At 31.0% G+C, this 487587-nt stretch overlaps 8 protein-coding genes, 2 long non-coding RNA genes and 1 other non-coding gene across 15 annotated transcripts; 6 read left to right on the top strand and 5 right to left on the bottom strand.

Moving 5' to 3' along the window:
• The first annotated feature begins 4511 nt into the window (after positions 1-4511).
• Positions 4512-285749, top strand: LOC129908494 (cadherin-related tumor suppressor). Its single transcript, XM_055985041.1, has 8 exons — positions 4512-10208; positions 194104-194412; positions 201534-201767; positions 202063-202264; positions 205892-206082; positions 220352-221294; positions 277210-282598; positions 282659-285749. Exons 1-8 carry the CDS (start codon positions 4722-4724, stop codon positions 285369-285371), a joined length of 15468 nt encoding a protein of 5155 aa, XP_055841016.1. The 5' UTR covers positions 4512-4721; the 3' UTR covers positions 285372-285749.
• LOC129908589 (uncharacterized) lies at positions 63051-97906 on the bottom strand. Its single transcript, XR_008771305.1, has 3 exons — positions 97803-97906; positions 97509-97735; positions 63051-63294 (listed from the first exon to the last, which is right to left on the bottom strand). It is a non-coding gene; the product is annotated as an uncharacterized LOC129908589 (long non-coding RNA).
• On the bottom strand, positions 200498-201452 carry LOC129908542 (uncharacterized). Its single transcript, XR_008771296.1, has 2 exons — positions 201116-201452; positions 200498-201047 (listed from the first exon to the last, which is right to left on the bottom strand). It is a non-coding gene; the product is annotated as an uncharacterized LOC129908542 (long non-coding RNA).
• Positions 285750-288858: 3109 nt separating the features above from the next.
• Positions 288859-349146, top strand: LOC129921179 (uncharacterized). The gene is made up of 9 exons (XM_056002885.1): positions 288859-290722; positions 322683-323030; positions 323181-323668; positions 324124-324214; positions 330112-330262; positions 334640-334799; positions 334882-335078; positions 335208-335409; positions 347167-349146. Exons 1-9 carry the CDS (start codon positions 288923-288925, stop codon positions 348989-348991), a joined length of 5262 nt encoding a protein of 1753 aa, XP_055858860.1. The 5' UTR covers positions 288859-288922; the 3' UTR covers positions 348992-349146.
• Trnad-guc (transfer RNA aspartic acid (anticodon GUC)) lies at positions 327321-327392 on the top strand. Its single transcript has one exon. It is a non-coding gene; the product is annotated as a tRNA-Asp (tRNA).
• Positions 349147-353384: 4238 nt separating the features above from the next.
• On the bottom strand, positions 353385-354453 carry LOC129921446 (RNA-binding protein 7). Its single transcript, XM_056003275.1, has 2 exons — positions 354155-354453; positions 353385-354081 (listed from the first exon to the last, which is right to left on the bottom strand). Exons 1-2 carry the CDS (start codon positions 354311-354313, stop codon positions 353590-353592), a joined length of 651 nt encoding a protein of 216 aa, XP_055859250.1. The 5' UTR covers positions 354314-354453; the 3' UTR covers positions 353385-353589.
• A 4327-nt stretch (positions 354454-358780) lies between these two features.
• LOC129906623 (uncharacterized) lies at positions 358781-359793 on the top strand. The gene is made up of 5 exons (XM_055982439.1): positions 358781-358914; positions 358972-359090; positions 359156-359208; positions 359268-359324; positions 359394-359793. Exons 1-5 carry the CDS (start codon positions 358878-358880, stop codon positions 359635-359637), a joined length of 510 nt encoding a protein of 169 aa, XP_055838414.1. The 5' UTR covers positions 358781-358877; the 3' UTR covers positions 359638-359793.
• Positions 359794-363916: 4123 nt separating this feature from the next.
• LOC129905868 (F-actin-capping protein subunit beta) lies at positions 363917-371276 on the bottom strand. 2 transcript variants are annotated; one of them, XM_055981492.1, is made up of 3 exons: positions 371166-371276; positions 370952-371062; positions 363917-364882 (listed from the first exon to the last, which is right to left on the bottom strand). In XM_055981492.1, the coding sequence occupies exons 2-3, from the start codon at positions 370952-370954 to the stop codon at positions 364055-364057; spliced, it is 831 nt and encodes a 276-aa protein (XP_055837467.1). In that variant the 5' UTR covers positions 370955-371062; positions 371166-371276; the 3' UTR covers positions 363917-364054. The 2 variants fall into 2 exon arrangements, with proteins under 2 accessions (XP_055837467.1, XP_055837466.1); XM_055981491.1 differs by having other exon boundaries at positions 370952-371216.
• A 2063-nt stretch (positions 371277-373339) lies between these two features.
• On the top strand, positions 373340-391830 carry LOC129918678 (disks large homolog 5). Of its 4 annotated transcripts, XM_055999366.1 has the most exons (10): positions 381900-381980; positions 382077-382259; positions 384298-384393; positions 384459-388370; positions 388454-388990; positions 389050-389269; positions 389335-389573; positions 389634-389863; positions 391372-391594; positions 391658-391830. In XM_055999366.1, the coding sequence occupies exons 3-10, from the start codon at positions 384348-384350 to the stop codon at positions 391759-391761; spliced, it is 5511 nt and encodes a 1836-aa protein (XP_055855341.1). In that variant the 5' UTR covers positions 381900-381980; positions 382077-382259; positions 384298-384347; the 3' UTR covers positions 391762-391830. The 4 variants fall into 4 exon arrangements, with proteins under 4 accessions (XP_055855360.1, XP_055855332.1, XP_055855341.1 ...); XM_055999385.1 differs by lacking the exons at positions 381900-381980; positions 382077-382259 and adding an exon at positions 373340-374002 and having other exon boundaries at positions 388469-388990; XM_055999357.1 differs by lacking the exons at positions 381900-381980; positions 382077-382259 and adding an exon at positions 373340-374002.
• Positions 391831-394580: 2750 nt separating this feature from the next.
• On the bottom strand, positions 394581-407964 carry LOC129905591 (protein spaetzle 4). Its single transcript, XM_055981105.1, has 3 exons — positions 407853-407964; positions 395448-396658; positions 394581-395378 (listed from the first exon to the last, which is right to left on the bottom strand). The coding sequence occupies exons 1-3, from the start codon at positions 407901-407903 to the stop codon at positions 394940-394942; spliced, it is 1701 nt and encodes a 566-aa protein (XP_055837080.1). The 5' UTR covers positions 407904-407964; the 3' UTR covers positions 394581-394939.
• Positions 407965-428357: 20393 nt separating this feature from the next.
• On the top strand, positions 428358-432477 carry LOC129906307 (conserved oligomeric Golgi complex subunit 8). Its single transcript, XM_055982009.1, has 5 exons — positions 428358-428516; positions 428579-429051; positions 429113-429326; positions 431411-431577; positions 431632-432477. The coding sequence occupies exons 1-5, from the start codon at positions 428462-428464 to the stop codon at positions 432403-432405; spliced, it is 1683 nt and encodes a 560-aa protein (XP_055837984.1). The 5' UTR covers positions 428358-428461; the 3' UTR covers positions 432406-432477.
• The last annotated feature ends 55110 nt before the right edge of the window (positions 432478-487587 follow it).

Here is a 487587-nt window from a genome sequence, read left to right as displayed (position 1 = left end):
ATTAGGATCCAATGATTTATTTCCAAAAAAATATTATTTTTTTTTTTTGTAAAAATTTTGTTTTAAAAAGAATTAGTAAATTGATATATCCAACAGTATGGTGCCACACGGCTATATGACATTGATCTATGTTCAAAGTTATTCCTTGTTAAATAGCGTTATGTTTATTTGTCTACATAATAGAAAAAGATTTATAGACTTATCTAAGATTAAGTTGTATTGGAAATTTTTGTGGATTTGTAATCGAGAGAGAGAGATACAAAAATATAAAGGTTTTAGTAACTTCCGGCTAATAATTTTGTGTGTAAAGGCTAATAAAGCTTTTTGGTGGAACAACTTAATGATGAATGTTCAGGTAGCTAGAAAGGGATTGCTTAAAAGAAACAACTTGTTTCGTTTTGGATTAAGAAAAATAGTTTTGGATAAGCTCTTGCAAATGAATATGGCCTAATAAACTTTTAATAAATCAATTAATTTGTTGTTATATGTTGTTTTTTTTTTTTTATGAATAGTTTTGTTTTGTATTTTTCACTTACATAATTTTAGGAAAAATTAAGGTGTCTATTTCATCTGTTTTTTGTTTAATTTATTGTTTTTATTAAATAATTTATGGATACTAAAAACAAAATACTAATTTTAAATATTTGATTAATTTGTTTAAAATTTTTAAATTGGTGTTTAAAATTAACAAAATTAACCTTAAAATTATTCATTTTTTAAGTTATTTACACATTTATAATTTATTACAATAAAATATTTATAAAATGCTCAACTGTCCACAATATACCTCTTTATTTGTATAGTATCTATATAAAAATTATTCCATTGCTTATTATTATTATTATTATTACCCTGTTGCTTATGGGCTTATAAAATAAGAACAAGTAAGAAAATGCAATTAAATGGAGTGAGGAAATTAGATAAAAAGATAAAAAGAACAAAGTTTGTTGAGCGTCACATTAGAATAATGTTAAAGACGCATTTCTGATGCTTTATGGAAAAGCTGTCACGGACCCTCTGCAATTTTAGGCAGACCCCCAGGAAAAATTAAATTAAATTAATGAGTTTGATTTGCGAAAATAATATTGAGTGTGATTTAGGATTAGTCAAGTATCAGTTTTTGGGCTTGCTTTTTTATTTTAATTATTTACCCGTATAAACTTAGCGTGACAACTTTTGAAAAGTTAATTTTTTTTTGGCTCAATAATAATTGCCGCATAATTGCCGTGTTTATGCCGTGAAGTCAAAAAAATTGCCACGCACTTAGTTTGGTCAGAATCGGTAAACAAAGGCTTGTCATGCTAACTTTACCTATATAAAGTTAGCATGACAAATTTTAATTTTTGATCAATTTCAATTTTTTTTTCGCTCATTATTCAAAGTTTAATTGCCGTAATTATGCCGTGAAATCGAAAATAATATATCTCTTTTGGTTTACTCAAAAAAAAAAAAAAAAACAAAATAAAATCTATTTTTTGTTAACCCTATTCCATATGAAGTTAGCATGACACACCCTGTATTTCTTAAATCGTTGGACAATTTTAAACTTTTTTTGGCCAATTAACTGCCGCATTGGGTTAATATAAAAATTGCAAACTCAAAAAAATTGCCGCGCTTTTGGTTTTTTCAAAAAAAAATTAAAAACTGTTTTTGACCTCATATCGTATAAAGTTAGCATGACAAACCATCTATTTCCTATCCTTGGTCAATTTAAAATCTTTTTTGGCCAATTAATTGCCGCATTGGGTTAATATAAAAACTGCAAACTCAAAAAAATTGCCGCGCTTTTTGTTTTTTTTTTTTCAAAAAAAATTAAAAACTGTTTTTGACCTCATATCGTATAAAGTTAGCATGACAAACCATCTATTTCCTATCCTTGGTCAATTTAAAATCTTTTTTGGCCAATTAATTGCCGCATTGGGTTAATATAAAAACTGCAAACTCAAAAAATTGCCGCGCTTTTAGTTTTTTTCAAAAAAAAATTAAAAACTGTTTTCGACCTCATATCGTATAAAGTTAGCATGACAAACCATCTACCTATTTCCTAAACCCTTGGTCAATTTTAAATTATTTTGTAAAAAAACGGAGCGTTTTGTCCCTTGTGTGTAACATTAAATGCTAAAATAGTCTGTTTCGGAATTTTGTCTGTATTTATAAACTGCTGCAGGTTTTTGGAATTAGTTTTTAATAAAACTTTAGTTTTCACCTTCTATATGCACTAAAAGGGGCAAGTTTACTATTTGTAAAAAAAATCGAACTCGATTTAAAGCATGACACTACGAGTGTAAATAGTGTTAAAAAAATGGGTCCCGAAATTCTGCCTGTTTGTATATCTCTCGAGCTGCGGCCCAATCTACTGAAGCGATTTGCTTCAAAAATGAAGTTAAGGGTTTCGATTGATTCCCTAAAAGAAAAATTTAAATTTTGTTTAAGATCCAAAATCAACATACCTACTTGTCATATGAGCATAATGGAAATGTTTTTTTTTTTTTTTAAACGGTTTTGTTTATTTTGATTTAAAAAATACCTGTGTGTCCTACCTTTGAAATAAAACAATATATTTTAACCGTTATCAACGGTTCCTGATCATAGAACCATTTTCTTGATTTCTGATTTACTCGTAAGCCATTTAATTGATTTCAACGAACACATTTGAATACTATTATGTGAAAGTTAAGGAAAATAATCCAATATAAGTTCAAGTGACCTCAACTCCAAAAATTTATAAAGCGTTTCGCCCAGGTACGACAGTGGGCTCATCAGTTAGATCTGTCGTACCTGGGCGAAACGCTTTATAAATTTTTGGAGTTGAGGTCACTTGAACTTATATTGGATTATATTCAATCACTCCACTTAAAATAAAAATAATTTTAATAATTTTTTATTATTTTTGTTATTTTTTTCTTCGTTGTTAAGGAAAATGTTAAAAAAAAACATTTTTTTTGATTAAAAAAAAAATATTGTAAATTTAAATTTTTTTTTTGAAAACGAAGCAATAAAAAACTCTTGAAATTTTGTTATTATATGTCAATTTTTGATATACCTACATTTTTTTTCTAAAAGAATACAAATATTTAAAAAGATGTTTTTGTAAGAAATTTTATATTATTATTTAAGTTTTACTACATTTCTTACAAAATTAAATTAAAAATATTTTTTTTTTCTAATTTTTACATAAAAAAATTATTATGAGTAATCTTTTAATGCATACGTAATATGTAGTTCGAAAAAGAAGAATTTTTACAATTTTCTTTTTTTTTTTTTGAAAATCGTTAATGTATGCCATTCTTTAGAAATTTATTGATCAACCAGAATTTCAAATGTATTACTAACCCATCTTCAAAAAACTGATTTTGAGAAAAAAAAAAATTAAAAATTGTGTTAAATTTAAAAATAAATAATAGCTTCGAAAAAACAAATTTTATTCGTTTAGAGTACAAAAAGAGCAAACAAAAAATCCGTGCTCTAAAAGGCACCGTAAATAGTTCAAAAGTTTTTATTTTATTTTTCTCACAAATGCATAAGAAGTATTCAATACTAAAAAACCCTTGAACTTAATTTTTATAACCGTTTAAAATTAAACTTTCTTCCTCAAATAATTTAGTTTTACTTACTAAAAAAAATATAAATCCAAGAAAGAGTATGTAGAGTTGATTTTGATTCTTCAATTTAATCCAAAAGACATTATTTGAATTTTTACTTGCTCTATATAGGGCAAGTATTGGTTTCGTGTCGAAAAAAAAAATTGAGGTTTTAATCAAAACCAACATTACGATGATGGAGAATTCCAAAAAAGTGGGTCTCGCAATTCCGTCCGTGCGTCTGTACGTCTGTGCGTCTGTGCGTCTGTGCGTCTGTGCGGTTGTGCGTCCATCTGTACACATTTCCACAGCCTAAACGGGTGGATGGATTTTCTTCAAATTTGGTATAGATGATTTTTATGGAATTCTGAAAGTTGGTTTTTTTTTGTTTTTTTATATCTCGTTTAGAACGTATACCTCCCATACAAAAAAATACGATATTACGAATTTCTCGAAAACGGCTCTAACGATTTTGATTAAACTTTGTATACGTAATATTTAAAGCAGTGGCAATAAAACTGCATTTTTATTTTTTCTCAAAAAAGTAAAATAACAAAAAAAAATTTTTTCATTCAACATAATTTTGCCCTAAATGTCGGCTCTTCCCCAATATCAATTTTTTTTTTAAATTTAGATCCAGCTTTGAGCTGCAAGAGCAAGTACGTGCGACAACAGTCGTGCATTTTATTTTACAGACACAAATAACTTTTCATATAAATCTAACTTAATTTTCTTTTTTTTTTTTCTTCCAGATAAATTTGGTGTGACAGTGTACTTCAGTGTAAATCAACATAAAAGTGCTCTTATATTTAAGAAAATACAAAAATCTATATTTAAGTGAGTCTAAAAAAGAAACAAAAAAATAAAATTTTTTCATACAATCCCTCTCTGTTTCGGGTTTTTTTTAATAGCGCGCAAAAATGCCGCGGTTTCGTGGTAACGCGGTCTTCTTACTCGCCGTAGAAAATATTACATTCACCAAATAAAAAGTGTTAACGCCGGCAAACACTTTTAAAAAATCAAAAGCATTTAAAAAAAAAAAATCAGTGTGCTAGATCACCTAATGGATCAATGTTTAATTCAAAAGTACAAAAACCAAAAGCAACAAAATTTTACTAAAAATTACGCTCTCAAGCAATTATGACGTTCTGCAGCCGATTGGTGAACGAATCGGTGCCCAGAATGTGTGTCATATCAACAAACAAAGTAGTCCAAACAAAATCATCAACAACAACGTTATCATCGAGAACTATAAAACTGAAATCAATAAAAACGAAATACTTTACTAGCAAATGGCTCTTAACGATAATAATCGGTTTCTTAAGTCTATCGTGCATTGTCGTCAATGGCGTCCATGTACCCGGCCCGGGTCCGGGAAGTCTATCATCATCCGCCCAATATACAGCATTTCCACGACGACGATCATCCGCCGACGGAAGTGGACAAATGCAATCGCGAGCAGTTGATAAAACGGTCTATTTAAATGTCGACGAAGGTAAACCTCGGGGTACCGTAGTCGGCTCAATAACAACCGAACCAGGATTCACCTATCGCTTCAATGAACCACCTCGAGAATTCACCCTCGACCAAAATACCGGCGAAATCAAAACTAACATGGTCCTCGATCGCGAAGGAATGCGTGACCGCTACGATCTGGTGGTGCTATCCAGTCAACCAACTTATCCCATCGAAGTCCGCATCACCGTGAACGATGTGAATGACAACCCGCCAGAGTTCCCCGAACCCAGTATAGCGGTTTCCTTTCCAGAAAGTGCCGCCTCAGGAACTCGTATCCTTCTTGACGCAGCAACCGATCGCGACACAGGTGTGAACAGTGTCACCGATGACTATCGCATTGTCGACGGCGATCATGACAACAAGTTCCGCCTCGCTGTAACCACCAATCCTAGCGGTGATGTGTCATACCTCCATTTGGAAACTACCAAAAGCCTCGATCGCGAATCTTGCGGATTCTACTCACTAAACATCTCCGCCCGTGACGGAGGCTATCCACCACTCTTCGGATACCTCCAGGTCAATGTGACCATTGTCGATGTAAATGACAATCCACCGATTTTCGATCACAGCGACTACAACGCCTCACTAATTGAATCCGTACCGCCTGGTACACCGGTTCTCCAAGTCATGGCATCCGATAATGACTTGGGTGATAATAGCAAGATCACATACTACCTGTCCGATTCCGAGACTCAATTCACCGTCGACCCAGAGACAGGTGTCATTTCGACGACCCAACGTCTATCGTGTAAAGACCCCAATTGCCAAACCGACTCGTGTTCGAAAAGTTGCGTGTTCACTGTATTTGCCCGTGATCATGGTTCACCTCGTCAAGATGGACGCACTTATGTCACCATCAGCTTAGTCGATACCAATGATCATGATCCAGTGATAAGATTCCAGTATTTTCCACCAACCGGCAGTTTTGCCACTGTCGACGAGAACGCACCAAATGGCAGTGTAGTAGCTGCAGTATCTGTAGTTGATATGGATGAGGGCTTAAATGGTGACACTAGCATCAGGATTGTATCGGGCAATGAGATGCAACATTTCCGCTTGGAAAAAACACCCAGTTTTGATATTGTGCGTGTAAATGGTGCACTTGATCGCGAAGAGATCGGAAAGTACAATCTTACAGTGGTGGCCATTGACAAAGGAACACCACAACGAACAGCTACCGCATACCTCATCATTCATGTGAACGATGTCAATGATCATGAGCCGGTATTTGAGAAATCAGAATACACTGCGGTTCTGAGTGAACTAGCTCCACCGGGTACCTATGTCGCTAGCATCACTGCCACCGATGAAGACACTGGGGTCAATGCACAAATTTCCTACACCTTCGTCTCCGGCAACGACAAGCAATGGTTTACCATTGATCCCGCCTCTGGTTTGATAACAACACGCGCCGCTTTAGATCGTGAAATTCAGGGCACCGTCGAACTAAATATATCGGCGCGGGATGGCGGACCCAATCCAAAATGGGCACACACCGAACTTAAAGTTACCATACTCGATGAGAACGACGAAGCGCCACAATTTTCCCAACCACACATCAATGTGAGTTTAAGTGAAAATACCCCAGCCCAGGCTTTAGTTGCAATGCTTACAGCCGCCGATCACGATCAGGGAACGAATGGCAGTGTCACCTATACATTGCCAGCGATCGTTCAACAAAAATATCCCGATCAATTCGCCCTTGACTCGTTGACTGGTCAATTAACAACCAAACATGAGCTAGATCGTGAGACGATCGCACATTATGAGATTTTTGTGGTAGCTCGCGATCAGGGTGCACCACCGCAATCATCAACTGCTACCGTCTATTTAACCGTCGAGGATATCAACGATAATAGTCCGGAATTTTATCCCAAACAATATTTCCAAACAATTGCCGACGATACACCGATTGGAACGTCGATATTGAAGGTTAGTGCGACTGATCGTGACTTTGGTGATAATGCTTTAATTACTTATAAGCTGGAGAGCGGCGATGTTGATGATCTATTTACTATTGATAGTCGTTCGGGGGTGATCAGTTTGCGTGGTAATTTGCGTCAATCGTCGGCGGCTGGATCGGGATCGGGATCCACATCATCGACAAAGAGCTCCAATAAAGCTTTATACAAGTTAAAAATTTCATCAAAGGATCATGGCGGTCGTCGATCGGAACGCGATGCGATCGTTGAAATTCTTAAACAATCAAAAATGGAAAGTTTAGATTTTGACTCCTTTACTGGATATGAATTCCAGATTGTCGAGGATCATGGGAGCACAGCAAATCCCGATATTGGCCGTGAAGTGGGAAAGGTACAAGTTAAACCAATGAACAAACACCAACAACAACAACCAATCGAATATGCCATTGTCTTTGGTGATCCTGATGAAAATTTCGAAATAAATCCTCGCACCGGGGTCATAACAACAGCCAAACGGATCGATCGTGAATCGATGATTCAATATACTTTAACGATAGTTGCCCGCACCGGATTGGCATACGGCCGTACAACAGTCAACATATCGATTCTAGATCTAAACGATAATGCACCAATTTTTGCCCACGATCGTGATGAGATCTTGCTGCCCGAGAATTCTGCCGTTGGTCAAGAGGTTTACTTGTCACGGGCTCGTGATAGAGACTCGGGAATTAATAGTCATGTATCTTATAGTCTTACATACAATCCCGATGAGCAATTTCGTATTAGTGCTGCAACTGGGGTATTATACTTGAATCGACCGATCCGTGCTGAGCCGGGGACAGTTTTGCACGTTGAGCTGACAGCAACTGATGGTGGTACACCGATGGCGCTGTCGTCGAAAAATACCATCACCATACAGATAGCTGATGTTAACGATCATACACCTGTCTTTGATCATACGTCCTATGAGACGTCTCTGTTGGAATCGACACCGGTGAATGCGCGGTTTTTTGCATTGGCCGCTTCTGATGCCGATTTGGGGGCAAATGGAAGGATATCGTATGAAATAATTGAGGGGAATAATGAGGGGAAATTTGGGATATTCCCTGATGGATATTTGTTTGTCAAGTCTCAGTTGGATAGGGAAGAAAAGGATTATTATTCATTGACAATTGCTTGTAAGGATGCCGGACAACCGTCGCGATCGTCGGTGGTGCCGGTGATTATTCATGTCATCGATGAGAATGACAATGCACCGCAGTTTACCAATCAAACGTTCACCTTTAGCATACCGGAGAATGAGCCGGTGGATTCATTTGTTGGCAAATTGACCGCATATGATCGTGACATTGGCCGGAATGCCGAGTTGATATTCTCACTGTCATCGCAAGAGGCTGATTTTACGATTGATTCGAGATACGGTTTCATTAAGACACTGCATCCGTTCGATCGTGAAGAATTGGTGCAGAATCAGAATCAGAATTTCTTGCAATTGGAGGCGATTGTAAGTGATAATGGGTTGCAAAGATTGCGGGATAAGGTTAAAGTGAGGATTTACATTACGGATGTTAATGATAATGCACCGCAGTTTTTGCGGGCGCCATATAAAGTGCAAATATCGGAGGGATCTGGTGTTGGGACACAGGTTATAAGGGTTTACACGATCGATGCCGATGAGGGTTTGAATGGTGATGTGTATTATTCGATAACGGATGGCAATCAGGATGGTAGATTTGCGGTGGATGATGCAACGGGTCAGGTTTCGTTGGCAAAACAATTGGATAGGGAGACAAAGGCGGTTTATAAGTTGACAGTTGTGGCGAGGGATGCTGCTTTGAAGGGACAGCTGTCAGCGAGTACGACAATTAGTGTGGAAGTGTTGGATGAGAATGATAATGCGCCAGAGTTTACGCAAACAGATACACAGATTTCGGTGAGGGAGACGAGTCCGATTGGTACGGAGCTGATGAAGTTTAGGGCGAGTGATTCGGATTTGGGAATGAATAGCCAGGTGACGTTTTCGATATCGGCGGGCAATCGGAAGGATACGTTTCACATTGATCCGATAAGTGGGTCGTTGTATTTGCATAAGTCTTTGGACTATGAAGATACTACGACTTATATATTGAATATCACTGCCTCAGATGGGGGTACACCGAGACTGTCCACCACCATCATGTTTACCGTGAATGTTGTGGATGAAAATGACAATCCACCGAATTTCCCTAACACAGCGATTGTTCGGCAGATAAAGGAGGGTATTGCTATCAAAACTCCAATTGTCACAGTGACAGCTGAAGATCCAGACTCTGGAGCGAATGGAAAAGTGACTTATGCAATTTCCAAACAAGAACCTGAAGTTGGTGGGGGAAGACATTTCGGAATTAATAGAACTACCGGAGTGATTCACACGTTGCGACAAATTGATCGGGAGACAATTGATACTTTTCGATTGACAGTTGTGGCAACTGATCAGGCTGATCCTCCGGCAAAGAGACTTTCGGCAGAGAAGATTGTGACAGTGATAGTTGAGGACATTAATGACAATGCGCCAGTGTTTGTGTCGATGAATGCAGCGATTCTCCCACTGCATAGTAAGAATCATGTGAATCCAGGTCGAGATGGATCGGTGATTATGTACGTCAACGCTCGTGACGCTGATTCTAGTACAAACGGCTTAGTGACCTACGAAATGGTTAATGGAAATACAGATTTGTTCAAGTTACACCGTAACACGGGAGCGATTTCCCTCCAACGATCAATTGCAAACCCTGAAGTTCGTTACCAATTAGCCTTAAAAGCCACTGACGAAGCGGTACAATCTGAACGCAAAAGCTCCGATGCTTATATAACGATTATTGCAACATCGGCAATTAATAACGGTCCGGTATTCGATCAACGAGAGCAAATCGGTAGTGTTTATGAAAATGAACCAACGGGTACGAGTATATTGACGGTTAGTGCTCGCCTCAATTCGGCCGAAATTGAGTTTTACGTGACCAATGTGACAAGTGTTGGTATAAATGGCGGTGCAAATAAACAAGTTGATCGTTTATTCGATATTGATACAAAATTGGGAATTCTATCAACAGCTAAGGAATTGGATCGTGAGTCTGGAGTTGATACGTACGAGATTGAAGTTTATGCTATTGCATTGGGCGGTGCACTAAGGACCACAAGTACTAAGGTGAGTGTTATTGAATTTTTTGTTGTTGTTAGATATTTGCATGTCATATATCAGGGCTTCGTTTTAAGTTGATTATGCATATAGTACTTCTGGGTTTATGGAATGCATAACAGCAGGCAAAAAAGGTATTTGTATATATATTTAAGGTGCAATTTATTCTTGGAATGATTGCCTTTTCTGGATTTATTAGAAAATTTTGCCATGAATTTGAAACAGATAGGTGGCATAGGTTAGGTTGTTAGTAAAGTATATAGCATGATTACTGTATAATGGATATGCCTAAAGGAATATTATCTACGTGAAATACAACTAGTATAGACTTTTTCCAATGTAACAAATTTATAATTCAACGTGACTTTTTGGTAAAAGAAGATAAAGAAGATTAAGTTTTGTGCGATTTCATAAAGAAATCCATTTTTGGTTTCAATGAAAATATAAATAAATTTTAATATTTTTTTTTTTGCTGTCGCATTTTATGATTCAATAGAATTTTGGCTTCTGATTTTAATTATTTTTATTGGAGCAATTCTGAAGAGAAAAAGCACAAGTTAAAAGTTATGAACAATTAATCAATCACTAAATTTTGTATGTAGCTACTTTATAAAATTATATCGAATGGATTGACAGTGGAATTTTTCGTACAATGGTGTTCAAAAAAAAAAAAGAAATCGGAAAATTAATTATTTGAATAGTTGGTTGATGCGTTTTTTGAACTTTTTTGATATACGATTACAAGATTTTTTAATTTTTTTAAGTTAAGTGATTTTTTTATTGTTAAGTTATAATTGTTATTCATTTTTTTTTGACGTGATAACGTCTTAAAAATCGATGAACCATGGCAGCCACCACGAAATAGTGACGCCATTTTCTTATACGTTCCACTTGAAATTTTTCGCAGTGCGGCAAAAATTTCAATTAAAAATTAAAATTTACTATTAGAGATACAAATATCTTTTATTGCTTATTTGAAAGATAATAACCTAAAGTTGAATAAAAATGAAGGATTTTTAAAAATTTCCTCATTTAATAGGGTAAATAGGGGTAAAACAAAATTGCAAAAAAGTGGCTATTTTCTAAACGTTGAAGAAAGTTGATTTTTTTTATTCGATAGATAAATTTATTGTAAGGCTGACAAAAATATTGAACAAATTCTAAAAAATTTCAAAACCAAGTTATAAATTGTTTCTTAAAACTAAATCATGAGTTAGACCTTTGACAAAGTAGTGATTATAGGTAGGGGACATTTTTTTTGACAATTTGAAAAATGTCATTTGAAAGATAATAAAAAAAATTGAGGGTCTAATACAAATTTTTTTTTAAATCTCTGCGTTTTCAAATATGAATTTTTGAAAAATATCTACTTTTTTTTGGGTATTTTTGGCTGAGTTTTTTATTTTTTTTTTTTTAAATTTTTCGTAGCGTTTAAAAAATCTCAAACTTATAGAATATTTAGTCTATAACCGTGCGGTTTCTTTCTTTTGATCTAGAACAGATACAAATTTAATTTCACTTTATTGAGCATGATGATACTTCAGAAATATCTCAAAACACCTGTGGAGATCTGTTGCCAGCCACCAGTATGGGAAGTACCGTATTCTCAGTTTGAAATTTCGACATGGTTGGCTTTAAAAAATTCTAACTTTTTTTGTAGGCATCGAAAAAATATGATTGGAGCGTCATATTATAGGTCAAATAATTAGCTTTCTTATGATATAAAATTTAATATAGGTTGTCAGAGCGAAAAATTGATTTAATGGAATGAGAAGATAAAAAATTGATATTTTTGTTTTTTTTTTTATGAAAACTGATTGGGTTCAAAAATTCCAGCTCTTTTTGTAGACGTCGCACAGACATGGGCGATATAAATATTTTGAGCTTAAATAATAGGCTTTCAGATGGTATAAAATGTATTATAGGTTGTTATATAAAAAAAATGGATTTTTGGGTTATGGAAGTGATTTTCTTGTTAACAAAAGCACACAACCTGTTTTCTTATGACGTTATCACGTAAAATTATCGTCCGTAAACCACTTTTTTTTATCAGCTTGTCTGACTTCTTACATTCTACATAAAATTCAAATTTCAAGGTAGGCAAATAAAGCACGCAAAGTACTCGTCTTTTTTTATACTGTTAAAGAAACAGAAAAAAAAAAAACTATAATCACATTAAATGGAACACTTTAAAGAGGAAATATTCTTATTATACGTTACTAAGCAATTTCAATTTTTCTTCAGTTTATTTTTTTTTTTTATTTTTGTTACATAGTCTTTTGAATTTTCCTTCCCACCTCTACACCTCCATTCGTTCCATTAAAGTTGAAACACTTTTCATGAAATCTTTACAAAAATTTCTATTCAAATTCAAGTGTCACTTCATCACTCTTCTTCTGACTATGAAGTAGACAACACTTGAGTTGTCTCTTCATCTTTTATACGATACCAACATACAACCAACCATCATCACTTTTCTAGGAATTATATTTGAATTTGAATTTGAATGTCTTCTTGAAGATCATTTTATGATTCAGCAAAATTTCAATAAAATTCTTAGAAAAAATATTATATCATTGTGAATGGTTCTTAAATTTATTTTGTATTCACAATAACAAAACAAAAATTAAAAGTCGATTTTTTTTATAATCGCCAAAACGTTAGCGCGGCAATTTTCTGTCATGAGTGTACAAGTCTTTTGATCTTAAAAAAAACCTCTGCGGGCGGTCTTAAAGCTGTCACATTTTTGTTTTACCCATTTTGTTTAATTTGACTCATTCACAATCGTTTAAATTTGATTTTTTTTTCATTTTTCAATTTAATTTACAGAAGAAACGGAATGTCATTCGAGTTTGTGGTGAATGTTGGCCAGTTGTTATTCATTTATCATATATAAACCATAGAACCCCACAACAACCAAACCATTCCATTTTGGATTGACATTCAAGTCGAATTTACTTTTTTATAGGATTGATTGTCGTCGTTGGTCGTCAAAAAGCTTATTGAATGTTGTCGCATATTATTTTTTTTTTTAAGTCTTAAGTAGGCGAATGTGTAGATACTGCATCAAGTTAAAATTGGAGTAATATAATATTGATTAATGACAACTTGAGATTTTTGACAGTTGAGACATTGCCAAATCATCTAATAACGTATGTTTAACACACAAGTCGGGCATTATTGTGTTGTAGGAGGGACTGGAACGAAGGGGGAAAAGACTAAAAAATAATAAGTTGTCTCCTGCCATCATTTTGGGTAATCGATCAAAAGTTGACAATTTTGACAGATATAGTTCTTGAGAAGGAAATATCATTTTTTTTTCTTGTAATGGTGTTGTTTTGAAAAGATTGAAAGTTAATGTGCCCTGGGGGTAAAGTAAACCTCCTGAAAAAAATTTAGACTTGTGTTTAAGTTGTCTAAATTCAATGCATTCACATGAAGTTTTTCTAAAGTATAAATGACTCTTGTAGACTTCTTGAAGTCTTGACAAAGTTGCAAAACAAAGTAAAAAACTCGTGCGTCGTAGGGACCTTCTGATATCGCAGATCTTTTGACACAGGCCAAAAATAGAAAGACCCTATTTCCATTTTTGTCAATAAATTAATTATAAAGTTAAACACCTTCGCCATATTAATAATTCCCTTGTCATTTTTCTCAGCTCTTATCTTCAAAGAACGTGTTATGCAGTCTTAATTTTTTTTTGAAAAGAAACAAAAAAAAAAAAAAATGAAGAGACCATGCAAGACCATTGGTTTGGATAACAAATTGCAACTTCTATCTGTGGATACTTATACCTTTAGCTAGTTGCCAAGGCAAGTTTTCGAACAGCAAAATGTCCTACGACACGGACGACAACGAATGAAGGTGCTTCTGTATAACTCTTTTTACTGAAGTGAGTTGCCTAAGAACCGTTTTATTTCCATTCCACTTCACTCCCTCCAATCGAGTGTAGACTAATAAAGTGGAGAAAAAGGGGGGGAGACTTTTGACTTAACTTAAAGTGATATGCTTTGGAAGGTCTCTAAAAAAGTCCAGAAGACAGACTGCGACTTGTGTGTGTCTTCTGTGTGTGCATAGGTTTCGGATTCGATGGTAGAGAAAAGTGCGAATTATTTTTATACTTTTTATTTAGAAGAAGAAGAAGTGGTTTCTCGTGTTTCACTTTTTGTGGCACTTTTTTTTCTTCTTCTTTATTTCGATGAGTCTCCTGACGATGATAATGGTGGAATGAGAATATGGCGGCCATGATGATGAGGACCGAAACGAGGGGATCATAAAAATCGAGAAGCAAAAGAGTTTTTTTTTTTTTTTTTTTTTTTTTTAAACTCGTAGAAAAATAAAATTTCATAAATCAAATAATGGATTAACATTTATTATTGCTCTGGTAATGGTGGACAAGTCACACCACTAGGGCTAGGCTTTTATCGTATAAAGACATTTGAATCGATACCATTGGATTACCTTGTGCATATTGAAAGATAGACCATCAAGAAAGACCCAAGAGCGAGTCCTCATGATGCCGATGCTGCTGATGGAGACTTTGCAAGAACTTATACCCAAGTTGGTTGGCTAGTTAAGTCGTCGTAGCAATTTATTTTGTTCGGTAATTAGGTGTGTATAGTGGTGTTCTTTTCGTGAAGAGGACTCATTCTAGTTATGCAGAAGGTTTTTAAAAGGAATGGTAGAATGTTTCTTCTTTTTTTTTTTTATTATTTTTTATTTCTTGAAATCATCATGAGATTTTATGGTGGTAAAGAAAATTGCAAGTGATTATAGAAATGTCTACCAATGAGTGACTTTATTGCTGAGGACGTTATTTTTATGGGATAGATTTAGGAAGCCTTATATATTTTTTTTTTTCAGTGTAATAAGAAACATGTAAATTCCATTTTTTGTGGGATTTTTTTTTTGTATTTTTGTTTTAATTCCATTTTTATTAACCATCTTTATTATGATGGAGAAAATGATTTGAATAAAATAACTTTACTTAGGAAAATTGTATTTGCTATTCGTATAGGTTAGATGGGGTATTAAGAAATAAGGAAACAACTAACAGATTGGTTTTTTTATAATTGGAAAATTGGTTGCTTAGTTATTAGTATTTTGTTATGAGGATAATTGACAGAACATGATGGGTTAGTGCCTAAGAGAATCTTGTAGTTTTCTTGAATAAACAATATAATATCATTTAAAAGGGAGAAGAAAAAAAAATAGCAGGAAATGATCAAACCCATTTTTTAATACATTAAACAGAACAATTAATTTTGGATCTTTATTTGCAACCAATATTCATTTCATCGGTTTTCTTCTACAATGGATAGGAGTATTAGTTCGAGCAAACTTGCTGAAGTAATGTAGTTAAATTTAATTCATCTAACTAGTTGCAAAATTCACTTACCATAAGTTATTTCCGTTAGGACTAAGTTCATTATAAGCAATTCCAAAGATTTTGGATTTACTTTAAAGTGTATTGGATTAATTTTTTTCTGAACTTTGTAAGACTGATATGGGAGAAAAAATGTTTTAAAAAATATGAATGCCCGAAATACACGGAAAAAAAATGCCATGCTTGATCCGAAAAGAATCTGTATTTTTTAATTTAATTTTTTAATTTAAAAGAATTCATTTAATTGAATAAGAAAATCTTTTTATTTTTATGTGAAGACATTATAATTTAAAGTGAATTTCCATTTAAATTAAATACAATTTCTGATTGAATTTAATAAAATCGTTTTTTTGTCTAGCTTTAATATTTTACAAAACCTGGAAATCGTTTCCTTTTCAGTTTCTTAAAGCGTAAATAAATTAGTAGATAATTCGATGAAAATGAAAGTTATCATTGAGGGTAATAATAATTTGTTATTTTTATAACACAACTTTTTTATTTTTGACAAGATAACGTCTTATAAATCGATGAACCATGGCAGCTACCACAACAAAGTGACGTCATTTTCTAACGTTCCACTCTCGCTGCAAAAATTTCAATTAAAAATTAAAAATAAACTATGTATTAGAGATACAAAAATCTTCTATAGCTTATTTGAAAGATAATAACCTAAAACTTAATCCAAATGAAGGATTTTTAAAAATTCCGCCAATTAATAGGGTAAACAGGGGTAAAACGGAAAGATGAAGTTTGGGCTAATTTTTGGGCAGATTTTTTTGCTATAGAAAGATGAGTCTAATTTAAGAATAACTGCATTTAAGAAAAAAATTTTAAAAAATTTTAAACTAAGCTATAACGTTTTGTTTGAACGTTGTACACGTGTTGGGGCTATTACAAAATGATGATTTTGGGTAAAGGAATTTTTTTTTGACAATTCTAAAGATGCCAGGTGAACGATGAGGGAACAAAAAATTAGGGGTCTGATACGGATTTTTTTCCAACACTCTGCGTTTCGAAATATGAATTTTTGAAAACACCTTGTTTTTTAGGGGTATTTTTGGGTAATTTTTGATTTTTAGCTTTTTTTTTTAACGTTCAAAAAATCTCAAAGTTATAAAACATGTCGGTTTGCCTTATGCATACATGTGCAAATACTTGGAATCGTTTAGTGAGTTTTGACTGAATAACGGAAGAAACAAGTTTAAAAAAAAACACGTTTTTTTACCAGTTTTAACCGATTTTCATCGTTTTTTATTTTTATCTTTTTTTCTTTAATAGATACTGGAATAAAGTATAGGGAGTAATGATAGACCATGACTACAACAATATGTAAGCGAAGCTTCAATCATTTTCGTAATCCCAATTTTGAGATAATGGTAAAATAAAATTTTAGAATTCAACTTTTGACCAAGAGCAGATAGAAATTTTATTAAACTTTTATGAGCATCCTGATACAATTACCTTTCATTTGGTATATCACACATAACGATAGACTAACTACAAGCTACACAATGTTAATTCAAGAAACTTGCGAAAAAAATCAAAACACCAGTCGAGATCTGTTGCCCCCCGAACAGCCACCAGTGTCTGAAGTACCGTAATCTCAGTCTGGAAATTCGACATGGTTGACTTTAAAAAATTCTTACTTCTCTTGTAGGCATCTTTGAAATGAGATTGATACGTCATATGAAAGGTGAAATTATAAGCTTTCACATGGTAGAAAATTCTTTATAGGTTGTCAAACAAAAAAATTGATTCCATAGCGTGAGGACATAAGAATAAATGTTTTTTTTTGCTTTTTTTAATGAAATATGATCGAGTTCAAAAAATTCTAGCTCTTTTTGTAGATGTCTCATGGACCTGATCGATATATATATATTTTGAGCTAAGACAATAAGCTTTCAGATGTTATAAAATTTTTTATAGGTTGTTAGAGAATAAATGGAATTAATGATGAGAAAATAAAAATTCATGTTTTTTTTTGCTTTTTTTGATGAAAATGATTGTTTTCAATAAATTATTTTTATACTTTTTGCGCATTGTAAAAATTTAAAAATGGTTTTATTCTTAAGAAGAAATACTTGACTTTTAAATTGCATATTTTTTTTGTAAGCTTTTAAAATAAAAAAATTAATATAATGAGAAAATAAAAAAGGTATTTTTTTTTAGCTTTTTCTTGTAAATTATGATTGTTTGAAAAAAGTTAACGCTTCTATTGACTCATTTTAAACAAAAGCACACAACCTGTTTTCTGACGACATTATCACGTAAAATCATCGTCGGTAAACCGGCTTTACAGACAACCTCTTTTTTGTTAAAGAAAATTCTTATTTAAATGAAGTGAGGTTTACTTTAAATCTAACAGAGTTTAAACGAAATCCACTTATTTTAACAAGAAATCGTATTGTTTTAAGAAGATGGGAAAAAAAATATGTATTTTCCCTTAACAATTTTGTCATTCGATTTCAATCTCAGCAAAAACAATTCTTATTGGGTATCCTTCATATACATCTCCCCCCTTCCAAAACGATCACTATTGCACATTACAATTTAAGGTTAGTCATAATTGCACTTAAAACCTTTCACTTCTTATGAAAAAAAAAATGTTAAATTAAAATTTATGAAGATTTCCAATGAATTTTGCCCTCGCAATATTATGAACATCTACAATTAGTTCTGCTAATCAACTTGCTGAACAAAAATATATAAATTAACAATTCGCACAGAATTACAAAAATTAAGCCCACACGTAACCAAGAAAAATATAAAATATGGCAAAACATCATAAAAGGATTTTTTTTTTAACACTCTTAAAGTATTCAAGCATTGCAATTCCTACTGTCCAGTGCCAACAAGTCATCCAAGCATTTATTCAGATTTTTCGTTTTTTTTTTAAATTTTTTTTTATATCGACCTCCATAAGTCAGTTCATCCTTTTGTGCCAATTTCATGGCAACACGACTTGCACAGTGTGTGGCATTTTTAAGAGATATATATCCTCACTTTAAGACACCAACAACATTGTATGTAGAACGAAATGATATTAAAACTTCTGAAAATCCACAAGTACACACTTTTGAAGTTATTGTGCAAGTTCATTTTTACCCCATGCAGTGTGCAGTGTTTAATGAATAGGTATTCATAATTTAATGAAATTAAAAAAACCCTAAAACACAATTTTTAGGGAGAATTTAATTACGATGTAAACAAAAACAAAAAATTAAATTAAACATTTTTTGTGTGTTATTAACAATTTCCTGTTGTTTAACACTGAAATATTATATGCACTTGCTTCGTAGACGAATGGGATAGACCAAGTCACAAATTCCTACTTCATACCAACAGCTTCTTCTTGTTTTGAACTTAATTTATAGCCTTTAAGTGAATTCCTTTTGCAAAACTCAAAGTTAACCAACCCTATCGAAACTTTATACAAAAATTGTTTTTTTTTTGTTTTTTTAATTTGTGTTTTTTTTTTTACTTCTCTCAGCAACTTAATACCAACCTTTCATTAACACCTTTTGAATTGTAAATTATTGCTTAGTCAGTTGGCAGATAAAATCGTCTATCTTTCAGTTCGTAAATTAGTGCGGGAGATCTGTGAAGAGGAATTATACACTTTACAGATATATAGCCAAAGCAATGGTCATGGCAATAGGCATTTTTTTTGTTGTTGTTGCTTTTTATTTTTAAGATTTTAAAAAATATCATGGGCCCTAAATTAAATCCATGGGAGAGTAGTTAAAGGTTTTTTTTTTTTGTTAAATAATTTATTTTAAGTACAAAAATAATTGTCAGTTGCTGTCCGATGCATACACAGGTTTTTTTTTTTATTTTTAATTTATCTAAACATTTTCACAGACAAGTGATAAGTCATTAACTCACCTAGATTAAAGATTAAACAATTTGGACAGATTTTTTTTTGATTGTTGAATGAATAAATTAATTTGGACTGCTGAAGAGGACGAAAGGGTTTTGTATAAAAGAGTTTTGTTTAGATCTAGATCTGTGTACCATTCAAACTGATAACACAAATGAAAATTTTGGATTTCTGAGGTCATTTTAAGTCGAAAAACTTAAAAGGTAATTTTCTCGTTTTCGTGCCGTTTTCGAGTTATAACGGTTTTTATGATTTTTGCTCTCTTTTCCTTTAAATAGCTTTATCTTTGCCAAACTACGTCTGATTCGAAAGATTTTTTTTACAACCAATCAAGAATTTATTACAATTTTAATTTGTCCTAAAACTTTTTTTTCTGCGAACAACCGTTTCTCCGCAATTTTGCATCAAATCCAATTTTCTTTTTTGCACTTTCATATCATTTTATCCTAAAAAACATTAAAAAATAACATCGCAACAGAAAAATCAATATTCATTAATAAACCTTTAAAATAATAGTTTCTTTATTCAAATTCGAATAAACCAACAACAACTTGCGTGCTTTTTACAGGGTTTATACTCATGGATTGGAGTTTTAATTATTTTACGAGAACCAATCTAATTACACAGGTCGACAAAAATAAAAATATTTTTTGTGCTTGGGTTTAATTTGCACTTTTTGGGTTCATGGTAAACCAAAACAATAGATAATCACCCTTTCGCCTCCTAAGATTTTTTTGAACCGTGCATTATACAAAAAAAACTGTTAGGATATAAAATGTAGATAATTGAAAGATCTACATTTTTGCTTGAGTACTTTATTCGACTTAAATTATAACAAAAAAGTTTTGATGAATACAAGGTTTTTTTGCTCTGAAAAACGCTGTTTTTTGAGTTCAAACTGTAATATTTTTTTATCTAACTTAAACTTTGGAAACTTTTATACTTTTTTTAAAAACTGCAATACCGGGATAAGTTTTAAAAATAATAAACCAGAGTTACACAATACAAATTTTTTTGGTCTTGTTGCTCTGAAATAAAAGCAAGAAATTGAGTTTTTACGAAACTTGGAACTGTTCATTAATTTGCAGAAATAGCTATGGCGTATGAAATAAAAAATATTTTTATTAATTTTAATTGTTTCTTATTGTTAAGCAATGTTTTGTTGAAAAGAAAGAATTGTAAAAAACAAAAATCAATTATGGGCACAGGAAGCAAAATACTGATGCAAAGTAGGGAAATTTCACAAGAACTGCATATTTAATCGAAAACCGTACGGATTTGGGCTGAACAAGTTACCAAATTCTGAGAGATCTTAAGTTTCGTTTGATCCATTACTTTCTAGACTTTTCTATATGCAACAAAATAATAAAAATACTAAGCAAACAAATTAATTTAATGTTTCAATAAATATAAAGAATTTCAATATGAACTAGTTTGGCTACAGTTTGGATACAGTTATTTTTGTAGATTAAAAATACCATCAGAGTGAATTACTTTTACAATAAATATTGAAAATAGAAGGTATCAAATAATGCCTCAAGCTCCCATTTGACAAAAATTCGAACAAAACGAAAATTTCGATTTAATTTTTCTTTTGTCTTCTTAATTTTCTTTTTTTTTTTTATTTTCCTGAATATGAATATGAAAACAGCATTAAAATGAAGAAAACAAAACAAAAATCAGCCAAATCGGTTAAGACGTTCTCGAGTTTTTGCCAAAATTACATCCGACAATTTTTGTAAAAGACAGATTTTCTTGAATACTGGAAATTGCTCTGCTGACTTCAAAAGTAAATTAAAAAAAAAAAAAGAAAAATGTTTTCCAGATGAGTATCAATATAGCTATCATAATTTCATAGTCACAACCCAAGCACAAATTTCGTGTTGACCTGTGTTATCAGTAGTTCGAGAGTGAAGAAGATTCGACTTTTTTAGGGGCACTCTGGACAAATGTCGTTTTCTTTCAACTCGGAAAGGGACCGAAGTTTTTAAGAATGATCTAAAAATTTTACCCAATTTGGAACCTTAAAGTATTTGATGCCTTAATTACTGGAGACAGATCCTTTTTTTTTTATATTTTCTCCGGTTTTCCTCAGTAATATTGGCCATAGCACAACAGATTAACTTAAAATTTTCATTCTTTTGGTAAATACAAAGGTCTAAAAAATCTTAAATAAATCTCAAAGTTTAATTAATACATTGTCCTAACCTTCAGTACACAAAAGAATGCACATAATTCATCTTCATCGAAAGAGAACACATTAACTTGCTTCACTTTCTCTGTTTGTTATCATAGAAGAGCACCGCCAACACTTTCACGATGTTCAAAGTGAAAAGTAAAGTATCTAAAAATGTCTACAAACCCATTTCTCCTACTCATCTAGATATTCAAACCAATATAAACACCCTTCTCTCTACCTTACTTTAAATAGAGTGCACACTAAATTTTCGTCCCTTTTGCACTATTCCTTCTTACAAAGTTTAAATTTAAGAAGAAAAGAAAAAAATAAACAACCAATTCCACCACAAGCATATCCCAGTTGAAGTCCAAAGTCGTCTCTTTATCAAAATCTGAAAGAGCACTAATGCGCTTTTAATGTTAGTTGCTGATACCAATTCTGATTAAAAGCAAACCAAACAAAAAAAAAACCACACTTCTCTTCTCACGTCTTCTCTATCAGTTTTTGTATATAGGCCCAGTAATAAGGCAAACAAAATCAGAAAAAAAAAAACAAGGATAAAGAGCTGACTCAGAAAGTTGAAGAAAAAAAAAAAATTATAATAAATTTACTTTATGGTGGCTAAAAGTATAAAAAAGAGAAGGATTCCATGCAACATGCAGATTTTTTTTAAATAAAAAAAAAAATAAAAATAAATCGAAACCAACCCGCTCGGGTTTTAGCACAGATCTCGCTGAGAGGACGCGCGGAATTGCATGTAGTCGTGTCGGTCGTGGACTTGAAGTTAGACTTGAAAAAGAGTAGTATTGAGAAATGGTGCGTTGTGCGTAGCGTATGTTGCACTTCTTTATTCTACTTTTCACAATTTGAATGGATTCGGAAAGACATTACCGATAAGGAAGTACATAAAGGACTTATTTGCTCTTTTGTGAGTGCAGAGAGGAATTCCTGTGTGTGCATAAATCGAGTCTTGCAGCAGCTTGCAGCTTGAACTAAAACAGGAGGTTTTGTATAGTAAGTTGGTGGTTGGTTGGCTGGTAGGTAGATTCTCTGATGCGGTTGTGACTTTGGGGTTCTTCATCTCGTCGTAATCAGGATTTGAGGAAATTTATTTCATCTGGTCCATTGATTCATTTATTTCTTTGTGTATTTGTTCCTTTATCGCATTTGTCTCGTTTTTAGTTTTATTTTTTTTTGTTTTGTTCATTTTACGTTTGTTTTTATTTTTTTTTAGCGGAGGTTGGTGTGTTATAAATGGGGACGCCGCCGCCGCGCCGCCGCTGTTTCACTCTATTCACTCTGCCACCCGAATGTACCGCGCCAAGTTAGCAGGAAAGGACCCTCAATCTTAATGCGTTTGCTATCTTATACGCTCTGTCTCTCAAAGTTTGATGTTGTTCTTTGCATCACAAGAGGAACTCGCTTGCATGCTTTTGAATCTACCTCAATCGCTTCAATTTTTATCAACCACTCTGGCTTCGCGTATCACTGTTTTTCTTGTATTTATTTTCATGGTTGTAATTTTTGTTGTTGTTGTTGTTATTGGTCCTTTTGGGATATTTTTCTCTGGTGCAATCGGCTGTTGTATGTTGTAATAAAAGAATCAGGCAGCCAGCGGTGAATTGAATTTTATTGTGGCCATTGTAGATTGTGCGTGTAATCCATATAAAGATAGCCCCTTCTTCACAAAACCAATGTTTGGGACTTTATCATTATATTATTTTTGGGCAATGGAACAGAACAGGGCTGCTCAAAATCATGCATCAGCTTGAAACACATTTCGTGGAAAATTGCAAAAAGATATGTGAAGATCCTTTTGAGTAGGTATAATCTTGTTGAGTTTTTTTTTTTTGTGTTCAAATTTTTTTTTTTTCTTAAATGACACGATACATGAAAATCCAGGAAACACAGTTGGTTGTGGTCTTTTTCATTGAAAAGTCAAATTTGTTTCAACGCAGATGTAATGACATGTTATTTATTTTTTTTTTTTTTTTTTGCAAAGACCATATGTTAATGGTAAATGATAGCAATAAAGCTTAGCAATAAGTTGTTGTATAGTCCGATTATATTGCCTTTTGTGGTTTGAATATATATATATAAATTTTTTTTCAACTTAACTTCCGAAAGGTTTTGAAGATTGACAGTCGTTTGTTGTTTTTGTTTAATTTTTCTGATCGGAGGAATTTATGAAAAATGTATTTGCCGAAATTCATTTTTTTTTTGTCTTAACTTTCTCTCACATTTTTCACATTCTTTGTCTATCAAACTTTAAATGGTCAAATTTTTTACACATTTAGTCTTAATAACCCATAACTAATTTTATCTTTTAATCCCATGGCCAAAATATTGATAGAATCAAGGAAAATGTATCGAAACGAAAGAGTTGAGGTACAAACTTTTTTATTAGAAATATTTCTCTTTGTTAAAGTCTTGTCTTATTTTACAACGTTTTTTTGATGGCTCTAAGGATAAATATTTTCTTTTATTCTCTTTGTTACTTATTGAAGTTGATGTTGTGAAAATTACTCTGATATGTAAATGTACATCGTTAGTCTTTGAATCATAATTCTCTAGTCTACCTAAATGAAACCCTCATAAATTCCCGATAACACAGTTCATATTATTTTAAGTCTTAAAATTATTAATATCTTCCATTAAGACAACATCGACTTTTTTGTTCGCATTAAGTGTTTTTTGAAAGTTAAATGCTCACAGGTATTTTTTTTTCTGTTCTTTTTTATATTAATAATAACACCATAAGTTAATCTTTACTTTGTCTCTTAAACTAATATTTTGTTATTCTAATTTTTGTTAAGGGCATAGTTGTTTATAACAAATTGGAAAATTATACAAATGAATATTTTTGAAATTAATCTTATGTAAGTGGTGAGGAACGAAATAAATGATATCACTTAACATTTTCTTGAAAACCGATAAGAGTTAAAATGACATCACTTTGAATTTCCCAGAGATCATCAAACATATTAATTTTTTTTCAAAGTTAACTATACTTAGAGCCGATTTTTCAATCTTCTAATAAACAGTCAGTTAATTGTTCGACGAATAAAGTTATTAGGCTCATAAACAATCAGATAACAAAATTGAATTTTTCAATTTAAAAAACTCTATTCTGCAGAATAACAAAAAAAAATGTCAAATTCAAAAATATTCAAAATTAAACGTCATTTTTGTTCATAATTAATTTTGTTTTCTTGTGTTCCCTTATATTTTTTAAACGTGGTCTTTAATTTAGTGGTCTTTAAATTTGTGAAAAAAAGCATCTTAATAATTTATAATCTCAAAAATATCCATTTCATCAATATTTTCTTTAAAACAGCTTTGACAATTGACACACTATTTTTGTTGAGATTATTCCTTAGAATAATTTTTATTCGTCTCTGAAAGAAGCAGATAGATTTATTCCCCTAATAAATGTTTTATTAAAGTAATAAGCTATATCCGGCTGTTGAAAAATTGATTTTTTCTCTATTTGAGGAATAAGTGCTAACTGACTGTTTAACTGACTATTGAAAAATTGGCCCTTAATAAAATAAATGTTTTTTTGAGATTTTTTTTTCAAAAGGATACAAAGAACGGATGTATTTAGCCCATTTGAGTTTTACGAAGTGTCACAAATTAAAATTTTGCTGTCATGAAAATATCTTAATATTTTATTTAAATGAACAATTTTTTGGGTTTTATAACGAAATCATAGCATCCATTTAAAAAGAATAATTCAGTGACATTGATGTATTTTTAGTTGCATCCGATTGGTTAAAGTTGAAATGAGGTTCTTAAGAAACAGAAGTAATTTTGCTTTGTCCCAAAATATAAACGTCAAGCCACAAACTAAAGACTTGACCAACAAAACCATGACTCAGTCTGTTTTGCATATACTCAAAAAAAAAAAAAAAAACTCCTTCATATAACCTTCTGCAACACTCACTCGCATAATAAGAACCATTATTCCACTTCATTATCAGACATATCCATCAATGTTTGATTAAATGTTCGATTGCATCACATACTCGTATGCATACACAGCTTTTTACTTATATATTGCATCAAGTCACTCTGCTTAACCATAAGATAAAACCCAAAGTACCATCTTAACTGTCAATTTATGTTGGCAATTTAAACCTCTGAGTATGTTTTTTTTTCTTCTGTCTCTTCTGATGCTCAGTTCCTGTTGGATATCCATTTTCTTTCTTTCAAAGAAAAATAAAAAATAAAAAAAAAAAAAAAATATTAAAAAAAAAAAAAATTATGATCAACTGTCATATGTAAAATAGCAGTCAATTAGTCATTTCTGTCTTGAGACAGACCAGTTCCGTTCCATTTCTGCTGTTTCTGATGCTGCCATCGCGATTGGTCTTCAGTCGTTCGTCTGTCTCTTCGACAACGCGGCGTTTACGTATCGAAAATCTTGTTGTTGTTCATTGTAAAACAATAAAAGCAAAACTAAAAAAAAATCATACAACATATGTGTGCAGTATACACAACAACGCAACCAGAGTGATAGCCTCGAAGCGATTTTTCGAAAGAATTTTCGTTGTTTTTTTTCCCCCGCTCTCATCACAATGATTTAACGATTTTTATCGACCTCCCTGTAGATAAAGCAATGGACTGACTGAACTCGCTCAGACTCAGAACTGGACAGGACTTTGAGAGAATCAAATGCATATCATCCTTCATTCAGTTTTGATGGCAATTTTTAGGCGGCAGCAAAGCGGTGGCGGTACATTCTTCTCACCGAACGAAGAAGATTTTTCGACGAACCGAATTACCATGATGAAGATGAGCCATATTCTGGGAGCATCGCGCAACAAAAGTGAATCCTCTAGCGTTTAAATGCGGCTGTCGAACGAAATATGTCGACCATCCTTCCGCCCGCACTGAGAGTTGCATACAAGAGTATACACCAGTTTTCGAGTGTCCGTCCAGCTTGCAGTCGATATGAGTACCATCACTCTTCAGCTCCTGCTGCTGTGGCTTACATCTTTCTTCTTTTTTATTTTTGTATGTTTTCTTAGCTGCCGCCAATCAATTTGTAGCCGTTTGTGCGGCAAGAGTGCGGTCGGCGGGGGCCCGCGACTAGTGTGTCTGGACTGACCGAGCAAATGTTTTCTTTTCGATTATTATTTATGAGCGGTCATTATTTATTGAGATATTGTCCGGTCGAATGCAATTTCTAGCGCCCTGGGCATCAATATACAAAACAAAAAGTTTACACAGTTGCTTTATGTTTTTTCTTCATTTTGGTGGTGTTCTTGGAAGAAAAATAAATAAAAAAAAAAAAATTAAGTAAAAATTGCCTCAGTTGGTGACTGAGCGCGGTAAATGTGTTCCATGTTCCGACAGACCATCTTCAGACTTCATCTCAAGGTGTATGAAGATTTCCTTACATTTTTTTTTCCTTTTTTTTTTTGTTTGTAACTTTTTGCTAAACCACTTACTTATGCAAAAATATTTACCACTTCTCTTTGGTTTGGTATTTCGTCTTGTTTCATTTTCCTTCCCTCCATCGAATCGATCCATTGGACCAGAGAAAGATGGACTATTATATGGAATGCCTCTGTTCAATGCCTATAATCAGAGAGTTTGACTTGGTAGGTTTCGTGACTTTGACTCTTCAGGCATCGATGAAGACGATGATGACGACAACCCTGTCCAACAACCGTCGGTCGACCATGATGCCAAGATGTGTTATGAAAAGTCTAAGAAAATATATGTTATCTTAAAAAATATATCGATAGATGGATGGATGGAGACGAACTAAACAAAAAACTACAAAAAAAAAAAAAAATGTTTTTATTTTAGTTTTTTTTTTTTGTATATTTTTATCATATCATGATGGTAGCAATAATTTTTCATTGAAGAGGGTCTTTGGGAGTAACCTAAGATTAGGTTAAAGAGTTTCAAAAGGAAAACAACTAAAACGAAGGAAAGAAAAAAAAAATTCCAGAATCAGAACAAGTTCCGAATGCAAATTAGAGAAGGTTCTTTTTTGATGGAATTTTGATGCTGATGATGGTGGTGCTCTATCGGATTAACTCTTTGATACTTTGGTTCCCCACGTAATTTTTAGTTTTTTTTTTTTTCTAAAGTAATGAATGTGTTGTGGTATTTTATTATAGTGAAATATGTTTTTGAATATAACATTAATTCATTTGTTGGGCGAGAAATTGAGGCCAGGATGCCTCCGGGTGGTTTGGGTATCAAATTAAGAGTTTGGTTTAAATTAAGCAAAAGTATGGGTTTTTGTTAGTATTGGAAAATGACAGAAATTATCAGAAGTATGATTTGTAGAAATTTAGATGGATACGTTGTGAAATAAATTAAATAAACCGTATAAACACACTTCTTAAAAATCTATTAAATCTATTAAATGAAGTATAAAAACTTCCTTTGGAACAACGACAAACATTTTTCTTCCTTTAAGACTTTAGATAAAATTAACTTTATTTTGAAATCTTTAACAGTGACTTTTTTAAACAAATTTTTTTACAGGGTTTTTTACATGTAAGAAACTCGATGTAAAAAACTTCAAAATCACATGTAAAAAACTCACTGATATAAAAAATGGTAAAAACTGAAGCTTTTTTTCAACTATTTGGACAACTTCAATTTTTGTACGATGGTAAATTATTTAATTTCATTAAATTCATTAACATTAATGTGAATTAATGTTAATGGACGCGTTTAAATTTAAATTTTGGGCAATTTGGGTTGATGAATCGGGCAAATTTAATAACCTCAAAGCTAAAAACATCACATTTTTCAATTAGTCCACTTTTTTGCTTCAAATTATCATGTTCTTCAATGCTCTCTCCTGACAAGTTTCAAAGAAGAAAGTTAAAGTTATTTGAAAATTTTTCAGAATTTCGCTGTTGAAAAATGGATAGAAATAATATAAAGAGGGAGCATAATCAATTTTCTCAAAGGTTTGCAAAATTTTTGTATTGGATTTGAGGAGCACAAAATTCAACGCTTCAAAGTTTATTGTTCGTGGAAATGGAACTTTACAGCATGTTTTCACTAGAGCCCAAATGAGATAATTTCACAAATTAGTTCATTTTCAATGTGAAATCGTAAAGGAAATTTGTTTCAAATGAGATTTATTTGCGAAATTAACTCATTTGGGCTCTAGAAAAACAGACCATTAATGACTTTGGAAATACTTTAATTACTTCTATACAAGCTGTCAAAATGAATGAGTTTTTTAAGTTTTTTTTACCATTTCTTACAGATTTTTTAACCGTTTTTACGTTTTTTTTTTTGCATTTTTTACACATTATTTACCATTTTTTACGGTTTTTTACACAAAATAGTAAAAAAACTGTTTTTTTACGCGAAATCGCCCATAAGTGGAAATTTGAAAGACTCTTAGTTTTAAAACAAGATCTAAGTTTGAATTTGAAACGGCATTTTTTTGTTAGCTTTAAAGTTTCCTGGACCAAATTCTTCTGATCTAGGTTTTATTTCAATCACCTCCTTTACTTGTTTTCCATCTTATACTCTTACTATTTTTAATAAAAATAAAAAAATAATGTAAATGTGACAACAGGATTTATAAGGTTGATATGATTTCCGTTTCCTATTATGTTCCATCAATCCATTATCTCTACTGATTTTTCTTTAAAAAAAAATTAAATAATAAAATGAAATTAATAAAATGAAATGCAAGAAAATTTACATATACCTACAAAAAAGTAATTTCTTATCATTTTTAATAACAGAAAAAAAAATTGTAGGTATCCCTTTTTTATCATTTTCCATCCAATTTACATATTTACTTTTATAATACAAAAAAAAAAAATGTTCCTCCATCAAAATAAAAAAAGATAAAGCCCATTAAATACCTTAATTTATTGAAACCAAAAACAAAAGTCAATATAGCTATTTTAAAAGAGGTCAATAGCATTTTTTAGTATTTAATGTTTCTTGCATTTCATCAAATCTTTTTTTATTACTTAATTTACTATTTTAAACATTTAAAAGAAAGACAAAACAAACTAAGACTCCGACTGTCTATTAACTGCTTCTTAAGTGGTGTTTGTTTTGATTTCTTAGAATAAAAGAAAAATAATATATTTTATGGTTTCGCATTTTATTTTGAAAATTTTTTCAAATTCTTGTTGTCCATCAAATTCACGATCCAATAAATTCTTCTATTAATTAATCTGATCAAATTTCAATTAACAAAAACGTGTGTCACCTTATAGAAAATTTAATCATAAAATTGTTTATTTTCTTATTTATTTAATTTGTTTCGTTTTTGGTTTGGCCATTTGTGTTTTGGAAATAAATTTTTTGGAGAAAAATAAAAGCATTTTTATTACCTGTGTAGGTGTACCTCCTGGCGGCATGTAGTATAAAGATTTTTTTTCTCAATTTAATTTCTCAATCAATTTAAACAATAAAAAACTAACAACGATGAATAACCACATTTATATGTTCGGCTGATGTTTTGTTGTTTGTTCTTTTCTTTTTTTTTTATTACATTTCTCAGGTAGCCAGGATTTTTGTCAGTCAAGAATAGATTTATGGAAATTCTTTGATAAAAAATTCTACAGTGGGATTAAATGATCAAAAGATTGAGACTTATTAAAAAAAATGATACAAGAAAAAAACGGTTTGTAGAAAATTCCTTTTACATTGAAATGGGTGTGAAATTGTTTAGTTTATATAATTGTGTAAGAAAATGTATATAAAATATAAATAAATTGTTAAAAGAAAAATAGTTCTTTAAATGAAAGAAAAAATTATAAAAAAATATAAATTTACTAACTTTGGATTAGTTCTTCAGAAAGTCATTTCTTATCAACATTTTTGGATTTAATTCCATTTTTTTCAATAAACCGTCCTAATGTATAAGTTATCGGATATCGAATAAATAAACCTCTGAGAAAGGCTATAAAATTTCGTTAATTTGGTTTATTTTATGTTTTTTTTTTATTCGAAAAGAGCACATTAAATTCATTGATTTGCCTTTTGATTGATTGTTGATAGTATATGCATTCATATAAGTTTAATTTTTTTATTTACCAAGTCGACTGATCTTTCTGGCTATGGTACGGAAACAGAAAACCGGTGGGCTTCTGGAATGGAAAAATGAATTTGTGATTTATAAATACATATGCATATGGTGACATAAACATCAATCAAAAAAGAAGGAACATGATGTTAATGAGAAGCACAGTGGATGGAGTCGGTGTTTCAAATGCATTTTAATAATTCTTGTGGGAGAGTATTTTAAGATGAAAAAAAAGAAAATTTTATGGAAAAGACGTCAATAAATAGAAGTCTAGAAAAAAACCTCCTTTTTAAATTTAGAAAAAAATAATTTTTGTCATTTTTAAGAAATTTTAAGTAGGACTCGTTGTAATTCGAAGTTTTTTTCCATTATTTTGTAATTTTTGAGAAGGAAAAATATAAATAGACATTTGAAATATATTGCTGCACTTGAACACGCATGCAAACATAAATTTATAGATAAGTAGTTCTACTCTTAACATCTAAGACTTTAACTAGGTATTGACTTCATTAGTACTTACTGCATAAAATTAATTAATCTCAAACTGTTATTAATAACTTGAAAGAGAATTAAAATTAATCAATTTCAATTTAATCCAGCTAATGGTAAATTTATCAAGGCAACTTCATTAAACTTCTTTTAGCAACTAGCAACAACACAGAACAACTTAAAAAAAAAACTTGATTTTGTGTAGGTAACTAAAATGTGAGTAAATAGATTGTGCATATTTTTTTTTACTGCAATATAATACATATAATTAATCACACACAATTTACTCTATCCAACATCTATGTAATATTTTCTACTAATTTTTATCGATTTAATCTACACACATGAGTTCACAAACAATTCTATTAAAAAAGAGAAATAAATTTAAATTAAATAATAACAATGCATAGTCAATTATGGTGACCAAATGTCTTTTATTATAACATAGTTTGTAAAAAAGATCAATTTTCTTCTTCAAATGAAGCCACATAAAAAATAAACTTTTGTATACTAAGCAATTGCTAAATGTACCTCAGTACTAAAACTCCTCGTACTTGTCGTACTTGAAGTATGAATGCTATATATTTTTGTTGTTGATTCAAATAAGTTTTTTTTTAAATATTACATGATTGTGTATAAGTCTCAGAATTTTTGTTATATTAAGTTCACCTTTTTGCAGATAAAAATAAGTCCTTTGCAAACCAAATTCACCCTTTTGCAAATCAAATTCACCTTCTGAAGATCAAATACTTGAATTGATTTTTATTTCAATTCACATTTTGATTTAGGAAATGATGCTCTGTCATTTTTTCTAAATGAATTAAATGTAAAAAACCTGTATCAGTACCTTAGCTTTAGAAATCAATTTATAAAATATATATATTTTTTTAGCTTGCAATATTTTCATATCATAAGCACAATGGTCAGAATTACCAGCTAATACAATGCTAAAATGTTTTCAAGTAAAAAAAAAATGTCGAAAAAATCTTTAAGTTGAAAATATCTATTTGTTTATGATAATTCGTTATTTGAAAAAAATAAACAAAAGAGCTGAGTAGCGAACTTGATTTTGCATTTTATTAAAGATTTAAAGGTAATATTTGGTAACATTATTTATTTCACATGAAAAACAAATTTTAAACCTTGCTTATGAACTGATTTTGAAATTCAAATGAAAGAGCTGAGCAGCAAACTTATAGAAAAAAAAAAATAACAATAAAATAAAATTAAATTTTTGAAGAAATTAAAAAAAAAAATAAAACTCTTCGAACAAACATAATTAACATCCTGGGTGACCATCAGTATTCACTCGGCAATGAGAATATACATACATTCCTGGCAGCATAATGATGACCAAACCGGAGACGGGACACAAATAGCAACGGAACAGAGAAGCAAACGATTGAAATCACAGTCACAGCTCACACAGCATGCGTTGTGTTCTAATCACACGCACTCTCTAAGCGCACACTGGACTTCCTGTTTGCGTAGGCAGGTGACATGGGATGGGCAGTTAAACACTCATATGAATGTCACTTGGCGAATGCAGCCATTTTCATTCGCTGGCTAAAATTCGCTGCTCGCGTCGCGTCTTCTTGGGCTGCAATTGTGTGCGCTCAATGACATCCAACAAGACGATGCGACGGACATATAAAAAGACGACAACTATTGCACACGATTGGCCACGAACCACACTATCACCATCGCACCGTCATCATCATCATCATTGGCATGATGATGAACGGAACATGATTTTCGGACAGTTCTTGTGGGCATTTAACATTCGAATTATTTGATTCTAACGTTTTTCACACTCTCTATCGCCTAGGTATCGGCCAAAATGATGGCCGGGAAGTACTAAAATAGTAATTGCTTAGGCACACAGAGAGAATGGGAAACAAACTTATTGATTTCGTGGCGATTCTGGAATTTGATAGCTTACATGACTCAAAACGCCAAACGTTGCATTGTATATTGCGATGCGCGATTTGCGCATTATAATCCCTCACAGAGCTCTTCTCGCGCTCACACACTCCGAGCGGCGTGTGTAGCATGCATCGCAAATATATAAAGATGAGAAATGTTCGCGTGGGCGTATGAGCATGCTGCAACTACTCGCCGCTGCGCCGCTGTGGCACCGTGTGGAGGGTCATTTACGAATTATTATGATGTGTGCTCGTCGTGGTTGTTGGTTTTTTCTGTTTTTTTTTTTTTTCGAAAGTGTTGCTGAACGTGCTCGAGCTCTTTATTCTTTTTTTTTTTCGGAATTAAACTTAAAAAGATTGTTCTATTGGGAAGAAGTGAGAAGTAAGAGGAAAATTTGCGTGGATGTTGTTGGGATTGGGACCATGTTTGGAATCTCACCTAAGATGAATAGAGTAACTTTGATTTTTTGTTGTTGTTGTTTTTGTAAAAGTAATAACGTCTTGGAAGATTTAAAATTTATGTCTTGGATAGTATCGAGTCTATGCGAGTTTTTTTTGAGAGTTATAGCCGGGAAATGTATTTTGTTAAACATTTTATTAGTTTTTTCTCGAGGGGAGAATTTTTATCTTGGCCAATTAACACGCCTCAGATTGAAAATGAAAAAAAAAAAAAAAATAAATAAATATCTTTTACAATCCCACGACAAATAATACTGACAAGCGGAAAAAAACTATTTGAATTAATTTGAAAACCCATTCAAACAATCTTATAGCACCTTACATTTTGAACCTAACCGAATGAACCTTGATTTACAGCTCAGGAAATATTAACAAAAAAAGTAAAAGAGTTGGTTTTAAGTGCTAATTGATTTGACCGAAGATTTTTATTTTGAGGGGTGGTGTTTCGAAAGATTCATAAGCTTTTTACAGTTTTTAATTTGCGATATGCACGAGTTGAATAGAAATAATGAATAATCTTGTAATAAAAAAAGTGGCTACTTAACAAGTTATAACCTCACTTTATATAATTGACGAATTTTTAACTCTAACGCAACTTATTTGAATTCATGGTTTTTTATAAACCTTTTCAAGAACAAAAAGAACATCCTTTCATTTTATTTTGAATAAAACATCAAATTATTTTAATTTAGATGCATTCATTGGCATTTGAACATATTTCTTTTTTTTTTAAAAACAAAAACAAGTTGAAAAACATTTTTCAAACATGTTCGAAGCCGACAAAACCGAATTAATTTGTAAAGAAATGAATTTGTTTCCGTTTTCTGTTCGTATACATTTTTTTTTTTTTCAAACAAAAACTAACATAATTTGTTACTTTTAAATTCACTGTAATTTAATCCACCCACCCATTGACATCGACTATTTCTTCTTTTCCTTAAACCTCATCGTAGATATACAAGGAAAAAACACGTGTCTTTTAAGCCTCAAGAACTTAAAGAATGAAAAAAACACGATAAAAATAAATAAATTCACATCTATTCAGACCCAAAAGCACAAGAAATCTTCATCGAAATTCATTTCCTTGAATCTTTTTTTTTCTATTTTTTTTTTCTACAATGCACTGAGATAAGGTAGGTATACTCAGTTGTATGTATAGAGAGATAGAAAGACGCAGACCATCGGACCCATTTAACTTTCTCAATATCTTTTACAATCGAATCAACCTGGCCCGATCCGGAATTAAGTTCTATAGGCTTTCAAATAGGCTCACACAGGTATTATTATTTTTTTTTCTTCTTCAAGTTTGTCTTAAGATTGAAGACATGAAAAAAGGGGTTGCCATTTTGTGAATTTAGAATAATTTAAATATTTTTTTAGTATTTTCTTAAAAAGGTTTTTTAATTTAATGTACAAAAAATTAAATCAAGGTAAACTAGAAAAAGTTTCCAAAGTTAATGATTTTGTAGGTTTATTTTTTTTGTTTTGGTGACAAATAGAGACAAATAGAGTTTTCTTCTAAAACTTAATCCTTACTCATTTCTCTCAACAAAATTTAATATATTTTCTAGAAGTTGGTAACACTTGACATATGAATTGAAAACCCTCCAGAGACTTGGTACATTCTCAATGTACACACAATCTTACTGTGTGTAGTTTACAAAAAGAAATGAATGCGAATAAGCAATAAAATAAAAAAAAAAATTCAACTCTCCAACTCAAGCCCAAGGATCTATGAATATTTTCCTCTTCATAGATTTTTGTTTTCATTAATGGAAATTCTTAAGTGATGCTATAAATAGGGTAGTTGTACTCAGCAATATTTAGTTTTTAACGCCAAGTTCATGAAAAAAAATAACATAAAATTAGTTTTTCAGAGGAGAGAAAAAACATCTTTAATCAAATTTACATTCCAAACAAGCACAAATTCAGTTTAATTTCTTTGTTTAAGTAAAGATGCATTACAAAAAAAAAAAAAAATCAAAATCGTTAGAGCCGTTTTTTTTTTAGGTAATAATATTTTTTAAAGGTTATTTTTTTTGCATTTTTTGCATTTTGTAGCAATTAATAATCATAATAACCTTAAACCGTAGTTTCAGAAAAAAAATTCTACGTCCCGTTTTCGAAGATTTTATTTTTCAAAATTTTTTTTTCAAAAATAAAAAATTATTTTTTTCAAAATTATTTTCGATTTATGTATATTAAAATGGTATGAATAGTTGTGTATAAAAAAAATTGTTGGAATCTAAGTAATTATAGTAAGTAGTAGTCTATAGCAGTTACCGTAATAAATGATTTTCGAAAAAAATTCCATGAAAATATAGACTTTGTTTAAAAACTAACATGTATGATTTTTTTTTAACAAAATCGTTAAATCCGTTTTTGAGATTATCAAAGTTTTTCAAAATCGGTATGTGACAGGTACCTACCGTTATTTTTGGCAAAATCAAATTTATTCAAAAAAAATCCTAGCTTGATAGCAGGATTCTAATATGCCAAAGCTTTATTTCTTATGCATCACTAGTTTTACATTTGTATCCCGTTTTGTCCTTATGGAACCTAGTAGTGATGGGAACTATCGAATAAAAACTATCAAACTATCGATAGTTGTAAAATATTCATTCATTCGATAGTTTTATCTCATTCATTCATTCATTCATTCATTTAGTTTCTATTTTAATTCGAATAATTTTTTCATTAGATTTTTATTCGATAGGTTTTTCATTCGAATAGTGTTTTTATTCGATAGTTTTCTCATTCGAATAGTTTCGATAGTTTTCTTAAACGATAGTTTTTTCATTCAAATAGTTTTTTTAATACGATAATTTTCTTAAGCGATAGTTCTTTTATTCAAATACCATGGTTTTCTCATTCGATATTTTTTTATATGATAGTTTTTTCATTCAAATAGTTTTTTTTATTCGATAGTTTTTTCATTCAAATAGTTTTTTTTATTCTATAGTTTTTTTTCGATAGTTTATTCGTTAGTTTTAATTCGATAATTTTTATTCGATTGTATTTGTTCGAATGAATAAATGAATGTATTTGCTTATATCAAGAGTTTTTAAGCTAACAGTTTTTCTTGTTTAGGGGTCGTAATTCGTAAATGTATTTGATCAGATTACTTCGATTTTCTAGTAAGTTTTTTTATGCTTTGTTCAAACATGATGTGAATTGTAAAGACAGAAAAACGAAATGTTAACAACTTTTATTATTTTTTTAAAATTAACATCAAGTTTGGTTGCCACTAGGGAAATTCTGGGTATAATTCTGCCCTAAAAAAAAAAAAAAAAAATGGTATTATAGGGTATTGCACTAATCAATTGTCTACAAGTCAAGCTGCACCTCAGTTTGTTTCCAACATTTTAAATTCTTTATTCACAAAACTTCAGCCTTTCTAAGTTCAAACGTAAAGCTAAAATAAAAACTCCTCAACAGAGCCAGTGGCAATTTTTCTAGGACCATTCCGTGTGTGGGTCGAAAAGAAAAAAATTACAAAAATTCCTACCACACTACATTTTGTATGTGTAACTCTAATATGTTAATTACCTTCTTCTCTCGGGCTCTCTCTCTATTTATAGGAATTCTGTACTGCGAATTCGAAGGAAGCTAGCTCCTCCTTGGCTCCTTTTTCTATATCTTGAACGAATTGGCCATTTTCATAAACCTAGCTGGTTGTGTTCCAGCTGAACGAAGCAATGTGCTGTGCAATTTTGAATGACTGAAGGGATAATAAATCTTTTTTTTTCGGTTTTTTTTTTTCAGTTTAGTCGCTCTCACTCTTGGTGGAGTTGTTAAAATTGCAGAGATCACAGCAGCTCTAGTGCAAGGATAATTTATTTTATTCGAAATAATAATTATTTTGTTCCTTTTTCGTTGAAGAGAAGTTTTGTTGGGTGCTAAGACGAACTCAAAACGAACAAGAAAAATTCAATTTGAATAGATTTAGCATGAGAGTGTATCTGTTTTTTTGAGAGAGATTCTTGATCCAGCCCAGCCTTGCTATGGTGTATACTTTGTATGAAGATCAATGTGCCTTCTATGCCTACTATATACCTCTTTTTGCCCAACGACGTGGGGGTACATTGTGACATAGAATTTTCATGTTTGTTATTCCTCACTGCCCGCTGCTGTTGCTCAAACGACCACCACATCACCGTTCATATAGAAAGGACATTTTTTTTACTTCTATGCGGACTCTCGATGGACCATTGCGGTTCCCCACCATTGATTTCAAAGATCTCTTCGCCACTCTCTCTCTGTCTCTCTTTCGCTGTCCCTTCGGCCTTTGGTTACCGCGAAAGACAAACCACGGAGGTGTTCTATTTGACTTGTTTAACGAATTTAAATGGGTAGATTTAATGTCAAGGTGGTGGGATTACATATGGCATACACAAAAGTGGATAAAGATAGATGATAGTGTGGGCACACTGATGCACACTGCATAGCAGCACACATACACAGCAAACAACATGTTGCAACTCTACTCTATGATGATGCCATGCAGATGCATTCTACACCTTACGTAGTAATTTTTACAATTTTTTTTAGTTTCTTCTTTTGACAAAAAACAAATAAATAAAATAGAAAAAAAAAAAGAAAGGACAGTTCTTCGAATGGGAATGTGACAAGGTGCATGGTCACGGTGTGATTAATAGACTGAATCTGATTCTGAAATATATAAATAAATGTCATTTTTTTTTTTTTTAAGTTGGTTTTGGTGTGGTAGTTGCTTTCTTTACTTTGTTATTATTTGTCATTTTACTAGATCTGAAGTGATTTTTTTCAGATTAAAGTGAGAAACAAACTATTGTTTGTAAGAAGTTTGTAATAAGCTTGTTTTGAGCTTGTAAAAAGCTTTAATTGCCAAAACATTGTAAATTACACATAAAAACATGGACATGTTGCGTTATAAAAAAAAAAAAAAAATATCTGTCCATGCTCGTGAAAGAAAACCGAATTTAGTATGAAGACTAGTTTTGAGCATTGGGATCCATTTTAATATGAAAAAGGATGGTCAAAAGACTTTTTCAGTATGTAGGAAACAGACGAATTTGAAAATTTCAATAATTCCAAACAATGATTATTTAGAATGCATAAAAAACATAAGGATTCCTTTAATTACACGGTGTTACAAAAATGAGGTTTTAAAATATACGTTTTTGAGAAAAATAAAAAACAAAAAATATTTTGAAAAAAGAAAAATCTGATAAAATAATTTTTCAATTTTTGTCAAAAACAAGAAGACATAGAAACATAAAGTTTTCACTGTTCGATGAGGAATCAATTGGGGCAGTTTTCTGTGGGAGTAATTTTTTTATTAAAATTCACAGTCTGGACAAAAACAGTATAAAATGAGTTTAAAAAAAAATTTTCGCATATTTTTAACTTTGAAATCGATTATTTCAAAAACTATTGGTTATAATATATTGATTTAAAAATTAGAATTAAATGTACAATTTTGTCTTTCGGAAATCATCATTTCTTACTGTAAGTGTTGCCGTTGTCTTTTTAATAATTTTTTTTATTTTGATAATTTTTTGAGAAAGCTGCCCCTCCCACCTAAACGGGGGGAGATAGACCCCCTCCCAAAGAAAAAAAAATGTTTGTATTGAACTCCGTTACAAAAACCTGTTATCAAATCCTGGCGCCCAAGTTATCCTACTACGTGCCAAAACAACATTTTTGTTCTATACCTAATACATAGTTCGAATTTCTGTATCTGGGTTGAAATCGTAAAATTTTTTTTTCTAAGCCAATTTTAAACTGATTTTCATAAAAAATACCTCGTTTGATTTGGAAATAAAAATTATTTTAGAATATATTTTTTAAACAGCATGTTGTTGTGAAAATATATACTTTAATTTGATGTCGAAGTTGGGTAAATGACGAAAAAAATGAAATTTTTGAACTTTGACATCTTATAAATTCTAGGTGTTTTAACCGAGTTACATGTTTTATACATTGTTGAAAAGGTATATTTATCTCCTATCAGAAACTGTAAAAAAATCGAAAATGGGTAAAAATTTGGCGAAGCTAAATTTTTTTCAATGGGTGAAGGTAAAAAAAAACCGTTTTTTTTGCCCCTAACTGCAGACTTTGGGGGTGTTAGGGACTTTTTAAATACAGTTTCGTAATCAGCGCGAGATCTAAAAAACGTGATAGGTCTCTCCGCCCGCGTGTATTTTGAGAGTTACACCGTGTTATTTTTGAGATGGGTAATTTTGATGTTAAATTTCAGATGGCCCGACAAAATGCACTTTCTTCATCTACATAATATATCTTTTTGTTGAAAGATGAAGAAGGTAAATTATTGTAAAGTGCTAATTGAAGCGACCGACATTTAAGCACATAATTTTATACAAAAGAATGAATCTCAAATTTACATTCAACAACTATTGTTTATTGTTTTTCTTATAAATTAACACTGCGTATCCCAAAATAAATCGTGAATGACTTGCTGATTACGATGGGATGAAAAAAAATTATATGTTGTAACTCAGTTCTAAAAAAACCTTACCTAAATCTCAAAAAAAATAAAATTTTGATTTATTAATTAGCTGAAAACGTGACTGCATGTGGATGACTAATTCTTATGATACCAAAACTCACGACTCCTTAAATGGATTTAATTCCATATTTTTAATTAAAATAAAAACTATTTTTTTAACCTTAAATTTAACATTGAAATACAAAATAAATAGAATATAATTTATTTTGACTAAAAGGAAAATAAAATTTATAAAAATACGCACTTCTGGGTCGCACATACTTGCTCTTGTGGTGAAACTAGCTAATTGTTATGAAATGGTATGCCATTTATGAGGAACTATTAAATAAGACTTAAAAGAGAAATTAAAAAAAGAATAAATTACTGAATCGTTTTAAAAAAATTTGGTAAAATTTTGAAATTACAGTTACATTCAATGCTGTTTTCGTTGTAATCGGTTAAATCGTTTACGAGAAATTTATGGAAGGTACCGTTAATAACGGATCAAAAAATATTTTTTTTTTATCACAAAAGTCTGTTTAAATTAATAACAAAAAATTAAAATTTTAATCAAAATCTTTAGAACAGTTTTTGGAAAACCAAACTTTCCTATTTTCATTATCATTTCCCCTCCATAGGGAAACAATAACGGCGGAAAATTGCAACTTTGGAAAAAATTTGAGCTGGTTTACGTTTTGAGGACAATCTTTCATTGCGATGACTGGGGAGATATCGTCGAATTTACAAAAAAAAATACTTTTTTTTTCAAGTTGAAGCATGCTAACATACAATAGTGTAAAAATGTCAAATTAGGATTTTTTCAATGCTGTCAATTTTGTTCAGTTAAGAATTGGCATGTTATTGAGAATTCAGATTATAATTACTCAAGTCGACTTTGTGTCAAAATTTCTGTTTTTTGCGAAAACATTAAGAATGTTTTCAAAAACCATTTAATGAGCAGAATAAATCTAAGCGTTTTGTTTTAAGAGAATAACTCTGTTGATTTTGATAAATCTATGAAGTCTTTGTGTCAGGATATGATTTGTTTTCGTTTAGTAAACAAAAATTAAAACTTAAAAACTTTTCCCCCATTGAACGGAAGTCAATAATATTATGATAAAAAAAAGTAACTACTATGAAGTAACAAAATGCAAAATGAATGTGCTTTCAATATCTTATAAGTTTGTTGGTTTTTTAATTAAATTGACTTGTTTTTGTTGCTGCCAAACAGCTGCTGTGTTTCCAGCAACACGATTACAGAATTTTTTTCAGAAATAAAGCATTCCAAGTTTAGAAAACCAGAAAAACTTAATGATTGTAGTGACCTTAAAACATCATTCTTTTTTGCCTATAAACTATACGATTTCAGAATCAAAACAAATGAAAATAAAACAAACAAACAAATAAATAAAACAAAAACAAAAACAAAAAAAAACATACAAATATATTATCCTTGCGTGCAATAATGACACTATCTTACATTTAGAGCAACACGAAGAAATATTCTTCACTTGCATGCATGCAACCATTTTTTGAAAAATAACAAAAACAACAACCAACAACCAACAACAAAAACAGTGAAAAAAACTCCTTGTCGCCACAGACCAAGACCACCGCAACAAAAATAGCGCAAATAGCATTTTTCTTCTTCGATAAAAATAAGACTAAATCGCGTAAAAAAATTCCGTCCAACCGCGCTCCGAATACATTGCCATATTTTTTGGTCCTCCGCATAAGTAATTAATCTAGACTCTGGACTGTGCCAGGTTTCAGTTTAAAATTTTATAATAAATGACTACGATTTCGAAGAAAAATAAAAACAACGTAAAAACAGAGAATCTTTAAGCGTAAGTTCTGAGAGTCTGTGCAAGCAAACAAAGATGGTAAAAATAATGTGTGTGTGCCTAGCAACAATGTATGCACGCGCTCGATACGAGGATGTCTTCCTTTTTATTTCTATAAAGATCCCAACAAGACTACTTTAAAGAGCATCTTCTTCTTTTACTTGGAGACACTGTGCCACATACAATGTGTGAGAGCATCTTTAACCACAAGGAGTCCACCACCACTCTAGCACCACCTAGTTTGTTTATTCCAGCTATAAAAGAAAATTTATTTAGGTATGTCAAATGGAACACGGTCCCGAGAGAGAGAGAGAGAGAGAGAGGAATTAATTTGTTAATTTATGCTGTAAGGTCACAAAAAAACAAAGATAACATCGGTTCCATCTTATTCTTCAGATGGAAAAAATAGGTATTCTTTTTATAGATGAACCAGATTCGGTTGCAGAGTGCAGCAAGTGAAAGGCCAAAAATAATTCCAAGCATTCACTCCAAAATGTGTATACATCAGTCCATCTTTTATGGCTTTATCTCTATGGAAATGGACAGAAGAACATTAAAAATCTGATCTCCAATTCTGTTATTTATCCGACTTTACCCCCACTTGACCAGCGCTGTAACAAGAGATTTTCAAGTGTTCAGATGCAACACCTCGAACCCAACCACCACGGATAGGAAGAATAAATAAATTCCCGCCGCGAACCATCTTTTAAAACAAGAACAAATTACTGTGGGGACCACTTGCTGTTTTTCTTAAGTATCTTCCAACAACCAGTTGATGTTTTTTGTTGTTGTTGTTGTTTTTTTGGTTAAATAGTTGCAACATTGTTGTTGAATTTAAGAAATGTGACGAGAATCTGTTCCTTGCAAATGCATTTTAGTTATTTTAACGTTATATCTACGTCGCCAAAAGAACTCTATACCTCTATTCGATGATGATGGTGTGTGGTGGTGGGCACACCACACATTTCGATCCAGATTTGGTCCTCTAGCAGATTTTTTTTTTTTTTAATGTAGGCTGGTTGGCTTGACCAAATGTACTCGTATGAGTTTCAAGTTTTTTTCTGTTGATCGACAGTCGTAAAACAACATGAAAGGTAACACTATTCTTCAGTGAACTTCAATTTTTGTTTGATAAGATGTGTTTTTAAGATTGACAAGTGATCGTTACTGCTTTAAATTCATTTCATTTGTGATTGTCGTCATTTCACCTAAATTGTCTGGTGAAATTTTGTATTTTTACAAAAGATAAAATTAAGTTACAGGATCTATGTTTTCCTATGTTTATTTATTTGATTTTTCAAAATCAAGTTCGCTACTCAGCTCTTTTGTTTAATTTTCTTCAAAAAGAAATTAAAAGATAAATCATACACAATTAAGTTTTTTTTTATAAATAAAATTGGTTTTATGTTATATTAGATTTTCATGAGAAGTATTTTAGTCATTTTATTGTTCTTAAACTCTAAATAAGTAGCGCTAGAATAGTTTTTAGGCCCATTAGAGTGCTTGAATTGATGTAAGGATGATGATCCTAACAAGATGATTTCTTATACAATTTTTCAAAGAAACAAGCTGTTATACTGCAACCTCTTCAATTTTGAATGAAATGTTTTACAAATTATATACAATACTTCTTAACACTTGTACCACTGTGTTGTTGCGTGAAACTTAGCGATACGGAATTTCTTAACTATAGTGGCTTTTCGTTAAATTTCTTGCTCAAGTTACAATTTTTCTTTTGCCTTAGGCAAAGTTGAATATGAATTTATTAATTTCCACCAACATCCTTAAACTTGGAGAAACGCTACAAAATACTTTAGGTACCTACTTCTTGATTTTTGTTTTCTATCTTTAAAAGTCATTACAAAATCTCTTGAACCAAAACTATCAAATCCATAGAAAAACAAATTAAACTAGAAAATTATAATTTTCACCCGATGGCATTCTTTTTTTTACTACCATGCTTCCACGTCTTCGAAGTACAGCAACGACATCAGAATCCCAATAACACCAGTCTATAAAATAGTGTTGCATTCTTTAACTTCTTTCTTCAGTGGCGAAAAGAGGAAAAAAAATCTATATTGCCCAAAGTTTTCATTCATATCGAAATGCAAGCGATAAGTATTTTCTAATGCTTTTGCTATAATTACTAAGAATTCTTTTCTGGTGTTCGTCCTTGTACCTTACCGAAGACATTGTAGGTTTTGAGTTAAGATAAAACAAAAATTAGCAAACCGAAGTGGAACGAAATAAAAATTAAAATAAATTCTTTGATGGGTACGATATGAAAATGTTCTGTTTGAAAAAATTTGCATGATTTTCTGCTATGATGGTATAAATTAGAAATCATGAGAAAGAAATGGATAGAAGAAATGAGGACTCCGTGTAAAAGATACAAATTTTAAGGTGCTTTTTGTAACAGAATTTCAAATTAAACTATGACTGTCATGAGATTCTAAACTTTGATAAAGTTGTAGAAATTAAAGGTACCCAAGTCCCCTAGATTTAATTTTTTTTTTGCTGTGAGAACTGATTTAAGGCTTATTAAAATGAGCAAAATATACGGAACACACAATGTTCGGTTATAGGGTCTACTGTATACTGTATAAAAAGGCCAGATATCGAGGTAAACTGGGTGTAAGAGGTTTTAAAAAGAAATTCCTAAGTGCTCTTTTTGTCATTCAGTTTAATAGTTTTTGGTATGGCAGGCATTCATTTAGGGAATGCTTTTCTCTGAATGTGTGCTTGTGACCAATTCACCTCTCAGCCATATAGTTTTCTGAAAAAAATCTATGAAAAACAGTAATGTGCAACTTGTATTATGTATAATTCTGTCTAAAAACGCTTTTTTTTTATGTTCGAAAAATGTTCTTTTTAAATGTATTTTTACAATTTTTTTTTACGGATTGCTTTTATTCTGGACTGATTTCTATTTAAATGCTCATGAAACACCCAAATGCTGGCTAATTTAAGCCTTCCTCTTCTGCGTTAGTCTGGACTGCTAACTTATCATTCAATGATGGAACTCAAAAATCAATCAGATGTTTTGTTTTGGTTGCCTCGTGACATTTAATGGTTTAACTTTTCTCTTACATTTTGTCTTAAAAGTGAGTCTTCTGGAGTGGAAAAAGTTTGTAGATTTTAAAAAATTAAATAAATATTATATCACTAAGTTTTTTTTTTATAAGACATGTCAAGGGAGAAAGATAGACATCAACAACAGCAATGAATTTTGGTTTGACTTTTTCGATATTCACATTCTATAGGGCTCATTATTTAAAGTTTAAGAACAATAAAATGACTAAAATACTTTTCATGAAAATCTAATATAACATAAAACCAATTTTATTTATTTAAAAAAACTTAATTGTGTTTGATTTATCTCTCTCTAAAATTAAACAAAAGAGCTGAGTAGCGAACTTGATTTTGAAAAATAAAATAAAAAAACATAGGAACTTAATTTTATCATTTATCAATTTATTTTTCAGCTTAGTTTTGAATCGGTTAAAATATCATACAAAAGAGCTGAGCAACAAACTTTTTTTCTCTAGCTGCTTGGGAAAAAGTACCAACAAAAATAATTAAGCTTAGAAATTTGCGAATGTCTAAACATTGCGTTTTCACAATATTAAGGTGAATAACACTTATTTTAATTGTTACTAACGGTTAATACAAAATAAATTCTTCTGAATTTTTGAAGCCAAAAATTTCTCGCAAACTTATGTCCTCAATGCAACAATGTAGATAGTCGACATCCCTGCACAATTTCAATAATTGTATTCATTACTGCCACCACGCTATAGATAGTAGAATTTTCCAATTTTTTATGATACAACAAAATTTCCCTAACAAACGAAAAAAAAAAACAAAAAACCATATATCTCCCACAGAACGATAGTTTTTCCCGCTCATTTTCTCAGCCAATTGTTATAGGTGTTTGAAATTACCGTAAATCAACACAAAAAAGAAAAAAAAAAGAAAGAAAAAAAAAAAACAAAAAATAATAGCTTTCAACAAAATACAAACACCTATGTGAACATGCTCATTTCCTTGTGCAAACACTGGCGCTGGCACGTCCGTCTGTTGTTTTTTTTTTTTACTCAAAATTGGGATCCCCACATAATATTCAAAGATTTGCACTCTCAGGCGGGCGGGCATATTGTGAAGACCCAAAACTACCTTCTGTACTAGAAGAGACTACTCCGAAGGTGGTGGTGTAGCGAGATGCTGGTATCATCAGCTGCAATTACCTCAAAGATTTTTGCGGTTATTCTAAAGATATTTGCTGTCTTCTGGGTTCTAGATACGTTTGCTCTCTCGCCTGAATCTCGTCGTCACTGGCTCTGCTGCTGGTTCTTGTGATAGAGGTGTGCATGACTACAAGACTTGACTTGAGTATAATGCCTCCTTTTGGGCATCATCATCGTCATCATCATTGCTGTTGTCTTTGTCGACGACGACGACGACGACGACGACGACGACGACGACGACGACGACGACGACGACTATGACTACGATGACGGTCGCGTCCTCATGAACATGTCTAGAGCTCTCTGGAACTGCAATGATGGTGGGTATAAAGGTAGTGCACCTAGAGGAGCGACCTCTCCATCGCATCGCCGCCGCCGCCGATTGTCATTATGGATTTTCTCTAATCGTTCTCAAACATCAAATCATTTCTGGTTCCGTTAGGAACTCGAACTCTCTCTCTATGATCTGCAGCACCACCAGCAGCAACAACAGAGCGGGTCTTTCTTAACTTTTTTTTTTTGAATATATTCTATCTTCCTTCTGGGCGCTGAATGCGCTGTTATTGTTATTATTACTTTTCCGTTGTTGCTATTTTTATGATGGTTCCTCGGGTGCCCATCCCTTTTTTTTTTCGCTCTGTGTCCTGCTTTCTCCGGGAAATTTCTTTGGCTTTGGGGCGGGGATGGAAAGACTTATAATAATGGCATTTCTATGCTAACAACTTGCAGCAGCCACAATGTCGTCAATGGACGTCCACCATGCACCAGAGACGACGATGTCGGTCGTCTAGATGTCAGTCGGTCGGTCGTTTAGTTCTGCCATCGGGTGAACATATCATTTTCCAATACCGCGCTCTTTAAAATTTGTATGCCAGATTGTGGAGGGGCTTGAAAAACGGGCTTCACCTATCTAATGCTGCCTGCCTTAAGCTATTACCGCGAATAGAACGTTTTCTTTGCCTCGCGCCATTTGGTGTTAAAGCAAATCCCAACCATCATTCAAAGATGGAGACTATGTGCATTTTGCACACAATTTTCTATCCTCTCCGAAGAAGAGAGGGGGCTTTGATGTCACCAGGGTCCAACGTGGTAAATATTATTATTGCTATGATGGGATAATATCATGACATATTGACATGATATTTGCCTTTGGTTTAGCTCCGCAGGTTCTATCTTTTTTTTTCTTTTTCCAAACGACGACGAGTAATCATTTTTTTTCTTTTCTTTTGTTTGTTTGCTTATATTTCTACCATTGAATGCAGTTCAGCTGAGATGGTATTACGTGTGTTTGGATAGCGATGAGCTGCACTGAGGATTTTGTGCGGCTCGCAAGTTGAATGTTGAGGCTCATTCAGTTGTCTAAAAGTGAGAGAAGACAAAACGAGTCTGTGGTTTTTTTTTGGATTGCAATTGGATTGAAATGGATGATGGGTGTCTGATGTTTAAGAATGTGAGAGTTAGAGAAGAGGTATCAGAATTTCTATGGATTCTGGATAAAAATGCGGATCTATTTTCTGAAATATTTTAGTTCATCATTGCAATTTTGAGGGTAATTATTTTGATTGTTCTATTTTTATATTATTAATGTATATTTGTTTTCAACTAATAAAAATGCAGGTATATGACTGCAGAAATTGATTTGAGGTACTGCATATCTTTATGAGGTTTAATTTTAATTTATCATTTTGCAAATTAATGCCTTACGAAAGAGTGTATTCGTTCGTGCCACTTCATAAATAATATAGTATGTATTAAGAACATTTTTCTATTTTTAAGACGATTGAAGCTAAATTGACAAAGGACTGAGTATTTTTATACATTATTACATTATAAGCGTTTTGTAAGGCATTTTCCCTACAACTCACATTTTTTAAGTTGCTGTCCCTCATAACTTCAAAACTATTGCCCGATCCTTTTGGCATTTTGAAAACTACTTTTGTACATAAATAACGAGGTAAGACTGAAGATTTTTTTTTTCAAAATTTTTAATAATTTTTATTTTATAAAAACAAATAATCTTTTTTTTCGCAAAAATAGCGTTCCAAAAAAGTGAATAAATAAAATTTCAAAAAGACCTTACCGCATGAATTTTGATTTTTCAATTGCACATGATCCAGTAAAACCAAAATCCCGAAAACCCAAAATCCAGAAAGGCCAAAATCCCGAAACTAAAACAGAAAAATTAAAAAACTTGTGTTTCACTGAAATTTTAACTGAAACAAAAAATGAAAACCAATTACAAAGCATTTTAACCATACAACACTGGTCAACAAAATTAAACTTTTTTTTTGTTACAGAAACCAAGGTATACTTTTCTATAGGATTTTGGTGTGCTGAGCTCAAATCCGAAGTCAAAAAAATTCTATCACATCACGTTTTTGAGATAATCCCGTTAAAAAATCGAAAATGCCGCTTTTTACCAGTTTTCGAGATTATTTCTTAGCTTTTGGTTATTTGTTTTAAATAAATTTGTAACGGTTTCTAATAGAACTAAATGTTGTCTTTCTAAATCCGTTTAAATCTTTTAAAAATCTCTTATCTTCTTTGAGAAATCTGAAATTGAAATCAACGTGTTTGGTATATCTCATGTTTATTTACTTTTAATAGCGAATCTCGAAAAGTTCTTTGCCAATCGCTTTCAAATTTTGACACATTTGTGCAAAATTTTTCATTTTATATAATTTTTCGGGATTTCGGGATCCCATTCGGGATTTTGGGTTTTCGGGATTCTGGGTTTTCGGGATTCTGGGTTTTCGGGATTTTGGGTTTTCGGGATTTCGGTTTTAGGGATTTTGTAACCAATCCAAATTTTCAGAAGTTTTCTCGAAAATTATTGCATGATCCTGCAAATGTCTCTAACATAAAAATTAAAGTTTGTTGCTCAACTCTTTTGTTTGAGTGTTTAATTAAAATTTAAACTAAATTAAGAAATATACTTATCCTATAAATAAGTAAAATACAATTTTGTTCGTTAAAGATTATAAAGTTGTAACAACACAAAACATTGTTATGTATAATAGATCTCTGCAGAAGATAATGGAAAATTACTTTTGCTGTCTTAAAATTCACATCCACTTACGACACGACAAAAAGAATTATGAATTGTACAGAAGAAATTTGTATTTTTTTTTTTGTAATAAATCATATTTTACAAAAAAAGGAAAAAATACGCTTTTTCCTTTATTACTTTCTGAAATGTTTTATTTGAATAATTCTTGAAAACAAAAAGCCGCTTAAAAAAACGTTAAGAAATAGATGTTTTTTTAAAAAATCATATCTCGAATTTTGCAATTTAGAAAAAAAATGAGATGTTTATTTTTTTTTGTTGTATCTCTCCATTGGTAGGTATATTTCAAACTGTCGTAAAAAATTTCCTACAATATCCACTATAAAACCTATAATATCCACTTTTTCGAAACCTCACCTCAAGCATTTGTTACCGACTTCCAAAAAGGAGGAGGTATTCAATTCGTCTGTATTTTTTTTATTTTTTTTATGTTTGTTACCGCATAACTTTGGACTGAGTGATAATTCTTTTTGTATTGGAAAGCTGGTGGCTGCAGTGTGGTCCCATTTCAATTTCGTTCACTTTTAGCCACTCAAGTAGCACAAAAGTCTAAAATACACCAAAATATTTGGGGTATTTTTTGCACTTTCTTGATATGCATTTTGAATATAAAAAATATACCATTTTCTCGTATATAATAAACTCCGCTGGTTAAAAAATTAAACCGATTTTGGTATATAAATAGAGCTAGTGGTATAAAAAATGAACTGGTTTTTGGTGAAAAATTATTCCTTTGAAATTGAAAAATACACAATAAATCTATGGATAAAATACACCATTTAAATAATTCTGATTTATAATTTGAACCAAAGTTTATTTTTTAACCTTAAATAGTTTGATGAATTAAAATGTACACTATTTCTTATGAAATAAATGAAAATAAATTATTCTCTATCACAATACAATTAACTAATGATTAAATATGAATTTGAGTGCCTAATTTAAGAACGAAACAAATTCCATCTACTGATTTTAGATACTACCCCGTCTAAAAATCGAGCGCCTCGAAAATTTTAATGAATTAATGATTTTTTTTTTCGATTTTAAAAATCAGTTTTTCAAAAATAATAATTTTTTTGTTGTTTTTACATTTTTTTAGAAGCGTTCTCTTATTATAATATAAACGAATCGAAAAAAAGTAAGAATGCGGGATGATTAGGCCGATATAGTACTATTATAGTAAAATAATTATTCGCTGTCTTCATTATTTAAATGGCGGCCATGGAAAAATATGACGTCTCCCACTTATGCAGTCTGGTGAATTTTATGTCCACAGGGTGTACTTCCTACACCAAAGAGAGTGTACAAAATATACCGTTTCGGTTCATTTGAGAATCGAATAATTTTATGCACCAATAATGGTGTATTATAAAAACAATTGAATATCCGCGTATTTTTTGCACTTAATCTTAAAAGAAATGTTGAAATTTTGCACAGAAAAGATGATGGTATAATTTTTATAACATCTTTTTTGATAAATACACCATTTTATTCAAATTTCTCAATTTTACACCAAAATTAATGAATTTACACCAATTTATACACCAGTGTGCTACTTGAGCATAGGAACTATTTTAAGAACCATAAAACCCAGTTTTGATCCATTGAAGTCGGTTTTGTTTTTTTGCTAAAAATGATTATTTTAGAAAACTGTTCATAACTCAGTTTTGAAATTTTTAAGAATTTTTTCGACACCTACGCCATTCTTTAACAAATGTATCTATCAATGACTAAGGAGAAATGTTGTGAAAATTAAACACTTTACCTTCAGTAATACTTTTTGTACGCTTATTTAAAAACTGAAAATCTTCCAATGTAATGCTTCGACAATCTTATAAAAAATTGATTTTAATATCGGTTATCAACTTGGGTCCGTACCATTTCAATTAATTTAACAATATTAAAAAACGATAGGTAACTATTGTTTTCTTAGTCCAAGAATCATGAATTAAAAAGTTAGAAATTGTGAGAAGTGTGAGGACAGAAAGCTTCAGGAAAAAGCAAAATATGACAAACTGACCAAATACTTGCAGAAATAATCAACTCGAAAATCACAAATAAATTTGTTGCAAGGATTTTTGGGAAAAAATATCTTGAATAAAGAATGGGGAAAGTCCACATACTAGGATTGAAAAAAAAATTGATAATAAACTATGATTACTTCTTTGGTATCTCCCACTAAAACGAAATAATTTTGGTATATCTCAAGGTTTTCATTCGTAGAATATTTTTTTTCTGTTTTAACTTTTTAGAACTTTCCAAAAAAGTATGTACTTCGAATTCAAAGAAAAAAAAATTGGAAACACTTTGCATTCCTCCCCAAGTTTATTTTGCAAGTCATAAAACCTATTGCCCTCGTAACATATCCCTTAAGAAACTTAGTTTAAAAGAAAAACAAATTACCCATCTGGATTTGACTCTATACCCGTTAGCAGGGCAAACCAAAAGTCATATATCTCTTAACCCTTAACTATTATAAGTTTTTCCATATAAGTAGGTGAGCCACAAAAAATCTTTGTATCCAAAAGTGGGTTCCATCCAGAGAGACATCAGTTTCCCCCCTTCAAGCCCGTCTTTTACTACCAACCTTCTCTCAAAGCCAGTTGGTTGGTTTACTTGTTTAGATGGCGGCATAAAAAGCATATATGTATATAAAATCGCCTGCAGGTTATGCGTACATCTATCATCAAGTCTTTGAAAAGCTGGCTTAAAGGAATTTCCATTCTAACCAAATCGAGGTCAAAACAAAACCTCACCTCTTGAGCCTTTTTGCTATACTATATATTTTCATACAAACATGCTCATGTTGGCTATCAATGAAAAAATTCCTTCAATGGGGGGAATAAGCTAAAGCACTTTTCTTCAAAAAAAAAAACAAAAAAAAAAAAACTTTAAACAAAAATTGAAGAAAAAAAAAACAATGAACCAGTCCAGACTCTAAGGTTAGAGAGAAAGAGAGATAATAACATCAACTCTACCACCACCACACCGCCAGCATCATAGCCACCAAAAGTCAGCCTCTAGTATATCCTCGATTGAGCGCGCATATATCTACCGCCAGACCATAAATGGCCGACATCTCACATTACCTACTGTGCTTAGATTTATCCAATTTGCGCAGCAATAAATTATCCTTACTGTTACAAACGCTCGCTCTCTGTTTTGCTAGCTGAAGGCAAACAAAAAAAAAAAACACACACAAAAAACCCGCACCGCCGCATAGTGTATCTATGGGATATGGGAACGGGATGTGTGTGCTGCGCGAGTGTGAATATAGATGTGCTTTGATTTGCTCCCAGGTTCAAGCAGGTTCCGCATAACTTCTCCCATAGGAAAAACCTACTTCTTTTCTATTTCCACTTTATTCAAACTCTCGCAAAGACTATAAAATTATTTCCACAAAAAAATAAAGTAGGAAGCTCCATTTTCCAAAAGTGTAATTGAAATTTTCAACAATTTTTCACTTTCAAACTTGGAAGACCTAAAAATGCACGACGACACGACGACGGTCTTGAGAGATGAGCACATATCTTAACCATTGAAGTCATATCAAAACAAACAGAAAAAGTTGAACAAAAAAAATGAAAGGTAATTGCCCGGTCCAGTGGCCAAAGCCAAGAGTGCAACAGGCAGCTTAATGAGACTTCTTCATTGGCTGTGAGGCCAAAGTGCCAAAAGTCTTTCCACGAGGTGTAATTATATGCTGCCTCAGTTTTATATTTTTTTTTTTTTGTGCAAATACTTTCGCCAAGAGATCGAGATTCAACTACACTTTACCATTCAGCTTGGCCCGGGTTTCTACATTAAATGCGTGATATATTGCTCAAGGCGATATGGTTATAATATTTTTGTTTCTTTTTTTTTTTTATCTAGATCAAATTTAGCTTGGATTTATTTCGGGTTTTGGTGCAAAAAATGTTCCCCTCAATTGAGTCTTAAATTTTCACTATGATTATAGCGAGGAGGTTGAATTGAGTTCATCTTTTTGGGTCAAACTAATATTTAAGCTATAAATTGTTTTTTCGTTTATCTATTTTAAGTATCTTTTGTTTAAGACTTTAGTATAGTAATGGTTTTGCCGACTTTTTGAATTGAATAAAAAGGTTACTTGAATATTAGTTGAAATATTTTGTTGCAAATAAATTTACTATTGTTTCGATTCAGAAGCAGGAGAGTAGGCTTTGAAAAGAAATTTAATAATTACATAGCCACATGCAATCGGATTTGCATTACGCTAGGTTTAAATACTTGTTTTAATTTTAATTACTTGTAAATTAAATAAATTTAAAGCACTTATAACATTTTTAATTGTGTTTTCTCTTTTTCGTTTCAGGTATGTTAACGTGAACGATTAAATTTTGTATGTTTAATGAGTAAGTAAAATTTCTAAATATTGTTAATTGGATATTGGAAATAACGAGGAGATATGAGAACAAACAATCGGGCAATTGATTAAAAATATTAAAAATTAAAATGGAATTTCAATATCTGATATAAAATGCCACATAATCTTTCAGGATAACTCGCTCTCTTTTTGGATAATTTAAAAAAAAATTAATAGTCGAAAAATTACCGGAAACTGACTGTGATTTCAAAAATATGATGGACTACTATCTACTTACTGAAATTCTATTTCAACACGATGCAGTTAACTGAGATTTTGTTTTAATTATTTCTTAAAAATGAGTGTCTTTGTTGTTAAAACTTACGAATTGCAATGCTTATAAGGCAGTTTGAAGCATTAATTATCTTATTTTGATAAAATAGGATAAAACACTTTTCAAACTGATGTGCATCATGCAATCCTAATAAATGCCGGGCATGCGGCTATGTAAATTATATATTTTTAGAGTGACTGAATGTGCATACTTAATATTAAGAGATTTTCTTCAAAAAAATGATATCATTTAAAATCAATGTGAAAATCATCTTAATATTTGGTAGTTGAAACAATTTAAACAAATTTTTAAATTTGTTTGATATTTAGTTGGAATTCATCACAAAAATTTTTTTTTAAATTAAAAGGTCTTCACAAAATATAAGTAGATTTTCATCTTAAATTAAGTAGATTCTTTTAAATTAGCACATTAATTAGTGTACTAATGTCTATCAAATCTTAATTAGCGTTAAAAATAGTAAAACATTATAACTTAAGCTAGAATTGAGATAATCGAAATTTGTAAACGCCAAAAGTCCTTAAATAGACTATTTTCATTATAGTTGACATAGAATGGTTGTAATTTAATCTATTATTAAATTACATTTGCACCAATGTTTTGAATGATATTTCTATATTTATGACAGTTTAATCACAAAGTGATCAAAAACAACTTCACTGCAAATTCCAGTTATATTTGTAAAATCATAAATAATTAAGCTCTCTGATATTCCTATTTGAAACTATAGGAACAATGTAAGTCTCCTATAAAGTTAAATCACAGACAAATTAATTTCAATTAAATATTCATAATAGTTTATTACCAAAAATCAGATTTAAAACTTTAAATACCACTGCGATACCAAGATAAACCAGAATGTTACCATGATTTGCAAACAATTTCAATCCAAATTTGGTTTTCAAACTTGTAAATGTAAATAATGTTAGTTTTATAACTCAATATAGTTTTTCTACTAATTTGTACTTTTTCTTCAAGAAAAATGAAATTCAACCAAAGGGACAACTTTTTAGACAGTGAATAGTATTTTGGCCCATTATCCTTCGCTTAAAATGTGTTTAAATAAATATTGTTTAAAAAAAGTAGGTAAAGTCAAATTGATTTCAAGAAAAAATGTGACTTGTCATGTTATACAAATAAGCCTTTCAATTATTGTTAAAATCGAAGTTTAAAATTATTTTCTTTAAAAACCATTTCTAGAATTTGATATGACGATCTTGATTCTTCATTTTTGTTTCGGCAGTCAGATTGCTTAACTTTAATTGCTTAGCGGTTAACCAAAAAAAATTACTAGAAGCTTTTTTCTAGAGCGTTCAATTTTATGTAAGAAAATGATTAAATCTATCCTTTTTGATGAATCATTAAAAAGTTATAAAATTCAAAACTCAAAAACATAATCTTTCCCATGTAAATCATATGGGAAAAAGAAATTTGCCATGCGGCAGTACTTAATATTAATATTAAGGGTTGTAACTTTTACAGTACCTTTTTTTTCATGATTTCCAACAATATTTTCGATATAACTATGAACAAAAAGAAATAATTTTTTTTAATTAGTCCATAGTTTACCCAAAAAGGTCATAATTTCATTTATTTTGAATTTTAAGTTTGAATAACTTCAAATGGGTTCAATCTATGAAAAAATTTGTGAAAGATATTTTGTAGAGCGCTCAATTTACTGTAAGAATAATACTACAGTTAATTTTTACAATGCCTTATTGTAAAGTAACAAAAATTGGAAACAAAAAATCATTTTTTTCCCATTTTATTTATACGGAAAATAGAAAATTAGAAAAATGCTCCTTTAAATATTAATATTAAGAGCTCATTTTTTGAGAGACAATTTTGGAAAATATTGAGTTTTTTTTTTTGAAAAACGAAAGTTATATATTTTTTTTTGATAATGTACCTATTCTAAGTATAACTCATCAGAAAAATGAAGAATAGTTCGAACCATCTATTTTCAACATATTTTTTCTTATGAAGATTTATAAAATTTTTTCGTAAAATTTGTTTTTACTAAAATAACATTAAAATTTATTAATTTTGTTTCCCTTAAAAAGTCTATAACATTCCAAAGTTCGATTAGCTTACACTGATTGAAAAAACAACTTAAAATCAACGAAAACCACTTTGATTCAACTATTTTTCGAAATGATTTTGCATTGAAAACGAAGATTTTAAAATCAAAGTAGAACATCGTTAGTTTAAAGTGGTTTACCGTCATAAAACATCTTCAAATCAAAGTTGTTTCAACTTAAAAAAAGTATCAATTTATTAAAAAAAAAAAAAAAAAAAATGGGCAGCCACTGGGGATCGAACCTACAACTCTTGGGTTACTAGGCGAATGCTTTACCAAAGTGCTATCTCACTAGAGTGATAAAATGCAACAAAAGCTGAAGTCCGACAAAAATAAAATAATTTTTTACGTTGTTTCAATTTCATTTTGAAGAAGTTTCATGTTAATTTTTTCAACATTAAATCAACGTTGAACATTTTACGTTGCGTTTTTTCCCTTACATTATTTTCAATTATTTTTCTTTAAGAAAGAACGTAACAACAAACGCTTCCAAATATTAGGAGGAATCAAAAACATAATTTATTTTCATTTAAATAACAAAAATTAACAAATTAAAATACAAGTTTTACTTGAAAACATCTTAGAGAGATGTCAATAAACCTCTTTTGATATTAAAGCACGTAATTTTTTTGAAATCAACAAGAAGAAGAAGAAGAACTATAAGATTTGTACGTTACCTATAATAAAAATGATGGAAAAACCCATGAATTATTCGACTATTATAACCATCATCATGCTTACTGCTTGTCACTTTAATTATACAACATAACATTGGCAACAAGTTAAATAATAATCAGCTTGTCACAATAAATTGCCTTCATTGCTGCTGCTGCTGCTGCACTCAGTTCTCTTCTGATATGTGCTTGGCTTCAACATTGTTACAAAACAATTTTTCAACATCATTTACCAAAGTAATTAAACTTAAGGATCTACCATTTCCTTTCAAAGTTTTTTTTTTTTTTATATATCTCTTTCAGTTAGTTTCTGTTTCATTCTATCTTAAAGCTTTACAACTATAAAGCCAATCAAGTTAAATGGCAAAAGCCATCTTTGGCGACAAATGACTAAAAATCTCTACGATACGACGACCTCACCCCCTTGCTTCCTTTTTTACAATCATCACATAAAATTATCAAGTTTTCCATCACTTTGATGTTGAATGCTGAACTGGAGATTTCTTCTACTGCAGCTATGAACAATTCCAGATATTCTTCTCTCTATCACATCTCCTAACTATGGTCAAACATGCTTTTCCTATATAACAACACCACCAACAACAACATACCAACACGAATTACTAACTAAATGTGCATCACAAAACAACAACAAAAAAAAAAGGTTATAGATATGAACGATGCCAAAGTATCTACACACAATTATCCCAATCAAAGAAACGGTTTTATTCTGCGTACGAGTATCTTTGAGATACTCCTCAAAACCCAAACGCATCATCTCCACTCTATGATGCTCTATGTTTTCCAGTACAAACCAACATAAGCTTATTCGTCTTGAAGTAGTTTGCGATTTCTACCATTTCAAAACGACGACTATACGATGTATCTCTCTCCACCAAACAGAAGCTACGGATATGCTATTGAACACAAAAAGATACAAAAATAAAAATCCGCACATCTATTTCAATAAGCAACAAAAAAAAAAAAAAAAAACAGCAATGCGAGTAATAAATGAGGGAAAGATATCAAAATGGATAAATTGATAAACTTAATTGTAGTATAGTTAAGGATTTATGGGGGGAGTTTTTTGCTCACTCTCTGACTTCGTTTCGACTTGGAACGGCGGCGGCGGCGGTATACTCTTCTTCATCGTCGTCATGACCATGGGCTCGAATCTTGATGATGATGATGGTGATGGTTTGTCCCGGCAGATGGAGGAGGCGGATCTTATTCCACACCAGACATAATAGAACGAGGAGAAGACACACCAAAAAATAATACAAAAAAAAAAAGAATCTAAAAGAGGCCCAAGTTCGAGTTCGAGTTTAAGTCCCGAGTCCGAGTCGAAGTTGGAATTTTTCTTGCACTTGTTCTTGGATATCTTTTGTGTGTTTTTTTATTTTTTTTTGTATTTTTCTAGAAACTTTTTTTTTTTTATTTTATATCTGTCGGATTGTGGAACCTCTTGTTAGGTCATTGATTTCATCTGTTTTCTAGTTAGTTTTATACCTGTCTGTCTCTTTTGTTGTACCATTTAGATATTAATTTTAGCCGCGTGGTGACGACGGGGCCCTAGAGCATGCCACAGCAATCACACACAAAGAAAAGCGGGCGGGGGTCTCTTCTTCTCTCGCGCGCTATTGAAGTGAGAGATGAAGATTTAAAAAAAAAAAATAAAAAGATGTTAAGATACAAAAAAGACGAATAAATAAACCAAGACGAATGAAAAGAGTTAAGAAAATAAAGTGTTATGTTTTGTTGTTTGATGGAATAACCTTTTATAGGTGCAGTAATATTGGTTATTACTTCCAGTCGGTTCGAATTTGATATCTTCATTACCACAGCTAACATCAGCGCGAGGATATATACCAACGTGAAGTGACGAACAATATAACAGCTACAACAACAACAATAAAATATATACAAACAAAAAATATATAAAAGGAATCATCTATAGGGACGACGACGAGACGTAGCATGAATTAAAAAAGCATAGTTCCTCTACTCCTGCCTTTTTCATCTTGACAGTGCAATGGTAAAAAATGTAAATTAGTACTGTGCTGGTGGGTGTTGGTACTTTGCACTTTGGTGTGGATGTTTTATTTGATTTAAATGATTGTTATTACCACGAATAGGGAGACGATAGTGTCTTATGATTTTTTTTTTTTTTTTTTTGGTTTAAGCCACTTTAACTATTTATACATTCTGAATAGGAGAGAAAAAAAAAAAACCAAAAGCGCATTAACTGGGTGAGGTGTTTAAGAGATTATTATGACAAACAAAAAAAGGTCTTGGAGATATTTTATTGCTTTATTCATTCGAGCTAGGCGAGCATTCAATATGATATCTAGTTTGGAAAATATCATTAAAATAGAAGGTTTTTTTCTGTTTTTTTTTTTGTATTAAATTCGTGATGGTGTGATCGAAAAGTTAAGAAACATGCCAACAAATAAAAACGCCGAATAAATAACACTTTTCTTTTAAGGAAAAGAAATATATTAAACAAATGAAAAAAAAAGAAAGAAAAACCATCACTATTTGTTTTATCTATGATTTGATTGGTGTTGTTATTAAAGTTATCTTTAACACACCCATTTTTTTTTTGTAACATAGCTATTTTGATGATTGTTAGTCATGAAAAATAAATATAATGTGTTAATCATGCCTTTCATATGTTAACAAATCTTTACATTTTCTTTTTTTAACGTTTTAACAAATGGCAACCCTGATTTTCTTTCAATATAATGACATGACAACCCTTTCGAGTTCTATTAATATTGGACTATAATGCAATTAACCAATTAATTTATAAAACTGGTGGGGAAGGCATAAAATATTGCTATATCCTCTTTTTTTATAGGAATACTTCTTCAATACAAAAGAGTTGATATGCAAACTTGCGATTTTATGTAAGAAATATTGTTTATTTCTTATTTTTGAATATTCATAAATAATTTTACTATTATAATTCCCTCAAACAATAGGTCGATATGAGTACCAAGTAGTTTTGACTCTTATAAGCCAAAACGAGAATATCCATGAAAGATAGAGAAATGTTTTTATTTATTTCCAATTTTTTTTTTAAATGATGAGGGGGAAGTTTAAAATGTCTTCATAGATTTGATTGAACATTATTTTTTTTTATACCTACTATTTTAACTTTTACAGAATATTATTTTTAATAATGAACTTTTATTTATCCAGGTTACGGAAGAATTCAAAGTGATTGCATAGGCTTTGTCACCTTTGTCATCCCCTTATCAGTTAGCCATTTTCAAATTCTGTAGAAACTTGTCTAAATTATCTTAACTCTCCACAAGGTACTTAAATGGGCGGGGAAATTTGGACTCAATGTCAACTTTCAAATAACCAATCTCGTAATCTTCTTTATACAAAAATACAAAAGTTCGCAACTTACTGTTTCAGAAGAAGCTTAATATTTTGGTCTCATCTAAGAAGAAAAAATTTAAACTGAAGCGTTGAAGGTGTCAGAAAGGCAAATCGCAATGCATACGTATCATAAGAAAACTACTGAAATCAGTGGGCATTGGTTTGGATACGAATATCTTCTAAACGGTTAAAGCAATCAATTTGATGCCACGAAATTTTTGTAGATCGTTTAAGCCCCTACAAGAATATATCTTGATAATTTGAAAATAATGAAGTTTCAGTGGTTTGGAAAATTTTTAAAACTAAAAAATGTTTTTATAATTTTTTTTAACATTGACCTCAAATATCTTTCAAATGGTTAGATTAATAATTTTGCGGAGCAAACTGTTTCCTACAAGAATATGTCATGCGCGTTCGATTATTAAATTTTTTCATTATGTTACAAAATTTAGAACAAAAAACGAATATTTAAAAATTTTCTCGATTTTTGGACCTCAAATATCTTCTTACGAATAACAGAGTTACGCGCGACAGAGTTACGGCCGTCAAAGTTACGCGACACCGAAGTTACGAAAAACTAGAGTTACGAATTCTAAAGTTATGTTAAGCTATGACATGTGATTTTTGGGTTGGCAACAATTGCGAGGAACGATATGGAATTATGGAAACATAAATAAGAGAATATCGATACGTAGGTGCAATATTAGTTGGACAAATAAGAAGTTAATTTCAATTATGTCCCCCAAACTTACATAAGTATACTTATGTTTTTTTTTTCTATTTCAACGTTTTTGCGATCTTCTCACAAAAACGAAACCATATATGTATATCTATACCTATCCAATCAAAATTTTACAAGATTAAATAACACCCATTTTCGCTTTACTCCTTTAGTTCTGACCAATGCAAAAATGTTAATCTCTTGTTTGTATTTCCATAATTCCATATCGTTCCTCGCCATTGTTGCCAACCCAAAAATCACATGTCATAGCTTAACATAACTTTAGAATTCGTAATTCTAGTTTTTCGTAACTTCGGTTTCGCGTAACTTTGACGCTCGTAACTCTGTCGCCCGTAACTCTGGTATTCGTAACTTCGTCGGTTTCCCCTTCTAAACGGTTAGATAAACGAACAAATGTTTAAGATCTTTTTTGTAGAGCGTTCAATTTTCTATAAGAATATGTAAAGAAAAATGCTAAAAAGTCAATTAATAAAAAAATGATTTTTTTTTAGTAGAAGCTTGATGGAAAAAATGGAAAATTGCTAAGCGGAGGACCTTCTAATTAATATAAAGAGCTCATATTTGGTGTGTATATTCTAGACGTGTCTAGAAATTGATTTTTCGCAGTACAAAATCGAAAAAAACGAATTTCGATTTTTTTGACTCACTTAATAAATTTGGGGAATATCGTAGCACATAAAATTATGAAATATTCTTTGCAAAAAGGTGATTTTATATTAAAACTTCGCATCTGAATCTGGGAGGGTGAAATTTTCTTTAGAAAAGTTTAATCATAGTTTCCGATTTGTATTTAAAATTTTTCTAAAATAAGTTGAAGATATTTCCTCATATAATTATTCCCTCCCATTCAGGTATCTCGAATTCGGAATGATTTTTTCTTAAACGGGGTCAAAGGTCACAAAAACTTAATTTTAGACGGTGAGTGATAAAGAAAACTTTGTGCGACAATTTTTTGTAAAATAAGCCCAGCTTAAAATTTATAGTACATATTTTTTTATATTTAACCTACTAATATTGAAAAAAATATAAGTAAGGGACCCCTTTAAGCTTAGCGAATGGAAGAATATTCAGAACTTGCTATCCACCACCCCAATTACAACCTTTTTATCTACCAACAAATAGGCCTGTATGCATTTTTACTTGTAATCTATGTATTTTCCTGTCTTTGACCATTATTCGTTTTTTCTTGCATTTGTAGTGGATAGAATATTCTTGAGTGAAATCATATTATCTTGTCTTGTTATGATAAAGTTAATGGATATAAATATTTCCTTAAAAGATTTCTTTTCGGAAAAGTTTCCTTTTTCATTTATGAAGTAATAAAGTTTTTTTTCAAGAACCAAAACCTTCAATCAACCACCAACATTAGAGAAAAAAACTTGTATTCTAATTTCTTGCCGTCTAATCTTATTAACCATGATAAGTCTAAATCGGCTTAGTCGTTAAGACTGCTTTACGAGGTCGTTAGAATGGTTTTTTTTTTTTCTGTAACAAGAACAAGAAAACACAAAAAAATACATTTCATCCAAACCACAAATTTATACGATATGACACAAGTCATTGATAGCACTTTTATTCCCTTAAGGAAATATATAAGTAAAATCCCCAAAACCACTTAACTAATTTAATGATTTTCTCTTAACTTTGATTCCTTTTTCCTCGAAAAATCAGTAAATAATTAAGAAATTACCACCAAATAAACTTCACTCACGACCTGTCACATAAAAAATAGGATAACAAAAAATATAAAATTTTGGAAAAAAAAAAAAAAAAACAGACAAGACAAGACCAAAAAAAAAAAAACCTTCAACCAATGAATAAATGTTGTCGCCTTCCAAAATACCCATATCCATGTGCGTGATTTGGTTAGGTCACCGCTTAAAAGCCCTTATCTCATCTTTTGTTATTTTTTTCTTGTTCGTTGTATTTTATTCTTCGGTCTTTTTTGTCTGCCGAAATTTTTTTTCAAAAAATAAAAAAAATATATAATAAAAAAACAACAACAACAACGATGTAACTTCACAATCGCCAGTCCAGTGTTGTCGTATATATACGGAGGTATACGTGAGTGCCTTTGAAAGTTGAAAAGGGCGATAGTAAGCAGCAACCAATAACAACAACAACAACAGAAATGAAAAAAAAAAAATCAAATAAAAATGAAAGGAAAATACAATTCAACACAACCCACTTTAAACCAAAAAAAAAGAAAGAACAAAATATAAACCAACGAATATTCAAGAAAAAAAAAAAGAAAATAAAAATACTAAAAGAATTTATTATCTTTCCTGAGGTAATGCACCACAAATAATCTCGATATCTCATCAACAGAAAAATGAATCTCACGTGAAGTCTTTTAGGAGTAAAATCTCTTCCAGAATCGCCACCACAAACGGGCACTTCCACTACACACCATCACCATCTTTTTCATCATCATCATCTTCATCGTCATTTTTCGAGTAGCCTCGCTCGTCTTTTTCGTCATTATCAGCATCTTCATCATCAACATCACTGCAGACGGAACATGATTGGACTAAGTATTTTTGGAATTTTAGGCGAAGAGTTATGTTTTGAGATGTGTCATGAAATGAAGGTTAATTTTTGGGGATTAGGAAAAAAAATCTTGTTCAAATAAGTTCAAAAATCTTTAACAATTGAAAGAATGATATGATTTCAGTAAGCAAAATTAAAACAATGACAAAAATTATATAAAAATAAATATATTCAAAAAGGTTACCCTCACGAGACTTGGCAAAAAGTAAAGGTCCACAAAACAGTAAAAAAAAGTGGTTGTCGGTAAAGTCGGTTTACGGGCGATGGTTTAACGTGCTAACGTCGTCGTAAGAAAACAGGTTGTGTACTTTTGTTTAAAATGAGTCAATTGAAGCGTTTATTTATTTCAAACAATCATAATTTACAAGAAAAAGCTAAAAAAAATTACCATTCTTTTCTCATTATATTATTTTTTTTTATTTGAAAAGCTTACAAAAAAAAAAAAAAAATACCATTAAAAAGCCAAATATTTCTTCTAAAGAATAAAACCATTTTTAAATTTTTACATTGCGCAAAAAGTATTAAAATAATTTATTAAAAACAATCATTTCTTATGAAAAAAGTGAAAAAATCACTTCCATCAATCAAAAATGAATTTTTTTATTAAACTAACCTATAATAAATTTTATACCATCTGAAAGCCTATTATTTCAGCTCAAAATATTTGTATCGCCCATGTCTGTGCGACGTCTACAAAAAGAGCTAGAATTTTTTGAACCCAATCAGTATTCATCAAAAAAAGCAAAAATATCAATCTTTTTTATCTTCTCATGCCATTAAATCAATTTTTTTTTAACAAAGTATTTTAAATTTTATATCATAAGAAAGTTTATTATTTCAACTTTTATATGACGCTTCAATCATATTTTTAAGATGCCTACAAAAAAAGTAAGAATTTTTTAAAGCCAACCATGTCGAAATTTCAAATTGAGAATACGGTACTTCCCATACTGGTAGCTGGTCAGAGGCAACAGATCTCCACAAGTGTTTTAAGGTATTTCTGAAGTTTTTTAATTTAACATTGTGTAGCTTATAATAAATGTACCGTTATTGCACAGATATAGTCCTATCTATTATCTATCTACAGTATAAATTTTATTTATTTATCTTTTGAATAAAAAAGATAAAAATAAAAAAACTGTTAAAAACGGTCAAAAAACTTGGGACAAAAAAAACTTGTTTTTCCCGTTATTCAGTAAAAAATTATTTTAAAATACCAACAATTTTCACATACATGCGCGCAATTATAGACTACATGTTCTATAAGTATGTGATTTTTTGAATGCTACAAAAAAAAAAAAAAAAAAAAACAAAACAAAACTCACCCAAAAATACACCAAAAAAGTAGGTGTTTTTCAAAAATTCATATTTCGAAACGTAGAGACTTAAAAAAAATCTGTACCAGATCCCTAACTTTTTTTTCATTATCTTTCGAATGACGTTTTTCAAATTTTCAAAAAAAATTTCCCCTACCTAAAATCACTACTTTGTCAAAGGTCTACCTCATGTTTTAGTTTTAAAAAACCATTTATAACTTGGTTTTAAAATTTTTTTTGAGTTTTTTGAATACTATTGTCAGCCTATCTATCGATTTAAAAAAAATCATTTTTCTACAAAGTCGTGTTTAGAAAATAGCCACTTTTTTCAATTCTGTTTTACCCCTATTTACCCTATTAAATAACACAATTTTTAAAAATTCTTCATTTATATTCAACTTTAGGTTAATATCTTTCAAATAAGCTATAGAAGATTTTTGTATCTCTAATCATTTATTTTTCATTTTTAATTGAAATTTTTGCCGCACTGCTAAAAAATTCAAGTGGAACGGGAGAAAATGGCGTCACTTTTTCGTGGATTCTGCCATGGTTCATTGATTGATAAGACGTTATCACGTCAAAAACGCCTCTTTCGATTATGAAAATATTTTTTCTATAAAAATTCATAATACAAAAAATTAAATTACATTGGTACTTGTTTAAGGCTTGAAACACGGATTTTGTGTATACAGAAAGTCTTAAAATTTGAGCAATTTTTGTCTTAATTCGTTTTTTTTTACGTTCATAGAGTAAACAAGAATCATAGAAAAAATATTTACGTAGAGCAGTTATCGAATATTCATTTTGAGCCTCTCAATTTGCATCATCTCCGGAAAACAATTTTTAGTTCAATAAATACACCCCTGGAAATTGATTTTCTTCCAGGTTGCCGCGTGGCTAGTTTACACCGTACTTTTAACTCCATGGTTCCTGTTCGAAGGGAATCCGGTTTTTTGTGAAGAAAAAGTCTTCTGGAACACACAGTTCTGGTCTGTGTTTTATTTCTGTATTTTTACACTTTTTTGTTGTTGTTTTGTTTTTTGGTTGAGTCTCTTCTTGTCTTTTACTTCGGTTTGATTCGTAACACCTTCCTCCTACTTCTTGAAAAGAATTGAAAACATGTGTGCATCTTCGCATGACTCGCTCGTCGCAGATGAGTTTGGTCCATGGAAAGACGACGAGATGGCATTTATTTATTCTTCTCTGATACCTTCTTTAGTTAAATTTTTATTTTCACTTCTCATTCTTTGGCATTTTCTTATTTCTTCTTCTTCTTATAGACGAATATCGAAAAACACAGAACCGATTTTGAGTGTTCTTCTTTTACCACCGAGACGACAGCCTTCCGTGTTAGTCATGGTTTTGAAATTGTGCTCTGTGCGTTGAAGAAATGTTGATGTTTTCTTTGATTTTTTTTTCTTCTTCTTCTTCTCTTCTTTAGCATAGCTTTGGGGGGAACTTGTATTATTATTTTTATTGTTATTGTTTGGTGTTTGTTGTTGTTGTTATATCGTTGTAATGTTTTTTTTTTTTCTATACTTTTTTTTTTTTTTATTTTGGCGTTACTAGTTACCGACTACTTCTGCTGCTGAAATGTTTTTATTTTTCCACAGCATCACATAGACGAAAAGAGTATGATGACGATGGACCGATCGAAGATGGTGGTTATGGTGTAAAATTTAAGTCTGTCTTTTGGTTTGTAGACATACCACAAAATGCGTATGCCTTCTTAACGAAGATACAAACAATAAAGTGCGTCCCACAATGATTTCCTATTTTTCTTGACTTTATCTTTTGACTACGACTAATAACACGATCGTTGACTTTTCTGACACCTTGGGTTTTTCGGTCTTCGTTGAAGATTTTTGTTTTTTTTGTTATGTTTGTTTATTTCAGTTTTTTTTTTTGTTTAGTTATGTTTTTAACACTTTTCTATTTTTTTTCTTAATTTAAAAACCATAGAATATTTAAAGAACAAAAACCTTAAAATAACAGTTATAATTTACAAAAGTCATCTATCAGTATAACATATGATCGCACATAACACGAACATGATTTAATTAAAAGACATTTGAAATTTTAATTAAGATTGATTTTAATGAATATGTTTTTTTGTCTAATAAATATTTATAAATCATGGTTTTTCTTAAAAAAGTATCAAATATTTTACTAATTTTAATTTTGTTAAACTGTATAGCGAAGGTTTTTCTTATCTAAAATTAAAATCTAAAAAAAAAACCTTTCGTTTTGTCACTTAATTGAAATGCTTATATTGTTTCAATTAAGTGATTGTGGTTGACAAAACAAACTAATTGGTTGTTTGATTTGTTGGTTGAAGGAAAAACTTGAAGAATGTTTTATGAAAATTGAAATAATAAATTTAAATGAAAAATTAACAAACTCGAGGTTTTTATAACAAAAATGTTGTGCATTTTTTAATCAAAATTGTTTTTGTTTTTATTTTTACCATTTATGTATCTTTTTAGGACTTATTGTTAGGTGTTTTATTTTTCATTATTTTATTTATTGGGTGAATCTTATTTAGAAAAAAATTAAACAAAAGAGCTGAGTAGCGAACTTGGTTTAGAAAATTAAAAACATGTATTTTATTTAACTATAAGGTCATTGCATATAATAGCCTGATTTAGATATGTGAATGACATATTATTGCTGGAACTTGCTTTGCTTTTGAACTCAAATATTTCACAACGAACATTATTCTTCTTTTTTTTTTAATGTACCTATAAAGATTGATATAATAAAAAATACCGCAAACTTTAGAACTCACACTTTTAAGATTTCTATCCGCCTCTAACAAATTTTTATGTTCACACTCAAAGAAAAAAAAAAAAAAACAAAGGTTTATATTATTCATAAATCTTTTTATTATCCTATAAAAAAAAAAACCTAAGAATAATCTACAGTATTATGTAAAAACACAAATCTACTTATTGTGATGAAATATTCTGTCGGCAAATAAGATAAAATTTGATGAAATATCATACAATTCTGCCGAAGAAAATCCAATTTTTATTATTAAACTGAAATTTATTATGAGTACTGGGTTTTTTTTTTTTTATTTTTAGAACTTGAACCCTATTTTTCAAAAGGTTTCCGATTGAAGTATATTTTTAGAAAAAAAAAGGCTTTGATCTACTGCCGGCAATTTTTATAGCTGATTGTTCAAAGAAAATCGTTAAATACTTTTAAAAATCAATCCGTCTTCTGAGTTCAGATCACAAGTATTATTTTAACAATTTTTGTTTTTTATCACTTTAAGGGTTTATGAATAGGTTTTAGGACATAATAATCCGAGAAAAGTTCCCCACACTCTATTTATACATTGTTATTTTTATTCTTAAAAAGTATTTTCCACAACGAATTCCCTTTTTTAATGGGAGTAACTGGTGTAAAAAATTTTTAATTTTAAAATAATATAATGTTTGTATTCGTAGAAAATTATAGATTCTATTTAAAAATAATATTAAAACAAAAGAGCTGAGTAACAAACCTTTTTTTTTTTAAGAGCCAATTTTTCAATCTTCTAATAAACAGTCAGTTAACTGTTCGACGAATAAAGTTATTAGGCTCATAAACAATCAGATAAAAACATTGAATTTTTCAATCAATAATAATTTATTCTACAGAATAACAAAAAAAAATTGTCAAATTCAAAAATATTTAAAATTAAACGTCATTTTTATTCATGATTGTTTTTGTTTTCTTGTGTTCCACTGTATTTTTTTCAAAATTCTTTCAAAATAGCTTTGACAACTGATACAATATTTTTGTTGAGATTATTCCTTAGAATAATTTTTATTCGTCTCTGAAAGAAGCAGATAGTTTTATTCTAAGGAATAAGCTATATCTGCTTGTTGAAAAATTGATTTTTTCTCTATCCTTAGGAATAAGTACTAACTGACTGTTTAACTGACTATTGAAAAATTGGCCCTAAATAAAATAAATTTAACGATATTTGCGTGTTTTGATGCAACAAAATAGAAATAGATTGAAGTAATTTTTTTTTAAACAAGAACATAGTAGAAAAAAAAAATAACAAAACATAAGAGCTGAGAAGCAAACTTTATTGAAAAAAAAAACAAAGCATAGTTGAGATTAAAGATTTATCCTAGTTGGTACATTCGTAGCGCGAAGGATTAATTTATCACCTCTTAAAAGAGACATAACAATCCTCAACCGAGCAATCCGAATAAACGAATATATTAATTTTTATTGCACTTTTAACACTTTTTTTGCATAATTAACGAATTTTTTTTTTCTTTTTCATTGAATCAGGCACTTTTTATTTTGTATTTTTGTTTTTATTTTTCTTATTTGTCTCTTAATTCGAATCACGACAAGGTAATAATTTTCAATTTACTTATCAACTTGCGGCATCTCTATAAGCAAATAAAGGATGAAGTCAAGTTTTTTTTTAAAGAAAAAAAAAAAGTAAGAAAAATTAAATTAAATCAAAACAACGCTTATTTTTTTTGCCTGACCCATGAATATTGCGTTTACTGTATTCAACTCGATTCTCTCAAGTGTTTCTTTAATTTTTTACCACATTTATTTGTTTTAATTCTTTTTTTTTTTTTTTCTGTGCTGATTTAGAGATGGATGATGGTAAAGTAAGAAAAAAAACCAAAAACCAAGTGGAAAAATCACAGACAGAATCAAATGGAATGCACTTAAAAACAGAACAACCGTGAAGCCACTATCATTTTCCAATGTCACTTAAAATGGAAAGTCATTCATCTAAAGGGAGTTACACTTTACAACAACAACAACAAAAACACCACATCAGTTAAAATTACCAATGCACAAGTCATCCATTACCATTAGCAATTGCTGAGAGATGCTGTAGCGCGCATCATCAGCACACAAGCTTCTCATCCTTCTCCCCTCGATGTACCGAATAAAAAAAAATTCTTAATCCTTAATCCTTAATACAAGATGCGCGGCTGTTCATTCGACATGAAAAGATTAAGCAGTAAACAAGTAGAAAATCTGCATCTGCATGTGAGAGAGAGAATTTTTACCCAACAACACTCGCGTTCTTGGTCACCAAGAGTGTATAAGCACACCAACTTACTTACCAACCAAACCAACTACCATTATATCCAATCGAGGACACAATCCAGCAGCAGTGTGCTTCGCAACTCATTAAGAGTGTAACTGAAGTTTTTTTTTTGTTTTTTTTTTTTTTTCACTACAATGTCGTTTTTTGTGTCCAAAGTTCCAAAGTGCCAATGATAAGAAAGAGAGCAGAGGGGAGGTTAACTAGGTAGTGTGGTGGAGTGCAGACCAGAAATTGATTTATTGTATCAATAAATGGTAATTGAAAAACTCTGTTTAATTAATCACTTAAATGCATTCCTCACGGGCAGACACACAGAGACCATGGCCATCATCAAATAAATCTGCAACCCAGGCAATATTATATATGTATAAATGCACTCTGCTGCGTGTGCACAATGCACTTGGATTTGCTTGGTTTTTGTTCACATGCGCCTTTGTTATAATTTTGCATTGGTTGGGAAAAAAAAAAATGGAGAAGGGGCATTGAAATCGGGATAAAAGTATATTTTTGGCATTTTACAATGTTTTACATTTCAATCAATCTATCTTTGGTTATTTTTCTCTAACAAACCATTTTTAAAATATTTTTTAAAAAGTTGACGTGTTAATACGTCAGTTAAGACGTCATTGTAATACAGTTTTTCCCCTTAAGACAGCTCAAAAACACCCATACACAACTTTTATTCACATAATTTGTTACTTTTTTTTCTCGCTAAGAAAACTTATTTTAGTTTTGCAATTCAATCAACATTCTATATACATTTTTTTTTTTTTAGAATAATATAATAAGTGAGATAGTCTGGCGCCGCTGCGCCGCGGTTTAACCTAGAGGACTTGAAATAATAATTATAAGTTCTTTTTTTTTGCTCTAAAACCAGAGCATATAGTTATTATAATATTCACTCGGGGGTAGATTGCTTGGCAATTATTAATATTTTTGCACAAATTTACTTCGTTATGCAGAAAATAAAAAAATAAAAAATTGCAACAAAATGTCTCATTAATTTGAATATGCATTAAGACAAAAAACAAAGCAAGAGCGTGGGAATATAAAGCCTTGAAAAGAGAGACAATTTGATTTTAAACAATTGCTAGTTTTGTTTTGAAAAAATTATTTATTCAAATAAAAAAGTGTATTTTCAATTATGTATATGGTCAAACCATATTTATATGCAAATATTAAAAAAAAGAAAAAAAAAATCAAAGTCTTTAAGAAAAAAAAAAAAACGCTGCATTGACATCGAAGGTATTTAATATACATAGTTTTTGAATTGATTTTTTCTTTTTAAACTAAACTTTGCATAGGCGTCACGTATTAAAGGTGGAATTGTATTTAAATATAATTTTTGTAAACACCCCCTAAGAGAAAAAATTATAATATTAAGATCTGGATTGAATTGAAAATGATTATTTTTAAAGAATTTTAAGGTTTGGGCGTCAGGTCTTTTGTTTTGTATTATTCGTCCCCTAAAATATGTAAATGCGTCATGTTTTAGAATGAACACAATATTTTTTCAAATGATACCTTATTTAAGTGCAGTATTAAGTATTTAATAAATTAGACGTTTGATGTTTTGAGGTCATAGACATAGACACACTTGCCGAACTATTTCTACAATACTATCTATTTTAATTTTATGAAAAAAAAAGAACGCTTTTATTAGAATAGGAATAAAATGAGAATAGTAAGTGCAAGGCATTTCATTCATCTAAAGATATTTCTGAAGTTTTTTGTTCAAGCTTCACCAATTCTTCGGGAAAGTACATACAAATTTGGCATTTTTGGCCTGAACCTGATTAGGCGTTAAAGCAGAAAGTAATACAAGTTTTTTTTTCATTTGAGAGCACCCTTTTTATTTTATTCCTTTCGTGAGATCTTATTGAGTTGGGTCCTATAAAAATTTAAAAAAATTTATACTTGACAACAATTAAACTTAAATTAGTACTCTAGTGTGAAGAAGGCTTTTAAAACAACTGCTAATAATAAAAGTACCTCCCATAATTAATTTTTTAAAAGAAAGTACTGTCAAAAACTGCTCCAGTACTCCTTTTTATAATGTAAAAATTGAAAAATTAAAAATTAATATAAAATTTATTTTTAATATTAGAATTAAAAAAAAAACATTTTTCTAAATGATTTGAACATTAATACCAAAAATTGTATACCTACATATTTAAAAATTTTCGAAAAATAATTAAAAAAGCTATGTAAAAGCAAATTTTAATCAAATATAAAAACAAAAATTTGAATATTTTTATTTTTTAATTCAAAAATATTTTTTTCAGAAAATTTTTCTTATTTTTAACATTTAACATTTCCTAAAATGTTTTTGTACAAAAATTTAATAAATAAAATAACAAGACTCTCTTATGTAATTTTTGATTATTATCAAAAAATATATTTTATAATGATGCTAATCGTTGATTTCTGGATTGAAACAGAAAACTTTAGAGGCTTAAACTTTATTAACTGAGGCAGCCTAGAAAAACTATTGACGTATCGTGTTAAGCATTCTTGGTCGGTTATTTGAACTAGCATAATGTTAATGTCTTAAGTTCGAATTTTTATCAACCTTTTTTTTTTAAATTTCCATGAAAACTTTAATTTTATCAAAAAAAAAAGCCTGACATCCAATACTTAATAAATGACTTTTATACTGACAAAATTTCACAAGAAATTTTTTCCATTATTCCATGTTAAGAAACAAATTCCTTCCTATACGACAACTCGATAAAGTGACTCAAATTTCTTAATCAAAGACACACTGCACTTCAGCATTCACTCCTGGCATGAAAAAAAAAAAAAAGAAAAAAATAAAATTCAAAAATCAACATCCATTCAACATTATCATTTTGCGGAGCGGAGCAAAAATTCTCGCGCAAACAAAACGCAAAAGATGATGTGGTTTCAGCATTTAAAATATTTCTCCACTCAAAACTTACAGAAGCTCTACCAAATGATCATCATATTTATTTTTGAAGACGACTCGAGAGCCAGCAGCTCCTTCAATTACACACAACAAAAACAAACACACGTATCTTTAGCAGTTCGTTAAAATTATTTATCAGTTATATATTCTTTTAATAATTTTTGTTATTTTTTTTTTTTTTTTGTCTTTTGCATCCAAGCCAAGAGAAGATCTGAGCTGTTGTTATTTTCCACATGAAAAACAATTAAAGTAAACAAAAAATAAATTTTAAAAGCCTTTCAAGTTTATAGGACAGAAAAATCCTCGCACGCCTCTGGCCGACCTGCAAGTCAGCCCGAGAGAAGAGAATATATTGCAAACGACAAAAATTCACTCATTATGGCCAATTTATCAAAATTCAGGTAGCACCGTTGAATCCATGGAGGAATGGTCAAAAAGGAAGCCCAACAGTTTTTGCAAAAAAAAAAAAACAACCAAAAACACGATGAATTCGAATCTGAAGACGCGAGTGTGTGTGTGCAGTTGTGCATATACATATTAATGCAGTTTTCGCTAACCACAAAACATTTAAATAGCCATGCGTAACGTTGTTGTGAACAAAACGGTTTTTCAAAAACGACAACATCAAATTCAAATGGCCTCACTAAACGTTCCTCATATAAAAAAATGGCGAGGACCAATAAAAAAAAAATAAAAATAAAAAAAGGACTGATGGAAAGGATTTACCACCATCCTCCCAAGAAGAAGTCTTGTTTGAAGAAGTTCGGCTGGAAAGAACCTTTTTTTTTACGATATTTTTCTTGTTTTTTTTTTGTTTTGTTTGCCTTTGAGTCTGGATTTCTTCTTGTAGCCAGAAACTCTCTCTCTCTGCTCCTTTGAGGATTCTTATAATTATGCTTTATGTTGTTTATGTGTCCATTATCATAAAATATCGAAAACCGAAAAACGAATAAAATAAAACAAAGGTCGATAGAGAATGAGAGGGACACATATTGAAAGGTGCGGAAGAAGAGGTGGATCAGACCCGGCACCGAGAATGCATTTTTCGGCAGAGAACACCAAGTAGTAATCCTGGGAGGAGAACATCAATGGGATACGACGACGACGAGACGATGATGACGAACGACGACACCAGCACCACACCAGCCACCACTAACAGCCACCATCGCATCAAGACCCGCCATGGCACGCAAACACTTAGTAAAAATTCGCTAAAACAAAATTTCGTGCGAAAGGAATAAGGAATTTTTTTCGGCAAAATTTGGCTCATGACAAATAAAATTAAAAGAAACAAAAAAAAAGAAAGAAATAGAAACAAGTCCTTTGCGAGAGAGGATGTGCTCTGGAAAAAAAAACATTGGCGCGTCGATAAAAAATAATAATAATCGATGGTTAAATGCGTAGCTACTGCAACTTGCATACGAAATGTCGAAATAATGCAACACAAGATTGTATCCGGAGTTTGTGTAAGAGTGAACAATCGTGATGAAGGTGTTGTTTGGTGTTTTTTTTTTTTTGTTCTTTACTCCTTTATTGAATGGAGGTCAAATTGAATGTTTAATGGTTTGACAGAAGAAGAAGAAGACATTGTTGCAGTTTTTTCTTAATTTAAATTGCTTCTAAAAGAATCAAAAAGGACGAGTTAATAGGTTTTTTTGAGGTATTTTTAATTTGAATAATTCTTAGGCATTTTATAATTTTTGATTGATTTATAAAAAATATTATTTTTATATGGCGAACTTGTACATGCATACCTACATATATCGGTTTTCGTAGTTATTGGAAATATTTTGAGTGAAAATTTAAAAAAAAAGTTGACAGTGCACACTTGCTTTTTTCCGGATAATTTATAAGAAAAAAAAAAAAAAAACAATGAAATAGAATAAAATAGTTTATGGAACATCCCTCGTAAGAAATCAGATGAAAAATAGCAATATTTCAAAATAAAAATTGGATTTCATTGTATTTGAAAAATAATTTATTTTCAAAAAATGAGAAACCTTCAATTTGGACTTAATTTAATTTCTACTATTTTGTTAAAAAAGTGTCAAATTCTATTCTTCCTTTTTAGAAGCAATAACACTGGCCTGCAAGGAAATCCTCCTTATAATGAAACTATACTTTTCTAAAGCATTTTTGTGTGCTGATTCCGAAACCGAAGTAAAAATTTTCCTAGCACATCACGTTTGTAGGATATTATCGTAAGAAAATCTCGAAAACCCATTTGTTAGCTGTTTTCGAAGCAATATTTTGGCGTAATGTAAACTTTTTTAACTAAACTTCTCACGGTTTATAAAAGAACTTTTTTTTTAATTTCAAATTCAGTTTCAATCTCCTCAAAATCTCTTTTGTTATTCGAAATATCTAAATTTAAGTAAGTGAACTAGGTTTGGCATAGCTTACCATAAAGAAACTGATCATTAAAATTTCATATTTCTTTCTCCCAAGAATAAAAGTACATTTTTCTAATAGATTTAAGTATGCCGATTTTGAATCTGAATTTTAAAAATTTCGATCAGCTTCTATTTTTGAGATATAGTATTTTTTTTTTAGATTTTTTGACCAAAAACTTGATTTTGTGATTCTCTAACGCTTATATCTCAAAATCCTGACGTGCGGATTCGAACTCAGCATATCAAAAACCATAAGAAAAATATACTTTTATTCCTACGAAAGACAAATTTTAAGATTTAGAAGGCAGTGTATCGAATGGTTTATCACAGATAATATATTTCTAAATAGAAAAATATTATATAAAATTACAAAATACGTATAAAATTGTTTTAATGTATTTTATTATAGTTTTCTTTACATATTTGACTTTTTATATATACAGGGTGTCCCAAAAGTAATGGATCAAACGAAATATGCTGATAGGGGATCTTAAGAGCTCTCAGAATTTGGTAACTTGTTCATTCCAAATCCTTACTGTTTTCGATTTAATGCAGTTCTTGTGAAATTTCGAAAAATCCTTACTTTTCAACAGTATTTTGCTTCCTGCGCCAATTATTGATTTTTGTTTTTTACAATTCTTTTACTAAAACATTGCCATAAAATTAGGAACAATCTATTAATCAAAACATTTTTTATTTCATACGCCATTTCGCTGCAAATTAGCTAACAGTTTCAAGTTTTATAAAATTTCAATTTCAAACTTTTATTTGAGAGTACCACCGCAAAAGAAATTTGTACGGTGTGATAATGGTTTATTATTTTAAAAAGTTGCCCTGTTATTGTAGTTTTCAAAAAAGTATAAAAATTCCCAAAGTTGCAGTTAGATCGCAAAATATTACAATTTTAATTCAACAAAACAGGGTTTTTCAGAACAAAAAACAACCAAAAATAAACACATTTTCTCGAACTGTTTTTTGTTTATTTTTCTTTGAACAAAAGCCTCTATTTTTGTTTGTATTTTTGCTCTGAAAACCCCTGTTTTGTTGAATTCAAATTGTAATATTTTGCGATCTAACTGAAACTTTGGAAACTTTTATACATTTTTGAAAACTACAATAACAGGGCGACTTTTTAAAATAATAAACCATTCCCACACCGTACAAATTTTTTTTGTGGTGTTGCTCTCAAATAAAAGTTAGAAATTGATTTTTCATAAAACTTGAAACTGTTATCTAATTTGCAGCAAAATGGCATATGAAATAAAAAAATATTTTAATTTGTTAATTGTTCCTAATTATTTGGCAATGTTTAAGTAAAAGAATTGTAAAAAACAAAAATCAATAATGGGTGCAAGAAGCAAAATACTGTTGCAAAGTAGGGATTTCTCGAAATTTCACAAGAATTGCATTAAATCGAAAACCGTAAGGATTTGGGATGAACAAGTTACCAAATTCTGAGAGCCCTTAAGATCCCCTATCAGCATATTTCGTTTGATCCATTACTTTTGGGACACCCTGTATAACGGGCGTTGAGATTTTACATTTTCCTAAATTAAGGTGTTTTTGTTCATGTGGTATTTACTAAAAACTGCAGGATTTCAATATTTTTGCTGTTTTTGTCAATTAGTATCTTAAAATGTGTGTAGACATTAATTAATAAATACAAATTTGGTGTCATATGATAGATCATGTTATGAAAAATAAGTCCTCCAAATTTGAGCTCATCAATACGAATATTAGTTTTATTTTTGTACTAAGTCAACCAAATCTAAAAGGGTTATTTACTACAAACTACTCATATTTTTCAAAAAAATCATTTTAAAAAAAATGGTACGTGCTAGAATTTTTCTGAAACCAGATTTAGATTCAGTTCTAGCGTTCTAACAGCACTTTTCACTAAGAGTTTCTAACGAAATAGAACGGCTGTAAAAAAAGATTTCTTTTAGGAACCATATCAGGGCCCCAGGTCTGTTTGCGGAGTTGTTCTAAAAGATCTTGGAAAAATGCCTAAGAACGAAGTCGAAAGTCTTCCTTATATTTGCTTCATTAAAAATTATTACAGAAAAAAATTCTTTAAAAAACATCTTTTATTTCCTCAGAAAGTTTTTAAAAAGTTAATTTTTTTCAGATTTATTGATGGTTCTAAAATCTTTTCAATATGCCTGCAAAGTGCAAAATAATCGAAAAGTTTGAAAGTTCTTTTTCTGAAACTTTTTTTCTTTAGATTGAATTTTCAGAACTAAGGTATTTCTTTATGAATTAAAAACTGTCTCAAGTTCTTTTTTTAGAAATTTGTTTTCACATCTCTAAAACAAAAAATGAAAATTAGTTAAACACTGTTTAAATTTGTGTCTCATGAAACTTAATTAAAATTTTTAATCTTATCTTACGAAATTTGGATCAAATTAAAAAAATTTCGTGAGAAAATTTCAAAAACGAATTAAAAAAAAGTAGAACTCGTAACTAATATCAGTCTGCGCAGTCTACTCAAACACATATTTCCAATTCTCTGTGGGCCATTAGTGTCTTACGCAAAAAAAATCTTAATTTAATAATTCAATTAATTTATGACCAAATTCACAAATATGTATTACCTAAGCTGGTTAAAAATTATTAAAAAGAAAACTTGTCTGTCATATTTAAGAAATGAAAAAAAAAAAAAAAAATTAATATATGCTTTAGAGTAAATGTGTGTAAGTTGTCCCCCGCATCACGAATAAAATGTCCAGTTTAAATCGCCCACGGTTCAGTTTGACTTCGCTACTTAATAAAAACATACGAATAAAACGTATGAATATGAAGCAAATATTGTTTATGGTGCCATTAATCACATTTTGTTGTATGAATTTATTAATATGCGTTTTCTCTCTCTATCCACATACGAGTGTCTATATATAATGACGCAGCTTCGTTTCCTCTTCCTCCTCCTTCTTCTTCGATGTTAAATATCTTTTAATAAAATTAAAACGTGTTGTTGTTTATAATCAAAAAAAAGTATCTCAAAACCCTACTCAATCTCTGTGCAGCAAATTGAAATAGAAACTGAAAACTAATCCACTTGAGATAGTGGTTATCAAAGTGCGATTTCAACAAGTTCGCATTAGATACTTTAAGTCAGTCAAAAGAGATGTGGGGTCGTTTGTTCGTTTGGTAACTCGATGTTCCTTCAACAAACCGACGAACGATGGATGAAAAAAGTATCTTTTTTCCTATCTATCAGCCCAAAGAGGCGAAAGATAGATACCAAATGTAAAGATATCGAAATACCAAGCCAGGGTGGAGGCTTTTCCATGCGTTTGTTTATTCTGCCAGTCAATCTCGCTTGGCGCAATGTGTGTATGAAAAGTGAGTTTATTTATAGCCCATCATGCATAAATATGGCGGCAGCGAACGGAATACGCTTGCGCATTTAAGATATAACTCCTTTGGGTATCAGTATCTTATGAGTGTTAAGAGCTCTGTTGAGCTTGGCTTGGTCGTCGTCAGCAAAGTCGTTGTTGTCGTCGTCAAATTGTGGCGATAATCTCTGGAATATTATAAAGTCTGATGGAAAGTGAGAGTAATATGAAGTCTTGTTGTTGGGGGGTTTCTCCATTATAATCTCTATATAAGCATTTGTGATGTGTGTCGGTGGTGTTAATATACAGTTTGGAATAGTTAGTTAAACCCACACTGTAATAAAGCAAAATTAAAAAAAAAAAAATTCTTAAAAATGCAACTTGTGATGTGATTATCTCTTGAACTAGAACAGTTAGAAAATCGTGCAGCACAAAAGATTGTTGCAACTAAAGAACCCTTTCAAATGATATATAAAACACTGTATCACTTATTTCATTTGGCCTTTAAATCCTTATTTTTTGACATTTTGATTTAAATTCAAAGAATTTTTTTTTTTTTTCAAGGTGTGTCTAAGTAAATTTACTACATTGTACATAATTTTCTTAGAGAGCAGAGGTATATCAAATCAATCGCAAGTTAGTTGGTTATTTCTTACCCATATAAAGATCATAATTTAATTTTATCGCAAAGGACTTTAAGAAGACAAAGATATGAAAGGTATAAAGTTGGATTAATAAATTTATAATAATTACGTAATTGTTATTGCACACATAGCTGAGTACATTGCCTGCCGTGTGGTGCAGGCGGTTTTATAATGTGTTTTTTAAGTTATAGAGCGGGTGGTAATGTGTGTGGCAGTGGTTTTTTGGCGACAGTCTATAACCGACATTGATGAATTGAGATATTTTTTTTTTGGTTTTCTCGGAGTAAAAAATTATAACACACACACTGTAGCAGCAGCCTGTTTTTTATTTTGTGGTTGCGTTAACTTGCGAAATACTTCCTTCTTTAACTTGGTTATCTGGTTAAATTTAGCTTAAACAGAAAATGATAAAGTCTATTAATAGTTTTATAAAATGTATGTATAATAAAACTGACATGCAATTAAGGTAAACATGAATAAGAGGAAGAGCTTTCAAGTCTATTATTGTTCAAAATTGTTTCAAAACTTGAAAAGACTAAATTAACGTTAACATTTTGCTTTAGTTACCACTAAATTTTCCAAGAACTTTAATTTTTTTTTTGAAAACTTTGTTTTTGACATTCGTTGTTAATTTAGAAAATTTAATAATGCACACTCGCATGCAAACAAATTTTGGTTACTTTTCTTAAATTTTAATTAAATTAAATATTTAATTTTATTTTTTTTTTCTGTTTCAGGTATGTAAACGATTCCTCTAAATCAATACAGTAAGTACATTATATTTGTCTTGTTTTCGTAACTTATAAAGTTCGTAACATTTTAAATAAAGCTATGTGGTTTATTCGTTCATGTTTAGCCAATTTACCTCAACATTAGCTTAAAGTAGGGGAGTGATAATTTTTTTTACACCCTGTGTTTTTGAGATAAGAAAAAAAAATGTTTGAACAAATTTTAGACAAAATAATATAGGTATTTATAAATAAAGTTCTGAGAAAAATAAAACCCAAATGTTTGTTTGTAAAGAAGCACAAAGTCTTCAAATTTGTCATAAACCACTTTTCGGATAGTACTCACCGTTTAAGAGTAAAAAACCATTATTTTTGACAATTTAAAATTTTTGAAACCAAATAGACAAATTACAGTCATCATATCTAATAAAGTCAAAAACGTGTTTTTTGAAAACGTAAAAAAAAAATAATATTACGATTAGGTATTTTAACAATAAGCTTGGTCGCTTACGAGAAATTTAGAAATAAAAAAAACCGTTATATGTCAGTTATCGTCAATATAATTTCAACAATTTTTTTTTTAAATTGAGTCTTGTATCCAGCAAGAATGGTAATCAAAATTAGAGCCGTTTTTGAAGAAAAAAACTTTTCTTCGTTGGTTATGACTTATATGAGAAATTTTTTTTAGGGCCAACACTAACGGTACCTAAATGTCATATAACGGAAATATGAAGGTTATTTTATTTTCAAAAACGGCTCTAACGATTTTGATTAAAATTTGTACGAGCCAACTTTTGAAATAAAAAAAATATTTTTTGTACCGTTATTAACGGTACCTGCCATAGAATGGTTTTTTTTGGTTTCTAAATATCTCGTACAAAACAAACCCGATTTAAACGAAAATTTTTATACGAAAGCACATTTTTGGATTTTTAAAAAATGTTTCTAAATTTTTTTGTTTGAAAAATAAATTTTTTGAAAACGGGTTGGTGAAAATATTTGAAATTTCGTTTTTATGTGTAAATTAATTATTTCTTCAAAATGGCATACCAATTTTTTTTTTTTTTTTTAAATTTTAGAAAATTTTTATATATAAAAAATTATTAAAAAAAAAAACGGCTCCAACGATTTTCAAATTTTTTTTCTAAAAATACATTTTTATACAATAAATAAAATGACATACTTGGTTTGTTTTTTGAAAAAGATCAATTATAAATTATGATACATTAAAATAAACTAAAATAAAATAGCAAAACGTTATTAATTTTCATCTTCCAAAAAAAAAAGATATTTTACTTAAATGAAGTCATTTCTAGAAATAAATGTAAACTTTTTTCATTTATATACTTTCCAAACTGCTGCGTCTCAAGGACATGTCAAAACTAATTTCATTTGATTTTCTGTGAGTAGGCGACAAGCTCTACAAAAAAAATCAATCTCCTAACGAACTCCTTTCGAAAATTTTATTCATTTTTATATATTTCCTCCAGCTCCAGAGTTTTTGATAGCCGCCACTGTCTCGAAAATTACCCGTCACACATAAAAACAATTTAAGATTTGCTAACCCTAAGGCCATCATCACTGTTCGCTGCGCCACCAACACAAAGTCAGCTTGCCGGCTGGTATCATTGCAGTGTAAACTGCCATAAACTCTATTCACTGCCTTTGGGACGATGATTGTTTGAATTATATGCGTTTGTGTGCTGTTTCAAATGAAATGCCACAAAACTTCCATTCAAATGATTGGTCTAAAAAATCAACAACAACAACAACAACAATATCTCTGCAAACTCTATAAGTATCATTATTATTGGCAAAAACGTTTAACCTCTTATGCTAAAATAATTCTCAATTGTTTCTCAAATGTCTTTCAATCGATCGAGAGTATCGACGACGACAAAAACGACGACTGCGACTATGTTGCGACGACCAACACGAGGACAGGCAACGGCTTGCAGCGCGGCAATATAACACAGACCATAGCAAGCAACTGCATGGCATAGTTTAAGCAAAAATTATTATTATTTCAATATCTCGGGGGGAGATTTTCTTTCTATTTTTATTTCTATACTACCCCCCTCTTTTGAGGTCCAGAGAGTGTTTATGTATCTATTGGATTTGGAGCTTAACAAAAAAAAAAAATAAATAAAAAACCTCCATCTTGGGCCGGGAATCTAGGGTGCATACACATTTCCAAACTCTTTGGTTATGTTATTTCATTGGGCTCATAGTTAAATTGCATTGTCATACCACCGCACTGCTGCCACATTTTGCCCCTACCCCCCTTCGCAAACTCTGCCGAATATTGCGAAGCAGTCAATTCTTATTATGGTCTCTGGATGGTTGCAACTGTAAGTTTATTTATTTTTGTCTTTGTCTATGCGGATAACCACCAAATGGTTATAAGGTTTTTGTTTCGGTTTTGAGCGCGCGGATTTAGTAAGCAATTGTGGCGGCGGCTGCTGTTGCAGCTGCGGAATATTATTGATATTCTTTAATCTCGTTTTTGGATTTTGTCTCAACCACAAAAAAAAAAAACCTATAATATTGGATACATTTTAAGGTACAATAAGTCCCCCTACACACACAAATTTATGTGATTTAGACCCGAAGACTGTAGTTCTAAATGAGGTCTCATTTTCAGAAAATCAATTAACAGTACGAAATTTTTGAATAAAATACTTTCGGTTGTGTCGTTTGGGAAGCTTACAATATTTTCTTGACTAAAATGCTTATAAACATGTTGCTGAACCATTTTTGTCACACCCCCACTTTCTTACAAAATTTCTGACTTTTTAAAGAAATCACGTTTTTGAAAAAAAATTTGGGAAGCCTTAAATATGTTCTTGACAAAAATGTTTATAAACATGTTGCTAAGGTGTTTTCGTCACACCCACTTTTTTACAAAATTTCTGACTTTTTAACAAAATCTCATTTTTAGAAAAAGTTTGAAAATCTTAAAATATTTTCTTGACAAAAATGTTTATAAACATGTTGCTAAGTCATTTTCGCCACATCCACTTTTTTACAAAATTTTTGACTTTCAACTATTTTCTAAAAAAGGCAAAGAAATATAAATTGAAAATTCAATTTTTGCCAAACCTTAGACCACTGTTCTTCGATATCACAGATACATTTTAAATTATTCCGAAGGATAGAGATACAAATAGATACAAGTACGCGTCATATAGCAACTCAATGGGACAAAAATTGAAGAAAATCCATGTGGACGCGTTCTATGATACAGATGAAGAGAGAATCGATCGATTGGAATGAATGAAATCATGCGATCAATTAAAATTGCAAATGGCTAGGAAGGAAGTTGACAAAAAAAAGAGCAAAACAAAGCAATCAGCTTTGATTGCTGCTTTGACTATATAGGTCTGATTCTGGACGACTATACTCTGCGAAGGAGTCCATGAGAAATGTTTGTCTGACATTAAAACCTTTTTGTATGTTTCTCGTGGTATCTAATCTATCCCCAGTAGAGTGCCACTACCTACAATTGACTCAAAAAAAAAGTCTCCTGTGTCCCATTCGTCTAGAATGTTGATGTGGAGGAGGAGGTAAATCTATCTCTATAAACTCGTAGGTATACGCCACCACATAAAATATGTTTAAAGTCTGTCTGTCTGTCTTAAGTCTGTTTTGTTAAAGTCTGCATCTATATAAATGGAGATACTTTTTTTTTTTGTTGCTATTATTAAATTGTAAGTTGATTGATGGATTTCAGGTAATTGTGCCACTGCAAAATGAATATGGAAAATGCTTTTGGCATTTTGGTGGCTTATATATGCATCAATAAATAATATATGCATGAATGCCTGCATGCAGTGAGTTATAGAAGATATATGTGGTATATTGTAGCATGAAAGATGTGCCACCAATGATTTGGATGCAATTTGATGTGATGTGTAGTATTATAGTGTCGATGGACTTTTACGAAATTTTTGTTTTTTCGATTTGATTGATTGCCTGAATTGCGAAAGCATTTTGTTAGTTAGATGCAAACAAAATTCAGGTTAGAAGACAGTAATCTAGGACAACTCTGATTGAGTTATTTGAAAATTTTGATTTTTTGTTTTCTTGAATGAGAACAGTACTTAGTAAGTTATTTAGGACAAGTTTTAAGTGGGCTTGTTGACTTTAGATAAGAACAGAGATAAGTAATCTTATAATGCTGTAAGAGTATAGGTAATAGATATGCAAAGAAATAAATCAGTGTAAGCCCTTTTCTATCAAAGAAAGAAGAAAAAATTGAATATTTAATTTTTAAATGAAAATCTTTAAAAAACAAAAGAGCTGATCAGCAAACTTGATTTATTGAAAAATGACAAATGTTGCATTTATAACCATATTAATATCATAGAATTTTTTCTGTAATAATAATTTAAATATATATGTTATAATATAATTTTTCGATGTTGAAAGTCAGGGTTTTCACTTTTTCTTGTTCGATATTTTTACTTTATCGACTTTTGCTCGGTAATAGTTCAAATTTTGGGAAAGTTTGCAACTTTAACATTCGCTAAACATGTTTAAAGATAAACCTTGTTTTGAAATTCGTCAATAATATGGCTGTTATATTTAATTTATTTTAATTGAATAAATTAGAAGGTTCAACGATGTGATGGCTTTATGTTCTGAAAATAAGGGAAATTTAAAATAGTTTCTACATGCTAGAAAAGATGTGACTATTTGTGATTGAAAAAATTAAAAGCAATATAAAAATGACTTATGAATTAGTTTTTGATGTATTGTTATTTTAGATCCAATATTTAACGAAAATGGAAAAAAAATAAGAAGAAAACAATAGTTTCATAGGCTTTCGTCTCTTAGGTCGGCTCTTACCGATAAACCAATTTACTTAAAAACTTTTCATATAAAATCTTAACAACTTTTATAGAAGTTATTTGAACTAAAAGAGCAAGTACTTGAGAACCAGTCGTTCTATTTTTTTTTATCTGTTAAAAGAAAATCTAAAACGCATTTTAAGTTTTTCACTTTTGATCATTTATTTCCTGTTTATCACACAAATTAAGTGATTAGTAATATATTTGTACGTTTTTATAAATCAAAACAATATCACACATACCTTAAACATATAAAACAAATAATTGTATTTTTTTTTTTATTGAATGCATACAATACAGTTTGAGAAAACAAAAGAGCTGATCAGCAAACTTGATTTAGTACTAAAACTTACTTTTATTGAAATAATTTTTTGACAATAAGTACTTAAGGTTTAAGTAAAAAAAACTACAGTTTTCCAGGGCATTCCTTACCGGAGGCATATTTTTTTAGACTTTGCAAAAAAATTTAGTAAGATTTTGTATGTGAACTCTTAACAAAAATAAAATATATAGAAGCCAATTGAATTCCAATAAACTTATATTCAAAGCTTAAAATTTTAATTCATTTTATTTTACTTTCTTTTATCTTATGAAGATTTATTTATCACAAAAAAAAAAACAAATATTCAAATTTAAAAAAAGTATGTTTCTTCTCTTTTTTCTTCAATTCACCCAGCAGAACAACTTTCTTCTTGTTGAGTCATATACATATATAACATTCGATTAATTTAAATCACTTGACCATGAGAATACGATCTAACTGAAATGTTTGCAACATCTGATACGAAAATTGTATATTACCCTCATCAACTAAAGATAACGTAAAACAACGTAAATCCAAAAAAGGATCCTTATACAAAATAATAAAAAAAAAAAAAAAATAATAAAGAAGAAGAAACACTTTATCTTCATTTTCAAGACCTCCTTGAGTTTGGTCATGCAAACATTCGGACAAGAATTTACACTTACAGGGTGAACCACTTACCACACTAACTTGAAAGGTTTTTTTTTTTTAATTTCAAATGTATTATTTTTTTTACTACGAAAAGATAGTTTATTTTTAACAAAAACCTTAGTTGGACATTTTGTCCTTGTGACCATTTAGAAAAAAATATAATTTAATTTTGTAAAAAATCCTTAAATTCTTCAATATTTTTTATTATATTTATTTTTTTTTTTAAATTTATTTTAAGAACTTTGTAACACCCTGTTCTTTCATGACTTTTAATTTATTTCTGCTTTCAATAGCACCAGATAATCCAGAATTGGTGCATCGGTCAACATAAAATATTTCTCTTCCGCTTATTTTTTTTTTACTTTAAGTGAAAAGTATATATCTCATTCTATACCAGTGGAAACATTAATTTTTGGGAAAGATAACTTTTTTTTTAGTACAACAGCTACAACAAAGCATGAAAGAAGCAGCAAAAAACAACAAAATAAAACAAAATTATCTACTTAATTACCAACACAAATGTCAAAATAATGTCAGTGATTAAGAGCATGCGCGTTGCCACACCGCTGCTGGCCTGTGGTTGGTTGACTTGGATCTTTTCTGACTGCCAAATGCAATATCCCAAACTGAGATTTTGAGTGAAATGCGTGTAGAAGACGACAAATTAAAGCTTTATGTGAGGTAAAAAAAACGCAGAAATATTGGCGGTAAAACTATACACACTTATACTTACATAATATACAATTTAAGAGAAAGAACCTGTACGAAAAAACGAAAAAAAAAAAAACAAAAACAAAATATCAAATTGAAACATTGGCTCGCAAATGTGAATCCATTTGTGTATTGCAATCGTATTTTCGGTTTTTTTTTTGTTTTTATTTGACAGGAAATATTTACAACTTAGAAACTACGGTGCAGTAGAAAATTTAATTTTGAAACAAAAACGAAAATGTTTTTGTTTTTTTATTTAAATTTTTCTATGGGCCATTTTTCTCCATTCTTACATTTTGTGGAACGTACACTTATATTTCGTTCTGCTAAAAGTTGTGCTTAAGTTCGGAGGAATTTCAGAAATACATTCAAAAACTTTGTGTTTCTTAATACCATGGGCCTCTTCATTTCCAAATACAGACTCAGAAATTAGTAATAGGTATGGCTCCGTTATATTTTGTGGAATGCATTCATTTTTTCATCTTTGCACAAAAGTTGAGTTGTAATAATAACCTCGTGTGGAATGAAAACAAAAATACGTTCCACATTATGTTGCAGCCATTCATTTTTTCAAGACGTTGCCAAAGTGAAAATGATTAATATAGCATTTTTTTTAGTTAAAAACAAGCAAATATTTAAAATACCTCCAAAAAAATATCTAAATACGTTCCACAAGCAAGCGAACCAAGTAAGCAAGAACTTAAGTAAAAACTTTCATTTAAAATAGATGTTCCGGAATTTAGTGCTCAAATTTGTACAGCAAACTCTTTACCTGAAACACTTCATCCTAAAAATTTTAACTAAATGTTCCACTGTCCCAAACATCGATTACAATTCAAAAGAATTCGTTCAGGGACTACCCCTGTATGCCTGCATTACTGCACTACTCAGCCAGCACCACCTCCAAAAAGAGTATTACTGCCTACCTTCTTGATGCATTCTTAATCCTTCAAGATACATGACAAGCATTTCACATTAGTTTGGGGCTTGCTCTAAAATACAATTTTGTTTTTTTTTCGAGAGGCACCAGATTTTCGGTGAAAAATCTTGTTTTGTGATTCTTTCTGCTCTCAACTGATGTATCGCTGCGAAAGAGGGACGATTGTGGGAAGGAAAAAAAAAATTGTAATAAATTACCAAGACTGTTTCTGTTTCCTTTCTTTCTCCGGCAATGGTGACTCCTCACAATAATTTTGAAGACCCAAGAGAGGTAGAATTTTGTGGGTATCTTTGGTCTTATTTTTATTTCTTGCTTTGTAAAGAGTTCTAAGATTTCATTATTTACCCTCCACCACACCGCCACCAGCCGTTAGCAATTTGCGATGAAAAATTGAAGGTCAGTTCTTTAATTGAAAAAAGTTCGGTGGTGGTCGTTGGCGTTGTCTTGGTTTCAATACAATCGTCATCATTATCATCAGCGTATCTTTATCTCATCGATATCTTTGTATCTGTGTACCGACCGTGTTTTGCCTGAAGAAATAATATTTCTTATTCATTGCAATTCAATTGCAACAAATATCGTGTCTTGTGTCATGCGCATTTGGTGAATAATAATAATACCAGCTCAACCGACACACAAATCTTCACAATCACAATTCATATCTTTCTGACAATTACACGTGTATATTTGTGGCAGAACGAGTCGATTTTGCACACGATCACCATCATCATGATCGATGGACAGACAGACAATACCCTCTGAAATGTATCTGTATCTTATTTTTGTTTTTTATTTAAGTTATTCGAAGGCTTTTTGGAAATGAAAAGATACATCACTATTGAATAGAAACTTCGATTAGATGACAAAGTAATCGAATACACTTGGGGTCACTTAATTAAGGTCACAATTTTGTCACGACTTCTACCAAAACTTTAAAATCTTCGCTTAATTTTTGTTAAAAAAAGCTTCTTTATATATAAACATTACAGTCAGTGCGAAGACGAATAAAAAATTCAAAAAACAGCATTTATATGTAATTTCAACTTTACCTTCCACAGCTTATATTTCGAATCAAAACATGTGTATTGTCATTCTGTTAGCTGAGAAATACTTCTATAAACTTCTACAATCCAAATTACCGAAAAACTTGACCAAAACGTTGCTGATATTGCTAATTACATGTTGTGGAACGTATTTGGTACTTATTTCACATTTTTCTATGAACCCGATAATCGTAAAATTACATTTGATTTCAGTCAATAAGGTTATCTAGAATTTAAAACTTGTCATTTAAATTCCATAGTGACAATATTTGTCCCGTTATTCAAACAAAAAAAAATTAAATTTTCACACGTGACCTAAATCAATAGACTGGGAGTGTATTTACCTTCCATCAACAGCAAAGTTGTAAATTCGCTAATTGGTTTTAAATTTACGATATTTCTGCTACTTGCTTGCCGATCCTCAAAATCGTGGTTAATGAACGGCCTTGAACGGTTTCATGCAGTCCTGACTGCGAAGTAGGTACCTACCTTATAACTGATGTGCCAAAGAAATAAAACCACTTAGCGGCGATATGCGCGATGTATAAAAATATACTTTTCTCTTAACCGACAGCAACGTTGACGCGACGCGACGGTCGAAAATTATAATAAAAACAACAAAATTATCTGTCCATCATGCAGAAATGTTGTTGTTGTAGTTAGTTGTGGTGGTGGGCAAAATCTGTATGTGCAATTGGCACTCGTTTATTAATAATAATAATAATAATATTTTTTTTTTTAACGAAAAAATCATTCAAATTGGTCTTGTGTGTTACTATGCATTGCACTGACTGTGATATTTGTATTTTTTTTTTTTTTCTATACTCTAACCAGACATAAATATTTAAATCAGGTGAAGATAACAATCGCCATCAGGTCTTATGTCGTGATATGTTTACGATATTAACCTAGTTCAATGGATATTTATCATAATTTTTGACCATATAGAAGAGAATGGCTGTATAGATGAAGCCATGTCACAGCTTGAAGCGTAAAAAAATAATCTGTTGTTGTTGTTTTGAAGTGTTTTTTTTTTTTTTTGATGAATTTGATTTTTATGATTTATGTTTGTATGTGAAAAGAATTACTATTCTAAACATTTTTTGTAGTTTGTCAATTTGTATGAAAAACAAAATTATGATTGACTTGATCCATTATAATTTTGAAGTTAAATTATTTTGATTTTGGAAAAAGGAAACCTTGGACTGTGGATTTAGATAAATGAATACGAATAAGATTTGACTATTTGAAAGTCTTTTTTTTTCATTCTAGATTCCCATAGAAATTGAGAAAAATTGTTATAACTTAAGTTTATATTATATACAATTTCAAGTTGTTTTCGAAAAATCAAAAAAAAAAATATTTTTTTTCAAAATTTTATTTTTGATTTATATTAAAACTATAAAAATGCTTTGGTATAAGAAATTTTGTTGAAATTTAATAAATCGTTTACGAAAAATTCCGAATTAAAAAAATTTTGAATTGCAAAAATAAATTATTTTTCTATTTTTTTCTGAAATCGTTTTTTTTTTCATAAAAGTGTTTCACTTGATTTTCAACTAAGCCACAAGGCTTTACATAAATCGAAATAAGCCTTGAAAATTTTTTTTATTCCTTAAGCACACATTGCACAATTTAATTTTTGATACCAATATTCTTTTAAGTCTTATAACAATATACATTAGGGTGGCCCAATTTTTTGGTTTTTACATTTCCGTTGTTCCCCACTCAAAAATTGGTTGCATATGTGTTTTGTATTACACACGTGAAATTTCAGCTTTTTAGGTGAAGTGTAAATCGGCGCTCAACAGGCTCAAAGTTTTTGCTCACATGCTGTTATAGCTGGGTCCTCATGCCTAGCAATTAACTCTTATTTTGATTTATCAAGTGGATTAAGTTATGATGTGGTAAAGTTTTTCATAAAAAACCAATAGTTAAGTGATATTTTCACAGATAATAATTTTTGTTCATTTAAATTCGTCTGTAAGTATTTTTTGCTTAAAGTTAACAAAACAGAATTAATCAATGAAATACGAGCTAGTGACTCAAAACCAAAAAAAAAAAAGAAAATCATTTACATGGTTGTCGGGAACATGCGTGCTTATCATGTTTAAGCCAAATTCCAACCTCAAGCCAAGTCCTAATACAATATAATCAGATATTAAGGGTAAGGTAAGGGTAGCAAAGTCTAATATTCCAAAGCTGATGAGCGCCCTCTTCCTTTTACTTGTGAGGGCTAAAACTTTCAGCATGTGTTGGTATTGATGTCTGTAGCAAAATAATGCGTGGGGAACTAATGAATTATATGGTTTATTTTTTTGCCTTATAACGTGGACCACACTAATATACATAATTATATGTTCTTCATAATTAGGTAGGATTTTCGTTTGAAATAGTTAGATCCAAATAGACTTTTGGTATCTTCATAAGTTGTGAAACCTTAAAAGTTTTGTTTAATTAATTTTAGACTTTTTCATTTTTTTTTCCTTACAGGTAAGATGGATTTTTTTTGTATAACAATTTCCAAAAATTTAAGTTTCAACATTTCGGGTAGGAAGTTTGCAATAATTTTGTTATCACCACGTCCGTTTATTAAATCTTTACTCCAATTGCAAAAGTTCAAATAAAAATTTGAAGAAAAAAACGCCCTCCTTATTTTGTTGTAATTTATCAATCTACCCAATTTGATCGTAACCTAAAAATTAAATTGAGTCTTTACTTAATAATTGCAAGTTTAATATTTGCTTGTTCAAATCAATATCTGTGCAACAAAAAAAATATTATTAATTCCTTTTCAAGACATAAGAAAAAAAATAACTCGTGACATGACCAACCTCTGCTGAGATGCAGTGAATAAAATACAAAATTTCACCTCTGTCCCCCAAAAAAATATCTCTCTTCGTTTTGTAAATTAAATAATATAGGGTAACCAACATTGTAAACCTACTCAACAAACATGGTTAAAAATCAAGTAAAATGAAAAAGAAAAAATTGATAAACGAAAATAACAATTGCCAAAGACTTAACCAATTGCCACTTCATACCACCGCGCAACCATTAAAACCCCTCAAATCGACCGGGTTCTTTAAGAAAAAAAAAATTACCATTACCACTCTGCCACCAACACAAATCATAGATTTATAATTCAACACCAACTGGCAAATTTGTAAACGGAATCAACTCGACTCTAAACATAACTGGAACCATACAACAAACTACCATATAACTACTGCCAAACAGATTTTTTTTGGTTATCCTAAGGCCATCATCACCATCGCACTTTTCTGACTTGTAGTTGCCTGAACTAGCTATGCGAGTATTGCTTTTGTTGGTTAAATAAACTATTTGGCTTTTTTTTTTGTTTTTTTAATTTAAGCTGTCGACACCAATTTTCGGAACTGCTGCCATATTACAGACAGATGGAGGACGAGGAGTTAACTTATTATTGACATTCCAACTTCACTTGGCCAAAAATTGTACTTTTTGTTAGTTCGTGGTAGACAGAAGTTATATTGAGAAAATTGGTAATAAAATATTTATGAAAGAGATAAAACTTAAAATTTTTGACGACTGCATACTTTTATAATTTGTACTAAAGTTTTGAAGCAACAACATAATTTGATCTTTTAGTAAGTGGCTTTATAAATACTGACGACATGATAACGTCTTATAAATCGATGAACCATGGCCACATCCACGAAAAACTGACGCCATTTTCTCCCGTTCCACCTGAAATTTTTAGCAATGCGGCATAAATTTAAATTAAATATGTATTAAAAATAAACTATTGGAGGTACAAAAATCTTCTAGGTATATCTTATTTGAATGAAATAAACCTAAAGTTGAATACAAAATAAAGGATTTTTAAAAAAATTCCGTCATTTGATAGGGTAAATAGGGGTAAGACAAAATTGAAAAAAAGTGGCTATTTTCTAAACGCAATGTTGTAGTAAGTTGAATTTTTGTATCGATAATTTAATTGAGGTATTGTAAGGATGACAAAGGTATTGAAAGAAATTCTAAAAAATTTCAAAACCAAGTTATAAATGGTTTTTTTTTAAGACTAAAACATATGGTAGACCTTTGACAATAGTGGTTATAGGAAATAGGAAATTTTTTTGTCAATTTGAAAATTGCAATTCAAAAGATAATAAAAACAAAAAATTAGAGGTCTGGATTTTTTTTAAGTCTCTGCGTATCGAAATATGAATTTTTAAAAACACCTACTTCTTTAATGGTATTTTTGGGTGTTTTTTTTATTTTTAGCAATTTTTTGGAGTGTTCTCAAACTTATGGTTAAATGGGCATGCATTTAATATGAGCTACACAATGTAAAATTAAAAAACTTCATAGAAATACTTCAAATCACCTGTGGAGATCATATTGCCCATGACCAGCCACCAGTGTGGGAAGTACTGCAATCTCAGTTTGAAATTTCGACATGGTTAGCTTTTTTAAAAAAAAATTCTTACTTTTTTTAGGCATCGTACAGATTAATTGGAGCATTATATTAAAGCTAAAATAATAAGCTTTCAAATGATATAAAATTATTTTAGATTGTTATATAAAAAAATGGACTTTAAGGTAATTGAAGCAAAAAAAAAAGATTAATTTATTGTTTTTTTTTTTTTGATAAAAATTGATTGGGCTCAAAAAATTCTAGCTCTTTTTGTAGCTGTCGTACAGACATGGTTGATGTGAAAATTTTGAGCTGAATAAATAGGCTTTCAGATGATATAAAATTTATAATAGATTGTTACATATAAAATAGATTTTTGGGTGATGGAAGTGATTTTTTCTCTTTTGCCTTCAAAACAGATTGTTTTCAATAAATTATTTTTATGTCTTTTGAGCATTGTAAAAATTTAAGTAGGTATGGTTTTATTTTTTAGAAGAAATTTTAAGTTCTTTAATGATATAATTTTTTTTTGTAAGGTTTTCATAAAAAAATCTTAATCTTAAGCTAAAGTACTTTACTTATTTTACAATTTTTTTAACAAGAAATTTTGACAAACTAATAATTTCTAAATCATTTTGTTTTAACAAAAGCACACAACCTGTTTTTTTATGACGTTATCACGTAAAACTATCAACCTTAAACCGGATTTACAGAAAAACCACTTTTTTAATAGATCTATGGAGCCAAAAATCTTGTTTTTGTCTTTTAAAAAAATATTTAAAAAAGCAACAAAACATCAAGAACCACATCCGCGGTTTTAATGTAAATCACCAGAATTTTTAAACACAGTTTTCCGATTAAACATTTCATGGTTTTCATAAAGCGTCAGATTTTTAAGATCACCAAAAATATCAATGCTTTTGTTTTAATACTTTTGAAAAATAGAGGCACATTGTTCTTCCCGAAAATACACCTTTTACTTTTTCAAAAACAAAACTAAAGAAACTAAGCAAACATTAATAAATTCAAGTCATTTTCAAAATTATTTAAAAAATTCGTTTACCAAAAAGTCAAACAAAAAAGTTCAAAAAAAATGTCTGCTTCACTTCGTATTCAATTTATTGAACAACATTCAAGAGTTATCCAAAAGCGTAGCATCAGGAATGAATCTGAAGACGTAATTATTGTTGAAAATCCATCAAGAAACGCATCTCCAAATATCCCCAGAAGTTCTACTACAGTTATTGATTTGACTAGAAACGTTATTCGCAAGCGACATCCAAACAATGACAAACCTTCGGCTGTACCCACTAAAATCCGCCGGATAGCACACACAAATAAAATGGCTCAAATCAAGAATGATGCATGCATTTCTAAGACTTTAAATCGTACTAGTACAGACACTCGAAAACCAATTGATAAAAAGCCAGCATTGATTTGTTCTATTTGTTTGGAAATTGTCTTAAATCGGCAACCAACTTCAACTTTTTTTTGTCAAACATGCATTATGCAGGCTATTTGCGAGATGAAAAAATGCCCGCTATGCAATAAAAAATTAGATTTGACTAATATACATCGGGTGTACTTTTGAATACTTATTTTATATTGTATAACTTTGTTTTTGTTTTCCTTATTTTGATGCATATTTTTATTTTATTATTCTGTAACTTCATAATAAATTGTATTTCATTTTGAAAATTGTTTTTTTTTTTGTTTCTGTGACTTGCATCCTAACCCTACTTCAGAAACCTTTTGTATCTTCTTCTCAAACCATGGCCTTGCATCGTAAATCAGGACTGGGATAGTAAAAAAAATATATTTCATCTAAGAAATTTGTATGGGAGTTAAAATTTTGGACCAAAAATAACCGTACTTGACATATGTATATACCAATTTTGGAAAGTTTTGATTTTCTGATAAACGGCCCCTTCGATTTTGATAAAATAAATTCAAGTAATATTTTATAGACAAGGTCTATCTTTAAATAAAAAAAGCTTTTTTTTTTTAAATCGTTATTACCGGTACCATTTTTAATTTCTACCATATAACTTGATTTTTTGTATGCAAATGGACCTAAATTAAAAACAAAATGTTGAAAAAAATTGGTTTTTGGATTTAATTGACTTTTTTATCAAAAATCATGACATTGAATTTTTTTTATATTTAGGCCTTATGTGTCAATTAGTAGTTTATTACTTACTTTATTTTTAAACTTTTTTACCTGCCACAAAACCGGTTCTTTGGTTTTTGAATATCTCGTACATGACCGACCCGATTTCAAAGAATTTTCATGCAGAAGCGTTACAGTAAACACAATATAAAAATTTAATATAATTTTCAAAAAAACACATTTTTTTTTTGGATTTCCTTAACCAAAATTTTAAAATGTTGCAAATCAAACTTACTATTGGTACTATCTGCACGGAAGTAAAAACGTTTTTGTACAGATAAATAGTCTCAACTATACGATATCAATCGAAAAAAAGTTTTGTATCATTAAAAATACAAAAGTTATTATTACTTTTTAATTAAAAAATACCCATTTTGTACCAAATCCAGCAACTGAAAATTAATTTTTTAAATTTTAATTTTTCAAATTTTGTCAACAAAAAATCTTGAGTTTAAAATGCTTGGTAAGTATTTTATAGCCAGGAGAAAATCCGTACCTAAAAAGACGTGCATTTCATAATTCTTCAGTTAGAAAAAGGGGTATTTTTTTAGCATACAAGTATAATTTTTGTATTTATAGCGATACAGAAAAAAGTTGAGAATTTTAAGGTAAATAATCTTTTCTCTGACACTTTTTTCAAAATATTGATTAAAAGTGATCAAAAACTAAAAATATTTTTTTAAATTATTTTTTTGACCTGTAACTTGTTTAATATTTATAATATCGAAAAAGTGTTCTTAACGTAAAACATAAGAAATATATGTAGTTTTTTTTATTGTATAACAAACTTTCACCAACGATGAATAGAAATCGAAATATTTACTAAATAAAAAATAATGAGAATAAATTCATAATTTTTGTTTATGTTTTGTGGACTTTATGAATAAAATTCAATTTTAAAAGTTCTAATGACCTGTAGTCCAAAATGCGTTTCGCCCAGGTACAACAGTTGGACTCATCAGTTAGATGCTGTTGTACCCTTTCTAAGACGCAAAATTTTGGTCAATGACTACAGGCCATAAAAACTTTTTAAATTGAATTTTACTTAATAAAAATTAAAATCCAAGATTGCTACCAAAAGATAAATTTCACGAGTGCTAAAAATAAGGGTTATGATATTCAGAAAATTCTCTTTTGAATACAAAAAAAAAACCTTGGACTAGCATTAAGAATATTTTAAATTTATAATTTTATTTAACTGGAATAAAGTTTTTTTGTTCAGAGCAAACAAAAAAAAAAATCAAACAAACCTAACCTTAAAATCTTTGAAAGTCAATCTCTATACCAAACCTATGCAAAAATTTAACAAAAACCATTTCAGCAACTTAATTAATGAAAGAAAAAAAAAACAATATAAAACTCTTTGTAAATAATGACTTCTTATCGAGAGTGTTCAATCGAAAGTGAAACTTGGGTAGGTTAACTGCTACACCACACAACAGTCACCACTCTACACACATTCTTGGCAAAACCCTATTTGCTAATCAATTTGTTTCAATCACATTTTCTAAATACAAAATAAAAAGTTACAACAACAAAAAAAACCTTCCAAAAAGGAGAAACTATTAAAAACCTAAAACTAAAAAAAATCATAGTCACAAAATACCATGTCCCAAATGAGTTAAGACACACTCTTTCCGAAAAAAATACAAAAATAAAACAAGCCTTTCTGAAAAACTGGAAATATGATCGCACTTACAAGGATGGATTTCGTATACACACATATATGAATTCCCCCCTTTAGCTATATAGGTATCGAACAAGTAAGCTTGGCTTGAGAAATAAGGTCTCCATGGAAATTCCGAAAATATTATTCGTGGACCTCACATGTACCTATACCATACTCAAGAAAGTCATACAACTAACAATACCACTTTTATCTACAACAACAACAAAGTCTTTCTTCATCTCTACAAGACGATAGCTGAAAACATCGTCAACCTCTCTCGCAGCCAAATTGTTTAACCATTTCAAGTAAATGACTTAATTAAATGGCATCCAAGCTATTAATTATTTATTCTCATGGCAACACTCTATAGGACTCTTCGATTTCGACTTCGAGACTATTAGGATTTTAGTTTGAAGCCTCTCTAAGTTATAAAAGTGATCACCAGAGACTCATATAAGACGATCTAACTTATACAAAACAGCCAGCAACATGTTGTTAAAAGATTTATCTGGAGCGTGTATACCGTTGTTGGCGTTGTGTGGCCACCATTTGATTCAAGATTGTATATACAACTAACCAAAAAATAAAAAAAATAGTTTTCAATTGCACCACACACAATGAAACCGTTCAGCGAGTACGCCATAATCTTGATCGATGGACGACCTAAGTCTAAATTTGTTTGAAAACGCGAGCCACTCTACAACTTATAGCTTTTGAGCTGATGGTGGAGGTGGAAGTGGCGGGTATATGTTTCATTTTGGCTTTTGTAGGAGTATTGCCATATGGAAGCCTAAGAACCACTCCTGGATTTTTGTTGCCTATTTCTGGGACTGAACACACCTCGTTCGGTATTTAAAGCTGTTTATAATTTTTTTTTGTAGTTTGACTTGCGCTGGTTTCATATTTTCCTAATTGTTATTGAAATTTTTATATTAAATTAGAAATAAGTAAAAAAAAAAATAATAATAATATGTATAAAAAAAAAAACTAAAGCCATGTGATATTGTGCTGAAATATTATTACCGTGGAATGGCATTAAATGTTTGTTCAATGTCTTGTCGAACAACTCTTCCGCACGGTCGGTTTTTTTTTTTTTTTTTTTTGAAGGTGCAGCATTTCCTATTCAATGTTGTTGGTTATGATAAACTGTTAGTTTTGTTTGTTCTTTTAAATTTTTTTTTGATAAAAAGAATGGAACTGTGCTTAGTAATTTGCTTCAAATTAGCTCACGCAAAGGTTAAATTTGTAATCTGGAAAAAATATAAATGTACATATAGAATTGATCTTAAGAACATGAGTTTTGTTTGATTTTCTCACATGAAAGAATATAACGTTATCGTGCATTAATGCTAAGTGTCACAAAGTTCTTTTCTTGATTTTGTTGTAATTTTTTTAATTTAAATTTTTTCGTACTTACGGCACGATTTTTCTTACTTGGAAGTCTTGTAGTCACAATGTACACTGAAAAAAAAAAATATTTTAAATCTTTCAGAAACTGTAACAACTTCTTGATAAGAAATAAATATTGTAAGTATTAAACATAGCTCAAAAGCTTAAACTATATAACAGTGCAATATTTATTAGTATAAAACCGATTAAAATTCAGTAAAAATAAAATGCACAACTAACTGGGTGACACGTAATTGTTTTTATGGTAAAAGTTGCTTAGAATGTTTAAGTTTTTTAAAGCAACAAAAGTTTTAATTGAATTTTTCAATTAATTTTATTAGAACTGTTTTTTTTTTTCAAGCAACGAAAACAGAATTTTGAATGGTTTTAATCTTGAAACTGAGTTTTTTTTAGATAATTTTTTTTTAAATAAAAAAATTAAAAAAAAAAATTGGTAATGGACATATACATAAAACAAATTTCCAAAAAATATTTTTCAAAAAATTGATTATTAGAAAAAAATAAAAAAAATTTAATCCAAAACTGAAGATTTTGAATATATGTATTTAGAAATTTTTATTATATAGTTGTTTAGACGATTCTATATAAAAATTTTCATTGAAATTGGCTCAGTCGTTTAGTAGAAAGTCAGGTACCGTTAATATATATGTAAGTTATCAAAAAAATTTACTCTTATTTCTAAAGTATGGTTTTACATGCTACAGTACATGCTATTTTTTTTAATCAAAATCGTTAGATCTGTTTTTGAGAAAAACAACTTTTTTCATTTTGGTCATATGAGAAGTACCGTTAATTTTGGTCTTAAAAGAAAAACTCTCAATTTTCTTTGAGGCTTTTTATTTAAAAATTTGGTAAGCGTAAGTTTATAAAAAAAAAACAAAATTTAAAAAAAAATATATATGTAATTCGTTTTTCAAAGGAATAAAATAACTTCTGAAATAAGATTGAGCTTCAAAACAAGTTCCTATGCAATTTGATTGCATTTTTAGAAAAAAAATTCCAAAATCCTTTGAGCCATTTAAAAAAAAATAATTTTTTATAAATAATTTTGTGAAAAAAATAAAAATAAAAAATAAATATGGTATGCCATTTTATAGCAACTTTTAAGCAACACCTAAAATCAAAATTTCAAAAAAATTCAATGTCACGTTTCCGAAATTTTGATTTTCAAAGCCAAAAATTGTTTTTTTTCGAAATTTTGTTTTTGATTTATATTAAAGCTAAATAAATGCTTTTACATTAAGAAAAATCCATAAAATTGAACCAATAGTTTGGGATATATGTAGTACAAAATTTAAAAAAAAGGTTCTATGGCAGGTATACCTACCGTTAATAATGATTATCAAAAAAAAAAAATATTTTCATCAAAAAATAGATCATGTCTTAAAACTATTACTTCAATTTTTTTTTATCAAAATCGTAGGAGTCGTTTTTGAGGAAATTAAACTTTTCTAAAATTAGTAGGTATATCACACACTGAGGGAAAAAATAAATTGAAGTTGAAACGTCTTTGTTTCAAAGTTGAACTACTTTGAATTATGTGACTTTAGGATACAAAACCATCAAAAATCAACCTTTTTTCCACGTTGATTTTAAAATGTTCATCTTCAACGCAAAATCATTCCGAATAATAGTTGAATCAATGAGGTTTTCGTTGATTTTACGTTGTTTTATGGTGGCTTTTCCCTCAGTGCAGGTACCGTTCTTTTTGGTACAAAAAAATCCCTCTGTACAGGATCCAAAAACTGCTACATACCAAATTTGAAGTGGATCATCCCAGTCGTTTAGGCTGTAGCTCCTTATATAGACCGACAGACATCCTGACCAAAATGACAGACGGACAGACGGACTTTCGAGACCCACTTTTTTCGCATTCTCTATCATCGTAATATCATGGAAAATTGTTATCTCTACTTTTTTTTTAACAAAAATACATAAATTGATAAATAGTACCTATATCGCAAAAAAAAATGAGGCAAACCGTTTATTGAATGAAAAAAATATAGAGAAGTTCAAGTATAAAGACTGACAGTGTAAAATGTTCAGTGAATGTTAAAAGTAACGCCAGCAATTATTTTTCAATCATAACTGCATGGAAGGTTATTTGTGTCCCCTAGAATCAAAAACAATCTATTTCACTTTTTGTGAATAATTAGTTAGAAACGCAGTTTATCTCAATTTTTCAACCTCTTTCTTTGAGTGTGGTTGAGCACTTTCAAAGTCAACTTGTTCCAGAGTTATACTTTAAAGAAATATTACAATTTGAATCAAAACGAATGTATTCAACATTATTTGAGAATCAAAACAAAACTATTCCTCATATAAAGCAAAATAATTCGATTGTTAAGTTTCAAAACTAAACTATTCCTATGCATGGCTTTCAAGACAACTCTATTCCAAAATTAATTATTAAATATTTTCGGAACGCGTTGGGTGACAAAGGAAAGCACAGTCAGTTTAAAATCAAAAGTACATGTTTAATTCGATTCAGAAGTTGTTTTATTTAATAAAGCGGGACAAAGTGCTTAGGAACGTTTTTTTTTTAAATAACTCAATAAAAGAAAAAGTGGAATAGATTGTTTTTGAGTCTAGGGGACACATTTATTTGTTCTTAATCTATCCTCCAGTTTGTTGCTCTTGAATTCACAATTTGTGAGTTATTTTAATTTGCTGCATTTGCTTATTTCAATATAAAATTCATTTAAATTATATTAGTTTTTTATTAAGAAGAAAACAAACAAAAGAGTTGACAAGAAAACTCGATTTTGTTTTTTTTTTTTAACTTACCAAATTAAAAGTTTCTGAAAATATTTTTTATCTTTCATACATGTTCAAACATTTTAAATCAGCATCTTTATACCTTTTCTCTTTCTTTTTCAACTCTGAGTAATTTCGAATATTTAAATTCTTAACGGTTTAATTAATTTTGTTTTAATTTTGGTTTTTTGAACCCGCATGAAATTTTTAATATTTGTTGTCAAAAATCAAGACAAAAAAAAACTCTTAAAATTAAAAATCAATAGGTTTTATCATACCAGAGTCTTTTTTTATGCAAATCTGTCAAAATATAACTTTAATTACATAGATATCAGCAATCTTCTGAAATTAATTGCAAAATCGCATAAAAAAGGTTACATTTTTCCTACTAAAGATAACAAAGTCACGTTTTCTTATTTGTTTTCCAATTAAACAACTTAATAAATAACGTTTACCTTCCAGTTAAAAAAAAATTAATTTGGTAAACAACAGAAATAGAACTAACTATTCAAGGCCATTATAATCTTAGGTACCTATCCACTATTTCGTAAAACTTCCATCATTCAACATCTCACTTTCAAACAAATTTACTCCATAACCAATCGCCTAGCTATAAACATAAGTTTCTACACAATCTATTGTATTCAATACAAATTTGCAACAAAAATTCCATCACAACTAAAGTGTTGCATATGGTCATGTTATTGCCCCCTTTAATTACGCCCCAAAATGATAATCATGTGTCAATGAACCATAACCACCATCATGTTCATACTTATACACTCGTAACGTACATTAACATGGGCAAAATTCTATGTGCGCCTAATTAATCGAGAACTGCATTTAATCAAACAAAAGCAGATCAGCTTGCAACAACAACAACGACGACGATCAAGCGGCGACCAACGACGACGACGCGGTCCACACAAAAAAGACCAGTAGTCACCTGCATGCTCCACAATATGTGCTATCTGGTGGTGTGCTTACCACACCCACTTTCCTCGTACACCATAATTATTTAATTAATGGCCGTATATGTATCTCAATTCTTTCTTAATCTACATGTGTATAGTAGGTATGAGTATGTGCGCCACAGTGGACCTATTTTTACAACAAACAACCATCACGTACATACGTTTGGGCCAGAGATAACTGCACTTATAGTCTGAGGAAGCAGGATTTTTCTAGCCAAATTGTGAGTTTTGTACTTAATATGAGTCTATAAGGTCTAATTCTTGAGGGATTTGATGTAATTTGAAGGAAGCTAAAGGCCTTTTGTCCAAAGTTTGAAATAACACAAGAACTCTGCCACCATCTGTCAACTTTAAAGTTTAAAACTCTAAGCAAATGTCCAACACTACCTCCCAAACTATAATTTCTGCAGTAACATGTCAAACCCGGGCGTTGTATTTTGAAGTCACTACCGCTCAAGATGCAGCCAACTACGACGACGACCTGTGTAGTGCAGCGAAAATAATGTTGATGCTGATGGGTGAGCAGGGCAGAGGGCGCTGCTGTTAGCGACTTTATCAACAACAAATCAGTACTTGAGCTAGTACAGCAAATGTTACACATGTCCTCCCGCAAAGAGTCTCACAATCATCATGAGATTCAACTAAAGCTTAGGAGCTTTGTTCAAAATACGAGTCTTGTATTGAATTTCAATGTATCTTGTAGATATTCGTGTATTCGTCATACGTTTTTATTTAATAAAAAAAAAAAAAGATACTTTGCAACAACCGTTTGGTGGCGGTGGTGAACCCATATCATAGAATATGTGTGTTCAATTAATCCCCATAGCTTCTTTTGAAGCTATAGAAGCTGTTGTACACATAAAATGTGATCAGCTTCTTTTATTTCAGCAGGTAATTAAATCGCAACTCGATTTAATTTTCAATTAGTCAATCTTCTCCTCTATAAGTTCTAACTGGCGCAGCGGCATGGCACCACGATCTGTGGTGTTTTTTTGATTTGAGTAGTTTGCCCCTGTTGGCTCAGTTGGTGGCAGTTGTTGGTGTTGTGTATTGCAGATAAACTTGGGATAGATGATGAAGAGAAAAAAATAGCCAAGCTGTTTGTTTGAGATGAAAAGAAGCAGAAACAGAAGCTGAGACAGACAAATGAATTAAAGAGCCGCCCGATGGCCTCTGATGGAATATATATAAATGCATCGCACTCGTCTAAGCTATGTTTGAGATGTTGAGCAACAAGAAGTCAAGTATGTTGCTGCTGGTATATCGAGTTGGACCGACTGCCATCGCCATCCTATTAACTATGGGCCGTGGTGTGTTAAATTACCACAAAAGAGGTGTGTGTTTTAATTTTTTTTTCTCTTTTTTTTTTTTGATCTTTTTGGAATCAAAGTCGAGCAATACAAGTTAAGGAATAATATCCGCGATGGGAAAAAGGTATTTCAATTATTGGTATGAGTTGTAAAGACACACCGAAGAATTTTCTATAAAATATATCCAAAAAGTTTTGTCTAACTGGGTCAGTCTCGCTCTGATGACTATATGAAATCTCCAAAAGGTGAAGACCGTTTTTTTTTTATTTCATTTATTTTCATGTATCTTGTGTAGTTAAGTTGATATAATTGGCCTTAAACGTTGATTTTTATGGTTTGCAACTTGTTTTAAAGAAAAAATAAATAAATAAGAACACACTAAATAATGTATGTTCCTATACTTTGCTGAGACTGCGACTTAACATTTCAAGGTGCGACATCGTTTGACAAGCATCCAAATTTGCTTTATGGTTGTCTTGTTATCTCAATGTATGCAATACTTTTTTTTTGTGTAATTTTTGCAACCATATGTCTTGTTGTGGATATATTACTGGAAAATTAGCAAGTGATTTGGCTTTTAAGTAATTTTTTAATACCTCTGGTTGTTAGATTTTTGTGTAGTTTTTTTTTATTTTATTTTTGTATATAACGTTTAGTGTTTAAACATTGATATAGTTGGTAGTTTAAGAGTTGTTCATTCTGTTTAAGGAATTTGCGAAGCGTTGTTTTTAACATTTGTTTTGGCACAAGGTTTTAAGTTTGTAAAGGAGATTTTGAGGAAAAAAAAAAAACAGAAATCTAGTTTTGTTTTACTTCGATGATATAGAACAATTAAATTCTTTACGTTTTGAAATTCAAACTCTTACAAGATTTTTCAATATTTAAACGTAAGTTCATGTGGACTTATTTGAAATTTTATATACAAAAAAGAAAACTTCATTGGAATCATCCAAAAAATCATATGAAATATTGATTTAAAGTATAATTTCATATGAGTTATGATTACTCATCTACTCTGTCTACGTTAATTCTTTGTAACTTTTAAGCTGTTATTTTTTTAAAATGAGTTCTCTGGGACACAAATAATGTTAAGTTGTATTTCAATAAAATAAAATTTTGATTGAACTATCTTTTATTAGCATAACTAAATGAAACAAAAGAGCTGAGCAACGAACTCGTTTTTAGGATATATCGGTAACTTTTGATGTATTTAATACGTAAATGGGTAAATTATTCGTTAAAGATAAATTTTAAATATTGTGAAGCATAAAGGACGTGGTAATAAGTACAATGCAACATCAAAAAAAGTGGTTTTAACCGATTTCCAAAAAGGAGGAGGTATTCAATTCGTCTGTATTTTTTGTTTATGTTTGTTACCTTATAACTTTGGACTGAGTGAACCAATTGTGATAATTCTTTTTGTATTGGAATGCTTTTGGGCCATAGAAACTATTAGAAAAACCATAAAACCCAGTTTTGATCAATAGAAGTTGGCTTTGTTTTTTGACAAAAATGATTATTTGATTGATGTTCGACGTGTAGATCTATAAAATCAACGTTGCAAGAGAAAATTAATATTTTCTAAACATGACATTTCAAAAGATTGCACGCTTAAGATTTTTAAAAATAAATTTTGATTGAAGAAAAAAATGGTTTTTACCTATATATGCAAGAGGCCTTTGGTTAACATCGTTTTTCGTGATGTATTTGAAAAATAGAAAAAAATATTGCGTTTGGGTTGGGGTCGAAATTCTGTATGTTGCAAAATTCTGTATTCAAAATACTGTATGCCAAAATACTGTATGTCAAAATTCTGTATGTGCAAAATGCTGTAGGAACAAAATTCTGAAAGTCAAAATTCTGTATAGCAAAATTCTGGTTGGTCAAAATACTATATTTCAAAATTCTGTACATCAAAATTCTGTAAATCAAAATTCTGTAAAAATGCTGTAAAAAAATATCGTTTTGATAATGTAAAAAAGTGCGCGCGCACTTTTTTACATTATCAAAACGATATTTTTTTACAGCCTTTTTACAGAATTTTGATATACAGTATTTTGCCGTACAGAATTTTACAAAACAGAATTTTGCATGTCAGTATTTTGTTCATACAGTATTTTGACGTACAGAATTTTGTATTTACAGTATAATGACGTACAGAATTATGGTATTACAGTATTTTGACCCCACAGAATTTTGTCGTACAGAATTTTGACAAGCAGAATTATGACCCGCTCCCATTGCGTTTGCTTGCCAAAGATTATATTCAGAACATTACGCCAGAATGCAGCTATAACTTATGGAAATTGTCTAAGCCAGCTCAGAGCACCGTAACTGCTATCTACAGCTTCTTTTCAATTTTTTTGTTTTTTAATTATATAAGATGTAGGATCTTTGGACTTGAAATGTCTGGAAAAATAATTTGAAATCGCAGAGTTTGTTATCATATTTCTCTGCTCGAAAAATTATTGAATATCTAAAACAATACAACAAGTCACCACCTCTGTTTTAAAAACAGCTCATAACTACCTTAAATAAAATCTTGAAAAACTTTTTAATTCTTTAAATATGTGCAATTTTGTATCCCATTTCTAATTAAGATATCAGACAATCAAATGAAAACGAAAAACTGCATGACCAGGATATCATTTCAACATAAATGTATACACTTTAAAGTGTCCGTCATTCACATATCCATGTGCATATCGATCATGCACTTAAGGCTTAAGACATTTAGATGGCAAATTCATGAGAACAAAAAAAAGTCATGTATTTATCATAATTTCAAGAAATAAAATTTCTTCACCGAAAAAAAAAACGAATATCAAACTAACATTTTTTAAATATCAAATTAAAATTTTTTAAAGATCAGCAAAAAATGCTCTATAAAATGTGTTTTATGATAATTGAAATATCAAAACAATATTTTTTTTATCAGGATGCTATTTAAATATCACATTTTTGAAAATTTTGTTTGATATTTTGTAATCAATTTTTCATATCAATTTCTCATTCCAAATTATTGAAAAATATTGAATAAAAAACTCTTAATGTGTTCTAATTTTAAGGCGCTTTGTGTTTTTTCGAAGTAAAATGTTTGATTTACTGAGAAAATTTGATCGGCAATAAGATTTTACTTCACATAGTTTGGGAGAAAATAACAAAACAATTATATCACCTATAATAAAAAAAAAATAATATTACCACTATTTTATAAAAAATATTCACTTTCAGTAATGTTTTGAAAAAAGAAAGAAAATACTTAAAATAATAAAAATAATAAAAAAGAAAAACAGAAAGAAAAATCATTATAATAAACTAAAACGTAAAATCTTGTAAACATTAATATTTTAATTGTCAAAGTGAAATTTTCTCTATTCACCAAAAATTTTAAAAATGTCAAAATAATATGATAATCACATCAAAATTGATATTTTAATTTTTGGACGATATTTTACCTAAAATAAAAACAAAACTAATGCCTTGGTAATTATTAAAAAAAAAATGTAGCAAACAAAAGAGCTGATCAAAAAACTCGGTTTGTAAGATTTAAGGAAAAATGTCGAACGGAATAATTGATAAAATATCAGTTTGAATTGTTATTTTCTTTTTGAATTTTTTTCTATGCAGCTAAAAGATACAATAAAGCATCATTCATAGGGAGCATATTTTAAGCTTGTAGATATTTAAAAAAAATGGATTTTTTTTCTTTTCCTAAAATTCATCCAGAGTTCAACATAAAACTATATAAAGAATGAAAGATCGGCATGATCAAACATTCAATAAACTTCTATTGTTTAATATTTTGTTTAAGATTTCACGTTTTGGTAAAAGAAAGCTTGATTTTTAAAAAAACCTCATCTGATCCTTACCATTTCTATATAAACGTATTCGCATCTACTTCAAGTTCATCTTAACGAACTCTCAAAACCAAACTCTTGAAGTTATACTCACGTAATTGCAAAAATTAAAGAAGTTTATAGAAAAAAAAAATTACAAAAAAAAAATCAAGAATAGAACAAAAGGAACACTCATCGAACGCGTGTGTAATAGTTACATTCGAAAAACAGCAACAACAACGAAAAAATTAAATAAAAACAAAAAAAAAAAAAATCATCCTCAAGACCCTATATTGCCATCTTCATGGAGGATATAACTTGGCTATGTGACCATCGTTTCCATCAAGAAAATTCATTGTTTCCCTTTGGTTTCTCCTCCTCGTTGTTGCGCTGCGATGCAATCGATAAAAAACACAAAACTTCAAGATACATCTGATGATGCGCTACCATATAAAATTCACCATGTGCTGTGCAACATGCATTTTGCAGATATACCACCGTTGTATAATGTATATGTTTTTTTCTTCTGTTTTTTTTGTATATCTTTTGTAATAAAACTTTGCTGTTGAATGCTGCCTTGCTAACTTGCTTGCTAGCACACAATAATTGTGCGTTTAATATTGTCACGTTTCCAATGGTGGAATCAGTTTTGTTCTATAACACAAAATATTTCCTCATACATATACATATAGCTACAACAAGGAGTATAAAAAAAGAGTAAAAAAAAATATATATAAATCCCCAGTAACGAGCCTGGTATTGCTATTATTATTTTTCCATTTCGCGTCTTCAAAGTTGTGCCTGCATTCAGTTTAAGGTTTTATTATTTTTTTTTTATTTTTATTTTTATTCCCGAAAGGACCTAGACCAAAGAGACCTCGTATCTATACACAATGCCACCTTTGGTACGTTTTTGGAAAATATTTCAGGAATTCATTGAGCTATCCCAAGTGAGGCACCAGTAGCCTCAAAGATTCAACAATTCGCAGTCTTATCTGGCGGCTGATGAATTTTTTTTTGTCCCTTCTTCTTTTTGAATCTGATGGATACTTGCTTTTTTTTGTAAGATATTTTTGTTTTTAATAAAAAACTTTTATCTCTAAAAATAGCTGCTGCAAATGAGTCGAATAAGCCTTTTGCTACTGAATATTGACGACGACAAAAGGTCCTTATGGGTGAATTTAATTTTTTTTGCGTAGGTATATTTTTGCAGTTTTCATTGTTGTACCGGAGACTAGAGTATTTACGAAAAATTCTATACGTTAAGTTGTCAGATCCAATTTTAAGTTCATATGACCATGAGGAATGGTGACAGTGCGAATTCTATACTGTCGAACTATATAAAGAGAAAATGACTGTCGCATCGTCACTATTTTTCAAGAGACGGCGCACCAATAAAAGATAAGTATTTTAAAAATTTTTATGAAACACAAAAAAAAAAATAAGAGTTTAAGTAGATTTCACATGAAACTAAAAGACTTTTATCTAGAATTTTTTTTTTTTCTTTAAACTTAAGTCAAAACTTGATATTTGTTGTTGACAGGGGGCGCTGAATGTTGATATTTTTGGCTTGACAATAGCATTTTTTTGTGTCAATTTTAATTGATAAAAAAAAAGTGCAAAGACCATAAAATGTAAGTGACACGACTTAAAAAGGAAGTTTAACCTGGAATTTAAAAATCATTAACGACGTGGTATGAATTCTAGCAACACACACTTGTTTAGATCATTAAGGACCCTATATTCTTGAGAATGTTCGACAAAATAACAATTTGCATCAGCATTAAACATGACGATGAAGAAATTCTTATTAATTACGCATTCCTTAAACATTTCCTGAAGCGATCTTTTTGAAAGTTTTGCCAACTTTCTTGTCAAAATTATTCAATACCTGTGAGTATATTGTACCACTGCCCACTTCGAACTTATATTTTCTGTATTAGATCGTGCGAAATAGAAAGAGCCAAAAACGCATTCCATGCAAAAATCTGTTAATATCCACAGTGGCTACCGTTTTTTATTTTGCGTAGGATGTGTGCAAAGCAATCTTCTTTTGTAATCCTCCAAAGAAAGCAAAGATACAAAAAATATTGCAACACAAGTTGATAGATATTCGGGCAGAGCACAGCAGCTGCTTTGGAATTCATCCTCACAACAACAACATTTGATTCCACCTATCTTGTCTTTGGTGCTGGGGTAAAATGTTCTTTTTTCAAGATTCAAGTAGGTAGATCTGAAATAATTTGAAATCATAGTCCAAATAGAGATCCGGAGTGGAGTACCACACACAAGCTTGAATCTGAAGGAAGTGCTGCTCATTCGTATCTTAATGTGATTATCATATGGGTGAAAATTATGCGTCCCGGTTGTTGGTTTGGTGGCTTGGATGTGGTTAAAGAAGAAAAATATGGGTGTAACTGGACTTTTTCCACAAAAAATAATCCTAACCATGTCTTGTCTAAAGAAAGAAAGGCTTCAATTTGAGCGTGGTTTCATTTCTTAACTAGAACGATTGTAACTGATTTCTATAATGCTAACGTTTTTTTTTTTTTTTGATGGTTTGAAAAATAAAGTTGTGTGTTGTGACATCAATTCACGATCAGATTATAGGAAGGAGAAATGAAATAAAAAAAAAAGTTTTAACAAATGATATAGGCAGATTGTTGTGTGGATAATTTTGTTTCATGCAAATGTTACTGGAATAATTTTATTTGAAGACATTATGTGTGGGCAGGTGTTAGAGATGTGTCATGTTTTTAGTTAAATTTGAAACACTGGGCCTAGAGGTGATTGGAAAAGCTAACAATTTCGTTTAAATTGTTCAATTGCTTGAAATTTAAAGCAATATCGAAGAATAAACGAGATTTCTTGAATAAAGCATAAGCATTTATGCATTTCCCTGAGCCAATTCAAATTTTTTGGTCCAAAAAATATGTTTCATATTTTAAAAATATTCTAGAAGCATTAGCAGCGACACTCTCAATAAGGTGAGAAAAATATTTAAAATCGAGTTTGGTGATCAGCTCTTTTGTTTCGTCCATTTTTGTTTGTTTATTTTATTTCTAATGAGATAATCCGTTTAATTTTTTGTGAAAAATGTCGTGTTTGTTAGTTATTGCAAATATCTCTTCAATAACTAAATAATTTTTTGACAAATTCTAGTAACAAGATGCCTCTAAGGAAACTTATCGGCCATTCCAAAGTAACGGAGAAGACATATTGACCTTGTTTCCAGTTTATCTCGTTGAAGAAGCAATCTTTTTTCTTGAAACTTGGTAATTCTTAAGGACTCATGATAAAGTTAAAGTTCTAGAAGTTTCAAAAAAAACTAATTAAACGTAGCCAAATTTTTGACAGATAAATCGGTAACGGAGAAGACACGTACAGTTCTTCTCCGTTACCGTCTTTGTCTGTTAATAATTTAGCTATTTTGAATGAGTTTTTCTTGAAACTTCTAAAACTTCAACTTTATCATGAGCCCTTAAGACCTACCAAGTTTCAAGAAAAAAGATTGCTTCTTCAAAGAGAAACTGGATAATAAGCGTGAAAATGTCCTAAAAATGCAAATGGGATGAAAAATAATTTTTTTTTTTAGTATCATGTTTTCACTATCCGTCCTGATTTCTATTACTCAATCTTGTTCTACATTTCTTCTGCGAAACTGAAAGTAACTTTTATTTTAAGTGAAAAAAAATATCCATTGAGACAAATATAAATTACACCAAGCCTCTTCTACTTGGTTAAACATAACTTTCACTCAAAATAAGTTCTTCACTGAACAAACTGTCATCTAATTCCATTGCTACTGCTGCTGTAATACTGCTGCTACAGCAGCAGCAAGCATTATAATCTAATCTCAGTGTTATTAATAAAAATGAACAAACTATTATTGTGTTATAAGAAGACAAATAAAAAAAAAAAATACTAGTTGTTGTTGTAGGAACACCGCCAATGCTTATAGGTATGCTCAGACCACACCAACTCATGAGATATCATGTCGCTTATGATGCAAAGTTGTTGGCTTGGCTTTAATATTGGTTTGATAGTTGGTTGGTGGTATCACATGTAAGTCGCCTTCTCATCGCAAATATATGTACCTATGTCTGATGGTTGGTGGTGGTGGTGGCTTTAAAGAAAAGCCCTGACTCTTGTTTAGGTAACAACTTTTCCCTCTCATTATTGTCATTATTAACAATTTTCGTAATCAGCCAGACAGCCAGCAACAGCAGCAATAGCAATATTAAACAACTGCACAAGCATTGTGGATAACACCTGGATGCATGAATGAGATGTGAACCTCCGCCATCAGCTTCCAACCAATATAGTTTTTGTTGTTGATTTTTTTTTTTGGCTGACTATGGCTGGTTTTGGTCAGGCGGAGGTGCATTGCATACCATAAAATCAGTAAAATGCTTGTAATAAATCTTCTGAAAGTTTTGTCTGCATTTTTTTTTTGTTTTGTTTTGTCAGTTTGGCTGCCACAAAATCAATTGTATCTCGCTCACAAATTTTTTTTATTTTGCTTAAATTCATAGTAGCTTTTTTTGTTACACGATTTGTTGTTGTTGTTGTTTTGGTTTTTTTTTCTAAGATACATGTGTGAAGGCTGACTAAAGATTTATCTTAAATAATGTAATTTTATGCACCTACTAGGTATATGAAACTTCTTTGACTTTTTTGCACCCACCAAAGAGATATGAGTCAGCTTTGAAACTATTGTTATGAATTCAACAATAAATTTATTGCAAGTGATTGTCAAGTTAAAGTTTTTGGGCTTGAAATTACCGTAAAATTGTATTAGATATGTGATATATGGCAATTTTAAGGAATTTGGTTTCTGTCAAAAAAAAAAAAAAAACAGAGAGATAGAGAGAGAGACAGAGGAATTATGATAGTACCTACTCAAATTATAACAATCTGCTTCCATTCACAAAAAAGCATTAAATAGTTTGACTTGTTAATCTGCCCAAGTGCAAGTAATTAAATAAAAAATATTCCCCTGTTCATCATTTTTTCTTCAATGAAATTATTACTTAGACATGGTGCTATTCTCTTTGAAGCTTTGATATTGCAATATAGCGTGACTGCAAGGAATTAGTTCTATAAGATAGACAAATCTTTCTTAATGGTTGGGTGAGTGTTTTTCATTGTTAATCTTGTTCGTTCTTAGATTAACAAATAGTTGATTTGTTAAATGCAATAAATGAAAGAAAAAAGGGAATGATTATGTTCTGACTTACTGACACTGACTGCATTGAATTAATTGTCTTTAATAAAATACACGACTTAACCATGTCTTACCTAATTGCTTTCATAAAAAGTATAATTTAAGAAGTGAATAAAATGACACGAAATCGATTGATATTGATTTTTCATAAAGTTACTTTTGTCATTTGATTTCTTCTTATAAACCTTTTTGAAAACGCTGTTTAATGAAGATAAAAACCTCATCAAACATTTATACTTTAAGGATATATATTAAAAAATGGCTTTAATAAGTTAACATTTACCTATTTTAAAAGAGAAAAAACTTTAACCCTTTTTGGGGAGCCATCTAGCGTCAAGATAAAAATCTGAAAAAAATTATGGGACTTTTTTTTTATTATACCTATTGAAATAGTTTTTACACTGACGAACCTAATTCTTAAATTACGCACCCCTTAATGTATGCATACATAGTTATAAGTTTTCGTATATTTCTTTGAGAGAAAATATAAGTCTTGTTTTGGGGACAAAGTTTGCAATAATTGCGGTATAACCAAAAAAGAAAGTTTTTTTTTCACAAAAGGCTTAAGGAATTTTTAGCTGCCATGTCGTTTGTTTTTAAGCGATACCTAATGTGATATATCAGGGTATAAAGTATAAAGCATGTTAGTCAATAAATTTAACGATTTTGATTAAAATTTGTGTGTATAATGAGGCAAATAAAAGTCCTCTTTTTAATAAAATAAATATTTTTAAAACTGGATAAGAACCGTTTTTTATTCCTATAATAGTTCGTCCTTGCAGAGTTGTAAAAAATAATTTTTGTTTTTAATGCATTTGTTTTCTTTAAGTTTTTTTGTGGCTTTTGGTTTTTTTTTTAAGTTACATGGACGAAACGTTGTGACAAAAAGAAAATATTTGTTTCATTTGACCTGAAGCCCGTTCACCAAAAAACTTATGTAATTACAAAAAGGTCACCAATATAAATAGTTGCATTTGTTTTCCATTACAAATTAAATAAAATGCACGACTGGGGTCGCACGTACTTGCTCTTGCAGTTCAAAGCACTTTTATGTTAGTTTTCTTGTAGATTTTACGAGCTGCCTCTAAAATAAATTTTAAAGAAATTTTGTTGAGGTTGGGGAAGAGCCGACACTTAGACTAAATTTTTTTCATATAAAACATTTTTTTTTTTTGTATTTGACTTTTTTGAGAAAAAATAAAAATGCAATTTTATTGCCATTGCTTTAAATATTACGTATACAAAGTTTAATCAAAATCGTTGGAGCCGTTTTCGAGAAATTAGCAATATCGTATTTTTTTGTATGGGAGGTATACGTTCTAAACGAGATATAAAAAAAACAAAAAAAAACTAACTTTCAGAATTCCATAAAAATCATCTGTACCAAATTTGAAGAAAATCCATACACGCGTTAAGGCTGCGGAAATGTGTACAGATGGACGTACAGACGCACGGACGGATTTGCGAGACCCACTTTTTTGGAACTCTCCATCATCGTAATGTTGGTTTTGATTAAAACCTCAAATTTTTTTTCGACACGAAACCAATACTTGCCCTATAGAGCAAGTAAAAAAAGAAGATATTTATTGGAAAAACAATAATTTGCATTAAAAAAATTTTTATTGGAAATAAAAAATTTTCTGCATTGAAAAATAAAAAATTCAATGCAATATGTGTGCATTAGAGTGAAATCTATTTTCGAAATTTGGTCAAATCTCCAAAATTGTAAAAAATTAGGCGAATATAAAAAAAATATTTAATGCACACTTTTGCATTGAATTTTTTTTTCAATGCAGAAATTTTTTTGATGCAAACATTTTTGAATAGCAGTTAATATTTTTTTCAATTTTTTACTTGCGATATAGGTACTATAGGGCAAGTTTAGGATTCGTAAAAAAAATTGAACTCGAGATAACAATTTTACATGACATTACGATGATGGAGAATGCCAAAAAAGTGGGTCCGGCAATTCTGTCTGTCTGTCTGTCTGTCTGTCTGTCTGTCTGTCTGTCTGTAAGAACCTCGAGCTACAGCCTAAACTACTGGAACTATTTTCTTCAAACTTGGTAGTTAACAGTTTTGGGTGATTCCCTAGAGGAGAAATTGAAATTTTTTTTTTAGGACCAAAACTAACGGTACCTGTCATATAACGGAAATAGAAAAGTTAATATTTTTCAAAAACGGCTCTAACGATTTTGATCAAAATTTTTGTGTGTTGTATTACACATAAGAGCCAACTTTTGAAATAAAAAAAATATTTTTTGAACCGTTACTAACGGTACCTGTCATAGAACGGTTTTTTTGATTTATGAATATCTCGTAAACGACAAAACAGATTTCAACCAAAACTTTTATACAGAAACGCTAAGATAAACTTAATTAAAAAACTTTAACAAATTTTCAAAAAACTCATTTTTGGATTTTTTAAAAATATTTCAAAATTTTTTTTTGAAAAATCGTTTTTTTGAAAACGGGTTGATGAATTTCATCGAATTTTTGTTATTATGTGTTGAATAATATTTTCTTAAAAATGGCATACCAACTTTTTTTTTGAAAAATGTTATAAAATTTTTATATATAAAAAATTATTTTTTTAAAAAACGGCTCTAACGATTTTCGAATTTTTTTTTCTTAAAATTACTTTTTATGCAAGAAATCAGACTGCATACTTGGTTTTGTGTAAAAGTTCCTTTAAATCGGTGTTTAATTAATTATAAAAACAGATTTTATTTTTTTGCTCTACTTATGAAACTCCTTAAAAATAACAAAATTTAGATTTTTTCTAATTTTTTTTGGTAAAAAGCTTCAACATAAGAGTTACTTTTACCATAAGAGCAAGTACGTGCGACCCCAGTCGTGCATTTTATTTTTTTTTCAGTTGCAATAAATTTTTTTTAATGACTTTGTAAATCTGTTTTTTTTTTCGTTTTCCCAAACAATAACAAAAAAAAATGAAATTAGTTTCAAATGAAAGCTTATCACTAGCAAATTATTTCTTCCAACTGTGACAAGATCCAAAATTGACAGAGAGCAGAAAGACACCTATATTACATATTTGTATAAAAGAATGTCTTATTATTTTAGCGTTTTTCTTTATTTTTGAAACAAATAAATGTTGTAGTTTAATTTTTTTTTGATATATCTGTCGGTTATCTGCCCATGTCCTATACAATTTGTTCCATCATTCTAATATTTTTTGATATTGTACAACAATTTTAACCCTTCTACGTAAGAAACAATGATATTTTTCAAGATCTGGAATTTTAAAAATAGATTAAAATTGAGCAAAGGGATTTAACGAAATGTTTAAAATGTACTTATTAACATTTTTTATCTAAAAAGTATACTAATCGATAAAAGTCCTAAACAATCTGATTTATTATACCAAAGTCCATCTTTCATACAAAAACTGTCAAATTACAAGAATATCTTGAAACAAACTCTTAAATTTCCAATATTCATTAATATTCAGTGTGATTCAAGTAGGGGAGAGTGGGGCTAAATGTAACAGGGGTAAGAATTAACAGCTAAAAAAAGCGATGTTCCTTTCAATATTAAGAAACGCGTAAAGGAGAAAAATGCTCAATTTTTGCATATCTACCGGCACATTTTCTTCGGATGAAGATTAGACGACAGGGTGAGAAGTTACACTAGTGGTGCCCAAAAAATGCATGTTTGTAACTTTTTTTTTTAATTTTATTTTTGGTCTACCTCTTTACCCGAAAAAGATAGAGTGCTAAGTGTTTTTTTGTTATATGCAACTGTGTTTTGGCTCAAATTGCGTGTATATGTTATGTCTACATCAGTTTCGCTTTTTTTTTAAATTGATTTTATGTGCCAAATTTCATGCTGGGGCTAGTTGTAACATTTTTCCGGGGCAAGTTGTACCATGTAAAAACCTACCTATACTGAAAAATTGTTTACCTAATATAATTATCAACCCTGAATATGAATGCTTGTAATTGAATTTGTATTTATTTTGAAATTGGAAACACATTTTTGAACCACCACTTGAATTCATAAAGCTTATAAAACAATTTATGAATTCGAATAATTTTTATTTAAGACTACTGTCAAATTTTCTCTGGAAATCTTGGATTTGCTCCACTTTTTACAAATTTGCACCAAAATTTCATGACTGAGGTTTGTTTTTATTGTTATTAATTAAAAATAAATAAATATAAACAAATAAAGGTATTTTTCTCTTATTTTTAGTTCTTGGTACAACCTACCCCGGTATGTGTTACACTTTGCCCCGTATGTGGGGTAAGTTGAAACAACACGAGGGGATTTTTTTTTTTGGAAGCTTTATTTTTCAACATTACCGTTATGTTTTGCTAAATTTTTATGATGGATCTTGGAGCTAAAACATGGGTCTTTAATTTAAAAAAGGTCTGGTTGACCCACTTTCAAATTTGTAGGAGAACCATCGATTTTAGAAAAAAGTGTTACATTTGGCCCCACTCTCCCCTAATTTCCTTCAAAAACAAGTTCGCACATCAGCTCTTTCGTTTTAAAATATTCTGAAAATAAAAACATTTATCTTACTCAAGCAAATCACTGAACTAACAAATTTTCATCTCTTTCTCATTACAGGTAAGCTCATATCATACTGTCAACTTAATCGTACTTAAACAACACTGAAAACAAGTCGTTAAGAAAGAAAAAAAAAAAAAAACATAAAACGAATAAATGACAAAAAAAAAAATTAAAATTCAAACCCGGTAAGTTGTAATACATTGACGACTACTCGACGGTGACGATAATTACGCGCTTGTAAAAACCCTACTTTGACTGTTTTTTTCAAAAAGCCCCAGTTACAAATTAACACTGCCAAATACTTAAATATGTATCTGTCGTTTCTGTGGCTGCATGGCACAAACTTCAAGTTTCGAGCTCATTTCGAATTGGTTTTTGAATTAATTCTCTTAATTGACTTTACTTGGACAAAAACACAACGCTCACAACTAATTTGAATAAAAAATAATATTGTGTACCCCAACAATCTTAAAAGCTTATAGTTGCGAGCCCACTCTTGTGCTCTATCTTATATATCCATTTGAAAAAGTCTATGTGATTTTTGCTAGATATTTTTTTGTTTTGTTTGTCGTTCCAATTGTTGATTTATTCCAACTCCTTTGGTATAGAATTTATTATACCGCTGGTATTAATTTTTCTTTTTTTTGTTATAGATTTTTTTGCTGTTGCTCTAGTTTTGAAAATGGTTCGTTACCATTTATAAGTCGATACTCAATGCGTCTCTGGATGCAGACAGAGACCAAAAAAAAAAAGACCAACACAAAACCAAATGGCAATTGAATAAAGAAACAAAGTTAAAAAAAAAAAAACAGCTAGTGTCTTGTAAATTCCGAAATGGTATTTTATTACTTTCAACACAGCACTCGATCAGTCGCTATAGAGAGCTGCTCGAGAGACATTTGACATGACTTGATACATACTTTTTGTTGATTCGCGAATAGAAATTTCCTTTTCATGCAGAAAAATGTTGCTGATAGACCGTTTTTCAATAAATATACGAGTCGTCCATCGAATGATCGTAGTGCATTCATCATCTGAGGCCTACGTTTGGTCAAGTCAATTCATTAGGAAGACTTGTGAGATGGTGGTTATAAATGTGTGAAACCTCAACCAGGATACCTCTCTACTCTACTTATCGACTTGAGTGGCAAATATGTGACAGTCACACAACATCGTTATGCGTTTCAGGTTTAACACACAACACAACACAAAATCAATGGAGATCTCTTTTAAACTCGCTGGGATTGGATTGGATTTGAGATAAAGCACACACATTCCACAACGGATCAGGAAGTAAGAGATCTATGGATTCTAATTTGAGATTAAACGGAGATGGACATTTCACTCATCAATCTCTTTGGTCTTAAGTGGCATGCCATTTGGATTGGATTTGAAATGATATGCTAAGCGGTGCGGTGCGGCGCGGCGCTGGCTGACTGTGGTGTTATCTTAACATATTCATCACGGAAATCGTTCCTGTCTCCTGTAATCACTCTTCGGTCTTCACTTAAAGTTGTTGCGCTCGCAGTATGTGACTTAAGGATTTCATCAACTACTTGCAACACCAGTTTGGTAAGGTACCGCACCCACTTGGATTTATTTTCAACCATGTAATTAATATAAATGCATGAGTTTGCGGTTTTGAGATCACATTCAGGTGCACTACATCATTTTCATCATGTTTTTCGTGTTACCTGAGGTTAATTTTTTTTTTGTATTTTTTTTTTTTTTGTTACAACAATTTTGTCTCCTTTCAAGCTTAACAATCACATCTATATAAAAAAAAAAATAATACCCCGCATGTCTGTTTGAGTGGTGGTTTTTAAAAGAGGTGATAAGCGGCAGTCACCCAGTGGCAATTGGCTACAGCTTAAGTTGCTTCTGGTTTAGTTACCATTTTGTTATTTTTTTTATTATTTCTTAATTCCTTAATCGCTGTGAGTTTTCATGTCAACATTGTGGAAAATTACTTTGGCAATGTGTGAATGATGTAGTTTAAGGAATTTTTTCGGTTAAGCCTTAAAGTTATTTGACAACTATTATAGTGGACATATAAGTGGGCAGGGAATGGTTTGTTCGACTCATTAAACTTTTGTTAGTCAAAGTGGTTATACCGACAACGGATAGCGAGTCTTTAATTTGATGGATATATCTGGATTAAAGAAGTTTAAAAAAATGTTTAATGAACTAGGTATCAATGTGGAAAATGAAATATTTTGAAATTTGTCAAATGATCTATTTTGTTGTTAATTAAAACAAAAAAAAAAAAAAACAAAAATACAGGATTTGTTTCTTCACATCTTTTATATATGGATCAACAATTGAATGAATTCCCTTTCAAATATTTGAAAATCATGTTATCGGTTTAACTAGTGTAATCATTTCTCAATTTTGGACTTCATTCTTCTTTGCTTGTATAGTAAATTTAAATTGTTTGCTTTCTATGAGTTTATGTAGCTTTGGTTTGGTGTTACAGTTTGCAATTTTGATGAGCTACTTTTAGTCAATGTACTTATTCTTCACTATTGCGGCGAATACACCGAATAGCTTAGATTCAGAGAAAAATCAAAATTGGTTACATAAATTTACGTCATTTGAAACTTGTTATTATTTGATCTTAGGAAAGAGCAAAGTTTTCACCTTAACTTAAATTATATTTAAAAACTGACTAAAATGCCCATCTCGCTTTTGAATTGTTCTTTTATAATATGGTTTACATGAAAATGTCCACATTTCAGATAAAGAAAATTTTTAGTCTAAATAAAGATTTGAATAAAAACCTGAGAATGTAATGTTTTAGAACGATCTCATTTCGGCCCAATCGTTTTTTGTGTGTCTCTGATGAATTTTTGCTGAATTAGGATCAATATTTGGATTCGTCTGAAACAATTTGATACAATTGATTGAAGGAGAGTACTGATTTTTGTGCTTTCATGAAGAGAAAAAGTTGATTTTTATAGAAATTTTTGTCCAGTTCACTTTTTCTTAGATTTTATTTTAGCTTTCTGAGAGCTCTAGGGTAGACTCAAGTAGCACACTTGTGCATAAATTGGTGTAAATTCATTAATTTTGGTGTATGATTGAGAAAACTAAAAAAAAAAATAAGATTTTGGTGTATTTGTCAAAAATACCGGTATACAAGTTACACCATTGTATTTTCTGTGCAAAATTTCAACATTTCTTTTGAAATTTGGTACAAAAAATTAACCAGTGCTCAGTTGTTTTTATAATATACCATTAATGGTATATAAAATTACTCGATTCTGCAACCATCCAACATAGCATATTTTTTACACTTTATATTGTAGATAAATTACACCATTTTTAATTGCCAAATACGTTTTGGTGAAAGTTTTACACCACGTGGAAATAAAATACACTAAAACACATAAAAATAAACAACAAAATGTAATTGAAATTATTCAGTCGATATATAATTCTTAAAGAGCACACTTCGTGTTTAAATCAACTAAAATGAGTACCTCGAAATCAAATAACTATTTGAAGTGTTATCGTAGAAGGAAAAACTTTTTAAAAAAATTAAAAAACATTGGCCAACCAGTTAATAACATCCAGCAAAATCATCGAAACTTATTCGGAAATTGGGCAAACATTAACTTTTATATGCGGCCAAAAAACTCAAGAAACGGTTCATTATCTGAAAAAAATATTATTATAAATGAACCTAATATTATATCACAGCCAAATGAAATATTAACGAACTCAGTTTCGAATGATGGTTTTGATGATCATGACGAAGTAGTGGAAAATAGATATCGGGAAGTAGAACTGTCTTCGGAAGATTATGTCATTGATGATGTGGACGCCCACATTGATTTCATGTCTAAATTGGCTGATTGGGCTATTAAATATAAAATAACACACAGTGCTGTATCTGAGCTACTAGTGTTACTGCGAAGTGAAGGAAAAACGGAATTGCCAAAAGATGCGCGTACTTTGCTCCATACACCACGAAATGTTGATATACAAACAATGGGATCCGGGTCATTCTGGTACTATGGCATTGAAAACTGTTTACGCATTGCATTTCGTCAATTAAATCAAACAATGCAGGCTCTTCTAAATTTCAATGTTGACGGATTACCTCTCTTTCGAAGTAGTAAATTCCAATTTTGGCCAATTTTAATGAATATAGCCAATATACCTGAAATTAGACCAATGGCTGTAGCAATTTATTTCGGCGATGCTAAGCCACCATCTAGCGAAGAGTTTTTGAGACAACATGTTAATGAAATTAATGCTCTAATTTTGAATGGAATAGATTTAGGAAACGGATCAAAAATATTGATCAAGGTCAATGCGTATATTGCAGACACCCCAGCTCGGGCATTTATCAAATGTAAGTAAAAAATCCGGTTAAAATTCAATTAAACTAATATTGTTTTACTTTACAGGCGTCAAGACACACACCGCATACCATAGTTGCACAAAATGTAATGTTATTGGAGAATTTGATCGATCAGGAAAACATATGAGCTTTCCTAGATTAGATTGTCCACGAAGAACTCATTTGGATTTTATAAGAAAAACCGATGAAGATCATCACTTATGGGATTCCAGAACGATGCAATACTACCACACCCCTCTCGAGGAAATTCAAGGCATTGACATGATCAAAAACTTCCCCATAGCTGATTCGATGCATTTAATTGAACTAGGTTTGCAAAATCTATATAATACCTATGTTGACAAAAATACAGTATGTTTTCAACTAACATTATATTTCAGGTATTACAAAACGCTGTTTAAATGGATGGGTCAATGGATCATACAACTTCCGAACTAAGCTGCCAGCCCATGAAACGAATTCTATATCAACATGGCTCAAAATTAGCAACGACTGGCTACCATCTGAAATCACAAGACAGGCTCGAGGTCTCGACACATTATCGTTCTGGAAATCTATAGAATACCGAACATTTTTATTGTACCTTGGGCCAGTTATAATGAAACATTTTTTGCCATATGCGTTTTATAACCATTTTTGGTATTTAGTTTTGGCAACGACGATATATTCGTGCGAAGTATATATAGAAGTTCCTACAATTCTTAACGTTGCTAGAGATTTGATGAATGATTATGTGGAAGAATTTATAATTCTATATGGAAGTGACTCTATCAGCTCAAATGCACATAATTTGATACATGTTCATGATGACGTTCTGAATTTTGGATCATTGAGAAATATGTCTGCATATCCATTTGAAAGTACGCTGTATTGGTTAAAATGTCTTTTAAAGAATGGCTCCAGACCCTTGAGCCAAGTGGCCAAACGTATTATTGAAATGAATAAGTTGAATTCTCGGCCTTCAATATCAGTCGCTTATCCCATTTTAACCAAGAAAATGAATGAAAACTCTAATATGTATGGCAGAGTAAAGTTTTCAACATTCATGTTGTCAAATGATCAAAAAAATAAGTGGTTTTTGACCAAAAACAGTGAAGTCGTTGAAATGATACATGCTACATCGAATGGCACCACAATAAAGATACATGGAAGGAATATTCTTCGATTAGACGATTTTAATACCAGTCCATTCTCGTCTCGTCATTTGAATATTTATTCTGCTGATATCCTGTTCGGGATCGTGAAAGAATATCCTGTAGAGGATATCAAATGTAAACTTGTTTGTTTACATCCATATGAAACTGAAAATAAAAATTTTTTTAACGCCAAAAAAGGCATCTTTTTCCCTTTAATCCACACTTTATAAATTGTTATAAATTGTATTCACATTTTGCCATTTCAAATATTTGTTATTATTGAAACTACTTGTGTATTTTGTTCCCTCAGAAAAATTTGTTGGAAATATAAATTGTATTGAAAAAATATCGCGTCCATTGTATATTTTTTTCACAGTTAATTCGTTTTTTGTTAAAAAAATTCACACAGAGAGTTTGGTGTACTTAATACACACATTGGTTGAATACACATGCATTTAATACACCACACTGAGAGTTCGGTGTTTTTAGTACACCACTCGATAATATTTGCACCATTGAATACACCGCACACAGCGTTCGGTGTTTTTAATACGCTTTTTAGTATAAAATTCACCACAACGAGTTCAGTGTAACTGTATAAATCCTTCAAGTGAAATACGCGCAAATTATTTAAAGTCAGTTGTCGTGTAAGCATTATTTAGTTTGAAGTTGATTTTTAATAAATTGTTTGCTTTAAAGATGACTAGTGAAACTAATATTTACGGAAAATTTATTTGTGTTGTTTGTGAAGAAAAAGATGGCTCACAATTCGTGGAAGCTGTACCATATAATTGGTTTCAGGACAATTATGTTTATTGGCCAATATCCAAGAAAAATCAAAAAAAACAGTGCCAATTAGATTTCCCTGCAAATTTTACCGACCCAAATGAATGGGAACCATGTCGCATGTTGCGACTAAAAGGAGTTTTCGATTATTATGAAGCAGCCTCAGACGCAGCAAAGAAGTTTAGCCAGTTCGAAGACACTGACGATGAAAATCAAAACGTTACAAATATAAGTCGCAGTCGGCAGTTATTCATTCATCCACAAGAAAAAACTCTGAAAGCCTATGAAACAATAATGTTGGCTCAAAGCCAGCACCATAAGCAAACGATTTCCACAAACGATTTTAAACCAGCCAACCAACAACAGTTTTTGAGCCCTACATCACTTCCAAGTACGTCATCAATGTCAATTCAATCGCAATCACGGCAAATAATCGGGGATGAAGTGTACATTCCCATACAAGATGCGAATATATCTGAGAATATTGAAGTCATCGTAGAAGCAAATGATGTCGATCTACCAAACGAAGAGGAGTTACTTCAATTTTTAAAGTCAAATTTAAAAGAAGCAAATGGTGAGTTGTTTAGGATGATTTATATAATAGAAAATTTTAACTTCATCATATAACTTTTTGCAGTTTTGAAATACTACTTGACAGGAGTTTCAAATATTATTAACCAAAACAGGGCCAGCATCGAAGGATCCATCAAAGATTTGAAAAACACTGTCGAATACCTTGGTAGCGAAGTGTTTGCGCTACAACAAATAATTAAACCCGAGCCATCGACCCAATCAAAGGATAAGGAAGAGAAACGTTCCATGGTTTTTGATTCGGCAGCAGAGGAATGGGTTGCATCTGAGTATTCTGAAGGCGTATCCTTTCCTAGGTTACCAATCAGTTCCATTGATGTTTTGAATCTCTTCAACGAGAAACTGAGCGACGACAAAGACGATTACTTTCAACAAGCTACAGAATATATACTTTCAAAATTGAAGCAGGTCAAAAACACGACAAAACAATTTACACGAAGAACGCAACTCAAATCAATGCTCTTTGCTGATTCTCTCCTAAAAACGTGCTCCTGGAAAATAGCTGGAGAGAAAAAACCCAACAAGTTTTCCAAGCTGAGCGCTATATTGTCTCTATTTATTATTGTTGTAAACTCAAATGTTGACGACAAAATTGATTTAGACGGCACCCAAAAATATTTTCGTGATTTGTTGAAGAGGAAGGAAGACGTTGGACCGAAAGGCACACAAAAGAAAATAAGGTTAAATGAAAATACAGACAAAAAGGATGAAAAGGATCCGGAACCAGAAAAGGCTGAGGAAGATGCAACAGATGTTATTGCAGAGCAATCATAAGATGGCAGCTTTTAAAAAATGAAAAAATATTTAAAATTAATATGAAATAAGTTTTTTTTCTTTATTGTTAATGAAACATTTATTTTTTTAACAAAGATTTTAACATTGCCTATATCATTCCCAGCAAATAAAATATACCAAAATTAATATTTGTCTACATATTTTTCATAATGGTGCATTTTTCTCATTGGTCCTTCAACTTCGGTGCGTTTTTTGCATAATTTCTCGATTGATACAAATCAGTGCATATATTATACACTTTTCAGCAAAATAAATACACCGAAAAGAGCATATTGTGTATAACTTTTACAATTGTGTATTTTTTTTTCTTTTTCATTTAAATTGGTGCATTTTAAATTAAAAATTGAGGAATTGGTGTATATTTTGAACAACGGCCATATTTTTCAAAGAATTTTTGGAAAAAATGAGATTAATGTGGCAGCCATATTTAAATAAAAACAATGATTAATTATTTTACTATATATGTTGACTTAACTATGCCTCGTTTCTCGCGCCTTCGACTTGTTTTTTTACAGAACTTCTATAAAAAAAATTTAAATCGAACAAAAACTATAATTTTCAAAAAATTAATTTTTACGAATCGAATAAAAAATCTTTAAATTATTAAAATTTTCGAGGCGCTCAAATTTTAGACGGGGTAGGACCGAAAATCTATCGGCAAAATGTTCTTCGTTTTTAAATTAGGCACTCAGAATCATATTTATTCATGATTTTACTCCGTCTATAAAATTATTATGAAGGTAAATACTTAGACTAATACAATAAATTCATAATATACTTTCTTTCAGTAAATTTTAATTCATCAAAGTGTTTCCGATTAAAAAAATAAACTTCGGTTTAAATTTTAAATCAGAAAAAAATAATTTTCGGATTTAAATACACTAATAGTGTATTTTATCAATTGAATTATTGTGTATTTTTCATACCCAAGGGAATAATTCAACACCAAAATGTGGTGTAAACTTTTTACCATTTGGTGTATTATTTTACCTAATTATCAGTACATAATATACACCTTTGGAGTATATTATATCCTAGTAACCAGAACAATTTTTATACCACTTGCACAATTTATACACCGAAAATCGGTACAAGTTTTGTGCCATCGGTGCTCATTATATACGAGAGCATGGGTATTATTTACACTGAATCAAAAAAAATGTCTAAAATCTGCACTGAAAAGTAGTGTATTTTTTATATTCAAAATGCATATCACGAAAGTGCAAAATGTACACCAAATTTTTTGGTGTATTGAAGAGTTTTGTGCTACTTGAGGATCCTTAATATTTACAAAAGAATATCATAAAATAATAAAATAAATAAATAACATATTTTTATTTTTTTTAGCCCTGATTTTTCAATCGTCATCGTCAGTTAGACTATCAGAAGAATAAATGTCAATTTAAAATAAAATGCACGACTGGGTCGCATGCAGTCCAAAGCACTTTTACGTTAGTAAACTTGTTCATGATAAGAGCTCCCTCTATATATAAAATTTAAAGAAATTTGGTTGATGTAGGGAAAGAGCCGACAAATTTTTTTGTTATTTGACATTTTTGAGAAAATAAAAATGCAGATTTATTGCCATTGCTTTAAATATTACCTATAAAAAGTTTAATCAAAATCGTTAGAGCCGTTTTCGAGAAATTCGCAATATCGTATTTTTTTGTATGGGAGGTATGCGTTCTAAACGAGATATAAAAAAAAAACAAAAAAGAAATAACTTTCGAAATTATATAAAAATCATCTGTACCAAATTTGAAAAAAATCCGACCTCCCGTTTAGGCAGTGGAAATGTGTACAGATGGACGCACAGACGGACGGACGGAATTGCGAGACCCACTTTTTCGTAGTTCACCATCATCGTAATGTTGTTTTTTTTTTCGACACGAAATCAATACTTTTAGGCTATATTTAAGAAAATGGCCTAATAAGTCAACATATACCTATTTCAAATGAGAAAAAACTTTAACCCTCTTGGGGCGCCATCTAGCGTCAAAATAAAAATCTGAAAAAATTAGGGGATTTTTTTTTTATTATTTAAAAACAGTTTTTCCACTTAGGAAGTTGATTCAAAAATAACGAACGTCCTACAAATATTTAACAACCAAAAATAATTATAAATTACATAATCGAGTAAAAATTTAATTGAAATTTTGTTGACAAATTAAGAAATCATTTGAAGTAAAAAATCTTTCGTAACTGGTGCGGTAGTTTGAGGTTATTATACTATTGGGGACATTTTTAAAGTTTCGTTGAAGAATATTAAAATTAATGCAAGACAAAAGGTGCAAAGAGTCTAGTTACCAAGCCCAATAACAATATCATTTTTTTTTTAACACTGCCTCTGCTAAAGTAACGACTCGTATCGACATGTTTTGATGAATTTTAACGTAATTAATTATTTTTATCACTAAACCGATCTTGTTTTCAACATTCGTTTCAACTACCTAATTGGTTTCCCATTGAAATAAAGTTTACATTTAAAGGTGGATTGTTGGACATCTTTTTGTATTTAATAGCTCTTAATGTGTTTTGCTTGAAACAAACAATTTGTTTCACCCATTTTTCCTCTTCTTAATAGGTTATAAGAAAAACGTATTTTGGTACATCTAAGAACAGAAATACAAAACCAAACAAATTTCTACTTGTCTCTACAAGAGTACAGAAATGCTTTAATGTATTCTTGAATAGCAATTTTTGATGAACTTAAGACAAACTGTTTAAAAAAAAATTAAAAACGCAATGGTTTCTATCTCATTCATCTAATAGATAGTTATGAAACTAATAAGAAAAAATACTCTAAATTAACAGCCAGTGCAAAATATTTCATTTTATAATTTTAATTTAATTTCCAAACAGATAAATAAGTAGATATATTTTTTGCACACAAACTTCACATACAAATTTTTGCCCTTCTAAACGTCCTGTACTACTCAAAATATCATAGTTTTTTACTTTCTCAAGTCGAAAGACAAGAATCACTGAAAAATCAATATTTGGAGTAAACAGAGAGATAGCACCAAACTATTAGCATGCATTAAACATCTTTTATAAAAAATCTTTTAAAGCATCTTTTAAAAAAAATTTAATAACAAGGAAGTTTTTAATTGCAAAAAATAGAAAAATTATTTTTTTCAAAAACTCATACATTTTTGTGGGAAATTTATTCAATAATTTCCATAATCCATAATTTTCTTGTGACCGAGATATTTATGGTTAAAAACAAAAATATTCGTACGTATCGAACTTTAAAAAAAAATGAATATTTTAGTTATTTTAGTTTTTTAAATTGGAAATTTTTTTTCAAGTTTTTAGACTAAAAAAAAAACCAAAAGTATCGAAAACAGTTTTTTTTACATTTGATAGGATTGAGCCGAACACGTAGCTTTTTTTCATAATAAGTTCTCAAAACTAGAAAATTCGAGCCTTAGCCCTCTGTTTCAAATTTCAGTGCGACTATTTTTAAGGGAACTAAAGTCACTCGGAAAACCACAAACATTTTGGAATTTTTTTTTAAATATTTTGTGAAGTAAGAGGGCAAGAGAATATAATGCATTATGTGCAAAACAATAACCTGATGGTTTCTTGAAAATTGCATTTTGAAAATGAAACCCTTATACAACTGTCCACACTTCTCTATTTCAAAAGAAATTTCTAATATAATTATTAGCTTCAAATTATTGATGCAAGACTACATTTACTTTCATTTGAAATACATATTTCCTTTAACCACAACTGCAATCTAAACCTTTTCCCTTAGCAACAACATAGAAATATAAATATAACAGCTAACCAGAGATCTTTTATTAGAAATTTACCCTTTAAACTGGTATGTCTTCTCATCATGTTGTTGTCGTTATTTTTTTTTTTTTTTTCTTATAAACGCTTAAATCAAGTTTCATTTTTCTCACCTTCACTTATACATAATAATAAATATAGGTAGATATTTCGACGCAACAAGAAAAATGTGTAGTCATATCATATTTCTTTCTCTTTCGTTAAAAAAAAAAAAAAAATATTATGAGAAAAAAAAAATTGCAACTAGTCTATCTAACCAAACAAACATGAGATACATGCCACCTCAATCGTTAACTCTTCTACCAAAAACCACACTTTTTATTATATCGAAACAAAGACCTCCAATATAAAAATTTTGAAATAATAAAAAAAAAAAAAAAATCAAAACCATTCACACATACTATAACACTAAACAAACTAATATAGTGACCCATATATTTGCACAAAAATAATAAAAAAAAAAAACAAAAACACCTCTCAACTTAACTTCAAATAAAAATAATCCAAAGAATTGATATAAAGCATGAAAAAGCAAAGATAACATATCAAATTTCCTTTTCTGGGCTGAAACTGCTGCTGCATCAGCGCGCAGTATTTTTTTAATGGGGGGCTGCTGCTATATTGCGCTGCTTCTGAACGTATGACGTCTGGCCCTGATGCTGGTTGCTACTCCATTTTGCTTAGGTCTCGAATAGACGACACCAGCGTGTCTTCGATGTCTTTTGGTGTCTCTACCAATCTATATACACCAGGCGAGTCTCGAGAAGAGACGAAGCCAAAACAAAAGCAAGCAGAGTGTCGGGGCAGGTTGTATTTTTTTTCTCAAGTTTTCGGTGTTATTTTACTATATTCGCGCCATTCAGATACATATTTTTGTTCCATTCTTTCAACTTCTTCAGTTGCCTCCTTGCAGACGTTCTACACAAAACTGAGAAATTCATTTCGACACCTCTGAAAAAAACATAATTTTTTTTAAACCTTTTCGTTGTTTTTTTTTTTTTGTATATTGTGCCCCTTTTCGGTGCTGAATATGCGCAAACAGTGGCTGGCGATGAATGACTTTTAAATTGAAAAGAGTATTTCAGAGCTCAGATTTGCCGCCCCCGCGAACAATGAGAGACAAGCTATAAAACGCGCAAGCGCAGCTTTTCATTTTGATTATTATTTTTATTGTTTTTCTTTTATTTTTTTTTTGTTGTTGGAGGAAAACCAATTTTAAGCTCACGATAAAGTTTGAGAGGAGCTCAGAAATTAAATCCTGATTTCGACACATAAAATGTGAGGGGGAGGAGACACAAAAGACGGAAAATGGGTATAAAGCCAAAAATAAAAAAAAAAAAAAAACACCTACGCTCTGAGTTTGGGAGATACCTTAGCTGGGTTACCAAACGGATTGGTATATTACTTTTTTTTTTGGATTTTGCACCAGATGTATTTTTTTTTTTGTCTTTTTTACTGCTACTGTTTAAGTGTCTGGAATAAACAGTTTATATATATTTTTTTGTATGCAACTATATTGAGTATGATTGTATGGATGACGACGTCGAGGAATGTTGTTACTGTAGGTAGCTCTTACTGCTGCTGCTGCTAACGAGCAAAACAATTCCGAGGGAGAAATCGCTTTCGATTTCTATTTAAATTTTTTTCCTTCCTTTTAGCTGTCGCGCCAATTGCATTGGATTCTTCAATTGACAGGAGTAAAAGAAATTGTGAAAGAAACCAAGAAAAAAAAAATAAATATGGCTGGCGTTTTTTTTTTTTTTCTAATTAGTTGAAGGCAGCCCACTTAATGACGAGGAAATAGATAAGGAAATGTTCAGTTTTATATAAATAGATACGAGCAGCTACTTGACGACTGATGATGAGGAAATTATGGATGACAAAATAGGTGTTACTAGGTCAGTTGGTCTGTTTTCACAAAAAAAACTGTTACCAACAAGTTTGCTTAAATATACATACGTTGTATAACATTAAAGTGATACGATTTTGAAAGGAATTTCCAGTAACAATGTTTCAAAAACAGCTTAAAATATAACTGATAACTTTTTTCAAAACTACATTTTTTCTTTTGAAAGTAATAATTTCTTAGTGGCAATATTTACTCACTATTCGAAAAAGGTGTTTACTTAAAAGTTTGAAGCTTCAAATCTAAGTCGAATTGGAAATATTTTTAATTCTTTAAAAAGTGGAAAACTATATGGCTAAAGACATATTTTTATAATTAAAAGTTTTTGCAGTACTAAAAGGGGCTGGATTTTATTGTAATATGCTATACCACATGAAATTCAATATTGAAGTTTTGAATGTATGATTCCATAGTTAATTTTTATATGAAATTGTGAAGAACAAACATTCTTAAGAGAGTGTAAAATTGTCTTAAAGTGCCACAAAAATATATTCTCAAAGGTTTTATGTGTGATTATTAAAACTCATTTTCGAATCAATGACAAGGCCCAAATACTTGAAATCATTCTCAATTTCCAGTGGAGAATATCTTTCAAAATAGCTCTCAGTATAAGAGAAGAACAGTTGCAGAGATTAAATTTTTCACATCGTCTGCAAAATCTGTCAATTCTGTTTTAAAGGGTAACCTTCACAATGAGTTGATGTATTCTAAGAAAAAAATTGGACCTAGCATTTAACCCTGTCTAACACCCAAATTTCCTGTCCGCACGTCACTTTTTATATCATCGAATTTCACTCTTTGTAGGTACTTTGGATTTTAAATATGACTTGAACCGCATTCAAAAATATATCCGAGAAACCCCGCTTTTTCAAGTAAATAATTTAAAATATCGACAAAGGCTTGTAAAACTTTGAAAACAGAAACGCTATAACAAGGCATCTTCAGTAGAAAGTAGAGCTTGAAACCCAAATTAAACCTCACTGAAAAAATTTTTTATTAATTTTTCAAATAATTTGCTTATTGAAGGTCTATAATTCGATAAATTACTTTCCTGTAAAGTTCCCAGAATCGGAATACCAATTACAATTCGAAATCACTTCAGCTTACGAAGTTGTCCTGAAAAATTGAAGCATCTTTGTTTCATGCATTCCAAAATTTCTCAAAACTTCTTTTTTTATCGGTAACCAAAAATTTTCGAGAAGCAATGCACTAACTTTGTTGATTATTTTTTTTTTTGCATAGAATAATAATCATTATCAAGTCGTTAGATTAGATACAGAAAATACCTTTTAATTAAAAAAAAAAAAAACAGTTCTCCCAATATAAGATGCACCGTTTATATTGACCTGTGGGTACTTCAATTATTTTGAATCAGTTTGTTTAAAAGGAGTTGCAAACTTTTTTCAGTAACATGATTTTGACAAGAAAAACAAAATTTGATATTTCATGCAGTAGTTTCACTTAAAAAAGATAAGCATGAAAAAGTTTTAAGGGTTTTACCCTAAAGATGATTAAAGATTCTTATTTTTAGATGCTCACACTTTTTGAGCTTTTAAGGAGCTACAATATGTATTTAATTGTTCAAAAACATAACTATCCCACTAACATCACTTAAGCTTGAAAAATACGCTTTGCATAACAACAAATGCAACCATTTTATCCTTCATATTCCTATTCCATGAAACTATACATTAACGTAGATTCTTTTGTCCACTTCACTTAAATTTAACTTATTTGGAACTAAAACAAAAGAGCTGATAAACGAACTTTTTTTTTAAATTATACTGAATGATTTCGAAATGCTAGACCCTACAAACAATTTTGCTTCTATAATGCTTTACAGAAGCAACAATTGCATCTGTAAAGCTTTATAGAACCAAAATTGTTTGTCGGGGAGTGCAGTGTGGAGGAAAAGTGTTTTCATTGCAGTAGTTGATTTTTAGTTCATTTAATTTATTTCAGCACTGCAGTTTTCGGCCTGTGAGATATTATTAACTTTGTTATGCATTACACTTAAACGAAGTTTCTTGTATTTTTACAAAATAATTTGCGAGATTTATTGAAGATATTAAACTGATTCAACTAGCTACATCATAATCATATTAACAAGAAGATAAACTCGAGTTTACTACGAATGCGAATAGATTTGGATTTTATATGGGAAAGGATAAAAGATATTGTTTATTTCATGTTCAATTATAGTTGAAGTAGAAGGTCGTTTTTTAAAAGTGTGTGTTTTTTCTAATTGTGAAATTTTTTAATGTATCGTAAAGAATTCATTTTTTTACGATATTATTTTTATGTAGATTTTAATAAATAGAAGCACTACAGTTTTCATCTAGCGTCGTCATAATACTTGAACTCACTTAAAAAAAAATTACGATCAATGATCTATTAAGATCAAGTAGCAAATATTTTATTGTCTGGGTCACACTCTCCTGTTTTCAAAAATTCCAATTAATTTCACTTATTTTCAATTACAAGCTTGAAAGAGAGATTACATACAATAATTCATACCCTTCCTTCCTTCCAGCAAGTTCCCTTACAAATTAATATCAAACTGAAAATATTTCAATTGATTTTTCACATTAGAAAAATTAAACCTTCTGCACCATTCCAGAGTCATTGATTCATTGTGATATAAAATTACTTCCTTCTCTCTAACATTGGCCTCCCTTTTATCTAAAAAAAAAAAAAAAAAAAATAAGATAGAAAATCTACAGAAGAATGTGTGGTATAGAAATACACATATATAAGCACAAAAGGTATTACGTAATAGATATATAAGAAAGGCTGTAATATTGTCCCTCGGCGACAAAGACTTATTGTTACAATCGAAGTGAATTCTTTTTCACATTTTTTTTTGTTGTTGTTTTGTCTTTCAATTCTATCTTAGCTTATTTTTTTTTCAAGCTAGTATTTGTGTGAAGCTTGAATTTGTTAAATCACACACATATGTTATATTGGATAAAAAACAAAAGCAACACTAACAAAATAAAAAAGAGATTATCCACCAACCAAAGAAGTAGATGAGAAAAAACACAACAAAAAAAAAAAAAGAATATTATCTGAAAAACCTTAAGAAAACATCTTACTAATCACATGGCCCGAAGGTGTCATTTGTCTATTTAATGATTTCATTCATTTAGATCCGATGTGGTAAATAGAAGTCTTTTCAATCTTCGACATTGGCAAATGGTAGTTGATATAAAAATAAACACGCAGCACCAACCAACAATCTTCCAAAAGTGTATATAAATTGCTATCGATATATTTTAAGATGTTCGTATTTTATTTTTTAACTTTTCTATACTATGTTGCACTAAAGTGATTGTTAGTTTCTAAAGTCTTTTACTAGGATGGTTGTTGGTTCTGATAAAGAATTGAGAGGAATTTACTTTATAAGAATGTCTATTTTTTTGTCTATCGTACGATTAAGTTGAACATTAGAACGAAATACTTTGTCTAGTTCAGTTTAATCTGATAAATAAACCTGTTTGAATCTAAAACAAAAGAGCTGATAAACGAACTTTTTAAATTATAAAGATTTAATATACAGAAGTTTAGTAAACCTACGAATAGAAAAGAGTTTAAAAGAAAAAATTACATTTAATAGAATTTTAAATATTAAAAATGGAATTATTTTCTTAATAAACGAAAGAGCTGAGGTGAGAACTTGTAAAATTTACTATTAATTTTTGTTTTTCTTTAAAGGAACCTAACAATAAAATAAGAATATAATTCAAAAAAAAAAAAAATTAATAGCCTTTTGAGGGCATATCAGTTTAAACCGTAGTTCATTTTTTCCTTAAAAATAATAAAAAGGAGTATTTTTTAATAAAGAAAAAATTATGAGTTCACACGTCCGTGAATAGTCCTATTCTTCTATTTCCTGTTTATTCATTTCAACCCTTTTTTTCTTCATTTTTGAATACACAAACTCGATGGTGGTAAAATGTCGCATCCTTTTAACCATCACTTATATCATTAATATGAATATTCACCGAAATGCGAAAAAACTTCAAAAAAAAGAGGTATAATCAAATGCCATGAAAAACATCCTTAAGATTTGTCTTTCACAAAAATAAAAAAAAAAAAACAAATAAAAGGGTATAAAAAACTAATATTAATGCGAACAAGAACAAAAGGCATTTTGTCTTCTTATACTGCCACTGACTAAAAAAAAAAGAAAAAGACGAATAAAACAATTTAAATATATAAAAAAGGAAAAGAAAAACATGACCACTCTTTTACAATCAAGATTGGGGACCATGAACAAAAAAAAAAAAAAAAAAACAAAAAATCAAACGATTATAAAAACAAGAAAGATGGCGATGGTGATGGCAGTGGCAGTGGTGGCGGCGGCCGCCAGCCAGCAGTGCGGTGACGACGAGTTACTTTTGAAAAGGATTGACAGATTATCATGCCTGAATTTGGCAGTTTTATTGCTACCTATGTCTTAATGCCACACTTTGGTTGTAGGGAGATATTTTGTTTTCTTGTTTTTCCTTCGTATTGTTCTTTTTTGGTTTTTGTTTCTCTCTGTTTTTGGGGTTTTTGGATTTGATTCTGAAAGTCTAATGTTTTTCATCGTTACTTTTTTTATGTTGGGTTTAAAAAAAATTACAAATGTTTTTTCTTTCACCAACAAATGATATTAGAAACTCTCAAAACAGATGCAATGTTTTTGAAAGACTAAGCTTTTTTAGGAATTGCTTTTTCCCTGGATTTACTAAAGTAAAAATACAGAAAATAATTATTTGAGAAAGTAAGCAGAATACACGCAAGATTAAAAATTCAAGAAAAAACTCATCAAATTCAACATGACATAAGAAATATTCTAACTTAAAACTGAGAAAATATTTTCAAGAAATAGAAAAAAAAATACACTAAAAATGGTTTAAAATTCTTAGATGGTGTTAACTCGTTTCTTATAACTTTTCTTCCAATTGAACTCTCTTAACTAAAATTTTTTATTTTATTTTGTAATAAAATCACCTAACACCATATTCAAAGGTGTTAGTGCTTATTTATGGCTTCCCGTGGGAAGACCCTTCTAATACATCTAACTGGCAACACATTATGTTGATAGAAAGCTTATACCCAAGGGTCATCATTTATTGATTCTTCTTTAAAAAAAAACCTTCCGGCACTAACTCTGACTCTATCAAAACTTTACTGTTACACAAGAAAATTGTAAAAAAAAAATCTAAAAATCTTTATGAATTAATTTATTTTTGTTTCTTATAATTTTTTTTTATTTTTTTTTTTCTTCTTCCCATCGTTCGTATATAAAGAAATTGTCTTGTTTTCTTTAACCCATTAGTGTCCTCACACCAGACATAATTGACACCCAAGTGTAAATTTGTATTTTTCAATTTTACTCACGTTTTCTCTCATATACGAATTCTACTAAATAAATTCCCTAAGATGACTAACAACACAAATACTCTTTCTTATTCCAAAACAACGAAGAAAATTAAAACAAAAAAAAAAGATAAGAAGAAAAATTCACAAAACTAGAATCTTCATGAAAACAAACAACTGAATTGTCAAACTACTCACAGAAAAAATTAAAAAAAAAAAAAAACAACTCCACACAAAGTCCAGAGACCTGTCAACATTGTCAGTTTGTTACAATGAGCGGTAAAGTTAGAAAATTTATCCTCCAATTAGCAACGAAGAGAATCCGCGCAATCACTTACCTTCTTCAGATACAAGTAGGTAGTAGGTAAGTCGCATCTGATGGATTGGCTTTGAGAGTCTCTAAGAGTCTTCAAACTTCAACCGACAAACTGCAACCAACCCAACTAACTAAAAATCAACCTTTTTCTCGTTTTGTCGGCAAACAAACAACTCTTCACAGAGAGATGAAACTAAAACTGTGCACCAATAGAATATATACACCACTATAATGTATCTGCGATTAGAAATCAATCAAATTTTCTTCATACAAATCAATTAGATAAATCGTAACGGTAAAAATCATCATTATGTTTAATTTAAACTTTTTTTTTATTTGTATTTTTTCTTTCTTTATTTAGTTTGAATTGTTCATAGAGGTATACTAGATTGAGGAAGAAAGTCTTCGGATGTGATGGGTACCATCCACATCTACCATGCCACCATGGACAATCTAAGTCTTGAAGACTCTTTGAACAAGAAAAATTATTATTGTTCGCCAAGTAGGTACTACAAACAAAACGATGGAATTAACCAAAGTTATGGGGGAATTTCAGTCCATTTATTATTATTTAGAAAAAAAAAAAAAAAAATATATAAAAACAACAAAAATGTGTTTGTATGCAATTTATCTTCATTTATTGATTTCCTTGAAGTTTGTTGAGAAAGTTCATGAACTATTTTGCAACAAAGATGAATGTGTGGTTGATGTTTAATTTATGTGGGATACCTATTGGATTTGCGAGTTATTTTTTAATGAGATTTTTGTATTTAAAATTGTTCATAAACTTTGTGACATCTTTTGTTGGAGTTTTCAAATTGCATCTAAACTTCTTTTCCATTTACCATAACATTATGTCCACATACAGCTAATCAAAACATTTCAACGCATTGAAGTGTGAAATGCTTGCAACTTGTATGCACCGGACAAAAAGAGGCAAAACAACAACTTCCATACGCCTTTTATATAAAAAAATTGCGTTAATTCAAGGAAAAAAATTCAACAACACAAGAAAAATGAGCAAAAAAAAATCTCACTCTGACACATTTTATGTAACTATATTGATTTTTTTTTTGCTTGTTTTCAACATAGAGCTCGTTTCAATTTACAAAGTAATGAAATTTCATATAAACTAGAAAGTGGGTGGCTATAAATATATATCAAGAGAGTCAGTTTATGGACAGAGGCATTTCATACAGACATTCGCACGCAACACTCTGTTTTTTTTTTTTTGTGTTAATTTAAAATTGAAAAACGCACACGTAAGTTGTATTTATTTATTAAAACAGACTTGAGATTGCCATGTGAAGCCATTGATTGTTAATGTTTTTGTCTAATAGATTCCTTTGCACAACAAATCAAAGAAAATAGGAAATAAATTGAGTAAAAATAAAAATAAAGTTTGTTACTCAGCTCTTTTGTTTGTATGGTCGATTAGTATTTTATGAAGGGAAATCTATTGAAAAACGTCTTGTTTCAGCTTAAATAATAAAAAAATATTTAAGTACATAAGTTTGAGATATTAGAAGTCAAATATTGACTGAAATCGATGACAGGATGAAAGGAATTTTCAATTAAAAAATCCAAAAAAAACATTTTTCAAAAAAATTTTATGACTTGAACTGAGCGCAAATAAATCATCTTAGAACCCATTATGCAATAATTTAGATCCGTTAGAAGCCCTTATAACCTCGAAGGTAATTTATTTCGACCTGAAAAGTCATATCTAACAATATATGGCCGACCGCACTGGCACACTACCATTCATTCATTTTTTTCATTTTGCAACCACAATAATTCAAGTATCTCCTAGCTGGCTGCACCTAATAAAGTAGATCACGCGAAAGTAGCACCCAATATCCAGTAAGCCAATGCAGCGCCACCAAAAACAGAGGCATTAGAATTCTGCACCATACCACACCAAAAGAACCATCATTCCACACCGTTGCCGCTGCCACAAAATCGATTTCCATTAAATTTAGAATTTTCATCTTTCATTCAAGCGGAACAAACAACATTGCCCGTATATTATCACTGATCAAAAAGCAATTTGAATTTTCAAAGAACAAAGAGAGATGGGGTTAGGTCTTTTTTTTTTTTTTGGTTTTCCATTAAGTTCATAAAGTTTTAGGTCATTGAGGTTTTTTTTTGTTCTGTCGTTAGTCAGAAATACCAAAACCAAACTAACAAGGAATGCATCTTTTTTCTATGAAATTAATTCTTAGACCAGCCCAAGACACAGCTAGACAACAAAATGACATCTTCCATCATGACACTGATCCGTGCCGTAAAAGTATTTAATGCTCACATATGCTTCTCTATTCCATTTGACCATCATCATCGTTGTGTCGGTCGAGGTTGTTTTTTTTTTTGTTTTTTTGTTGCCATTTGGAACGAGTACTGAAATCGTCATTTTATAAAGTTATACCTCTTATAGTCCATTGCAGTTGCTAGATGGCGATGGCGCACAGTGTCCAAGCCCTATATATATTCAACGAACACCACGTCAAAGCCATCCGTGTTCCGTCCAACAAGAAGTAGTTAGTTAGCACGGTCCCGGATTAGTCCAACCAACCAAACACTGCATCAACCGGCAAACCAAAGTCATCATCATCATCATCGTTGGTCGTTAGTATAGTTTGTTGATCGTCCGCAACTATTTTTCCCCTTAGCCAGCAGCCAGCAGCCAGCATACTCTGATAGACACGGCACAGACAGTAATCACAAGGATTGATCGAGTATGACTGTATATCTTTGGAGAGTGCGCGCGGATGAATGCAAAACCCAACAGACATTGTTGCCTGTTCCCTAGATACGCGCATCACGCAATCCACAATACACAACACTACGATATACCAACAAAAAAAAAAAAACAAAAAACCAAAACGAAACGATTTTCGTAATCCCTGAAGTTGGACGAGTTCAAGACTGTGTAAAGATGGACATTACTCAATTAACTCATCAAAAGTGATTCCAAGTGATAGGCAAAGTGTTAAAGATATTTTATCTGACAATTGAAATGACATAGGATCTTTGCTATAGCTGGATTGTTGAATGCCATCATGCAGGCAAAACTAGTGGAGAGAGCTTAAGTGCATATTTTTGCATGCCAAAAGGGTGTTTGTTGTTGTTATAAAGTTTTCTACTTAAAAAAAAAAGAAAGATGTAGATAATAATCTACAGTAGTTGAGAAGATTTGCTAAAAACCTTTGTAGTATAAGGTCTTAAGGTTGTTGATATCCTTGAGTATCTTTAAAATATAAAAAAAGCACACAACAACAAAATCCGATTCTAAAGGGAAAATTCCCTTTTGCGGTGGTGCGAAAAACATTTATGACAAGCAAGGCCACCTATTCGGAATATTTATATTATTACGAGATGAAGTTATCTTTGGAAACAGTGTGAAGGATTAAAATTGTGAAGATTAAATTTGTTGAAAAAAAAAAAAATTAAATGAAATTATTAACGACAGGCATATTTATAGAGCGGCTTCAAATTGAAAAAAAAAAGGAACTTGTTCTTGGGAATTAATTTTTTAATAAAAGTTGTCAATCTCTTGGACTCATTTTCGCAGTTTGAAATCAAAACTAATTCTGCATAAGCAATATACTTGCTTATGAGTTTTAAATTGCGTCATTTGAAGGAAAAAAAATGCAAAATCAAGAACGATATTGATTTTTTCTTCTTTCCAACAAAGAGCTCTTTTTTATTCATAAATTTATTAATGAAATTCGAAATAACTTGAAGCTATTAATTGTCAATTTTTTCGTCTTATACATTCTTTTCAACTAAAAACCAATGAAAATAGGAGAAAAATTGAATAAACACAAAATCAAGTTCGGAGGTCAACTCTTTTGTTTGTACGTTCGTTGAGTATTTTTTCTGGGAAAAAGTAATAAAATATGGTTAATTTTAGTAAAAATGATATAAGAATATTAAAGAATATATATTTAAGATGTCAAAAGTCAAAATTTGATCCAAAGCTATTGCATTTTTGGAACGAAACTATAGATAAGTTGTGAGGAATTTGCTTGGATTTTTAAACTTTTTTAGATAGTTTATCGTTATTTATGTTCTTTTAAATACATTTTGTTCTTTTTGTAATTTTTAACCATTATCACCTCTATGAAATTTATCTGACATTTTTTCGTGAGCAATTAAAATGTTTTCTCCATTAACAAGAATTTTCTAAAATTTTGAAACTTGATGCCAATAATAAATTTGCCACGAAAATGATATTAAAGCCTACAAAATATTAAGGTCAATACATGATTTTTCTTGATTCGATCACATCCTGGCTCAATCGTGCTGCTTCAAATTGCAGTTAACAACAATGTTGTACCAATCTGCATCTCTATCAACAGAATGTGCGGCAAACTTTACTTCACCTACTTCTTCTTTTTTTTTTTCTTAAAAAAAAAAAACAAAATTCAAACCCTGCCTTGAGTGAAAGCATCAACAACATCGCATCATCATCATCATCATCACCCACAAATCATTTAACAGGAGCGCTTGCTTGAACAATTAACGACTTCATGACGTCGTTGGTTGGATAGTTGGCGGTATTTGAATGGCTTTTTTATAATTCCCATAAAAATCCATTCAATTTTATCATCACTCAAAAATCACCAAAACACGATTAACCCAATTTTTGTCGCAGATATCTCTCCTCTCGGTTAAAGAGGAGGCTTCTTTTTTCACGAAGAAGTGGAAACTTCAAACCACCAAACGATTTTCCTGTTCCTGTAGTAGATTTCAATGAGGAATATATATAAGTTTCCTCTTCACAAACACAAAATGGAAGCCAATTCACAATAGATTCGACATAATTCAAATAGAAATTGATTGCTAGTCGATGGATGAGTGTGTGGGGGCTACGGTAGAGTAGGTGAACACCATGAAAAGTCCTTGTTTTTTTTTTTTGATTTGCAAAAAAAAACGACAGACAACAAAAAAAAAAAACAGTTCATCAAGGTAAAATCATGTTCACTTAATTAACATCGTGGTATATTTTGAATTTCTCTCTTGATATTATTATATTTTTTTTTTTTTGTTACAAGAAAATGACTTCTTCTATTGGAAAAGACATTTTTGCTGTTTTTGTAAACGGATATGGTTTGTCTATGGTGTAGTACTTAATGAATCAATTCAATTCGTCATGATGTCATAACAAAACTAAAGACAGAAAACACATTGAATATCTCCGTGAGATGGTGATGATGGTGATGCCAGAGTGCGCTCTATTAGCTGTAACAATTTCAATGAAAACTTGACAACTGTTTTCTTTTTTTCAACGATTTGAGGTTTGCATTGTTGAATTTCAATTACCGGAAGATTTCGTTTTCATTGAACAGGATTTTGATGCACATTTGAATTTGTCAAAAATGTGCTACATTATATTTTTAATTTATTACTACTAAAAATAGAATAAATCCCATTTGACTTAAAAACATACCATTTAAATGCAAACAAAACATTCTTCTCTCCTATACTGTTTCAACTTCTTTTATTTTCGTACAATTAAAAAAATCGCACTAAATAGATAAGCCTGAATCAATTTTCTGCTCATCTTTATAGATAAAAAAATGTTAGTTTGAAAAAACTCGTTGTGCAAAAACTGAAATCGCTTCTTAAAACTTTTCATTTGCAAAGCAATACTTTGTAGCACAAAATTTGGGGAGGTCTTATATTAGATTTATAAATGAAAACATCAAATAACAATTTCAAAGGTGTTTTGAAAATACTTTTAAATTATGTGTCATTAGTCATTAGGTACTCATTAATGCTACCAACATTTACCACTTTGCCTTTTTTCTTTTTCAAAAATCTTTGGAAAAGATGTAAAAAAATATTGCTAAACCAAAGTAAATAAAAACTTGCAGTAAAAAATGTTTTATAGTAGAAGAAGTTAATAAATTGAAATACCTTGATCTCATTTGATCGAATTATGAGTTCATCTCATCATATAAAAGCATTTTAACATTTTTAGATCAATCTGCAGGTTTAAGCATTGCGAAGCTATCTCAAATGTCTTGAATTTGTCCCTAATCTAAGAAATTTCTTAAAGTCTTATTGATTTTTCCCAAGAAAATGTACCTATGTGTTGTTTAAGATCCAAAAAGATACGATCGCAGATAAAATTCAATATTTATCGAAAATTTAAAACTAAGCCCCAGAAAATGAACATTTTGTTCGAAAGATTATAATTTTTAGTTGAAAATAAAAAAAAAAAAAAAAACAAAATATCAATTGTTTTTATTTTGTATGCCTTCAAGAAATCCTAATAAATAAAGATCAATTTATGTACCATTTATCTTATTATTTTTTTGATATGGCTCAAATAGAGCTAATAATAATTTCTTTTGACAAGTTCTTTTCAGTATTCGTTGAAATTGCCGGAAATGGACCATTACTCAACTTTGTACTTATATGTTACTATGCTCTAAAATAAATATAACGGGCAACCTGTCATATACATATATGTAAAACCGAAATTATTGAATAGTTCACGGTTAAAAATTCTGGAGTATTTTTTAAAACAGCTCTTGTATTGAAACAATTTTCAATACAAAAAATATTACATTTTAATACTTGCAAAATATTAAAATTATTTTTAATCTTATTTGTATTAAATTTCAATATTTAAATATTAAGTTTACTAATTCTTGTAATACAAAAGTCATTAGAAACTTGTAGTGAATTTTAATATCGCTGTATTAGATTTTAACATTTTGTGTTACATTTTAATATAATTGTTTTAAAGTATAATACAAATTTATTAAAAACTAATATAACATCACAGCAACGATTTTAAAAAAGATAAGAATCCATTGTTTGAGCTTGAGGTACTATAAAAAAAAAATTAAATCAAAAATTGTAAATTTGTACTAATTTGAAAGCGCTTTGTGTTTTTTCGAAGCAAAATGCATACATTGCAGATGAATTTTGATCGGCAGTAAGATTATTTATTATGATTAATATTTATTTATGATTAATATTTATATTCAGTAATGAATTTTGGAAAAAGAATACATTTTATTAACTTTAAATACATTTGGTATTGAATTGAAATATAAAATATAAAACAACTACATATGTATATATTAAATTTTAATACATATTTTATTAATTAAAACATTTCAATATTTTTGTCATATATTAAATTTTAATACATTTCTGGTCTAGACCTATATATTGTAACCCAAAAAATATTAAAAAATACTCCAGAATTTTTAACCGTGTGAACGACAAAAATTTATTTACTTGTAGAAAATATAAACAAAAGAGCTGATATGGAAACTTCATTTTGGTTTTTATTTTTTACATAAGTAAGTGAAACAAACACGAACTTTACTCACAAAATTTATAATTTTTATATTGTAAGAACATACTTCATACAGAACAGTTTTGAAAAACACATTTAAGGCAACTCATTTTGACCAAAAACACTGTAATTTGTTTCAAATTGATTTTTTTATTGATTTTCTATTACATTTACAACATATTTAAATGCGCATTACTCCGATCTCTAGATCCTTATTCAAAACAGTTACCCCAAACCATCCACTATATAGACAAATAAAGATACACTTTGAGTTCAGACCCACTCTCTCTCTCACTCTCTCTTTCACTCTTTCTATTGCCCCAAAAACAGCTTTACCCATTCAATTTGCCAAACCATTTAATGATATGAAAATTTCAAAACCACCATCTAGATTTACAATTTCAAGTAGCTTTACCCTCCTGATGTTACAGAAGAGCTGCTCAGTTAAAGTTTTTTTTTTCTTAATTTCATTTGGTTTTATAAAAATAAAAAATTGAAAGTAAAACCGTTTCGCTGAAAACTAATGCGCTTTAATCAAAAGACCGACATTTTTGTTAAATTTGTTTTTTGTGTGTGTGTATTTGTTTATTTGTTTATTTATGTTTTATTTTTTTTTTTTTTGTTTGTTGTGTTTTTGTTCCTCCTCACGTTTTAGCAATATAGCATCCGATTGTGTGTCTTTGTCATGAATGTCTGTTTGTCTATCTGTCTGTCTGTCTGGTTTTGGTATAGTTTGCTTAGATGGTTTTAACTATCTGCCAATATAATACACGGCGTGTATGTTATACCAACCTACCATCATGAGCTAGAAAAAAAAAAAAATGATACAAAAACAAACATGAGTGAAAATAACTCTCTCGCTTTATGTTGATACCAAAACGAGGGGAGAATATATAGGACTCTTCGACTTCAGGAGTCTTGAAACGTCGTTACTCAAAAACCGAATTTAATTTACATAAAACAAAATTGAAATAAGGAAGCTGCGAGAAGGTTTTACTTCATCTTGTTTGTTGGAGTGGGATTATTGCTTATACAAAGCTGTCGTGGATTGTCTCTTCGCCAGCCAGACAGCAGAATCTAGTTCATCGAAGTCACAGTTTTTTGTGTGGGATTGTGCACATTTATTGTGTCTACATGTCTATGAAGAAAGTAAACTCAGTGAGCATACAACTTTGTTGCATGCATATGGGAACATTTTTTTTGTCATTCGCAATGGATTTTCAACTGAACAGCGAGTCCATCAAAGTCAATCGATAAGGTCAGAATTTTTGGCGAAGACGCATATTGACAAGATCCTGTTGGAAAAGTTCAAAAGTCAAGGTAAAAAGTTGCTAGAGACTATTTTTGGGAGAACTTTGAGTCTTTCATATAAATCCCAGAGATTCAATCCTAAAACCTAATAAATCGCTACAAAATAAATTGCCTTCCACCAAAATGTGCACCGAAAAGCCAAAACACACATGTCTATCAATCAACATATTTCCTTTCTATATTTTCATGCAAATTGATTCATGTTGCTTGGCAGCAAAGGAAGCAACACATTTTTGTGTGTATAATCCTCAACACAATCTCTGTCAGAAAAACCAACCGAAATGATTTGTTATACAAAATTGAAACAAATGCAAACAAAAAAAAAATTGATTTTCATATATCTCAAGACAACACGGACACGGACGACCGATCGACGCGACGCTATGTGGCGGGGAAAGAGAAACATTTTTTTTTTTTTGGATACGCCTCCTTATATGTCAGAGAATATATAAAGTTGCAATGTTATTCAAACACATTCAGGCTAATCATATGCGGTCAGAGAGAAAAAAGATAATGGAAAACTAATGCACCAGCATCAGAGGGGGCCGCGAACCCCCTTTGTACAATATACCACACCTGAGTTGAACTTCTCGTCTCGTCATGGAAATTGACAGATCTATAAAAAAGACTTTCACTTTTGAATGCGTGTGTCTGCACTGCAGCAGCACACAACCCCCCCCCCCCCCCCCCCATTGAAAGGCACCCTTTTTCCCTCTCTTAAGAGCCCCCTCTCTTCTCCATCAAAATGACATACAATATACAAATTGTGTGCTGCACTTTAGATGGACTCAATTTTTTTGGGGCCATGTTTTCGTTTGTTTTGTTTTGAAGGTTTGTCTTGTGCGCTGGTGGGTTTTGTTTTTTTCTTTTTGTGGGACTTTAAAACCTCAAGACATGACTTTTATAAATGAATTTGTATGTTTTTCCGATGGTATGGAATTTTGAGTGGAAGCAAATGAGAAAGACCACGACCACAACCACGACGACCGACCGACGATGATGGTGGCGACTATACAGGAAAGTACATTGACATGTGGCCAGAAATGAATGCACCACAGAGTGTGGAGCATATGGAGCAAAAGCTATGACAAATGGTCATAGTGTTCATCAGTATAAACTAAGGCAGTTACTGGAGCAATGAAAAAAAATGCCGGTTGTATCTTTTTCTTTGTTTTTTTTTTTTTTTTTTTTTTGAAATTTGATTTAACACCGATTGTCCTTTGTGGCTTCAGAGGAAGAAGGGGGAGCCACATTCTGTTGTAGAGTTTTACTCTTTTGTGTTTGCAATTATTTTGAAAGAACAAAAGTTTTGACATGCTCAATGGGCGGGTAAATGTTTTGAGGAAATAAATAATGAAAGTAATGCGATTTATTGTCATATGTGTGTTTTATTGTTATTTACTTTTTTTTTATGTTTTTGTTTGACATAATATGATTTGTTTCATTTAGTGTAGAATGTGATTGCATGGGGTGCTTGGAATTCAAATTTTTGAATTGGGAAGTTTTTTTTTGTTAATAAATCATATTTCACCACATATTTTGTCAAAATTATGATTCATTGATATTAAATTGTTTGTCAGAAAAATATTACTTAAATGTGGAGGTGATTTCAATTTTTCAAATTGCAGTCAAATGGATTTATACTTGCTTTCACTCACCCATTCTATTTCGGTATTGTCTATAGATATAATTCCGAACATACCAATTTTAGATGCAAATTTTTTCAGAGGGCCTTTCGACGTGTTATTGTCATGACCAAAAGCTATTATTACAACCATTTAATTATTTTGAAAAACCATACATACTTAAAACCTAGCTTCACATATTCTAAATTCATGTGGAATAAGCTAAGATAGGCCAAAATATCTTATTCTTTCAAATATCACCACACCAACTAGGAATTTTTTTGGTACACGATATGAAATTTAGAATTTGGAATACCCTCTTAGAAGATTCTTTACTATCTTATTTTGTTATACGTGTAGTGCATTTTTAGAGTGGGAGTGAAAAAAATTCATTGATTTATTTCGGGTCATATCCTAAAAAAACAAAATCTAAAAGTTGTTAACTATCCATTCTAGAAATAAATAAGAAACTTTATATGTATAGCAGTAAAATAAGATGACATTACATTACATTACATATTAAACTAGTCTGAAGATAAATCTCCGGACTAGAAACACTGCAGCTTCGGAATCTAGGTCCATTTTGCTGATACAACACAAGACATTAATACAACACAGAAAGACAAAGAGAGAAAGAACGAGAGAAGAACATACAACACTGAACTACGTGGCACAGAGGAGGAGACATAGTTGAAAATTGTCTCATGTTATCGCACAGGCGGCTTCAGTTAAGCTGGCGATTTAGAAAAAACTTCTGAGCCGACCGCTGGGTTTGAACCCACGATGTCTGGCTCTGAAGTCATCCATCTATTCCTCTGTGCCATGGCCACCTGCAAAATAAGATGAAAAATCAGTTACACCCTTAAAAATATCAAAAAGTCAAGTTCGCTCTACCCTAAGAAATTTAAATCATGTGTGCAATTCACACTTGGTAGGAGTGAAACCTTAAAAGATCATTTTTCTTAAGAAAAATCGAAAAAATCAAACTTTTTTTTCTTTTATCACCTTTAAATTCATTGTTTTATATGGCAACCTATAGTAAATTGTATATCATATGATAGGATATTATTTATGCTTTAAATATTTTCTTTAATCATGTCTGTCCGACATCTACAAAAAGGGCTAGAATTTTTTGAAGCGAACCATTTTCATCAAAAAAACCAGGAAAGTCAAATTTTTTCTTAAATCACCTTAATGTCGATTATTTTATAAATGACAACCTATAATATTTTATACTATCTGAAAGCTTATTATTTCAGTATTAATATGATGTTTTAATCATATTTGTACCACATCTAGAAAAAAGTTACAATTTTTTAAAGCCAACCATGTCGAAATTTCAAACTGAGATTACGGTACTTCCTACACTGGTGGCCGGTCATCGGAAGCAGATCTCCAAAGGTGTTTTGAAGTTTGAAGTTTTTTTTTAATTTAAGGTTGTGAAATTGAAGAGCTTGCGCTCTAGATCAAAAGATATAATGTGTTTAAAGAAAGATTTTTTAGATTTTGAATATGAAATTAATTGAAATTTTGTACAAATGTAGTCCTGTATATTACCTATCTACAGTATAAATTTCATTCATCTAACTTTTAAAACAAAAAAAAAATATAATCAATTCATTTTTACTGTCGCTTTTTCGTTTCATCTTGTTTCAAATCACTACGATACTAAAGAAGTTTTCACTTCAAAAATGATCGACTAGCTCTTACAGTTGAAGTTGCTAAAATTTTTAAGAATTTAAAAAAAAAAAAAAATTAAGCTCCAAAACAAGTCTGTATGCAATTTGATAACAGATTATTTGATTACAGAAGCATTTTTAGAAAAAAAAAAGTCTTCAAAATCGTTAGAGCTGGTTTTAATAATGATTTTTTAACAATAATTTTCTGAAAAAAAAAATACATAAATAAAAAGAAAAAAAATTGGAATGCCATTTTGTAGAAATTACTTAAAAACTAGATTTCCGAAAAATTCAACGACCCGTTTTCGAATATTTGATTAAAAAAAAAATTTTTTTTTTTTTTTTACAATCCAAAAATTAATTTTTTTCAAAATTTTATATTTGATTTATATTAAAATAAAAAAATGCTTTTGTTTACTTGATATATATGTAGATATTTCTTGAAAAAGTGTTGTGACGAAAATGATGTCATCATATTTTCCTTCGATTCTCAAAATCTTGGTTGAAATTCTAAGTCGCTAAATTCTGAACATCAAAGTAAACTGTTGATTGAATTAAGAAAATAAAATTCGAATGTGTCGTTTTTTTCGAGTTCTAACAATATTTGATTAGCACGATAAACAGGTAAACGTTTTAGGATTAATTTATATTTCTATGACGAACTTTTATTTTTCTTATTTCAAAACATTTTTTGATGTTCTAAAGTTTAGATAAACTATAACAAATAGAATATTTGAATATATTCGATTACATAAATGTTTTCCAAAAACCAACATCTAAACTAGTTTTTTTTTTTCTTTTTTTAATTTCGCAATTCTAATAATGACTATATTTTGCCTTTAAACAATGAAGATGTTTTATTTTCAAACAACTCTGTGTTAACAGTTTGCATCACTGGCTTCATTATTCTATGCAGTAAGAAACATGGTTGAAGTACACGTTTGCAACTCCTTAGAGATGCAATTTGAAGCTTTTGTGTGTTGTTGTTTATTTTGTGTCGCTTAACAAAAATATTTTGCATATAATTGGCTATTAATAAATATGAATCGTGACTGTATTAACAAAAAATATTCTTACTGCAGCGCATAAAATCTATAATACATATAATATTTTATTTTTCTATGTTACCTACCTACAAAATTTTTGGAAATAGTGCACAAAAATAATTCCAGTTGATTAAACCAATAAATTCTCAATGTTGCACTAAGAATATTTATAGAAAATGTTAAGATATTAATTTTGTTAATAGTTAAGCTTCTATCCATACGCGTCAGCTTTTGTGATATTATATTGAAAAAAAGGTTTCTTCAAAAAAAAAAAAAAGTTCGAACAGCAACTCTTTTGTTTTCCTCTCAATATTCTTTTATAGCTACATTGGGTTATCAATTTTCTCTTACCCAGCTCCTTATTTCGTATTTTTTGGATTGTTCGGTTGCACGTGGTCTATAAGAAGATTTAAAATTCCACGTGCATCAGATTCAAATACATTGTCCTTATTCCGTTTGGATGATTCGTCATCATATCCGTCATAATAATCCGTTCTTATCCGAATATTAAGAAAAATTGCTAATATTCCTGAGCACAAAATCTCTCTTTCTCTCAATTGTATTGATCATCTGAAGCACTAAAAATTGAAATATTTTTGCAAAAGCCATTTCATTTTGCAGCTGCACTAAAGGTTTTTGAAAATTGCTACTATTGACTTTAATAAACGAATTTGACTTAATTTAAGCACATGCTACACATGTAAAATTTTTGATGGTAGATTGATGTAAAATCGCAGATTAGAATATACTTGCGCGAATTTTTGCATAATCAAATTTAATCGTTTGCACTTTTGTGCGGGTATATTTTGCTGATACTTGATAGATATACCAAAAACATTAATCCAACTTTCAATTGCATTTTAAATTTTGCAAGCTAAATCATTAATTATAAGAAAGACAAACAACATTTCAAAATTTTAAATAAAGGTGCGCCCGCATGTAAGGAAATGGCTCAATATCAAACAACCTATCTTTGCGCATCTCAACGCAAACATAAAAAATAACAAGCCTTCTATAAACAAAGTATGTAACTTCATTTTTATAATATCCTGGGCGGTGCCTTTTTTAATCGCAACAACAACATCATCATCATTATCATCATTGGCACTCACAGCATCAAACCCATCGATGGGAAGTGCCACCTCAAACTACTACTTTGTAATACATTTTCCAATCGAAGTGTTAATTCGTTCCCATAGTTCGCAAAAGGTGTGATGAAAATCAGATTGTGAAAATCTCTGTTGATTTTTCTCGCGATCGCGCCTTTTTTTTGTTTTTTTTTTGTCTTGTACCCCTTCTTCGAAGTTGGACAAAAAGTCCATCACTTGAAGAGACACACTGATCTCTGGTGTGCCCAACAGCAGCAGCGTTGGTGGCGATGGCTGGTAGCGGCATTGTACACAGTTCGCAGGTTCGCACTCTCGCACCTTTTTGGTGTTGCAGCAATTACTCTATGTTTGCTGCGAGAACATTCCAAGGCAACTTTTTTTTTTTTTTTTAGTTTCAAAGTTAAAAATTTTGGTGATAATTGCAAAATAGCAAAACTTAGTGCTGAAGCCAAAGCCCAAGCAAAGAAGTTGCAAACTGGCTAATGGAGGACTATGCCTAAATGTTAAATTATAACATAAACAAAAAAATACAACAAATCAATGAAATGCGCACTATTACTATTTATATAGCTGAGCTTAAGGTATATATAGATGCGAAGACAAGGTATGGCGTTGGTGGTGAATGCTTCAGATGGTGGCGGCGACCGACGCGAAGCCGCGCCGCCGCAGCAGCAGCATGCCAATGTGCATTTTAGTATAAAAATCTAGTCTCACTCTGTGTGTTTTGCAGAATTGCACAAAATAAGATTTATATCTTAAATCTAATTTGTGACTCTTGTTTGTCGCCTTTTTCAGATATTGTATCTTTTGCCGAAAACGAGGCAAATAAAAAACAAACAAAAGAAAAAACAACAAACTGCTGCCCATGAGCTCCCCTCAGCGTTGCTATATTCCATTGCAAGGCAAAAAAAACTAATTTTGCGCAGCGGTAAAGGAAATATCTGCTTGATGCAGAATTACAATCTAATATACGATTTGCAGTAAATTGTACACAGCATCAGCAGAAACAGATACCTAATAAATGTGTGGCGCGTTTTCTACGAAATAAAATGTTGTAATTAGTGGTAAAATGTTGTAAGTGAATTTTTTATACGATTTTATTTTATTTTTTCTTCTTTTTTTTTTTTTTTTTGTTATCAACCTGTCTTCACGATTTAACATTGGTTTGATTATATATTTTTTTTTTTATTTTTTTTTTGGAATCTTGAAGCGCCAATGTGAGTGACATAATTTAGCAGCTATAAAATAAATGCTTCCACATGTGTACGAGAGTATTACTTCCCTCTTCAACTTACCACTGCATCTCAGTGATGTTTCTAACAATAATTTTAAATAAATTATCCACCAAAAAAAAATAAAGAAGTAACGTTTTGTATAAAAGTATAAAGAGTATAGGTAGCACACATCGCAATATAGCAATTCTGTGTGTTTCTGGTGCCTTTTTTTCCTCCTCCTTCCGCAATGGGTTTTGTGTACTTTGGCACAAAAGTTTACGAAACCCCCAGGGGGAATTCGTGTTAGTCATAAAAGATAAATGTTACAACGAAAAAAATAAGAAACAAAAAAAAAAAAAGAATCGTGTTCAAAGCGTAGCTATATATATTTTAAGTAGCACTTGTGATACAAGAGTTTCAGCATAATTGTACTGCTAATGGCTTTTATTGAATTTTCTTACAACCAAATGAATGTCCACATTGGTTTTTCCCTCAATAAGAAACTTATACTGTTTTAAAAGTATATTTTTTGGGCTTACTTCAAGTTTATATTTGTAAAAAATTTATAAAAGAAGATTTTTGGAAAGAAAACAAAAGAGTTGAGGTTCGAACTTTTTTTTTTTAATGAAGTCTTATATTCAATATAGTTTAATTCTAGCTGAAGCCCATGGGTAAAATCCACACAAAATTAATGTCTTTTAAATGCATTTTAATTGTTAGAATGTGTATGAATTCATTGAATATTTACAAAATATGCCTGTTTTTTTTATTTATAATAAAATTTATAATAAAATTATTGTCTAAGAATTTTTATGCTGTTGAAGAATAATTTTTTTTTGACACAGTCACGATTTAAATTTACTAATCGCCAATAATATGCAAAATAATTTTGTTAAGTGACAGAAAACATACAACATTTACAAATTACGTCTTATATGGAGTTGAAAACGTGTACTTAAAAAGATGTTGCACAATGATGCATAAATATGATACAAAATGTAAACAAATAAGACATAGTTGTTTGAATCAATGCACAATGAAGTGTTAAAAAAATAAAAACATATTGTGTTAGCAGGTGGCTTTTGGTTATAATGTTAATAGGTTCATGAATTCTATTGCGATTATATTTTCAGAATTTTGTAACGTAATAATAGAACAAACATAATTTGATTACATGGACGTTTTGTTTTTATAAAATAATTTGATTTGCACGGATAAAAATATTTAAAACTGTGGTCTTTTTATTAATTTTTTAATTTTTTTTTTTAATTTTTTCTTTTGAATTATTTAAAATTATAGTTAAATAAATATTTATTTAACTTTTATTACATTTATTTTAAATTACAATATATTAAACACTGTCTTTTTTTTATTTTCAGGTATGTTAAAATGAGCACAACCAATCCCAGGTAAAATGTATTTAAACAAAACAAAAACATGTAACTGATGTAAGAAAAACTTCCAATTAGTCCAACTATGTAAACGATTTTCTGATTTCTGTTTAATAAAGTCATTAGTTTGTAAGTTTATATCAGCAATTATCTAGAAACATCATAAAATTAACCTCCTTAACCAAAGAAAAAATCCAATTCAAGTTGTAATGGTTGTTGTTGTTGTTTTTTTTTCTTGTTCGAAAAATAAAAATTCAATGAGACCTCAAACACCATTTACCATTACAGTTTTTTTCTTATTTTTCTTCACAAAACATACAACAAAATTAAGAGATGAGGAAATTTTTTCGTAAACGTCTCTTCTCCTATAATATTTGCATTTAACTTGCCTTGCAAAGTCAACTTCAAATGAAACCAATAAAAATGCTTACTTAAGGATATGAAATGCAATAAAAAACACAATCTCTTCCAAACTGAAGATAAACTATGATACATTTTATGATCACACATCAGTATCTTTGTGGGATGTTGTTGTTGGTGATTTTGCTTATGTATATGTATTTTTATATTGCAACATTTACAAATGGAGAAGGTGCAACCAGATTGTTGATGAAATGATTTTTGTTAAAGGCAAAATAAGGGAAACCTTCTTAATATTATAAAGCAATAAAAAATTATTCTGAGATTACACAGATATTATGTGTGTTATACTTACATATATGTTGTGAAGTTTTTTTTTTTTTTAATCCTTGGGATTGTTTACACGTTTAATTTTGAGAAAATTTAACTCTAATCGTGTTTGCATCGCACAATCTCGATGTTTGTTTGAGTTACAAAGTCATAAATTTACATTACAATGTTGCAGATTCACTTTGAGAAGATCTATAACAAGTTGTTATAGGTGGTTCTAATTGGGAAAATGCACTTGTAATTTAGTGTCTTTATCGGAAAAAATTATAACATTTGTTTGAAATCGATTTTTGATATAAATTAAACAAAATATTATGAAATTTGACAAGAAGACGAGAACAAAATCTTTTAAACAGATGATGGGCTTAGAGTTAATTACAACTTACTTTTTGCTAAACGTGGTTTTACCAGAACTACAACAACAGTAATTTTCCTAATTTTCTCAAAAAACGGATCTAATTTTGATTATAAAATACCTGTGATAGTTTTTGGACTATTTAGTATTTTAATGAAAAAAGTTTTTTTTTAAAGTCGTTATAACACTCAAAAAATTTCATGTGTAAATAGTACTAATAACTGCGTACATTCTACGAATTTTATTCGTGGTTTTCAGCCACGAATATTATTCGTAAAATGCACGTTTATTAGTACTTTTACCAATATTTTATTAGTATTCGTAGAAAATCATGCGTATATTGTACGAATACTATTAGTAGATTTACATTCCCATTCGTAGATTGTACGAATAATTTGTAGTATTTACTAATGCTTTTCTGATTCATTCGTACATTGTACAGTAGTATTCGTATATTGTACGAATAGCATTGTAATATTTACGAATGGCTTTACTAATAATTCGTACATTATACAGTGCTATTCGTATATTGTACGAATGTTATTTATTGGAGAACTTACAGCCATTGAATTTTGTTCTTGAAATTACCTGAAATATGAATTGTTGAAATAATTACCCAAGCAAAACTGTACTTCAAACTATAAAAATATATTGCATTAATTTTTTACATTTATAAAAATATAATGAATGTTTTTTTGATCTTAATATTATACCACACATATTCCACGGTGTTCATATTCTGTGTTATGGAAGGCCACTGAAAATATACAAACATTTAACATTGAAAATCGCTCGAAAAAATGTCTATACTTACAATAAAAATTTTTAGAAAAGCACCAGTAACTTTGAAGTGATATGGGCCGCCATTTGCCAATTGGTAAAGCTGATTGTTGATAAATTCCCTATGCCAACCTTGAAAGAATGTTCTAAAACGAAAAGTCAGAAAATAAGTCATGATTAATGAAATAACCTGTATATTTTATTATAACACTTGTGTTTCATTACTATCCTGGACACCTATGCCATAAAGTATAATGATTTAATTAATTTTAAACATAAATTACTCACCTGGTTTTTGTTGTAATTGTAGTTGTTCAGTCATTCCTCGGTTTTGTAGTCACGATTTACGTTAAATAATGATTTACACCACTGCTTATCTACAAGCACTTTCTTTTTCCGCACTGAACGAAAGTAAACTATTTTTACAAACTTTATATTTCTTCAATATATTTATTTTATGAAATTATATTTTCCATTTAATATAAATGTTCTGCCATCAACGACGCGCGTATTCCAACTAACATTTTTTATGCTATTTAGGAATGGAAAACGTTTAACAAATAACGGAAATATAGGATATTTTGGTTTAAAACTCAACGAATTATTCGTACATTCTACGAATAATGCGTACAGGCACCCTACGAATGAATTTGTCTACGAATATTAGTATTTACTTAGTAAATAGTACGAATTTATTAGTAAATACTACGAATACAATGCACGAATTTACGATGTCATTCGTACGAAGAATTTACGAATGTTATTAGTTATATGTACGCAATAATTAGTACAATGTACTAATAAAAGTTGTTGAATTTTTGTTTACGAATAGAATTAGTGCATTGAACGAATAAATTCGTGGATATTACTACAGTTATTAGTAAAATTTCACTAATGCATTCGTAAATATTTCACTGCACGAATACTTCGTGTATTTTACGACCATGCGTACAATGCACGAATATTTTTGCTACGAATGCTATTCGTAGCCGTTTTACTAATAAATTTTTTGAGTGAACTGTACCTGTAATAGAACAGTTATTGAAATTTCCCACTATCACGCAAAAACATGTTCAATTTTTAACAAATTTCATATATGCCTAGTTTCATCAACTTTAATTTGGGTTGGGGTCAAAATTCTGCCGGGGTCAAAATTCTTTTGTCAAAATTCTGCTTTCAAAATTCTGCTTTTCAAAATTCTGTTTTTCAAAATTCTGTTTTTCAAAATTCTGCTTTTCAAAATTCTGTTTTTCAAAATTCTGCAAAAAATTAAAACAGGGTTTGGAAAATGTTAAAAAGCGCGCGCTTTTTAACATTTTTTAAACCCTTTTTTAATTTTTTGCAAAAATTTGAAAAATCATCTTCTTGAAAAATTTTCTGCTTATTTGATTACTTACCTTCATAATTTGTCGTTCTTTGAAAGCAAAGAAAATGTTTTTAATACATTTCCGAAAATAATTAATATTTTTTTAATTTATCAAATAAAGATGAATATTCAAAAATTTGAATAAGAAAAGGAATATTTTGTATCAAACAACATCGGTTCCAATATGTTAAACATAGAACAAAGAAAGTCAGTCTATGCATTTTAAAAAATATTTGCGACACTTAAACAAAAACATTTAGGAAAGTACCACTGTTAAATTACATTAATGAGGTGTATTTTTCTTTAGTCAGCGCATATGCTATAAAAAAAAAAACAGAATTGGCAGAATTTTTTTGTTCAAGTATAATGCTGGCAGAATTTTGAAAAGCAGAATAGAAAAGAATTTTGAAAAACAGAATTTTCGTTAAAAAAAGCAGAATTTTGAAAAGCAGAATTTTGAAGCCAGAATTTTGACCCGATCCCCTTTAATTTATATCAAAATCAAAATTTTAAAAAAAGTATAATAATTTGGATTTTTAAACAAAAAAACTTTTTTCTTATCAAATTTTTAAAAGCGGGATATAAAATTTTTGGTTTATTTTGTTTTTATGAGTTTACAAAAATTATAAAATGGCATGCCAACTTTATCCTAAAAATAGTTTTTTTTTTCTTTTTCAAAAAATTCTTTATAAGATAATGGTTAAAAAAAAAATACAACTTAATAAAAGATATAAAATTGCATACTTTTTTTGTTGCCCACATATATTTAAGATGATGTTTTCGCCTTTGAAAAACGAAGTGTATGTTGTTTTATTTTTTCTTTTTTTTATCTTATGACCATTATCTTTTCACCATTTTTGTACATAAAAAGTCTTAACATTTTAAGCAAGTGTCGTGTTCTAATTTCTATACATTTTGAACTCCACAGTAAGAGATGAATACTCATCAAACTATAAGCATTTGTAGGAGCTATAAGTTGCCTTTCAGGTTTGTCGCAAAGGAGAATGGGCAAGTTTGTATGAAACGTGGACGTTACGCGGCCAGGAATGAATTTGTTATTTTTTGATGTAATTAAGGTTAACATATATTGTGCAGAAGTTTTATCCCTGTGACGTATTTCAATAACGGATAAAATGCATTTTTGCATTTTACACTTTATATATGTCTCAATGTTAAAACTCAATTGTGTATTTTAAGTGCAAAATATTATTTTCTGTCATTTTCCCTGAGTCTGAAGACCTTTATCTTGTATATCCAACCACTAGAACCCAAACTATAAGCATTTTAAAACAACAAATTCAAGCCTATTTTTAGAGTTTTGTTGTTCAATTTTTTGTTACTTTGAATTATTTGAAAACTTTATAACCTGAAATGGTTGTCTTAAAAATCTTATATTATGAGTTCTATTGGTCGGATTTTCATGATTGATGTCTTCATGCTCAGGGAAAATGACAGAGCATCATATTTTATATTCCATATAAAAATATAAATCAGTTTTTCCTTCATATATTGAACAATGCATTAACAATACTAATACTGCATTATCTTGCATTCTTAACGCAATACAGCGAAACGTCCATAGTAAAAGTTTTTCCTGGGCTATAATTCTTTCATTTGATACCAATTTTATTGATGGCCGCTCGACGTCCAAAATGCCCATTCTCCTTTGTTTATTTTTTTTTTTTTTGAATAGATAGATGAATGAAATTTATATTGTAGATAGGTAATTAAATATACTATAATTGTGCAAAATTTCAATTAATTTCATATTAAAAATTCTGAGATAACGGTGAAAAGATATTCTTTTTCTAAACACTTTATATCTTTATTTCGGGTATAGATAATATAACCTTTCATTTGATATATCACGCATAACGGAACATTTACTACAAGATAAAACAACTGTGGAGATCTGTTGCCGATAACCAACCACCAGTGTAGGAAATAACGTAATCTTAGTTTGAAATTTAAACATTTTGGACTTTAAAAAATTGCATCTTTTTTTGTAGATGTTTGACATTTGACATTTTTTAGATAGAAGAGAGTCTAAGCTAAACATGATGTATTTTACAGCCTTTAACTCTATCAAATATTATACACTTTGGCCAAAAAACAAGTGATTTTAGTGTTTTTTAGCATTTGAGTAGGGTTGCCTAGTACTTGTCTGCATTTGCAAGGTGGCACCCGACATTTTTTAAATAGAAGAGAGTCTATGCTAAACATGATGTATTTTACAGCCTTTAAGTCTATCAAATATTATACATTTTGGCCAAAAAACAAGTGATTTTTGCGTTTTTTAGCATTTGGATAGGGTTGCCGAGTACTTGTCTGCATTTGCGAGGTGGCACCCGACATTTTTTTTAGATAGAAGAGAGTATTATCTAAAATATGGTGTATAGTTTAGCTTTCTAGTGCATAAAAAGTTATACTGTTTTGTTCAAAGAAGATTTTTGTCAGTGTTGTTTTCATTTGGATGGGGTTGCCACATTTGTAGGGTTACGTTCTTTATATTATTTTATTATTTTTTTTTTTTTACTATTTTGACTCGTTTGACATTTCAATAATTTTTTTATCGGGCCAAACAACAAAGATATTAATGTAGGTATTAGTTATGTGACAATTTTTCCTTTAAAATAGCGTTGTCACATGGAAGTTCCCATTTAAGAAGTGGCAACCCTATTTTGTTATTTTCAGTATCAACTTATCTTTCATTTGACACTAATTTTAACCTCTAACCTTATCTGCTAAGAAACTCGACGGTCGCCGCTTGGACTAATAGGTTGGCATAGAAAAAAAAAAGAGTGTGTGTACACATGTACACGCGACTGAAGTTATACTTCTCATTCAGTATATGTAAATGAATTTCATTTGATATTTTTAATTTCTATTATGAAGTAATTAATCCACACTTAGTTTTTTTACATTTTTATCAAGTGAACAATAAATTAATTCTTTCATCCGCCTTGCGTCCATGTAGTTTTCAATTTATTCTGTGAAAATCTAGTTTGAAAGTTGGGGTACATTTTTTTTTTCGAAAAATCCCTGAATCTTTGAACGCTCCTGGAAGCTAAACCGCTTGAGAGCAATTTTTGGGAGTGATGCCAAATGATAGCTTGTGTCATAGGCCTACGCTTTGCACATTATCAGATTTTTAAAAAATCGCCTTCCATGTTAAACCGCCACATCATGCCCTTTTTTTCAGAATCGTGCCTATTTTTTTTTACTTTTAAGTTCTCCCGGTTTGAGAATGCGTGGACCTACAGGGATGGGAGTTGTACCCAAATGTTGGTTAGAGTCCCCGCTTCCCTTTGGCATTAAAAATTTTATTTTCATTTTCTTCAAAATTCCGCGATATAGGCGTTCGAACGCTTTGATCTAGAGACAGGGGAGTGGTGCCATATGAAAGCTTATATTCTCAGCTACCCGATAGTGGTATAATCCGGTTTTTCGATTTTTTTCAAAATTCCGAGAAAATAGCCTTTGAAAGTTGGGGTAAAATTTTTTTTCGAAAAATCCCCGAATCTTTGAACGCTCCTAGAAGCTAAACCGCTTGAGAGCAATTTTTGGGAATGATGCCAAATGATAGCTTGTGTCATGGGCCTACGCTTTGCTCATTGTCAGATTTTTAAAAAATTTCCTTCCATGTTAAACCGCCACATCATGCCTATTTTTTCAGAACCCGGCCTTTTTTTTTTTTTACTTTTAAGTTCTCCCGGTTTGAGAACGCGTGGACCTACAGGGATGAGAGTTGTACCCAAATGTAGGTTAGAGTCCCCGCTACCTTTTGGCATCAAAATATTTTTTTCATTTTCTTCAAAATTCCGAGATATAGGCGTTGGAAGTTGGGGGCGTTCACTTTCAGCTTAGCTCAAATGAGCTGAGCTATGGTACCTAGCTCAAAAGTGAGCTAGCTCAAATTTGAGCTGAGCTGTGAGCTGAGCTGAAATGTGAGCTTTTTGCAACCCTGGCAACTTGCCACATGGAAATTACCACATGCAACTTGTCACATGCAACTTCCCACATGCAACTTGCCACACGCAACTTGCCACATGCAACTTACCACACGCAACTTGCCACATGCAGCTAGCCACATGCAACTTGCCACACGCAACTTGCCACATGCAGCTAGCCACATGCAACTTGCCACACGCAACTTGCCACATGCAACTTGCCACATACAACTTGCCACATGCAACTTGCCACATGAAACATGCAACTTGCAACGTGTTGTGTGTTTTATGTTTGCCGTACTGCGGCGTACTGCATTCTTAAATACTAAAGTACTGCCTACTCTAAAGGTGAAACGACAGCCCTGTTACCCAGGGTGATCGCGTCATAATCCCTTTGACATTCTTGTCAAAAAGTAAATTTTCATACTCACCCTCCCATAAGAAGTATAACTTCAAAAATAGACTTTAAGGTGGTGGTTATTTTTTTTTAAGAAAAATGATTTATTAAGGTTTCACTTCTACCAGGTGTGAATTGCACATATGATTTTTTTTTTTTTTGAACATTTGAGCTACCTATACAAAAAAATTTTGAAGCACAACTTTATGTAAAATATTCTCTGTTTGTATAATAGCTCAGGGAAATTAGTCAAAATATGGGCATGAAATCGCATTTTTCGCGGGACAAAATTTTTTTCATGGAATGTGTTCGGGGGGTTGTCCTTTTTTCAGGAATAGGATTATGACGATTACAACTAAACTTCAACTTTTTGAATCGTTATACCTAAGAAACGGTGGGTCTTAGGAAAAAAAGTGTCATGACACTTTTTATATATAATAATCTGGTCTACAATTCTTGCATTGAAAATTTTTTGATAAGACTTACCGTTTTGCTGAAAATCGTGAAAAACCAGTTTTTGTGACCTTTTGACCCCTATAACTCTTAACGCGGACACGATATCAATGTCGATTTTTCACATCTTCATAACAAAGCCGTTTATTGTTTATTCATAATTTCAAATAGTATAAATTTAGCCCATTCACATTAACTAGAAAACTTACATTATTTAACCCCCCGAGAACCGTATACAGCACAAAATTAGAGTTGTCAGACATTTGAAATCGATATTAAGACGCGTATGGCTGCAAAACTGCGTACTTATTTTTTGGTTATACCTCTACTCCCAAAATTTGCTAGGCCTACTAGCAAAAAACTAGCTTTTTTCTCACTTTTAACTGGTACATGGAGAGTTTCGGAGTTAGATTACTTCTACAATATGATGGTTACAATAACGATTGTAGGCTCATTTTGTAGATAATTATAAGTACTATAATTCATTCTTGAAGAATTACCTAGACAAATCAAAAGTTCGTCAGATATATGGAAAAATGTCATTTTGCCCCAACCTTGCGACACAAACCCGCACTTTAACCATCTATAAAATTTTATTTAATCAACTCACGGAATTGTTTTGTATATCATTTTTTAGATAATTTTATTGTTAATAAGTCTTACCTTTGTCGTTTTTTGTTAAAATGAATAACAATGGAGCTATTCAATAAAAACGATACCAATCTCTTTTCCAAGATGGCGGCTGTTCCCAAACTCCAATTTTCCCAACAAATTGACTTTTATGATAAGGACAACCCCCCGAAAACATTCCATGAAAAAAATTTTGTCCCGCGAAAAATGCGATTTGATTTACTAATTTCCCTGGGCTATAACATAATTTTTAATCTTAAATCTACAGTTTTTATGATATAATTTTTTTTTAACTTCACCCGCTGGAACGGGTCTAGTGAACGGAGGATACTTTTGTGCTATTGTCATATTGTAAGGAACACAAATATTAATCTGTATGCGAAAAACCAGCCTGTTTCAATTTTTTTCCAAGACGAATTCTATTTCTACAGAACTAAAAGTAATATCTAAAACATGTCAAGCTTATAATATAACCATTAAATGGAGGCTATGCTTGGGATAAAATGTAAAAATATTTCTTTGTGACAATTACATATGGTAAAATTGCTATTTTCAACCCCTGCAAACATCTTCTATTTTAACATCTAACTTTGATGTTTTTTAACCCCTACTTTAAATTCTAATGGTTGCTGCATTAATGTTTATTTTTTTCAACTTTTATAAAAGTTTGCAGGATCACTTTTAGAAGCTTAAATGAAATATCTTAATCTAAGAACTCCTATTGATGATTTTTTCCCCGTTACATTAAACAAAAAACGATGAAATTCATGTATATTTTGGTGTTTTCCATCTCAGGCTATCCACTTAAAATTGTTCTTGAGAAAATTCGATTTCTATATTAACTTACCAGAATTTGGATGTTTACAAAAATATTTTTTTTTTTTTATTAAGAAAAAACCATGAATTTTCCATCAGAAGACATATTTCATTGAACTTGAAAACAAAAAAAAAATTCTATTCATTGTTCAAAGTCAACAAAACGAAAAAAAAGATTACATAAAGCATGCATAAGGTTTATTTTTAGTAATTTATGACCTTTAAAATAACCTCATCTAAGCAACAATGTATATATAGCTATTTATGAAAAATAATGTCTTACCGCACACAAAATTTTTGTCCAGTAATAATTCTTAAACTGGCCATGAAAAGTTTTTTATTTTTTTTTTCGTTTTTCGGTTTTACTAAACAAAAGTCTAAAGCACATATCATATATATGAGAGATCCTATTCTACAAGTCACTTGGGAAGACTTAAAACAAATACAAAAAAAAACTAACCAACTCATCATCCTACAGAATAGACCATGATGTTGGATGGATCATTCTTGAACTTCCCGCATCTTGGATGAAGTAAAAACAAAAACAAAAGTCAAACTTTAAAACAGAAAAAAAAAAAACTAAAAATGAAACCCTTAACTTGCAGAAAAAAAACGTCTCTTTTTTAAGTACCCAAACCACACAATGTTTAACTATAACTATCTCAAGAGATATCTTTGGGGTACGATCTCATTGCTTTAAGACTCTATGACTGCATCCATATAAATATACATATATGAGAGAGACAGTCCGTTGCGGAGCACGGGCACGGGCACGGGCACAAGCGCACACGGGCACATTTCATCTTTTCAACAGCATTTTTAGATACGGACATGGTATTATTTTAATGTAGAACCATTTTAACATAATTTTGTCGTGACATTGCATGCCGTGCATTTTTCGCACGTAAACATGTCGTTCTATGTGGGGTACAAATTTTTCTACTTCATAATCGAACATAAGCTAGGCTATAATAGCAAGTCTCTGTGTTTTGGCTCTATATAGCTTGAGGAGCTTAAGCCTTGTTTCGTTAGAGAGGCAACTATGGCCAAAGATCTTGTTACATATATATTTTTTTGTATCTATCTAAGTTTATCATAAAACTAAGGTAAACTACAAGAAGTACTTAGCCACATAAAAGACGAATTGGCAAAGTTGTGTTTCATTTTTTTTCCTTTAAAAGATTGAATTATGGCCAAGAAGTTAAAAAAAAAAAAGACACTTTTGTGGTCATTGCTGGAGGCATAATACCGACTTTGATTGGAAATACAAGAACTAATTCATTAAAGAAATTGTTTTACAATAATTTGAGCGGTTTAAGACTTTAGGCTATAATGAGGTCAGATAAATTAATAATTTACTGTTCAAATGCATCAAACTTTGAGTCGTGATTTTATTTAAAAACAGAAAAATAGATCTTCAACATTTTTAAGCTAAAAAAAAAACATGTGTTCTTCATGATATTCATTTTTTTTTTTTTTTTTTTTTGTGAAAATTAACTTAATCCGCCATTATTGCCAAGCGATTGCACTCTCACACATTGAACTACAAAAAAATCATCTAAAACAAGGTAAATGAGCAACAACAACAACAAAAGTATGCATTTTAAACTTCATTTTATTGTGCAAAAAAACGACTGAACGACCGACGAAGAAGAGACCATGACACTGGTGATGGCATGATGACATGAGATACTCGAGAGTCTAAGTTTTGTTATAGTTTGTTTGTAAGTGTGCAATGTGCATATCTGTGTTGACGCTGTGAAGTGTATAATTTAGACATTGCAGTTTTTTTTGTATTTTAATTTTTATAAAAATGAAGTTCAAGTTCTCACTTTGAAGTTAAAAAGGTTGTCCCTTTTGTATCATTGGTTATATAGGGACATGATGGCGATGATGATGGTGAATATTATTTATTTCTTATGGCTGCCTTCATTTTTTTTGTGTTGATGATGACGATGATGATGGCGGCAGAAACTATACGCAACACATATGTTGATTTTTTTTTTGTTAATATCATGAAGATACATAATTTATGCATCAACTAAAGACGACGATGACGAAGCTTGATTATGCAAAAAAAAAAAAAGTTAACGTTATACAAAATAAAAACACAGAATATACATAAGTTGAAAGTTAATTAGCCGTAATAGGAGGGCGGTGCTTTTATTTAACCAATCGTAGCCAATCTTGACTTCATTTTGAATTTTTTTTTTTTTTGTTAGTTTTTTAAACAAAAGAGCTGAGTTACAAACTTGGAAATGATGTTAACCAGAAAAAATTAACGTAAATTTATTCAGTTTTTATTGATTTTTTAATGTTATTTTGATTTTTGATAAAAATCAATCACAAACAATGTTAATTGATTTTTATTTAAATTTTTTATTTTTTTATTGAGAAAGATCAGTTCGAAGATTGAAACAAAAGACATTTGTGTTGTGATACGGTTTGGGTTAAGCATGTTAACTTTTAATAAGTATTTAACAATTTAGCTTTGAGAAATGCGAGAAAAATAGGTCGCAAGCAGAAAGTGCACGTTGAGCAACTATTTTTATTAAAGGAGTATTCATTAGTTTTTATATCATAAATTTTTAACGTAAGAAATTGAAAAAAAAAAGTTTTACAAAAAAATGTAAGTTAATTCTATATTACATATTTTCTTTAAAAAAAAACACCTTTTTACTGAAGAAAATTTTTAAGAGTCTGCAAATTCTTAGTTCTTATAAAAAATTAAACATTTTTATTCAATTCTTGTTGACCTTCAATTTCCTTCTTCCACCCAAAACTTTTTTAAAGACTCTTTTGGTCCTTCATTCTTATTAAAAATTAAAATTTTTGTCAATTTTCATGGGCTTACATTCTTTTCTTTTACTATTTTAAATGTACTTAAGCTGAAAGTGAATAAAGCCTTTATTTTTGGCTTCCACAAAAAAAAATAAAAATAACTATCGATATCGAGAGTCAATAGCGAAAGTAAAGGACAAATATTTTACTTTTGCATTCAAAACACATCTGTGCTCCTGCTCGTTAGTATTCAATTTGATTAATTTAATAATTCCTTTCATTATGCAAGAAGAAGAAAAAGCAAAAAAAAAAAAAAAATTGCATTGTTAATAATGCTGATGCATCAAATGGAATAAGAGATTATTTTTTCGTTCCGGCCATAGACCTTCTTCCGATTGTCTTTTGACTATATCATATCCAGCATCAAGTGCTTCCAAAAAAAGACAAAAAAAAAAAAAAAAGAAAGAAAATTATTCACAAAAAACGAAAATAGCTAGTTGAATCGAGAGTCTTTTATAAGTATTTTTTGTTTTATCTTATTTAGGGTTCAAACTTTGAAACCCTGGTATTTTCATTTGCTTTTATCGGAAATCGTGATTTATTGTAAAATGATTTTTTTTTTTCGTTTTTATTTTTTTCAATAAATTCACGGAGCAGTGCACTTTTTTAATACCTTTTCAGAAGACTTGAACAGTCAATGTATACAAATTTGCTAGAAAGAGACTATACACTCTCTTGCAATATATACAAGATACAATAATAAAAGTTCCAAGTTATATCAAAAAAATGAAAAAAAAAAAAAAAGACAACAACCCTTTGAACGGGCGCACACTCAAAAGGCGAATCTGCACGCTATATTACCAATAAATCAATAATGTTGCATGGAAAGCGAATTGCTTTAGCATGATTTTTTAGTTGTTTTTTTTTTCGATTTAATTTTTTTTTTTGTAAGTTTCAATTTTTATTATTTTTTTTTTTGTGTTCATGTTATTGTTTAAAGTTCACAATTAATAGAATTGAAATGAGTTGGCAGAGGTCAAAGTCGAGTAATATTGAGACTACAGATAACTACTACCTACATATTGAAGAATGAGCTTATAGACTAAAATTTTTGTCGGATATCGATACCTTATTCTTTTTTTATTTGATATTGTAGAAATTTCTCAAGACGGTTAAGAGACTTTAAAGTTGAATAACGTAAGTTTTATTGTCATGGTCATTTCTAATATTGATACAGTTTATTTACATAATGTATAAATTGCATGCCTAATTTTTTTTTCAATTATATTTTGTTCATTATTTTTTTTTTCAAATTTTCTTTTGAGTTTTTTGTTATTAGAATATGTAGTTGTACTTTATTACCTCCCGACTTTTATTTTCACAATTATTTACAAATTTCAACTACAAATCTAAGGTGATTAGTCAATTGCTGCATTTCAAAATTTTCCTGGAATGGAAAATTATGCATCTAAGTTCTAATACTACTAATAGTAACAAATTCAATAAAACGGAAAAAAAAAAACAAAAACTTAATTGTGTAACTTTAAATCGTTTTAAAAAAAAAGCTGTATTCCAATAATTTTCTTCCATTAATTGAACCCGAAAATTGTCTATTAGTGGTGTAACTAAAGCTCAAAAATTGGCAATATTAGGGAACCCGGCCGAACAGCTTAGATTTTGATGATCTTTTTTTTCAAACTTCGGTAATTAAAAATACTTTAAAGTCTATAGATTAAAAATTGCCGGTGTTGCCGTTTTGATTTTTTAAATTTAATTGAAGATTTTTGTGAACAAAAACAAATATTTTTCCAAAATTTTTCTTAAATTTCATAAATTAATTGATGCCAAAAGATTGTCTAGGAAATTCAAGGAAAAAAAATATATGGGAGTGAGGGACAATCTTCCATAGTTCAAGTGATAGATGCAATTTTCTTATTAATTGACTTCAAACACAAAAAAAAATATTTGAACACAACGGCAACACCTACAATATTCAAATAAACATTTTTTAAAAGCTAGAAGCTTAGTCATATATGTAAAATTAAAATTAAGTTAATTGAATGAACGGCTTTTGAAAGAATGGTAATTGAACTCAGATTTTTGAAAAAAAAAAATTATTGAAAAAATTTTAACATGTCGTTTTTTTAAACTTGGTCGTAATATAAAATGCATTTATTTTCAAATTTTTTTGGCCGCATTTATTATGATTTCAAATTATAAAAGGAAATGTCAATATGTATTACGGTTTATGAAAAAAATCAAAAAGTATTTCATTTTCGAAGAACTTTTTTTAATAAAAGTTTTGAAAAAAATGTAACTTATTTTTTTTTTTAAAGTTCAGCATCTAAACATAAAATTATTTTTAATTCATTTAATAACCCTTACTGTTGAAAGTTAAATAGCAAAAATTTAAAGTTCCTATTTACCACAGTCTTTGAGAAAATCAATTATTTCAATGCAAAAATTCAGTTTTAATAAAAAAAACCATTGAAATTGAAGTAATTTTTCATTTTTTATTTTCAAAAGTGTGATATATTTTACCTTTTTTACTTCGAAATTCAACTGATAATATTTATGGCCAAAAATTTTTTTTAAATAAATTCATTTTTTATTAGAAAAAGTTTGGAAAAAAGTCATTTTAAATTTTTCTAATAACATTTTTTTTTGAATTCTGAGTTTGAGGACCATTTTTTCAAAAAGTCTTGTTTAAATTTAGTGGATTTAAATTTAAGAGATAAGAATGAGTTTCTGGCTTTTTTAAAATGTATTTTAAAATATTGTAGGTGTTGCCGTTGTTTTCAAAATATTTTTTTTTTGTGTTTGAGGTCAGAATGTTAGAAAATTGCATTTATCGCTTAAACGATGGAAGATTGTCCCTTACTGCCTTGATGTTTTCCTTAAATTACCTAGAAAATCTTTTGCTATCATTTGTTTTATGAAATTTACGCAAAAAAAATGGTTTTGTTAAAAAAAATGTAATTTTAATTTCAAAAAACAATACGGCAACACCGGCAATTTTAAAATATAGACTTTAAAGTATTTTAAATTACCTACGTTTGAAAAAAAAAATCGTCAAAATCTGTTCGGCCGGGTTCATTAATAATTTGCTTAAGTTACTCTACTATATTCTATATTTTCGTTAAATAATGGTCATTAATCAAAATATCAAGAAATCCAGTATTTAAAACCAACTACTTTTAAGATAAGTTGCATTTCTATTTAATAATTTTACGCAATCAAGAGTTTTTACACTCGTAAATAAAAACAATTTTTTCAATAAAAAAACTTAATTTAAATGAAATTTTGTTTATTTCTAATGACTGCTGTTACAAAATTCGACACTGAATGACTTAAAATGTCCTTCCTACGCATCTTGGGACTACCTTTTTATTTTGCTGCATATTTTTTAGAGCGTGATTTTGGAGTATTCGGACTTTATTTGCTTCATTTTCGTGATTTTTTTTAGTATTTTCACCAAAAACTTGATCTCAATGACTTTAACGTTGTTTTTTATTAATATACATTTTTAGTGTACTGCATGTGTTAAATTTTATCAAATTACCCAATACAGTACAATACCATTTTTTTAACTTACTGCTTCCGAAAAACTTAATCGTTAAATAAATTTTTTTTTACTACATTTCAAGAACTAAACCAATTTAAACTCGGGTGATACCAATTTTCTAAATAATTGTTAACTCTACTTAATGTAGCAATATTGGGTTTAAACATATTTATTTGCTTATACCGATAACCAAAATAAAATGAAAATCACTTGATATTTTGCTAAGGTTTACCTACTGCATTTGCGAAAAACTATAAATTTATCGAAATAAAATTCAATCCTAAAATTTTACCATTTTTGTAACAAAAATTCTCACAAATTGTACTTCCTTTTTTTATAAAACTCTGCTCTCTTGTACCCATCTTTTTAAAACCATATTTTTATTTGAGCCACTCAAATGCACAAATTCCATATAAACATCTTCATATCCACAAGTATAGTATTATGTTAAAGTAAAGTCTGGCACTTACACGTTTCAATCAATAAATTGTTAAATTTATTGCAACAATCTCACGCTCACAGTCATAAAAACGATACCTTTAAAACACGATATTAATGGTGTGGAATTTGCAATTTGTAATAAAAATTCTAAAATTATTACATTGCAGCTTAGAGTAGAGTGTGTCATCATCATCATCAGCAGCAGGCATTTGGGAGTGGTATGTGAGTCAATGCAAAAATTGTAATCTTGTGGTTTTCTTGGATTCGTCAACTATAAAAACAATGAGGATGTGGGAGACCAAATCACAATAAAATTAAAATGATCTGAATTTGATTTTTTAATCCTATGAATCTTGAAGAGATTCCTTAATAAATTACAGTTAAATTTTAGTTGGTCCAAATTGGAAAAGATATCTGAAATTTTTTTATTAAGAATCTTTTAAACTTTTTTGTTGTTGACAAGTTTCATAGCTAAAGAAATTGTTTTTATAAATACTCTCTAAAACTTTCGTGTTCTTCACAACCAAACTAATGCAATTTTGTACAAGAATTAAAGACGTAAAAGCCTCTTTAATGCTTCCAAAAGTTTTAAAAAATTGCTAGAAAATAAATTGTTATTTTTAAAATCAAGTCTTTTCATCAAATAGTAACATAACTCGATAGCAACAACTTTTATGGAAGCTTTATAGAACCTTATCCCAGCTTTACAAAGTAAAAAGCTTCCAAAATCAATATTTTACATGAACAAATTTCGTTTGAAAATGAGAAAAGTGCACTTTATAATAGTAAAAATACATAAAAATTTTATAAAAGCTTTTATTTCTATAAAATTTCTATAAAACTTCTTTATGAAAGATGATTTAAACTAAATTTCTTACAAGTTTAAACAAAGAATTTCCAAGGATTTTAACAGTTTCGTTAAATTTTCCAAAAAGCTTCGTTAAAATTCTTAAAGCTATTCTAAAACAGAATTAATTATTTCTTAAAACAATTAATTCAGCTTGGATAAGAAAGGTCATTTTACAGAAGCTTTAATTTCTATAAAACTTCTATAAAACTTCTTTAAAGAAATGATTTAAATTGAATTTCTTACAAGTTACTTACTCACTTTTGAGTTTAAACAAAGAATTTCCGAAGGTTTTAATAGTTTCGTTAAAGCTTCTAAAAAGCTTCGTTAAAACTCTTAAAGCTTGTCTTGTGAATCATAGAGACTCCTAACCTCATCACAAAATATGAGCTTCACTTAATTTAAACCCATAAAACTCAACCAAATATTTGCAGATTTCTATCAAATAACTAAGATAGTTCTTCTCCATAATGAATAACACTTGTGGTCTTTTCTTCTTCATTTCAGTGCAATATTAACAACAAAAAAAGAAAAAAGAAAAAACACCTCATTTTGTATAATGCATTTTACTCCTTTTGCAAATACCTTAAACCTTCTTTACTTAAACCTTGCTATTGCCAGCCATTGTCATCCTTTGGTTGCATGTGTAATAAAATTGAAAAGTTTATCGCACAACAAAACTCTTATAATAGTCTTGCACTAATGAAAAGAATCTGCTAGCAAATAAAATAAAATATTGTGACAACTACATTAGGTTTAGGTCTCTCTTTTCTTCTACACCACAAGGACCCAAAGCCATCGTATGCGGGGATATGGAGACTCGACAAGCAACAAGAGACGACATTGAGACAGCGCGCGAAACTAAAAGCAGATTATTATTAGACTTCAGAAATATAAATTAAGATGTAAGTCTGCTGATATGGTCTTGGTTTGCGACACTAAGGTGTTTTCATTTTAATTTGTACGAGATGTAAGAATTTTTACAAGAATCACATAAATATTCCATTTTATTTGAATAATTTTTACCCTCGAAGGAGTAAAGGCTTACACAAAAGGAGTCTCTTACTCTAGAGGCTAGTTGAGAATATTTTTCACCTGTTTTGAGACTTGGTCTTGGGAGATGCGCAAGTGCTTTAGAATATTATTTTATTGCCAAGTTGCAGCATGGGTCTAAAGCACCCATCATTGTTGTTGGTAGTCACGTATAAGATGTTTCACACCGATTTGACATAGTCACACCATTCATAAGTGCGCTCGAAGGAGACAAAAACGAAACGAAACAATCTTATTCGCACATCTTTATATTCCCAAGGAAGTTTTGGAAGGAAGAAAGACTCACCCAAAGGATAAATTTTACTCCCTGGGGATTTGGTTGTTTTCCTTGTTTTCTGGTAGAAAAATAATGAAAGAAGACCAATAAGGAAATTAAAATTGTGCTCTCTTTTCTTCTTGTTAGTTTGTTTTACCAAATGCAAAAGGAGTATATAAAACTGACCGACATTACTTCAAATACGCAGAAATTATTATGGTCTTTTGGGAGAGGATCATCCAGAAGTAAAAGGAGGAGGAGGAGCAACATCGGCTACCTGTTGCTTCGTGTGTGTCTACATCATCTCTCTGGTCTGGTGGTGCCTTCAGATATGGCGCGACTATTACAAACTTCCAGATACAATGTAGCCGAACAAGATCAGAAATCGCAGAATTAATTATATCGGTCGTCGGTTGAGGCGAACATTGTTGTTGGAATTTTTTTTTTCATATTTTATTTTTTTGTTTTTTTTTTTGGATTTATGCTTGTTGGAAGGCGTAATATGTGTGTCTTCATTCCAAAAGCGTGTAGGTTATGTTACTTAAGGTAAAACATAACATCGGCAATTGAAGAAAAAAAGTTTTTTTTTTTTTTATGTGCATTAGATGACATGAAGTTACTGTGAGAAAATCATATCCGGGATTGTTCAGGACCTTATTGAACTTTATGGTGAAAAACATCTTCTTCTTTGGGAATATTTTCAATTAGATTGTGAATTTAAATTAATTGAGATTTGAATATGAACAAGATTTTACTCAATAATTCTGGCATCAGAACATTCAAGCTGTTTGCTGAAATTTTGAAAATTGCTTTCGATAATATAGTACAAAAATGTAAATATCTTTGACTGGTGAATACCCACGGATTTTAGCTATTATTCTTCTGAAAGTGGATAGTTGCCTACTGGAAAGTTGCCTTCTGTGGATAACTTCTTCCTTCTTTTCAAAAAAGTGACTAAAGTGTGCAACGAATCTTAGATGGTTATCAGAAGGGGATTTTGCCATCGTCACTATTAGATTCATCTTGTTTTCTGTGGGCTCTTTTTTCCGTCACGTTCATGTGAAATTTTTCTGTAGTTAGCAAACTTATGCTATAAAAATGCTTTTAGATTACACTGTGGAACACACAAAATATAAAGGGGGAGACCTATCACGATTTGTAGAAACGTTATTTAAAAACTCCGTAACTACCCCAAAATCTGGAGTAATTGGCAAAAAACGGTTTTTTGAACCTTCACCCATTGAAAAAAATTTAGCCTCTTCAAATTTGTTCCCATTTTAAATGTATTAAAATTTTTGGACAGAAAACATTTAAACCTTTTCAACAATGTATAAAACATGTGGTTTGGTTAAACCAACTAGAATCTATAAGGTGACAAAGTTCAAAAGTTCCATTTTTTTTTTGTAATTTACCCAACTTCTACATCAATTAAAAGTATATGCTTTTAAAACAACATGCTGTTTTAAAAATATATTCTAAAACGATATTTATTTCCAAATCAAATGCGGTATTTTTTATGAAAATTAGCTTAGAAAAAAAAATTTACGATTTCAACCCAGACACGCCAGGATTTGATAACGGCTTTTTGTAGAGGAGTTTAATAAAATAATTTTCTTCTATAGGAGGGGGGTCTAATTGAATTTAATTGAATTCTAGCCATAAGGGAATATAACAAAGAATATATTTTTGCAACTTGCATTAATAGTTGCCTTTTGTATAGTAATTTGCTAATGGAAAAGGCAAAAAAGTATGCATAATTTGTACAAAATTCGTGTCCACTTTTTTTGTGGAATTACCCATATTGAGAATGTACTTTATCAAGTTTATATAAAAATAAGTTTTGAAAATAGTGTTTACCAAATATTAAAAAAATATTAAAAATTAATTACACGTATAAAATAATTTTTTTAAATTTGCTATACAATCTGAAGAAGAGAATTGCTATTCTCGAAAACGTTAATTGTTGAAAATAAAACTTTGTACGAGTATAAGAAGTGTACCTTTCTATCTTTAAATTCATCTGGACTTTATAGAATATAAATGTTTTATATCACTTAAACTACCCGTATCACGTATGCTACCAGTTTTTTCCCTGTTTTAATAAAAAAAAAAAAACCTTGGCTTACTCGATTTTTCCTTCCTCTAGTGAGATTTGGGCTATATTCCTAGTTGAAAATAGCACATAGAAAGATAGATTAGATCTAATAGCCCAAAGTAAAGATGTTAATCTGCGTTTTAATAATCTTTTAAAAGCCAATATTTAAAGTCTCAAGATACTCCCAATATGTCTAGACCATCCCATATAAGCACGATTTCTATTAGTCTGATAAAAGTAAACATCCATTTTAAGTTATCTAACGATTTGAACCTTCTCTTCTTACATCACCAGTATCTACTCAAAAAAAAAACATCAACCGCCAAAACCATTAAATTTAGTTTAACCAAAAGAAAAAAAAAAAACAACATAAAATCGACCCTGGATATAGACAAAGAGATATAAATACTCTCAACATCGCGATAACCCTCAGAAAAAAAAAAACAATTTCTCGCCTACATAACCTTAAAACTTCCTCTTTTTCATTCTGCACATAACTGCAATCATCATCATATAATGTTCCTTGGTTGTGGCCAATTTTACCCCCAAAAATGGAATATCTTTCTATGATCAACACAACAAAATAAAAACAAAAAAAAAAACTTTCTCCATCTTAAGATGAAAAATATTGTAACAACCATCGAGTGAGTACTTGAATACACAGTAAAGATATTGTTTCCCAAAGAGAAATTGGTATAGGTACACTCCTAAATCTCTGCCATAATCTCTGCACATCATGTGCTTTTTCTTTCAAAAAAAAAAAAATAAAAGATAAGTCGCGTCCTCCTCAAAGCCAAACAATTCTTTTTATGGCTACCGACAACTTACTATAACGTCGGCATACCAAAAAAAAACCATCTTCATCCATATACTACACCAAAACCGTTGACTGTCTGTTGGGATACTTGGGAGATGGGTACCAATGGACCAAAAAATCGAAAAACCTTTAAAACTGTATCCTAAGCGTGTGCGCTCCGCTAAGATGATACACTCTTAATCGGTGTTATAAATCATACCACTAATATAATAAAAAAAAACTAAAACATTAACAACGTCCATGAACTGGTCAAAAAAATAAAAAAAACTGTAAAGAAATTCAACAGTTTTAAGTTCAAAACAAACAAAAAAGAAATAAAGAAAAATCTCACTCCAAAATATCGAAAGGCGTCCAAAAAACCAAACTCTGGTTGATCAACTAAATCTCATATCTCTGATGATCTAAGATTTTTTTCTTCATCATGCAACACTTACAGAAGTTATGGGGCAACCATACAAACAAGATTGTGCCAAGACCACAAGAAATCACAAGGAAGCTTTTTTTTGGCCAAATAAAGTGTATCTTGGCGATGACATTATGCATCATAGATATAGAGACACACATAACGTCATCACCACACTAGTAACTTGGGAGACGAGATTATGATTTGTCATTGCGAGTTGCCAGTACAAAGCATGAAATGAATATGAAAAAAAAATCACTGGAGTGGAATTGTTAAACTTTCGTTCTACAACCTTTTCAAACTTTTTCATGTTTTCACTTTAAAAACATAGCACTCAGATCAAATGAAAATTAAATATTCAAAGAATTTTTTTGCAAATGAAATTTTAGTTTTACATTCCACAACTTCTATTTAGACATATAAAGCTTTTTGATGTTTTGTGTAAGTAAGCACAACCAGAAACGAAAGAGCTGAGCAGAAAACTCGATAATTCTGTTTTTTTTTTTAATGATTAATTATTTTTGTTTAGACATTATTTTTAATTTAATTTCAGTTCTGGCTAAAGAAACTATGAGAAGTTGGTTTTGTTTAAAAAAAATAAAAATGATTATTTTACTCATAAATTTATAATTATAATCGATGCCCACGTTTCGGAATTCATTTATTTTTTATTTTAAAAACTAATTTTAATCCTCTCAATCCCGTGTTGTGGAATGGATTCATTTCATGTTTCACTTGAAGTGAATAATTATGTACTTGAAAATAAAATTTTAAATGAAAATGTATAAATATAACGTTCCATAGCTTCTTTTTTTGTAGTGAAAAATTGACCGAGAAACAACTTAAATATTGTCGAAATTAAAAAAACCAAGATTTCAATACTGATTTCGTGTTCCCAACTTTAAGGTAGATATACGTTCTTTTCAAGACTATATAACGTATTTCTGTTTAAAATTTAACAGGTCTTATTCTGATATCAAATTCCAAAGTAAAGGCCATTTGAAAAGTATTATTTCTTGATTATACAAATATCTTACTTTTATTTCACACATAAATTTATTACACTGGTCAACAAAATTAAACTTTTTTTTTGTTACAGAAACCAAGGTATACTTTTCTATAGGATTTTGGTGTGCTGAGCTCAAATCCGAAGTCAAAAAAATTCTATCACATCACGTTTTTGAGATAATCCCGTTAAAAAATCGAAAATGCCGCTTTTTACCAGTTTTCGAGATTATTTCTTAGCTTTTGGTTATTTGTTTTAAATAAATTTGTAACGGTTTCTAATAGAAATAAATGTTGTCTTTCTAAATCCGTTTAAATCTTTTAAAAATCTCTCATCTTCTTTGAGAAATCTGAAATTGAAATCAACGTATTTGGTATATCTCATGTTTATTTACTTTTAATAGCGAATCTCGAAAAGTTCTTTGCCAATCGCTTTCAAATTTTGACACAACGTTCCATTTAGAATCTTGCAAGTTTTTATATCTGCGAAGGTGGTGAATCGCAGTGAGATACATCAAAGCGTGACCGTGTCAGATACTTATACTAAATAATTACTAGTGAGAAAAATATAATTTTTTTTCTTGTTAAAAACAAGATAAGAACTTACTGGAATGTAAATGAAACGTTGTGTCAAAATTTGAAAGCGATTGGCAAAGAACATTTCGAGATTTACTATTAAAAGCAAATAAATATGAGATATACCAAACACGTTGATTTCAATTTCAGATTTCTCAAAGAAGATAAGAGATTTTTAAAAGATTTAAACGGATTTAGAAAGACAACATTTAGTTCTATTAGAAACCGTTACAAATTTATTTAAAACAAATAACCAAAAGCTAAGAAATAATCTCGAAAACTGGTAAAAAAGCGGCATTTTCGATTTTCTAACGGGATTATCTCAAAAACGTGATGTGGTAGAATTGTTCTGACTTCAGATTCGAGCTCAGCACCCAAAAAACCTATAGAAAAGTATATCTTGGTGTCTGTAACAAAAACCTTGTTGACCAGTGTTATCAGTCCAAAATATTGTATTCCATCAATTTTTAATTGCATTTTATTTAATTAATTCTTATTTTACAACATTTAGATAAAAAGGTTTCTCACATCATTCATTGTTAAATGAAAAAGATATACATAGCTTGTTTCTGGTGAAGTGAAAAATGTGGGAATTGAAAAAATGCATTAGTGTGGGTCGAATAGTGCAGAGTTGGAAATGGTCAAGAATAAGAAGGGTTAAAAAAATAATCAAAATCGGTTCATATCTTCCGATCGCTCATCGGTTCTAAAGTTTGAAAAAAAAATTTAAAAAAATGGTATTTTTACAAAAAAAAAAACATTTGAACACCGTAAAATTTTATTTTTTGAATAAATTAGCTGTAGAAAACTCATCTATGAGTTTAAAATATCAAGTAGAAAAAAAATTGGCGTCAAAAATCGTTTGCACTTTTATTTCTTGACGAAAGGTCATAAAATTTAGTACACTGAAGCATATTTCGTAGCTTGGATGTCCATTTTTCGTTATGTTGAGAAATCGATTTTTTAAAGTTCAGATTGAAAATTTTTGTTTCAATCGGAAGGGTTTTGATTGGTATTGATTTATTGCTGGAAGCCTTTATAATTTTGTTTTTAAAACATGAAACAGAACTTCTATTTCTATTATTTTGATTTAGTTATAAATTAAAATCAAAGAGAAAGTCATTTTGGATGAGGGTATTGGACAAGATAGAATTTATGAAATATAATTGCCATTGTTCAATGTAATACAAAAAAAATGTATTGAACAAAAATGACATGATAAACCGTTAAAAAAATGTCCTATTGGACAAAAAAGTTTTCTTGAAAACTAAAAGCGATAGAACAAAATGGTTTGCGCCAAATGAAAAAGCGTCCCAAAATTATGAAGACTGCATACTTAATCAACTTCATAAAAAATGGCCTTTAGAAAAAGATAGCACCCAAACGACGATTTGTATAAGAAATACGAAAATTCATCAAACTTTTATTTTTTATTCAAAATGGTGGTTCCAAAATGGCGGACAGAATAAGTATTTATAGAATCTTCTTTATCTTAAAACAAAGTTCAAAAAGTGCCAAAGTAGCAAATATTTTGCTATTTTTGGATGTTTTGTGTAAGTAAGCTTAATCAGAAATGAAAGAGTTGAGCAGCAAACTCGATAATTCTGTTTTTTTTTTTTTTTATGATAGCGAAATTTAGATCACGTTACATTTGATTTGCCCTTCAAACTGAGTAGGTACTATAATTTTCAGTTAATATAATTTTTGTATTACTTACTGGCAACACTGATCTGAACTCAAAGTTGATATTCCACCATTTTTGGAACATTTAAAATATCTCTTCGTCATAATCTTTTCCAAGTGAATAAAAACAAGATAGAAACAATTCGATACATTATACCCATGTCCAATATGAGAAAAGAAAAAGATGTTATCTTGTGTTATGTATGCGCCTCTGTGCCAGAGATATACACTTAACATTCATTTGGTATCTAACTCTCAGTTATTTGGAAAAGCGTGGAAATCGAAGGAAAAAGTGTAAAGCTTTTCAATCGCAAACCGATTACATTATTTGAATCCCATAACTTTTCCATCTTGATAGAAATCATTTGGAATATTTTAAATTTTTGAAATAACTTTCGCTTTTTACATTTCAAACTTATTGGGGGATATCATAAATAAATTCGATAATTTTGAAAGGTATAATACTTTTGAGAGATTAAATCAGTATATCAAATCAAAATGAATACAATGTCTTGACATCTGGTTAAATCCCTTGAATTGTGACTCTTTTTTTTCTCAGTGACATCAAATCACGATTAGGTCTTATGGAATGTTACTTAAGAATTTTCTTGCTTTTTTTGTGAAAGGTAAATCAATTCTATTGTATTTTTTTTTTTTTTTTTCTAATTAAGTTGGAAGAAATATTAAGCAATGTATAGCAGGTTTAAATTGTGGTATATAATTGCTTGAAGTTAGATTGAATTCACACCTCAAAATTGCAAATACATCAAATTATACTGAAAGAATGATTGAAGTGAGATGTCAGTTTAGTGTCAAGGTTTTCTTCTATTTGTGAGAATTTGAGTTGTTTTTAATTAAGTTGACATTACACAAAGATGGTTCTGAGTTGATTAAGAATTGAGGTTGGTATCGAAACTTTAATCACACCTTAAGCTAAACGTGAGAAGGGGTCAAGTTTGTTCTTTGGCAGAATTAGTGGTATTGAATTAAAGATCAGAAATACAAATAAAGAAATTAATTCTGGAATGCTCGAGATATAAAATCTGAAAATAAAAAAAAATGCCATTCGTTTTCTATTTCATAAATTTGCATGCAAATGTGCTCGAATGGACAAAAATTAATTCAAAATTTTCTGATTCTCTTATTTGTAATCTTGTTCTTATTTCAACACAAATTGAATTTATGAATTAAATCAACAAAAAAAAAATAAACCAAATTTATACAAAAAACATGAAAAATTAATTTGAATATATAAGAATTATCTGAATGAAATATAAAACCAGACCAACTTTTGGTGTTTTAATGAGTTCACAATCTGATGCAAATATTTCTTTCCAAAATTAAACATATCCAACACATCAATTAAATCAGAAAAACTATGGTATTAATTCCTGAAATGAAATGCTAACTGGTGAAGCTGTTGTATTATGTGCTACTGATGCAACACACATTGATCACAATAATTAACTTCCGATTGGGATTTCATTTCGAATTCATTTTGACGTTATTATTGCTTCGCAAAATCCCAGGCTGAACTGAAAGACACATTCATACTAGTACCAACAAATAATAATTTTTTTTTTTATAAAACTCGTTCCTAATTGCACAGATACAGATTGTTTTTTCATTTTTTTTTTTTTTTTATTAAAAGCCTCGTGTGTGTTTCTACACAAGAAAAATCATCGTAATTGAACTCGGTCTTCCTCTTCTCTTTCAATCAAAAGGATTGGAGTTTTGTTTGGAATTCATTCCAGAGCGCACCACTTCATCACTTTTTTGTTTTTTTTTTTGTATTCTTATTATTGGTATATCCAAAAGATAAACACAGAATATATCTTCTTCTTCATTGCGGAAATCTCATGCTGAATGAATGATGTCGATGACGCCAACTAAACGTGAATACGTTCGGAGGGGTCAGACCAGACCAGGCACACAAAACAATCATCATTGTAAATTTTATGGGAAACATTCAATAATAATACAATGATACCCTCAGCCATTGATGGTATACAGCTACCGCCACCATAGTCGTTGTGGTCTTCGTATAAGTCGTCATTGCGTTGCCGGCAGCCGCCATTCGACCACTGACGTATATATGTTTTGATTGGAACATTTAGCACACAATTTTTGTGTAAGAGAAATAATATCCGCATACTCATCCACCCAAATGAAGGGCATGTAATTCACGTATCACCTGCGGGCGATTGATTTAATTGAACTCGCAGCAGAAAAATAACTTGATTAAGTGTATTCTCTTCCTTAATTAACATTAAAGTTATTGTTCAATTTGTCTTATATAGGTACTGTTCTTTTGCTCTAAGTCAAGTCTAAATCAGTCATTATTGTGGGAGAGGGGGAAAGAGGTCTGTTATGGGAAATTTCTTTATTTAATGAATGCATTCACAGTTATAAGATGGTACAGTTCAAAGAGGATTATGTAAATTGACGTAGGTAGTTAAATTTTTTTTCTTATGGGTACTTTTTCGCGAATGAAAACCAATTTGTTTGCTTGCTTTACCAAATACCGTGAATGCTATATTAATTAATTAAGTTTTGTTTACAATCACAGAGAGATGAAAACAAGTTTTTTCAGTCAAAAAGTGAAAAATCGTATGGAAACGAAAGAGCTGAGAAGCGAACTCGAAAATTATTTATTTGCATTTTATGATTCTTTTTGTTGAGATAATTTTTTTTAATCAATCCATTTACCTAAAAATAGAGACTTTGTAATTATTTTTAAGTCGTTTTACAACATAAAAATTATTTTGATGAAAAATAGGAGTAAAATGTGGATTTTTAAATTTTTTTCTTCTTCAAATATTGAAGCGAAAAATAAAAATAAAATACATTTAAATAGATAACAATCAATGAGATTGTGTTAAATAAATTTTACAATTTAATTAACTTCATTTAATTGTAAAACATCAAAAGAGCTAATCAACTGAAAAACAACATTTTAGGTTTTCATTGATTCCGTTTCCGATAAACAATTTTGAATTGAAATTTAATCAGTGATGTAGGTTCTGTTTTTATTTCATTATGTGTCATTTAAATTCAGTCTCTTAATTGACCACAGTGACTGACACACTGGTTTTAATATAATTTTTTAAGACCACAACAAAAAACCAAACCGCAAAATCTCCATTGAGTGTGAATTAAGCTGTTTGATCCATAAATAAAATATAAAATAAATTTGCATTTATTAATTAAAAAGATGATACAAAAAAAAAACAACAAATTGAATTAAAATGAAACATTAAAAAAGAAACTGAAAACTGTAGCAGAATTTTGGAATTTTAAAATGAAAATTTGCATTTTTTTTATGTTTTAAAATGGACCGGATTGATGGATGATTTATGAAAGAGATCGTGTTTTTTTTTTACTGTGGGATTTGTTTTTGATTTTTGTTTTAGAGTTTAGGAGTTGATTGAACTTTATATTCAATTAAAATATAATTAATCATTTTCTATCATGTTAAAAAGAATTAATTAGACATTTGAAAAAGGTAGTTGATCTTAAAAACAATTCTTTGTTTATATTTGCTTTGCAAACGTTTAGATTTTTTGTTTTGATTTTATATCCAAAAAATATAATGTAAATATTTTATTTAAAAAAATCAAAAAACTTATGCTCCACAATTTTAACACAGGTCAACGACAAGCTTGTCTTGACTCTCTTTTGTAAGCAAATCCTAAACACATAAAAATATTGCACAACGTGACAATTGCGCTCCCAACAGCCTTCTTAAGTGCTTAAATAATTTTTGACATGTACATAAGTGGAGATCCTGGTAGTTGTCATACTTCAATTGAATAAAGTTGTTCACTCTACACATTTGACCCTCCACCGATTTTCCTTTTTCAATAGATTTCAATCTCAAAAACACCGCAAAAGTATCTCCCCACAGATAATTATCTCCTCAATTTTTCATATGCTATATCAAATGCCAAACATATCATACCTAACAATACATTCTTTTAAGTGTCCTCTTGCTGTAAATTTGATACAATGTATAACTTAACTAAATCTTCCAATACAATGTATTAAGGTCGAAGGCATGACTTTGGAGTTAAAATGAAATCGAAACGAAAAAATAAATAAATAACCTTACACTAAACTCAAAAAATTCCTGCTCCCATTTTCACCGATGAATCATAAAAAGAAGACAGGAAATGCACACAAAACCTAACAAAAAATACACAAAAAAGCAAAAAAAAAGAACTCCATTGATCATGTTGTTATCCTTGTTAGCTTATCAGGCCATGAAATATGAACAAATTTTTGATTTATGCGATTTAAGGCTAAAAATGTATCTCCACAACGTGCAATATATCTACCACAACCACATAAGTCCATTCCTTCTCCAATAGGTCTTCCCTGGCTTTGGGTTTTGAATATAATATTCTTTGGGCAAAAGTAACTTTTAACCAGGGAGGCACCAAGAGCAGACCACCACACACCACTCATGGAACAATTGCTCAACAAAAGATAAATGTTTGCCTTTTGGGATTCGTTTTTGAGATTTTGTTTTCTTATTTTTTTTTTTTCTTTCGATACCTCTTTAACTTGATTCTGATGATGGTGCTCGCGCAAGCAGCTTTATGAGATTTTCTTTTTACTCATATCGACATTTTTCTTTATTTTCTTTTTTTGTTTACTGTTTTGGTGCAAAAGTGCATCATACAAGGAAAGCCACTGTAAGGATATAAACCCACCATAAACAAACACACATGATGATGGTGGTTATAAGGAAGAAGTCTTTTATTAATTCTTTATTCTCTTGTTTCAGAAGTTTGTAAAGTTCGGGTTCTTCAAAGACAGTGTCTCCCCAAAAAAAAAAAACTAAAAAAAAAAACATAAAGTCGAAAGATCGAAAATCCTTTCGGCTTTTGTTTATATTTTTTTTCATTTTTATTTTTTTTTTCTTTTGGGTTGCAAACTTAGTGGCATAAGATGTCTTAAGAAAACCATGAAAATATCCATATTACTCGAGGTAAGCGCGCAAGTAGACACAAAATGTATATGGGAAAGAAGAGAGCATTTTCTTGACCCCCATAGGGTTCAAATTTGAGTACTCGATCGATCGATATTTCGATCGTGATCGCCCTTACATCGTGAAGTGAATTTTGTCGGCAACACAAAAAAAGAAGAATGAAAAGAAGTTAACTTAATAAAAAATTCTGTTGTAACTTAACTTGTGAATCTTCTTTGTCTTTCTTTTTTTGTTACTTCAACGACAACGGTGATTTTGACTTTTTTGGAGACAGAATTCATAAGCAAAATAAAAACTATATTTTTTTTAGGTCCAATTTATTCACACTCCATTAAATTTAAAGTCGCCATTAAAAAAGGGAAATTTTAAAATTTGTATGCGATTTGACAGTTTTATAATTTTTAATGGAGCCTTTAAAAATAATGGAGAGTGAATAAATTGGGCCTTAATGATTTAAAATGTGAAAATAATTAAAAATAAATTTTTATCTTAAAGAAAATTAAACAATTTAATATAAAACAAAAATGTTATTATTATGAATGTTAGAGCGTAGAAAACTGACGTACCAGTCTGCCAAGTATTCAGATATTAAAATAATATAAAAAACGTGGCAAAGAAAAATTTCATCAACTTGACTGTTCCAATTGGAGATAAGGTTGCAGCACCACCTTAAGTTTAAAAATCATAGTAAGGTTCAGATCAACCGGAAAAATATTGATTTCTGGTAATTTAACATGCGTTTGGCTAAGTTCATCCAGAAAACCGAAATCCTGGAAGCCAAAAATCCCGAAAATTCAAAATCCAGACAACCCGAAATCCAGAAAATTCAATATTCCGAAAGCCCGTCCCAAAAATTCAAAATCTAGAAAACCTAAAATCACGAAATTCCAGAATCCCGAAATCCTTAAATCTAGAATGGAATCTCGAAAAATTATATATTAAATAAAAAATTTGTGTTGGGATCAAAATTGCGAAAACCGAAATCAAGAAAAAATACAAGATCCATAAAACCCGAGATCCAGAAAATCCAAAATTCCGAAAGCCCATAACTCCGAAAATTTAAAATTTAGTAAGCCCAAAAACCTAAATGCTGAATGGGATTCCAAGAAATTATTTAAAATGAAAATTTTGGGTTGTTGTCAAAATCCAGATAACCCAAAATCCGGAAAATTCAAAAAAGTGAAAATCTAGAAAATTTCAAAAAATCGCAAAAATCTAGAGTCCTGAATACCGAAAATCCAAAATGGGATACCGAAAAATTATAGAAAATGAAAAATTTGTGTTGGGGGCAAATGCCGAAACTTGAAAACCGTAAATCTCGAAATTCAAAATTTATAAAAACTCCAAACATTGAAAACCCATAACCTCGAAAATCCAAAATCTAGAAAACGCAAAATCCCGAAAACCCAAAATACTGTAAAGGATCCAGAAAAATGATATAAAATGAAAGATTTGGGGTGGAGGCTAATCCCGAAAATTCCATAAAACCCGAAATTTAGAAAATCCATAATCTTGAAAGTCCATAAAATCCCCAAAATACAGAAAACCCCAAACCATCAATCCCGAAAACCCAAATCACAAATGCGATCTCGAATTTAGCATTTTATGTAGTTTTTTGGGATTCGGAAAAGGAAATCCTAATATTGTAAAGTTAAGAAGCAATGGCGCAAAATAAGAATTTACTGCATAATTCCTTTAATATCGCTTTTTTATTTTCGGAGTTTTGGCTTTTGTGGATTTTGATTTTTTCAGATTTTGGAAATTAATGATCTTATGACCATATTGGTAATTTCCGTTAACAACTGCCTGAATTTTCACGGCGCATTTCGGGTTTTCAAAAAATAAAATTTAATCATATTAGTGTTCGGCTATTAGCCTACCTAACCTCTGCCATATTAACTAAGTGGCAGTCATGCCAATATTAAACGATTAGGTTCAATAAGTTCATCCACTACGCTACGAAAAAAAACTATCACCTAAACTTTCACACCTCTTTGGAGTGCCTATTTTGGTTTGGTAACTATTCGAGTGCTTCTTGTCACACATGCACAATCTTTATCTGCATCTTGACCATATAGTTGACTTTCAAGTTGGCCCCTCTAACTGATTATTTTTCAATTTAACCACCAACACCACTTGAGTAAGTGCGCGGTGTGGTATCGGAATGCCGGGTGTACAAGTTTATATAAAAAAAATTCATTTGATTTATTAATTGAATCAAATTACAACGGGATCTTATCAATCTACACATTAAAATACAAATGACCTGTCTTTAACAGCAATTAGGATGGATCGATTTTTCTTCGTCTTCTCTTGAGTTTTTTTTTATTTTTATTTAAATCCAGATGCATTATACAAGTTTTATAGCTTTTCATATGGTTAACCATAAAATCTATGAGCATCTCACTTTTCTTGTTTTTTTTTTTTTTTTTTTTGTATTTTGCCAAAAAATAGTCGCAATCGAACTCTTTGAACTGGCCGGGGGCCTCCCGATCGGTCGCAAAAATCAACAGCTACAGCAGCAACGGTCAATAAAAGTCACATTATTCCAATGAATGCGAATAAAATGTGATATTCACCACTGATAGGTAAAAATGCTTGAATATAAGAAAAAAATTCATTGCGGTGCGGTGTGGTGCGCTATGAAAGTGCGCTCTGAGACTATATTTGCCAGAAAATTTAAAATAAACTGCGACGACCAGGTGTTGGTTGGTATTGCTTTTTTGCTGTTGCGCAGCAGCGCAGTACAATATCGATAATGGTTCCACTATTCGACTACGGTTATGGTTCATTGAGATCTGCCAAATGTTAATGCTTGCACTGTTAACATGTGTATGATGCTTGAAAAGATTATCTCTGTATGTAAATTAAATATCTTAAAATGACCTTTGTATAGCTCGATAGATTCAGTTAAACAAAAATAAATAAAATAAAAAAAAGTCTTAGAAATGATTCATCTAACGCTTAATGGAACAAGGTGTACCTACCAAGAAATTGTTGGTAATAAATTCGAGGAGCCTAGACCCTAAAGCAGTAGCAATAAGCATTTACATAACTAAAACTACCAAACTACCAAATTTTTAACTTACCTAAAAGTGGTATCCGCCATTTTCATTCAACACATTTGTTAAATTAAATTGTTTAGAAAGCTTACGCATATCAATTTTTTCTGCGCATATTTGATATGCATATTTGATATCCGTTTGGAAGTTACATGACTTCAACATTTTATATGAAGCCTAAAAGTATGCAATTTAAAATGATAAAATGGGTTTTTACTATAATAACCTTATTTTGATGCTCACTTTTGAATTGTTTACTAATTGATGCAATATTAAAGATTAAGTGGCACTAAAGTGCAACTTTGTAATATGCACATTTTTCAGTGAAACATATAACAACAAAATGAAGATTGGATTGCTCATTAAAACACAATGTTTTGAAGCTTACAATAACTTCTCTATAGTTTCCACCAGTCCAGCTGAAAAAAAAATTATGAGCTGATTGTTCTACTGTCAAAATTCTGAGATAACGGTGAAAAGATTTCTTTTTCTAAACACGTTATATCTTTTGATCTAGAGCACATAACAAATTTATTTAACTTTAATAAGCATGCTGATAATATGACCTTTCATTTAATATATCACACATAACGTTACGTGCTCTACAATTTATATAATCTTTAATTGAAAAACTTGAAAAATACCTTAAAACACCTGTGAAGATTTGTTGCTGATGACCAGCCAGCAGTAGAGGAAGTACCGTAATCTCAGTTTGATATTTCAACATGGTTGGCTTTAAAAAATTCTTACTTTTTTTGTAGGCATGATAGAAATATGATTGAAGCGTCATATAAAAGGTGAAATAATAATGATATAAAATGTATTATAGGTTGTCTTTTAAAAAATGGATTTAATGGCGTTAGAAGAGAAAAGAGATTGATTGTTTTGCTTTTTTTATGAAAACTAATTGCGTTAAAAAAAATTCTAGCTCTTTTTGTAGATGTTGTATAGACATGGTCGATATAAATATTTTAAGCTGAAACAATAAGCTTTTAGATAGTATAAAATTTATTGTATGTTGTCATATAAAAAAAGTGATGGAATAAAAAAAGTTATATTGAAGTGAAAACTTCTTTAGTATCGTAGTGATTTGAAAAAAGATGAAACGAAAACGCGACACGACTTCAACTTGTTATAACTTTTTTGTTTAAAAAGATAGATGAATGAAGTTTGTACTGTAGATAGGTAATTAAATAAGTTATAATTGTACAAAATTTCAATTAATTTCATATTCAAAATTCGGAGATAACGGTAAAAAAATGTTCTTTTCCAACACACAATATATCTTTTGATCTAGTGCACATACAAATTTGATTTAACATTAATACGCATGCTAATAACATAAGCTTTTATTTGATATATCACATATAACGGTACGTGCTCTACAAGTTATACAATCTTAAATTGAAAAAATTGAAAAATACCTCAAAACACATCTGGAGATCTGTTGGCGATGACTAGCTACCAGTGTAGGAAGTACCGTAATCTCAGTCTGGAAATTCGACATGGTTGACTTTACAAAATTCTAACTTCTCTTGTAGACATCTTTGAAATAAGATTTATGCATCATTATACAAGGTGAAACAATAAGCTTTCACATGGTATAAAAGTTTTTATAGGTTGTCAAACAAAAAAATTGAATTAATAGCATGAGAACATAAAAATAAATGTTTTTTTTTGCTTTTTTGATGAAATTTCATCGAGTTTAAAAAATTCTAGCTCTTTTTGAAGATGTCTCATAGGTCTGATCGATATATATATTTTGAGCTAAGACAATAAGCTTTCAGATGGTATTAAATTTTTTATAGGTTGTGAGGGAAAAAATGCATTTAATAGCGTGAGAAGATAAAAATACGTGTTTTTTTGCTTTTTTTTATGGAAATTGATCGAGTTCAAAAAATTCTAGCTCTTTCTGAAGATGTATCATAAAACTGATCGATATATATATTTTGAGCTAAGACAAAAAGCTTTCAGATGATATAAAATTTATATAGGTTGTCATATCAAAAACATGGATTTGAAGGTGATAGAATAAAAATAGGAAGATTTTTTCTATTTTTATTTTCAAGAAAAATGATTTTTTAAGGTTTCACTTCTACCACGTGTGAATTGCACACATGACTTTTTTTTTTTCGATTTTTTTTTAATGATTTTTAAGGTTTCACTTCAACCACGTGTGAATTGCACACATGATTTTTTTTTTTTGCTGTTGAATGGAGTGATAAGAGGCATATTACCTTATGTCAGTTCCCATAAATTTTAAATTCTGCTAAAAGTCACCCAAAAGTCCTTGGAGAACAAAAATGTGGAATCAACTTTTTCAGGCCTTTGGTAAAGCATTATTTTGATGGAACATTTTATCATCATTGATCAAAATGATCTTAGAAATAAAGACCATGAGGTCAAGTTCAAAATCAAGCTGTCGATATTTCTCTTTTTTTGTTTTTTCTTACCAAAACTATATAATCTGCTGTCAAGGAATAATCCACAATTCTACAAAAAACTCGTTCTCAAACAAATCATTGTCAGAAAGTATCATGACCTCTTAAATAGAATTGTATATACCTTACACTCGCACGCAAGAGGAGTTATGTTATGTGTGTGCGCCTTAAAAATAAATGTTCTTCCTATTTTCACAACTCAACAGAGCCATACGATGAAGCTTGAATATATCAGTAGGTACTTGCCCGCGGAAGGAATATTTAAAGTAGCGCCTCCAGAGATAGATTTCTCATTTTCTATATGCGAACTCAAAACAAAAAAGCAGCAGTAAAAAAAAAAAACAATCGATATATCTACGAAAGCAAAACACTTTGATTAATAACGTTGATCTGTGAGTGCTGCTGCACAGAGCGACTTCTGGGCAGAGAACAACTTGAAATAGGCTTCCAGCCTCAGACACACTTACTTACGCACAAAAGGCTTTCTCCATCACCACCGACCGGACCGTTTGTATTTATAATACCTTTTGCACCTCTCTGGTTCCACCTACCGAAACCGAAACCAAAACCAAACCAAACTGCGAAGCAAGCTGATGCCATTCAATTATCTGCTTAATCTTAAAAGGCCAATTCTTAAGTTGGCGTCTCGTATCCAACAAAGATACTTTGGCAGGCTCTGTTCTAGGTTCCAACTCCGAAACTGAAAATTATTTACATTAAAAGTGTAATCCCGGAATGAATCTTCTGGGCACCACACAAACACACACTGACACAAATACACACACACACAACAGAACTCACATTAATTTTTCAAAAGTGACATCTGGACAGATAGACAGACATACAGACGGACAGACAGACGCATGGACTAACTAAACCAACTTGACTCGCAAGTCGATGGATTTGAGATGCGCTGCGCATGCATGCGGCAATATTTGCAAGCGCAATCTGGGCTGGAGCCAGCCCCGAGAGAGTGGAGAGTGTGCATAGCACATTCGATTTTCAAATCAGTCGGCTCAGCGGCGGCGCAAGCGCAAGCATTATGCCCGGAGATGAAGAGCTGCATTGCAACTAACTACATGCATCCATTAGATACATGCAACGTGTTTGTTTTTTGAGAGCAATAGCATCCGCCAGCTTCGTCGTCCTCATTCATCATTATCAGTCATTTTTCAATTCGCAATTTTTGTGCGCAGTGCGAAGTGAGTCAGCTAGAGGCTTCGACGTCGTAAAGTCGTCCTCGAGAGAAGTCTCTTCCTCTATATGAATTCAAAAAAAATATAAGCAATCTAACCCCAACCCAACATACCTACTCTCTCATATCATCAGGTTTTTTGCTGTCTGTTCTAAGAGTATACTATGTCCAGGGGGGGCAGGAAATATTCTCCACAAAAGATAAATGATGTATCTAAATGATAAATAGCCAAATAGAAGTTTGGTTGTTATTTCATTATATTTTTAGCTTCAGCTTAATTTCAAATCGCGATAATGCTATGGAACTTGCACTCTGGTTTTATTACAGCAATTCAAAGTAGATTGGGGTCTTGAATATAAAAATATAAAGTGTGGTGGCGTTGGTTTAAAGTGACGCGTCGTATTGAAGATTTTTTTACGCGTTTTTAATAATGAACTTGAAGATATCAATTGAAATGACTAATTATACAATTAAATTGATTTAATCATAAAAAAAAAACATCTTTCAGATAGAAACAGGCTTACAGAAAACAGATTGTTGTGGGTTATTATTATAAATTACCACATTTCGAATTATTATGATTAATTGGTATGATTTGGATTATTGTTAAATTTGCGCCCGCATTTCTGACGCCAAGAAGCTGTGAAGTTCTACAGTTCTAATTTGTTTTCAGTTGTTAAATTGGTAATTTAGTTACATCTAGCATTCCCGGTTCCATCAAAATTTTAACTTTATATTCACTTATAAGTTTTGATATGAAAAGTTGTAAAGAGAAAAAGTTGTTCAAATGCTTTTGATAACCAAAAATACCTGAATGAAATCAAATCAATACATCAACATCTATGCTGCCCTGATGACTTTTTTTACGCAAGTTATTTTCTTAAATTAAAAAAAAAAATGAATAAACTATTAGGTACACATGAACCCAAAAAGCGAAACAAAAATGTTAAGATACTTCAAGATTGATGCACTGAAAATAATAAATTTCGTAAAATTACGAAAATCGTTTCATACACTACATTTTCGTTGGCCCAACGAAAATTTCGTTGGCTCAACGGAAATATGTAATTTTTCGTAATATGAAAACCTTCATCAATTAATGAAAACGTTTCATACACTTTTTCTCCCTTTTTAGTGCCAAAAAATCAAATTCAATGAAAAGATTCATCAATTAACGAAAAATTTCATACTCATTTTAAAGAATAAAAATAAGAATTTTGTCCTTAATTTATTAAAGTTTTAATTAAGTAACGAAAAAATTCATTAACTTATGAAATTCAACATTAACTAACGAAAATCTTCATAAGCTTATGAAAATTCTTCATATATCTACTAATGAAATATTACATTGGCTTATGAAAAAATACATCAGTTAACGAAAAAAAATCGTTGCCTTACAAAAAAAAACCTAGACTTGGGTGCATTTCTGTTTTAATGATTAAAAATTTAATCTTGCTGGATATAGTTAACATTAGGTTTTTGTTTAAAAATCTATGTAAGTTGAGCTGAATATAAAAAATATTTGCGTATTGACAAGGTGTCTCACGATAAGTCAACTGATGAGTCCAAGTGAGCTCCACCGGGTCGAAACGCCAATTTTTTGTTTGGACTGTATTAAATTAATAATTTAACAAGTCCAATAAATATATGCTATTATCTACTAAAAAAAATTAATACAACGAAAAGTTTCGTTAGCTAACGAATATTTTTTCGTAATTTAGTTAAAATATTCATAAAATTTACGAAAAAATTCGTTAGCTAACGAAAGTTCTTTCATAAATTAATCAAAAAATACATTGACTAACGAAAAATATCACCGGGGTTAATTAAATTTTACGTTTATCGATGAAAAGATTTCGTAAAGTGATGTAAAAATTCATTAACTCTCGATCAAAAATTTTTATGAAAAATTTCATTAAAATACTATAGTATTCGTTGATTGATGAAGTTCTTCATTAACGTATGAAAGCCATTTCGTTGAGCCAATTAAATTTTTCATCTGCTGAAAATTAATAAAATTTTCGTTGGCTCAACGAATTTTTTCGTTGTATTTATGTAAGGATTTGGTTCAGTGTAGTAAGTTCATTTAATAAAGTAAAATGGATAAAAGAAAGTTTCAAAAAGTGACGCAACCCGTCTAGGAGAAAAAGTGCAATAACCAAAAACCATGCAATTTTCTAAATTATTAGGTAGTAGGTACTGACTGATATGTTGTAGTCAAACTTCGATTAAGTGCGTGGAATATTGTTCTCGAGAAAATGTACTCCAAACACCTCTGAATGAGGAATTTCAAGAACAACTTCTTGATTCAAGGAATATGTTGCTGATTAGAAATTTCTGTTTGGTTTGTAGATATTTTTCAAATTTTAATTTTGATTTCATTTAATACAGTTTACCTTTTTTCTTACAATAACGATACCATAGGGCGAGTTCATAAAAAAGATCGAACCTGAAAAACCCCGAACATTACGATTCTGTCTATTTGTCTGTCTCTATATCGAGTAACAACTTAGCCACTACAGCGATTTGCTTCAAACATAATACATAGTTAGGGGTTTTGGAGGAAATTTGAATAATTTTTAAGACCGAAATTACCGGTACTTGCCATATGATCAAAATGGAACAGGTTATTTTTCACGAAAATGGCTCCTACAATTTTGATTTAAAAAATGTCTGCATTGCTGAAAACAGGGTTCTAGTTTTGAATTAAAAAAAAAATATTTTTTGAACAGTTATTAAAGGTACATACAGAACCGTTTTTATTTCTGACTTTTTTCGGTAAATATTAAACCGATTTCAATAATTTATTCTGAAGGAAAATTAAATTATTCTTCCTTATTGTAATGTTAAGAAAAATTTCGAAAACAAATATTTTTGGATTAAAAAAATTTAAATTTTTTGAAAAATATATATTTTTAAAGGGAGCGGGTCATAATTCTGCTTGTCAAAATTCTGTACGACAAAATTCTGTGGGGTCAAAATACTGTAATACCATAATTCTGTACGTCATTATACTGTAAATACAAAATTCTGTACGTCAAAATACTGTATGAACAAAATACTGACATGCAAAATTCTGTTATGTAAAATTCTGTATGGCAAAATACTGTATATCAAAATTCTGTGAAAATGCTGTAAAAAAATATCGTTTTGATAATGTAAAAAAGTGCGCGCGCACTTTTCTACATTATCAAAACGATATTTTTTTACAGAATTTTGATTTACAGAATTTTGATGTACAGAATTTTGAAATACAGTATTTTGACCAACCAGAATTTTGCTATACAGAATTTTGACTTTCAGAATTTTGTTCCTACAGCATTTTGCACATACAGAATTTTGACATACAGTATTTTGGCATACAGTATTTTGAATACAGAATTTCGACCCCAACCCATTTTTAAAACGGGTCCATGAATTCATGAATTTTTTCTAATTTTTGATTTCAAACTGTATACAAAATTTTTCTTTTACAAAATGTTTGAAAAATTTTATGTAAAAAATAAAATTTTTATTTAAAAAAAAAAACGCTTCTAATAACATTATTTGATTCCAGAAATGCTCTATGTGGCTTTATTTCGTATGTAGCCCAGACAAATTAGTCAAAATATGGTGATTAAATCGCATTTTTCGCGGGACAAAATTTGTCTCGTAAAAATGTATTTCTATAATTTTTTTTATTTCATACAATAGAAATGGTAGTTATTAAAATTAAATTGAAATTATTCTAAAAAATGTTTACAAAAAAATCTTAAACACTCTAGGCAACTTTTACCATAAGGCAAAGTTCGTGTGTAGTGCAGTTTTGCATTTAATTTTGTATTCAAATTTATTAACTTAATCAAAAGAAATACGAAATGTTGTTGATAATATAATTCTCCATTGAATTAAATCTTAGATCATTTATATTTTCGAGAGGATTTTGTATGGGAGCTCAATCTGCATTCTTGGTTTAAATTTATAAGTAATCAGCGTTTTTAGAGAAGAAAATTTTCAAAAAAGTTTGTGCAGCTTTTTAAGAAACTTAAAAACATGATTCAAAATATAATCGGTATGTTTTCAAAAAATTGATAGGTATTTCAATAAAAAAAAAAATATTTATTTTTTGAATCCAAAAAATGTATTCAATATTTAATTTATGAATAATATAATAAAATTTTGAAGAACAATCTTACAATGAAAAAAAGTTAAAATCAACGAAAACCACTTTGATTTAACTGTTTTTCTTTTTGATTACATTTTTCATCAAATGTACAAGGAGAAAAAAAAACACCTTAAAATAAGATAATGCCAACTTTCAATCTCATCCTTTTAAAACAAAACGATTTCCGCTCAAAATATGTGGAATCCTCATAAATTTTGTTAAATTTTAGATGAACTTTATTTCATTTTAATAAGAATTTTCATCTTAAAAAGAAGAAAAAACTCAAGTTAAAAAGATTGCGTCTTAATTCTATGTGCATACGTCATAATACATATTAAAAGATTATCTTAAAAAAAATGAAATCATTTAAAAATTAATAGGGAAATCATCCTAATTTGGTAGTTGAAACAACCTAAACAAATTTTTAAATTTTTATGAAACTTCCGCGAGTGAATCAAACTCCAGTGGCGACCAGTTTTCTTTTTTTTTTTTGTAATTAAAATGTCTCCACATACTTTTGATCTTAAATGAAGTAGATTTCATTTAAATGAGCATATTTAAGAAATAAAGAAGATTATTTGTCCGAATAAATTAAGACGGCTACGGAATTCATCTTGGCAAAAAACCATGCAAAAATCTGCTTAATTTAAAACAGAATACGATTGTTTTTAGGTGATCTTTTTTTTCGTGTATTTTTTTAAATTTAAAGAAGTACTTTTCTTTGATTCTAATTTTAAGAAGAATGAACAATAGAAATAAAATCCTCCTCATTTGTTTTCAAATCGATAGTTCCAATAAACAAAAAGATAACTCTTATGTTGTTTTTGAATTTAACTTGAAATCTTTATTTTTCTCACCACCAAAAGAGCGTATTTAGTTATCCAAAAATAAAATTCAAAACACCTCATGACTCACATTTTCTTTTTAATTATATACCCAGAATTCCTTTGTATATTGCCTTACTAATCTCAATTTTTTCTTTCTTTTATTTTTATTTTACAGGTGAAAGTAACAGTATTGGACAAAAACGACAGTCCACCAGTATTCCGTGATATTCCGTTGACATTTAGTGTTAGCGAAGACCTTGGTGCTGGTCATACAGTTGCAACAATTCGTGCCACCGATCCAGACACATTGGGAACTCTGACCTATACAATGATCAATGGGGACGATGGTAAATTCTTACTTGAACCGGACACGGGTAAATTGCGCCTAAAGGACGCTCTGGATCGTGAAACCAAAGATGTTTATCACCTGATTATACGTGTCACCGATGGTGTACAGCATACAGAAACCACTGTTATCGTACAGGTGAGTGCTAAAATCGACCTGAAGGAAGGAAGGTCCTTTTTTTTTGTATTTTTTGTTGTTGTTTTGTGTATGTTTTTCGTTGTTATTGTTTGGTTCCAGTCGTTTTCATTAAAAATTTTTTATATTTTTTTATTTTATTTTAATTTTTTGTTAAGATGGAGAACAGAGCAAAGTCTCGACTCGATTTGAGACTTGGTGCTGCCTTACTTAGAGAAGTTCGGTATGCGTGGTTGAAAGGTAACCTTAAAGCCCAACCAAAAGAACAGTACCTACACATATGGTGTGCTCTTGCTACTGCTGCTGGTTGGCTGGTGTGCTCTTTTTAAGGAAACTGATTCTTGCTTCTTTTTATCTGCGATGGGCGCTCTTCCTTTTTTTTTTTTTTTTTTTTTTTTTTTTTTTTTTTTTTTTTTTATTAATTTCTTTGCCGGTTTTGGTAATTTGATGCTCCGCGTGTTAAAAAACCGCCTCAATGGTTTTTCGGTTTCAACCTTTTTTGCACCTCCTTTATGCGCTCTGGCTACAGAAATACCTTTTATACAAGTTCTGTGTGATCTGTGTTGGTGGTTGCGACGACCGACGACCGACACCGCCGCGCCGCCACCACCACCTTTTACTTCTCTATAGCTTTTGAATCTTGTGAGACTCTCCGCAAGCTCGAGCTCGCACTTTGATTTTAAGTGAGCGATAAAAAATATGTTTAATGTATGAATATGGATTACAAGCTTAAATTGCCGTCCGTTCGTCCATTTGTCCATCCGTCTGTCTGTTTGTCGCAATGCACTGAAATGTGTGGGCATGTGTGTGTGTGTGTGTTGGTGATTTCTTACCTCAAGCTGTAGAGATATCTAGATTCATCTGGGACGATAAAAAGATCGAAAAATCATCCGAAAAAGACGAAACGAAAACGACAACGTAAAGCAACAAGTTTGGCTCAAGGCGACATATTTTTTATACAAACTTTTTTTTTCTTCTTTTTTTCATTTTTTGTTGTTGTTGTTATTGGTTATAAGGACTGCTGTTGCTCTTGTAACCTTCTTTTGTTGTTGTTCTGGATTTTCAGTTGGTTCCCGCAGATTTATATTTGTGTACCAGAAGAAACGAGTGTGTATTTGCGAAGAGAAGAAATATAAGTAAATTAAATTTACGTGAACACCCGGAAAGAAAATGTCATTTTAAACACTTCTGAATGAAGGTGACATTTATTACTTACGTGGTCTTGTGTTACCATTGCAGCAGATGATGGTTATTGGTGATGCATGCCGGCGCTGGCTGCTGCTGGATTTGTTTTCTGATTTTTTTTTTTATTTTTGAATACGGGTTCCTTTATCCAGGCTTTGAAGTCAATAAAAAAATGGTTATTTTTTTTTTTTTTAATTCTTTTTATTATTATGGTTCGAGTTGAAATTCCATTGTCCATAAGTGTTATATAGAAGGATTTTTTTTGTTGTCCTAGTCTATCAACACACACCCACCTTGGAAGTTCAAAAAGGAAAGACCTTGAAACTGAAAGTCAAACAGAAATATGGTATGATATCGGTATTAAAAGAAGCTCAAAGAAATACAATATTACTTACGAGTATGGATAGGTTATATAGTTTCTTATTTGATGAAATGAAAAATCAAAGAAAAAAACAAATAATAGAGTGAAATGATTTTTTATATTTAATAATGTTTGTCTTAGTATATTTAATTTTAAAAATTGTTGGAGACGATTTAAAACAAAAAAAAAGTTTATACCATTCAAACGAAATTGTTAATCAACAACATCAGTGCTGCCAGAGCCGGCTATTTATCGCTAAACAAGCTTCTAGAACATTTCACTCGCTCCTTAATATTTTGATTTACGATTTATCGGAATTTGGTTTTTTTAATTTTGAACATGGCGATTTAAGGCTCCTTTTTAAAATCAAAGCTTTTTACAGCAAAAACCTACCAAAGATGTGAACAGAGACAACCCATTTTCCATATATTTTTCATTTTTATGTTTTAACAAATTTAGTTTAATCCCCGTAATTCCTACTTTTCACGAGTCGATTTTTGCCGTGCGGCGAAGCTTTACGACTCGTGTGAACGTAAGCCGCAAGTGTGACAAAAGTGACAGTCCCCAAAGAAAAATCCTAATCGACTTGAGCCGTGCGACATATCGTGCGGCTAAAATCGACTCGTGAAAAGTCGGCATAAATGAGCGTGAAAACCACAATTATAAATAAAATTAAAAACACATAGTTATACTTAAAGTCTGAAGTAAAAGTTATCTGAAAATTTTTAAAATCTCATCACCACAAAAAAATTGTTTGCGTGTTTTTAGACCATTTTTGAAAGTGGCTAATTTTGGCTGAAAGATTTTTTAAAATCGGGTCCTTGCCTCTAAAACATTCTGGCAACACTGATCAACACATAAAAGAAAAGTTCAAAAAAATTTATTTACCAGCTTCAAAAAAATGATTTTTCAAAAAAAAAAATTAATTTTTTGTATAAAATTCAAAAACGTAGTAATTAAGTACTTTAATTAAGTCGTTTGTATGATAATTTTCATTGAAATCATTTTCTTACGAATAAGTCAGAAAAAGACAACTTTTCTATTACAGGTGCCGCGGCCGTTAATAACTGTTTTTTTCAAAATGCTTGTTTTTTTATTTTAATACAAAGATCTTATTTGCCGCATAACTTCAAAATTTTAATCAAAATCATTAGAGCCCTTTTTGAGATAAATAATTTTTTTTTTTAATTTTAGTTATATAGCAGGTACCGTTAATTTTGGTCGAAAATAAATTTAAATTTCGTCTTCAGAGAATTAAAATAAAAAAACTTATAACTATCAAGTTTGAAGGAAATAGCTTGATTAGTTTAGTCTGTACTTTCTAGAGTTCAGTTTTTTTTTACGAATCCTTATAAAAAAAATTAAAAAATACCTCTTAATTTAATAATATCTCTTAAAAAGTGTTTTACCGATTAGGCACATTTTAGGTTGGACTTTTGTTTTGATTTTTTTTTTTTTTTGTCATTGAATATGAACATCCAAATCCAAGATCACTGTGACCACGGCTATGAAATGAATATCATGAATATAATAATTTCAGATTATAAAATTTTGCTGTGTTTTTATTAGATCGCGTGATTTTACAGCTTTCGAGGAGTCTGACATTAATATTTGAATTTATTTTTAATTTATTTATTTTTGACTTAAAATCGTGATGAAGTTTTTTTTCGCATTTTAGCTGTGAGCTTACAACTTTTGCCTCTTAACGGCGGTATATTCAATTAAATGTAACATCTTCTCCAGCGGATGAGCAAAATGCTTTTATCATTAACCTCATTTGTCAAATAATTACAGAATTCAAGAATACATGGTAGAACATTTATGTATGAATATATGAACCTACATACTTCATAAGCCTCTTTTTATATAAATCTGTGGCAATAAGACACAGTAGCTTATGTCGACTTAAGAAATTTTTGAACATTTTTTTTTTCAATCTTATTTTTTTATGGTTTTTAATTTTAATTGAACTGAAATTTTTGTCTCTACATTTAATCTACATGAATCTTAGCTAAATTTCTGTAATTTTGTTTTTAAATTAAAACTTATATGTAATGAGTAAATGCAGATAAGAGTTGACTGGTTTTCAAATTTTTTTTTTGGACTTAAGCTACTCTGTCTTATTGCCACAGACATACTTTTTTAACATTGCAGACTACTTTTCACCCCTAAACTTATTCGTTTTTATTTAAGCATTGTAAAGTTGCCAGAAAATAACAAAATATTGTAAGAAAAATTGTAAATTGTAAAATTGTTGCACCTCGCGTTTTTTGTGTTTATACTTTTTGAAAAGAAAACAAACGTAGACTTTGTGTATTGATATTCCTCAGAGATATAATGATTTATTCTGAAATATTTTCACTCAATGCACTCAAATCAACGAATTCAAAAATATTACACTAGGTACTTTACTTTGTATATTATTACAAAAATTCAAAAGATTTTATGAAAATGATATATTTGACAGAAAAAATTTTTGTCTGTCTAAAGTTAAAATTTAGTCAGAATTTAAAAATGTATGTATGTAGGTAAAAAGTCTGTCTTGTTTGCATTCTCAAATTGAAATGAGCTCATCCGAACAGGATATCCATTCTTATTTTCATTGCTTTTATACAGGGTGTCCCAAAAGTTAACGTCGAAACGAAAACGGTAGGGTAGGTGGTGACAGTTATCAGAAAAATAATTAAAAAATTAGCAGCCACATATTTTGTGAGTTATGGGCATTTGAATAAAAGTCGAAAAAATGGTCACCCTGTGACGGTTTTTTATGTGCCGTGACTACAAATCTTAATTTTTCTCATTTTTTTGTTTTGCTACGGAACCTTGAATAACCCTGCTACCAAATGCATTCAAACCCTTTCAGAACCTTTCAGAATACAAAAACTTAAATAATAATATGGAAAAATAACCTAATAAAAAAGTCGGATTTCTTAAGAAAATAAATTTTATCTCGGTTATTTATGGAATATTCTCAACAATGTTATACCATTTTGAAAAGAGAATTGAACACACCAACTTTTAAGGTAACTTGCCGAAACATCGTAGTGCATTTTTTTTACACTACGGTTCATTGAATTAGAGTCATGTAAAATTTTTTAGTACTTAGTTGGGCAAAAAAGTAATATTCTCTTTAAAACTGATGCAGCTGAGTTAACATTTTTGAATGCATTTGGTAGCAGGGTTATTCAAGGTTCCGTAACAAAAGAAAAAAATGAGAAAAATTAAGACTTGTAGTCACGGCACATGAAAAACCGTCACAGGGTGACTATTTTTTCGACTTTTTTTCAAATGCCCATAACTCCCAAAATATATGGCTGCGATTTTTTTTATTATTTTTCTGGTAACTGACACCACCTACTCTATCTACCGTTTTCATTTCGACGTTAACTTTTGGGACACCCTGTATACCTCTAGCTACAGCCTAAACGAGTGAAGTGATTTTCTTCAAACTTGATAGTTAGCAGTTTTTGGTGATTCCCTACAGGGGAAATTGAATTTTTTTTATGACCAAAACTAACGGTACCTGCCATATAACGGAAATAGAAAAATTAATTTTTTTCAAAAACGGTTCTAACGATTTTGATTAAAATTTTATGTGTAGTATTACACATTAGAGCCAACTTTTGAAATAAAAAAAAAATATTTTTTGCACCGTTATTAACGGTACCTGCATAGAACGGTTTTTTTTTTTTTGGTTTCTGAATATCTCGTACAAAATTAACCCGATTTAAACGAAAATTTTTATGCAAAAGCGTTTAGATAAAGGAAATACTAAAATTTTATAAAATTTTCAAAAAGTGCATTTTTGGATTTTTTAAAAAATATTTCAAAATATTTTTTTGAAAAATTAATTTTTTGAAATTTCGTTTTCATGTGTAGGTAAATTAATTATTTCTTTAAAATGGGATACCAACTTTTTTTTTGAAAAATGTTAGAAATTTTGTATATATAAAAAATTAATTTTTTAAAAAACGGCTCTAACGATTTTGGACAATTTTTTTCTAAAAATACTTTTTTATGCAAGTAATAAAATGGCATACTTGGTTTTTTGTAAAAAAATAATTTAAAACGGTGTTTCTTGAATAAAAAGCTTTAACATTAAGTTACTTTTAGCATAAGAGCAAGTAGGTACGTGCGCCCCAGTCGTGCATTTTATTTTAGAATAGTTTCTCAAAGTTTTTTTTTTTTTTTTTCAAGCTGTAGTCGAATTTCCATCTGTGTGTTGAATTATACATATTTCCAATTAAAATTTTCTTTGAAATAAAATATGTTTCACTTAAATAAAACTCAAACCTTAAACAAGACAAAGTATCTTCTTTTCATCGTTTCAATCCTTCATTTAACAACTCCCCAAGTCCCCAAAAGATATCCCTGCAAAGTGCAAACCCATCACAACAAAGCTACCTAACATAAAATACTATTCCAATATACTTTTTTCAACTAAAATTGTTAAAATACTTGACTTCTGTTCATCAACTGGCATTCAAGTATAGTTCTTATCACATCGTAGAAATCATCAAACAAAACAAAACGCACAATGTATCTCAAAAATTTCATGTTGCTTTGCCTTAAAAACAGAGAAATCCATTTCGGTAAAGACAAAAAGGACATCATCGCAACATCACATTTATATATTACCAACAACATCAGCGACTCTCTATGTTGGTTTTGGTATAGCAGCTCCAAAAGAGATACCTTCAAATGAGATATCAATTGGAATCCAAAGTATGGCATTATTTGATGTTGGCTTTCATATAAAACTCAAACAAAGATATTTAACTGGCATCTTTCTTTCTTTTGCTGTGGCTTACATCAGTTTCATCTCTCAGCACACACAGACAAAAAAAAAAACTATACGCATATATTCTAAGTTATTCAAGAAGCAGAGTATAGAGCTTAAGCGATCTCAGAGTCGTCTTTCAAGTCGCAGTTTTTAGCAGTTGGTGCGAGCGAGCGGTAAAATTTGATTGAACCTGGTAAAACCCAAGCAAACAGTAGCAAAAGAAGAAACATGGCGACCATGCTTTGCTCCATGCGTTTGGTCGTCTTCATCGTCACTCTACCTCAGCCTCAAACCAGCACCACCATTCACCTAAAGACCGCAGACAAAATGTTTGTTGTTCTGAATTGTAAATGAGGTGCAGTTAAATTTTTGTGTACCAGTATGTCCTTCCGTCCTTTCCTCCTTCCAAACCTTGTCCCATCTTTTATCGATCGATTGCCCATCATCGCATCGATCTGCAAAAATAATTCCAGAAGTGAAAATTCCCGATCTTCATCTGCGCTTCAGTCTGAAATTATCGCCTTATGGTCATTATGGTCTGAATCGAGAGGCTCTTCGGCTTTTTGGGCTGCATATAAGTCTCGTTGAATTTTGGCTGAATTTTGGTTGAATTTCGTCATCGTCATCATGCTGATGGAATTGTGACATGAATTCTAAATGAGCTCTATGGCTCCCAAATTCTTAATTTTTTTTTTTTTTAGATTTTATTTGCAAGAATTTTTACTAATTTTTTTTGTTTAAGACTTATTTTCTGATGTTTTGTATTTTTTTATGTTTTTTTTTTTACAATCACAGGTTACGGACACAAACGACAATCCGCCGGTATTCTCGGAAGCTGTTTACTCATTTGACATACCGGAGAACGCACCACGAGGCTATCAGGTCGGTGTTATCTCGGCGACGGATCCAGATTTGGGTAATAATGCAATGGTCTCGTATACGGTAATCTCCGATTGGGCTAATGATGTGTTCAGTTTGAATCCGCAAACTGGTGTCTTTACGCTGACAGCTCGTCTTGATTATGAGGAGGTAAGTTCTTGCCAATTTTTTTTTTTTTTTTTTTCATTCTTTTTGTTGGTTAATGCCACTGCACATTGATGATGGTAAGTTCTTTTATATATATTTTGAGTTTATAAACTCCTGTGGTCTTGACTCTGTTGCAAAGTTTTTCGAGGAAACGATTAAAAAATTCCATGCAACTGTAGTTATGGTCGAATGACAGTTGTTGGTCATTTGTTTTATTTTTTGTAATTTTTTTTGTTTCTTTCTCATTTTTCAGTTAAAGAAGATTTATTTATTTTTTTCTTTTTTTTTTTAATTTCAGGTGCAACATTATATTCTGGTTGTACAAGCACAAGATAATGGACATCCAAGTTTATCGACCACATTAACAGTTTACTGTAATGTTCTTGATTTGAATGATAACGCACCGGTATTTGATCCTATGAGCTATTCAAATGAGATTTTTGAGAATGTTTCGATTGGAACGCCAGTGGTAACAGTTAGTGCAACAGATATTGATTCAGGTAAGAGGGAGAGATGGATAGAGGATTAAGAATTATTTGGGTTTTTTGTTTGTTTTTTTTTTTTTTTTTTATTGCACATAAAACATAATTTAAAAGGATTTTTAGCTGTTTTTATTGTTGTGTTAAGAAATGATGGAAATAAAATATGTATATAAACATTTTTTTACGAGGGGATGAAAATAAAACGATAAAAATAAATCTTAATTGATGTAGCTACATGAAAAGTCTTTTAAATATTTTTTTTGTTTTTAAGAAGGAAATCGTTCCTCAAAGAGCATATTCGAAAAATCATCAAAAAGAGTAATTTTTCAATTTTTTGTTGAACAACGGAGTTACTATTAATAGTTTAAATGTTTTGTTTATGTCTTTAATCTTAACATAAAAATTCGTTCTACAAGTTTGAAAACCACAAAAACTATAAATATACGGCAATCTAACTATAAATCGAATTTACTTCACATCAAACTAAATTTAATCTTATTAATCTTACCTATACTGTAAATTACAGTTAAGACTCACACTTTTTATGATTACTAACAAACGAAAATAGCTTATAAGTGTATCTTAGAATTCATTGAGACCTCGAAGAAACCCCGCTTAATTTATTTAGATAAGAGTTCTTTAAAATAAAGTTTTTACCTCAGCTCTTTTGTTTTTCTATGAATAACATAAAAAACATGCTTTATGAAATTCAGAAATATGCCATTAAGTTTGAATTTCACAATTAGTAACATATTATTTTATTTGAATATCCAAAAAGCTAGTTTTTGTCTTACATTTTGCCGTTTTGAACTTGTGTAAGTAATTAAAATTACCTCAAAAAAAAAATTATATTTATAACTTTTTTAAATGGAATTTATTTCACGTTATGACAGCACAGGTTGGAAAATTGATTACAGAAATGTTTGTGTTCTAGTAAATGGATTTGGAAAATTAATACGACTAGGTTGAAAAATGAAAAATGAAAAAAGTGTATTTCTTCAATCCAATGTCAGTAAACTGATTGAAAGAGGTGTTTTTAGGAGGGTGTTATTAATGAATCGATTTAAAATTGCTCTGAATGCACTTCCTGGATGTGAGTGGCGTGTTAAAAGAAGACCGAATAAAAGGTTGTGCAGGAGGATGTAAGTTCTATCGATATTTTCAAACATGCCCTTGGCCTGAGCTGATTTCGAAAAGTAGATTATAAAAATTTGGTGTAAAAGAATAAAGTCAACGACATCTAATCGACTCTACGATGATGAAATCACTTTGGAGAAATTTTTGAATAATCCTGAATTCATATGTTGATAGTTTTTTTTGCATTGCTCTAGCAAAACAAAATGTTCAAAATTTAATTTCTTTATCTTCCTTTTTCCAAGTAATAGGTTATCTACTCAATTTGACTTAATTTAATTCTTACTCCGTACATTTCATTGCCTAAAATTAAAAAATTTCAAACACAAAATTTTTACCTAATAAATTTGTTTTTTTTTTGTATTTATTAGTCCAAAAATTTTACAAATTGTTTACTTTGCTAGTGATAAAAGTTTAAGAAAAAATATAGTTTCTCGAGAAGAAAGATAAAAATAATCAAGATAATCATTGTGCAATTGAATGGCCTTAAAAACTAGACACATATTTTTAAACCTATTTCTGTTTGAATTAGGTTTTCAAAAATATTGAAATATTCTGTCATATAAGATCACAAAATTAATGAAAAAACAAATATGAAAGCTACTATTGGATATCCGAATAACTTGGAGAGACTTCAACATATTTAAAATGTTAAACATTAATTTTTAAGAATCAAAACTACTAAAAATGCATCCAAAAGTAGAGTCTTGATTTCGTCATTTTCCTTCCAAAATATAGGACATTTATATATTTTTGGTATTTCAAAATCTTGCACGTTGCACATTTAAAATTGCATTATGTTTCAAGGTAGATACATTATTATAGTTTGAAGTTTTTATTGAAATTTTTTAAAAACGAATATTCTGATTCTGTCTCCTTGATGACAATTTCTAATTCTCTAACCATAAGTTTCATTAAAGCTAAAGTTATTTATTAATTCATGACTTTCGCCTACCTATAATCACTACTTCTTCAAAGGTCTACCTCATATTTTAGTTTTAGAAAACCATTTATTACTTGGTTTTGATTTTTTTAGATTTTTTTTCAATACCATTGTTAGTCTTGCAATAAATTTATCTATCGTTTAAAAAAAAATTCAACTCTTTACATTGTCGCGTTTAGAAAATAGCCAATTTTTACACATATCCATAGGTACACTCATTTTCGTGAAAAATAACTGAAAATTCAAAATCTTTCACAACAATTTGTCACATACACAATAATTTATTTATAACTTTTATTTGTTTTTTTCTTTCAAACTTTTGCACCAAAGAATAGTTACTATGCCAAAAAGTCAAAATATTTCAAATAAATCATAAAACTCATAATTCAACCATATTCATAAACTTCTTCTTCTTCGAACCAAACCCCAATTCTAATGATTTATAATAATTTATAATAATCACTATACATCAAATTCATTCAAGATACCCACACACAACCAAACAGTCATCTCTCTCTCTGAAGTAATTTTGTTAATTTTACATCCATCCATCGAATGAATTATATATGCGCCATAAGTAACGAACTTGCCATCAATCAAATGTGTCAATTTTTGCACCTGCAACAAATACCACCATCACACACAAACTTTCAACTTTTTTTTATAATTACTCAAGAAATTAGCCTGGTTATGGTTGAATACAAACCAAAAACCAATAATTACCCTTCCATAAGCTGTCTGTCATTTAAATCTCTATTCAAACTCAACGAATGTTAACGCAGAAGTTGAAAATTATGATTTTCACATAATAATAAACAAAAGAAAAGTTTGTTGCTCAGCTCTTTTGTTTATTTTCCAAAACAACAAACTAATGTGCAAAAGTACATAACATTACCACAAAATAACTAAAAATAATGGTGTTTACTTTCGCAATACTATATAATTTTTATAAATGTCACCTGCATTGACCCGGACAACATCGTAGAGTATTGAGTGAAATGCTCGCGCCACTAAAGTAAACATTCACGTAAAAAAGAAAAAGGAGGATTTTTCGTATATTTTGTTTTCACGAAATCACATCAATCCATCATAATCACCATCATCTGAAGCTTTTTCGATTTTATCCAAAGAAGTTATCTCATGGCGATGTAGAGAGGAGTAAAAGGTATTATATGAGGTTGAGGAAACATCGATGTGGTCATCATTAGATGGACAGATCCAGAGGCGCACGCTGGCTGTGGGCACTCTTTTTTTTACGGGTGTGCTATTGATTCAACAAAATTATACAATTACTATATTTTTATTCAATTCTCATCAAATAGATTATTATCAATATATTTTGATCCTCCAGGGGAGTATAAAATTTACCATCTTAAACTTACAACAAAAAAAAAATTATAAAAATCACTTCAAATTGATAGAAATTAAGTTCAAACTTTATTGATTGGTTCAAATTTTCCGGGGTACTTGCTTGTTGTATAAAAATTACACAGTTTGACTCTTTTTTGTTTTATTATTATAAATTTGTGTTTTGTGTATTTTATTTGTTTTTTTTTTTTTTTTTGTAGGAGATAACGGTCGGATTGAGTACAGCATAACAGCGGGTGACGATAATGATGATTTTGAAATTGCACAAAACGGTACAATTCGTACGAAACGTGAACTCGATCGTGAAGCAAAGAACTCGTACAATTTAGTTGTGACCGCAAGAGATTGTGCCAAGGAGCCTGAACAACGGAAGTTATCTTCGACAGTACAGGTAAGAGATATTTTTTTTTTTTTTTGTTTTCTTACATTTTTTTGTTTTATGCTTGGCTTGATAATTTATTGCTGCAGAGAGATTTTAATGTTTACACGAATAAAGATATTAATTTTATGATCATCATGATTCTCGCTATTGGAGGCACAAGAGCATCCAGTTCTCTTCGATTTTTATTCGTTGTTTATTTATTTTTTTTTTTTTACTTTTTTTAGAGTAAGTACCTTTACAAAGATAAAAATTGCATTCAAAAACTAGAGGTAGAGAGGTATTTATATAGGACTCTGGCTATTTGCAGCAGGTTTGCCATTGCCATTTGGCTGGTTGGAACACAATAATATCGTGACTTGAATTTTTTCCGATTCGATTTAAGGTTTTGATAAAAAAAAAATTGGAAAAATAAAAATAAAATAAAAAAAAGTAAGTTTAGTTATGAGTTGTGAATTTCATCGATAAAGGGTTAACCTTTTGAGAAGTTGAGAATCTGAAGAATTTACGGGGTAATGTTGAAGAATGACAAGAATAATAAATCGATTTGCAATTGTTATAGCCATGATTTACTTTTTTTCTTGTTACTGGTTTAGACATAATATTTTAACACTCTTTTAGATCAATAAAATAGAAAATATGGAGTATTTTCTTGTATACAAAGTGCTGACATTTATCACCTTTGTGTTGACATCTGCCCGAATTATTTATGTTTGACACTAAACCACTCAGGAACTTTTCATGCTTTTGAAAAAATTATTGGTTGATATGTTACTGTATATAAATACATAATTCATTTTTGAATGGAAAAGATATACATACCTTCTGAAATGAGGATATTGTTCATTTTAAATACAGTTTATGAATCCATTGTTTATTATGAATATTTAATGAGGTTAAAATATATTTTAAACATGAAAAATAGAAAAAAGTTCGTTGCTCAGCTCTTTCGTTTAAAATAATTAACTAAGAAAACGTGTCGCTAATTAAAAATACTTTAAAGTCTATAGGTTAAAAGTTGCCCATGTTGCCGTATTGTTTTTTAAAATTAAAATTAATTAAAATAAAATTAAAAACCATTTTTTTTTTTTGCTTACATTTCTCAAAATAAATAATACCAAAATATTCTCTAGGTAATTTAAGGAAAAAAATAAATGGGAGTAAAAGACAATCTTAAAGCACAAAAAAAAATATTTTGAACACAACGGCAACACCTGCAATATTTGCATAGACGTTTTAAAAAGGCCAGAATCTCATTTCTATTTGTAAAATTTAAATCCACTAAATTTAATCAAGAGTTTTTGAAAGAATTGTCCTCAACTCAGAATTTTGGAAAAAAAAACCTTGTTAAAAATTTTTAAATGACTTTTTTTCAAACTTTTTCGTATTAAAATATGAAAATTTTTCCCCATTAATATAATCAGATGAATTCTAAAGAAGAAAAGGTACTATTTATTACAGTTTTGAAAAAAAAAATTAAAAATTACTTCAATTTCATTGGTTTTTTTGATAAAAACTGAATTTTTGCATTGAAATAATTGATTTTCTCAAAGACTTTGGCAAATAAGAACTTTAAACTTTTGCTTTTTAACTTAACATAACTTTATATTTAAATGTTGAACTTAAACAAAAAATAAGTAAGTTTTTTTTTTAAATCTTCTATTAAAAAAACTTCCTCGAAAATGAAATACTTTTTAATATTTATCATAAACTGTAATAGATATTGACATTTCCTTTTATAATTTCAAATCATAATAAATGTGGCCAAAAAAATTTGAAAAATAAATTAATTTTATATTACGAAAAAGTTTTAAGAAAGACATGTTAAAATTTTTTCAATAATTTTTTTTTTTTTCAAAAATCTGAGTTTAATTTCCATTTTTTGAAAAATTCTTTCTTCAATTTACTTAACTTTAATTTTACAAATATAAATAAGCTTCTAGCTTTTTAAAAATGTATATTTGAATATTATAGGTGTTGCCGTTGTGTTCAAATATTTTTTTTTGTGTTTGAAGTCAATTTGTGCGAAAATTTCATTTGCCACCTAAACTTTGGAAGATTGTCCTTCACTTCCATAATATACATAGTTGTTTTCCTTTAATTGCGAAGAAAATCTTTTGGCATTAGTTAATGTATGAAATTTAAGAAAAATTTTTGAAAAAAAATTTCAATTAAATTTAAAAAATCAAAATGGCAACAGCGGCAATTTTTATCTATAGACTTTAAAGTATTTTTAATTACCAACGTTTATAGAATTAGATTTAAAAATGATAGGTAATCATAACACGAAACAAAAAAAATTATTTTTATTGAATTAAACTGCCTGAACATTGATTAGTAAAAAAACCTCACCGGTCCAATATTCATCTGTTTTCATCAGAATATTATTTCAGAACATCAATATTGTTTTGTTATGTCATTTTCGATTGGATCTCCGGAAGCAACCGGAATTATTCAGAAGCCTTCTGAAAATGTTTTATTCGCACGAATATGACAGACAGAACGCTTCTCAGAATAAAAATTCTCTTCTTAATTTCAAAACAGAATTCACTCAAAATCACTGATATTTAAATACCAAATTTCCAAGTAGAAAAGCAAAAAAATTTTTATTTGATTATTCACCAATACAGATAAAAAATTTGAGAATTGAGTGGAAGCGATTCGGACTGTTTTTTTTTTTTTTGGATTTCAGAACGAGTGAATCCTTGAGTGAAACCAATCGAAAATGATATAATTTTTCTATCGGTTTTTTGAAAAAACACTATTTCTATATTTCAGTTATCTCCTAAAAATATGCAAAATAAAGATTAATCTCTTTTCAATTTAATTATATAAAAGTTATGAATAATTTTACTGGTCCGCAACGAATATTGGAAGAATCCGAAATTAGAATTGCACTGGTGCATCACGTTTTTAAAATACTTGAACATTAACAGGTCAAAAACACGCCGTTGACGTCAAAATACATCACCGTGATTTTTGTTAGCCAAAAATACTAATGGAATTTCAAAAATCCATTTTCTCTCTAATTTTTCTCTCAAAGATATTGAAAATATGAATTTATAATATTTCAAAATATTAGTAGGTTCTATTTTTTGACTACCAATTTGGGTACAACTGACAGTGTGATTCGAATTTTATTGAACAAGATAGAAACAATCAGACCAAATCTTATCATAACAAACACTTTTCAGGTGAGATCTTGTTTGTTTCATCGTCAAATCTTCGAGTTTTTTATAATTTCAAAAACTTCACCTTTAACAAACAACTTATCTTTAAATTAATTTAAGTCCAAAATATAATTTTAAATTAAAAATATTATTTTATTAATGAATGTAAAGTAGTTCTAATAAAAAATATTTTCAATTTCATTTATTATAGAACATATTTTAAATGTTAAAGTGCCTAGTATAATTTTAATAAAAATACTTTAACGAAAAACATTTTTCTTTATCTCTATTTATACAAACATGTGAATAAACTTCTATAGTAACAAAAAAATGGTTAACTATATAAAAAACAAATCAATTAAAACCCACTCCCAAGAGAAATAACCACGAGGCCACGACACACAATAATAGTAAACAACTTTCTTATCAATTTATATTTGGTCATTTCTTTCCCACTTTAAAAGTGTCTGCGCGATGCTTTTTCCCACTTCACTCTATACTATTTTGTTTGTCTTAAATAACAACTACAATCTCTCACAAGATATACTCATTAAATTCAGATTAACAGCTTCAGTTAACTTTTTAACTTTTTTTTTTCTTCTCTCTAAACCAATAAAACTACAAAAAAAAAAACAACAACAACAAAATTATCACACACTGCACTCACTCTCAAAATGCAACAATTCCATTAAAAGCCTAAACTCACTGATACACTTAAGTTATATTTTCATCGTCAAACAACTGTAAATTCGGATAAAATAAAAATAAAAAAAATAAAGAAATAGGTATCCATTAGGACAAGTCACTTAAAAAGAAAAAAAAAAAAAAAAAACTTTCATCAAATCTCTATAATGGCGACACTCTACTATCGCATTTTGTGTGCGCAACACTTCACAAATCCTCCAACATTATAAAAAAAAAAAAACCCTGGATTAGGCATCATCGAAGCACACTCACCTCTTTCCCCACATCATCCCGAAGGTAGTAAATGTTGGTATATTATAATCATTGACAGCCCCCCAAAGCAATCGAATAAAAACCAGAAACATCAGGAGAGAATGCATCTCAAAGTGCATTCAAATAACACCAAACGCATGCAAAAAATAACACACAAATATCCTCATCCTATCCTACGAGAAAGCTATAGAACAAGAATAATAACAAGATATCCTTACGAACTTATATATATACGAAATAATGAAGATATCACAGAAATAAATGGACCCGCTTTAACTATAACTACGAGAACCTGGTCAACAAGTGGTTGACGTCGGCATCAATGTGCATATTAATCCTCTCTCTGCAGCAAGAAGCAGCAGCTAGCAAGCTAGCTTTGCCACCATCGCCATCACACAATCATTCTCGCAGCCTCCCTCGACTCCAACTCCACCAAGAGCCTTCTGTTTACCGCACTAACACTTCCTGTTGCACAAAAAGTACAGCGAGTCACAGAAAAGCAGTAAGAAGAATAAAAATCTCAAGACATTTCTTATAAAATAAAATTTGCGAAATATATTTTATTTTCCCTCTGCGAAGAAGGCGAACAAGATAGAAGCTATAGGGCCTAGAAGTCAGGGTATTTCTATTAATTTCTTTAGAGATTTTGGCCATTTGGCTGGGAGTTTGTTGATGAGGCCTTGGCTGCTGTGTGATGATCATTATATTGGTCGCTATCAATGGAGTTACCTACCTTTTGCTAAGCAGCAGCGCAGCGAGATGTTAGTTTGTATGCTTAAACCTTGGATTATAAAAATGATGCTCTCTCTCGCCATCGCCAAAACTAAGTCCACACTTCTTTTGGACACCAAGAAGAAGAAGAAGAAAATGATGATAGTGTGTTATAGTGGCTTTGGTCGTCGGAAGCAGAGCGAGGTGATGGTATGGCCATTGGCGGCGGCCAGCTAGTGGCGGCTGAACGAAATGGCAGTTCTAAAGCACATGCAACCATCTTTAACAGGGGCTTATCTTATCCTTAATGCAAGTTTTAAATTTTCCTCTTTCCTTCGGGTTTTTTCTTCCTCATCCTCATCGTCCACAAGTTTTAAGTCCAAATTGTAAGAGTCCAGAAAAGATGTGTCTTTGTCGTCATTGCATTGCATCGGCAGCAAAAGTATATTGGCGAATGCAAATGGCGCAAGCGATCCGTGAAATTGTTGCGGGGTGAGTATGGTGGCAAGCCACAGTCACAGTCACATTGCGTATAGAGAGAAATAATTTATTGAATTTATAGGGTAATTAATTTAATGTGAATAAAACTGTCTTCCGAAAGTCAAATGGTAACACATTCCCGAAGTCTTGTGTGACTCAAAAAAAAAGAACTCTCTACAGATTGGGCATTCATTTGTATAGTTTTTTTTTTGTAGTTTTTTTTTTATTATTTTTGTTGGATAGCTGTGTGTGAATCAATGCTTTTGGTCAGGCTTTTGTCATCATTTCGCAGGTTTAAATGTGTTGTTTTAGGTTTTGGTTTAGTCCGATAGAGATTATATTGGAAGTTGTTGCAAAGAACCAGCAGGCTTGTTTCATTTTGCTGCAATTCTATTTGAAATGAAATACAAAAAAAAAATACTTTAGTTGAGAGTAAAATACGGAAGATTATTTAGTGTGTTAAATAGAAAATAGGGTGTTTCAAGACTTTGTATTTAAGAAATGGTTGAAAAAAGGCTTCACTTAGAAATAAAGCTATCATAATCAACTATTACAATAAAATGTAGATAGAAGTCCCTTTATCACAGGTCACAGAACATTTTTTTAAAGTTTTTTAAAGTAATAGTGGAGTAACTAAGGCTCACAAATTTCAATATTAGGGAACTCGGCCGAACAGCTCTGATTTTGATGATCTTTTTTTTCAAACGTCGGTAATTAACCCTCTGGCGGCACACGGGTGCGAATTTGGCAGGAAAAGAATTAAAGGGTGAAAATACATTTTTTTGAATTGTCAATTTCATCATCAAAACATCAATTTCATATATATGATTCTCTATAAAATAGTGAGACCGAAAAAAGTTCTAGCGACATGAAAAAGTATAAACCAAATTCGCAAAAAAGAGGTGTGCCTACAGAGGGTTAAAAATACTTTAAAGTCTATGGATTAAAAATTGCCACTGTTGCCGTTTTGATTTTTTAAATTTAATTGAAGATTTTTGTGAACAAAAATTTTTTTTTTTTCAAAAATTTTGCTCAAATTTCATAAATTTACTAAAGTCAAAAGATTGTCTAAGCAATGAAAGGAAAACAACTATATGGAAGTGGAGGACAATCTTCCATCGTTTAAGCAATTAATGCAAAATACTTCTCACAAATTGACTTCAAACACAAAAAAACAAATATTTGAAACATAACGGCAACACTTACAATAATTAAATATACATTTTTATAAATCTAGAAGCTTATTTATATTTGTAAAATTAAAATTAAGTAAATTGAGGAAAATGTTTTTGAAAAAATGGTAATTAAACACAGATTTTTGAAAAAAAAAATTATTGAAAAAATTTTAGCATGTCCTTTTTAAAACTTTTTCGTGATATAAAGCATTTATTTTTAAATTTTTTTTGGCCACACTTATTATGATTTCAATTAAATAAATTAAAAAGTAAAAGTATTTTCAAAGAACTTTTTTTAAAAATGAACTTATTTTTTCTAAAAGTTCAACATTTAAATATAAAGTTATATTTTCTTCATTCCATAGCCCTTATTGTTGAAAAATAAATTGCAAAAGTTTAAAGTTCTTATTTGACAAAGTTTTTGAGAAAATCAATTATTTCAATGCAAAAATTCAGTTTTTATCAAAAAAATCCGATGAAATTGAAATAATTTTTTTTTAAACTGTAATATATATTACCTTTTCCTCCTCGGAATTCAATAATATTAATGGCCAAATATTTTTTTTTTTTAATAAAATAAATTCATATTTTACTACGAAAAAGTTTGTAAAAAACGTAATTTAAACTTTTTTAAACATTTTTGTTTTTTTTTTTTTCAAAAATCTGAGTTGAGGACCATTCTTTCAAAAACCTTAGTTAAATTTAGTGGCTTTAAATTTTACAGATAGATATGAGGTTTTGGCTTTTTAAAAATGTGTGTGTTAATATTGTTGGTGTTGCTGTTGTGTTCAAAATATTTTTTTTGTGATTGTCTTTTACTTCCGCATATATTTTTTTTCCTTAAATTACCTAGAGAATCTTTTAATATCAATTATTTTATGAAATTTAAGCAAAAAAAAAAAATGGTTTTCTTCAAAAAAAATTTAATTTTTATTTTAAAAAATAATACGTCAACATCGTCAATTTTTAACCTATACACTTTAAAGTATTTTTAATTACCGACGTTTGAAAAAAGACCATCAAAATCAGAGCTGTTCTGCCGTTTTTCCTAATAATTTGTTTTAGTTACTCTACTATTAATGATAATTAAAATTTTAAAACCATATTTTTATAATCAGGATGATTTTTTAATATATCATTTTTTTTTTTGATATTTTATTATCAATTTTTTTGAAAAATATTAAATAAAAAACTCTTAATGTGTACTAATTTAAAGGCGTTTTGTGTTTTTTCAAAGTAAAATGTATGATTGACTGAGAATATTTGATCGGCAATAAGATTTTACTATATTATTATATCACCTATAATTACGGTGACCATCCGTCCCGGTTTACCCGGGACTGTCCCGTATTTCTCCAGCTTGTCCCTGGTTTTTATTTAAGAAACCCGGGACGTATAAGCGTCCCGTATTTTGTTATTTGTCCCGTGATTGTCCCGTATTTGGACATTCTCTGATTTTTGTATTCAATATTTTAAATACTTTGTACGGAAAACAAGAAAACAGTGGCTGGAAATTAAAATTTTTCTAATTTTTCGGATAAAGCATTAAGCATAGTACGCAGCTGAAGCAAAACGAGAATTGTTTTAAGTCTCCAAAGTCAAAAAACTTTCGCTGCAAGAAGAATTGCCTGGACAAATAAATGGGAGTGACACATATATTCTAGCACAGGTAAGAATTTCGTTACGTAAGCTGCGTACTGTGCAACGAAAAGCAACATTTTGTGCTGGTTTTGTATGAGAGTTTAGCATCTAGAGTAGGATTTAGTTTTTTTTAAATGTTCGTCAATTATTAAGTTCCAGCTTCTGTTTGTCAGTTGCTACACTAGGTAAAATGTTTTCGAATAAAGAACATGTTAAAAGTTGTGTTAAAGATCATGAAATTTCAAAATCATTTAAAATAAAATTAATATGTTAAAAAACAGCTCTCCCGATTTTGATTAAAAAAATATATTTTTTTAGAAGTTATTAACAGACATTATTATAAAACCATTTTCTTGATTTCTGACTTCGTAAACGACTTAAATGATTTCAACAAAAACGCTCCCATAAAATACTTTAGGAAATCTTGATATCAAAATAAAGAAAAATTATGAAAACTCATTTAAAAAAATTTAATTTTTTTGAAAAATCGATATTTTCAAAACGATCCTACGAATTTTTTATCTGTCCCGGGTTCCGCTTCCAGTAAGATGGTCACCGTACCTATAATAGAAAATATAATATTTTGAAAAAAGAAAGAAAATACTGAAAATAATAAAAATAATAAAAAAGAAAAACAGAAAGAAAAATCATTATAATAAACTAAAACGTAAAATCTTGTAAACATTAATATTTTAATTGTCAAAGTGAAATTTTCACTATTTACCTAAAATTAAAAAATGCCAAAATGATATGATAATCATATCAAAATTGATATTTTAATTGTTGGACGACTTTTGTCACTCAAAAATGTTAATTTGATAGCTGTTATTATCAAAAAATTTTTTCGGTGTAGAGTTATTTAATGGGTGCAAGTATGTCAGGGTTTCTGAACCTGCTCACTTATACTTGAATCCTTAACTTAACTTATATTAAAAAAAAAAAAAATCAACACATAAATCATTTTTGAAAGCCGCTGTTTTTGCTCAAGATTTTGTTTTAATTCGGCCTTGCTTCCTGGGTATTCTATCATTTTTACTGTAATTTTTAATTTAGCTGAAAGAATCGGCCGACCTCAAGAAAAGTCAGGTGTTTATTTCAACAAAGTTTTAAACATACAACAGTGTACTTTTAGTATTTCTCTCTTAAGTCGTAAATAATGTGTGACAAAAAAATAGATTTAGTAGGGATTATTAAACATAGTAGGTAAAGCGTTTTTTTTTTTTCAGTACAACACAAAATCTGGATTTACGGACAACACACAATTTTTTGGAAATTCGTTGTTTAGAAATTGTCAATATAAAAATTACAATTTCTTTTTATTTTTTTTCTACATATATAAAAGTAATTAAAATAAAATTAAAACCATTCGTGTTGAGTGACCTTTAGAATTATCATAGCAATAGTTTGATTTTTTTTTCCAATTTGGGCAGGGCATGGATCAGCATACCAACGATCTTTGTTTAGTACAGAAACAATCGTTAAACCTTGAATTTTTGAAGAAAAAAAATTTCATGTCTATTAAACATTTTTCAAGAAATAGCTTAGTAAAACTAATGTTTGGGAAAACTTCATTACTAACAATCTAATGATAAAATTAATGAACCATTCTTATGAAGATAGAATGAAAAATAAAAATAAATAAGTGTTTTCTCTAAGGCTTAACTACAGTCGTTTACCTAAACAAAAGAGCTGATATGCGAACTTTAATTTGTTTTATTTTTCCTTACCACCTACTTGAAAATGCTTAGCTAATCATCTTCTACTTACTTAAATTGGTCCTGCAAGCGTAAGGTCTTAGACTTGGTTGATAACAGTTTTGGGTGATTGGAAATGTCACAATTACCGGTACAATAGCGATATTTGCGATTTGATCAAAATTGAAAAAGTTGTTTTTTTTTTTCTAGAAAATGTGTACTACCGAAAATAAGGTCTTACTTTTATAACAAAAATATTATATATTTAATATGCTTGCAATAGAACCGTTGTCCTGACTTTTTTGTAAAAAATACTTACCAAGTACGATTGAAGTATTTTTTTACAAAAAAAAATATATAAAACATATCTAATTAGAGGTATTTAAATAAGAAAATCTTTGTTTGTTTACTGACCAAGAAGATTGAAATTTAAGTTTTGTTCACCCTGTGAATTTGTATTTTAAGAAAGAAAATTTTAGAAAAAAAAAAATCCCAAACGCACACACATTATGCAAATGCGAAAAATTTGGTTCGATTTATTTTGTATCTCATCTCATTTGGGGGGAATCGGCAATTGAACGAGGTGTTTTTTTCGTTTTTCGTATATCTTTTTTTTAGTTTTTTTTTTATCCATTCGGATAAGAGCGTGTATCTTTGAATCTCTCGCTCTCATAGTTAGTGGCAGATAATCTTTCACAGTCACAGATACATGTTGCGATTATTAATGAAGTTGTTTGGTATAAACATGTTGTTGGGTTGATGCTGCCGCAATCGCAGTCACAGCTCGCGTATAGCCGCCATATAATTCAGCTAAAACTGCGTTGTCGTATCGTTCCGTCGTTCGTATTTGCGACGCGTCGAACGTCGTTAAAACCCCTTTCGCACCATAAAGCGGGTGTGGTGTGTATTTTTTTTTTTTTTTTTTTATTTGTTTGTTTATTGCGTTTGCATTTGAGATTCTGACTGCGATATAAAATTAAATCTAAGTGGATTTGGTTCTTTTCTAAGGAAGATATCTTTTCCTAGAGAGATGAACCAAGTCACTCTTTAAGTTAGAGGTCCAAGAACCAACAACAACAACCTCAGCAGGGAGGGAGCCGACAAGAGCGTATCCGGGGCTGGAATGTGTACAAAATGAAATTGAATAGGAATCACTGCTAATCTCTGAGGTGATGTTAAAGATTTATCATTTGTTCGTTACGTCTTTGGTAAAGTATAGGGGGCGCGCGATTTGCAAATTTTTAAATTAAAAAAAAAAAAAACAAAAACAAAAATACAAACAAAATTGAATGAGGATATAAAAATTGAGTTTTTGTTGTGGTTCGTTTTTTCTTTCTTCGTCTAATTAATGGAAGAGGTTTCATGAGTTGAATTTTAATTCGAACTATCTTTTGCGTTTTGTATTTTTTATTTATTTATTATTTTTTTTTTTTAAATAAGACTTTTTGCATAATAAATGGAAATCGATAGTATAATTTGGATTCAAAATGTGAGTCTTTTAAGTGCATGTAAGGCTTTTAGTAACTCTTAAGGAGATATCATTTAATTAAATTGATTTTTTTTGGCCAAAGAGGAAAAGAGTGAATAGATAAACGGACAGATGGATTAGCTATTTTCTTTTAGATATCCACCGACAGGAAAAGGAGTTTTGTGAATCTTTAGTTTCGCACGTGGGTTTTTTGAATATTGGATGCTTGTTTTCAGATTCGAGAGTAAAAAGCAGAAAGTGAATGAACTTGACAAAATTATTATTGAATTACTCAGGTATTGTGATGATAATTTGACTTGAAGCATAAAAATTTAATATAAATATTTACAAATTATTTTTTTTATTAAAGTAAAGGAAGTTAAAAAAAAAATCAAAGAAGATGTTATTCTTAGAAAGTGTATACCTCTTTATTATACCAACGGGTAGCATGAATAAAACCACGTTTTTGAATTCTCACTTTTTTTTGACAAGAAATCAAATCAAAAGAGCAAGTAAAAATTTTTTTTTATTTCAAAAATCGGGTGTTACAAGCAATAATCACAAAAAGTTTTCTATTTTTTACTATTCCTGGGAAATTCATGTTAATAGTTAATTTTATCAATAAAGTCCCATTTTCTTAATAGGGGGCCAATTTCATTTCTAATTACATTAAATATAATTTGATGTCGTGCATTTTATTTTAAGTTATTTAAAAAAATACTATTTTTTGAAAATTCAATGAACATATAGATTTTGTTTGCACAGAATCTATCTAGATCATGAAAGACAAGACATTATATTCCGGCAACAAGCCCGAGAGCAAACCTCACCCATAAAAGAAGGCTAGTAGTCTAAGATGACATTTTACAAAATTAAAGTGCAATAACACTGCAAAAAGTGTCTAGCTCCGAAATAATACTTTCTTCTGCGATACCAGAAGTAAAGTTCATGAGGTTTTCCTTTTTGCTTTAACTTTAAAGATGCACCAAAAAAATCATACCTACTTTTTTGATTTGGAAGTATAACCAAAGTTCTCTAACGTATATGTTGAGATGAAAGAGTGAATTGGAAATCAGTCGTCTGGTAGGTTTTCTTCTGTAGCCTGACTTAGAATAAAAACGGTGATTTTCCAGGTTTTTGTTTGAAAATTAAAAACGTTTTAAAGAAAAAGTTTTATCCACGCTCTGATGACAATGTTCTGCAAGCAAATCGTTCTTTTAATGAAACTATACTTTTCTTAAAAATTTTTGTGTACTGATTCTGAAGTCAAAATTGGACTAGCACTTAACGTTTTCAAAATATTCCCGTTAGAAAATCTCGAAAACCCATTTTTTTGCTGTTTTCGAAGCAATATTTTGGCGTGATGTAAATTTTTTCAACTAAACTAGTCACGGTGTATAAAAGAACTTATTTATCAAAATTCTGACGAGCTAGATTTTTTTTAACTTCGGATTCGAACTCAGCACATCAAAAACCATAACAAAAGTATACTTTTGTTCCTAGGAGAGACAAATTTTAAGATTTAGAAGGCAGTCCCGACTAACAAATTTACTTCTATAAAGCTTTATAGGTGTTTCCGTAGCTCCTGTAAAGCTTTATAGAAGGGATATTGTTTGTTGGGGTGTATCGAATTTTTTTGTCACAGATAAGATATTTCTAAATACAAAAATATTATATAAAATTACAAAAAACGTATAAATTGTTTTAATGTATTTTATTATAGTTTTCTTTACATATTTGAGTTTTTATATATAACGGGCGTTGAGATTTTACATTTTCCTAAATTAAAGTGTTTTTGTTCATGTGGAATTTACTTAAAACTGCAGTATTTCAATATTTTTGCTGTTTTTTGTCAACCGAATCTAAAAGGGTTATTTTCTACAAACTACTCATATTTTTCAAAAATCATTTTTAAAAAAATGGTACGTGCTAGAATTTGTCTAAGAATAGATTAAAATTCAGGAAAGTCAAATCTTTCATAATTTCAAAAAATTATTTAAAGGAGAAAAAAAAGATAAATTTTGCAGACCAGAGAGTGATTATACTTATAGAATTTTTAGTAGAAATTCGTAAGGATTCAAAATCAAAGAAGACTTTTTAACATTTTTTCAAGATTTCCTTGAATTTTTTGGGGAAATGAAATCAAAAATCTTAATTCTTATTTTTATAATGCATTGTTTTTGTAGACTTTGAAAGTTTGAAACATTTATTGTGCGGAAAAATATACAGGGATTCCTTTTATTCAAGTTTTGGCATCAACTCTTTTGTTTTTTGAATCTTATGATAAATATGGTTTCAACTCAAGCCAAGTCATAAACACCTCAGGATTTTATTTTTTATGTATAGGTACTTAACGTATGATTACTGGACTTGAAATTTACACACATATTGTCGCTGTTTTAGAAAACCGGTAAAACTCAAAAATCCTGATTTTTTGGTTATTAATGGAAACAATACATTCTTAATTTTTTTAAACTCAGTATAAATTTAAATAATTTGCATCCTATCAAACAGCTCATTCTTTTTCTTCAATTTATAAAAATAGTATGGAATATTGACAAACTTGGACATTTAAAACAGCTTTTCTGAAGAATTAAGATTTTTGAGTTTTGCCAGTTTTCCAAAACAGCGACGATATCTACATAGAAACAACTGTATTTTTAGGCTTGTCAGATTTTCATTGGCCCTTACTAATAGACACGAAATTACCAAAATTCGAAACTCTACATTAAAGTAATTGTCTTTTTATAAAAAAAAAAAAAACGGACTATAAAAATATCAGAGGTGGGCAGTAGGCATTTGTAAATATTTCTGCATGAAATAATTTATAAGAAGAAAATGTCTCAAAGAAAAAATACAACAATATTTTTTTATTTTGTTTAACAAGACGCAAGAACCAATTTATCTACTATTATTATTTATTATTTTCAATAAATTTTTCTACTTCAAAATTTTTTAATTCCAATTTATCACTTTTTCCTTCAGGTGACTGTTGTCCTAAAAGACGTCAACGATGAATCACCCATCTTCACCTCAGCCAATGAAACATCAATAATGGAAAACATCGCTGTCAATACCGTAGTAATGGCTGTCAAAGCCATTGACCGTGACGAGGGTCGCAACGGCTACATCGAGTACATCCTAGCTTCCGAACAATCCGTACCCTTTACTCTTGGCCCAGTTGATGGTTTACTCCGTGTCGCCGGTCGTCTAGATCGCGAAATACGTTCCAGTTATCTTCTGAGTGTCACAGCACGTGACCGTGGTGAACCACCACGTTCAACACAAACTCAAATCTCTGCCAAAATTCTCGATGAAAATGACAATAGCCCAGTATTCGACCCAAAACAATACAGTGCCTCAGTAGCAGAAAATGCCAGTATTGGAGCAATGGTCTTACAAGTTTCCGCAACCGATATTGACGAAGGCTCCAATGGCAGGGTGCGGTTTTCTATAGCAGCTGGTGACAATAATCGTGATTTCAGTATTAGCGAGGATTCGGGTGTCGTGAGAGTTGCCAAGAATCTAAATTACGAAAGGAAATCTCGCTATGTTTTGACCGTACGTGCTGAAGATTGTGCTGCCGATGTTGCTGCTGGTGGAGCAGCAGTCGAAACAAGATATGATACTGCTGAATTGACTATCGTCATCACTGACATTAATGATAATCCGCCAACATTTTTGGATTCACCTTATCTGGCTTATGTTATGGAGAATGTTATACCGCCGAATGGAGGTTATGTTATAACAGTGAAAGCCTATGACGCCGATACACCGCCATTTAACTCACAAGTTCGTTACTTCCTGAAGGAAGGCGATGCCGATTTGTTCCGCATTAATGCATCAACTGGCGAGATATCCTTGCTGCGTGCTTTGGACCGTGAGATGCAAGCTGAATATACACTTACCCTTGTTGCTATGGATACTGGTAAGTTTCTTTAAGAGTCTTTTTTTATAAGTTTTAACGGAGGAATGAGATTGTGAAGTGAAATTACACACGATACGCAAATTTAACAATTCGACCCCTAAAGGGATGAAATCTAAACCAGGAGAAGACCATCGCTCATAACGACCATGAATTCGAATTCGAGTTCGAGTGTTACCTATTTTCCTTCGGCCATGGCCAGAACCATCTTAGCCATATTTTTTCTTATATGCTGCAGCAGCAGCAGCAGCAAACAGCAACACACACATGCGCATTTACAAATTACTGTAATTACCCGAACGTATTATCTTAAGGCCACAGAATTGAGTATATTCTTCAGCTTGAAGAAGATGCAAGCATCCATAGGAATCACGATTCTGGGCGCTCTCGCTGTGATGCGCAGCACAGCACCAGTACAAGATTCATTCACATGTGCTGTGAGATGTATCTGGATGCGCCTGCTGATTCTTGCGCTGCAGATCACATCTAGATAACATGTTGCACTGTGGTATTTGCGTATTGCCAGGAGCTTTTTTGAAATGTATGTTTCCCCACTTTTAGTTTGTTCGTTGTCGTTGGTTGAATCCAAAGGGGGAAAAGGAAGGGTAAACGAAAGAATTAGCTCTCATCTGAGTGATTTTGCATTCCAAGTTTTGTGCAACTTTTTTTTTGATGGGATCCTTGCCACAGAATGATCCTCGCTCCGTGTGCATTCGAAAGGCGGCTTAAACTCAACCATTAGGGAGGAGTTTAAGAAACTCCAAACAACAACAACAAACAAAATATGAAACCCAACAACCACCTTGGTATGATTTTGCACACACATCTACAAAGCGTTGACGTATATGTGTAGACTTTAGGGCAAAATCAAGTTCGGGTTTTTTTTTATATATTTTTTTTTTTTTTTGTTTCTTTGAAAATTTTTACCCAACTACCATAATTTACTCCCCGCAGCCATTCTTTTGCAGAGAACTCTTGAGCTTCATATTTTTTTTTTTCTCTTTTCAAATTGTTACATATTTTTTGCTTTTTTTTATTCTTAAAGTTGTATAGGTTTTTTGTATTTTATGAAGGCAGTTTAGTGTTATTCGTCGTCTGAGAGACAAAAAAAAAAAGAATTATGAATGATGTCCTCTGCGGATATAAAAATAATGTTCAAAACTAAATGATTACTATAATGATCGTTTGTGTGCAACCGATTTAATCAGTTGATAAATATTTGCGGCAGCTGGAAGTCTCTCATTTGCATATGAAAAATCAGTTTTGGCCACATATAACAGCAAATTTTGGATTTATAAGAAAAAAAAATGTCCCGAAAAAATGTTTGTGGGTTTTTATTATTTTTGGTTGTTGTCATATTTTTTTGATAAATGAGATATTAATTAAAAATGACTTCTTTGGGGCATTTCTTATAAATAATGACAGGGTTATTTTTTTTGGGTATAATCGTTTATTAAGGTTATTTGTAGTTTACTCCTTTAAAATAAAATACAATTTTTAATATAATTAAAGAGCGTTGAGTATCGATTTTAAATGCAAGGTTTCAAACATGTTTTTTTTGCAATTCTTTGAATCTCTAAAAAAAATTCTGATTTATATCCTTCTAGCATCCATTTAAACGTTTTATTTTTATTAACCATACCTATTAAAAGGCAACTACTAATGCTTGTCTGCTGTGTAATTTTGTGTCCCCAACTATAATTCTGTTATAGGAGAGAAATTGGTATCACTGATTTAAAATAAAGAGTAACAAATATCAAGTCAACTATCTTGAAAAAAAAAATAATTGCCCAACAATTTTTTTTTTCTCTAAATTCTGATTTAGGGGTGGGTTTTCTTTTTTTTTAATAATTCTGATTTCGGATTTTTCTTTTTTTAATAAAATAAAATTCGTTTTTTAAAAAAATAAAATAAAATCTGAAATCAAATTGCCCTCCAAAACAAGTTTGCAGTTTTGATTGATATATTAAGATGCATTTTTAGAAAAAAAAAAAATTTCAAACTCGTTGGGGCTGTTTTTTAAAAAAACTAATTTTTTTATAAATAATTTTTTGGAAAAAAATGTTTTAAAATGAAATTGGTATGCCATTTTGTAGAAATCACTAAAAACAAAATTTCAAAAAAATTCAATGTATCGTTTTCGAAAATTTGATTTTTCAAAAAAAATTTTCAATTTTTTTTTTAAATCCAAAAATTATTTTTTTTTTGGAAATTTTATTTTGGGTTTATATTTAAATTATATAAATGCTTCTTCACAAAAAGTTTCGTTGAAATCGAATAAGCAGTTTCGGAGATAATCGGACTTGAAAAAAAAAAACGGTTCTATGGCAGGTACCGTTAATAATGATTTTCAAAAAAAAATTTTTTTTCATTTAAAGATAGACCTTAGTTTAAAACTAACACTTAAATTTTTTAAACAAAATCGTTGTAGCCGTTTTCGAGATATTTCAATTTTACTAAAATCGGTATATGACAAGTAACGTTATTTTTGGTCCAAAAAAATTAATTCCAAAATTCCCTCTGGAGAGTCGCCAAATAACGCTACATACCAAGTTTGACATTAATCGGTCCATCCGTTTAGGCTGTAGCTCCTTATACAGACAGACTGACAGACAGACTGACAGACAGACAGACGGACTTCCGGGACCCACTTTTTTGGCATTGTCTACCATCGTAATGTCATGGAAAAATGTTATCTCAACTTTTTGTTTGCACGAATGCATAACTTGATATATAGTACCTATATCGCAAGTAAAAACTCGCATTTACCTCTAAATTTTTTTTTAAAACTGAATATTTTCTTCTAAATTTTAATTCCCTTCGAACTTCTATTTCTCTTCTATTCTTTAGAATTCTCGTTAAAATTTAACATTATATCTCCACTCCATAGTACCGATAGTCGTATTTGGTCATTTCCACAGGTTACGGGTGTGATACTTTTACTAATTATGCTATTTTTTTGGCCACTATTCGATCTCAATTCAATTTCAACTTCAGTAATGTAAAAATTATGCATTATTAATTATGAAAATATACTAATTGATTAAGGTCCAAAATTGAACTTGGTATATGTGTTTGATCTTTGTCAATTCTAATTGATTTTATTACAATAGGCTCTTTGGGTCATTATGGTTTTGGAATGAGAGTATCTAATTAAAACAAATTTTATTCCATTCTTTAGAATAATGGAAGTTTTTTAATTGTTCGCATTCCAAAACCAAAAATACCAAAAGAGTCTTATATAATAAAATCAACTTGGCTGTGGAGTGTGACCTAATTCCTAAGGGTTTTTCTTTAGTATTTCCATTCCACAAAAAATAAAAATAAAAGAATGAGATCCATAAAAAATATTAGAAAATTTAGGATTAATATCAAAGTGAGATCAGGAATTATCACAATCAATCCACATAAGACCAAAACAATTTTTAGTGAAGAAAAATATTCTACCTTTTTTTTATTATACACTGATTTTTTATGTTACGGATGGGATACATAAGAAATATGCTTACTTATGAGGGTTTATTTGTTTAAATCTTTAAATTATTTGATTTCTCAAAAGAGTGTGCAAAGATTATTGAGTTAAAATTAAAATTGAATAAATATAAAAATAAAATGATTATTATTAAAATCACGGACAGAACAACTTTTGTCACGGGGGAAACACGTGCCAATTCTTTTAATTCAATTTTTTTCATATGAATACAAGGGACTTTGATATTTGCAGTCATACCAATCTATTTTCTCTACTACAGTTACAGTGAAAACATATTTTGCATAATAAAAATGGATATAATAACGAAATGCTGGGAAAGTAGAAAAAAGAGGTTGTCTGTAAAGCCGGTTTAAGGACGATGATTTTACGTGATAACGTCGTCAGAAAACAGGTTGTGTGCTTTTGTTTAAAATGAGTCAATTGAAGCGTTTACTTATTTAAAACAATCATAATTTACAAGAAAAAGCTAAAAAAAAATACCAGGTCTATTATACATCTACAAAAAGAGCTTGAATTTTTTGAACTCGATCAAATTTCATTAAAAAACGCAAAACAAAACATTTATTTTTATGTTCTCAGGCTATTAAATCAATTTTTTTGTTTGACAACCTATACAAAATTTTATACCATGTAAAAGCTTATTATTTCATCTTTCATATGACGTATCAATCTCATTTCAAAGATGCCTACAAGAAAAGTTAGAATTTTTTAAAGTCAACCATGTCGAATTTCCAGACTGAGATTACGGTACTTCCCACACTGGTGGCTGTTCGGGGGGCAACAGATCTCTACTGGTGTTTTGAGGTTTTTCGCAAGTTTCTTGATTTAACATTGTGTAGCTTGTAGTTAGTCTACCGTTATGTGTGATATACCAAATGACAGGTAATTGTATCAGAATGCTCATAAAAGTTTAATAAAATTTCCATCTGCTCTTGGTCAAAAGTTATAATCTGTTGAATTCTAAAATTCTATTTTACCGTTATTTCAAAATTGTATTTACGAAAATGATTGAAACTTCGCACACATATAGTCGTAGTCATGGTCTATCATTACTCCATATACTTTATTCCTGTATCTATTAAAGAAAAAAAGGTAAAAATAAAAAACGAAGAAAATCGGTTAAAAACGGCCAAAAAACCTGTTTTTTAAAAACTTGTTTCTTCCGTTATTCAGTCAAAACTCACTAAACGATTCCAATTATACGATTATGCACATGTATGCATAAGACCAAAACCTACATGTCCTATAATTTTTTTAACTCTCCAAAAAAAAGCTAAAAATCAAAAATTACCCAAAAATACCCCTAAAAAACAAGGTGTTTTTCAAAAATTCATATTTCGAAACACAGAGTGTTGGAAAAAAATTCGTATCAGACACCTAATTTTTTTCCCTTATCTTTCACTTTCACATCTTTAGAATTGTCAAAAAAAAAAAATTCCTTTACCCAAAATCATCATTTTGTCATAGCCCCAACACGTGTACAACGTTCAAACAAAACGTTATAGCTTAGTTTCAATTGTTTTTAGAATTTTTTCTTAAATGCAGTTTTTCTTAAATTAGTCTCATCTATCTATTACAAAAAAAAACAACTCTCTACAACTTCGCGTTTAGATCTTAGCCCAAATTTCATCTTTACGTTTTACCACTGTTTACACTATTTAATGACGGAATTTTTAAAAATCCTTCATTTGGATTAAGCTTAAGGTTATTATCTTTCAAATAAGCTATAGAAGATTTTTGTATCTCTAATAGTTTTTTTTTTTAATTTTGACTGCGAAAGTGCGAGAGTGTAACGTTAAAAAATGGCGTCAATGTTTTGTGGTGGCTGCCATGGTTCATCGATTTATAAGACGTTATCACGTCAAAAATTATTATTATTTTTCCTTTAAGTTTACTTATTATAAGATCGAAAAAATTTGACCTATCCTTTCGGCACCCGATTCTTCAATGACTTCATGATTAAACTAGTGACTAATATGTTCTAACCATGGTCAAATTTCTCAACGATGATAAAAGTATTGATGTTAGTTCGTACCTCATCGGTTCACTAAAACAACATTATGGTGTAGAATCGTTAATAAGTTGTGTCCTTATTTAAAATTATAAGAATAAATTGTTGAATTTTTTTTTAATATGTATTTATTCACAGCAAAAATTCGAGGAATATTTTACCCGCCATTTTAGAAAAATTACCTTATCCAATTCGTACCTAATATCTCGAAAACGAATTTTTCAGATATAAGCAAATTATCAAACTTTTTCCTCACAATACCCAATTATAGCTTTTCGTCAGAGGTTATCTTAGACTATAGCTGACCTTTCTTCCCCACTTTATTGTTCTTACTCAGAAAACTATGCAGCCAAAATTTTAATTTGAATAACAAATATTCTTGATTGAAGTGTACTTAATTGTAAGAGTTGGTTTAACAGCTGTTAATACGAATTTATTATAACGTATTTAATTTATTTCCTGTTTTAACTCAAATCCTTTAATTATTCATTTTTACCCTGAATCTTAAAAAATACTTTTTTCCATATAATTCTACTTTATAAATATTAATGTGCATTGTGTATTGAAACTGGTCCTTGAATCTCAAGGTGTTATAAAGAGACTTAAACAAAAAAATTCATTTTTAATTTTCATCTCTCATGCTATCAAATAAAGATACTTTTTTTATGAATGTGAAAACTTTACATATAGGTACATTAAAGTTTAGTTTGCATATATATTTTTTTAAAGCAAATGGGAATCCCCCAAAGAGTACTTATATAAAAGTTAAAGTAACAAACAAGCTATAATTAACCGATTTATTTAAGTCTTGCGTGGAAGCAAATCATTTCGAGTTTATTATGTGTACTACCCAATTATGTGCGTGTTGGCAAAAAATATTGAAACCGATACCTCTACTACTATGTGTTCCTTAAAAAAAAAAAAAAAACAAAGCAAAGAAAAGGATAATAAATATACAGTTAGGGTAAATAGAGTTTAAATTAACGTTCACACAAGCAACAAAATAGTAGGTGTAGTGTGCTATATGTCATACAATGTGTTAAACTTTGCCATAAATCCATTTTTGTAGGTCGTATGATTAATTACAACATTTAATAGGAGAAAATTTCAACATACAAAGTTATAAATCTAGTTATGCAAACTTAAAACGGAACAAGGATACATATCGGTTGGCTGATTGGATGATTGCTAAGAAAACCCTTTAACTTAGTCAAAGTGTCAAAAACTTCAAAATTTTGACTTAAAGGATGAAAGAGTAAAAAAAAAAACTGGGAGCTTGAAGAAATTTTGATCAAAATTCTAAAAACTAGCTGATATTTCAGGTAGTGATCCAACATTTCCCAGCAAATTTCGACAACGATTTCTAGACATGACCTGTTTAAGTCAAAAATTGTCTTCGTCTAATGAACTTCACTCTTCGACACTATCTCAAAATCACAACAAACCTTTAACGGTTCTCTGATTTAGTGCTTACAAGCTAGCTTCTATAAATTTCCTTACAAACTACTGTGTCTGGCCATCATAAAGTCAGAAAAAAAAAAGACTTAACATCGCGCCTATTCAAAATCCTTTTTCCTATTTTTGGACATTTCTAATTGACCCTTTTCCCGTGCATACTCAACAACACAACAAAATAAAAAGGTGAATCCCATCAATATCGTCATCATCATCTTGTTGGTCATCGTTATCGTTTTTTTTTTTTTTTTTTTGTCAAATATGTGTACCGCCGCAGTCCATACACACACATTCGAACACTAAATGTCGATGCCATTGTATTAACCAAAAAGAAAAAAAATATATGCAGATCTCAAGTCAGCGATAGTAGGTCAAACATAACAACAAATCTTTAACGAGCCCCTCGAAACAGTCGAAAAGTGTTCCCAAAAAGACAAAAAAAAAAAAAACTAAACTCAAGACCCACTCGCGCAAGACTTGGAGAAGATCAATTTACATTCTATACAATGCAAACTAGGGCTCACTAGCATATTGTGCATAGATCTTCATATTTTCCCCCAGCATCTTGCAGGCATAAAAAAACAACAGAAATCCCAATAACACAAAATTCCGTTTGGTTTGTTAACCAAGGCTAGGCATATACACAACATATATGCCTTTTCTTACCTAGTTTTGCTCCAATTTTATCAAGGATAGACATGGCGACAAGATGCGGTGTTGTTCTCACTGCGCATTCTCCAATCATAAGCGACAATCGAAGGCTACAAGAGACCAAGAAGACTACGACTATGTACGTTTTCGATGAGAACAAAAGAAATCCGGGAACGCATTGCGAATTCTCTATTCTCAAGCCCGCCAAATGTTGTTTCTGATATACACACACCAATACTAGTCCAAAATGGGGGAACAATGGTCCTATGGAAATGACAAAAATAGTAGCTCTGATCTCGATCATTTCTTAATTCTATAAAAGGTTTCTGCCAAGAGAGCTTCGAGGATGACCCAAAATCCAGGGTGGTATTGGACATTTTAGGCCTAAAATCCTGAAGTAAGATCCCGCCGCACTATATCATTGCCATGATCAAATATTTCTATTCCGCTGCACAACTGCCGCACCATGATCAAAAATTGTATTCTCTTACTTATAGAAAAAGTTTAAATCGTCTTGACATAAACAACAAACTGCAACAAAAGTGTATCACTTAGACCAGTTTATACCAGTTATAAAAGCTATTTCCTCAAAACGAAACTTGAAAATATGTATAAGGAAATATGTACTTCAAAATATGTTGTATTACATAATATCTCCCATTAGTTTGGGGTTATATAGAACTTTTTTTTTAATTTATACCAATTAAGTTTGTTGTTGAAATATTTTCCCTGACATGTTTTTTTTCTATGTACTCATTAGGAGGAGATCTAACTGTCATTAGCATTACCTATTTTATGTTCAGAAAACGTTAAACATGGCATGTGTTACGTATGTGCTGGTTGGTATAAATTAATCTTACATACATCCGGATCGAAAATAAATTGATTTCTCGGCCTTTATAAGTTTTGTCTGAGTACTATTTCCCTAAATTTTTTTGCTAAGTACGCAAACTAAAAATAATTTCTTCAATTATACCAATTTATACCAATTACAAAAAAAAATTGGTATAATGTTTACTAAAGCTCATCTTCACTGAAGTTTATGCTACTTTTATACCAACTAGGCAAAATAGTATAAAATCTACATTTTTTGTAACTGGTATAATTTGGTCTTACATACATAAAAATGGCGCCTTTTATTTAAGATGTACAAAAAGAGCTCAATTCTACAAATCAAATTAATATATAAGGAATTAGATTATACCAGTTTATACCAATTATTTAAGGTATTTTGAATGTGTTTTGGAAAATGTTTGCTGTCAGACTTAACTTAATATGTTAAAAATTACTTTTACATAGTATTCATTCATGTTATTTAGAGTTTAAGCTAAATTTGTATACTTTATACCAATCAAATCTCTCATAAACAACATTGTGTTACGACTTCAGAGGTCAGAATTCTTTTTATGTAAGACCTTCCTCCTACTTTACTGTCAAAAGTATGTGAAACACAGCATATGCAAGTTAATATTTATTAAATGGTATAAACTGGTCCAAAACCGAAATCGAAAAAAAAAATACTTCTTAACTTTTTCACTGAAAATTCGTCTAAACGTTCGGACAGTTTCTATTGATACTCGGAATGTTAACAATCAACCCACTTCCCAAGTACCACCTGGAAAAGTTCAAAAGCCTTCACATTAAATACCTAAAAGGTCTTGATTCAAAAGTTTTGATGAAGTTAAAAGTTCTTTATCGTCCAATGCGCTCCTGGGAACATCTTTGGTGTCAAAATTGGGCCTATACGCATGAGACTTTCTTGTCTCACGAAAGAAAAACTGTGATTTCTATTGAAATCCGAAACCCTCTTATGATACCTTCCTACAGAATCAGAATTTTTTTGTGTCTATGCCTTGTGCGTGTCAATATCGAGGGAATGCGAGGGAGCAAAGCTATGAGAAATCTTCTCAAGACATTTGAATGTAATGCGCTCGTATTTACATTGTAAGCCGGGTGTAATGTGGTAGCCATCTCAAGACGGGGAGACTTGACTAAAAGGCTACTCCTGGTTGAAGTTTCATGTAACACCAAACCAAAAGTGAGAGAGAGCACATATTCCAAGCCGCGTACTATACAAACTAAGTACAGGCCAGGAACTACAAAGACGAGCAAAACGAAACATTTTTTCGTGCTGATTAATGTCCTCAACTTTAAAAGAGTGTTTCTTGCGGGATTTTTCCGGGAGTGTGTGTCTTGTATGGTTTTCCAAAGACTCGTCCACCATCATCTCGTTACAACAAACTCTTGTATATGTATTTTTTGTGTGTTTCTAATCGTCATTCCAGACTTTGCAGAAAATGATGTACACAACTAGGCTGCCTATAAAAACCTAACCTATAAAGAGGAAGGGGTAAGCAAGAAAAGATGCGGCATAAGTAGCGCGCTTCTTATTATGAAATTGAATGCCATGGAACGTGAGTGGAACATGGGTGACCGCCCATTAGAATGACGGAAATATTTTGAATTGCATGTTACCGATTGGGGCGCACTCTGCTGGCTATAAGATTTTGTGTGTTTTTTTCTTTTTTTGCTTCGTGTTGTAGTTGTTGTTGTTGGTTTTGTTATGTGTCTTGAAGGTTTTTTTTTTTTTTTTTTGTTCTAGCGCAAAGAACTAAATTAGAATTTATGGGAGAATTTTTGTAATGATTTAGCCTGGGAACGAGAAGATATTCACTTAGACAGGATAAATATTGTGTTGTGTGTATAAAGCAAGGTAGAGGCGCCATTTCTATGGTGGAAGAAATGTTTATACAATGAAGTGTTTGGACAACGGTTTTGATTGTTTTTGAGGTCTTTAGGAGTTAATGAGGTTTGAATTCATTGTCAATGTTGGCGAAAGAATGAGGATGCTTAAAAGACTATAGCTTATGGTGGCTTATGGTTGTTTTCTAACTTCTTTGTTACTGAATATATACTTGTACATTCAACTTGTATTACACTTCAAGTTATTTGGCTGTGATAAGTCTGTCTGGAGCACTTTAGATCATTCTTTTACTATGTAATAGCCGTTTCGGAACAACAAAGTAATGAGAAAATTTTTATGAACTGTCAAAATTTCAATTTTTGGAGAGTATCATCCAAATAAGTCTGGCTAAAAATTTTTAGCCTCAAATAAACTAATAGGTTTGCATAAACTATGTACTTATACAATGTAAAATGTACTTATACAATGTATCGAAGGTTTAATTCATTAATAACAATGCATGTCCTTGGCTTAGAGACCTTGTTGTAAAACTCTATCAAAATGCTTAAATCGGGTATGGGCTTACAGCAGCTTCTTTATGGATTTTTGATTTTATTAAAAGCTGAAACACAATCACGCTTTGCCAGACGCGTCATCGCGTTACGTTGAGAAATCCTCAAAGCGCGCTTCTGTCACTTTGACTTCGAACAGCTGATTGAAACAAAAATCTGCTGTCAAATAAAAAAAAACACAGTCACTTACAAAATTATTCGGCCAAGGGTCAGAAAGCGAGCAAAAGTTCAGTCTGGTTGAACTTTTGCTCGCTTCCTTACGTTTTCTTACGTTTGTCAAAAAAAGCGTGAGGTTACACAGATTTCGTATGGTTGAATTTTTAGCAGTTGTCAAAATCGACGGCAAAGCGTGATTGTGTTTCTGCTTTAATTGCGATTGGCATATGGGTAACTATCTCTATGTGATGCATTCGTAAAACAAATTCGAAGCCACTCTGCCAGTCTATTAAAAGGCCTTTAAGCTTTTTAAATCTTCTTAGACAAAAAATTGTCATTCTTGGCACATTCCAATATTTTGAAAGTTTAAATTTCTCAAAAACTGCTCCTACGATTTGGATTGCCAACGTCTCCAATTGTGCAATTGCTCTGACATTAACTATCGCCAGTTATTTAGAGAAGCTTTACTCTTTCTTGTTTTCACGTACCTGGATACAGGCTACAGGGTCTATTTTTTTCTCTGCAGACTGATCTTTGTTTATTTCTTAATGCTAGTTATTGGTTTTTTCCCATTTACTACAACAACCACAACTTCTAAAATGATCTAAAATGATTTCAAATTTTGTTTGTCCTAGACTAGGTATGTAAATTTTCAATGCTTACATATTATGTCCGATTGATTAAAGTTATTCAGGTCAGTAAAGCCCAAAGACCCAAAAACTGACTTTTGAAAACATTTTTGTCTTCAATTTTTTTTATTATTTTAACCAAAAATTTAAAAAATGTGAAAAAAATTTTTTTAACCCTCTACTGCATACGAAGCCAAATATGGTTTTGTCTTATTAGTAGTATAGACTAGAGGGTTCTGGAACAGCGGTATCAGCGGTATCAGCGGTATCACCGGTATCAGCGGTATCACCGGTATGGGTTTTGACATATGCTATACCGCTATACCGGTATGGATTCTAATCTATGCTATACCGGTATGGGTTTTGATCTGTGCTATACCGGTATGGATTTTGATATATGCTATACCGGTATGAATTCTGATCTGTGCTATACAGGTATGAGTTCTGATTTATGCTATACCGATATTATTTTGGGGTTCTAGACCATGCTTAGCAAACGGTAGAACGCAAAAAAAACGTAAAATTCGCGTTCACGTTAAAACGCAAAAAACGTAAAATTCACGTTAAAACGTAAAATTCGCGTTCACGTTAAAACGCAAAAAACGTAAAATTCACGTTAAAACGTAAAATTCGCGTTCACGTTAAAACGCAAAAAAAACGTAAAATTCGCGTTCACGTTAAAACGCAAAAAACGTAAAATTCACGTTAAAACGTAAAATTCGCGTTCACGTTAAAACGCAAAAAACGTAAAATTCACGTTAAAACGTAAAATTCGCGTTCACGTTAAAACGCAAAAAACGTAAAATTCACGTTAAAACGTAAAATTCGCGTTCACGTTAAAACGCAAAAACGTAAAATTCACGTTCACGTTAAAACGTAAAAACGTAAAATTCACGTTAAAACGTAAAATTCACGTTCACGTTAAAACGCAAAAACGTAAAATTCACGTTAAAACGTAAAATTCGCGTTCACGTTAAAACGCAAAAAACGTAAAATTCACGTTCACGTTAAAACGCAAAAACGTAAAATTCACGTTCGGAACGCAAAAATCACCATCATAGGAAACTAAACAAAATCATGAACAGAACATGATGTTTAAGAGTAAAGTTTTCAGTTAAGTCCATTTGAGCGAAGAGAGAAAAGATTAGTTAAGTAAAAAAAAACAGACATGGTAATTTTTTTAATTTTTTTTTTATTTTCTAATTATAGTAGTTTTATATTAATTAAAAATGTTATTATATCTGGTAGGGGGCTTACATCAAACCCCCCTTTCATTGCTTTCATCTGCAATGAATTCAGCAGGTGGGCCACTGTCACAAGGCTTAGAATGTTGGTAGTGTCCACACTACCAACCTCCTCCCAAGCGGCATCCTGAAGTAGCTGGAACTCCCAGCATTGGCACCCATATTTAGACAACCACTCTTCCATTTGGGTTCTAGGCCATGCTTAGCAAACGTTAGAATGCAAAAACGTGGTATCACCGATATCAACCATCGGTTGGGAATAATTATCAGTGGTTGGATTTCTAACACCATATCTATTTTTTTCATTTCAACATTAGTTGTGGGATTGGATTTTCAGTGATAAATTGGTTGTGGGATATACTTTCATAGTTGGATTTTTTGAATAGCACAACATTAGCACCTGCACGGCATGCAATATAAAATTGATGTGTGCATTGGATAAACATATTCTCAATAGGATGTCCATATGCTTAAGATCAAATAAGAACTAGCATTCCAAAATACTTACCTCTGTTGGTTGTGCTGCTTAGAATTATATACAATGCAAGAGAATTTCAGAAGAGTTTGATTAAAAGACATATTTTTTTTTAATATTTATTTTTATTTAGATCAGTTTTATATGTCATTTTCAAGTTCTATTCGAAAATGACCCCAAGCTAGTGTATTTACATTATTGCTACATATAAATCTTTTGTTATCAGAAGAACTTAAACTTAATTTGTTTATAGATTCAGTGTATATAGTATGATGTTTAGATCTAAAGTTCAACATTTTACTATAGAAGTTTTGTTTGTGTAGCAAACAGTCTCTGTAATTTTGTAAAGACATTTTTTTTACAGCTGATGATTTAACACCCTTAGCCTTTTTTATTAGAGCTGCATCTTCTATGTCTATACTATACATTTTAGCTCTTAATCCTATAAATTCCTTCATTATTAGACCATTATTTTCATCCTTCATAAATCCTAACTTTTTAACATTGAGCTGGGCAATACCGTAGCGGTTTTGGGGTGGATAGTCTGAAGTATCAAATTTATCTATTATATCATTTCTTATATCATTATAGAAATCATCTGTTCTTATTTTATAAATAAATGAATCGGTATCCATGTAGGCCAGATGTAGGTTGTCATTAAATTTAGGTTTCATGTATGCATAATGAAAGTCGTACATTTTATACTTTGAAATCTCCAAAACACAAAAACCTAAGTATATAGGCTTATTATATACACTGTGAATTCGTTTTAACTGAATAGCAGCCATGGTTTCCGAAAATTCTAATATGCTATGAAAATTAGGTTTAGCTATAAGAGCGCGACTACCGAGATGGGTACCTTTGCTTTCTATAGAATCGACAATTCGAACATCTTTTCGTTTGTCTACATTTTCCATAGTTTTTCCGAATACATCATTATTGCAAAGTTTACGCTGATCCTTTTCAAACTTTGTGGTGGCTTTTTTTCTTAGTTCATTGTTTAAATCAATATATTTTTTAAGCCATTGAGATTGTTTGAATTGCATCACTCTATGAATTTTCTTAAGCACCAAACCATTATCAAGGCATTGAATTAATGTTTTGTAATGAATTATATAATTAACTTTATTATTCAAATCAGCAATTAATTTTTTATCGGATTTACCAGACAATGAAATGTTTGAAGGACAGAATGGAAGATCATTATGATTATCATGTATTTCTAGGGGGTACTCGAGATCCACTTCTAAAACATAACCAATGTTTATATTTGAAATTAACCAGCCTTTAATATCATCTAAATTAGTTGGAGGTTCAACCCATTTAAAGTCTGAATGTGGGGGGTAATCAGACATGGCCCAACCATATAGGTTATTAGCATCCAAGTACATTAAATAATCAGATGGTTTACTTGAATCATAATCAACCATATATTTATTATTTGCTTTACAATGTCGCAAGCTACATTGTGTTAAACCTCCTCTTATACCCTTAGCGAAAAAGTTATACATGTTGATGTCTGTCAAAAGTTCAAGCTTAACACCTGTTTCTTTCAACATAGCATCCCACGAAAAACCTGGCAATGTATAATAGTCACAGGGATCTAGACCATAAATTGTTCTAGAATCAATTCTAAATTTTTCAAAAATGTCTGATAAAATTAAGACGTCTATAATTAAATAGTGTTCAAGATATTCTCTTAAATTACTACATTTAAAATGTGACCAAACTTTCTCAGCATGATTATAATCATCTTGGTTACAATCCTCTTCAACCAAAGAATTTCTAAATGATTCTATTGGAGGGAGCTCCGTCTCACTTAATTTTTCTATAGAATCTAAATAATCATAGCATAAAACACCCTTACGAGTCATAAGTTGAATAGATTCATCATCTTTGAAAAATGTTGATAAAATTTTAAAATCTTTTTTTTCATCAAGAGTTTTTGCTATCTTATCTAAACTTGAAGGTAAAAATCTAAATGAGTCTAAGAACCGTAATTCTAGAAACTCGCTCTGCTCACTATTTATAAATAGTTTTGCTGATATGGATATATATTTCTCAACAATTTATGGTCTAGATCCCTGTCACTATTATACAGATGATATAAGAAATGATATAATAGATAAATTTGATACTTCAGACTATCCACCCCAAAACCGCTACGGTATTGCCCAGCTCAATGTTAAAAAGTTAGGATTTATGAAGGATGAAAATAATGGTCTAATAATGAAGGAATTTATAGGATTAAGAGCTAAAATGTATAGTATAGACATAGAAGATGCAGCTCTAATAAAAAAGGCTAAGGGTGTTAAATCATCAGCTGTAAAAAAAATGTCTTTACAAAATTACAGAGACTGTTTGCTACACAAACAAAACTTCTATAGTAAAATGTTGAACTTTAGATCTAAACATCATACTATATACACTGAATCTATAAACAAATTAAGTTTAAGTTCTTCTGATAACAAAAGATTTATATGTAGCAATAATGTAAATACACTAGCTTGGGGTCATTTTCGAATAGAACTTGAAAATGACATATAAAACTGATCTAAATAAAAATAAATGTTAAAAAAAAATATGTCTTTTAATCAAACTCTTCTGAAATTCTCTTGCATTGTATATAATTCTAAGCAGCACAACCAACAGAGGTAAGTATTTTGGAATGCTAGTTCTTATTTGATCTTAAGCATATGGACATCCTATTGAGAATATGTTTATCCAATGCACACATCAATTTTATATTGCATGCCGTGCAGGTGCTAATGTTGTGCTATTCAAAAAATCCAACTATGAAAGTATATCCCACAACCAATTTATCACTGAAAATCCAATCCCACAACTAATGTTGAAATGAAAAAAATAGATATGGTGTTAGAAATCCAACCACTGATAATTATTCCCAACCGATGGTTGATATCGGTGATACCACGTTTTTGCATTCTAACGTTTGCTAAGCATGGCCTAGAACCCAAATGGAAGAGTGGTTGTCTAAATATGGGTGCCAATGCTGGGAGTTCCAGCTACTTCAGGATGCCGCTTGGGAGGAGGTTGGTAGTGTGGACACTACCAACATTCTAAGCCTTGTGACAGTGGCCCACCTGCTGAATTCATTGCAGATGAAAGCAATGAAAGGGGGGTTTGATGTAAGCCCCCTACCAGATATAATAACATTTTTAATTAATATAAAACTACTATAATTAGAAAATAAAAAAAAAATTAAAAAAATTACCATGTCTGTTTTTTTTTACTTAACTAATCTTTTCTCTCTTCGCTCAAATGGACTTAACTGAAAACTTTACTCTTAAACATCATGTTCTGTTCATGATTTTGTTTAGTTTCCTATGATGGTGATTTTTGCGTTCCGAACGTGAATTTTACGTTTTTGCGTTTTAACGTGAACGTGAATTTTACGTTTTTTGCGTTTTAACGTGAACGCGAATTTTACGTTTTAACGTGAATTTTACGTTTTTGCGTTTTAACGTGAACGTGAATTTTACGTTTTAACGTGAATTTTACGTTTTTACGTTTTAACGTGAACGTGAATTTTACGTTTTTGCGTTTTAACGTGAACGCGAATTTTACGTTTTAACGTGAATTTTACGTTTTTTGCGTTTTAACGTGAACGCGAATTTTACGTTTTAACGTGAATTTTACGTTTTTTGCGTTTTAACGTGAACGCGAATTTTACGTTTTAACGTGAATTTTACGTTTTTTGCGTTTTAACGTGAACGCGAATTTTACGTTTTTTTTGCGTTTTAACGTGAACGCGAATTTTACGTTTTAACGTGAATTTTACGTTTTTTGCGTTTTAACGTGAACGCGAATTTTACGTTTTAACGTGAATTTTACGTTTTTTGCGTTTTAACGTGAACGCGAATTTTACGTTTTTTTTGCGTTCTACCGTTTGCTAAGCATGGTCTAGAACCCCAAAATAATATCGGTATAGCATAAATCAGAACTCATACCTGTATAGCACAGATCAGAATTCATACCGGTACAGCATATATCAAAATCCATACCGGTATAGCACAGATCAAAACCCATACCGGTATAGCATAGATTAGAATCCATACCGGTATAGCGGTATAGCATATGTCAAAACCCATACCGGTGATACCGCTGATACCGGTGATACCGCTGATACCGCTGATACCACTGTTCCAGAACCCTCTAGTCTATACTACTCTTATTGTATGCACTTTTCTCTTCTCTGTCACAAAAAAATGGTAAAGATTAAATACAATCCTCTTCTTTTATTTTTGATCGATTGTCTAATTGTGTATGCTATGAACCAATTTGTATTGAAAAAAAGTTATTGGCCTGGTCTTGAAAGGGTAAAAAGTACGGAAGCCATATTTGGCTTCGTATGCATTAAGAGGTTGTAAATCTAAACAATTTGTTAAATTTTTTTGTTGGAAAATTTTGTTTTTGCTTGGAAGCTATGTTTTACTTTAGAAATGGAGCCCCTTCGCTTTTAGAGACATTTTGCTCATGTTAACCCCATTTCCAGCGGCGTAACCACAAAAATTTTAGAGGGAGGGGGCTCACCTATAATATTTTTCAATCATTTTATTACTTTTTAGTTTTTATAAGATCTGGGAGTGGGTGAAAATATTGGAGCAAGACTTACTTCGACAGTTTAAAGAATGTTAACCAGAAAAAATATATATAATGGACAAAAAGAAATTGCTCTTCTCGGTTCCATGTCTTAAAATAAGCCAAATTTGAATTAATTCTTAACTTTTTGTAATGCAATGTATTTATTTTACTTTATTTTGTTTTTAAATGATAAATATTTATCTTTTGATATTTTTAATTGAATTTTTTACATAATCTGAATAAATAAAATTAGTAAAAATTTTTACCCCTTAATGCATACGAAGCCAAATTTGGCTTATAAACAAATTTTTTAAACAAATTAATTTAAACAATTTTTTTTAATGAAAACCGTTTTGTATCAACCCAAAGAACCCATGTAAAGCATTTTTTTTAATTTTTTGTCCGCTATTATTAATTCATGCAGTAGACAGTAGAGGGTTAAATAGACTGCGATTTTTCTACCCATCAGTAAAATGCTCCATTTTTATTTGAAATTACACTCACTAAAGATATCGATATTACTAGGAACTCCCCAAACTAGTATTAACTCCTACTGACTCATTAACTGCTTTTCAGCGAACTATCAACGGGCGATTAACACTGTTTTTTTGAAATACTAATCGATTTTTTTTTATATTGCCAGTCAACGCAGTGCTTTTTCCAATAATTGCTATTAGCGGCTCTTAACCGGCTTATCAACAATATCAGTTGGAAGTCGACATATATTTTATTTCAATAAAAAGTCAACAAATGATTTGATGCCAACTTTTTGGTTTTGTCATTTTTCTTTTTCGGTTTTACAATTCTAATTTTTGTTTAATGTTGGTTTTGTATTTCATATAGATTCTAAATTTAAATTTTTATTATGGTCATGTATTTTACTTGGTCATCTGAAAAAAAAAATTATTTCCGATTTATAGAAATTGATTTAGAAGACCCTTAAAATGCAGTAAAGTACAAATGCGTACTCTAGAAGTCTTCTTATATAGTAAAAGAAGCTAAGAGATAATGCCCCAGTGCACCAAATATCTCCAGCTCCACTCGACTAAAAAACAATTTTCTCATTATTTATCAATTCAAGACAATCTTTATTTTGACACTCTATATTGAAATGGTTAATAAGAAGCCGCAGCTGCTTATTTTTTTTTTCACTTCATCGCACCTCAGCTCGGAAGTATCTACAATTAATAACTCCGAAACCCTTTCATTAACGCTTCTCTTAATGTGTTCCATTCCCACTTTTATTTATTTTTTTTTTTCTGTTAAAGTCACAAAACTTAAAGTATCAATAACACACACTTTGTAGCCCCGAAAAATGGGTAATTCAATTTAATTCTCTCAGCCGCGGCCGGATTTTGATGAGATCAGCAACCTTTTACACCATTTCAACTTTAATCTCAAATGTTATTTCTCATTTCCACCAATATCAATTTTTTTTTTTTTTTGGTGCTTTTGTCGGCTTGAATGTAAGCCTATATCTCTACTATAAAAGTCTGAAAGAAGAACAAAAACAACCTGTTGCAGTAACAAAATGTAGCCTCTACCTACTTATCAGACTTATTCAGACATACATCTCTCATCATCAAGCATTTAGGCAATTAACTCCGAAAAAGCAGCCAAAAACTTACCTACCAAAAAAAAAAAAAAGTGGATCTTCGTTTCGGTTATGGTATAAGGTTTTTTTGGTTGTTCCCCTCAACTAAATTAAAAACGAAATGCCAATTTAAATTAATAAAAACGAAAAGTACCGATTTGTATTTTTTGATGTGTGGTTTGTGATGCTTTTTTCGGGAGGACCCTGAACAACAACAAAACTGAGTTGAAGAAGATCTGAAGAACGAGGTGCGTATGGGACTGGGACAGCTTCAGTGAAGCATCAGCAACATCAGCCAAACGCCACCTTCACCATCATCATGAGAAATGGACATACGCGCCCTTTTTTTGTAGCTAATTACTATGCGCCCAGCCCTCTCTCTACCTACCACCATATTGCAGCCATCATATTTTGTCGACGGACGACGACGTCTTGGTCGGTTTGGTCGGCATCAGCCTCTCTCTCTGATAGCCATAACCATTTGCCTGCACAATGACACATTTGTCTGGGGGCACTCAACTCTAGCCAAGTCACCGAAAAGCCAACACCACGAATCCCTGCAAGCATTCGATCATCTTCAAGGCAACAACATCAACAGCAGCACCCCAGTGCAGCGCAGCGCATCAGCAAAGTTCCAGCAAGTTGGCCCAGAGTCAGGCTCAGGCATCACAGTATGCTGACGAAGAGTAATTATCAATATATGCATGATGGCTATGAGGTTTGAGGCTTGAGAGAGGAGCTTGAGAATTCCCCAAACTCCAGCCATCGTCGCGTCGAGTCCACCGCGATGGACCAAGAACCAACTCGGGTATTGGAGAGGGGGTTTTTTTGGGGAAGATTCTCGTCATGACGATGTGTAATTTTGCTTTTTGCATCTCTGATTGGTCTTCCATGATGCTTGAGCTTGATGCTCACATGGATCGCTGGCTGGCAAGTTGCTGTTTCCTTTTGGCCGTTTTGTTTTTTTTTTTTTTTGTCAATGGAAATTCCATGGTTGACTTTGGGATGGCATAACTCTTCATAATTTTTCAGAATCTCTGTTTCGAGACAGGGAACGGACGCTTGTGTTTATCCGAAATTCATTACCTGGTTGTATGGCTTGTAATGAGGCTGCACTCTGAGTCTGGGTCTGATGGGGCTTATAGTCTGTTTGGTGGTTGCGGCGGTGATGCCTGATGCGCGAGTTCCACGATTTTCCTTCATATCGCTTGAAGTCTGGGTTTCTATATAGGAAAGGATTGAGGTAGTGATCGGGGGGGGGGGGGGGGGGATTCTTATACGACGGATTCGAAGTATTGAGTGTTGGCGTGGTGGGCTTTTGCAGAGAGAGAGAGAGAAAACTTGAAATTACCACAGCAGAATAAAATTAATTGCTCGTTTAGTTAATTTATCATGCGGGATGTGCTGTGCGCATTTTGCACACCGAGACATACAAACAACGCAAACGACAACGGCGGCGATGGTGGCTGTGGTGATCGCGTACTGAGGTCGAATTTCGTTGGTAATAAAGGTTCAGAGTGTGTGGAGGTGGAGATTGTGGTCTTGGTACTGGTGCCGAGGCTGAATGTGGCTAAGATGGGCATTAGCATTGTCACGGATAAGTAATTTTGTTAAAATTTTACTTAAATTGGAGTAAAAAAAAAAATAAAAATACTTGCACATTTATAACCAAATGTATGTGAAAGTTTAGATTAGATTTGTTTTTTTTTTTTTTTCTTAGTGGAAAGGCTTGAAAAATTGTAACTGACTAAGTTGGATAAATTATCACCAGCAAGAAGTAGTTAATGTTTTTTGATCGAAATTAAGTGGTCCTGTCTAATTGTTAGAGTGTTGTCTAAATTAGTGTCTCTTTTAGTTAAATTTATGCAATTTTCAGAAAAAACACGTAACTAGATAAAAAAAAAAAATACATATTCAGTTTTTAGAAGCGGACAAAAATTGCCCCAGATTTTATCCATTCAATCTGAAGAAATATTCCTTTAAATATTTTGATCCTATAAGTTTAAATTTGTTTATTATGTATAGGTAAACCGATTTTGAAAAATTAAAAATTCCACTCGCAAAACTCTTTTTCTACCAATATTGTTATATGCATGTAAAGCTCTTTGCAACTTGGATAAGATAAAAAAGAGGTTGTCTGTAAAGCCGGTTTACGGACGATGATTTTACGAGATAACGTCGTAAGAAATGAGCTTTTAAAATGAGCATTTGAAGGGTTTATTTATTTCAAACAATCATAATTTACAAGAAAAAAGCCAAATATTTCTTCTAAATATTAAAATCATTTTTTAAATTTTTACAATGAGCAAAAAGTATTAAAATAATTTATTTAAAACAATCATTTTCATCAAAAAAAAGCAAAGAAAACATGTAAATTTATCTTCTTACGCTATTAAATCCATTTTTTTTTTAACAATCTATAAACATTTTTACACCATCTGAAAGCTTATTGTCTTAGCTAAAAATATATATATATAGATCAAGTCTATGAGACATCTACAAAAAGAGCTAGAATTTTTTAAACTCGATGAAATTTCATCAAAAAAATCAAAAAAACATTTATTTTTATGTTCTCATGCTATTAAATGAATTTTGTCCCTAACAACCTATAATAAATTTTATACCATGTGTAAGCTTATTGTTTCACCTTTCAAATGACGTATCAATCTCATTTCAAAGATGCCTACAAGAGAAGTTAGAATTTTTTAAAGTCAACCATGTGGAATTTCCAGACTGAGATTACGGTACTTCCCAAACTGGTGGCTGTTCGGGGGACAACAGATCTCCACTGGTGTTTTGAGGTTTTTCGCAAGTTTCTTGATTTAACATTGTGTGGCTTGTAGTTAGTCTAGCGTTATGTGAGATATACCAATTGAAAGGTAATTGTATCAGGATGTTTAATCAAATTTCTATCTGCTCTTGGTCAAAAGTTATAACCTGTTGAATTCTAAAATTTTATTTTACCTTTATCTCAAAATTGTGTTTATGAAAATAATTGAAATTTCGCACACATTTAGTCGTAGTCATGGTCTATCATTACTCCATATATTATATTCCTCTATCTATTAAAGAAAAAAAGGTTAAAATAAAAAACGATGAAAATCGGTTAAAAACGGCCAAAAAACCTGTTTTTTAAAAACTTATTTTTCTCCGTATTCAGTCAAAACTCTTTTAACGATTTCAATTTCTTGCGCATGTATGCGCATTTATCAGCCCTACATGTCCCATATAACTTGAGCTAATAATCAAAAACTACCCAAAAATACCCCTAAAAAAGTAGGTATTTTTCAAAAATTCATATTTCGAAACGCATAGTGTTGGAAAAAAATCCGTATGAGATGCCTAATTTTTTTTCCTTCATCTTTCACCTGGCACCTTTAGAATTGTCAAAAAAAATTTCCCCTACCCATAATCAACATTTTGTCATACCCACAACACCTGATCACCGTTCAAACAAAACGTTATAGCGGAGTTCCAAAATTTTTTAGAATTTTTTTCTTAAATGCAGTTATCCTTAAATCAGTCTCCTCTATCTATAACAAAAAGAATCAACTCTCTACAACCACGCGTTTAGATTTTAGCCCAAATTTTATCTTTCCGTTTTACCCCTGTTTACCCTATTAAATGACGGAATTTTTAAAAATCCTTCATTTGAATTAGGCTTTAGATTATTATCTTTCAAATAAGCTTTAGGAGATTTTTATATCTCTAATAGTTTATTTTTAATTTTGAATTTAAATTTTTTGCCGCACTGCGAAAGTGCGATAGTGTATAACGCTAGAAAATGGCGTCACTTTTTTGTGGTGGCTGCCATGGTTCATCGATTTATAAGACGTTATCACGTCAAAAAAAAGAAAATCCTTTTAAAATTTTTGTTGGTGTCAAAATAAGCTAAGCTATTTCTTAGTCGGAAATGCAGCTTCTACATAAATCGTTTGAAAATACTCCCAAATGTTTTCTCTTCCAAGTTCATCAGCAGTTGCCGATCTGTGCATAAACAAACCATTCCATTATGTCTCGAAACTATTGGTTTTATTTTAAACTAGATCAATTTTCAATTACATATCCTGAAAAATAAACATTTATTAGCTTTATTTTTTATAATACCTCAAGGCACGAATCAATCAAAGATCCATTCAGTCTCTAAACTAGGTCGAAAGGAGTGTTATTGACCACTTACATAAATCTCCTCTAATCCTATTAAAACTTTATTACCTGTTATGATAATGGCCACTTAAAACCTTAAAAAGAAGAAATATACAACTCTTGTATAGCCTCTTCAATGTCTAAATCAAGAAAAATACAATACTCAAAGGCAAAAAAAAAAAAAATTAAATCAATTTCCAGCTTAATTAGATGTACCTATTCCTTTAATTAGATCAATTTAATCAGTAAAAAAAAAAAAAAAACCCTCAAAGCCAAGCCTCTTCTAGAGCGATCACTTCTTGCATGTTGCCCATTAAAAAAAACACATCTCTTCCACAGGGAAGGTTAATCGTGAAAGTTCCGCTGGCTGCTGTTGCATTAATAGATTCATGTGTGTGCACTGGAATATTACATATTTATGCCTTCTATTCAAAGGTATAACTGTTTTGTGCATGTTGCACAGTTCTTCTAACATTGTTCACAAGTTCTACACAACCATATGTGGTGTGCATGAAAAAACTCTCTGCACCCCTTCCCTCAAGATTGACCACAGCACTTTTCTTGCTGACCATCAGAAAAGCTACCACATCATCATCTTATACAATATTGGATTTTACTTGAGGAGCGACCAATGTAAGTGAGTGCAGTTACAATTGTTCAAAGCAGAAGGTATAGTTCAACAATAGTTCTTTTGGCCAAACTTATTATATATAAAAGAACAACACACATGGCACATGGAATCGTTCGTCCTACTCAAAAATAGAGAAAACTATCAGCTGTGCCACCATCGAACAAGGAAGATCTCTTAAGGGGCAAATAAATAGTGGTCATATCTTTGGAACAGCAGCGTGCAACATGGTAGCAGCAGCCACAGAAGTAACCATGCAACCAATAGATACACTTCCTTCCACTAAACATCATCGTCAGATACTTTTTAACTATATAAACCAACAACAACAACAACAACTCAAAGCACTCGTGTAGTGTATGGATTTTTTTTTTCGCAGAGAAGTCTTGAAAGAAAAACCGAAAGAAAAACCAGGGAAAACTCTTATGGAATTATCCGCTCGTTGGTCTTGTTTTATGACAACGATTTGTTGTGGTGCTGGGGCTTCCTACTCTCGATATCCTCGGATTCGATTCGATTCGATTGGAATGCTCCTCATTCACCTGAGTTCGAGTTTTATTGGTTTTTCGATTCTTTATAGCCCCAGCATCACCATCCAAGAGCAAGAGCATCGTCTCACAAAACACAGCGCACCGGACTATTGGCTATGGATGCTTAGTAAAAAATAAAATAAAAATTTCAAAAAAAAAAAAAACAAAAAAAGAGTTAAATTTGAAAAATTCTCGATGAATCGATGAAAATTCAAGCGAAAGGCTCCTCCAGGAAAACCCTGCTCACAGCGAATGAAAATTTTGAACAAACGACTAGTTTATTAGATTTACTTTAGCGCAACTTAAATTCCCCTTTTACTTGTTGTATATCCGATGAAGGTTTTTTTGTATCTATCTAGGTATAAGGAAACCTCTTCCACCCATCCAGAAGATGAAGAAGAAAGTGCAGAAAGGCGGTTCAGTCGGTGGTCTATTGTCGGTTTATAGTTTTGGGGACTTTAAACAGAATGGACTCTATGGCAACTATACAACAAACCATTGTTTTATAATTTGTGATGATAAAAATTCGTTTTTATTTTGTTTTTTTTTTTGTTTCATGCAATTCTTTTTGCCGCAAAATAACTTGAAATAGGATGACCTAAGGCTTAAAGATAGATATGAAATAAATGTACAGACTTTTATGAATATTGCAAAACTATTGTTGTTAATAAACAGAGGGAGGAAATAATGGTATATACAAAGTCTTGTGAAGGTGAAGTTCCTGAATGGCAAACATGTGCGCACGATTTATTACTCTCGCATTTGGATATCATTTGTTTGCAAAGATACAAAATCTAACAAAAAATTTTTGTTGTTTTTCTGCTACAATGAAATCAAAAATAGGGTAAATTAGGGCATTATGGCATACCTAAGCACAAACTCAAATAACTTTACTACGGACTACAATTTTTACTTCAATCATTTTTTTTAATTAAATTTCATAAAAACGTAACGTAAATAAATTATTTAATAATAAAAATTCAAGCTTTTTAACAAAAAATAAATTAAATTAAAAATAGTCCAAAAAAAACCATATTGCCCTATGTACGGGCAATATGGCGAACCCCATTTACTTCGGAACCCTTTACTTTTTTTACGTATATTCAGCATTTCTGAAATAAAATTGTAAATAAGTTTCATAAAATTAACGTTAAATTGAGGTTATTTTCAAATTTAAAAAAATGCAGAGTTACTTTTGAAATTAGTTTTACATAAGGGCATTATGGCGCAGTCGGGTATAATATAGCGAAATAATGCCCTTATTACATCTGCGCCATATTGCAAGATATACACATATTCACAAAACTCCAAAAACTAAACACAATTCTTACTTCAGTTAAAATATAACAAGTGATATAACCAAACCAAAACTGTACTCAGCGTTTCACTCTTTACAACAAACACGTGCACTGTATACTTACCGAGATACACACAAACAAAAACAAAGCGATATTATATTGGAACCCAGAACCGGTATATTTTTTTTGCTTTCTTTTTTGTTTGGCACAAAAATAAAAGCACTGACCTGCGATCGTCACAAGGCTAGTGCTCGACGAAGGCCAAAGTTTCTGCATTGGTTTTATTTAAATGCGAGTATTGAAAGTATGGTAGTTGAGAGGTGCGCCATAATGCCCGGTGCGCCATAATGCCCGAAGTTACCCTACCTAATTAAGAGTTGTTACTTGAAACAAAAAGTTTTTATATTGATTCTTATTCTTTAGTGGAAATAGATAAGGGATAAAGATCAAAGAGTTGATCCTCCTCCTTCAATACAGGAAAGTATCAACACAACAAGCATTCAAACTGTAGGAGGCATAAAGTTTCAAAATTTTGACGAGCTAAATCCGAATCCGAATATGAAGTTAGTTTAACCCAAACACTCTCAAAATCTTGAGAAATTTGTAAGGCAGTTTAATTTTTTTTTTGCAATTTCGCCGAGGTACATTAAGATATGTAAATCCCGTCAAAAGGACAGACCATTTTTTTTAACTACTTATAAACCTTTAACTTCTCATGTCTCATTTCTTCTGAAAAACTGTATTTTCTTTTTTTTTTAATTGCATGAAAAATACTCTGCTAGCAATTTTGTTTTTGATCCTAGATTGTAGAAAATATGCTTTGACTTCATAGCAAGTCAATTTCATCGATTCAGAAGATTATTTTTGACCTCCTTAGTGAAACTTTTTCTGATTTTTGTATTTTTTTTTTTATAATTAAAGCGCACTAAAGGGAGTTAAATACCCTTAATATGTTAAACACAGTGCGAGCTTCAGGAAAATAGGGACGGATTTAAAATAGTTTTTACTACGTGGTCTGTAAAAAAGCTGAATAAATAAAAGTTTGGGACAAAAGACTATAGCGATATGATCTCAATTTTTTTGGCACTTCCCAATGTTAATTATTGTGGCAACATGGATATTAGGGTGTCCATTTTTGCAACAGTTGCTTACTTTTAATGAGTATACGAGCACACAAGTTTCTCAGTATACCTAGATACATATGTATACAAAAGAAAAATATTTCCAAAGTCTTAAGACCGTGCCGGATAAATGTTCAATGTTTTCATACAAAACATCGAAAAATTACAGAAGTTATTTACTTAAAAATTCTGTAAAACTCTAAAAGGGGATAGAAAATTTTCAACATTTGCAAACGTCTTAAGCACTTAATAACAGTATAATTAAAAAAATAATTTTTTAAATTTTTTGAAAATATTTTTAATTGCGAATTTTGAAAATTTTCCATGAACTTTTACAGTTTTACCGAATTTTTAGGTAAAACACTTAAAAAAAAAAAAAAAAGAGTGTGTGTACACATGTACACGCGACTGAAGTTATACTTCTCATTCAGTATATGTAAATGAATTTCATTTGACATTTTTAATTTCTATTATTAAATTAGGTAATTAATCCACACTTCGTTTTTTTACAATTTTATCAAGTGAACAATAAATTAATTCTTTCATCCTCCTTGTGATGGGTGAGAGGATACATTGATTTTTATTTGGAAAGTATAATGAAATATGAAGATATTTTAAACATTTATAAAACACCATAGCTTAAGATGTTTGGTTCTAGTTATTAATGGAATTATTTTAACAAATGGATATTTTTATAAATAAAACATAATTAAAAATAATTTTTCGTGATCTTTTCTCTTGGTTTTTTTAATAGTAAATATATTTCTATTTTTTTAGTAAAATATTTCTTTTTTTATCATAAAAAAAAAATTCCGGTACAATCCGGTTTTCGACTTTTTTCAAAATTCCGAGAAAATCGCGTTTGAAAGTTGAGGTAAAATTTTTTTTCGAAAAATCCCCGAATCTTTGAACGCTCCTGGAAGCTAAACCGCTTGAGAGCAATTTTTGGGAGTGATGCCAAATGATAGCTTGTGTCATGGGCCTACACTTTGCACATTGTCAGATTTTTAAAAAATCGCCTTCAATGTTAAACCGCCACATCATGCCTATTTTTTCAGAATCGTGCCTATTTTTTTTTTACTTTTAACCCTCTACCGCATACTAACCCATATATGGTTTATCGACTTCATATCGATTTATTCCCGTTATATTGCACCAAATGTCAAAAAGAAAAAACTTTAATAAAACTATGTCTATTTTTTTATAATTAACCGGTTTTTATTATCAGTAAGAGAGTCGTGATTCTGAAATAAACTCATTGTTTCAAGAGCATGTCTAAAGTGCAAATCAGTGAATAAAAGTGTGAACTTTTCAAGTGTTTTTTATAATAAATAAGTAAGTTCCATCCAATTAAAAATAAGTTTCGTATGAATTTATTATACTTTTATATGTTTACGAAGTTTGTTTTTTGTTTTTTTAATAATTTTTGTCTTTTTTTTGCGTTTTTTCCAAAACACCATATATGGGTTATCATGCGTTGGTGACTTACATTACTGATTTTTGTGGGAGTTTTATTTTTTTTGTAAAATGAACTCGAAGACTTTCTATGGAAAAAATAAGTGTGATAATGCTAAAACTGGTGATGGCTTTCGAAGTGATGACGATCTAGCTTCAGATTCTGACCCTTTTTAACATCAAACAAGCCATCTCCTAGCATTTTTGCAAATCTGTAACACCTACAATGTCACGAAAAAGGGGAGGCCCTTCAGCTTTGGCAGGTGATCAAAGCAGAGATGGAACAAAACAAAGCTGAGGGAGTTATATACAAGTCACGGAAGTCCAGCCCCATCTAATCCCGAAATTTCAATTCACTCACAACAACCAAGGGCCAAAGCCGTTGAATTCAATGCTAACTGAAAACATCGACCATATCCCTGAATGGCAAACAAAAACACCGATATGTCAAATTTGCGGACTGAAATCGTTTTGTGTGCGTGTAGAAAATGGAAGGTGTTCTTCTGCAACAATGATAAAAGAAAGACTTTGAATAAATTCCATGAATAAGGAAAGTCCAATGTAATAAAAACATACTTTACAAAATATACCTTGAATGCATACTAAACCATATATGGGTTATTAATTGTTTGCTGGAAATCGACTTGCTGCATACTAACCCATATATGGTTTATGTTTCTAAAAATTTATATATATGTAAAAAAATAAAAAAAATTATGTAATACCTTTTTTCAACTCCTAATAAACCTAAAAAGTTGTTAAAAAATTTTTTATTTCATTTCGTTCATAATTCATGCAGTAGAGGGTTAAGTTCTCCCGGTTTGAGAACGCGTGGACCTACAGGGATGAGAGTTGTACCCAAATGTAGGTTAGAGTCCCCGCTACCTTTTGGCATCAAAAATTTTTTTTCTAAATTCCGAGATATAGGCGTTGGAAGTTGGGGGCGCTCACTTTCAGCTCAGCTCAAATGACCTGAGCTATGGTACCTAGCTCAAAAGTGAGCTAGCTGAAATGTGAGCTTTTTGCAACCCTGGTAACTTGCCACATGGAAATTACCAAATGCAACTTGCCACATGCAACTTGCCACATATAACTTGCTACATGCAACTTGCCACACGCAACTTGCCACATGCAACTTGCCACATGCAACTTTCCACATGAAACATGTAACTTGCAACGTGTTGTGTGTATAACTTCAAAAACTACCTGTAATTTTAGGATGTTTTGTATGAAAACATTGAAAATTGTATACAGATCGCGCTAAATTTTAGCTGGCACTTATCAGGATACTGGAAGCTCAATCTGAGTCAATAACGAAACGAGTTATACAGAATATATTTTTCTTAGTTGGTATATGGTATTACTGAGATCACTTTTTCAAAGAACTTTTAAAGACTAAAGTGGTTTTTGTTCTTCTGATGATCATTTGGCACTGTTTTAGCTTTTTTTCATGGTAAACTACAATTGAAAAAAAGTTCTGCCAGTGGGTTTTTGTTTGTGGTAAAATCTTACCAACCCGAAAACCATGTTATGGTCTACAAGCTACAACGGCTTCACCTTCTCCAATCTAGTAAAACACCAACATTATACACAGATTACTCTAAATAGTGAACTATGAAAGTGCTGATAAATTAATTTTTTATTAAAAAAATTCGACGTGCAAGAAGATTCCAGAATATTATGATCCAAATTGTTTACAGCAAAATTATATGTACTTCCTTCTTATTTGTTGTATGTTGCCATAATTCTAAGTAAACATTGCTTATTTTTATAATTCTATAAATAATTTTTGCTTAAATCTTTCTTTAATACAGCAAACCTACTCAAACAGCATTAACCCTTATTCCTTGAAGCAAATGCCGAAATACTAGTCTTATCCGTCAACCTGCTTGACTTCGATTTTTTGACTATTTTTTTTTTTCGCATAGTTTTAAGTTCAACTGCGATGCTTGGAACCAGAACCTGAAGTATTCAATTATAATATTAAGGTTTGATTAATTAGAACAGATTTTGAGTTTTTTTTTTTTGAAAAATTCATTCCGATTAATTCTTTCGATCTAAACATTAAAATATTGTTCCTTGAAAGTATGTAGTTTTCTATTTATTTGAAGGAAGGAAACTTTTACTCTCAAAGACCTTGATTAAATTCCACAAAGAAAAAGAGTTGTTTGAAAATAAATTTCAGCAAATAGTTTGGCTTCACCCTTAAAAAAAAAGTTTTCATGCATCTGAGCACACGATTTGCATTCAACCGAGCAATAAAATGTCAAATTGTTATATTCTCTTTCTTCCTTTTTTGTTTAAGTTGTGTTGTTATTTTAAGTTAGAAAAAAAAAATTTCCTTTTTATAAATCGATAAATTTCCCATTTGTTCATAATACAACGCTAATCTCTTCGCCTATTACGAAATACCATAATTTACATAAAATTATTACCACAGAAGCTCCATCTCTCTGCCAATAGTTGTTGGTTTTTTTTTTTTGTTTTTGTTTTGTTTTTTGAATTAATACTTCCAGCCTCCTGGTACATTCCAGCAAACAAGTATAGGTAACATCAGCATCCCGAGATACCTTCTTGGAGTTCGAGTAAAGTATCAGTGAACCTTCTCTCTATACAATTGCTTTGCAACCAGTAGTGCGCAACCAAAACTAAATAAGAAGAAAAAAAAAACTACAAAACAACATTGCAAACTTTCTGTGGAAAAACAATTTGATTGTGAAATCTCCATTGAGCTCCATTTAGACGTGCCGACACTTTCTGTTGCTTTAGCTGCTCCTGCTGCTAGTGCAGCACAATTCACAGCATCCCGCTGTGATTATTTACTGCAACTAAGTTGTAGACGTTTTTTTTTTTGTTTTTTTGTTAGCTGTTCGTTCGTCGATTTGAATTTGAATTATTTGTGAATTGAAATTTATTGATTAGAAGAAAAAAACATTGAACTTTTTTTTTCTGTGGATAAAATTATTGTTTACTTGAGGCCGCTCAGATAGACAGATAGTTAGTTTAACATTTAGGATTTATCCCAAAATCGGAGAACCATCAAGTGCATATGAAAAAAAAAAAAAAAAAAAAAAAAAAACAGCAGCTTTACTGAGCGGTAAACTTTCAAAAAGAATCTGGTTTTTTTTCCAACTTTTTGTTGTTGTTATTTTTGGCGAAAAAAAACTCAACGAATGAAAAGTTTCTTATTTATTAGGTGTATGGTACAGCTATAAGCACTGTATAATGTTGGCGGCGGCAGTTAATAGTTTAAAATAGCTACAGTAAAAAAAAAGTTGCAATTTCGAAATATATATATTTTTTTTATATCCCATTTGGTGTTAACTAAGAGAGCAACCCACAAATCACCCGTGGGTAACTGTCGAATTCAAAAGACTATTGAATATGTTTTTTTTTTCGGCTAAAATTTATGGGATTTTTATGTAGGTTTCCAATTTTATAAACCTTTAAGGCTGTTGGACTTGGAATTAACGCTGTCAAATTTTCTTTTGTTGAATAGAACTAAGGTATGATGTAAAAAGGTTGTTTTTTTGAAAAAGGCTAAAGTTTAATAGCCAAAACGTCATTAAAAAAATGGCCAGAGCTTTGCTAGCATACATTATTTGTAGGATCGTGCAGAAAACGAGCATTTTAATTCAAAATTCAGCAGCATTCATACAAAATGGCGCCTAGAAAACAAATTAAACGTCTAACTTCTTTGAAAGTAAACCTAGTCAATTTTAAATGGTTTCCAAAACATAAATCCAATGTCAAAAATATAACAGCAGAACATACTGCTATTAAACTAATCCGATTTAGAAGAATGTTTGGTAGAATATTTTTAAAATAAAAAAAAAAAAAAATTACAACTTATCATGATTATAGTTCCCAAACTCTTGAAAAGAATTCTTCCGGGGTCAAAATTCTGTTTTTCAAAATTCTGTTTTTCAAAATTCTGCAAAAAATTAAAAAAAGGGTTTGAAAAATGTTAAAAAGCGCGCGCTTTTAAGTATAATAATGGCAGAATTTTGAAAAGCAGAATAGAAAAATAACAGAGTTTTGAAAAACAGAATTTTCGTTAAAAAAGCAGAATTTTGAAAAGCTGAATTTTGAAGCCAGAATTTTGACCCGATCCCGTAAATACTATGAAATTTCGGAACTTAAGTAAAAGCGAATGTCTAGATAATGGATTTAAAAAAAGCGAAAATGTTACTATTGAGACCCCAAGAAACATTTCTGCATCAAAAAATCTTAATTGCAAGGAACTTCAAATAATTTCGTGTTCAAGCGACCTGTTCCAAACCATCACAAAAACAGTGTTTTTGGAAGTTCAGAATTCGATATCTCAACAACTTTGCACGTTAGAACCATTCTAATGCTAAATTCAAATTAAGAAGGTCAAATGCTATTAGAAAAGTATAATTTGGTTTTGAATGGAAAAATATTTCTCGTAAATATTACTGTCATTTATGGAAAAATCGATCTTAAAAATAGTTTTTTGTTTTTTTTTTTTTCAATTTTTCAATTTTTCTCAATATTTTTTAAAACAAAAGTATGGTTTCTCTATATAATCTTAATTAAAAGCTTTTAATCTAAATAACTGCATTTTAAACTTTTCAAAAATCAACTTTTTTAATTGAAAAATAAGCAATTTTGTTTTCAAATTAAATTCATAAAATATACAAAAATTAACTTTTTGCTCAAAAAACATTTAAAATATGTTAAAACCATAACAAAGTAATTCCTAATCAAGTTTTGTTAAAATCTAACCATTTTTGTAGAAGATAAAAATTAAAAACAAAAAATCGTATTTTTGCATTTTTCTGAATATTTTTGAGGTTATGTAAAAAAAATGGTTTGAGTAAAAGTTGTAGACATTTTTACTATCTTTTGGCAGAAATCGTAAAAAACCACGATTTTTGACACCCACCCCATTTTTTCAACTTTTGCCCTCTGAAAATAGGATTGGCCTTGGGTTAGTAACATAATAATTTAATAAAAACGAATTTTGAACCTTTTATAGAACAGTTTTTTTTTTTTAATTTCTGAATTTCTCAAGTGGGCCACCTAAAACCGAATTCTCGAATTTGATAATTTTTTTGCATATATTGGAAAATTTATATGTTAAAAATAATATTCCAAAGTATTTTTGATAAATTTCAATTTTGTTAAAAGTAACATATAAACAAATGAAATTTTTTACATCTTTTTGTTAAAATGACTGTATCTAAGTAATGAAAACATACAAATTAATGAAATTTGGTACACATATTAACAATTGTACACACAACAATTTACTAAAAAAAAATTTAAAAAAAACAACAAATTATTTATAAATAATTGATTTTGTTATATAACAATTGCATTTTTTACTAACTTTTGGAGTTGGTAGGAAGATCATTTTTCTTATATTCGATTCGAAATTGTATAAGCTTTGATTATCTGAAAGAGAATTTTAGTGCAAATCATAAGAAAAAAAGTTATGGGCGTTTAAACGTAGGAAAATATAATTTTTTTTTAAATGGTACGATTTAATTGTGTGAAACTAAAAACATACGCGGTAAAAAACCTTTTACGTTTTGTAGAGCTTGTTACACCGATTACAAAACGGTATTCAAAAATTCCGTAACACCTCAAAAATTAGAACTTAAGGCCAAAAACGGTTTTTTTTAGACTTTCATCCAATTTAAAGAATCTAGCCTCGTCAAATTTTCACCAATTTAGTATTTCTTGACTGTTTTAGAAAGAATAGACCTTTTTTAGACCTTTTCAATAGTGTATAAAATATTTGGTTTATAATCTCAAAAATAATAATTATTTCCGAACCAAACGAGGTATTTTTTAGTTTTGACTGTTTTGTTTTTGGCTTTAACAGTTTTCAATTTTTTTTATGAAAAATTTTTAAAAATTAGAAACTATTTTTTTTTTTGTTAAAGATGTATAAGAAACTGTTGGATACTTTACACCCAATTTCTATCCAAGCAGTTTCGAAAAACTGGATAGTAAAAAAAACACTCTTTTAAAATAATTTTTTATTTATTTTGTTTATAAGGATCCACTTAAGCCTCAAGAATAGGCTTTTTCATCTAGTACCATCCTTATCTATCTGACTTTATTAGGCTATTAATATAATTTCAAAAATATGCCACTACAAGTTGATAAAAAGCAAAAAATTCACCTCAAAGTCAATAATAAAAAATGCTTTTTTGCCATTCTTTTCCTCAACTCATTAATACATTTCATCTAAAAAAAAAAAAAAAATCGAACAAAAAAAAAATTACGAAAATAATCGTTGTAGCTTGAAAGTCGTGACAATTTAGCAATATTAAACAAAAAAAAAATGAAAAAACAAAAAAAAACAATATTCCTCTGTGCCACAGCAGCTCCGATAAAATCAAACCGATAACCTGTAAGGATCTTACCCTCAGACGATCTCAACACTTTTCATTACTTCAGTCTATTGTTTTAAGAACTAAAAATACTTGACTGTCCAAAAGAAACTAAAAAAAAAAAAATTAAAAAAGAAAAACCCATCGCGAGGGCGTAACTTCAGCACATCTCTGCAGGCAATACACCATCTATCTTCCTATCTATCTACTGTTCACTTCATTCCAGCTAGCAATGTGATGCACAGAGAGCCATAAGCACTCCATATAATCTAATAATTGTGCTTCGCCAATCAACCTTTTGTTGTTTCCTCCTGCTGGTTCCTTATTATTTTTTTTTTTTTACTTAGTCTTCTTAAAGAAGGCTTTAAGGTGCTTACACACTTCTTACACAACAACTCCTTTGCTTTATTAATAGCAAACGAATAGTACTCTCGTATATCTCTGCTGATCACGTCACAACTCCGCACAACACAAAGAACAACTTTTTAACTAAAAACAAAGATTTTTTTTAGTTTCATAATTTTTTCTTTTTGTATTTTTCAACTATTTTTTAACAAAATTCCAAGATCTCTCTCTCAGTCTCAGTTGACTAGAAAAAAAAAAATGAGAAACCTTTTTGAACCAGCAAAGACCAAAACCCAAACCAACCAACCACCACATCATCAGCGAATTTCATCATCATTGTCCATGATGTTCATTGGGAGCTGCTGCTCAGGCTTTTATGAAATCGTGACGCCACGAGATCCCTCAGGGAATCTCACTAGTACCTGTTTCTTTTTTTCCTCTCAGAGTTTTTTTTTTTCTTTTTTTTTTCAAGTAAAGACTCTTGCATTACAGAATTTTCTCAGTTTTTTTTTTTTTTTTTCTTTTCAAGGAGTTAGGGGACTTATATTGTTTATTTTCTTTTCATCTTTTTTTTTATGTAATTTTTTTTTTTTTTTTGTTGAAGAGAAAAATATTAAAAATTCCGATAACAATTTTATTAGCCTTGTGGCAGTCAGTGTTGCTGGTTTTGTCGTTTTTGCATTCCAGCTTTATTGCTTTCCGTGCAAATCCTTATGAATGGGATTTTCGGGATGATTTCAGCTATAATCTGCAATTATTTTTAACACCGGAAACTCACTGTATAGCTGGACAGTCAGTGTCTGTCTGGCATGATTTTGTTTACTTCGTAAAGTCTTTTATAATGGCACCTTCTTTTATTCGCACACAAACTCACTTGATAAAGAAAAAGTTTTATGCAAAACCACTTAAAGCTGAAGGGAGTGTCCGAACATTTGTGTGATAATTCTTTTATCCTACAAATATTTTACCAGGTTTTTATGTTCAGAGAGAAATAGTAAAATTAAAGTGTGAGTATAGTATACCTACTTACTCAACACGTTTTAAATAGTTTTCATATTTTCCGGGTTATGAGTCTTTAAGAGAAGACTTAAATTTCAAGTAAGCGAAGTTACAAAGAATCGAAAACTTTGAAGAAATGCGATTTTTATAGCTTTTTGGTATGAAATTTTAATATCTTTCTTATCCACCCACCGCCTCTTTGGTCAAGACTATTAAATTGTTCTTTTAGACATGTGTGCTTGTGCAATAAATGTCAAAGTCAAGGGCCGTAAATAATATTAAGGCAGAGATTGCCATCTATGAGTTTTCATGTACTTGCCATAAAAGAGATAAGATTTAAGCTAATAACTGATGGTTAAAGGAGAGGTTTTAAGGAGTTAATATAATTTTTTGTTGTTTGAATTGTTACCGGCAAATTGGAAATTTTATGGTTTTAAGGTCAAGTCAAATGGTTATAAAATATAAATTGGTGTTGAATTATTTTTTTGAGTAAGGGTTGAAAATGGGCCATAGGTCCACATATCCAGTTGCATATAATTTGAAAAACCCACGGGAAAAAACTAAACAAAGAAAATAAAACGTAACAGCTTCTACCGTCAAGAAAAAAAAATTACAATATATATTTTGTATCATAAACTTGGAGTAATATGGAGTTGAATGGTAAATGTTCTATTTGGCTTCGTTCAAACGAAAGAGTCGAACAACAAACTTTATTTTGAAACTTAAAAAAAAAAAATTAAATTTTTTTTGAAGTTTTTCAAGTGATTGTATTTCCTTAATAAAGGTCGTACCGAATTTTTAAAAAAAGGATTTTAAAGCTCGAACTTTTTTGTTTTGAGATCTCAAGATGAAACAAATTTTCAAGCAACGTGTAAAGCTCAATTCCAATGAATACAGAAAAAAAAATTTCCGGTTCTAACTTAGACAAAAAAAATTGTTCCAACTTAACCACCTTATGAATCGGATAACTTGTTCAATCCGCTTTAATTTTATTTGAAATCTTGAATAAATCCCCCACAAATATCATTCATGGTTATTTTTTTTTTGCAGTAATTTTAAAAATCAAGAAAAAAAACGGCTTTTTGTGGTAACCAGGTGCTAACTTGGAAACGTCTAGAAAACCAGTAATTTTGATTGTGCATTTTATTGTTTAATATGCCCACTGAAATCATACAAAATTTCAATTAAACCTATCGAACCGTTTTTATTTTTTTGAAGTGAAAACATCTTTAGTATCGTAGTGTTTGAAACAAGATGAAACGAAAAAGCGACACGAAAAATCAAATGATCATAACTTTTTTGTTTTAATAGATAGATGAACGAAATTTATACAGTAGATAGGTAATTCTATTAATTTCATATTCAAAATTCTGAGATAACGGTGAAAAGATGTTCTTTTTCTAAACACGTTATATCTTTTGATCTAGAGCACATAACGAATTTATTTAACTTTAATACGCATGCTGATTAGGGTGGGTCAAAATAATCGAAATTATTTTTTTTGATTTGGTACTCCGAAAAATCGATATATTCTTGTAGGGGCTTAAACGTTCTATAAAATATTTCTTAGAATCAAATTGATTGCTTTAACCATTTAAAAGATAATCGTATCCAAATCGCAATGCACACGAGTCATAAGAAAACTACTAAAATCAGTGGGCATTAGTTTGGATACGAATATCTTCTAAACGGTTAAAGCAATCAATTTGATTTCAGGCAATATTTTATAGAACGTTTAAGCCCCTACAAAAATAGGTATATCTTGCTAACTAATTTAAAAATAATGAATTTCCAGTGAATAAGAAAATTTTGAAAAGTAACAAATTTTTTTATAATTTTTTTTAACTTTGACCTCGAATATCTTTAGAATGGATAGATGAATGAAAAAAGTTAACAAAACATTTTTTGTGGAACAATCTATTTCCTACAAGAATATGTCTTGCGAGTTTAATTACTATAATTTTTCAATTTGTTACAAAAATAAGAACAAAAAACTAATTTTTAAAAATTTTCTCGATTTTTGGACCTCAAATATCTATTAAGCGGTTAGATAAACGAAAAAAGTGAACAAGGTTTTTTTTGAAAAAATTATTTTTTTTTAGTAGAAGCTTGATGTAAAAATTTAAACATTTTGTAGGGTCAAATTTTCTTTGAACAATACATTCTATCATTCTTCGACAATCAAAAAGGCTTATTTAAAAAAAAAAAATGTTGCCATGAAAATTCAATCTGAGAAGTCAATTTTCCATACAACTCTTTGAGCGACTAAACATCGATTTCTGAAAATCATTTACAAATTGAAAATGTCATCTTTTGTTCAAAAGCTTTTCAATTCTTTATTAAAGTAAACAAACAACTGAAAGTTCCTTTAAATATACATTAGGGTGGGTCAAAAAAATCGAAATTTTTTTTTTTTGATTTGGTACTCCGAAAAATCGATTGCTTGACCCCTCTAGAATATACACACCAAATATGAGCTCTTTATATTAATGGGAAGGTCCTCCGCTTTGCAATTTTCCATTTTTACATCAAGCTTCTACTAAAAAAAAATTATTTTTTTATTAATTGACTTTTTAGCAAATTTCTTTTCATATTCTTGTAGGAAATTGAACGCTCTACAAAAAAGGCCTTATATACTTTTTTCGTTTATCTAACCGTTGAATAGATATTTGAGGTCCAAAAATCGAGAAAATCTTTAAAAATTCGTTTTTTGTTCTTAATTTTGTAACAAATTGAAAAATTATAATGATCAAACGCGCAAGACATATTCTTGTTGAAAATTGATTGCTCCACAAAAAAGGTCTTATTAACTTTTTTCATTAATCTAACCATTCTAAAGATATTCGAGGTCAAAGTTAAAAAAAAATATAAAAACATTTTATATTTTTAAAAAATTTCTAATTCACTGAAACTTCATTATTTTCAAATTAGCAAGATATATTCTTGTAGGGGCTTAAACGTTCTACAAAAAATTCCTTGGAATGAAATTGATTGCTTTAACCGTTTAGAAGATATTCGTATCCAAATCGCAATGCATACGGGTCATAAGAAAACTATTCAAATCAGTGAGCATTGGTTTGGATACGAATATCTTCTAAACGGTTAAAGCAATCAATTTCATTCCAAGGAATTTTTTGTAGAACGTTTAAGCCCCTACAAGAATATATCTTGCTAATTTGAAAGTAATGAAGTTTCAGTGAATTAGAAATTTTTTAAAAATATAAAATGTTTTTATATTTTTTTTTAACTTTGACCTCGAATATCTTTAGAATGGTTAGATTAATGAAAAAAGTTAATAAGACCTTTTTTGTGGAGCAATCAATTTTCAACAAGAATATGTCTTGCGCGTTTGATCATTATAATTTTTCAATTTGTTACAAAATTAAGAACAAAAAACGAATTTTTAAAGATTTTCTCGATTTTTGGACCTCAAATATCTATTCAACGGTTAGATAAACGAAAAAAGTATATAAGGCCTTTTTTGTAGAGCGTTCAATTTTCTACAAGAATATGAAAAGAAATTTGCTAAAAAGTCAATTAATAAAAAAATAATTTTTTTTTAGTAGAAGCTTGATGTAAAAATGGAAAATTGCAAAGCGGAGGACCTTCCCATTAATATAAAGAGCTCATATTTGGTGTGTATATTCTAGAGGGGTCTAGCAATCGATTTTTTGGAGTACCAATTCAAAAAAAAGAATTTCGATTTTTTTGACCCACCCTAATATACATATATCAAAAAAATTTTGTTTTTGTACTTCAATAATTTTATTGCAAAATTACATTAATTTCGTCAGCAAAATTTGTTTCGCATTTTATAATCCCAGAGCTCTAATATAATTATACTATTCGAATTTCTTACCACTTTAGTATTGAAAAATATGTTATAAATCTACTTCCTTGTACGCAATTAAAAACCAAAAACACGGAATTTAATTACATGTCAATTTAATATTTAAAGAAAAAAGCCCGCAAATAAACTCTTGATCCTCTTTTATTAGAAAGAAAAACAAAAGAGCTGATTAGAAAACCATTATATGAGATTTTTAATAATACCATATGAAAGCAACATAGTTGCAGCTTATTTAAAATATATATACAAGACAACGGAGAGACAATCACAATGTTAGGCAAAAATTCCTTCTTTCACTTTAATGATTATAACGACATCGACATAACAGAAAATAACGAAAAAAAAAAATATCTTGTCTTATTATATTTTTATGCCTTGACGCAAACTCCCACAAAATTTCTTTTTTTTTTCTTCAATATTCCTCTATACTATCTCTAGTACTCTTGGTTGTCGTCGCGAAAAAACGTGTGTGTGACAATAATTTAAAAATTTCCCACACAAAATCCGCTGCAATAGACCGAAAAATTGACCGCCATCGTCTTTACAAGTTTTCATATTATTATAAAAATGCTGTATGGGTCTTATGTTGGTCATATAGAGAGGCTTTCAAGATGAAAAAGAAAAAAAAAAACAACAGAAAGGAGCAGCTATATGACTTTAAGGAAGGAAAAAAAAAAACAACAACAAAAAATCACATAGAGATCGCGACCTGGATAACTGTTTGGTTATAGAAAAGCCAAAACCATATAGAACCTCTCACACATATGTTTTTTTTTTTTTTTCATATAGGCCCGCTCGGGCCCGTTTCAACCAACCAACCGATTGGAAGGCAGCAAAAAAACTGAAGATGATCATTAAAATAATCCCGCGAAAACATATGTTTCCCTCCTGCAAATGGCTACCGAAATATTTGTGTCTGTTTCATATGACCATCATATATAAATGCCGATATAATGGGCAAGGGTGTGGGGGGGGACGATATACAGCACCATTCTACTGGGATTGCATGTATCTAATGCTGCAAAACGATGTGTTAAAAGTAACACGATACAAATATTACAACTAGTAAGATTTGTTGTAGACAATTCTGATGCCATATAGTTGTATGGTACGCTCAACGTCTCTAGCTCTAACGAGACAAACGGAACCAAAGTCAAAGCCCAAAGTCGAAGACTATGAAAGAAAAGACGAACGAACACGTTGTCCCATCGAAAGAAGTTCCAAGTCAAAGCCAAGCCCCATCTATACGACCATACGCAGCGTACACATTTTTTTTTCTGACCCTCTCTTTGCCCCCCTCTCATATAGGTACCTTACCTCTACTGTCGATTATTTTCGATTATATGCGTTTTAGATTGTTCCTAAGCTGCTGGCAGCTAGAAACTGCTGAATGGTTAGGTCTCCAAGAAAAGAGCGCATAGGAAACTTCCTTCAATCTACCTCCAAAGATAAAGTTTTGGTCAAGCACGCAGCAAGAAGAGTGAGGAGCAAACGGTGCTATTCGGCGGCCGGTGTGGCAGTCTTTTGTTAAGGCGCGCACGCTCTTCCTCCCAATTCCAATTCCAATCCTTAAAAAAAGCTAAACAACACCACAATATGGTGTATGGATTTTATGAAATCACTTCCTTATCTCAGAAATGGCATCTGACTGGTGACTGCGCACAGCGCACACAACTAGCGACCAACGACAACGAAGATGATGATGATGATGACGATGCAACCAGCGATGGTGCCACAATAGATGCTACTAGCTGCTGGAGCTTCTGCTGGCTTAACCATGTAATACGCCTGTGTAACGACACAGTTAAAAATCCGTTTTATATGTCCCCACATATATCTATGTCCAACCGACGATGATGCCAATGATGATGATGATGATGACGACGACGATCTCATGATGACGCTGACGACGGATGCCAGACGTACCACGACAAAGATTTAGATGCGCTCTCTCCAAAAGCCAAATCGATAGAAAGAGTACGGCGTAAGTCAACTTTGATGGTGTGGTTGCAAGTTGAGACACACCACAGCCAGCCGGTAGATTGACAACACAAATATTCTTCTCGAGTCTCAAAGTCGTACAACATTATTGTGGCGAAACGAAGGTGATACGACAATACAACCGGCGGCGGTCGAGAGAGACAATGTTCACATACAATTGACATCGTCAACAACTGTTAGCAACTATGTTTTCGACAAAGAGCAGTCCACTGAGGATGCTCTCTAGACCACTTCATTGACATTTTAGAGTTGAATGCGGAATCTATCAAGTTTTAAGTACGAAAGAGAGTTTGAGTTGAATTGAGTTGAGTTGCCAAGACGAAAATTTATAAGACCCTTTGATCAATTCCAATTAGCCCATGTTGCACCCAACAACAACAACAATCTGAGCAAACTAATTAAGACTCTCCCCATAGGCCACTCTTGTTATACACATGTTTCTTCACATTCAAGCCACACACATTCGCTCCAGGGGGAAATAAAATTCCCATCAACATGATGACGTTTCCTCTTCTCCAGCAGAGAGAGAGAGAGAGAAATATACGACCAATTACAAGATAAGCTTCAACTGACCCTTATATCAATCCCAATTTCTATTTCCTCCTCAAAAACCCCCATCATACACTCGGTGCCTCGGCTCGGCTGCTGCTCGACCAAGCATCATCGTCGTCTAATCGTTATAGAAGATCTTTGTTGTTGTTGTATGATGGCTTTGGCCTGTGTGAAAGACACACAACACATAGCACACACAACATTGTGTTGTCCAATAATTTTTGTGGATGGAAAAAATTCGAAACCCTGCCCCATCCTTCAAGGTTAGATAAGAACAAAACGAAATATCATCCCGAAAGCATACGTCACTCTGCCGGACATGTGTACGGACACATTTTCTGTGTTGGAACCATGAAGTGCCATAACTAAGTTGCACGGATGTTGTATGTACTATATATACCTATGTCCGTTTGTGTCCGTCCCGTCGTCTGTCGGTCGTCTCTTGTCTTTTTGTGGATGATGGCATAGCACTCTCAACTTTACCTTGGCCTTGCTATCATGTCTATGTGTGTTTTTTTTGTAAAAAAAAAAATGTTTCCCTGGACTTTAACTAACTTGGCTCTTTAAGTAATGTTAACTTGAATTGGAAAAGGCCTGTCGCACTCTAGGCTATATGAGTTGGTTATTTGAAGAAAAAAAAAGACGAAAATATAAGAGGAAACGTATGTTTCAAAGTGTAGTCATAGCTTATTTCTTTATCTGTGATTTCAGAGGAATGGTGTATTTTTTTTTTTTTTTTATTTGTGTGTATTTGTGAGAATATGGACATACAACAAAAAAACAAAAAAAAAAAAAAAAACATACAAAACAACTAATAATAACAAACAAATAAACTTGGCAATATCTTTTGCCTTCAGAGACCTCTAGTGTTTGTCTAACAAGCATTTTCCATGTTTCAATCGCGATTAGCGCGCGAATAGAGCGTTTGTTTTTTTTTTTTTTTTTTTCTTTTACTTCTTTTGATTAGGTTACCAACAAAAGTAAAAGAGTATAGGTAATGAAAATTTAGAATGAATAAAAAAAAAAAAAATAAGAGGATATCTTCTAGTTGGATGGCGAGTGAATGGAATGTAAACCTATTATTTCTTTTATTTTATCAGTACATTGGGAATTTTTCCAGATGATTAGAAATTTTATCTTTTTGAAGTGTCCTTTGAAGTAATGAAGATGAAAGACGTTAACAAGAAAAAACAGTCGTATGAGATTGAATAAGTATGACGGTGGTACTGACACTACAAAAAGATTTTTTTCAACTGGTACTGCTAAACACTTTGTTCATTTTTTCGTTCACTTATCTTTTGAGAAAACTGAATATTAGTAATGATCGTGTTCATGTTGACCAAAGGAGCTAACCTCAGAAACAGCAATTAATTGGGTAAACGAACAAATTTAGCGGCAAAATCAAATTCTTAATCCACTGAAAAAGTTTATTGATTGTAAAAAATTAAGTCGGAGCTACACTCATTCGATCTTTGTAGCAATCGCTTTCTGATTCAATATATATTAATAGTGGAGTAACTAAAGCTCAAAAACTGGCAATATTAGGGAACCCGGCCGAACAGCTTAGATTTTGATGATCTTTTTTTCAAACGTCGCGACGGTAATTAAAAATACTTTAAAGTCTATAGATTAAAAATTGCCGGTGTTGCCGTTTTGATTTTTTAAATTTAATTGAAGATTTTTGTGAACAAAAACAAATTTTTTTCAAAAATTTTTCTTAAATTTCATAAATTAATTGATGCCAAAAGATTGTCTAGGAAATTCAAGGAAAAAAAATATATGGGAGTGAGGAACAATCTTCCATAGTTCAAGCGATAGATGCAATTTTCTTATTAATTGACTTCAAACACAAAAAAAAATATTTGAACACAACGGCAACACGTACAATATTCAAATATACATTTTTTAAAAGCTAGAAGCTTAGTCATATATGTAAAATTAAAATAAGTTAATTGAATGAACGGCTTTTGAAAGAATGGTAATTGAACTCAGATTTTTGAAAAAAAAAATTATTGAAAAAATTTTAACATGTCGTTTTTTAAACTTGGTCGTAATATAAAATGCATTTATTTTCAAATTTTTTTGGCCGCATTTATTATGATTTCAAATTATAAAAGGAAATGTCAATATGTATTACGGTTTATGAAAAAAATTAAAAAGTATTTCATTTTCTAAGAACTTTTTTTAATAAAAGTTTTGAAAAAAAATGTAACTTATTTTTTTTTTTAAAGTTCAACATCTAAACATAAAATTATTTTTTATTAATTTAATAACCCTTACTGTTTAAAGTTAAATAGCAAAAATTTAAAGTTCCTATTTACCACAGTCTTTAAGAAAATTAATTATTTCAATGCAAAAAATTCAGTTTTAATAAAAAAAAACCATTGAAATTGAAGTAATTTTTCATTTTTTTTTTCAAAAGTGTGATATATTTTACCTTTTTTGCTTCGAAATTCAATTGATAATATTTATGGCCAAACATTTTTTTTAAATAAATTCATATTTTATTAGAAAAAGTTTGGAAAAAAGTCATTTTAAATTTTTCTAATAACATTTTTTTTTTTTAATTCTGAGTTTGAGGACCATTTTTTCAAAAAGTCTTGATTAAATTTAGTGGATTTAAATTGAAGAGATAAGAATGAGCTTCTGGCTTTTTAAAAATGTATTTTAAAATATTGTAGGTGTTGCCGTTGTTTTCAAAATATTTTTTTTGTGTTTGAGGTCAGAATGTTAGAAAATTGCATTTATCGCTTAAACGATGGAAGATTGTCCCTTACTGCCTTTTATATATTTTCCTTAAATTACCTAGAGAATCGTTTGCCATCATTTGTTTTATGAAATTTAAGCAAAAAAAATGGTTTTGTTAAAAAAAAATGTAATTTTAATTTAAAAAAAAACAATACGGCAACACCGGCAATTTTTAATCTATAGACTTTAAAGTAAATATTTTTAATTACCTACGTTTGAAAAAAAAAATCGTCAAAATCAGAGCTGTTCGGCCGGGTTCCCTAATAATTTGCTTTAGTTACTCTACTATAATATAACTTTGTAATATATCGAAAGAAACAACTCAAACTCTGCTAGATCAGTTAGCTGTCTATTAGTGATGGGAACTATCGAATAAAAACTATCAAACTATCGATAGTTGTAAAATATTCATTCATTCGATAGTTTTAAATCATTCATTAATTCATTCATTTAGTTACTATTTTCATTCGAATAGTTTTTTTCATTCGATAGTTTAGTTACTATTTTGTTTTTTCATTCAAATAGTTTTCTTAAACGTAGGCTATTGATTATGTAGTTTGGAAAGGAACTAAGACGTTCACGGGTTTTTATTGCAGGAATCGTTCAATGCGTTATAAAAGAAGATAAAACCGCGGAGTGCTGTTAAATGAGAGGGTGGAAACTGAAGATAGGGGTGCAAAAGCCCCCTTTTTGGTTTTTTCCATATACTAAACCGAGCAAAATTTTGATATATTGCACATAAATTTCCTATTGGAATAATGTTTTTTAAAAATTGAAAAAAAAAATTTCCATACCAAAATAGTCGAAACAATCATAAAAAAAATATCAAAAAAATCGATTTTTTGAGTTTTTTTTTTGCTTTTTTAGTTGTACATTTTTTTGGGTTGAGATAGACATAAACATTGCTCCATCAATACGTGTCTAGGGTAAGCGGGGGTACATTTGACACCGGGGCACGTTTGACTTTGCGTTTTTCGGTATGATCGTGCCCTTAATTAACAATAGTTTGGATGAAGAAAGAAGCTTAGTTTGATTTAAAGAAATTTAAAGAAATTTCGCAGTCTTTCATTTACTTTACGTGTTTTCTGTATTTCTGATCTAATTTTTGACCACCGATATGTAAGCGATTTCTGAACCTAATAAAACAGTTTTTTTAATGGTGAATCAATATTTTGATAGCACTAAGCTTAAAATTAAGTAAAAATTAAGTAAATTAAAACCAAAAATAGTGCCCCGGTCCCGGGGCACTTTTGACAAAATGACTTTTTTTAAAAATTATTATTTTTTTAAATGTTGTAATATGGTAAAACAAAAAAATTTACTGTTAGTATAATCTTGAATAGTCAATAAATCAAATACAAAACAAAACATTAGAAAGAATTAACAATTTTCGAAAATACAGACCTTTAAAAACTAAGTGTCAAATGTACCCCCTTCTCCCCTATATTCAAAGCCATTCCTAATCAGATACTCGTATGACGATTTACTTGGTTTTTCTTTTCTTGCAAACTCTCCAGGTGGGTTTTTGGTGAAGTAATTTTTTTGAGACCAAAAATAAATAACTAAATTTGGAAGAGTTTAATTTTTTTCAAAACTTGGTTGTATGAATTTGATAACAAACTCATATGAATTTTGTGTCTACAGAAAATTTTTTACACAGATTTAGCAAAATTTCGGAAAAAAGCATTTTTGTTTCAATTTTTTTTTTTTTTTTTTTTGTTTTTGAAAAATTTAGTTTCAGAAAACCTAAATTTTTTTTTTGTTAATTTTCTTTTAAAGTGATACAATTAATACAAAGTATAAGACCTACTTTAATTTACTCGAATTTTTTTCAAAACTTTTTTCTTATAATTTTTTTTTTTTAAACGGCTCTTTTTCTGTAAAAAGGATCTTAATCAAAGAAAACAATTTTTTTTTTTTGGCTGCTCATTCATTTTTTTTTATTTTATTTTATTTTATTTTTTAGTTAACATTTTCCACTTTTGTGTATAAAAAGATAAAAAAAATTAAAGCAACTTGATCTTAAAGAGCAACTTCAATGATAAGATTCAATATTATATTTTTTCTATTAAAACATTATTGAAACCAATTCTATCGAATTTGTGTTATAAATATATCGTTCCTTTAATTTTACTGCTTAACCCGACAAACAATTTTGGTTCTATAAAGCTTTACAGATGCAATTGTTGCTTTTGTAAAGCATTATAGAAGCAAAATTGTTAGTAGGGAACTCGGCTAATTTTATGGGAAAAAATCGCTTTACTTTTAACGGAAAAGTGATTTGCAATTTTCATTACTTGTGGAAAAAAATCTGAACGTTCTTGACAATATATCAATATTTTTGAATTAAATGTACTATTATTTTTTTTTCACTTTAAATGATGATAGCATTGAAAATGCAAATTGAAGTTTGAAGAAAAATGAGGAATAAATCAAAATAAGGTTCGCTGTTCAACTCTTTTGTTTGAAACTGAACGCAACAGCCAAAACTGGTTCTTTCATGTAATTTCAAGTAAGGTATAAATAAAGATTTTCCAAATATATCACTGATCTTATCATGCCAGAAATAAAAATCGATAAAACATTAATAAAATTGTTTCCCATTTTATGAAGTTATTCTTAAATAAATTAACAAAATAAAATACCTGGAATACAAACTGTGATATAATTAATTTTTTGTTTGGCGATAGTGGCGAAATAAACTTTTGCGAAAATTTTAATTTTCTAGATCTAGTTTTATTTAAACTGTTTTATTAAACTTTCTTTTTTTTCTGTGCTCCGATTTTTTTATTTTATAATCAGAGCATTGAAGGGATTATGACTCTGTGTGAATTGCTGCAAAAATAAAACAAAGGAACGTCAGGTACAGATATGCAAAGTCCACAAAGAAATTTTATAGAAATCAAAGAGTTAATGTTTAAGCAAGTGTTTTTTAACCTTACAGTCTTATCATATCTAGAAATTACATCTCAGGGATGGTAAAATGGTAAAAATAAGAGTAAAAAATCTCGTAAATTTTGTAAAAATGCATGTAGGTAACTTCTATTACTAATGATTCATTCCAAAAAGCAAAAGTAAAAATTTATTGATCAATTTGTTTAAAATACAACTTCTATTAATAAAAGACCATTTTTCTATACCTATAATTATTATTATTATTCTACAAACAAAATTTTTAAACCATCCAATAAATTCATATCGTCTTAAAGTCATCTAAAAAAAAAAAAAAAAAAACATTATCACCATCGCACACATAACACACCTTCTCACCTTTTCAAGAAAATCAATCAAAATAAATCCCTTTTTTTATGATTTATGACACCCGCTTAGGTAAGGTTTAAGAAAAGTAGAAAAAAAAAATCCAAAAAATACTTTAACACCCCAACAATTCTAGGTAAGGTACTTACTTTTAAAGTACAAAAGTCTAAAAGGTACTACAAATCCACTTAAAGTTAACTATTTCTTTATAACCAGCAACAACGAAAAGAGAGAGAAAGAGAACGTATATGCGTGCGTATATTCTCCATCAAGCAATATCCGACAACGATTATTGCATTGTGGGCTGAAGATTCCATTGTGGGCTTCTATATGAGCATACATAAGTAAGCATATGGTTGTAAGTGTTGTGTTGTAGGTTATCATCATCGTCATCATTGCCTGAACGATTTATGTTTGAATGTCGTTCCTTGGACACGGAAGAAGCGAGAGAATACAATGTGTCTCTATACACTTGGCCCTCTCCTCTACTTATATGATGTGCTCTTTCGATCTCAGGAATAACATAAAATCTTTGAAACTATACAAAGTATGAGTCTACATAAGTTCCAACCCAGGAACTCTCCATAACCAAAGATGATGATTAGGTTTTGTTATAAGTGTGGGCACACAGTTTATATTTTATCCTTTAGGACCTCAAAACGATAGTCAACAATGTCGACTAACTTTTGGTTCCTTAATGTGGTTTCGTAATCTGCTTTATTTGTATAAATAGAGAGTAACTTCTCGAGAAGAGAGGGTCAGCTATTGGTTTAGTGAATTTAAGACCTCTTTTAATCGATGTCTATTAAATATCTGCAATATTTAAGCAACTTCATCAAACCAATATCACAGTCTTTAGTCAAAATATCACCATCAGAAGTCCCCAAACAAGCCTGAAGACAACAAAATTAAATAACAATAACAGCTTACTGGCAATTTGGCGAAAAACTTTCTTCTACTGTCTCAGCTAGAGCACAAAGGAATGTGAGCCAGATACTCTAATACCGAAGTCACCAGGGTGCCATGCTAGTGCCATTTTCCACCTCCGCTACTCTCAGCAAACATGTAACACTTTTGAGTCGAAACAAAAATATAACTGAACTTCTTTTTGTTTTTGGTTATTGAATTCCAAAGCCATAACCAAGCTCCACCTGGGGGCTTACCCGGCCAAACCAGGTGGATTTGGGTAACGAATTATATTCTCCCGTCTTCCAGTTATATGATGGAGTTTGGCCGAAATCGAAATTGCCTCTTATGGTCTCGTATATAGCTACCTCCAGCTCCAAGCTTGAATCTAGCGATCTTAAAATGTGGAATCGTCGTCGACCAAAGACGACTACGACGACGACTTTAAAGCCCCCGAGAGAGTGTAATTGAAAAATATTTAAAAAGCAATTTTTCATATCGACTGGTTCGCGCCTTTTGTGGTTTATAAAGTACCCAACATACTTCCAACACTCTCTGGCTTAGACTAGGTAAGGTGATGCTGTTGTTGCTGATGATGATTATGATGATGATGATGGTGGTGGCGGCAACGAGTAACGTTTTGAGAGATGTGGATTTTAATCCCGAAACGATTGTAGATTTATAGAAAGAACAGTTTGATCTATCGCGGATATATATTCATCTTACTTTTCGGGTTCCCCTAATAAAAAAAAAAAAAACACATTTCATAGAAAGACAGAGTATTCATATGGGCGAGATATTTTATTATGGGATCTTTAAAGGAAAGAGTGAGAGAAATCGCGCACATAGGGAGACAATGGGAAGAATTATTATGATCATATAGTGTGGTTGAGAGTATGGACATGAAGGTGCTATAGTCAATCCTCGTCGAGAGTCTTCGTCAGGCATGCACTATAAGTAGAAATATATTACTTTGAACTTTTGGTACTATAACAGTTCAATGTTGAGGATTATTATTTTTTTTCTGTTTAAATTTTATACAAACTTGTATATGATGAGTATAGGATATTTTGCTTCCCAAATTCAATCTTTGTTTGTTGGGTTATGAAATTGGAATTTTATAATCTCAGGAAAAAAAAAAAACAATAAAGATGAAAAAAATAGTTTTATTGGTTGTTGGTTGGAGTGGTTTTTATTATTATTTTGATAAATCTATTTCCTTGGAAAGAAGACATGTGAAAAAGAAAGCGGGTTTTGTTGTCAGAAAATAGTAGGTGGTTATGACTATAGTCTTAAAGTGGCATCAATAAAATGTATGTTTTGGATTTTAGATGTTAAAGTTTAAGGATTTGATGACCATAAATGTAGACAAAGTTGTTAAGATCTTAAGGTTGTGGTGTTTAGTGGTTATACATACGAAGGGAATCTAATAATTTCAACATGAATAACTTCTGTAAGTAGATTGGGATTATTTTAAACTTTTGTCATTTATTTCTTGATCTAAGGTCAACTAATTCAGTATCAAATTAGTTTGTTAGTTTGGTTCGAACAAACCCATATTATACATACAGTAGATAAATGGTGTTAGTATGCGGTAGATTTTACGTCATAACCTAATATTAATATCACGTACGCGTATTTTTTTATAATTTTGAAATTTATTTTTACTTGCGATATAGGTACTATATATCAAGTATCAAGTTATGCATTCGTACAAAAAAAATAAAATGCACGACTGGGTAGCACGAACTTGCTCTTAGAGTTAAAGTTGCTAAAATTTTTAAGACTTTTTATATAGAAATTTGGAAAAAAAAAAATAAAATTCGTTTTTTTAAAAAAAATAAAATCTGAAATCAAATTTCCCTCCAAAACAAGTATGCAGTTTTGATTGATATATTAAGATGTATTTTTATAAAAAAAAAATTTCAAAATCGTTAGAGCCGTTTTTTTAAAATATAATTTTTATAAATAATTTTTTGGAAAAAAAGTTTTAAAATAAAATTGGTATGCCATCTTGTAGAAATCACTAATCAGCATCTTGAAACAAAATTTCAAAAAAATTAAATGTCCCGTTTTCGAAAATTTGATTTTTCGAAAAAAAATTTTCAAAATTTTTTTACAAATCCAAAACTTATTTTTTTTGGAAATTTTATTTTTGGTTTATATATAAATTATATAAATGCTTCTTTACAAAAAGTTTCGTTGAAATCGAATAAGCGCTTTCGGAGATAATCGGATTTGAAAAAAAACGGTTCTATGGCAGGTACCGTTTATAATGATTTTCAAAAAAACATTTTTTGATAAGAAGATAGACCTTGTCTTAAAACTAACATTTGAATTTTTTAAACGAAATCGTTGGAGCCGTTTTTGAGCAATTTCAACTTTACTAAAATCGGTATATGACAAGTACCGTTATTTATGGTCCAAAAAAATTAATTCCAAAAAACCCTCCGAAAGTGCTTATTCGATTTCAACGAAACTTTTTGTGAAGAAGAATTTGTATAATTTAAATATAAATCAAAAATAAAATTTTCAAAAAAATAATTTTTGGATTTTTAAAAAAATTTTGAATTTTTTTTTTTTTGAAAAATCAAATTTTTGAAAACGTGACATTGAATTTTTTTGAAATTTTATTTTTAGATGTTGATTAGTGATTTCTACAAAATGGCATATCAATTTTATTTTAAAACTTTTTTTTCCAAAAAATTATTTAGGTATAAAAATTAGTTTTTTAAAAAACGGCTCTAACGATTTTGAAAATTTTTTTCTAAAAATGCATGTTAATATATCAATCAAAACTGCATACTCGTTTTGAAGGGCAATTTAATTTCAGATTTTTTTTTTTTTTTTTAACGAATTTTATTTTTTTTTTCCAAATTTGTATATAAAAAGTCTTAAAAATTTAAGCAACTTTAACTCTAAGAGCAAGTTTGTGTGACCCAGTCGTGCATTTTATTAGAGTGAACGCTTAAGTTTAAGCAATTCACTTTCATAAATAGGAATAGTGACTTAAGTTTCAAAAATTGCCCACTTAATGGGTTGTGAACTTGATTCTTGTAAATAACAATTCTGGAACATACAATCATATATGTACATTATGCTTCCAATTCAAAGTTAAAGGGCACGTGAACAAGTCATGTTGGTTTTTCAAAACAAGATATTCGCTTAATGTCCTGGGTTTTGAGCCATTTTCTTGTTTTTGAAACTGAATGTTTTTAAAATATCACAAAAAGTCTAGCTCATGCTCATCATATCAGCAATTAGTTATTGTTATTTTTAAGAAATTTTATTTATAGAGTCCTGAAGAAAAAGGTATATTCATACCTGAAACGTCGACTGATACAAGTAGAAAAATAAGAAAATACCTTTTAGCCCACAAAAATAGAATTTGTTATTTTATTAAAAAGGTCACGCAAGAAGGAATATTTAAATAGTTAAAAAGCCTTTTTATACATAAACATAGAATTTGTTATTTAACTATTTAATTTATTTATTTTAGATAATTATTATTTAATTCTAGCTTTATCGACCTTTTAGCATTATCAATATTTTTTTTTTGGACATGAATTTTTCATTTTCGTTTTTTCTGATATCAAACCAAATAAATAAATTTCCAACGGTTAGCTAATAAAATTATATCCTTCGAACTATAAGAGCAAGTACATATGTGCAATCCAGTTGTTCATCTTATTTACCCCAAAATTGTTTGAAATGTAATTAATTTTTCTCAAACACTTTAAAAGCAATACTTGTTATTTTCAACGCGATTGAGTCATTTAAAAAAAATCCAAATTTTTTTGAAAAAAAAAACATCGAAACATGCACAAACATTTTTTTGTATTTTCAAGTTAATGTAAAGAATAATTTTTTGTTTTTTTTTTCAAAAAAAAATCGTACCTGATTTTTTTGGGAATTTTATTCAAGAACTCAAAACCCTCCTTGTAAAATTTTGAGCTTTTTTTTAAATTCCAGTACAACCACTGTAGAGGAAAATACCTACAGTCACTTGAAAAACCTCAAAAAATTTTGAAGCTTATTTTGATCAATTATATTTATTATATTATATTAATTTTTTTCCACTAGTTCAAATTTTTTATTAATTAGTGTATGTATATCTCATTTAAGCTCAATACTCCTAAATTAGTTGTTCTCCATCTGATTAATTTTAAGAGCACACGTCTGCATTTGAATCCATTCTACTGCACAACTCTATTCAAAATAATTATCTTATCTTAAAATTGAAGTTAAATTTTGAGTTTGAAGTCTAAAATGTTGCATTAAACGCAATTGTACTAAAAAAGATTTTTGGAAAATTTGTCACCTTACATTTTATTCAGACTTTATTCATTTTTGACTCGTTGATGTAATCATAAGAATATCTATATTATGAAAACTTTGAGTGATTTTAAGATCAAAAAAGATTAATTGACATTTTCTAGGAAATTATATTTAGATACGTTTAAACAAAAGAGCTGAGCAGCGAACTTTTTTTCATGTTTATTTTTCTTTTGGGTAATAGTTCAAAACAGCAAAAAAATTGGTTGTTCCCAAAAGCACTTCTCAAATATTGAATGGATTTTTTTTTTTCGTATTGACTAAGAGTTCTATGATTTAAATTGTGTTCAGTTGAATTGAAACAATTTGGTCAATTTTATAAAACAAATCGGAACATTTCCTTCGGCTTTAATGGTCAACTGGTAATCTTCAAATGTTGCATAAGAAAAAATTTGTACGCACTCTAGCATTGTTAATATTCTTTCTTTGAAGTTAAATTTGCAATTTAAATTTCCAAAATTCACACGTATATACCCTGTCGATTTATTCTAGATTTGTTTCTAGAAATTCTTTTAATTGGTCTTTCCTATAGATACATGAGCCTAGGTCAATATTTTGCGTAACTCAAGGTCTTGTTCATTCATTCTACCATTGCGTTCGTTATTAATTGAGTGTATTTAAAAACTATTACATATTAATGTGCCACAAAGAAAATAATGACTTCCTTCCTCTTTAGCAAAAACAAAAAAACCTATCCAATTTCTTATATTCATTACCATCAAAACAACTCCTTAGCCTCTATAATTGCCTGTTTCATTTATAATTGCAATATAATTGGAAAGTCTCCTTATTTTTTTGTGCACAAAAAAAAAGATAAACGACCACCTATATCTCTTACCTACAAAACTTCTTTCTGTATTCTGTATTTCTTCTACTTTTAATTCCAATTATACATTTTATGAAAACAAAACAAAAATCTATCTCTCTTTTCTGTGTGTGTCCGACCCCAAAAAGGCGACACCTAGATCCTATCTATAAACCGTAACCAATCATATTACAACCAAACGACACGACCTTTATGCGTAGGTATTTTTATAGAGCAGAAAAACAGCAACAACAAAGCCTATACAATATACCATGCAACCAGAAGCTAGTTACACATCTCTCTAGTGCCCCATTATACCAACAAAGGCTCTAGGCTTTACTCAATTTGCGCATAAAGCACACCACACACTACATAAATATGAATACAAGACACTCTCATATAGAAGAATCCAATACGGCACCCAACAACCAATTTCAGATCGAAAAAAAAGAACCTTTTTTTGTTGGAAGAATCCAATAATCCGTTCCGAAATAGAGAAAGAGAGATTCATGATAGCAAATCCGCCGGATTCGGATTATACCTACTCCCAGAAATGCATGTGTGTGTTCTGAGCTCTGAATCTCTGTGTTCGCTGCTATATGCGCGCATTCAGCATTGGGTTCCTTTTAAGGGAATTATTCAATTTGCTCGTTAAATTAGATCAGAAACACCAGGCAGCAAAAGTAGCACTACCCACCAAAACCAAAAACCTTTTTTTTTTATTTGTATTCCATCTCCAAACTACGTTACGTATAGCCTTTCGATAGATTCTGACAGAGGACGAGGCGAATCGTTCCTTCTTCCTACTGCCTTGTAAACTGCCAATATATCTCTTGAACAACATCTGGTTTAGTCGTCGAGTTGTTTTGTGGTTTATTGGTTCTTGATGCAATTTATTATTATTTTCTTACCAATATACATTGTCTCTGTGTTTTTTTGTTATCAAGATGTTGAATGAAGTGAATTCCTAGACTTAAAGTCGTCTTTTTTTCTGTTTCTTTTCAGGATCACCACCATTAACTGGTACTGGAATAGTTCGAGTAATCGTTCAGGATATGAATGATCATCGACCAGAATTTGCTCGCCAATCTTACCATGCTACAGTTCAGGAGAATCTAGCAATTGGAACAAAAGTTCTTCATCCCATTGCTACTGATAAGGATACTGGCCTAAACGCTAAGATCCGTTTCAGCTTGTTGGGTGAAAAAATGGAGAAATTTCATGTAAATGCTGATACTGGAGAAATTACCACAGCAGCAGTTCTGGATCGTGAAGAAACTTCGGTCTATTATCTAACTTTAATGGCTCAAGACAGTTCTGCTACGGAACCCAAGGCTTCAACTGTCAATCTTACCGTTACTATTCTTGATGTCAATGATAATGCTCCAGTTTTTGAAAGTTCGAATTTTAATGTTTACGTTCCTGATAATATCAAAAATGGTGAATTTATATTCGGAGCTAGAGCTATTGATTTGGATGATGGAGAAAATGCTGAAATAGTCTATTCACTTAGTGGAAATGATTCGAATAAGTTTGTTATCAACAAAAAGTCAGGAGTTATTAAGACAAAAGTTGAATCATGGTCAAGTATTGGAGGAAGTGGAAGTAGTAAGAATTATTCAATAGTTATGCATGCTACTGATCAAGGAACTGATCCTCGAAGTGCTAAAGCCACATTGAATATTCAACTAAGTCAAGCTTCAAAGTTCCCAACATTCTCCTACATGCCTAATACTCAATTCACCCTATCCGAAGATGTGACAGAAGGCAAGTTTATTACGAAAATCCAAGCTACTTCACCAAAACGTGATGCTTCAGGAAATATTAGATATTCCATCGCTGGTGGAAATATTGATGAAGCTGTACGAATTAATCCTGAAACTGGTGAAACAACTATTGGAAAAGACGGACTTGACTATGAGACAGCACATCAGTATGAAATATGGATTGAAGCAGCTGATTCGGATACGCCAAGTCTGAGAAGTGTTATGTTGTTGACAATTAATGTTACCGATGCTAATGATAATGCTCCAGTAATGGAGAAATTGATTTATAATACTGAAGTTTTTGAAGAAGAACCTGAACAATCAGTGATTAAAGTGAAAGCTATTGATCGTGATTCGGCGGAAAATGGAGAAGTTACTTATCGTCTGGTGAACGATTTTGATGAGTCTTTTGAAATTGATCATTTGGGTGAAATATTTACTAGAATTTCTCTCGATCGTGAAGAAATTCCTTCGTATGAACTTGTTGTCGAAGCTGTTGATCAAGGTATACCACAATTGACAGGAAGTGCTACTGTCATTATCACAGTTTTGGATAAAAATGACAATCCACCAAGATTCACTCGATTATTTAGTGTAAATGTTACTGAAAATGCTGAAATTGGAAGTTTTGTTATCAAAGTGACTTCTTCCGACTTGGATACTGGTGTAAATGCTAATGCAACTTATAGTTTCACCGAGAATCCTGGTGAGAAGTTCATCATTGACCCCATAACTGGAAATGTTTCAGTAGCTGCTCATTTAGATCGTGAGCAACAGGATGAGTATCTCCTCAAAGTAGCAGCTTCAGATGGAGCCTGGCGTTCAGAAACCCCTTTGACAATCACAATTCAAGATCAGAATGACAATGCCCCAGAGTTTGAACACAGCTATTACAGTTTCAATTTCCCCGAGCTACAACGTCCAGTGGCATTTGTTGGACAAGTTATTGCCACCGATCGTGATAAACAAGGACCTAATTCGGTGATTTCATACTCTCTTCAACATCCATCAGACTTATTCACAATTGATCCAGCAACTGGAGAGGTTCATAGCAAGCGAACAATCGGTTATAAACATTCTCAAGTTGAAGCTTCGCCGGAGAATATGTACTCAATGACAATTCTAGCGACTGATAATGGCAAACCTCCAATGTACTCGGAATGTCTTGTTAATGTTAACGTAGTCGATGCCAACAATAACCCACCAAAGTTCGAGTCTCGAGGATATTTGTCACCGGTTCCTGAAGATGCCAAAGCTGGACAAAAGATTGTTCAAGTTGTTGCGAAAGATGAACTCGACTATGGTGTAAACGCAGAGATTGACTATTCTATTGTCGGTGGTAACGGAACTTCATACTTCTCCATCAACAAACAAGATGGTTGGATCTCAGTCTCGAAACCAATTACAGTTCCACCAAACGCAGCCTTTGCCCTAAGAATTAAAGCAATTGATCGTGGAGTTCCACCACAAAGCGATGAAGTTCAAGCAACTGTCATTGTGACAGGTGAGAATAACTATTCACCGGAATTCACTGCCCTAAGTTACCAAGTGATTGTTGCTGAAAACCAACCGATAGGCGCAAAAATCGTTACTGTCGAGGCTTCGGATCGAGATGATGGTCCGAATGGAATGATTCGATACTCGATCTCTGGTGGAAATGAAAGAAAGGAATTCACAGTTGATGCAGTTTCAGGGGCTGTCACTATTCTTCAACCTCTAGACTATGATCAAATTAGGGTCTATAGGTTAAATATTACCGCTGAAGATTTGGGCTTCAAGTCAAAGAGTGCTGTTGCAATGCTTACCGTTATCCTCACCGATATCAATGACAATGCTCCAGAATTCAATCAAACTAAGTATCATTCATATTTGGCAGAGAATCAGCCACCGAATACCTTCGTTTTCCAAGCTCATGCAACCGATATAGACTCGCCTGTTAATGCTGTCATTCGATACTCAATTACTGGAGGAACTGGTCGGAATCTCTTCAAGATCAATCCAACTAACGGAATGATCAATTCAACTGCTAGTTTTGATTATGAGGAAAAGAAAGAGTATCTCCTACAAGTCCTGGCTCAAAACCCAGACTCAGTGATGCAGGGTTATGCTGAGGTTATTGTCCACATTACTGGAGTCAATGAGTACTATCCACAGTTTATTCAACCTGTGTTTCACTTCGATGTTTCGGAATCAGCTGAAGTTGGAACAGTTATTGGGTCTATTCAAGCCACGGACAAGGATGCCGGTGAAGATGGTAAAGTCTACTACTTATTGGTAGGTTCCAGCAATGATAAGGGCTTCGGAATAAACTCCGAAACAGGAGTTATGTTCGTTTCAAGAAATCTCGACCGTGAGACTCAAAGTCGTGTGGTTTTGACCGTTTTGGCGAAAAATTTCGGTGGAATTCGTGGAAATGATACCGATGAAGCTCAAGTTATCATTTCGATTCAAGATGGTAATGATCCTCCAGAGTTCTTGAATCATCTTTATGAGGCTAGAATATCCGAAGGAGCCTCGATTGGTACCAAAGTAACAAGTGTCAAGGCCGTCGATAAAGATGTCCGTCCACAGAATAATCAATTCACCTATTCAATCATCAATGGAAATATCAATCAAGCTTTTAAAGTTGATCCACAGAGTGGACAGATCGAAACAGCAAAAATGCTTGATCGGGAGACTATTCCGACCTACAATCTTATTCTAGGGGCTATTGATACCGGGCTACCTCCTCAAACCGGTACAGCAACTGTCAAAATTGATCTTCTAGATGTCAATGATAACGGACCAATCTTCGATGCTAACGGAGTTATTGGTTATGTTTCAGAAAATGAACCTCCCGGAACCACTATCATGACCCTGTCAGCTAACGATCCTGATCTTCCACCAAATGGAGGACCGTTTACCTACTATTTGGTAGGTGGTAAACACAAGGCTATGGTAAATGTTGATAAACATTCCGGACTCATGAAGACAACTCGAAGTATTGATCGTGAAGTGACTCCAAGTTTAGAGATCATTGTGGAAGTTGAAGATAATGGGAAACCAAAGATGAAATCTCAACATACAATCACTGTGAATATACTCGATCAAAATGATAGCCCCTCGACTCCGAGAATGGTCCATGTTCTATTGAACATATTTAATAATGAAATTCCGATTGGAAAAATTGCCGATGTTCATCCGAATGATCCCGATACTACTGGAGACTATAAATGTCGAATTAAGCCAGATTCGCAGGGAAGTTTGATGGGAATTTTGACAATTCCGACAAAGTGTGATCTACATACAACACCAAAGACTTCAACTCATGGGTATTCCTATTCTGTGTCAGGAAATGATGGAAAGCACAATGATGTGACTTCAACAGTGACGGTCGAATTCAAGACCTTTGACAATACAACAGTGGCGAATTCGATAACTATCAATGTTGACAATATGACAGCTGAGACATTCCTAACGACTTATTATAGAAGCTTTTTGGATACTCTCAAGTCTACTACCGATCAGGGGGATGAATATAACCTTTATAGTATAAGAAATACCATGAATCAAACTGGTTTCCAGATTGCTTTAGCCCTTCAGACCTCAAGTCAAAGCTATCGATCACCAAGGTACATCACCGAGAGACTTAACAAGAAGTTGGAAACGTTCGAGAGACTTTTACAAGCTGCTGGAAGAGTAAAGATTGGTTTTACACCTTGCCTGGGTATAAACACCTGTGATAATGGTGGGGTCTGTAGTGAAGACTTTAGGGTCCATGATACAAGGTCCCTCAACATCGTCGATAGTCAAACGTTGATATTTACTGCCCCACTCGTGACTCATGATTTCGTGTGCAAGTGTCCGGATGGTTATACCGGACGTCAATGTGAGAAACGTCAAGACCCCTGCTCTCCAAATCCCTGTCAAGCTAATGGTCAATGTCGAAGGCAAGGCTATGACTTCCAATGTACATGCTCACCACATCGAGAGGGTAAATTCTGTCAGTTGGAAAGGGGAGATGTTTGTGCTGGCAGCCCTTGTAGAAACGGAGGGTCTTGCCGGGAGAGTCCTGATGGATCATCGTTCTTCTGCCTTTGTAGACCTGGTTACCGAGGAAATCAATGTGAACATATTGCGGATTCATGTCGACCGAATCCGTGTCTTCATGGAGGCTTGTGTGTGGCACTCAAACCGGGCTACAAATGTAGCTGTGTGGGAGGACGTTACGGAAGGCACTGTGAGAAGACAACTTTCGGGTTTGAAGAGCTTTCGTTTATGGCTTTCCCATCGCTTGATGCAGCTACTAATGACATTTCTATCATCTTTGCCACGACTAAGCCTGATGGTCTGCTCTTATACAACTATGGCATTCAAAGTGGAGGAAGATCAGACTTTGTGGCTATTGAAGTCGTCAAAGGGAAGGCCCTATTTTCATTTGGTGGAGCTCGAACTGCCATTACTACGGTCATTGTGGGAAGTGGATCTAATTACACTCTTGCAAATGGAAAATGGCACAAGGTTACTGCCACACGAAATGGTCGAGTGATGTCCCTGAGTGTTGCCAAATGTACTGAGAATGGGGATGTCTGTGAAGAGTGTCGACCGGGAGATTCCAATTGCTATGCTGATGATGTTGGACCTTCAGGGTATGTTTTTTGTAACCATTCAGAAAAATTTAGAGGCTCTAAACCGTTTATTTCTTTCAGAACCTTGAATTTCAATAAACAGCCTTTATTGGTTGGAGGTCTTTCGACAGCTGATCCGGTCTTAGAGCGACCTGGACAGATTCACACTGATGATTTGGTTGGATGTGTCCATAGTGTCTCGATAAATGGACGTCTTTTGAACATGAGTAGTCCCCTGAAACAGAGAGGAGTCCTTCCAACTTGTAACCGAAACAACAATGGCGGACCTTGCCAACAAGGTCTTCCATCAGACCCGGCTTTATCACTCTGTGGAACGTTTGGAGTCTGTATGGATCGATGGCACACAGCAATGTGTCAATGTGGTGGAAATCTTCTATCACCCGATTGCTATAGCTCTCTAGAGCCAATTTCAATCTCTGATGGAGGCTTTGTCGAGTTCAAAATCTCTGAGAAACATCGAAGAATGCAACTGCTTGATAACTTGTATGGGGGAAATAACGTTTGGATGTATGACGTCGAGTCTCGAAGGCGTCGTTTTACAGTGAATAATGACAATATCACTTCAATGGCTCAAATTGGTGACCCACCAAAGACCCTAAGTTTGGTTTTCCGAACTGTTCAGCAGAATGGTATCATACTTTTTGCGGCAACTAATAAACATTTCACCTCAGTTGAGCTTAGATCTGGAAAATTGATGTACAGTTCAAGACAAAGAACCTCGGTTAATATGACAGTTCATGATCCAGAGACCTTAGCCGATGGCAAGTGGCATAATTTGACACTTCATGCTTCTAATCGGGTTTTGAGAATCCTCATCGATGGTCAGAAAGTTGGTGATGAATTAGACTCCAATGGAGTTCATGATTTCCTTGATCCATATTTGACAGTTCTGTCAGTTGGTGGTGTTCGTAGGGAATTCTTGCAACAAGAAACAATGCCTGCAAGTTTTGAAGGTTGTTTGGCAAATTTTACCATCAACAATGAAGTCCAACCTTTCAATGGTTCTGGAAGTGTCTTCAATGAGGTTCTTTCCAGGGGAAAAGTCTTTCAAGGTTGTGTCGGAGTTCTGGGTATTGGAGCAGCTCAAGTTGCAGACCCTCTAAGCATTGGAATAACCTTAGTTATTGTATTCTTCGTCATTCTCCTGGTGGCCATTTTGGTATCATTCGTAGTATTTCGATTTCGAAAACAACAAAAAGAGAAAAGTGGTGGTCCTGGGGGAGCTCCAGGCCTTCAAAGTAAACAAAATGGAGGATCAACAATGCTTGGTAGTTCCGGACTTGGAGGAAATAATGGCGACTGCGTTATGGCACGAGGCCTACATTCCAATGATCCCAGTGTTGGATATCATGGAGACAATGGAGATCTAATTCGTGGAGTTGGTGGCCATCATATGGTTGGACCGGAATTGATATCGAAGAAATACAAAGAACGAGAAATTGGTCCTGGGGAACATCAGCGGCCACAAAGACCTGATATCATTGAACGAGAAGTCGTGAGTAAAAGTCCACCATTGCGGGATGAGCATCATCCACCGATTCCACCACCAAGTCAATCACATCATCCTCATGACCATCCTGGATCAGTCGACTTAGGTTCCGAGTTTCCAGAGCATTATGATCTAGAAAATGCAAGTTCCATAGCTCCATCTGATATTGACATAGTTTATCATTACAAAGGCTATCGAGAAGCTGGAGGTGTTCGAAAGTATAAAGCAACTCCTCCACCTGTAGCTTCTTACACCCATCACAAGCATCAAGCATCTCCAGCTCAGCAACAGCATAGGCATTCTCCACACCATGGAGGGCCTTATGCACCAAGAGTTCCACCACAAGCTAGTCAGCCTCCACCATCCAGCACACCACGTCCCCATCAAAGCACTCCACTGGCGAGGCTTTCACCAAGCTCTGAATTGAGCTCCCAACAGCCACGCATCCTCACTTTGCATGACATATCAGGGAAACCTCTGCAAAGTGCCCTGCTAGCAACAACTTCCAGCTCGGGAGGTGTTGGCAAAGATGCCCTGCATAGCAATAGTGAGAGAAGTCTCAATAGTCCTGTAATGTCACAACTTTCTGGACAAAGTTCCAGTGCTAGCCGACAAAAGCCTGTCGTGCCACCTCAGTCAACTCCCCAGGCTCCCATGGGTCTGACAGCTGAAGAAATAGAGCGTCTAAATGTCAGACCGCGGACTTCGAGTCTCGTATCGACTCTCGATGCAGTTTCAAGTAGCAGTGAAGCTCCCCGAGTGCCTGGCGGTGCTCATCATCTCTCCCTCGGTGTCCATCATTCTGCTGATGTTGATGCCCACAGTTCCACATCGACAGATGAGAGTGGCAACGATAGTTTCACATGTTCCGAGATAGAATATGACAACAATAGCATTAGTGGAGATAAGTACACAAAAAGTGGTGGCGAAGATGATCGTCGTGGCAATGAGAGTGTCACGAATTCCAACAAAGCACCGCCCATGCCACCGCCTTCATACGACGGATTTGATTCTTCGTTCCGAGGTTCCCTTAGCACTCTAGTCGCTTCCGATGATGATCTATCCACACATATGGGTGGCATGTATCGTCAGCCAAATGGTGCTGCTTCCCCATCTACAACAACTTTGGGATGGGATTACCTCCTTAATTGGGGTCCAAATTTTGAAAGTCTGATGGGTGTGTTCAAGGACATTGCTGAACTTCCCGATTCGGTGGGAGAACATCATCCGCCTTCGCTGCGAATACCAGCTGGTGTACAAAAAGCTTCTGAAGAATATGTGTAGAATGATGCCAATTTGAAAAATGTTTGTATATATAAAAAAAAAAAAACCATAATTTTAAAAAACCACATAAGCTGTTTTGTATTATTCTAGATTAGAATCATATTAATTTAGTATTTAGCATAGACATCAACCAATTGTTGATATTTTTTAATGAATTTTTGTAATAATTAATTAATTTTTGGGCTTCCATTGACAAATCCAAAACACACACAATGAACAAAATAGATATTTTAATAAAAAATAAATAAATAACAATCCTTATTCATAGTTTTAAAGTTAATAAAAAATAATAAATAATTGTGAATCACCTTGTATCAAGGTTCAAATCCTAAATACATTAAAAACCAACAATAACCATAATAAAGAAAAAAAAAAGGTTTGTGCATTTGATATTTTGTATTTTTTTTTTATAATAATTTTTTTTATTTTTAAAATTATATTTTTCTCCAAAGTGGCATGAGAAATATTACAAAAAAAAAAAATTATAAAAACTAAATAGCTAACACCTCATTACAGTTAGTTTCATAGGATATAACATTTTTTTTTATATAAATCACAGACTAAAATTTCCCGTGTGCTATATTAACTATAAAACATTTTAAAAAAAAAATTAAAAAAAATTAAACTTAAACTTAAATATAAAAAATAAATACAAATCTTGCCATAAGATTTACTGAGTGTAAATTTTTGAGACATGACTAAGAATTCATAAATTTTGGAAAATATATAACCATAAAGTTATAGTTTTTTTGTTGAATATAATATTGATTTATAATTTTAAGTAGTTCACTATTAAATAAAAATACAAAAAAAATTACTTCATAAAAATAATAATTTTTAAGAAAAAAAGAAAGGATCATTAAAAATATTAATGTGGTATCCTAAAGCCTGAGTCTTAAATGTTTAAATATAAAAAAAAAAAAATGTGTTAAATAAATAAAAATTTTTTTCTTTGTGTAGAAATCAAAATTTAAATTTTATTCTTAAGTTTTAATTTTAGTTTTTTTTATTTTAATTTTTAACTTTAGTTTTAAATAAAATAAAATAAAATTACTAGGAAATAAAATGTTTTTTATACGAAAAGAATATTTTTTGCAGTGTTTTTCTCTTTCTTATTATCTCTATTTTTCAGTGTATTCAGTTTGAAAAAAATTGTGGAAGGAAAGGTTTTTTTAGTTTGTACATCTTTATCCAACTAAAACAATAGATGATATATCAAAAATACAGAAATAAACAATGGACAGGTTACAGCTTCTATAAAACTTCTAAACGTTTTCCTACAAAATTTAGAAGATATAACATTGGATAACAATTTGTCATGCCTGGCTAGATTAGAGCGCTCTCTCTGGGGTTCTCTGGGTTTACCCACATCCTCCAGCTATGAGCTAGAAGGTATTCAAACACGGTGAGCAATAAGTTTTCCAGGGACTGGGTTAAGCCACTTGACTTTAGTCGCCGACTTTAGTCGCCGACTTTAGTCGCAGACTTTAGTCGCCGACTTTAGTCGCAGACTTTAGTCGCAGACTTTAGTCGCAGACTTTAGTCACCGACTTTAGTAGTCGTCGACCTTAGTCGTCGACTTTAGTCGTCGATTTTAGTCGTCAATTTTAGTCGTCGATTTTAGTCATCGACTTAAGTCACCGACTTTAGTCACCGACTTTAGTCGTCGACCTTAGTCGCCGGCTTTAGTCGAAGATTTTAGTCGAAGACTTTAGACGCCGACTTTAGTCGAAGACCTTAGTCGACTTTAGTCGTCGACTTCAGTCGTCGACTTCAGTCGAAGACTTCAGTCGAAGACTTCAGTCAAAGACTTCAGTCGAAGACTTCAGTCGAAGACTTCAGTCGAAGACTTCAGTCGAAGACTTCAGTCGAAGACTTCAGTCGAAGACTTCAGTCGAAGACTTCAGTCGAAGACCTTAGTCGTCGACTTTAGTCGTCGACTTTAGTCGTCGACTTTAATCGTCGACTTTAGTCGTCGACTTTATTCGTCGACTTTATTCGTCGACTTTATTCGTCGACTTTAGTCGTCGACTTTAGTCGTCGACTTTAGTCGTCGACTTTAGTCGTCGACTTTAGTCGTCGACTTTAGTCGTCGACTTTAGTCGTCGACTTTAGTCGTCGACTTTAGTCGTCGACTTTAGTCGTCGACTTTAGTCGCCGACTTTGGGCGTCGACTTTGGGCGTCGACTTTAGTCGTCGACTTAGTCGTCGACTTTAGTCGTCGACTTTAGTCGTCGACTTTAGTCATCGACTTTAGTCGTCGACTTTAGTCGCAGACTTTAGTCGCAGACTTTAGTCGCAGACTTTAGTCGCAGACTTTAGTCGCAGACTTTAGTCGCAGACTTTAGTCGCAGACTTTAGTCGCAGACTTTAGTCGCAGACTTTAGTCGCAGACTTTAGTCGCAGACTTTAGTCGGAGATTTGAGTCGCAGACTCAACTATGCCTATAAATCAAGACATGCAAAAACAAAAAAGGCAACAAATATTGAGGTCAGTAATAACAATTACTTAATGCAGTCCTAATTTCTTTAACATAAACGTATTAACAATCATTTGCATAATATATAACTCAATTGCCTCAAGTCATCATGATTACTTTAATTCACTTTTTTCAAATAATATTTAATACTTTTATAAACACTCAACTAAAAAACAACAACAAAGAATCCCAAAAGTCCGTCCCGGAAACCCAATTCGGTAAACCGATTAAAATAATTTATTACAATCAATTAAAATTCACCAACAAAAATCCGTTGTTTTTTTTTCAAAATTAATTCATTAGCAGGATATAAAAAAAAAAAATTCAAAACAAAAATAATAATAAATGTACGGCACCACAATTCTAAGCCATTTTTCTAATCTCTCACTGCAATCATTAACCGAAAAATACTTACTTTCACCGATACTCTACATCCATCCACCATCATCAGACTTCCTACCCTTGTAAAAACCGGATGACCAAACTACACAAAACACGAACATTCATTCTATTCGCTCTCTCGAAAAATATCCTCAAGACGAATAAGGATTAAATTCTGAGAATCAAAACCAAAGTGGGTGGTGAGGGTGTTGTTAAACACTATGTACATTCTGAAGAGTCTTACTTTCACTTCAACAACTTTCGCCAGGTTATTGGCGGCAGCATTGAAATTTATAATTCCTGTTATCAGCCCAAAACCAGGTCAGGCTGAAATTATACGCGTACAACTATCCACCGCACATACATCCTTAAGACCACAAAAACCACCATACACGATTCAACAGGAGGGACATGTGCCACATGTGCTTTGTAGGACCTGCGCATATCTATAGGCCCTCTGAACACTGTCCAGTGGTGTTAAGGAAAAGCTTTCTTGCAATTACCGTTTCACTCTGTTGGTCATTGGTAAAAGCCACCGGAGGCTACAAACAAAAAGCTTGGAAATCCTTGCCACAAAGTCAGTCATGAGTTTTTCCTAGTTCGGTTCGGTCATATTAGAATTTTCGTGTGCTCCTTACAAAATATTCTTCCACATGCACTTGACAGTTGCATAATTCCCAATTGCAATAATATGTTTTTTCGCCGGATGTTCACGCGAAAGGATACGAATTCCGTTGGTGAGGAAGAGATTGATGACAGCGACTGTCCATCATCATCTAACCATCAACCATCACAGCAACGTCATGTACTCTCCTCTACACCTCGTCTGGCAAGGAAGAACAACCAACAACAAAACCTTTCATCAGCCGGCTCGCATCGACCCGGTTCAGTCTTGCAACTGACTCCACTCTGGGAGTACATTTTACGGACACGCACCCTTCCCGATAACGTTTGTCCCAAGGAAATGTTTAACGAGTTTTTAGAACGTTTACGAGATGCCGAATGGCAAGTTAGACAACATGCTCTTCGTGTGCTCGTCGATGTGTTAGTCGTAATGGGTCCTAAAGCAGATGCTTACATGGACCCTTTGGTATCCCAGTTAGTAGAAAACTTAGGACATCAGGCTCCTACCGTTCGGAAAGGAGCACTTGACTGTCTAAGAGTTTATTTAGCCGAAACCGAAATGCCAGAAACTGTCCTTTTACAGATTCTCGATATCGGTTTAAATCAAAAGATCACAAATGAACCATTTGGTGGACGTTTAACATGCGGTGTTATGCTATCCTTACCAGCTTTGGTTCAATCGACTCTACACACGACCAAGAGGAATTATATTCTTCGGACGACCATTGACATGTTAGTTAGTAAAATGGGACAGGTGACTCATCAGGAAATTACCTTGAAAGTTCTGACAAAAGTTCGTGAGTTAATTGGAAGTAGGGAATTCTCGGAGTACATGTCTCATGGAGCCTTTAGAGAGTTTGAGCTGTTGTGTAGTGTTTATGGAGTTGGGGAGAGTAAGGAATTGAATTCGAGTACGAAGTCCTGGCGAATGGTTCCAACTTTACAGTCGGAAAGTGATGGGCAGTCGATGAATCAAACTGAAGGCTGTTGGAAATTTTCAGATGAGGAGAAGATTATGGAATGTCCAAGTAGTTCTTCAGCTTCCAAGGAGAAGGTTATTTTAGAGACTGAAATTCAAATTAACGATGATACTTTGACCATGAGGATTCTTGAGGAGAAAGAGGATTCCGAAGTTCCTGATAATTATCCTAGCAGTGCTGAAGATGAAGTTATTAGTGGTCCACCGTTAGAGACAACTGGAATCATTCATGTTCTGTCAGATAGTGAAGTTGAAGAAATTAATCGAAGAGTTAGCGATGAGTACTATGTGACTCCACCAACTCCAAGGACCCCAAAAAGGGTAACATTTGGTGGGGAAATTGTCAAAATGCGAACACCTGACAGTGATGCTACAGTAGTTAACGAAGAGCCAAAAAGTTCAATAGATAGTAAAACTAATGTTTTGAGTCTTGAGATTCCGAATGATAATACCAAGCCAATTTCTTCTTCCACTTCTTCTTCTCCGAGTCACACTTGTAAGCATTCGAAACATGATTCGAGTGATAGTGCAGCGACAACACCAGTTTCTCCAGTGTCTCCGGTTAGAAAAGAACCGGAGAATCAAGAAAATGATGTTTCACCGAGGTCACCATTTAAGAGACTCACTGTGAGTTCAGTGGATACTATTGTGAGTCCAAGAGGTCCACATAAGGAGATTGAGGTTCTACATAATCTACAGAGGGAGCCATCGCCAGTGAGGGCGAGACGAGCAAGTATTCGGATAGAAGATGAAGAATTTGAAGAAAAAATTGAAAGGATCCAACAACAACAACAACAACAGTCATCAAAGGATCAACCAAAACCACCGAAATCATGGGAGGAGTTGGATATTGTTGACGATGATGTTTTAATGGATTTGAGATCTGGGGTGAGTGTGATTTCTTGTTCTTCTTGTTAGGGGGGCGGCTTGTAGATTTGTCTATAATAAATCTTAAAGGAGTCATTAATGTTCGAGGCCTTGACATAAATTTGGGACATTTATATTAGTTTTACTCTAGGAATAAGTAGAAGCAATGTCAAGGTTGAAAATGTTGTCAAAGTGCTGCGTATTTTACTTGATTATAGGGTGTTGGGCAAATATACAACACATGTTGTTTTTTTGTTTGTGGTAAGACAATATGAAGGGTAGCTTTAAATTAATAGGTTTTTTTTTCTTTTGGTCAATGACATTTTTGTATGGCATTAAAAATAAGGTTGAAGTTAATGAATAAAATTATTTAATCAATATGGATATCCGTTTAAATTGGTATTTTATTACTCCAAGAAAATGGGATAGAAATTAAGGAATTTGGTCAAGGTCCGTGCAAAGTTGTGGAAAAATTGGATCTGCTACTCATGGACAAATATTGTAATGATAACATTTTTAACATTGCAAACCAAACAAAATTCTGCAGACAGAATACAAATATCAAAAAAAGGGTTGCCGCCCTGTTCAGAAAAGTTAAAAAAAATTACGTCGATTTGATGAATCTTTCATTTCCATGATTTCGTGAGCACTAGAAAATTTCTGTTTTGAAGGGTCCCTGATTTTTGTATACATCCTCAACATATTTAAATTAAGCGGATTTCTGCATGGTTTTTTGCCAAGAAGAATACGGACTTAAATTAAGCTGATAAATCTTCATAATTTTTTTGAATGTGCTAATTCAAAAGAATTCACTTAATTTAAGATGAAAATCTTCTTATTTTTATGTGAAGACATTTTAATTTTAAAAAAATAAAATGCACGACTGGGTCGCACGAACTTGCTCTTAGAGTTAAAGTTGCTTAAATTTTTAAGACTTTTTATATAGAAATTTGGAAAAAAAATAAAATTCGTTTAAAAAAAAAAATAAAATAAAATCTGAAATCAAATTGCCCTCTAAAACAAGTATGCAGTTTTGACTGATATATTAAGATGCATTTTAAAAAAAAAAAAAAATTTCAAAATCGTTAGAGCCGTTTTCAAATTTTTTTTAAAAATCAAAAAATTATTTTTTTGAAAATTTTATTCTTGGTTTATATTTAAATTATAGAAACGCTTCTTCACAAAAAGTTTCGTTGAAATTGAATAAGCTGTTTCGGAGATAATCGGATTTGAAAAAAAAAACGGTTCTATGGCAGGTACCGTTAATAATGATTTTCAAAAAAAAAAATTTCATTAAAAGATAGACCTTAGTTTAAAACTATCATTTGAATTTTTTAAACAAAATCGTTGGAGCCGTTTTCGAGATATTTCAATTTTACTAAAATCGGTATATGACAAGTACCGTTATTTTTGGTCCAAAAAAATTAATTCCAAAAACCCCTCTGGAGAGTCGCCAAATAACGCTACATACCAAGTTTGACATAAAATCATCCGTTTAGGCTGTAGGTTCGTATACAGACAGACTGACAGACAGACAGACGGACTTCCGGGACCCACTTTTTTGGCATTGTCTACCATCGTAATGTCATGGAAAAATCTTATCTCAACTTTTTTTTTTTGTACGAATACAACTCTTGAGTCACTAGGCGAGTGCTTTAGTATCAGGCTTTCTCGTTGTTGAAAAAAAGTATGATAAACTGCAACTTAAGCTGAATTCTGATAAAAATTTAAAAATTTGTTTAAATTTTTTTAACTACCAATCTTTTCATTTCTATTCGGTTTTTTAAGATGAAAATTCTTATAAAAAAGAATTAAATATGGTTCATTTTAATAACAGAATTTAAGAGGATTGTACTTATTTTAAGCGGAAATCGTATTTGTTTTAAAAAGTGGACATCATCTTATTTTAAAGTGCCTTATTTTTCTCCGTTTATAAAGTCATTTTTTAAAGTGCTTACAGAACGTGCATACTTACCTGCTTTTTGAAGCCCCGTCTCCCCCGTTAAAAAAATAGGAAAACAATAATCCAATTTAAAAAAAAAGGTTTTTTTTCAAAATAATAGTATTTAATACGGAGTTAAAGTAAAACTTTGGAGATATAACTTTTGCACGTAGATTAATTTTAAATATTTATTATTCTATAATTTATCTTTTTACTTGCGATATAGGTACTATAGGGCAAGTTTAGAATTCGTTAAAAAAAATGGAACTCGAGATAGCATTTTTACGTGACATTACGATTATGGAGGATGCCAAAAAAGTGGGTCCGGCTACGGACCTATCATAGAACGTTTTTTTTTTATTTATGAATAACTCGTACAAGAATAATACACTTTCAACGAAAATTTTTATACAAGAGCGTTTAGGGTCAATGTGGGTAAATGTAAACAGGGGTAAATAAGAACATGGCTCATAACAAGCTTCAGTTAAATCTCTTTGATGCATACATAAGTACAAATCGCGGACGCATGTATCTTTTAACTTATACGTCAAGCTCATTGCTATCAAGAGAGAATTTATTCGACGAGCGTATTTTTCGTGAAAGATAATTTTTTAAAGTGTCAAACAAGTCGTTAGTCTTTCAGAAAAATTAAATATTTTTGCAGATTTAATTAAGTCAGTATAATTTGCATATACTTTTTAGTTTTTAATTTTGATGTAGATTCTATGTGAAACAAAAAAATTTTAAAATACAGGACATTTATGTCGATTTGCATGTGTTTACATTTACCCCAGAATATTTTTCATAATGGGTAAATGTAAACAACGTATTATGGGGGTAAATATAAACATATATTTTTGCTGAAATTATTGGTTTTAATAAAAAATAAAGTATTTTTAGTCAATTACTATTGGTAAACTGCCGCGGAGTCACATTTTAAAGTACCAACACCATCATTTTCAGTGTATGATGTTGCAAAATCGGTCTTTGAGGTAAAAAAAAAAAAATATGACGTTCAGAGCTGCTCAGGATGCATATTGGGTGCCTATATAAAGAATCAAAGGAAGAAAACAAAAACTTTTATTGGAATTTGAAAAAGTTTTTGTCAAATACCTTCTTGAACGTTTTTCAAGTCGTTATCCAAGTGATAAAGGAGAAATTCTAAATTTTAAACCACCGCTTACAATTACCCTGAATTTGTAAAAAAAACACAAACATGATGGGGTATTTGTAAACATGTCATATTTGACAGTTATTTAAACAATTTGGGAAATATTTGTTCATATTAATAGAGAAGAATTGCCATCATTTCATATTTGCATTTGAAGTTACCATTCAAGTTGTTCCGTTAAAACATATTAAAATCTAAAGTCAAAAGAAAAAAAAGACATGAAATTGTTAACATTTACCCACATTGACCCTAAGTAAAGCGTAAAGGTAATATTAAAATTTAAGAATTTTCAAAAAACACACTTTTGGATTTTTAAAAAATACTTCAAAAATTTTTTTCGAAAAATCAATTTTTTGAAAACAGTTTGACGAAAAATCTTAAAATTTAGTTTTTTATGTGTAAATTAATTATTTCTTCAAAATGGCATACCAACTTTTTTTTTGAAAAATGTTAGAAAATTTTTATTTATATAAAAATATCTTTTTTTTAAAACGGCTCCAACGATTTTCGAATTTTTTTTTCTAAAAATACCTTTTTATACAAGAAATAAAAGGGCATACTTGGTTTTTTTGTAAAAGATCATTTAAAACTGTGTTTAATTATAAAAACAGATTTAATTTTTTTATACCTACTACTTTTGAAATTTCTTCAAAATATCAAATTTTAAATTTCTTGAATAAAAACAAAAAGCTTTAACATTAGAGTTACTTTAAGCATAAGAGCAAGTATGTGCGAACACAGTCGTGCAATTTATTTTTTATGTTTGACCTTGCAATGATAGGTACGTCGCTGTTTGCGTGAATAAATAGGTTTTTTGTATAACTTTTTATACATATAAATTTAAAAATAAAAAAAAATCTTAAATATACTATTTATTTATTTATTTATTTATTTAACAAAAAAAACTTATAAAATTATTTATAGTATAAACATCAGTTAAATACTATAAATTTTCACTTAAAAAAGAAATTTCAAAGCGAAACATCAATAATTTGCTAAAAAAATGTTTTTTTTTTAACAATTTTAACATTTTAACAAAGTCCAAAAATTATTGACAAAAGAAAATTTGTCTATCGTTTATTATTGATGATACAAGAAAGTAATACTTTTTAGTTTTTAAGAAGTAAGCTTCAAATTTTGGGAAAAAAAACAAAGCAATAAAAAAACGGATTCAGCAAGAAGCTGAACGAAGCAATACCAGTAAATTAATTTGTTTAACAAAATCAACTTTTTCATACCCTATTCATTTCATACCCTATTTTTTAATGGATAGTTAAAATCGATATATGTTAAAACAATGAACGATGAAAATTTTGTATCATTTTCATCAAATCATCAAGTTTGCCGCTTAACAGTTGCGTGCGATATCACCGGGCATTCATTTTGATTGACTTTTGAGACAAAAATAATATTTTTTTGCTGCATTCAATCAAATATTCAAACTTATTTCGGTCCTCACTTAACCCAGTTAAATTAAATGTATGGTAATTCCTTTAATATCCCCAACAAAGTTGATTGCCAAAAAACTGACTAAGGAAATACGAAAGTTAAAGAAAAAAGGCTCGCCATGGGTCGAGTCACCATCAAAATACAAAAACAATACAAAAGCACACCCCATTCATGCTGTCTTGAAAGAACAATATTATATTCAAATACATATACACAATTATCAAGGACTTTTTGTTGAATGTACATTTATATACGTAGCTATTTGCTTTCGATAATAATTATTTTGCTTGCTCCTTTCGAAGGACATTCAGGATTGTATAGACTTGGGCGGGTTTGGCTAAAGTCCATCTCACTTTCACCGAATGGTTGGGTTGCTTTAGTAGGTTGGTCGTCATATTTCTTTTATTGTTATATTTGGCCTAGATTTTGTATAATCTCTAATTCCTGGCAAATGTTATCCTGCAGGAAATCTGGACAAACAGAAAGAAGAAAAAAAAAACTGAAAATGAACATAATAGCTGCGAGGTGTTTTATCGTAACGTAAATTGTAATCGCGTGGCAATAGGTAGTCCCATATCGGTCGTCCGGGCGGGGCGGGGCGGGGCAACAGCAGCGGCGTGGTCAGTTTTAATTCTTCCTGAAGTCATTTTTACCAGGACAACAGGGACAAACGTGTGAAAGTACTGGTTTAATTGCAAGAGCTTGTTGTATAGTGCGTTTAAATTTTAATTAATATTGCAATGCATTTTCTTTTTTCTAAAGTATAACGTCCATGAATGATGGTTAGAAAGTGTTGTATAGGTACAAGAGAAAGGAAACTGGGTTTTTCTAGGGTATTTTGTATTACGAGTACATTACATTTTTATGACATGATGACTTAAAAAAAAAAGAAGGAAACTGATGTTGTTTTTTTTTTCTTAAATCATTATTTTTTATAAGCAAATTAAATTGGAGCACTTTGAAAGGATGTTAAATTTATGATGGGAAACTTATATATTGGCCATACAAATGCATACAACCTTCGAGTTTATACCATAAGAGCAATGTAAAAGGAAATTCGTAAAAAAAATCGAACAAGATTTTCTGTGTTTGCCTTTTATTTGCAAGAATAAACGGACCTACAATTTTCTTCGGAGTCGAAAATCTTTCTATGACAATTATATTTTGGAGGCTTTGTCAACTCCTTGCAAAAACAGTCCTCTTAGAGGTTTGGTCAACGTACACTTGGCTAAAATTTTTAGTGACCCTTTTTGTTGTTGAGTTAGTTGATATGAACCCAAAACACTGACATTTTCACATCACAACGTGATTGGTCTTCAGTAGCACCCAATGTAAATTTTGGTTGGTTCATGATGAAAATTTTTGAAGAACTTCGTCGATGTTTTCATTGATTTAAGAAAGTGATTTTGATTATTGGCAGTCCTTGGGTCCTAAGCTTATCTTCAACTTCTATTGTTCCTTCCGGGTAAATGCAAATTTGGAATTTATTTGGGTTACATTTGGGGGTTTTTCACAAACTATGTGAAGTGAAATCTTATTGCCGATCAAATTTTGTTTGTAATTCATACATTTTACTTCGAAAAAACACAAAGCGCCTTCAAAATAGTGCAAATTCAGACTTTTTATTTTTTATCAGAAAAAAGTTTAAAAAATGTATTTTTCCAAACCAAAATAGTTTTATACAGGTAGTTTTTTTTTAGGTAGCGATAACCCTGAATCTGGGTTGCAAAAGTCAATACGATTGTACTTTTTTCGATACACTTGGCTTGGCTAAAGTACACAAATACACTATAACCAAATTTTGTCCTTCTGCTTATATCAATGTAAAAGGTATTCTGGATCAATTTTTTTTTTTTCGATTCTTCTAAGGGCTAGTTGTACAAACGTGGTACAGCCTCGAATCAGGAATCTAACCCATCGATTTCAGCAGATTAGCTGCGGGTCAACTTCGGTTCAAGGTTCAAGCATGGATGTGGCTATTATTAAAAATGTGGACCTTGCACCAGTGCTAAACCGGAATCTTACCACCGATTTAAGAAGATAAAAGTTGCTGAACCACGGATGAAATATTTGTACAACTGGCCCTAAGATATTGTTAAAACTGCAATATTAGTCAAATACACTTTTGATCTGAATAGAACATTCAGCGGTCAAGGGTGAATTTAAAGTCTTTATTTTATTTTCTTCAAAGAAATAAAATTTGCTTTTAAGGACATTACTTTTTTGTTTACATGTGAGATTTATTAAAAAAATATTGACGATAAGATATAAGTTTAATACACCTGCAATGTTACTGCAAATTTACATGTTTAATCGATAAAGGTTCTATTTGATAAGACCAAAGTTTTGAGTTGTAATTAAACATCAGTGTTTTGCAGTTGTAAACGACCTATTCCTTATCACAGTAACAAAGAACAAAATCAAAAATGGACTCAAAAGTTTTTCTAAATTTTTTGAAAAAAAAAATTAATTTAGTTGTTGGTTTATCTTAAAGTTTTTCGTTAATTTAAAATAAATTTTTTTAAATGTTCTTTAATAAAATTTGAAAGATTCAAAAAGTACAATTCGATACACTTTTTATTTCACTTTCAATACAATGCTCAAAGACGATTTTTCAACCCTGCCTTGAATCCAGGCACAAAAAATGTATTTAAAAATGGCTTCCACTTTCATTTACGTTCTTACTACAGTTTGATAAAATTTGATTTTCTTGTTTTAGAAAAAAAAGAGGACGAGTATTTAATTTTAATTCTTAACCAGATAAAGTTATAATTTAGGTGCAAAGAAACTAGTTTTTAATGCAAATTTTCTTTTATTTCAATACTTTTAATTACATTTTAATGTTTTGTATTTGAAATTATTAAAAAAAAATCATGTGTGCAATTCACACGTGGTAGAAGTGAAACCTTAAAAAATCATAACTTTTTTGTCTTTCATCACCTTTAAATCCATTTTTTGTTATGACAACTTATAATGAATTTTAAATCATTTAAAAGCTTATGTTTCAGTTCAAAATATTTATATGGCTTGTCTATACAACATCATACAACATCTACAAAAGGAGCTAGAATTTTTTGAACCCAATCTGTTTTCATCAAAAAAGCAAAAATATCAATCTTTTTTCTCTTCTAACACCGTTAAATCCATTTTTTTAAATAACACCAATAAAAAATCTGAAAGCTTATTATTTACCTTTTATAAGACGCTTCAATCGTATTCCTACGATGCGATGCCTGTAAAAAAAGTAAGAATTTCTTAAAGCCAACCATGTCGAAATTTCAAACATAGATTACGGTACTTTCTACAATGGTGGCTGGTCATCGGCAACAGATCTCCACAGGTGTTTTTAGGTATTTTTCAATTTTTTCAATTTAAGATTGTTTAACTTGTAGATCACGTACCGTTATGTGTTATATATCAAATAAAAGGTTATGTTATCAGCATGCGTATTAAAGTTAAATTAAGTTTGTATGTGCACTAGATCAAAAGATATAACGTGTGTAGAAAAAGAACATCTTTTTACCGTTATCTCAGAATTTTGTATATGAAATTAATTGAAATTTTGTAGATTTATAGTTTATTTAATTACCTTTCTACAGTACAAATTTAATTTATCTATCTATTAAAACAAAAAAGTTATAACAAGTTGAAGTCGTGTCGCGTTTTCGTTTCATCTTGTTTCAAATCACTACGATACTAAAGAAGTTTTCACTTCAAAAATTATTAAAAAAACTGCGTGTAATAAAGTCACAATATTAAAAACTAATAACTTTTGTTTTGAAAATGGCCTAAGGCTTCAACTTAAATTAATTAAAAAAGATCAGATATTGCGAAATTGAAAAAAGATAAAGCACTAAATCTAGATAAATTTGACCAGTGCACAGTGGGTACCCTCCCATACAAAGTGCGGTCAAAAATATAATGACCATTTTGAAGTGAAAACTTCTTTAGTATCGTAGTGATTTGAAACAAGATGAAACGAAAACGCGACACGACTTCAACTTGTTATAACTTTTTTGTTTTAATAGATAGATTAATGAAATTTGTATTGTAGATAGGTAATTAAATAAATTATAATTGTACAAAATTTCAATTAATTTCATATTCAAAATTCGGAGATAACGGTAAAAAGATGTTCTTTTCCAACACACGTTTTATCTTTTGATCTAGTGCTCATACAAATTTGATTTAACTTTAATACGCATGCTGATAACATAACCTTTTATTTGATATATCACACATAACGGTATGTGCTCTACAAGTTACACAATCTTAAATTGAAAAAAATTTAAAAATACCTCAAAACACCTGTGGAGATCTGTTGGCGATGACCAGCTACCAGTGTAGGAAGTACTCAGTCTGGAAATTCGACATGGTTGACTTTAAAAAATTCTAACTTCTCTTGTAGACATCTTTGAAAAAAGATTTATGCATCATTATACAAGGTGAAAAAATAAGCTTTCACATGGTTTAAAATTTTGTATAGGTTGTCAAACAAAAAAATTGATTTAATAGCATGAGAACATAAAAATAAATGTTTTTTTGCTTTTTGGATGAAATTTAATCGAGTTTAAAAAATTCTAGCTCTTTTTGTAGATGTCTCATACACTTGATCGATATATATATTTTGAGCTAAGACAACAAGCTTTCAGATGGTGTAAAAATTTGTACAGGTTGTTAGGGATAAAAATTGATTTAATAGTGTGAGAAGATAAAAATACGTGTTTTTTTTCCCTTTTTTTGATGGAAATTGATCGAGTTCAAAAAATTCTAGATCTTTTTGTAGATGTCTCATAGACTTGAACGATATATATATTTTGAGCTAAGACAATAAGCTTTCAGATGATATAAAATTTATCTAGGTTGTCATATAAAAAACATGGACTTGAAGGTGATAGAATAAAAATAGGTAGATTTTTTCTATATTTTTTTTTTTTTTGCAAGAAAAATGATTTTTTTAAGGTTTCACTTCTACCACGTGTGAATTGCACACATGATTTTTTTTTTTTAATGAAACGCCTGTATTATCATTTTATATGATTTACTAATGCAAAAAAATGCATCAAGTCAGTTTTTTAAATTTTTTTTATTTTAAAGAAAAATAAAAAAAGGTAAAAAAAATTATTTTTTTTTTTAATTTAAAAAAAAATGGTTATGGAACCTGACTGTCAGTCGAACACCTTACCCTTACCCTCTAGTTCAGTCCTTTATAAAAATAAGAGTGCCAAAAAGGAATTTTTTTTAATTTTACGTTGTAATTTTTTTTTCTCCGTGTATCGTCATTTAAACTCGTATTACTCGAAAAGGGGAAAAAACTGCGCTATTATTTCGATAGGTAGGACAGTATTCTTCATTTGAGAACTTAAAATGTAGAGGGCACTCGAAGGCAAACCAACTAAATCTCCAATTTAATGAAAATAAAGCTAAATTAAAATGATTAAAATTGCTTCGCTAACGAGCCCCATTTCAATTAGCCTTAATGTTATTTAACAATATAATTTATGTTTTTAGGAAGTATTAACCCTCTCGGTTAATATCCATAACAATTTAATACTGTTCACAATTTTTTAACACCCGCTATCACTATCGCAAGTTCACACCTTATAACTGCAGCGATATGAAAACTGTACTTTTTTTATACCGACTTTGAATGGCTATTAAGAAATGAAAAAAGGGGTAACCGTCAAAATTTTTTTGATTTTGGTTCGATGGGAGATTGTAGACCGTTGTTAAATCATTGGATTTTAAAAAACTGACATTTACTTTTTTTATTTTTGACTTATGGCGGTACCCATTGTGCAGTGGTGTAAGTGGTCTTTTTTCGCTGCTGCTGGAGTCGTCTAGTATTATTTTTGAAGGCTAACTTCCGTGGTAAATGAATCGCTTTAACAGTCACTTTCAAAATAAGAAAAAAATAATTAAAAAAGTTAAATTTTGAAAATAAAACCAGCTTTCCGATATTAGATTTACTGATAGAGACGCTTAATTGAAAGAAGATTGTGGAACAAGCACTAAAATTTGAGAAATTTCACCAGTGATGTCTTCTGTAGTATGTAGTATGGAAACTTCCCATACACAATAAATTAAATAATTTAGATGGTAAATATTATATTAATGAAATAGTACAGATTAGCTGTAATGCAATAAATTAACCAATGGCATTGTTGGTTGGAAAACATAATTTAATAACTAATTTCCCTCTTGGATAGCTAAATGTAAGGGACAATAGCTAATTTTGTCTGCAATTAGCTAATAGGGAAGTTATCCAATTTTATGAATGGCCGAGCAGAGTTTATACACATCCGGTTAATGGCTGAACTAATTTCTTTCGTCTATCGTTGACAAATATCAATAAATATGTTGGTATACATTGTATATCAAATGTATAGATATATAAATATAAGTAGGTCAAAATTATGTTGTAGAAACTCAATACCCCTTATGATACAATCTTGATATAATACTTCTGAGTTCTGATAGTTTAGGACCGTTATTTATGGAATACTAAATTACAAAATGAATACGCAGAACAATAATTTTAGTAATAATAATTTTTTTTTAAGTAAATATAATCTTGACCTTGAAGACGACAAAATTCTTACCCTACCAGCTGAAAGTCTATATGATCTATATTTAAAGCCTTTTACTAAACAATCTATATCAAAAGGTGGAACTCACTTTCATTGACTTCTTCCATTAGACAAAACGTTATTATGGTAATTACAAATTTAAAAGGATTGGCACTTTCTAGTTGAGTTTGTAATTTTATTTTAAGAAAACATTGTAAGTTTTTTTTTTCAATAATTTATAAGGAGTGTCTTTTAAAATACATCATAGAACCTATGAAAAGAAGTTCTATTTCTATATGTAAGTTTTTCCTTACTTGACCTTTTTATTTCTTGCTCCATCGGTCAACTCATCAAACTGCTTGCGCTGTGACATTTAATACACACTGCATTTTGCTGCAAAATTAGTTTAGAAGGAATCGCGTGCTGGACACAAATTGAAAAATTTCCAATTACCCTTATATAGAAATATTATATAGATTGAGAGAGGTTTTCTTTTGATTTTATGTAAATTTATAGATTTGCTATAAGAAGTGTGCATGCTTAAGCTTTGAAGGACGACGATGAAGAAAAGTTATTGAGTGAAAAGTTAAAAAGAACAAAATATTGAAGGGTTTGCCAATTAATGATGGAAAGAACATTTTGTATTATGATGAAGAATCATGTCTCAGAAAAATATTCTGAGCGTGGTATATCACGATTTGTTTAAATAGGTTCTAAGTATTTGTAAAATGGGTAATATTTAAATAACACGGTGTTGCAAAAATGCGGTTTCAAAATATACGCGGGCGGAGACCTATCAGGTTTTGTAGAGCTAGTCGCACTGATTACGAAACGGTATTTGAAAATCCCCTAACACCCCCAAAATCTAGAGTTACGGGCAAAAAACGTTTTTTTGGACCTTCACCCATTGAAAAAATTCTAACTTTGACAATTTTTTACCCATTTTCGATTTTTTTACAGTTTCTGATAGAAGATAAATATACCTTTTCAACAATGTATAAAATATGTAACTCGGTTAAACCACTTAGAATTTATAAGCTGTCAAAGTTCAAAAATTCCATTTTTTTTGTCATTTGCCCAACTTCGGCATCAATTTAAAGTATATGTTTTCAAAACAACATGCTATTTAAAAAATATATTCTGAAACTATATCTATTTCTCAATCAATCGAGGTATTTTTTATGAAAATCACTTCAAAATTGGCTTAGAAAAAAAAATTTTTCGATTTCAACCCAGATACAGTAATTCGAACTTTTAGATATAGAACAAAAATGTTGTTTCGGCACGTAGTAGGATAACTTGGGCGCCAGGATTTGATAACGGGTTTTTGTAGAGGAGCTCAATACAAACATTTTTTTCTTTGGGAGGGGGGTCTATCTCCCCCCGTTTAGGTGGGAGGGGCATTTTTCTAAAAAAAAATTCTCAAAATAAAAAAAAATTATTAGAAAACAACGGTAACACTTACAAAATTGTACATTTGATTCTAATTTTTAAATCAATATAATATAACCAATAGTTTTTGAAATAATCGATTTCAAAGTTAAAAATAGGTGAAAAAAATTTTTTTAAAACTCATTTTATACTATTTTTGTCCAGACTGTGAATTTTAGTAAAAAAATTACTCACACAGAAAACTGCCTCAATTGATTCCTTAAAGAACAGTGAAAACTATGTTTCTATGTCTTCTAGTTTTTGAGAAAATTGAAAAATTATTTTATCAGATTTTTCTTTTTTCAAAATATTTTTTGTTTTTATTTGTTTTTATTTTCCAATTTTCTCAAAAACTAGAAGACATAGAAACATAGTTTTCACTGTTCTTTAAGGAATCAATTGAAGCAGTTTTCTGTGTGAGTAATTTTTTTACTAAAATTCACAGCCAATTTTGAAGTGATTTTCATAAAAAATACCTCGATTGATTGAGAAATAGATATAGTTTCAGAATATATTTCTTAAATAGCATGTTGTTTTGAAAACATATACTTTAAATTGATACCGAAGTTGGGCAAATGACAAAAAAAATGGAATTTTTGAACTTTGACAGCTTATAAATTCTAAGTGGTTTAACCGAGTTACATGTTTTATACATTGTTGAAAAGGTATATTTATCTTCTATCAGAAACTGTAAAAAAATCGAAAATGGGTAAAAAATTGTCGAAGCTAGAATTTTTTCAATGGGTGAAGGTCCAAAAAAACGTTTTTTGCCCGTAACTCTAGATTTTGGGGGTGTTAGGGGATTTTCAAATACCGTTTCGTAATCAGTGCGACTAGCTCTACAAAACCTGATAGGTCTCCGCCCGCGTATATTTTGAGTGTTACACCGTGTAATTGAACGGAATCAAGAAGAAATACTGCTCAAATACTGAAATACTGCTTAAAATTGAAAGAAAAAAATAATTAAACAAAAAGATTTTAGATTTAAACTTAATTTTAAAAGCTCTTTGTTTTATTCCAAAAGTCCAACAAAAGAAAATATCGCTGAAACTGATTTCTTTTGCGAACAACACAGAAAAATAAACCCTTTTTTATACCATTTTTGTAGCCTCAAAGAATCTGTTGCACATACCACCAAAATTCCTTTACACAAGTAAGCGGACCCCCAAACAGGAGCAGAACAAAAAGCGATAAAATATTTAAGGAGCAATTTGCACTTTGGCCCCTTCTACTTTCTTCTCCTTTTTTTTTGAATATTTATTATTTTTACCATGAGTTATTTTTAGTGGCTGGAGAGAGCTCAGCTGAGAGGACTATGTCAGTAGGTCATGCATGTTTTATGTTATGAGCTATGGCTGGCACCCCTTCACTCTTGCCAGAGATTTTCCTATTCAAATGTTCTCATAAAAATAACTTATCCCATTCTTGTATTTGTAGATTTGCGTTATTTCACCATTTATTATTGCATTTAAAAACGTTTTCGTTTTATTTATGTTTTTTTTTTTTTTGTTCTTGTTTCAATTTTTCTTTTGTTGCCCAAATTTAATATGCTAAAAATTTTTTTGGCAATTTCGTGATTTCATGATATTAACCCCGATTTTTGTGTAATTTTTTGTTGTATATTTTTATTCAATCAACTGAAAATCTTGAAATTGGAGCATTTTGTCGGTAATAATTGTGCGTACTTTTTTGATATTGTTGGTTAAGGCCAAACTGAAGATTTAAATCGAGGTCAGTCTGTGCATATAAATATAATAGAAAGGGGGAAACAAATTAAAATAAATTTTGTAAGGCCATAATATTCCGTTTAGAGGAAAATAATGTCATGAGCTTCATACACGAAAGCAATATTTTGAGTACATACTTCAATAAATTATTAAAATTCTATTACAGTTTCAAACGAGTACTATAAGTAAAAATCCGGTCAATTAATGACGTTTTTGGGAATGCTGTTGAAAAATCTCTTCTTATAAGATTTAGATTTATACTAAGATTAAGACTTAAAACAGAATAATTTTTCTGTTATGCTCTTATTAAAAAGATATAAAATAATACGTGCAGATATTACAATATAATTTAAAATCCTCTAAAATTAAGATGAGCATTAGGGTGGGTCAAAATACAATTTTTTGGATTTTCAAAAAGGCTCAGCGATTAAAAGATGCTAAATGGTTCGGTTAGCTTATAAGTAAAATTTCATTTCATTATTTTAAGCCTAAGTGCCTCCGGATTGTGGTTTCATTTTTGAAAAACGCTGATTTTTGCCTAAAAACCACATACGCTTTGCTTAATTTATTATGATCTCATTTCTTATACAAGCTAACTCAAGAGAATGTGCCAAAAAGCTAAAGCGTGTAGGTTGGGTCGGGATAAGAAAAAAATCGTTTTGGAGGGGGTTAATATTCACCCCCGTTTAGCCAAGAGGGGCAATTTTCAAAAAAAAAAATGATTTAATTAGGAAAAAATATTATTAAAAATCAACCGTTATACCTACAACAACATGTTATACCTTTTTGTTGAGCTCAAATAAGCTGTTTTATAAAACAGTTTTTGAAAAATTAATTTTCAAAATCAAAATTTTGAAAAAAAATGTTTAAATTTGCGAACTAATTTTTTTTTTCAAAATTTTATGTGATTAAGTACTATTTAAGTTTTCAAAATTCAATGCTCTTATTTGTTTTCAAGCAAAAACAGAAAACCGGATGCAAAAATGTTTTGTCGTTTTAGAGAAATTAAAAAAAATAAACCAAAACTACATTTTTCTAAGACTTGTTAATTAATTTATGGAACATCATATGTTTCTTTTACTATTTTTAAGGGGATACCACGCCTCCAAGGCAGAAAATCTGAAGTTTGAATATGTTTCCTTTGCATTAACTACAATTCTACCAAGTTTCAAGATTTTAGGGTATTCAGAAGTATACTTTTTAATAATTGATATTAATTCTACCAAAATGGGCGGTTACCACGCCCCCTGAATGTAAAATCTCAATTTTTCGATTTTTTTCTTTGTATGTACTTCAAGATCCATGACCATAACAAGTTTCTATGAAATCTAGAAGTTTGCCATAATTTTTTTTCCTTTGTTAGTTAGTATGTTAGTGAGTAAATCAGCTACTCTTTTTGCGATTTTTGAAAGCCTTTTTCTTAGGAACTACTAATCCTACGTAGCTGAAAGTTTTTGAGGAGCTTGATTTGGACTATTTTAACAAATAAAACGAGTTAAAAATGTTTGACATTATTGAAACAAAAGTTAGAATGGTTCGAAAGCGGCTTGAGTTTTTTCCTAAGAGTGTATAGGACCAAAGATCATAGAGAACTTGGCTGGGCAACCGGAGGCAGAAGATAAAGTCTGATTATAACAAAACTTTATATTATTGTTCTATTTACAGTTTAGCACCTTTTTATCACTGTGCCCTACGTAAAAAAAACAGCAAACAAAATTTCTCCATACATTTCTGACCCTGCCTAATGAGAATCCTTTTATTTTTGTTTAATTTTTTAAATTATACAAGCAATTCACATTAAAATAATGAGAAATCTTTCCATTATTAGACGATAAACTTAATTTTGTTTTAAGAAGAAAATTCTTATTAAAATGAAATCAAGATCATTTTAAATTTAACAAATTTTAACAGATTCCATTTATTTTAATAAGAAATCTGATTCTTTTAATAAGATGGGATTTTAAGTGAGCATTGTTTATTTTAAAGTGCCTTAAAACTTTTTCAAAATTAATTAAACATAATATACGGTACAATTCAATCATGAAATGAAAGAGTTAGAAAAGATAACCACTTCTCTAAGGTTTTTATTAATAGTTTTAGTTAGGTACGAAATACCAAATTTTCATGTAGTTTAAAAAAAAAGTTAATTAATGTTATAGTAAGCACTTTTACCGATTTATTGATTTAAACTACTATAATAGGATTTGAAAAACAAATTAAACTCAAGATAAAAAACAAACATGATATTGCCGAAAAAGTGGATCCTGCAATTTTTTTTTCTGTAGGTACAGTACATTAGGGAGGTTCTTATCCGGGACATGCAATTGGATAGCCGCCATCCGGTTGGAAATGCTAAGAAACAATTTAACTATTTTTTTAGGTTTTTATTTGAATTCCTTCCTCTTCCGGATTCAACGTAAAATTTTCATGTGTATCGTTTGATTTTTATAAATAATTTTATATGATGTATTCCTCATATATATAATATATATATACCCTGTGCAGGGACGGGTTAGAATATTCCTGCAGCGCCTCCCCGCTTGTCGTAAAAGGCGACTAAAGGAGCAAATTTATCTAGGTCACAAACACCAAGGTGAACCTAGCGACACTTAACACCTGTAAACTTTCCCAAAAGTGTGCATGCCAGTCCCTGGGTTGGCACGACTGGAGACCACCGGTGCTGTTAAAGAGAGATCAAATACAAAACTGGAGTATGCACGCGTCGAAACAAAACAACAACAACGTTTCGCAAGATTTTGTGAACTGAAGCATTATGGAAGTACTCGTCCAAAGAAATGACACTACCCCGCCAGGCACTACCATTACTAATGGTACTGATCCTGGACCGAGTAGCAATGCTCGGGTCAGAGCTAGACGGATTCCGGGGGCTAGCAAAGTAATGCCACAGATTATACAAAATCTGAGAGTTGCGAGTTGGAACGTTGGGAGTATGACAGGTCGAAGCTTCGAGCTGGAAGAGATGATGATAAGAAGGCGAGTAGACATCTTGTGTGTCCAAGAAACGAAATGGCGTAACACGGGAAATAGGGCCCGTTTCTTGGATACAAGGACAAAAAATTACAAGATGTTCTACTATGGAACGGAAAAGGGTAAGAACGGAATCGGAATAATCCTTGCAAAAGACCTCTTAGGCAGCATTTTGTCCATTTCGAAATCCAGTGACCGTTTGATGTCCCTTAAATTGGTGTTTAAAGGAAAGTTGTGGAATATTGTCACTGCATATGCTCCCCAAATTGGATGTGAGCAGGTGGAAAAAGATGTATTTTGGCTAGATTTTCACAACCTACTTAAGGACATCCCAAAGGAAGAGTTTTTGTTCGTGGGCGGAGATTTAAATGGACATGTCGGGAAAACAAACGAAGACTATGAAGATTGCCATGGAGGCCTCGGATACGGCATCAGAAACTCTCCTGGTGAAGACATCCTGAGCTCGTGCAAAACATATGGTCTTATCGTACTTAATACTAGAGCCTACGATTTTGTTCGTGTATTTAATTACACGTGTACCCGATACACGTGTACACGTGTATCTAAAAAACGTTTACACGTGTATCTTATTTACACGTGTATTTATTAAATACACGTGTATTTATATTTACACGTGTAAATACGAAACAAAATGATTTTTTTGCTTTTTGGGGGTAAAATAAAAGTTTTTAAAACTAAACAACTGAAGATTATTGTGCAAATAAATAGTTCGAATTGGAAAAATAGTATTTGAACTTTTTGAAGACCTTATAAATAATTTATTCAAAAATTAAAAATAATGATGTGCCTTTTCATTAAAAAAAAGCTAATAAATTTTTCCAAGATATATTTGCATATTGCCTACTGTGTCTTTCTCAGAAGAAAGTGTACCAACTGTTACATGTTTTTTTTTTTTTTTTTTTAATCACCGTTTATTTGAAGATCATATGGTTTACTAAGTTCATAGTGAAAGTGTAAAAGGTGTTTTATAAATAAAGCGACAAATTCAATCAAAATAAATTTTAAAATAAAACTAAAATATGAAGCCAAGGAGTTGGGTATGGCAATATGCCCACCGAGAAGGGACAAATGCCTACTGTGACTTATGTAGTTCACAACAAAACAACCGTTTTTCTTGTCCCGGTGGAACAACCGGAGCCCTTGGACGGCATTTAAAGGGACTCCATGGAGTCAATTTAATTATTTTATATGTTTTGTTGCTTGGTAATCTAATCTAATCTGCTTTATTTTTTTACTTTTTAGTCGTATAATATTTGAAAGAAGATGATAATTTGCTTGGGTGGTATGAGCTCCCAAAGCCCCTCTCTTGCAATTTACCTACAAAAGCTTTTGCGATATTTAGAATGGGATAAAATAGATTTGGGGTGTTTCAACCCCCTAATGCCCCTCCCCTGAGTTCGGACCCCAAAATATTGCGTTGCAATCCAAACTTCATATGTGTACAAAGTTCAGTTCGATACGATAATGGGAATCGGGTCAAAATTTTTTTCCAAGATTTATATGGCTAGGGTTGAATAAGAATTTCCAATTAAATTTTCCGTGTAATTTCAATGTGTAAATCTAGCCAATAACCGCAAAAACCTGAACAATATCCTTTTCATTCAATATAATACATATTTTAGGAAATCGCCACCAAATCTACCTGTTCGAACGCTATTTACACGTGTAAATATAAATACACGTGTAAATATAAATACACGTGTATTTACAAATACACGTGCTTCGGCACGAATTATTTAAATACACGTGTAGCACGTGTACCTTAATACACGTGCAATAGTAGGCTCTACTTAATACCATGTTCATCAAACAAAGCCGACACCTGGTCACTTACAGCAGTGGTGGAAATGAGACTCAGATTGATTACCATTTGGTATCTAGTTTCATGAAACCTCGGGTCAAGGATTGTTAAGTGATACTGTGAGAAGCGATCGCCCACCAACACCGTCTCCTACTGACAGAATTTTTTATGGAGACAGTAAACGACAACAAAAAGACAAAGACTTTTGGGAAAATCAAATGGTATAATCTGGATAAGGAAAATTCGAAGCTTTTATTTCGAATATGCAAAACTATCTGTATAACAACACCAATATATTTCGAAATGAAGAGAGTACAGCACAAAGTATGTGGGACCTCCTACAGCGAACTTGCATAGAAAAAGCCAAAACACTGTTAGGGGTTTCAAAAGGACACAACCAACAAGGCAAAGAAACATGGTGGTGGAATGATGAAGCTAAAGCAGTTGTAAGTAAAAAGAAAATGGCTTTCAAAGCTTGGTCGAAGTGCTCCTCTAATAATACAGAGCAAAAGTCACGCCTCGAAGTGGAATACAGAAACTGCAAGAAAGAAGCGAAGAAGATATGTGCCCAAATTCAAGCCAAGAATACGGAAGACCTGTATCGGGAGCTAGATGAAATTTCCTCCCCGACTGCTGGTGCTATTCAAGAGCTACGACAAAACGTGAATAAGGGCGCAACCATCTTCAAAATAGCCGCTCAAAGAAGAAGAAATGCTCAGGAGATCTGTTCGCCGAAGTTTATTAACAATGCTCAAGGCCAACTACTTGTGGAAAACGACGAAATCCTCCACAGGTGGCGACAGTACTGTGACGAACTTCTAAATGAACAATTTCCAAGGCTACACTTTCCAATAGCTTCACCTAACTTAAGCGAAGTATCCGATGTCACAGTCGAAGAAGTTAGTGAGGCTGTAAAATACTCCAAAAAGGGAAAAGCTGTTGGGCCAGACGAAATACCCTCAGAGTTTTGGAAAAAGATGGGAGACATCGGGTCTAGATGGCTCATGGTTCTTGTTTCCAAGCTTATACGAGGTGATCGAATGCCTAATCAATGGAGGGAAAGTTACCTTCTTCCAATATACAAAGGAAAGGGTGATACTCGAAGCTGTGATAATTACCGTTCGATTAAGCTGATGTCACACACCATGAAGATCGTTGAGCGAGTCTTGGGTAGCGGACTGCGAAAAATAATAAGGCTATCTGATGACCAGTGCGGGTTTGTTGCGGGTAAATCAACCACAGATGCAATCCAGAGTATAAGAATCATTATGGAAAAACATCGAGATTCCTTGGAGGATTTGCATGTGGTATTGGTTGATTTTGAAAAAGCATTCGATCGACAACCACGAGATCTGATATGGGTGGCCCTCAGACAACGAGGAGTTCCGGAAACCTATGTGCGGATAATTATGGACATGTATGATGGAGCAGTTACTAAAGTAAGATGTGCAGCTGGAGTCACCGAAAAATTCGAAATCACAGTAGGTGTACACCAGGGAAGCGTCTTGAGTCCTCTGCTCTTTATTACCGTTCTTGATTACCTGCTCGAAGGCAAAGTGACGGACCCAAAAGTGCATCAGTTATTCTTTGCTGACGATGGAGCCATCATAAGTGAAGACCCGATATCCCTGCAACGAGCACTTGATGTATGGGTGGATGTTCTAGAAGGTAGTGGGTACCGCATAAGCGCGAAAAAGACAGAATACCTATGCTGCCCATTTTCTGATCCACACAGGCCTATTCCTGACATTTATTTGAATGGTGTAGTGCTTCCCAAGTGTGAAAAGTTTAAATATCTGGGGTCTATGATAAATAACGAAGGTACTTGTGATGACGATATCAATCATCGCGTAAGCGTAGGGTGGATGAAGTGGCGGGAAAATTCTGCTATCTTCTGTGATCGAAAAATGCCCCCTAAGCTGAAAGGAAGGCTCTACACCGCAGTTGTGAGTCCAGCACTCACATACGGTTCACAATGTTGGACAATGTACAAAAAGTATGAGAGTAAGTTAACGGCAGCTGAGATGAAGATGCTTCGCATGACAGCAGGAGTAACAAAGCTTGATAGAATTAGAAGTACAAAGATCCGAGGAAGCCTTCATGTTAAAAATACCATCTCCCAAAAAATTTAACACGACCGACTCAGTTGGTATTGCCATGTTCAAAGGAGAGATCCTGAGAACCCCGTCAAAAAAGCAATATCATATAACGTTCCAACACGAAATAAAAAGAAAGGTAGGCCTAAAAACTCCTGGTACAAGCAAATGCAAAAGCACCAGCATTCAGTTGGCCTCAGAAACGGAACAATACAAAACCGGGAGGCTTGCCGCCGATTTCTGAGGTCAACCCGGCGAACCCCACAGGCGGATCACTAGTGTGAAGCAGTAACGTGAGAAGGTTATGATCCCCTCGACATCGAGATCACAACAGCGCCGAGAAAAAGGAAGAAGAAGAAGAAGATGTATTCCTCATATAATTTTTACCGACTTTCAAAGGAGGAGGTATTCAATTCGTCTGTATTTTTTTTTTTTTTATTTTTTTATGTTTGTTGCCTCATAACTTTGGACTGAGTGAACCAAAAATCTTCTATAGCTTATTTGAAAGATAATAACCTAAAGTTAAATACATTTGAAGAATTTTAAAAAATTCCATCTTTTAATAGGTTAAATAGGGATAAAACAAAATTTCAAAAAATTGGCTATTTTCTAAACGAGAAAATGTAAAGAGTTGAATTTTTTTTAATCAATAGATAAATTTATTGCAAGACTGACAATGGTATTGAAAAAATTCTAAAAAAAATTTCAAAACTAAGCTATAAACTAAAACATGAGGTAGACCTTTGACAAAGTAGTGATTATAGGTAGTTGAATTTTTTTTTTGACAATTTGAAAAACGTCATTCATTTCGAAATATGAATTTTTGAAAAACACCTACTTATTTTGGGGTATTTTTGGTTGAGTTTTCATTTATTCAAAAAATCTCAAGCTTATAAAACATGTAGTCTATGACTGTGCACATACATGTGCAAAAAATTGGTATTTCAAAATGGTTTTTGACCGAATAACGGGAAAAACAAGTTTTTTTGTCCCAAGTTTTTTTTACCTTTTTTAACAGTTTTTTATTTTTATCTTTTTTTCTTCAACAGATATAAAAATGAAATTTATATTGTAGATAGATAATAGATGGGACTATATTTGTACAAAATGTCAATCAATTTTGTAGTCACAATTTTGAGATAACGGTAAAATAAAGTTTTATTATTCAACAGGTTCTATCTTTTGATCTAAAGCAAATACAAATTTGATTTAACTTTATAGAGCATCCTGATGATGTTACCTTTTGAATGAAGGTTTTTGAATGAACAACAACAACTTGTGTGTGTTACCACCAAGTTCATAGGCTGGAGTTATAGCTATTTCACGGGGACCAACCCGATCATCAGACTCCTTTCAGTGGTGCTAAGTCGCTTATGTTCAATTAATTTTGAAAATTGCCCGAGCGAGGCTTGAACTCACGACCTAGCGGTTGGGAGGCCGACGCACTACGCATCGCACCACCGCTGCCACTTGAGAATTCATAACCCCGAACAGGTTTTCCAATTATCAAGTTTACTTGAACCGACTAGCATTTTTATTAACTCACACAAGTCTGTTATTGTTCATTCGGTTTCTTTCTCTTTTTTCTCCAACTCTTATCGTATGACAACAATTCGTTGTTCGTATACAAGGAGGGAGATGAGCGGAAAGAGGTTGACACTAGTCAAATTTTTAATTCATTATTAGAAATGGTTTGTGTATAGCTTTGTAATACTGGCAGGGCAGCTGCTTGTGTAATCAATTTTGATTGAAGGTTTTTGAATGAACAACAACAACTTGTGTGTGTTACCACCAAGTTCATAGGCTGGAGTTATAGCTATTTCACGGGGACCAACCCGATCATCAGACTCCTTTCAGTGGTGCTAAGTCGCTTATGTTCAATTAATTTTGAAAATTGCCCGAGCGAGGCTTGAACTCACGACCTAGCGGTTGGGAGGCCGACGCACTACGCATCGCACCACCGCTGCCACTTGAGAATTCATAACCCCGAACAGGTTTTCCAATTATCAAGTTTACTTGAACCGACTAGCATTTTTATTAACTCACACAAGTCTGTTATTGTTCATTCGGTTTCTTTCTCTTTTTTCTCCAACTCTTATCGTATGACAACAATTCGTTGTTCGTATACAAGGAGGGATGCGTAGTGCGTCGGCCTCCCAACCGCTAGGTCGTGAGTTCAAGCCTCGCTCGGGCAATTTTCAAAATTAATTGAACATAAGCGACTTAGCACCACTGAAAGGAGTCTGATGATCGGGTTGGTCCCCGTGAAATAGCTATAACTCCAGCCTATGAACTTGGTGGTAACACACACAAGTTGTTGTTGTTCATTCAAAAACCTTCAATCAAAATTGATTACACAAGCAGCTGCCCTGCCAGTATTACAAAGCTATACACAAACCATTTCTAATAATGAATTAAAAATTTGACTAGTGTCAACCTCTTTCCGCTCATCTCCCTCCTTGTATACGAACAACGAATTGTTGTCATACGATAAGAGTTGGAGAAAAAAGAGAAAGAAACCGAATGAACAATAACAGACTTGTGTGAGTTAATAAAAATGCTAGTCGGTTCAAGTAAACTTGATAATTGGAAAACCTGTTCGGGGTTATGAATTCTCAAGTGGCAGCGGTGGTGCGATGCGTAGTGCGTCGGCCTCCCAACCGCTAGGTCGTGAGTTCAAGCCTCGCTCGGGCAATTTTCAAAATTAATTGAACATAAGCGACTTAGCACCACTGAAAGGAGTCTGATGATCGGGTTGGTCCCCGTGAAATAGCTATAACTCCAGCCTATGAACTTGGTGGTAACACACACAAGTTGTTGTTGTTCATTCAAAAACCTTCAATCAAAATTGATTACACAAGCAGCTGCCCTGCCAGTATTACAAAGCTATACACAAACCATTTCATGTTACCTTTTATTTGGTATATAACACATAACTGTATATGTGATATACACATCGACCTTTTTCGCTAGACTAATATGACTTTTCAATATACGAAAACTTATATCAATATAAGCTTTTTGAAATATATAATAATATAATTATTAATTTTTTTATGAGTTTTTAAAAAAATTATTAGTTTAGACGCAACTCGAAAATACATGGTAGCTGAGGCGCAACCCCATGTAGTTCATCTATCTTCTGATACTCTTATAGTCGCATGAGTAATCTGCGGTGTCACTTCTATTTGTAATTATTCAATGGTTAAAGCCGTAATAATTTATTTCAAACACTAATATGTATTGTGTACAGATGGCGAAGTTATTATGGTAAAGCAAATAACGAAATTTTATGTTTATTTTCGAATTTAACGATACAAATTCTATCGCCATATTCACCAAATTATTTTCTAAAATGACTTACCATTAGAGGTTAAGGAACTTTTTCATTTAGGTATTCCACATTTTACTAACCCTTTTCTGTTAATGGACAATTGTAAAAATACTATCCTTACCATATGTGTTACAAAATTCTCAAACGCACATTTGTAGATAGAAGCACATAAAACAGAAAACCCAACAAAAACTGACCTTCAACGTATAAAAAAAAACTCTATCCGATTATCTTTATTACTCCGCCTAGTAAAATCCAATAAAAAACCACTAAAAAAAACTTAGCATCACAAAAGACTTCTCTATCAGCACGAAACTTAATTCGAATTTGGACATCAAAAACTTAATAACGTCACTCAAAATCAATTGACAATAAGCTGTCATTTCGTCCTTAATGTGACAGTGGCACGAGAAGTAAATAAACAGACGATTTTAATGAAGATATAAAATGGCCAGAGACCAAAGAGACTACCTCACTGTTAGGGGTTATTTACGGACACTCAAATATTCTCACTGTCCAGTCCAACGCACAAGGTTAAACTTTGTTTTGTTGGTTTACAAAGTTCTATATTTTTCTATATACTTACTGTAGGACTGTAACTGTTAAAAAGGAATTTGTCATTCTTCAAGGAAAGTTTTCTTCGTAGTCCTTTCTTTCCCATGCCTACGTCAATAGAATCTATCTTAGGGAAAGTAAAAATAAAACGAAAACCAACCAACCCTCTTTTTTTTCTGTTCGGTTGTTACCTTCATCCACTTTAAATGAATTATTAAAAATCAATTTTAAGCGTTGCATTTTTTTTTTCATGCTTGGATGTCAACAAGGAGCGGTCTAAGAAATCACTTTCAATAATTGACTTTACCGGCGCAATATCTACCAGTCTACAACAGTCTGTCGGCACACCCATATTTTCAAAGGCAATGGTAAAGTCGAAGATCGAAAAATTACTCCCAGGTTATACTGACCCTTGATTTATGAAAATGTACTCTATTTCAAATTTGAAATAGTAAATGCATTCATAATGCCACTGTATGGGTATGTAATATCTTATGCAGTATGCATGCAGCAAATGGCATGTAAAAAGAGGTCAATTGTAATTTTTTAAAAATCTGGGCAAATTATGGATATGACATGTTAAAATGATAATGATGGGGGGCTTGAATGTTGATGGGCTAATAGTACTTTTATTAACATTTTGATTACTAAATTTGTAGGAATTTGAAAAATGCGTTTTTATTTGTGTGGTTTCAGTATAGTTTTACTGCAAACAAATTTTGTAACAAATTAGATTTAATTATTCAATAGACAATTGTAGAAACTGTCTACATGTTGAAAGGAATTGATTGCGTTTTTGAAATTTAAATTTTTAGTCGCACAGTAAAATTCATTTGAATTATATCCTTTTTCACCCATCATGGTTGGAAGTATTATGTTAGACTTTAATCAGAAAGTAATAGTTTTTAACACCAAAATGGGTTTGATCGAATAATAGGGACAGTAAATAATAGTTAAGTTTGTGTAAAATAAATATTAAATTACATTATGAAACAAAATAATAAAAAACAAAAATCCTATAAGGCTTTAAAATTCAGCAATGGAATTAGATTTCCAGTGAGTACATTTTTCAATATAAAAACCATAATTGTGTATTTTGAAAAATCTAGCTTTTATAGTTGGATTATTTATAATATAAGAATGAAGGAGAAAAATATATGCAACGAAAATTCGTTCGTTTAATTACTAATTGGTTAATTAATACAACATTAAACAAAATTTCTCGCAAATGGCTTTACACATTCATTCCCACATAAAAGTGGCGCAATAAGTACATTAGGGTCAAAATCATGGAGGTGGAAAATTTGATGTCCAGGCATTTTTTAAAATAAAAATAACATTTATTTAAAGTTTTTTTTCTCATTTACCAATTAAAATAGTAGGCACGCATATACGAATATATTTGTTTCGGTTAGAAAAGTTTAAATTTCTTTTTTATTCTATTTTATATACCTAAAAACAGCGTTCGCGGACATGTCCATAACTCAAAAACTGATATTCAAATGACTTAAAAACACATTAAAGTCAATTATTTTTAAGTATATCTTTTCTAAATACTACATATACACAATACTTTTTATAAATTAGTACTTCTCTTAAAAAAAATTAAGTTTTGTTACTTTTTAAAACATTAATAAAAGTTGTCCCAAGAAAAATGACGCATAAAAGCAACATTGCTTAATGTATCCATATTTTAATCATCTAACTTACAAATTGTGCTGCAAGCAGTTTTTAAAGTTGATTTTATATAGATTTATCATTTCACGCTTATTTTTATGGATAAATATATAAAATAATATGTAAGAAGTTAGTTTTAGTTTCATTTTTAAGTAGCGTACATCAATTAACTGTCATTCCGGGAACGCCTGTTTTGGGGTATAGTTAGATTGAAATTTTAATTTTTTGGTGATATTATGATCGAAAATCGAGGCCACTGCAATATAATTTCAAAAATTCGTTTAACTTTGTGACATAAAAAATAAAAATAAATTAAGGTCAAAACGTCATTTCCATCAACGCTCTTAGAATCTGAATAAATAATGCAGTCTAACACTCATAATTTTGCATTTTTTTTGTATTTTTACTCAGGAGTCTATCTAAGTATGGCTGTAATATACACTTTTATCAAAAAAGTTACAAGAAAACAAAAGAAAAAATTACTTATGGCCTTTGTGTTTCGGACGTGCATAAAAGCATTTTTTTTTTGTAGAAATCGGTCTCTGTCCCAAGAAATAAAGTTATATTTTATTTATTTATGACCTACTACCTTAATATAATAGTATATCATTCACATTGATACTATTTCTAGACCCCTAAAGTCGTTTTGAAGAGATTACCATCATTTCCGGGAATGTTTTTCTAGTACTAATTTTTGGGGATTTGCGGTAAATTGAAAAATATACATTTTTGTGCTCTGCCCGTTCATGAACCGACAAATTATGGCTAAAGCGAACATTTGAGCATGAAATTTTTATCATAAAACAAAGTTGATTTCTTAAGAATTCGGTCATCGAAATTTCCCACCTCCATGATTTTGACCCATTAACTCTTTTCTGAATCTAGGCCAGGGTTAAAAATGAGAATGTTTGTGTAATACTCGTATGTTAAATTAAGTTTAAAAAGAAGAAAATGAAAAGTAAGTTTTTCTTTAAACATTACAAAAAGTTATTTTTTAGAAATTTATTAATAAACTGAAAAAAAAATCATTCGACGGGTACCATTAGCAATGGTTCAAAGGTTTTTTTTTTTAATTTAAAAATAAAGACATAAATACAATTAAAGTGGAAGAAGGAATTGATTCTGATTATTGTTATAACAGAATATGTTAAAATAAACAAGATTATAACGAGGCTGATGTAGCATGGAGTTTTTCATTCTCCTTTAGAGTGGTTCAAATCTCAAGTGTGAGGGAAAAAGTTTTTCAACTTAAATGAAAAATAATAACTAGGCTAAGGCTGATTACATTGAAGTATCTTAAGCTCTAGCAATAAGATTGGATGGTAGTAAATCCAAATTGTTGTTAAAAATTTTCAAAACGGAATCGATAGAAGCCTTACTGCAAGTATGGAAAAATACCAAAGTGAAAATAAAAACATTATTATAAAATTTTTCAGAAATTTATTCTTTATTCCTAAAGTCTATTCGGTTTTGAATCACAATTTGACCACTCAATTCCTTTTTAATTACTTCATAAGAAATGTAAAAAAAAAAATTGAAAATCGTTAAGGCCGTTATAAAAAAATAAATAATTTTTTATATAAAAAAAAATCTCAAAAAAAGTTTCGTCTGTATGTATTTCATTTTTAAGAAAATATACCTAACATAATACAAGTTCAAATAAACGTTTCCCAAAAATTTTTCATAAAAAGATGTTGACTTCTCAAAAAAAAAATCAAATTTTTAAACCCAAAAATGTGTTTTTATAAAATTTGCATATTTTAAAATGTATGGCTTCTAAAAAGATTTTGCACAAATATTTTAGTTAAAAGCGATTAAATCGTTTTCGAGTAATTCAGAAATAACGGCTCAATAAGTATTTTGTTTTGAAAGTACGAACTCAGTGGAAAAGAGATAAATCTGTCACAAGCCAACTCTCGGGCAGATCGTGCTTCTCTATTGCTTGTTCCCCTCTCGCATGCATTTTCAGGCTGAAGCGGAACGTGACACTTTTTCGTGTGAGCATGTTCATAGATTTTTAAGATGTTATCTCAAGTCAAAAACTTGAAAATTACAACAACAAAATTGTATCTGTACCAAATTTCAAGCAAATCAGCTCATCCGTTTAGGCCCTTGTTTTAAGTACAGATGGATGCACAGACTAATTAATAAAAGAAAACTACATTTTTGGACTTATAAACCTCGAAATTTGCTTAGGTACACAAAACCAATACTCTAGACCCTAAAGCTAGTTAAAATACTCAAAGTGACAAAGGCAATTACAAGGCCAGCAAAGAGACACCCTGTATGAGAATTTGATTTTTTTGTGTCTTTATTTTAAAAATCATGATATATGGCTTTACATCTTAAAGATTTTGCTTTTCGCTAAAGCTTTAAATTTCAAGTGGTCACTCTGGCGTATGTGGAACATTTTTTTTAAACTTTAAAGATAAAAAAAATATTTCTGCAGCCAATAACGCAATAACATCAAATGATCTTTAACAATTCAATGATCTTTTACATAGCATATCAGGCTTAGTTTTTTAAATGTGGCCTTGAAATAATTGGCAAATGTATCGCTTACCATGATGAGAAACATTTGACCCTTATAACCTAAAATCATCTTTACCCATCTTAAAGATATAAATAGGTAATTTATATAGTCTTTAAAAATTTTCAACTTTTCGTAAGCAACAAATTTTTCAATGATAAATTGTACTAATAGTAGAGTAACTAAAGCAAATTATTAGGGAACCCGGCCGAACAGCTCTGATTTTGACGATTTTTTTTTTCAAACGTAGGTAATTTAAAATACTTTAAAGTCTATAGATTAAAAATTGCCGGTGTTGCCGTATTGTTTTTTAAAATTAAAATTACATTTTTTTTTAATAAAACCATTTTTTTTGCTTAAATTTCATAAAACAAATGATGGCAAAAGATTCTCTAGGTAATTTAAGGAAAATATATAAAAGGCAGTAAGGGACAATCTTCCAACCTTTAAAGCGATAAATGCAATTTTCTAACATTCTGACCTCAAACACAAAAAAAATATTTTGAAAACAACGGCAACACCTACAATATTTTAAAATACATTTTAAAAAAGCCAGAAGGTCATTCTTATCTCTTAAATTTAAATCCACTAAATTTAATCAAGACTTTTTGAAAAAATGGTCCTCAAACTCAGAATTAAAAAAACAATGTTATTAGAAAAATTTAAAATGACCTTTTCCCAAACTTTTCCTAATAAAATATGAATTTATTTAAAAAAAAGTTTTTGGCCATAAATATTATCAGTTGAATTTCGAAGCAAAAAAGGTAAAATATATCACACTTTTGAAAAAAAAAATGAAAAATTACTTCAATTTCAATTGTTTTTTTTTTTATTAAAACTGAATGTTTGCATTGAAATAATTAATTTTCTCAAAGACTGTGGTAAATAGGAACTTTAAATTTTTGCTATTTAACTTTCAACAGTAAGGGTTATTAAATGAATAAAAAATAATTTCATGTTTAGATGTTGAACTTTAAAAGAAAAATAAGTTACAGTTGTTTTTCAAAACTTTTATTAAAAAAAGTTCTTCGAAAATGAAATACTTTTTTAATTTTTTTCATAAACCGTAATACATATTGACATTTCCTTTTACAATTTGAAATCATAATAAATGCGGCCAAAAAAATTTGAAAATAAATGCATTTTATATTACGACCAAGTTTAAAAAACGACATGTTCAAATTTTTTCAATATTTTTTTTTTTTTCAAAAATCTGAGTTCAATTACCATTCTTTCAAAAGCCGTTCATTCAATTAACTTAATTTTAATTTTACATATATGACTAAGCTTCTCGCTTTTAAAAAATGTATATTTGAATATTGTAGGTGTTGCCGTTGTGTTCAAATATTTTTTTTTTTGTGAAGTCAATTAATAAGAAAATTGCATCTATCGCTTGAACTATGAAAGATTGTCCCTCACTCCCATATATTTTTTTTCCCTGAATTTCCTAGAAAATCTTTTGGCATCAATTAATTTATGAAATTTAAGAAAAATTTTTGAAAAAATTTGTTTTTGTTCACAAAAATCTTCAATTAAATTTAAAAAATCAAAACGGCAACACTGGCAATTTTTAATCTATAGACTTTAAAGTATTTTTAATTACCGACGTTTGAAAAAATCTAAGCTGTTCGGCCGGGTTCCCTAATATTGCCAATTTTTGAGCTTTAGTTACTCCACTATAAGCGACAAAAAGATAAAATTTTGTTTTGTTCCAAATTTGTATTCAATTGCTAAGATAGAGAAAAAATCAATTTTACAACAATCGGATATAGCTTATTCCTTTAATAAAACATTTAATAGAGGAATAAAACTATCTGCTTCTTTCAGAGACAAATAAAAATTATTCTAAGAAATAATCCCAACAAAAATATTGTGTCAATTGTCAATACAGCAGAACACAAGAAAACAAAAACAATTATATGTAAATAAAAATGAAATTTAATTTTGAATATTTTTGAATTTCACATTTTTTTTTTTTTGTTATTCTGTAGAATAGATTTTTCTTGAATGAAAAATGCAATGTTGTTATCTGATTGTTTATGAGTCTAATAACTTTATTCGTCAAACAGTTAACTGACTGTTTATAAGAAGATTGAAAAATCGGCTCTAAATGTATAACCTTTTTGTTTAGAATATTTTTGGAGAAAGGCACTTAGTTTCACATTCAGAAATTATTATTAAAACAATATTATTCTTAGTTTTATTAAGTATAGTTTTACGTAAACACCATGAAGTGTTTAAAGTCTTTCACTTTAAATACCCCGAATAGAAAAAAAAGCTTATTGTTTATTTGAACCAAAGACATTTCCTTAACCGTTTAATCCTTTTTGAAATTTCAATCGCATTTAACTTCATAAAGGTTATTCGGTCAACAACCGCTTAACAACATACATTTCTGCAAAGCAAATATCAAATCTACATTCACATGTATCACAAACTCAACTCTATCTTACCCTCCCAATTGCCTAGGCCTACCCATCGCAAAAATGGAAAATACCTTGAACAATAGTTAAACAATTTTAACGACAGTTCAAAACTTTTGCTTCCGCCTTTGCTTGCTAGGTGTAGGCTATATAGAAGAAGGCATTAATGTCGCTATTGAAACTTACTGGAAGGACTTTCTATTCAAAAGAAAAATACTTCAATGTTTAAACTTTATCTGACAATTTATTTCTTTTTTAACTTTCCAGGATTGGCGACAACGTTCAAATGGAATCTATGCCCTCGAAGACGCACTTCGTTCTTCTGAAAATCTAGCTCGTGTTCAACCCTGTCTGGACTCCTTACTACGAACTTTACTCTCCTCAGAGAAAAACCCCGAAGTGGCAGAAGAAAAACGACGTGTACTAATGAACCTGATATCACGACTTCCTTTAGATAATCTCGAGGATCGAACTGTACAAATCATCACCGGTCTCTGTCGACAAGGTGGACCGGGGGCAAATCGTGCCTCGAAGGCGTTAATGCAACGCCTACCACCGGCTGTCATTGTCCTCAAATTGATATCGGACGAATTTTTGCATGCAAAGAGCTCAAGGGTATGTGTCGCCAATATGCTCCAATTGCATAAATAAAATGGACGTTTCATAACGTCCTTTCATTAAGTTTTTTTTTTTTTTGTTATTGGCGAGGAGTTGTTTTACTAATTAGTCTTTGTATTTGTATTTTTTTTGTATTTGTTGTTGTAGTTTCGAGAAAACGCACTACAAATGGTGATGTATGCTCTGATGACCTTCCCCAGTACCTGTTTCGATACCAATACCTGCGTAACAAGTGCCGCTTTGGCAGCACTGGATCGCAAGAAGCGGGTCCGACAAGCAGCCTTAGATGTCCTTGCGATTCTGGGACAAGTGACGTCTCCTCGGGTGGTGCTCGAAGTTGTACAAAATATCGCCGCCTCAAGGGAGAATGGAAATGAGTTCTTTGCAGCCGTTAAGGCGAGACTATCACGCAAGCAATTACCACTTGTCAGTCCAGATGGAACAGTTCAGTACACACTGAGAGTGCCATCGCCCCAGTCGCAAGAAAGAACATCGCTAGCCAATATGGGTTCGGACTTGGAGTGGATTGCATCGGGTGTGGGTTCGGTGTCGCCAACATCGCTAAAGCGCAGAGCCCACAAATATCGCAATCAGCAAAGTTGTTGCCAATCTTTCAATAATTACTCTATGAATAGGTAAGCAATTGACAGACAGACAGACAGAATGGTTTTTTGCATGTGAATTTGGAATTTGACACCCATCAGTTAAAGTGCCAACATAAATGACATGAGTGTCCACTTCTTTGGTATGGCGCTGGCATCGATTTTAAATATTCTTTTTTTGTTTGTTTTTTTCTTTTTTTTTATTTTGAGGAAAATAACCTCGTGCAAGGAAAAAAGTAAAGGGTCGATATTTTTGTTTACCCTTTTCAGAGAGTCTTATGCATATACTTTCTTTGTTGATGTGTCGTGCTATTTAAATATTTTTGTTGCAATTTTAAAAAATATTTTAAAGCTTATAGAGTCAGCAAGAAAGTGGCACTTTATTGTTGGGGTTCTTCCAAATTCATGAGAAATATTTTATCTTGATTGAAAAATAACCGCTATTTATTTTATTTTCTTATATTTTTTTTTTTTTTTTGTTGAAATAGTCATGAAGATTCGAAGAGATATCGTCCACCACACGAAATGCTTGCACTTGGAGTTGAAGTTAAGGATATAAATACGGATTATGCCACATCTGTAAGTTGAAGTTCATTGTTATAGGTATTTATAATCATAATTGGTCAAGGTGATATAAATTATACAGAGTTAAGAAGAACTTTAAGAGTTGTATTGAAATGAGTCTTACTTTATCCCAAGTTCCCACTTAAATTTAGTGCTTGTGAGTAACTTTATGTTAATTTCGTTTTAAATAAACTAGAAAATTAATCACCGTAGGCTTTATCATTTTTTAAAACTCAAACAAAATACAGTTGACTCCATCTAAGTCGAACTTTCAGGGGACTCGAAAATCGGTTCGAGTTTGAGGGATTTATTTAATATTTTTTCTTCAAAATTGTTCATTAAAAATGGTGAAAAAGTTCGACTTAGAGGGAGTCGACTGTATTTTTCCTTCCAGTCCTTTAGTTTTTGAAATAAATCCAAACCATATTGTATTTTAAGTAGGAATTTAAATGAATATTCATATACTCATTTCAAAGTGAAGTACTTTTGTAATATGTCACTTTTCGTTGATGGTTTTCATTTAACATGTCACAGTTGCACGCATATTTTTATCCCACCTAATAGTATGCGCAAGTAAATGTTAATATTAATATTTTTTATTAATGTAAAATAACATTTCACATTAGTCATAAAAATGTTTCTTTATTTTTTAACAAAAATTGACATACACTAGCGACCTAGATTAGTTTAAGATAAAACAAGGATATTTATTTGAAACCTATGAACATTTCTCTGATAAAATAAAACAAATATGATCAAAAATTATTTGCTTAGCCGATATGGATTACAAATTTTACGTTCCCAACTTAGGCTGACACTTTGTGTTTATCTTAGAAATTGTTACTAAACGCTAATGTATTGCGCACACAGAAAATTTGTACCTCACATGGTTTTTTTAGCTTTGAATTTTCCACCAAAAAAAAGTATGAAGTTATCGGACAAAATCTTTGCAAAAAACCATGCGGAAATCCGCTTAATTTAAGGAGGGATCCGCTTAGTTTTATGTGGTCTGTTTTCTCTGTGTGGAAATTCATTTCAGGAGTAATTATTGAATACCAAAAGCTAGAAGTTAGATAGAAAATTGAATCAAATGCTTTGATTAAGTCTGCGAAGATAGAAGGTATTTACATGATAACCAGACAAATCTACTCTTTTATACAAAAATTTTTAAGCTCATTTTGGAAAATACGAACTTTCCAGCGAATTTTTGGATTTTTCGAAATGGCTGAGGTTGATTTTATTCACTCAAAGTTGAACACATTTCGCGAATTTTTACTTTCAACTTGAAAACTTGATTTCATTCACTAAAAATTGACAATTTTAAATTTAAATTTTCAAAGCTAGAGTTTGTTAACTTTAAATTTTTAAAAATTTTCAAGCAAACTTGAGATTTTACTTTTATTTTACCACTGTTGATAGCGCGAATTTTTCCTTGTTTATATGCAACTGGAATCAAATAATTTAAGTCAGGTGTTTCATGAAACTTTTTTTTAAGTGGATCCAATTAGGACAGATACTGAAGTAAAAGAATTAGTATTTTCTTTCAATCTTAAAAAGAAAATTAAATCGACATTGCATTGTATGTAGGTACATAAATCGATATATACTTTTTTATTGTTTCCAAAGTGGATCTTCGCTTTTTTTTTTTTGATTTGATTTGATTTGATTTGTTTATTTCATCAAGCAGAGTAACATCTCTTATAGACTAATTTTTAACAAATTAATGTAAATAATATTAAATAATATAAGTAAATAATGATAATATATACAACTATAAATATAATTTAAAATTTAAAAATTTAAAAATACAAATACATACAATTATTAGAAAACTGAGGTGGAGCAGATAAATAACAATAAATATTACATCAATTTAAAGAAAACTATTGATAATATTGTAAGACCATCATCAAATTCTTTTTGAAAAATTCCCTGGATATGTTTCCAAAAATATCAATATTATCAATTGCAAGGTTTGTTTCTCTTATACAACGTGCAAGAGGTTCGTTTCTACCATAATTGGTTCTGTAAAAATTTTCACGAAAATGAAAATTAACTCGGAGATTTCTAGATGGAAAATAGAAATTTATACGCTCCAACAACTGAGGACAATTAGAATGGAAGTTGATTAAATCTTTGATAAACATTATGCAAAAATATTTTCTTCTTAAATCAAGCGTTTGAACATTGAAAAGCAAGCATCTTGTTGAATATGAATATATACTTATACATAATTGACTTTGTTTCATCTTTCAAATTTAAATGTAGCCAAAATGAGAGCTTAGCCTTACAACACTATTAAAAACGAAATAATACCGCATATTCAGAATTTGGCTTTATATCATTTGACCTTATTTTATGTTACAACCTTTCAATATGAAATGAACGACTGAATCGTTTCCTTAAGTTGCTTAAATTTTAAATTTTTTTTATACAATTTTATGTACAATGTTATTAAATTCCATGTGTCGCATGTAAGAAACACGCCAAAACATTTAAAATTTAAGCTCAAATAATGGTACAAAAAATAACCAAATTTCAAAATGGTCAAAATAAAGCAAAATGGGTATCAAAAGATAAATATTTTTGTGCAGAATCGCCAATGATTTAGACTTTTAAAATAGAGTTTTTATTCTCACTCAGTAGGAAAATTCCTTTCATTTGACACTAATGTTTGATGTGGTGTTTTTTTAAATCGTTAATATTTTAGTATGACGTTTTTTGGCCGCCATTCTGTCTGATTAACCAAAAAAATAAAAAAATTTGTTATTTCATAATTGAGTAGAAAATTAATTATCGTTTGATACCTAATACTATATCTCTATATTTTAAGTATTTTGAAATTTTCTAATTTGTTTAACCATTATCGCTTAAACACCATATTTGTCCCAAACTCCAGTACAAATGTTGTATGCTGATAAGGACAAGGAGCGTCTCACCATTATTATTTCGGCTTCAAATGCTACTCCTCATCAGGTTCGATTATTCAGTACATGTTTTGCACCTCAAATGCTATTTTTACGGTACTATTACTATTCAAACTCTCCATCAATTTATTGCTGCTAATAAATGTTTACTCGAAGCAATATTGTTATGGCAGAATTATAGATAGCCCTCAACATCCTCGATAGTATAGTGGTCAGTATCCCCGCCTGTCACGCGGGAGACCGGGGTTCAATTCCCCGTCGGGGAGATATTTGATGATATTTTTTTATTTTAATTAAAAATGATTTTCACCCATCAGTTGTGGACTTTTTATTGTTGATTTTGAATATCAGTAAAATGTCATTTCTTATTTAATGTCATTTCAATGTCAACAATTGAAAATTCGGTTTGCGTTCGGCTCAACAGAAGCTGGGCAGCGCTATTAATCGTACACGTACAGCTGATCTACCTTGATAAACAAAAAAAAATACCGACTTCCTTTTTTTAAGTCGGTAAAAAACATTAAATCATGTATCACTCGAGAACAAAGCGAATACAAGAAAACTAAATAACGTTATACTAAATAACATAATTAAATATATGTACATACATATATAATGTATATCAAAATAAAAAAGTTACTCATACACCACAGTGACCATCAACGTAAAAACGACGCCACATAGGAGTATTGTCATCAAAAACCTGGCCATAATTATTTTTCGTGGTTTTTGTTATTATTTCTGTTTAAAATAAGTATTCCTACAAGAAAATACAATATAAACCTAGTTTTTGTTATTTTTATTTTTTTACCAAAAACTAAAAAAATTGATTAATGGCCTGTACTCCGCCTGTCTCAAAATTTTTTCCTCATCCCTAATAAGCAATTCTCAGTTTCTTTTCTCTCTTCCCCAATCTTAATTAAGATCACCCAAAATAAAATACACTAATAACATCAGTAAATTTAATTTAAAAATAAAGAACGTTGCATAAAGTAAGGAGTATTTTCTATCAGAAAGTGAAAAACTAATTGACCCTCGATTCTCTAAAGAGCACCTAAGAGCACCCAATTTTTGTTGCATTGTGTTAACGAATATATAAACTAACTCATAAGTTTCAATTCATCGCAGAATAACGGGGTATACTAAAACAAAATCATTAAAGTTCAAATAATAACTTACCAAAAATATCAAGTTTTTAGATACTAGTTCTAAGTCCGAATTAAAATAGAAAAAACCATCTAACATTTTCAAAACTTTATTAATATCGTTAATAAATAACTGAAGAAGAATTCTCCATTTAAATTTTTTTAGATTTCTATCACAACACTTCGATATCGCATATAGAATAACACTTACCAAAATACTTCGAATTCAAATAAAAATGAGGTAGATGTAGCAGTTAACATTGAATTAATTTTTTAAAAGACACGATCGAAAAACAAAAAAATGAGTGCAGCATATTGTCACAGGTTTATTTTACACTCACTTTGCCAAACTTTTTGGTGTCAATTTTGATATTCAGAAAATCGACTTATGACCAGGTTTTTACTGCAAATACTCCTATGTGCGGAGGAAGCAATTCAAAAATATTTTTCGCTATCTAAATAATTGACCATTCAATAATTCTCATTGAAATTGTACTAACAGAAGTGATATGATGTCGCAGAACTCATGTCCCAAGTGAGAAGTGATAAAGTAAATACCTAACAAGCAAGTCCAAAATGAATCATCAAACAATAATAGTGCTCAAAGTTTTTTCAGTACCACAATTGAAGATACGCAGGGTTGCGTTTCAGTATAATTTTAAAACAGTTTTAAATACCTACAACAAAATAAATGTTATTTTCCACCCCTGCTTCAACACAATTTGCAGGTTTCGCTTACGTTATGCAAATGTTTTAACAAGTAAAACAATTTTCTTTATTAATATCACGTGTAAATCTACACCCTCTTTTCTTTTCTTAATGTCCTTTTCGAACACACTTTCTCAAAATCTCTTTCTTAATATTTCAAAATCATATTCACATGTAAATATTAAAATTTGAAATACCAACGTATTCCTTACTTCTACCAATTAATCGAAAAAGTCGCTTTGCATACTTGTTTCGATTAAATATGCTACACGCAAGTTGAATACCTACTTCTATTTCCAATCTAATTCTTATATTTTATGCACTCTCTTGTTAAGCTCCGTTTTCACATTGAAATTCATCTGACAAATTTTCAGTCAGGTGCGACAAGATATTACAAAAAAAAAATATTTGTATTTTCCAAGACATTTGTCATCCAAACTATGCTTTCATCATGGTCGCCCCCACTCGCACTTGTATAAGTACTCGTCCACAACATTTTCTATTGACCACACAATCGCGTGCATTTTTGAAGTAAATATCGATTTTGTCACCCGGTCACGTAATAACGCAATAATTTCTCTAGAATTAAACTCGATAAAATCCAGTGGAAAACCACAGGTTAAGTCTATGCCTATATCACAACATCTATAGTGTATTTGTTGGTAAAGGTACAACATTTTCAAAATGGGTGACCCCTTTTAAATGGAACACACCGACGCGACTATATGATGACGGCCAGTCTTGTTCTCTATATCCTTTCTAATTATATCTACATACTAGTATACTTATATGTTGACTCCGCGGCATGTCTGCATGTTAATTGCGCCCAATATCTGCAGTTGGTTCGGAACTGTTGTTTGAAAAGGACTTCTCAAACGGATACACCACCCAATTCAAAACAAATATATTTTTGCATATAAACCTTAATTTTTCAGGACTTTTATACTATATTCGAAAAAATGGTTCAACTGTTTTTGGCATATCGTCTAATTGGCTGGCTCCCGGTTGTTAATCTAAATATGGTAAAATCGGTGAAATCGAAGTTGAAATCCTTTGATTCTTTAACTTTAGTGAATTTGAAAAATTTGCACCACACTAACTTTGTGTGTTTTCTATTCTTTTCTTTTTGCAGGACGACAATCATTCAATGGCTAATAACAACAACAACAATAATAACATACAATATGTCTTGGGAAAAACCGTACCGCTGCAATACACGTCAATGAAATCGATGAAAAATGGTGGTGGAGGTGGCACCACCAGCAACAACGGTGGCGGTGGTGGTAAGTTTAAGTCCTAAAACACCTTTTGTTCTTTTTGTTTTGATGTCATAGTTGCATTTGAAATGTAGGGAAATTAGGGGTAGAATGGGTAAAGAAAAAAAAAATTAAAATTTCAAGTTTGAGTGAAAATTCAACCTTAGATTTCACAAAGTTAATTGATTAAAAAAAAAGTCAGGTGTGAATTCACGCGTGGTAGAAGTGAAACCTTAAAAAATAATTTTTCTTGAAAAAAAAATACACCAAAGCTTAAAATTTTTCCTAAAGAATGAAGCCATACTTAAATTTTTACAATGAGCAAAAAGTATAAAAATAATTAATTCAAAACAATAATTTTTTTTATCTTTTTTTTCTAACACCATAAAATACATTTTTGTGTGACAACTTGTAAGAAATTGTATATCATCTGAAAGCTTATTGTTTTAGATAAAACTATTTATATCAACCATGTCTATACAACGTCTACAAAAAGAGCTATAATTTTTTTAACCCAATTAGTTCATAAAAAAATCAATCTTTTTTCTCTTCTAACACCATTAAATCCATTTTTTTAAATAACAACTTAAGATGAATTTTATATTATAGCTTATTATTTCACCTTTTATATGACGCTCCAATCATATTTCTACGATACCTACAAAAAAAGTTTGAGTTTTTTAAGGGCCAACAACAAAATTTAACTTTTTTTTGTCACAAGAACCAAAGTATACTTTTCTAGTAGTTTTTGGGGTGCTTAATCCGAATCTGAAATCAGAAAAATTTGATTGGCCTCCGTTTTTGAAATATTACTGTTATAAAATATTAAAAAATGTCATTTTGGCTGTTTTCGAGGTTCTGTTTTTATGTGGAATAATTCATTAAAAACAAATTTGTAACGGTGATTATAAAAACAAATATTCTTCTTTTAAAAACTGTTTAAATTTTCCCGATATATCTTTTATTGCTCGAGATATCTTAAATTGCAGTTAATAAGCCAAAGATACACTAAACTCAATCTGAAGTTTAAGTCACTGGTCACAGAATTTTTGCCACAAGAATCAAAATATACTTTTCGGAAGGTTTTTGGGTTTTTGAACTCGAATCCGCAGTCAGAAAAATTCTATTAGCCTCCGTTATTTAAATATAACCGTTTTAAAAAAAACCTTTTTTCTGCATTTTATAACGGTAATATTTCAAGAACGAAGGCTAATAGAATTTTTCTGACTGCGGATTCGAGTTCAGCAACCAAAAAACCTTCAGAAAAGTATATTTTGGTTCTTGTGACAAAAAAAGTTTAATTTGGTTGGCCAGTGCTGTTTCTGAGTCAAAGACCGCAACTTAAATTTTAAATATCTCGGGCAGCAAAAGAGATATGGGAAAGATTTAAACATTTTTTGAAAGAATAAGACCAGTTCTTATAGGCACCAATACAAATTTATTCATAATGAATTACCCCACATAAAAAACAGCCAAAATGACGTTTTTTGGCATTTTCTAACGGTAATATTTCAAAAACTTCAGATTCGAGTTCCGAACATCCAAAACTACTAGAAAGGTATATTGTGGTTCTTGTAGCAAAAACCTCGTTGACCAGTGTAATTATAGTTTATTCTATAACCTATCTACAGTACAAATTTCATTCATCTATCTATTAAAACAAAAAAGTTATAATCAATTGATTTTTCCTGTCGCTTTTTCGTTTCATCGTGTTTCAAATCACTACGATACTAAAGAAGTTTTCACTTCAAAAATTTTATTTTTCCACTGTTCTTCAGTGTGTGGCATGGTTAAAAGTTGAGGAACGTATTTGAACTTCTATTGTAGAAGATAACAAAGAACTTTTCTATGCACATTCCACACATTTAAAAATAATGTGTTTTTATCGAAGAGTATTAAGTTTTTGATTATATTAACTTTGTTTTATCATTCGGTCCACAATAGTAGAAATAAATTTGAGGTATCTACCGTGTTAAGCTGAGGAACGATTTTAATTTTATAACTTTTAAAACCGATTTATTAGCCAATCTTCTAACTAATTTGGCTCTGCAACTTCACGTAAAATATATGCAAAAAGAAATAATTTGTAGTTCGTATTTATTTTCAGGTGATTTAATAGTAACTGTAGCAAATTACTTTAGATTTTGAAGAAATTTTCCACATTTGATAGCGATTTATCAATTTATAAATTTTGTTTTTGTTTAACCATCTTCGAAGACTTAACAGTTTTAACTGAGTCTCACTAGCTTCAACTACGTTTTACAAGAAGTTTCAGCAGCTATTAACTTGCTTTAGCTGTAATTTAACCCTCTGTCGGCACACGGGTGCGTATTTGGCAGGAAAAAAATAAAATCTGGTCACAAAAAACTGTCTTTATAAGGGTGAAAGTACATTTTTCTGGAATTGGGAATACAATATTCGGATTTCTTGGAAAATTCTACATCAATTTGATATATGATTCTCTATAAAATAGTGAGACCGAAAAAGGTTCTAGCGACATGAAAAAGTATAAACCAAATTCGCAAAAAAGAGGTGTGCCTACAGAGGGTTAAGAGTGTCGAATGCGTTTTACCATTTTCGGTTGCTTGTCAGCTTCAGCTACCATTTACAGTTTAGGATGGTGGTTCACCAGCTTTCGCTACGATTTAACAAAATGGACTGCAACTTACCAGTTCTGAAGCAACTACAGCCTACAAAATGGAAGAACATAAAAAGAAAATTCCAATTGGGGAATACAAATTCCCCTAACATTTTTTTCTATCTATCTGCCACTGCCATTTAACAGTTTTGAGATTTTAAGAGTTGTTTAGAGGGACACTTTATGTGCTCGAGATAGGGTTTTCCTAGCCCATTGCCTTCTTAGACCAAAGAGGAAAATGAGCGTGTAAATGCTCTAAATCAGGTAATCGCGTACTTTTTTACAGCTCCCAAGCTACAGAAACCTTATTGGTCTTAAGTTAAACTTCCTTCACTTCACTCAAGTTGGCAAAGTGGAATTGTAGCCGTTCATCATGCAAGTTGAGCTTTACAATCTACCTGAGGAGTTGAGCTCGTTAAAAGATTTATTTTTCAAACCCTTAACATTACTTGCGACTCCTTGAGTAGTTCTTTTTACCTTCTTGAAAATATTCCCAACTTCATTATTGGAATTGTAAGGTGCTTCTTCTCATAGCCCGAGGTATAAATGTCGTTGAAATTCAACTATACAATTTGATAACTTATTGTTCTTAATAATTGCACGTTTTTAAACTAAAAACAAAGGAAACGAAAATAATGTGGATAGTGTTGTAAACTTTATGAATCACTGCTGGAACTCAATGCAAATTTGGAGCCGGAGTCGTTACTGCTTTTTGATGATTTTTGGTATATTTGTAGTTTAAAAACACATCAAATTTCTCAAAAAAAAATTTTTTGTTCACTTTTATTTTTGTTATTTACATATTTATTCACTTTGAATTGAAAAACTATCAAAAAAATTATCCCCAAGTAATTCACGTCAAAAAATGGAAACGTCACATGTGTCGTACGTAAAAGTTAAAAATTGGTCAATTCTTCCGACTTCGACTGCGGCTCCGATTCCAGTTGCGTCGCGTTGTGTTCGTACATTTGCATTTGCGTACATTGAATACTTTGACAGCTATTAAAGTCAATCTTAATGTGAACATAGACAAGTTTTACAATCAAATTCATAATAAACATTATGTATACTTTAAAACACCAAATTTTAAAAATATAGAAGTTCAAAGAAAATAATAGCCATACATTCTGATATTTACGTTCCACAACAGCCGGTATGAACTAAATTTCATTTTACTTGAGAAAAATAAACTCTTCATAGTATAGACCTCTGTCATTTCCTTGCTAGTCTAGGGATTTTGGTTTTGTTTTTCAAAAATCAAAAAATTTAGGTAAGTCTTCAAAAAAAGTTTCAAATCATCGAAATTTCAAGCTAATGTATTATATATTTCTTGATTCAAGAATGGTCACGAACATAGGAATAATTGTTCTATAACATATATCCCGAGTTAAAATTGACCTCATTTCTTTCCCAATCACGAATTCGGTGTTAGAAATAGTGTTCTAGAACTTTTTTTTGTATGTTTGTGTGGAACATATTCAATCAGATAAATATAAAATAGAGGGCCCAATTGTTGTATGTAGGTATAATATAGCTAGCCTATTAATTTTCCATTTGTTACATGATAACATTTAGGAAATATGAATAGATTAAATTCTTATACTCATAATACCTACTATTATTAGTAACCCCCAATTTACCCTATAAATTTTCAATCGTATAACAACGGTTTTATGTTTACAAACATTTTCTCTTTTAGTTGTCCCGGTTTTTCTAGCTCTACCGTGTATCCTTAATCATAACATTTCTAATGGCATTTTTTCCAGGTGAAATTATAGGTATAAATGGCAAAAGAATAGCAACAAAATCGTGCTCGGATTCTTCCGGAGATGGAAGAAGTTCTGATAGCACATATACAACCAGTAGCAGTGGTAACGGTGCAATTAACCTTAATGGACGCTTTGCAAGACAATCTGTCACTTCGAGGTACAAAATTATTCATTTAATATTCTCGACCCAATATCTAACAATAATAATATCGATATCTATTTTTTTTAATCTGGCCTAGATTCCCAACGATGGAACGTATTGACATGACCGGAAATTATTTGCCCAAACAAATGTATAAGAATCCATTTTTAATTTATAATACACGCAATCAGGTGCACCTTAATTCGACGTATCCGAAAGTGAATTACACAATGCAACAAAATCGTAAACATATTACAAGAACCAACCAACGGCCATTGTACTTTTCGAATCAAGGTTAGTAAAAAAAAAAAACAAAAACAAAAATGTTTAATATACACAAATGTGCATTGAACTTGTGTATAAATAGATTAGAATTTTAGTATGATGGAAATTCACTTATATCCTTTTTCCGCATTCTAACAGATACATTCGATGAAAGTTCATTCGGTGAGGAATGCCATGAATTTAAACCAACAGCCTACGCTGGTGGAGGAGGTGGAAATGGAAATGGAAATGGATATGGTCCTGGTGGTGCAACAGTAGAACATAATCATTATAACAACCATCACGAAACCACAAACGGCAATAGTAGACGATTTGTGAATGTGGAAAAGTTTATCCAAAGGTAAATTAGTAAAGTTTTTTGATTTGTTAACCATGGTTGAAAAGTTACTATCTACTTAAACTGTGTTTGGTTAGTTAGGGAATTGTTGCATTTTTTGAAAGTTTCAAAAATGTAAAGAGGTGCATTGAACTCATAATACAGATAGTTAAATGTTTGAGCCTACATATACTAGTGGATATGAACTTTAATCAACATACGGTTCTATTTTTTTTTTTTTGCTGGTATTAGGAATGAAATATATGGGTCTTGCTATATAATTTGGTACCATTATAAAATAGTTTTCTGTTAAATTTATCTATGGTATCATTTTGCATTTGGAAATGGCGTTCTCATCACGACAATTTTCAATTTGTGCAACTTGTACTTTTGGCAATTGAAAATTGTGGAAATACACAAATACACAATACACAACTAAGGTGCCTATGTCCTCATTTACACTCCTTTTCATCAAAATAGGTACACAACTTTTCAAATGTTCATTAATAGTTTGTCCCCAATAGTGGTGCGTGACCTTACAAGGTTTTATTGTTTTTTAATAGTTAAAGAAGTTAGGAAAAGCAACGGCTAAAATTATTTCAAAATGGACCACAACTTTCGCATTGTTTTTCTTGTAAAGTATTTTTTGAGGAAAAATCAACTTATTTTTTTCTTCATCAGAATAGGTACACCCTTATTATCTTTAATGCTTTTGTGGATTTCGAACAAATTTACCATTAAAACAAATAACTGGACTTTCATTTTGAAAAACATGGGTCGATTAAAATCGCTAAATTTTGGCGAAAACACCTTCAGAAAAAAACAAACATACCAGTACTGGTATGATTAAAAAAAATTACGAATTGTGAATATGCTCTATCCAGACTTCAGATACAAACATTCTGGGGTTAAAAAAAAAGGAATGGTGGTAAAAAAAATGCAAAAAAACACTCTTAGGCGAGTAAATTTTTACATGTGCTACCAGTTTTGGTGGATTAACGACAAGAATAAGAGTGAAAAACAGCTGTTATTTGTAATTTTAACACAGTAAATAGAATGGTAATTAGTCCCAATCTTCTAAAATGGCTGAATTTTAAAAAGACACCATTACTACACCAAGAACAGAATTGTATGCGTTTAAGGTTTTTGAAATACTTTACCACATGAAAAGTTGAGTGGTATTTCTTGTTATTTTTGGATCAACGAACATTTAATTTTGATGTCCTTGGTGAGTTAAACTATCAGTTTAACATTTTGCGAAAGGAGAAACCATTTTGAGACCAAATTCATTGTTAAAAAAGAAGTGTTAAGGCATGGAAGAAAGCAATCTACTACGATAATACAAATAATGAATTTCAAACGTGAAGAATGCATATTCAAGAAACTTTTCCTTAATTCTCTAGTATTTGTGAACCACAATACTGAATTTTTCAACAGGACCACGCCTCTTCCCACAAAAAATGCTCTGTAAAATATTGGGAGGAAGTGCAAAATTAGGAAGTACTTTAGTATCTGTCATAGAAAACAGACCTGAATCTTGTTGAAAATGTTTGAAAATGGCTAGCCCGTACCGATAAAATGTGTAACCGTCGATATTAAGACAAAAATATTTCCTAACCCACCGTTTAACAATTTAGGGAAGAGATTCAGATAGATTGCATAAAGATATTTAACAATGCAATTCCTGGACAGTTTTGTTATTTTTTATGAATAAAAACGCCACTATAAAAAAATAAAATAAGTAAAATACATTTTTAAGAAGAACTTGGTTTAAAATCAGTTCATGGACCACTTTCACATCATTCTCTATGTGTACCTATTCTGATGAAACAAAAAAATTACTCAGAAATGCTTTGCCATAGAGAAACAAGAAAAATAACCACACGTTTTGAATTATTTTTTTTTTTTGCTGATTCTACTAACATCTTAAGCAAATGATGAAATTATTATTTTTCCTACACTGTAAGTAAATAAAATGCACGACTGGGTCGCACGTACTTGCTCTTGTAGTTCACAGTATCTTTATCTTAAATATCTATTGGAAATTTAAGATTTTGTAGAAAAAAAATCAAAAAAAAAAAAAGCAAAAGTTTAAAAATTAATTAAAACTTTTTTTTTTTAAATGTTTTTAAAAATATTTTTTTTAACATTTTAAACTTAATGATCTCTGTAAATTTTAAATAAAATAACTAATGCTTTGATGAAATATATGAACTTAAAAAATATGTCAATTTTTGAAAAACGGCAACGCCATATTTCCGTTCTCCGCATTTTTTGAGAAAAACTAAAAACGCAGTTTTGTTAGAATCAATAAGAGTATTCCGCACACCAAATTTGATCGAAATCGTTAGAGCCGTTTTCGAGAAATTTGCAATACCTCGAAAACGTTATATGGGAGGTATGCGTTAAAATGGAGATATTAAAAAAAATAAAAAAAACGGGTCTAGGGAATTACGTAAAAATCATCTGTACCAAGTTTCAAGCAAATCCATCCATCCGTTTAGGCCCTAGCTCGATGTACAGATGGACGCACAGACGCACACACGCACAGACGCACAGACCGACGGACGGCATGACGAAAACCACTTTTTTGATCTTCTCCATCATCGTAATGTTGGTTTTGATTAAAACCTCGATTTTTTTTTTCTACACGAAACCAATAATTGCCCTATAGAGCAAGTAACAACGAATACTGAACATTTGAAAAGTTGTGTAACTATTCTGATGAAAAGGAGTGTATAATAAATTCTTTCATAAAAAGAATCATTCAAATCAATTAAGTAGTTCTTGAGTTTTTGTGAGGCTAACGCACAAAAATTGATTTTTTATATGTATTTCACTTTTTGATGAAAGAATAAAATATTTATTTTATATAGAGTGTCAAGATAATCCACTTCTTCTGTGGATAATGATTCAAACAAAAGGCTACTGAAATCGTTTTCAAAAATTTGAGGAGTTGTTTCAAAGCTCGTATTAAAAAAAAAAAAAACAGAATTAACGATAAAGAAGACGCTTTATGCGAGTACTAATTGAAATCTGACGGAGTCTTATTGAGTCTATGCTTCGTAGGTTTCGAGCTTTTCATTAAATCATGCTCACGGGACTTAATTCTTTTTTTTCGCATTTACTGATTAAAATAAGAGACATGCATCTTAAAAATACAACTTTTTTGGTAAGAAAAGCTCTCATTTCTATTTTATTCCATTTAATAATACTTAAAAACTGAAATTGAAATGGCTAAAAAACAAATAAAAATCAGTTTTTGTATATATTATTTTTAATGCCACTTATACACAAAAATTTTCATAAATTTGTACATGTCTTACAAAAAAAAATAAATAATATTATATAACGTTATAATGATTAAAATGTTGAAACTTTAAGGATTTTGGTACAGTGCATCATACTTTTTGGACAACTTTAATATTAAAGTATAATTAAAGTTGTCCAAAAAGTATGACGCACTGTACCAAAATCCTTAAAGTTTCAACATTTTAATCATATAACATTCAAATAATGCTGCATTTAGTTTTTAAACTATATATTATATACAGGTTGTCCCAAAAGTACTGGATCAAACGAAATAATGCTGATAGGCCAACATAGGGGCTCTCAGAATTTTATAACTTGTTCATCCCGAATCCTTACGTACGGTTTTCGATCAAAGTTCTTGTGAAATTTCGAAAGATCGCTACTTTGCAACAGTATTTTGTTCTCTCCGTCCATAATTGATTTTTGTTTTTTTTTTTTAATTCTTTCACTAAACCATTGCCTAGTAATTAGGAACAATTAATCAATCAAAATATTTTTTGCCATTTTGCTGCAAATTAATAAACGGTTCCAAGTTTGATGAAAACTCAATTTCTTACTTTTATTTGAGAGCAACACGGTGAAAAAAATTTGTATCGTGTGACAATGGTTTATTATTTAAAAAACTTGTCTTGTTATTGCAATTTTCAATAAAGTATTAAAGTTTCCAAAGTTGAAGTTATACCGAAAGATATTACAACTTGAAGTCAACAAAACAGGGTTTTTTCAGAGCTAACAAAGAAAAAGGTTAGATTTTTAGATTTAACGTTCTTATAAAATGTCAAAATGTCTTTTCTATAATTTGTCAAATATTAACTCATTTTTCAATTAATGTGTAATATAAGAAAATATTCACTGCAAAATCGACATCATGTCATACATCCAGTTTGTATACAAAAAGATTGATAGACAGCTATCGCAATTTATACACTACCATTTACTGAGACAGTAAATTTTGTTTGTTTAAATCAAACTAAATTGTCATGATTGGTTTGCTACTTGTTGGTTTCAGTACAACGAACTTTAACCTTTACATTTTATTTCCAGTTATGTATTTGTTTTGAATAAAATATGAACTGTTGAACTATCTCTCTCTTAATTTTACTAATTGACATCTACGTAGGAACCTAACTCTCACACGTTTCATCACTTAATTCAAAACAAACTCAATTTAAATATAATTATGTCCAGAGAAATAAAAGTCAATATAACACGTATACGCCACAGTGATTTTTACCTAAAACAAACTTTACCCTTAAAAAATATTTGAATAGTCTTAATTCTTCTTCATTAATAACTCAAACTATGTAGGTATTAATAAAAACTCACATACACACGCATACAATAATTTAAAAACCAACCAGAGTCGAAAATGTCAAATGTAGAATAAACGTAACTGACCCATATTCGCCAAATAAATACGTCAAGCACAATAAATGAAAGTTAAGTTAGGTTCCAAGGAGTGATAAATTAATAAATGACCTCGATTTGTAAATTTTAAGTCACGCCTCCACTTTCAAACCAAAAAACAAAAACAAAAGGTGATTATTTTGATTGATCATCATCATAAACCCCAAAAAGAGAATAGCTAAAATGGCACTTAAAAGTATTTCTTTTTTATATTCATTCTGCGTGTTGGTGACAAAAAACCTAGCTACCCTCTTGATTCCCAGCATTGAATTGTGGGGATAACTTTTATTTCCTCATTCCAGAAAAATAGTTTTTGTCCATACCATTGACTTTACTGCGCTGTGGGGCCAGGATATTTTCATTTCCCCTTTCAGGCAAAAGGTGACTCTATGGACTATTGTTGACTTTTACCACTACAACCTTTTCTTACTCAAAATGACCGCGCAATTGAACTCTTGCCTACACAGGGTGGTTATTTATGTCGAAATTATTGTGAATAAAAAATCTTCTCATGGGTTTGGTAACAGAATAAATAGAATTAAAAAAAAAAACGAATAGAAAAAAATTTATTCAATATACATAACAATTTTATTTCAAAACTACTTGTACCCAGTGGTACCGCTTTACTTCAATTGAAGTAGATCTACTTCTTTTTTCAAAAAAAATTAAAATTTTACTTCCTACTTCGCACCATCACAAAAATATCGAAATCTACTTCATTTTAAAATCTCTGTTCCAATCTACTTCAAATTATCAAAATATAAGCCAATTCTACTTCTTTTTGCAGAAAACCAAATATTTGACTAAAAATTGTTGTAAAATAATGTATAGAAATATATTTATACCGAAAATATGGAGTTTGAAAGAATTCAAAACTTTGGTTTTAGTTGTTTTTACTAATTAAATTATTTAACTTAAATAAATTTAAGAGAATAATTTTTTTTAATAGATTTTTATTAAAAATAGGATATTTTGAAATCTACTTCGATTTTTCTCAATCTATTTTCCATTTTTTCTTCAAATCTACTTCGACTTTTTTTCTGCAAGTGGTAACGCTGCTTGTACCTGGACGTTTAGGACGTGAGTACTACTCGCTCTTAGAGGAAGTGATTCATTAAAAAAATGTACATTATGTAGAATAATTTTAATGTAATGTTACAAGAAATTTCAAACAAATATCATAACAATATCAAATTTATTTTTAAAATTAGAACAAAAACTCTTCCTAAACGTTGGGACCTCCAAACAATGTAGTAATTTTTAAAATCGTAAAAACACTTTTTTATTTTTAGTATTTTTCAAAACAAATGATAAATTTGTTGAAAAAATAAGTATTTGAGTATTGAGAATGAAATTTAAAAAAAGGGTCTCAAAAATGTGTATGTATGTCTTTTTTATTTTATACAGTCTGAATAGCTATAATATTATATTTATTTTTTTTTTAAGGGCCAATTTTTCAATTGTCAGATAAACCTCAGATAGAGCTTATTCCTGGGAATAAAAGTTTGTTTTATATTGATATTTATTCTTCTGATAGTCTAATTGATGATTGAAAAAACAGGGCTAAATCAATTTTTTGAAAACAAGCTGATGAACATTTTATGAAATTTTGTTCAAATGTGTCAAATAATGAATTCTTAAGAATGGCATTCCATACTGTTTTTTTTTTGAAAAATTTTTGAATAATTTTATTTATTTAAAAAACAAAAAAAATTTCTTTGATTTAATTTAACTTTGATTCGAAGTCTAAGAAGTTAAAAAAAGATGGTGTTGCAATTTTAAGCACATGTTTCAAAACCAACATCACGATGATGGAAAAGATCGAAAAAGTGGTCTTCGTCATTCCGTCCGTCGCCGTCGGTCTGTACGTCTGCGCGTCTGTGCGTCCATCTGTACATCGAGCTAGGACCTAAACGGATGGGTGGATTTGCTTGAAACTTGGTGCAGACCCTTTTTTTATTTTTTTAATATCTCCTTTTAAATGCATATCTCCCAAATGACGTTTTCGAGGTATTGCGATTTTATCGAAATCCGCTCTAACGATATTGACTAAATTTGGTGTATGTGATAGTCTTATTGATTCTAACAAAACTGCGTTTTTTTTAGTTTTTTTTTCTTAAAATGCGGAGAACGGAAATATGGCGTTGCCGTTTTTTGCGTATATTTCATCAAAGCATAAGCCAATTTTATCAAAATTTACAGACAGCTATTTCTTATCATTTTAAAGTGTAATATGTAAAAAAAAATTTAAGTTTTTGAAAAAAAATTTTATAAATCAAATTTTTTTAAAACCTATATTTTTTTTATTTTTTTTTTCTCGAAAATTAACAAAATCATAAATTTCTAATAAATATTTAAAATATCGATACTTTAAACAACAAGAGCAAGTACGCGCGACCCAGTCGGGCATTTTATTTTAATATATTTTAAAACCAAATCTTAGGTTCTTAATACAAATCTTCCTCATGCAAATTGAAGTAATTTACTTTAAACTACAGTCGTGCATATTATTTTTTCCCAAATATGTTATTAATACTATAACATATAAAAACATTGTTGTTCTTTTTTAATAAACGTCAAAAACTACGGCAAAACATACTAATACAAATTTCAAAAGCATTATCAAAATATCATATCATTTATTAAAAAAAATATTTTTTTTTTTAAATTTGGTAAGAAATAAAGAAATGGCGTCTTTTGTACTAATTTTGCAGAATGTTTTCATAAGTACTTCTCACGTAGAAAATAAGATGATGTTCACTTTAAATCTCTACCTCTTAAAACAATACGATTTCTGCTTAAAATAAGTGGAATCCTCTTAAATTTTGTTAAATTGTATGTGCAGTTCATTTCGTGTCAGATGAAATGTAACTGAAAAAATACTTAGGTAGTAGGCTCTCCTACAAATTCATCATCAACTCATTTCATTTAAAGCTTAAATCCGTTTGAATGAAAATTTATTACAAAATTAATTAATCTAATAAAATTCTAAAAATAAAAATATTAAAATTATACCAACACTTTGTTTTTTTCAAAACACCTACAAATCTACCACACGTTTCCTGCAATAAATTTAATTATAAGCCTAACGAAAAATTCCATTCGATTTGTCACCCTGTGTGTTGACCATTTCAACCCTCATGGTGATGATCTAGAAAAAAGAAATATATAAATGCAAAAACTAATCCACAACTCACATGTAAATTTTCTTTCTCTCTGTTAACTCTTCCACCCACTATAGACGATTCAAATCCTGGAAATAACTCTCCCAACACTAAATCGCCTGAACAAAACTTTTGTCCCCAACCTCGTCATCCCTATAACACCGCCACCGTCCATTCACAACAATAACCCCAATATAATGAGAGGGTCCTTTTAAACCATAGTGACCACCAAGGCCCAAGCAGTCTGTGATGTTATTTAGTTCGCGACAAACGCGTTTCCTTTGAATTCCTGAATTTTTCTATTTTAATTTTTCTGTCTGTCCATTTCCAATTCTGTTCTGATATGTGAATATAATTTTCTTTCAATTTCAAAATTTAATTTAATTTTGAAAAATATCCTTTTTCCAAAATTAGTTTTTTTGTAATGAAAAATGAAAATAACGGAATATTTCGAAAGGACTCGAGTGAAATATATCCAAACAAAGGAATACTTAGTGGACAAACTTTGTTCGACCATCGAAAGTGTACCATATTGGTGTAATACTTATTGTTGTGTGTGTTGTTATCATCGCAAACGTAAATCGATTGGAATAATTCAAGAAAATAACCTGAGAACTGCCCAAGGAACTCCGGTAATACCAATAGCAATTGCTGATGGCGGCGACTTGTAAGTGTAATTATTGACAACTAAACGATGATGATGGACATTTTGAACTTTTAACTTATAATCAAAAGTCTAGAGAATATATAGATAAAATAATTAAATTCTCATGCGTCCCTTATACTACTGTTGCACTTTTAAATAAAGTGCGTGTGTATTTTTCATTTTGTGGAGGCTTCTTTTAAAATTTTAAAGAAAAGAAAAATAATAAAAACCTATTATTATCCTATTTGTCGCGTTTCTTCAAGTAAAAAACTAATAAAATGTAAGAGTTCGTGTGTTAAGGACATGTGTACTAATATTTGATAAGATATTTTTCTTCGATAAACATTTTTCATATCAGCGCAAGTAGTTTCTTAGAATCCTTCACAGTTGTTTGTTTTCGAGGATGTTTTTTTTTTTGTAGAAATAAAGTTAACCTTGTGTGAAAAGTTTCATGTTTTTTTACAATGGAATTTCCGAAGTTTGTTTGTCTAATGCAAATTTCTTTTATAAATTTTTATCAAAGCGAATTATTGACCAATACACAAGTTTCATTAAAAAAAAAAACCTGTAAATAGGAATTTGGATGTTTGGTAATACTTCAGACACACTTTTTCTTATTATTTCAGGCTAAAATGTTTTAAAGCGTTAATGGTGTAGAAGAAATAAATACACTTGTAATGAAATGAAACAGTGCGAATTAAAAAAAAAAAGTTATAGTCGGTCAGTTCTTTAATGTTTTTCAGTAAATATGCAATATGACGTAATTGGAAATTTTTTTTCAAAAATGAAGTAAATTCATCATTATTTTTAAATAGATACCCTAATTAATCTCTACTCTGTAAAATTTCAAGACTGTCATTAATTGAATATTTGAGGATTGAAAATTTGCACTTTGTCAGCAAAAATTTGAGTGCAGTGCCAAACGCGTCATATTTTGAGTTTTAACGTTTTTAACTTTAGAACAAATGTGAAAAACATAACGTTTCATACTCCATTAAAAAAAAAACTGGCTAACCCAGCAGAAGGCAGATGACAAACTGATAATGAACTTGTGCCGCTGAATTTATTCACTCTCCGTTATATTTAAAGACTCCATTAAGTATTAGAAATCTGTCAAATCGCATACAAATTTTAAAATTTCCCTTTTTAAATTGCAACTTTAAATTTAATGGAGTGTCAATAAATTTGAGCTTAAATACATTACCTAGTAGTTTGTTTCATTGTTTTTATTAAAAGTATTCTAAATAATGTGCTGTCTGAAGTTAGAAAGTCACGTCCGTTACATCTTATTTGAAAATATACTCAGACAGTACAATAATTAGAATACTTTTAATATTAATCACAGTGAAACAAATTTATTTACTATAATTGTTAATTTATTAAAATGCTTAACTTAGTGAATAGTTAAATAATCAAGAGCGAAAAACATACACAAATCTGCCTAAACCCTTTTATGGAATTACCCATATGTAAGTCAATTTTTGTATACCCATAAAAAGATGTTTAATGCCTTTTTCGCTATTTTTGTCGGGTTAAGAAGTAATAAGATTTTATTTTATTTTCAAAGGATAATTATTATATTATCCTTTAAAATAGGTTACACATACACCACAGTGACCCGAAGTTCCTCCTTTTATTAAAGGTGAATAAAAATGGTGAAAATCGATATATTTTTGTTTTTTTTTTTTTCTTATTTACGATTAATCTAATGAGAAATATCATAAAGTAACAGATTTTGATATAAACAGAGGGCTGCAATAAAACTTTTTGATTGATTGAATTGAAATTAAAATCCGGAAATAAATGAATACTTTAACGTTCTACAATAATTAATTCAAGCTAAGGAAATACGAAAATGGTAGGTCATTTTGAAGTTAATATTAATAAGCATTTAAAAACCAGATTTCAGAACTATTTATTCGCTCACCGGTTTTCAAAAAATTAATATTTCAAAAAAAATTTAATCGAAAAAACTGAAAAGATTATATTTAGCTCAATTCACATAACTTTCTTGATAAAATCTAATGTGAACTATATCAATATTTAAATTTAACGTTTTCAGTTTGAATGGTAAAAAATCCTGCTAAAAAAGTATTCTTAAAAATTTGGTTTTGAACTACTTTAAGATATAAAAAAAAATTAATAAAATCGGTTGAATTATTTTTGGGGAAGTTCAAAATAAAAAATTATCTATGAGAAGTACCTTTAACAAAGATTTTTTGAAAAAAAAATCGAATTTTGTCATCAAAATTGTAGGCGATGTTTTTGAACAAAAATAAATTGATACATAATGTACATAAGTTTACAGCTTAATGCCTTTGAGCTTGAAATCTAACCATGTTTTGTGATGTGATGATAATATAATGCTTATATGCTTGATAAATCAAAAGTTAAAGATAAGGTTAGGCCGCCATCTTGAAACAACCATTGTCTTCTTGAAATTTTAATATTTTTGTTATAATATTACTCTGGAAGAAATTGCCTTAAAGAAGTAGTTTCAGTGACAATTTCGAAATCTTGTTTCTAAAGGCTTTGAGTCGGAAATCCTTTTTGAAAAAAAGATGTGCGCTTGTGCATTCTACAAGTTTTGTTTAAAATAAGAAACGTTATCAAGTTGTTATGTAAAATTAATCTTTAATTCAAAATGGTGTATACTGTGAATTGGGCAATAACCAAACAGGGTTTAAAAAGCATAGAAGTCCATGCACAAGACAGAGACTTATGCAAATTATTATTCTTGTTGTATTATGTTTCATCTAACCTATTTTTCTCTTTTATGACGCATCAAAGTCACAAAGAAAAAGTCCTTTGAACAGGGTAAATTTAAATGCGTCATTTATGAACACCGCAATGAAAGACAGAACGAACGAACCTACACAGAAGTATTCTATCTTTTAAGTCAAATAATTACTTTTTTTTCTGAATCATCTCCCTAACACAACATTATTTTTGTTTCCTGTCTTTTTAAGTTTAATGTTTGGAAATCTTATTCTGATTAAAATGTGAAATAAACTGGGTGCAGTTTCTTCACCTTGAACTTCTACTCAATAAGGTTTAAAAAGTTTTTTTTGTGATTTGACCTTGATTCTCTACGCAGTTGAAATATCCAAATGAAATATTTCCCAGGACACATTGAATTCAATACCTACCAATAATTCAACCCCTTTAATTCCATTTTCAATAAAAAAAAATATTTATAAATACCGAACCGTTCGTTATAAACCACTAATTTATTATTTATTTTGTTTTCAGCAATAAAACCTCTCTTCAATCATATTCAAATGGAAACTCAGTCGCACCTTCCCCCATCCATGAAACACCACCTGTTACACCCCATATGACAATTCCATATTCTATGCCCACAAAACCGCATATCAGACAAAACAATGGAAACCACAATGGAAACATTGTCGAAGGCTGGTCTCATGCAAGTGTAAGGGAATATCATTCAGAAGACCAACATAAAAGCCCTAAAGTTGTTCCCAATGAACAACCATGCAGTACTCCGATAACAACTGTTGTGGCAACTCTACAAAGTTCTCCAAATGAAGTTGATCTTAAAAGTTCTATAAATGAAGCAACAAAATCGGAGATAAATGGAAAAGATCTTCCCGATAATGAAGTTGTGGAGAGTTCAAGTGGAGATGTCGTTATAGAACCCTTATCACCTGAAAAAGAGTCTCCAAAAATTGAACCAAAGACATCGGCTTTACAAAGTGAAAATACCCCAGTCGAGGAAAAATCTACAAAACCTGAGGAACCTGTTGTAGAAACTGTTGATACTCCAGACTATGAATCTCAGGCAGTAACACCAACTTCTCGTCCACAATCTGGGATTTCTGCAAAATCTCAAGTAATCGAAGAAGAACTTGATTGCGATCAACCACCACCTGTCGAACCTGATAGAGTTTCAGAAGCAACTCAGGAGGTTCTTGAAGATCTCGAAGATATCAGTGATTACGAAGATAACATTGTTACGCCGAAAACTCCAACTGAACCTCTATCTCCTTTCAAGGGTCATAATAATAACCAAGATGAGGCAAGAGCCCCTACTCCTAACATCGAAGATACCCACATTTCCCCACCAAGATCCCCAACAATTCAAGAAATCAAAGCCTTATCTCGTAAATCATCGTTTGCAAAAAGCTGCGATTCGCTTTTTGATCGAACTTCGTCCAAACTTGACGCAGACAATAGCACTGAAACCAGTTCGGACTATCAGTCAAGCCACCTCAATAATACCCTCACCGATTTTACTCCGATAAAACCTCAACATATCCCTTTGCAAAGAAAATCGAAGACTTTGTTTATGAAGAAACATCGCCGAATTTCGCCTGTTAAACAAACAATCAATATGGGTCAAGCTGAACTCTATCCACAGAATATGACTCGCTTTGAAAAACCTAGAGAAGCTCTACATAAAGCCTTTGACCAATTAGACTCATCTAATTGGGAGGTAAACGTTATAGGATTAAAGTCAATGGTACGTCTTATGCGTTATCATCCCGATACGTTGGACAATCAAATGCATATGACTTGCATTCAGCTGACAAAGTCGGTGAGAAATTTAAGATCTCAGGTTTCACGGGCAGCTTGTCAAGCTTCAACCGAATTGTTCACAATGAAATGTAAATTCCTCGAACAGGAATGCGATGATTTGGTGTGTGCTTTGTTACATCGCACAGCTGACACAAATAGATTTCTTCGTGCCGATGCAACAAGGGGTCTAGAATCGATGTGTGATAATTTAACGCCATCGAAAGTCCTTAATATAATGTGTTCCAAAGGAGCAACTCATCAGAATGCTATTGTACGAACTACAACAGCTAAACTTCTTAATCGTTTAGCAGATCGTTTAGGATGCGATAAGATTTATGCAATGGGTCGAGAAAATCGAGATAAGTTTATTATTACTGGAGCTAATCTTTTACTTGAAGGAAGTCTAGAAACAAGGAGTTATGCAAAATCTCTTTTCCGATTAATGTCTAGTCATCAAAATTATTCAAGGTTACTGTTGGAGGTAATACCAACACGGACTTATAGAAACATCGAAAAAACTTTGAAAAATATTCGTTAAAATAAAAAAAACACTTTAAAGTTATGTATTTGTAAATAGTATTTATAAAGAGTTTTTTTAATAGGTGTTGCACAAAATTTAAATATTTGTTATTAAATGTATACATACATTTTGAAGGTATTATTATAAGAGAACTATTTTTTTTTTTAACTTAAAGCACCTAGAAATATTAAATAATGTAAGAATTCAATCATTTTATAATTTTTATTTGTTTTCGTTAAATAAAAGTACTTACAACGACATGGAGTTGTAATTTTTTTTTCTTCTCAAAGTACGGCCAAAAAATGTGCTTTATTTTTAAAATGTATGAATAATGAGTAAGCTTTTAACATCCACCCTTTTACTTATTCAAAGATGTCCCATAAGACGGACTCCAAGCTGTTTGATTCTAATTTGTGCACAACTTTAAATGAACTACCTTAAAATTGCTCACGGTCAAATTATATGAGTACCCAATGCCGTCTTTACCATAAGGGCACAGGGGGCCCGTGCCCAGGGCCCCCATTCTCAGGGGGGCCCCGAAGGAACGAAAATTTCCCTCACACATTTATTCTCAAAACATTTTTGTCGGGCAGACCATCCTCACACATTTATTCTCAAAACATTTTTGTCGGGCAGACCATCTACCAAAAAATTTTAGTTTTTATATGGCAACCAAATAAAGTTTTTTCTACACCTATACGGAAAATACAATATGTTTTCAAAATGAAAACAAATTATGTGGCGTTGTATGCGGACATTTAAATCCAAACGACCAAACCCAAATTAAATTTTCCAAAAAATAAGACAATAATATTTTCAAAAAACAAGAAAAATAACTTTTTTTTCCACTGTAGGTAAGATTATTTATTATTGATTAAAACAACGAATTCTCTTCCATTATCTTTTTCCTTAAATAATAATTTCGTTGGAAGTTCGCGAAACTGTCAAATTTGTAGTGCGTGTTAAAATCAGTGTAAAAATATGTGTAGATTCGTATTAAAAGACGAAAAAAGAATCAATTCGTTGGCAAAAAAACATCAATACTTTTTCCGTTAGAAAACGTTTAAGAAAAAACTATTGCCGGCTCATCGACGGTACATCAATGTTTTGATAATTTTTTTTTTAAGTTTTCTTAATTTTAATATTTGTATAAACCTTTTTATGTCAAAATATTCATTAAAATCGGTTGTGTCGTTTACATTAAGAAATCGGTTCTATGGCAAGTAGGTACCATTAATAATGGTTCAAAAAAATATTTTTCTTATTTCAAAAGTGCGTCCTTATTTGCAGCATTACATGTTTTTTTTTTCAAAGCAAAATCCTTATCCGTTTTTGAGAAAACTGCAATATCTCGAAAACTTTATATTGGAGATATCCGTTAAAAAGGAGACATTAAAATAAAATAAAATAAAATAAAATAAAATAAAATAAAATAAAATAAAATAAAATAAAATAAAATAAAATAAAATAAAATAAAATAAAATAAAATAAAATAAAATAAAATAAAATAAAATAAAATAAAATAAAATAAAATAAAATAAAATAAAATAAAATAAAATAAAATATTTTAGCGAATCTATCAATCCGTTTGAGCTCTTTTTTCCAATTCTTCAAACAGAAACTTATAACCGGTACAGGGAAATTATTGGCAGTATAAAATGTACAATTATTGGCAGTGGCAACGTTTGATGTCTCAATGCGCGTATTATTGGCACCCCCTACCAATAATAAAGACACTAGGTACTTTATATGGAACGATATATTGGCAGCCCTTTTTAACCAACCATTGCTTTTTAGCCAACCATTGTACTTATTTTACTTTCCAAAAGGGCCCCAAATTCTTGTGTGCCCAAGGGCCCCAAGATAGTTAAAGACGGCCCTGTGAGTACCTATTCAAAAATAAGAGGTTAGGTGGTTAGGCTATAGTGGTTGTTGGGCAAAGTACCCAACAAACTCAGACAATTATAAGTCCATGGTGATACCACAAAAGACTATCAAGTTAGGAACTCACTAGACGAATAACTCGGAGCTTCTTATGAATAAGGAAAGACTTTTGACGTCCCTTTGTTCAAAGAGAAATAAACAAACAACAGTTCGAAAAAATGTGTTTATTTTTGTTTGTTTTTTGCTCTGAAAAATCCTGGGGCCGAATCACAATTGTCACATCTGGGCAGGTGCTCCGATAACGTATTTGAGTTTCTTGGACAGAATACAAAAACGTGCTTTCAAAATGATAGATGATAGATCGATAACTGAGACAATTGCGTCCCTAGACCACCGACGTAATGTGTCATGTCTCTCGTTGTTTTATCGCTATTTTTATAAACAATGTTCAGATGAAATAGCTAGTTGCATTCCTTCCCTGAAAAAATTTAACCGTAATACTCGCGCTTCTAGGAATGCTCATCAGTTTACCCTTGAGCCCAATTTCGGACGTACCTTCAAATACAGAGATTCTTTCTTTAGCCGCACCACGCACCACGAATGTGGAATATATTACCCGCGTCTGTTTTTCCCTGCCATTTTAATGTCCAGAGCTTTAAAACTAATGTGCATCGGTTTCTCCTTTTAAATCCCTCCCTATTTTCCTGAACCTCGCACTGTGCTCAACATATTAAGGGTTTTTAACTCCCTTTAGTGCGCGTTAATTATAAAAAAAAAAAAAAAAAAATACGTTCGTTAACGTATGGTCGAAAAAATATTAAAAGATTATTTTTATTTTAAGTTTTTTTTTTATTCAAATTGTAATATTTTTCGATCTTACCTTCAACTTTGGCATCTTTTAAACTTTTTTGAAAACTGTAATACGTTGAAACTTGATTAACCGGGATGATCGGGACCGAGCCCATTACGGATAATCGAAAATCCCGGATAATAGAACTTTTTTTTTAAGAAAAAATGTATATGTATGTATTTAAGTTTTTATTAAAAAATGTATTAAATGAAAAGAAAACAATCAAAAAATTATTCTATAAAACGTAACAATTCATATTTTTGTTGTTACATACATTACATAATCATGAGATTAATTGCGAGTATTATGAATTTTAAGGAAAATTAAAAAAATTGTTGCATAATTGTGTGATGGGGGATTTTACCCGTTGTTTTTCTTCAATTAAATTAATGTGAATGCGGTCACTAGCAGTATATCCCGATATGTTGTTCCAGGATAATACTACTTTAAAAAAAAAAAAAAATAATAATTATAAGAAAATAAGACCCTCTACAAAAAAATTTTAAAAAAATTCTTTATTTTTGAGTGCCGAATTTGTATTTTTAGTTAAAATTTCACGGACATGCTACTTTTTCAAAGTTCATTTATCAAATCCATTCTTTCTTGTACCTATTGATAAAACTTTACCTGATGTTTTATTTTCTCTTAACAAAGAAATAGTCATTACCAAAATGCTTCAGTTACAGTTTTCCAACTAAATACTAAAATCGAACATTATCCAATACAATACAATACATAAGATACAAAACAAAACACAACCAGAAAGTATATTATCCCATATCTGTTAGATAAGTGTCTGTTTAATGCAATATATACTAAATTCTGTTAGTTTGGAGAAGTGAAAGAACTTCTTCTGTCCTGTTCTCATATTACGGATAGTAGAGTTTATTACTGATAATAGAGTTTAAATAAATACATTAGGTCTGTTTGGGTACTGTCTAAAACAGAAATATTTCTACTTTTGCCAAAAATAATGTACAAAACTACACCATTCTAGAGTACCCAAACAGGATTTGGGCTAAAAATGTTGAAAAAAGTAGAAATATTTCTGTTTTAGGCAGTACCCAAACAGACCTTATTTCTTTATTGTCGAGAAAGAATGGGTGCGTTCACGTACCGATCCAAGGGTATCCGGATACCTTTGTGTTGTTGTAATCCCATATAAAATCTCAGCTGATCGAACACATGTTTTAACAAGCAAAAAAATCCAAAGGTATCCTAAAAATTTCTGGATTCTTGTGTATCTTATGGGAGATTTGAAGAACAGCTGATTCGTGTTCACAAACGTAGCGGATACTTAGGTATCTTGGATAGGGTATCTGTGCGTACGTGAACGCACCCAATGTCAAATATCTTAATCACGGATAATAGAGCGTCCGGTTAATCGAATCCCGGATAATCGAGTTTCAACGTACATACTATTCTTCTTTATTTGGGTTACATAGGTACTCTGAAACTGAATTCCTAATTTATATAAATCATGGAATCCATTCGTAATGGAAAATTTCATACAAATCCCCACTACGAACGGATTTTGTAATTGTTTTTTTCGGGAATCGTAGAAAATTTCCGATACGAATAGAATTCGTGATAAGACTGACTATTCGTGTTTTCTGAATTCGTGGGAATTTCAGTCAACTCTAAATATGGGATGATTCTTAAAAAAAAAATCCAACGTAATCTTTAGAAATATATTCAGAAGGTACATTATTTTATTTTCGAATTCATGAATTATGTACATAAACAGGATTTATAAAGGTTTTTTTTTTTTATTGCTTCGCGGATTTGTTAAACGAACTTATATCGCAAGGAAGATGACTTCGATAATGCACGAATGGATATTAGTAGATTTGTACAAAAGATTCCTTATTAATAGCATTTGTTATCTGTGCCTGTTTCTTTGCTCAGATCGTCTGTTGTTGTTGTTGTGTCTGTTGTGATTACCTCCACCGCCACCGCCGCCATGATCTCGTGATGGATCCGAACGAGAATACGGCGAGATTTGATGTGGTCGAGAATTATGCGATGAATGCTTTTGCAATTCATCACTTCGTCTATTGGAGGAACCCCATTCGATTCGCTTTGGTGGGGATTTATCTCGACTGAAAGGATTACCACCTCCATTGAAATTATTGCCTCGCAAAGCAAAGTTATCTCTTCCACCACTTCTACGAAGTGGCTCACAATCATTGGGAAGACTTTGAGCTGGTTGATCTTTTGTTTTGATTGTTAGATTCTTTCTAAATAAACTTAGACCAGCTAAAAGATTTAATGCATATGAAACAGAGCATTTGTGAATGTAGGTTATGAAGCCGAAGGTCTTTTGGCGCCCTCCATTGTCTTTGGGTATTCTAACTGTTTCAATTGGTCCAGCCTGCAAATGAGCAGTAGAAAATGTAAATATTTATCTATAATTGAATGAGTCCAATTGAAACTGGGTGTCTTACTTGAAGAAATACTTCATAAAGTAGCTCTTCTGTGACTCTTTGATCTAAATTCGCACAGAAAATTGTCCTTTTCGATTCATCGTCTTCGTCTTCTGATTCTACTTCAAGTGTTTCTCCCCTTTGTGGGTAATTTGGTATCATTTTTATTTGATGATACATATTTTAGATTTTTTTTTTTTTGGTTTTCTTTGAATTTATTCAAATTAGAAATTTATTTTGTGTAGTTTTTTGGTTAAAAAATAAAAAAATGTTTTGATTTTGAAGATATCTTTTTTGGTGTATGTTTGTGTTGTCAAAATTAAATTAAAAATGGCTGAAATGAGTAGGGAATTTTATTTTGATTTACAGAATAGAGTGTAGATGGCGTATAAGTAGGGTAAATTTGACGTTCAGATTAAAAGACCCTTATGGTCAGCATTAGTTGCGTTCCTTTGGAAATATTTATCTACTTTTTAGTACTTAAAACTACTTTGATCTACTTTGCTATACTGAAAAAGTAGTTCAAAGCAGCTTTAAGTACTAAAAAGTAGATAAATATTTCCAAAGGAACGCAGCTATTGTATATATATTTCTATAGTACTATCATGAAGTCGAATTTAGTATTAGTTGATGTCGCCACTTTTTTGAGGTGGCGCTCAGTGTGTTTTTTTCATACAAATTCTGCTTTTTCAAGTCACCACTAGAGTTCCTAAGATCGTTTTACTTCATGATAGTACTATGGAAATATATATACAATGATGGTCAGTCTAAACTAGACAATTGATTTTGTTTTTTTTTTTCTGTAATAAGATGCAACCTTAGAGGATATAATATATGGAGTGCTTGTTCCTATACCTAATACATTGTAATGCCATATGCATGGATAGGGGTCGCTGCCTTCGTTTTTCAGTGCGAGTCCGGTTCCGCAGCTGTTAATAAACACGCTTGTTGATGACAGCCATCTAATCAAAATAAAATGGAGGCATGCACTCATCTAAAAACTTAAAGAAACTAGAGCCCTCTATAAAAGCTTCACGGAACTAACAGCACAAGCACTCCATATATTATATCCTCTAAGGATGCAACAGAACAAGTTCTAAAGGCTTGGCCACACCGGAGGGTATGCGGTAGCGGTACGGGTAGCGGTAACGATATTTGTATGAAAAAAATTCCACATCTGAGCGTTGATATGTCAGTTTGGAATTTTTTTCATACAAGTACCGTTACCTCTACCCGTACCGCTACCGCATACCCTCCGGTGTGGCCAAGCCTTAATTCCATTTTTTTGAATCACAAATAAAAAAATAAATTTAATTTGTTCTCAAAATATTTTATATAAATAAAAAATGTCAAAACTCTAGTAATTTGTGAGTTTGTGATCTGCTCTGAAGGAGATCACAATTTTAAAAATTTTTATGAAGCTCACAAAAGTTGTGAGGGTACCATAACGAAGAAAAAAAAATAATAAAAAATTAATAAAATTATTTTTAGTTTAAGTGGAGCGAGGGTACGCCAGAATACGAAAAAAAATCACAAAATAAAACTCGCCTCATCTTATGAGGTTCTTGTGACTCTGAGGTTTTCATCAGAATACGAAAAAGTCACAAAATCGAGTTCAACTCGAGTTATGAGGTTATTCCCGACAAACAATTTTGGTTCTTTAAAGCTTTACAGATGTAATTGTTGCTTCTGTAAAGCATTATAGAAGCAAAATTGTTAGTAAGGTTGTTATTAGCTGCGTTCCTTTGGAAATATTCATCTACTTTTTAGTACTTAAAGCTGCTTTGAACTACTTTTTCAGTATAGCAAAGTAGATCAAAGTAGTTTTAAGTACTGAAAAGTAGATAAATATTTCCAAAGGAACGCAGCTATTGTGACTTGTGAAGCATCAGTGAGGTTGCCCAAAATAGGGCTGCTAATTTCCCCATTCTAGAAGCAAGACCTAGGGTCGAATTACGGCACACGATGACTATCATACGTTAACGTTATGACTAATTCTTCTATTTAATTAGTAGAAAAAAATAAAGACGCATAGCAACTATACGTTAACGAACGTATGCCGTAGTTCGACCCCTGTTTTCTAATAATTGTTTATCACCTTTGTTATATAAATAAACCAACAAATTCTAATAAAAATGAAAACAAATCGTTCCAAATTATTCCAAATTAAGGTATAACTACATTGGCTCAAAAAGTGAAAAAGTACAAAAGTGAAAATTTTCAAACGCATTTTTGTATAGTTTTTCGGGCTGGAAAATTAAAATAAATGATGCAGAAAGCTTATTTTTTGGTCTAAAAAACAATTTGTATACTCTTTATTAAAAAACAATTGCGATAGCCAGAATAAAAATCTTTTCACTTTTGTACTTTTTCGAAAAGTGGTGTATGTAGTTATGCCTTTATTCCAAATCTGAAAATAATAGTTGAGCCTATCGATTACATTGACCTATTATATATATATAATATTATATTATATATAATAGGTCAATGATCGATTAGCTTTGCAAGAAAGAACAATTCCTCGTTATACTACGTTTCCACCTACGCTAAATCCGAGATTTAGCTAAGTAGATTTAGCATAAATCTCGAGTTTTATTCTAAATATCGGATTGAAAGTAGGTGAAAATCTTAGATGAGTTTTATTCTAAATATCGGATTGAAAGTAGGTGAAAATCTTAGATTTAGGGTAGCTGAACCCAAATCTGAGATTTAGCGAAGTAGATTTAAAATAAATCTAGAGATTTATTCTAAAGGCTTGGCCACACAGGAAGGTACATGCGGTAGCGGTAGCGGTACGGGTAATTGTATGAAAAAAATTCCAAACTGACACATCAACGTTCAGATGTGGAATTTTTTTCATACAATTACCCGTACCGCTACCGTATGTACCCTTCGGTGTGGCCAAGCCTTAAATCTACTTAGGTAAATCTCGGATTTAGCGTAGGTGGAAACATAGTATTACTAATTTTTGAAAATTTGGGTTTGTATTCAAATGGTAAACAAAAAAACTTCTCCTGAAAAATTTGAAAAAAAAAACAATTGTTGATCCAACTGATCCTTAAAGGCTTGGCCACACTGGAGGGTATGCGGTACGGGTAGCGGTGAGGGTACTTGTATGAAAAAAATTCAAAACTGACACATCAACGTTCAGGTGTGGAATTTTTTTAGTACAAATATCGTTACCGCTATACCGCATACCCTCCGGTGTGGCCAAGCCTTAAAGGCTTGGCCACACCGGAGGGTACGCGGTAGCGGTACGGGTAGCGGCAACGATATTTGTATTTAAAAAATTCCACACCCGAACGTTGATGTGTCAGTTTGGAATTTTTTCCATACAAATACCCGTACCGTTACCTGTACCTCTACCGCGTACCCTCCGGTGTGGCCAAGCCTTAAAGGCTTGGCCACACCGGAGGGTACGCGGTAGCGGTACGGGTAGCGGCAACTATATTTGTATTAAAAAAATTCCACACCCGAACGTTGATGTGTCAGTTTGGAATTTTTTCCATACAAATACCCGTACCGTTACCTGTACCTTTACCGCGTACCCTCCGGTGTGGCCAAGCCTTAAAAGCTTGGCCACACCGGAGGGTATGCGGTAGCGGTACGGGTAGCGGTAACGATATTTGTATGAAAAAAATTCCACATCTGAACGTTGATGTGTCAGTTTGGAATTTTTTCCATACAAATACCCGTACCGTTACCTGTACCTCTACCGCGTACCCTCCGGTGTGGCCAAGCCTTAAGGCTTGGCCACACCGGAGGGTACGCGGTAGCGGTACGGGTAGCGGCAACGATATTTGTATTAAACAAATTCCACACCCGAACGTTGATGTGTCAGTTTGGAATTTTTTCCATACAAATACCCGTACCGTTACCTGTACCTCTACCGCGTACCCTCCGGTGTGGCCAAGCCTTTAAAGACTTGGCCACACCGGAGGGTATGCGGTAAAGGTACGGGTAGAGGTAACGGTACTTGTATGAAAAAAATTCCAAACTGACATATCAACGTTCAGATGTGGAATTTTTTTCATACAAATATCGTTACCGCTACCCGTACCTCTACCGCATACCCTCCGGTGTGGCCAAGCCTTTAAGTTTTCAATCGCCTAATGGCTTAACTACATACACCACTTTTTGAAAAAGTACAAAAGTGAAAATATTTTTTTTCTGGCTAGCGCAATTGTTTTGTGAAAAAGAGTATAAAAATTGTTTATTTGACCAAAAAATAAGCTTTCTGCATCATTTGTTTTAATTTTTCAGGCCGAAAAACTATACAAAAATGCGTTTGAAAATGTTCACTTTTGTACTTTTTCACTTTTTGAGCCAATGTAGTTAAGTCTTTAACCAGTCAGGTTCTAGGCAGAAGGGATGAGAATTTTCCTCTTTTTGACATTTGTTCCTAGAAAATGTAAATTGGAACGCGATTGGACAACACTGTGTTGCCACACGGCCATATATGTATTGGGCACGTGAAATTCTCTACACCGAAAAAAATAAGCCGAACCGAACTCGTACCCAAGTCGTATAACCTCAACTAATCTCATATTTGGCGTTTCCAAATTGGAGCTGCCAATAATGAACTCCGTTTTCTTGCTGGACACTGCACCATTTCTTTCCTCTAATAACCTGAACAATGCTTTATCTTATTAAAAAACCGTTATGTGTCAAAAAATATGAATTCCGCATGGCTATAAAATATTTTTATTTGCAAATTATTGTATAATTATTATTAAAAAAAAAAATGGAAACTAAACGTACTTTTCAAAAGAAGCTTACAGGTAAGTTTATGTTTAAGTTGAAAAAAATATGTGCATTAAGTTTTTCCCGTGTGTCAGCGCTTGGTCTTTATGAAAAAGGAATGGATTTGGATCAAATGCGACAAATTATGAAAGCTGTCGATGAATCCATATCGGAGACTTCATTCAACGCTCAAGACTTGGAACTTGCTTTGAAAGTAGCATTTAATTATTTGTTTTAAGTTGTTGGAACTACTTTGTTTATTTGATCTTTAAATTTAAGGAAAGTGAGCGCGATTTTGCACCTGGAAATATTTGTAATTCAACTATGGTTGGGTAAGATTGATAATTTAGTGGTTTTCTGCATCCTTTTCTAAAAATTCTTTTTATATTAGTTTATCTGAAAACACAAACGTTTTAGAATCTTCATCATTTGGCCATTTACAACGCAGGTTCATAATTTTTATTTTTAATCATTTCTCTGTTGTCCTAACAACTCTTGGGCATTTTTAAAATTCCAGCTTTGGCTCCCTTTTTACTACATCCTTTAGTACTCCAGAAGAAGCTGAGTGTGTTGAAAGACTGACAGTCAAAGCTGAAGTTCATCATGAGTTGAATTGGACTCCAAAAAAAGCATCACCAAAACACGATGAAGAAACAATGAAGCGTTTGTCTAGGAAACGTGCTGCCGATGCCATGTCTCAGGATGATTCTGGAATCATTGTTTCATCCAATAGTAGTTTGTATGAAACAACAAATTTTTAAAGTTTTTTTAAGTTGTTTTTTGTTTCTTCTTTTTTATTTTTTGCATTTAAAGTTATTGTGTTATTTTGTTAATTAATCATTGTGTTTGCTTGTAATAATTTGAAATTATGGTTTTAGTTTTTGTTAAATAAAGCGCACCTATTAAGTTTGTATACATTTTTATACTACTGCCTCTTTTTATTTCAAAATTTTGTTTTTTAAACAGATGAATGGATTTCATTGAAACTTTGTTTTTGTGTCAATATTAATTCTATGATGGTAAATAACCTTATCACGAATTTCATTCGTATCGAATATTTGCCACGAATCACAAAAATAAATCACAGAATCCGTTCTTAATGAAAAATTTCGTATATTTTCCACTGCCTGGCTAAATTTTATCTTTTTCAAGAATTTCAGTCGAGTTGTAAGAATTAAAAAAAATGGCGCAAAATTCTAAGATCCGTTTGCTCAAACGAAACTTAAGAATTTTAGTTCTACATAAAATCTTATGTGACAGTTTACGCAGAGGAAAAAGTAGGGTATAACGTCCCGTTTCTGCGTGAACCACGTATCTACAAAGCAAATTTTGTTCAGTTCTTAAAAGAAATATACATTTTTCTTGAATTTAAAAATATGAACTGAACAAAAGGAAATCAAGTTATGTTTAAGACATCTTGATTAAGTTGTTTCTAAACTAAAACCCTCGTATCTATTCTTTCTGTAAGTTTTAGAGCAATTTTTAAGAGAAAAAACGTGCGAGTTTCAAGCAGAAACGGGACGATAAGAGTTTATGTTCTACTTAATAATTATTATTTAAGATTCGTTTCAGCAAGAGGCCATTAACGACAAATGACGAAAAAAATGAAATTTTTGAACTTTGACAGCTTATATATTCTAGGTGGTTTAACCGAATCACATGTTTTATACATTGTTTAAAAGGTATAATTATCTTCTATCAAAAACAATAAAAAAAAAATGGGTAAATATTTGACGAAGCTAGAGTTTTTCAATGGGCGAAGGTCCAAAAAACCGTATTTTGCCCCTAACTCCAGATTTTGGGGGTGTTAGGGACTTTTTAAATACCGTTTCGTAATCAGTGCGACTAACTCTACAAAACGTGAAAGGTCTCCGGTCGCGTATATTTTGAGTGTTACACAGTGTTCTTTTTGCATATATGTACATTAGTGGAGTCAAATTAGCTTTATACCTCGGAATCCAGGGAAAGTCGATGCATCTGAAAAACGAGTATAGGGCTGCATTATAAAAGGGTCAAATAAAAAAGTTAAAAAAAAAAATTCACCGCTCTCGATTACAACAGTTTTTATGGACCGTTAACTGTCATTCCGTATGCAAGCGTCAATCGGAATTGCTGTCTCATTTTAGATTTTGATCAAACTTTGTAGGGATGTTCTCTAGGACTGTAAGGAAGCAAATCCATGATGATTTAATTTTAAGTTGCGTGGTTTCCCCGCTACCCGCATTCGAACTTTTTCAGAAGGTCATTTTTATGTTATTATAGCTTTGCGTCTACTAAAGATATCTTTTTGTTTGAAACGCCATTTTAAAGCTTAAGAGTAGTAATTTTTGAATATATATTAAAAAATTACGTAATAATTATCGCTGAATTAAAAATAATTTTTGAAAAAATGGTAATTTTGCTGATTTTTCATGGTTTTTGACTGGCTCCAGAACCTTGGCTATTATATGTAGATAGCTTACACTTACCAAATATTAAATATAGATATTTTCCAACAAAATAAATCTAAAATGAACTCGATGGCTGTACTTCTTATGTAAAAATTTTAAGTTCAAAGTATTGAGTATTTTAAAGAAGCTAATTTTTATACTGTTATTTTGTACGATTTGACTAAACGAAGAAATGTGAAACTTACAGTGTGTTAAGCTAAGAGTACGAACTAAATACACTATTAATTTCATGCTTCTATCTTATGTCAAACATAGTGCAATCATAGCCTTAAGTAGGGTTTTTTCTTTGCTTTTTAGCATTTTTGCGAATTTTCAAACAAGCGGTACACTAAGAAGATATGAAAATAACACAATTTTATTTAGAGGACTTAAAGTCAAAAGTTTCAACTTAACACACTGTTAGTTTCATGTTTCTATCTTTAGTCAAATAGTAAAAAATCATAGTATAAAAAAATATTTTTTCAAAAAACTCAAAACTTTGAACTTAAAATTTTTGCATAAGGAGTACAGCCATTGAGTTCATTTTAGATTTAATTTGTTGGAAAATATCTATATTTAATATTTGGTAAGTATAAGCTATCTACATATAATAGCCAAGGTTCTGGAGCCAGTCAAAAACCATGAAAAATCAGCAAATTTACCAGTTTTTCAAAAATTATTTTTAATTCAGCGATAATTATTACGTAATTTTTTAATATATATTCAAAAATTACTACTCTTAAGCTTTAAAATGGCGTTTCAAACAAAAAGATATCTTTAGTAGACGCAAAGCTATAATAACATAAAAATGACCTTCTGAAAAAGTTCGAATGCGGGTAGCGGGGAAACCACGCAACTTAAAATTAAATCATCATGGATTTGCTTCCTTACAGTCCTAGAGAACATCCCTACAAAGTTTGATCAAAATCTAAAATGAGACAGCAATTCCGATTGACGCTTGCATACGGAATGACAGTAAACGGTCCATAAAAACTGTTGTAATCGAGAGCGGTGAAATTTTTTTTTTTAACTTTTTTATTTGACCCTTTTATAATGCAGCCCTATACTCGTTTTTCAGATGCATCGACTTTCCCTGGATTCCGAGATTTTACAAATTTTATGTCTAATTTGACTCGACTACATACATGTTTCATTTATTTATTTTTGTTTTTTTGAAATGGATGAATGAATTTCCTTGAAACTTTTTTATGCGTCCATTAAAATACCCTTTTTATTGGCATACCAAATGTATTTTGGAAACATTTATGAAAGTTTTAATTTTTTTTTTGTTATGCAAGAAATTCAATGTCATGAGGTCAAAACCAGATGTTTTTGTAACTTTAAATCAAATTTTACATTATTTTTTAAGATTTTTTATTTAAATTTCTTAAAAAAAATCTTGTTTAAATTTTTAAAAAGCTTTAATATTCCAAGCACCTTTTAACATAAAGGCAAGTTCGTGAGACTCAGTCGTGCATTTTACTTTTTTTGTGTATTGGAGTTATTCAACTTTATCCTGAGTTTCACGTGAAAATTTCTCTGCCCGAAATATTTTTGTTCGCCCGGAATTTGAGTGAGAAATGAGCTATTGACTACCTAACATATTACCTGAAAAATAGTTCAAAATGCGCGGAGTTTTCCGAGCGTGAACAACTTTTTGCCCGGAACTCAAAATAGGGGAAAAGTGAAATTCAATTTTTCCGGGTGGAGAATTTTCCGCTCCGACGCGTCGCGACGGATACCTCGCCTGGGCCGATTGCTGTAGGGGTATTTTTACTGGAAATTTAGTATTTACCTGTAAGTTATTGTTGTTGGACTCTGTGTTAAGTTTTTACTGATTGGACTTCGAAGTTGGTTAATATGAATTATAAAAGAAAATCTTTTTTTCTTTATCTGAAACGATTGTTCTAGCTCTTTGACAAGGAAACAAAAACCAAACAAATATTATAGATAATGTCTTAAATTGTTTATTTAAGTTATAATAATAATATTGGTACATATTATAAAATTTTTAATTTTTATCTTTTTTAATTTCTTCATAATCTTAAAATCATTTCCTCTATCATTTATATTTTTTTTTTTTAGATTTTTTGTTTTTATTTTTAAATTTATTTCGAAATTTTTCTATATTTTCTTCAACTGAATAATTAATCAATAATAAAATATAAAAAAAAAACTCATTCATAATAAATACCCAACGCGGTTAGACTTTCAGTATATTTTTTCGTATTTTTTGTTCATACAAAGAAAAAAACAAAATAAAATTGAAAAAATTGTAATACAGTTAAAAAAACTAAAAAAAAAGAGAACAAAATTGGAAGAGTTTCGCGAAGCATTAACAAACAAAAAAATAAGAAAAAAAAAATAATGATAATAAACCAACAAGAACAGCGCGGTTCGATAAATGCAAACAGTTTTGTAAATTATTTTTAAAAAAATTAAAAAATAATTACATTTTGTGTTTAAATCAACAAGCGAGGTTTATTTTCTTAATCGTTCGATAGACCTCACTCGCGATTATTTTAATTATAGTAGGGTTCGTTTGTGTATATGTCAAAGTTGTGTTTTTGATTGATTTTATTTAAATGAGAGACTTTGCTGGAACTGGTAGTTTCTTTTTTTGTTTCTTTTTGTTGGATTCAGGACGACTTAGGGAGGCGGTGGCGGCGTTTTGTTTTTAGAAATTGTCATAATTCTCTTCTTCATGTTGTTGATGTTTGTCCTCTGATTCGTCGTCATGTCCCTCTTCTCAGTTCGTCTCAGGCTTAACACTGCGACGGAGAATTGCTGCAGCAAGATCTTGCTTCATCGCTGCCTGCGCTCTCTGATCGGACAGGGATTGTACGCTGCGCAATCCATTAACTATGTCCTTTGTTTTACCAAAGTAAATTTCATTAAGGGTATTACGAATTTTGTTCTCCATCTCTTCGACCATTCGGCCGATGTTGGCGATGTGCGGTGACGAATCACTCACATTGGCATCTTGCTCCTGTTGGCGGGTAAGAGAGCCTCCCAAGTTCATTGTGCCCGAACCTTGTTTGTTTGTTTGCAACCACAGCATAGCTGTGGAAGTTAGTTTGTAATGTGCTGTTCGACCAGTGGTCTTCTCTTGCACCTCGACTACATGAATCGAGTCCCAGCACCCACGGATTTTCTTGCTCCCATCGCCGGCTTTTTTGATCAAGATAACTGCGGCAAAACCATGATCCAAATCCCACAGATAAACCGATGATACACCACCTTCGTAGTACATTTCACGGTATTGGTCGAAAGCATAATTAGCTTCGATCTCGAGCTTTCGCAGTCTCTCTGATGGCATTTGTCCATCTTCAAGTGGGGGATCGTATGTGTTGGACCATGGCGAACGATAAGAATCACCATCACGATTGTAATCACACAAGAGATAGTCTTTGCCAACTTCCTTGTCTTTGGCTATCTTCAGAGGTTGATCGACGGACGAAAGAAGATCTTCGCACAGATCTGGAGCCAAATCGATTAAATCAATGAGATTCTTCTCGATTTGCTGAGGAGGCAAGCGACGCATAAGGTCAAGGGCGCAATCCATTTGTAGTTCCGTCTGAAAGAAAAAAGCAAAAATAACAAAAAAGAATTAGTAGTGCATGTAAGATCCTTTTTAGTACTACTACTATACTATTCGGTATTCGGCCTATTCGGCCTATTTTTCTGGTATTAGAATACCGAATACCAAATGGAGAAGAAAAAAGACATAAATTATTATACCAAAATGTGTATTTTATTAAAAAATTGTAATTTTAGTACTTATAATCTACTAAAATGCCTGGCTACACAGTGATTATTCAATCGATTGAAAAATCACATGCAGTGGCTACACACTGTTGTGCCCAATCACGTTCCACTTTTACATTTTCTAGGAACAAATGTCAAAAAGAGGAAAAACTTAGCGATGGAACTGTACTGCCCTCAGAAAATTCAGTTCCCTTCATGAGCATCTTCCCCCTTCACTCTTCATCCCTCTTGCCCACAAACTCACTGCTTAGGCGATTGAAAAATCACCGTGTAGCCAGGCACAAAGGCAAGTTGTGGTGAATGAAAACTATTTGTTCCGCATTTGTTGGTAGTAAACGATTACGTTTATCTTCGTAGACTATTCCTGCTTCGAAAAATAGTCTTTCGCTGTAAACACTTGTCCCAGGAGAAGAAAGGTAGACTTTAGCAAATGTTGTCAAAATATGAAATTTTGTAGTATGTGTTGACCACCACTTGTATGGGTCCGCCGTTCGATCTTGGCGAACAGTCCTCATTAGTGTGGTCCACGTTATAAGGCAAAAAAATAAACTATATAATTCATTAGTTCCCCACCCATTATTTTGCTACAGACATCAATTCCAACACATGCTGAAAGTTTTAGCCTTCAAAAGTAAAAGGAAGAGGGCGCTCATCAGCTTTGGAATATAAGACTTTGTTACCCTTACCTTACCCTTAATATCTGATTATATTGTATTGGGACTTGGCTTGAGGTTGGAACTTGGCTTAAACATGATAAGCACGCATGTTCCCGACAACCATGTAAATGATTTTCATGTTTCTTTGGTTTTGAGTCACTAGCTCGTATTTCATTGATTAATTCTGTTTTGTTAACTTTAAGCAAAAAATACTTACAGACGAATTTAAATGAACAAAAATTATTATCTGTGAAAATATCACTTAACTATTGGTTTTTTATGAAAAACTTACCACATTCTAACTTAATTCACTTGATAAATCAAAACAAGAGTTAATTACTAGGCATAAGGACCCAGCTATAACAGCATCTGAGCAAAAACTTTGAGCCTGTTGAGCGCCCACTTACACTTCACCTAAAAAGCTGAAATTTCACGTGTGTAATACAAAACACATATGCAACCAATTTTTGAGTGGGGAACAACGGAAATGTAAAAACCAAAAAATTGGACCACCCTAGTCCTCATATATAATTCGATTTAAGATGTCTATCTTTGCAGTAGTAGGTAGTGTGTTCAGACATTTATCTTAAAAGTAGTTCAGTTATTCATGGTTAAAATACGATGTTGTTGGGAATATTTTAAGCCACATCTATTCTTGAGACAAAGTATACATTTTTTGAAATTACCAACGTTTTTTTCCGAGTCTCCTTGGCCAAATATTCGGCCGAGGAGCGTGGCCGAATATTCGGTATTCGGCCAAATCAATGTTCGCGGCATCTCTACTTTTTAGAGTATTGCAGTGTAATTTAGAACCCATTCTAAATTGTTCACTCTACGAGAATTGAAAACATTCAAAAGAAATTTTCGCGAATTGTAGTTTACCATCTTAACTAGAATATTCAAATGTATAAAACTAGATGCCAACTATTAGGCTTGCAGTCTCTCGAAACTAGCAGAAAATATTTCTCAATTGTCTTTATACGTGTGTTGTTACATCTCGTATTAATTGCCTCTTACTTTTGTCTCTTGTTAAAGTGTATGCTCGGTCTAGAGGGTTACGAACTCTCTAAATTAGGGATTAAATGAACCTCTAACAAGATGCATTAGAAAATCTAATACGATTTGTGGTCCTATTGATTTTTTTTTCTTAACTAAGTCGAGACACTTTTAAAAAAACATTTTATGTTCATTTTAACGTTATTACAACCTGGAGGTAATGTTTAAAAAATCATTATACATATTTATATTGTTTTTTTTTAGTTTTTCAATGAACATATTCAACATGACTTGTTTTTCTGTGTAGGCTATAGGTCGTTTTTGATAACTAATTGTTTTTCGTCGGCGTTTCAAGTGTGAATACACTCTTCTTCAGGACTAAAATAATAAACTAATTCTAAAAAATTATAATATATTAATAATAGATACTTATCTTAAACTTTTCTTTTCTTAAATTCTTTGTTATGGTTCTCAATAAGTTGCTTTTAGATTTCTTAAATCGCTCAACTATTTTAAAAATTCAATAAAAATTCAATAAAAATGTCTTGAAAAAGACGTTTGTAATCATTGAATTTTCAAAAAATTAGTTATCAAAAATGACCTATAGCCTACACAGAAAAACAAGTTAAGTTATTTAACAAAGGTCACGAAGAAAGGAATAATAGTTCATATTCAACATGTTTATTAATCAGTAGTCTTTATGATTATGTCTGTAAATCTAATTGATGAAATGAAATAAATAAATATAAAAAAAACTTCACAGATAATGTGGACCCGAACAATTAACTGAGTACATAATTAAATGTAGTTTTTTTTTTGAAAGATGGAAGGTAAGAACTCATAAGAACATAAGAACTTACTAATCACACACTTGGCGCGATACCAATTTGGCGGAGATGAAAGATTCAACATATAAACTATTTTACTACCATCTCCAGAAGTAGTATAATATTTCATAGGTTACCGGAGGGCGACGCGAACTGACTACCCAATACCCATTCAAGTGATTCGAGAAATGCACATCAATCGATTAGCAGAATTGTAGTGAATGATACTCTTGGAGTCTTTGTCAATTCTTCCCAAGTACCGGTACCTCAAAAAAAAAAAAAAAATTAAAGACCTGAAGGATGGATTTGAATCTCTGGCGTATCGCATTAGAAATACATGCCACGGGGTACTACAAAATTGTACGTATTAAGCTTTCATGAGAAAGTCAGTACTTTTGGCATTTCTGCCGCCTTGGGTTCTAAATTTTTGGAGAACCCACGAGATACATTAACTACATCAGGTACATTCGACTAAATCCACGACTTTATTAATAAAAATGTGATCCATGTTTGAACTACATTTTTATTTACAAAAAGAAAAACAAATTTCTGAGACAGAAGTGCAGGGCAGGGGTAATGTTCGAAAGACTAAAAGGCAAACCTGCTATGATGTTAAACGTCGAAAAAAATCAAACACCAGCCGGTATACAGAAGAATCTTTAACTTGAACGATGCAGTTTATATATCCGTAAAAAAAAAACGATATTGATAAAATTCTAGTAAGGTTGGTATTCCGAATGGTGCTTCATTCAGCACGACGCAACTTTGCCATTCTATAAAATTTTGTATCGAAAGAATTTAAGTCTAGTTAATGGAAACTAGACAAGAAAGTAAATGCTTTTAAACACACAATAGTATTTTAGTCTACTTTGTGTGATTCCCTAGAATCCAGTTATAACTACGATATGGTCCCTTTTCAATGTAGTTTTATGTATTATGCTAAAGTCGTTCATTTCGAGAGAACAAACAGAAATCTCGGTGTCTATGGTTGGAAATGTTTTTTTTTTTTGACAAAGTTGCAACCGCTAATTTAATTTTTTTTTTGTGACGTTTGCTTGCATTGTTTGGATTGGAAACATTACGATTAGCTTATAAGTCAAAAAGTTGAAAATACCAGAGATCAGAAATAAATCTCAACCTTTTGAAAGGTTGCTTAATAACTCTTATTTGTTGCCATTTTCAATAAAGGTCATAAAATAACCTTTAATTTTAAATAAGGAAAAATTTCGGTCAAGGACTGTATTTTTTTATGTTTCGGTCAACCAGTGAGATTTATCGCTGAGAGAAAAAAAAATAAATCTCATCTGCAAATGTATCAATTAGAACATCGGTCTCCTGAAATATTCGAAATTGCATTGGTTGTGCTGGTCGTCCCAGCGACTCAAATCACACTGGAAAAGACATTTTCGTCTTTACATTTTATTTTAAACGAAAAGAGATACAATCTTGGGCCTAAAGAACTTTGAGAGTCTATTATTAGGTAAACTGAATACATACCCCCTATGGGGCATAAGAGGCATTTCCTAATGCCCCATACGGAAATTCCCCGCGTGGGGCAGTTGAAATGTGACCCGCAGTATAAAATATGGACTGTTAAGGATGGTGGGGCTAGTATTCTTGTTTGGGGATGTTTTTCTTGGCATGGTGTGGGGCCATTTCATCGGATAGAGGGTATTATGGACCACCTTAAGTACAAGGAAATCCTAAGGGACACTATTCTACCTTTTACTGAGAAGAAAATGCCTTTAAAGTGGACATTTCTACAGGATAACGATCCAAAACATAAGACTAAGTCTGTGAAACAATTGCTATCCGTCCAAAAAATCGGTGTTATGCAATTGCCAAGCCAGTCCCCAGATCTGAATCCTATTGAGGACTTGTAGAGTGACGTGGGAAAAGCGATTAACAGGTCTGATACCTCAAATTTGGACAAACTTTGGCAGGAATTTCGACGAGCTTGGTACTCTGTACTTTTTGAACGATTTCGAACTCTTGCTACGTCTATTAACCGCTGGTTTTATGCTGTGATAAATAATAAGGGTTACCCAACCAAATATTAGTTATTTTCTTTTAACTGTGTTACAATTTTTGTTAATTTGTTTTTGTTTTTAGGAAGTGTATTATTTATTTTGTCCTACAAAACTTGAGCTGTATTAATGATTTTGTTGTTATTTTTTGTTAAAGAATTCAATGTACTTAATTTCTGTTTTAATAAATCAAATATATCTGTGTTCTCACTTCCTCATTAATAAAACAGCTCTTTTAAGTTAAAAAAGTGCGAAAAACTTTCATTTTAGAAATTTTAGGGTACATGTGCTATTTATTTTGTCGCCACTGTAAACTAAGAAAAAATATCCTTTTCAAATTTATTTTTGCAATTTCTGAATTGACCATTTTTGATTTATTTTCAGCGAAAACGGTTAAAGGTTGACCTTTTCCATTTATTTTTTTTTTGTAAAAATCTCAACCATTGCGAGATATTAAAAAAAAAAAAAATCTTAACCGATAACCTTTAAACCGAAACTGTTTAAAGTAATGTGGTAACTCTCAGAGAAAAACCGATTGAAAATAAAGGTTGACTGTTATTTCTGGTCTCTGGAAAATACAGTGATGGGTAAGGCACATGAAGCATGTTCAATCTAATCCTAATTAACAAGATCCGAAAACAGAATACAAACTGAGTCCAGTATGGAAAATTCTTTTCAATTGTTTGTATTTCTTTACATTAATAAATGAGGTAGGAATAAGTATTTTAAACCAAATCAAATATATTCCAGTGGTTAACACTCGATTACAGTTATCTATGGAAAGTTTAGATTTCTATATACAATTTTTGGTTGGAATACAAACAAAATGAATAATCTTCAAAAAGTTGATTAATAGTATCTCCAAATACTTGACAATGGAAAAGAAAACCTGTTTTCTTAATTCGGTAAGGTCATTGATGTGTTTAGTGTCATCTTTGCGTCGTTATATATTCCATTGTTCTGTTAATTTTGCGGGGACTCCGCTGGCATTTATTATCATAACTTTTATCACCTTTTCCGGATGTTTGTACTTTCCAAATACATATCCAATTTAATGAAACGCATTTCTTTTATCCACTTGCCGCTTTGTGATAAGATAAACAAGAAAAATAAAGAGAGTTCACCAATTAATCATCACCAAATAAGGTCGCTAATTTTCAAGTATTTTTATGATTCTCAACTCTCATCAAGTTAGAGCTATAGCCAGCTGAATATAGCTCTCCAATGTTTTTGTTGTGCCTCCTTTTGGGTGTGACATACTTTTTCCCAGTTTCTCATATATTTATTATACGGGACGTGTAGTGTGGTGATACATGGGCAAATGTGAATATTCACAGAAAGTAGAAGGAAGAAAAAAAAAATTATTACTCACCATTTTAATGTCGGTTCTCCCAAGTTTATCACAGCTTTTCTTATTTTTCTTTTACTGCAAATTGCTTGCTTCGAAGAGTTTTCTTTAGTAGTATTTTGTTGTTTGGAAATACTTTGATGATTGAATAAATAAAAATTGAAACTTAAATTTATTTATATATTTTGAGTAGAGAATAATAAAGTAATGAATAAAATTTTAATGGGTGGTCACATACAAGATAGATCAAAATGCTGGCCGATTTGCTGGATGAGATGGTGAATGGCTTTTTTTTCGTGATTTTCTTTTGACCTATTTTGACAGGTGTCAAAATTTGACTTTTTTATGAGCTTTCATAGTGCACAGGGATGTTAAATGAATATTTTTTTTAAGGGCTTAAACAGAATGGTTGATTGGGATTCTAGACCGAATATACGCAAATTGATTATTTGGTTTTTGAGTTCGATTCATTGGGCCTTACTAATAATCAAATTTAAAGCTCGCTTTAATTTTTACCTTAATTCTACATATTTCACAATACCAAAAACCAATTTAATAGTCAGGTTTAAGGCTAAGTCTAGGTTAAATTTTATAGTTGAGTTTCCCAACTATAAATTTTAATCGAGCATTTGCCTTTAACTTGACTATTAAATTGGTTTTTGGTATTGTGAAATATGTAGAATTAAGGTAAAAATTAAAGTCAGCTTTAAATTTGATTATTGGTAGGGCCCATTGCAAACTAACCCCCCCTATTCTGGCAAATCTTTCAAGAAGTCACAAAAACCTCGCAAGGTGATCATAAGTCGATTTTGTGAGGATTTATTTCTCACAAACTTCTTACTAGCAAAAATCCAACTTGTGAGTTCCCGACTAACAATTTTGCTGCTATCAAGCTTTATAGGTGCTATCGTTGCTTCTGTAAAGCTTTATAGAAGCTAAATTGTTTGTAGGGTTGTGACCTCCTTCAGAGCAGATCATCACAAAATCAAATTCAGCTCAACTTGTGAGGTTCTCATAACTTGTGATGTTTGCCAGTTTCTGTAAAATGTAATCTCTCAGGTAATTAAGCTTGTTTCAAGAACAAATTTCTTATAGAAGTTTTAACTTCTAATAAGTTGTTTAAGTACTGTTAAAGGAACTTAACCGAAGAAATCCTGTATTTCGGATAAGCTTTGGTTAATAAAGTTAAAGGAAGTTTGATCTTGGTTTGGTTAACAATCTTTTTTAACTACTCTATCGAGTTTGTATGACCTTAAAAGCTCTTGGTAACGAGGTTTAAGAGAAATTACTAATTTTGTTTTTAGTTTAAGGTATAACTACAACGACAATTTTTTGCTAAAAGTCAAAAAGTGAAAATTTTCAAACTCAATTTGTGACAGTTTTTTCGACCACAAAATTAAAAATAATGATGCAGAACAACATTAGGTGTGTTTTTTATTACAACCGGTCTTAACTGGACAAAAAAAAACGCAGTCTGGGCTAAGCAATTTACATGTTAAATACAACAACACCTTAGCCCCTTGGGCTTAGTTGTTTAGCACGGAGATTTCTCTAGGCTTAACTTTTTGAACAGTTTTAAATCTGTGCTACCAAACTATTTTTTTTATAAATTGTTTAGAATTTGTTTACAAACGTGAAAACTGACGTTTGGAAGGACAAAATGTATTTAACTAGTATATCTGTTTGTAAAACATACATGAAAAATACAAGAAAAAGACGAAAGCGGAAAAAATGACAACTATACATTTTTGTTGTGCCTGCTGTTTTCGGAACATTCAATATACAGTGCTGCCAAGATTTCAGGTTAAGCCCCGAGGCGTTTTTTTGTCGAGTTAAGACCGGTGGTAATAAAAAACACACCTATTACCACCTGTAAAGCTTTATAGAAGCAACTTTGTTAGTCGGATTATACCTTTACCGAAGCTGAAATGTAAGTTGGGTTGTTGAGCAACTTACATCAATCTTCCGTTGTACAAATATTTAATTCATTGTTCGGCAACTTTTATCTTTTGAAATCGAAAATTTGCAAGTTACATTCCTGTACCAAAGCTGAACCACATTTGTACAACAACTGGCCTTGGGTTACAATTTAATATTCACCATTTTTATGATGGATTAGATGAGGATCAACTCTGGTTCAAGTATGTATTTCCTATTTATTGACTATATAAAAACCTTCCACGTGGTTTAAACTTTTAGCTATATTTCCAATTTCAGAAGATATACAAATTGCTAAAAAATGGTTTCATTAATTTCTACAACTTCTCCAACACGAATTCCATTTTACTTCCACCTTAACGATTTATCCCAAAAGCTTTCCATGTTTCTATAACTGGCCACCAGCTGGCTCTACTCCTCACTAGAAAGATATTTCTCTCCATAAAAAAAAAAATCCGTCATCTGTCAGAAAAGTTCAGCCAGCAGAAGGAAAATTTTTTTCCAAGTGCAGTTGCCACAGAGAAAAAATAAAAAATTTCCTCCTTCGCAATTTTTGTTTAAAAAATTTTCATTTTTAACATTTGTTTTGCATCATTTTATTTGCAAAAATCCAATCATTTACATTTAACCAGTTTGTGCTTTATTAAATTTCCAACATTACCAACCAATAAGCGACCCAAAAAAAGAATTATTTAATTTTTTTTACTCGTCTCGGAAGCGAAAGCAGTTAACGTCATTGGTTTTCTTTTCCATTTTTTTTCTGTGTTTCTCTACTTCTCATTTCTCTTCGTTGTGATAAATTTTTTATTCTTATTTGCTTCTGCGAACAAAAAAGAAAAGATATATATTTTTTTTGCAAATAAAACGCAAATGTTGTGTGTCCCAAAATACAAAATCTAATTTTGATTTGAAAAATAAAGAAAAAAAGAGAAAGAAAAGTTATCCCGTGGGAGGAAGACTATATCCCCAAAAGTTTTAGGTCAACTCCAATCCGAAGCATCGAACAACATCTTCGTCGTGTCGTTGTGTCGGACAAGAAAGAGCAGGCAGGAAGAGAAGGGTCGTCGTCGCAATTCGTGTGTGTTCTATATATAAAACAATAATTTTTATATATATTTAAACAGAGACATTACTTTGGTAAGTTTATATATTTCCACATTTATAATAAAGACAAAAAATAAATATATAAATTTATCTATATGTATGTTGGTTTGGTTGGTTTTTGGTTTTAGTTTTTAGTTTTGCCGAAAGAAAACAAGTCTATTGCCACCAAAAACCAAAACCAGTTCTCTACACGGTAACTCAATATACACTGCCAGTCAATAGAATAGATCCACCCTTATAAACGATAAAGAATTAAATTTAGCAATTACAAAATCTGAAGGAAAACCCTTTTTTCTGACTTATTTATAAATAAAAAGCTGACTCAAAACTATTACAACAGTAAATTAATACAATTTATTGCAATGCTTCCAAAAAAAAAAGACCTTTTTTTCGTGGGTCAAATCTCAAAGCTTCGGTAAAGCTTCGTATAGAATAGAAGTTATAAGGACATTGATATAAAGGGCCCAACTTGTATAACACCGAAGAAATATAACAAAAATAATCAAAAAATATAAAAATTATTTTTATTTATTATATCAGCCTGACCACGGGCATACATTTTCTAAGTGTCTGAATTCAAACAAATTCCCTTACGGCCGATTTCTTCACATAGTTCTAGCGTTAGTACCGGTCCTAGTCTTAAAGTTAGTACTTAAATCGGTATCAACTCATTTCTTCACTCAAGTACTAAGCCCTAGAACTGTCAATTAAGGACCGAGTACTAGTTAGGACTTCGTCCTAGCTAGGTCCTCAAAATTAGGTAGTACCTGGTTATTATACCAATCGTTAGTACTCAAATTGGTACCAAGTGATTTCTTCACAAAAGTACTAAGCCTTAGAACTGTCAAATTGGTACCGCGTATTAGTTAGGACTCGGTATAAGTTAGGACCTGAAAATCGGTAGTCTAGGGGCTAGTACTTAAGGGGGAAAATCCCTCTGGAAGACAGCTTTTTCAATAATTTTTTTTTGGAAAACCGAAAGCATTTGTTGAAATTTGGAAAAGTATATGATATTGAATTGAATTTAACTTTATTTAGCTTAATAAGCCATTTAGTTTAGATTGTTTACATTTTTTTACCTTAACTTAATTTAATATCACAGTTACTATGCTTCGTATTAATTTGTATATATCATTTGATAATAATTTATATTTATATAGTTATAGTTTGAGCATATTCTATAATTTTGCGTTTAAATTCGTTTATGTTATTAATATTTTTTATTTCTTGAGGAAGATTATTAAAGCTATTGAACCCCATATAAAATATTGTTCTCTGACCTCTGGATGTTCTTGATCTTTCGATTCTAAGGTCACCACTGTTTCTTAAATTGTATTCTATATCTTCATTAGTACGAACATTTTCACATAAATAACCGGGATACATATTGTTTTTAATCTTAAATACAAATATCATACTTAACATAAAAAGCCTTTGATTTACATTTAACCACATCAACGTATCTAACATATTTTGTACTGGTGTGTATCTATTACATTTCAATATTATTCTCATGACTTTATTTTGCTGAAGTTGCAATCTATTTTTGTGACTTTGTGGACACATATACAATAAACTAGAACAATAATCAAAGTGAGGTTTAATCAATACATTACATAAATTTACAGCAGTGTTCATAGATATATTTTTTCTTATTTTTCTTAATACACCAGTTTTTTTTGCCACTTTTTTGCATATATAATTAATATGTTCATTAAAGCTAAGTTTTTCATCCAGAATAACACCAAGATATTTTATTTGGTTGACTTGTTCAATTTGCTCATTGTTTATACATATATTAACATTTATTGACAAACTTACAGGATTGGACTTGAAAATCATACATTTAGTTTTATTAACATTTAACACTAGTCTATTCATTTTCAGCCATGTATTTATCCTCTCCAGATCTTGATTTATTTTCTCTAAACACTCCGCAATGTTTTTACCAGTAATGTAGAGTAAACCATCATCAGCAAATAAAATGAGTTTTGACGAATTTATTATTTTGGATATATCATTTATAAACATTAGGAATAACCACACTCCCAGTATTGTGCCTTGTGGTATTCCTACACTGACATGAATTGGTGATGATATTTTTCCATTTACAGAAGTACGTTGGGTTCTTCCTTGCAAAAAAGATTTGAACCATTTAAATTCCGTTGATTTTATACCGAAATATTTTAATTTCTTTAGTAAAATGTCGTGATTGACTGTTTCAAAAGCTCGTTTCAAATCCAAGAAAACAGCAATCACAACGTTTTTGTCATCTATTTCTTTCCTCCAATCATTAATAACAAAATTCAAACAAGTTTCACATGAGTGATTTGCGCGAAAACCGGATTGATAATTGTCCAGGAGGTGTTGTTCCTCCAAGTGTTGTTGAAGTTGAATCACTACACATTTTTCTAAGATCTTTTCATATAATGGCATCATGTTTATTGGTCGAAAGTCACTCAAGGTTTTTGGATTTGTAATTTTTTTTATAGGGACTACAAGGGATTCTTTCCAAGATTGTGGGAAAATACCTGCAGACAAGGATATATTTATTATTTTTACAATCACAGGGCCAACTATAGACAGAGAATCTTTAAACATTCTAACATTCATGAAATTATAGTCACTTTTCTTGTTTATCATATCTATTGCACAAATTATAGTTTCTATGTTGACTAGACTAAACTTAAAATCTATATTGCACTCCTCCAGTAAATTTTCATAATCACAGTATATCACAGATTGGGTAATTGACATTATTATTGACATTATGAAGTATTGATACAATTTTTTTGAAGTAAAAAAAAAAAACAAAATGGGGGCTCTACAGCTCTTTGAAGTTGACGCCTCGCGTTAGCGCTGAGGTGCGTTCTTTTTCTAACAATAGTTAACTATTGTTAACTATCGTTAACTTTTGTCGTTCCTAAACTACATAATAGTTACGATTTGTAACTATTTGACAGATGAACATCGTTCCTAAACTCGTTTTGAAGTGTCAAATAGTTACAAATCGTAACTATTTCCAACTCACCTCCATGATATGAGTTGAACACTCATGAGATTGTTGATGTGTCAAAGTGGATGTTTTGTTTACAAAACCAACTTAAGGATTTTTTTCTTTTGGAAATAAGCGGAATAAAATGAAAATAAAAATAGAGTTTTGCAATTTTATGAGGCAAGAGAATTTATTTTGATTAAAAAATCATTATTTTTGTTATAATTATGCAAATAAAAATATTTTCAAAACAATTTTTTTTTGTGTTTGACAGTTTAACGATATCTAACAATAAATCGTTCCTAAATGATTTGTAAAAAACCCAACAATTTCTAACAATGACACATCAACAATATTTTTTGACATAACAACGATAGTTGACTATTGTTAGAAAAAGAACGCACCTCTGTGCAATGCCCTGATCCAGAAAACTATTTATGATCAAAAAAGAAATTTTTTTCCAATAAAATATATTTATAAGCATTGCATGAACCTAAATTTAGTAAAAACAAATCTAAAATAAAAATTAGAGACAAAAATAAACGAAAAAACACAATGTTTTTTTTATAAATAAATTGTTAAAAAAATATATATTGTAATTATTTTATTAAACTTTTAGGTTCATGCAATGGCCAATTATTTAACGAGTAATTTGCCTTTTATTTCAAGTCGCTAGCTTCATTAGTTTTAGAGTTCCGTTGCACGGCGCGGAAAAAAACGCGTTTCGAGAAAAATGCGTTTAAAGTTTACGTTTTCGTACTGTGCAAGGTTCGGAGCGCATGGGATTCTGGACTTTCAAGGGACTTTTGACGCTTCATTTAAGGCTTAGACCACTGAAAATAGCTTCTTCGGTTGATAAATGAATTTATTAGACAAAAAAAAAAATAATTCAAAAATAAAAAATTCCAGAGGGATTTCCCCCCTTAAACAAAAGCAATGGATTTCAGTCTTTTCAAAAGATATCTGACAGATTTTTTTTAATTTCTTGTTGTTTCTCTTGAAAAGTGCGTTTTTGTTGATTTAAATGATTTTTTTTTTTAATTTACAAAAAACACCTAAAATGGGAAATACAATGCCGGAACCGAAGAATGTACAAAAAAACACTTCTTACCTACATCAGGTACAAGTACCAAAAAAGTATAGCGACTTTGTTCGACCTTTCTAAAAGTCAGATATAAGTAAAAAAAAAAGACCATAACTGGACTGCATTTTTTTTAATTATTCTTTTTATTAACATATATTTTTTACATACATATGAAGTTACAAATGTCTGTCCGAAACTGTTGCATTAAGGTAAGGGATCCGTTTATACCTCGTATTTAATGACACCCTCCTCATTTTTGGTATCCTGTACCTCAGCATTTTCTACATTGACCAGATCATACAATTCAGCACTCATGAATTAATTCTTGACTGTGACATTTTTTGAAAGTCAAATCGAATTTCTTTGCTTGTTGACTTCTTGTAAAGTTTCACCACATTTTTTTTTATTGTTCAATAATCTTTTTATTATTTATTTTGCAAACTTCCCGTAAATATCATAATTAATTATTTCAAACATCAAAATATTGTCAGAATGACAGTTAGACCAGTTTTGTACGCATTAATTCTTAGGACCGCGTTGTGAACTTAGATCAGGTCCTGATGAGCCCACTGTCGAACCTAAGCGAAACGCTTTATAAATTTGGAGTTAAGGTCAGTTGAACTTTAAAATTCAACTTGTATAAAGTTCTCCTTTTGCCATAACAAAAGGTTGTTACCTTACTAAAATTTAACAGAAGCTGAAATGTAGCTTCTATTATACCTTTACCGAAGCTGAAATGTTAGTTGGGTTGTTCAGCAACTTTTATCTTCTGATCTATTTAATCATTGGTTCAGCAACTTAAATTTTTTGAAATCGGTGGTAAACCTAAAGCACTGTTCAGATGAGAGCGACCAACAAACGAACGAACTGGTTTGCCTACAGGCTCGGATTGATACTTTTGGCTAAGACGACTTCTACACGAAGACGTAGACGCAAAAGATGCACATTAGAGCAAAGGAGAAATCGATCTTTCTCTCTTCGTTCTTATGTGCATCTTGTCTTCGTGTAGAAGTCGTGAAAGTATGTGTGAACAGATTTAGGCTTTTAGCTAAGTATGTGTGAAAAGTCGCATATGTATGCGTCAAAATACTGTGGTTACACTATGTGTGTATTTCACATTTATTCACGGATACAAAAGAAATTACAACAACACTAAATAAACAAATGGGTCTTGGTGGGCTTTAAAAACGCTGAAACTGGCACAAGCGACTTTGTGCCTTTTAAATATAAATTTTCAGGTAAAGCAGAAGAATCTTTTTCGGTCCGCAAAGAATTGGATACAGTTTCATATGCGTTTTGGTTTCTGAACACCTATTTATTTATAAAAGGGTAGTGTCGGCGTATAAGACAAGGACAAAATTTGAAAATTACAGATGGTACCTACTTCCTTTCACCCAAAGAATATACCTATAAAAAACAAATGATGGTGTAAGGGGCCATTGCTCTAGGTTACTGTTTAGATTGTTGAAAAAAATCTTTTTCATTTCATTTAATTTCTTTATTTAGCAAATTAAGCTATTTACAAACTACTTTTAGTATATAATCATTTAAATAAATAAATAATCATAAATAAATAAAAAAATAAATCTATACTTATTTCGTTTTTTTTTTGTCTTAAATATTTTGAAATTATTTTCTGATTTTAAATCATTTGGTAATTTATTGAACATTTTAAGACCTTTATATACAAGCATATTCTTCTTACATTATAATTATGTACATCACTTATATATTGTGTTTTATCACACAAATAACGAGGCAGCATTCCATTTTTCATTTTAAATACATAAATTAGTACATTTATATTGGTTCTTAAAACTTAGCCAATTTAACATACTTAACATACATATCGCGCCCTCAGTGCAAAAGAGCGATAAGTCAAAAAATGACATTTTTGAGATAATGATGAGGAAATGTTGCTTTTTAAATTATCTTTCTTTTGAAGGGCTTGTTGTTAACGTAAACGAAAAATTCGAAAGATTATGACTGTTTTTATCCAATTCCTACTATATTTTAAGTCAAACTCTTACCTAATTTAAACAATTTTAAAAAATAAATTTACTAAAACTACAAAATAAACATAATGGTTCTTGTAATAGAGCTTTGACATTATTGAAATTGCTGTCCCATGGAAAGTTATAGGGGAAAGTTTAGAGTCAGTATGTATTTTGCAGAAGCGTTTTCTCGAAATGAACTTTTTTGAGTTCTCGCTCTTTTGCACTGAGGGTGCGATATATACAATTGGTGTTAACCAGTTACATTTCAATATAATTCTCATTGTTTTGTTTTGTAATTTTTGCTCTTTTTTAACTCATGTGACACTTTTCAAAATTCAACCTATTTTCAATTGATTGAGGTTTTAACGGAATTTCCTATTGGATTTGCATGCGATCTAGGTTTGGCCACTTCTCATCAATCTTTCTACAGTTCAAAGACTAATGGGCAATTTTATTAAGCCCTTTTAAATATTAATCAGTCTTTTACATTCTAAAATGACGTTTGTTCTATACAAAAAACGTCATTTAAAAGTTTAAAAGCCTGTGAAATGTTTATGAAATTGGCCATAAGAGTACTTGTAGGGGAAGATTTAATTTAAGATTTTAATACGGAAGGATTAAATACCAACCAAAGGATAGTGCGCTTTTCTTTTAATTTTTAGGCTCTTTGAAACTGCATTCTCGAAAGGGTTTTTGTAAAGCTTTTTTTTAAGTGAAAAAATCTCTTGCTGTTTATAAGGTGAACCTATTCTATTGACCGGCAGTGTACTACTTAGCCAATCCATCCATTTCCATTCGCTACTGCTTCTGCTTGTTGCTGCTGTTGGCTGAGTGCTGATTCTCTTCCTCCTCCTGTTCCTTCTCCTTTCGTTTGTGCCATTGTCACTCCACTCCATTTCGATTCTGGTGCTTTTTGTTAGTAGTGGGCTCTGGCGCTGCTGGTGCTGCTGATAGCTGCTGCCAGTGCCACGACTATTGTTGCCTGCACCTTTCAATTAACTTGAATTTGCTAATTGGTGCATGAACACATGAAGAAACTTCTTTTTTTTTTCTTAATTTTATTTTGTTTTTTTTTTTTTTGTTGTTCCTCATTTTTGCGCTCTTCGTTGTTTGGGATTTCATTTATATTCAATTTTTTTTTTTTGTTTGCGAAAGAAAGTATACAACACAGCAGCTCTCGATTGAGTCTCTATCGTTTCGATGCTTAATCTCTTCTCTCCCCGTCGTCATCACTTCTGTCCACTGTCGCCATCTCTAGTCTCTAACTACGACAGCGACAAGCGATTGTGATAGACAGAGCACAGACAAAAACGGTCATTAGTCAATTGTTTTGGCAAAAGACAGTCTCTGTCGAAATATATTTTTTTGTTTTTAATTTTGCGTTTTTTTGTTGTTTAGTTTTCGGGTTAAAAATATTATCTGACGCAATTAGTAGGTCTCCTCTGTGTGGTGAGGATTGTGTCTAGTCGATGGCGATTGCCATTTAAGCGTTGCGTCGTGTCGTCGTCGATGTGTCGATCTCAATTAGAAAACCGCTTAGACGTTTTTATGGATTGTCTTTTGTGATAAGATTTGGTGTAGAATTTTTGTTTTTGTTGTTCTTTTTTTTTCTTATAATCATTTTTGATAGTTCAAACAGAACACAATTTTGTGACGTTGTTGAAGTGCTGTTTGGGCAATCATGACACGTAATGTTATATTATTTATAAGATAAGTAATATATTTTCGCGCGAAAGGGTTGCATAGTCATAGAAGGTTGATTAGAGTTGATAGAATATAGCTTACAATTAGATTTACGATAGAATTAATTTTGCTTTTTAGTTAAAAATAAAAACAGCAGCACCTTCACATGGTGCTTGTTTTCCTTATTGTAATTGAATAAACACTACCCCTGTCTTAAGATAGCAAAAAAATGATGTTAAGATGTAATTATCTGTAAGTATGATCCAGAAAACCGCCGCCGGAAGATTTTTCCAAGATACATTTTATTTAGCTAAGTTTGCTATTATTAAATTTTTTTTATTTTCAAAGCAAAACGTTTTCGCACGTTCAAATTTTGATCACCATAAACTACAGCTACATATGCCCCACTGTATTCAAAAGGTTAAGATGATTAAATAATCTTACCTTTGCTAACGAATTTCAAAAAAAATGTGTATGAAGAGGTGATGACACAGCATTAATCTGTTCATAAAAAGAGACTGATCATCGCAGGTAAAACGACAAAAATATGTCAAGTCATTTCATAAAAAAACACAAAAAAAAAACAATACCATCAAACCAAAACTAACAAATTTTATAATAGCCTTTAGTGGGTTAGATTAGAATGACCAATTATGATGACAACAACGAGGCAATTCATTCTGGTCCCCTAAATCTGAGTGACAAAAGTAAATAGCAGAGTTCGCGATCATAGGTACCTACGGGATAGTTAGCTCAAAGCAGAACTAGATTAGAACAACTATTTGGATAAGAACATTTGTTTTGTAAAGATATGAATTTTTTCATATTGTAGCTCAAAAACTTTATGAATTTTATAAGTTTTTTTGCACTCTCGTTTTTAAAATTCATCTTTTCATCATGTTCGCGCTCGGGTCAGAATAGTAAGATTCCTTTAAGCCAAAAACTGAACTAAACAATAGATTCCAAAGCCATATCATTCACTTAGGGGTAATAACTTTGACATGATTTATGGTCTTTCTACGTGCCAATGGGATTATGCTGTTAGATTACTTGGTGTAATAATTTCAGTATTACACGACGATTTTTGCTCTACTTCCATCATCAACAACCAAATCCATCATGTTAAATCGTTAAAATTTGTAAAATCACACTTTTCATTTTTCTTATAAAAAATTAATTTGTGTGTGAATTGTGATCTTGAATATACATAATATGTAGTTTAATTCTTATTTTGGAACTGTTATTGACTTATAAGGACCAATTTAATTAATAATTAAATTATTTTATTCCCAATTCAATAAAAAAAAATATATTTTGTAGTGAAAACTTTTTTTCTTGTGGGCAAACATATAGTACACATTAATAAAATCGTTTTTTGTTAATTAAATAAAACGAAATTCAAAAAATGCACTTTTTTTCCGCATTTTCGAATGCGGAATAGAAATTTAACCGTTAAAAAAATGTGTGCCATTTCTGTGTCAAGTTTTGATAGAGTACAGAAAAGCATTAAACAAGCATCCACATCAAAAACCGGATAACAACTTTTTGACGAAACATGTTTTTTTTGATGCAGAAATTACAAAAAGAAAAAAAAAACAGCTTCGTTGTCTGCTTTTAAAAGTCATCCTACGGTGCCTCTAAGATAGAAAAACGCAATTTTGCTGTGGATTTATCCAATCAGTGGGGTTATCCGTTTACAGTATTCTCCTAAAACTAAAATATTTGATAATGCGATTATTTTGGAATAAAAGTTTGGTCTCTTAAAAAATATGAACTGTGATTACAATTTGGTATCCCAGTACCTAATTAAAAGTAAAGTCTTTCTGAATTTGTATGAAAAACGGCTCAAGAAGCTTAAAACTTGGCTTTTTTAACAGAAGGCAAAAGGACAACTTTAAAAAAGTTTTTTTTTTTTTCAAAAATCAGCTTTTTCTCGTGTAATGAACCTCATAGCTCTAATATTTTTAATTTATTGTTTGTTACAACGCATACCAAATACTAATGTCATGTGGTTAATAACTTCATCTCACAAAAGTAATTTTTATGTATTCTGTTTCTACGTTCTGTAACTCTCGCATCGAGAAATTTCTCGCTATGCGAGAAGTTCTCGACTAAGTTATAGAACGTGGGTACTGGTTTCAATACTAGCCTCTACGTTTACACTTTGACATTTTTCAAGAGTACTGACTTTTGACGTATTAAGAAAATCTCGAAAAGTATTCAATTTTCAATTTCAGGAACGATTAAAGAATCAAAAGTCACAATACCTTGTTTCCTCGTGAGCTTATTACTCCATCCAAACATTTTTGATTTTATTTTTGTTACAAATTTATTGTTTTATCAATTGAATGAATGTTAACTTAAGTTCCGCCAAAATCTTATTGGCTTAATGTCTTCTTATCTGGGCTGAAGTGTCTGAGTTCTATCAACACATATCATTGTTAGGTATATTATCAGAATTATTTGGTTTGATGTCGGTGGCGCCGGTATCATTCAATGTTCCTTTGTTTAAATTTATGAATTGTTATGTTTTCTTTTTTTGTTTAAATAAACAACAAATTATTTTCAGATATATAATTATCATTTGTATTCTTCCTCATCGTGGAAAATGATTTGAAAATGGCTTCTGGAGATCTTTCTTTAACCAGCAATAGTAGTCAAGAAGGTAAATTACAAATAATTCCTGAAAATACTTGAAACATTTTTACTAATGTTCAAATTTTATTTTAGAGAGTGCCGAATATGTCGTCGGCTATGATCGCACACTTCGACCATCTTCAAATAGCAGTGGCAGCACAACAGCTGCCAATCTTGCCAACAACAATCCAAATGCTAAAAAGTCCTTTGATCTAATGAAACAACAATATGACATGGAACTGAATAATCTACGACATCAGCACAAAGACACAGTGCGTCGTTGTGAAGAAATGGGTTCCCAATTGGCCTTCTATCAAGAACAGTACATGGCAGCAATGAAACAATTGGAATCTTCATCAAAAGATCGCAATAAATTCACAGACATAGCTGCCGAGAATGCCCGACTCACACAACAAAATATGATGTTGGAGCGCAAATTACTACAGTTCATCGAGTCGGTTAAACAAAAAGAAAGTGAAAATGGAAACACCCAATCGGGGTCATTCTATTGCGAGCACTACAGCGAAATGGGTGGGAAAAAATGCGAAGGTGGATGTGTAGAGACTGAAAAACTTCTCGAAGAACTGCAACTTTGCAAAGAGAGATATGCTGATTTGTCTAAGGATCGCAACATAGTTTCAGCTGAAAGAGAAAAATTCAAAAAACACCTTAGCTCGGTTATAAACGAGTTGGATAATGTCAAGAAGGAACGCAATTACTATCGTGAAGCACGTGAAACTTTCAGTATTCAACGAGATCAACTTGAAAAAGAAGTTGAAAAGCTTAAAGCCCTTTTAGCTTCGAAAGCAAATGAATTGCTTATGGCAACAATGCACAGAAATCGTGTCGAAGATGAGTTAAATCAAATTCTATCCGAAAAAGATAATGTCCTCCAAGAGACACAAAAAATGAGTGATGATCTTGCAGCAGTTAAAAAAGAATTGGATCAAGTTGAAATCCAAAGAAAGAAAGACAAAACTGATATAAAATCTCTTCAGCAAGCAAACTCGGAGCTTATGCACAACATTGAAGATCTCAATATGAAGTTAAAAAAACGAGAACTCCTCAAATCAAGGGAGTCTTCGTGGAGCAAAGAGTTCTCTGATAGCAAAGATGACTTTAAAGAAATCGAAAAACTACGAAAATGCCTCGAAAAGGCTCATTCCGAAGTTGAAAAATCAATTCAAGAAACCGATATTGCTAAAAGACACCGTGACTGGGCTATATCCGAACGTGAGAAAATCGTTCAAGAGCGTGATTCGGTTAAAACACTCTGTGATAACTTACGAAAGGAACGCGATAAGGCAATTAGTGATTTACTATCTGCAATTAGAGATAGCGAAAAGATCAAAAAGCAAAAAGACGAAGCACAAAGAGAAATCGAAGGCCTCAAAGAGCAAATTGAAAATTCCCATTCGCACGATTTGCGTCGCAGTTTCCGTTTGAGCACTTACGATGCCGATGATCTGATTGAAATCGAGTTGTGCAACTATCACCAAGATGGTGATGTTGGAATTATATTAGACGATACCAATAATAGACAGTTGGTTTGTGGAGTGACAAATACGTCACCGGCATTTGGACATCTTAAGATCAATGATGTGATTGTTAAGGTTAACAACTTGGATTGCCAATCGATGACCAAACGAATGGTTTTGGATGAGGTGCGTTCAAGTGCACCTAGATGTAGTCTTCTGGTATCACGCACACGTCAAAGTAAGCGTCATTTCTATACGGTTCATCTGAATCTTCAGGAGAATCATAACCACGGATTGAACCTTGACACTGGGGTCTTTATATCTAAGATTGAGCAGAACTCGCTGGCTGCATTTGAGCCCGAGTTGGATGTAGGAGACCGTGTGCTAAGCATCAACAACAAGTCTATGGAAGGAGTTCAAAATGTCAAGGAAGTAATGAATATGCTTAACGATCTGCGAAATGACTCGATCACCATATTTGCTTTGAAAAATGTTCAAGATGTCAGCTATCCCGAAGCTCATCGCCGTATGACAACCACATCAGCTCAAACTGACTCCAATGATTCGATGCACAAAGTACCTAGCGCAAAACACCCCTCGAAAATTGCCGAAATGCTTAGCAAGTTCCGTGAAAAAATACACATATCCAAGCCTGGTGCTGATTTCAGTCAAGAAAATGACGCCCTGGCTGCTTTGGACTCTGTTCTAAGTGAGAGTTCCGAAAAGAGCAAGGAGAATCTCTTCAAGCGAAGCAAACGTAGTAGTAAAAAAGATAAGGAAACCTCGAAAAGCATGGGCACATGGCCCCGCACGAATATTCTCAATACATCACAAGAGAACCCAACCGGAACTATTGTCCAGCATCGAAAGAAAGAACGTGCACCACTATCACTGTTTACAGCAGCTCCCATCAATGTGGACAAGGAAGAGCCCGAAAAAATGGGTGGTGCTGGGAGTTCTTCTACATTGATTTCATCAAAAAACAATCCCAATCGTAATTCAAATCCCATTCCCGCGTCGAGTCTTTTTCAATCCACCGGGAGTTCAACTACCAACGGTTATCCCTATCGTCATTCAGTTTACGGAACAGCTCTAGAATCGGAACCGATAATTCTAGAACAATCAAAGCCAGTTGGCATTCGAAGTCCTCCACTGGTAGCACCGAATATGCGTAACAAGACATCCGATTTAATGGGAAAATACAGTACACACACTAATCAAAGGCAGCATCACGCAAATCATTATCAGAACAGATATAGTTTGAATTTGACTCCAATGGAGAATAGTTTGTTGTATAAGACAACTGGTCAAACAGCACAGCAACAAGTAATTCCTGGAGCAATTACCGTTGGCTCGAAGCAGCAGCAGCTCTTTGAAATGATGAAAAGCCCAGCACCACAGCCGCCTTTATTCTGTCAGCCACAATCGAATACTACGGCATTTGCTAGGAATAGCGCACAGCAAAATTCTCTAGATATGATATCGCTCAAATCACAGAATTCAATTGACTCTATTCTCTCGCAGAAGAGCCCGCCTATAAGTGAATATGCCAACTTCCCGAAGCGACCGGCAGCTCCAGCAATTGGAATGCAATCAAAAAACGTATCCAAGTATCCCAGTGATAGTGAGAGTATAGCCTCTGGAGTTGCCAATCATCCTGGAATGCATGCAGGTGGGGCTCTACTCTTTCACCGGGATCAAATGAATAATGGCAATGGGGGCAGTATGGCACCACAGCATAGACACACTCAGCTTTTCCCCACATTCACCTCAAACAGCTCCCAGATGCATCCGATTCATATACCCCATTCCCATCATCCACACAAGATCCGTCACTCTAGTCCTCTCACTCTCCCGCACTCTATGGACCCACAACATGCAGCTCATTCCTCTGCAGATAAGTTTGACATGGATTATGGCAGCCCACCGCCTTTGCCACATCACGCTTACAACTCTTCGGTAGATTATCCATACAACCGAGGTGGAAGAAGCATTCATCCAACGCGAGATCATGACGACATGCCCTCAGGCTATGCACAAGTATACGAAGGTGGCACTTTTCCACGCAAAAAAGAACACCAACGTCTGCGTATACCCTCGAACCATAGTGTTGCAAGCAAGGGCAGTGGTGTAAAGAACAGCACCGGTTCGATTGATCATCACGGTGGCAGTGAACGAGGCTCGCCTATGCCTCAAGTACATGTCGAAGTTTTAAGCCACGGTGGGAGCAAAAGAAATTCCAACGTACCGTCGGATTTTCTTTGCCCTGGAGACCTGAGAAGAGTCACGATTGAAAAGAGCGACAAATCCCTGGGAATCACCATTCAGTGTAATAACAATGGTGGTGGTATTTTCGTTTCGACAGTAGCCGAGAAGAGCATTGCTACTCGTGCCGGTCTTCAGGTGGGCGATCAACTCTTAGAAGTTTGCGGACTAAATATGCGCTCGGCCACTAATGATATTGCAGCGAATGTTTTGCGCCAGTGTGGTAATTCCATCACAATGCTGGTGCAATATAATCCAGAGAGTAAGTACTATAACTCAGTCCCTATCCCCTCCCTTCTGAAAATCCTCCAAAGAGTCACTTAGAATAACTTTTAATTTCTTTAGAATTTCTCTCTGCAGAATATGACGGCGGCAATAATCTCGAACCGGAAAGTGTTAATCACTCTGGATCACCAACGCCACGTAACTCACCACGACCACCAGTTCGATCGTTGATAGCATCCTCTCCAATAACCACATCGAGTGCTTTGACTAATAGCAGCATAATGCCCCCGTCCAATACTCTGATCTCGACTCCTATTAAGGATCAAAGTTTTGCCGATAGTCTAGAAAATCAATCGGATGTAAGTAGTCAAGATATTCCGACTACTATTTATCATGAAGAAGAAGCAAGATATGTGACTTTGCATATGGACAAGTCAAAAAACTTGGGAATTAAACTGTTTGGCGGCAATAAAGTTGGTATATTCGTACATGACGTGACTGCAGGATCACCTTCTGATCGAGCTGGCATCCGGAAGGGCGATCAAATACTGGAGTATAATGGTGTGGACTTGAGGTGTGTGACTGCTGAGCAGGCCGCCAATGAAATATCAAAGCTGACTGAAACAGTTACAATGTTAGTGCAGAATAAATTGCAAAGTAAGTTTTAGTAAAGGTTTATAATGATGCGATTGGTCTAAGTCATTTTTTTGTTCTAGTTTTGAAACAGATCAAGGACAGATCGGGGGATTCTTTTTATATTCGGGTGGGGTTTGACAGAACTGGTGATTTAAATGAGGGCGAGATAAAATTTGTGAAAGACGAAGTTCTCTATGTAGACAATACAGTATTCGGTGGGACGTTTGGCCTCTGGAGGGCATGGAAATTAGACTCGAAAGGACATCGTAAGGAATGTGGAATTATTCCAAGTCAATCAAAGTAGGTTTTAATTTAAAGTATTTGTTGGTTTTCCTCACTTATCATGTTTTACTTCTTTTTTTTAGAGTTGAAGAAGAACTCCGTTCAGGTGAGAGTGTAGATTGTGATGGCGGGACAGCAAGACGTGGCAGCACATCAGCACGTCGTTCTTTCTTTCGTCGAAAAAAGCATCAACGTAGCTCATCGAGAGATTCGACAGAAATTGCCAGCTTTAGCAACACTCAACTTAGTTTCTTTCCCGATTCCGGAATGTTGAATGATGATGGTGGAATATTGAGTTATCAACGAGTTGAACGATTGGATTGTTAGTTTCGGTTTTTTAATTATTGTATTATGGTTTATAATAATTCTACTTTTTTTTTAGCTCCAGTACGTCGCCCGGTATTAATAATTGGTCCACTATCTGAATGTGTTATGGATCGTTTGACAATTGATTTTGTTAATTTATTTAAATCGTGTGAAGTTACCACAATGGATTGCTCACAAGAAGCAATGGAAGAGGGTTTACAAGAGAATATATTTGTAGACTATCGACGAAGGGGAAATAAATTTGAATGCACAACTGTGGAGTCAATTAATAATTCATGCAAAAATGTGAGTAATAGAAGAACATCAAACGTAGATCTTATCTTTCGATGGTCTTCCCGTTTCCATACTAAAATGATTTTCTAACTACAATTTACATTGACATTTACGGTTCACATTCATGTCTCTGCTTTGATTCTATTCGTATTATTAGCTGTGTTTTATTTTCCTAGTGATCCAGATCAGATCATTGATTTATTTGGGAAACTATAACAAAACAAAATCCTGCTTTTGTTGTAAAGCTAATAAAAACAATGACCTGATCCGGATCACGAGGAAAATAAAACACAGCTATTCTCGAATTAAAATTATCATTAAACAAGATTTTAATGTGCACAATTTTTCAAATTCTTCCATCAAGAAATCCATTTAAGCCCCTTGCACATGAGAGCGACCAACGAATGAGCGAATGAACGAACAAATGAAATTTAATGCATTTATTAAGTATTATTTTTAACAAAAACTGTATTAAACAGTAACAAGCTTACTAATGTTTAATTTTTAAAAAAAAAAACAAGTCTTATTCCCTATTTTCCTCTCTGCGTAAACTATCACATAAGCTTTTAATAATAGGAATTTTGTAGTGACCTCTTCAAATAGTATATACAATAGTATATACAATGTATATAGGCTCATTGACCTGGAGCCTGCATTAAAGTTTTTCATATATATACATAAGATTTTATGTAGAACTTACAATCGGCTCAAAAAATATTTGATTTTCAACAAAACAACATTTTTTGCAACATTTGTATTAATGTAGAGCAGGTTCAAAAAACACCAAACTAAGATTGCTGTTCCCCAAAGTTCCATCTCGTTAACAACTCTGTTTCTTGTTGGTATACAAAATGACTTCCTGTCTGACGTTCTAACCAAGAATGTTGTGGATTAAAATTTGCACATTCAGGCACGTTAATAAGCGAAAAAGGTAATCATACATCGAACTTCGGAACTGGACGAAAGCTAAAAAGTATCGCTCTGAGTATTTTATCAGTTGTATAAAAACTGTTTACATAATGTATGTAAATAAGCACAAATAAAATTGTCTACAGTAAAAAAAGTCAATTAACGAAGCAAGAACAGTCACAGAAAAAAACAATTGTTATATTCAAATTATTTTCGTATCTGCCTTTCAACTTCGTTCAATATTCAAAAAAAAAAAAAACATTTTCTACTTGGTTAATTCAATTTTCAATAACCTAATTATTACTTCATTAAGCAAAATATGCAATTTCGTAATGACAAACGAGAAGTTAGTGATAGAGTTACAGAGAGCAAATGAATGACGATATTTGAAATTAACGGATTAAGTACCCAGTGAAATCACTACAAAATATTTCTTACTTATGAGTTATGATGATTGTACAGCGCTCTGTAGATAACTCGAACTCTAGCCAGAGGCAGCTAAAAGTGTCTGTTAGCAAAATGTTCTCATAGTGCAAAATGTTATCATGAGTGCTTCTTACAAAAGTTAAAAACTAAACATCTAATAAATAATTTGTCTACGTATTTTACAGGATCGTCGTCATTGTATTTTGGACATATCAATTTCAGCTGTTGAGCGCTTGCAGCGTCTACAAATCTATCCCATTGTATTGCTACTTCGATTTAAATCAGCAAAACAAATCCGAGAAATAAAAGATCCCCGTTATGGTACGGACAAGATATCAGCTAAAGCTGCAAAAGAAATGTACGAAAGGGCCCTTAAGCTAGAATCTGACTACAAACAGTATATATCTGGTAAGAAGCTTTACATAAACACGAAATTCAAAATAAAATAATTTTTTTGTTTCTCTATTTTAGCTGTTATACCCGGAGTTAGCATTAAACACATGTGCACACAGATCAAAGACTCAGTTGACAAGGAACAAGATAAACTTTTGTGGGTTCCCGTCTCCAATGCCTAGATAGAGAGAAGAAAGAGTTGCTGCTAGTTTTTAATTTTCAGAGTTTATGCTATTTTTTTATTATAAAAACAGACTCCCTGCCTTGCCTATTTTTATTAATTTTTTCGTTTTAACTTTTATTTTTACTTGCTCTATAGGGCAAGTATTGGTTTCGTGTCGAAAAAAAAAATTGAGGTTTTAATCAAAACCAACATTACGATGATGGAGAATTCCGAAAAAGTGGGTCTCGCAATTCCGTCCGTGCGTCTGTGCGTCTGTGCGTCTGTGCGTCTGTGCGTCTGTGCGTCCATCTGTACACATTTCCACAGCCTAAACGGGTGGACGGATTTTCTTCAAATTTGGTACAGATGATTTTTATGAAATTCTGAAAAATGGTTTTTTTTTGTTTTTTTCTATCTCGTTTAGAACGTATACCTCCCATACAAAAAAATACGATATTGCAAATTTCTCGAAAACGGCTCTAACGATTTTGATTAAACTTTGTATACGTAATATTTAGTGCAGTGGCAATAAAACTGCATTTTTATTTTTTCTCAAAAAAGTCAAATAACAAAAAAAATTTTTTTCATTTCACAAAATTTTTGCCATAAATGTCGGCTCTTCCCCAATATCATTTTTTTTTTTTTAATTTAGAGGCAGCTTTTAATATCTACAAGTAGACTAACATAAAAGTGCTTTGAACTGCAAGAGCAAGTACGTGCGACCCCAGTCGTGCATTTTATTTTATTTAGATATTGCACACAATTTATATTTTTATTATTTATATTTAAGATACAAAACACTTTTGTATCTATACAATTAAGTATTTAAAAAAAGTAACTAATGTATTTCTTTTTATGTATTTTTTTATGTTTTGTTTGTCTCTATTTTAATTATTTTTGTTCTCTATATTTCTGCAATATACACATATGAAACGTGCCTTTAACTAAAAAAAACAAAACTTGACTGGTATTAAATACAATCAATCATTTTTTTTCTTATGCTGAAAGCATTCGATAAAACAACAAATCTTCCAGTTTTTTTTTATGATGATGAAAAATGAAAACATCAATTTTTTAAAAATATAAATTCTATTTATTGCCTTGAAGTTTTTTATATATAAAGGTAAAGTAAAAAAAATGATAACAACTTTTTGTTAGCATAAAAACGAATATAATATTAAAAAAAAATATATATATAACGAAAAAAAAAATATATATATGCCTTAGAAAAAATTTCAATTTTATACATTTTTATCTATCACTAGCCTTATATTAGATTTTTGTTTTTATTTTGTTTAGAAATTTAAATGCATGTTTATTTTATTTGTTTTCTTTCATTTTTAATGTTCGCCTTCTGTTTGTCTTTTTTTAAATACAATTCGATATTGCAATGTTTTCAAATTTTTTTTTTAATATACAATTATAATATTAATATTATATGCATAAAGAGAAAAAATACACAATAGATATTAATGCAATAAAAAATAAATATATAGGATATTATATTCACTTGTTAAATTAAATAAATTTATATCATTTTATAAAAACTAAAAAAAAATTAAATAAATATTTTACTTATTTAAAAATGTATGTTTTTTTTTTATATATAATTTAAAGATTTTAAGATAACATGGCAATCATTTTTAAGAAAACCATTTTTTTATAAGAGGAGCACAGAAGAATAGAACATTACATTACTATTACTATAAACTATTGTTGGTTGCATATTTAACTGTAATGCAGTTTTTGAAATTCAATCATCAAAAAATTTGTGTTCGGGGAATCTACACATTTTGGAAAACTTAAAAAGCTATCGAATTTGGATTTTCCGTGTCCATCATACATATACTGAAAGTAGACATCTTTATATTGTTCATATCCGTCAAATTGAGGCAACTAGTCAAAATGACACTGAAGAGTTTTGGCTGTGTGGTCATGAATATTAAATAACTTTTACCGAAATCGAAAATCGACGAGTTTCCGGGTATTTTTCAGTTTGTAAACAACTCAGAAAAGAAAAAATCTAGGATACCTCTTGTTAACAAGCTGCAAGGTCTAATGCCCAGATCGAGCTAAATTTCCGAGCTAGGATGTTTTGGACAGAATTTCGCATGCACGGAGAAAAAAGATAAGCTAAAACCAAATGGTTTTTTTTTGCCAAGAAGACTGCCGGCCGTCTCAAAATATGTGGAATAATCTTTTTAATTCCTTGCACATTAATAAAGCATCGACGGTGCAAAATGTATGCACAAAGCACAAAAATATAAAAAAAAGAATCCTTTTAAACTAAAGTGATCATCCTTTCATTTTTGTTTAATCTTTTAATTTCAATAAGCACGCAATGAGAAATGAGAAATCAATTCATTCTTAGCCGATACACGAATTTTTTAAAGAATAAAATCTTATTGAGATGAAATGAAAGAGTTTAAACAGATTCCATTTATTTTATTATTATTTTAAGATGGGATTAAGAAAGAGCCGTATTCTTCTCCGTGTATTGAAGCTTCAAAGCCATTAGATTTCTTGTATTATTCTGCTTGCAGTTAGAACTAAAGAAGAAGAAGTTAGAACCAAAAATGTTGGCTTTTTAATATGTTTGCAATGGAAATATATTTTTGGAGGTTTTAACAATTATAAAAACCATTGTTTGGTTTCACCAATGTTTGTGTATGATTACCATGAAATTTTTCTTTATAAAAAAATATATTGGCAGGCCGTTAAATTGGAGTAAGAACTTGAACTACATTCAAAATAATCATTTAGTAAATTTGTTTAATTATTGCTATTATTACTGGTGCATAATTAAAATAAATTGAGTAAAATACATTATATGGCCAGATAGAATCTGTATTATTTTTTTCTATAAAATGTACAAAATTATATTAAATACAATAAAAAAGTGCTACTTAAATATTTAGAAAACCATTATTCCAACCGAAATCTCCAGGAATTGCATATTACATAAAATATTTTCATCCTGTTTCACTTTGGTTGGAAAGATCAGTATTTTTTGTTCAAGGTACTTTCGCTCAATTCGATTGATATAATTATATACAAATTTATACACAAATAAATTTTGTGTTTCTTCATCATTCGACTAGGATATAAAATTATTTAAAAAATACAATTAATCTTAAATAAAACAATTACCTACATATTAAAAAAAAAAATAAACTAAACTCAATCACAAAAACACTCTAATCATACAAATCAAGATCCTCACGAGGTCTATACCAATCCTCGGAAGCATGTTCATAAACTGCCTTTCTAACTTCAGCTTCAGCTATCTCAGCTGGATGTCGATTATCTGCTTCAGATCGGGGACTCCTCGATGTAGCTCGAAATTCCGATGGAATATCATAACATTTACAAATACAACACGATGGAAATCGAAACCAATCGGAAAATATTCCACGACATTCATTGTGTGGATCGTAGGCAAGTAGTCGATGAAGTCGATATTGTTGCTCACAGCGGCATCCATCGCGACAGTACATTTGTCGTAGTTCGTGGGTGCATTTCTCCCAATGAACATACTGTTCGAAAGGATACAGATTCAAAAGGGCTAAAACTTCTCCTCTAGTATTATTTGCCCAAAATGGTGCAACGACTTCCTCTTTTACAGGACATGCATTTCTGAAAATATGGAAGGAGAAAAAAAAAATAATGACTTGAAACTTTTGGTAATACAAGGAGGATACTCACATTCCTTTTAAATTACCAACTTGAACAGGTTCCTTTTGAAATGTGTCCTGAAATAGTTGACCATCTCGAAGGACTGGCTTTGATGCAACTGGTACTGCAATAGTTGGCTTCTTTGTTTCTGTGAGTTTTAAGTTGGTTGGTTCTGTTGGTGCATTGTTGTAGAGATTGTGTACACTGTTAATGGTGCTATTTGGACTACTGCTTACAGCAGTAGCTTTTAGCGGAGTTGTAGCTGCAAACCCATTAACTCTAAGCTTGGTTAAGTTTGCTATAAGGCTAATGGTTTCAGTCATACGCTCTGCTTCGGTTGAACGGTAGAGTGCTGTTGTTGGTGCAGTTGGTTCATTTTTAATAGTAACAGGAGCTACTTTTAGGGTTGTGGAAAGTGTTGCTGAAGCATTGCTTACAACCAGATTTGGAGAATCAACAATTTTTATGTTGTCCCCTACAGAAGCTGAACTTGGTGAAGTCGGTTCATAGACGCTATTTGATTCTAGACTTTCTTCATGATTGGTATCATCTTCATCACTTAGTTCTTCATCTGATTCATCGAATTCAACATCATCTAACTTGGATGTTGATCTTTTGGAGCCTTCAGTTGTTGAATTGCTCTTTAGAGTTGTTAGCTTTTGTGTGGTGGTTGTCAGATCCATATCATTGGGAGTTGTTCCTGGTTCTGTTGGTAAAGGAGTTGCTTCATCGGTTGTAATTGGAGTATCAGTGGTAGTTGTACTGCTACTACTACTACTAGTTGTACTACTTGGCTTTATTGTAGTCGATAAAACTGGCCTAAAATGTGGCTCTTTAACAACATCATTATTTCGATTACTTTCAAATTGATTGTGCATAACTTTTGTTTTTCGAAATCCATCTCTAGAATATCTTGCTGCTGTTTGTTCCAGATCTTCAACATCGATATCATTATTTTGTATTTCAGTTCTCAATATGGAAATGTGTTTTACATCCCCATACATTCTCTTCATTAAACCCTGATTCTCATGAACAAATCGCCTCACAGCATGCCATGGATATGCCGCTCCTGGTAAATGGCAGTAAGCTTGACGGGAAAGATCACATGGTATTGTAGCAACCAGTTGAGCTCTCCCACGTCGTGACATTTTATTTGGACTGCATGAATTTGCTGAATCGAAACCGAACGCAACAGATCGATGGACTGTAATTGCGAAAAGTAAAAGGAACAGGAAATGCCCCTGCAAAAAATAAGAAGAAGAAAGAAAAACAAGTTGTGAATTAAAGATTCAGTTACAAGACAGAATATCAGCAGCAGCAGTGAAGCAGCGCCTACAATTTAAATGAAAACGATCGCACAAGTGAACGTAGTATATAGGAGAAAGTTGCATCAACATCAACGTCATTTAATGCAAATAACAATTTAACGAGAAAGAATATTTTAATGTTTGTTTTTTTTTTTTTACTGGCTTACATTTTTTTATTTTGATCTTGCCATAATATGATTAAAACTTAAAATTCGTTACAGAATAAATGTACTTTTACTAAGTTAAGTGTGTCGATGAAGGTGGTATTACATTGCCATGTAGACATGGCAAACATTTCTTCCAATAATGAGGAATCAGATTATCAATTTTGGGGAGCAAATTTAATACTGCTTAAAAAAAAAAGGTTTTTATTCTCTATAATGCCCTATATAGTCACAGAGCTTTGCAGTATAAGTCTTTTTACCCAGTTTGTTATAATAAACACACAGAAAAAAAAACATTCCAACATCATGGCAACCCTAGGAAGTATTTTCGTTCGTGTCAATGTTCATGAAATAACACTGTGGTTACAATTTAAAATCAAACTTCACAAGATAAAAAACAACTTTATTTTTAACACATATGGCAACCCTGGTTTCTGTCGGGATATTGAGTGGCAACCCTAATATGTTTTGTTTAATTTGTCAATAATTGTAGATATATTTTAGCGTGGCACTTGATGAGGAACGGTTGCCGAATGGGGGAATTATTATACGATACACTCGGGCGTATACGTGATTTTTTATTAAAAAAATTCGATATAATTATCCATCCATTTTTGAATTGTTTTAGAATTTTGTGTTAATATGACTTACGTTCTCTTACTATATTTTGTACAGGTCAACACAAATTCAGGATACCTTAATTATTTTTAAACATTCAATGTATTCTAGGGAAGTCCAAAGCAATTGAAGCCAAATTATTTGCGACCAGACATAGCATAGGCTAAGTACAAAAATACTTCGAAGTCTTATGAAAATCGTATGTTGGGATCTGAAGAAATTCAGTTGTGAAGTTCATATTGCCGATTGATTTTATTTAACAAGTTAACAAGTTATGGTCATGCAAATGACCATAATTGTTGCGAAAAAGTCAATTAATTATATAAAATATTCTGTAACCAAATATTTTTTATTTATTTCATCAAGGGTTTTCGTTAAAAAAAAAAAACAGTTGCAATACATTTCTGGAAACAAATTTCATACATGAAAAATTTATATTAGAAAAAAAATTTCTCCAGTCCTACATTGTTAAGACAAGAACATAGACCAGAAAAATTTATTTGAAATTAAAAAAAAAATGAATGGAAATAAAAAAAATGTATTGCAAAAAAAACATATTTTGCTTTACAAGAAATGTTTTTTTTGACTTCTTCATATTTGACCAAAATTCAACTTCTTCGATATAGCGATTTTTGAATGAAAATTTTATAACAAAGACCTATGGCGCCTTTAATCTATTTTAAATTAAAAAAAAAATTATATAAAAAACACTCAGAAGAAATATAAATCGTTTCAAAATTGTAAATTCTGTTTTCTTATTTAGGGCCAATTTTTCAATAGTCAGTTAAACAGTCTGTTAGTACTTATTCCCCAGATAAAGAGAAAATCAATTTTTCAACAGTTAGATATATGTAGCTTACTCCTAGAATTAAACATTTGATAGAGGAATAAAACTACATACATTTCTGCTTCTTTCACAGACGAATAAACACAAGAAAACAAAATCAATTATGAATAAAAATGACGTTTAATTTTGAATTTGTTATTACTTGCGATATAGGTACTATAGGGCAAGTTTAGGATTCGTAAAAAAAATCGAACTCGAGATAACAATTTTACATGACATTACGATGATGGAGAATGCCAAAAAAGTGGGTCCGGCAATTCTGTCTGTGTGTCTGTCTCTATCTGGAGCTGCAGCCTAAACGAGTGAAGTGATTTTCTTCAAACTTGGTAGTTAGCAGTTTTTGGTTTTTGGGAAATTGAATTTTTTTTTTTATGACCAAAACTAACGGTACCTGCCATATAACGAAAATAGAAAAGTTAATTTTTTTCAAAAACGGCTCTAACGATTTTGATTAAAATTTGTGTGTGTACTATTACCCACAAGAGCCAACTTTTTAAATAAAAAAAATATTTTTTGTACAGTTATTAACGGTACCTGTCATAAAACGGTATTTTTCGTTTCTGAATATCTCGTACAACATTAACCCGATTTAAATGAAAATTTTTATACAAAAGTGTGTAAGTAAAGATAATATTAAAATTTTAGAAAATTTTCAAAAAACGCATTTTTGGTTTTTTAAAAAATATTTCAAAATTTTTTTTTGAAAAATCAATTTTTTGAAAACGGATCAATGAAAAATTTTGAAATTTAGTTTTAATGTGTAAATTAATTATTTCTTCAAAATGGCATCCCAACTTTTTTTTTGAAAAATGTAAAAAAATTTTTATATATAAAAAACTATTTTTTTAAAAAACGGCTCCTACAATTTTCGAAAAATTTTTTCTAAAAATACCTTTTTATACAAGAAATAAAATGGCATATTTGTTTTTTTTTTAAGATAATTTAAAACGGAGTTGAATTAATTATAAAAACAGATTTAATTTTTTTATACTACTTATGAAATTTCTTCAAAATATCAAATTTTTAATTTCTTGAATAAAAAGCTTTAACATTATAGTTACTTTAAACATAAGAGCAAGTACGTGCGACCCCAGTCGTGCAATTTATTTTTTGTTATTGTGTAGAATAATTTTTTTTGGGAAACCGACGAAGTTACGAATACCAGAGTTACGCGCGACAGAGTTACGACCGTCAAAGTTACGCGAAACCGAAGTTACGAAAAACTAGAGTTACGAATTCTAAAGTAATGTTAAGCTATGACATGTGATTTTTGGGTTGGCAACAATTGCGAGCAACGATATGGAATTATGGAAATACAAACATGAGATTAACATTTTTCTCATTGGTCAGAACTAAATAAGTAAAGCGAAAATGGGTGTTATTTAATCTTGTAAAATTTTGATTGGATAGGTATAGATATACATATATGGTTTTGTTTTTGTGAGAAGATCGCAAAAACATTGAAATAGAAAAAAAAACATAAGTATACTTATGTAAGTTTGGGGGACATAATTGAAATTAACTTCTTATTTGTCCAACTAATGTTGCACCTGCGTATCGATATTCTCTTATTTATGTTTCATAATTCCATATCGTTCCTCGCAATTGTTGCCAACCCAAAAATCATATGTCATAGCTAACTAACATAACTTTAGAATTCGTACCTATAGTTTTTCGTAACTTCGGTTTCGCGTAACTTTGACGGCCGTAACTCTGTCGCGCGTAACTCTGTTATTAGTAACTCCGTTACCATTTCATTTTTTTTGATTGAAAAATTCAATGTTGTTATCTGATTGTTTATGAGCCGAAAAATTTTCAAGTTTTCAATGCTAACGAAAAAATATCATCAGAGGACAGTAAAAAGTAAGTGACAAATGAGTGAAAACTCTCCAATTTTTCGCTAGAGAAAAGAAAAGCAAAACGAAATTTTGTATGGAACATTTCTTTTGGCTTCAGCAGCGGATTAGGATTTAATGAAAAAAAAAAAAATAGTGTTCAGACAAATTTGTTTACAACGCTACAAAGTTTCTTAGCCATATATTGATATGGAATAATAAATTCATGAATATCAGACACAACTTTACTTTCAATGACTTTCATTTTTACCAATTCAACTTCTGAATCTGAAGAAGTTCAAAAGTAAAAAAAAAAAACAATAAACGTGTTCCAATTTTCTTATTAACCGAAATAATTTCTCTTTCAATCGTTATCGAAAAAAACCCATCATCATCACCTGCATTTACCTTCACTATAATGCAGCATCTTAACTGGATTCGTGTGTTTTAAATTTTAAATATGAATAAACCAATAAAATAAATCTCGTAAACTTCTTACATAATATTGATTAGCACAAATTTTACATATTTTTTTTTCTCAATCTTTCTCAGAATTGTTATCTAACAGAAATTTGTTTATAATTCTTGTTTGTCACATAGACGCAGAGATTGTTCATCTTATACAAGAGTATATTTTTTTTTATTGACCAAGGAGTCAGCAGCATCAAAATACTATAAAAAAAAAACTTGCAATAACATTCGTTAGTTGTAACTTGCTACCGGCAAATAGACGCCTCTATTCTTTCTTTAGCTGTTTTACCCCTGATGGCAATACGATGCCCTCGCAACTGGTTTATACTTCGAAGAGATACAAAATAACAAACCATCACTTGAAATGGAAAGTTTCCCGAATCTTTTTTTTTTAGTAAATTTTGTCGATTTTATTGACCACTAACCGGACCGTTATGCCGGTCGCACACATGCGCGCACCACATTATAATGTCTTGTCTTGAATTTTTTTAGTCTTGGTTTGAGTGAAAGCCGGAAAGCATTTCGTTGTTTTATAATTCTTATAAACTTGTGAGACAGCTACTAACAGATCTACAGACAGCTACAACAGCACATTTTTTCTTTGAATGGAGAATGATCATTTAGCGCACTTAAATAAAATAAAATGACCAACTGACAATGATGGATGTTATTTGGCTTTCCGACTGTACTCAGGAAACCATTAATGGCGATAAAATTGAGCAAAGTGCAGCAGAGAATTTTAATAATGTGGGAAATCGGAAAATTGTTTTTCTTTTTCTTGGTGGGTGGTATTTTAGTGTGAACTCAATTTTATTTCTTTTGTTTTTAAATTGTTTATGTTATTTGTTTTTTGTTTTTAAATAGGGCTTAAGTTTTATTTTTTATTTATATTTGCAGCTAAACTCTTGGTTTTGTTCAATTTGACGTCCTTAAAGCTGATCAGTTTTTTCCTAAACTTGTTTTGTTTTTTTTTTGTTTATTAAAATCGGAAACCTTTTATATTAGCGAGATAATTATATTATTCAAGTAAAAATAAGGTTTCTTGATGAAGATATTAATACATATTGCAAGAATCAACAACCTTCTTATTTTCAGCTCAGGATTTTACATGGTTATCGAATTAAAAATAATCTCATATTGTAGATCGAGCGTTCAATTTTATATAAGAAAATGATTTAATCTAGCCTTTTTTATGAACCATTAAAAAGTTATAAAATTCCAAACTCAAAAACACAATCTTTCCCATGTAAATCATATGGGAAATAGAAATTTGCGATGCGGTGGTACTTAATGTTAATATTAAGGGCTGAAACTTTTACAGTATTTTTTTTCGTCATTTTCAACAATATTACTTTGAACAAAAAAAAAAATTTGTTTTTGAATCAGTCTAGTATGTTTATTCAAAGTTGCTTCTCGATCTTTAAGAAATGAAATAACACCGACTCGGCTATATTTGGGAAAATTAAATGACGTTAGAATCTGTTACAAAGGTTTCATGTCGTGTGATTGTGATTCAATAAAACTGAAGTTGAACGTTTAATTGTAGACGTGTTACTCTTTAAAGCATTTTCTTATTATTAGTAAACTCATATTTTTATTGATTGATATAATGATGTTTTCAACGAATTTTCATTATCATATCTCATTTGTTCATTTTATTTGATATGTTCATATTGTGTTATGAGTATATGTTATCCCAATCTAATAACAAATGCTGCAAATGCAACCATAATTCTATTAGGTAAGTACACATTATGATCATTTAATTTTAAATAGTCATCCATTTAAACAAAAATAATTTTTAATTCCATCGACTGACCTCTTTTTTTACATTTAAGTTCAACAAATCTTTTTAATTCGGAAAACTTTCTAACTTCAACTATACGAACGTAAATCAAAAATCATTTAAAAACTATATTATGGTCTGTGTATCAATTAAGGTAACAATTAGTGCAAGGAAAAGGAAAAGTTAAAATTTCACTTTTTGTCGGTACCTTCAACAACAAAACTAAAAGAGCCCAAGAGACCACAAACAAAATAAAAAAAGAAAAAACAAAAAAACAAAATAAATAATAATATCACGCTGGCATATTCACAAAACACACACTATCACATGTTGTTATGCCAATTTTATTTAAATTTTTGTCGTCAAATAAACTGTTTTGTACTGTAATGTAATTAGCAAAACAATTTTTTTGAATGCTATAACGGAAAGGTGTAAATTTCATTCAATTTAATGGTCTATAATTCCAAAACAAAAGAGTTGAGAAGCAAACCTTATTTTTTTTTGTTCTTGTTATTAACGATTTAGGGAGTTTAATCTGTCTAAAAAAAGAGAAAGTACCAACTAAGATAAAATGAAAAATATTATCAAGTTTTTTTTTCACTCCCAAAACTATTAAAACAGTTTTTTTTTTCACACCCATTTTTCGTAATGGTTATGGAGAACCATAAATCATACCGTCTTCAACTATATTAAGGCAATAAAGCCTTTTCTAAACTACATAAACAACCAATGTAAACTTTTCTATTTAAAGCATTAATGTGAAAGAAGATTTAATAAAAAAAAAATTATTAAACAATGAAGTGAACGAATCTATTGGTTAAAATCAAGTCGAAGTATAAATAAAACTTCAAACTTGTTTAATTGTGTACTATTACAGAGTTGGGAGCAACAAGTGCAAACATTATGAAGGAAGAAAGTTGCTTTTAAAAAAAGTGCACTCAGTAATGATATTATGGTGTACCAATGACCAAAGAAGTAAATAACAGGAAAAAAAAAAACAGAGTAGGTAAACATCACTTGGATATATGACAAATGTGTTATTAGAGACAGATACAGGTATTCAGTGCATGAGGTTACTATAAATGCTGTAGTGATGATACGATTTGATTTTATGATGTCTACTTATGTCTAAAGTGTCATGAAGTGCTGACTGAATTACACACTGACATAATAATCTTGGAGATCGCACACACATGTTTTATTTTGTACTTATATGATTTTTATGAGTATCTCACTAGTAATCGAGGTTGGTTTGGATAATATTGTATGAATCAATAGTTCTCAGTTTTTATTATTTGTTATTATTGCAGTGTAATGGAGCTCAATTTTTAAAATTTTTGTTTCATTAATAAAGTCTTCATTTTGTTTAACTAGATTTAACTTTTCTAAATAAAATTAAATTTTACCTAACATCAATTTTTTTTTAAACCTCTAAGACTTGACATATAAGCAAGGTCGCATATTCAAAGAAACTCGAAAAATTAAAATGGCTAGACAACATATATTTTAGAAAAAATGTAACTCTCAACTCGTATAACGATGTGGGTAGGTCATCCTATGCACCATCTTAGACTTTAAGATAGACGTACGTAAATACAAATTTTTGAGAAAAACTTAGTATGCAATTCTATTGAAATAAACATCCACCCCAGTTTCATCGAAATTGTTAGCGATGTAATTTTTAATAGCTATTGTTAAAAATGAAACAAAATTTTAAATAAGTTGTGTAACTAGAAGTAATACAAAATTTTACAACATTCAACAATTAAATATTTAGTTTTTCGATTAACTAAACTATACTTTTGTGATTAATTTTGATATGCTAAATTCGAATCAAAAATGTATCAAATATCTTTGAAGTTTTTGAGAAATAATCATGAAACTGGAGCATAAGTGTAGATAGAGTTCAAAGTATTAACTTTATTTTGGCATGCATTTCGTTTGGGTAGAAAATGTTCAGAAAATTTCATGAATTCTCTAATAAAAGCATTAAACTTTTTGGTTATCCACTTGTTCTTATTAACAGCTGCAAGAAGAAAGCCCTAGTAATTATGTTAAAGCACTATGCACTAATTATATACAGGGTGTCCCAAAAGTAATGGATCAAACGAAATATGCTGATAGGCCAACTTTAGGGCTCTCAGAATTTGGTAACTTGTTCACCTCAAATCCTTACGGTTTTCGATTTAATGCAGTTTTTGTGAAATTTCGAAAAATCTCGAATTTGCAACAGTATTTTGCTTCCTCCGTTCATAATTGATTTTTGTTTTTTACAATTCTTTCACTAAAACATTGCCTAATAATAAAAAATAATTAATTAATCAAAATATTTTTTATTTCATTCGCCATTTTGCTGCAAATTAATTAACAGTTCCATGTTTTATAAAAACTCAATTTCTTACTTTTATTTCAGAGCAACACCCTGAAAAAAATTTGTATGGTGTGGCACTGGTTTATTATTTTGAAAACTTGCCATGTTATTGCAGTTTTCAAAAATGTATAAAAATTTCCAAAGTTGAAGTTAGAACTGAAGATATTACAATTTAAAAGCAACAAAACAGGGCTTTTCCGAGAAAAATAACAAAGAAAAATAAACACATTTTCTCGACTGTTGTTTGTTTATTTCTTTTTGAACAAAAGCCTCGATTTTTGTTTGTTATTTTGCTCTAAAAACGTCTGTTTTTTTGCATTCAAATTGTAATATCTTTCGTTCTAATTTCAACTTTGGAAATTTTTATACATTTTTGAAAACTGCAATAACATGGAAAGTTTTCAAAATAATAAACCAGTGCCACACCATACAAATTTTTTTCAGGGTGTTGCTCTGAAATAAAAGTAAGAAATTGAGTTTTTATAAAACATGGAACTGTTAATTAATTTGCAGCAAAATGACGAATGAAATAAAAAATATTTTGATTAATTAATTATTTCTTATTATTAGGCAATGTTTTAGTGAAAGAATTGTAAAAAACAAAAATCAATTATGAACGGAGGAAGCAAAATACTGTTGCAAATTCGAAATTTTTCGAAATTTCACAAAAACTGCATTAAATCGAAAACCGTAAGGATTTGAGGTGAACAAGTTACCAAATTCTGAGAGCCCTAAAGTTGGCCTATCAGCATATTTCGTTTGATCCATTACTTTTGGGACACCCTGTATATATACCTATGTATTTAAATAAATGGGTTGACTTGAACAAGTGGACGGTATATTGTTAAAATATATAAATTACATAAAGTATTACATTATGTATTCATATATGGAACTTTTAATACCTTATAAAATTGTAAAACGAAAATCAATTTTTTGAATATCCACACAATATCCAACAATCCATAATCCTAACAATAAAAATAAAATGCACGACTGGGGTCGCACGTTCTTGCTCTTATGGTAAAAGTAACTCTAATGTTAAAGCTTTTTACTGAATTATGGAAATTTCATAAGTAGTGTTAAAAAAAAATAAAATCTGTTTTTATAATTAATTAAATTTCGTTGTAAATACACAAAACCAAGTATGCCATTTGATTTCTTTCATAAAAAGGAATTTTTAGAAGAAAAATTTCGAAAATCGTTAGAGCCGTTTTAAAAAAAAAATTAATTTTTTATATATAAAAATTTTCTAACATTTTTCAAAAAAAAAAAAGTTGGTATGCCATTTTTAAGGAAATATTATTCAACACATAAAAACGAAATTTCGATAAAATTAATTAATTAACGTTTTTAAAAAATTGATTTTTCAAAAAAAAAAAAAAAAAAAAATTGAAATATTTTTTAAAAATCCAAAAATTTATTTTTGAAAAATTTTAATAATATTTATAATGATTGTTTTAACATTTATGTATACAAATTTTGGTCGAAATCTGCTATGTTGTTAACGAGAAATTCATAAATCAAAAAAACCGTTCTATGGCAGGTACCGTTAATAAACAGTACACAATTTTTTTTTTTATTTCCAAACGAAGCTTTTATGTGTTACGCTACACACACACATTTTAATCAAAATCGTAAGAGCGGTTTTTGAAAGAAATTAACTTTACTATTTCCGTTATATGACAGGTACCGTCAGTTTTGGTTCTTAAAAAAAAAATTCAATTTGTCCTCTAGGGTCTAGGGAATCAACAAGAACTGTTAACTACCAAGTTTGAAGAAAATCGCTCCTTAGTTAAGGCTGCAGCTCCAGGTTCTTACAGACGGACAGACCGACAGAATTGCCGGACCCACTTTTTTGGCATTCTCCATTATCGTAATGTCAAGTAAAATTATTATCTCGAGTGCGATTTTTTTTCCGAATTCTAAACTTGCCCTATAGTACCTATGTCGCAAGTAAAAATAGGCAAAGTAAAAATCTCGTATTGAAAGGTAACAGATTGACTAAATTTTTTAATCTTTATTTAATGAAAGTTACTTCTAGTAACATTTTTGTATGAGTTATTTCACTTAAATAAGCTCTGTTTTCCATTAAGATTTTCAATTTTGCAAGATCAACTATGAAAAAGTTCGTTATTTAAGAGACAAATATAAGCTTTTGAAAACAAAACAATTCTTTGAAATTGTAACTACAACAGCACATAGAACCTTTTTCAGCATAAGCAAAAATTTGTGTAGTATTAATGATACAAATTTTCATCAATTTTTTTCTTGACGTATAACAAGTGTCCTATTAGGCACACAATGAATTTAAGAGTTTCTACTACAGACTTTCCAGTTAATATCATTAATTTTCAAAAATTTCTAAATAAATTTGATCACTATATAAAGAAGAGTTATATATAATTACGTATAAAAGGGGTACGTGGAGTGCATACACAAGAATAAAATAAATTTTTCAAAATAAGACATTCATATTTAGTGAAATAATTTGAAATTTAAATCAAACGACCATTAAACGCGTTTGGTTATTTATTTTCTGTTTTTTTATCTTAAGTTTGTGATGCAAGGAACTCACTCCAAAGTTATTACACAAAACTTTTAAGGCAGTTTCTCTTTTAAACATAAACAATTTGAAAATCCAAAAACTAATGTTATTGTACTTTCGAAAAGTTCTTACATCAACTATTTTATATAACACCTATATTTTCTGTTTGTGCTTAAGTTTTTTTTTATTTTAAATAATATGTTAACTCAGAAAATAACATTTAGCATAACAATGCAACATAAATGGTCGCTTCTTAAAAAAAAAAGGTTTGCATGTCAGCTCTTTTGTTTTCCATTATAAGCAACTTTGTACTATTTTATACATTTTTCTTTATGAATGCAAATAAAAACAAATCTCAAAATTAACATACACAACTCTCATAAAACTCTACAACGCAGCAAATAGAAGTTGTCAATCATAAAATTTCTATTTAGCTACTAGAGAGAAGCTTACTAAAAACAAAAAAGAATCTCACATTGTTAACTTACCCTAAATTTATTTGCAAATTTAAATCCTCTGTCCATATTTACATGCCGCATTTGTATGTATTCCTTGTTTACTGATGTTAATATTTCTTTTTTTTTTTTCTAAACCATTCACTGATTCTGAATATTAACACTTTTCCCGTTTAACTTTTTTTTTTTTTGTTATTTCTCTTTTTGAAAATTTTAACAATTTTTCTCATGTACTAGTATACACTCTTTTTTTAACTTTCACACGTGAATTTCTTTAAGAAATGCACCGAAAACATCATCATGAACACATTTTACATTTTTTTGTGCGATTTTTACTTTCGAAATCAACTTTAACTTTTTTTGCACCAAAATTATAAAAAAAAGAAGAAAAAAAAAAGATTTAAATCAATCTAACTAATTCAACACTTCTCGATAGAGTTTAAATCAACGCAAAGAAGTAGTTGACTGATGCGATCTTCAAATATAAAAATAATAAAAAAAAGTGTAAGAAAAACTTTTTCTTATTATTATTCGTCCCGTCATCACCAACGAACGTCGCACATTTGACTGTGACAAACAAGAAAAAGTGAGCCCCGGAATAGTAGTAGTTGTGTGCGGTTGAGACAAATCTTAGTAGGTCAGTAGTGGCCTTCTCCTCGATCACCAGCTGTTTCTTGCTGCTGCTGCTACTCTGTTTTGCTTTGCTTTTGTGTATTGCTGCAGATTTTACTGCTGCTGCTGCTATTACTTTAGTGGCGGCGTGACGACGCACGACAGACGTGAACGCGAAGAGTGTTTGATATAACGACGACGGTAAGGCGCGCTGCCATCTCGCAACTGAAAACTTGAAATTCGAATTTGTTGAGACAGCGCGCACAGCGGTAATGCAACCACACTGCCACTATTTGCTATTGGTATATGGGTATATGGAAAGAGTGGTAATATGGTGGTGGTCTTCGCTGAACCATGAGAAATGAGAGAGAGACTGATTGTCACTGTCTGCCGGTCTAACTTAGTGTCAGTATCAGTACTTGGGTAATAACTCTGCTCGCTTATGGAACATCGAGCGAACTGGTCGAGAGGGAAAAAAGGGGCTCCTTTGTGCGCCCATCAGCCAGAGAGTCATGGTGTTGAAGAAAGCACCAGAGTCTTAAAGAAGAAAGCAAGATTTAATTTTCTTTCTTCTCTCATGGACACACTACCACCGCGTACCTTCTTCGTCTTTCTTTACCATCATCATCGTCACCATCACCGTCTTGGTCGTTGTAAAGTCTTTGGTCGGTGTAGATTCGTCTTTCAAAGAAAGGTGCGCACGATGGTAAGATATGGTATCCCATCCGTATATACAAATGAAATCACGAATAATTGCCTTTTAAGCCTTTCTTGGCAATATGGGAACCAAGTTGGTGGAGAACGAACATATGATATTCCGGCATGGCGAAGCCGACCACATGTGGCGTATGTCACGATGGTAGATGGATGGTTGGATGGATGGAACAAATGCGGATGGTATATAATTTGATTTTCAGGCAGCTCAGCGTAGTGTTGCGAAATCACACACAAAGCAAATAAAATGGAAGAACAAATAGCAACAACAATATCCAACCATTTACCATCACTAAAGACAAATATTAATTTTTTTATAAAATAAAAAAAAAAAAAAATATGATTCAACTTATAACTCTCTGACAAGCCGCAGAGTGCGCAGACATTGTTTGTGGCTATAATCTCTATGATAGATACAAGATTGGTGGTAGAGTGTGGTTCGTTTATTTTTTTTTTTTTGTGTTTTTGTGCCCCGCAAAATTTTGTGATGGAATTATTGTTATTATGGTAAAGTGAAAGTGTAATATGCGAGCGTTTAGGAATTTATGGTGTTGAAATTTTTAGTTGGCAATACATATAAATGTATGTTTGTATGTAATATAATATGATAAGTATGATGATGACTGATAAAGTAGGGGTTTTTTGTTTCACTTTCAGTTGAAGTGACATGTGAGGCAATTTCCGTTTATCGAAAGTAAACATCATAGATTGCGGTCGATAAATGTGATAGTTTTGGATATTATGACCAAAACTTTGGAGCCTTAAATAGATAAACTTTGATAGTATGAGTTACTTTATAAGCAAATAAGAGCAAGAAATACAGTTATGGTCGGTATAGGAAGTCCAACAAAAATAAATTAGACCAAAATCCATATTAATCAGTAAGTTTCATGAAAAAAAACACGATCTAAAATAGGTTTTATATTTATTAATTTAACACAAGTTGATGCCATCATGATTTTGGTTACGTAATCGTAATTCAATCACATCTTTTAGTGGTTTGCAATCAAGCAAATTTGAACCAAGAACATAATGAGTTTTTAAATAATTCATGAAAGATTATTTTAGTTAAATTTCAAAAGAAATTTAAAACAAAAATTTAAAAAATATGTACATACATAAAATTGAGTCACACGTCCTGCTGAAATAAAATGCACGACTGGGTCGCACGAACTTGCTCTTAGAGTTCAAGTTGCTTAAATATTTAAGACTTTTTATATAGAAACTAGGGAAATGTAGGTATATATAAAAAAAAAAAAAACAAAACAAAACAAAAATTCATTTTTCAAAAAAATAAAACAATATCTGAAATCAAATCGCCCCACAAAACAAGTATGCAATTTTATTTGATATATTAAGGTGCATTTTTAGAAAAAATTTTTTCAAAATCGTTAGAGCCGTTTTTTAAAAAAGTAATTTTTTATAAATAATTTTTTGAAAAAAAAGTTTAAAAATAAAACTGGTATGCCATTTTGTAGAAATAGCTAATCAACATCTAAAAACAAAATTTCAAAAAAATTCAATGTCCCGTTTTCGAAAATTTGATTTTTCAAAAAAAAAAAAATCAAAATTTTTTTAAAAATCCAAAAATTATTTTTTTCAAAATTTTATTTTTGGCTTATATTCAAATTGTATAAATGCTTTTGTATAAAAAATTTCGTTGAAATACAATAAGTAGTTTTGCAGAAAATCCGATTTGAAAAAAGCGGTCCTTTGGCAGGTACCGTTAATAATGATTTTCAAAAAAAAATTATTTCTTCAAAAGATAGATCTTGTTTAAAAACTAACATTTGAATTTTTTTAACAAAATCGTTGGAGCTGTTTTCGTGAAATTAAACTTTTCCGAAATTTTTGTATGACAGGTACCGTTATTTTTGGTCCAAAAAAATTAATTCCAAAAACCCCTCTGGAGAGTCTCCAAAAACTGCTACATAGCAAGTTTGAAGTTTGAATCGGTCCATCCGTTTAGGCTCTAGTTCCTTATACAGACAGACAGACAGACTGACAGACTGACAGACTGACAGACTGACAGACTGACAGACAGACGGACAGACGGACTTCCGGGACCCACTTTTTTCGCATTGTCTATCGTCGTAATGTCATGGAAAAATGTTATCTCAACTTTTTTTTTTGTACGAATGCATAACTTGATACCTATATCGCAAGTAAAAAAAGGAGGAGGAGTCTCCTAATGTATTATTTGATGGTTCCTAAGATTATGCAGTTAATATTTTTTGGGGCCCTAAGAAAATATTCATTTTTTCTTTCAAAAAAGTAATTAATTTTTTTGGGGCCCCTGAGGTAGTATTTTTTTTTTGATAAATATCATGGAACGTGGCTGGCTACCAACGCATTATGCATTACACTGAAGAATATAATTTCTCTCTTGTGTCTGAAGTGATTCATATCAAATATCTTATCTGTTTCCTTTGTTACTTTTTTTTATAATAACTTTCCTTCTCTGTCCCCAGTCGGGGCCCTGGCATTGGTCGGGGGCCCGGGGGCACCACCCTGCTTGCCCCAATAGTATGTACGCCCCTGCACAAGGAAGTTACTTGGTATCCTTTTCTATTCTTCGTGCTAATATTTCTGATATCTTTTAATATTAAAAAAATTTTAGTTGTATTATAATCATTAAATTGTTGCATTTTACTAAAAAGTGACAACAAGTGCTTGACAGAAAGTTTTCCCACAAGCAATACTTCTTAAAGGTACAAAATTTCAATTTTTTTTTTTTTAGAAGTTTCTCACTTTTTGGTTTTTAGGAGTATTTCATGAAATAGAAAAACTCATAACCAATTTCGAAATATTAAAATTTTAAAATAACGAAATAAGGTTATCTTTTTAGAAAAACAAATGCGATAAATTTTTGTTTTCATGCTGTAGATAAATCTAAACATTATTAAAAATATTTTTGTGTAGTTTACGGCACTAACTGCATAAGAGTTTTTGAAATATATTGATTCGCTTCAAAATCTGTAAGGATGAGTAGCATAAGAATTCTTTGTTATGAATACTGTTTGGACATGTATGAAACAAATGTATAAAAAGCATTTTTGTGTGTGATTCTTTTGTTCTTAAGAAATAGTAAATTTAAATTAAATTACTGAAAATGGTTAAGCTAAGAAAATTCTTTAATTTACTTCTTTTGATAAATTCAGCCATGTCGACTTAACTTTAGATAATAATATTTCTCAAATATGTAGCCCATCAAAATACCATACCATTATATCAGACTAAACAAAAATGGCGTGCGCTTGGAGCTCTTATCAAATGTTACCCTTAACTTGAAAATTTCCAAAGGACCGAGACTAGTGGTCAGAAAAAACTTAAGGAAATCAAATTGTCTTATTATTTAATCATTAAAAGATAAAAATATTTCTTTACCAACCAAAATTTGTAAACACTAAAAATGTTACTCATACGTCGCAGTGCCCGTTTAGGTTCAAATATTGGAAGTTTATATAAAATTTATTACCATTTATATATATAAAATTTATTACCATTTATATATATAAAATTTGTTTTTTAAATGATCAAATTATGACTGATTTGGGCAAAGGCAAGAGAGTAAACCGTAAACTGGAATTTAATTTTTCTATTTCATATAAACCGACCAGAGAAATGAGGTTGGTTGAACTTTAAAATGACAAACTGATATTCGATTAAGAAAAAGCTCAAACATCTTATCAAACAATCTTTGCCATTCATCGTAGTTTTTAGTTTGTAATTTTATTTTTGTTCAATTTTATTAAATTAAAATAAATTGTTTTTATTGACTGTACAAACAATTATTATCTTTGCCGTCCATCGTAGTTTTTTGTTTGTAATTTTATTTTTGTTCAATTTTATTAAATTAAAATAAATTGTTTTTATTGACTGTACAAACAATTATTATCTTTGCCGTCCATCGTAGTTTTTTGTTTGTAATTTTATTTTTGTTCAATTTTTTTAATGTCGTTTTCGATTGGTTTCACTCTAGGATTAACTCGTTCTGAAATCCAATAAAACGGTTTGAATCACTTCCACTCAATTCTGTTTTTTTTTTTGCGTTTTTGAAAATTCTAAATGTCAAAAATTTTAATTAATATTTTTTCTGGCTAACGAATGACATGGTATTAAAGTTGAAAAATTATAATAATGAGGACGATGACAAAGAAGATAATCATAATAAATAGTTCCATCGCTTTTATGCACATATTTCTATTTTTTTTATTAATTTCAATTTCAGAAAACAATTAATTCTTGAATTAAAAAAAAACACACTGATTGAGTTTTTTTTTTTTTTGGCATTTGAAAATTCATGTATTAGTACTTCTTGAGTGGATTCTGATTTGAAATCGAGAAGAGAATTTCTCTTCTCAGAATCGTTCTAGCTGTCATTTTCATGCCAATAAAATGGTTTCAGAAGGCTTCTGAACGCTTCCGGATGCTTCTGGACGTCCAATCGAAAACGACATAAATTTCATGTAACTTAAAAAAAATTTGTTTTTATTGACTGTACAAACAATTATTATAATAATTAAAGGCGAGTTTTTTCTACAACTCATTTTGTTTTTTAAACGAAAAACAATAAAAACAAAAACTTACTTGTGTAATTTGTATTATTGTTTTGCGAATAAAATGAAAAATGAGTAGCTACTGAGTATTAGAAAAAAAAACGCGTTAAGAAAGAACAGTGTGAATAGCTGTTATTAACTCCTTAAAAGAAAAATGATGAAGTTAATTATATAAAGTTAAAATTATCTTAAAATATGTGTCAATATGTACTTAATGCGTATACAATGTAATATTTTATCCATTTATTGCTTCATAAAGAAAGCTTCCTTTGACACACATAAAATTTTCTCATAACTCCTTCGAAGCCCACAACAAACCATAAATCTAACTTTCAGAAAAAAAAAATCTCAATACCAGACTCACAGTCTGATCAGAATATCGGATGAGTCAGAAAAAAAAAAAAAAACAGAAGATGTCCAAGTGAAATCCCCACATCACTAGAAGCACATACGAATCAGAACAAGCTTTACAGCTCTATACAACGTCTACATAAAAGTTACAAATAATCCAAACAAACAGAGTCGTAAACATGCAAATTTGCATCTTCAACACAATTTTCAAAGTAGAACAAACGGCCAGACAGAGTAGAAGACACACGCACTCTCATGATGTAACGCTGAAGAGATGACATTGTCAACACCGTGTCATCGCTAATGCGGCATTCAATGAATGACTGCTCTAGATTACCATACCCGAATAGACCATTTCTCGTGCGGACATAATTAGACACTAAAGTAAATTTAATTACTTAATATCGTTCCGCGCAACAGAGCAAGTCTTGTATATATCGGCATCCCAATCTTATCTGAGCTGTCCATCTGCGCGCACAGACTCTAGGATCCCAGACAGTCATAATAACAGCCTTTCAGCGACTAGGAGTCTCGTCGGTCTTCGTCGTAGCTAGTTTAGCTTCGGGCAGGTGCGTGTGACTTTACACTGCCTACCTACTTATGGGCAACGACACCTCCTCCAGAACCAGAAACTGACGTTCTACTTTCACCTTAACTGACAACAGAGGCGCTGATAGAGGTGTTTACGTTAGCGAAAACCTAAAAAACGAAAATCAAAATACAAAATACAAAACACACTAGAAAATCTTTGGAGTAGAAAACCGTCAAGAAGAAATCACGTTCGGCTTGGATTTTTCATTCATTAAGGCTGTGAAGTTACGATGACGATGGGAGCTAGGGATGGAGGCAAGATTGTGTTTTTTTGAAAAGGATTGTAATTGGTATGTATTATAACTAGATTTTAAATATCAAGTCTTTAACTGATACTTTTTGTCAAAATGATACATCTTTTTGTTTTATTTATGATAAGTGTGTAAACTTTATGCAAATTAGATATGACTAGCGGACGCAGTTCAACGTTATGTGGGAATCGAGTAATGGTTTCTATTACATATGCGGGTTGATTTATTTAGATATGTAGCTGAAAGTTAAATAACCCACGCTAAAAGTATGGCGTTTCTTGTTGGACTAACTTAAACATGCATACGTATTGGACTTATAAGTGACAATTTGAAAACAGAGTAATAAATTTCCAAAGTAATGGCTTATGGACTTTAAGAATATTCAAAATTGTACCTATATTAGTAGAATTGTTGTTGAAAACATATAATATTACAATTAAGCAAGTTAATGATTCCTTAAGAAACTCAAGGTAACAATCGCTTACAAATTTTGATTAACTTAGTATCTCGAGTATTAGTATACTCGAGATACTATTCCGCCCATTCAGCGGAAATGGGCGGTTGCCACGCCCCCTGGCTGAAGTTCTCAAATTTAAAATTTTTTCCTTTGTATAAACTACCAGCTCTACCATTCTACCAAATTTCAAGATTCTACGATAACACTGTTCAACAAAATTTAACTTTTTTTTTGCCACAAGAACCAAAATATACTTTTCTAGTAGTTTTTGGGGTGCTGAATCCGAATCTGAAGTCAGAAAAATTTGATTGGCCTCCGTTTTTTAAATATTACCGTTATAAAATGCTAAAAAACGTCATTTTGGCTGTTTTCGAGATTCTGTTTTTATGTGGGGTAATTCATTATAAACAAATTTGTAACGGTTATTATAACAACATATATTCTTCTTTCTAAAACTGTTTAAATTTTGCCGATATCTCTTTTATTGCTCCAGATATCTTAAGTTTCATTTAATAAGCCAAAGAGAAACTAAACTTAATCTAAAGTATAAGTCACTGGTCACAGAATTTTTGCCACAAGAACCAAAATATACTTTTCTGAAGGTTTTCGAGTTGCTGAATTCAAAGCCGCAATCGGAAAAGTTCTATTAGCCTCCGTTCTTGAAATATAACCGTTATAAAAAAAACCTTTTTTTTTGCATTTTATAACGGTAATATTTCAAGAACGAAGGCTAATAGAATTTTTCTGATTGTGGATTCGAGTTCAGCAACCCAAAAACCTTTAGAAAACTATATTTTGATTCTTGTGGCAAAAAAAGTTTAATTTGGTTGGCCAGTGTTGTTTCTGATTCAAAGACCGCTACTTAAATTTTAAGTATCTCGGGCAATAAAAGAGATATCGGAAAGATTTAAACATTTTTTGAAAGAATAAAACTAGCTCTTATAGGCAACGTTACAAATTTATTCATAATGAATTACTCCACATAAAAACATAACCTCGAAAACAGCCAAAATTACGTTTTTTGACATTTTCTAACGGTAATATTTCAAAAACGAAGGCCAATCAAACTTTTCTGTCTTCAGATTCGGATTCAGTACCCCAAAAACTAATAGAAAAGTATATTTTGGTTCTTGTGGCAAAAACCTTGTTGACCAGTGTAATCAGAAGTGCTCTATAATATTTGATGATAATTCAGCGGAAATGGGCGGATGCCACGCCCCCTGAATTGAAAATCTCAAATTTTCGATTTTTCCCTTTGTATACACCACAAGCCCTATCACCGTGTAAAATTTCAAGTTTCTACGTTAACGGGAAGTTCTCCATAATTTTGATGATCTGTCAGTGAGTGAGTCAGTCAGTCAGTCAGTTACGGTTTTTGCGATTTTTGAAGCCCTATATCTCAGAAACTACTCATCGTAAAAGGCTGAAATTTTGTGAGGAGTTTTGTTTTGACAAGCTCAATAAATGTAGTTTGAAATTTCTAGCATCTTTGGTGTGGAAGTTAGAGGTGGGTCGAAAATGGCCTGAGTTGTTTCCTGTAAATAAGGGTGTAGTGCCAAAGTTGCTAGAGAACTTGGCTGGGCACTACCGTGCCCCTTGATAAAGAAGGAAATGTTTACAACAACTGATAACACTGGTCAACAAAATTAAACTTTTTTTTTGCCACAACAACCAAGATATACTTTTCTATATGTTTTTGATGTGCTAAACTCGAATCTGAAGTCAGAAAAATTTGATTGGCCTCCGTTTTTGAGATATTACCGTTTTAAAATGCTAAAAAACGTCATTTTGGCTGTTTTCGAGCTTCTGTTTTTATGTGGGGTAATTTATTACAAGCAAATTTGTACAGGTGATTGTAAGAACAGATATTCTTCTTTCAAAAACTGTTTAAATTTTCCCGTTATCTCTTTTATTGCTCGAGATATCTTAAGTATTAGTATTAGTAAGCCAAAGAGAAACTAAATTTAATCTAAAGTTTAAGTCCCTGGTCATAAAATTTTTGCGACAAGAACCAAAATATACTTTTCTAGAGGTTTTTGGGTCGCTTAACTCGGATCCGCAATCAGAAAAATTTGATTAGCTTCCGTTCTTGAAATATAACCGTTATGAAAAAAACCCTTTTTTTGCATTTTATAACGGAAATATTTCAAGAACGGAGGCCAATAGAATTTTTCTGATTCCGGATTCGAGTTCAGCACATCAAAAACATATAGAAAGTATATTTTGGTTCTTGTAGCAAAAACCTTGTTGACCAGTGTAATCTAATAGAAAAATATCTATAAAGTTACACAAAAAAAAGTCTAATTTCAGTATAAGAAATGTTTCCTTGTCTCGTCTTAGGAGCCAATCGAAAACTGAACACATTCGCTAAAGAAAGCTGCGTTATGCAACTTGTTTTTGAGAATTTGAGAACAGAAACGTTTACAATTCTAGTTTTAGAGTGTTTGATAAAATTGATCTAGCGGTTTTTTTATTTTATTTTATCAAAAACTCAAAACTAGAATTATTGTAAACGCAGGATCATACACGGAGAAAACATAACGCAATGGATAACTTTACTTCTAGTATATTTAATCAGAATAAAGTTGAATATACCAGAAATAAAGTTAAATATACCAGAAGCATAGTCATCCCTGACTTTTTTTTTCTCTGTGTAGGTGCTTACGACATACGTACCTACATAATTTGATATTGCACTCATTTGAATTCAATTCTTATCCATTATGAAGTTGTGTCTCACACAAGTGGAATAAAGGTCTATAATTTTTTTGGTGAAACTCCACAATTCTAGCTCCATTGGAAAAATAAAATAAAATCAAGTTGGAAAACTTTTAGTGTTTATAATGTGTTAACATTGAGATTTTTGTAACCCCCTGAAAGTCCCTTTCTTCTTGTACATTTACACCGTTTTGCGAAAACAAAATTTAATTTGGGGCTTATGTCCCTTAATAAATTTTGGACTTACACATGAACATATCCCTTTCAAATAAAAACAAAAGTGTTTTATTTCTCTTGGCGTTATGTCCCTTACTTTTCAATTGACAATGTGCAATAAGGCCGAATGTCAGCTTTTCCACTACCCGTTCCATAAACGAGGAGAACATATAGACTCTTGCTATTTTTGAGAAACCAATCTATTTTAATGAAACTTGGTGGGTCTTAAAGGCTCATAATAAAGATGATCATTTAAGAGAGGAATGAACTCTATCCAGAGCCCAGTTGGTTAAATTTCATCAAATTATGGGCTAATTATCCAAGTTTAAACTTTAAGGGTCACTGTGGTGTATGTGGAACATTTTTTAAAATAACTTTTTTGTTGAAAAATGTTTCTTTTGAGGAACAAATAAAAAAGTATAGAGTAAACCTTTCAAGTTAAGTGTCAGATTGATTTGATTTCATTACTAAAGAGTTTCAGAAGCAAAATGCATCTTCATTTGGTGTGATTGTATAGAATTAAAACCCTTTTGATAGGGGATTTTAATGACAGGGATCTACATATAATTTCTTTAGGCTGACATGAAAAACGCAGGATAATAATGCTTTTCACAAATTTTATAATTTTATTTACTATCACAGCAGCTGCAAATGTAATACTCATAGCTTTCATGTATTTGCTGTTTAACACCAAACCCTTCTTACCACTTAGTCACATGAACGCAAAAGCTAAACCCTAATTTATAAAATAAAGAACATTTCAAAAGACCCGCCATAAAAACGATCTATTCAATTCCAGTACTTTATCTTCTAATTCTCATTCATCTAACAAGTTTTTAGAAAAATAAAAAAAAAACTCAAACAAAAATAAAAAAGAAAAACTAATAAAACGCAAATGAAACTTTCTTGTACTCAATCAAGGCGTTTTACTCTTTTTTAGATACAACACGCAAAGAACTTAATGAGCTACTTATTTCTATGGCACCAAGTTGAGTCTAGTTTTGATAGAATAGAAAAAGTAAAAAATCAAAACACAAAACCACTAAACGACTATATGTACGATGTGTACGATTGTAGTACGTGCAAAGAGCAAACAACTTAAAGAAGATGATTTACCTACTTTAACAACTGCATGTCGCTGTTGTCGGTGTCGGGATAATGTTTGTAGAAATGCGCAAGTAGGTATCAACACAGTAGTTGAAACTACTATAAGAGCCGCACACAACAGCGCGACTTACCCTTATCCAGATTCACCTTTCAGTCTGATGAACAGCCGATGGATTGTGTATCTATTAACCCGCAAGTTGATCCCAAACTCGTATATACTCCAATCTTATAGTTGTACTTAAAACTTGCCTCTCTTAACGCTGTGTGTGTCTTTCCAAAACAACCATTCCAAACAACTGCTAAGATGGTGCAGTATTCTTGGCTTTTTATTCGTCGTATCTATTCTTTGTCGGCTGTGTTGTAAGCTGAGTTGTAAGCCAATCTCGCATATATGAGAGCTAAATGGTGAAAGACTTTCTTTTGCACAGTTCCCATGGATGACCATATCGCTTTTGTGTTGTTTCAAAGAGAAGCCACAACATCCATATCGTGGTGGCAATGATGACGACAATGATCAACGATCGGTTCAGAAGAGTCGTGAAGCACAAAAGCAATACAAAAAAAAAAGAAGAAGATTTCTTACACTTTTGTCGATAGAAGCGCAACATGAAGCACCACTGGCAATCACAATATTTGCCAGATCTTACATTAACCAAACTTCTAATGCTCATGGAAACGGTGGGGGTCAGTCTCAGTCTCCCAGTATCTGTCGCTTTCTGTGTCTGTAATGGCTATGAAGAAGCATATCAAAGCAAAGGATCGGTCATATATGAAGCGCACAGAGGTGCGCTAGTGTATAGTTTATTTACATTTTCGCCAAGATGATGCCATCTGATCGAATGTGCACCTGGGAACCACCGTGTGTTGTAAGAAAAACCCTGTTTATAGGGAAGAGTAAAGAGGGGATATCTGCGTATAGAGTGTATAAGTCCAAGTTGTCAAAATGCTTCATAGTATGTTCCATTCAAATGAATCAGTTGAGATGCTAGTATTACCACTCTGAGTGGGGGGTCTTGCTGGGTGATGACGATAACTAACACTACGATGAAAACGAAGACTTGACGACGACTAGGACCAACGACCACGAATGACGAAGAGACCAAAAAGATATAACTTCCTGATGGCGATGGCGGTGGTGGTGGCGGCGTTCATCGTCGTCGGCGTACGATGAAGACCATATAGCAATTTGCAAAGATGTTATGAATGGCAGCGACATGGGCTTAAGGTGTTATGTTTGAGCGATAGAGGTTTGGCGAAAAGACCAATCGAGACTATTAATATGGGAAAATTAATTTTAAGTAAGTATCTTTTTCCAGGTTGGTCTTTGTGTGATTTTTTGTTGGTTTGGTTTTTAGAGTTGGGAAAACCTGCTGAAGAAAAGGTTAAAGCAGAGTAGAAAGATCGATAAGATATACAGGGTGTCCCAAAAGTAATGGTTCAAACGAAATATGCTGATAGGCCAACTTAAGGGCTCTCAGAATTTGATAACTTGTTTATCCCAAATCCTTACGGTTTTCGATTTAATGCAGTTCTTGTGAAATTTCGAAAAATGCCGACTTTGCATCAGTATTTTGCTTAATCCGCTCATAATTGATTTTTGTTTTTTACAATTCTTCCACTAAAACGTTGCCTAATAATGGAAAATAATTAATTAATCAAAATATTTTTTATTTCATACGCCTTTTGCTGCAAATTAATTAACAGTTTCATGTTTTATAAAAACTCAATTTCTTACTTTTATTTCAGAGCAGCATCCCGAATAAAATTTGCATGGTGTGATACTGGTTTATTATTTTAAAAACTTGCCGTGTTATTGCAGTTTTCAAAAATGTATAAAAATTTCCAAAGTTGAAATTAGAACGAAAGATATTACAATTTAAATGTAACAAAACAGGGTTTTTCAGAGAAAAATAACAAACAAAAGTCGAGACTTTTATTCAAAAAGAAATAAACAAACAACAGTCGGGAAAATGTGTTTATTTTTCTTTGTTATTTTTCTCTGAAAAGCCCTGTTTTTGTGCATTTAAATTGTAATATCTTTCGTTCTAATTTCAACATTGGAAATTTTTATACATTTTTGAAAACTGCAATAACACGGCAAGTTTTTAAACTAATAAACCAGTATCACACCATGCAAATTTTATTCGGGATGCTGCTCTGAAATAAAAGTAAGAAATTGAGTTTTTATAAAACATGAAACTGTTAATTAATTTGCAGCAAAAAGGCGTATGAAATAAAAAATATTTTGATTAATTAATTATTTTCCATTATTAGGCAACGTTTTAGTGGAAGAATTGTAAAAAACAAAAATCAATTATGAGCGGATTAAGCAAAATACTGATGCTAAGTCGGCATTTTTCGAAATTTCACAAAAACTGCATTAAATCGAAAACCGTAAGGATTTGGGATAAACAAGTTACCAAATTCTGAGAGCCCTTAAGTTGGCCTATCAGCATATTTCGTTTGATCCATTACTTTTGGGACACCCTGTATGTTTGAACTCAGGAAAAGGAAGTCATTGTAAATTGTAGAAATGATCTTTAGAGGATGGGTAATTTGATGCATGTAAAATACATGTGGGATTGTAAGAGTAATTGATCAATTAGATTTTTAGAAGAGCAAAAGGTTTACAAAGTTGTTAATTTTATATGATAGGATAGGAATGGAGCCTGAATTTCCATGTAGATATGTTACATTTCTTCAAAGTGCCGAATGGTTTATGTCAAAATTTGACTCTTTAGTCAGCACCTGTTTTTTTTAAAATTATTTCTTTGTGAAAAGAAGTGAATACTTCGACAAAGAAACTAGAAGCTGGTAGCTTTAATTTTGCTGATCGAGCTTCGTAGAATGAAAAACTGAATTAAAGTTTCAGATTAAGATTTCTTTGTGTAATTTTTGAATGGAATTTTTCGTTTCACATTAGTAACGTACTAGGCCTTATGTGACAATAATATAAAGGATATTCATGTACCAGTGTAAAATCTTGGTAAATGGGAAATCTGGTAAAGAAACTGTCAATCTCATACCAAATTTTGCCACAATTACCACTTTACCACGTTTACCAGATTTTACACCATTTCATGAATACCCCTATTTTCTTACAGAATGAATCAGAGTCATGCATATAGCTTCTTAATCGACTTCAAAAAAGGAGGAGGTTCTCAAATGACCTGTAGTTTTTATTGCAACAAAATTCTTGCATTAAAAAATGTTATTGCGAATAAAAAATGTTCAGCATTGAAAACAAAATTCAATGCAAAATTTGTGCATAATATTTTTTTGAGCCCAAAATTAAGTTTTAGCACTCGCCCTCCAATACAAAATACATGTAAGTTTGAGATTTTACACTAATTTCAGTTGTTATTGCATTTCGTACTTTTACTTTTCGGTGACATTTTTTTGAACAAAAAAAACACAAAATTGCACAAGTAAAAACGATAAATCCATTTTAGACAAATAAATAAATATTTCCATTTAAAACCTAGTACGCTGCTGATGCGAAACGAAATTTTCCGTACAAAATTTCGTTAACGAAATCTCTAGCGAAAGCTCTAGCGAAAAATTGGAGAGTTTTCACTCATTTGTCACTTACTTTTTACTGTTCTGTGCATTTTGCTTGACTCAAAGAGCAGGGTTGACATTTTTTTCATATTCTTTTAATTCATTTATTTCTTGCTTTAAAAATTATTTTCTGTTGATTTTTCTTGATTTTAGCCTGGTACGCTGTTCGAGCTAAATTTTTGACAGAGTACTCGATGACATTTTTTCATTAGCATTTTCGTTGTCGACTTTGGAGACTTGAAAATTTTTCGTTTCGCATCAGCAGCGTAAGGCCTAGTACGCTGCTGAAGCGAAACGAAGTCTCCAAAGTCAACAGCGAACATGTTAACAAAAAAATACCATCGGGTATTATAGCAGAATACAAATAATAAAACTACAAATAAACAAATTCAAGAAAAAAAATCAGAAAATAAGTTTAAAAGCAAAAACAAAACAAATTTTATTTCGTTCAAGATTTCGTTAACGAAATTTTGTATGGAATATTTCGTTTCGAATCAGTAGCGTACCAGGCTGTACTAGGCTTTAGCAATAGCAAACGCTTCTACCCAAAATTTATTCACACTCCGTATATTTTAAGTCCACATTAAAAATTAGAAAACTGTCAAATTGAGTACGAATTTTAAAATTTCCTTTTTAAAATGGCGACTTTAAATTTAATAGAGCGTGAATACCTAAATTGGGTCATGTTTTTCTTATCAGTTTGATAAAAAATAGGTACCTACTTAAAATTATTTTTTTCAGAATTATAAAAATTCTCTAGTGTAATCAAACCTTTTCTTTTTAACCAAAAAGTTTGAGGGCTAGTAGCTACTGACAAAATGTTGACATTTGACGTTTCTCACTGGGCACGTTCAAACATCTATCGGATAAGCTATCTGAGATTGAGATACCCGTATCTGGAATATCTTTTTGAACGAAGAGCTAACCTGATAAGGGTGATTCACATTAGGGGGGTTCACATTGGCTAACTTATCGGACAGACCAGCCACCATTTGGTCTGATCTGATTCTGTTTTGATAGTGTGAACACGCATCCGACGCACAGTGGGGCAGCCCCATACAGTGTGGTGATATAAAGGTTAATTTTTAAACTAAAGCTATGGGAAAAAAAGATCACGATTTCTAAACTTAACAGTAAAATTGATAAGATGAGCATATTTGTTTTGTTCAAAGTCTTTGATTTATGTTTATTCATGCGGTTGAAATTGAGAGTTTTAGAGCAAAAATTCAGTTTTTAATAAGTAATAAAAAAAGTGTTCTTTTGTTTATTTGTTTAAACTCAAATTTATTTGAGAAAAAAATAAAATACAAATTTCTCTCATAGATAAAAGTATGTACATTACTATTCTTCTGAAAAAAAAAAAAAAAATTGAAAAAAAAAAATGTCTTATACTTAAAAATTGAATGAGAAAATAATGAATTTTTTGAAACGCAAAGTTTTTTTCTCAAAATCTTCTGTTTAGGCAAATATTTAGCAAGTCTAAAAATGGAGAAAGCATGACGAGCAATTACACTATAAGCCCATATAAACACTTTTGCTAAATGTTTGCCTAAAATATTTTTAATGAAATTTTGAACATCAAAAAACGTCACTAAGCAAATTTGAAAAAAAAAAATAACTTGAACATCACACGGAGAAAAATGAATCTAGTATTTTATAGCCTTTTCACACCAAGCCAAAAACGCGGTTTTTGCGAAAAACCCCAAAAACCTATATCAAAAACACAAGTTTTTCCATACATTTTTCATAAACCACAAGTTTTCGTAAAACACAAGTTTTTGATTAAACTCGTCAAAAACCTGAAAATGAAAACATTCAACTCCAAACGAAATAACCAAACAAACCTTTTGAGAAATTCAGCAACAATTCAGCACACAAAAAAAAAAGAACTGACAGCAGACAAAAAAAAAGAACTGACAGGCAAAGATAACTAGTAGTTTTACAAATGCGGTTTGTTAATTTTTTTTGATAATATAAATCAAATTCGTTTTTTTATTTCTTTCATTAATTACAGAAAATGGCATAGCACAAAAAAAAAAACAAAAACAAAAAATGATGTGGGGGACCAAAGATGAGGAGTTCCTGTTGGAACTTTGTCTAAAGAATTTGAGAGGCGGCCAATTTATTATTCTCTCTATATTAAAATGAAACTACATAATTTAACGACCAAATAAATAAAATTGTATTTAAATTGTCAGAGTTTATTTTATTTGATCAATTTTGTGAGCTCAAGCTGATTGTAACAACAAAAATAAATAAATCCCACTGAAAACTTGACATTTGGATGTCAAAACATTATAAACGTCAAACAAAAACCTGTAAACTTGTGGTGTGAACGCTTTTCAGGTTTTTGAAAACTTTTTGCCATAAACCGCGTTTTTGGGTTTGGTGTGAAAAGGCTATTATACTCCATATGACTAGTAAGGTAATTAAAGTAAAAAGCCCTAGATTTTAAGTAAAATTTACCTTACGTATCGAACATTTCTTGGATCCGTAAAGTAATTTTTACAAGAAAGTTATGGTGAACAAATTATAGTAGTATATACCTTAGGAGTAGCAATATTTTCTTTACGTAGAGTCAAATATACCTTCAACCAAAAAAGTGTATGAATCTTTTCACTTTAAGATTCTAGTAAAACATATTTACAAATTTAACTATCCTATGAATAAATTTTACCTTACACTAAAGTAATAATAATACTGAATTCTAGGAAATTTCCCCAATAGAGATCAGTACCCTCGATACATAGAAAAAACTCTTAAAGCTGTTATTGAAAAGTGCGCCATTTTTTCTCCATTTGTGTTTGATTTTTATTTTTTGTCAAAACTTTTAGGTGACGAGTGCGGGATAATTACATTAATTCATAAAGAATTCGCAAACTATTAGATCAAATAAAGTCAATTTAATTTTTATTGATGATATTTCCCTAAATAAAATTGTATGCATTTATCTTACAGAAATTAATTAAAATAAAAAAAGGTGATTTTTGTAATTATTGAAAAACATAACAGGGTCATACGTTACTTACTTCTAAATAGCTTTGAGGATTAAGTACGTGTTACCTAGTTATGCTTCTCAATAATTACAAAAATCAACTTTTTTATTTTAGTTTTTGTAAGATAAATGCATACAATTTTATTTAGAAAATGTCATCAATAAAAATGAAATTGACTTTACTTGATCCAATCTGTAACTAAATTATATACCTTCCATAGAGAAGTTCAATTTACTTTAAAAATCAGTATTTTCAGCCTTATAGTAAGGTTAAATATGTACCTAACTTTCTAGTAATTTCTATTAGAAATTCATACAAAAAAAGGCTTTACTGTAAAGTTAATCATAAGCTATAAATTTACTAGAAAAGTAAGGTAAAATCCATTTTATTGGGGAGTCATCCCTATTTAAACTTTACATTAAAGTTAAATATACCAGAAATAAGGTGGTTCATACCTTATTTTTTCTCCGTGCAAATTTGACAATTTTTTTCAAAGTTTTGAACATGAAATTTTATTTCAAAAAAAGTATTTGCGAAAACTACTTAAATTGAAAAGCATTTGAAAGAATACAAAATATGCTTTCAAAAAAGCTATTGCACAGTATTCTATGTCTTTTTCTTGATTTTATGTATTTTTTTTTTATTTAAGGTTGAGAAAATTGCCCCTCCTACCGGAACGAGGGGTGACAGTGTTGCCAGAGAATTTTAGAGGCAAGGAGCCGAATTTTAGAAGTCTTGGAGCCAAAAATCGCCAATTTCAAAAATTGTTCATAAAAACTCATAATAATGTATTTTGTACCATTTTTTTCTTTCATTTTTTTCATCGTTTTTTTTCCAACTTCAAATTAACTTAGATATATGATAACATAAAAAAAATAAAAAAGAAATAAAAAAGAAATAATACTCTGTATTAAATTTATCAGACTTCAAATTAGATTCTTTAGTTTTTATTTTAGTAATAAATAACAAAACAAATAAACAATGTAGAAAAGTGAAAACAATATGAGGCGTTCAGAAATCGTCAAATTGAAAACTTAAGGAGCCAAATTTTGATAAACCGGAAATCAGAATTTGAAGGAGCCGGAGAAAACTTGAAGGAGCCGGTTTAGCTATAAATAGCCGGTCCTGGCAACACTGAGGGGTGATACAGCCTCCTTCCTATACAATTTTTTTCTAAGGGTAAACTGAACACTATTTCTTAAAATAAAGTTTACTTTTTAAACAAAAAAAAACATAATTCAAAATTATAGGTTTTCTCAAATGTATTAATATTTTGTCCCCTTACTTAATTTCCTGGAGAAAAATAAAAATTTCAATGGAAAAAAGTTCTTAAAATTCAAGAAGTCTGTTAACTTTAGTTACAAAACCAAATAATGTGACAAAAAATGTCTTATTATTAGTAGAAGTAATTAATATCACAAATCGACCTATTCTGCCCCCCCCCCCCCCCCCGGTTTGCCGAATGGTTTTCAAAACATTTTGATTTTTTGGTGGTCGGACGGACATGTTAGTCAATTGAACGACATGTCTGTCCGGCAGACAGTGATAACACTGGTTAACAAAATTTAACTTTTTTTTTGTTGTCGAAACAATAATATACTTTTCTGTAGGTTTTCGGTGTGCTGAACTCGAATCTGAAGTAAAAAAAAATTAATCAGCTCCCGTTTTTGAAATATTACCGTTAGAAAATGCAGTACTTCGGACCTTATTCTTTTATAAGGAAAATTTTTTGATCATATTTAGTAACGGTTTTCATAAGTACTATTTACCACCTTTTTAAATCTGTTTGAATCTTTCCGATATCTTTTTTACTGCCCGAGATATCCTAAGTTGTTTGGTATTTTTATAAATTTTATAACATCATTATCTTCTTTATGATATATGAAGCCAAACCCACTTACTTCAGTTTGAGATATCTCGGGCAATATAAAAGATATTGAAAAGATTTAAACAGGTGTCGAAAGATGGAAAACAGTTCTTATAGAAACCGTTACCAAATATGCTCAAACAATTTTCTTTATACAAAAGAAGAAGGTCCGAAGAATTCAAAAAAACGTATTTTTGCATTTTCTAACGGTAATATCTCAAAAACGGGAGCTGATTAGTTGTTTCTGACTTCGGTTTCGAGTTCAGCACACCAAAAACCTTCAGAAAAGTATATTTTTGTTTCGGCAACAAAACCCTTGTAATCAATTCTCTTTAATTTGAGAGCAGAATAGACAAAAGATACCTTAAAAATAAGCTAAAAATTGGGTTTTGATGAAAATTGTCTGATGAGTGTCAACGAAAAATATAATTCTGCCATCAGCCCAAATGACAATCGGTCTGTCCGGTAAGTTGGTCAATGTGAACTCCCCTTATGTCAGCTCTTTGAACGTGCCCACTTGTCATTATGAAACAGCTGACACAAAATGTCAAAAATATAGAAATAGATGACGTTTTTTAATTTTAACAAAAATAAAAATACAAAACAAATTCTCCAAACTCACCAAATAAATTCTTTTAAAAAATGGATTTGGATAATGAAAGAGTTTTAAAATTAATATTTCCCAATGGAGTTCCAGGTAAGAACAAACACACAACAAAATAATACCCGAACTTTATTAATTATCACCATTTTATTTAGAGAATCTTCAAGAAAACCCCGAACTAGTCATCTATCTAAACAAACTTGGAACCTACAAAGTTGACCAACTCAAAAAAGAACAATCCCGTTTACAAGATGAAAATAAAAATGTTGTAGAACAAACACAAGACTTGGCTATATCCAATTACAAAACTTTCATTCACACATCCGAATGTTCGAGGTCGATTTTTAGTGAATTCCAAAATGCCGAGTCACAAGTTGATAAGCTTATTGGGAAACTTCCTGACTTTAGTGATAAATGTGAGAAGTTTTTGAGTGAAGCAAGTGAAATCAATGAAAACCGACGTTTGAATAGTATCACATTGAAGAAGAATGCACAACTTTTAGAGATTCTAGAGTTGCCACAGTTGATGGAACGATGTATTCGTGAAGGACGCTACGAAGAGGCTTTGGAATTGGCAAGTTATGTTCAGAAACTTGGACAAAACCAAGGGAATATTGCTGTGATAAATGTAAGTCAGATGGGATCTATAGTTCATTGGGAACTCACTTGTCCTTTTTTTTCTTTTGCAGAGCATTGTCGTGGCAGTTGAATCATTGTGGCACACAATGCTAGCTCAGTTAGTTGCACAGTTGAAGACAGATTTGCAACTTCCCAAGTGCCTTCAAATTGTTGGGTACTTGAGGCGAATGCAGGCATTCGGGAACAATGAATTGAAGTTGAAATTCCTCCAAGCGAGAGATGCTTGGTTGACCAATTCATTGAATTCTATTCCAAGAGATGATGGTGAGTTGAATAACTGCTTCATGTTTAGGTTTGTGTCTGAACTAGATAGGTGGTAAACTAAACTACTAGAATTAGCGACTATCGAAACCATTATACTTCTCGAAAAATATTAAGAGACAAAATAATTTTTAATATTGATTTGATTATTTTATTTAGCTTCAGCTATTTGTTACAATTTTTAGTTTTAAATTAATAAAAAAAAAAAACTAGTTCTCTATATATAATTTTAATTAGTCTTAACATGCAATATAAGTTATTTGTTAAACAATATCACATATTTTACAGATTTGAATATCGAATTCCTTTTAACCACTTGCAGTTGCTACTAAAGTCGACACATTTTGTATGAATGTGTGTATTAGCGCGTTCGTTATTTTTGAATCAAGTTCGTAACTCCTAAGTGGAAAAACTATTTCTAAATAATACAAACAAAAAAAATCCCCTTATTTTTTCAGATGGCGCCCCAAGAGGCTTTAGGGTTTTTTCTCATTTGAAATAGGTATATGTTAACTTACTAGGCCATTTTTTTAGTTATAGCCTAAAGTACAAATTTGATGAGGTTCCATTCTATATTAAACACTCTTTTCAAAAAGGTATAAACCATTTTTCTAGGACTAGGGGTTTAGTCAGGACATGCATGTTTTTTTTGAGGTTTTATTTTATTTTTCATGCTACTCATATGCTTGTTTTAATAAAACATGCTTGGTTTAATAAACCCAAAAAAGACATATGTACATGTCCTGACTAAACCCCTAGTCCTAAAAATGGTTTATACCTTTTTGAAAAGAGTGTGTAATATAGAATAGAACCTCATCAAAAATTTGTACATTAAGTCAACATAACCTATTTCAAATGAGAAAAAAACTTTAACCCTCTTGGGATGATATCTAGCGCCAAAAAAAAATCTGAAAAAATAAGGGGATTTTTTTTTTATTATTTAGAAACAGTTTTTCCACTTAGGAACTTGATTCCCAAAAAAAAAAGCCTTAATAATGAACGCCCTAGTGTGTATGTCCAAGTGACCGATGCAAACAAAAGAATATGCATAACTCATTGTAAGAACAAAACAACGTAAAATTTGTTTATTTTGTTCCCTCAAAATGAACCTTACATCAAATAGTGCGTGCAAAGACCTCCTAAGTCCCTGGACTTAAGTTGTTTTTGGACCTATATAATTTGAAGTGGAAGGAATGTATTAACTTAACTGGTTTTTATCCAGAATACACACATCTACCCTTGAGAAAATATTTTCATCAAAAAAATCATTTATGAAAAAAAAATGTGACTTACGTGGTTTTTGCAATGATCGATTCAAATGTATTTTTATGTTTTTCAAAACATAGATTTCCATCAAAAAAAAAGTAATACCTGTATATTTAATTTCATCAACTTTCTCTATATTTTTAATATCTTTATTAGAATATGCATTAATCATAATTGCTTTAGTTTTGTTTGTATTTAGTTTCAATTTATTAATTTTCAACTTTCTTTAAATCGGCATTTGTCATGTTTCTAACAGAAAACATTATGTATTAAGTTTTATTTTTCAGTGACTCATTATCCCATAATATTCAAAAACCAGTCTATACCCGTGTGAATCGAAATACTGTTGTTTATTGTTTTTATTTTTAATTTCTGGGTATTTAATGTCCGATGTTTAATGTGTTTCCGTAAGACAAATTAATTCAAAATCCTTTTTTAATGCAATCACTTCTAACCCTTTTGAACCCAAGCTATGAAAATCAATATTAAAAAATGTTTTTTCAGTATCATCGTGTCAAAAAACATCACAACTAAGAAATATGAATAGCAAAAAGCTATTTTCTAAAATAATAAATATCAAAAATAATGTGTTACTCTCTTGTTGCATGTAAGTAATATGCACTGCCTACGGCCACCAAAAAAAGTCGGACAACTGGGAAAATAATTTTTTATAGAACAATAATGTATGCTATGTTACATGAGAGTAACGCTGGGTCCAAAAGGGCTAATTGAGTTAAGTTTGTCCTAATTCCACCAATACAAAGTATCTTAGTTATCAATGACGCAAGTTGCTAATAAATAACAATGTATCTATATTTCAGCTCAACAACATCTCACGAAGACAATCGAGGTTACCAGGATCAACCTGTTCAACATTATAACCCAGTATCGGGCTATATTCCCAGATGAAGATGCAAGTTCAAGCTTGAAGGCGAATAGCTTGTCGAGTGATGCTGGACGTTTGTTTCAATCCTGGCTCCACCGGAAGGTATTTTCATTAAATTTACAAAGCTTTTTACTGATTGAACCTTTTACTTTATAGATTGCCAACTTCCTGGAGACCCTCGAGACAGATTTACTAAAAGGAGTCAATTCTTTGGACACAGTTCTTGGTCAATGCATGTATTTTGGTCTCTCGTTTAGCCGAGTTGGAGCTGATTTCCGTGCCCTAATGGCACCGATATTTATTCGTGTTATCAAGCAAAACTTTTCCAATTCCATTCAAGGAGTTAATCAGAACTTTGAACGTGACTTGGAACGATATACACTCATCAACAAGGCTGCATCTGGAATTCATAACCGACGAATCGAATTGGATCAAATGAATCCTCCAGAAACTTTACTTGATTTCCATCCTTTGGCGGCCCTCTGCAATGGATATTTGAATGTTTTGAATGAATTACGTTTATGTGCGCCAATTGCTATTGCCAATGATGTTACCAAAAATATGCAATTGTCATTAGAATTTGTTGCTCGAAAGATACTCTCGTTCTATCGTCAGGAACAACAGGCTTTCTCTGGCAATGAGCGGGAGTATTTTGTTAAATTTTGTTCATGTTTTGCCTATGATTTGATTCCGTACATTCAGAGATGTATTCATGTACTGTTTCCACAAGCAACGCTTACTGCAGCGTTGGGTATAAATTTGATAACTTTGGAAAATGAAGGAATCACATTTATTCAGCAGAAGGTTATTTTAGAACCAATCAAACATTTATTGCCACATAAAGTGGATGTTATGTTATTGCAGGAGAAATCGAAACAGATTGATGCTAGTGTGCCTATTGCTCCTGCTTCAATTTCACAAGAGGGTTAGGTTGAATGTTTATATAATTATTATTCATAAATATTAATAAATAAATGGTATTATATCGAAATTTAATAATAAGCTTACTTTTATTAGTCTAGCTTATAGTTAGCTGAATTAGAGGATATAATATCAGTTTCATTGTAAGCGAATGAAATCGCTTCTAGATTTAATGCAGACAAAAATTCTTGATTACAACCAAAAGATGTGTTAAGTGCTTCAATTTTATATTTGTTGTTATTTTGCAATTTGATATAATATATCATATATTGAAAGGGATAGGCACATTTTGCATAATATTATTATGCAAAATGTGCCTATCCCTTTCAATATAACGACTGTATAAGTATGACGGTTTTGAGAATGTTCCTACTCATCTAGTTAAATAATGAATTTGATAGCAAATCGAAGGTAATATTCTATTATTTTAAACTAACAGGTCTTCGGTGTCAAAGCTGCTATTCAGATTAAGATTTGAGTTTGCTAGAATGATTTCGAAAACAGAGAAGTGATGGTTTATCAAAGAAATGTGGTTTAAACAAGATGGTATATTTAGTAGCAGTTTTTTTTTTTATTATATGACTAATGGCGTTTTTAATTGGCAATCCGAAATTGTTCTTCGATTCGGAATCCCAATTGAACAGTTTTTTTTTTATTCCGAAGAATCTGAAGTTTGGTGTGAATGTATTGTTTGAGTTTAACATGTTTCACATATATGTGTATTCGCGCCAAATTTCATTTGTATTTGTGCTGCAAACATTTTGTACTGCTGACATTTAAATCTATGAATGTGTGAGTGATTCTGATTCTGTTTTTAAAACCAGAAGAGAAATTCTCTTTTTTTCAGAATCAGAACTGTCAGTTTTGCCCAATTGAACGCATTCAGATTGCTTTTTTTTGCTTCCAGATTGCCAATTATGGTCCGAGCGAGGAATAACACTCTTCTTTTAATACAAAAAGTTTTAATTTAAATTTACTACAAGAATCCGTTAATATTTTAAGAACCTGAGTTATTTGGTAACTCATCCTGAGTTGGCTGGTCATGTAGTGGATAGCGGTAATTTAAACTTTATTTGTTTAAAAAGTTAATAAATATCAAATTCATGCGAAAAATAGAAAATTATTAATTCTAGTTTTCAAGACTGTTTCTTAATTTGATGTAGCATTGTTGAGTAGGTATAGATATATTGGAGTTTGAAGACAGAAGTGTTATTTTCTATTCAAAATTCGATAAATGCATTTTAGCTCATATACAAGCCTCTCAAAAATCACTGAAAAAATCCCTTCCGTTTTCCCACTTATGTTTAAGTTTTGGTCGGAAAGAGAACGAAGAATCAAAATGCTCCATACATTACAAACTTACATAATATGTAGGACGAAAGACTGTTTTTTTCTGAGGAAATGAGAGCATAGATAGGTATTTAAAATTGTCCCAGTCCTGTGAATATGGGGATTAAAAATGTCTCATCTTTTTTCACATCTTTTTTGGGGGTTGCGTATGGTCGAGTTTTAAAAAATATCTATTTTTAAAATAAGAAAAAATAATGTTCACAATATTCAACGTTTTCCGTAAAAAAACGATAATATTGAGGCTCTGAAAAATCAGTCGGTTTAAAAAATTGTATACCTACAAAAATTTTGAAATAATTTTTGAAAAAAATAGCGGATGTCATTTTCAAAATTAATCAGCACTGATTTTACTATAAAAAAATGATGTTTTTTTTGTATCAATATATAGAACAGAGGTAAGTAATCAAAATCGAAATTTTAAAAAAGATAATCAAACTGGTTTCTATTAAAAATGAAATGCACGACTGGGGTCGCACGTACTTGCTCTTGCAGTTCAAAGCACTTTTATGTTAGTTTACTTGTAGATTTTACGAGCTGCCTCTAAAATAAATTTTAAAGAAATTTTGTTGAGGTTGGGGAAGAGCCGACATTTAGACTAAATTTTTTTCATATACAAATTTTTTTTTTTGTATATAACTTTTTTGAGAAAAAATAAAAATGCAATTTTATTGCCACTGCCTTAAATATTACGTATACAAAGTTTAATCAAAATCGTTAGAGCCGTTTTCGAGAAATTCGCAATATCGTATTTTTTTGTATGGGAGGTATACGTTCTAAACGAGATATAAAAAAAACAAAAAAAAAAACCAACTTTCAGAATTCCATAAAAATCATCTGTACCAAATTTGAAGAAAATCCATCTACGTGTTAAGGCTGTGGAAATGTGTACAGATGGACGTACAGGCGCACAGACGCAAGGACGGATTTGCGAGACCCACTTTTTTGGAATTCTCCATCATCGTAATGTTGGTTTTGATTAAAACCTCAAATTTTTTTTTCCACACGAAACCAATACTTGCCCTATAGAGCAAGTAAAAATCATAGTAGAATTTTTTCTCAGAGTAGAATTTTGTATAGTTGCAAAAAAAACTTTAATTTATGTTTTGAAGGTAACTGATCGAACCGATTGAATAGACACACAGAAATAAATAAAGAATATAATGATAATAAAATTAATAAAAAACTAAATTAACTTTCAAAATTTAATCAAAATCATTACATCAGTTTTCGAAAAAAAAAAAAAAATAACAGCTCGAAAACGTTTTATGTTGTATCTTTTAAAAAGACGTTTTTAAATGCTCCAGAACAAAGTATACATTATATTACACAAATCTAAAATACTCTATGTTGTAATACATATTACTGCAATAGCTCTACCTTTCAACTACATAGCTTTACATTCACCCCCTTCTATGACTCAAAAAGTATACAATTGCAAATTTAAACCTAAAATTCGCTTTTGAAGCAAACAAATTATTCTCGTTTTCTGTCGCATTTATACCAGAAAGAATGTTTAATTTCAAAAAAACACTCCAACTCATCAACACAAATTATTACACCTGAGCAGAAGGAAAATAATAATACCTCAATGTCAATGTTCTTAAAATCTTCATAATCCCTCCTCTTGTATCTGCCATCATCCCCTCCATTCTTATACAAAAACTAATACAATTATGAAGAGACGAAAGCATGATAATGCGTTTTCTAAATTATTATTAAAATTTTCCAACACTGGAGAATTTCAAATTAATTTTTCACAGTTTCGTCACAATGAAAAGTGAAAGTATACTCGATTCTATATCCCCTCCTCCGCATCTCAACTCAAAAGGCTTAATCACTTTCAAAATCGTGTAGAAATTCCAGTTAAACTTTATGTGCCACACCTTTGCTTGTGCTTGCTTACTTGCTTCTCTACATTCACTTCCAAGGACTTAAGGTTCCCAGATAAAATTATGTCCTTAATGTGAAGATTGTAATTTGAAAATGTATTATCACGATTCAACCCTTTTAAGTGAGAGAGGGTCGTTGTGAAGATTGAGGGGTACCATCAGCTTGAAAAGTTTGAATGCTCATTCCGTCGACGATGAGGACGACGAATCGACACGATGACGATGACAACGTGACACGCCAAAAGAATTCTGTCATTTTTGAATAAATCTCCTGAAATCGAGTTGATGAGAACATCGTCCTGGCGATATACCTTGTCAAAATGTAAGCTTTTCTAAATTCCATTCCAAGGTACCAGGTGAATGGGTATAATATTCACACAGACCCCATTCTGAAATTGGGGAGTTATGGTGTCTACGTGTTTAGGTGGGCTGAAAGAAGTTGTCTCTGCCATCTTGCTTGCACATACGACATCTGATTAACAACCTTTTAAACACCAGGCACAAAAAAGACCTACGTTTGTTTTTTTGTTGTGGGGTAAGAAAACCTTTTGCATAAATTGCGACCCCCTTATCTGAATGTGTCTCGTAATTTCTCTAAATGAATCGTCATATTTGAAAAGAGTATTACTTCGCACAATATCCAGCAAAAAGGATGCTTTCTTTATCTTTTGAGCCCAAAAATGCCTACAAAGAATCTAGCCTCTTTCTACGAAAAATGGTTGGTCTCCATCAGCACCATCACCATATCCACTTGAACAGTGTTAAAGTTTCTGCGGTGCCTTTTATTTGACACTTTTTGTCTTGGCAAGGAAAAGACTTAAAAGGATGGTGGAAGTGGTGAGGTGGTTTCAGGCATAAGGGTGAGATAGACAGATCCTGGGTTGCGCCATATTTAATTGTTCTATCCGTTTTCGAAATTAAGATGGTGCGTTCTTGTTGAGCATTATGATGGAATCGGTAGATAAAGGATCTTATGAATTTTGTAGCATCAGACACAGTCTCCATTTTGGTGCTGGTGATGAAGTTTTTGTATTAATAACTGGTTGCTTTGCTGGCTATATGCTGGAAAACTTCTTCGTCGAAGATGTCTTTAGAGATGAATAAGGTTTTACGAAACTTCTTTGATAGTATGAGTCAAATGTAGGAAGATGTAGCTATCATCAAAGTCGTTCCATTTGCCGCCATCTCCTTTTCAACTTTTCATCAAGAAAAAGGGAAGATGTGACTTTTTGTTTGTCCACAGTCTGGGATTGGGTTTCTTTGGAAAGATGTACTTAAGTGTTTACCGCAAGGGAAGGTGTACCTATATTTTATAGTACAGGGGTATTTATACTATGTAGAAGAGACTCATACAAAATAAAAGGATTAAAAGGACATTTTGCGTGTCGAATTATTTGGATTTTAAGGAAATTAAAGTTGGATTATGTTTTAATTGAGTTTCGAGGGAGGTTTTTTTTGTGTGGATTTTTCTTGCAATTTTTTTTTTTTTTAATGATGAAGGTGGATGTTGAAGCTTATGGCTTGTCTGATCCTTGTAAGATGGTTTTATTTTCATGTTTGGGAAGTTAAGCCTTCAGGTTGAGTGATGATCACGGTCGAAAAAGCAACTTAAATTAAAATCAAACAAGATATGGTAGATTAACTTATCGTTTTAGCAGAACCTTTGGTTTTTTTAAGGCATTAAATTGTTGGTTTTTATCCTTGAACTTTTCAAAGATGAGTTTTAGTACCAATAAAAATGATAAATTAAACCAACTATAATCTGATCGATCGTAAAATATACATGAAAACCAAAAGAAACACACAGTCAACAAAACGGAAGTTTGTCTCCATTTAAAGTTCTTCTTAATATAATATGAATGTGATGTCCTTTTTTGCCACCCTTAGTTTTTTTCTAAATTTTTCTTTCCCTCTTAGTTATATGACTATGGATATATGGATTGCTCATTTTCCAACCACCCATACTGACCATCTTGCTAATTTATCTGGTTAATTGCCAAATGGGGAGTTCTATAATATATGGTATAGTATATTTGTATGGTATATGGGAATGGACCCTTGAAGTTGATATATTCTTTTCTCATTTTCCGTTTTACCGGAGGCGGTAAATGTTTTTTCCTTAATTATAATTCATAAATTATCGTATGAATGTGAATGTGTGATTTGTGGGGAGATAAAATACAACCACATGCATAGAAAGGAACTAAAATAAAGAAGAGTCCTTTTTCGCATTTATGTATGTATGTTTGTTTGTAGGTGATGTATAAAATATATTTATTATTTGATAAGATTTGTTTTTAGAGGTAATTTAAGAAGAAATATATTCTTTGGTCAGTTGATCCTTTTTTTATCAAGATTTTTTTGTAAAAATGTGCCACCTATTAAAATTTAAAAAAAAAGGTAACAACTTTTAAAATATTTAACTAGTACCTACTTTTTGTTGGATTTTTATACTTTAATGCCCACTCACAGACAATTACTTAGAAAGTAGTTTTTTTAAAGATGCTGGCTAAACTCTCTACGAGATTTCTTGGAACTTTAAGAATCTATGTAATATGCACTTAAAAAATGTGTTTTGAATACAACGGTGAAAATACAGCAAGTTGCCTTGTAATAAATTTGTTCTTAAATAGTGGAGTAACTAAAGATCAAAAATTGGCAATATTAGGGAACCCGGCCGAACAGCTTAGATTTTGATGATCTTTTTTTTCAAACGTCGGTAATTAAAAATATTTTAAAGTCTATAGATTAAAAATTGCCGGTGTTGCCGTTTTGATTTTTTAAATTTAATTGAAGATTTTTGTGAACAAAAACAAATTTTTATCAAAAATTTTTCTTAAATTTCATAAATTAATTGAGGGGCAATCTTCCATAGTTCAAGCGATAGATGCAATTTTCTTATTAATTGACTTCAAACACAAAAAAAAATATTTGAACACAACGGCAACACCTACAATATTCAAATATACATTTTTTAAAAGCTAGAAGCTTAGTCATATATATAAAATTAAAATTAAGTTAATTGAATGAACGGCTTTTTAAAGAATGGTAATTGAACTCAGATTAAAAAAAAAAAAATTATTAAAAAAATTTTAACATGTCGTTTTTTAAACTTTTTCGTAATATAAAATGCATTTATTTTCCAATTTTTTTGGCCGCATTTATTATGATTTCAAATCATAAAAGGAAATGTCAATATGTATTACGGTTTATGAAAAAAATTAAAAAGTATTTCATTTTCGAAGAACTTTTTTTAATAAAAGTTTTGAAAAAAAATGTAACTTATTTTATTTTTTAAAGTTCAACATCTAAACATAAAATTATTTTTTATTCATTTAATAACCCTTACTGTTGAAAGTTAAATAGCAAAAATTTAAAGTTCCTATTTACCACAGTCTTTGAGAAAATTAATTATTTCAATGCAAAAATTCAGTTTTAATAAAAAAAAAATAATTGAATTTTAAGTAATTTTTCATTTTTTTTCAAAAGTGTGATATATTTTACCTTTTTTGCTTCGAAATTCAACTGATAATATTTATGGCCAAAAATTTTTTTAAAATAAATTCATATTTTATTAGAAAAAGTTTGGAAAAAAGTCATTTTAAATTTTTCTAATAACATTTTTTTTTTAATTCTGAGTTTGAGGACCATTTTTTCAAAAAGTCTTGATTAAATTTAGTGGATTTAAATTTAAGAGATAAGAATGAGCTTTTGGCTTTTTAAAAATGTATTTTAAAATATTTTAGGTGTTGCCGTTGTTTTCAAAATATTTTTTTTGTGTTTGAGGTCAGAATGTTAGAAAATTGCATTTATCGCTTAAACGATGGAAGATTGTCCCTTACTGCCTTTTATATATTTTCCTTAAATTACCTAGAGAATCTTTTGCTATCATTTGTTTTATGAAATTTAAGCAAAAAAAATGGTTTTGTTAAAAAAAATTTAATTTTAATTTTAAAAAACAATACGGCAACACCGGCAATTTTTAATCTATAGACTTTAAAGTATTTTTAATTACCTACGTTTGAAAAAAAAAAATCGTCAAAATCAGAGCTGTTCGGCCGGGTTCCCTAATAATTTGCTTTAGTTACTCTACTAAAAAGCTTTTGTGCTCAAGGGATTTTTTAATATGTTCATTAGGGAGTTTAAAAAATTTGTTTAATTTTCGGGAAATCAGGCTCAAAAATTTAGTTTAGACCCAAAAATAGGTCCCTGAAAATTTGAGCCTTTAATATTAATGTTAAGTACTTCCGCATCGCACTTTTTTATTATATACCTACACTTACCAAAGAGCCCATTACATTAAACTTTTAGAGAATGCGAAAAAAGTGGGTTACGCAATTTTGTTCATCTGTCTGTTTCTACCTCGAGCTTCACCTCAAACCATTAAATCATTTTGGCTCAAACTTGGTAATTATAAGTTTTGGGATATACACGGTAAATTGAAATTCTAATTTAAGGGCAAAATTTAACGGCTTGGAAAATTTGTTTTTCTCAAAAACGTTTTCAACAATTAAAAAAAAAATTATTAATAACACCATTTTTGTATTTCTTAAAAATATTATTTTTTTTTTGAAAAATCAATTTTTTAAAATTATTTCGATTTATTTTTTTGAAAATTTTGTTTTCATGCGTTAGAATGATTGAAGATGGCATTTAATTTTTTTTTTTTGGAAACTGTTGTAAAATTTGTATTTTTAAAACCATATTAAAAAAAAAAACAATCCAGTAATTTGAAAAAAAAAAAATTCTCTGTTGTATATGAATGCCATACCTTTTAACATTTTCGAGAGTTGAGTTGAGGTCTAAATTCAAAATATTTTCCATCTTTTCTGCGCTTTTACACAACGTGTCGGCGTAAAGCAAAATTGTTCTAAATCCACTTTTCACCGAAAATGAGTTAATGATGCAGTTTTACTAATTTGAGGGTGCTCTTTCCGAATTTGAAAACCTTTTTTGTCAAGAAAATTTCATTCCGCAGATAATATAATTTGATGGGACATAGTACATAAAACAAACCAGGGAAGTAGCCTTTTGAAAATGAGCCTGAGTATTCTTGATTGTTCTATGTCCCATCATATTTTGTTCTAAGTCCACTTTTTATTTAAGGAAAAAACGTAGGTACTTGTATAGGAATTGTTCTATGTTCAATTTTGGGTTTTAAGTTTTAAAAAATATTTAAAAATAGTATGTACCTACCTACTAATGAGGTAACTATATGAGGTAAACTGTATATTTTATTCAAGAGAAAAGAACAAACTTTATAAAAAACATAACTTGAATGGCAAACGAGCAGAAAATTGTCGCTTTAAACCAATTTGAAACTTAAAAATCGTCCCCTGTAAAATTTACTTTTTGTGACTTAGAACAATTTCGCTTTACGGTGACGACAAGTACAAGGTACTATACTGCCCATAATCTCGTAAAGGCCCTAACTACATTTTTCATACTTCTGAGTTATAGAGGAAAACACAAAATCAAATACCGCAATTTCCATATAAAAATGAAAAAACTTTCGAAAATATTTGGAATTTTCTGACTTATTTAAAGACCTAGGCTAAAAAAATTAAAGGGAATAAATCAGAGAAAATGACCTAACTCCTAACTCAGCTCTGTTTCCACAATACTGGAATTCCTTTTCAAGTCTCTTTTACGGCTCTTACTTTATCGTATTTAGAACTCAGTTTTCAACTTACTTCTAAAAAATATGTGACGAAAAGATTTTACTATATTTTAAGATTTTTTTCAAATAAATTTCACCAAGAACATTTTCTGACCCCTGATAAGATATTTAAATTGTTTCCTGAAAAAAATTGCAGTCCCAGCTCCCAAGCATTTAAGCTTCCGAAAAGTCCTGCTATAGCCGATGTTTTTGGCTTTGAAACAAGGTTGGTTAAATGCCTAAAATTTCAAAGATATAAAAATGTTTCCTTCGCTTCAATTTGTTAGCCCAACAAATTCAAAACCCACCAAAAAAAAAAAACCTGACACCTAAGATCTTAATTTTCAATTAAAACATTTTCCCTTGAATTTCGAGAAGTTCAAAAATTCTTCAAATCTAATTGGTCTCTAAGCGAATCTAAATTTATAACCATCCGTCCTACCCCCACAGAAATGTTGAAACAAATAAGAAAACGCTTTTAAAAATTAATTAGAAAAATAATAACGAAGTGCTCTGCAGCACTCTAACAGTCCCCATGACTCCGGTAGTCCGAGAAAAAAAGCAAAGACAATCAAGAAGAAAAGGACATTTTCATAGCAATAAGAAGTTGAAAGTGAAAAATAAATTGCACTTTTCTTCAAGTAGAAATGATGCTGACTTCAAATAATGCACAAGAGTTTCCTTTTAAAAAGTTCCTTTTTTTTCGTTTTTCAATTTTATTTTTTTAACTATGTGTAGGTATCCTTCATATCCTTTTATTTTACATTTTCAATTTTCTCTTGAAGATGAACTCCATAGTTACCGATGATGAAATGGAAATTGCATCATTCGCAATGATGGAAAGGTTGAATATCCTTTTCAAAACCAAAAACAACAAAATCAAAAAAAAAAAAACTTTGAATTCATTTTCAAAAGCGGAATTTTCGAAGAAAAAAAAAAACTAAATTTCCATTGGTAGTGCTTTGTGTGTAGAGACTGTAGAGCCAACAGCGGATAAATCTGAGTTACGGATGCAGAATGCGGTTGGCACACACAAATACACACAAAAACCCCACACAAATATAAAAATCCTTCGTTTATCTAGCAATTCAATCCGCTTTGCGAAAGATTTACAAATCAAATTTAGAGTGAGTTCACCAGGCCGAAAAATCATTCCTAGAACATAAAAGAGTCGGTTCTGGACTACGAGTATGCCAAATATACGTTTGCTGGAGCCTGATGTACGCACTTTGTGTATAAAAAAACTATTGCCCACAATCTGGTTCGCATTTAATCGCGAATTCCTGTGAGTCCTCTCTGACAGAGGACGACGAAGATGGTTTGCAAATGGGTTGGGTGTTGGCATTCACATGTAGAGTGCGCGGCGGTAGCTTTACCACTCTCCGTAAATGGTAAAGCCGAAGCCGATGCGTTTGGTTCGATAGCTCTAGATGACTCTCTTTGATAGGCATGTCCATCAATTGGACGGTTCTAAAATGCTGCTGCTTTGAAGGTCCCTTATGGAGAGGTGTTTTCTATGGGAGTGTGGGTGGGGGAGTGTGTGTGTGAAGTATACATACATCGATGCACTTTGCTGCAATTCACTCCTCGCAATTATTGTCAAAAAACCACTTTCGCGAATTTATTCTAATTCTCAGTGAGCTTTTATGGCTTGGAGGATTTCGGACCGACCACCATGCCAAACTACTGCAACACTTTGTGTGTTTATGTATATTGGATCAGGACCAATAGTGTATTTGCCTGCTATTCATGCAGTAAGGCCATGATGCATAGTAAAGGAGAGCCTTGTGCTGATGTTGCAAGGATTTTCTATGTCCTGATGTGTGTTGTGTTTGTTGCATGGCGCTGCTATGGCAAACCGAATGATTAATGTGCGATTGTTTGAAATGAATTCGCGCTCGCTGCACCAATTGAACGGGAAAAATACGCGCGTTCTGTGGCTGTCGAAGGCGTCGGAAATGAATGGTTGCCATTTTGGAGAGTTCAATTGGATGCATTGAACGAAACGGATCGAATTGAGTTGTTGCTAAGGAAGACAAGGAGTTTTGTTCTGATGGTGGAGATATAGTTGAACCGAACTGATATTTTTCTGCGCCTAGATACAAATATAAATTTTGTTCTAACGAGCATATAGCAAAATATATATATTTTTTGAATGCGCCTTTTGTGACGAGGGTGACTATATGAAGTCGTTTTAGATGGAGTTTACTCAGTTGTTGTTGACTGAATTTGGAAGGCGAACTATTTTTTACGACTTTAAATCATGAAAAAGTTATACTAGGTATGTCTTACAAAATTCTGGCTAGATAAAGTTCTAGCTTCATTTTTCTAAAAAATTCTCAACTATACAAAATATAATATCTTAAAACTTTGGTAGAAAACTATTCGCATAGCGATGATTTTTTCAAATTCAAATCATAGAAAATATATGTTACCTACCCGACAAACAATTTTGGTTCTATAAAGCTTTACAGATGCAATTGTTGCTTCTGTAAAGCATTATAGAAGCAAAATTGTTAGCGGGGTATGGACGTGGTTTTGATTAAAACCTAATCATTTAGAGTTCATACCGTCAAAAACTAAGAAATAAATATAAGAAAATCCTAGTTTTGCATTTTTTCTTACGTTCTTGACAAACGTTAATTTTGGCTCAATTGTTAGAAAATCCTACATGTTATTATGCAAATTTGATAATGTTGTAAAATTTTAAGAAAAAAATAACGACTAACATGATTTTCCTCAATAGTTTATGATAAACTGTTTATCCCAACAAAATACAATGAACAAAAAGTACGTATACACCATAGTGAACAATTAATTTAAAATCTTCCTTGTAGGTAGTTTTACGTTCTAAAGATGTAAGACTTATTTATAAAATGACATTATTTGCTTTTTAAAATGTGTGCATGCAAGACTCCACCTATTTTTTTGGATCTACATTATGAAATTAAGATATTAGAATATACATACAAAAAAAAAAGTAAAAATAAAAATATACTAAAAAAAAATCGTATAATTTTCTTTGTTTTTGAAAAGTCAACGGTTGCTGGTCAGATTCTTAACCCTCTGTCGGCACACGGGTGCGAATTTGGAAGGACAAAAATAAAAAAATTATGATTTTTCAAAAAAGTGGTCACAAAAAAGTCTTTTTATAAGGGTGAAAATATTTTTTTTCGGAATTGTGAATACAATATTCGAATTCCTCGGAATATTCTACATCAATTTCATACTTGATTCTCTATAAAATATTGTGACCGAAAAAAGTTCCAGCAACATGAAAAAGTATAAACCAAATTCGCACCCGTGTGCCTATCACGTCACAAAAAAGAGGTGTGCCTACAGGGGGTTAAATAATTGCCGCCGGGTACAAAGGGGTTAAGTCATAAATGATAATTTGCTAGAAAATGCTATTGAAGTTTGAGTAATGTATGAAAATCGAAGAGTTTTTGAGCATTGATCCGTTTATTTGTATAGGAAATAGTTGCTCTTAATTTATGTTTTTGATACCAAATGATAGAAAATATAGAGCTAATTTTTATTTGATCAGCATCCGAAAAGTGCAATTTTGTGACTTAACTTCTTTCTACGACAAAAAAATAAGACCATTATACTAACGATGAAAATAATCATTAATATGATTTATGTTTAAAAGTGAGAATTAATTTATCAAATTGATGATCCTCCTGTTCATCCGCAACTCACTTTTTGCTTTTTTGGTACTTTTGGTACTTTCTGATCAAATAAGAACATCTCGTAAAATATATGTATGTTTTTGTATTGTACAGAAAAAAAAGAACAAAGAAAAAGAAATCGTAAACTCCTAGTGATATTTCTTTTAGATACAAAACGTGGATTAGTGCAATAGTCAATCAACAACTTGAAAAGGAAAAGTTTGCATATCTCAAGTGCCAATAACCCAAAGTCATCTTTTTGGAAAGAAAATACTGCAAATATAGAAGAACCTACAAGAATTAATTTTTAACAAAGCCAAGACAAGCCGACAATCATACATGTCAACAATCCTATCCTTTATCTCATAGGTTCCACAAAATCTACAAAGACCTCTCACTTTTAACTCGAATCTAGTGGTATGGCATACAATTGAATTGTCAAGTGAAAACTTCATTCTCCCACTCCATCCGATATAGATCTATACAAAGACATTGTGTGTGCAATTTTCCTAGCCCATATAGATTTTCTATACCTACTGAAAACTCCTTCAGCCCCAATCAGCTCCCATTCAATCTTTCCATACTCTAATAGTGCAAATTTCCTAGTGCAGTGTCGTCGTGGTGCACAACGACGACGCAAAATGTTGACAAAGAACTCCGAGTCCGTGGTTTATTTGAAATCAACTTCGAAACAGGACTATATGCAATTTTCCATCATCCTGGTTTTTCTATTGTTGCCATCATACTTTCCCATCCTTAAAGGATATCGCTGCCGCGCACCACCACCGCAAGATTGCAAGACAGACACCATACAATGTCTATAGTTGGACATTATGACATCATGACAAAAAGACGATGACTCTCTCATTCCAACAACGACCGATGGATGATGACAATGGCGATGGCAATGGCGACGACGACGACGGCGACATGAATAGTTCAGATTTTTTTCGCGAAAAGGATTCGTTTTATGTTTTTTTTTTTTTTTGTATTTTTTTCTACTTTTTGTTATGAAAACGCGTGGCCGTGTCGACCAATAACCATCGAGTTGCATACAAAAGATACTGGTTACATAGACATCCTGGCAGATCGCCATTGGTCGTAGCATAACTCAAGCATTATTACAGTCGCGTCGCCGGAGTAGAAAAGATGTCCCACCTGCATACAGTGTCTCTAACTGTGTATACGTCTGTTTCTGTATGAATGAATAAAAGCACCTTTACTCTTCTCTGCATCGATACGAAATGTCGATGTAGAATTTTAGAAAGAAGAAAAAAATCTAACCGAACAGAACTAGGTACACTGGGAATGAGGTAAGACCCTCGCTAGTCCTTGGTTTAGCTTCCTTTTTTTTTTTTTCTTTTAATTCAACTATAGGGCTAGATAAAAAATTATTTCCGCACACATACACAGAGATAGGTTACATTTTACCTGACCACATTGACCGCATAGATAGAAGAAAAATATAGAAAGAAAAATATAACAAACACACACATATATACAATCGAATGGTGTATTCCATCGATAAAAATAAGAAATAAGGAGCACAAAATAAAAGTAAAAACATTGTCCTTTCACATATCAATACATATTTTCTTTGGCCATCCTTGTTGAACCATAATATTGGTCAAGGGATGTCTTATTTCAAACCAAGTAGAGCCAACAAAAACAAAAAAAAATAACACCAATGGAAGGACTATCGTGGGAGAGAGCATTGGTTGTGTAGTCTCGGTGGGGCATCCTTTATCGGTGCGCCAAGTCCACCGCCAAAGTCCATCCATCCCAAACCCTTTCCATTTCCACCATCTATGACGGAGATAAAGGATAAAAGTGGCGAGGCGAGAAAAAATGTTTAATGTGAGACATGAAATGGAGATGGAATTTTTTTTTCGCACATGACTCCTTTTTATTTTTCTTCTCTTCCATAAAAATGGGGGAATATCGATTTATTTTTTTTTTTGCATTATTACTTTTTTTTTATTTTTATTTCGAAGCAATAACTCACACATATATACGAGGAAATTCGTTTCGTTGGAATAAGAAGATGAATGCTAACGTATGGTATTGGCAGCCACCCTGGTTCCTGTCTGTCCGACGCACGACGTCGTCATTCGCCTTTCAGTCAGTTTGTTCAGTTTCAAGGAGTGATGCATTTTTATAGGAAATTGTGGTCATCTTTTGGGTTTTTCGATATAAACTTTTGCGGAGCGAAACGTTTTTCTATCAACACCGAAGATAATCAGTTGTGGATTGTGTGGAGAACTGGGGGTACCATTGATTGAGTTGATTCGGAAGGAATGGAAAATCGAATATCTTTCTTGTTTTTTTTTTTCAGAGATTGATTCAGAGATAACATTTTAAGAATTTTAGATAAAGGATCTCGGAGGCAAAGATCAATAATGAAACAAGGTTCATGAAAAGTTTTTTTTTTCAAAATTTGGTTTTAAGATACTTAATGAATTATATTTGAACATGTACCTGGGTTACAAAAATAACTACAATCCCATCTAACAATGTTGGTGGTATAAAGCTTTACAGAAGCAACAGTTACATCTGTAAAGCTTTTTAGAAGCAAAATTGTTAGTCGGGATGTGCACAAAAATATAATTGTAATTGTATATAATTCAATTACAATGCAATTATCCTGTCCTGTAAACCCGCTTTTTGTCGTATCTTGAACAATTCCCGTCTGGGTATATGATTCTTACACGTCACATGTCAAATATTGTCATAAACCATTGTCATAAAATAGTCATACAAAATCAATTAGTTTCATAAAAATGTTTTTTTTCCATTAAAAAAAAAAATGTTACGCATACACCATAGTGACCCATTGTAAATCAAATTTTTTAGTTTAAAATTATTCATTGATCTGACATTTCGAATAAATGCAGATAAAATGACCAACATATATCAAAAAAAAAAAAAAAAATAGTAACGGAGTTATTATGAATATCAGAGTTTATGCGTGACAGAGTTACGAAGTTATGAAAAACCAGAGCTATGAACACCAAAGCTATGAAACGTGGTTTTTGGGTTGGCAACCATTGAGAGGAACGATATTCGGGAGGAATGTTACAAAAATCTAGAGTGTGTAGGTTGAGTTAAAAAAAGAAAAAAATTGTAAGGGACATGGGTGTCTATATCCCCCCGCTAAACAATTTTCTAAAGATCAATTTTGCTTCCATAAGGTCCATTTTTTTCTATTCGACAAGCTATAATTTGTATACGTTTATTTTAAGGCTTACTTACGCAAGTCGACCATTTTGAAAAAAAAGGAGGTCTCCATAAGGCTATCTATAGAAGTGTTTATAGAAGAAGCCTTGTAAATATCACTTAAAGAAGACCTTTATAAGACCTGTTTAATCCGTTCTAAAGAAGCCTTGTATTTTCAAGTGACAGAAATCGTGTATAAGACCTGTTCCAAGAGGTTCTTGCGTTCTTGTAAGTATGCAATGTTTTCATCTTGTAAGTATGCAATATTTTTCACCTGTAAGTATGCAAAGTTTTTATCCTGCAGATATGCAATGTTTGTAACGCATTAGAAAAAAAAACATTGCATTTCAATGTGAGGTTTCAATTAGCTCCCTATTTTCCACTCATCTTTAATATTCGACCATGGTCTACTGGTAAGGTGCTGGCTTGGTATGCAGAGGTACGTGGGATCAATTCCTGGCCGGGCCATGTTAAAATATAAAATGTGTTCTTTTTCAATTAAAATAATATTGTCACCATTTGAGAACAACAGAAAAAGCTGTGGAAAAACGGAGAAAAAACAAAATAGAAAAAAATCAAAATAAATAAAATAAAAAAAAATGCAAAATAGAAAAAATCAACAGAAAACAATAATAATGAAATAAAATTCAATTAATTCTTTTTTTTTATGCATAAATTCAGCATCTTATAACAACTTCTATAAGGCCTTATTATAACATCCTACGCAAGTAATCCGGTTTGTGCATTAGTTAAACCCTCTGCAGGAAGACCTCCGTAAGGTGGATTACCTGTGAAGGAAAGTCCTATGCAATTTCGGTAAAATGCGCCAAAATGATTTGTATAAGACCTGTCCTTCTTCTAATGCAAGCCAAAAAATAGCTTGCATTGAATTGTTACTTGGGATAGACCCTTACAATTTTGTTCTTATCTTAGCTCAACCTACACGCTTTAGGTACACTCCTCCCGTATATCGTTCCTTTAAATGGTTGCCAACCCAAAAACCACGTTTCATAGCTTTGGTGTTCATAGCTCTGGTTTTTCATAACTTCGGTTTTTCATAAATTCAATTTTTCATAACTCTGTGGCGCATAAATCTGCTATTCATAACTTCATCGGTTTCCCATCAAAAAACACGTGTTAGTTCCATCCAGAACCAGAGTTGTTCTGGCCCGTTTTTTTTTAAACACAGTGTTGAAAATCTTTAAACAAAAAGTTATAATTTTATTTCTTAATCTTATTAACAGTTACTAAAAAAACACTCATATCAACATCGCCTCCAATAAGTCTAAGAACAAATGGTAATAAAACTTAGTATTTTGATTTGATTAAAAAACGAATATGTATAATAATTTGTAACCATGGTTAATTTTTTACAGCCAATGTGTAAAGTCACGAATGCTTCGTTAAAATAATTTTTTGGCTCCGCTTTTAGGAAATACCGATGGCAGAGACCACTGCCGAGCTTATCTAACTTAGTTTTCGACATAATAGTCAAGCCGAAAACCACCTAGACTTAAGAATTTTTTTGCCGAATACTATGAAAGAAAACTAATTTTTTGATTTGAGCTTCAAAGGAGTTATCAGGGACAAAAAAGTAAGGCTTTGATGCCATAAAACCCAAGTTCATTGAGAAAAACCGGTAAAGTTTAAACAAGACCAGAAATTTCCACTTTTGATGAACTAAATCTTTGCATTAGACAAGGCAAAACATTCTTCAATGTTCTACAAAAAGTGTTTTAGTCTTAAAAAAAGAAGAGAGAAACTTAGCTATGTATCTAAAATAAACTTGAATGGTTTTGAAACCATGACGTGTTTTAATAAATATTACAAAAACATATTAACATTAAACTTTTTTATTTATTTTTTCGAACTCAAGCTCATACATAAATGCAACCATTAAATTGGCGACACGTTAAAAACCAATCAATCACAGCCGGAACGAATAAAGTGTAAATATCCCATCAAATCCCAGGAATTTGGGTCACTCTCTTTCATATACAAAACTTTGCGCTACACAAGCTAAATATTTTGTCGCCTTCAACATCACCCTCCCTGGATGGTCGGTCCCTCTACATGATGGACTCTTGCACAATGACAAGTTATCGATGAATATAAAATCGTTATGCAAACATTGTGATACTCCGTGTTCTCTTATTAAATTCATTTCGGATTTAGTTAAGGGGAAGGGAGTGGGTGGAGGGTTTACATGGACATGGACAGTCATGGTTGGTTATATAGAACCAACACAGAGCTTTGATAAAAAGGATAATCTAAAAATTCTAGAATTACTGCGTTGACACATCGATGGGTGGTATATCGTCATTCCACCAAATAAAATATAGACAAGTACAAAAACAACAATTCCAATGAGTCCTGTGTGGTACGACAAGGCGGTAATGTAGCTAGAGCTGTTACACACGGTGGAGTCGATGATTGTGATGAGGACAAGAAGGAGGACGATGACAAGGGTGTTGGATGAGGTGGTGTTCAATTTGTTTTCAAAGCAGTTTAAGGGATTTTGCGCAATTTATGTTGTTTGCCAATTTTAATGAAAATTTTATTATGTCCTGATGGCAGATCACATTGGAAGACTGCGTGGCATCTATCGCTTGGCCTGCCTGTTGTCGTCGTTGTTGCCTTCGTCGTCGTCGTAGTCATTCGGACCCCTTGTTTTCACTTACCCTCTCCAAGGGGTGTTTTTATATTTTTTTTGTATTTATTTTCTATGTTACATTGATGTCCTGCTGTTTGGCACCTACCTAGCATTCCATATCCCCGCATTTCGATGGGTGGGCAACTAATTCGATATCGAAGGATAATATAATTTTATAGATCTGTGCGTATCTATAGATATTTATCCAAGTATAAATACTTTTAGTTATTCCAAGTTGGTGTTGATGGTTATGCATGATGATTGTGGTGTTTGACATTGGTGTGTGCAAAGTTTTCACGTTCCGATGTCAATGGTCTCTTTTTCTTGTGAGGCATCAGTGGAAGGATAAACTTTATATCCTTTTAGCTTTGTTTTGTCAAGCCCGGCAGATGGACTGTTGCTTATTTGTTTTTATTTGTTTCTTTAACACAAGCAAAGACACATACACGCATTAAAAAAGTCACAATGAGGGTGTGGCTATATGGGTTGTAATATTGGATGTACACTTATTTATATTTATATATTGAAAATGATCCTTCAGACAGATAGACAGACATTTTGTTATTATAATATAAATTGTGATAATTTTTTTTCTAGGATTTATTACTTTTTCGGAGCTATGGTTAGTTGGATGGCCAATCTTTTGCCATTTATTTATTTTTTTTAGCAACCAAAGAGAACGAAGAAGGAATATCAATCAAATTCATGGCTTTTGTATAGTTAATAAAGTAAATTTGTATTTTTTCAAAACACTCTAATTCAAAGGTCATTATGACCTTATACTTTATAAGTGTCATATTTTCTGAAGTCTTTTTGTTCAAAAAGTCACACTTTTTTCTTTGTTGAGACCTCATGCGTCTTTAACATTTCTTAATTTATAGATTCTTATCCTAAGTCTTTATACTTTCTGGAGCCAAAATTTTTATTTCTTTCGGACCTCATACTTCATCCTTCATTAGGTACTTATTCTTCATTAGATCTTTTTATCTCCTGAAGTAATGGTTTTTACTCCATTAAGACCTTATACTTCATGAAGATTTCCTCTTATATAAAGTCGCATGTTTAATAAGGGCTTTTTTCCTTCACTTAGACCTAATACCTCATGAAGATTTCCTTTTTCAAAAAGTTGCATCTTTAATGAGGACTTTTTTTCTTCACTAAGACCTCATATCTCATGAAGATTTCCTCTTTCATGAAGTCGGATCTTTAATGAGGGCTTTTTTCCTTCACTGAGACCTCATTACTCATGAAGATTTCCTTTTTCATAAAGTCGCATCATTAATGAGAGCTGTTTTCCTTTACTAAGACCTCCAACCTCATGAAGATTTCCTCCTTCATGAAGTCGCATCTCTAATAAGGGCTTTTCGCCTTCACTGAGACCTCATTACTCATGAAGATTTTCTCTTTCATGAAGTCGCATCTTTAATGAGGGCTTTTTTCCTTCACTGAGACCTCATTACTCATGAAGATTTCCTCTTTCATGAAGTCGCATCTTTAATGAGGGCTTTTTTCCTTCAATGAGACCTCATTACTCATGAAGATTTCCTTTTTCATAAAGTCGCATCATTAATGAGAGCTGTTTTCCTTTACTAAGACCTCATACCTCATGAAGATTTCCTCCTTCATGTAGTCGCATCTCTAATAAGGGCTTTTCGCCTTCACTGAGACCTTATTACTCATGAAGATTTCCTCTTTCATGAAGTCGCATCTTTAATGAGAGCTTTTTTCCTTCACTGAGACCTCATTACTCATGAAGATTTCCTCTTTCTTAAAGTTGCATCTTTAATGAGGGCTTTTTTCCTTCATTAAGACCTCATACCTCAAGAAGATTTCCTCCTTCATGAAGTCACATCTCTAATAAGGGCTTTTCGCCTTCACTGAGACCTCATTACTCATGAAGATTTCCTCTTTCATAAAGTCGCATCTTTAATGAGGGCTTTTTTCCTTCACTGAGGCCTCATTACTCATGAAGATTTCCTCTTTCTTAAAGTTGCATCTTTAATGAGGGATTTTTTCCTTCATTAAGACCTCATACCTCAAGAAGATTTCCTCTTCCATAAAGTCTCATCTTTAATGAGGGATTTTTTCCATCACTAAGACCTCATTTCTCATGAAGATTTCCTTTTTCATAAAGTCGCATCATTAATGAGAGCTGTTTTCCTTTACTAAGACCTCATACCTCATGAAGATTTCCTCCTTCATGAAGTCGCATCTCTAATAAGGGCTTTTCGCCTTCACTGAGACCTCATTACTCATGAAGATTTCCTCTTTCATGAAGTCGCATCTTTAATGAGGGCTTTTTTTCTTCACCGAGGCCTCATTACTCATGAAGATTTCCTCTTTCTTAAAGTTGCATCTTTAATGAGGGCTTTTTTCCTTGATTAAGACCTCATACCTCAAGAAGATTTCCTCTTCCATAAAGTCTCATCTTTAATGAGGGATTTTTTCCATCACTAAGACCACATACCTCAAGAAGGTTTCCTCTTTCATCAAGTCCCATCTTTAATGAGGGTCTTCTTCTTCACTAAGACCTCATAGCTCATGAAGATTTCCTCTTTCAAAAAGTCGCATCTTAAATGAGGGCTCTTTCATAAAGTCTCAACTTAAATGAGAGCTTTAAATTTCCTGAAGTCACAGTTTTTATCATATTTAGACCTCAATACAGAATAAGAGTTTAAGTTCAACACAAATTATTTAATTTTCGATTCAAAAAGTGGCCTTAAGACCTTATATTTCATTAAGATTTCTTATTTTAACTTCATGAGGGTTTCAACTTAATAGTTCACCATTTAATAAATGTAGACCTGTCTCTAGTTTCAGGTCGTGACTTGAGACCCTATTAGTAGGTCTAGAATAGAGCATGGGGGGCCTCATTTTAAGTTACTGAAATGAAACATTAAATAAAGAGTTCAATTTGGGACCCCTGTTCTAAAACAGAAATAGTTTTGATAAACACATGCATGTTTGTAGCTCTGTTTGATTTTCCTTCCAAATAAATCTGTTTTTGGTAAATAAATAAATTGTCCATCCAAATCAATTGATATTTTTTTTGTTGAATAAAATCACGTTCTTATTTCAATCAAATGTCATTTCCTATTTTATATAAAAAAACAAGAACAACAAAAAAGGATATTTTTTGACTATACGACAAATGTATGAATATAGTGTACTCTACCGTAAAGTACAAGTACACATATATGTACATTTTTTTTTGCAAAACCGCATCAAGAGTGCTTTCGCAATTACATATTTAATATATGAAATTTTGTTAGACAAAATGGACCTGGGGCTGAGATTACAGAGAATAATAAATGATGTCCAAACTTGAATTTCAATAGGACATGCATACCCGATTACATTTGTCCATTTGTGCATTTTGTTATACCGACTCGACTGTAGAAATGAAAACGCACAAAAAGGTTAGATAAACTCATACACATACGACTTTTACCATTGATTTGATATAACAACAACAACAAAAACTAACAACAAAATGGATACGAGTATATAGAACGCACCATATTCTAGATGATGCTTCTGCCTGCCTTAGGGCTTTTAAGCTAGAAAATGTTTCACAAAATTCAACTGGGAATTGGCAACGATCTAAAAGAAGACGACATAGACGAGTTTGACTCCATACTCACACACATCCTGATAGATCCTGGATTGGATGGGGGGTATAGAAAAAAGATGAAGCAGAACCTATGCATATTGGACAATGCTCATCTCTTGTCGAAATAAAAGCAAACGAAAGAACACATATTACCTTCGAATGTGTCCTCAAAGTTACAAGTGGGTTAGAGGGTAGACTGTTGGTATATTCGTATAAGGGCTCAAGGATATTTCCAAAACACACAAAATCATATTATCCGCATTTTAGTATGCAATGGAATGATAGTCGCCACTGCTTTGCCTTATTAAATATTCATTTTCAAAATGTCCACCCAATCTATGCGAGTTTATATACCGAATGCAGAGGGTATGGAGTAAGGACTTTTAGAAAGTCCTTCGGTTGGATAAACATTTACAGACACAAACTCATATTCGTATACAGTTATAAGTTTGGAATTCTAAATAGAAAACGACGACGACAAAGAGGTTGTCGTTGTTGATGCCGTTTTCTTGCCGAAGAGGGATGAATTAGGCCAAATCAAGGAGTCAAGATAGTTTGAAGGCTATAAAGTTATTGTTGTCATGTCATGTAATGTTAGCTTATTTAACAATTGAATCTTCAATGCATACACAAACATACAAACAGGATAAAAGTGTGAGAGAGGGATGTGTATGGATTGGATAGACGACGAACTCATCCTTGCTTCTAGATGGTCATCGTTAGTCAATGTTGAATAAAAATGACCCAGCAGTTTTATGAAAAATTCATTTCATCCCATTGGGAATTGCTTTTTTTTCCAAGAATCTTTCATTTATTCTTAAATCATCCTTACTTTCGAATATAAGAAGAAAATACGACGAACGATGGGTCATGTTTTGATGTTGTCCTTTCTGTTATAGGTATGTATTGAGTCAAGTCAATAAAACTGTCCTTGGTACCTTCTTTTTAGGTATATAATTTTTTTTTTCTTAGCGTGTGTCCATGTTCAGAAGCAAATCAATTTAATTTTTTGAAGAATAAATGTCCTTTTTGGAAGGATTTGCACTTAAAAAAGTTTTGTGTGTTTTTTTTATTTATTTTTTTTTTTTTCGTTCGTTGTTGCTTGTTTACTCGATGTATGTTGGACTTTAGGAAAATTGTATGTGGATGGTGTGAGGAATATAAAGTGAAAAATTGACACAAAAAATGCGTTTCGAGTCCTTTTTAGAAGCCTCGAGGGATACCATTAAACTCATATTTACACCAAATACAAATGTTTTCAAGTTTTTTTTTTCATTTTCCTGTTTTTTATTTTTTTTTTTTGTAACTTTGTATTATGGCTACTTTTCGGGGAATATAGAGATAGAGATGTCCTTTTTTTTATTTAATTTAACAAGGGGGTGCTTGGGATATTTAGTTGTTTTTTTTTTTCATGTCTTGTCCATTGGATATTATTTGATTTTCTTTGCGAATGTTTTAAATATTTTATTAGAATTCAATTGGCGACGATGTGTCCCTTGGATGTTAAAATTGTAATTTTTTTTTCTGTCGGCATATGGTCCTTTGTGGAGTGGTTTATTACTGGTAATAAAAAGAACCGCTCTGATAGACATGTTTACGAGTGTTTTTTTTTTTTTTTGTTGTTGTATGATTCAGAGGTTTTTAAGAAGTGGTTAACGTAGAAAAAGCGTATTGGAAATTTTGACATTTTGCAGTAAACATCTTTTAAATTTATTTGGACTTGCGTTGTGTTTGAAAAATGTATATAGGGTACATAAAGTTAAAATAATTATTTTTTAATATGAATTAATAATATAATATAATATAATTTTTCGTTCAGGAATTATTTCAGGAGATTGATAGTAAAGTAATATATTTTATTTTCTAGAAACATAACGAATAACAATCGATTGATTTTTAAACTTTAATGTTCATATAGTTTTGCAAAATGTTGAACTATATAATATTTTTAACTGTGATATATCACAAGTTTGTTTATTTGATATACAAAAAACTAAAACATATTTGTTAATTTTTGAAAAATTGTTTCAATACCAAACATTTTACTAGGGATCACTAGAAAAATTTTTACCAAAAGATTCAAACAAAATTTTTTTGCCAAAGTCTTATGTTTTTATGATATTAATAAAACGCCTAAATATGATTAATACATTCAAAGTAAAGTATTAATGGAATAGGCTCTTTAGCTCAAAAATGAGCACTACATAAAAATCCGATTACCGTCGAACGATATTGATGGATTTATTAATGCTTGATTGAAAAATGTCGAAAACAATAATACAATTTATTTCGAATTTAATAATAACAATAAGGCTTAATATATTTTTTGAGCTGAGACCAGTATTCAAATACGAATCCATCGAAAATATTTTGAATTTTCACAAAAAAAAACGTACCACAATTTGATAATACAATTATTATGGAAAAGTTTGACAAGTAAAATTTTTCTTGGCGAATATTAGCCGAAATTTTCATTCATTTTTTTCCTAATGAAATACATAATTTGAAATTCAAATTGAATTAAAATTGAACAAGTAATGCTGTATATTAATTGCCCTCTTCTCTTTTGTTGCATTATTTTGCACTGAATTTCTTATACAGCACTAACGTGTCAAATCTTAAATCAAACTTTGCTTGAATAGGATTTTTTTTACTGTATTTCGAAATTCTGTAAGATAAAAATTCTATATAGTTATAATGCTGTACGCCTGTAAGATACTGTATGATCATTTCATAAAAATGTATGATTAAAATTCTGTATTTCAAAATACTGTAAATTTAGAATCCTGTAATTGAAACGCCTTAAAAACCAATAAAAAACATCTTTCGAGTAAAATAAAGTGTTTATTTATTAATTTTAATGTTTTTTTTTTAGGAAATCTCATCATTAAAAAAAAATAAAAACACGTACTGAACAAAAGATAATACGTTTATTTGAAAAAAACATCTAACAAAAAACTGTCTTGCCCTCACATGGGGGCAAGACCACCCTATAAACTTCTGTTGATAATAAAACGGTTTCTATCTTAAATTATGAAATTTTTTTGCAATAATCACAAACGTATGCTATATTTTCATTGGTTCCCAACTTTTATTACAAAAAACGAAAAAGTTAAAACTTTTAAATATTTCATTTAAAAAAGTACAAATTTCTTTTCACACAAAACATGAGGATTTGATGAAAAATCACAAAATTTGCTATAACTTTTCGGGATTTTAACCAAACTTGCTCATACTCACAGACGCAATCGATTTCACCATAAGCTATTTATTTTAAATTAAAAGTCCTGCCAATTTAATTTTTTTTAATACAACCTAGTACAAAACCCGTCTTGCCCCCATAGGCGGTATTGTCCCCACTTCCCCTATATGTATATGTATATGCTGTAGGTATTACAAAATTCTGCATCTTGATATCCCTATAGTGATACAATATACAAAAAATACAATATTTTTGCAAATTTTCGAAGAAACTTAACGAATTGTTTAAATATTCGTGGAAGTTTTGAATGATCAAATAGATTGACGGAGTTGGTGATTTATTAAAGTAATGTATATAAAATAATATTTAAACCAAGTATTGCAACTGCAATTGCTTGAGTGAAGCTTATCTGAACGTTTTGGCGTCGTTAGTAGTAGGCTGAAAAATTGTTTTGATAATCTTTCAGCCTTTTTACAGCATTTTAATAATACACAATTTTGAAAACAGGATTGTAAAATACAGTGTTTTCACCAACTAGAATTTTAAAATACAGAATTTTGCAATACAGTATTTTGGTCATACATTTTTTTTTTGTACATACATATATACCTACAGAATTTGAAATACAGTAGGTATTTTGACTTAAGGTATTATGAATACAGTATTATGAGCCATACAGTATTTCGACCCTAACCTTATAACTAATAGACTGGGCCAAAAAAATAAAATATTTTTTTTTTTGAAAGTTACTTCGAAAATCTTGTTCAGGATGATGAAAAAAAAATTTGGTGAAAATTTGAGCCGTTAAAAAAAATTTTAAGAGGTCTATCATCGGTGTTTTTTATTTTTATACATGATATGATGTTTTACAACAGAACTGCTAGACGATCAAAGTAAAAAAAATTTCTGTTAATTTTTTCTTATATAAAATTAAATTTCCTAAAAAAAAGATCTAAGTGAAAATTTTCGTCAGACGAGCCGTATTCGAGTAATTAAGCTTTTAAAATCGAAGTGTTTTTTCAATTTGCCTGTTTCACTTTGGAATTTTGTGATGAGCAAATAAGTGAATAGAAAAATAAAACCTCGACAGATTCTTATAGGAAATTTAATTCTCTACAAAAAAGGTCTTGTAGTAATTTTCATTAAATTGAGTTTTGAAGAAGTTATTCACGATTTAAATCGAGAAAAAAATTAAAAAATCAATTTTCAATTTCAAAATTTTCTAATTCACTGAAAATTCAATATTTTCAAATTAGCAAGATGTTTTCTTGTAGGGAATTAAACGTTCTATAAAAAGTTCCTTGGCAGCAAATTAATTGCTTTAACCGTTAAGAAGATATTCGTATCAAAACCAATGCCCACTGATTTCAATAGTTTTCTTATGACAAGTATGCATTTGCGATTTGAATACGATTATCTTCTAAACGGTTAAAGCAATTAATTTGCTGCCAATTTTTTACTTTGATCGTCTAGCAGTTCTGTTGTAAAACATCATATCATGTATAAAAATAAAAAACACCGATGATAGACCTCTTAAAATTTTTTTTAACGGCTCAAATTTTCACCAAATTTTTTTTTCATCATCCTGAACAAGATTTTCGAAGTAACTTTCAAAAAAAAAAAATATTTTATTTTTTTGGCCTTAGTTATTAACTAAGGTTATAAAATTTTGTTTTTTGGTATAATTGGTATATAAAGATTAAAACTGATTAAAAAAAACTTTATGGACTTATTTCATACATTTAAACGGTAAGCAACAATTCTATCAATAAGCAAGGACCACATAATGTTCAAATAATACATTTCTGTTAAAAAAGTTCACTTTTAAGAAAAGCTTAATTTGTTTCGGTGCATAAGAAAAAGAGAAACAAAAACTATGGATATTTTATCACTTTTTGGGAAATGTGTTTCATCTTGTCATCCCTTCATGTGACAAAAAAGAAGACGATGACACAAAGAAATATTGACCATCGCACAACCAGAAGTGGACTCAATTCATCTCTACCACAGACAAAAAAAAAAAAACAGAAATGAAGGAGAGATAGAAAGAAGCTTAAAAATCCAGAATAGTCAAAAAGAAAAATGTCATACTCTCAAATATATATCCTTCGTATATTTTTGCTGACCAGACCAGGATTCGTTGCACAGAAAAAAATGAAATTCCCATCTAATTCCAGACTTTCTCTTCTGAATTTCTTCTTTTTTTTTTCGCTAAAATAGAGGAATTTTTCTCCTGATGCTCCACAAATACGATTTATATCAAAGTTTTAAAATAACGTAAGGACGAGAAGAAAAAAGAAAACAAAAGTCTTATATAGGTGTACTCTCCTTCTTCTATCGGCAATATACCATGGCAAAGAGAAGTCAAAACCAACCTGTTTTAAAGTGAACAAAAAAGAAAGCTTTCTTTTGCTTACCTTTTACAAATAAAAAATGAAATTCCATTTTCTTTAGTTTTTACTTGTTGTTTTTTTTATTTTTTTTATTTAGAAAAAAAAGGACACTCCACCCAGTCTAAAGTTGTATAATTTATTCGATCGACCAAACTGGACATCTGTCTTTGAAATGCTCACTCTGATTATCTTGGGGTTGACTGATTTTACCTCTTTGGGATTTTTTATACATTCTTTTTTTATTCCCCAAAAAAAACCGCATTTGTGGTCGACACTTTGATCAACCATCCTGCGGTTATTTGAAATTAGATAAAAAAAGGGTAGCCAAAGAAATATATATTTTATAAATAAATTTTATTTCAATTTATTTTTTTTTATTATTTTTTCTGTTGTAAGATAAATCGAACACACGTTATATAAAATGGAATTTCAAATGTAAGTTTTTGCAGAATTTTTTCTTCAAAACGGACAGAATGTATGAAAATCCAATTCTGTTTTATTTTTTCACTAAAGTCAAATACATATATTCCTAGAATCTATTGTAGGTGCTTCTAGAACTTTTGAAATTACTTTTTTTCAAAATATTTATGATCATCCCATTCCACTTTAATCATATTATATCCACTTTCAATTGTAAAATTCATACAAAAAACTGTAATCTATACCCACAAAACCCAACCCAATTTTTTTCTATTCCACAATACAATATCTCACTGCAAAAGCGACTCCCTCAAGCCAGAAGCCCCTTTTAATGTAATCCACCTCGTGAAATTTTATGCTAACAACATAAAATCACAACCTCAATAAGTATAAGCAACAACAAATACAACAACAACAGCAAAAAAATTCTTGAAAATCTTTTTAAAACGATATCCACCCGTGTCATCCCGGACCAATAACCGTATCCTGTCATAGATACTCCAACAATATCATATAAAACATCCTTTTCTCATTGAACCGAAGTATAGCAAAGCATGAAAATAGAGTAAAGAACTTTTCTCTTCCTCCTTTTCTACTTCATTTTTCAAAAAGACGAAAAAAAAAATGAAAAGATTTTGATTCAATTTCAATTCCCCATCAGATTCGATATGCTTTTCAAAAAAAAAAAAAATATCAAGCATAGAAATGCAAAATCGCCCAAGGATACGTTATTGTTGCCGAAGATTTTGATACGTTATTGGCGCCTTCCTGTGCGCTCAATGAAAGTAATTCTATTTTATGGATACAACAATATCTACTTGTTCATGGATAGATTCGACTATACAAAACGACAACAACAACAAGAACATCGACAAATCCAAAATGTAAAAGATATTTCACTCGGGAATATTATTTGCAATTTATTTCGACAAAAACAGTCTAAAAGCGTTTTTACCATTTTCGTTATATTATTTTTTTTTTGAGAAAAAGTAACATAAAAAAACCCAAAGGCATAACCTTAAATCTATTTTGTCCTTATAGACCAGTGCCAATCCGGTTTTCAGAGGGCAAAAGTTGAACAAATTATTAGCAGCATAAGAGTGGTGGGAAAATTTAGGATAAATGGTATATGAAAGGGGAAAAATAAATTGCCCACAAAAAAATTGGGGGAAAGGGGGTGGGTGGGCGAAAAAGTGGCGTGGGTGTCAAAAATCATGGTTTTTTACGATTTCTGTCAAAACTAGACGTCCTACCGAAAAAATTCAAATGCAAAAGTTGTAGGTAGTATAAATGTCTACAACTTTTACTCAAACAATTTTTTTCTATAACCTCAAAAATATTGGAAAAAATGCAAAAATACGATTTTTTTATTTTTTATTTGGTTGGATTTTAACAAAACTTGGTTAAAAACTACTTTGTTATGTTTTCTATCTATTAAAAATGTTTTTTAAGCAAAAAGTGAATTTTTGGATTTCTGACGAATTTAATTCGAAAAAATAGCCTATTTTTCAATCAAAAAAGTTACCGAAAAAATTTTTGATTTTTGAAAAGTTTGAAATGAAATTATTTAGATTAAAACCTATTATTTAAGATTGTGTGGAAAAACTATACTTTTGTTTTAGAAAATATTGAGAAAAATTGAAAAAAACAAAAAAACGATTTTTAAGATCGATTTTTCCGTAAATGACAGTAATACTGGCGAGAAATAATTTTCCATAGAAACAAAATTATACTTTTCTAATGGCCTTTGACCTTTTTAATTTGAATCTAGCATTAGAATAGCTCTAACGTGAAAAGTTTTTGAGATATTGAATTTTGAACGTCCAAAACACTATTTTTGTGATTATTTGCATGGTAATATCTCAAAAACGTGATGTGATAGAATTTTTCTGACTTCGGATTCGAGCTTAGCGCACAAAAAACCATTAGAAAAATATACTTTGATTTCTATAAAAAAAAACTTTTTGACTAGTGAATTCGAACAGGGAAGAAAAAATCGAATGCCTTGTTCGAATTCACTAGTCAAAAAGTTTTTTTTTATAGAAATCAAAGTATATTTTTCTAATGGTTTTTTGTGCGCTGAGCTCGAATCCGAAATCAGAAAAATTCTATCACATCACGTTTTTGAGATATTACCATGCGAAACGTCAAAAAAATAGTGTTTTGGACGTTCAAAATTCAATACCTCAAAAACTTTTCACGTTAGAGCTATTCTAATGCTAGATTCAAATTAAAAAGGTCAAAGGCCATTAGAAAAGTATAATTTTGTTTCTATGGAAAATTATTTCTCGCCAGTATTACTGTCATTTACGGAAAAATCGATCTTAAAAATCGTTTTTTTGTTTTTTTCAATTTTTCTCAATATTTTCTAAAACAAAAGTATAGTTTTTCCACACAATCTTAAATAATAGGTTTTAATCTAAATAATTTCATTTCAAACTTTTCAAAAATCAAAAATTTTTTCGGTAACTTTTTTGATTGAAAAATAGGCTATTTTTTCGAATTAAATTCGTCAGAAATCCAAAAATTCACTTTTTGCTTAAAAACATTTTTAATAGATAGAAAACATAACAAAGTAGTTTTTAACCAAGTTTTGTTAAAATCCAACCATTTTTGTAAAAGATACAAATAAAAAATAAAAAAATCGTATTTTTGCATTTTTTCCAATATTTTTGAGGTTATAGAAAAAAATTGTTTGAGTAAAAGTTGTAGACATTTATACTACCTACAACTTTTGCATTTGAATTTTTTCGGTAGGACGTCTAGTTTTGACAGAAATCGTAAAAAACCATGATTTTTGACACCCACGCCACTTTTTCGCCCACCCACCCCCTTTCCCCCAATTTTTTTGTGGGCAATTTATTTTTCCCCTTTCATATACCATTTATCCTAAATTTTCCCACCACCCATATGCTGCTAATAATTTTTTTATTTTCAAAAATTATTGGCACTGGTCTATTAGGCGTATTGATACTTTTCTTTTTTTTATTTTTGGCTTGCAAATAAACAACAAAACTTTGACTTTTTGAAGAGTCCTCGAAGCAATTTGAATTGATCGATAAAGTTTTTTTTTTTATATCAAAATGTTAACCAATTCTGATGGAGGACATATTTTTAAGGATAGTGGAATTTATGTTACTTTGTATAGTTATTTAATTATCATCGGATATTCAATGAAATTAATGAAAAAGTTAGCAACTTTGGGCAAATAGTACCGAGCAATTAGAAATATGTATTTAAAAAAAAAATAAATTAATTCATAATAGTTCCGATGCAATGTAATACGCCAATTTCAACTATTTTTCCAATTTCTGAAAGAACTTTTTCTGAGAAGATGTTCAAACCCTTCTTCAATTCGGGTTTTAACTTCTATATCAGCTCAAGACGGTTTTCACGGAGCGGTCTCTTCAGTTTGGCGAATACCCAGAAGTGGCATGGTGGTCCGATACTACGAGTATTAAACGTTAAAAAATTAAATGAAAGACTGGGCCACACGAATTTGATCTTGGAGTTCATGTTTCTTAAATGATCAAAGCTTTTTTTTAAACTTTTTGTAATGTATATAGAAAAAAAAAAATAAAAAGAAAAGAAAAATACATCATCTTAAAATAAATTAAAATGACTTTCAAAAAAAGTATGCAATATGATGCAGTTTTTGAAAAAAAAAAAAAAAAAAAAAAAATCCAAATTGTTACACGGAGAAAAATAGACCACATAAAATATAACAAAAACAATAACATATTATTGTTTTCATCCAAAAAGGAAACCTTATTTAAACAATCGGTTTTTCCTTATTGTTTTAAAATCTGCACTTGTAGGGTTTTGCCAAGAAAAAAAAACTACAAACAAACAAATTATGATCGCAATTTTTTTCTAGTGCCAAGTTGAAAAAAAAATGAACTTTTTACTCAAATTTTAAGAACATTTTCTGTATAAAAATAACAAGAAATCTCCTTAAAAAAACCTTCTTAACCCTTTCGAACCCAAGCTATGAAAATCAATATTAAAAAATGTTTTTTCGGTATTATCGGGTCAAAAATATCACAACTAAGAAATATGAATAGCAAAAAGTTATTTTCCAAAATAATAAATAGCAAAATTAAAGTGTTATTCTCATGTTACAAGTAAGTAATATGCACTGCCTATGACCACCAAAAAAAGTCGGAGAACTGAGAAAATAACTTTTTATGAAACTATAATGTATGCTTTTTCTTCTAAGCAAAAAAACAAAACACTTTGGGCATTAACATTTTTTATATCTTTTTTTTCAAAATTATGACCATAGGTAATATAAAAAATTTTTTTTTGCAAAAAAAAAAAAAGTGAATTTCAGTCCCTTTTTCGATAAAAAAAAATTAAAGGTATGATATTTGACTAACCTTTTGTAATAATCCAGTAACTAGGCATTATTATCTTTCAATTAAGCCATGGAAACCTAAAAAACCGTTTAATTTAATATTTTTTACGAATTTTTAAAAAAATGTTACATGAGAGTAACGCTGGGTCCGAAAGGGTTAATCGTTGATTTTAATAGGATTACCTTATAAAACATATAGGCAGTAAAACAATAAGGCAAACTGTTAGGTTTTAAGTGGTCATATTTTCCTCTGTGTACAGCAATTAAAAATAATTTTTTATTAGTAATTTTTTGAAAAATAAAAATGGTATGACATTCTGAAATCAAAATTTCGATGAATGGCTACCGTGACCATATTTCCTGAAGCGAAACCAGGGACAGGAATTCGTTGGATCGTTTTGAAAATATTGATTTTTCAAAAAAAATTTAAATTTTTTTAAACGAGTTTTCATAATTTTTCCTTATTTTGATATCAAGATTTCCTAAACGATTTTATGGGAGCGTTTTTGTTGAAATCATTTAAGTCAGAAATCAAGAAAATGGTTTTATAATAAATGTCTGTTAAAAACTCAAAAAAAAAAAAAAATATTTTTTTTCATCAAAATCGGGAGAGCTGTTTTTTTAACATTTTAATTTTATTTTAAATGATTTTTAAATTGTATGATCTTTAACACAGCTTTTAACATGTCCTTAAAAGTTTTGAAACTTATCTGGGTTCTTTACTCTTGATTATGTTGTTCTTTATTCGAAAACATTTTTTCTAGTGTAGCAACCTGACTAAATAATTGACGAACATTTAAAAAAAAACTTAAGCTTAGCCTAGAGGCGAATAGAAAGTTTTCATACAAAACCAGCACAACGAAATCGTAAACGAAAATTTTGCTTTTCGTTGCAACACACGCAGCTTAGGAAACGAAATTCTTACCGGTGCTACAATATTTGGAGAGTTTTCAATCGTTTGTCACTCCCATTTATTTGTGCAGGCAATTTTTCTTGCAGAAAATTTTTTTTTACTTTGGAGACTTAGAAAAATTTTCGTTTTGCTTCAGCAGCGTGAAAAATTAGAAAAATTTTAATTTACAACAACTGTTTTCTTGTTTTCCGTATACAAAGTATTTAAATATTGAATACAAAAATCAGAGAATGTGCAAATACGAGACAATCACGGGAAAAATTAAAAAACACGGGACACTTATTTGTCCCGGGTTTCTTAAATAAAAACCCGGGACAAGCTGTAGAAATACAGGACAGTCCCGGGTAAACCGGGACGGATGGTCACCGTATGTATGGCGTATGAGTGATTTTTTTTTGCAAATGAAATTTATAACGAAACGATCGTTTCTGCATAGTTTAAATTTTAAAAACGTCTTTGTTGAACTTAAATATGCATCAAATTTTTGTAATAATATTGTAGATTCTTATTTAATATTAACTTTACTCATACTTATTTGTTTGTTAATTATACATAGTGGAAATCGATTTCCAATTTTTCGTTTATGTACAAAGCAACATGAAATCTTAAGGTTTTTAAGTACCTACTTAAAGTGTAAATTTTTATAAATAGCTCAAAATTATACAAAATGATTAAAAAAAATTCGAATTCAATTTTTTTTTTAATTTTTTTAATTTTCTGAGAACATTAACTATAGTAGGTAATGTATATCAAGGGGCACGGTAGTGCCCAGCCAATTTCTCTAGCAACTTTGGCACTACACCCTTATTTACAGGAAACAACTCAGGCCATTTTCGACCCCCCTCTAACTTCCACGCCAAAGATGCTAGAAATTTCAAACTCGCTACATTTATTGAGCTTATCAAAACCAAACGCCTTTTACGATGAGTAGTTTCTGAGATATAGCTAAGAGCTATTCTTTTGTATATTAATTCATTTTGTTTTTAATCTTTGTATAAATATTTTAATGATTTTTTTTTAAATGTTTAACAATTTAAAAAAATGTTTTATGCGAATTTTCTTAAACGGTATTAATAAATTTCCTGGTGATTCAGTTGGCATTAAAGTGCTAAAGTCTAGCTTTGTACATGTTTAAAAAGAATATTCTTATTATGCAACCTATTTCCAAAAAAATAAAATAATTTCTTATTTCACTGAAGAGTAACTCAAGATGGCTTTCTCTCTCGGTAATGAGAAAAAATAACAACAACAAAAAAATATAATAAACATTTTCCTGTTTACTGAAACACTTCAGGCGTCAGGTTTGGCGACAAAACAGATACTCGACTTTTTTTTTACACTATCTTTCAATTATTTTTTCTTCTTCGTTCGTCCACTTGTATTTATTTGCAGAATACGGGGGGAAAAATAAAATAATTGTATCTTCCATCTTTTTTTTTTTTTTTGTATATTTCTGTTAATTTCAATTTAATTTTAATTTTTCCAGTTGTAAAAATACAAAGGACTCTCTTTTCTTTGAATTGTTTGCCATCTTTTAGTGGACTATACATAGAAAAGTCCAAGGGCTAAAAATATCCTCAACAAATCAGGAAAAAAATAACGAACATTGCAGCAGGCAGAATAGAAAAAATACACAACAAAACCAAAAAAAAAAAATAAATAAAAAAAAAATAAAAATAGAAACTGAGAAAAAAAATCAAATAAAATAGCGAAATCTTTTTTAATTGCATTTTCTGCTTGAAGTGAACTAATTAATTTGTTATTGCTCCGCCTTCTCCTTGTTGTTGAATGAAAAAAAAAAAAAACGAAATAAGTGAATAAAAAAAAAAAAAATCATTCCATCTTCATTCCTTCGGGCAGCACAGATAAATAAATGTAATTATTTGAGTCCTCTCAAAAGCTCACAAGCGACTAAGATGGAAAAAAAAAGGCAATTTGTCTGAGAGGAACTTCTATACTACGGCTCTCGGGATGACAAGAATGAAGGACAAAAATCGGTCCCAGCATTGTATCCTTGCCAATAATATAAAAGTAAAAGACCTTCATAATTTTCAGCGAAAGATTAAAACAATTGCAATGGATTAAAATTGACAGACATTTTTATGTGTCGTCCATCGTTTTCTTGTGAATATTTTTTTTTTCTGTTATTTCTTTTTTTTGTTTTTTGTTTGTTTTTACTACATTACGAGCTTTGTATATTAAAATAAAAAGGCAAAGGAAAAATTGTATTTTTTAACAGGATTTTTATTTTACACTTAAAGCAGAGAAAAAAAAGGACTATGGAACACAGAAGCACTCAAGACCAGTTTTCGTGTGTAATTAAATCGAATGAAAATGTCCTGTGGATTAAATTAATTTTCATTTGCATAAGAATTATATATTTTTGTATTGGGCTTTTTGTTGAGTTCATTTCTTGCCTTCCTTTTTTTTTGTATTTTTTTTTTGCCTTTTTTAATGTCCTTTTGTGTTAGTTGAAAGTAATGCCAGGCGACTAATTATTTTTTGGCCCAAGGACATTTTTGTGACGAGGGATTTGTTGACAATATATATTTTCTATTGTTAAATAAACTTAAGTGAATTAGTTATTTTTTTTTTACTTCCTGGGGTTGCGCATTACTTCGTAATTAATCCATGTTTAAAAATTGTTATCCCTTGTAAGTTATGTGTACCTATTTGGAAAGCCTAAAAGTGAAAACGACGATTTTTTTCAAGAGGAACAAATAAAATAAAATTAGTTGTAAAACTTAACTCAATGATTTCTCAGTGCAGGTTTTTTGTTGAAACTAAATTACATTTTTTTTTTCTAAAGCACAATAAGGTTTTATTTTAAGTTAAGTACCATAGTTTTTGCCTTTGGACCTTAAAATAATTTTTCGAAAAATTTTAGTTTTTCCATGTAAAAGTGTAAAAAGCTTATTAAGATCCTTAAAACTAAAAATTCATTATATTTATATTTAGAATATTCATACTAATTTTTAAGTTTTCCTTATTTTGAGCGTATATTAAAATAAGTATATTAAAATTTTCCAGAAAAATTTATATTTAACTTAATGTATTTGGGGTCAGTAAACCTAAAAATCACATTTATTTATTTCTAGTAGCTATACTTATTTTAACTGTTTGTTACCATTTTCCAGACAATTTTTTGTTCACTAAGCCTATAAATACAGTGGTTGCTTTCTAGGAGCTATATTTTGTTTTTTTTAGATACCTATTATTCATTTTTCACGTCTTGGGGGTAAATTCATACTATTTTTGTACTGATGTACCTATCATTTGTTGGTTCCTTAGATTTTTCGAGTTATGTAATTAGATAATATGTAATTTTTCTTTTAAAAAAGCCATTTATTTTTTTGGAACCACAGAGGTAAAGTTTTTTTTTAGCGATGAAATATTATGAATGAATATTATGAACTGAAGAATATAATTTATCTCTCTTGTGTCCGAAGTGATTCATGTCAAATATCTTATCTTTTGTTTTGAATTGTCTTCTGTCGGGGCCCTGCCGCACAGTGCGTTGACTAGTGGACAAAAATAAAAAAAAACAAAAATGCAATATTGATCTTCTAAGCTATGGAGCTGGTCAAGCATATGTTAAATGACTGTTTTTGGCTGTTTTTAATTTTGTTTTGCTCATTTTGGGGGGTTAGCGGGACTTTCAAAAGCACTGAACAAAATTTTAGTCATTGTGATAGCTTGAGATTTTATTTTTGTGCATTTTCATTTGGTTCGTGTAAGAAAAGTATTAAAGTTTTATTTTTCTTTATTTGTGAATAATAATCATGGATACATTGAGAACTTGTATGAGTAGTTCTATTTAATTTTTTAAATAAATTTGAATTTTAGTGAATTATCGAAAAAAGTTCCTTTTTAAGGCATAAAATTTCATCTAAATTAAGCCTACAAAGTTGAAGTAGCAATTTGTAGCACAATGATTTATGGCATTATCTTGTGTTGTTATTGTTCTTTGTGAACACGTTTAGTTTCATTGCTAACTTTTGCTAACCTTCAAAATATTTGACTTTTTGTAGGCCAAAGTCGGACCAGAAAAAATGAACCACTTTTTGAAAGGTGGATTTGTTTTGGCAAAAAAAAGGGGAGTAGATAAAGATATTGAGTTAATTTTGAATTAGTAAAGTACTAGCAACTACCACATAAAGTGTTTTAAGAAAAAATTGATAAATTTCGACATAAATCTTGATCCGAGGGGCATAAAAAACAGACTTTTAACGCTTTTTTCCATTTTTGTTATGTTTATAAATTAATTTTAGCAAAGTATAGTAACATTTTTAGTGTCGTTACACTGTATTAATATTTTACTTTGCGGAAATGTAAAGTTTTTATGCTAATTTTTGCTAACCTGAAAAATTTTCAACATTTCTAGGACAAGGTCAAATCTTTAAAAAATTTAAAAATTTATAAAAATGGATTTTTTTTATAAAAAAATCACGAATTGAATATGTAAATAATTATTCTGTATCAATTGAAGATAAAAAATGTTCCATACAATTTAAAAATGATCTAAAATACAAGTTAAGTTTTTTGACTAAAACCTCGAGGATGGGAACAATCAACAATGTTCATGCTTTCGTCGAGAAGCATCATGAAGCTAATCTTAAAAATAGACTTACACTTCCTGATAGCATTTTAACCTATCTGCAAAATGTATCCGCTCTTAATGGATGGGAACTAGTCGTGGAAGACACAAACACTACATTTAGAAGCGTCGTTAAAGACGAAAAAAAGGAAAATTTGCAAGCTTTTAGCCACTAAAGTGGGCGTGGCAGAGAGCGGAGAGGGTCATATCATTTGTGTGTTGGGCAATGTAATAATGCATTTGCTATTGTTAAAATTCAGCTTTTTGTCTGTTTCAAAAGCTTTTGATAGTGTTGACCACCATATTCTTATTAAGAAACTTAAAGAAAAGTTTAGTTTCAGTAGAAACTTTTTAGTTGTAAGCTTCTAAGGTAATATATTTGAACAGGCTTACGAAAGTTTGTCCATTATCATTTTAAGGGTTGGGTCTCAGATCCCTCAGGGGTTGATTAATTTTAATTTCAAGAGGTTTAGTCATTATATCTGTTAAGCTATCGAACAATTTTACTTACCTCTAAGTTTGCAATGATATTCACCTGAATGTTTTTGTCTTTAGCAAAGCACAGCCAGCAGGCGTTAAATTTCTATGTAGATACAACCAATTTCAAGTACAAGCATATTCAACAAGTACCTACAGCTACCTAAAGAATATATGTTTTTATGAAGAAAATATCCTAGTCCGAAATAAGACTCTAAAGTAAACTAATGTACATTTCAGGTCAATAATACTGGTTTCTGCGTTTTACTAAAAAACATAAAAAAGTTTTCCTTCAAACTATTTAACCGCCATTTTGTAAAATTTCAAACTTTTTTCCTCATTCAAAAACAGTCTGTAAACCACGCCCCAGAGAAATAAAGTTATGAAATAATATCATAAATCCATAAAGCATAAAAAAAAACATGAAACCTTTATATTTACCTCGACGACACACGCAACCGCGGAAACAACCCCTCAAAACAACCGGATATTATTACAACCCAAACTCACCCCACAGAACAAAGTATACTATTGCTATAATAATACCTAGAAAAGCCCATAAAGAAAAAAAAGCAAGTCCTTCACTATATTTATTCCCTCCACACACAATACCAAGGATTAAATTCGATTTTTGTTTCTTTGTATAATACTGATAGCAATAACAATAACCATTGTCCTGACCCTTGTCTTTTGGACAAAAAAAAAAAAAAATTATAACGAAATAGGAGAAGATTGTCCTCGTTTTCATTTTTGAAGAGTGACCAGTAAAAAAAGGAAACATAAAAACAATTTATTGGAAAACAGGTCGTTGTGCACGTTCCACGTATAAGTCCATGTTCATGTCCATCCATCCATCTATCTTTCTGTCTATCTATTTATTCGACCAAGTATAACCACCACCCACCCAAATAAAAAAAATTCACCTCTTATGACAATGACTCATACATATACAAAAGCATGCGTTGTGTATAGCTCGCTCTGCTGTGTTTATGTATAGAAGAAAAAAAAAAAAAAATCACCCAAGCTAATAAAAGTATGACATCATATTTTCCATATAGATAGCAAACCCCTGAAACTCAAACTAAAAACCCAAAACCACCCTCTCGTATTATACCAAGGATGCCTGTTCTACCATAAAGCCCAAGCCAAGCACAAGGGGTGTTTTATTTTTCGTCCTTTTGCTCGTTCGTTATGAGCAACTTCGACACAACAATAACATCATATTCTTATAAAGAAGAAGAAGAAGAAGTGGGAAACAAACACAAATATAATAAAAATTCTCATATAAAATATTTTCAAGGATATTGCGCAATGATAGCTAGCTAGCCAGAGCCCAGAGCAATACCTCTACTACTATTATAAAGAAACTGGCCAGGACTCTATAGCACCCACGTCCACGTCATTGTCTACAAGTACAACATCTCTCATTCGAAAGCATACAACAACAGAGAACAGAAGAAGAATAAGAAGGTGTACTGTTACGCGAACGTGCGGTGGCTATCGACCAATAATATTCCGTTATGTCCACTCCACCTCCACCTTCACTCCAAGGATTAATAAGAATTTTTCGTTTTCGTTTTCTGTTATGTTCTCTATAACTGTTTTATTTTTTTTTTATTTTCATTTTCTTTATTGTATATTTTTTTTTCTTTTCTCTTATCGTGGTTTGGTGCTTAGGTATGCATTTATATAAGGATCCAGGACGACTACGACGACAAGGACGACTAACGACTAAAGGGGGGTGATTGTGGTGGGTCGAATATCAAACTGTATCCGGATGTAATACAAGAGAGAATATGAGAAAAACAAAAAAAAAAAAAAATAAAAATACGGGACCCCAGCCATAAAAATACAGCACACAGCGTTCTCAACTCTCGACTCGACTTCGAACCGAACGTATTCTCGATATTAATAAAATGTCAAACGGGAACGAGAAAATTGAAAGCACGGAGTAAAGTGGGCAGCAGCGGCAACAGCACAAAAAAAAAATAAATAAAAGGACGAGAAAAACATGAAAAACCTTCCGCCCAGTGGTGTCCTGCACGCCCACCCCAATGTTGAAAAATTTATATCTCCGTTTTTATATTTTTTTTTTCAGTTTTTTTTTTTTTGTTATAATTTTTTTCCTTTCTTTCCAGTATAGTATGGCTCGCTAGGTCCTTCTTCATTCGCTTGCCCACCTTTGACAGCTATAAATTCCCTGCAATTTTTCATCCCCATGGGGTAGTAGTATGCCTTGTTGCCTCATCTCCAGCAATTCCCCACAACCCATCCAAGCATTGACACAAACTCGGACTTGAGTTCGCATATACACAGTGCCTTTGTGTCCTTTCGCTGAGTAAAGGATTTAATCGAATGGTCACCCTTTTTTTTTATTTATGTATTTTTTTCGCATTTAAAATAAAAAGCCACATTTGAAGGAGTCCGAGAGTTTTGTATCCAGGAGTCAGAGTCAGAGTAAGTGGGGACAAGGTTTTGTTTATGCGGCCCCGGGGGGTGACCATTGTCCTGATTATGCGTTACGGTATTCACTATACAATATCATATATACCTACACATTTTGAAGACTATAATTTTTTATATTTTTTTTTTATCTTTTATTTCAATTCTCATAAGAATTGGTTTTCGGTATAAGGGTATTGATTTATTATGTTTTTTTTTGTTCATATCAATTTATTGAGTAAAGAAGGGCATAATTGGATGAAGGGGTTATAAATCTATGTATTTGTTTTTATATTGATTGTTTTTTTTTTTTTTTTCGTTTTATGATACTTTGTAATTTTTTTTCATTAGGTATTTTTAAATCTGTAAACTCTTCTTTCTAGATTCTAGATCTAGAAATGGTAGATAAACATAATTCAAATGACCAATTAAAATATTAAAACATATAACTTGTCTAATTAAAGTTATGAATAGAAAAATTTGCATAAACCTTTTTCATAAAAACTCTATTCTCTATTCATAAAAAAGGTAGCACATACACCATAGTGACCATCAAGTTTTCCTTTATTTTAACTTTAGCAGGCTTAATTGTAAAATAAAGCTACTTTTGTTGACTGTTCATTCCATAGTTGCAGAGTTGAATTTTTCATTTGGATTTCTAAGATCCCGCAACCTCAAATGGTAGAAAATAGTGAAGCTTTTTATTTTTTTGCCCGATAGGTATAAAAAAGTTTGAACATATTTTGATACACTTAGAGCTGCTTTATAACTTTTTGGTTAATTTATTGTCTTAACCATCTTCGATAAAAACACACTTTCCTTTTTCGAAAAGTTACTGGTCTTAATAAAAAAATTACGCTGCAAATAATTTTTGGGATCGGGTCAAAATTTTGGCTTCAAAATTCAGCTTTTCAAATTACTGATTTTTTTAACGAAAATTCTGTTTTTCAAAATTCTGCTTTTTAAAATTCTGCTTTCAAAATTCTGCCAGCATTAAACTTGAACAAAAAAAATTCTGCCAATTCTGTTTTTTTTTTTATAGCATATGCGCTGACCAAAGAAAAAATACACCTCATTAATGTAATTCAACATTGGTACTTTCCTAAATTTTTTTGTTTAAGTGTCGCAAATATTTTTTAAAATGCATAGACTGACTTTCTTTCAAATAAAATCTATAACTTATTGGAACCGATGTTGTTTGATACAAGATATTCCTTTTTTAATTTTTTGAAGAATTTTGAAAAACAGAATTATGAAAAGCAGAATTTTGAAGAACAGAATTTTGAAAAACAGAATTTTGAAAAGCAGAATTTTGAAAGCAGAATTTTGTAAAGCAGAATTTTGACAAAAGAATTTTGACCCCGGCAGAATTTTGACCCCAACTCATAATTTTTTATATTCCAAGGGCTTTTTTTTTCTGGTTTTGTGAAATGAAAAGGTTGATTGATGTTTTTGTTCGCGCAGTAGGAGAATCGTATTTTTTGTTCAAAAGAATCGAACAAGTGAAATTAATGTGAAAACTATTTATTCAATTCATTTATTCACAGAACCAGAACAAAAAAAAAATTGTTTTTACATATGTACATATGTACCTTACCTATACAAAAAAAATTAAACTTAAAAACGATAGCTCGGGGCCAATTCTGGTTCTGTGAACACGTGAATCAAAAAAAAAACTTTTCATTTTCGCTTTCACACATTTTCTTTTCACTTTTTCGATTGATTTGAAATGAAAAAGCGATTCTCATCCTGCGAATCATTTATCAAAATAGTTTTCTTACCTGTCGGGTGCAATTTCCGAATTTTGTTCCAAAAAATTTATTAAAAATTCTTTTTGGACTTGCGTGACACTCTTTTCCTTACTTTTATTCAACAAATTATCGATGTACATAATATTATTCAAAGTTTCGACTTCAAAAATTCACAATCGAACAATTTAAGCGAAAGAAAAATATTCATTTATGAATATTTTGGATTTTTGTTTCATTTTTTCCACATAACGAGAATCAAATTTATGAGTGAACAAGTGAAAAACTTTTCGTTTCACTTATTTACAGAACCAGAATTGGCCCCCTGAATGTCAAAATTTTTACGTAGTATTTCTGATGAATATGCTTTCTAAATTTTTTAATTAATGTTTTTAATTCAATTTCAAACCTTTTTTTCAAGAAATATAGTTCCTGTTTATAAACATAATAATCTTTCCATTAAGATATTTCTTCTATTGGGAACCTGCATAATCTTTCTATTTTTGTTTTTGATTGTAAATAACTTAACTCAAAAATATTAAACATCATTTTACATTAGTTACCCATGAATTATTTAAAGATTAAATTTTTTTTAACAAAAAATAAAATCAATTAAAAAATATATAAAGTTTGTTGCTCAAGTCTTTTGTTTAAAAAAGGTCAATTAGGTATGCCTGCTAAAAAGACACTTTTGTTTTATCTATTTATATATTTTAGATCATATTATTAAGGTACAAATATATGAAATACTTTGATTTATGTGACTTTGACATACGAAACCATTAAAATTTAACCTATTTTCCACGTTGATTTTAAAATGTTCGTCTTCAACGACAAATCATTCCGAAATATAGTTAAATCAATGTGGTTTTCATTGATTTTACGTTGTTTTATGGTGCCTTTTCTCTCAGTGTAGTGATTCCATTCATTTTAATATTATAAATATTTCGTGTCATTATTTCATACAAAAAAAAAATTGATAAAAAATTCATTTTTATCAAAAAAAAAAAACAAAACAAAACAAAACCGATTTCCATTGATCGAAAGTTCTATGGAATTCATGTTTGGAAAATTGATAACAAGGGAAACATACAACATCTTACAGACAAATGTGCTAGTCATATGTTGTAGATAATTTCACCACCATCAATTTTTATACAACCTCTGATGACCTCCGATCAATAAGTCGCGAGATATTTGCGAAAAACTTTTCGTGACCTTTTGACCCCTATAACTCTTAACGCGGACACGATATCAATGTCGATTTTTCACATCTTCATAACAAAGCCGTCATTAAGCTGTATACCAAAATTCAGCCCAGTAGGAATTTTTCCGCAGATTGGGCTTAAAAATGACTAAAATGACTGGGCCAAAAATACAGACGAATCGAATACCTCATCGTTTTTGGAAGACGGTAAACGATTCTGAAGGTAATTTTTTAAATCCAAAGTAGGTAGGTACATAATTTTCTAATTTTCTATCAATAATATCATAAAAATTTAAGGTGTAAGCACACTTTTACTCAACCTTTAGCGGAACATAAAAGCACATATCTACAAATACAACAGTCAAAATGGCAATAAGTTACCCCATCAGAATAATATTAGAATATTTTGCAACATACTCTGCCCATATACATATATTATATTAATGAATTCTTACTTATTTGTTCACTCTCTGATGATTCTTCACTATGTACAATTTACATATACCAAGTACCAACATAAATACCACCGCCACTTGACTTAAATTGAATCCCTTTTAACATTCCACACATTTATTCAATAAATTTTAATTGCACAGCAATCATAAAAACACGTCCTTAGTAAATTCATGTGAGGGCATATCGCATATATTTATTTATACATAAAAGTAACAACAATGTACTGACTGAGAGCTACCCACTGGATGTACGCCAAAAAAGGTAACATTTATAGCTCCCCTTTACTAAAAGCCATGTTGGGCAAAAAAACAGAAAATTTTTTCATTGGAATTTTTTTCCTTCGTTTTTAATTTACCAAAAAATTAGCCCAATTAAAGTCAAAATGTATGAGAGTCCAACATATATGTACCTTATCCTGTATACAGAACTCATGTGCCTATGTCAAAAGGACAACGCAAAAAAAAAAAAAAACTCCCATTCGACCCCCCAAGTTACCATATTTTTCAAAGGAGATTAAATGTTTTACGGTTGAGAGAAAACTCTCAACGATTCAAACCAAGGGGTCGCTTTTTGAACACACAACCCTGAGTTACATGAGTGTGGCGGTACGAGAAGGAGCACGAGTACAACCCTCATATGGGGTCCTTTACCGGACATTTGCATAAACTGAATATCTACATATGAAATTTCATTACACATAAAACATTTTCAAAAAAAAAAAAAAAAATGGAAAGGAAACAAAAAAACAGAAATAACTACCAAGGAGAGAAGTAAAATGTTGCCTTTCTCCATAGATCCACATACACAGTCGTCCATCAGGATATGAATAAAAAAAATTCACAAAAATATTTATTCATGAAAACTTTCTAGGAAAGGATATAACGATTAATAAAAATAAAAAAAATATTTATAAAGGACCCCCAAACAGACACGCAAAACGATATGGGGGAAAAAAGTATACCCTTGCAAAAATATTTCCACATTCGAGTTTGTCCATTCTTGGGTAGCGGAGGGGGAAGAGAGAGGTGAAAAGTGTTGGAGATAAAGGAGCCGTTGTTGGAAAAATGAGCAAAACAACATACAAGGACATAAATAAAATCCTACTTCGCATTATTATCCAATTAACGAAATTTATGCATTGCACAAGTGAATGCGTATATACACAAACATACACACACGAATCGGGTCTATAGAATAAAATATACCTACACACATAAGGTTGATCCTTGTTGGTGCGGTGCGGTGCGGTGTGATTGTGCGAGAACCACCCATAATGATATTAGATCCTTTTTGCTTCTGTTGGTGAATAAAATAATTTTTCGAAAAGTTGGAGTTTGAGGAGGCTCTGGGTAGGGTAGTAAAAATTCCAATTCCATAGCTGACTCTCCTCCTCTTTACCACCACCACCCACCCGCAGCATGAGGCCTTTATATATGTATATAAAAATATAAAAAAAAGTGGGGGGTTAAGGACAATATCGAGATGTAAGCCGGGTGGTTAATTTGTATTGGGAATTAATAGAATTTGCGTATTGAATTTGTAATTAGTTTTCTTAGCCCCATGACTAAGCCATTTTGATTTTTCTTTTCTTATATATTTTTTTTTTTTCTTTGAAAAAAAAAAGAATAAAATGAGTTTTTTTTTTTCTCGGGATAAAACTTCGTATACCTTGATTAATCCCAGAAAAATTTAGTCTTAATCCCGACGATGAAAGAAAAAGTATAAAAGAAAAGTTAGAATTATGCATCCTTATACAGAACTTAACAAGAAAAATATGCAAATTTTATTATTTCTTTTCGGTACAAGGATAAGAAATTTTTTCTACTTTTCAAGAACAAAAAAAAAAAAAAACATAAAACAAACGCCCATCCTTACAAAGATATTACAAAAAAAAAAAAGATGTCCTGAATGAAATGATATCTTTGTAGGACATTATTTTCAGATACTAATCCAGATTACCTTTTTTCCCCGTTTTTTTTTTTTGTTTAAGGCGATCCCCATGACACCCGCGTATATCCAAACTTTCATGGATTGTGACATTTTTATTTCGTTTTTTTTTTTTTTCTATTTTATTTCTTTTTTTTTCTTTCTTGTTTTATTAGATTTATATTTAAGAAGAAAAAAAAAAGGGAAAAAATAACGATTAAGAATTCACCCTTTAGAAAAAAAAAGTAAACGATATAATTACATAGAAATAAAAATAAGGCCGGGGAAAAACGAATAAAAATGAAATCTCTTATTTTTATCAGTGAAAAGGGGGATTTCGCGTAAATTTTATGCAAGAAATTCAAGGAAAGTAGGTACTTTTATTGTAATTCTAAAAAAATATATATATAGTAAATGCTAGATTATATAGATAGTTGTATATAAGAAATTAACTTTTTAATTCTTTTATATCTTGAAGTATTCTTCTTAAGGTTGAGATAAATAAAAAATTAAACGGTGCGACACTGAAAATACACCCGACAAATTACGTAGTGTATGCTGTTCGTATGGTCGAATAATGCATAAAAATATTTTTGTTAAAGTTTTGGAACCGTCCATTTTTTTTTTTTTTATATACAAAAAACCATTTTTACAGACTTTACGATGTAATCTATCAATATCTCAGTCATTTTTTTAACAATTCTCAATATGTTATATGTTTTTGGAAAGAAGATTTCCAGACCTTTTGAATGATGTATATAAGTCTATTGTTTAAATAAATTAAGTGTAGGTTTTTATACCATAAATTTTGAAAAATTGATTTTTTTCTCAATTTTTTCAACTTTACTCAATTTTTTTTGCAAAATAAAACAAACAAAAAAATAAAGTTAGGTTATATTCTGAAAGAATATTTATTTAGGCACAAATTGGTGTATTGTTTTGTTGAATTTGACCAAAACTGCGGAATCTATGCTACTTTTCCGTAACTAGAAAATATGGCATATCATGATGTGAATTGCAAGGTGCAAAATAGGGTGCTCGTTATTTTAAAATAAATAGAATTTTTATGCTCCTAGGATCTTATATGGTTGGAAATAAACTAAAAATAATATTCCCTAAAGTTTCAAGTCTCTAACTTCATTCTAACCCGTGCCGCCAAGCGGTTGAAGTTTCTTAAGGGAATAAAATGGGTTTTTTTTGGCCCTACTTCGATCAATTTTATATTCCAGCCAAACCATTTGTTCAAAAAATTTAAAACTTTGAAGACTCAAACCTTGTAAGTGTTGCTATCATTTTTCAGATTTTTAATTGCTATATTATTAGAATTTTAGCTTGGTAAAGAAAATCATTTTTTTCAGACTTTTCCAAAAATCGCTTTTAACACGTTTAATGCCAAAGAATTAAAAAACATACATTTCAAGATTTATGGTATAAAAACCTACACTTAATTTGTTTAAACAATAGACTTATATACATCATTCAAAAGGTCTGGAAATCTTCTTTCCAAAAACATATAACATATTGAGAATTGTTAAAAAAATGACTGAGATATTGATAGATTACATCGTAAAGTCTGTAAAAATGGTTTTTTGTAAATATAAAAAAAAATGGAGGGTTCCAAAAATATAACAAAAATATTTGTATGCATTATTCGACCATACGAACAGTCTACACTATGTAATTTCTCGGGTGTATTTTTTTTTTAATTTTGTAGCACAGTGTTATCAGAATACAAAATTGATTAAGAACTTACCTTAAAAAAGTGAAATTATTAACTAAAAATGTGTTAATAACAGGGTTCTAACTTTATTCGTGAAGTCTATTTAGAGTTTTTCTATTTTCTGATGAAAATTGCAGCGCTTTTATAATTCCTGAAACAAATTGTCCTTACATGACATAATACAATCAGAAATGAATAAAACAAGTTTATTGAACTAGTTTTCAGTGTGGCATTTAGTTTAATCCTGATTCAACTCAACTATTTTAATGAGTTTACATTGGATACTGATGATAAGTTATAGCATTCGTTATTAAAGTCAAGACTTAATGATTTTCTTATTTTACTTCTCCTGAAAAATCGTGTTTTTTTAATTTGTGACACTACATTGACTTTCTCAACGTGCGATATAAAGTATGTTTAATCTTAAATCAATATAAAAATGCTCTAAGATTAAAGCGTTTAAGTCGTAAAAAACGTACATACCTACATTTAAAAAAGTTGTAAAAATTGTGTGATCTACAAGTTTGTCCTTTAAATTATTTTTTTTTGTAAAAAGAACTCTTATCAAGTTGGTGTACAAAATGTGCATTAGGGTGGACCAAAAAAATCATATTTTCATTATTTTGATTTGCTCTACCTATAACTTGTTTTCTCGACACAAAATAATGCTACCCTAATTTTTTCAGAATTTTTCGATGATGTTTAGGGGTTGCGCGCACCCCTTTATTAAAAAAAATAAGCTCTTTTAGTTTTTAATTTTTTTAAAGCTTAAATAATTTTTTTATCGAAAAGCTGTTTGAGTAAAAAGTATTGAGTATCAATAGATCTACTTACCTCAATTTTTCTTTTTTCAAAAAAAAAAATATTTTTGACTGATTCCCAGGCGTTAGAAGTCGAAATTACTGATACATGCAGGGAAAAAAGCCTTAAAACTATGTTTTACTGTCAAAACATGTATTTATTTCATTAAAATTGGTTCAGTTGGTTCGTGCAGGATAAAGTTCAAAATAGAAAAAAAAAAACCATTTGATAGTGATTTTAAAGAGAATAAAATGCACGACTAGGTCGAACGAACTTGCACTTATACTAAAAGTTGCTTGAACGTTGCAGCTTTTAGTGTATTCATTAGAAAATTTTTTTAATGTTGGAGGAGTTTTTTTTTTCAAATTATTAAAAATTTTTTTTAAAAAAATTTATGTTTAGAATTTAACGATAAAATTATTTAAATAATTTTAGATTTTGCTCGTTATCTGAAGGTGGGAATTGTTATTCCCGAAAACGTTTATTATGAAGAAATAAAATATTTGTATGAGTATAAGAGGTTTGCCTTTTTATCTATTTTAATTAACCCTCTGTAGGCACACCTCTTTTTTGCGAGTTTGGTTTATACTTTTTCATGTCGCTAGAACTTTTTTCGATTTCACTATTTTATAGAGTATCATATATGAAATTGATGTAGAATATTCCGAGGAATTCGATTTATTTATTTTCACCCTTATGAATCCTAATGAATCTGACGGTTATTTAATAAGTATATTATGGTGTATCTCATGATGGTCAATGTCAGTCATATAGTTGGTATTCTGCTTCGAGGATGCATTTTTTTTGTATAAAAAGTGATAATTTCTGAGGGAAAAAAGTATTGTGACAAACGTTCTTTTTCAGTGTTGATAATACATACAAAGGTACAGGTAATGGGTTGGGTTCGATATCCCGCTTTTTATATTCCCGTTTTTTTAAATCCCGCTTTTAAAATCCCGTTTTTCACTATCCCGCTTTTTATAATCCCGCTTTTTAATTAAAACCTTTAACAAAAAAAATATACATATATATATAAAAAAATAAGAAAAAGTAAGGAATGTGATACTAAAAAGAAATCAATTAACAAACTAATATTTACTTTAAAATTTCAGAAGAACAATCAAATCGTGATAATCCCATAGATTAATAATAACATAAAATGATCACAACACCTTAAATTAAGTACACACTACATAATCAAAAGAAATTTCATTTAAATATATTTCAACTTATAATTGGATGCATTTTAACAATTTTGATATTTAAATAAATGAAATTTCTTTTACTTCTGAACTCAATATAAGGCTTTAATCATTTTATGTTTTTATAAAAGAAATACCGTTTTCATAATGTGTTGAAGGTACATATTGTGTACGCTTTACAACGCAAAAAATCAGTTTTACTAATTTTTTACCTATTTCTCAAGATTTTTTTATTTGTGAATTAACCATGTATTTTGTAAACAAAATTGGAATTTGACGGGATTTTAAAATGCGGGATATAAAAAAGCTATATTTTAGTAAACGGGATTTTGAAACTTTTTTTTCGGGATTTTCAAAAAACGGGATTTTAAAAAGCGGGATTCCGATACGCTCCCACAGGTAATACATTTTACGTGTTTCAAAAACGTATAAAACTGACAGACTTGTTAAGGCTCCGATTTGTAGAAAAGTGGGCAAAACGGCAGAACTTAACATTGAAATTAGTGCATCTTCTGCTGCAAGTCTGTGATGAAAAATTGGCATTTCCAAATCCAGACTTTTTGGAGTCAATCCGCGATTTAAAGTGAATTCTCGAAATGCGACTGTTTTTTTCGTGCCTTTTTTCATTTTTTGTCCATTCGTTATAAATTTTGCATAGTATAATTATATTTTTGTGTTTTCATATTTGTTAATTTTATAGAAAAAAATTAAATATTTACAAATGACTATTTTTTGACTAGCTCTAAAGTAAAGGTATGGGCATGAGAAACTCTTGGTAAAAGAATACCAACAGCTCAAAAACAAATTAAAACTAAATATTTTCAACTTCCCTTACAAAATATTTTCTGTCAAAAAAGTCCTATCCGTAAAAAATATGGAAAAGCCGATCTAACGAATTTTGAAACAAATGTTTAATCAAAATTAAGAATGAGATTATTTCAATCATAACACATACAACAACTCTTCTTTTAAACTCTTATTGATGTGAACATTTATGCATGTGAGTTGGTTGAAAAAAAAATTCATTTAATTTATATCTACCTATATCCTAAACCGACCAAAAGACTATAAAGTAATTTAATCGAACACCACACATGCGAAAAATTGTTTTCATCTTAATGTCTTTAATTTCCGATTAAATATCTATATACGCACAGGAGGGTTGTTTTCTTTTTGGACTTTTCAAAGAAAAAAAAAAAAAGGGAGAAAATCATTAAAACACAAAAGATAAAATGTGGGTGTAGAATAGAGGTAAAGTAGTCTAATATCTATCTATAAATGAATGAGAAGAAACAAAAAAAAAAACGAGGTAAAAGACCCTAATGGAAATTTTAATTGGAAATTATATTCCCATTATCCTATCAAACGACCACAAAAGCGCAACCACTATAATACCCAAACATATATACAATAAAACATTTATATATACGTGGAGAGGTGATTTGTGCTTTGAAATATACTTACATGGTCTATGTCTAAATTTTAAATACATTTGGGTACAACCGCACACAGATTGTATGAAAATCTGAACAAGCAACAAATTTATAACACGCCATGCAAAAATATTCATACAAAGGCTCTCTTCCTTTTTTGCTTTTAAGGAATATAATTTGATTTTGTTCTTCAAAAAACCATTCCCTAACAGTCCGAGGGATATATAATCCTTTTTTGATTTCAAAATGAATGCCCCCCAAACTCGATATCGATGAAATTCTCTTGTCTTTATGCCTATATTGTTGTATAGATATACATACTTTACCTCTATAGAATCCTTTTATTTATCTCAACAGCAAAAATACTATAGGTATATCCTTGCATTCACGCACTCGAAATTTTCCGAAAACGAAATATCCCTTTTGCACACATCCCGCCTGCACGTGCTGTGTGTTGTCCTGTGTCAGCAAAAACAAAAGGTTACACCAACACAACACACAAAATCGCAATTTCGACCAAAATCAAATGCAGAAACAGGAAGACACGGGAAAAGGGAATGAGTTTCTGCTCTAATATGGAGTCCTGGTGCCAGGGTCTACGTGCGAAGGCAATCGAAAGAGCAACGGCCATGTGCGTCTACAAGTGTTTCCAACCAATATACCTCTCTCCTATGCCACCCCCCCCTCAACTCTTGATGGGGTGCTTGAAAAAGTAATATTTATGAGCTTCGTGTGGATGTTTTTGCAGGCCAGAGAGCACACACTCATAACATGGGTCATCTCTGTTCGGTTTTATCTATACATCGAACGTATATAGGCTTGAGGGAGGTTTGGCATAAAAAAGGGGGACTTATGAACCCCCCCTAAAAGAGTGGACATTAGAAAACGATTGCTAGCGATTTGAAATAAATGTATAGAGTTGCCATAAGCTGCTGAATGTGGGGAAGGGGGTTTGGGGATGCCAGATGGATACACACATATGAATGTTTTGTATTTCATTTTCCACCCAAAGGACACTCATGTTTATGGATTTGAACGGACATGTAGAGGGTCAAGCTTGTGGTAAAACTGAATGGAATATTTTGATGGCAATATACAGACATGGTGGGATTATCATTATTATTGGTATCCTGGGCAACGAAAATGCCTGGACTTTTGGATCAAGTGGGTGGTCTTTTTGTCCTCCATCCACCCACGTAGTACCCATCAACTGTTCCTCCTCGGAGAGTGCAAAAATATCAGTTCCAATATGCTGTAGAGAGAGATAGCTGCGAAAGCACACATCTGATGGGGTGTCCTTTTTTTTTTGTGAGGAGGTGAGCTGGTGGGTGTATATGAGTATGTGGCAACGAATGTGTTATTGTTATTGGCATAAATGCTGTGCACGCAGAATATAGAATTTATCTAACAACGACCATGTCCATGGTGTACCTACATCAGCCGGAGCATCCCTTTTTTGTATGATGGGGTCCAGAATGAGTCGAGAGAGTATATCTATCCATATAAATGTTATGATATTTTCTCTATACACTGATGGCAAGGATATACGATGGGGTTAAAAGCAGCAGAGAACTATAGAGTGTGTATATGACAAAAATATTAATACCCAAAATGAATTTCAGTCTTTGTCTGTGTTATCTTTTTCCCTTTTTGATGCTCATGGGGACAGCTATGTCAACTACTATACTACTGGACGCCATTATTGTTATGGCAAAGTGGATGCCATTTTTGTTTTTTTTTTTTTTATTTGCTTTCTTATTTTGTTTTTGGCCAAATGTTATTTTTGTTTATGTTGAAAGATAACAAACTAGAAAAAAAAGTTTGAGTACTAATTCAATAAAAAAAAAGAAAAAGAAAAATAAGTAAATAGAGCTTATTTCATTTCTATTTAAGAAGGTTCATATAGAAATGAATTATTTAAGTTTGACAAAAAAAAGAGACTTCGATACCTACTATTGCCTGTTTAAAGAGAGAGAGGATAATATTTGTACCTGATTTATTTTAGAATAAAAATGCTTGATCAATTTTTTTTCAGGAACTTCCTTGTATTTGAACTACAAAGTAATTATATGCATGGTTTTGTATTAATCAAGAGGAGAAAAAAATAAAGATGAAAAATGTTGGAATTCTATTTGCTTCCTTGTAAAATTGAAGCCAAATTGAAAATGAACTGGAATAAGATGCCTTCAATAAAAAAAAAAACGAAAGAGCTGAGAACCAAACTTGAATAATCGTTAAAAATGCACATTGCTCTTTTATAATATTCCAATCAGGGGCAAACGCAGAAAAAAAATTCGTTTTTCAAAAAAAATAAGTACCTAAACATTTTTTTTTTTTTGTATTATTTATCAGCCCTGTTGTGAGTTCCACGTGGTCAAATTTTCTTCCAAAATATTTTTGTTCGTCCGGAATTTTAACCCTCTATAGCTTATAGTAGACCACAGGCAACATACCGCTTAATCCTCCTATTCTCCTACTCTTTTTAATATTTTCCGTTTCCGGATTCTACACTGTTATCTCCAAACCAAATACCAAACACATGAAGAGATGGACAACCAATTGTTTTTATAAAGAAATAATTTCTGAAAGTTGGAAGTGTGCTTTTTGTTAAAAATAATAAAAAATAGTTCTTGGTTTATAAAATTTTTTTTTGTTGTGAAAATCTATAAAGTGAGTGCTCAAAGCTTGCAAGATAATTGTTTTTTGTAGTGTTCTTATTATTTTTACTCTGTGAAATGCAAATTTGTGTTTGTGTCTTGTAGGCTACATTGCGTCGAAACGGCATGAATGTCGCACATTTTTACTTAGGGTATTTTTTTGTTTTAGAAGGTTAATCGACAAGAAATTAATAAGTATCCGGTTCAAAGCAAGGTGGACTCGAATTTGATGATGATAGCTTGGCAAACACCGATTTTGAGCCGGATTTCAAAGATTTTACTGAAGAAGGGGACGATATTGATAGATTTGTTAGGGCGTTTAGATGACTCTAGTTTTGATGAAGAAGTGGCACCTACTCCGTCAACTTCGGGCACTGTCCCTAAACTAGTGACGATTCACTGAGCGATGAATTATTGGACCTAGAAACGCCATCAAAATAGTTCTTTTCGTACCTATTTTTGTCAGATCACGCACACCGTGGTGTGAAAAGTGTGGCGTAGCTTTATGCTACACGAAAACAATACATTTTTTTTCAGAAATTTTCACCTGTGTTTTCTTTATTACTCATTGTTGCCTACAAGCTACTAACCATTTATTGTAACATAACTAAATAAAATATTATGATTTCGAAAATTCATAACTTACGTATTTTTGAAATGCGTGAAACTATATAATTCTTCAATTCTTTTTTTATTCTGAACTCAAGTTAGTTATAGAGGGTTAAAAACCTATTGCAAGTTGCATCGGAATGAAATAAGCATTTTCCGCTAAACTGTTTTTTTTTTTGTGTTTCACCACAGTTTAGTTGAGCTGCTGACCTTGCATTTTAACTAAAAAAAAGTTCAAAAACAGGGGCGTTTTCGGGACGCGAACCACTTGTCGTCCTCGACTCACAATAGAGGATAAGTGAAATTCAATTTTTCCGGGTGGAAACTTGTTCAAGTGAAACTCACAATAGGACTGAATATGTTTTACGGGGAATATAGCTAACGGAACCCAGACCGACCGACGAAAATACTCTTGCGGACCACCTTCATAATTGTCACGCTTCCTCTGTTTTGCGATTATGTGTGTACTACTTCTTTAATCAATCTACTCAATAGCTAAGATAGCATTCTTTTTTTTTTGTTGTTGTCAAAAATCACTTAGATTCTTCATAAAGCAAAAAAAATTGTCTGATCACTGTTA

Source organism: Episyrphus balteatus, chromosome 1 (genome assembly GCF_945859705.1).
Source record: "Episyrphus balteatus chromosome 1, idEpiBalt1.1, whole genome shotgun sequence".
In the NCBI taxonomy this organism is placed as follows: domain Eukaryota; kingdom Metazoa; phylum Arthropoda; class Insecta; order Diptera; family Syrphidae; genus Episyrphus; species Episyrphus balteatus.
This window is presented reverse-complemented; position numbering and strand designations above follow the sequence as displayed.

Excerpts from the sequence above, each read along its gene's own strand:
- LOC129918678 (XM_055999357.1), top strand. The coding sequence starts at position 384,348 with ATGGCTTCTGGAGATCTTTCTTTAACCAGCAATAGTAGTCAAGAAG. Across the intron at positions 388,991-389,049 it reads AGTGCAGAATAAATTGCAAA|TTTTGAAACAGATCAAGGAC; the intron begins GTAAGTTTTAGT and ends TTTTTGTTCTAG. Across the intron at positions 391,595-391,657 it reads CTACAAACAGTATATATCTG|CTGTTATACCCGGAGTTAGC; the intron begins GTAAGAAGCTTT and ends TCTCTATTTTAG.
- LOC129908494 (XM_055985041.1), top strand. The coding sequence starts at position 4,722 with ATGACGTTCTGCAGCCGATTGGTGAACGAATCGGTGCCCAGAATGTGT. Across the intron at positions 194,413-201,533 it reads AAACCACTGTTATCGTACAG|GTTACGGACACAAACGACAA; the intron begins GTGAGTGCTAAA and ends TTACAATCACAG. Across the intron at positions 201,768-202,062 it reads CTCGTCTTGATTATGAGGAG|GTGCAACATTATATTCTGGT; the intron begins GTAAGTTCTTGC and ends TTTTAATTTCAG.
- LOC129906307 (XM_055982009.1), top strand. The coding sequence starts at position 428,462 with ATGGATTTGGATAATGAAAGAGTTTTAAAATTAATATTTCCCAATGGA. Across the intron at positions 429,327-431,410 it reads TTCTATTCCAAGAGATGATG|CTCAACAACATCTCACGAAG; the intron begins GTGAGTTGAATA and ends TCTATATTTCAG. Across the intron at positions 431,578-431,631 it reads AATCCTGGCTCCACCGGAAG|ATTGCCAACTTCCTGGAGAC; the intron begins GTATTTTCATTA and ends TTTACTTTATAG.
- LOC129921179 (XM_056002885.1), top strand. The coding sequence starts at position 288,923 with ATGTTTTTTCGCCGGATGTTCACGCGAAAGGATACGAATTCCGTTGGT. Across the intron at positions 290,723-322,682 it reads TAATGGATTTGAGATCTGGG|GATTGGCGACAACGTTCAAA; the intron begins GTGAGTGTGATT and ends TTAACTTTCCAG. Across the intron at positions 323,031-323,180 it reads TGCATGCAAAGAGCTCAAGG|TTTCGAGAAAACGCACTACA; the intron begins GTATGTGTCGCC and ends TTGTTGTTGTAG.
- LOC129905591 (XM_055981105.1), bottom strand. The coding sequence starts at position 407,903 with ATGCGGCATGTAAATATGGACAGAGGATTTAAATTTGCAAATAAATTT. Across the intron at positions 396,659-407,852 it reads AATTTGCAAATAAATTTAGG|GGGCATTTCCTGTTCCTTTT; the intron begins GTAAGTTAACAA and ends TATTTTTTGCAG. Across the intron at positions 395,379-395,447 it reads GTTGGTAATTTAAAAGGAAT|AAATGCATGTCCTGTAAAAG; the intron begins GTGAGTATCCTC and ends CCATATTTTCAG.
- LOC129906623 (XM_055982439.1), top strand. The coding sequence starts at position 358,878 with ATGGAAACTAAACGTACTTTTCAAAAGAAGCTTACAG. Across the intron at positions 359,091-359,155 it reads ACTTGGAACTTGCTTTGAAA|GAAAGTGAGCGCGATTTTGC; the intron begins GTAGCATTTAAT and ends TTTAAATTTAAG. Across the intron at positions 359,325-359,393 it reads TTTGGCCATTTACAACGCAG|CTTTGGCTCCCTTTTTACTA; the intron begins GTTCATAATTTT and ends TTAAAATTCCAG.
- LOC129921446 (XM_056003275.1), bottom strand. The coding sequence starts at position 354,313 with ATGTATCATCAAATAAAAATGATACCAAATTACCCACAAAGGGGAGAA. Across the intron at positions 354,082-354,154 it reads TTTATGAAGTATTTCTTCAA|GCTGGACCAATTGAAACAGT; the intron begins GTAAGACACCCA and ends GCTCATTTGCAG.